We start from the raw sequence: 576,716 nt of genomic DNA, 5'->3' as shown, positions 1-576,716 counted from the left end.
TGTAGGAAAGCCGTCTTTACATCGAAATGTTTCACTTTCATACCCTTTATGGCTGCTGTTAGGAGTAAGGTTCTAATGGTAGTGTGCTTCACAACTGGAGCAAACGTTTCATCATAATCTTCTCCAAATTTCTGTGAATATCCTTTAGCAACAAGTCTTGCCTTGTATCTTTCTATTTTTCCTTCAGAATCATACTTGACCTTGAAAGTCCATTTACATCCTATGGCCTTTTTGTCTAATGGTAGTCTGGTCAATGTCCATGTCTGATTGTCTTCCATTGATTCCATTTCTTCTTTTGCGGCTCCTAGCCATTTCTGTGCTTCTCTTTCAGAAAAATTTGCAATTTCTTCCCATGATGCAGGTTCTTGTATGTTAATGGCTTTTGCTTTGTAAGATAAACGTGTAGGTGCTTTTCCCTTATTTTCTCTTGAAGAGCGTCTCACACCCTCGGATGCACTCTCATGAGTGTCGCTGGTATTTGTCTTGTGTTGTACTTCAACTTCTTGAGTGATCACTACATCATCTGTTTCTTTGAATTCAGTGCTTTCTTCTTCTTCAGTAGAGTCTACTGGAGTTATGACATCATCTCGTGTTTCTTCTATGAATGTCACACTGTTGCTTATAACTACCTTTCCAGTTCTTGGATTTAAGATTCTGTAGCCTTTTGAATGTTCACTATAGCCGACTAGAACTCCCTCTTCTGCTCGGTTCTGCAACTTGCTTCGTTTTTCAGCAGGAATGTAAACGAAGGCTCTGCATCCAAAAACTCTAATGTGCTTTAAGCTGGGTTTCTTACCGTGCCACAGCTCATATGGTGTCTTCCTTACTGCTTTGGAAAGTAGTCTGTTTTGAAGATAGGTGGCTGTTGCTGCTGCTTCACCCCAATATTTATCAGGTAGTCCTGAATCTGTAAGCATGCACCTTATCATTTCTGTTAGTGATCTGTTTTTCCTCTCAGATACGCCATTTTGCTCTGGTGTATATGGTACTGTCTTCTGATGCTCAATACCGAGTCCTCTTAAGTACCGTTCTATTTTCTGTCCTGTGAACTCGCCTCCATTGTCGCTGCGAAGAGTTAGCATATTCCTCTTGAACTTGTTTCTGGTCATGTTCACATAGTCTTGCAGCTTTTCTAAGACTTCATCTTTACTTTTTATTAGATAAGTGACTGTGAACCTGGAGTAGTCATCAATGAATGTCAGCATGTACCTTTTGTCTCCTACGGTTCGCGTTTTCATAGGTCCGCATACATCACTATGTACCAGGTCTAGTGGTCTGGAAGCTCTGTTTTCACTTTTCTTAGGAATTGTAATCCTTGTCGCTTTCGCTTTTATGCAGCATTGACACTTCATCATTTCTGAACAGTCTGACACTTTGAGATCCCTGGCTAGGTCTCTCTTCTGCATTTCCTTTATGCAATCTGGGTGTCTGTGTCCTAATCTTCTATGCCACTTGTGAATACAGTCAGCGTGTTTCTGTGTACTCAGCTTTGCCTGCTGTGCTGCGATATCCAGACAGTATAAATGTTCTTTTATTCTGGCTGTAGCTAGTGTTTCTCTTCCGTTTTGGATAAAACACTTATTATTCTGAAACTTTACAGTAAGTCCTTTTTCTACTAGATTCTTTACTGATAGCAGTGCTCCCTCAAGCTTGGGAACATATAGCACATCTGTTACGGGTATTTCTGTATAGCTGCCATTACCCTTGGAACATAGGAATTTACCATTCCCTTTCCCTTCTGCAATGATATTTGTTCCATCTGCTAGGTAGATTGTTTCTTTATGGTTCAAATCAAGTTCAGTAAAAAAGTCCTTGTTATTTGTCATGTGACTAGTCGCTCCTGAGTCTACATACCACTTTTCTGATAATTGGTTTACTGTCGCTTTAAATGTTCCATTCCACTTGTGTGCTCCTGTATCTGTAAGTGTGGCTTTGGCTCTTTGTTTGTGTAATCTTTCTGGTGGTTTGTGCTGCTCTGTCTTCCATATGGTGCAATCTCTTTTCAGGTGACCCACTTTCTTGCATCTGAAACATGCTCTTGTTTCCCTGGTGTGTGGCTTAGTGTCCGCCATTTTAAGTGCTTTCTCTGTGTCACTTTCAGTATTGCACTCTGTAAGCTCCTTTCTGCGTTGATACTCCTCTATGAGCCTGTTCTTCACAAAGTCTGGTGTGATTTCTGCTTCAGGTCTCATTTCTAGTGCGTTTATTAGTGCACTGTATGTATCTGGTAAACTGCAAAGGATGATGGCTACTATGTGGTTGCTTTTGATATCTTCTCCCATTGACCTGAGCTGTATGGTTATCTCTAGTAGTGCACTGATGTGTTCTTGCATTGTCTTGCCTTTATTAAATCTCATTTGATATAATTTTCTTAATAGGAATAGTTTGCTGTTCAAACTTGCTCCTTCATGCACTCTCTGCAAAGCACACCACATGCCTTTAGCTGTATTCTCTTGTCTTATGTGTATAAGCTGTTCATCTTCCACTAGTAAACTTATAGTGGCTCTTGCCTGTCTGTCCTTCTTAATCCACTGCTGATCCTCTCCTTCAGGTCTGTCTGCATTTATAACATCCCATAAATCATCTCTGGTTAATAGCATTTCTACTTTAAACTTCCATGTTTGATAGTTCTCATTAGAAAGCTTGCTTGCAGCTAGTCTGAGATCTGTGTAATTTGCCATAACCCTTCCTTGTATAGATCTCTCTATTCTTCTGTGGTATTAAACTTGTTTTACTCACAGTTTTCTTTCCAAGGTTCTCCTGGGTTGTTTCTTGTGCGTTACACAGTCTGCTGTCTGCGCCTGCTGGGACTTGCAGTGCGACTCGTGATCTGGATGCTGCTTAGGATGCACTCCTGAAAACTTTATCTTGTACAGACTCCAGTCTGGGCCCATAACCTGTTGGTATAGTGCGATGGATCGATACCATAGGTGTGCAGTGGGGAGCCTTAGATAAAGTATTACCTCAGGAGTTACCTTGTATACAGACAGAACGAGACTTGAGATGTATATCTCCTTTATATAGTACTGAAATAGCAGGATCAATACAACAGGTTTCAGTATCATCAGCTTATCTCCTTCTCCCTCAGAGACTCTTCTAGAAAGACACATGTGAGGTAAAACAAACAAGTACATAACATATGCAACAGACAAACACTACATCTCTGTAACTATACAGCGCCATCTGCTGCCCCTGTACGGTAACTACATGCATATAAACGAAACCATAGTCTGTTGTCCATATTTCAACAAAATAGAATTACCGGTGAGTAAATTCTTATTTTTTCATATGCAACGAGTTTTAGCATTCACAACGAGCCCCTTAGTTATAGTCAGGGCCGGCTCCAGGCCTACTAGTGCCACGAGCGAGAAAATTTCAAAGTGGCCCCACACCATGCTCCTGAAAAAGTGGGCGTGGCCTTGCAACTTTATATAATCAAACTATAAATATATTTTCACACCGCTCTACACACACAATTAGCAGCCTTACACATAACGCCCACAGTAGTGTTCCTTACACATAATGTCTCCAGCATAGTGTCAGACACATACTGTAATGACCCCAGTAGTACAGTGCCAGATACATATACGCCCCCAGTAGTGCCAGATACATATACACCCCCAGTAGTGCCAAATACACACACACCCCCAGTAGTGCCAAATACACATTATATGCCCCCAGCAGTGCCAGATACACATTATATACCCCCACAGTGCCAGATACGCATTATATGCCCCCACAGTGCCAGATACACATTATATGCCCCCACAGTGCCAGATACACATTATATGCCTCCAGTAGTGCAGTGCCAGATACACATTATATGCCCCCAGCAGTGCCAGATACATAATATATGCCCCAGCAGTGCCAGATACCCATATGCCCCCAGTAGTGCAGTGCCAGATACACATTATATGCCCCCACATTGTCAGATACACATACTATGTCCCTGCATTGTCAGATACACATAATATGCCCCCACATTGGGGGTAATTCCAAGTTGATCGCAGCAGGATTTTTGATAGCAATTGGGCAAAACCATGTGCACTGCAGGGGAGGCAGATATAACATGTGTAGAGAGAGTTAGATTTGGGTAGGTTATTTTGTTTCTGTGCAGGGTAAATACTGGCTGCTTTATTTTTACACTGCAAATTAGATTGCAGATTGAACACACCCCACCCAAATCTAACTCTCTCTGCACATGTTACATCTGCCTTCCCTGCACTGCACATGGTTTTGCCCAATTGCTAACAAAGTTCCTGCTGCGATCAACTAAGAATTAGGCCCCTTGTCAGATACACGTGTATTCATAGTGCCAGATACATATAATATGCCCCCCACAGAGCCAGATACATCCGCCCACCACACAGTGCCAGATACATATGCCACCCACACAGTGCCAGATACATATGCCCCCCCACACAGTGCCAGATACATATGCCCCCCCCACACAGTGCCAGATACATATGCCCCCCCCCACACAGTGCCAGATTCATATGCCCCCACACAGTGCCAGATACATATGTCCCCCCCACAGTGCCAGATACATATGCCCCCCCCACACAGTGCCAGATACATATACCCCCCACACAGTGCCAGATACATATGCCCCCCACACAGTGCCAGATACATATGCCCCCCCACACAGTGCCAGATACATATGCCCCCCCACACAGTGCCAGATACATATGCCCCCCACACAGTGCCAGATACATATGCCCCCCACACAGTGCCAGATACATATACCCCCCACACAGTGCCAGATACATATGCCCCCCACACAGTGCCAGATACATATGCCCCCCACACAGTGCCAGATACATATGCCCCCCCACACAGTGCCAGATACATATGCCCACCCACACAGTGCCAGATACATATGCCCACCCACACAGTGCCAGATACATATGCCCACCCACACAGTGCCAGATACATATGCCCACCCACACAGTGCCAGATACATATGCCCCCCACACAGTGCCAGATACATATGCCCCCCACACAGTGCCAGATACATATACCCCCACACAGTGCCAGATACATATGCCCCCCACACAGTGCCAGATACATATGCCCCCCACACAGTGCCAGATACATATGCCCCCCCACACAGTGCCAGATACATATGCCCACCCACACAGTGCCAGATACATATGCCCACCCACACAGTGCCAGATACATATGCCCACCCACACAGTGCCAGATACATATGCCCCCCACACAGTGCCAGATACATATGCCCCCCCACACAGTGCCAGATACATATGCCCACCCACACAGTGCCAGATACATATGCCCCCCACACAGTGCCAGATACATATACCCCCCACACAGTGCCAGATACATATGCCCCCCACACAGTGCCAGATACATATGCCCCCCACACAGTGCCAGATACATATGCCCCCCCCACATAGTGCCAGATACATATGCCCACCCGCACAGTGCCAGATACATATGCCCCCACACAGTGCTAGATACATATGCCCCCACACAGTGCCAGATACATATGCCCCCACACAGTGCCAGATACATATGCCCCCACACAGTGCCAGATACATCTGGCAGCACCACACGTATGGCCGCTGCTTGCTTTCTCTCACTGTCTCCTACCGACCGCCGCTGCAGCACTGCCCTGCACGCAGGAGGGTTTCTGATAGTTTTTTTATGTAAAGAAGCCGGAGTGGTGGGCCGCTATTTAAGCCCCGCCCTCCTGAATTTGACTCACGAATGACTCACGGATCACGGTTGTGCGCTTGTGCTGTGTGTCTTGGCACTTGGCAGCTGCTGTAACCTTCAACTGCCTCAGTTCCACCACTGGCCTATAACTGCACTGGCCTATCCTATAACTACAGCCCATCTGGTCCTCTCCCTGGAGGCACTTGTAAGTGATATTATTAAAAAAATAGTTATATCTGCCGTAATTTATAAAAGGGGACTCTACCTGCCATAATGTGTAAAAGGGGACTCTACCTGCCATAATGTGTAAAATACGGCTCAACCTGCCATACTGTGTAAAAGGAGACCCTACCTGCTGTACTGTGTAAAAGGAGACTCTACCTGCTGTGCTGTGTAAAAGGGAACTCTACCTGCCATAATGTGTAAAAGGGGAACTCTGCCTGCCGTAATGTGTAAAAGGGGGACTCTGCCTGCCGTAATGTGTAAAAGGGGGACTCTGCCTGCCATAATGTGTTAAAGGGGGACTCTGCCTACCGTAATGTGTAAAAGGGGGACTCTGTCTGCCGTAATGTGTAAAAGGAAGCTCTGCCTACCGTAATGTGTAAAAGGGGATTCTGACTGCTGTAATGTGTAAAAGGGGACTCTGTCTGCCGTAATGTGTAAAAGGAAGCTCTGCCTACCGTAATGTGTAAAAGGGGACTCTGCCTGCTGTAAAGTGTAAAAGGGGGACTCTGCCTGCCGTAATGTGTTAAAGGGGGACTCTGCCTACCGTAATGTGTAAAAGGGGGACTCTGTCTGCCATAATGTGTAAAAGGAAGCTCTGCCTACCATAATGTGTAAAAGGGGACTCTGCCTGCCGTAATGTGTAAAAGGGGACTCTGCCGTAATGTGTAAAAGGGAGCTCTGCCTGCCGTGATGTGTAAAAGGGGACTCTGTCTGCCATAATGTGTAAAAGGGGCTCTACCTTAGCTAATGTGTGACATGGGCTCTACCTGGTATAATGTGTGTAAGTGGCGCTACTGTGCTATGTAATTTTAATAATGGAGACTACTGTTCTGCGTAATATGAATTGGTATTATTTTGTGGCCACGCCCCTACCCCATGAAGCCATGCCCCTACATTTTTGTTGCGCACTTACCTTTTTTTTTTTTTTTTATCTGTGAGGGATACCTGTATATCTATGAACTGTAGTGTCCCAACAGTTTTTTTAAAATAAATGTTTATATATGCACAGTGGTGCCCCATCTATGTATATCATTACAAGTGGTTACACTAATGGGGTATCACACTGCCAGCCAGTGTCTGCCCCATCGCAGATTCTACAGTACTGTACTTCCCGCAAAGATCTGTTAAAGAACCCAGGGCAAATTCCATCATGTTTATCTACCTTTGGTGACAGCATAGATCACCTGTGCAGGGGCAGAATGGGAACTTAAAGTGGCTGTAGAAGAAAATCTCATGGTGGCTTCATATAGGCAAGAACAAACCAGCTGGGAACCAACACAATAAGCCCTAGTCGCAATAGGGCGAAGTCACAGCAACTACAGAAGGAGCCTTTCACAGTAGGTTAAGCAATGCACTAGTAAGTGGAGCCAACATGTAGTAAGCTGTATTAGCACACCGGGCATGGAGTACATGCATTTGTTAAATAAGTGGTACTGGAGTTCCCAGGATCAGCATTGGTGTGCTAATAGTTGGGGAGTATTGGCTGTTGGAAGCACATTCACCGTAAACGAAATTATTTTATCTGCGGTCTTTTTCACTGTCAAACACCCACTGGTTCTAAAAATATTTCTAGCAGTGTAAGTTAACATTGCATCTGTCCTCCATTCTTGTCACAGATATTGAATAAAGAGATCACAGTGACCGCCAAACAATACAGAGAGCATTCATATGACCACCTTACAGTTCATAGAACAACTGAATGACTGCACACAGTAGAGGATCATCCCATTTACCACCAAACAGTACAAAGGGCATCCCAGTGACTACCATACAATACAGGGCAGTGGTCGAAGTGGAAATTTTGAAGTGGGGGTATGCAAAAGTCAAGGATGTAAATAAAGGAGCGTGGCCACCCAAAAAGGGGGCGTGGTCACCCAATAGGGGGCGTGTCCCACGTAGTAGAACCCCTTATACTATCTAGTACTGGTGCCCCTTTCACATTATAGCACACTGAATGAGCTGAAATTCACATTATAGCACACTGAATGAGCTGAAATTCACATTATAGCACACTGAATGAGCTGAAATTCACATTATAGCACACTGAATGAGCTGAAATTCACATTATAGCACACTGAATGAGCTGAAATTCACATTATAGCACACTGAATGAGCCGAAATTCACCTTGTAGCACACTGAATGAGCCGAAATTCACATTATAGCACACTGAATGAGCTGAAATTCACATTATAGCACACTGAATGAGCTGAAATTCACATTATAGCACACTGAATGAGCTGAAATTCACATTATAGCACACTGAATGAGCCGAAATTCACCTTGTAGCACACTGAATGAGCCGAAATTCACATTATAGCACACTGAATGAGCCGAAAATTCACATTATAGCACACTGAATGAGCTGAAATTCACATTATAGCACACTGAATGAGCTGAAATTCACATTATAGCACACTGAATGAGCCGAAATTCATATTATAGCACACTGAATGAGCCGAAATTCACCTTGTAACACACTGGGGTATATTTACTAAGGTCCCGATTTTGACCGAGATGCCGTTTTTTCTTCAAAGTGTCATCTCGGTAATTTACTAAGCAAAAATCACGGCAGTGATGAGGGCATTCGTGATATTTTGGAAGTCCTAGGAAAAAATCACGAATCAATACACCATCGGTCAAATACGCCTGCAATTTGGTAGAAATCGGGAATTTACTAAAAAGTGCAAAACACAAACACTGCCGACAATAGCCAAACACTGCCGTGATAAAATACAAATCGTGAAAAAGTGCTAAAAAAAACCAGACCTGCTTTTTTATCCCGTGTTTGTATAGGCATGCACGGATCCATGAGATCCGTGCATGTTTTTCAGTGGGAAGGGGGGGGAAATGTTATAATTTTTCCAAAAAAAAAATGCGTGGGGTCCCCCCTCCTAAACCAAACCAGCCTCGGGCTCTTTGAGCCAGCCCTGGTTGCAAAAATATGGGGAAAAAATTGACAGGGGTTCCCCCATAATTAAACAACCAGCACCGGGCTCTGCGCCTGGTCCTGGTTCCAAAAATACGGGGGACAAAAAGCGTAGGGGTCCCCCGTATTTTTGAAACCAGCATCGGGCTCCACTAGCTGGACAGATAATGCCACAGCCGGGGGTCACTTTTATACAGTGCCTTGCGGCCGTGGCATCAAATATCCAACTAGTCACCCCTGGCCGGGGTACCCTGGGGGAGTGGGGACCCCTTCAATCAAGGGGTCCCCCCCCATCCACCCAAGGGCCAGGGGTGAAGCCCGAGGCTGTCCCCCCCATCCAATGGGCTGCGGATGGGGGGCTGATAGCCTTTGTTGAAAGTAATGAATATTGTTTTTAGTAGCAGTACTACAAGTCCCAGCAAGCCTCCCCCGCAAGCTGGTACTTGGAGAACCACAAGTACCAGCATGGGGCGGAAAACCGGGCCCGCTGGTACCCAGGGCCGGATCTAGGGGGGGCGAAGGGGGCGACCGCCCCCCCTAACACAGTCATAGCCATGCCCACTTTTGAGCAGAAGAGAGCTCTCCGGAGAGAGCCTGAGGCAGAACGATGTGCTGCAGCTTATACCACAGCAGCACAGAGGAGCCAGGAGAACAAGGGTTACAGAGCATTTGCCCCTCACTTGCTGGTGTGTGGGTACTATGGCTAATAAATACAATTACCCCATATCACAGTCACATGTACATAGAACAATCACAAAGCTCTATCTCAGTCTCACTCAAAAAGTTCAGTCAGAATTGAGAGAGGAGGAGTTAGGATTGCAGATGGGAGGAGTTGGGACTGTAGAGGGAGGAGTCAAGATTAAATAGTAAATCGCCCCCCCTAAAGAAAAGTCTAGATCCGTCTCTGCTGGTACCTGTAGTACTACTACTAAAAAAATACCCCAATAAAGACATTACACACACACCTTGAAAGTATAACTTTAATGCATACATACACACCACCATATACACATACTTACCTTATGTTCACACGAGGGTCGGTCCTCTTCTCCAGTAGAATCCATGGTGTACCTGTTGAAAAAATCCTACTCACCAAATCCAGTGTAGAGGTCTCCTCGGATAATCCATTTGTAATCCACGAACTTGTAAAAATAAAAAAACGGAACACCCGACCACGAACTGAAAGGGGCCCCATGTTTTCAAATGGGACCCCTTTCCCCGAATGCCAGAAACCCCCTCTGACTGATGTCTAAGTGGGTTTCTTCAGCCAATCAGGGAGTGCCACGTTGTGGCACCCTCCTGATCGGCTGTGTGCTCCTGTACTGTCTGACAGGCGGCACACGGCAGTGTTACAATGTAGCGCCTATGCGCTCCATTGTAACCAATGGTGGGAACTTTGTAGTCAGCGGTTGACCGAAAGTGACCTCACCGCTGACCACAAAGTTCCCACCATTGGTTACAATGGAGCGCATAGGCGCTACATTGTAACACTGCCGTGTGCCGCCTGTCAGACAGTACAGGAGCACACAGCCGATCAGGAGGGTGCCACAACGTGGCACTCCCTGATTGGCTGAAGAAACCCACTTAGACATCAGTCAGAGGGGGTTTCTGGCATTCGGGGAAAGGGGTCCCATTTGAAAACATGGGGCTCCTTTCAGTTCGTGGTCGGGTGTTCCGTTTTTTTATTTTTACAAGTACGTGGATTACAAATGGATTATCCGAGGAGCCCTCTACACTGGATTTGGTGAGTAGGATTTTTTCAACAGGTACACCATGGATTCTACTGGAGAAGAGGACCGACCCTCGTGTGAACATAAGGTAAGTATGTGTATATGGTGGTGTGTATGTATGCATTAAAGTTATACTTTCAAGGTGTGTGTGTAATGTCTTTATTGGGGTATTTTTTTAGTAGTAGTACTACAGGTACCAGCGGGCCCGGTTTTCCGCCGCATGCTGGTACTTGTGGTTCTCCAAGTACCAGCTTGCGGGGGAGGCTTGCTGGGACTTGTAGTACTGCTACTAAAAACAATACTCATTACTTTCAACAAAGGCTATCAGACCCCCATCCGCAGCCCATTGGATGGGGGGGACAGCCTCGGGCTTCACCCCTGGCCCTTGGGTGGCTAGGGGGGGGGGACCCCTTGATTGAAGGGGTCCCCACTCCCCCAGGGTACCCCGGCCAGGGGTGACTAGTTGGATATTTGATGCCACGGCCGCAAGGCACTGTATAAAAGTGACCCCCGGCTGTGGCATTATCTGTCCAGCTAGTGGAGCCCGGTGCTGGTTTCAAAAATACGGGGGACCCCTACGCTTTTTGTCCCCCGTATTTTTGGAACCAGGACCAGGCGCAGAGCCCGGTGCTGGTTGCTTAAATATGGGGGAACCCCTGTCAATTTTTCCCCCATATTTTTGCAACCAGGGCCGGCTCAAAGAGCCCGAGGCTGGTTTGGCTTAGGAGGGGGGACCCCACGCAATTTTTTTTTTAAGTTTAAACGTTTTTTTTTTTTTTTTACAAGGTGCACAATGAAGCCCTGCACGGATCTCTCAGATCCGGCCGAGATTCATTGTATTAAAGTCGGCAGTGTTTTACAAGTCACTCACGTAAAACACTGCCTAAAAAAACGAATGACATCGACATCGGAAAAACCGAAAATGCAGAATACGGCAGCTTAGTAAATTAGTCGTAATCAATTCAAAAAGTTGCATATTTACACTTTCGATGTCATTCGTGATTGAACTTTGACCTCAAACGGGAAAATACGAATCTTAGTAAATTTACCCCACTGAATGAGCCGAAATTCACCTTGTAGCACACTGAATGAGCCGAAATTCACCTTGTAGCACACTGAATGAGCCGAAATTCACCTTGTAGCACACTGAAAGAGCCGAAATTCACCTTGTAACACACTGAATGAGCCGAAATTCACCTTGTAGCACACTGAATGAGCCGAAATTCACCTTGTAGCACACTGAATGAGCCGAAATTCACCTTGTAGCACACTGAATGAGCCGAATTTCACCTTGTAGCACACTGAATGAGCAGAAATTCACCTTGTAGCACACTGAATGAGCCGAAAATTCACATTATAACTAGAGATGAGCGGATTCGGTTTTACTCGGTTTTACTCGGTTCTCAAAACGGCATCTTATTGGCTATCCAAAACACGTGACATCCGTGAGCCAATAAGATGCCGTTTTGAGAACCGAGTAAAACCGAGTAAAACCGAATCCGCTCATCTCTAATTATAGCACACTGAATGAGCTGAAATTCACATTATAGCACACTGAATGAGCCGAAATTCACCTTGTAGCACACTGAATGAGCCGAAATTCACCTTGTAGCACACTGAATGAGCCGAAATTCACCTTGTAGCACACTGAAAGAGCCGAAATTCACCTTGTAACACACTGAATGAGCCAAAATTCACCTTGTAGCACACTGAATGAGCCGAAATTCACCTTGTAGCACACTGAATGAACCGAAATTCACATTGTAGCACACTGAATGAGCCGAAATTCACATTGTAGCACACTGAATGAGCCGAAATTCACATTGTAGCACACTGAATGAGCTGAAATTCACATTGTAGCACACTGAATGAGTTGAAATTCACCTTGTAGCACACTGAATGAGCCAAAACTCATATTGTAGCACACTGAATGAGCTGAAATTGTGACAGCAGGGACAGCCAGAGTGACGACAGGGAGAGAGACAGTGACGACAGGGAGAGAGAGACAGTGACGACAGGGAGAGAGAGACGACAGGGAGAGAGAGACGACAGGGAGAGAGAGACGACAGGGAGAGAGAGACGACAGGGAGAGAGACGACAGGGAGAGAGAGTGACGACAGGGAGAGAGAGTGACGACAGTGACGACAGGGAGAGAGAGACGACAGTGACGACAGGGAGAGAGAGACGACAGTGACGACAGGGATAGAGTGACAACAGGGATAGAGTGACGACAGCGATAGAGTGACGACAGCGATAGTGACGACAGCGATAGAGTGACGACAGAGAGAGTGACGACAGAGAGTGACGACAGAGAGTGACGACGGAGAGAGTGACGACAGAGAGAGACAGTGACGACAGGGAGAGACAGTGACGACAGGGAGAGACAGTGACAACAGGGAGAGAGACAGGGGGAGAGAGAGTGACGACAGGGAGAGTGACGACAGAGGGAGAGTGACGACAGGCAGAGTGACGTCAGGGAGAGTGACGACAGGGAGAGTGACGACAGGGAGAGAGTGACGACAGTGACGACGGAGAGAGTGACGACATTGACGACAGGGAGAGAGTGACGACAGTGATGACAGGGAGAGTGACGACAGGGAGAGTGACGACAGTGACGACAGAGAGAGAGAGACGGGGGAGAGAGTGACGACAGGGAGAGTGACGACAGTGACGACAGGGAGAGAGTGACGACAGAGAGAGAGTGACGACAGAGGGAGAGTGACGACAGGGAGAGTGACGACAGTAACGACAGGGAGAGAGAGACAGTGACGACAGGGAGAGAGAGACGACAGGGAGAGAGAGACGACAGGGAGAGAGAGACGACAGGGAGAGAGACGACAGGGAAAGAGAGTGACAACAGGGAGAGAGAGTGACGACAGTGACGACAGGGAGAGAGAGACGACAGTGACGACAGGGAGAGACAGACGACAGTGACGACAGGGATAGAGTGACAACAGGGATAGAGTGACGACAGCGATAGAGTGACGACAGCGATAGTGACGACAGCGATAGAGTGACGACAGAGAGAGTGACGACAGAGAGTGACGACGGAGAGAGTGACGACAGAGAGAGACAGTGACGACAGGGAGAGACAGTGACGACAGGGAGAGACAGTGACGACAGGGAGAGAGACAGGGGGAGAGAGAGTGACGACAGGGAGAGTGACGACAGAGGGAGAGTGACGACAGGCAGAGTGACGTCAGGGAGAGTGACGACAGGGAGAGTGACGACAGGGAGAGAGTGACGACAGTGACGACGGAGAGAGTGACGACATTGACGACAGGGAGAGAGTGACGACAGTGATGACAGGGAGAGTGACGACAGGGAGGGTGACGACAGGGACAGTGACAGTGACGACAGAAACAGCAGGGAGAGAGGTGACAGCAGGGGAACATTACCTTATTTGTTGCTGGCAGCAGTGAGTTGGCGCCGGGCGGCTGGTGAGCGGGGCCGGCGGTCGGCTGGTGAGCGGGGCCGGCGGCCGGTTGGTGAGCGGGAGCAGCGGGCGGATGGTGAGCGGCGTGCGCGGGCGGCTGGCAGCGGTGAGTGGCTGTGAGCTAATACAGCGCTCTACACAGCCGCCGGCCGCCGCGCAGGGACGGGGAGCACCATGTGCAGCAGGATGCCACTTCCCTCGCCTCCTGCTGCACTTTCTGGGCTCATTTCCGGGTCAGTGGAAGAAGTGGCGGCATACCATACCGCCGTATACCGCCCCACTTCGACCACTGATACAGGGTGATTCAAAAGTCGCAGTACAGCCTTTTGTTTCAAAAACTGTGCAGGAAATTGGAAAATGAATACTCCAGTAAGGAATGGGTGAGGTGGGCCATCTTTTAGGGTATGTACCGAACATGGGTGCCATCTTGAAATCGGCCATCTTGAACCTAAGTCAGTTTTCCCATTTCCTGCACAGTTTTTGAAATAAAAGGGTGTACTGCGACTTTTTAATCACCCTGTACATAGGGCATCCCATTCAACAGATGTAACACATAGCAGTTACATATATACAATACAGAGAGCAAACCAGAAAAAGATATTCAATACAGAGAGCACTCAAGTGACTGCCATTCAATGCAAAGACAATAAATATGACTGCAATACAATACAGCATGCATCCAAATGACTGCCAACAGGGCCGTCTTATCGTATATGGTCTCAATGAGCAGTTGCCCAAAGGACCCAGTAGTATAAGGGCCCTAGGCTGATAGCTGAGAATCCCCTTCTCCCAGGGGTACCAGATTTTTGAAAATCGACCCTGGAGAACCGGAGATATCCAACTTCAAAGCAGTGGTCCCCATCCAAGCCTGTCATGTTTTCTTCCTAGCCTGATATCTCGGATTCTGTCTGACTTACTCCAAAAGCTGGGACTCTCCCCTTTCAGTGGACACTGGCAGCTTGTCTCTACTGTGCCCAGAACCACACACCTGGTATGCAGTTTTATATTTTCGTTGGTGGAATGCTCTGGCAAGCTGCTCTCCCAATTATGAATATTAAGCCCACTCCACTATGCACCCCTCCGCTGCGTACTAAACACCCTGGAAGTCATGTACTGGGGCCCCTTCCTTCAGCCCAATGCTCCTTCTACAGTTTAGTGTTCTCCCTTCTGCAGAGCTGTAACGACGTGTGTGCCAGGTGTGCCTGGCACACAGCGCAGTTGCCCTGAGGGTGCAACGGCCAGCGGCTTGTAATGAGTCAAATTGACTCATTACAAGCCGCCTGTTCTGTGCTGTGTGCACCCGTGCGCCGCGCCTGAGGAGAGCAGCAGCGCCGGAGGCAGGGGAGGAGGAGGAGGGAGGGGGACTGGAGCCGCAGCAGCCAATGCGGAAGCAGAGGGACAGCTGCAGCAGCGCCTCTACCAATTACACTGTGCTGCTGCGGCTACAGTCCCCTTCCCTACTCCTCCTTCTCCCCTGCCCGGGATCTGTCAGCACCGAGGAGAGTGAGCCAGCGGGGAGAAATGGTAAGTATCTATCTATCTATCTATCTATCTATCTATCTATCTATCTATCTATCTATCTATCTATCTATCTATCTATCTATCTACTCTGTCTGCCGTAATGTCTAAAAAGGGGGACTGGCTGCCGTAATGTGTAAAAAAGGGGACTGGCTGCCGCAATGTGTAAAAAGGGGGACAGTCTGCCGTAATGTGTAAAAAGGGGTACAGTCTGCCGTAAAGTGTAAACAGGGGGATGCTGTCTGCTGTAATGTGTAAAAAGGGGGACAGTCTGCCGTAATGTGTAAAAGGGGGCTCTACCTGGTGTAGTGGCGCTACTGAGTGGCGTAATTTGAATAATGGAGACAACCATAGTATGAATTGGTATTATTTTGTGGCCACACCCTTTCCCCATGAATCCACACCCCTATATGTTTTCCGCGCGCCCAAGGCACGCACTGCCCCTATCTTGCATGCGGGGGGGGGGGTTCACCAATGCCGTTTCTTGCACACAGCGCTAAAATGCCTAGTTACAGCACTGCCCCCCCGCCCCATCTCCCTCCATCTGTGCAGTAAAAGAGTAACTAGCAGAAATTACTGCTCCAGGTCCTACATGCTGAGCGGAAGATAGAACACCCGCTACTGCCTGCGGGTATCACCCCACACCCCTTCCGCTGGAGGATGTGTAGGGGGCCCAGTGCATTGCTTTGCTCAGGGGACTACAATACTGTTAAGACGGCCCTGACTGCCATACATTTTATAAAGCATCAACGTAACTGCCAAACAATACAGAGGGAGTCCACATGACTGCCATACAGTGCACTCACCTGGTGACCCCTATGTACTCACAATCACCTGTGAACTCACACTCACATAGTCCCAGCATGCACTCTCACTCTCATAGTCCTCCCCATGTAATCAGACTCACCTAGTCTCCCTGTGTACTCACACTCACCTGGTGACCCCTGTGCACTCATTTCTCAATTTACTCACTCTCACTTTGTGCCCCCAGTGTACTCACACTCATCTGCCACCATTTCCACTCTCTCCCAGGTCTTGTTGCCCGCCCCTGTCCCTCTTCTCCATGGGTAAAGAATGCAAGTCTAGGACACACAAAAATATACATATACTAGTTACTGTCCCGTCTAGAATTGCTCTGTTGGTCGCCATCTAGTGGCCACCGGCATATACAACACATCAGCTGGGTGAGCAGCGTTAGCCTTTTATTATATAGGATAATTGTCACTTTTTTAGTGAATATCCCCAACAGTCCTCATGCAATTGGGATTCCAGTTTGAGGTCTCTGTCCCAACTGAGGTGGCTTTGTCCCAACTGAGTTCAATGCTGCTCTTCATTTAAAATAGTAGTCAATGGGTGCGCCACACATCTGTAGGGCTCCCTCTTCGAAGAAGAGTTTGATGCCGTCACTGTCCCTTACTCTCTATAGGGCACATGGCACTTTGTTGAATTTGTACTTGTGCCTATTTGAACACAGACATCATGGAAGTGGCACTTTTGAATTGACGTTACCCATGGAAGCCTCACCAGCCTATTATGCTAAAAATCAGAATGGACGGCCTCAGCCTCCGTCCTGGTTTCTGCAAAGTCCAAGCCTCCTTTGCCGGGATCCCTGGTGAAACCCATAAGTGTATTAGACTTGCTGCCTTTGGTATCGCCAATACTAGATAATAGTAGCAACGGAATAACGCTCCAGGTGCATCGTGCCGGCCCTGCCCTGAAAACAAGATGTCATGTGAGGGGACGAAGCAGGAGGAAGTATAGAGCTGTCCAGACATTCTACACAGCAGGAAGGGATGGATCTAGGGGTGGGCCAGCAGGGCGGTTGCCCAGGGTGCTGCAGCCTGAAGGACCGGCAACAGTCACCGCGCCCTCCCGCCCGCAGCCATTTGTAATGCATCCATAAGACAGTGCATCTGGTGAGCTCTTCCCTCCCACCTTCCCAGACTGCTCGAGCGGGTGCAACATCATCACGCAAGGCATTTTGGGAATGGCTGTAGGGGAGAGAGAGATGACAGAGCAGCAGCAGCAATGTTGGGCGATGGTGCGTGGTGCTACATGCGGCTGCCCAGCTGCCCGCCCACAAGCACCCGGGGTGCAGCCTGGCTGCCTGATCCCCTGTCCCTGAGGAGGAGACGCATCACCCAGGCTGTCCTGGATCCCACCTCTTTCTCTCTCTTTTGTCCGCAGCCCCCCTCTCTTTTGTCCGCAGCCCCCTCTCTCTTGTCCGCACCCCCGCTCTCTCTTTTGTCCGCAGCCCCCCTCTCTTTTGTCCGCAGCCCCCCTCTCTCTTGTCCTCACCCCCTTCTCTCTCTCTTGTTCGCACCCCCTTCTCTCCCTCTTGTCCGCACCCTCTTCTATCTCTCTCTTGTCCGCAACCCCCCTCTCTCTCTCATGTCAGCACACCCATCTCTCTCTCTTTCGTCTTCACCCCTCTCTCTCTTGTCCGCACCCCCCTCTATCTTTTGTCCGCAGCCCCCCTCTCTTTTGTCTGCAGCCCCCCTCTCTCACTCTCTTGCCCGCACCCCCTTCTATCTCTCTTGTCTGCACCCTCTTCTATCTCTCTCTTGTCCGTAACCCCCCCTCTCTCATGTCAGCACCCACTTCTCTCTCTCTTGTCTTCACCCATCTCTCTCTTGTACTCACCTCACAGCTACTCCAAAGCGGCTATTCTGTGGTGTAACTTGTATAAGGGGCCTTTGTTGCGCACTGACCCTGTTTTGAACGGGTGGTCTTCAGTATGCCGACTGACGGGATCCCGGCGCACAGTATACCGGCGCCGGGATGCCGACAGCCGGCATACCGACACTTATTCTCCCTCGTGGGGGTCCACGACCCCCCTGGAGGGAGAATAAAATAGTGTGGCGCGCGTAGCGCAGTGAGCCCGCAAGGGGCTCATTTGCGCTCGCCACAATGTCGGTAAGCCGGCGGTCGGGCTCCCGGCGCCGGTATGCTGGTCGCCGGGAGCCCGACCGCCGGCATATCGTAGTGAACCCGTTTTGAACAGGGGTGGGGAATGCACCAAAGGAATCTGTCACCCTGAGCTCCACAAGCTCTAAAACAGGCCCTGACTGCAGCAGTTCTGGCCAGGATGGCACCTTGCTACCAGGATGCAGGGGCTGTAGAGCAGCAACAGTGCTGCCCCCAGAGCCCAGGGTCGTTCACATACCACTCCCTACGACCCTGCATGATAGTAACCACCTGACAAGTGGTTTTATTTGTTTATATAGGTGTTTATTAGTGGATTTTAGTGTTGATTTATAATTGGTGAGATAATAACACAGCTGTATATACTGATTAAATGAAATACACAATTGGTTACTGGAGGTTTAAATGCTGTGGCCGACAGCCTGAACTCTATCCTCTGACGAAACTGCCACCTGATTATCGTGGAGGAGAAACGCGTCAGGATTACCACCGCCACCACTGTTACTCTGACCTGGTTTGATACGTTGGACAAAGCGCTCTCTTCTAATTGTGACTCGGTACCAGCTCCGCTGCTGCTACTGATGACTTTTTGCTGCCAGTAAAGAGGGTAAGAGTATTTGATCACCCCTCCCCTCACATTGTCATGTGCCTGTCGGAGCTCATTGAAGGTCGAGCAAAGCGTCGTGACTGCAATCCAGGTGGGCTGGCGCGTTTCTCCCTCTCCACTCTGCATCAATTTCCACAGAGGCTGACTAAGGCTCGGAGAACAGGCTAAGCGTGGCTGGTACGGCCACCGTTACACATTTATGAGTGTCTCCGTTATACATCTGTCATATCCTATTGATTTGGATACACTGTATGGAGGCAGCATCAATTATCCCAATATAGATTATTGGATTTTTACAAATGACTGTTGCGCATTCTGGATACTGATTATAACTCATTGGGCTACAGCAGGGGTGGCCAACCAGTCAGAAATAAAGAGCCAAAAAATCTTCTTAGGCACGTCAAAGAGCCGACATCAAGCCACAGGTGCACATGCAAAAATGGGGTGTGGCCTTATGCCTGCTAGGCCACGCCTCTGGTATAAAATACATTTTTAAAGCCAGATCCAACATAAAATACATTTAAAAAGCCACTTCCACATACCCTACTGTGTCACTTCAGCCAGCTACCTCATGTGTCACTCCTGCTAGCACACTCCTACAGTATGTCACTACAGCCAGCTCCCCCATGAGTCACTCCTGCAGCACTCTCCTGAGTCACTCCTGCAGCACTCTCCTGAGTCACTCCTGCCGGGACCCTCATGTGTCACTACAGCCCCCCCTTATGTGTCCTCTGTTTGCCAGTGGGTGTCTCACCTCTAGTATCTGGCTCTATCAGTTCTCAGTCTCGGTAGTGCTGCTGCTGCCTGTCGGGCTGGAGTACAGCAGTTTCTGGATCTGTTGTGGTCACGTGACTTCGAGTGTCGGGAGCCACATTTGAATAAAGAAAGAGCTGCATGAGGCTCAAGAGGCACAGGTTGGCCACCGCTGGGCTACAGTATATGTGCAAAACGGGATGCGGTCAATTTACCTACAATCAAAACCCCGACGTTCAAAATACTGACAACCATTGACCGACGGTCAAAATCCCGACAAGGTCAAAATACAGACATGGTTAAAATACTGACATTTAAAATACCAACAAGGTCAAAATACCGACATTTAAAATACCGACATGGTCAAAATACCGACATTTAAAATACCGACAATGTCATAATACCGACATTTAAAATGTCGACAGGACCAAAAGTCAACATGCTTTTTTCATGATATTTTCATTGAAACCGACTTGTTCGTACTTTACCATCCCAGTGGACCTGGATGGGGAACATAATAGTGTGCCGAGCGCAGCGAGGGGACGCGGTACACTTATACTGTGTCCATGTCAACCTATGTCGACATACAAAAATTGTCAAAATCGTGTAGACTTTTTGACCTGTCAACATTTTAAATGTTGGTATTTTGACACTGTATTTTAAATGTCGGGATTTTGCCCGTCAGTCAGTTGTTGTCTGTATTTTTACTCTCGGAATTTTGATTGTACTGTAGGTATTTCATACTAAACCCGTGCAAAATATATATTTTTTAAATGTTGATGGATAAATTGTATTCTATCTGTGTATGTCAATAAATTGTTTCATATGCACTCCCTTGGTGAATTGATTTTTACCTTTTCTGTATAGTATATTTCTTGGCAAGACAGTGGTGCCCAGTTGGGAACTGTTTCTGTTCAATTCATTTTTATTTATTTGTATCGTTAGGACATTTGAATTGGCATTTTAGGCTGCGCTAGGGACCCACTTCTCTCTGTGGTTTTAGAGGAGTAGAAAGGGTTTGGGATGCTCCTGTATGTCGGTAGCACTGGTTTCTCCCTGATGCTGTATAAGCTGACATTATTGTGTCCCTTTCTCATGCACACATGGGGCAGATGTACTAAGCCTTGGAGAGAGCCAATCAGCTTCTAACTGCCATGTTACAGGCTGTGTTTAAAAAATGACAGTAGCTGATTGGCTGGTACTTTATCTTTCTCCACTTTATCTCTCACTCCAAGGCTCAGTACATCTGCCCCATTGACACAAAACACATTTGACCCTTGGAGGGTTGAGAGGTATACATATGCATGTACATTATACCAATATATAGATTTATGCTAAACCTTTAGGGGTATTTACTAAAGTGCGGGATGTCGAGATGTTGCCCATAGCAACCAATCAGAATCTACTTATTTATCTAGCACAATCTAGAAGATAGTAGCTAGAATCTGATTGGTTGCTATGGGTAACATCTCCACATCCAAAAACACGCACTTTAGTAAATATACCCCTTAAAGAGGCCCAAAGTGTTTAGCGGTATCTGATGCTATAGGTCTTCCTGTGCTGGGCTCCCATTGGCTGCCGTTACATTAGGCTGGATAACTGTGGCACCGCGGATGTGGGGAAAGTATGATAGTAATAACAGCATCAGTTCATGCAGAGAGGAGAACCGTATTCATGCACCATGCTAATCGCCTAATGAGTCGCTTCTTCCAGGAAAATAAATTACTACTCTCCAATTAATTATATATATTCATTGCCTGGGGTGATTATGTGCTTGTTATTCCTCATTAAAAGATGATCCAAGATGTTTTCTTTGTGTGTAATTAACTTGCTTAACATGCAAAATTCATTTTATTAACCATTTTATTTTGGGCCCCCTCTCCCCTCCCCACCATCAATCAGCTAAAGCAGACAAATGGTGTAATTGGAGTTAAAATGTTATACTCATCATAAGCGTAAATAACTCCAGTAATGGTCGCATGCTTTATGTACAGTCGCTGTTTTTCAGGCCAGGCCTGGCCAATCATATGAGAGGACACAGACTGCTGACAATGCGGCTCCGAGATTTAGTCATTATGTCGACATTACAATGGACGAATTGTCTTATTTCAACCTCAGATGTATTAACCTGGAGAAGACATTAGGAAGTGATAAACCAGTAATAAGTGCAAGGTGATAATGCACCAGCCAATCAGCTCTTAACTGTTCATTTACATATTGGAGCTGATTGGCTGGTGCGTTTATCACCTTGCACTTATCACTGGTATATGCCTTCTCAAGATTAATACATCTGCTATGTGGGTGTGGTATGGTATGCCGGCGGCCGGGCTCCTGGCGACCAGCATACCGGCGCCGGAAGCCCGACCGCCAGCATACCGACAGCGTGGCGAGCGCAAATGAGCCCCTTGCGGGCACGGTGGCACTCTATTTTTTCTCCCTCCAGGGGGGTCATGGACCCCCACGAGGGAGAAAAACTGGCGGTATGTCGGCTGTCGGGATTCCGGCGCCGGTATACTGTGCGCCGGGATCCCGACAGTCGGCAACCTGAAGACCACCCCTGCTATGTTACTTTGATTTTGATATTGTTGAAATGTCATCACTGAACATGATGCCATGGCGACATTCTGCATGGACTGGCAGCGGCGGGTTAGGCTATGGGAGGGGAGGTTAGTTTTAGGCACTAGAGGGAGAGTTAGGCCATGGGAGGGGAGGTTAGAGTTATGCACCAGGGAGAGGGTTAGGTTTAGGCTACGGGAGGGGAGGTTATAGTTGGGCACTAGGGGGAGGGCTGGGGTTAGGCAGCAGAGGCTTGGGATAGTCTGTGGGAGGAGAGTGTCAGGGTTAGGCACCACACCTTCAATCTGTCTCTAAATCATGTTACATGCACCTTAAAAACATATCCAAAATACGCCCTTATCTTACACAAGACACTGCAAAAACTCTAATCCATGCTCTCATCATCTCCCGCATTGATTATTGTAATAGTCTCCTTACCGGTCTTCCCAAACATAGGCTCTCACCACTACAATCCATTCTGAATGCAGCTGCGAGGCTAATCTTCCTCGCCAGACGTTCTTCATCTGCTGATCCGCTCTGTCAGTCCCTCCATTGGTTACCGGTATTCTACCGTGTCAAATATAAAATACTTTTACTTACATACAAGGCTATTAACCAAACTGCACCATCGTACATCTCCTCACTCATCTCAAAATATCTCCCTACCAGACCCCTCCGCTCTGCACAAGATCTGCGTCTCTCATCCACGTGTATTACCTGTTCCCACTCAAAATTACAGGACTTTACCCGGGCTTCACCCACTCTGTGGAATGCCCTCCCACGCACAATAAGACTCTCCACTAGTCTCCAAACCTTTAAACGTTCTCTGAAAACTCATCTCTTCAGACAAGCCTACCAAATTCCTGACCCACACACATAACCTTCAATGCTTCCCTGTCTAATTACATCCCCTCTGTACAGTCCACATAACCTCACATTTTGTCTTCCAACATTGCTGGGTGATCCTATCATACAACCCACTAAGAACCTAGCAATCTGGGGAAACATTATGTAACAGGTTGCATCTATCCTTGTGTATCAATACCTATTTCCCTATAGATTGTAAGCTTGCGAGCAGGGCCTTCCTACCGCTATGTCTGTCTTTGCCCTGTTTTGTTCTATAACTGTTGTTCTAATTGTAAAGCGCAACGGAATATGCTGCGCTATATAAGAAACTGCTAATAAATAAATAATAAATAAATAGAGGGAGGGCTAGGGTTAGGCAGCAGAGGCTTGGGATAGTCTGTGGGAGGAGAGTGTCAGGGTTAGGCACTAGGGGGAGGTATAGGGTTAGGCAGTAGGGGGAGGTATAGGGTTAGGCAGTAGGGGGAGGTATAGGGTTAGGCAGTAGGGGGAGGTATAGGGTTAGGCAGTAGGGGGAGGTATAGGGTTAGGCAGCAGAGGCTTGGGATAGTCTGTGGGAGGAGAGTGTCAGGGTTAGGCACTAGGGGGAGGTATAGGGTTAGGCACTAGGGGGAGGTATAGGGTTAGGCAGTAGGGGGAGGTATAGGGTTAGGCAGCAGAGGCTTGGGATAGTCTGTGGGAGGAGAGTGTCAGGGTTAGGCACTAGGGGGAGGTATAGGGTTAGGCAGTAGGGGGAGGTATAGGGTTAGGCACTAGGGGGAGGTATAGGGTTAGGCAGTAGGGGGAGGTATAGGGTTAGGCAGCAGAGGCTTGGGATAGTCTGTGGGAGGAGAGTGTCAGGGTTAGGCACTAGGGGGAGGTATAGGGTTAGGCACTAGGGGGAGGTATAGGGTTAGGCACTAGGGGGAGGTATAGGGTTAGGCACTAGGGGGAGGTATAGGGTTAGGCACTAGGGGGAGGTATAGGGTTAGGCAGTAGGGGGAGGTATAGGGTTAGGCACTAGGGGGAGGTATAGGGTTAGGCAGTAGGGGGAGGTATAGGGTTAGGCAGTAGGGGGAGGTATAGGGTTAGGCACTAGGGGGAGGTATAGGGTTAGGCACTAGAGGAGGGTTAGGTATAGTCATATGTACTGTTGGAAGCTGCACAGTATCCACCAGAGTTCCTCAGCTGACGGCTGGACCTGGAAGACACGGCTGGAGCTGTTGGACCCACTGCACCAGGTAAGCCACAACTAGACCACCAGGGACGTTTTGTTTGACAGCAAAAAAAAAGTAAAAAAAAACCATGTTGAAACTTTTCTGTGTCAACCTTTTTCATGTCGACCTATTGTCTGTGACGGCATTTTTCCTGTGTTGATCTAGTACATGTCGACCTTTTGTTGTTGACCTAGACACTGTCTACCTTTTTAGGGTCGACCCAAAGATCCACACATTGGCGCATCTACAATGGGTGCAATGTGTGCGGTACATGCGGGCCTCTGGGTCCAGGGGGCTCCATACCGCACACACTGAACTCAAATTGTAATAATGACCTTTTCGGAGTCCAGTGTTGGGCATGGCTGTTGCGGTGAAAATCACAGCCAAAATGGCCACCGTACATACGCTGTAGCGAAATTGGTCTCCGGAACATGGCGGACGCCATGTTTCCAGAGACCTGCACATTAGACTCCGGCACAATGCTGGCGACTACTGCGCCATGCAGAGGAGGGGGCCCAACCGGGGGTGCACATGGGCCCCCTTCTCTGTTAAAGCGCCCCCGGATCCACCCCCCCCCCTCATTCACACAACTGTACACTCTGCATATAAGAGACTGTCAGCCATTTTGTTGTTGTCATTATTCTACAAGACTGTGTTAAAACGAAGTGTCAGCAGCGCTGACAACCTACAGCCCTGTGTGCTGTACCCGGGACTGTATCCTGCTGTCTTTTCTTGCCGTGCCGCAGTTACAGGACTGCCAGCTGTAGCCAGTTTTAGGGACACTCAGTCAGTACTGAGCCTTATAGTTGCCTCCCGCCCCCTAGTTTAACATTCCCACCTACGCAAAGGCTGGCCGGTGCAGACACTAAGGGCCTGGGTCAGATGCGGTCGCAACTTCGATGGTGTTGCAATTGAGCCACAGTGCGGATGCACCAAGGTTCTTTCCCGCTTGCAGTGAGGACTCAGTCACAGAGTGATGGTGTGAGGCCGTTTGGTGGTGGTGGTGGTGGTGGTGGGGGACAACGGGGGATGTCTGCAAAATGCAGGTGTGTCGTGACCGTTTTTGGGTGTATCTTGGCGTGCAACTGCGATCTCTTAAGCATAAACCTGGCACCAGCATCGCAGATCCTGCGGCTATTCTGTGCAGCCATGGAGGCACTCAGTGTGTTGATGTTGCGGTTGCATCATAACTTTGCCCATAACGTTGGCCAAATTTATGCTAACGACCTCTTATTTGATGTTTACTTGCAAAATGTATTGACATTTTAAACAATAATGTTTGCGTAGGGCGCCTGCATCTTTTCTTTCTATGTGACTCCTGCGGCATTACCATTTTCACACCGCAGGTCATTGCAATTACCGTCTATTTCTGAATCCCACCCAGATTGTGGGATTTATCCCATTTTGTGAGACTTTTGACACCACAAACAGCGGTGCTTTTGGCCTCTGTTTTTTTTTTTTTAAAAGCCGCCGTACGGCAATACACACCAATGACAAACAAAGCAACACTGGCACTGTGTAACTCTAATGCAGCAACACACAACAATTGAATGACATCACAACTGGATTATTCATTCAATTCAACCTTCACACCAACCAAACAGGGTCATGTTTCATATAAAGAGAAATAATAATAATAATACTTTGCCCTGTAGACTGTCACGAGCTGTCACCAAAAGCTCAGTATGGGCGCTGTGTTGCATTAGCGTAAAGCACTTGATGAAATGTGTAGGGGACGCTGCCTCGGAACTATTCCTGGGTAAATAAATAACCCTTAGAAGGTTAATATCAGCGAAGGGCCAGATTAAGGTCAGGGAAAGTGTTTGGGTAGATGGGGAAAGTCTAAGCATTCATGTCAGCTCCATCACTAAGCATTACAGCACAATTATGCAGCATGGGGCCAGGATGCGGAAGCCAGCACAACAATGGGCCAGATTGTTAATTCTGTGTACGACTGACGCAGAGAAGACAAAGAGGTATTATTGGACCTGCTGGGACGTTTAAGAGAGATATAACTCTTACAGCAGATGTGGAAGTGACTGAGAGCAGAAGAGAGATGTGGCCCAGCTGTGTAATGGACTCGGCCTACTGAACGTGAGACAGGATAATTGGCAGATGAGGAGGGATTGGAGGAGAAATGAAACTTTTTATGTTGATGAACAAAAGTTAAGTGACAAAATGAAATAGCAATTGACGTCAGGAGTAGTTCACGTGAACAAGAAGCACGCGTCTTTATTTTTATTTGTAAATGGATTATTATTGCGTCTTCTGCAGCCAGAGGCGTAACTAGGGTTTTCGGAGCCCAGGGCAAGATGGAAAATGGCGCCCCCCCCCAAAAAAAAACAACACACAAAAAGAAGCATGCGCACGCGCGGCGAAAAATGGGTGTGGTCACACACCAGAAGGGGTGTGGCCACGCTCCAGAAGGGGTGTAGCCACTGAAAATGGCCCACAGTGCCAGTTACATTGCCCCACAGTGCCGGATACATGCCCCACAGTGCCAGTTACATTGCCCCACGGTGCCGGATACATTGCCCCACAGTGCCGGATACATTGCCCCACAGTGCCGGATACATTGCCCCACAGTGCCAGATACATGCCCCACAGTGCCAGTTGCATGCCCCACAGTGCCAGATACATTGCCCCACAGGGCCAGTTACATGCCCCACAGTGCCAGATACATGCCCCATAGTGCCAGGCCCCACTTGGTGCCAGATACATGCCCCACTGTGCCGCCGGACCCCCCGCAGTGCCAGATACATTGCCCCACAGTGCCAGTTACATGCCCCACAGTGCCAGTTACATGCCCCACAGTGCCAGATACATTGCCCAACAGTGCCAGTTACATTGCCCCACAGTGCCGGATACATGCCCCACAGTGCTAGTTACATTGCCCCACAGTGCCAGTTACATTGCCCCGCGGTGCCGGATACATTGCCCCACAGTGCCGGATACATTGCCCCACAGTACCGGATACATTGCCCCACAGTGCCAGATACATGCCCCACAGTGCCAGATACATGCCCCACAGTGCCAGGCCCCACTCAGTGCCAGTTACATGCCCCATTTGGTGCCAGTTACATGCCCCACAGTGCCAGATACATTGCCCCACAGTGCCAGTTACATTGCCCCACAGTGCCAGATACATTGCCCCACAGTGCCAGTTACATGCCCCACAGTGCCAGATACACTGCTACACAGTGCCAGATACATGCCCCACAGTGCCAGATACATGCCCCACAGTGCCATGCCCCACTCAGTGCCAGATACATGCCCCACAGTGCCAGATACATGCCCCACAGTGCCATGCCCCACTCAGTGCCAGTTACATGCCCCATTTGGTGCCAGTTACATTGCCCCACAGTGCCACTTACATTGCCCCACAGTGCCAGATACATTGCCCCACAGTGCCAGTTACATGCCCCACAGTGCCAGATACATGCCCCACAGTGCCAGGCCCCTCTTGGTGCCAGATACATGCCCCACTGTGCCGCCGGACCCCCCGTGCCGCCGGACCCTCCCCCCCCCCCGGGTCACTTACCGGCCGCTTGTTGATGTTGCAATGTGAGGGGAGGAGAGCGCAGCGCCTCTCCTTCCCCTCACCGCTCCAGGTCTCCGGCGGCTGTCTGGCGCCGGTTCGCTAGCCAATCAGAGCTCGCGGACCGGCAGCCAATCAGGAGCCGGTCCGCAAGCTCTGATTGGCTGACGCCGGAGACCGGACCTAGTGCTGGCAGCGGCGGTGATGGGAGGGAGAGACGCTGCGCTCTCCTCCCCTCACATTTAGGGTTGACGGGGGCGAGTGGGGCATGATGCCCTGGACGCCGGCGGCGCCCCCCTCTCCTGGGCCTGCCAAGGCGCCCAGGGCACGTGCCCCACTCGCCCTACCCTAGATACGCCTCTGTCTGCAGCTTTGCACAGCCAGAACTTGTCCGCTATAGTTTCTTTGGCCAATCAAACTTACTATTTCATTAGAGATATTCCACATCTCTCAGTGACTTTCAGGCCCAAGTGTGGATTTCAGGCACCAGCGCGCTTTCTGTAATTTGTTTAAGGAAGAGTGTAATACTGCTCAGACTCTAGTCTTCCTATCGTCCAGGGAGGCTTCATGCCCTATTCCAAGATGGCCGATGAGATAACTACTGAGCATGTGCAGAGGTCATCTTGTTTTTACTGTGCAGAGAGACATGGTAGGAGACAGAAGTACACTGCTTAGCTCCTATGAGATACCTGGTTAATACCGGCTATAAAGCTCTTCCTACATCCCTGCACCACTACCCGTTTTTAAATTACACTCACCGACTGGTGAGCTGTATAAAACCCCACTCCGTCTATGCTTCACTCCATCACCAGTGTACATGTAACAGTGAGTACGGCTGTACTTGCTATCTATCAATAAACCAACACCACTGTTTAAGTAACTGGGCTGTTCATAGTTTGAGTCATCCACTGGTGAGTGCCTATATAACTCTGCAATATCAACACCTGCACACACATCATTCCCAACACGATTTAGAACTCTGATTTAAAGCGGCAATAATTTAAATTATTATCGATTTAAATCTACCGGCTAAATCTCTGAAATCGCACCAGCGTTCAACTTCCAGGCTGTTACATTTGGGACTCAGGACCTAATTCAGACCTGATCGCTTGCTAGGGTTTTTTTGCAGCGCTGCGATCAGATAGTCGCCGCCTATAGGGGAGTGTATTTTAGCTTTGCAAGTGTGCGATCGTATTTGCAGCCGAGTGGTACAAAAAAGTTTTGTACAGTTTCTGAGTAGCCCAGAACTTACTCAGCCGCTGCGAACACTTCAGCCTGTCCGGGGCCGGAATTGACATCAGACACCCACCCTACAAACGCTTGGACACGCCTGTGTTGTTCCAAACACTCCCAGTAAACAGTCAGCTGCCACCCACAAACGCCTGCTTCCTATCAATCTCCTTGCGATCGGCTGTGCGAATGGATTCTTCGTAAAATCCATCGCACAGCAACGATCAGCTTTGTATCCGTGCGACGCACCTGCGCACTGCGGTGCATACGCATGTGCAGTTCTGACCTGATCGCAGCGAAAAATCCTAGCGTGTGATCAAGTCTGAATGACCCCCTCAGTATCTTTACCTGACAGGCTAATATTTACATCTACACAGATTTCCATGTTTAAGAATTAAGTAAAAAATGAGTGATGCTTGTTACATAGGCTTATCTCCGGCAATCACAGGCGGATCTCATTGCCGGCAGGGAGGAACTGCATCTTTCTGTCCTTTGACAGTCATGTCCCTGATAAACAGCATCTAGACATTTAGGAGCAGTCAGTGTATTTTATATTGATGGTGCTGTACCCTCTGGCTGCATGGCAATTGCTGCAATAAGTATTCTGATTGGCCAGGAGATGCAGCATAAGCGGGAGGTACTGTACCTGCCCAAAGGTGATGTCCCAGGATAGGATGTAAGCGGACCACACCATACTGACATCTAATGATGATGACCTTTCCCTTTAATCAGGGCTTTTTTTCTGCCAAGTTCCAACTTGTCCGCCCTTTATAGTATGTTCATATACAGTAAGTCCCTCCAGCTCCCCGTCACACACACACGAGTGTACCCTAGCCTACTATTACTGTAATACATGGTGACAAAGTGTAACTATTGCAGATAATTGAAACAAAAAAAAAAGACTTGCACACAGCATGACCCTCCTGTGTAATTATAATCCGCTACGCTATTACATGAATTTAATGGGATATTAGGTCACTGGTACTTTTAGCTTCTTTTAGAAGAACAATGTGCTTGCATTTTAGTGTCCCCATTATAAAGAGTGAGCACTGTTATGTTGTGACATTCTATTTAATGGCACTGCACAGTAGTTGTATAGGATGCTGCTTCTGTTATAGAACGTGTAGCGCAGACAGTCGGTAGTTAGAACTACCTGTGTTTTACTGTCACTATTTGTAGCAGAGAGGGATTGAGGGAAGGAAAGAGAGGGGTGCAGAGGGAGGGATGGACAGAGAGAGGTGAGGAGGGAGAGAGGTGGGGAGGGAGAGGAAGATAGAGAAAGAGTGAGTGAGAGGGGGAGAAAGAACGGTGGAGAAAGGAGGGAGAGATGGAGGGCAAGAGTAGGAAAAAGTGAGGGAAAGAGAGGGAGCGAGGGAGGAGAAGAGGTGGGGGGGAGAGGTAGGAAGGGAGAGGAAGAGGGGGGTGCGGAGGGAGGGATGGAGAGAGGTGAGGAGGGAGAGAGGTGGGGAGGGAGAGGAAGAGAGAGAAAGAGTGAGGGAGAGGGGGAGAAAGAACGGAGGGGAAAGGAGGGAGAGATAGAGGGAAAGAGTAGGAAAAAGTGAGGCAGAGGGAGGGAGGGAGGAGAAGAGGTGGAGGGGAGAGTTAGGGAGGGAGAGAACGGAGGGGGGGAGAGAGAAAGAGTGAGGGAAGGAGGGAGAGATGGAGGGGAAGAGTGAGTAAGAAAGAGTGAGGGAGAGGGGGAAAAAGTGAGGTGGGGAGGGATTGAGGGAGAGAGAGAGAGCAAGGGAGGGGCACAGTGAGAGAGAGAGGGAGGAAGGGATGAGAGAGGGTGAGGAAGGAGGGGCAGAGAGAGAGAAAGGGAGGGGGGGAAGAGAGAGAGGGGGGGAAGAGGGAGGGGAAGACAGGGCGGGTAATAACCGTCTATTTGCGGCACCCTGATTTTACCTTTAAACTGAATACCGCTTTAAATCTGTTGACTACTTATTTGCTAGAATGACTCTGGCTCCCGTAAATTGCGGGCTGTTCCATTTGGCCCATGCTGCTGGAGGACAGAGAAGGGAAATAAGATAAAATGAATGCAGAAGGAGCAAAACGTGTCCAAAGGGACCTTCGGAGAAGAGGATAAACCACAGGGGAGGCCAAAGGGGATTAAGGACTGGTCCACTGAGAAAAGCAAAGGGCAGGAAGAGGGACAGCAATATGGAGAGGGGCCAGCAGTTTGTCAGTATCTCTAACAGACTCTAATACATACCTCTGTATGAAATAAAGTTCATATGGTTAAAGGTCAAAGTGGACAGTCTGTCAGGTGAGTCCTTGTCTTAGGTCAGGGGTTCTCAGACTCAGTCCTCAGGACCCCACAAACATGAACTGTGTGGGGTCCTGAGGTCCGAGTTTGAGAGCTTGTGTCCTAGGCTAGGCCGTAATGAAGTATGAATTCTTAAACGGGGCAGGTATGAGAATTTTGGTATTACATAAGTATTGTTATCTGTGACTAAATAAATGAAGTATTGGCAGGATTTACATTGATCATTGTACGCCATGTGGAAGCTCCAGATCACCATCACACTCTGCTCAGCACATGAGTTTGGGGAAGGTCATCACATGGGCAGAGACTCGGAGTATCATTCACTCCAGGAGGAAGGCTGAGAGATAGGAGTGATTCATTGTCCCTCTCAGAGTCTGATTGTGTAACCGTAGATCTGCTTCTGTTTATTATAATGAAACACAGCAGTACAAAATGGCCACATCTGGGCTTCAGGCTTGGCAATGAGTCCCCCACTTGTATGAAAGTTGATGTATTGTTTCATTTTGCAATATTTAACTTGAGTCCTGTGACCACCGCTCTCGGCAATAAGCGGGAGGCAACCTTCCTTCTGTGGCCGAGAGATTTGGGAAAAATGACAAATGCTCATAACTATGGCCCTCATTCCGAGTCGTTCGCTCGGTATTTTTCATCGCATCGCAGTGAAATTCCGCTTAGTACGCATGCGCAATATTCGCACTGCGACTGCGCCAAGTAATTTTACAATGGAGATAGTATTTTTACTCACGGCTTTTTCATCGCTCCGGCGATCGTAGTGTGATTGACAGGAAATGGGTGTTACTGGGCGGAAACAGGCCGTTTTATGGGCGTGCGGGAAAAAACGCTACCGTTTCCGGAAAAAACGCAGGAGTGGCCGGGGAAACGGGGGAGTGTCTGGGCGAACGCTGGGTGTGTTTGTGACGTCAAACCAGGAACGACAAGCACTGAACTGATCGCAGATGCCGAGTAAGTGTGGAGCTACTCTGAAACTGCTAAGTAGTTTGTAATCGCAATATTGCGAATACATCGTTCGCAATTTTAAGATGCTAAGATACACTCCCAGTAGGCGGCGGCTTAGCGTGAGCAACTCTGCTAAAATCGCCTTGCGAGCGATCAACTCGGAATGAGGGCCTATATTATACACACTATACAATTATTGCACCGATTTGCCAATAATCGGGAGATCAGCCTGAGTTATTGTATAGTGTGCATGAACCATCGTTTCGCCAATAACTCTGACATTCTATTTAGAGATGAGCGGGTTCGGTTCCTCGGAATCCGAACCCGCCCGAACTTCAGGGTTTTTTACACGGGGCCGAGCAGGCTCGGATCCTCCCGCCTTGCTCGGTTAACCCGAGCGCGCCCGAACGTCATCATCACGCTGTCGGATTCTCGCGAGGCTCGGATTTTATATAAGGAGCCGCGCGTCGCCGCCATTTTTCACACGTGCATTGAGATTCATAGGGAGAGGACGTGGCTGGCGTCCTCTCCGTTTATAGAGATTCGAGAAGAGAGTGAGACAGAGAGAGACACAGTAGTAATTTGGGGAGCATTAGGAGGAGTACTACTACTACTAGTACTTGCTGAAGTGAAGTGATAGATAGTGTGACTGTATTGTATTATCTGACTTGTGGGGGAGACACTGACAGTGGGGAGCAGTTAGAGTCTGAGAGCAGGACTCAGGACTCAGGAGTACATACTACATATAACGTACAGTGCACACTTTTGCTGCCAGAGTGCCACACCAGTATAATATATATTGTGATTGTATGCTTAGGAGTACTACTTGCAAGTTGCTGATAGTGTGACCAGTGACCTGACCACCAGTTTAATAATCACCACCAGTTTAATTAATATATATATATATAATTGTATATAATTAATATATATATAATATTATAATTGTATACCACCTACCCGTGTTTTTTTTTCTTTTTCTTTCTTCTTTATACATACTACTATAGTAGCTTACTGTAGCAGTCTGCGGTGCTGCTGAGCTGACAGTGTCCAGCAGGTCCGTCATCAGTCATTACATAATAAATATATATACCTGTCCGGCTGCAGTACTAGTGATATTATATATACATATATATATTGATTTCATATCATTATCATCCAGTCTATATTAGCAGCAGACACAGTACGTTAGTCCACGGCTGTAGCTACCTCTGTGTCGGCACTCGGCAGTCCATCCATAATTGTATACCACCTACCCGTGGTTTTTTTTTTTAATTTCTTCTTGATACATACTACTATAGTAGCTTACTGTAGCAGTCTGCGGTGCTGCTGAGCTGACAGTGTCCAGCAGGTCCGTCATCAGTCATCATTACCTAATAAATATATATCTACCTGTCCGGCTGCACTACTAGTGATATTATATATACATATATATATTGATTTCATATCATTATCATCCAGTCTATATTAGCAGCAGACACAGTACGTTAGTCCACGGCTGTAGCTACCTCTGTGTCGGCACTCGGCAGTCCATCCATAATTGTATACCACCTACCCGTGGTTTTTTTTCTTTCTTTCTTCTTGATACATACTACTATAGTAGCTTACTGTAGCAGTCTGCGGTGCTGCTGAGCTGACAGTGTCCAGCAGGTCCGTCATCAGTCATCATTACCTAATAAATATATATCTACCTGTCCGGCTGCAGTACTAGTGATATTATATATACATATATATATTGATTTCATATCATTATCATCCAGTCTATATTAGCAGCAGACACAGTACGTTAGTCCACGGCTGTAGCTACCTCTGTGTCGGCACTCGGCAGTCCATCCATAATTGTATACCACCTACCCGTGGTTTTTTTTTTTTCTTTCTTCTTTATACATACTACTATAGTAGCTTACTGTAGCAGTCTGCGGTGCTGCTGAGCTGACAGTGTCCAGCAGGTCCGTCATCAGTCATTACATAATAAATATATATACCTGTCCGGCTGCAGTACTAGTGATATTATATATACATATATATATTGATTTCATATCATTATCATCCAGTCTATATTAGCAGCAGACACAGTACGTTAGTCCACGGCTGTAGCTACCTCTGTGTCGGCACTCGGCAGTCCATCCATAATTGTATACCACCTACCCGTGTTTTTTTTTTTTTTTCTTCTTGATACATACTACTATAGTAGCTTACTGTAGCAGTCTGCGGTGCTGCTGAGCTGACAGTGTCCAGCAGGTCCGTCATCAGTCATCATTACCTAATAAATATATATCTACCTGTCCGGCTGCAGTACTAGTGATATTATATATACATATATATATTGATTTCATCTCATTATCATCCAGTCTATATTAGCAGCAGACACAGTACGTTAGTCCACGGCTGTAGCTACCTCTGTGTCGGCACTCGGCAGTCCATCCATAATTGTATACCACCTACCCGTGGTTTTTTTTTTTTCTTTCTTCTTTATACATACTACTATAGTAGCTTACTGTAGCAGTCTGCGGTGCTGCTGAGCTGACAGTGTCCAGCAGGTCCGTCATCAGTCATTACATAATAAATATATATACCTGTCCGGCTGCAGTACTAGTGATATTATATATACATATATATATTGATTTCATATCATTATCATCCAGTCTATAAACATCTTAGTGATATTTGGTGGACCCCTTTCTTTGAAAGTAAAGCATTCATAACCTAGAACCAGAAATAACGACACTGAGACTTGAATTTTGGCAGAAAATTGCTAGCTATTTATTTGTCCCTATCCATTAGGAAACCTGTAATAAAGAAATTAATTTAATATGCCGCTCCAGCTGGCATATGGTGGCGGCCCAAAAGAACGGCTCAATTAATCTAAATTAACCTTAAATAACTAACCCTATAAATTTACTAAAACTTACCATAAACCGGTAATAGGTGACAACTCAACCCCCACAGTGACTACCCACCGCTCGTGGGTGCCCTGCCGCTGCCTTCCCGGACGGGTGGTCAAGCGGCCATAAGTCGATGGAGGTGAGTGCACCTAAACCACAACAAACTGTAAAACACTACAGTTTTCCCTACAATACAAAACTGCCGTTCTTTTCCGCCAACAGCGAAAGACTCATCCCCACAGTCTTTCGCACCGCCACCATAAACCTACCCTAACTCCCGCAAAGCGAAACCTAGATCCTCCAGAAACAACATCATCCCCTCATTGGATAGATGTACTCCATCGCGCCGGAAAAGGTGGCTGTCTCTGAACCGTATCCTCGGGTGGCGAACCACCCTCCCACCGTGGGACAGCACCCACTTTGCCACCGCTCCGTTCACCTTTTTCCGGGCCTCATCAATCTGGCGACCATCCGCCACACCCCTCCAACACAATCTTGGCACCATCATTGAAAAAACCAACACACAAGTGGTCCATGCCGCGGTCACACTTGCCAGATCATGTATCATGGCCCACCGCAGATCCAAGGATGTCCTCTTCCCCAGGTCGTTGCCACCTAGATGGACAACCAAAACCCTAGGGACTCCATGCTTGCTGGCCTGACTCACTAACCTACTCCTCAGCTCACCCCACATCATTCCTCGCCAGCCAAGCCATCTGACACCCTGTACTCCAAGCAATGCCTGAGACCCTTCCGAGGCCACAAACCTGGCCGCCCAGTAAATGTAAGAGTGGCCAACCACCCAAATGGTCAAATAGTCGTCAAACCATCCTGAAGGGAAAAAGAGGGGTAGAATTGATTACTAAGAGGCTTATTAATTGTTTATACTGAAGGATCTGCCAAAAAGAAAAACTTTAGATCTCGCTATTGCAGCAGTCACGGCCTAGCCGACTGCACCATGTTTCGTTGCCAATTTAAAGCGCAATTAAAGACACAAAGGGGGAAGATCAAATAAAAACAAACAAAATAAAAACAGGGAGGGGGGGGGGGGTATAAAATGGGAAACACATGTAATAACTCAGCTGGAGGTGAAAGCGTAAAGACCTGCTGAGGGACTCTGATTAGACCAGATTAGCCGAATTGTAGATTAGAATTCAGTCCGTCAAGTCAGGCAAAAAATCGCAAAATAACTCCAGACCCCCGCTGCCGACTCATGCCAGCAACGGCGAGTAGCTAATCCCTGAGTAGGATAAAAAGGGGGGGAAACACCAACAAACGCACAACTCCACAAACTCACAGAACTGGAACAGCATAATACATTACAAATAAACAAAGCACCAAGCGCAAACCGACCTCTCATGTGACGGGGCGAATATATCGTCTGTAACTTGACGACTTCCATCGCCCCACCGCCTGGATTTCAGTTCTGGAGCAACTCGCCGCAGCAGCCGACGTCGCTGCGCCTATACGAAAGGAATGGGTACCGAAAGCAGCGGGTGGGAGGCCCAAGCCCGCCAAACAACGACCCAGCATCCAACGGAACTGGTATTTCGTGACTGGCAGCCCGTCATAATGCAATAGCCAAGACCCCTCCTTAACGGGTCGCACCACCACATATTGCATTGCCAGACCCACTGGGCAAACGCTTTCCTCTAGCGCTAGAACCATTGTAACCCAGCGCCCTCTCCCCACTTGATCCGTCTTGGAGCGCCGCAATCTGCACAGCAAGGACCTCTCACCCACTACCACGTCTCCGACCAGCATGCGCGAATCTGCTCTCTTGGAAGGCGCTACCAACTCAGAAACTCGAAAGGCCCCGTGGTAAGCCATTGAGAACGCCAAACTGAACAAAAGCGTCTCAAACCTGGACGACGCGACTCGCCCTACCGCCGCGATGACGGCCGGCAACAAAGCCGCATCGATGGGCCGCCTCCTATCTGGTGGCGACGGCGCAACTCGCGCCCACCCTTTCATTGCCTTCCGCAGAACCTCGCTTTTCGTTACGTCAGGGACGCCTCGCAGCTTGCAGAAAAATGAGACGCCAGCCAAGTACCGTGATACCACCGCTCGTGACCTACCGGAAACGTAAAGCTGCCACATAAAAGAAAGCATCAGCCGATGCCTGCTCTTACCTTGATGCTGACGACCCTGGACAAACTCCTCCCATTCACTCCAAGCTTGTCCGTAAGCCTTGAGCGTGGCCGGCGCGATTGACCGCAACTCTAGACCCTCCAGTCCGGCCCGATCACCTGCCAAACATAACCAGGACAGTGAAAACCTTGCTCTTCGGCCTCGGGTGCCAAATCCCAAAATCTCTCCCACTGTCCACGCGACAACGCGTCTGCTATTCCGTTTTCCAAACCGGGCACGTGTTGAGCCCGGAACCATAGGTTCCTACGCAAGCATGTCAAAAGCAATTGTCCGAGCACCCGCAGAACCACTAGCGATTTCGCCCTCTGGTTATTAATCGCATGCACCACGCCCAGATTATCGCACCTAAACACTATGCTGCGGTTAGCCAACCGATCGCCCCAAACTTCCAACGCTACCATAATGGGAAAAAGCTCCAGCAGCACCAGATCTCTTGTAAGATCCTCGCTATGCCAGTTTTCCGGCCAAGATGCCGCACACCATGATCCCTCCAAAAAACAACCGAATCCAGAGGCACCTGCAGCATCGGTAAAAAGCTGCAAACGCTCGCTGTCTACGGCTGGCGCTTGCCATATGCTCACCCCGTTGAAATCCTCCAGGAACGAAGCCCAGACGGCCAAATCCCTTTTTAATTCAGAGGACAATCGAACGAAATGATGCGGCCTGGCACACCCCGCCGTTGCCCTTCCGAGCTTCCGGCAGAAAACCCTGCCCATCGGTATTACCCGACAAGCAAAGTTCAGCATGCCCAGCAAGGACTGCGCCTGTCGCAGCGTGACTTTACGCGAGCCGTTGAAACGGCAAATGGTTTCGCGGAGCTTCGACACTTTGTCCTGGGGCAGGCGACACTCTCCCGCCACGGTGTCAATTTCAATCCCCAAAAATGATAGGCAGGAGTCCGGACCCTCCGTTTTGTCCCTGGCTACAGGAACACCGAAGTGGTAAAAAAGAGCCCGGGTGCTAAACAGCAAGTCGCCGCACCTTGTGTCATTAGCCGGACCCGCACATAGGAAATCATCGAGGTAATGTGCAACCCCGTGACCGCCTGACGCCGACTCCACGCACCAATGAAGAAAAGTGCTAAAGCGCTCGAAAAATGAGCATGAAACGGAACATCCCATCGGCAGACATTTGTCGATGAAATACTCCGCCCCAATCCGGAAACCCATAAAACGGAATGAGTCCGGATGCAATGGCAATAATCTAAAAGCTGACTCAACATCAATCTTAGCCATGAGGGCCCCGTAGCTGCGGACCATCTCCAGCGCCTCGTCAAATGACTGATACACCACCGAGCAATAAGCCGGTGGTATTGCGTCGTTGACCGATGCCCCTGGCGGGTAAGAAAGATGCTGGATGAGCCGAAAAGCGCCTGGAGTCTTCTTCGGTACCACCCCGACCGGGGAGATGACCAAGTCATCCACCGGGGGTGACTTAAACGGCCCCTCCATCCTGCCCAACCTGACCTCCTTATCCACTTTCTCCCGTAGCACCGTCGGCAAGGCTCGGGCAGACTGGAGGTTCCTATGCGCGCGCACTGACACTTCGCTTGCAACAGGCAAGCGAAAACCAAACTTAAAACCGTCTAACAAAAATTTTGCATCCTTTTTATTTGGATACAGATCCAACCACTTGCCCATCGTTTCCAGCTTAACTGGCGTTGGGGCTCTGCTGAGCGGTCCCGCTCGCGGCCTGCTTCGGGTATGCCTGTTTTCCCCGATTTCCCTGTCGCCCCCCTTTGAAACAAGAGGAGGCTGGGTGGGCTCCTCCACACTGCTGGCAGGAGTGACGAAAACGACACTGCTTGCCAAAGGAACATGCTCCGCTGTTAAAAGCGAAGCATTTCCCTCGAGGGGCAGACCGCCCGCCCACGCGAGCGGCCAATCCGCCTGTCCTGGCAAATCCCCCGTCTGCGCCCGGCCCCTGGGCTGATGACCCCGCGCGACGCCCACCTGCTCCCTGTTTCTGGGGTTCCTCCTCCTGCTGGGATGCCCGGGTCACTTTGAGCCAGACCTCCACGTCCTTGAACCCAAAATCCATGACCCGCAGCCCGTCCTGTTTCTCCCGAAACTCTTGGTCACACCGCCGCCATTCCGAGCCCGAGGACGTACGCTGCATGTCGTGGACGAGATGCAGGTACCGGATAATATTCATGTGCTCTTCCGGCCTATCCTCCAAATAGCATGCCGCAAACACCCAGAAACCGGCCAGCCAATTATCAAAGACCGGAAAACCTCTGTCCCCATGCCCTTCTTAGCGGCCGCCGCTTTGTAGTCCTTCTTCATGGCCTTAGTCAAGACGAATAAGTCCACGAAGTCACCCCTACGTATCTTCTTGCGGCAGCTGTCTCGCAGCCCCCGCATAACTGCGGTGTACTCGCAGCGCACTACCCCAGGCAGATCGCGTCGCTTCTTTGCCCTACGCTCCTCCTCGCTAACTCGCTTGCGCCGCTTACGCCTCTTCTGCTGTTTTGCTGCCTGCTTGGCAAATTTTTCGGCCTCTTTCCTTGCCCTAGAAGTACTGTCTGCGTCGGACGCTTGCGACGCCAAAGAAGAGGAAGAGGAGGAAGACGAAGAGCTATGCGAACTCGAGCTCGTGGTGGAACTTGATATAGACTGTACCAACTCACCGGATGCCATCGACCCCTCCGACCCGGAGTCTTCGTTTCCTTCAGCCCAACCATCGTCCTCCACGAAATCTGCCGAATCCTCTTCATCTCGGCCCTCTGTGGAAGACAAAGCAGAAGAGGGCCCGGCCTGTGCTTGCGGCGCACGCCGTGCCCCCCGTGTGGCATGCGGAGTGAGCACGCGCCCCTGCTGCTCCCGGTCCGACCTTAGCTCCAGCTCCGCAGCAGCGGCCCCCAGCTCTCGGCAGGCTCGTGCCACTCGCTGCGCCGCTGAGGCCCCCTGCCCCCTGCAGACTGGCCGAAATCCGCCATCGCCCTAGGGGAGGCCACTGCAGCTAACGGCCCCAGAGCCTCCACCACCGTGGCCAGCGCCGACGCTATGGCCCCAGGAGGATCACGCTTGGCGCGACCCCCGTCAACGCCGCCCGAATGACGACCGGTCCTCGGTTGGGCGCGAGCCCGCGCCCGCCGACCGGCCGATGCGATCCGGGGACCTTGCCCCTCCTGTTCCGACATGAAAGCAAGTGCCCCCCGACTGGACCAATCGCTCCCTACTTCTGATCCTTCGCCCTCCCTCCCTAACGAAGCCGAAGAATCCCCCGGTCCAGGGGAGGACCCGCTGTCGTGCGCAGCGGCCCGTGCTGACCCATTCCCTGTCTCCCCTCCGCCCGCGGGACCCCCTGCGTCCCGCCTCTGCGGTGTTGGTGTGGGGAGTCACAGGGACCCGTTGCGCACCCACCTGACCTGCGGAATGCGCACGCGCATGCTGCTCCCGGCCACCCCTTGCTGCCGTGGCCCCATCTCCTGATATGAACCTTATGCGCCCAGCGCTGCCTACCCGAGGCACGCGCTGCACCCCCCTATTGTGACCCCTCCCCCTGCCGGATTCCGGCATCCGGGGAGCCGAACTGGGTGGCCGGTGTGTTGGCGGCGCCGCTGCGCGCACACGTGCGCGGCCGGCGCCGTCCGGAGCGAGCGTGGGCGCGCGCGCACTCCGTGCGCGCGTCCCACCTCTTCCCGACATCGGGCTCCCGCACTGCTCCTCCTCCTCGGCCGCCGCGCGAGGCTCCTGCACAGGCCCCGCGCGGCGACCGCCAGCTCCCTCTCCTGTCCTCTCCCCCCGCCCGGCACGAGCATTCGGCCGTGGCGAGGAAGGAGAGCTAGGGCCTGCAACCACCGGGCGCCCCCCGCGCGCGCCCGCGGGCGCCCGACATGATCCCGGGCTCGGCGGCTCCCGGAGGGGACGGCCGCTCGACTCGGCTGCCGGCGGCGAGCCCGCCCGGGCCCCGCTTGTGTTGTTTGCGGCCGTGTTTGATGAGGCCCTAGGGAACGGAGCCCCGTCCCTCATGCTGCCCACTGCCGCCTCAGGGCCCGCTCGGCCGTCTGACCCACGGTACCGAGCCGGGGCCCTTAGCACACGCAGGGGGCGAGCAGACATCTCAGCAGATAATAATAATAGGAGGGGAGAAGGAGTATAACAATAAGGTAGGGGTTATTCTGGAGAGGAGGAGTATTACAAAAGGTGAGGGTTATTCTGTGTACTGTTTGCACAGTAAGTGAGAAAAACAAAGTTGCTTGCACTGCAGCACTCACCTAAAAGCAAATCACCAAGAGACTTAAGATGGCCTCACCTTCCCTATATATATCAAACCCTCCCCCTAAAGAAGGCTGTACTTTCCTCACAGCTAGGTCCACCCCTCCCCAGATGATTAACTCTTTCCTCTCCTATACAGTCAATACTCTCTCCTATTAGCAGCAGACACAGTACGTTAGTCCACGGCTGTAGCTACCTCTGTGTCGGCACTCGGCAGTCCATCCATAATTGTATACCACCTACCCGTGGTTTTTTTTTTCTTTCTTCTTGATACATACTACTATAGTAGCTTACTGTAGCAGTCTGCGGTGCTGCTGAGCTGACAGTGTCCAGCAGGTCCGTCATCAGTCATCATTACCTAATAAATATATATCTACCTGTCCGGCTGCAGTACTAGTGATATTATATATACATATATATATATTGATTTCATATCATTATCATCCAGTCTATATTAGCAGCAGACACAGTACGTTAGTCCACGGCTGTAGCTACCTCTGTGTCGGCACTCGGCAGTCCATCCATAATTGTATACCACCTACCCGTGGTTTTTTTATTTTATTTCTTCTTTATACATACTACTATAGTAGCTTACTGTAGCAGTCTGCGGTGCTGCTGAGCTGACAGTGTCCAGCAGGTCCGTCATCAGTCATTACATAATAAATATATATACCTGTCCGGCTGCAGTACTAGTGATATTATATATACATATATATATTGATTTCATATCATTATCATCCAGTCTATATTAGCAGCAGACACAGTACGTTAGTCCACGGCTGTAGCTACCTCTGTGTCGGCACTCGGCAGTCCATCCATAATTGTATACCACCTACCCGTGGTTTTTTTTTTTCTTTCTTCTTGATACATAATACTATAGTAGCTTACTGTAGCAGTCTGCGGTGCTGCTGAGCTGACAGTGTCCAGCAGGTCCGTCATCAGTCATCATTACCTAATAAATATATATCTACCTGTCCGGCTGCAGTACTAGTGATATTATATATACATATATATATTGATTTCATATCATTATCATCCAGTCTATCTATATAAGCAGCAGACACAGTACGTTAGTCCACGGCTGTAGCTACCTCTGTGTCGGCACTCGGCAGTCCATCCATAATTGTATACCACCTACCCGTGGTTTTTTTTTTTCTTTCTTCTTGATACATACTACTATAGTAGCTTACTGTAGCAGTCTGCGGTGCTGCTGAGCTGACAGTGTCCAGCAGGTCCGTCATCAGTCATCATTACCTAATAAATATATATCTACCTGTCCGGCTGCAGTACTAGTGATATTATATATACATATATATATTGATTTCATATCATTATCATCCAGTCTATATTAGCAGCAGACACAGTACGTTAGTCCACGGCTGTAGCTACCTCTGTGTCGGCACTCGGCAGTCAATCCATAATTGTATACCACCTACCCGTGGTTTTTTTTTTTCTTTCTTCTTTATACATACTACTATAGTAGCTTACTGTAGCAGTCTGCGGTGCTGCTGAGCTGACAGTGTCCAGCAGGTCCGTCATCAGTCATTACATAATAAATATATATACCTGTCCGGCTGCAGTACTAGTGATATTATATATACATATATATATATTGATTTCATATCATTATCATCCAGTCTATATTAGCAGCAGACACAGTATGTTAGTCCATGGCTGTAGCTACCTCTGTGTCGGCACTCGGCAGTCCATCCATAATTGTATACCACCTACCCGTGGTTTTTTTTTTTCTTTCTTCTTGATACATACTACTATAGTAGCTTACTGTAGCAGTCTGCGGTGCTGCTGAGCTGACAGTGTCCAGCAGGTCCGTCATCAGTCATCATTACCTAACAGTGCCGTTTCTAGCGGCGGGCGAGCCGTGCAACCGCACGGGGCGCCCGCCGCGGCACTTTAAGTGTTATTTCCTCCTCTCCTCCCTCTCCCCGAGCGCTCCTGCTCGAGGGGGCGGAGTTTCGCGAAATGACGCGTTTGCGTCGTGACGTCATGACGCAAACGCGTCATTCCACGAAGCCCCGCCCCCCGAGCAGGAGCGCTCGGGGAGAGGGAGGAGAGAAGCCTGGAAGGAGGCGGCGGCGGCGGCCGGCGCGAGGGACGTCCGGCGGCGGGATCCGAAGAGCGGAACATGTAAGTATATATCTCTCTCTCCCCCTTCCTTCCCCCCCACCACTTGACACCTGCCTGCCACACTGGGGATACCTGCCTGCCACACTGGGGATACCTGCCTGCTGCACTGTGTAAAATGGGGACACCTGCCTGCCACGCTGTGTAAAATGGGGGCCTGCCTGCCACGCTGTGTAAAATGGGGGCCTGCCTGCCACGCTGTGTAAAATGGGGGCCTGCCTGCCGCACTGTGTAAAATGGGGACACCTGCCTCACTGTGTAAAATGGGGACACCTGCCTGCCGCACTGTGTAAAATGGGGACACCTGTCTTCCGCACTGTGTAAAATGGGGACACCTGCCTGCCGCACTGTGTAAAATGGGCGCCTGCCTGCCGCACTATGTAAAATGGGGACACCTGCCTCACTGTGTAAAATGGGGACACCTGCCTCACTGTGTAAAATGGGGACACCTGCCTGCCGCACTGTGTAAAATGGGGACACCTGCCTGCCGCACTGTGTAAAATGGGGACACCTGCCTGCCGCACTGTGTAAAATGGGGATACCTGCCTGCGTACTGTGTAAAATGGGGATATCTGCCTTCCGCACTGTGTAAAATGGGGATACCTGCCTGCCACACTTTGTAAAATGGGGATATCTGCCTGCCGCGCTGTGTAAAATGGGGATATCTGCCTGCCGCACTGTGTAAAATGGGGATACCTGCCTGCGTACTGTGTAAAATGGGGATATCTGCCTGCTGCGCTCTGTAAAATGGGGACACCTGCCTGCCGCACTGTGTAAAATGGGGACAACTTGGCTGCTGTAATGTGTAAAATGGGGACTTTTTTTATTTTTTTCCCCCTGTGGTGGGCGTGATGATATCAGATGAGGCCACGCCTTGTCGGGAGCGCGCGCGCCTGAGGCGCGCGCATACTTTTTCTTTTTATAGCTATATGGGGGGGGCGCAATTTTTTTTATAGCAATGGGGGGGGGGGGCGCATTTTTAAATCTCGCACTGGGAGCCAAATTGTCTAGAAACGGCCCTGTTACCTAATAAATATATATCTACCTGTCCGGCTGCAGTACTAGTGATATTATATATACATATATATATTGATTTCATATCATTATCATCCAGTCTATATTAGCAGCAGACACAGTACGTTAGTCCACGGCTGTAGCTACCTCTGTGTCGGCACTCGGCAGTCCATCCATAATTGTATACCACCTACCCGTGGTTTTTTTTTTCTTTCTTCTTGATACATACTACTATAGTAGCTTACTGTAGCAGTCTGCGGTGCTGCTGAGCTGACAGTGTCCAGCAGGTCCGTCATCAGTCATCATTACCTAATAAATATATATCTACCTGTCCGGCTGCAGTACTAGTGATATTATATATACATATATATATTGATTTCATATCATTATCATCCAGTCTATATTAGCAGCAGACACAGTACGGTAGTCCACGGCTGTAGCTACCTCTGTGTCGGCACTCGGCAGTCCATCCATAATTGTATACCACCTACCCGTGGTTTTTTTTTTCTTTCTTCTTTATACATACTACTATAGTAGCTTACTGTAGCAGTCTGCGGTGCTGCTGAGCTGACAGTGTCCAGCAGGTCCGTCATCAGTCATTACATAATAAATATATATACCTGTCCGGCTGCAGTACTAGTGATATTATATATACATATATATATTGATTTCATATCATTATCATCCAGTCTATATTAGCAGCAGACACAGTATGTTAGTCCACGGCTGTAGCTACCTCTGTGTCGGCACTCGGCAGTCCATCCATAATTGTATACCACCTACCCGTGGTTTTTTTTTCTTTCTTCTTGATACATACTACTATAGTAGCTTACTGTAGCAGTCTGCGGTGCTGCTGAGCTGACAGTGTCCAGCAGGTCCGTCATCAGTCATCATTACCTAATAAATATATATCTACCTGTCCGGCTGCAGTACTAGTGATATTATATATACATATATATATTGATTTCATAACATTATCATCCAGTCTATATTAGCAGCAGACACAGTACGTTAGTCCACGGCTGTAGCTACCTCTGTGTCAGCACTCGGCAGTCCATCCATAATTGTATACCACCTACCCGTGGTTTTTTTTTTCTTTCTTCTTGATACATACTACTATAGTAGCTTACTGTAGCAGTCTGCGGTGCTGCTGAGCTGACAGTGTCCAGCAGGTCCGTCATCAGTCATCATTACCTAATAAATATATATCTACCTGTCCGGCTGCAGTACTAGTGATATTATATATACATATATATATTGATTTCATATCATTATCATCCAGTCTATATTAGCAGCAGACACAGTACGGTAGTCCACGGCTGTAGCTACCTCTGTGTCAGCACTCGGCAGTCCATCCATAATTGTATACCACCTACCCGTGGTTTTTTTTTTTCTTCTTCTTGATACATACTACTATAGTAGCTTACTGTAGCAGTCTGCGGTGCTGCTGAGCTGACAGTGTCCAGCAGGTCCGTCATCAGTCATCATTACCTAATAAATAGATATCTACCTGTCCGGCTGCAGTACTAGTGATATTATATATACATATATATATTAATTTCATATCATTATCATCCAGTCTATATTAGCAGCAGACACAGTACGTTAGTCCACGGCTGTAGCTACCTCTGTGTCGGCACTCGGCAGTCGCTCGTCCATAAGTATACTAGTATCCATCCATCTCCATTGTTTACCTGAGGTGCCTTTTAGTTGTGCCTATTAAAATATGGAGAACAAAAATGTTGAGGTTCCAAAATTAGGGAAAGATCAAGATCCACTTCCACCTCGTGCTGAAGCTGCTGCCACTAGTCATGGCCGAGACGATGAAATGCCAGCAACGTCGTCTGCCAAGGCCGATGCTCAATGTCATAGTACAGAGCATGTCAAATCCAAAACACCAAATATCAGTAAAAAAAGGACTCCAAAACCTAAAATAAAATTGTCGTCGGAGAAGCGTAAACTTGCCAATATGCCATTTACCACACGGAGTGGCAAGGAACGGCTGAGGCCCTGGCCTATGTTCATGGCTAGTGGTTCAGCTTCACATGAGGATGGAAGCACTCAGCCTCTCGCTAGAAAAATGAAAAGACTCAAGCTGGCAAAAGCAGTAGCACCGCAAAGAACTGTGCGTTCTTCGAAATCCCAAATCCACAAGGAGAGTCCGACTCCAATTGTGTCGGTTGCGATGCCTGACCTTCCCAACACTGGACGTGAAGAGCATGCGCCTTCCACCATTTGCACGCCCCCTGCAAGTGCTGGAAGGAGCACCCGCAGTCCAGTTCCTGATAGTCAGATTGAAGATGTCAGTGTTGAAGTACACCAGGATGAGGAGGATATGGGTGTTGCTGGCGCTGGGGAGAAAATTGACCAGGAGGATTCTGATGGTGAGGTGGTTTGTTTAAGTCAGGCACTCGGGGAGACACCTGTTGTCCGTGGGAGGAATATGGCCACTGACATGCCTGGTGAAAATACCAAAAAAATCAGCTCTTCGGTGTGGAAGTATTTCAACAGAAATGCGGACAACAGGTGTCAAGCCGTGTGTTGCCTTTGTCAAGCTGTAATAAGTAGGGGTAAGGACGTTAACCACCTCGGAACATCCTCCCTTATACGTCACCTGCAGCGCATTCATAATAAGTCAGTGACAAGTTCAAAAACTTTGGGTGACAGCGGAAGCAGTCCACTGACCAGTAAATACCTTCCTCTTGTAACCAAGCTCACGCAAACCACCCCACCAACTCCCTCAGTGTCAATTTCCTCCTTCCCCAGGAATGCCAATAGTCCTGCAGGCCATGTCACTGGCAATTCTGACGATTCCTCTCCTGCCTGGGATTCCTCCGATGCATCCTTGCGTGTAACGCCTACTGCTGCTGGCGCTGCTGTTGTTGCTGCTGGGAGTCGATGGTCATCCCAGAGGGGAAGTCGTAAGACCACTTTTACTACTTCCACCAAGCAATTGACTGTCCAACAGTCCTTTGCGAGGAAGATGAAATATCACAGCAGTCATCCTACCGCAAAGCGGATAACTGAGGCCTTGGCATCCTGGGTGGTGAGAGACGTGGTTCCGGTATCCATCATTACTGCAGAGCCAACTAGAGACTTGTTGGAGGTACTGTGTCCCCGGTACCAAATACCATCTAGGTTCCATTTCTCTAGGCAGGCGATACCGAAAATGTACACAGACCTCAGAAAAAGAGTCACCAGTGTCCTAAAAAATGCAGCTGTACCCAATGTCCACTTAACCACGGACATGTGGACAAGTGGAGCAGGGCAGGGTCAGGACTATATGACTGTGACAGCCCACTGGGTAGATGTATGGACTCCCGCCGCAAGAACAGCAGCGGCGGCACCAGTAGCAGCATCTCGCAAACGCCAACTCTTTCCTAGGCAGGCTACGCTTTGTATCACCGGTTTCCAGAATACGCACACAGCTGAAAACCTCTTACGGCAACTGAGGAAGATCATCGCGGAATGGCTTACCCCAATTGGACTCTCCTGTGGATTTGTGGCATCGGACAACGCCAGCAATATTGTGTGTGCATTAAATATGGGCAAATTCCAGCACGTCCCATGTTTTGCACATACCTTGAATTTGGTGGTGCAGAATTTTTTAAAAAACGACAGGGGCGTGCAAGAGATGCTGTCGGTGGCCAGAAGAATTGCGGGACACTTTCGGAGTACAGGCACCACGTACAGAAGACTGGAGCACCACCAAAAACGCCTGAACCTGCCCTGCCATCATCTGAAGCAAGAAGTGGTAACGAGGTGGAATTCAACCCTCTATATGCTTCAGAGGTTGGAGGAGCAGCAAAAGGCCATTCAAGCCTATACAATTCAGCACGATATAGGAGGTGGAATGCACCTGTCTCAAGCGCAGTGGAGAATGATTTCAACGTTGTGCAAGGTTCTGCTGCCCTTTGAACTTGCCACACGTGAAGTCAGTTCAGACACTGCCAGCCTGAGTCAGGTCATTCCCCTCATCAGGCTTTTGCAGAAGAAGCTGGAGACATTGAAGGAGGAGCTAACACGGAGCGATTCCGCTAGGCATGTGGGACTTGTGGATGGAGCCCTTAATTCGCTTCACAAGGATTCACGGGTGGTCAATCTGTTGAAATCAGAGCACTACATTTTGGCCACCGTGCTCGATCCTAGATTTAAAGCCTACCTTGGATCTCTCTTTCCGGCAGACACAAGTCTGCTGGGGTTGAAAGACCTGCTGGTGAGAAAATTGTCAAGTCAAGCGGAACGCGACCTGTCAACATCTCCTCCTTCACATTCTCCCGCAACTGGGGGTGCGAGGAAAAGGCTCAGAATTCCGAGCCCACCCGCTGGCGGTGATGCAGGGCAGTCTGGAGCGACTGCTGATGCTGACATCTGGTCCGGACTGAAGGACCTGACAACGATTACGGACATGTCGTCTACTGTCACTGCATATGATTCTCTCACCATTGAAAGAATGGTGGAGGATTATATGAGTGACCGCATCCAAGTAGGCACGTCACACAGTCCGTACTTATACTGGCAGGAAAAAGAGGCAATATGGAGGCCCTTGCACAAACTGGCTTTATTCTACCTAAGTTGCCCTCCCACAAGTGTGTACTCCGAAAGAGTGTTTAGTGCCGCCGCTCACCTTGTCAGCAATCGGCGTACGAGGTTACATCCAGAAAATGTGGAGAAGATGATGTTCATTAAAATGAATTATAATCAATTCCTCCGTGGAGACATTGACCAGCAGCAATTGCCTCCACAAAGTACACAGGGAGCTGAGATGGTGGATTCCAGTGGGGACGAATTGATAATCTGTGAGGAGGGGGATGTACACGGTGATATATCGGAGGATGATGATGAGGTGGACATCTTGCCTCTGTAGAGCCAGTTTGTGCAAGGAGAGATTAATTGCTTCTTTTTTGGTGGGGGTCCAAACCATCCCGTCATTTCAGTCACAGTCGTGTGGCAGACCCTGTCACTGAAATGATGGGTTGGTTAAAGTTTGCATGTCCTGTTTATACAACATAAGGGTGGGTGGGAGGGCCCAAGGACAATTCCATCTTGCACCTCTTTTTTCTTTAATTTTTCTTTGCGTCATGTGCTGTTTGTGGAGTGTTTTTTGGAAGGTCCATCCTGCGTGACACTGCAGTGCCACTCCTAGATGGGCCCGGTGTTTGTGTCGGCCACTAGGGTCGCTTATCTTACTCACACAGCTACCTCATTGCGCCTCTTTTTTTCTTTGCGTCATGTGCTGTTTGGGGAGTGTTTTTTGGAAGGGCCATCCTGCGTGACACTGCAGTGCCACTCCTAGATGGGCCCGGTGTTTGTGTCGGCCACTAGGGTCGCTTATCTTACTCACACAGCTACCTCATTGCGCCTCTTTTTTTCTTTGCGTCATGTGCTGTTTGGGGAGTGTTTTTTGGAAGGGCCATCCTGCGTGACACTGCAGTGCCACTCCTAGATGGGCCCGGTGTTTGTGTCGGCCACTAGGGTCGCTTATATTACTCACACAGCTACCTCATTGCGCCTCTTTTTTTCTTTGCGTCATGTGCTGTTTGGGGAGTGTTTTTTGGAAGGGCCATCCTGCGTGACACTGCAGTGCCACTCCTAGATGGGCCCGGTGTTTGTGTCGGCCACTAGGGTTGCTTATCTTACTCACACAGCTACCTCATTGCGCCTCTTTTTTTCTTTGCGTCATGTGCTGTTTGGGGAGTGTTTTTTGGAAGGGCCATCCTGCGTGACACTGCAGTGCCACTCCTAAATGGGCCCGATGTTTGTGTCGGCCACTAGGGTCGCTTATCTTACTCACACAGCTACCTCATTGCGCCTCTTTTTTTCTTTGCGTCATGTGCTGTTTGGGGAGTGTTTTTTGGAAGGGCCATCCTGCGTGACACTGCAGTGCCACTCCTAGATGGGCCCGGTGTTTGTGTCGGCCACTAGGGTCGCTTATCTTACTCACACAGCTACCTCATTGCGCCTCTTTTTTTCTTTGCGTCATGTGCTGTTTGGGGAGTGTTTTTTGGAAGGGCCATCCTGCGTGACACTGCAGTGCCACTCCTAGATGGGCCCGGTGTTTGTGTCGGCCACTAGGGTCGCTTATCTTACTCACACAGCTACCTCATTGCGCCTCTTTTTTTCTTTGCGTCATGTGCTGTTTGGGGAGTGTTTTTTGGAAGGGCCATCCTGCGTGACACTGCAGTGCCACTCCTAGATGGGCCCGGTGTTTGTGTCGGCCACTAGGGTCGCTTATCTTACTCACACAGCTACCTCATTGCGCCTCTTTTTTTCTTTGCGTCATGTGCTGTTTGGGGAGTGTTTTTTGGAAGCGCCATCCTGCGTGACACTGCAGTGCCACTCCTAGATGGGCCAGGTGTTTGTGTCGGCCACTAGGGTCGCTTAGCTTAGTCATCCAGCGACCTCGGTGCAAATTTTAGGACTAATAATAATATTGTGAGGTGTGAGGTATTCAGAATAGACTGAAAATGAGTGGAAATTATGGTTTTTGAGGTTAATAATACTTTGGGATCAAAATGACCCCCAAATTCTATGATTTAAGCTGTTTTTTAGGATTTTTGGAAAAAAACACACGAATCCAAAACACACCCGAATCCGACAAAAAAAATTCGGTGAGGTTTTGCCAAAACGCGGTCGAACCCAAAACACGGCCGCGGAACCGAACCCAAAACCAAAACACAAAACCCGAAAAATTTCCGGCGCTCATCTCTAATTCTATTATGCCACACACTATGTCACAAATTCCTATTATGCCACACGCTATGCCCCAAATTCCTATTACGCCACACACTATGCCCCAAATTCCTATTACGCCACACGGTACGCCCCAAATTCCTCTTACACCACACACTATGCCCCAAATTCCTTTTATACCACATGCTATGCCCCAAATTCATATGATGCCACACGCTATGCTCCAAATTCATATTACACCACATGCTATGCCCCAAATTCATATGATGACACACACTATGCTCCAAATTCATATTACACCACATGCTATGCCCCAAATTCATATGATGACACACGCTATGCCCCAAATTCATATGATGACACACGCTATGCTCCAAATTCATATTACACCACATGCTATGCCCCAAATTCATATGATGACACACGCTATGCTCCAAATTCATATTACACCACATGCTATGCCCCAAATTCATATGATGACACACGCTATGCTCCAAATTCATATTACACCACATGCTATGCCCCAAATTCATATGATGACACACGCTATGCTCCAAATTCATATTACACCACATGCTATGCCCCAAATTCATATGATGCCACACGCTATGCTCCAAATTCATATTACACCACATGCTATGCCCCAAATTCATATGATGACACACGCTATGCTCCAAATTCATATTACACCACATGCTATGCCCAAAATTCATATGATGCCACACGCTATGCTCCAAATTCATATTACACCACATGCTATGCCCCAAATTCATATGATGACACACGCTATGCCCCAAATTCATATTACACCACATGCTATGCCCCAAATTCATATGATGCCACACGCTATGCTCCAAATTCATATTACACCACATGCTATGCCCCAAATTCATATGATGCCACACGCTATGCTCCAAATTCATATTACACCACATGCTATGCCCCAAATTCATATGATGCCACACGCTATGCTCAAAATTCATATTACACCACATGCTATGCCCCAAATTCATATGATGACGCACGCTATGCTCCAAATTCATATTACACCACATGCTATGCCCCAAATTCATATGATGACACACGCTATGCTCCAAATTCATATTACACCACATGCTATGCCCCAAATTCATATGATGCCACACGCTATGCTCCAAATTCATATTACACCACATGCTATGCCCCAAATTCATATGATGACACACGCTATGCCCCAAATTCATATTACACCACATGCTATGCCCCAAGGCAGGAGGTTCTCTCCCCAGTCCCCTAAGTATCAGCACAGGCTGAGTGAGGCATGATGATCTGCCTCTTGCTGACATCATAAGAAGCTCTACAAGGTGCATATAAACAGGACCTCTTCTGTGTAGTGCTGCAGCAACTCTGTCAGGCCCGGGCGGTATATCCACTATCATCGTCCCCTGTGGGGCTCCATCCCTTTTGGCGGGAACTCGCAGCACGGTGGCATGGCTCCTGAGTTTGTCCACGGCCCCTTCAGTACACAGCCCCGCCCAACTCTGTCCGGTCTTAACCCTGGATAGAGGCTGCATTTTATTAATGTAATGAGAATATTAATCTGCAACACAGTGAATTCTACATTTTTCAACTGATCAGTAATTTATGAGAAATCTTGAAAAGTTAAATAATGGAGGGGCCGTACAGAGGGTCTATTCATGAAGCAGTGAAAAGAGTGGAGAAGTGAGCCAGTGGAGAAGTTGCCCATGGCAACCAATCAGCTTCTCCGTACAATTGTATAGTATGCAAATTATAAATGTTACTTCAATGCTGATTGGTTGCCATGGGCAACTTATTCACTGGCTCACTTCACCCTTTTCACTGCTTCATGAATAGACCACTAAATGGCACCTTATAGTCATACTTACCAACATTCTGGCTGCTCTCTGCGGGAGAGAGCAGCCAGGTTGGCTCAACAGGCGGGCCGGGGAGCGCTGTGATGTAAGGAGGGGGTGGGCCGGAGGCAGGACGGGGGCGGAGCAAGGGTGGGATGGGGGCGGGGTTATGGTGGCACCTCCTATAAGCCACGCCCCCGCTCTGTAATGCCGCGATCGCCGGCATTACACTGCAGAGGGCGTGGCTATGATGACGCGATTCAGCAAGAATCGCATCATCGACTGCCCGGACCGCCCACTTTACATACAAAATGGGCGGACGGGCAGGGGGGGACCCCTCAAATTGGGAGACTTGCCTGCTCTTCCGGGGGGCCGGGAGGGTCACCCGATTTTCAGGGAGCCTCCCGGCCATTCCGCGAGAATAGGCAAGTATGCTTATAGTGGTATCTTAATGCTTCTGCCATGATCTTTTCCAAACAGACCTTCAATACCGGAACAGTTGGCACAGACATGGGGCAGTTCCAAAAAAACAGATGATTGGCGCTATTTAAGCATGAATAATATTAATGTGTGCAAAATGGAATGATCTAGTCTGAGCCCCAGACAGGTTTCAGGTTTGTAAATGATCTTTGATATCCCTTTGGCGCTATTTAAGCATGAATAATATTAATGTGTGCAAAATGGAATGATCTAGTCTGAGCCCCAGATAGGTTTCAGGTTTGTAAATGATCTTTGATATCCCTTTAAGATTAAGCTGTTTTTGGTAACAATATTTTATACACCTGAAATAAAATAAAAATAATACTATATAGAACAGTTCAGCTTTAAGTTTGTGACCTCGTTGGAAATGTGAGCGCAAGAGATTGGCGCTGTAAGAGTTACAGCTATATCAGAAAGAGCCCTTTCGCATTGAGACACCTCTGCCATCCGTGTCCCATAGGGAGCAGTGTTACCTAACTAATTAGGTCTGATGGAAGTAGCCTGGTGGGAAGTCTTGCTGCAAAGCGGGGGTTAATCTGCTGCAGGAAACACAAAGTCAGCTTGTTCTAAGCACTGCCAGTAGGCTCTTAAATGAGGATGTGATATGTTTGTATCGGTTAGCAGTTCTGTTCCTGATAAGTACAATATATTCTTCACGCAAGGGCTGCCTCCAGCCTCATACACACACAAATCTGGGTTACTTCCAGAAAATTGCAGAACAGAACCTTGGGGGTCATTCCGAGTTGTTCGCTCTGTAAAAATCTTCGCATCGCAGCGCTTTTCCGCTTAATGCGCATGCGTAATGTCCGCACTGCGACTGCGCCAAGTAAATTTGCTATGCACTTAGGAATTTTACTCACGGCTTTTTCTTAGTTCTGGCGATCGTAATGTGATTGACAGGAAGTGGGTGTTTCTGGGCGGAAACAGGCCGTTTTATGGGCGTGTGGGAAAAAACGCTACCGTTTCCGGAAAAAACGCAGGAGTGGCCGGAGAAACGGGGGAGTGTCTGGGCGAACGCTGGGTGTGTTTGTGACGTCAAACCAGGAACGACAAGCACTGAACTGATCGCAGAAGCCGAGTAAGTCTGGAGCTACTCAGAAACTGCTACGAGGTGTGTAATAATCGCAATATTGCGAATACATCGTTCGCAATTTTAAGATGCTAAGATTCACTCCCAGTAGGCGGCGGCTTAGCGCGTGCAAATCTGCTAAAATCCGCTTGCGAGCGAACAACTCGGAATGACCCCCCTTGAGTATAAGTCTTACAGAGCACTGGAATTTGCCACGGGGCAGGGGGGCGAAACCATGCCTGTGCTGTTGGCATTGCATAGTAACATAGTTGGTGAGGTTGACAAAAGACAAAGGGGCCTATTTTTCACCATCCGCATCCAGGATGCGGATGACAGGTGATAAAATCGCCCCAACTCGCACTGCGATAATTGATTACATCGCATGGATGTATCAATTATCGCATGCAGGGACAGAGCTTGCGGTCAAGCTCTACCTCTGCGATGCCTCTTCGCAGCATCATCAGGGTATTTTTCGTAAAAAATACCCCGATGTCCTGCTGCGCATGCGCCACCCCCACCGATATCGCCGCTACCGCCACCGCCCGGTCAAACCCCCCCCCCCTGCGACTACACCAGCGCGCAGCGGACCCTGTCCCAGAAGATCAATATACTCATCTGTGCAGGGAGCCGGTCTGCGCTGCTTCAGGAGGCTGCCGGACGTCGGGTACTTCTCCTGCGCTGTGACCCCCGGTGCTGTAAAGTGTGCTGCCGTTATGCAGCATCACTTTACTGCATCAGGGTCACAGCGCAGCGGACACCGGCTCTCTGGACAGGTGAGTATGGTTTTTGTTTTGTTTTTTACTTTTTTTGTATTTTTACACTGTGATCAGCTTGTGCATACCTCCCAACTGTCCCGATTTTCGCGGGACAGTCCCGTTTTTTGGGGACTGTCCCGCTGTCCCACCCGCGGGTCGCAGTGTCCCGCGGTGGGGGGGACAGTTGGGAGGCTCTGTCTCTCGCTGCCCTGCTTAGCAGAGCAGCGGTGAATAGACGCTGTGCGCATGCGCACAGCGTCTATTCAGTGCAGACAGAGGGAGAGGGGGCATGCCAGCGGCTCACGGAGCGCTGGGCATGCCCCCTCAGTGACGAAATCGGGGGGCGTGGCTCGCGATCGCGGGTCCACCCGTGAAGCCACGCCCTTTTCCATAGGCCACGCCCCTTTTTCGGGAGCGCGCACGGCTTCGCCGCGCGTGTGTCCCTCTTTAAAGCAGCACAAAGTTGGGAGGTATGGCTTGTGTGTCCATCAGACACACAGAGCTGATCTCTGGAGCCGGGTCCCCGCTCAGCTTTCTCTGCCAGGGGCAGAGAAAGCTGGGCAAAAGGGTTTACATCGCAGTGCTGCCCTGTGAACTCACCAGCCTGAACTGGAGAGATTATCACAGGGAACACTGCGTTTTTTTTAACATTTTTTTTAGTAAATTTGGCCATATCGCATTTCCTATTATAAGTATAGGGGGAATGCGATGTGGATTACTAAAAAGAAGTGAACTGCTCCAAGTGCCCTTTAATACATTCAGGTGATACTAAAATAATGTGAAAAGGGTGTGAAAACAGAAAACACCCCTTTTCACATTATTTTAGTAAAAATAATGTTAATAAATAGACCCCAAAATTTCCATCGAGTTCAACCTGTACTATATAATTTAAATGCTGTAACCTTGGATATTTCTATCAGTTAGGAATTTATCTAAACCATTTTTAAACTTAATTAGTGAGTCCACCATTACTACCTCCTCTGGTAGAGAATTCCAAATCCTTACTGCTCTTACTATGAAGAACCCTTCCCTCCGTTGTGTATGATTTTTTTTTCTTCTAACCTCAGGGGGTGTCCTCGTCGTGTCCTATGTAACAAGTACTATTCAGTGCACAGATTGCTGATGAAGGACCAACATTCATGTAATTGCCTATGATTTAATGTATTGTAATGTAATGAGTATTGCTTTCATACATATACCAATTAGAGATGCATCCTGTGCTTGTGGGCCAGATTTAGGGATGTACGCACACCCGATGGTGTCCATACATCTCCGATGTTCTCAGATCTGTACACGCTGAGGACCTGCATTGCTCATGCACACATATGTCTATGATGACGGTCGCAGTGCCCCCTAAGCTGCAGCACCATTGACACGCTGTGTCTGTTTGGGGAAAGGGTAGGGGCAGCGACGACCAATGTTCCAGAAAACGGAGGCATGTCAGCCACGTTATTTTGGGTGTGCTGAAGCCAGTGGGTGAGTCCTTGGACACAGCGTAACTGGCCCCGGCTGCGTTAAGACCCTGCCCATACTCAGTAACCTGAGGGTAACTCAGATGACCGATGTTCATACAGAGTGGTCCAAGGCTACGTCTCCGGATGCAGCAGCGGATCACATATGACGACTCCTGTGGCATTAGAATATTTTAGCACAGCAGCTGCGCACAAAAATGCAGCTGCTGTGCTACTGTGCCCATCTCTGAATACGGCCCCGTGAAGCTTTGTACTAAGGGGCTGATACCAATAATAAGATTAAATGAACTTATTATTTCTTGTTAAGTTCCTGTCACAGGGTACTTACTACTTTAGAGAACCAATCATGGCTAATTTTTCAGAGAATAGGAATGATGAGTGTGCTGATCACCCTTCATAAAAGATTGATGCTTTTAGTCACAGAGGACAAACAATTAGTGATACATAGCGTTACAGAACTTTCACACTACAAGGGCTCTGTGTGGTGTGGTGTCCTGTCAGGTCTGCATCATGCACCTGCCTTATAATGTGCTACAGCAAAGCCTTGTGAAAGCCCGTCCTGGCTCATTACATGACACAATCGCATTTCACATGTTCCCCTGTGGATGGCAGCAGAGAGGCAGGAATAAGGAACATATGCTTAGGGACATGAGGCAAAAGACTGAAGAGTTTAGATTTAGTCAGATTTGTGGCCAGTGTCAGACTGGAGCATGAAGGGCTTTCCAGGAAATGCAGTGGCAGGGGCCCAATATTAACGGTTGTGATCAGCCAACAGAGGGGGTGTGGCCAACCATTAGAGAGGACATGCAAAGAACAGGGTCCCTTTATAAAGGAGGGGACAGGAGTGTATCAGGACCACTCACTATGATTGTCAGGAGGGCTAATCAAGATAAGCATCCAGGTTCCTCAATGATCCTGCTCCATCCCTAAGGGAGGGGGGTGGGGCCCTCGGGCAGTGGGACCCACTGGGGATTTCCCCTCTGTACCTGTGGGCCAGTCCAACCCTGTTTGTTTCTGAGATATGTTGAGGTGATGTTAATGCAAAATTATCTGTTTCAGGACAGGACAGTGTAATCAGTCAGTCCTAGTGCTGGGGCACTGGTGGTGGAAACAGTTTCCCTCATCATCCCCACCCCAAGGCAAAGGTTTAGTGTCCTTAGTCATGTTTAGTAGAGGTCTACTTACTCTACACTTTGCTCAGACAGATAGACCAATGCTTTTATGAACTGCGTTCTCTGGGAGGCTAGGATGTTACTGGGGAACTCTACTGTCTGTAAATGCTAGAAACAGTGCATCTGTTACTCTTCCTAGAGTGATCATGAACAGGCACGTCCATTTTATCCAGTCTGCAAAGAACATGCAGTTGCTACATCCTCAGTGACCTTCTGAATAGGCTTCTCAATCCCCACAAGACATTGAGGTGCGCACAGGTGATGGCAAACATCACAGGCCTTGCAGAAGGTCTTGGCATCAGCCAATGCTCTTGGTCCGGTGCTTCAATGATCGGGTATCACTCTGTGTCTGGTCAGAGGAAGTTAGTGGGAAGCTAAGAACAGTTACACCCGAAAGCCCTGTGGAACCACCATTTGAACATGCTCCTTCCAGGCTACCCGTAACTCCAGCCCATTGTGCCAGATTCCCACTTCCATTCCAGAATTCCAGCTTGGTGCCTCATGGCCCCTGCAGCTTTCTCCAGCTGCCCTTACTCTCTGTTATCTCAAGACTTTAGACAAAGGGTAAAGGGCATTTGTCTCGGGATTCCCATGTACTGTTAGCGTAGGGTCAGCCATGTAAGAGCTCGTTGTCAGTAGGAGATGGGACTGGCGGACATTGCTGACAGGGGCGGATTTAGGGTATTTTTATTTTTATTGAATGGATACCCTCTACCCGCAGCCTAACCCTCCCTACCTGCAGCCTAACCCTAATCCTCCCACAGCCTAACCCTAGCCTCCCCCTCCCACAGCCTAACCCTAACCTCTACCCTCTCCCCGCAGCCTAACCCTAACCTCCACCTCCCACAGCCTAACCCTAACCTCTACCCTCCTCCTGCAAGCTACCCCAACCTCCCCCTCCCGCAGCCTAACCCTCCCCTCCCACAGTCCAACACTAACCTCTACCCTCTCCCCACAGCCTAACCCTAACCTCCTTCTCCCGCAGCCTAACCATAACCACCCCCTCCCACAGCCTAACCCTAACCCTAACCTCTACTCAGGGGTGTATCTAGGAGTCCGAGCGCCCCTGGCAAAGTAAGGGACTGGTGCCCCCCTTCATATTTGAAATAGGGAAGGTGCTCGTGCTAAAAAGGGGTGTGGCTACACAATAGTACCCCCAAAAGAAATTAACCACAGTAGTGCCAGTTATTGACATTACACTGCACAGTAGTACCCATTACACACGTTACACCACACACTAGAGCCCCTTATTAACATTATGCTACACAGTAGTACCCCTTGTACATATTATGCCACATAGTAGTGCTTACACAGCTTACCGGCCCGAGCTTAATTTTTTTTGGTAAGCGAATTTAGAATTTAGCGCCCCTTGATGGGATCAAATTTTAAAAGAGGTATGGTCTCACAAGAAAGGGGCGTGGCCACACAATAGTACCCCCGCGTGACTTGGTGGTAGAGGTGATGGAGATAGTGGATGACTGAGGAGGCTGGGGTCACAGGGAGATAGTGGGTTACAGGGAGATAGTGGGTGCCATGTGCCCACAGTCCTAGATATGCCCCCACAGTGCCACATATGACCCCACAGTGCCACATATGACCCCACAGTGCCACATATGCCCCCACAGTACCATGTGTCCAAAGTGCTAGCTATGCCCCTACAGTGCCACATATGCCCCCACAGTGCCAGATATGCCCCCACAGTGCCATGTGCCCACAGTGCTAGCTATGCCCCCACAGTGCCAGATATGCCCCCACAGTGCCAGATACAGATATGCCCCCACAGTGCCATGTGCCAGATATGCCCCCACAGTGCCACATATGACCCCACAGTGCCAGATACAGATATGCCCCCACAGTGCCAGATATGCCCCAACAGTGCCAGATACAGATATGCCCCCACAGTGCCAGATATGCCCCCATAGTGCCAGATACAGATATGCCCCCACAATGCCATGTGCCAGATACAGATGATATGACCCCACAGTGCCATGTGCCCACAGTGCCAGATATGCCCCCACAGTGCCATGTGCCAGATATGCCCCCACAGTGATAGATATGCCCCCACAGTGCCAGATATGCCCCCATAGTGCCATGTGCCCATAGTGCTAGCTATGCCTCCATAGTGCCACATAAGCCCCCACAGTGCCACATATGCCCACAATGTCAGATATGGCCCCACAGTGCCACATATGACCCCACAGTGCCAGATACAGATATGCCCCCACAGTGCCATGTGCCCACAATGCCAGATATGCCCCCAGAGTGCCACATATACCTCCACAGTGCCAGATATGCCCCCACAGTGCTAGATATGCCCCCACAGTGCCACATATGAGCCCACAGTGCCATGAGCCCACAGTTCTAGCTATGCCCCCACAGTGCCACATATGACCCCACAGTGCCACATATGCCCCCACAGTGCTAGCTATGCCCCCACAGTGCCACATATGCGCCCACAATGCCATGTGCCCACAGTGCTAGCTATGCCCCCACAGTGCCACATATGCCCCCACAGTGCCAGATATGCCCACAATGCCAGATATGCCCCCACAGTGCCACATATGCCCCCATAGTGCTGCTCACCGTTTTGCTGCTTTGAGGAGAGCGCAGCGCGCGCCTCTCCTGCCGGCAGCCCTGCCCTTCAGTCTGGTCTCCGGCGGTGACGGCAGTGTGTATATCTCAAATCAGGCGCCGGTCCGCGAGCTCTGATTGGCTAATGAACCGGCACCTGATTTGAGCTATACACTCTGCCATCACTGCCGGAGACCAAACTGAGGGGCAGGGCGGCAGGCAGGAGAGGCGCGCGCTGCGCTCTCCTTGCCTGTTGTGGATGGGCGGCAGTTCGCGATTGACTGGTCGCATGTCCGCTGTTTGGCCACCCCTGTGGCTGCCGGCGCCTTCAACACTGTGGCGCCTGACCCGTGCACGTACCACGAGTAACGGGCGGGCCGGCCGTGTCCCCTCCAGTAATTACTTAATCCCCTGCTGTATTGTTCTCTATGTATTGTATTGCAGCTGAGAACAATAGATGAAGGGTATATGCTAATAAACCATGGTGTGCCTAGGTGCAGCAACGAGGCCAAGATAACCGTGGATCTATCTGTATATTGTAACAAGCGACCTTCCACCAGACACAACGCTGACACAGTTGTATAAAAAAAAGCAGTCCGTTTACTTCCACAGCACAGTAAACAGACTTTTCACAGCATGTTCAAGGGGTACCTCAATTAGGCACCAGTTCACAAACAGCATGTACACATTCTCAGGCTCCCTGTTTCTAACCCACTGGCCCGCCCTCTATCGCCTGGCCACTTGTTGGCATCAGGAGCCCTGAGCCCTTGCCCTAACGAGCTTTATAAAAGTGTGGCACAGGTGTGCCTGATTCCTGGGAGCACTTGCTCCAATACCTGGACCGGACCTGCATGGATGGGATCTCATGTATGAAATTGCCGGGTATTTCTGTGTATCAATAGCAATACAATAACATAATTTCCAACTGCCAGATAATCTTTGTCACAACATTAAAGAGACAACCCGAATGTTCCCAACAGCCTCCCTGGGGCTTCCTCTTGGTCCAGCCCTAAACTCAGGTCACCTTAGCCCGGGGCACCCAAACTGTTGGCCTTTCCTGCAAACACCCGGGGTGGCATCCGGAATGGACTACCACAATATATATATATATATATATATATATATATATATATATATCATACCTACCTACATTGTTTTTCTCCTCTCCGGGAGAAGCCCGGAGAGGAGACGCTGCACGTGTCTTCGGGGGGCGAGGCCGGGCTGTGACTTCACTAAGCCCCGCCCCCGCATCGGGAAATGCCGCTATTCGCGGGTCCGCGGGAAGGGGGCGGGGCTAAAATGACGCGATTAGCGTCATTTTAACCCCTTCTCCACCCGACGGACCCGCGAATGCGGGAGGTTATCTCTCCATCCTGCTCGCATCACTAGGGTGCGAGCAGGATGCGGGAGACCTGCCCACTCTTCCGGGGGTGCGGGGGGCTACCCCAAAAAACGGGAGCCTCCCGCAGCTTCCGGGAGAGTAGGTAAGTATGATATATATATATATGTATACAACTAACTTTCAGCAACCGCGCTCATAAGTCAGCGCTTGAAGCTATTAAAAGCCGCACACAAAGAAAAGTGTTCACACATAAAAATCAATACTACAGTATCTGTAGGTGCTAGAGTCCATAGGTTCACATTTTTCCGGACGGATGCTCCCTTCTTCACAAATTCTTATGTTTTTTTCTGATCTAGCTATACATTGTATGTATATATATATATATATATATATATATATATATATATATAAATAATCCGGCACGGTTAAAGGTGCCCCGGTGCCATTCAAAGATAATTAAATAATAGTAATATTCAGGGAGGTGGCATTTAAACGGACTTCAATATGTTAATAAGCCAAACTGCGATTACAGCAAATGTGTTCTAACATTTCGGAATTTTATTCCTTCTTCAGAGACCCTAAAGGAATAAAATTTGGAAACGTTACAACACATTTGCTGTTATCACAGTTTGGCTTTTTAATGTATTGAAGTCCTACAGTATATTGAATTGGCTTGTTTCCCAACAAGGCGCAGGAACCAGGCTGTATATATATACCCCTCCCCTTTAGAATGTAAGCTCTCACAAGCAGGGCCCTCTTCCCTCATGTGCTCATCCTTTCTCTTACTTTAATAATCTTCAACTGCACCAAATCCAGCAGTCCTCTGCCACCTGATACTTATTCCAGTGTCATCTGCTGATATAGCTATGTTTATTTACCCTGCACTTGTCTCATATTGTCATGAACTGTAAGTTGCTGTTTTCCTGTTTTGATGATTTGCTTATGTACTCTGTAATTGGGCGCTGCGGAACCCTTGTGGCACCATATAAAAAAAGGATAATAATAAAATAATAATAATAATAACAATAATCATAAAATATATATATATATATATATATATATATATGTATATATATAAACATAGAAACATAGAATTTGACGGCAGATAAGAACCACTTGGCCCATCTAGTCTGCCCATTTTTTTTTTTACATTATTTTTATCTCTAACCTTGGTGGTCATTCCGAGTTGTTCGCTATTTTTTTCGTTCGCACAAGGTATGAGCAAAATTGCGAACATATTGCAAAATAGCGAATATCCGCCCTCAATGTGTTTTTGCTATTTCGTACGCAGTATTACATAAAGTAGGCGTATGCCAAATGACATTGCACTAATGCGAACCCATCGCTTTACCACAAACCTCATCGTAAAAATCCTAACTTATCGTAGATTTACACATTCCTGTTAAAATTGCACACGCTTTAGCTAAAAAACGCACAGCGGGGGTCATTCCGAGTTGTTCGCTTGTTATTTTTTTCTCGCAACGGACCGATTAGTCGCTAATGCGCATGCGCAATGTCCGCAGTGCGACTGCGCCAAGTAAATTTGCTATGCAGTTAGGTATTTTACTCACGGCGTTACGAGGTTTTTTCTTCGTTCTGGTGATCGTAATGTGATTGACAGGAAGTGGGTGTTTCTGGGCGGAAAATGGCCGTTTTATGGGTGTGTGCGAAAAAACGCTACCGTTTCTGGGAAAAACGCGGTAGTGGCTGGAGAAACGGAGGAGTGTCTGGCCGAACGCTGGGTGTGTTTGTGACGTCAAACCAGGAACGACAAGCACTGAACTGATCGCAGATGCCAAGTAAGTCTGGAGCTACTCAGAAACTGCTAAGAAGTGTCTATTCGCAATTCTGCTAATCTTTCGTTCGCAATTTTGATAAGCTAAGATTCACTCCCAGTAGGCGGCGGCTTAGCGTGTGCAAAGCTGCTAAAAGCAGCTTGCGAGCGAACAACTCGGAATGACCCCCAGCAATGGGTTTTTTTTCTTTAAAGTTAAATTACACCTTTCAGTTTAAACTCCACAAACCTCCCTCAATTACGAATCCAATTAGTGTAATGAATGATAATGGTCATGACCAATTAAGTCTTCAAAGAATACCTTAATAACACTTTGTAGGCATAATTGGACATAAACATTTAAAAGAAGTAAATAAAAATATAGATGTGGTAAATGTGCCTGTTTTTTGTTGTTGTTGTTGTTGTAGAGGTGTAGAGTGTGAATAAATGTGTTAACATGTTTTTGTAAACAATAAGCTCCTAATTATTATTATTTTTTTAAAAAATTTTAATTAAATATTCAGAAATAAGATATGTGACGTGTTTTAGCTCACCAATTTATGCATGCAAATCTGTTTTGCCAAAACAGCATTAATAAACACAACACCCGCTTAACTTCAAAATCAATTTTATTTTATTTTTTTGTTATTTTTTAAGCTAATGTAAATATTTTCAAATAAAAACAAATTATAAAAATGATTCCAAAAGTTCTAAGTCCGCTATGACGGCCCTCAGATTGCCTTTAAGGCGGGAAACAATCTCCGGCAAACTGCTGGGATCTCCAACTGCTACATCTGAAATGAAGCTGCAAAGAAAACATTACTAACTTACTCACATTACATATTATACAATTAAGGCACAAAGCACACTTTAATGCAGCCATGTCCAAACTGTGGGCCTCCAGCTGTTGTGAAACTACATATACCAGCATGCCTTGACACAGTTTTGGGATCAGAGAATGCAAAAGCTGTGTCAGGGCATGCTGTGATGTGTAGTTTCTCAACAGCTGGAGGGCCGCAGTTTGGACAGGCCTGCTTTAATGGCAAAGTGACTACATCATGGCTGTTTTAAGGATAAATCAGTAGCAGAACAACACACAAGGCTGCTCAGTAATGTTTTTTGTAAATTATTATATTTTAATAAAATGTACCACACCATGGGGTGCATTTACTAATATGGGAGTTCTATTTAAGATGGGACGTTGACCATAGCAACCATTCAAATTCAACATATTATCTTGTAGAAGGGGTCTAAAAAATGACAAGTATAATCTTATTGGTTGCTATGGACAACATCCCATCTTAAAGAGAACTACCATCTTAGTAAATGTAACACCATGTTGGCATTCATTCACATCTGGAGTGAAGCCAACTTATCTTTTTTGGGGTTGGCCCTGCATCATCACACTGCATATCAACATCTTCAGAAGGACCACATATCGTAGCATGCCCACACTCCATGAAAGCCTGCCTTACAACATAAGGTCAAACAGCTTTATAAATGTATAAATCCTAAATAGTAGGAGTGTAACTTTCACAACACAAATCACTGTGTCCTTAGCCTGCCTAACAAAGTGACTCCTGCGACTTTAATTTGAAAATCTTGCAATACCCAGGCACAATTGTAAAAGTAAAACCACACAAAAAGTACCACTCACGTCTAAATGTTTTGCATATAATGTATCACATACAAACCCTGTTGTGCAGCCAAACCTGTTGACATAGTGATTGGCGACCCAGAGTGGCCATCCTCAACATTGCAGATGTAGACACTGTACATATAATGTTCCTTACACAAATGTAAATGCATCATCCATACCATGATGAAGAAGACAAGCATTTAACCTTGACAAAAGATTGGCCACAGTACAACACTGCATTTATTTGAATGTGTCGTTTTTTAACAAAAATAAAAATTAAGGAATGTGTGTGAACTTACTCTCCTCTGCCACTTGCCCACCTCCCTCAAGTGGCTCCGGGGCCTCTGCTGCCCATTCACATGGTGGCGAAGGTGGCTGGCTGGGGGATGGAGGCTGGATGGGTGAGGTTGGCTGGATGGGGGATGGGTGCTGGATGGGGGAAGGAGGGTCTAATTGTGTAAGAGTATGGAAGGGGGAGGACCTTACAGAGGGGGTTTGGGAATGATAGGGTGAGGGTGGTGGAGTGGTTTTTTGGGACACAGAGGGGGAGGGGGCAGAGGGGGGAATTGGGAAAGAGAGTGGGATTGGGCCAGAGAGGGTGATTGGTTGGGAAAGTGGGATTGGGCCGGAGAGGGGGATTGGTCGGGAGAGTGAGATTGGGCTGGAGAGGGGATTGGTCGGGAGAGTGGGATTGGGCTGGAGAGGGGGATTGGTCGGGAGAGTGGGATTGGGCTGGAGAGGGGAATTGGTCGGGAGAGTGGGATTGGGCTGGAGAGGGGGATTGGTCGGGAGAGTGGGATTGGGCTGGAGAGGGGGATTGGTCGGGAGAGTGGGATTGGGTTGTAGAGGGGGATTGGGCTGGAGAGGGGGATTGGGAAAGAGAGTGGGATTGGGCTGGAGAGGGGGATTGGGAAAGAGAGTGGGATTGGGCCGGAGAGGGTGAGGTGGGCAGAGAGGGTGTGTGGGCCGGAGAGGGTGAGGTGGCAACCAATCAGATTATACGTAAACTTTATTAAGCTGCTTCTATCAGATAATATATAGAATCTGATTGTTTGATATAGGCAACATCACCTGTTCCAAAAACCACCCACATTATAAGAATAAACCCACTGAGCAAGTTATTGGGTTCAGTTGACAGCCTGTGTAGCAATTATGCACAACAACATTCACTTTTGCAGAAGCACCTTGATATACAGTCAGTACTGCTTGCCCTACCCACACACTTACAATACAATAGTTTATTGTAAGTGTGCTAATTTTCACACTCTCACTTAGTGAAAGTAGGCAAAGTTTATGCAAAAAATCTACGTACTGTAATATTTTACTAACTGCTGTAGGTTACGGATTTGTTGGCGGAGCTCCGCCAACCGGTCCGGCGTACGCCTGCGGAGGTCGCTCCACCGCCTCTCCAACTGTATGATGGTCCGCCTGCTGCGGACGCGGGTCCTCAATAAGCGGCGGAACTCCGCGTAGGCCTCGCGCTTTACCCTATTTGGGACAAAGGGCCCTGTGCGGCCTACGTGTCGGTCCATCACTGCCACCAGGACGCGCAGCTCGCGGCGTGTGAATGCTGCTGCGCGCATCATGGCAATGGCGTTTTCCATATATGGGCTTATATTTATAGTTTGTGGTTGCATGTGATTGGTTGGAAATGTATGGTGTCATCTGTAATAAACTTTATTGATGTGTACATTGATGTGCAGGACAGTTTGTACAGTTCTCATGGGCGGAGATTCGCACCTGCGGTCACACACACACACACACACACACACACACACACACACACACACACACACACACACACACACACACACACATCATTCAGATATGGCTTCAAATCATAAACATATTAGTCTTCACATATATATAAAATAAAAACATTTTTAAAAATTAAAAACCATTGGATACAACAATCTTACACAACATACATGAAAAGGAGAATATTACATAAAAAAACTGTACTGAAAAAATAAAAAATACTCTCTAAACTCACTCAAGAATGTGCTCTCAGAAATGTCCACCTTGCTTCAGTAATTTTCAGCATACACACACACAGGCTGCATGCAGGGCGCTTATATAGCCAGTGCAACAATTAGTGGACCAATTTGCATAATATACACCTGCGCGGAATTCCGCACCGGAAAACACACGCAGCTATAAATAGCTAAACACTCGTGCATACACACATGCCACCAGCAACATGGCTACTCGTGAGTAGACGGCAGCAGAGATGGATGAGGTGCAGAAGCAGATGGCAGCTTTAGCACATAGAAGCTTAGCACTGCGGAGGCAGATGCTTGAGTTTGCCAATGCTGACTCTGAAATAGCAGGACCCAGTACTATACAAACTCCTTCTTCTGCTACCCAGGAGTTAGGAGTGAATCCCCTGCCAGACATAGCTAGTGGGGAAACTGAGGGTGATTCTGGACTAGCAGCTCAAACACAAACTACACAAGCAGCTAGTGAAGAGGAAGATGGTGAGGAAGGTCAGGACGATAGCTCACAGGCTACTTCCAAAAAAAAGAAAATACAGCCCGCCTTCACTAAGAGGGAGTTACGGATTTTGGTCACACAGGCCATGCAAAAAATACATCGAGGACCCAAAAACATGGGTGCTGCAACCAAAGACAGAATTTGGAGGGACATCACTAATTCTATTAATGAAGTCGGCTCAATAGTCCGCACCTCGCAGGAAGTTCGAAGACGGTAAGAGTATATTGACAGTCCATTTTCTGTGCCAAGTATTATTAAAAGTTACTTAGATGTGATGTTGCCTATAGCAACCAAATGCATAACGTGTACTATATATTAAAGCAGGTTTTCATAATTTAACACTACCTTGCCCCTATTTTTCCCCACATATGTAGTTGGGCCGACTTCAAATCCCGCCTGAAGGGCAAGAGGTCTGCGGAGTGGAATGCCTCGAGGGCAACAGGGGGAGGACCAGCTGCCACTGTGGAATACACAGATCTGGAGGAGATAGCAATGGACTGTGTGGGCTACGAGGAGGGGGTTGGGGTGTCTTATATGGACACGGACCTGCCTGAAATACTCCATGCACATGACTTGCCAGGTAAGTTTACACACATTTTTTTTTTTTTGGATACAAAAGTCTCATATTGTTTTTATCTACTCTTTTTCCACTCATTCTTCTATTTGCTTTGCACATAACACAGCACAGGGGGGTGAGCAGGTAGAGTCACAGGAGGGTTATGTGGCTGAGGCTGAGGTGGAGGGACCTAGTGTGTCTGGCAGTGTGGGACCACAAATCCCACCCATCCAGATTCCAACTGGCCCCCCCACCGAACCCTCTGCTATCCCGGAAATCCTGACTGAAATAGCCAGGTATGGTGAGAGCCTGAATGCTTTTCAGGACAGGATGCTCCGGGAGGTAAGCCAGATACCTGTCCGGCTCACTGAGCACAGAACCAGTGTGGAGCAAGGTGTAGCTCAACTCTGCCAAGGTCTGGCAGAGATCATGCAGGGCCAAGATCAACTCGCCTCCTCCTTCCATGAACTTGCCAATTCGATTCGGCAAGGGCTCCAGGACATCGCTGTCTCCCTTGCCGACAGTGGCAGAGAGCCAGCCACATCGGCTCCCTCCCCTCACCCTGCCCAGGAAGAACATCCCACTGGGCAGGGCACTCGAAGGTCGCTCCGCAGACCAAGCCAAGAAGAACATCATCAGGCGGGGAAAAAAAAGAGAAAGTGATGTCTCTCCAGATGGACAGCACCCATGTTTTACATGTTGCCTCGATGTATTTTTTTATTTTGGCTTGTGTGGCCAGAATGTAGAACTCCCTCAAAGTGAAAGGTTTTCTTTAAATTGTAGCCTGTGAGTTATTTGTGCCTACACCTGAGCCATCTTCCTCTTCCTAGCGTGCTGTGTATGTTTGTGTTTGTGTGTTTGTTCCGGAATCTACCTCAGTTCCCCTAAAAGTTTAGTCTGGCTGGGGGTTCACTTACTTAATTGAAAACATCATATTTTGTCAGAAGAAGGGGTTACCATAGTACTGGGTTCTGCTATGTGCATTTGCCCAATGCCATCTGCTTGCTGCTATGTCTATCTCTGTATGTGATGCTCATTTGTAGCCATGTTGTGTTGTTGATTTTGAACTTTTTTTGAAGTAAAAAAAGATTACTTTACAATTGTTTGTGTGTTTTATTAAAGGTTATGCACTCATAAAAACTGTGCCCTGTAAACTTGAACATGGCATATTGACATTTGTGGAACAAGGGAACAATCAGAATATTAAGACAAACATTGCATAGTGTAATTTTAAATCTGTATGCCTTGCACAACACTTAATTTACCATATAAAAAACACAAAAAAAAACCTTTGGTTACTAGGGGCAACATGCCATAGTATTAGATATGGACACATATTCCCAAAAACAAAACAAAACACAAACATATTAAGTCACATTAAATGTAGGCTGCCTTATGGTGCTCATGTTATTTGGTATGTACAAAGGAATATGTCTATGTCGGGAAGATTTAGCTGATGTAGTTTATAAGTATGTTTAGTCACATTTGAGATTATTAAACAAATAATTAAAACATGCATTTAACATCAGTTAATTTTTATTTGTACAAAAAATACAGTGCATTATTTGTGAGTGTGTCAGATTTGTTTGTGCTAACAATACAAATATTAAGTGGCCATATAATTGCTGTTTGTATTATTTTGTAAGAGCAGTGTTTTGCGAATAAATGCTCAACAGGTGAATTCAGTTGCTAATTAATTGCTAATTAGAGCAGACACACACTTGTAACAGTACTTCGCAAGTGCTGAGTAGCTGCAGACTCACTCTTCGGCTGCGTCAAGATAGCGAACATTTGTTATGTACTTTTAACATAGGATACGCATTTTTGCCAAAAACACGCCTACTGCTGGATGCATACTCCCACACTAGCCGTCCACTTTCACGCCCATTTCGTAGGATTGCGAAGCCGTGCCTCTGTCACGCCTCCGTCACTCCCCGTTTTCGTTTGTGTATTACGAGCAGTTTTTCTTATAGTAATTCTGCACAAGGGTCGTATCGCTATCTTTGCGCATGCGTATTTCCGCTTTTGCGCTTGCGCAGTTTGAGGTTTTCCTGCCGTTTGCGATGCGATGATCTGCTGCGAACAACTTGGAATGAGGGCCCTTGTTTGATCCTTATTTCTTTGTACGGATATCCTTATGTCTATCCCATGCATGTTTAAATTGCTCTACTGTCTTAGCCTCTACCACCTCTGATGAGAGGCTATTCCACTTGTCCACTACCCTTTTTGTGAAGTAATTTTTCCTCAAATTTCCCCTGAACCCCCCCCCCCCTCCAGTCTCAGTGCATGTCCTTGTGTCCTATTGCTTCTCTTCATTTGGAGAATGTTTCCCTCCTGGACTTTGGTAAAACCCTTGATATATGTGAAAGTTTGTATCATGTCCCCCCTTTCCCATCTCTGCTCCAAACTATACATATTGAGATTTCTTAGTCTTTCTGGGTATGTTATGTGATGTAGACCATGCACCATTTTAGTTGCCCTTCTTTGTACATTTTCAAATGTATTAATATCCTTTTAAAGATATGGCCTCCAGAACTGAACACAGTATTCTAGATGAGGCCGTACCAATGACCTATACAGTGGCATTATTACTTCTTTCTCTCTGCTGCTGATTCCTCTCCCAATGCAGCCAAGCATCTGACTAGCCTTCCTCATTGCCTTGTTACATTGCTTACCTGCCTTTAAGTCATCTTAAATAGTGACTCCTAGATCCCTTTCCTCCTCAGTAGTTTCTAGTATAGTGCCATTAATACTATAATTAGCATTTGGATTTTTGAGACCCAAGTGCATGATTTTGCATTTTTTGGCATTAAACTGTAATTGCCAGACTCTTGACCATTCCTCTAGTCTACCTAGATCCCCAATCATTTGTTTTACCTCACCTGGTGTGTCTACCCTGTTACATACCTTTGTGTCATCTGCAAAAAGGCATACTTTCCCTTTAATACCATTTGCAATGTCACCAATGAAGATATTAAAAAGCACTGGTCCAAGTACAGATCCCTGGAGTACTCCACTGGTAACATTTCCCTCCTGTGAATGCACTCCGTTTACCACAACTCTCTGTTTTCTATCCTTCAACCAAGATCTTATCCATTCAATAATCCTAGTATCCAATCCCAAACTTTCAAGTTTATTTAGCAGTCTGCGATGTGGAACAGTGTCAAAAGCTATATCCATGGCTCCACCTTTATCCATCACTTTAGTCACACAGTCAAAAAAGTCAATAACATTTGTTTGAAATGATCTCCCCCCAGTGAATCCATGCTGTTTGGGATCCTGTAAATTGCCGGATTTGAGATAATCTACAACTCTTTATTTTAAGAGTGTTTCCATCAATTTCCCTACTGCTGATGTAAGACTCACTGGTCTGTAGTTGTTTGCCTCTTCCTTGCTTCCACTTTTGTGCAGTGGGACTATATATATATATGTACATCCTCTCTGTACAGTCCACATAACCTCACATTTTGTCTTCCAACATTGCTGGGTGATCATATCATACAACTCATTAAGAACCTAGCAATCTGGTGAACCATTATGCAATAGGTAGCATCTATCCTTGTGTATCAATGCGATTTCCCTATAGATTGTAAGCTTGCGAGCAGGGCCTTCCTACCTCTGTCTGTCTGTCTTTGCCCAGTTTTGTTCTATAACTGTTGTTCTAAATGTAAAGTGCCATGGAATATGCTGCGCTATATAAGAAACTGCTAATAAATAATATATATATATATATATATATAGAGCAAAAGGGATAATCGGCACTCCTTTTCTGTATATAACAGCAACTTATATATATATATATATATATATCTCCTATATAATAGCCCAGATCTGTGACTCTGTGACTGTGTGTATAACGCTGGGCATGGCTAGGAGCTCTCATTGCGTTAGCAGCAGGTCTATCACACCTAGGGGGTCATTCCGACCCGTTCGCTCGCTGCGAACGGGTCCCTGCTGCGCATGCGCCGGCGCCTTTGTGCGCCAGCACATGCGGGACGGCCGACGGCCATGGCAGGACAGCGATCGCCTCTGACAGGCAGAGGCGAACGATGGGCGGGAGGGGGCGAAACGGCGGCATTTGGCCGCCGTTTTGTATGCGCTGTCTGGCAAGGGGGGGGGGGGGGGCGGGCCGCAGCGGCTGCGTGACATCATATGCAGCCGCTGCGGGCTAGGGAGCGAGGAGTAGATCCCGGCCAGCTTAGGCCAGGGAGCAGCCGCTGCGGGAGTTACTCCTGAAGTGCAAAGGCATTGCCGTTGTGCGATGCCTTTGCACTTCTGCAAGGAGGGTCGGATTGACATGCGGGGCGGACTAGCCCTGTGCTGGGCGTCCCCCCGCATGTCAGGAAAGTTGATCGTAGCTGTGCAAAATTTTGCACAGCTACGATCAACTCGGAATGACCCCCCTAGTCCACAGCTGATTGGACAAGAAACGCCCTTCCACACAGGTTACATCCAATGGGAGACTCTGCCTTTTGGCTTCTGTGTGTTTCCAGAGCAGGATTAACAATGGGGCTGATGGAGCTGCAGCTCCAGGTCCACACCCCAAAATAGGCCCACTGCATCTGCAGCATCATGCCCTCCAACAATCCACACATATTAAAAATTGGTACAAATTTGAAAAGGGGACGTGGCCACGGGGGAAAGTGACGTGACCACGCCCCTTTTCCTATACTTTCAATGGAAGTTTGGAGAGCCAAAAATCGGTACAGACCATAAAAAAAAGGTCCTGTACCTGCCAAAAAGGTGCAGCTGGAGGGTATGCCACTGCATCTGCAGCAAGTCTCTGCGCTGTAGATAGGGGAAAAAAATCCTTTTACTGCAGCGTCCTATGTCCTGCTGCCAGTCTGCCTGCCCCCTCTGGCATCAACAATCCCCACTCCCTAGCCGCGGCGCAGGTGGAACAAAAGCTGCTGCGGCCACCAGCATAGATGTGTATGAAAGCAGCGCAGCAGGGACGTGCAGTCAGGGGAGGCAGTGCCTCCCCTGTCCCTATTAATTAAATTACATAGAAGATATCTTATGACGCAGGTTCTGTGTCACAAGTATCTGTTATCCTGCTTTATATTATTTAAAACAAGTGAAAAAAAGTTTTAAAAGTGTTCGGAGGCACCGCTCTTGGTGCCTCCTGCTTTCAACATATAAGGGCTGGAAACGGGGGGGGGGGGGCAAACTACGGGCACTAGAAGCACTTTAAAAAAAGCCAGATAAGCGGCACCCATAGAAGTGCCTCTGTGACAGGGGCATGCTTTCAGTACATATGAAAGCACGCCCCTGTCACTAACACTGATGTGATTGGGCAGTGGGCAGTGCCGGACTGGCTGCCCGGCACCAGACCACCCCCCATTCCTGGGCTTGCTGACGCGAGCATCACCCCCCCCTGCCCCCGATCTTATAACAGCAGCGGTCGATAAATAACCCCCCCCCCCCCACGCTCCCCCTGCTGGATTTTACAGCCGATCATGTGCAAGGAGAGCAGGGCTGCAGCGGACGTAGTGCCACCCTGCCAGGGCTGCCCGCCGCTGCCGTCTTTCACATAGACAACGCCAGTGCTCAGGGCCGCAGACTCTGGGGCACTGGAAGCGGGCAGAGCTGCTGGCGTCGCTGCGCTGCCCACTGCCAGTGCCCTAGAGTCCGCGGCAATGTGGCCACTGTAGTGTTTGGGTTCCGGACAGGGGGGGGGGGGGGGAGCCGCATTCTCAGCTCTTCCCCCCAGAGTCAATAATGCAGTTTGTGTGGATCTGGCCAGCCCGAGGGGGAGGAGGGGCCTCTCAGCTGCTCCCCCATACTCCCTAATGCTGCCCGTGTGGGACTCCCCAGCTAGAGGGGGGAGGAGGGGTACATCTCCCAGCTTCTCCCCTATAATATGCTTTATCATGTCCCCTGACATCCCGAGCGCCAAAATGACTATGGGAGGGAAGCAAAGGCGCTGACCATTTCGATGTGCAGCAGCAGCACATGATTGTCCACGCCACAGAGGCCAGGTAGGAGAAACAAAATCCTGGAGTTGTACAAGTGGCAAGTGCTGTTCAGCATCTGTCTGTCCATTGGACCCCCTCTCTCTCTTTCTATCTCCCCCTCAGCTCCCACTCTCTCTTGCCCCCTCTCTCTCCCTCCCACTGCCCTCTCTCTCTTGTGCACTCTCTCTTCCTTGGCCCGCCTATCTCTCTATCCACCCCCCCCTCTCTCTCTCTCTCTCTCTCTATTCTACCCCCCTGCATCTCCCACTGTCTCTCCCTCTTGCCTTATTCCCCATTTGTAACTGCTTGTAGTCCCCTTTCCTTGCATTAACTAGTTCTGATTTGGGTGTAGTATGAGTTGCCGGCGGCCGGGTCCCCGGTGGCCAGCATACCGGTGCCGGGATCCCGACCGCCGGCTTACCGACAGCGGGGCGAGCGCAAATGAGCCCCACTTTTCTCCCAAGAGGGAGGAAAGGTGTCGGTATGCCGGTTGTCAGGAATCCGGCACCGGTATACTGTGCGCCGGGATCCCGACAACCGGTATACTGAATACCACCCTTCTGATTTTTACTTACATACTGGCTTATTGCTATATTTGGTGGTCTCCCCCTATTCCTCCTCCCTCTCTCTCTCATCTCTCCAGTCACCCCCTATTCCTCCTCTCTGCCATCTCCCTCTATTCCTCTCTCACTCCCATCTCCCCCCATTTCTCCTCTCTCCTGTTTCCCCGCTATTTCTCCTCTTTACCGTATACCCCTATTCCTCCTCTCTCTCTCTCTCTCTCTCTCTCTCTCTCTCTCTCTCTTTGGGAGAGATGTACTAAGCCTGAAAAGTGATAAATTTCACAGTGATAAACTGCCAGCCAGTCAGCTCCTAATTACCATGTCACTGGCTGTGTTTGAAAAATGACAGTTAGGAGCCGATTGGCTAGTACTTTATCACCGTGATATTTATCACTTTTCAAGGCTTAGTACATCTGGCCCTCTCTCTGATCTCCCTCTATTCCTTCTCTCTTCCTTCTTCCCCTATTCCTCTCTCGCTGTCTGCCGTCTCCCGCATTCCTCCCCGCTCCCTCTATGTTGTCTCCCCCCTATTCCTCCTCTCTCTCTCTCTCTCCTGTCTCCCCCTACTCCTTCTCTCTCTCCCATCTCCCACTATTCCTTCTCTCTCTATTCCTTCTCTTTCTTCCTTCTCTCTCTTCCTTCTCCCCCTATTCCTCTCTCTGTGTATGCCCTCTGCTCCATTCCTCCTCTCTCCCTTTGTGTTGTCTCCCCCTATTCCTCCTCTCTCCTGTCTCCCCCTGTTCCTCACATCTCCATACTTCTCCTCTCTCTTCCATCTCCCCATATTACTTCCTCTCTCTTTCCCATAAATGTATAAAAATTGACAATATATTAGCCTCCTGCTCATCACATGTTTGATGAGCAGACAGGCTGCGGGCATTGGCGGGGGCGATGCCAGTAGTGGGCATTGGCTCGGCGGCTGTAAGAGTCATCAGCGGTACTCGAAGGACATTATGGCTGCAGTGCCTCACCAGGCACTGACCTCACCGCACACCACTGCAGCGCAGCGGAAGGCTTTCATAGCCCTTCCTGCGCCGCATACTCTCTGAGCACCGGAGCCTCCTCTGCGAGTGATGTCACAGAAGTGCCTCCCCGCCACAGCCGCGCCCAACTTCCCAGAGGCCCTGACTCCGCAACACAGCACCTGGCCTGCCGGCCTGGAAGCTCCGAGATAGCTAATGTAACGTATAGAGTGGGTGATATCGCGGAGGGTAATGTCTGGACGCTGAATCAATGTAAAAGGTGACAGTGCTGTGCGGTGCAGTGGGTGTGCAGTGTCACTGACACTGCACAGCACTCTCCCCTTTTACATTGATTCAGTCGGTTCTGCCAGCCAGTCACTATTGTTAGCGCCGGTGTTCCAACGCGCCCAGTGGCGGAACTAGCGAGCGGTGGGCCCAGGTGCGACAAAATGCTTTGGGCCCCCCATCCCATCCAAGTCCACCCCCTCACCCCTGGAGAGGATCTGGTGAGGGGGACCTGCTCAGGGCCAGAGAAATGGATACCTAGCAACAGTGCCGTAACTAGACATTTTAGCACTGTGTGCAAGAAATGGCATCGGAGCCCAACCCCTGCACGCAAAACATAGCGCCAGACAGCATACACTTTTTACACATAGCGGCAGACAGCATGCCCTTTTTACACATAACGGCAGACAGCGTCCCCATTTTACACATTACGGCAGACAGCGTGCCCTTGTTACACATTACGGCAGACAGCGTGCCCTTGTTACACATTACGGCAGACAGCATCCCCCTTTTTACACATTGCGGCAGGCAGATTCCTCCTTTTTACACATTGCGGCAAGCAGATTCCCACTTTTTACACATTGCGGCAAGCAGATTCCCCCTTTTTACACATTGCGGCAAGCAGATTCCCCCTTTTTACACATTGCGGCAAGCAGATTCCCCCTTTTTACACATTGCGGCAAGCAGATTCACCCTTTCTACACATTGCGGCAAGCAGATTCACCCTTTTTACACATTGCGGCAGGCAGATTCCCCCTTTTTACACATTGCGGCAGATTCCCCCTTTTTACACATTGTGGCAGACAGTCCCCCTTTTTGTAGAAAGAAAGAAAGAAAGATAAGAAAGAAAAGAAAGAAAGAAAAGAAAGAAAGAAAGAAAGAAAGAAAGAAAGAAAGAAAGAAAGAAAGAAAGAAAGAAAGAATTATACTTACCCTCTCCGCTGGCTCAGGCTCCTCGGTGCAGCTTCTGGTCACTCACGATTCCCGGGCAGGAGAGAAGGAGGAAGAGGGAGGTGGAGGAGGGAGCCGCAGCAGCGCTGTGTTATTGGTGGAGGCGCTGCTGCCCCTCTGCTTCACTATAGGCTGTTCTCGGAAGACAGCCTATAGTGAAGCAGAGGGCCAGCAGCAGCAGCAGCGCCTCAACCAGTAACAAAGCGCTGCTGCGGCTCCCTCCTCCACCTCCCTCCTCCTGCTTCTCCCCCGTACCGCTGCTCCTCTCCTCTCCTGTCCGGGCGGCTGTGTGCTGCAGGCAGCGGTTGCCAGCAGCACACAGCAGCATGTAATGAGTCTCTGGACAGAGGCGGGCCCCAGTGCAACGCACTGGTTACACTGGCGGTAGTTCCTGAACGCGCTGCATTACAGGGAAGTAGACGCACTAAATAAACTACAGCTCCCAGCAGCCCTTAGCGCCGAAGCATTCCGACGCTAAGGCCTTCTGGGAGCTGTAGTTTATTGAGTGCATCTTCTTCCCTGTAATGTGGAGCATTGGGACACCGGCTCTAACAATAGTGACTGGCTGCTTGGCTGCTGTGCGAGTCTCCGGGAGAGCCACTGCCAAAGGGAGGACAGCAGCTTAGCTGCTTCCAGGAGGAGAAGCAGGAGAAGCATTACCCGCCCCTCCTCCACTCTCAGTACCTCCGGCCCCATCCGCGGCAGCCCTACACCCCCCCTCCACCACCCGAGGTGGCTCTGGACCCCCTACCCCACCAGTAGTACCAACACAAACCGCCCCTCCCCCACCCACGGCACCCCCCACCCGCGGCACCCCCACAACTGCTCCTCCCCCTACCGCGGTGGCTCCGGACCCCCACCCGTGGCACCCACCCCTCCCTTACCCGCGGCACCCCCGGACCCCCTCCCCCATCTGCATCTCCCCCGCACCCACCACTCTCCCAACCACAGTACCTACTAGGTGATTCATCAGGACCTGCGTGCGCTGTTCACGCCGTTGCAAGGGGCTATGACCCCTTAACCATCGTACGCCCTTTGTCCATGCAATATTTGACCACTCACACAATTATAATTGGAGGTAATACTCCATATAATACAAATATTGCATGCCACAAGCGGCGTGCAAGGGTTAAGGGGACGTAGCCCCTTACGACGGTGTTAAGAGCGCCCGTAGGGTGCGATGAATCACCTAGTATATATATTTATATAATCTCTCAGGGGCTTTTCCTACTGTCCCCCTCTCAGCAGTGGCTCTCCCGGGGACTCACACATCAGCCAGTCACTATTGCTAGCGCCAGTGTCCCACCGCGCCACATTACATGGAAGAAGAAGCTCTAAATAAACTACAGTTTCCAACAGCCCTTAGCGCCAGAGCTCCCGGTGCTAAGGGCTGCTGGGAGCTGTAGTTTTAGAGCATTTTCTGCATTTATTTTATATGTTTGTTATTTTCAGGCAGGACTGGATGGCACCAGCCTGTCTGCTTCGTGGGACTTAGGGGGGGGGGGACGGCCCAACCTCTTGAAGGGTTAATGGTCCCGTTCCACGCTGACAGGACACTGAGCTCCTGAGGGAACTATTTGCAAGCCCCACCATGGATCTCTAGTGACAGGAGTCAGGGGGGGTCCCGGCCTTTAGTGGCATGGATCGGACTTTCGTTTTTTTATTTTAGACAAGGCCGTGGATTACTTCAGGAAAGAAGAGGACCGATCATCACTGGATAATAGGTGAATGTATTGGAATTTTGGATTTACAGGTAAACATTTGGATTCTACATGGAGAAGGGGACGTGATTGGACGGCGTGTGATGTAGGTAAGTATGTATGTATGTATGTATGTATGTATGAGTGTGTGTGTTTTAATAAAATTGTACCATCACGGTGTGTGTGTCTTGTTTTTATTTGGGTATTTTCTTTTGTTGTAGAACTACAGGTATCAGCAGGCCCATTATTTCCCTGCATGCTGGTACTTGTGTTTCTCCAAGTACCAGCAAGCGGGGAGGCTTGCTGGGACTTGTAGTTCTAAAACAAAAGACAATATTCTTTTTTTACACACAAAAAGGCTATCAGCCCCCATCCACCACTCAGGGATGGGGGGGACAGCCTCGGGCTTCACCCCTGCCCTTGGGTGCCTGGAGGGTGGAAAACCCCTTGATTTAAGGGGTCCCCCCTCCCTCTTACCCTGACAAGTGGTGACTAGTTGGGGGGGTAATTCCACGGCCGCAGGGACCTACATAAATGTGTCACCCGGCTGTGGCATTATCTTCTCGGCTAGTGGAGCCTGGTGCTGGTTCTAAAAATACGGGGGACCCCTACGTCTTTTGTCCCCCGTATTTTTGGAACCAGGGCCAGCCCAAGAGCCCAGTGATGGTTGTCTAAATACAGGGGGACCCCAGTCAATTTTCTCCAAGAATTTAAACTACCAGGACCGGCTCAAGGAGCCCAAGGCTGGTTATGCTTAGTAGGGGGGACCCCACACAATTTTTTTTTTACATTTTTAACTATTTCTGACCTTTTTCTACAGAGAAGCATGCACGGATCTCACTGATCCGTGCATGACTATCTGAACACACCAGCAAGAAGCAGGTCTATTTGAAAGCTCCTTTTTTTACGAATTCTATGCTTTCCCAGCAGTGTTTGGCTATTGTCGGCAGTGATTGAGAATACAAATTCTTAGTAAATTACCGAGTTGTATAAAGTACAACACAGATTCTCTAATGCCGACGATCTACAGTACTGTGTTGCTCGAACAGTTAGTTGCATCAGAATACACTCATTTATATTTACTGGTACTGTATGTCTACGGGTGCTCATTACCACTGTGTATTTTATATAGCGGAATGAGTCGCTCCTGCAGATTTACTCTGATTTATGTGAAACCTGTGTGTACCCTTCCATTGAATGTATTACAAAGAAAAGAAAAAAAGAATAAAGTGAATGTCAAGGGAAAAAAAATATATAGATTGGCACTTTGGGAATTGAGCTCGGGACTCTCAGTGTGGGAGGCTTGCTCACCCACATCACTGGATGGAAGTTACACAAGTTCATGTGTAAAAGTAATGCAAACAGCGATTCCTTCCCATTGGTGTTTGTTTATGCTTTTAGGGGACTCGGACGCTCATATATATCAAAACATGGTATTTAGTGCACTATACATACTTTAAAGTCAATGAGCTACATTATTCCTTTCACACATTAGTTGCGTCTGCATACACAAGTGTTTTAACACGTTCGTTTGCATCTGAATAAACTTTTTTTTTTAACTTTCTCTGTCTGACCATTGGTCACCATCTGTGTGTACACTATGCAGTACAGGACTGTATATTAACATTACAGTCGTCACTGACCATTTGCCAGAGTTTGTACTGTAGATCAATCCGCCGCTATTCAAACTAAAGTACTGGATTAGTGGAGCCAGAAGAATGAAGAGTGGTGAGTACTAAGCCGGCGTCCCGGTTAGCGGGTCGCCGGCCATTATGGCGGCATGAGGGTACGGAGACGCACGGCTTCTACAGTGTAGACGCACAGCTTCTGAGGGGGGGAACTGAGTCTCAGTACACTATATGTGTACACAGTGTCAGGAATCGGCGCTCTGCTGCGTCTCACTTACCAGCGCGCTGGTGTGCAGGCCTCCGGAGGTCATGGCCCCAGTTGCGGCTGCATGGGTGCAGTGACCGCGAGCGTCATCTTCCGCATTGCTGAGCACCCCTGAGTCTGGTCCTGTGTGGGTTTTGCTGCGTGCCGGTGTCCGGCCTGTGTGGACGTTGCCATGACACCTGCACTCAGCTGATTCTGGTGTTCAATCCAGCGCTGTATCTCCGCCTGCAGTTCTGTGTCCAATCACTGCTGAGTAAGGGGTATAACTTCCAGCCCGTGGCTCACTCACATTGCCTCGGACAACGAGTCACATACCGTGTGCCTAAGTTCTCCTGGTTCCTGTGTTCCTGTCTCCAGCGTTCCCCGTGGTTATTTCCATTGTTCCAGTTTTCACCTTCACAGCTCTCCTGTTACTCCGGACTTCAATTACATCCAGCCACAATCCACCAGCAGCAGAGACTCTCCTCAGGTGTTCGTATTACCATCTTACCTGTGCACTTGCTATCAGTATTCCATCTGTGCATTCCAGCAGTATAACAACTAGTTGCTTAGAGACTGTCTCCTGCTTGAGCCTAGTAAGGCTACCTGGACTTGTGCTTTATAGAGACTGTGTGTTTCTTATGCATATCGGAGTTCTGCTTTTCAAGTTACTTCATCTTATGTTATACCGACACTGTGTGCTATCAAGTACTACTGGACTTTAGTTTATATCATCTGCCTTCAGTATTTGTTGTTTCGTATTTCCTTTGCAAGAGACCTCAGTTATTCAAATTCCGTTATCAATCATTGTCATTCCATTACCGGTTTTCTGTTCACCCTGTGTTATCCCATCTGCTCAGTTATAATAAAAGATCAGCGCCTATGCACAGGATTTTATATTGCCTCCACGTTTTATCCATCATACCAACACTGACCAACTAGCGCCCCCGCCGGGGACAGACAAACCTAGAGACCTGACAGTTTGTCTGAGGCCCATGGACCCGGACGGTGGTCAGAGTGTGGGGTCAGGGACACTCCAAGACCTAGTGTCACGACTGGATGCTCAAGAGGCTGCGCAGCAGCAGATTATTCAATTTCTGCAAGGAATGTCTTCACGTTTAGATACTCTGCAACAATCACTTCCAATTTCAGTTTCCCCAGTGTCCTCTTCAGTTCCAGTTCCTGTTCCTAGTTCCTCAGTTTCCAGCTCTCCAGTTGCTTCTGTTTCAATGTCTCGCATCCATCTTCCTACACCAAGGTAATTTGATGGTAATGCTAAGATGTGTCGTGGATTTCTAAATCAAAGCGAGGTTCAGTTTGAATTGCAGCCACAGAACTTTCCAACACCCAGATCAAAGGTTGCTTATATTGTTTCTCTTCTAGCTGGCTCTGCTCTGAACTGGGTCTCTCCGCTGTGGGAGCGAGCAGATGCATTATTGAACAACTATGCTGAATTTGTTGCCGCATTCCGACGCATCTTTGACGAACATGGGCGTACGACCTCTGCTTCTTCAGACCTCCTTCAGATCCGCCAGGGAACACGTACTGTGGGTCAGTACGTTATCCAGTTCCAGACATTGGCATCAGAGGTGAAGTGGAACAACCAGGCATTGGTTGCCGCCTTCTGGCATGGTCTGTCCGACCGCGTAAAGGATGAGTTGGTTACTCGAGATTTACCAGAGCAACTGGAAGCTCTAATTTCCCTATGTGTCAACTTGGATCTACGTTTACGCGAGCGAGCCTGTGAACGCTCTCGAAGTGATCTTCGCAAGCACCGAGCTATGCCTCCTGTACAGTCTCTACCTATTACTGCTGATGAACCCATGCAGGTAAACAAATTTTGTTTAACACCTGAGGAGCGGTCCAGAAGATTAAAGGAAAGACTGTGTCTCTATTGTGCTGCTGCTGGTCATTTGATTGGTTCCTGCTCTGCTCGGCCGGGAAACGCCAGGTCCTAACTTGTAGAGGAGGAGTCAAGTTAGGGGCCTTGAATAAAGCTCCTTCATCGCAAGATCTGATATTACCTGTCACCTTGGAAAGGCCAGAGGGACTCCAGTCTTTGTCTGCCTTAGTGGATTGTGGTGCTGCTGGGAATTTTATCACGCAAGCTGCAGTGGATAGACTTCATCTATCAGTGTCTAAGCTGTGTCGTCCAGTGTATCTCACGACCGTGGACGGAAGCCGTATTCCTGAGGGTTCCATCTCTCAGCAAACCAAGCCGGTAGTTCTGGGAATAGGCTTTCTGCACTCCGAGCTCATTGAGCTCCTGGTTATACCTAAAGTGAGCTATGAGATTGTACTGGGTATGCCTTGGCTCCAACTGCACAATCCACAATTCGACTGGTCTACATTACAGTTAACATCATGGAGTTCCTCCTGTCATCAGTCTTGTCTGGCTCAAATATTTCCAATAAAGTCTTCAAGTGTAAAGTCCCAGTCCGGACTTCCGGAGGCCTATCAGGAATTCACTGACGTCTTTAATGAAAAAGCAGCGGATGTCTTGCCTCCCCATCGAGAGTGGGATTGTCCCATCGATCTGGTTCCAGGGAGCAAGCCGCCTAGAGGGCGTACATACCCTCTTTCACTCCCAGAGTCTCAAGCAATGAGTGAATACATAAAGGAAAATTTAAAGAAAGGATTCATCCGTCCATCCTCTTCCCCAGCTGGTGCTGGATTCTTCTTCGTCAAGAAGAAAGATGGAGGACTTCGCCCCTGTATCGATTACCGGGGTTTAAATGACATCACGATCAAAAATAGCTACCCGTTACCTCTCATCACAGAGTTGTTTGACAGAGTTAGAGGGGCTTCCATCTTCACGAAACTAGATCTTCGCGGGGCTTACAATCTTATTAGGATTCGAAGTGGTGATGAGTGGAAAACCGCCTTCAATACTCGTGACGGCCACTATGAATATCTAGTGATGCCCTTCGGTTTAAGTAATGCCCCGGCCGTGTTTCAAAACGTTGTCAACGAAGTGTTTAGAGATCTCCTGTATAAATGTGTGGTAGTTTACCTCGATGACATCTTGATATTCTCCCGTGATTTAGTTTCTCATCGCCAACAGGTGAAGGAGGTTCTTCAACGTCTTCGACAGAATCATCTGTATGGCAAGCTGTCTAAATGCACATTTGAAGCTTCTTCAATATCTTTCTTAGGATACATAATTTCCGGAACAGACCTTCAAATGGATCCAGCTAAACTGGAAGCTATAGAAAGCTGGGCTCTTCCAACAACACTCAAGTCAGTTCAACGCTTCATTGGCTTCGCTAATTACTACCGAAAGTTTATTAAAGGCTTTTCCACGTTAATAGCTCCAATTACCTGCCTTACCCGGAAAGGGGGAAATCCTTCTCAATGGTCTGACGAAGCACTGTCTGCTTTTCATAAAATAAAACAAGCTTTTATTTCAGCTCCTGTGTTACAACAGCCGGATGTCAGTAAGGCCTTCATCTTGGAAGTTGATGCCTCAACGGATGGCGTGGGCGCAGTCCTGTCCCAGATTGGCATTGATGGTAAGACTCACCCCTGTGGGTTTTTTTCTCGTAGGTTCTCGCCCGCAGAAATGAACTATACCATCGGTGACCAGGAGTTGTTGGCAATTAAATTGGCCCTTGAAGAATGGAGGTATCTGCTGGAAGGTACGAGATTCCCCATTACCATCTACATGGATCACAAGAACCTTCTCTACTTGAAAGCCGCGCAGTGCCTGAATCCTCGGCAAGCAAGGTGGGCCCTATTCTTTTCTCGTTTTGATTTTAAGTTAATGTTTAGACCTGGCTCACAAAACGTCAAAGCAGATGCTTTGTCTCGCTCTATGAGCTCAAATGAGGAATCCTCAGAACAGGCTGCTCGACCAGTATTAAATCCGGTGGTTTTCGCAGCTACAGGGATGTCGCAAGTCCCGCCTCCAGGCAAGATGTTTGTCTCTCCAGAGCTTCGTCCAAACCTTCTTTCCTGGGCTCATACGTCCAAATTTACTGGTCACCCTGGAGTTCTAAAGACTTTTAAGTTTCTTCTCAAACGTATTGGTGGCCTCGTATGAAGGTAGATATTCAAGAATTCATAGCTTCATGTCCCAAGTGTGCTCAGCATAAAATTTCTCGCCAGGCTCCCGCAGGCCAATTGATACCCAATTCCATTCCCAGACGCCCCTGGTCCCATTTGTCGATGGATTTTATTTCTGATCTCCCTCCATCCAAAGGGTATGACACCATCTGGGTAGTAGTCGATAGGTTTTCAAAAATGGCGCACTTCATTCCACTCATGGGGTTACCATCTGCTCCAAAATTGGCACAGTTGTTTCTTCACGAAATATTCAGGTTACATGGATTTCCAACAGAAATCATATCTGATCGGGGTGTACAATTTGTGGCCAAGTTTTGGAGGGCTCTGTGTTCAGCGCTGCAGGTAAAACTGAAATTCTCTATGGCCTATCATCCTCAAACAAATGGGCAGACAGAGAGGGTAAATCAAGAACTTGAGACCTATTTGAGACTGTATATTTCTTCACAGGATGACTGGGTAGATTTATTGCCCTGGGCGGCGTTTGCTCATAATTTCCGTTATCATACTTCTACAGATACAACTCCTTTTTTCACAGTTTATGGTCAGCATCCTAGAGTACCAGATTTTCAAGAGTTACCTGCCATAGATGTGCCTGCGGCTGATTCTGCTCTTCAGCGGTTCGCTCAAATTTGGAAGAAGATCCATTCATCTCTTAAAAAAGTTTCTCAACGGTATAAAATGTTTGCTGATCGGAAGAGACGAGCAGTCCCTAGTTTGAAACCGGGCGATAAAGTTTGGTTATCTACCCGAAATCTCCGTCTCAGAGTTCCATCAATGAAGTTTGCTCCACGGTTTATTGGACCATTTCCAGTAGAAAGTGTTATTAATCCGGTGGCTTATAAGTTAAAACTGCCTGCTTTTTTGAAAGTACCCAACTAATTTCATATTTCTCTCCTCAGACCACTAATTCTCAATCGTTTCCAGAGAACGCTTCCAGCGGCTCCAAAGGTACAAACTCATCGGGGCGTGGAATACGATGTGGAAAAGATCTTAGACTATCAACATCGTTATGGTCATCTGCAATATCTCATTGACTGGTCTGGATATGGTCCTGAAGAGAGGAGTTGGGTCAACGCCACGGATGTTCATGCTCCACGTTTGATTCAAGCCTTCCACAGACTCTTCCCTGCTAAACCTCGTGGGTATTCGGTGCCCACCCATAAAGGAGGGGGTAATGTCAGGAATCGGCGCTCTGCTGCGTCTCACTTACCAGCGCGCTGGTGTGCAGGCCTCCGGAGGTCATGGCCCCAGTTGCGGCTGCATGGGTGCAGTGACCGCGAGCGTCATCTTCCGCATTGCTGAGTACCCCTGAGTCTGGTCCTGTGTGGGTTTTGCTGCGTACCGGTGTCCGGCCTGTGTGGACGTTGCCATGACACCTGCACTCAGCTGATTCTGGTGTTCAATCCAGCGCTGTATCTCCGCCTGCAGTTCTGTGTCCAATCACTGCTGAGTAAGGGGTATAACTTCCAGCCCGTGGCTCACTCACATTGCCTCGGACAACGAGTCACATACCGTGTGCCTAAGTTCTCCTGGTTCCTGTGTTCCTGTCTCCAGCGTTCCCCGTGGTTATTTCCATTGTTCCAGTTTTCACCTTCACAGCTCTTCTGTTACTCCGGACTTCAATTACATCCAGCCACAATCCACCAGCAGCAGAGACTCTCCTCAGGTGTTCGTATTACCATCTTACCTGTGCACTTGCTATCAGTATTCCATCTGTGCATTCCAGCAGTATAACAACTAGTTGCTTAGAGACTGTCTCCTGCTTGAGCCTAGTAAGGCTACCTGGACTTGTGCTTTATAGAGACTGTGTGTTTCTTATGCATATCGGAGTTCTGCTTTTCAAGTTACTTCATCTTATGTTATTCCGACACTGTGTGCTATCAAGTACTACTGGACTTTAGTTTATATCATCTGCCTTCAGTATTTGTTGTTTCGTATTTCCTTTGCAAGAGACCTCAGTTATTCAAATTCCGTTATCAATCATTGTCATTCCATTACCGGTTTTCTGTTCACTCTGTGTTATCCCATCTGCTCAGTTATAATAAAACATCATCGCCTATGCGCAGGACTTTCATATTGCCTCCACGTTTTATCCATCATACCAACACTGACCCACTAGCGCCCCCGCCGGGGACAGACAGACCTAGAAACCTGACACACAGTACCCAGACTGGCATTACAGACTGAAAAGGGGGCTGACTCCATTTTAGGCACAAAATTACCTCAGCCAGTATAAAAAAAGAGCGGAAAGACAGCGTGCCATTGAAGGGGCTGGGCTTCACTATGAGTAGATCCAAACGCTGACTGATAGGGACGCTCAGCTCCTGTTTAGAGACTCCAGATTACCTCAGCGGTACCAGGGGGTCATAGCAGGGGGGGAACGATTATTAGTGTACTAAGTCCCCAATGTAGGTACTTAGTCTGTGACCTGGTTAAGCTTGGCATTAGCAGTAAGGGAGGTGTGTGCTGGCTCCATACTATCTCTGTGTCAACCTGGAAGGGCTCTTTGTGGGTTAATTGTGCATTTAACCTCTTCCCATGTGTGTGTGTGCTGTCACTGTCACAGTATGTCAGACAAAGAGTTTGTTTCATGTAAGGCACAGTGGTGGTCATTCCGACCTGATCATAGCTGTGCTAAATTTAGCACAGCTACGATCACTGACACTGACATGCGGGGGGATTCCCAGCACAGGGCTAGTCTGCCCCGCATGTCTGGCCCGGCCCCACCGCACAAATACAAAATCTTGTCGCTGCCAGTGTCGCAGCGACTGCGAGTGATGTCACGCAGCCGCTGCGGCCCGCTCCCCTTCCCCGCATGATCCGGCCACACCTGCGTTGGTCAGACCGTACCCCAAAAATGGTGGCCAAACGCAGCCGTACCACCCCCTCCCGCCCAGTGACCGCCCCTGCCTGTCAATCAGACAGAGGCTATCGCTAGGCAACAACAGCCATCGGCTGTCTGGCATGCGCAGTTCTGACCCGATCGCACCGCTGCAAAAAAATGCAGCGTATGATTGGGTCGGAATGACCCCCTGTATTCCTCTTCTCCAGGGGGTTCACTGCTGTGTACTCAGGGTCTAATTCAGAGCTGGTCGCATGCAGGCTATTTTTTGCACTGCTGCAACCAGGTAATCGCCACCTACAGTGGAGGGGGTAAACGCTTTGCAGGGGTGCGATCGGCTGTGCAGTCAGCTGCACAAACAAAAGTTTGTGCAGTTTCTGAACAGCCCAGGACTTACTCAGCCGCTGCAACGATCCGGTATATTGCTGACGTCAGAAACCGTCACAGGAAACGGGCGGGCACATCTGCGTTTTTACGGACACTCACAGAAAACGGTAAGTTGCTGCCCACGAACGCCTTCTGTCTGTCAATCTTCTTGTGATTGCCGGTGCGATCGCTTTCTTCATATGATTCATCGCTGCCAGGTGCCGGCTGTCACCGCCGGCCAACGCGCCTGCACATTGCGGGTCACACGCATGCGCAGTTCAGACCCGATCACACGGCTGCGAAGAAATGCAGCATGCGATCGGGTCTGAATGACCCCCTCAGTGCAGTGTTCCTTCCCAGACTAGCGGAGCAGAGCCAGCTTGGCTGTACGCCATTAAGGGAATGATTTCCAATATTTCACTAAATTGTTCTGCAATGAGAAAGAGACGCAGTACTTAAGACAATCGATGACTGAGTTTATGAAAAGAGACTCATTACCCAAACCAGCACCTCAATCCCCGTCACCATTTGTCTGCAAAAATGTACTTTGGTCCATATCCTTCAGTCTGACTCTGATACGCGCGCCACGCTATCTATTCTCCCTCCAGGGGGGTCGTGGACCCCCAAGAGGGAGAAGAACTGTCAGTATGCCGGCAGTCGGGATTCCGGCACCGGTATGCTGGTCGCCGGGAGCCCGACCGCCGGCAAAGTGAAGACCACCCCTCATAGAGGCTATCAGAGAAGTTCTGCATATTCCTGATAAGGTGACAGAGGAGACTGAGGAATCTTATTTTAAAAATAAAAAGGAAATCCTCAGCCACTTTTCCTGTGTCAAAGGAACTAAATACTCTGTTTGAAGAACCGTGGGTTAATCCTGATAGGAAATTTCAAATCTCTAAAAGGTTGCCATCATCTTTTCCTTTTCCTCCTAAGGATAGGAAAAAATGGGAAATTCCACTCATAGTGGATGCATCAGTATCCAGGCTGTCATGAAAAATTGTATTGCCTGTCCTGAGTGCAGCCTCCCTAAAAGACACATAGAATTGAGATTACACTCAAATCCTTGTATACAGCTGCTGGGGTGGCCCAGAGACCCATTATTGCATGTGCGTGTATCACTAAGGCCATCGCCAAATGGTTGGGTAACCTAATTGAGGGGTTAGATACCGTGCCTCAGGGGTAGATTATTTTACTCCTGCAACATATACAGCAGGGGTGGGGAACCTTTTTTCTACCAAGGGCCATTTGGATATTTATAAAATCCTTCAGGGGCCATACAAAAATTATCAACTTAAAAATTAGCCTGCCCCCAGTAGATATGCCCCCATTAGATATGACCCCTAGTAGCGCCGCTTACACACACACACATTAAAAGAAAGAAAAAACACAATACTCACCAGCCCCGCTCCTGCTTCCGGACCCTTGCCCTCTGCCTGGCTGCCCGCTCCTCAGAACTATGGGAGAGATGTCATGACATCTCTCCCATAGCACTGCACAGGCACACACGCACACTGCCAGAGCCGGAAGCCGCAGCTCAGGAGTGAGCTCCTGCCTCCGGCTGCTGCTGAGGGGAAGCCGGGCGCCCGCTAGTAACATAATCTCAGTGGGCGCCCGGCATCTCCCTTGGTTAGGTGAGCCTGGGAGGGCTGGATCAAGTGGCTTTGCGGGCCTTATACAGCCCACGGGCCTGAGGTTCCCCACCCCTGATATACAGGACTCTGCGAACTTTATGGTGGAAGCTATAAAAGAAATAGGCTTGCTTAATGCACGCTCCACTGCTATGGCAGTGTCAGCACGGACAGCTGATGCGGACTCCAGGAAAGGCGTGGAAGGCCTACCCTTCACAGGAGAGGCCTTATTTGGAGATGAACTAGACAAATGGATCTCCAAAGCTACTGCGGGTAAGTCCACATAACTTCCTTCTGCAGCTCTGCCAACCAGGAAGGCCTACTCAGGACCTAATCTACAGTCCTTTCGGACTGCCAAGTTTAAGGGCAAAGCCAGAGGTTCTTCTGCAACCACCAGAGGTGCTAGAGATAAACCACGCAAACCAGCAACTGCCGGTTCGCAGGAACAGAGCTCAAGCTTTGCTTCCACAAAGCCTTCAGAATGACGGTGGACCGCGATGCCTGGAAGACTGGCGGGTGGGAGCCCGACTAAAATTTTTCAGTCACATCTGGACAGGTTCGTGCCAGGATCCCTGGGTCATATATCTTATTTCCCATGGCTACAGACTGGAGTTTCAGGAGCTCCCACCTTACAGATTCTTAAAATCAGGCTTACCAGTTTTGCAAGAGGCAAGTATAACCTTACAGGATGCCATTCAAAAACTGGTACAGACTCAGGTCATTGTTTCAGTTCCACTTCATCTGCAAAACAAGGGGTATTATTCCAACTTGTTTGTAGTGCCGAAACGGTTTGGTAAGACCGATTCTGAACCTCAAGTCGTTGAACCCATACTTACAAGAGTTCAAATTCAAGATGGAGACTCTGAGAGCGGTGATCTCAGGTCTGGAGGAGGGGGATTCTTAGTGTCTCTGGATATCAAGGATGCGTACCTTCATATTCTGATCTGGCTGCCTCATCAGGCTTATCTACGGTTTGCACTGCAGGACTGTCACTACCAGTTCCAGGCCCTGCCATTTGGTCTCTCCACGGCACCGAGAGTGTTCACCAAGGTGATGGCAGAGATGATGTTTCTACTCCGCAAACGGAGTGAACATAATTCCGTACCTGGACGATCTTCTGATAAAGGCACCGTCCAGGGAGCGGTTGTTGGACAGCATTGGCCGATCAACCAGACTACTCCTGGATCATGGATGGATTCTGAACTTACCAAAATCTTACCTGTAACTGATGCAGAGGCTTCCTTTTCTGGGAATGATACTGGACACAGTCTCAGAGAGTGTTCCTTCCCTTGGAGAAGGCTATGGTAATCCAGTCGATGGTTTGCGCTGTCCTGAAGCCGACCCAGATCTCTGTGCATCTGTGTATTCACCTTCTGGGGAAAATGGTGGCCTCTTAAAAGGCGCTTCAATATAGAAGGTTTCATGCGAGGCCTTTCCAGCTGGATCTGTTGGACAAGTGGTCCGGATCGCATCTTCACATGCACCAGAGGATCTGTCTGTCGCCAAGAGTCAGAATCTCCCTTCTATGGTGGCTACAGATTTCTCATCTCGTCGAGGGTTGGAGGTTCGGGATTCAGAATTGGATTCTGCTAACCACAGATGAAAGCCTCAGAGGTTGGGGAGTAGTCACCCAGGGGGCGCAGTTTCAAGGAAGATGGTCAAGTCGGGAAGTCATCCTTCCAATACACATCCTGGAACTCAGGGCAATCTACAACACCCTTCTGCAGGCCTCATCTCTACTTTGGAATCAGGCAATTCAAGTCCAGTCGGACAGTGTAACGGTGGTAACGTAAATAAACCGACAGGGCGGAACGTAAAGCAGAGCAGCAATGTCAGAGGTATCAAGAGTTCTCCTCTGGGCGGAAAAACACGCCGTGGCGTTGTCCGCAGTCTTCATTCAAGGAGTAGACAATTGGGAAGCAGACTTCCTCAGCAGACACGACCTACACCTGGGGGAGTGGGGCCTCCACCCAGAGGTGTTCCAGTGGTTGACACGTTGGTGGGGATATCCACAGATCGACATGATGGCTTCTCGACTCAACAAGAAGCTCAAGCTGTATTGTTCCAGGTTGAGAGACCCACAAGCAGTAGCAGTAGACGCTCTGACAACTCCATGGGTCTACCAGTTGGTGTACGTGTTTCCTCCACTTCCTCTGATCCCAAGAATTCTAAAGAGAATAAAAAGGTAAAAGGTTTAAGCAATCCTCATTGCACCAGACTGGCCAAGAAGGGCCTGGTACACGGATCTTCTTGAGATGCTGATCGAAGATCCATGGCCTCTACCTCTTCGCGAGGGTCTTCTGCAACAGGGCTCATTCGTCTATGTTTAACTGCATGGAAGTTGAACGGTTGATTCTAGCCAGGAGAGGGATTCCTGAAAGGGTCATCCTGACTATGGCCCTCATTCCGAGTTGTTCGCTCGCTTGCTGCTTTTAGCAGCATTGCAAACGCTAGACCGCCGCCCTCTGGGAGTGTATCTTAGCTTAGCAGAATAGCGAACAAAAGATTAGCAGAATTGCTACTAAAAATTTTCATGCAGTTTCTGAGTAGCTCCAGGAATCCTGGAATCATAACATTATTACCGGCCATACCAAAACTTAAAATTAAACAGGGTTTAATTTTTTCTCATTCAGTTTTGTGAGAGTTTGTCGGCCTCATGAATCCGACAGGTTTAGGGCCAAAACCTGGTCAGCTCTTAGTCAGCCAGATTCAAGAACTTACTCAGATGGTTCAGGATCTTTCTCTTCGGGTGAAGTCGCAGGAAGATCTTTTGCGAGCTTCCCCAAGGGTAGTCCCTGAACCAAAAATGCTTTTGCCTGACCGTTTTTCTGGTGATAGAAAAGAGTTTTTTAATTTTAAAGAATCCTGTAAACTTTATTTTCGTTTAAGACCGACTTCCTCGGGTACTGAATCTCAGCGGGTCGGGATTATTATTTCTTTGCTCCAGGGGGATCCTCAGACCTGGGCATTTGGTTTAAGAGCAGAGGATCCTGCATTGTTGTCAGTTGACGCTTTTTTTGAGTCTTTAGGGCTCTTGTATGATGACCCTGATAGAGAGGCGTCCGCTGAAAGTCAGTTGCGCGCCCTCAGACAGGGTAGAAATCCTGCGGAGGTTTATTGTACGGAGTTTCACCGTTGGTCGAACGATTGTGGCTGGAATGACCCAGCCCTGCGCAGTCAGTTTCGCCTCGGCTTATCAGAGTCTATAAAAGACAGTCTCCTTCAGTACCCCGCTCCTGAGACTCTCGATAAACTCATGGAGCTTTCTATTAAGATTGATCGTCGTCTCAGAGAGCGGAGGGCTGAAAGAGGAGCACCTGTAAGGTCAAGTCCGTGTGTATATTCCATTCCTGAAGACGTAGAGGAGCCCATGCAGATGGGTCTCTCCCGGCTGTCTCCTGAGGAAAGAGCCAGAAGGCAAAATTCTGGTCTTTGTCTGTACTGTGGGGGTAAGGGACATTTTGCTCGTAATTGTCCGAACAAGTCGGGAAACGCTTTGACCAGGTGAATTGTGAGGGGGTTCACCTAGGTCTGCAGCTTATCTCCTCGAATAACTCCCTTTTAGTCCCAGTTAAAGTTTCCTTTGGCAGCCTCAGTTCTTCGGTGTCGGCTTTTGTTGACAGTGGAGCTGCAGGAAACTTTATGGATTTAACTTGGGCTAAGGCCTTAGGCATTCCTCAGTTACCTTTGGGTAGGTGTGTCACCATGCATGGCTTAGATGGGAGTCCGCTGTCCAATGGGATTATTTCTCTCCGTACACCCCCTGTATTACTTACAGTAGGAGCTCTACATTCCGAGAAAATCGAGTTCTATCTTACCCATTGCCCAGCAGTTCCAGTTGTTCTGGGTCACCCTTGGCTGGCCTTTCATAATCCCACCATTGATTGGCGGTCGGGGGAGATTTCACAATGGGGTACTTTTTGTGATAAGGAATGTATCACGTTTCCAGTCAGAGTAGCAGCTATCATTCCAGAACTCATTCCGGTGAAATACCAGGAGTTTGCTGATGTTTTCTCCAAAGGCAATGCGGACATTCTGCCTCCCCATCGGCCTTATGATTGTGCTATTGAGTTAATTCCTGGTGCCGCATTGCCAAAGGGAAGATTATATGCATTATCCGGGCCAGAAACTGCGGCTATGAATGATTATGTAAAGGAGAGCCTTGAGAAAGGATTTATTAGACCATCAAAATCTCCTTTAAGTGCAGGCTTCTTCTTTGTGGAGAAAAAGGATGGCTCGCTTAGACCTTGTATTGATTTTAGAGCCCTGAATAAGATCTCAGTTAAAATAGAGATGAGCGGGTTCGGTTCCTCGGAATCCGAACCCGCCCGAACTTAATTTTTTTTACACGGGGCCGAGTGACTCGGATCTTCCCGCCTTGCTCGGTTAACCCGAGCGCGCTCGAACGTCATCATCCCGCTGTCGGATTCTCGCGAGGCTCGGATTCTATCGCGAGACTCGGATTCTATATAAGGAGCCGCGCGTCGCCGCCATTTTCACACGAGCATTGAGATTCATAGGGAGAGGACGTGGCTGGCGTCCTCTCCGTTTATAGAGAAGAGAGTGAGACTAGAGTAGAGAGAGACACAGTAGTAATTTTGGGGAGCATTAGGAGGAGTACTACTACTTGCTGAAGTGATAGATAGATAGATAGTGTGACTGTATAATGTATATCTGACTTGTGGGGGAGACACTGACAGTGGGGAGCAGTTAGAGTCTGAGAGCAGGACTCAGGAGTACATATAACGTACAGTGCACACTTTTGCTGCCAGAGTGCCACACTGCCATTGTGACCACACTGACCACCAGTATAATATATATTGTGATTGTCTGCTTAGGAGTACTACTTGCAAGTTGCTGATAGTGTGACCAGTGACCTGACCACCAGTTTAATAATCACCACCAGTTTAATATATATATATATATATATATATATAATTGTATATAATATATATATAATATTGTATACCACCTACCCGTTTTTTTTTTCTTTCTTCTTCTTTATACATACTACTATAGTAGCTTTATTACTGTAGCAGTCTGCGGTGCTGCTGAGCTGACAGTGTCCAGCAGGTCCGTCATCAGTCATTACATAATAAATATATATACCTGTCCGGCTGCAGTACTAGTGATATTATATATATATATATTGATTTCATCTCATTATCATCCAGTCTATATTAGGAGCAGACACAGTACGGTAGTCCACGGCTGTAGCTACCTCTGTGTCGGCAGTCGCTCGTCCATCCATAATTGTATACCACCTACCCGTGGTTTTTTTTTCTTTCTTCTTTATACATACTACTATAGTAGCTTACTGTAGCAGTCTGCGGTGCTGCTGAGCTGACAGTGTCCAGCAGGTCCGTCATCAGTCATTACATAATAAATATATCTACCTGTCCGGATGCAGTACTAGTGTGATATTATATATATATATATTGATTTCATCTCATTATCATCCAGTCTATATTAGCAGCAGACACAGTACGGTAGTCCACGGCTGTAGCTACCTCTGTGTCGGCAGTCGCTCGTCCATCCATAATTGTATACCACCTACCCGTGGTTTTTTTTTTCTTTCTTCTTTATACATACTACTATAGTAGCTTACTGTAGTAGTCTGCGGTGCTGCTGAGCTGACAGTGTCCAGCAGGTCCGTCATCAGTCATTACATAATAAATATATCTACCTGTCAGGCTGCAGTACTAGTGTGATATTATATATATATATATATTGATTTCATCTCATTATCATCCAGTCTATATTAGCAGCAGACACAGTACGGTAGTCCACGGCTGTAGCTACCTCTGTGTCGGCAGTCGCTCGTCCATCCATAATTGTATACCACCTACCCGTGGTTTTTTCTTTTTTCTTTCTTCTTTATACATACTACTATAGTAGCTTACTGTAGCAGTCTGCGGTGCTGCTGAGCTGACAGTGTCCAGCAGGTCCGTCATCAGTCATTACATAATAAATATATCTACCTGTCCGGCTGCAGTACTAGTGTGATATTATATATATATATATTGATTTCATCTCATTATCATCCAGTCTATATTAGCAGCAGACACAGTACGGTAGTCCACGGCTGTAGCTACCTCTGTGTCGGCAGTCGCTCGTCCATCCATAATTGTATACCACCTACCCGTGTTTTTTTTTTTTCTTTCTTCTTTATACATACTACTATAGTAGCTTACTGTAGCAGTCTGCGGTGCTGCTGAGCTGACAGTGTCCAGCAGGTCCGTCATCAGTCATTACATAATAAATATATATACCTGTCCGGCTGCAGTACTAGTGTGATATTATATATATATATATTGATTTCATCTCATTATCATCCAGTCTATATTAGCAGCAGACACAGTACGGTAGTCCACGGCTGTAGCTACCTCTGTGTCGGCAGTCGCTCGTCCATCCATAATTGTATACCACCTACCCGTGGTTTTTTTTTTCTTTCTTCTTTATACATACTACTATAGTAGCTTACTGTAGCAGTCTGCGGTGCTGCTGAGCTGACAGTGTCCAGCAGGTCCGTCATCAGTCATTACATAATAAATATATCTACCTGTCCGGCTGCAGTACTAGTGTGATATTATATATATATATATTGATTTCATCTCATTATCATCCAGTCTATATTAGCAGCAGACACAGTACGGTAGTCCACGGCTGTAGCTACCTCTGTGTCGGCAGTCGCTCGTCCATCCATAATTGTATACCACCTACCCGTGGTTTTTTTTTTCTTTCTTCTTTATACATACTACTATAGTAGCTTACTGTAGCAGTCTGCGGTGCTGCTGAGCTGACAGTGTCCAGCAGGTCCGTCATCAGTCATTACATAATAAATATATCTACCTGTCCGGCTGCAGTACTAGTGTGATATTATATATATATATATATATATATATATATATATTGATTTCATCTCATTATCATCCAGTCTATATTAGCAGCAGACACAGTACGGTAGTCCACGGCTGTAGCTACCTCTGTGTCGGCAGTCGCTCGTCCATCCATAGGTATACTAGTATCCATCCATCTCCATTGTTTACCTGAGGTGCCTTTTAGTTGTGCCTATTAAAATATGGAGAACAAAAATGTTGAGGTTCCAAAATTAGGGAAAGATCAAGATCCACTTCCACCTCGTGCTGAAGCTGCTGCCACTAGTCATGGCCGAGACGATGAAATGCCAGCAACGTCGTCTGCCAAGGCCGATGCCCAATGTCATAGTACAGAGCATGTAAAATCCAAAACACCAAATATCAGTAAAAAAAGGACTCCAAAATCTAAAATAAAATTGTCGGAGGAGAAGCGTAAACTTGCCAATATGCCATTTACCACACGGAGTGGCAAGGAACGGCTGAGGCCCTGGCCTATGTTCATGGCTAGTGGTTCAGCTTCACATGAGGATGGAAGCACTCAGCCTCTTGCTAGAAAAATGAAAAGACTCAAGCTGGCAAAAGCACCGCAAAGAACTGTGCGTTCTTCGAAATCCCAAATCCACAAGGAGAGTCCAATTGTGTCGGTTGCGATGCCTGACCTTCCCAACACTGGACGTGAAGAGCATGCGCCTTCCACCATTTGCACGCCCCCTGCAAGTGCTGGAAGGAGCACCCGCAGTCCAGTTCCTGATAGTCAGATTGAAGATGTCAGTGTTGAAGTACACCAGGATGAGGAGGATATGGGTGTTGCTGGCGCTGGGGAGGAAATTGACCAGGAGGATTCTGATGGTGAGGTGGTTTGTTTAAGTCAGGCACCCGGGGAGACACCTGTTGTCCGTGGGAGGAATATGGCCGTTGACATGCCTGGTGAAAATACCAAAAAAATCAGCTCTTCGGTGTGGAAGTATTTCAACAGAAATGCGGACATCATTTGTCAAGCCGTGTGTTGCCTTTGTCAAGCTGTAATAAGTAGGGGTAAGGACGTTAACCACCTCGGAACATCCTCCCTTATACGTCACCTGCAGCGCATTCATAATAAGTCAGTGACAAGTTCAAAAACTTTGGGCGACAGCGGAAGCAGTCCACTGACCAGTAAATCCCTTCCTCTTGTAACCAAGCTCACGCAAACCACCCCACCAACTCCCTCAGTGTCAATTTCCTCCTTCCCCAGGAATGCCAATAGTCCTGCAGGCCATGTCACTGGCAATTCTGACGATTCCTCTCCTGCCTGGGATTCCTCCGATGCATCCTTGCGTGTAACGCCTACTGCTGCTGGCGCTGCTGTTGTTGCTGCTGGGAGTCGATGGTCATCCCAGAGGGGAAATCGTAAGACCACTTTTACTACTTCCACCAAGCAATTGACTGTCCAACAGTCCTTTGCGAGGAAGATGAAATATCACAGCAGTCATCCTGCTGCAAAGTGGATAACTGAGGCCTTGGCATCCTGGGTGGTGAGAAACGTGGTTCCGGTATCCATCATTACTGCAGAGCCAACTAGAGACTTGTTGGAGGTACTGTGTCCCCGGTACCAAATACCATCTAGGTTCCATTTCTCTAGGCAGGCGATACCGAAAATGTACACAGACCTCAGAAAAAGAGTCACCAGTGTCCTAAAAAATGCAGCTGTACCCAATGTCCACTTAACCACGGACATGTGGACAAGTGGAGCAGGGCAGGGTCAGGACTATATGACTGTGACAGCCCACTGGGTAGATGTATGGACTCCCGCCGCAAGAACAGCAGCGGCGGCACCAGTAGCAGCATCTCGCAAACGCCAACTCTTTCCTAGGCAGGCTACGCTTTGTATCACCGGTTTCCAGAATACGCACACAGCTGAAAACCTCTTACGGCAACTGAGGAAGATCATCGCGGAATGGCTTACCCCAATTGGACTCTCCTGTGGATTTGTGGCATCGGACAACGCCAGCAATATTGTGTGTGCATTAAATCTGGGCAAATTCCAGCACGTCCCATGTTTTGCACATACCTTGAATTTGGTGGTGCAGAATTTTTTAAAAAACGACAGGGGCGTGCAAGAGATGCTGTCGGTGGCCAGAAGAATTGCGGGACACTTTCGGCGTACAGGCACCACGTACAGAAGACTGGAGCAACACCAAAAACGCCTGAACCTGCCCTGCCATCATCTGAAGCAAGAAGTGGTAACGAGGTGGAATTCAACCCTATATATGCTTCAGAGGTTGGAGGAGCAGCAAAAGGCCATTCAAGCCTATACAATTCAGCACGATATAGGAGGTGGAATGCACCTGTCTCAAGCGCAGTGGAGAATGATTTCAACGTTGTGCAAGGTTCTGCTGCCCTTTGAACTTGCCACACGTGAAGTCAGTTCAGACACTGCCAGCCTGAGTCAGGTCATTCCCCTCATCAGGCTTTTGCAGAAGAAGCTGGAGACATTGAAGGAGGAGCTAACACGGAGCGATTCCGCTAGGCATGTGGGACTTGTGGATGGAGCCCTTAATTCGCTTAACAAGGATTCACGGGTGGTCAATCTGTTGAAATCAGAGCACTACATTTTGGCCACCGTGCTCGATCCTAGATTTAAAACCTACCTTGGATCTCTCTTTCCGGCAGATACAAGTCTGCTGGGGTTCAAAGACCTGCTGGTGAGAAAATTGTCAAGTCAAGCGGAACGCGACCTGTCAACATCTCCTCCTTCACATTCTCCCGCAACTGGGGGTGCGAGGAAAAGGCTCAGAATTCCGAGCCCACCCGCTGGCGGTGATGCAGGGCAGTCTGGAGCGACTGCTGATGCTGACATCTGGTCCGGACTGAAGGACCTGTCAACGATTACGGACATGTCGTCTACTGTCACTGCATATGATTCTCTCCCCATTGAAAGAATGGTGGAGGATTATATGAGTGACCGCATCCAAGTAGGCACGTCACACAGTCCGTACTTATACTGGCAGGAAAAAGAGGCAATTTGGAGGCCCTTGCACAAACTGGCTTTATTCTACCTAAGTTGCCCTCCCACAAGTGTGTACTCCGAAAGAGTGTTTAGTGCCGCCGCTCACCTTGTCAGCAATCGGCGTACGAGGTTACTTCCAGAAAATGTGGAGAAGATGATGTTCATTAAAATGAATTATAATCAATTCCTCCGTGGAGACATTGACCAGCAGCAATTGCCTCCACAAAGTACACAGGGAGCTGAGATGGTGGATTCCAGTGGGGACGAATTGATAATCTGTGAGGAGGGGGATGTACACGGTGATATATCGGAGGATGATGATGAGGTGGACATCTTGCCTCTGTAGAGCCAGTTTGTGCAAGGAGAGATTAATTGCTTCTTTTTTGGTGGGGGTCCAAACCAACCCGTCATTTCAGTCACAGTCGTGTGGCAGACCCTGTCACTGAAATGATGGGTTGGTTAAAGTGTGCATGTCCTGTTTATACAACATAAGGGTGGGTGGGAGGGCCCAAGGACAATTCCATCTTGCACCTCTTTTTTCTTTAATTTTTCTTTGCGTCATGTGCTGTTTGGGGAGTGTTTTTTGAAAGGGCCATCCTGCGTGACACTGCAGTGCCACTCCTAGATGGGCCAGGTGTTTGTGTCGGCCACTAGGGTCGCTTATCTTACTCACACAGCTACCTCATTGCGCCTCTTTTTTTCTTTGCGTCATGTGCTGTTTGGGGAGTGTTTTTTGGAAGGGCCATCCTGCGTGACACTGCAGTGCCACTCCTAGATGGGCCCGGTGTTTGTGTCGGCCACTAGGGTCGCTTATCTTACTCACACAGCTACCTCATTGCGCCTCTTTTTTTCTTTGCGTCATGTGCTGTTTGGGGAGTGTTTTTTGGAAGGGCCATTCTGCGTGACACTGCAGTGCCACTCCTAGATGGGCCAGGTGTTTGTGTCGGCCACTAGGGTCGCTTATCTTACTCACACAGCTACCTCATTGCACCTCTTTTTTTCTTTGCGTCATGTGCTGTTTGGGGAGTGTTTTTTGGAAGGGCCATCCTGCGTGACACTGCAGTGCCACTCCTAGATGGGCCCGGTGTTTGTGTCGGCCACTAGGGTCGCTTATCTTACTCACACAGCTACCTCATTCCGCCTCTTTTTTTCTTTGCGTCATGTGCTGTTTGGGGAGTGTTTTTTGGAAGGGCCATCCTGCGTGACACTGCAGTGCCACTCCTAGATGGGCCCGGTGTTTGTGTCGGCCACTAGGGTCGCTTATCTTACTCACACAGCTACCTCATTGCGCCTCTTTTTTTCTTTGCGTCATGTGCTGTTTGGGGAGTGTTTTTTTGGAAGGGCCATCCTGCGTGACACTGCAGTGCCACTCCTAGATGGGCCAGGTGTTTGTGTCGGCCACTAGGGTCGCTTATCTTACTCACACAGCTACCTCATTGCGCCTCTTTTTTTCTTTGCGTCATGTGCTGTTTGGGGAGTGTTTTTTGGAAGGGCCATCCTGCGTGACACTGCAGTGCCACTCCTAGATGGGCCCGGTGTTTGTGTCGGCCACTAGGGTCGCTTATCTTACTCACACAGCTACCTCATTGCGCCTCTTTTTTTCTTTGCGTCATGTGCTGTTTGGGGAGTGTTTTTTGGAAGGGCCATCCTGCGTGACACTGCAGTGCCACTCCTAGATGGGCCCGGTGTTTGTGTCGGCCACTAGGGTCGCTTATCTTACTCACACAGCTACCTCATTGCGCCTCTTTTTTTCTTTGCGTCATGTGCTGTTTGGGGAGTGTTTTTTGGAAGGGCCATCCTGCGTGACACTGCAGTGCCACTCCTAGATGGGCCAGGTGTTTGTGTCGGCCACTAGGGTCGCTTAGCTTACTCACACAGCTACCTCATTGCACCTCTTTTTTTCTTTGCGTCATGTGCTGTTTGGGGAGTGTTTTTTGGAAGGGCCATCCTGCGTGACACTGCAGTGCCACTCCTAGATGGGCCCGGTGTTTGTGTCGGCCACTAGGGTCGCTTATCTTACTCACACAGCTACCTCATTGCGCCTCTTTTTTTCTTTGCGTCATGTGCTGTTTGGGGAGTGTTTTTTGGAAGGGCCATCCTGCGTGACACTGCAGTGCCACTCCTAGATGGGCCCGGTGTTTGTGTCGGCCACTAGGGTCGCTTAGCTTAGTCATCCAGCGACCTCGGTGCAAATTTTAGGACTAAAAATAATATTGTGAGGTGTGAGGTATTCAGAATAGACTGAAAATGAGTGGAAATTATGTTTTTTGAGGTTAATAATACTTTGGGATCAAAATGACCCCCAAATTCTATGATTTAAGCTGTTTTTTAGTGTTTTTTGAAAAAAACACCCGAATCCAAAACACACCCGAATCCGACAAAAAAAATTCGGTGAGGTTTTGCCAAAACGCGGTCGAACCCAAAGCACGGCCGCGGAACCGAACCCAAAACCAAAACACAAAACCCGAAAAATTTCAAGTGCACATCTCTAAGTAAAAAACACCTATCCTTTGCCGTTGATTTCTGTACTCTTTGATCAGTTACGTTCTGCGGTGATTTTTTCTAAAATTGACCTTAGAGGAGCGTACAACCTCATCCGAATTAAATCTGGAGATGAGTGGAAAACGGCCTTCAGTACTCAGTCGGGTCACTACGAATACCTGGTGATGCCGTTCGGCCTGTCCAATGCTCCAGCAGTTTTTCAAGACCTCATTAACGATGTGCTCCGTGACTTCCTAGGGAAATTCGTGGTCGTTTACTTAGACGACATCCTGATTTTTTCTGAATCAATGGAACAACATGTTACCCAGGTGCGTCTGGTTCTTCAAAAGTTACGTGAGAATCATTTATATGCCAAGCTGGAGAAGTGTGAGTTTCATGTCACGGAAGTATCTTTTTTAGGGTACATAATTTCCCCTCAGTGATTTTCCATGGAGCCAAAGAAACTCCAGGCCATCCTTAGTTGGGCGCAACCCACCAATTTAAAAGCAATTCAGCGCTTTTTAGGGTTTGCGAATTATTATAGGAGGTTCATTCATTCTTTTTCTGACCTGGTTGCTCCCATTGTAGCTCTGACAAAGAAAGGAGCGGATCCTACCAACTGGTCGCGTGAAGCTGAGTTGTCCTTCCGGGCCTTGAAACAAGCCTTTGTCTCGGCTCCAGTCCTCAGACATCCTAATCCGGAATTGCCCTTTGTGGTGGAGGTTGATGCCTCGGAGGTTGAAGTGGGGGCTATCCTTTCTCAAAAGGATCCGGAGTCTCTGGAGTTACATCCTTGTGCCTTTATGTCCAGGAAATTCTCCTCCGCTGAATCCAACTATGACGTTGGTAATCGGGAGTTACTGGCGGTAAAGTGGGCTTTCGAGGAGTGGAGGCATTGGCTGGAGGGAGCAAAACATACTATTTCGGTATTGACTGACCATAAGAACCTGCAATACATTGAATCGGCTAAGCGGCTAAATGCCCGGCAGGCACGTTGGGCATTATTTTTTACGCGTTTCAAATTTATAATCACTTTCAGGCCTGGTTCCAAGAATATTAAGGCTGATGCCCTGTCACGTAGCTTTCTTCCGGTTCACAATAACCATCCTGTTACCCCCATACTTCCATCTTCGGTCATCTGGGCGGGCCTCACACAAGATTTATTTACCCAGTTAAAACAGCTTCGACACCAAGCTCCTAGAATTACTCCTGCTGGTCGTCTTTACGTCCCTGAGTTTTTGAGAGCTACTGTTTTAACGGAATTCCATGATAACAAAGTTTCAGGGCATCCAGGAGTCTCTAAGACATTGGAGTTAGTCTCTCGCTCAGTATGGTGGCCTGGTCTTTCTTAAGACGTCAAGGAATTTGTTTATTCATGTCAGGTTTGTGCACAGCATAAGGTTCCCCGTTCCTTGCCTATCGGGCAACTTATGCCCTTAAATGTTCCTCTCAGGCCATGGTCTCATATTTCCATGGATTTTGTGGTAGACCTTCCCCTTTCAGCCGGATTCCGAGTCATATGGGTGGTAGTGGACCGTTTTAGTAAAATGGCTCATTTTATTGCTCTTCCCCGATTGCCTTCTGCCCAAGGGTTGGCAGTTTTGTTTCTCCGCCATGTATTCAGGCTTCATGGGTTGCCTACTGATATTGTTTCTGATCGGGGTCCACAATTCATTGCACAAATCTGGAAATGTTTTTGTGCCTCATTGAAGATGAAATTGTCGTTTACATCCGGTTACCACCCACAATCCAATGGGCAAACCGAACGAGTTAACCAATCATTGAAACAATATTTGCGCTTGTATTCAGCCAAACTCCAGAATGATTGGTCCGAGTTTCTTCCGTTGGCTGAATTTGCTTACAATAATTCTTGTCATTCCTCCACTAAAGAGTCTCCATTCTTTTCAGTTTTTGGTTTTCACCCCAGAGCTAATTCTTTTTTTCATCATTCCTCAGTCTCCTCGCTAACCTTAACCTCCCATCTCAGAGCCATTTGGAAAAAAGTGCACCTTGCTCTCAGAAAAGCGGCCTTTCGAGAGAAGAAATTTTCTGACAGGCTCCGACGTCCTTGCACTTTTAAGGTGGGAGATAGGGTGTGGTTGTCGACTCGCAACATCAGGCTTCGACAATCCTCGGCTAGACTGGGACCCAAATTTATTGGGCCATTTCTTATTATTAAAAGAGTCAACCCAGTTGCCTTTCGGTTACGTTTACCAAGATCTCTCAGGATTGGAAATACGTTTCATTGTTCCCTGTTGAAACAATACGTTTCTTCCAGTAGATTTCCTTGGAAGATCTCTCAGGGTAGATCTCCAGTGGATGTACAGGGACAACAGGAGTTCTTGGTAGAGAAGGTTCTCGATTCCAAATTGTCCCGGGGTCGGCTGTATTTTCTAGTTCACTGGAAAGGCTATGGTCCGGAGGAAAGGTCTTGGGTCCTGGATAAGGATCTTCATGCCCCGAGGCTCAAGAGGGCATTTTTTCGGGAATTTCCTCAGAAACCTGGCTTTAGGGGTTCCTTGACCCCTCCTCAAGGGGGGGGGTACTGTTAGGCGCCGGGGTCCGCTTGTCTGCGCGGCCCGGCGCCTAGCAACTAGAGACGCCGTGCGCGTACAGCCGCCGGCTCCCTAGCAACGCTAGACGCCGGGCGCGCTGAGCCGCACGGACCCTAGCAACGGGGACGCCACTGGCGGACCGCGTTCCCCGTTGCTAGGCTTTAGGAAATTAAGATATTCACCTGCTCTCTGGCCGTGCAGCAAGGCAGCTGCACGGCATTTATTCTAATCAGCCTTTAAGCAGCTGATTGGAGGACTCCTTGTTAAATACACTCCCAGGGCTTCTCACAGACGCCGGTAATAGCTTCCTGCATGCTGCCTTTGTTTGCTGAGAGTCTGTTTCCAGTCCTGCTGTATCCGGTCATTCCAGTCCTCAGAAGTCCGGTATTCGGGAGTTGTCATCTAATCCCAGGAGGTCGTTTGGTTCCCAGGAGTCCTGACTGATCACCGTTTTATATCCAGTGGTGTTCGTGAGTTGTGGCTCTGCCGTGTGTTGCGGCTCAGCCGCTTTGCCTTTTATATTTTGTGTTTGGAGCATTTGCGGAGGGTTCCGCTTCCACAAGTCCTCTCTGGTACTCGGCGGTGCCGGGAAGGAGAATTGGGCAAGTGGATATTTTGGTTGTCCTTTTCACTGGCAGTTTCTCCGCACATATTATAGTTTTGAGTTAGCTTAGCCCCTGGCCTGGTAGTTTAGTTAGAGGGCCTCTTGTTATCACCCTGTCTCGGATTTCCCTTTGTCTCTCATTAAGACCGGGGGGCATCGGAGTTGGGCAGACATAATCCGCCCTTCAAACGCGGCTGCCAAGGGCTCAAGAAACCATAGTCTCGCAGGGGATTTCTGACAACACGGGTGAGACAACAGAGTTAGGGCGCCAGGGGCTAATTTCCTGTCCTGCTCCCTTCCCCAGCATTCCGTTCCAGTGCTCCGGTCCTTGCCATAAGATCTCCTCTGACCAGAGTGCTGGAATCATAACAGAATCTTGCAGAAGTATGTAAGGCTGTGATACTCAGTGTCTGCAAAGCCTGCCGTGTGCTCCTCTCTTCAAACAGTGAGTAACCATGGATAAACTAGCTCCTCCAACCGGCATGCTGATGTCTGGTAACTTGTCTGAAAACTGGAAAAGATTTAAGCAAAGGTTTAATATATATCTTGCTGCATGTGGAGCTGATTCAGAGGCTTTCAAAACTAAGGCATCCATTTTCCTCCATGTGATAGGAGAGGATGTGCTGGACATTTATAATAGTTTTCAGTTTGCTGAGGGGCAGAATATGGTGCTATCTTCTATAATGCAAAAGTTTGAAGATTACTTTGTGCCAAGGAAAAATGTGACATATGAAAGATATAAGTTTTCCACATGTGATCAGACGTCTGTAGATGGATTTGATCAGTATGTTACAGAGCTGCAATCACTCAGTAACAGTGATCGCAAAAACACGCTATAGCGCGTATTTTACCCGCTTTTGATGTCCGGGGACTCATTTATCTAAAATGGGAGGGTCCCCAGGGACGTGCTCCGCAGCAGCAAATACTCCGGGACTCACATTTAGCAGCTGGACGCGATCATCTGAATCTGTGATCGCGCCAGCCAGTCAGCGGCACGCAGGTGGTGACTGGCTGTTTTCTCAACCAATCACCTCCTGTAGTCTCCAGCCAATCATCCCTGCAGGGTCTCCCGCCAGTCCGCCCGCTTTGAATCCTCCTTGCTCCACCGCCACACATGGATGAATCTGTGCTGCAGCACTGACAGATTGGACCCGCTCATCTCCACCTCCTCCCCGCTAATATAGTGTCATTAGTGCAGAGATGACAGAAGACAGGACGCAGAGTAAGGAAGAGCTGCCCTCCAATGTCCCGGCAACAGAAGAAGAGGAGCCGGCGGGGAACGACAGTGCTGCAGCTGCGGCAGAGGAGAGAAGAAGATCGCTGCTGCTGCTGGAGGACCAGGGGACCCGAAGACCAGCACAGAGTTTGTACACCCGGAAGGTGGCTGGGGATGGCTGGTCATGCTCTCCGCCATGTGGTGCAATGGGTTCGTCTTTGGCATCCAGAACGCATGCGGGGTAATCTTCGTGGTCCTGATCCAGGAGTTTGGGTCCAAGGATGATCCTCAGCTCACGTTTAAAACAGGTGATTGGGGCTGGCGGGTGTCCAGACATGGCACAGTACACGGTGCTCTGCCCGAGTGAGGGAGTGGGATACTGTAACATTCACTTCATTAAGAAACCTTTGCCCAATTTTCTATGCTTACACATAAACAGTGTTTAACAGGAAACCTGTCAGTGTCACATAATGGGGGTAATTCCAAGTTGATCGCAGCAGGATTTTTTATAGCAATTGGGCAAAACCATGTGCACTGCAGGGGAGGCAGATATAACATGTGCAGAAAGAGTTAGATTTGGGTGGGTTATTTTATTTCTGTGCAGGGTAAATACTGGCTGCTTTATTTTTACACTGCAAATTAGATTGCAGATTGAACACACCCCACCCAAATCTAACTCTCTCTGCACATGTTATATCTGCCTCCCCTGCAGTGCACATGGTTTTGCCCAATTGCTAACAAAAATCCTGCTGCGATCAACTTGGAATTACCCCCAATGTTATTACTGGTGTCTTATGTTGGTAGAGGTACATGTGCCCAGTTCCAGTGTCAGCATCACTTTAATGAGAAAGATTGATGGATACAAATATAGCATATACATTTCACTATTATATGTAAGCATTCTCATCTTATGTACAGTAGTCACTAGATTATCACACCCTAGGGAGAGCTTGTTTATTTTACAGTATACCACAGCAGAACTGTATCAGGGCAAAATACTTGCTATATGCTTATGTTTATACGTGTCATTTGAGCATACCTCTATCTATCTATCTATCTATCTATCTATCTATCTATCTATCTATCTATCTATCTATCTACCTGTATCTATCTGTATTGCTGAGTATAAGACATCCTTGCTCCTTGCACTTTGTAGGTGTTTCAGCTAAAGCAAAATATGGCCCTAGTTATGGAATGGTTTTATTTATAGAACTTGTGTGAATGGGTGCAGTGTGCCAGATCTGCATATGCCTCTACAGTCTAAGCACAGATCTTTAGTGAGCTGCAAGCTAGACTGAGTGTCCTCCTCATGGGACAAAACACACTGTAGATAGTTTAACTCTTGTTCTGAATCTTCCTATTTCTTAGCTGTGCGTTGATCTGCTGGATTCTCAGCAGGCCCCTGCACGCTCCGCCGCCGGCAACACCAAGAGACTGGCCACGCTCATCTCCTCCTCCTCCTCCCCACTGCACGCTCCGCCGCCAGCACCAAGAGACTGGCCACGCTCACCAGGCACAGCGCCCCCCTGCCGCAACCGTGAGTACCGCTCCGCATCTGCCCCTGCAGCAGGTTGCCAGTGTGGTGGTGGATGGCCTTGCTGAAGGTTTCCCGTGAGAAGGGGGGGTGGGGGTGGAGTTGGTTACTGCAATGTGCCTCAGTGCTCTACCTGGTGCAATATGCCTCGGTGCTCTACCTGGTGCAATGTGCCTCGGTGCTCTACCTGGTGCAATTTGTATAACGTGCTCTACCGGGTGCATTGTGTATAACGTGCTCTACCTGGCGCAATGTGTATAACGTGCTGTACCTGGCGCATTGTGTATAACGCGCTCTACCTGGTGCAATGTTTATATGTGTTCTACCTGGTGCAATGTGTATAATGTGCTCTACCGGGCAAAATGTGTATAACGTGCTCTACCTGGCGCATTGTGTATAACGCGCTCTACCTGGTGCAATGTTTATATGTGTTCTACCTGGTGCAATGTGTGTAACGTGCTCTACCGGGCGCAATGTGTATAACGTGCTCTACCTGGCACATTGTGTATAACGTGCTCTACCTGGCGCAATGTGTATAACGTGCTCTACCTGGCACATTGTGTATAATGTGCTCTACCTGGCGCAATGAGTATAACGTGTTCTACCTGACGCAATGTGTATAACGTGCTCTGCTTGGCGCAATGTGTATAACGTGCTCTGCCTGGCGCAATGTGTATAAAGTGTTCTGCCTGGCGCAATGTGTATAACGTGTTCTATCTGGCACAATATGTATAAAGTGCTCTACCTGGTGCAATGTGTATAAGCGGCACTACTGTGTGGTGTAATGTGAATTGGCACTATTATGTGGTCACGCCCCTTCACCATGAAGCCACGCCCTTAAAATTTGCAACGCACCTTCGGCGCGCATTATACCTCTGGTGCAGGGTGTCCTGCATGCTACACAGCCCAGCAGCATTGTCACCCCATCCCCCCATCTTGTAACACTTTTGTAGTGTCCAAACAAGATTAAGATTAAAAAAAACCTTCATTCCGATGGGACCCAGAAAAAGACCGGTAGGACCCCAATTTTTAAAAGTGAGGGGTCCCTGGGACCCACTTTTTTTGGGGCTCAGCTCGATCATTGAGTAAAACCTGTGAGTTTGGTGATTTAAAGGATTCACTGATTAGAGATCGTATTGTCTGTGGAATACCTGATAATTGACTCAGAGAGAGACTGCTGAGAGAGCAAGACCTAACACTAGATAAGGCAGTGACTATGTGTAGATCTGCAGAAATAACTAGATTTCAAGCCAAAAAGTTACACAAGGATGCTGATGGTGCTGTCTATGTAGTGCAGAAAACAGAGCCAAGCAAACCTCCATTCTCAAGAATGAAGCAGTCTAAGCCACAGTCTAATAAGGAAATGTGTAGTAGATGTGGAAATGCTCACAATCCTAAAATGTGCCCGGCTTATGGTAAAACCTGCATGAAATGTGGTAGACTTAATCACATTGCCAAATGCTGTAAAATGAAAAGTGAAACCAAAGTGCATGCTATTAAACAAACAGAGGAATTCTTTGTGGATTGCATTGAACTTTGCAGTGCAGATAAGAAAGAATGGATTGTCCCTTTAACTGTGAACGAGATTGTCATTCCATACAGAAGGAAGACAATTTTTTCTCAGTATAAGCGCCCAGTAGGAATATCAAATGAAGGTAAAATATACGTCCCTTTAGGGTAGTCAACAGTGAAGATCCTCAGTAGTTCAGCAAAAGTTCTCAGTTGATGTGATTTGGTGTCCAGTCATTGTTACATGGAAAAAAACAGAACATACAATGTGTACTATTGTTTCTTAAATGGTATTCAAAGAAAGTCCTTTTATCCCATCAGTATAAGGAAAGCGGTGACATGAATAGGGGGTCTGTATCGAGTGCGTACCCCAACTCACACTGGGAAGAACGAATGTGTGCACATAAAGGTTTCTTTTTAAAACTCTTCACCCTTTCTGTGTGTCTTCCACCAAAAAGTATGCATAGATGAGCATACCTAAACTCACTTAAAAGTGAAGATGCGACAAGTGTATAAAGGTATCTTTCACATATACTTCTATGTCAAAAATAAGAATGCGTACCACACTCACAGAATGAAGTGTGGAGATATTCCTATCAAGGTATCTTTTGGATCCCCAGATGTTTCGGACCTCAAGGTGCCAGTACGTATTTGGACAGTTATAAATCCAAAAAGAAAAAAATGGTGCCAATCAATCCATTTTTAAAAAAAAAAAAGGTTTTAATTGATACAAAATCCCATAACCGGGAGAAGGGTACATACAAGTAAAAACACTCCACAACAGGAGAATAGAAATGTGGAAGCTGGAATTTTGCAGACACAAAAACAGTTTTTGCTAAAAAATCTTATATTCCGTCATAAGATGCATCAAGTGATAAAAATACCTTGAAGGCTGGTTTTTCAGAGTAGCACAGTGCCCAAAGTTGTCGACTCGTTCCTGTCTTGAGGAAGGCTCCCGTTGAGCCGAAACGCGTCGACAACTTTGGGCACTGTGCTACTCTGAAAAACCAGCCTTCAAGGTATTTTTATCACTTGATGCATCTTATGACGGAATATAAGATTTTTTAGCAAAAACTGTTTTTGTGTCTGCAAAATTCCAGCTTCCACATTTCTATTCTCCTGTTGTGGAGTGTTTTTACTTGTATGTACCCTTCTCCCGGTTATGGGATTTTGTATCAATTAAAACCTTTTTTTTTTTTTAAATGGATTGATTGGCACCATTTTTTTCTTTTTGGATTTATAACTGTCCAAATACGTACTGGCACCTTGAGGTCCGAAACATCTGGGGATCCAAAAGATACCTTGATAGGAATATCTCCACACTTCATTCTGTGAGTGTGGTACGCATTCTTATTTTTGACATAGAAGTATATGTGAAAGATACCTTTATACACTTGTCGCATCTTCACTTTTAAGTGAGTTTAGGTATGCTCATCTATGCATACTTTTTGGTGGAAGACACACAGAAAGGGTGAAGAGTTTTAAAAAGAAACCTTTATGTGCACACATTCGTTCTTCCCAGTGTGAGTTGGGGTACGCACTCGATACAGACCCCCTATTCATGTCACCGCTTTCCTTATACTGATGGGATAAAAGGACTTTCTTTGAATACCATTTAAGAAACAATAGTACACATTGTATGTTCTGTTTTTTTCCATGTAACAATGACTGGACACCAAATCACATCAACTGAGAACTTTTGCTGAACTACTGAGGATCTTCACTGTTGACTACCCTAAAGAGACGTATATTTTACCTTCATTTGATATTCCTACTGGGCGCTTATACTGAGAAAAAATTGTCTTCCTTCTGTATTGAATTTCTGTTTTTGTGGGGTATGGTGGCATCCCATTAGACAATTTACACTTGTTAAAGCTGCCCTGCGCACATTTCAAATACCCCAAAAATCCCTTGAGATTGTCATTCCCTTTAAGCTTGATACTGGCGCGCAGGTGAATTTAATATCGTTTCAAGACTATAAGACTTTTAGAGTAAAACCTAAAATTCATCCAGCCAAAGTGAAAGTTACAGGGTACACTGGGGAGGAAATTCCTGTGAAAGGTACATGCTTAGTGACACTGAAATATAAGGACAACAGTTTAAAACATCTCTACTGATTGTGGATAAAAATGTGCAACCGATTCTAGGATTAAGTTCCTGTGAGAAACTAAGCTTGCTAAAGAAAGTTTTTATGGTGACATCACAAGTAGAAGATGACTGCAAATCGATGTTTACAGAATACAGAGACTTGTTTGAAGGTCTAGGTTGTTTGCCTGGAGAGCATAAAATAAATATAGACACGCAAGTTTCTTCAGTGATACACCCCTGTAGAAAAGTGCCGTTTGCACTGAGAGAAAAACTGAAACAAGAGTTAAATCGCATGGAAGCCTTGGGTGTGATACAGAAATTTGATGAGCCTACTGAATGGGTAAGCTCCTTAGTAACTGTTGAAAAGAAAAATGGTCAACTCAGAATATGTCTAGACCCCAGAGATTTAAACAATGCTATTAAATGAGAACATTTCAAACTACCAACCAGAGATGTAATCATGTTGCAATTTGCGGGAGCAAAATGGTTCAGTAAATTGGACGCATCTTCAGGATTCTGGCAAATGAAGCTAGATGAGGCCAGCTCAAAGCTTTGTACATTTAATACACCAGAAGGTCGATACAGATTTCTTCGACTACCATATGGAATAATGTCTGCTCCAGAAGTATATCACAAAAAGATACACATGATTTTTGAACATATTCCAGGTGTTGAAACAATGATGGATGACATTATTGTCTGGGGATCTACAAAGGAAGAACATGATTCTAGATTGAGACAAGTAATGGAACTTGTCAAGAAAGTGAATCTAAAGCTAAACAAGGACAAATGTGAATTTGGTGTGAATACACTTACCTTTATGGGCGACGTGGTCTCGGATCAAGGTGTAAAACCAGACCCGAGGAAAATATCAGCCATAGTGAACATGGAACATCCTAACAACAAAGACGATGTCAGAAGATTCCTAGGAATGATTACTTACTTAGGAAAGTTTATTTCTCAACTCTCTGAACAAACAGCCTCTCTTAGATGGTTGTTGGACAAAGATAACGAGTGGATGTGGTCACATGAAAAAGAGGAAAGTTGGCAAAACTTGAAACAGATCATTACAGAGCAACCAGTGCTAAAATTCTTTGATCCTGCAAACAGAATAAGAATTTCAGCAGATGCTTCGCAATTTGGCCTAGGCTCAGTGCTGTTACAAGAACATGAGGATACATGGCAACCAGTAATCTATGCATCAAGAGCACTGACAAGTGCTGAAACAAGGTATGCTCAGATAGAAAAAGAACTTCTAGCGATCACATATGCATGTGAGCGATTTCATCAGTTTGTGTATGGTCAAACATTTACAGTGGAAACTGACCACAAGCCATTGGTAGCTATCATGACTAAATCATTACATGACTGTCCCATGAGAATTCAACGAATGCTTATCAGATTACAGAAATATGATGTACACTTGCTGTACTGTCCCGGCAAATACATGTACATTGCTGATACACTTTCTCGTGCTGTGGACAAAAGTGAAGGTTCCAAAAGTCTGATGGATGAAGAGATAGAAGCCTATGTTAATTTGATTGTAGCTTCTCTACCAGTGTCTCTTGCAAGACAAGAACAGATTAGGAAAGAAACTGAGACAGATGACACAATGAAAGTGTTGAAAGATATCATTCTGAAAGGTTGGCCAGCAGAAAAACATGCGTGCCCACTGTCTATCCATGATTATTGGATGTACCGCAGTGACCTTACAGTTGTCGATGGTATTATTTACAAAGGCAATAGGTTTGTCATACCTGCACAACTAAGAAAAACTATGCTGTGCAAGATACATGAAGGCCACTTAGGAGAAGAAAAATGTAAGCGGAGAGCGCGTGAAGTTATGTATTGGCCAAGAATGAACCAAAACATAGCACAGACTACAGCTACATGTGAATTATGTCTTACGTATAGACCGAAACAACAGGTCGAGCCACGTGAGTCCTCACGCAGAGAGACCGTACCAGAAAGTTGGCGCAGATTTGTTTGATTGTAAAGGGAAAACGTACATTGTCGTGACTGATTATTACTCTAACTACCCTGAGGTGAAGATACTACATACAACTACTAGTAAAGCCGTAATCAATTGCATGAAGTCAATCTTTGCAAGGCATGGTGTTCCTATGGAAGTATACTGCACAAGGAAATAAGGAATCCCTTCTGCGCTCATCCAACAACAATGAACAATAATAAAGTAAAATATGGGTTCTCAATTGATCAGTCTATGACTCAGTTCTAGTCTCTGCTTCAGTTCTTTTTCAAAGCGGAAGTGCTAGGTGTAGGGAGACTCGATGCGTACCGTACTCACATGGAGTCGTGGTATGTTCCGCGTATAAAGGTATCTTTGATCTCTTAATTCTTTTTTCTTCTCCGAGGTGGAAAATTCTTATCCTCGCAGTTTGGAAAAAGAAAAATGGGACAAAGGAGCAACTGATAGTGTAGTAGGTTCGTACAAACAGGAGATCACTGGATACAGATAAGTGATGGAGTATATTCAACGTGGCTCTAGGGGTAGTGATCCGGAATTTTCATCCTTTCTATAAGTGATGGTATAGAAATGGAAGTGCTCGGAATGAGTGGTGATTTAACGCGTACCTTACTCACGTTAAATCGGGGTTAATCTTACATGTAAAGGTATCTTTGATCCTTCGTTGTTCGTCCTTCTTCTTCTTATTCTTCCTTCCTCACAGAGATAGTGCTGGATCGGGGTTGTTTTCTCAGCGAAAAAACAGAAGAGAACAGATGATGGTGTAGTACGTACGTAACGACACGTGGTCATGAGACTGTTAGAGCAATAAGTGACCTTTATGCTAAACTGATGATCAGGTGCGTACCACACTCACATCCATACGAGGAAGGCAAAAGCACATCAAGGTATCTTTCCCTTGGACTGGAATTTTTCATTAATACAGTTGTATCACTCAGAGTCACTCACACCCGAACGGGACACAGGATAAATGAGAAATGGGCGTACCCAACTCACACTCAAAGGTGTTGAGATCTGTACATAAGGGTATCTTTGGGATGGTCCTATAAGTCCTGGATCCCCAATTCCACTCCTCTCGTGGGTGGCGGTGTACGTATGGGGAGGAAAGCCGAGTGTCAATAATTCACAAATGGAGTATTAACACACCAAAAAATTTATTGAACACAAACAAAAGGGAAAAACTGGCAAAAAAACAGTGGTCACAACAGGGGAGGCGTTAGCAAGGATGGGTGCAAGATGTCAAGAGAGTCCGGATTATCCTCACCTTAGCTAGTACCATCCTGATTGATCACTGGTAGTCCTGGCCCTCACACCAACGCGTTTCGACATAGAAGTCTTTTTCAAGGTGTGTGATGAGGGCACTGGTACAGATATTTATACCCCCCAACAGGAAGTCATATGATGGGGGTGGGGTTACATAATTGTGCAATTGCATACATAAAACCAATTCAAATAAGCAATAAACATCCAGAAATAAATACTTAACAAGTAAGCACTAAAAATGGTGAAATACCATATTTAAAACTTATTAGGAACGCTTCATTTAAAAGGATTAAAAGGTTTAAAATGGTTACTTCCTGTCAAGTGGAACGCATGAAGTGCCGGAAGTGACGCTCATGCGTTCCACACCGGACAGAGGAATCGACTGGATAGTAAAGAGAATGGCTAAAATTCTTCCCCATGGGTTGAATCCCTGAGACGGACATAGTGTACATAAATGTTTCATGTATCCGGGAGCGCAAGCAAGCATCTCCGTAACATGCTCGCGCTCCCGGAAGTGGTGTGCGTGCAGTCATACTGTGGACCGCATACACAGGAAGTGACGAGAATGCGTTCCACCGGCCCCGGAATCGGGATCTTTTATTCTGCCACACTTTGTTTGGCCCCTTGTCCCATTAGGCGTTATATGCTGTAGAATTTTTTATTCAAGCCTTATTTTTAGTGGAACGCACAGCCGTTCCCTGCGCTCCACACACAGGAAGGATCCCGATTCCGGGGCCGGTGGAACGCATTCTCGTCACTTCCTGTGTATGCGGTCCACAGTATGACTGCACGCACACCACTTCCGGGAGCGCGAGCATGTTACGGAGATGCTTGCTTGCGCTCCCGGATACATGAAACATTTATGTACACTATGTCCGTCTCAGGGATTCAACCCATGGGGAGAATTTTAGCCATTCTCTTTACTATCCAGTCGATTCCTCTGTCCGGTGTGGAACGCATGAGCGTCACTTCCGGCACTTCATGCGTTCCACTTGACAGGAAGTAACCATTTTAAACCTTTTAATCCTTTTAAATGAAGCGTTCCTAATAAGTTTTAAATATGGTATTTCACCATTTTTAGTGCTTACTTGTTAAGTATTTATTTCTGGATGTTTATTGCTTATTTGAATTGGTTTTATGTATGCAATTGCACAATTATGTAACCCCACCCCCATCATATGACTTCCTGTTGGGGGGTATAAATATCTGTACCAGTGCCCTCATCACACACCTTGAAAAAGACTTCTATGTCGAAACGCGTTGGTGTGAGGGCCAGGACTACCAGTGATCAATCAGGATGGTACTAGCTAAGGTGAGGATAATCCGGACTCTCTTGACATCTTGCACCCATCCTTGCTAACGCCTCCCCTGTTTTGACCACTGTTTTTTTTTGCCAGTTTTTCCCTTTTGTTTGTGTTCAATACATTTTTTGGTGTGTTAATACTCCATTTGTGAATTATTGACACTCGGCTTTCCTCCCCATACGTACACCGCCACCCACGAGAGGAGTGGAATTGGGGATCCAGGACTTATAGGACCATCCCAAAGATACCCTTATGTACAGATCTCAACACCTTTGAGTGTGAGTTGGGTACGCCCATTTCTCATTTATCCTGTGTCCCGTTCGGGTGTGAGTGACTCTGAGTGATACAACTGTATTAATGAAAAATTCCAGTCCAAGGGAAAGATACCTTGATGTGCTTTTGCCTTCCTCGTATGGATGTGAGTGTGGTACGCACCTGATCATCAGTTTAGCATAAAGGTCACTTATTGCTCTAACAGTCACATGACCACGTGTCGTTACGTACGTACTACACCATCATCTGTTCTCTTCTGTTTTTTCGCTGAGAAAACAACCCCGATCCAGCACTATCTCTGTGAGGAAGGAAGAATAAGAAGAAGAAGGACGAACAACGAAGGATCAAAGATACCTTTACATGCAAGATTAACCCCGATTTAACGTGAGTAAGGTACGCGTTAAATCACCACTCATTCCGAGCACTTCCATTTCTATACCATCACTTATAGAAAGGATGAAAATTCCGGATCACTACCCCTAGAGCCACGTTGAATATACTCCATCACTTATCTGTATCCAGTGATCTCCTGTTTGTACGAACCTACTACACTATCAGTTGCTCCTTTGTCCCATTTTTCTTTTTCCAAACTGCGAGGATAAGAATTTTCCACCTCGGAGAAGAAAAAAGAATTAAGAGATCAAAGATACCTTTATACGCGGAACATACCACGACTCCATGTGAGTACGGTACGCATCGAGTCTCCCTACACCTAGCACTTCCGCTTTGAAAAAGAACTGAAGCAGAGACTAGAACTGAGTCATAGACTGATCAATTGAGAACCCATATTTTACTTTATTATTGTTCATTGTTGTTGGATGAGCGCAGAAGGGATTCCTTATTTCCTTGTGCAGTATTGTTCCAGGGTGATTGAGTGATCACCCGTTGGTGTCCCCACTGCAGCTCTCTGAGGCGCAGCAGTCCTCTATCATCCTCTTTTTTAGATTAGCCCACTCACTCCGTGTAGTAGGACCACAGCTGCCTCACCAAGTAATCATGTTTTCCCATAGAAATGTGAGGAAGGACAAATATGAGAACTTATTTAAGGCACAACATGATTCTGTAGAATTAGCTGATGAAGATTTGGAGAATATTATGTCAAAATTGGAACGGGCATTGTTGAAGGAAGGTAAAATTTGGTGGGAGGTCATAGCATTGGAGAGGTATTTATCCGAGGAAATTATACCCAGAGGACTAAGAATCGATAAACTACCCACCTTCACCAATAAATCGTCAGCATTTGAAGAGGAGTGGATTCGGATTATTGATTCATGCTCCATGTCCCTCATGAGACTCATAGTCCGGGAAAGGACTAAAGAATTGAAAGAACTTGAAACAGAGATTGAAACACTTCGAGTCACCGTAGAACCATTTGTTGACCTGTCGGACTTTAAGGACATGGAACAAGAAATTGTGGAGAAGATCAGTATTAATGAAAAAGAACTCATGGAAAAGAAGAAAAAGAAGTACATTAGAGATATTAATGACTTTAAGGAAGGGGTACAACAACAGCAGACTAAAAAAGGAAAACATTTCTTCAGAAACAAAGAAACCAACAATAGAGTAAGATTCGCCGAAAATGGAGATTGGGAAATTCCAGAGTGGAGACAGAATTGGAAGGATAATGGATACAGAAGGAGCCCACATAGGAACTCTTATAGAGAACAGTGGACATCAAGACCAAGGACCCCATCATTCAGGGAGCAACCAGGACAGTTCAGAAGCAGGAGAAGAAGCACACGAGACGAACCCTACACTAGGGACAGACCGAATCCAAGATGGCCACCAAGACGGACCTTTGATGACAGGGAAAGAAGAAGGAATAGAACAGATTCAGGATATACAAGAAGACACACCACCCCTGAGTTCACCATAAAAACATCTGAAAGGTTCCATCCGCTTAAGGGGCATGAGGATAACGATGAAGTTTTTTTAGGACGAGGCCGTTCCATCAGAAGCCATTTCAAAAGAAGAAACCCATAAGAAGAGGAAAACGAGGACTTGCTTCATCTAAAAAACATCGGATATCCTATCACCATAACAGGAAAAGAAATTGTACATCTACCATCCCTGGCAGTCCCACTACGAATGAGGGGGTAGACAACCCCGAGGATGAAATTGCATTTACTAGAATTTATAATCTCAGCAATCATGTCCTTACTAGAGATGAGGAAAATGTCCTCAAAAAAGGACTGAAATATGCACCATCTAGTAAACTCGATGAATTTGGGGCCTATATTGATCTGCAAAGATTTATCAGGAAGTTGACTTTAAAGAAATTTTTTCATGATCAACCAAACAACACGACCACAAGAGATTCAACCCCTTCTGTCTTCAAACCCAAGTCAATTTTCTTCCCTACATTCAAGAAGGGTTGTTTCATAGAAAGCTTCGAGAGAATTGTTAAAGAAGAGCTCGAAAACACTTCTTTTAAGAATATCACCAAGTCCAACTTGACTAAAGCAGAAAGGAATGCCCTGAAATGTCTCCAGGATAATACCACCATTGTCATTAAGCCAGCGGATAAAGGGGGATCTGTGGTGGTTCAGAATCTTGAAGATTACAAGGGAGAGATAGAAAGACAGCTTAATGATGGAAGGACCTACAAAAAACTTAGAGGGAATCCGTCGGAAGGGATATCCAAAAGAATGACAGATCTCCTTGTCAAATATGAACGTAAGACAGTCATTACAGATAAGGAACGGGATTTCATCACCATCTCTCATCCATCCATACCAGTCATTTATACTCTCCCGAAGATCCACAAAGACAATCTACATCCACCAGGTCGACCGATAGTAGCCGGCACAGAATCAGTCACATCCAATTTATCCCAATACATAGATCATATCCTCCAACCACTGGCACAGAACACCACCTCTTACTTAAGGGACTCCACCGCTGTTCTACAGGAACTTCAACACATTAATTGGTCATCTGGACTTACCCTTGTGACAGCTGACGTCACGTCACTATACACATCCATCAGCCATCAGCATGGCTTGGAAGCCACCTCCTATTTTTTGGAAAAAGGAACCATCCCACGTGACACAGCATCCTTCGTTTTGGAAAGTATTGAATTTATTTTAACCAACAACTTTTTCTGGTTTGATAGTTCCTTCTACCTCCAATTACATGGGACAGCCATGGGCACCAGGTTCGCCCCCAGTTACGCAAATTTATTTATGGCCCATTGGGAGGAAAAATCCGTCCATGGTAACCCTGAATATGGGGCGAACCTGGTGCTATGGAAGCGCTATATAGATGACATCCTCTTCATTTGGAGGGGTGATGTCACCTCGTTGGATGCCTTCTGTAATTTCCTCAACTCAAACGATAGGAATATCACACTCTCTTTCCAGAAAAGTACCACCAATGTAAACTTTTTGGATTTATCTATATTTATCGAAGACAACATCCTACAAACTAAAACATACTCTAAGCCGACTGATTGCAATTCGTTCATCCCTTCCAGTAGCAACCACCATCCCAACTGGCTATCTTCAGTACCAGGCAGCCAGTTTCACAGAATAAGGAAGAACTGCTCTAAACTAAGAGACTATCATGAGCAGGGTGCACTGATGAAAAAGCAATTTTGTAAGAAGGGTTACCAGACCAAAACACTGGACGAACCTTATGAAATATACCTACAAACAGATAGGGAACTAATGATAAGACCTACAGAGAATTCTGAGAAAGGTGGAAAAGGAGCCGAGGGAGACAAGGTTACCTTCATCGTGAAATTTAATAGCCAATACAAAGGATTCGAGCATATCGTGAGAAAGAATTGGGGATTACTTCTACAGGACCCTGTGCTTAGACAATATATACCAGATAAACCACGATTCATTTACCGAAAAGCAGACAATTTACGGAAACGCTTAGTTAAAAGTGCGTTGGAGGTTCCAAAAAGAACTTTAACCATCAAAAATAAGGGCTTTTATCGCTGTGGCACTTGCCAAATGTGCCGTAATTGCAAAAGCAACACATCAGTCGTAACTAGTTATACATCCACAAGTAACCAAAAGAAATATAATATTGGTGAATTTATAACGTGCGACAGTAAAAATGTTGTATATCTTGTACAATGCAAATGTAACAAACAATATGTGGGGAGAACCACTAGAAAACTCAAAGAAAGAATGGGTGAACACCTGAGGAATATTAAGAAAGGACTGCTAACACATGGGATCTCAGCACATTTTAAGGAAGAACATGACTGCAAAACATCGGAATTAGCCTCATTCTGCGGTATCCAAGCAGTACTAGGGAATTGGAGAAAAGGCGACATTGAGGAAAGACTTGCCCGGACCGAGATGAGGAGTATATTTAATCTGGGCACTTTGAAACCTAAAGGTCTTAATCTAGAATTTGAGACCAAATGGTTCCTGTAAGAACAGCCAACCCATCCGGATCCCTTTAAAATCTCCTGAGGACTCTGTTTAGTTCTGTGCTACGCACTATCCCCTTTTTGCACCCACAGATAAATAATCTGCTATTTGCTAGTTTCCCCGTTGTTGTCTTTCGATTGGGATAAATAATGCCCTTAACCACTCCATGCCTCTTCAATTTGTTTATGCATATATGAATAGGGGCATCTGTACCTATAACTGGTGTATTAGATGTTTATCCATGTTTGTGCTTTTAAACATTATTTTATTTATGTCAGTCCTGCTTATATAATTCTGCCCCTCTATTTAATTATTTTATTCTGCCACACTTTGTTTGGCCCCTTGTCCCATTAGGCGTTATATGCTGTAGAATTTTTTATTCAAGCCTTATTTTTAGTGGAACGCACAGCCGTTCCCTGCGCTCCACACACAGGAAGGATCCCGATTCCGGGGCCGGTGGAACGCATTCTCGTCACTTCCTGTGTATGCGGTCCACAGTATGACTGCACGCACACCACTTCCGGGAGCGCGAGCATGTTACGGAGATGCTTGCTTGCGCTCCCGGATACATGAAACATTTATGTACACTATGTCCGTCTCAGGGATTCAACCCATGGGGAGAATTTTAGCCATTCTCTTTACTATCCAGTCGATTCCTCTGTCCGGTGTGGAACGCATGAGCGTCACTTCCGGCACTTCATGCGTTCCACTTGACAGGAAGTAACCATTTTAAACCTTTTAATCCTTTTAAATGAAGCGTTCCTAATAAGTTTTAAATATGGTATTTCACCATTTTTAGTGCTTACTTGTTAAGTATTTATTTCTGGATGTTTATTGCTTATTTGGATTGGTTTTATGTATGCAATTGCACAATTATGTAACCCCACCCCCATCATATGACTTCCTGTTGGGGGGTATAAATATATGTACCAGTGCCCTCATCACACACCTTGAAAAAGACTTCTATGTCGAAACGCGTTGGTGTGAGGGCCAGGACTACCAGTGATCAATCAGGACGGTACTAGCTAAGGTGAGGATAATCCGGACTCTCTTGACATCTTGCACCCATCCTTGCTAACGCCTCCCCTGTTTTGACCACTGGTTTTTTGCCAGTTTTTCCCTTTTGTTTGTGTTCAATACATTTTTTGGTGTGTTAATACTCCATTTGTGAATTATTGACACTCGGCTTTCCTCCCCATACGTACACCGCCACCCACGAGAGGAGTGGAATTGGGGATCCAGGACTTATAGGACCATCCCAAAGATACCCTTATGTACAGATCTCAACACCTTTGAGTGTGAGTTGGGTACGCCCATTTCGCATTTATCCTGTGTCCCGTTCGGGTGTGAGTGACTCTGAGTGATACAACTGTATTAATGAAAAATTCCAGTCCAAGGGAAAGATACCTTGATGTGCTTTTGCCTTCCTCGTATGGATGTGAGTGTGGTACGCACCTGATCATCAGTTTAGCATAAAGGTCACTTATTGCTCTAACAGTCACATGACCACGTGTCGTTACGTACGTACTACACCATCATCTGTTCTCTTCTGTTTTTTCGCTGAGAAAACAACCCCGATCCAGCACTATCTCTGTGAGGAAGGAAGAATAAGAAGAAGAAGGACGAACAACGAAGGATCAAAGATACCTTTACATGCAAGATTAACCCCGATTTAACGTGAGTAAGGTACGCGTTAAATCACCACTCATTCCGAGCACTTCCATTTCTATACCATCACTTATAGAAAGGATGAAAATTCCGGATCACTACCCCTAGAGCCACGTTGAATATACTCCATCACTTATCTGTATCCAGTGATCTCCTGTTTGTACGAACCTACTACACTATCAGTTGCTCCTTTGTCCCATTTTTCTTTTTCCAAACTGCGAGGATAAGAATTTTCCACCTCGGAGAAGAAAAAAGAATTAAGAGATCAAAGATACCTTTATACGCGGAACATACCACGACTCCATGTGAGTACGGTACGCATCGAGTCTCCCTACACCTAGCACTTCCGCTTTGAAAAAGAACTGAAGTAGAGACTAGAACTGAGTCATAGACTGATCAATTGAGAACCCATATTTTACTTTATTATTGTTCATTGTTGTTGGATGAGCGCAGAAGGGATTCCTTATTTCCTTGTGCAGTATTGTTCCAGGGTGATTGAGTGATCACCCGTTGGTGTCCCCACTGCAGCTCTCTGAGGCGCAGCAGTCCTCTATCATCCTCTTTTTTAGTTCCTATGGAAGTGTTCACTGACAATGGTCCTCAGTTTTCCAGTGCTGAATTTAGACAATTTGCTGATGAGTGGGAATTTGTCCATACTCTGTCAAGTCCCCACTATCCACGCTCAAATGGGTTGGTGGAAAGTTCAGTAAAAACTATAAAGAGTCTCATGAAAAAAGCTCTAGAAGGTAATGAAGATTTCTACAAAAGTCTTTTAATCTACCGCAGTACACCTTTACAGAATGGACTTTCTCCTGCACAAATGCTGATGGGAAGGAGGATTAGAGCAAATCTCCCGATACATGATGAACTGCTTAATACACATAACTCAGCGTTGGTCAGACTGAGTAAGGAACATCAACAGGCGAGCATCCATGACAGGCGAGCAAAAAGCTTATCTGATCTAAAATCGGGTAACCAAGTCCGTCTAAGAGATCACGAGAAATGTATTTGGGTGCAGAAAGGTATTGTGCAAGCACAAGTAGCACCAAGATCTTATACTATACGTACAGAGCTTGGAACGGAAGTAAGAAGAAATCGGGTGGATTTAAGATCTCAACCTAACCATAATGAAGACAACATGACTGAAGAATACCCTTCATCTGACATGTATGATGATCCTGATAATGGTGAACAAACCACGATTCTAGAAAGGTCCAACATGGTTGATGAAACACAGACTGTGTATGCAAGACCCAAAAGGGAAATACGCAGACCTGAGAGACTCATTGAAACGTGTTAGATGATGTTCTTAATATGACGTTGTTAATTGTTGCATTGAAGCGTACAGGGCTTATCTTTAAAGAAAAGAGGATGTGATGTTAGTGTATTAGAATGCTTAATATTTGTAGACACTCCCTTACTAATATGTGTAAGCCTGAATCTTCAGTGATGGTCCCTGGGACCAGGGGGATGCTGGGAAGTGGGTGGTCCAGTGTGCAGTGTGCCTGGAGTTGGTGATGAAATAAAACTGCACAGCAGTGAACTCACATGTCTCTGTGTTCTGATGACTGGATTTACAAACATATGAACAAAACACATGGCACCTTGGGATCTCAATTTGGTGTTGCAGTTCCTCCAATCGAACTAGTTTGAACCGTTACAGGAGGTTGACGTAAAGTACCTTACATGGAAGTCCATCACACTGTTAGCCATGGCTTCAGCAAGACAGGTGTCGGAGCTAGGGGCGTTGTCTCACAAGAGGCCCTACTTAATTTTTCATGAGGACAGAGCTGAACTCAGAACTTGCCAGCAATTTCTTCCTAAAGTGGTGTCCACGTTTCACATCAACCAAACTATTTTGGTTCTAGCTGTTACGGACACCTCTGCTACTTCAAAGTCCTTGGATGTTGTGAGGGCTTTGAAGGTCTATGTAAAGAAAACAGCCCGTCACAAGAAATCGGACTCGCTGTTCATTCTCTATGATCCCAATAAGATTGGGTGTCCTGCTTCAAAGCAGTCTATTATCTCGCTGGATCAGGCTCACTATCCAGCATGCTTATTCCACGGCAGGATTACTATTTCGAAAATCTGTACAAGCCCACTCTACTAGGTCGGTGGGTTCTTCTTGGGCGGCTGCCCGGGGTGTCTTGGCTTTACAGCTCTGCCGAGCAGCTACTTGGTCAGGTTCGAACACGTTTGCTAAGTTCTACAGGTTCGATATTCTGGCCTCTGAGGACCTTCAGTTTGGTCAATCAATTCTGCAGGAACCTCAGCACTCTCCCACCCGGTTTGGGAACTTTGGTACATCCCCATGGTACTAAATGGATTCCCAGTATCTTCTAGGACGTAAGAGAAAATAGGATTTTAATTACCTACCGGTAAATCCTTTTCTCATAGTCCGTAGAGTGCTTTGTTCTTCCTGCACTGTTAGTTGGTTAAATAATGTTGGTTCAGCCGTTGTTGTTCCTGTTTCAAGTTTGGTTAGCTTGGCTTTCCTCTTGTTGTGTGTGCTGGTTCGGAATCTCACCACTATCCTTATCTATCCTTCTCTCAAAGTATATCCGTCTCCTCGGGCACAGTTTCCTAGACTGAGTCTGGTAGGAGGGGCATAGAGGGAGGAGCCAGCCCACACTATCAAATTCTTAAAGTGCCCATGGCTCCTAGTGGACCCGTCTATACCCCATGGTACTAAATGGACTCCCAGTATCCCCTACGGACTACGCGAAAAGGATTTACCAGTGGATAATTAAAATCCCCCCCCCAGCCTAACCCTGGGCTTAATTCAGAGTTGATCGCAGCATCAAATTTGTTAGCAGTTGGGCAAAACCATGTGCACTGCAGGGGGGGCAGATGTAACATGTGCAGAGAGAGTTAGATTTGGGTGGGGTGTGTTCAAACTGAAATCTAAATTGCAGTGTAAAAATAAAGCAGCAAGTATGTACCCTGCAGAGAAACAACACACCCGTCATGACGTCTCTCCCATAGCACCGCATAGACACTAGAGGTCAATTATGACCCCTAGTGTCTATGTGCCGTTCCCACAATGCAGTGCGGTGCGCGATGACTTAATCATGCACCGCACAGCACTGCATTTACACAGCACCGGGCAGCACCAGTAGCGGATTTTGCCACAGCGACGGCGCCCTCCGGATGGCAGCAGTGCCCTCCGGAAGGTGGCGCCCCGGGCAAAAATCCTGCTTGCCCGTAGCAAGATCTGCTGTTGGTCGACCAAATGCAAGTCAACCAACAGTGGTCGACCTATAGAGTGTCAACCTAAGTGCCGTCGACGTAAAGACCGGATACCCTATTAAGTCACTAATTAGCAGGATCAACTAGGTAAGAAACAGGTTGCCAGTGGCTAGTGAAAACGCAGGGCTGTCTTGCCAAAACGATAGCGATTTTTTCCCCCCAATCTGAGGCCCAACATTCCAGCATCTTTCCCAGCAGCAACTGAGCAGAAGACCCCACCAGTAGCAGCAGGTAGTGAAAGATTCAAGAATGTAGCATAGGCAAATGCAGGGGGGGAGGGGAGGGATGCAGGTTGCGCGGAACCCCCCTCCTCTTAGCAAGTGGCTCAAATTATGACAATAGCAATGCCCTAGGCCATCTATAGTGTTTAATCAATGTTTACATTAATGTCCAGGATCGTTTTAATTTTGAGTACAGTCCTGTTTTGGGGAGACTGTCCCAACATAACAGATATACCTGTATACCACTCCAGGCTGCTAATTCTCTGGGCAGAGCCGGCCCTAACCAATATGATGCCCTAGGCAAGATTTTGGCTGGTGCCCCCTAGCACCACTGCTGGTTCTGCCTCTGACCTTGCACCTCTTTCCCAGCACCATCCCCCCTCACCCATAGCAGTCCTCATGTGTCAACATGGGACCCCTTTCAGTCCGGCATGGTACGGGTGTTCGTGTTTTTTTTTTTTTGCCAAGTACGAGGATTATCTCTGGACGTGGATTTATCTCTGGACACTGGCAGGTGAGTATAATTTTTTTCACAGGTACCCTCGGATCGTCGGAGACTGTGGCAGTCGGCGTGTCAACATAGGTAAGTATGTATGTGTGTCGGCAGTGTGTAATAAAGTTGTACTTGTCACGGTGTGTGTCTCCTGTTTTTATTTGGGTATTTTTTTCCCAGTAGTACTACAGGTACCAGCGGGCCCGTTTTCTCCCGCATGCTGGTACTTGTGGTTCTCCAAGTACCAGCTTGCGGGGGAGGCTTGCTGGGACTTGTAGTACTATTGGAAAAAACAATATTCTGTCATTTTACTCAAGGCTATCAGCCTCCCATCCGCAGCCCTTGGATGGGGGGGACAGCCTCGGGCTTCACCCCTGGCCCTTGGGTGGCTGGGGGGGGACCCCTTGATTGAAGGGGTCCCCACTCCCCCAGGGTACCCCGGCCAGGGGTGACTAGTTGGATATTTAATGCCACGGCCGCAGGGCGCTGTATAAAAGTGACCCCCGGCTGTGGCATTATCTGTCCAGCTAGTGGAGCCCGATGCTGGTGTAAAAAATACGGGGGACCCCTACTCTTTTTGTCCCCCGTATTTTTTGCACCAGCACCAGGCGCAGAGCCCGGTGCTGGTTTTAAAAATATGGGGGATCCCCTGTCAATTTCCCCCCCGCATTTTTAGAACCAGGACCAGCTCGAAGAGCCCGAGGCTGGTTATGCTTTGGAGGGGGGACCCCACGCCATTTTTTCCCGGGTTTTAACCGTTTTCCCCTGTTTTTTTAAATCGCGGCAAATCGGCCGTTTTTCGCCCGCGGGACTGTCGAATCCATTTTTCATTGAATATGGTGAATTCCGGAAGCCACCTGCCGGAATTCACCTGTCGAATTGTGTCGAATTAAAAAACGGCGATAATTTGCCGCGATTCGCCGCTAATTGCATACACCCCTATATCTATTATCTGCTAGAAGCAGCTAGATAAATGGTAAGTAGAATCTGATTGGTTGCCATGGGCAACATCACCAGTTCTAAAAATCTCCCACCTTAGTAAATTTACCCCCTTATTGCTCTTTATTCACATTATACGACTCAGTAGTGCCCTTTCTATTTGCAACGCCACATAGTAGAGCACCTTATACACATAATGCCACACATTAGTAATGCATTTATACACAATTCCACACAGTAATGACCCTTACACATATGAGACACATTAATGTCCATATAAACATAATGCGCCTTACACATTATGACAACCTTTATTAGTGCCCTTTTACACATAATGTCCCTTACACATATGCCGCACATTATTAATGCCCTTATACACATAATGACACACATAGTGCCCCCTACACATTTGCTGCACATTATTAGTGCCCCTATACACATAATGACACACATACAGTAGTACCCTGTTACACATATGCCGCACATTATTAATGCCCTTACACACATAATGACACACATAGTGGCCCTTTACACATATGTTGCACATTATTAATGCATTTTTACATGACACACATAATGCTCCTTACACATATTCTGAACACTACTGCACAACCAACCCACTCACATGCACACAGCACTCACACTTCCACTAACACTGTGACCTCTGCCTCTGCTTGGATACAGATGTGTCCTCACAAATCTTGCATCAATGCTAACGTCGGGCACCTTTTTTTAATGAAAATGCATCTTATTTGCATTGCTATGTGGCACAAGCAGCTTCTGCTGATTAAACTGATATGCAGCATGCCAATATACTGTGTGAGACTGTGGCTGTATCTGCATATGAAATGCTACATACAGAATATAGGCATGTCGCATATAATTTTAATCAGCAGAAGCTGATGATGCCCCTAGGCATATCAAATGCCCTAGGCAATTGCCTAGTTTGCCTATGCCTATGGCTGGCTCTGCCTCTGGGAGCCAAAATGAGGTGGAACAGAAGTAAGTGTCTTGGGGAGGAGAGGGGCGCAGGGGATGGGGGGTTGGCGTGTTAATGGTATTTAGGGGAATGTATTTTATAATATATATATGGTGGTTATTAATGTCATGTTTGTACTTAGTTTGTCTGGAAACAATGTGTTTGAAGGGATGGACTGGAGGGAGAGAGGGAGGGAGGGGGAGCCATGGGGGTCTTTATCTAGCGGTAAAGAATCTTTTAAGCAAAAAAAGTTCCATTTCTTTATTTTTTATCATTTACAGTGTATTCACCAATTGTCCTGTGATATGTCTTATTATTTATCTGCCTGGAATAAATTTTGGAAGCCTGGAGTCCTGTGGGCGCAAACGATAGTTGCAACATTATTTGTATTATTGATATAGCAGCTTCTTACTCCACGGTGCTTTACAATTGGGAACAAACGCAGTAATGATGTTTCCAAACGAAGAGATAAGAGGGCACCGCTTGTGAGCTTCCAATTATAGGATGTGTGCACTGTATCCACAGAACTATCCGAGGACGCCTGGCAGGAGGAGGCTACAGCAGAAGGGGCGCTTCCAGTGCCCAGAACTATTTGTCACCGACAAATCTGCAACTTAATTATAGATTTATTATCTCTTTTTTTTAATTCTCTTCTTTTTAAAAAAAAATAAGTTTCATTTTGAGACAGTTTTTAAAAACAACATTCGCTCGCGTCATTGACGTTTCCATGATGGGTGCACACGGACCCCTGAGTCCAGGGGGGGCCACACCGCACACACACTGCACCCATTTCTCCTATACTTACCTTTCCGGAGTCCATCGCTGACTGTGTGTGGGCCCCCTCCACTCCCGTAGCCGTCGCGCCGCTGCTAGCGCACTGACCACTAGAGACTCTGGCACAGTGCCAGAGTCTACAGCGCATGCACAGGACTCCGAAAAAATGGCGCGGCGGCCATTTTTCGGAGTCCTGCGCATGCGCTGTAGACTCTGGCACTGTGCCAGAGTCTAAAGCGCTCAGAGCGCTAGCAGCGGCGCGACGTCTACGGGAGAGAAGGGGACCCGCACACGGAGTTTGCACACGGGTCCCCTCCTCTCTAGAGACGCCCCTGGCTCGCGTCACCCGTTATACCCTAATAAAATGCAACGTATAGTTTTACACGTGGTTTTATATAGCAACATGCCGAAACCACGGTTGACAATGTGAAGCCCAATTAAATCAGTTCTTTGAGCTGTGTCAAATTTCAGCCCTACCCCGTCGCGGACTAAACATTTGCTCTTTATTTAAAAAATACCCCAACATAAGGGGGGGGGGGGGCTGTAAAATGCCTGTTTTAGCAGTACAGTGACAAGTATCAACGTTCCAATAAAACGAGAGCATTTGGCGAGGACCCGCTGTTAGCTCTGTCCTAATTAACTACACATGTTGTACTCCCAGAAGGCAATTCTGCTGGGGCGCACTGCTGTTCTTTTCAGCATTAAGAAAAGGAAAGTTAGACTTATTTTTTCAACCTACTCTTTAACACTTCTCTGTACCCTTAAAGGCGTAACACGTAATTTTGCAGTGAATCATTCCCCTTTTTGCCTTTGATTAGAAATCTTTCTGTACAAAAAATAAAAAGGTCAAAAAAAAAAGCGCCACAAATTTTTGACTTTTCTTTTTCCCTTTCTCCGTGATACAATAAGAGAGGCTTTGTAGTCTGCCGGTGACTCATTCTATTTTTTTTTAGCACAGTAACTGGAACCCTAGTAGTTAAAAGGATGGAATAAAGTTTGTTTGTCCGGAAGGATCTGGATTCCAGCGTGTTCTTTTGGATACCCTTTAATCATCTATTCCCCATCCAGCGTTTTAGCTCTTGTTAATTTTCTTCTTTATGACATTCAGAGGCTGAACACGGTCCCTTCGCTGTATTAAACACTGACTATATACTTTCCTAAATAAATCCTTTGAAAGGGTCTTGCATAAATAAATCCTTTGAATAGTCTTGCATAAAGCACATTTTGCAATCACTGTTTCTGATTTTGTGGGTCATTCCGAGTTGATCGCTCGCTAGCAGTTTTTAGCAGCCGTGCAAATGCATTGTCGCCGCCCACCGGGGAGTGTATTTTCACTTTGCAGAAGTGCGAACGCCTGTGCAGCAGAGCACCTGCAAAATCTTTTAGTGCAACACAAGACCAGCCCTGAAGTTACTCTTCGTGTGCGTTGATTCTAACGACGGAGGGACGGCTTTTGACGTCACACACCCGCCCAGCCACGCTGCATTTTTTCTGCCACGCCTGCGTTTTTTTAAGCACTCCCTGAAAATGGTCAGTTGACACCCAGAAACACCCACTTTATGTCAATCTTCCTGCGTTCGGCCGTGCGACAGGAATGTTCGTTAGACTCTGTGCAAACCCACGATGCTCATTGTACCTGTAAGACGCGCCTGCACATTGCGGTGCATACGCATGCGCAGAAATGCCGATTTTCAGCCTGATCGCTGTGCTGCGAACAACGGCAGCTAGCGATAAACTCGGAATGACCCCCTTTATTTGTAGCAGTTAACGTGTAAGCTATTTATTTGCCTATAAGACCTTAACAAAAGAAAAAGTTGCTGGGGACATATTTCATGGTTATGACAGTTAAAGGTAAACGCTAACGCTACCTGCAGACGTTTTGAAATATAACCTCAAACTTCCCCAGGAGGTCCACTGACCTGAATTATGGGGGTCCATCAACTGCTGTTGGGGTTATTGATTGGGTCCCCACCAGGGCATAACAAGAACTCTTGAGGCCCTACAGCAAAGGGACCACCACTGCCCTCACCCCTCTCATCTCTTGAAGTGGCCGGCACGTTGGGCAGAAAGTGAGAGAGGGGACTGCAGCCTCCATCTCCACCAGTGAAGCCAATCCCAGGATCCCGTTCAAAAAGGGGGCATGGCTGTATGGTTAGGGGCATGGCCTCGTGGGTAGGTGGTGTGACATAGTGGCATGCAGTGGATGAACAGATGGCGTGCCCTATGCGCAGAGCCATTGGCGTATCTATAATGGGTGCAGTGTGTGCGGGGCCCACCCCGCACACACTGCACCCATCTGTTTAATACTTACCTCTCTGAAGTCCCCTGTCGGAGCAATCCCTTCTCGGCAGCGCAATAGAGTCTGAGCACTAGGGGGTACAAACTCTATTGCGCTTGCTGAAAACTCCGGAAACGTGGCACGGCGGCCATTTTTCTGGAGTTTTGTGGATGCGCATTAGGAAAATCTTCAGGAAAATGGCCACTGCGCCATTTTCCCGGAGGTTTGCGCATGCGCAATAGAGTCTGTGCTCAGACTCTATTGTTGCTGCGGAGAAGGACGGTACAGCCGGGGAACTCAGAGGAGGTAAGTATTAAATCCTTGTGCATCGTCAGAGAGGAGGGGGCCCCTGATGCAGAAGGCTGCACACGGGCCTCCTCTCTTAAAACGCCCCTGCGCAGAGCATCTGTTCAGAGTATGGGGAGAGCTTGGGGCAGCCCATGATCTTCAGGAGTGGCATGCCCTCAATGCGACAAAAACATGGCAGGGGTGAGCCACGAGACCACGCCCCCAAATGTCATTATGCCACACCTCTTTTCATTCGGGAACTCATGATTGGAGCTCTCAGCCCAGCACAACCAATTTGGTGGAGGGAGGAGGGCCAGTTGCGGGGTGTGTGTGTGTGTGTGGGGAATCAGACTTGTCTGATTGCAGCATACATGACTGGGTGCAAGGGGGAAGGTGGGCCCGGGAGGGAGTCCAGGCCCCATAGCAGCCGCTGCTTTTGCACCCACGGTAGTTAAGACAGTGGTCCCCACAATGGTAGGCTAGTAGCACGATTCTCAGTCACACCCACTGCCGATGTCAGACGCAGTGGAGCAATACTTCTCTGCTGCGCGTGCATCTGAATCGCACCACGCATGCGTTCCTATCGTTAGCACACAGAGTTGCGGGTGTGGCTAACCAAATGCACTGCGATGGCGTGTCTTATGGCAGTGTTGTGGCAGTGTTGCGGGCGTGGCGCTGTAGTGGTTGCTTACACAGATGCTTTATTGCTCACATTGGAGCCCGTACTCAAGATGGAGAATCTGCACCTAACATAGGGCTTGTGGGAATGACGGTGGCATCTAAAGACACGCTAAGCAATATTTGGGAATCTAAAGATGCTCAACGTTGATGTAACAGTCCTTGCACATTCTGACACATGGCTGTGAACCAGCGAATGCTTTGTAATGCCTGACGCACGCAAAGCATAATCTTCAATAAGTGGCAGCATCGGGGGATCAGCACGCCACATCGGGGCTAATAGGATATCCCTCGATCTCTCACCAAGGCACTGGTCATTCCCGTAATATGATGATACTTCTAATGCCTGAAATTGACTGCTGAAACATTGGAAACACCCTGTTGCTGCCATTTAATGTGAATTACTGACCTTCCTTAGTAACATCTGTAAACATGAGAATAAATAGTGCAGTCCACAGTGTGTTTCCATGGTTTCATGAAGAAGATTTCATTTCTAGTTTGGGATGAGAGCTGCTATCTTCAGCTTAGAGCTGTTGTAAGAGACACAAGTCCCTGTTTTAGTAAAAATGTGGACCCGTCTGCATAGCAAGGCATGGTCCTCTAGACGCACCTTCTCTATGCGCATCCCATACTTCGTACTTTACGAGGAATGCCATTGCACAGAACCGGACTGGCTCATAGGGGGATTTTTGGGGGGACTCAGATGATAGATTGACAGTTATTAGGTCGACAATCAATAGGTCAACGCCATATGGTCGATATACATATGGTCGACATGTCCAAATGGTCGACCTTGCAATGGTCGACACAGGGTATGGTCAACATGAGGGTTTTTTCCACCTTATTTTTAGGACTTTTTCATACTTTGCCGTACACGTGGACTACAATTCAGAATGGGTGAGTGAAGCGAGCCATGCGTGGGGACTTGGTACACTAATTGGGGGTACATCTGCTCAAATCTACAAATTGACACCAAAAAAAATTACTTTTTTTATGTGGCGACTTTCTGTGTCAACCTTTTGCTTATGTCAACCTTTTTCACATGTTGACTTTGTGCATGTCTACCTTTTGGGGTCGACCTAGACATTATTGACCTAACTGTCAATCTACCTTACCACGCCCATTGCTGGGATCCGCTAACAGTCCGTGTATGCATTTCTAGGCACCTGGCTTTTTGTACTCACTCCTATAATCGGGATGACTGACCAATTGTAAAATCAGCAATATCCAACTATACCATCAGCTGTTGGGGAGGCCCCTGCTACTCCCAACTCTACCATCAGCTGGTGAGGAGGTTCCTGCTACACCCAACTCTCTCATCAGCTGGTGAGGAGGTCCCTGCTACACCCAACTCTCTCATCAGCTGGCGAGGAGGTCCCTGCTACACCCAACTCTTCCAGCAGCTGGTGGGGAGGCCCTTGCTACACCCAACTCACTCATCAGCTGGTGGGGTGGCCCTTGCTACACCCAACTCACTCATCAGCTGGTGGGGAGGCCCTTGCAACATCCAACTCTCCTATCAGCTGGTAGGGAGGCCCCTGCTACATCCAACTCTCCTATCAGCTGTTGTATAGGCCCCTGCTACAACCAACTCTACCATCAGCTGGTGGAGAGGCCTCTGCTACACCCAACTGACTCATCAGCTGATGGGGAGGCCCCTGATACACCCAACTCTCCTGTCAGCTGGTGGGGAGATCCCTGCTACACCCAAATCTCCCATCAGCTGGCTGGGAGTCCCTTGCTACAGTCAACTCTCCTATCAGCTGGAAAGGAGGCCCCAGCAAGACTCGACTTTACCATCAGCTGGTGGGGAGGCCCCTGCTACACCCAACTCTATTATCAGCTGGTGGGGAGACCACTTCTACACCCAACTCTACCATCATCTGGTAGGGAGGCCCCTGCTACACCCAACTCTCCCAGCAGCTGGTGGGGAGGCCCCTGCTACACCCAACTCACTCATCAGCTGGTGGGGAGGCCCCTGCTACACGCAACTCACTAATCAGCTGGTGTGGAGGTCCTTGCTACAATGGACTCACTCATAAGCTGGTGGGGAGGCTCTTGCTACACCCAAACCTCCCATCAGCTGGCGGTGAGGCCCCTGCTTCACCCAACTCTCCTATCAGCTGGTGGGGAGTCCCTTGCTACATTTAACTCTCCCATCAGCTGGTGAGGAGGCCCCTGATACACCCAACTCTACTATCACCTGATGGAGAGTCCCTTGCTATACTCAACTCTACCATCAGCTGGTGGGATGGCCACTGCTACACCTAACTCTCCTGTTAGCTGTAGGGAGGCCAACGCAATTCTCAACTTTCTCATCAGCTGGTAGGGATGCCGTTGCTATATCCAACTCTCCCCCTTCATCAGGTACAAACTGCTGCTCCTTCCTAATTGATGCCATCTTGCTCGATAAACTCACGCACTTTGGACATAAACTTTGCTGTCCGGCGCAAGTCACTTACAATATCTGGATTCCACAGCATAAAAGAAAAAAAATATTCTACTACTACAACATAGACTGGACACAGACACTTGCATTTTGTAATTGTTTTGACTGTGTTTTTGAAGTTGTTACTCATCCATAAAGTTAAAGGAAATTGACAGTGATATGATCTTACAATTAACTTAATTAGACTCATTTGGGAGGTCCGTCTCACCACGATCATCTTCGACATGAATCATGCCCCGCTGGACCTGCAGCAACAGGCTCCTTCCCTACACAAAGATTATGTGTAAATGGGGATCCGGATTGAAAGTCGACAGTAACTAGGTCGACAATGTCTAGGTCGACCACTATTGGTCGACAGTAACTAGGTCGACAGGGTGTCTAGGTCGACAGGGTCTTTAGGTCGACATGTTCTAGGTCGACAGGTCAAAAGGTCGACATGAGTTTTTCACAATTTTTTTCTTTTTTTGAACATTTTCATACTTAACGATCCACGTGGACTACGATTGGAACGGTAATCTGTGCCGAGCGAAGCGGTAGCGGAGCGAAGGCACCATGCCCGAAGCATGGCGAGTGAAGCGAGCCATGCGAGGGGACGCGGTGCACTAATTGGCGTTCCCGGTCACTCTACGAAGAAAACGACACCAAAATAACATTAAAAACTCATGTCGACCTTTTGACCTGTCGACCTAGAACATGTCGACCTAAAGACCCTGTCGACCTAGACACCCTGTCGACCTAGTTACTGTCGACCAATAGTGGTCGACCTAGACATTGTCGACCTAGTTACTGTCGACTTTCAATACCACACCCGTGTAAATGGTTACCTGTCATCACAAGACTTTCACACACTTCCATTGTAATGCACAGAAAGGGTCCCTGAGCATAGTAACCCAAGTCTCTCACCTTCACGTCTAACTATTATTTTTGATTCTTGTTGTTGTTCAAATGGCGGTCACCGGGATTGTGGAGTCCGTCTGCCGCTGATGAAGAAATCGGTGTCCTATTTCTTCAGCTGTCTGTACGACTGTCTGTGTGGCAGATTTGTGGTCATCAGGTTCATTCGGCATCTGATACAGGGGAGGTCACAGAGCTCCTTAGTATAGCAGAATTGGGGAAGAGGCAGACCACAATCCGTGTTACATCACAATACCACGGTTTTCTTTCCCACCAAGTAACTGGGGATATTTACACACAGCGGGACATATTGACTATAGATACATTATTTATGATAACCATTTTCTGCACTATGGTCCTGATTCAGAGTAGTCGCAATTTGCCCCCAATGCTGCTGTTCGCATAATTGAGCAATTTTTTGCAACTGCGATTGTGTGAAAAATTGCTGAAAACCCCTATGGCGCATGCGTTAAAACAAGAGTGGGGGTCGTTCCGAGTTGATCGTAGCTGTGCTAAATTTAGCACAGCTACGATCATGTTCCCAGACATGCGGGGGGATGCCCAGCACAGGGCTAGTCCGCCCAGCATGTCAGTCCGCCCCCCCCCCCCGCACAAGTACAAAAGCATCGCCCAGCGGCGATGCTTTTGTACTTGTTAAGTAACTCCCGGCCAGCGCAGCTCCTGCAGCTGGATGGGAGTTGCTCGTCGCTGCCCCTGGTCGCAGCGGCTGCGTGTGACATCATGCAGCCGCTGCGGTCCTCCCCCCGCACGGTCCGGCCACGCCTGCGTTGGCCGGACTGCGCCCCCAAAACGGCGTGCCGCCCAGCGACTGCCTCTGCCTGTCAATCAGGCAGAGGCGATCGCTAGGGAACGACGGCCTTTGGCCATCCAGCATGCGCCAGCACACTTTGGCGCCGGCGCATGCGCAGTTCCCACCCGATCGCTGTGCTGCGATAAACTGCAGTGAGCGATCGGGTCGGAATGACCCCCAGTGTACGCACAAAGGGACTGTTGCGATCGGGAGAGACTTTATCAGAAATTATGCGAGATGGGCGTTTCTGGGCGGGGACTGTGACGTGGCTATTAGCGTGCTATGGGCATGTCAGTGCAAGCGGCTTCATTCGCAGATGTACAGCTGCAGGCATAGGAGGCCATGGTTAGACGCCACAGAGCGGTGTAAGCTCAATAGGCGCATGTGCGAATGCTTTTCGGTCAGAATCAGGCTCTAGGGGGCCCATTTATCAATGAGTTTTAGCTATTCTTAGTTACCCTGCACTTGTCCTAAATTGTTTTCAACTGTAAGTCACTGTTTTCCTGTTTTGATTATGTGCATATGTACTCTGTAATTGGGCGCTGCGGAACCCTTGTGGCGCCATATAAATAAAGGATAATAATAATAATAAATAATATTCAAAACTCGTTGTGTATGATACCTGGTGCTCCAGCCAATCAGCTCCTAAACTTCATGTGTTTGAAAAATGACAGGAGCTGATTGGCTGGAGGACCATTTATCACACGCAATGAGTTTTAAATAGGTAAAACTCATTGATAAATGGGCCCCTAAATATAGTACAGGACACTGAATGCGTGTCACTGGTCTATACACTGTAACGCGTAAGAGGCCTAAGCATGACTTCTATGTGACCAGGAACGCGGTTCCCCACAGCTGGGATATAATTTTCCTCAAAATGTGTGAGTCACAGCAAATGTCATGATATTGCAGCAAGCACCATGAGACACAGGAAATCCAGCTCTTTGCTAATATAACAAAAATTAGTATCTTATGTGACCCTGTTGCTGATCCTGACTCCAACTTAAAGGTAAATAAATAAAATAAAAAAACCGGACAGATTAGGACCCAGTAGTGGTAATTGCATTCAATCAGAAGGAAGTGAGAGTATGTTTCCTTATAGGTTGGGGCTGAAATGTAGGCGTTCGAGATGCCGGCAGTCAGAATACCGAGTATGGCATCACAATGGTTAGAATCCCAACAGGGGTTGGGCATACTTGCCTACCTTACCCTCTCCATGAGGGAGAATATGCTCTATTCCTGGACTTTCCTGGTAATGTATGATTGCCATCACCTGTGGTGATACACCTTTCTTATCAATTAACTAGCTCACCACAGGTGATGGCAATCATACATTACCAGGAAAGACCAGGAACAGAGCATTTTCTCCCTCATGGAGAGGGTCAGGTAGGCAAGTATGGGGTTGGGTAAGTATGCTAACCCTCCTCCCCTAACCCTAACCACCAACCCCACCTCCCCTCCTCCCGGCAGCCTAACCCTAACCCTCCCCAGTGGTGCCTAAAACTAACCGCCCCTTCCAGCTGCCTACACCATACTTGCCTACCTGACCCTCTCCATGAGGGAGAAAATGCTCTGTTCCTGGACTTTCCTGGTAATGTATGATTGCCATCACCTGTGGTGAGCTAGTTAATTGATATGAAAGATGTTTCACCACAGGTGATGGCAATCATACATTACCAGGAAAGTCCAGGAACAGAGCATTTTCTCCCTCATGGAGAGGGTCAGGTGTGGCAAGTATGGCCTACACCTATACGCATCCTAAGCATAAACCTCCTTGTTGGTGTCTAAACCTAACCCCCCTCCCGCAGCCTACCTCCCTTCCCGCAGCCTAATCCTAATCCCCCCTTACAGCAGCCTAAACCTAATCCCCCCTTCTCGCAGCCTAAACCTACTCCCCCTTTCCCGCAGCCTAAACCTAATCCCCGTTTCCCGCAGCCTAAACCTAATCACCCCTTCCTGCAGCCTACACCTAACCCCCCCTCCACGCAGCCTAAACCTAACCCCCCCCCTTCCCGCAGTTTAACCCTAACCCTCCCCTCGCAGTCTATACCTAACAACCCCGCACCCCCGCGCCCCCCCCCCCCCCCCCCCGGCTTGCCTCTCCGGCTGTCCGTCAGTCACTCGTTTGGGATACCGGCTGTTGGATGCTGGCGTCGATCTCAATCGGGATGTCGGTGCCGACATTCCGAGCAGTGTCAGGATTCCGGCGTCGGTATTTCAACTGCTGGGATCCTGACCGGATCCCTTTCTTATACAGTATTCCTTTTATATCCCAGCATCCCAGTGGGGCAGGAAAAGCCCTATGCTGGTCAGTGCTGGTTTGGCAGCCCTGAGATGCGGAGGTGCGTTACACAGGCTCCAGCCCGTCACTTATGGTCTCCCGGCTGTACTGGGAATCTGCTGAGGCTGCCTAGTACCCAGCAGGCTAAGGACTGTGCTGGAAGTGGCCATAACATAGATTTCTTTTAACTAAATAGTTATATTACTTGTGTAAATAGCTTCAATTACATTTAAATTACTTTATAAATAAATGACTTTAAATTGCCTGGGCAAGCTATAATATGGATGGTGCAGACGGTGATTGGTACCATTAATGCTGCAGGACCAGTTCCCAAAGTAAATGATGACTGTAGGGCAACAAAAAAACACAAGGTGTCCCAAGAGGGGAGGTGAGGGTGGAAAGCTGGCACAGGCCAGTCTGGGGTCATGACAGAACAGTGGCATAAACAGGGGGAGCTGACTGGGTGCTGGATATAGTGGGGGTTGGGGGACAGTGGGGTGTGTCATCGGTGCCATCATGCCTGGAAGTACAGCAAGGCGATAAGTAAGGTCATAGGTAACATATGCACTGTGATTTATAATGCGCCTTTGTTTTTGGTTCTGTGCACTGCATCCCCTTGCATACTTCGCCACGCTTTGGGCAAGCTGTCTCACTACCGCTGCGCTCACCACAGGTTACTATTCTCAATCATAGTCCACATGGATGTAAAGGATGAAAAAGTTGAACAAAAAGGAAAAAACAAAAAACTTGTGTTGACCATATGCCTCCGTACAGCCTCCTCCACGCCCCTCCTATATGATGAGGAGAGAGCAGCAGCCTCAATGCATACCTACCAACATGAGCCTCTCCAGGAGGGACACAATGCTCTTCTTCTGGACTTTTCTCTGAATTTATGATTGACAGCGCCTGTGTTGAACAGGTTAATGGATAAAAAAAAAGGTGTTGCAACACAGGTGGTGGCAATCATAAATTCAGAGAAAAGTCCAGAAGCAGAGCATTGTGTCCCTCCTCGAGAGAGTCACGTTGGGAGGTACGCAATGTAGGCATGTATGCTTCCGCTGCAGCTCCATCAGCCCCACTGTTAATCCTGCTCTGTGACCACACAGCAGCCAAAGGGCAGAGCCTCTTATTGGATGTAACCTGTGTGGGAGGGCGTTTTTCGCCCAATCAGCTGTAGACTGGGTGTGATAGACCTGCTGCTAACCCAATGAGAGTTCCTCGCCACGCCCAGCGTTATCCACACAGTCACAGAGTGGGTTATTATATAGGAGATTTGCTTTATGGTTTTCTTGTGGTTCTGATTCAAGTGTGATGCACATTGATCACTACATTGGGCCTAGGGGGTCATTCCGAGTTGATCGCACGTAGCAACTTTTTGCTGCCCGTGCGATCAACTAGATGCCGCCTATGAGGGAGGGCTTTTTTGCATAGCAAGGCTGCGAATGCTTGTGCAGCCCCGCTATGCAAAAAAAGTTTTGTGTAGAAGTAAACCAGGGTAACAGTTACCCTGTGCGATGGATCCAGCGATGCAGGTCCAGGAAACTGACGTCAGACAACCGCCCTCCAAACGCCTGGACACGTTTCCAAATGCCCCGGAACGCCTCCCTCCTGTCAATCTTCCTGCAACCGATTTCTTCATTCGTGGCGTCGCTGCCCGGCGAAGGCTGTCACCGGGCAACGACACGCTTGTGCAATGCTGCCGCCGTGCATGCGCATTTCCAACCCGATCACACGGCTGTGAAGAAGTGCAGCGTGCGATCGGGTCGGAATAACCCCCCTAGTTCAGACCTGATCGCAGCAGCAAATTTGTTAGCAAATGGGTAAAACAATGGGGGTCATTCCGAGTTGATCGCTCGCTAGCTATTTTTTGCGGAGCTGCGAACAGATAGTCGCCGCCCACTGGGGAGTGTGTTTTTGCTTTGCAAGTGTGCGATCGCATGTGCAGCCGAGCGGTACAAAAAAGTTTTGTGCAGTCTCTGAGTAGCTCTGGATTTACTCAGCCGCTGCGATCACTTCAGTCTTTTTGGTCCCGGAATTGACGTCAGACACCCGCCCTCCAAAAGCCTGGACACGCCTGCGTTTTTCCAAACACTCCCAGAAAACGGTCAGTTGACACCCATAAAGGCCCTCTTTCTGTCAATCACCTTGCGATCGGCTGTGCGAATGGATTCTTCGTAAAATCCATCACTCAGCAACGATCCGCTTTGTACCCGTACGACGCACCTGCGCATTGCGGTGCATACGCATGTGCAGTTCTGACCTGATCGTAGCGAAAATTCCTAGCGTGCGATCAGGTCAGAATGACCCCCCATGTGCACTGCAGGTGGGGCAGATGTAACATGTGCAAAGATAGTTAGATTTGGGGGGGGGGGTGTTCATACTGAAATCTAAATTACAGTAAAAATAAAACAGCCAGTATTTACCCTGCACAGAAACAAAATAACCCACCCAAATATAACTCTCTCTGCACATGTTACATCTGCCCCACCTGCAGTGCATATGGGAGGTAATTCAGACCTGATCACTAGCAATCGATTTTTGCACTGCTGCGATCAGATAGTCGCCGCCTACAGAGGTAGTGTATTTTAGCTGTGCAAGTGTGCGGACACGTGTAGCATGTGCAGATCTTGTGCAGTCTATGTGCAGCCCAGGACTTACTCAGCCGCTGCCAACACTTCAGACTGTCCGGGACCAGAATTGACGTCAGGAACCCTCCATGCAAACGCATCGACACGCCTGCGTTTTTCCAACCACTCCCCGAAAATGGTCAGTTGCCACCCACAAACGCCCTCTTCCAGTCAATCTCCTTGCGTTTGCCCGTGCAAATGGATTCTTCGCCCAAAACCCATCACGATCCGCTTTGTACCCGTGCGATGCACCTGCGCATTGCGGTGCATACGCATGCACAGTTTAGACCTGCTCACCCACTGTGCGAAAACGCAGCCTAGCGATCAGGTCTGAATTACCCCCTTGGTTTGCCCATTAGAGAACAATTTTGCTGCTGAGATCAGGTCTGAATTACCCCCATGGTTTGCCCATTAGAGAACAATTTTGCTGCTGAGATCAGGTCTGAATGACCCCCATGGTTTGCCCATTAGAGAACAATTTTGCTGCTGTGATCAGGTCTGAATTAGGCCCACTGTTCCTGTCTCTCAACACACAATTTGTTGGTGATCCTTGACGACTGGATTGGAGAAATGCGTGAGGCTATCTCCTCATATGCTTTTATTGTATCCTTGTATCCAGTCATTAGTGCTAGCTCAGAAACTTCAGGGGTAATTCAGATCTGATCGTTGCTGTGCGTTTTCACACAGCGGGCGATCAGATCTGAACTACGCATGCGTCAGAGCCGCACTGCACCGGCGCGTCGTACACCAGCAACAGGCATCGGTGCCTAGCAACGGGATGGTGCGTTAAATCCGAACGCATGGGCGTTCGCAAGGAGATTGTCAGGAAGAGGCCGTTTGTGGGTGGCAACTGACCGTTTTCCAGGAGTGTCCGGAACAATACAGGCGAGACCAAGCATTTGAAAGGAGGGTGTCTGATGGCAGCTCTGGCCCCGATCAGCAGGAATCAATCGCAGCGGCTGAGTACGTCCTGGGCTTCGCAGAGACTGCACAAACTGATTTTTGTGCAGCTCTGCTACAGAAGCGGACGCACACTTGCACAGCGATTTTCCCCTGCCCCTGCAAAAAAACATCAGATCTGAATTACCCCCTTCGTTCGGAGGTCAAATACAAAATTGCTTCCATGTGTCAACATCCTATAATGTCTACAGCGCTGTATCCTCCACCCAGCCTATTGACCAATTTGTATAAATGTGTAACATTTAGTCACTCTTTCATGTCTGTGTAGCTCATGTGAAACATTGCAGAAGTCTAAGATTTAAAGGAGTTTTTTATGATCCTAGCAACTTGGTTCTAAGTACAAATAGCAGATGGAAATGATATGCGCGTCTCATTGAATGGAACGTCATGTAACGTCTGTTCGGAAGTGCAGCATTGTCATGCAGAAAAGTCACTAGGAAAAACTGAACGGGTGAAATCTGTAAATGACCTAGGAGGGATGGAATTCCTCCCAAATATTCCAGAAAAATACAGAAGAGGTGTCCAAATACACACCCAGCCTGAATGTGATAGGTCCCCATTGTTTCCTGATGTAAACCAGAGTATGTGCGTATTCAGATTATGTAATGTACTGTACTATTCTTATAACCCTTTCGCTCCCAGTGAAGTGTCTGATGACACCTGCTGCTCTCTAGGATTCAGGGTGTGGTTCCAAGCACCTGCAAGCCAAATCACTGCTGCCCCCCCCCCCATCCCCCCTCCCTCCTTCCTGTCCCCGGATCCGCACCATGGGCAGAGGGGAGGTGCAAATAGACTGATAAATGACAGTTGCCAGAACATGTAACTCACGTTGATTGTCAGACTGTGACGTCATATCTGAGGTTGATAGGTGATTTTATTGTTGCTGGTACTTATATCATATTTTTGTGCGCACATCTGCTAATTGCACTGGATTGTGGCAACCCTGCACACCAACAGTGTGGCCGCAGTGTGGGATCCAGGGGGGAATCCCGGTACTTTCCGCAGCAGCTGCAGGATGCAGCGGTGGCAGTAAGCATGGTGATGGGAGGTGGTGGAGAGCATGGCGGTGGTAGGTGGCGCAGGGGGTGGAGGCGGGAGGCAGCGGAGGGCATAGCGGCAGGACTAGAGGCTTTACCTGTAGAGTTTAGAAGCAGAAGTGCTAAGGTGGTGTTTCCTATTTTAACAACGATGCCACAGCACCATTTTTAAAATTCAAGATGGCCAATCGCGGCTCACCATGTCATCACTCCACCCACTTGTGCCAGCTAATATTAGCCAGAAGGAAGGAGCGTGGAGGTGCTCCTGAAGATGGAAGACGCAGAGGAAGTCCTAGTGGGCAGCAGCGGCCATGCAAGTGAAGATGCCAGAAGTCCTGGGAGCGAAGGTAGCCATGCAAAAGAGCTTACAGGCGCCGCCATCAGCTGAAGATAGAAGACGCTGCCACATGCCCTGGTGAGGTGGTGGCCAGCAAAAGAGTTTACAGGCTGAGGCTGCTTAGGTGAAGATAGAAGATTCTACCGCCGCAAGCGATGGGGAGGTGGCAGCTCTGACAACGAGCTTACAGGCCACCGCCATCAGGTGAAGATAGAGGACGCTGCCACAAACCGTGGTGAGGTGGTGGCCAGCAAAAGTGTTTACAGGCTGACGCCACTCAGGGGAAGATAGAAGAATCTACCTCCGCAAGCGGTGGGGAGGTGGCAGCCATGCAAAAGATCTAACAGGCCACCGCCCCCTAGCGTGAAGCTAGAAGAAGAGGATGCCGCCGTTGCCGCAAGCCCTGGAGAAGCGGCAGCCAGCAAAAGATCTTACAGGCTGCCATCACCCAGGTAAAGATCTAAAAAGAAGATGCTGCAAGCCCTGGGGGAGGCAGCGGACATGCAAAAGAGCTTGAAAGCTGAAGCCCCCCCCCCCCCCCCCCCCCCCCCCCCACCAGTAGAAGTTGCTGTATAATACATTATTACCACATTATGTGTTGTGTCTTTATTTTAATAGTTTCTTTACAGGTAGAATATAAGTGCCAGTGGGTCCTTAATGTCCGGGCATGCTGGCACTATTGGTTCTCCAAGTGCCAGCATGCCGGATCTGCCTTGCTGAGACCTGTAGGCTGCCTGTAAGGAGCAATATTGACACACTATGAACCCTGCACCCACCGCCACCAGGGCTGAAGGGCATAGTCCTGGGCTCTTAGCCTAGGGTTGGTTGTTGCTCAGGAGAGGGGGACCCCTTTTTTTTTTAGGGGGGCCCCCCTTTCCCAATAATTCCATGCCTGGGCTGATCAGTTTTGGGGCCGGTCAATGTGATGGCAAGGGGGACCCCACACTGAGTGTCCCCCTGCTATGGCTTGGTGCTGGTTTTTGGAATTCCCATTATGGTTTTTCTCCTTAATTTCCTTTATCAGATCAGTCTGATTATTCCAAGGCTGCTTATTGACTTTTTGTGTATACTCCACTATTTTTTTTTTCTTCATTTTTTTTTTTTATATATGGGAAACATTCACTTCAGTTAATCTTCTAAAGCTCCCCCCCCCCCCCCGCAACTCCCACCATTATTAAATTATTAATAGGAAAATCCCTTTCCCCACCATGTTATCATTAATAAATCGCCCTTCCCTCACAGCCAAATTTATTTTTTCAGCAGACTGTTTCAGTAGATGTAGATTGTGTGTAGCAAGGATTGGATGTAGGTCTGCGGCCGGATTGTATAAACAGTCTGATCTGCCGAGGGTTGGACAATTGTGTATCCAGCTTCACAATCCTCAACATCTGCTGTTTAATGACTCTGTTGAACACGCGCAATTTGCAGCTGCACACGCTGGAGTTCGGATCGTTTTCTCAGTACCCTGGGAGGCGCAGTAGTGATAAATGGGAAGTGATATACAGCAATAGCTTAATAGGCGCTTAGTGACCTCCAAGCAGTGAGGCAGATAAGAGCCTCGCAGTACTGCAGCACTGCGCCACTCATTTGAATAAAGTTGTGTTTATGCCGGCAAGGAGTCAGTATCACGCCGGGATCAGAGGCAGGCGGGAAACTCCTCTGGTTCAGTAATGAGATTATATAATGTACATATTACTCACCAGCTCGGTAATTGGAGCATTGTGGTATCAAATGCTTCAAGAAATAGACATTGTATTCTTTATTTAACAAGACGTACACAGATTACTGGGAATCTGCACGGTGCAAAGAAAGAAAAAACCTCACAGTATGATAAAGTAAAAGTTTGATATGAATGAATCCATAAGGGTAATTTTTGTGTTGTGCGTTTCTAGTAGCATGGTACAGTATACGCATATTTACAATATCCCCTGTAGGTATACCCTTTTTTGATCACAATAACATAGGTTTCTATGGTGACTGCTATTTGCTAGGCTGCGTAAGCAGGGGGTTACCTAAACATGTGAGCGCTTGCATTTTTGTTTGAGGGGTGGGGAGGTCCCAGCTTGCGGCCTGGAACCGCCGTGGTTATCTAACACGTGCCCAAGCCAAGAAATGCAGTTCTTCTTTATTGTGGTACATAGGTCAGGGGTTATCAGACAGGAAGTGACCTATCTTGGAGGGAAAGACCCTCATAGATAGTGTCAAATAGTTTTGAGGATTATCTTGTTCTTTGTAGAGCAGATGTACATTCCATCTAGATTCTAGACCAGGGGTGGGCAACATGCGGCCCGCGAACCGATGCTGCCTGGCCCGCTGTCCCCCACCAGTGTGCAATGACAAGCGGCCTGACTGGCTGAGCCGCTTGTCATTGCGCTACAATGCTCTGAGACGCGGCGCCGCTGAGGAAAGACCCGGTCACGTCACAGGGACTGCTGACCGGTATTTCCTCTGTGACGTCAGGCGCTGGGCGGCGCTGGGGGTGGAGCCACGGCAGGATTGTGGATATGTGCCCTCTGCATCAGCGGCAGCAGCAGCGGGTTCGCACTGTCTTGTCTTTGTTTGAATGCGCTGGTAGTGTATGTAGCTGTGCGCTCAGCTCTGTGTCTGCTGAGCACACCTCTACATACATTACCCCGCATTACATCGGTGTGGCCAGCACTCATTGTCTGCCCCCTCTTCGCTGGGTCATCAGATGTCCGCACTCCACAGGTGACATTAGCGGGGAGGCGATGCAGCTGCATGGGCACATGCTCCGCCTCCCTTCCCCGGCTCACTGATCAGTGCTGCCTCCTCCTCAGGCAGCTTGGTGCCACCACCTCCTCCTACTACGGGGAAACAGGATCCTGCAAGGTGAAAAATCACACACTCATGTCATGGGCATGAGTGTGTGGGGGACAAGTGTTGTATTGTTGCTTTGGTTAAAAATTATTGGTATTTTGTACATTATATTAGTGTGGCTGTGGATGTCACCAGCCTTAAACTGCTTGCTCGCTCTCTCTCTCGGACTCTGCTTGCCTAATGTGTAAAAAAGGGGGACTCTGCTGCCGTAATGTGTAAAAAAGGGGGACTCTGCTACCGTAATGTGTAAAAAAGGGGGACTCTGCTGCCGTAATGTGTAAAAAAGGGGACTCTGCTGCCGTAATGTGTAAAAAAGGGGGACTCTGCTGCCGTAATGTGTAAAAAAGGGGGGCTCTGTTGCCATAATGTGTAAAAAAGGGGGACTCTGCTGCCGTAATGTGTAAAAAAGGGGGTATTTGCTGCCGTAATGTGTAAAAAGGGGGACTCTGCTACTGTAATGTGTAAGAAGGGGACTCTGCTACTGTAATGTGTAAAAAGGGGACTCTGCTACTGTAATGTGTAAAATTGTCTTGTATTGTATATACAAGATACTTTGTGTGTGGCCCTCGAATATTCACTGGAAGTGTTAAGCGGCCACCCAGCTGAAATAATTGCCCACCCCTGTTCTAGACCCTAGTCAAAGGTATATGGTCAGACACACAAACAATTTATCCGACAGCCTGAACCCATCAGCTATGGTGGCCATACACTGAGATATCTCAGCCTATCGCATGATATATGCAGACATTTCCCCATTACTACCCACTGAAGGAACAGGAGAATTGTGGGCAGTTGATCGTGGCAGCACTACACTACCAGATGCAGCTGACCACTTATCGGATCTATGAGACGAGCTGAACAATTTGACCATGTCCGGTTAGCAAAAGGCTTCAGTTGGGGCTAGGGTTTGGGTTAGGCTGCTGTTGGGGTTAGGGATAGGCTACATTTGGGGGAGTAGGCTAAAGTTAGAGATAGGGTTAGGGTTAGACTGCAATTGGGGCTAAGGTTTGGGTTAGGCTGCAGTTGGGGTTAGAGTTAGGCTGCAGTTGGGGTCTGGATTAGGCTGTAGTTGAGGTTTGGGTTAGGCTACAGTTGGGGTTAGGGATAGGCTGCAGTTGGTGTTAGGGATAGCCTACAGTTGGGGTTAGCGATAGGCTGCAGTTTGTCACTGACCTGGGTTGGGAGTGTTGTGAACTCGGGGGTTCTTCCGATGATAGGGAAGAGGAACCACAGGTGGGCCGGAGTAGAGATGGCCGGATATAGGTTTTCCTCATGCAGAACTTAGCAGCCACCAAAGTTTGATGTTGATGCTAGAGATTCTCAGAATGACCGGAACTTGAGAGCGATGCTGAAGCACACTGACTTCTGGGAGCACACGGAATGGTGTGAGATTTGAGAGCGATGCTGAAACACACTGAATGGTCTGAGGCTTGAGAGCGATGCTGAAGCACACTGACCGCTGAGAGCACACAGAATGGTGTGAGGCTTGAGAGCGATGCTAAAGCACACTGAATGGTGTGAGGCTTGAGAGCGATGCTGAAGCACACTGACCGCTGAGAGCACACGGAATGGTGTGAGGCTTGAGAGCGATGCTGAAGCACACTGAGTGGTGTAAGACACTGGAATCTATTCAGCTCGAGTCACGATGAACGCTGGGAGCACTAGAGTCTGTATGCAGAGAGATACACTGGATGCTGGGAACACTGGAGACTGTACAGCAAGAAGGTACGCTGAATGCTGGAAGTACAGGAGACTGTACACAGAGAGATACACTGGATGCTGGGAACACCGGAGACTGTACAGCAAGAAGGTACACTGAATGCTGGGAGCACAGGATTCCAAATAGCAGAGAGGCACACTGCAACAGGAGCACTGGAGTTCACTTCTAAAAGAGACGATACTCAGGCGCCGGGCTCTATCCGGCGGCCACCTTTGAATTCCCCGCCTTCCTCTGATTGGTGGAGGGGAGCCAGTGAAGTCACCCGCCCACCACCCACGTGATCGCCGGGTCAATGGCGGCGCCCACACTTCGGGGACCCGCCGGGAGCAGCGCCAGCCAGACGCCGGGACCCGACGACCACCGGATGCGGGGACCGCCAGGAGGACCAGCGGGCACGCAGGGGTAAGCGCGGCGGCCGCTGCCCCTGGTGTGTGACACTATTGAGGTTAGAGTTTTGGTTAGGCTGCAGTAAGGATTAGGGATAGGCTACAGTTTTGTTTAGGGTTAGGCTGCAGTTGGGGTTAGTTATGTTGCGGTTTGGGTTAGGCTACAGTTGGGGATAGGGTTAGGCAGTAGTTGGGGTTAGGGTTAGCCCTCAGTTGTGGTTAGGGTTAGTCAGCAGTTGGTGATAGGGTTAGGCAGCAGTTGGGGATAGGGTTAGGCTGCAGTTGGGGTTAGGGTTAGCCCTTAGTTGGGGGTTAGGCTGCAGTTGGGGTTAGGGTTAGGCAGCAGTTGGGGTTAGGGTTAGGCAGCAGTTGGGGTTAGGATTAGGCAGCAGTTGGGGTTAGGTTTAGGCTGTAGTTGGAGTTAGGGTTATGGTGTAGTTGGGGTTAGGCAGCAGTTGGGGTTAGGGTTAGGCAGCAGTTAGGGCTAGGCTACAGTTGGGGTTAGGGTTAGGCTGTAGTTGGGGATAGGGTGTAGTTGGGGATAGGGTTAGGCTGTAGTTGGGGTTAGGGTTAGGCTGCAGTTGGGGATAGGGTTAGGCAGCAGTTGGGGTTAGGGTTAGGCAGCAGTTGGGGTTAGGGTTAGGCCGCAGTTGGGGTTAGGGTTAGGCAGAAGTTGGGGAAAGGGTAAGGCTGCAGTTGGGGTTAGGGTTAGGCAGTAGTTGGGGTTAGGGTTAGGCTGCAGTTGGGGTTAGGGTTAGGCAGCAGTTGGGGTTAGGATTAGGCAGCAGTTGGGGTTAGGGTTAGGCTGTAGTTGGGGTTAGGGTTATGGTGTATTTGGGGTTAGGCTGTAGTTGGGGTTAGGGTTAGCCAGCAGTTGGGGTTAGGGTTAGGCAGCAGTTAGGGTTAGTGTTAGGCTACAGTTGGGGTTAGGGTTAGGCTGTAGTTGGGGTTAGGGTGTAGTTGGGGATAGGGTTAAGCTGTAGTTGGGGTTAGGGATAGGCTGCAGTTGGGGATAGGGTTAGGCAGCAGTTGGGGTTAGGGTTAGGCAGCAGTTGGGGTTAGGGTTAGGCAGAAGTTGGGGAAAGGGTAAGGCTGCAGTTGGGGTTAGGGATAGGCTGTAGTTGGGTTTAGGGTTATGGTGTAGTTGGGGTTAGGCTGTAGTTGGGGTTAAGGTTAGGCAGAAGTTGGGGTTAGGGTTAGGCAGCAGTTAGGGTTAGGCTACAGTTGGGGTTAGGGTTAGGCTGTAGTTGAGGGTTGGGTTAGGCTACAGTTGGGGTTAGGGATAGGCTGCAGTTGGGGTTAGGGATAGCCTACAGTTGGGGTAAGCGATAGGCTGCAGTTGAGGTTAGAGTTTTGGTTAGGCTGCAGTAAGGATTAGGGATAGGCTACAGTTTTGTTTAGGGTTAGGCTGCAGTTGGGGTTAGAGTTAGGTTGCGGTTTGGGTTAGGCTACAGTTGGGGATAGGGTTAGGCAGTAGTTGGGGTTAGGGTTAGCCCGTAGTTGTGGTTAGGGTTAGTCAGCAGTTGGGGATAGGGTTAGGCAGCAGTTGGGGATAGGGTTAGGCAGCAGTTAGGGTTAGGCTGCAGTTGGGGTTAGGGTTAGCCCTCAGTTGGGGTTAGGCTGCATTTGGGGTTAGGGTTAGGCAGCAGTTGGGGTTAGGGTTAGGCAGCAGTTGGGGATAGGGTTAGGCAGCAGTTGGGTATGGATTAGGCAGCAGTTGGGGTTAGGTTTAGGCTGTAGTTGGAGTTAGGGTTATGGTGTAGTTGGGGTTAGACTGTAGTTGGGGTTAGGGTTAGGCAGCAGTTGGGGTTAGGGTTAGGCAGCAGTTAGGGTTAGGCTACAGTTGGGGTTAGGGTTAGGCTGTAGTTGGGGTTAGGGTGTAGTTGGGGATAGGGTTAGGCTGTAGTTGGGGTTAGGGATAGGCTGCAGTTGGGGTTAGGTATAGGCTGCAGTTGGGGTTAGAGTTTTGGTCAAGCTGATTGATTTTAGTTTCAGAGGAGGACGTTGCAGCAGTTGGGGTCTGGGTTAGGCTGTAGTTGAGGTTTGGGTTAGGCTACAGTCGGGGTTAGGTATAGGCTGCAGTTGGGGTTAGAGTTTTGGTTAAAATGTAGTTAGGATTAGGGATAGGCTACAGTTTTGGTTAGGGTTAGGCTGCAGTTGGGATTAGAGTTAGGTTGGGGTTTGGGTTAGGCTTCAGTTGGGGATAGGGTTAGGCAGCAGATGGGGTTAGGGTTATCCCTCAATTGGGGTTAGGGTTAGGCAGCAGTTGGGGATAGGGTTAGGCAGCAGTTGGGGATAGGGTTAGGCAGCAGTTGGGGTTAGGGATAGGCAGCAGTTGGGGATAGGGTTAGGCAGCAGTTGGGGATAGGGTTAGGCTGCAGTTGGGTTTAGGGTTAGCCCTCAGTTGAGGTTAGGCTGCAATTGGGGATAGGGTTAGGCAGAAGTTGGGGTTAGGCTGCAGTTGGGGTTAGGGTTAGGCAGCAGTTGGGGTTAGGGTTAGGCTATAGTTGGGGGTTAGGGTTATGGTGTAGTTGGGATTAGGGTTAGGCTGTAGTTGGGGTTAGGCTATAGTTGGGGGTTAGGGTTATGGTGTAGTTGGGGTTAGGGTTAGGCTGTAGTTGGGGTTGGGGTTAAGGTGTAATTTGGGCTAGGGTTAGGCTGCAGTTGGGGTTAGGGATAGGGATAGGCTGCATTTGATGATAGGGTTAGGCATCAGTTAGGGTTAGAGTTAGGCAGCAGTTGGGATTAGGGTTAGGCAGCAGTTAGGGTTAGGCTGCAGTTGGGGTTAGGGTTAGGCTGCAGTTGGGGTTAGGGTTAGGCAGCAGTTAGGGTTAGGCAGCAGTTGGGGAAAGGGTTAGGCTGCAGTTGAAGTTAGGGTTAGGCAGCAGTTAGGGTTAGGCTGCAGTTGGGGTTAGGGTTAGGCTGCAGTTGGGGTTAGGGTTAGGCAGCAGTTAGGGTTAGGCAGCAGCTGGGGAAAGGGTTAGGCTGTAGTTGGGGTTAGGGTAGGGTTGGGGCTGTTACAGTAGATAAACATTATGTCGATATGCAAACCATTGACATGCACAATGTCGCCACCATGACCATGTCACCATTATGTCATGCACAATTTTGACCAGCCAGGCTCATAGTTTGGATTTCTATGTATTGCAGGAGGACAGCTTATTGCAGCCTTCAGTCATTGATTTTAGTTTCAGAGGAGGACGTTAACTGAATGCAACGCCGCTGTTGGATCACTGGAGCAATAATCTGCTACACCACATGCACAATTTTTCTGAAACCCCTACAGCTCATGCGATACCTGTGTACATTTCTAGGTGAACTTTGACTAATGTAATAAAAACATTTAAACACACTAAAGTGACACATAATAAACAGTGTCCTGATATGATCTCACTCCTGATTCATTTATCAGCTAAGAGAAGTTAAAACGGCCTGTATACAGTTGGGGCTAGAGCAGTGGTGCAAGTAGAGAAAATGTCTTATGGGTACTGTGTGCGCGCGCCGAAGGCGCGCGCGCAAAAAAATGGGTGTGGTCAAATGCCACATGGGGCGTGGCCAATGAAAATGGGGGCGTGATACACATATGGGGGAGGGGCAGATACACGTATGACCCCAATAGTGTCAGATACACGTTGCCCCACAGTGCTAGATATACATTGCCCCACAGTGCCAGATACATATAACCCCACAGTGCCAGATACACATTGCCCCACAGTGCCAGATACACAAATGTCCCCAGAGTGCCAGATACACAAATGTCCCCAGAGTGTCAGATACACATTGCCTCACAGTGCCAGATACACATTGCCCCACAGTGCCAGATGCACATTGCCCCACAGTGCCAGATACACAAATGTCCCCAGAGTGCCAGATACACATTGCCCCACAGTGCCAGATGCACATTGCCCCACAGTGCCAGATACACAAATGTCCCCAGAGTGCCAGATACACATTGCCCCACAGTGCCAGATACACATTGCCCCACAGTGCCAGATACAGAAATGCCCCCAGAGTGCCATACATTGCCTCACAGTGTCAGATACACATTGCCCCACAGTGCTAGATACACAAATGCCCCCACTGTGTCAGATATACATTGCCCCCCGTGCCAGATACAGAAATGCCCCTACAGTGCCAGATATGCCCCCAGTGCCAGATATCCTCCAGTGCCAGGTATACATGCCCCCCTGTGCCAGATATCCCCCAGTGCCAGGTATATATGCCCCCCTGTGCCAGATATGCCCCCAGTGCCAGATATCCCCCAGTGCCAGGTATACATGCCCCCCCCAGTGCCTGATATCCCCCAGTGCCAGGTATAACATGCCCCCCCAGTGCCAGATATCCCCCAGTGCCAGGTATATATGCCCCCCTGTGCTAGATATGCCCCCAGTGCCAGATATCCCCAAGTGCCAGGTATACATGCCCTCCCAGTGCCAGATATCCCCCAGTGCCAGGTATACATGCCCCCCCAGTGCCAGATATCCCCCAGTGCCAGGTATACATGCCCCCCTGTGCCAGATATCCCCCAGTGCCAGGTATATATGCCCCCCTGTGCCAGATATGCCGCCAGTGCCAGGTATACATGCCCCCCTGTGCCAGATATGCCCCCAGTGCCAGGTATACATGCCCCCCTGTGCCAGATATCCCCCAGTGCCAGGTATACATGCCCCCCTGTGCCAGATATCCCCCAGTGCCAGGTATATATACCCCCCCTGTGCCAGATATGCCCCCAGTGCCAGATATCCCCCAGTGCCAGGTATAACATGCCCCCCCAGTGCCAGATATCCCCCAGTGCCAGGTATATATGCCCCCCTGTGCCAGATATGCCCCCAGTGCCAGGTATACATGCCCCCCCAGTGCCAGGTATAACATGCCCCCCTCCCCTACTCACCGCTGCCGTCGCTGTCCTCCTGTCTGTCATGTGAGGGAAGGAGAGTGCAGCCTGCGCCTCTCGTTCCCCTCAGTCTCCGGCGGGTGTCTCAGTTTAATTCAGCGCCGATCCGTGAGCCAATCAGAGCTCGCGGGTGCGAGCTCTGATTTGCTCACGGATCGGCGCTGAAGTAAACTGAAACACCCACCGGAGACTGAGGGGAACGAGAGGCGCAGGCTGCACTCTCCTGCCCTCACATCAGCGGCGTGTGCGGCGGTGCGGCGTGGGGGAGGGAGGGAAGGAAGAGGAGCGGCGGCCCGTCGGTGTGGGTACGGCGTACCCACGGCTAAATTCTTACGGGTACGCCGTACCCACCCGTACCCGCCCACTTGCACCACTGGGCTAGAGTTTGGGTTAGGGTGTAGTTGGGGTTAGGGTTAGGCTACAGTTGGGGTTAGAGTTAGGCTAAAGTTAGGGTTAGGCAGCAGTTGGGGTTAGGATTAGGGTTAGCCTGCAGTTGGGGTTAGGGTTAGCCTGCAGTTGGGGTTAGGGTTAGCCTGTGACTACATCAATAGGCTGCATCAGGCCCCGGGCCTCTTCTGTTATAATGGGCACATGGGCCCTCATTCCGAGTTGGTTACTATTGCGCATGTGTATGCACCGCAATGCGCACATGCGTCGTACAGGTACAAACAGCATCGTTGAAGAATCCATTCGCACAACTGATTGCAAGGAGATTGACAGGAAGAAGGCGTTTATGGGTGTCAACTGACCGTTTTCTGGGAGTGTTTGGAAAAACACAGGCGTGTCCAGGCGTTTGCAGGGCGGGTGTCTGACGTCAATTCCGGGACCGGACAGACTGAAGTGATCGCAAGGGCTGAGTAAGTTCAGAGCTACTCAGAAACTGCAAAAAAATATTTTCGTCCCGCTCGGCTGCACATGCGATCGCATACTTGCAAAGCAAAAATACACTCCCCCGTGGGCGGCGACTATCTGATCGCAACGCTGCAATATATAGCTAGTGAGCGATCAACTCAGAATGAGGGCCATGTTGCACTGTTGTAGAAAACACATTTCTAGGTGAACTTTGACTAATGAAATAAAAACATTTGAACACAGTAAAGTGACACATAATAAGCAGTGTCCTGGTATGATCTCACTCTCCTGAGTCATTTATCAGATAAGAGAAGTTAAAGCGGCCATTATACTATATTGGGGAATCACTGAATAGCTGGAATGACTGAAGAGGGTGAGTGACCGCAAAGTGTTAGTAGTTTGGACTCGGACGTGATACTTCTGCAAGCGGTTCAAAGGATCACACGTACAGAAGGTGGGTGCACAATAAAATACAGTTTACACATATTTGTCTTTGTTATTCAAACATTGTTACAGAAACATAATAATCTACCTAATATACATGCAATTAAAGCACTTAGTGAGGTGTCCTCCAGACAACTTGGCAGTCGTCCCAGATGCAGGTGGAGAAAGGAAGGATCGGAGCGATTCCCCAATAACCCCCGACCCCATAATACTTCTGCCCACCAGGGCTGGCATCTATGTAGCAGTGTAGAGGCACATCAGGCGGGTTACGTTCAATTTGCCGGCTGTCGGGATCCCGGCGGACAGGATACCGCCGCCGGAATCCCGACAGCCGACAATGCCGCCAGCTGGAATCCCGGCAAAACAGGACTATTCCCACTCGTGGGTGTCCACGACACTCATAGAGTGGGAATAGATCTTGTGTCGAGTGCAGCGAGCCACCGAGTTCTATGGATGGCCATCAGTGAGTTATCCATCGATGGTTACCATCGATGGCACCATTGTTGGATAACCTCGATGGTGTAAAACCATCTGGAAGGCATCCATTGATGGTTTTACCCATCGATGGTCATCCCTGCATTGCTGTGTAAAGAAATGCGGGCCAAGCAGAGTCGGGGGGGGGGGGGGGGGGGCTTCACGGGTGTCAGGGGGCGAGGCTAAGCTCCGTGCCCTGACACTTTGAGAAAAAAAATTATTTAGTTGCACTGAACCATCGATGGCGGTATACCATCTGGTTCTCCCCATCGATGGTAAAACTAATCATAATCGGCAATAGACCATCAATGATTTCTAATCAACGATGGTCGTTGGCCATCCCTACCGAGCCTGCAGCGTGACGAGCGTAGCAAGCCCGCAAGGGGACTTTTTGCGCTTGCCAGTTTTTAGTGATAAGCAATACTCTGCAAGCCATATTGTAAATTTGCAATCCGTGCAGGACATCCATAGAATACAGCTGTCCCATAGCGGGGTGAGAGAGGAAAAACACTATTTTTGGGTAGAGAACATTTTAGCTGCTTTCTCTCATCAGAGTAAATGACATTGCTAGTAATGTGGCAGACTGGCAGAACAGCACGTTTCCTTCATGTTCTGTACAGGCGCATTGTTATGCCAATCTCAGGCCACGTGTGATTATAGAGTTATAAAGTTACGGCCTCGGGGGGTTGGCAGGATGAAAAGAAATCCGGGAAGTTGTTACGTGTACTTACATGATCTTGTACATAAACTGCTCTGTGATGAATGTGGAATTGTGCATCGTGCATAGAGGGCCTGTGTCTGAGTCGGACGGGAGTGCAAATGCACACGAATCTTGTGGATTTCAGTATACAGCGTATACGTCGGCACCTGCAACCGTGTCGGGCATGCGCACACGGGTGAATTGTGCTAGTGCATGTGGAGTGATCTGTGCGTCGATGGAGCACTCTTTCAGTGAAGTGGGCGGTAACTGGGTGGTGACCATGCGGGTGCACGGGACTTTTCCATCTCGTTGGGGTGTAAGTCGGCCTATCATAGTGTGTAGACAGAGATGGGCCATCTGTTTCTACGGGCCAGCATAGAGTGGGTGTAAGTCCAGATACTAATTATGGCGACTGCAGACATAAGAAGAGCGGGCATGATAGGCTTCCACATGCAGCTGCATGCATCTTTGGCATGTACGGGTGGATTCCCACATTGGCATAAAGAACATGCGTCTGGCTCAGGCCCAGAGTATCATGCACAGTGTATTTATTGTGCAGTACATAAAACAAAACATAAAAATAAGTCCTAGCCCATCTGGGCACTAACTAAACATAATAGAATCCCTCGCTCAGAGTGGTAAAATCTAATGCCCCTACCACAAACACAGACATATGCACAGTACTTACAGTCAGTAAATCATGGTGTCTCAACACAGGCCCGCTGCTTATTTCCCCAGGTTGTGAGACCCTGAGTAAAACCCTGACTCAGCTTTTTATCAGCCTCTTACAGCTGCAGGCACCGATTAGCCTGCTTTTAGGCTGAAGGCCTAAAAACCCAAAATGAGCTTTAGGGGTTGTGCCCTCTCTTCTCTCTCACACTCATACCACCAGGACCCCTTTTCCTGCTTTTAGTAAAAGCCCAAACTCAAATCAATTCTTTTTAGCAAAAACAGACATTTCCTGGGGGTTTAAAATACATAGGCCAGAAACCAGTGCTTCTATCATAATACCTAATTTTCTGCTGTCCTGTTTAGGGTGCGATGTGTCCTCAAGGGACCCGATGGGGTACCGGCAACTGCAAGTGCACACACAAAGACAGCAGACGGGGGGGGGGGGGGGGGGGGGGGAATGTTGCCCATACACATGGCACTATTTAAACGATGTGTTGTTCGATCGGTCGGAAACGCCCACGTCATTTCAAATATTGTGCCGTGTGTGGGCACCTTTCATCTCAGTAAATCTTTTCATTACAGAATGGTGTGTGTAGAACTCATCATTTTCCTCTTTTGTATCCCCCCATATTTGCTGCCAGGAGCCTGAACAATGATGTCATTGCCTAAATGGGTACAGGAAGTTTGGGCAGGAAGCATTCTCCGGTTGGAGACATACTATGTCTGTAGCCTAATTTGGGTTACATATTTATCAGCGAGGAAAATTAGCACACCCTGTTATCTATAAGTTCCATGACGTAAGTTCTGTTTTCCAAGTAACCCTAATAATAAAATAATAATAATAATAATAATAATAATAATAATAATAATAATAATAATAATAATAATAATAATAATAATACTGTATGTCATTATTAACCTCATGAGTAAAGTCTCTCTAAGAAAACATGCATTCTTACTTTACGTTATAGTAACATTAGTTTTTATGTGTTTGCTGATCATTTTTCAAATAGTAGGTTGTACAAAAACAAGAATTTACCTGTTACAAAAAAGGATTTTATGTGACACTAGAAATATACTGTGTGCTACAAAAAAAAAAAGTTGCAGCATAAAACGGATTATAAAGTAAACTTTTTCATGCAATTTTAGCTGGATTACAAAACACAATTTGTGTTACAAAAAAGTTATTGTGCCGCGGTAAAAATGTTGTATTCTACAAAATAGTTTTCATACACCCCTTTCACATCTCCAATGCCGGATCCCACCCGGGAATTGGAAACAGGTCCTTCCCGGGTGGGATCCGGCATTGGACCCTAATGGCAGGCTTCCCGACATGGCAATTTTCACGGTCGGTTGCCATAGTGGGGGGGGCGGAGCCGGCAGCGGGAACTCATCTCCACGCCGCCTCTCCCTATGTAGTAAATGGGGTCCTGGGTCGCATCTACCTGGGAACACGTTTAGACTGCCACTGACCCGGTATTCAACCTGGGAATAACCCTTCTTATAACCCGGATTGAATTACCGGGTTAGGCGACCCAGGAATTCTCCATAGCCTCTTTCACATCGCACAGTGACCCGTGTCGACCCGGCAATATTCTGGGTCAATACCGGGTTATTTTTACGATGTGAAAGGGTAATAAAGGACATGCCCTTCCACTGTACCTTTTTGGTTGGTACATTACTGTTTTTAATGGTCTGTGTTGGCAATAAAGGGCTTTGTATCGGGTTTCAGCATCTCCCATTCCTATTGATTCCTATGGCAGCACCAAGGGGCTACGCCTCCTTTACCCATGGCAACGCCTCCTTTGTCCGTGGCCACAACCCCTTTCCTAATTTGTATCGATTTTCCGCTCAGCCGTGTTGGAGGGTATGAAAGGAGTGTGAAAGGATTCTGATCCCCTCATTCCGCATTGATTGCACACAGGCAGCTTTGCACTAAATCAGAGAGACTTGTGAGGCCAAGGAATTTGCATCTTTAGACACGCCCCTGTTTACGGTAACACCGCCCATCCCCACCCCCTGAACGGACAGGTAGAGGCTTACGTAGGACTACCTGCGATCACGCAGGAATCGTTCTGCACATGCGCAGCTTCCTGATAATCAGTAAACTGCGCTGAGGACCACACAAGCTATCAGTGCTGAATGAGGGCCACAGTATGTAGAATCTTCTATGTTGAGCGACTAAGCCGCATTCTTGTTTAGATTTGCTGACCTCTCACAATCTAAAAACGTCTTCTACTCAGTGGGGCAGATGTATGGAGAGAGATAAAGTGGCGAGAGATAACGTGTCAGCCAATCAGCTCCCAACTGCCATGTTACAGACTGTGTTTGAAAAATGACAGTTAAGAGCTGATTGGTTGATACTTTATCTCTCTTGAAGCTTTAATATATCTCCCGTATATGAGGTATAGTTATTTAGGAAACAAGTTATATAGTTGACAAATAGGCTAATTTGCTGAAATGGATCTAGCATACTGTATACTGAACACGATACAACGTTTGATTTTAGTCGTCCATTACTCTCTTCATGAATACTGACGTCTGTGTGACTGCCACAGTGACAAACACTGCAGCCAGCAGCTAACCTGTTCCGTCTGTCCCTGTGTTACAGCTGCCCCCGTGTGCTTTGTGCTTCCAAAGCACTTGGTCAAAATTATTATTATTTTTTTAACGTGCCGTGTTTCCTGAAAAATGCGAAGCGCAATTGTACCGCAGCGACCTCCATGATAACCCACGGTCTAACATCTTTTCTGATTCAGAGAAGGGCGCAGTTCACGTAGCTGCTAATGCTTTGGACACAGCAGCAATGTGAGAATGCGCTAATGCTGCAGGTGACTTCTGAGGAAAAAAAGACGTCTCCTGCCGGCAGATCTGACAGCTGCGTCCTGAGATGCAGCAGCGGATCATCTGTGAGACCATCGGCCAACCTGAGAAACTCTTGAGTATACTCAGATTGGCCCTCGCAGCTCCGTAGCTGCGGCCAGGAAGCCTGCGTCGGAAGACCCAGACGCCGGCCTCCGCACTCCCAACAAACGGAGACAACATGCCCCTGCCCTGCCCCCAAGCGGCCGCTGGTGCCTCCAGAGCTTCTTTAGAGGCAGGTAGAGAATGCTACCTAGTCGCTGACTGTGAATTACACACAATCGGAGCAGCGAGGCAGCAGTCTCTACCTGCCTACCAGCCTGTAGCCAGACAGTGAATGACTGTCAGCAAGCTGATTGGTGGATGACTGAAACTAACTTACCAATCAGAGTGCAGGATTCTGTACCAGCCTCTCAGCCTGCAGCCAGACAGTGAATGACTGTTAGCAAGCTGATTGGTGGATGACTGAAGCTAACTACCAATCAGAGTGCAGAATTCTGTACCTGTCTCCCAGCCTGCAGCCAGACAGTGAATGGTTGTCAGCATGCTGATTGGTGAATGGCTGGATCTAGCTTCCAATCAGAGTGCAGAATTCTGGGCCTGCCGTCAGTGAATGGTTGTCAGCATGCTGATTGGTGGATGGCTGACAGCCATTCACTGTATGGCAGCATGTGGAGAGATGGTGCAGAACCGCAGGAGAGGCAGGTTATGATTTTTTTCTTTCATGTATTCCCATGGATGGGTGGGTAGGGGCCCCAGTACATTGTTTTGCCCTGTGCCCACAATGAAAACTCCTATGGTATATGCGTTGCACCTTACAATAAAGCTGCCAGTGCACAACCATGGGCATTACTGGGCGGTGACTGGGAGCTGGCCTTAAGTGTTCACATAAAAAGCTGTCTCATGGGCATCGTATAGGAGTGTCATGGTGGCGTCAGTGAAGTGCCCCAGGCCATACTTACCGACTTCTGTTTCATCCTTGACAGAAGCCCAAAGAGGAGGAGACGGGCGGTTATGGGGATATGGTTGGACTATTTTGCCATTAGGCCCCACCCCCTCATGGAAAAAATGCCGTAGTTCACACACATTTCAATAGAAGGTGGGGCTAAAATGACGCACGTACCATAGAATTGCATCATTAAGCCCCGCCCATCCTGACGGACTCCAGATTTAATGGTATTTAACTCCTCATTCTGCCCACTTCACTAAATCAGAAGTTTCCCTGGAGGATCCGAGGGAGAGTGGGCAAGTATGCCCCAGGCTCATGTGGCCTTTACTCCAGCCAGGGCCTACACTGAAAAGGGGAGGAGCTGTGACCAAAGCTGGGTGTGGGCATGGCCAGTGCTGTGTGGGTGGGGCCAGATCCACGTGGGAGTGTACACCCCCTATTCTATCACCTGCGCGATCTTCCTAAATACATAAAAATGTACAAATAACATCACTGTGAAAAAACTAAAAATACAATATTAATACTTATGATTTATTGCCGTCTATGATGATGGGCCTATTCTTATGTGGAGGCCTGGAGCTGTAACTCCATCCTCCCTATTGTTAATCTGGCCACAGCCATGATTAGAGGAATATCGGAAGTGAACACCGAGCAGGCCATAGGTTGTCGCAAGTGTCGTTGGAGCGCTGACGCCACTGAAATTGGACATCTCAGCCCTTGTTCTCTTTGTCGCTCGCTGGTACACAGCGTCATTAACAGTGGCATATTATCGCTCCCGCTGTTCCGACAGCGAACGCTAATGCGGACACAGTAATCTCAAATTACATCATATTCATTTAATAGTGTTAATCTTAAAAAAAAAGAAAGTATTCAACGTAAAACCGACGCTCGCATTTATCATTTTTTTTTAACTCATGTACACATTGTGTGCTGACTTCATGACATCCTACACATGTTCTGTATTAGCCTTGTCCGAGGCCCTGAAATATAAATTTGCTTAGTCATAAGGTGGGGTCTATGCGAAGGGTAGTTAGTCAGCACTGGATGCTAGACATGCATGTAATTATGCAACCAATTTACTGTTCTGAGAATAAGATCTTACAGGGGTTTTCCACCTTCCTTGCAAACTTCAGTTGTGTCTTCTTACTGGAATGCCGTTTGTGCTTTCCAGCAGGGTTTCGATATTTGCCAGACAGGGGGCCTAATTCAGAGCCGGTCGCTGCTACGGGCGCACTGCACATGTGCAGCGAGCGAGATGCGAAAGCATCTCACTGGTGCAATCGCCTCTGCCTGATTGACAGGCAGAGGCGGTTGCAGACGGGAGGGGGCGTGCCAACGGCGTTAGAATGCCATTGGTGGGGCACAGTCCGGACAACGCAGGCGTGTCTGGACCGTTGCAGGGGTGGGCCACGGCGGATGCGTGATGTCACATGCAGCTGCTGCAACCCTGGACGTGGCGGGCAGCCGCCTGCCAGCGCAGCTAGCCTGCACAGGCAGGGAGCTACTTGGCGGGTATGAAAGCATCGCCCTGTGCTGGGCGTACCCCCACATGTCAGAGAAACTGATTGTAGATGTGCTAAATTTAGCACATCTACGATCAGCTCTGAATCACCCCCTGTGTTACACACTGCTCAAAAAAATAAAGGGAACACTTAAACAACACAATGTAACTCCAAGTCAATCACACTTCTGTGAAATCAAACTGTCCACTTAGGAAGCAACACTGATTGACAATCAATTTCACATGCTGTTGTGCAAATGGAATAGACAACAGGTGGAAATTATAGGCAATTAGCAAGACACCCCCAATAAAGGAGTTGTTCTGCAGGTGGTGACCACAGACCACTTCTCAGCTCCTATGCTTTCTGGCTGATGTTTTGGTCACTTATGAAAGCTAGCGGTGCTTTCACTCTAGTGGTAGCATGAGACGGAGTCTACAACCCACACAAGTGGCTCAGGTAGTGCAGCTCATCCAGGATGGCACATCAATGCGAGCTGTGGCAAGAAGGTTTGCTGTGTCTGTCAGCGTAGTGTCCAGAGCATGGTGGCGCTACCAGGAGACAGGCCAGTACATCAGGAGATGTGGAGGAGGCCGTAGGAGGGCAACAACCCAGCAGCAGGACCGCTACCTAAGCCTTTGTGCAAGGAGGAACAGGAGGAGCACTGCCAGAGCCCTGCAAAATGACCTACAGCAAGCCACAAATGTGCATGTGTCTACTCAAACGATCAGAAACAAACTCCATGAGGGTGGTATGAGGGCCCGACGTCCACAGGTGGGGGTTGTGCTTACAGCCCAACACCGTGCAGGACGTTTGGCATTTGCCAGAGAACACCAAGATTGGCAAATTCGCCACTGGCGCCCTGTGCTCTTCCCAGATGAAAGCAGGTTCTCACTGAGCACATGTGACAGACGTGACAGAGTCTGGAGACGCCAAGGAGAACGTTCTGCTGCCTGCAACAACCTCCAGCATGACTGGTTTGGCAGTGGGTCAGTAATGGTGTGGGGTGGCATTTCTTTGGGGGGCCACACAGCCCTCCATGTTCTCGCCAGAGGTAGCCTGACTGCCATTAGGTACCGAGATGAGATCCTCAGACCCCTTGTGAGACCATATGCTGGTGCGGTTGGCCCTGGGTTCCTCCTAAAGCAAGACAATGCTAGACCTCATGTGGCTGGAGTGTGTCAGCAGTTCCTGCAAGACGAAGGCATTGATGCTATGGACTGGCCCGTCCGTTCCCCAGACCTGAATCCAATTGAGCACATCTGGAACATCATGTCTCGCTCCATCCACCAACACCACGTTGCACCACAGACTGTCCAGGAGTTGGCGAATGCTTTAGTCCAGGTCTGGGAGGAGATCCCTCAGGAGACCATCCGCCACCTCGTCAGGAGCATGCCCAGGCATTGTAGGGAGGTCATACAGGCACGTGGAGGCCACACACACTACTGAGCCTCATTTTGACTTGTTTTAAGGACATTACATCAAAGTTGGATCAGCCTGTAGTCTGTTTTTCCACTTTAATTTTAAGTGTGACTCCAAATCCAGACCTCCATGGGTTAATACATTTGATTTCCATTGATAATTTTTGTGTGATTTTGTTGTCAGCACATTCAACTATGTAAAGAACAAAGTATTTAATAAGAATATTTCATTCATTCAGATCTAGGATGTGTTATTTTAGGGTTCCCTTTATTTTTTTGAGCAGTGTATACAATTCACTTTAATATCACAAAGCATTGCTCTCCATGCGTAACTGCAATTGCAGAGCTGATCTGTGTGGTTCCCAAGGTAAAAATAAAATAAAAAATAAGAACTCTGCCTGGATCATAAAAAGACCTTGTTGGAGAACAAAGACAACAAAGAAAGAATGAAACGTGCTTAGAGAATGTTGCAGGACGGCGTGTAAACACCAGCAAATTAAAGGGATGTAGAAGCAGAAAGTAATTTACAGGGAAAATATATTGTATTTATAAAATAAATGCACCTAATGTATTTATATTTATTTATATTTGCATTGATAAATTTGCATGTTGGACTTGCCGTTCGCATTTCAGAAGCGCCGTTCACCGCTCATATGCGACACTAAATAATGTTTTGAATGAATAAAAAAAAATTTTTTTTTTTTCCAAACGCATTTACCACTCGCAATTAAAAAATACAAAACGCCAAAACATTTAACCAGAACATTGGTATAGGCAATGTTTCACATTGATTGACAGATTCCCTGACTGTCAGTCACGGTAATCAAACTTAAGGCCTGATTCAGAAAAGTACGCAAAGCCGAAAATCCACACCACGGAGCGATTATCGGCAGACTGCGCATGTGCTGCGTCCGCATTGCGCATGCGTCAAGGTGGCGCTGCGATCCTGCATGCAACGATGATTCCATCACTAAGTGATTGACAGGAAGTGACCATTTGCGGGTGTTAACGTGGCGTTGGCTGAGAGTGGTCGTAAAAAAACGCAGGCGCGTCATGGCCGTTTTTGGGGCGCGTGTCTGCCGTCATCTGCGAGCTCTAGCATACAAAAACATGGCGCCTGTGTGTGTACTGCCGCGCCCACTCTGAGCAGCCATAGGCCTACTCGAGCAGTCGATGTTTCCCGCTCTTGTATACAGGCTGCGTATGTGTACGCAATTGCGAATGAGCTGCGGTCACTCCGATGGGCGTCTCTTTTCATTGCCGGGCGGCATCCATTGGTGTGTACTCAGTGTGACTCTGACGCACGCGCAGTACAAAAAAATACCCCTCAAACCCACAAACATGGTCGCTGCGTCCACCCTTTAATCCGTCCCTCTAGGTCTCCAGTAATCCACTGTAGCCTCAGCTCATTCTCTGCCTCCAGAGCGTATTGTTGGCGAAATCACGGAAGGGGTGTCCGCAGCTTACCGCTTACCAGCAGCCATTAAGTAGTTAATAAGCTGGCCTATGTTTAATACTATTTGATGTTAAAATAATACCTTTAATGCTATCTAGAAGGGTGGCAGCGCCGGACTTCACTCAGTCACAAAGAAATAGCGCCTTCATCCATTAGAGTTCTCTAACAATAAACGGTTGAAGTTCATTGATCTTTCCGGTTACATTATTCTTCCGAACGTCGCAGCTTGGCTGCTCTCCTCCTCATTGAAGATTATACATTGGAACATGTGTACCCGCTGAGCGCCATTTATACGATAAAAGGTCAGGAATATATATTTCTCTTTCTATAGGAAGCAGCAGGATCTGGAATGACAAAGGTACAATACATTGTGCATTTATACCAGTGTAAAAGGCCGCTATCACTGTAGCTCTGCAGAATATCGCAATTAGGACGCAAGTGAGACGTCTAAAAGTAACGAAAACATAATAATTTACAAAAATATACTGATATAATAATAAGTCCATTTTAGAGGCTGAAGTCGTTAGGAGCACTGACTATATACTACAGCTAGTATACAGAAAGTGCATGGACTAAATGCATGGGCCGCTGAGACATTGGGTGTGCCAATATCTGCTCTGTAGAGCTACAGTAGAAAGGTCTACACTAATGGATGACATGCCTTAGGTCGACACGGTCAAAAAGTCGACATGTAAAAGGTACAGTTCTAAAGGTCAACCAGTTTAAAAGGCCTTTATTTTATTTATTTCATTTTAATTTTTTTACTTTTTCATGCTTTACCATCCACGTGGACTAGGATTGGGAATAGCAACCTTGCCTGAACCTCGCTCACCATGCGAGGGGACGCGGCACACTGATGGGGCGTTTTTTTTTGTGGCAGAAAAGTGACAAAACACCCCAAAAAGATCCAAATAAATTGTGTCAACCTTGTTTTGGGTCAACCATTTCTAGGTCAACCATTTGACCCGGTCCACCTTTTCTACTATCTACCTATTCCATGTTGACCTTTTGACCCTGTCGACCATTAGTGGTCGACCTATTGACTGTAGTCTTTTTTTCGTGTAGATCTAATGATCCACACCTTGGCAGGCCTGGGTACTTGAGTGGGAGGTGGGCTATGGCCACGGGAGTGAGCACAACTGCACCCTGTCCTGGTGTACGTGCCTATAGGGCCATAGAGAGCCACATCGGGACCACTGGGATCCAGTAGATGCATCTGGAGCCGTCGGGAGACGGGAAGTCACCGCTGGGCCACCAGGACAATATGTCAACATTCTGACATGTCTACATTTCATCACGGTCTACATGATGAATGTTGACACATTGACTGTTGACATATCATACCCAACCCAATATGGCATACATACTGAATGTGCAAAGACGTGTACTCAGTGGTATACTGGCTTAAAAATATATGTGGATGTATAATGTATGTAGCGTTCTTGTTCTAGGTCCTCTGGGGAATGGTCCTCATCGTCCCTGGGCGAGAACGTGTCGCCAACCCAATTTAGAGAGAGGTGGAACCTACCCCCAACAAGACCGCAAGAAACCAGACTCCTTTATTATGAGGAAATAGAGTAGCGGTATACATTGGGAAGGGAACAAGAAAACACAAAAGAAAAACTTTCAATCACAGGATTACACTGATAAGACTGAAAACCATGAACATCTCCATAAATGAACAGCTTTAAATACTCAGTTCCGCTAGCTGGGTAGATCCTTACGTTATCTAATTTACACATCTTTTTCACTGCTACAAGGTTAAACACTCAGGGCCTGATCAGTGGTGGACGCAGTTGTATTCTCACGCTTCGGAGCTGTGTCGCAACTAAGCTGCCGGAGCCGATACAGCTGATTACAAAGACACAGTTGATGGCTGCAACATGCCCATTAAATGCTGGTGACTCGCCCGTGTATGACTAGCCACCCCCCTTGTACCGCCCATAAATGCACACTGACTTGTCAATCAATCTGTGACCAAATCTGCCATTGCAAAAATACTGCGGCACATGCGCCATGCAACTGTGATGTAAACTCTGCGGTAGCAGGGCCTGCCTCTGTACCAAACAGTGAAGTATGGGGCCGATTCAGACCCTGACGCTGATGTGCTACAATCGCTATGAAGCGATTTCTGCACATCTGCGCATGCGTGTACGCCTATACGCGCGTGTGCAAGGTCCTAAACTGTGTTCCCTTTAGAACGCAGTTTAAGACCTGGACGGGAGGCAGGAATGGGGCGTTGACGCCACATTTTGTGGGCGTTGATGCTCCATTTTAGGGGCATGGTCCGCACAATGCAGGTGTGTCCGGGCAGTTTGCGGGGCAGCCCACAGTGGCTGCGTGATATCACACGCAGCCGCTGCAACCCTTACCATGGCGGCTAGCAGTCGAATCGAAACATGCGTAAGCATCGCTGCCGTGCGATGCTCCCGCATGTCTGCAGGGGGGAGGGGGGGGGGGGCTGGATCCAGAATGTGGGGTGGACTTGCCATGTGCTGGGCGTCAAAGAAATTGCTCGTAGATGGCTTGTACCCTTATCGTCTGCTTTATCCTCTCTTGTACTTTCCCCTTACAAATCCTATCATTCTCCTTTCTCTTCTTTACACATTTGTGCTCATCAGGGGGGTCATCCGACCTGATCGCATGCTAGCTATTTTTTGCAGCGCTGTGATCAGGTCAAAACTTGGCATAACTGAGCATGCATTTGCACTGCAATGCGCAGGCGCGTTGTACGGGTACAAAGCGGATCGTTGCTGAGCGATGGATTTAACGAAGAATTAATTCGCACAGCCGATCGCAAGGAGATTGACAGGAAGAAGGAGTGTGTGGGTGTCAACTGACCGTTTTCAGGGAGTGGTTGGAAAAACGCAGGCGTGTCCAAGCGTTTGCAGGGCGGGTGTCTGACGTCAATTCCGGGACCGGACAGGCTGAAGTGATCGCAGCGGCTGAATAAGTTCAGACCTACTCAGAAACTGCAGAAAACTTTTTTGTACCGCTCCGCTGCACAGGCGTTCGCACACTTGCAAAGCAAAAATACACTGCCCCATAGGCGGCGACTATCTGATCGCTGCGCTGCAAAAAATAGCTAGCGAGCGATCAGGTCTGAATGACCCACCTCATGTGTTTCCTTCTGGTTTTCCTCTTTTCCCACTAGTTACTGGCTGCTTTCTGATTTTGTGACATCATCGGGATACGGCAGTGCTATTCACCTAATATGGGCTGAATAATGATATATAGTCCCGGCGCCGTGTACACTTGTAGAATTGTATAAGCGAGTGTGTACATTTATTGACTGTGCACTTTAAGATAAGTGACATAAGTGATTGTGAGAGCCTGTGTCGCTCTTGGAAGGAGTGCTGAGTGACAACGCAGCCTGTTAATGGAAGCCTATTGTGTCATGTAGACAAGGGAATAACGTTAATTACATAATTGAGTAAGCATTTGCTCCGGGAGCCGGTGGCTCCATTGTGTTTTGCTATTCCTGTGTGTTGGCATTTCCTAGGAATGTCTTCCATAAGGAAGGAGCCAGTGTTTAAATCATAACAATTTAATTTGCTTTATGATGACTAAATATTGTGTATGTTCTGCGGTAAATAGTTCAAAAGACAAATGTGATTGATAGATTGCTATAAATGGAGTACAGATGCGTAGGCAGGGATCAACCTCTATTCGATGCGATCGCCATCACGGGGCAAAACCACACATGCCTGGCTGCCTTGCCCTGTGCTGGGCATCCCCCAGCATGTGAGTACAAGACAATGCCACAATTACCACCACTGAGAAGCAGGGGCGGGGCAAAGGTGACGAGAGTCACGTCATCGGCCGCCTGTACCTTCCACTTAAATTGGAAATTAGTTGGCTCTGGGAGACTTACCCACCATTCTGGGCGTTTCGGCGTGCCACCCAATTTTTGGGAGCCTCCCGGACATTCCGGGAGGGTAGGCAAGTAAGTCTAAAACGTAAGTGTGACCCATGAAGAGTAACCGCTATGCAAATCTTGACCAAATGGTGGAGTAAGGTCACCCACCCACTTTCCTTTCTGGACTTTAAATACTGTCCCTAATGTTCATCATGTGTTCTCATCACTCCTTTCCTGTACTGTGGTGGAGACCACCGATCCTCTCCTGCCAGTTGCCATTCCCATCTGTGGGTGAAAAATGCCACTTGACCTCCTTTTTTTTTCTTTCCCTTCCCTATCTGTGGGAGCTTGAGATCTCATTAGAGGCCAGATGTACTAAGCCTCAAAAAGGTGATAAAGTTGAGCGCGATAAATTGCACCAGCCAATCAGCTCCTACCTGCCGTGTTACAGGCTGTGTTTGAAAACTGACAGGAGCTGACTGGTTGGTAAGTTATCACTTTTCAAGGCTTAGTACATGTGGCCTGTTTGTGAGTGTATTAGCACTGAGGAATCAATTAAGCCCTACAATCCCGGCCAGGAATTTCACAAGCACGTCACATCGAATAACACCACAATATGCCTTTAATCCGGGACACCTAAATCACCTGTCATTGAGAGGACACGGTACTCCACATTTGGAGAAATTATATATATATATATATATATATATATATATATATAGAGATATATATATATATATATATAGATATATATATAGATATATAAAAAGATATATATTTTAGATCATTATGATATGTTCCAAACCATCTCAGGACCCTGCAGAGGACAGTGCGGCATGAGGTGTGTAGAACAGACTGCAGAGATAACATTTAGCTGGCAGGGTAATGGAATATAATGATAAGTAGAAGTGTACAGGGAAAGCGTTGATAGGTTGTAATGTCCAGCTGGGATAATGGGGTTCTCTTTGCTGAGTATTACATTCTACGTCAGCCTGCTGCGCAGTAAAGGGATATTTAAGCATCTCTTCGTATCCTGTGCGGTGAAAGGGGTATTAATAATAATAAATGGGTATTCCTACCTGCTTTAGTGTCAGATTTGTGTATTGTATTATGTTTTTTTTCTTTATTATGGAGATTAAGTGTAATGATATCCCTTTTGAGCACATGACATCATGCTGAAGGGGCGGGGCCTCCAGCCCCAGGAAGTATGGCAGTATCCGAAGCATCCTCAGGAGGCTGCTGCACGGGCTGCAGGGTGTGAGGGCGCCCCCTGCTTGCGGAGGTTAAGTTCAGCATCTATCTTCTGGATTCAGTTGTGTGGGGCCCCTACCAATAAAATGGGCATGAAGATATGCTGGTGAGGTTATTACAAAGTATAATGAGCAAATACCCCAGCACCACACGTGTTAAAAACACGTTGGTGCCTCCGGCTCACATTATGCCACATGGGAACCCTAGTTCCCCTATAGATACGCATTTCAGCAGGAGGGAGCCGCTACCTACTTATATACTATATCCATGTGTTATTTGTAGATTGCCACTATGAACTCTTCTCACCAAGTCCACATTAATGGTATTTAAGCACAGAATTAATGGGGGACATTTAATAAGCAGTGATAAGAGCGGAGAAGTGAGGCAGTGGAGAAGTTGTCCCATCATCCAATCAGCAGCTCTGTATCATTTTATAGTATGCAAATTATAAATGTGACTTCAGTGCTGATTGGTTGCCATGGGCAACTTCTCCACTGGCTCACTTCTCCGCTCTTATCACTGCTTAGTAAATGTGCCCTATGTCTCTAATACTGTAAGACTATGCTGGCAGGATATACATTACTTTTTTTACTAGGGGTTTTGCTATAGTAGACTATTTGCTCCTATGTGATTTTTGGCTTCGGGTATTGATAGTAACTTATGACAGCAGCGCTTTAAGGGGAGTCTCCCATATGTAAAATGCTTGGGATTCCATGCAAGTTAGTTAAAAAATAACGAGTCACTGTACACGCAGCCTGAAACCAGATGAAGTGGCTGCGGAGACTGGTCAGGATGCCAAAGCAGCAATCACAGCAGCAGGGGTCACTCACTTCACCAATTAACCTAACGGGGCCTACGTCTGTCCCTTTAGCAAACAGTGCCCACCAGACAAGTGGGATTATGAATTGAGTCACAATGACCCCCTTCCTTTTTGTGTGTACTCTAGCAGATCATGCTTGCACTTGTAGTTCTACAGCAGCCGGAGAAATGGGATACTTTACTTAATCATGCACATAAAGATTGACAAATGCAGAATGAATATATATATATATATATATATATATATATATATATATATATATATATATATACATACATACATATACAGTGCAGCCGGAAAGTATTGATAGGGCTTCACTTTTTCCACATTTTGTTATGTTACAGCCTTATTCCAAACTGGAATAAATTCATTTTTTCCCTCAAAATTCTACACACAATACCCCATAATGACAACGCGAAAAAAGTTTTTTAGAAATTTTTGCTAATTTATTAAAAATAAAAAAACTATGAAATCACATGTACATAAGTATTCACAGCCTTTGCTCAATACTTTGTTGATGCACCTTTGGTAGCAATTACAGCCTCAAGTCTTATTGAATATGATGCTACAAGCTTGGCACACCTATCTTTGGGCACTTTCGCCCATTCCTCTTTGCAGCACCTCTCAAGCTCCATCAGGTTGGATGGGAAGCGTCGGTGCACAGCCATTTTCAGATCTCTCCAGAGATGTTCAATCGGATTCAAGTCTGGGCTCTGGCTGGGCCACTCAAGGACATTCACAGAGTTGTCCTGAAGCCACTCCTTTGGTATCTTGGCTGTGTGCTTAGGGTCATTGTCCTGCTGAAAGATGAACTGTCACCCCAGTCTGAGGTCAGGAGCGCTCTGGAGCAGGTTTTCATCCAGGAGGTCTCTGTACATTGCTGCATTCATCTTTCCCTCTACCCTGACTAGTCTCCCAGCTCCTGCCGCTGAAAAAGATCCCCACAGTATGATGCTGCCATTACTAAGCTTCACTGTAGGGATGGTATTGGCCTGGTGATGAGCAGTGCCTGGTTTCCTCCAAACATGACGCCTGGCATTCACGCCAGAGTTCAAACTTTGTCTCATCAGACCAGAGAATTTTGTTTCGCATGGTCTAAGTGTCCTTCAGGTGCATTTTGGCAAACTCCAGATGGGCTGCTATGTGCTTTTTACTAAGGAGTGGCTTCCGTCTGGCCACTCTCCCATACAGGCCTGATTGGTGGATTGCTGCAGAGATGGTTGTCCTTCTGGAAGGTTCTCCTCTCTCAACAGAGGAATGCTGTAGCTCTGACAGAGTGACCATCGGGTTCTTTGTCACCTCCCTGACTAGGGCCCTTCTCCCCCGATCGCTTAGTTTAGATGGCCGGCCAGCTCTAGGAAGAGTCCTGGTGGTTTCAAACTTCTTCCATTTATGGATGATGGAGGCCACTGTGCTCATTGGGACCTTCAAAGCAGCAGATATTTTTCTGTACCCTTCCCTAGATTTGTGCCTCGAGACAATCCTGTCTCGGAGGTCTACAGACAATTCCTTTGACTTCATGCTTGGTTTGTGCTCAGACATGCACTGTCAAGTGTGGGACCTTATGTAGACAGGTGTGTGCCTTTCCAAATCTTGACCCATCAACTGAATTAACCACAGGTGGACTTCAATAAAGCTGTAGGAACACCTCAAGGATGATTAGTGGAAACAGGATGCACCTGAGCTCAATTTTGAGCTTTATGGCAAAGGCTCTGAATACTTACATACATGTTATTTCTTAGTTTTTTATTCTTAATAAATTTGCAAAAATCTCAAAAAAACTTTTTTACACGTTGTCATTATGGGGTATGGTGTGTCGAATCTTGAGGGAAAAAATTAAATTTATTTCATTTTGGAATAAAGCTGTAACATAACAAAATGTGGAAAAAGTGAAGCGCTGTGAATACTTTCCGGGTGAGATATATATATATATATATATATATATATATATACACACATACATACTGTACATACATACACACTGCTCAAAAAAATAAAGGGAACACAAAAATAACACATCCTAGATCTGAATGAATGAAATATTCTTATTAAATACTTTGTTCTTTACATAGTTGAATGTGCTGACAACAAAATCACACAAAAATTATCAATGGAAATCAAATTTATTAACCCATGGAGATCTGGATTTGGAGTCACACTCAAAATTAAAGTGGAAAAACACAATACAGGCTGATCCAACTTTGATGTAATGTCCTTAAAACAAGTCAAAATGAGGCTCAGTAGTGTGTGTGGCCTCCACGTGTCTGTATGACCGCCCTACAATGCCTGGGCATGCTCCTGATGAGGTGGCGGATGGTCTCCTGAGGAATCTCCTCCCAGATCTGGACTAAAGCATCCGCCAACTCCTGGACAGTCTGTGGTGCAACGTGGCGTTGGTGGATGGAGCGAGACATGATGTCCCAGATGTGCTCAATTGGATTCAGGTCTGGGGAACGGGCGGGCCAGTCCATAGCATCAATGCCTTAGTCTTGCAGGAACTGCTGACACACTCCAGCCACATGAGGTCTAGCATTAAGAGGAACCCAGGGCCAACCGCACCAGCATATGGTCTCACAAGGGGTCTGAGGATCTCATCTCGGTACCTAATGGCAGTCAGGCTACCTCTGGCGAGCACATGGAGGGCTGTGTGGCCCCCCCAAAGAAATGCCATCCCACACCATTACTGACCCACTGCCAAACCGGTCATGCTGGAGGATGTTGCAGGCAGCAGAACGTTCTCCTTGGCGTCTCCAGACTCTGTCACATGTGCTCAGTGAGAACCTGCTTTCATCTGTGAAGAGTACAGGGCGCTAGTGGCGAATTTGCCAATCTTGGTGTTCTCTGGCAAATGCCAAACGTCCTGCACGATGTTGGGCTGTAAGCACAACCCCCACCTGGACACGTCGGGCCCTCATACCACCCTCATGGAGTTTGTTTCTGATCGTTTGAGTAGACACATGCACATTTGTGGCTTGCTGGAGGTCATTTTGCAGGGCTCTGGCAGTGCTCCTCCTGTTCTTCCTTGCACAAAGGCGGAGGTAGCGGTCCTGCTGCTGGGTTGTTGGCCTCCTCCACGTCTCCTGATGTACTGGCCTGTCTCCTGGTAGCGCCTCCATGCTCTGGACACTACGCTGACAGACACAGCAAACCTTCTTGCCACAGCTCGCATTGATGTGCCATCCTGGATGAGCTGCACAACCTGAGCCACTTGTGTGGGTTGTAGGGAGGTCATACAGGCACGTGGAGGCCACACACACTACTGAGCCTCATTTTGACTTGTTTTAAGGACATTACATCAAAGTTGGATCAGCCTGTAGTGTGTTTTTCCACTTTAATTTTGAGTGTGACTCCAAATCCAGACCTCCATGGGTTAATAAATTTGATTTCCATTGATAATTTTTGTGATTTTGTTGTCAGTACATTCAACTATGTAAAGAACAAAGTATTTAATAAGAATATTTCATTCATTCAGATCTAGGATGTGTTATTTTAGTGTTCTGTGTGTGTGTGTGTGTGTGTGTGTGTGTGTGTATATGTGTGTGTGTATATATATATATATATATATATATATATATATATACACACATATATATATATACATATATACACACATATATATACACATATATACACACACACACACACAGTATATATAATCACTTTGTAAAGCTGCAGCGTCCAGTACCCCACTGGAGGTTCTTTTAAAAAAAACAAAAAAAACTCCTCTTCAGGTTTTGAAGCAATGTGCAGAGGTTTATCTGCCAGGGATTTTTTTTTTTACCTTTTTTTTTCTGATAACACCCTAAAAAAACTAAATCCCTAAATTGTAGTTTTTATTTAAAATTAAAATTCTGGCATTGTTACACAACTGAAAAAGCTGCTGTGAGAAGAGAAGGTGGTTTTCGGTAGTAAATGAATACCAGAAGTTGTGTGACTCATAAAAAAAATAAACATTTGAGCTGTGCTTCATTTATTCAGGAATCGGACCGGCAAAACATCACCAGGAGCAACCAGACATTACTGACCATAACTGGAAGCTACTCTTCTGAAGCTTTATTAATCATCCTACTTAAATGTAAAAGAAAAAAAAAAAAAAGAGTTCTGTATGATAGCCCATGCAGACAGAATTAATTATGGGCCTATTTTAACAGTAGTAAGTACAAATGTGACCCAGACTCCGCAACATGTATGCACCAAGCCTTGAAAGAACTAGGAATGCAAATCTGGTAAAACGCCTGTGCTGTATTACTACTAAAAAAAAAAAAAAAGAAGAAAAACACACCACACCCTAAACACAACAAAAACACAAAACAATCATTAGCAATTTAAAGGAGCGCATCTCTTCACATCAGCCCTTATAGATGCGCCCTCTAGTGGGCATGTTATGCTAGGGGCCATTAGTGAATTCTCCATATGATCCGACATCCAACTCTAGATCAGATCCTGTTTGTTTGAAGTTTGCTGGGGAAATAAAATCACAAAAAAAAATAAATTAATATAAAAAAAAAAAAAAAAAAAAATGTACAAACCCAGTCTGTGTGGGCCAAAGCCCAGTATAGATCAGAATCATAGATGATGGAACCAGCTGGGTTACTGGGACTGGTCCGTTTCATTCAGGAGGGGGGATGGGCAGATGGGTGGGAGTACAAGATGTGAAAATGAAAGGGTCTGCGTCTAGAAAGTTTTAAGTTCACTGCTTAAATTGGTGAACTATTATATTTTGGTAAGCGGCTCCCATCATTAACCATTGGAAGTTATAAGGTGGGCACCTTACTTGGGGTCTTCCTTTAAGACCCTAAAGGCCACATTGGATGTCTGCATTACATATCTATACATATAAAAACTACCACTACTGCCTGGAGCAAGGACTTTAATAACAAAGGTTATTTCCTTGTGTGTCACCAAAACAGGTTATGATCCTGAAGAAGGGAAAACGGCAATAAACGGTCACCAGAAAACAGACATAACCCATTACGTTCACAATTCCTAAGTTTTTCTTTTTTCTTACCTGGGACTTTTGCTCACAGAACAGTTTGAGGGATTAGATTTGTTCCCCTTGTACAAAACACATAACCCCCTCCTCAAACCCCCCCCACCCCCCCAAAAAAAAAACAAAAAAAAAACTGGTGGATTATCTCAACCCAATCTTCCCCGGATTGCACTTTATGTATGGCCAGTTAGGTCAGACTTGTAAACAAAGTAAAAAGCCCAAGCATTAATGTAGAGCTTCAAGAACAATGGAAATCTCCTCATTCTCCCACTTATGCTGCCCGTATTAACCAGTTGTGGTACTGTGGGGTCTTTTTACTAAGCCTAGCATGGAGAAAAAGCACCAGCCAATCAAATCCTAACTGCCATGTTACAGGCTGGGTTTGAAAAATGACAGTTAGGAGCTGGTAGGTTGGTACTTTGGGGCAGATTTATTAAGCCTGGAGAAGTGATAAAGTGGAAGGTGAAAACGCGGGTGGTTTTCAGTATGCCGACTGACGGGATCCCGGTGCACAGTATACCGGCGCCGGGATCCCGACAGCCGGCATACCGACACTTATTCTCCCTCGTGTAAGCCGGCGGTCGGGCTCCCGGCGCCGGTATGCTGGTCACCGGGAGCCCGACCGCCGGCATATCGTAGTGAACCCGAAAACGCACCAGCCAGTCAGCTCCTGTAATTTTCCGCCCCAGCCTGTACTTTGACAGTTAGGAGCTGACTGGCTGGTGCGTTATCACCTTCCACTATCACTTATCCAGGCTTAATACATCTCTATCTCCATCACCTTTACCTCCATCCAAGCCCTAATTGAGAGACCTTTGTATGTTTCTACCATGGAGTTTATTACCTCCCTTTTAAACAATACTTTGCCTTCATACCATCAGACATGGAGCCATTGGTTCACTTTCCACCCTATTTTTAAAAAAAATTACACTTTTCTTCTTCTCTCTCTTTTCTTATATCGATCTCTACTCTTTTTACAAAATTTTTTTCTTTCCTGCCTACTATTTTTCGAAGATGAAATGTCCCCATCCTGTATTGTATTTATGGGGTGTATTACTTTTGTTGCGTAGATTTTTGTAGTTTTGTAAGAAATTGTAAAAATGTACTGTATTCTCTTTGTGACTGATCTCCCTATTTTGTTGATCTCGGGTGTCATGCAGTGCTTCTAAAATAAAAAGTTTAAAAAAATAAAAAAGCCCAAGTGTACAGTCTCTAGAACTCCATCGGGGCTTCTGATCTCCTTATACTAGCAGTGAATGGAACGTTATTGCAAGGTGGTCACATGTGAACTCTTCATATTCAACATGTATATTGCAATTGTTTGTTTTGTAGATGTCAAGATCCTTAACCAATAAGTTAGTCTATTTCTACTGCAGACCTGAAACAAGAAATGGCTTTATATGCATATTTTTTTTGTTTGTGTCCCTTGTGAGAGATTTGTAGTGTCTGGTCCAGTTACACAGAAAGGCATATGACTGCAGGGATCATTTCTCATAAATAGGCAGTTGATCGTTCGTCATCTGCCCATTTATATGGAATGATCCCTATTTTAATTGGTTTTGTAAAACTTCAAGAAGGTATAGGATATACACATTTCGACTTCATCAGGAGTGACAGAACTATACAACAGTAATGTCAGCGCCTGCAGCTGTGCTCACCCGAACGGAGAAACACTTTAAATGCTCTCTTGGGCACCATCTAGTGGCCGCTGACGTGCAAAACACTTGAATCCCCCCCATAGAGGTGAGGAGCAGTGAAAGGGGTCTATTTATTAAGCTATGAACAGAGAAAGTGGACGGCGATAAAGTACCAGCCAATCAGCTCCTAACTACCATGTCACAGGCTGGGTTTGAAAAATGACAGTTAGGAGCTGGTTGGCCGGTACTTTATCTCCGTCTAAGGCTTAGTAAATAGACCCGTTAGAGTTTATTATATAGGATGACAACAGGCTAAAATGTAAAAAATTCCTTTTATTCAAGCATAGCACATATAAAAAAAAATTAAACATATTAAAAAAGTCTTTACATATTGGTCGGTAATGGACACTCGTCCAAACGTGGATTGGTAGGAATCTGTTGATTTGTAAATCCGTACAAAAAAAAAAAAGTTATAATGCATGGCTGCTGCAGTGAGAAGTCTAAACTAAAATTGCTCATAAAAATAAAAAAACAAAAACAAAAAACAATTAATAAATTACTGACAAATCTTTTCAAAAAAAGGCACATGGTCTCTCAATAGGCAGAACTCTGTACACGAGAATGAAAAATTACAACACGTCTTGTGCTGGCACAGCACCTCGATCATTACGGCACACCAGGACTTCCCTTCGGACCAGTCCGTTTTGTAGATGGAACTGGCTTTCCTTCATAGTCTTGATACAATGAATGTTTTTCCCCCAGGTAATACTTTTCATGGCTGGTAAGTATGTGAGGGTGTTCTTGGGTAAAGAGGCCAAACCTAAGTTTATCAAGTTCAACTCTTGTAAGGAGTTCAAGCCAAAAAAGACATCTTTGCTAAGAGTTTTTAGGTTGGGGTTGTTTGAAAAGTCAAGAACTTGGAGAGAGGATAACTCATTAAAGCTGTGTGGAGCAATCTCAGTTAAATTTTCCATATTACTGAGAGACAGATGCGTTAAGTCTTTAAGCCCCAAAAAGTCATTCTTCTCAATTTTAGAAATGGGGTTTTTATCCAAGTTAAGATAACGTACAGGAATTCCTTGAAGATTGCACACCGAATGTAATCGGTTTCCGGACAGATTCAAACTCCGGATGTTTGGAACGGGACCATCAGAACTTCTCGATATAGAGCTGATCAAATTATTTGAAAGATCAATGCTTATGGCTTTGCCATTATTTTGAGAGGCGAATGCATTGATCTTAATGTCAACTAACGTGTTAAAACTCAGGTCAAGTTCCACGAGGGGCGAGTAAAAGAAATTGTGATCTGGAAGAGCCTCCAGCCGGTTGTTGCTCAAATCTAAAGACTCCAGGTATCGCAATTTGGAGAATGTGGTAGAAGAGATTCTCACAATCCGGTTGTAACTCAGGTTAAGGTTGATCAGGGTGGTGTAGCCAGGTCCAGACAACGCAGACTCGTTGACACTTTCCAGCTTGTTTGACGATAGATCCAGGTAAGTTGTATCCAGAGGGAGAGAGACGGGAAGAATGTGGGAACCCACCCCACTGCAATCCACTTTGGTCAGGCTAAAGCTGTCAAACAAACCAAATGATTCCACTTCACATGAACATCCCGGGAAGCAAGGCTTGCTGGCAGACGCAATGCTGGTGAGAAGAAGAAGGAGACCGTACCAGGCAACGAGCCCCATGGTTACACCTAAAATGGGTAATAAAACACAAAAATTTAGTTACAATTATGCATTCACTTGTTTATACACTAGTAATGATACCAATAGGATATCTTTCACATTTACTAATGAAGACCCAATATTTTTGGTTTGTGATCCAACATGCTTATAGTAATTATTGCTGTGCCAGTTTCCGGAAACCAAAAAAAAAAAAAAAAAAGTGATAAATTGAGCCAGCCTATGAGATTTCTCGAACCATGGGGAAATATAGGACTTTAAGCATATCGCTTCTGGATTACATTCCTGGCTTTAAAAAAACACGTGTTCATGGCCACACAAATACATGGAAATATCTATTGGAATGTACATCAACAAACAGACCTTTGCCCAATTCCTGAACAAGACACTTGTGAAATATAGAGTAGAGGAGTTGCAGCCATATGAGCAATAGGATATGTCAACAACTTTAGGTCATCGGACTCTATGGGGCTGATTCAATTGTGTGGGGCGCCTAAAAATCACGTCTAAATGGGAACTTTTTAGACACCCAAACAATTGACACAATTCAATTGTGTTTGGGCACCCATGCACGTTGCATAGCAATGTTTTGTCAATATTCTCCAATATGTGGATACCAGAGTGGGCCTTGACCAATTTTGGTGCCCTGGTCAAGATTTCAGCTTATGTGCCTTAAATTGCAGTCAATCCCACCACCGTGCCTGCTGGGTGCCCCAACTGAGCAATGCAACCTAGGCTCCTATAGGGCCTATGACCAGAACTGTCTCTGTACAGGGCTAATTGTTCTTCTTTTGGGCTCAACTTTATCTCCTTGTTCTGCTTTCTGGTCAGATATATACATATGCAAGTACGACACTGACTCCCCAAAAATATATTCCACCCTGTATTTCAGATGCAAGCATCTTCTAGGGTATGTATTACTGTCTAATATAGATAATGAATTATCTGCTCTGGCTGTAAGACTATGAATATACAAAAGTGTGGGGCAATTCTAATGGGTGTGGTTCATCAAATCGACAGTATCTAGGTCGACAATGTTTAGGTCGACCACTGTAAGTAGACAGTCACTAGGTCGACATGGATGGAAGGTCGACAGGGTTTCTAGGTCGACATGTGCTAGGTCGACAGGTCTAAAGGTTGACATGAGGATTTTTTTTTTTTTGTCGTTTTCTTCGTAGAGTGACCGGGATCCCAAATTAGTGCACGGCTTCGCTCGCCATGCTTCGGGCATGGTGCCTTCGCTCCGCTACCGCTTCGCTCGGCACAGATTACCGTTTCAATCGTAGTCCACGTGGATCGTTAAGTATGAAAAAATTCAAAAAAAGAAGAAAAAAAAAAATGTGAAAAACTCATGTCGACCTTTAGACCTGTTGACCTAGCACATGTCGACCTAGAAACCCTGTCGACCTTCCATCCATGTCAACCTAGTGACTGTCGACCTACAGTGGTCGACCTAAACATTGTCGATCTTCAGACCGAAACCCATTCTAACACAAGTCATTTGCCCCTCTTTAAGCAAGGGGGCTATTGCTGCAGCCATATTGCCCAATACGGAACACATGTACAGGCAAACAGAATTCCTCCTTTCGTAGGATAGAGTATAATCTTTGGACACATCATCTTGGGTTATTATAGGCAAATGAACAATCGTTTCGGAATTGCTGACGAGTGGGAGATTCATGAAAACCTGACCAGCGGACGACAGTCATTCAAATACAGCGGGCAGAATTTCATTCTGCCAAGTAACTGAGTCTTATTTATACAGATTGGCCAGCCAAAGCGTAGGCTCCCATTACACGCCCCTTAGGAACATCGTCCGAGCAATACGTGTAAATACTAATAGTTACTGTAGTGTAAAGAGATGGCATGGTGCCTATTGTTTGGGAGGGGGGGGTACGATGACAAAACACGACATGTCCTTGTAAGTAACACAAACCGGACTGAAGCATACAGACTAGTTTACACTGTGAAGGCGCGTCAATCTTACAGGTAATCGTTTCTAGAGCGGAGGTAATCCAAACACACAAAAAATAAAAAGATAAAAAGAGGGCGGGGGGAGGACTACACCAAAAACACATGCCTAGCTCTGTATAAGTTGTCTATATTGTCATTTACAAAAATGATTTAAGTTTTGGGTTTTTTTTTTCTCTCCCAAACTAAATTTGGAAATTTGACCTTTATTATTGGGACAGCACGGTTGCACAGTGGGTAGAATTGTAACCTCACAGCACTGTGGTCATAGCTTAATTTACAACCAGGGCCTATCTGTACAGTTTGTAGGTAAACCCGATGCTCACGGGGTGCCTCCGGGTGCTCCAGTTTCCTCCCGCACTCCAAAAACATACCTGTAGGTTACTTCAATCCTGTCGAAAATTAACACTAGCAACTTAAAGCCCATGTGACAGGAAACAGATTGTAAGCTCCACTAGGATATATGTGAGGGATTGAAATATTCTGACTGAAGCGCTGCGGAACGTGTGTGCTATATAAACAGAGCAGAGTTCAGGGTAGACACCTCCACTCGTTTCACTGCTTCATGAATAGACGCCCTCAATATTTTGATCAAACTTTTAACAAATCCCTTTTCTACGTTGCTGGGTACACTCCGTTTTGTAGTGCTGACAAAGTGCAGACAGCTGTTTTTCAGTTATATATTCCTGTAATCACCACAAATAAATACTTCAGTCAGCATTAATCCACCTTTCCCATGACAGCAAAAGGCAGGAATCTATACAGAAGTGCAGATTTACATATGAAAACCTATTCTTTCCCATCTAATGTTTACAATGCGTAGGATTAATATGGCAGCCCATTCCATCATTTTTAAAACTTAAAGACCTTCTGTATTAAATGAGTGGGGATGGGGGGGGGGGGGGACACAGATTTTATTGAACACAAGATGGAGATTAGACAAATGCTACTTCCACCTTGCATTTCCTGTTTTGAAACGACCAAGTACCTAAGGAAGCTAGGTGGGGAGGTCACTGAATGTGCCCCAAGAAATTTTCCAGAGTGTTGGGTTATTATTGTCTGGAGACCGTAGCTACTAGGGTGCTATTGTTTTATGATCAGACAATAAGCATTAAGATGTGCCCCCCCCCCCCCCCATTACTTGAAAGACATTAATAGAATCCATGTTGGGGGGGGGATTTGGTCCTTTCTTGGGCTGTATAATTTTTCTGTGGTGTTTCCACACTGCCCTACAAGCGATTAGATCTATGGGGAACCTAGTTTAAAAGAGGGGACTAGTCTAGTCTATCAAACAAGTGTGCCCCAATTTTCTGGCTGCTGTAGTCATTGTCTGCAGCAGAGGGCCACTGGGGAGACTCCCCCTTGACTAAAACAACCCCCCACACCCACACACATATTGGAGAGCAGCCTCAATTTCCTGACAGACCTTTGAAGTTTGAGGCGTTAATTGATGTCAAAACTGGTCCAGACAGGATTCTACCTGAGGTGTGTCTACCAACTATTTACCCTTCTGTGGGATTCGCTCCATTGATGGCCATAATGAATGCAATTCAAAGAATGTTTACAGCTCTTGTGAATGAAATGTGAAAGTTCTGGAGGCAACAAAAGAAAAAGGAACACCACTTTAGTACAATTTGCCTTTTCATTGAAACGGTCTATCAAAGCCCAGCTCTTTCAGGTGGGCAGCCAAAAAAGACTTGGAAATCTGATGAATACAGTAGTTACAACTTGAAGATGTGGTCAAGTCCAAGAAAGCCTTCAAATAAATAAATAAAAAAATGATATTAAATAATATACAAAAAAAAAAAAAAAAATTCTACAGCATAAATCACTGAGGCAGGAAGAATAAGAAGAATCTTGGTATTTACTATTTAAACTCTGGGTGTTTTCAGACTGATTGATAGCTCTACAGTGGGGTCGATTCAATTCGGCAACTTATGAATAGCGCCGGGAATTAGCTCCCGATGCTATTCAATTCAGCTGCTAGTTACCTGCAATTGTCGGGAATTCTTCTCTCATCCCCAGGGGATGAAAGAAAAAACCCGACAAAAGTGCTGCCTCGCGGCCGGCGCGAGGCTGATTCTGTCGGGAATCAGCCTCACGCCGGGGAGTTAAGTCGGAGAATGCCCGTTCTCCCGACAATTCAACCTGTTTAGTCGGCGAGAACGGGACATCGCCGACTTAACTGGAACTGAATTGAATAGCGTCGGGAGCTAATTCCCAGCGCTATTCATAAGTTGCCGAATTGAATCGACCCCAGTGTATCATGGATTGCAATGACAACCACAGTCACATGAAGTAGTGAGCAGAGGGGCTTGGAATGCTCTTCTGAGCTCTATCTGCACTGAGACAATCCTCCTTGGCGGACACATATGGGGTCAATTCTATTCAGCGACAGTTGAACAGCGCCGGGGGTTTGCTCCCGACGCTATTCAATTCAGCTCCAGTTAAGTCGGCGATGGCCCGTTCTCGCCGACTTAACAGGTAGTTTTGTCGGGAGGACGGGCATTCTCCGACTTAACTACCCGCGGCGATGCAGATTCCCGACAGAATCAGCCTCGCGGCAGCACTTTTGTCGGGTTTCTTCTCTCATTCCCCTGGGTATGAGAGAAGAATTCCCGACAATTGAGGGTCGGTCGTCGCTGTATTGAATAGCGCCGGGAGCAAACTCCCGGCGCTGTTTAACTGTCGCTGAATAGAATTGACCCCATAGGGACTGAAGTGTTCATTTAGGTCACAATTGTACCAGAAAAAAAAATTAAAATCCCAGAAGTCAAGTTGGGCCAAGATAAACTCCTCCAAACCTTCACACTTAAACCCTAATCCATCCAAATCCTACCCAGATGACAACACTTCCAAAGCATGATGATTTATAAAATTAGTAATTTCAGCCAGAGGATCTGGACGGCTGTGTTTAAAAAAAAAATAAAAAAAAAAAATAATGTGTGATAAGATTTTTTTTTTTTTTTTTTTTAAATGGGAGTTTGTTGAATCACATCCCCTGCTAGATCCCTTTCATCTGAATGGGAGTGGCTTTGACAACTGTCAGTTGTCGACAGCCCAAATGAGCAGGAGAAAGTACCGCCGGCCTCTGGGCAGCACAGGTAACCGATTCTCGTTTCACTTCTCTGCAAATAAACACACAAAATATAAAATGTAGTTCTGGGTGCATTTATTCTGCAAAAGCACCATAACGGTTAACAATACCATAGGCTATACAAAAAACAGAATTCAGCTGGTGTCCCCAGCGTGTTTACTGAAAACATATAGCCTGTCACTTAGGAAGACATTTGATAAAACGGCAACTTGCAGAATCAATAAACCTATTTCTTCTCTACTTTCCGCAGCCTTAAAATTTGTGCCACAAGAGCAAACAAAGGAATTTATCACCCACTGCCGTCCCCCCACAACGCAACTCTGGTAGAGAGAAAAAAAAAAAATGGCATTAAATTTAAAATCTGGAATAATGTAGATAGCCAAATAAAATTACAGGTCACAAAGTTGCAAAACAGTGTAAAGAAAAGACAAAGACATGAAAAACACAGCTGCAGCTTTTTGTTCCTCCAGGTTGCAGAGGATCCTGTTCGCACAGCCGTGTGGGATAACATGTGAAGATAATTAGGACACCGCCAGCAGCAGTATCTACCAAATGCTCTGCTTTTTACTGTACAGTTTGACGTGCAGTCAGGTTGCCGTGATTGCTGGTACATAGCTAATGTGCTCATTTTATGAAGACGTGTGAACAGCTGATTTTGTGCACGTTCATTATTGGCTGGTTGATCAGGTCTTGGCGCGGCTCTGGAGAAGAAATGACACCTGTAGTCTCTGTCGGATGCCCATTAGGCATGCGAGACAGTCGATCGCATATTTGGGTGATCCCAGGGGTATCGGCATAGCACAGGAAAACGTGGACAATCAGGAACGCTGTTCAATTAGTAATTGTCTATACAGGATTCTGGAACAGAGGAGGATGGCCTACACCTAAACATAAGAAGCTTGTGCTAGGCTTTAAATATCTCGTTATACCGGCAGCGGGGCGAGCGCAAAAAAGCCCCTTGTGGGCTCACTGTGGTCCCCATGCTGCGGGCACGGTGGCGCGATACCCGCGCCACGCTATTTATTCTTCCTCCAGGGGTGTCGTGGAAAATAGTTGTCGGTATGCCGGCTGTCGGGACTCCGGTGTCGGTATGCTGAGCGCCAGGATCCCGACAGCCGGCATATCAAGTGCCACCCAATTTAAAGGGATAGTATGGGGCAAGCCTATCTATAATAATACCCCAAAACGTAGTAGGCAATGCTGCAAAATATATGCTTAATGTTCTATCGCATTGAAGATAACCTGCAGAGTATTTCTCTGCTCTAAATTGCTCTAGCAAGTTTCTCCTGCTGTAATTACACGCAAAGTGCGCAGCTGGAAGTTCTGGCAGGTCCCCGGGATAATGGAATCTGCCCCATAGTAGAATGTCATGCCTATAAGTATGTTATAGCAGCAACTTCCCACCGCTGAAATGTAACAAAATTTACAAAGCAATAAATTCACTAGAAAGTAAAAAAAATTACAATTAACTTTAGTCCAAATGTCTAACTTTTTTTAGTGGGTGCAAAATATGTCAAGCTCCTTAACTTCCAACATTTGTGTTTTGGGAGACCAGGCAGGATACGCAGGAAGGGACGTTGCATGATTTGCGGGTACAGTCGCACGTCTCATCTAAGAGCGCACCCAGCAAGCCCTATCCCCCCCCCAAAATACCCCTTAAATGCCACAGACACTGCTACAGTATATGAGACATGAGGACAAACCTCAAAGACATGACTCTAGGACGGCGGTGACAGTCCCCCTCCAGACCTGGCAGATATGCAGCTTATTCCGGCAGATCCGGTCATCTGCGCCGGGAGAGAGCACAGAACAGATTTTTACTTCCCCACCCATCTCATGCACAGCAAGAATGTGAAAGTGAGCCGAGGGCGTCACAGCTGTACTGCATTATACACGTGGAGAGGGGTCATGCAGGGAGCATTATGAAAATGAGGAGCTGTACAGACTAGTCCTTGTGTGCAAGGCAGGGACGGATCTAGACTTTTCTTTAGGGGGGGCGGTTTACTGTAATCTTGACTCCTCCCATCTGCAATCCTAACTCCTCCTCCTCTCAATTCTGACTGAACTTTTGAGTGAGACGGAGATAGAGCTTTGTGATCGTTCTATGTACATGCGACTGTGCCATGGGGTAATTGTATTTATTAGCCCTAGTACCCACACACCAGCAAGTGAGGGGCAAATGCTCTGTAACCCTTGCTCTCCTGGCTCCTCTGTGCTGCTGTGGTATAAGCTGCAGCACATCGTTCTGCCTCAGGCTCTCCCAGTAGAGCTCTCTTCTGCTCAAAAGTGGGCGTGGCTATGACTGTTAGGGGGGGCCGTCGCCCCCTTCGCCCCCCCCCTAGATCCGGCCCTGGTGCAAGGGGTCTGGGTGTCCATGCACCAAGCAAGGCTGAACAAAAAAGGAGGTTCTGCCACCAGGGACGAACGCTGCAGCAGAGGCTCTTCTATAGGATATGCTTCTATTATCACAGTCACCAAATCATGTGCATTTCCCAGAACAAATGCGGAATGCAATAAATTCTGCAACAACCGTTTAATCCATTTGCTCTACACAAAATGTAGCCCATTATCAGCACAGTAATGCTGGGATATATTAATAATTAAAAAACAACCCAACCCAGTATGTAAATGTTACCAGCTGTAGACATACAGATATTTACCGGCTCCGTTCAGTCACTGTGTGCTTATTATACATACAGGTTACACACACACACACACACACACACACACACACACACACACACACGCGATGTGCCGCAACCTGCAGTCCCCAGTATGCAATGCTGGGAGCTGTATTACAGGAGTTAAGGAGTCCTATTGTAAAGGGGTTTCCAGGTGTTAAGCTGCCTATATCATGTATTACACTGGAACGGTCCACTTTACTATGGGACTCAATGGAGACTACTGACTCATTAATATCAAGTCTCCTTATAGGTGCTTATTACCGTCTGAAGATTAATTCATTCGTTCCTAAACACTTTTTCCCCCTTTTGTGTTTTCACGGTGTATTTGAATAGGGCCTGACTGTTTTACTGTAATCAATCTTTTTTCGCTGAAATGTGTAGCCTCTTTACTAACCAACCACATAAAAAGAATTGTCACAGCAGTGCAGAGTATGTCAGGAGATTAAAGACCTGATGCTGTGGCAGGTGGTGACTTTCTTACTTGGGGGATTGTGCCAGTGACAGGGGCAGTGACAGACTGGTATATATTCACAAAGCAGTGAAAAAAAAAAAAAAAAAAAAGAGTGGAGAAGTGAGCCAGTGGAGAAGCTGCCCATGGCAACCAGCTTTGAAGGAACATTTATAAATCTGCATACTATACAATTGTACAGCGCAGCCGACTGGTTGCCATGGGCAACTTCTTCACTGGCTCACTTCGCCACTCTTCACTGCTTCATGAATAGACACCATAATATGAGGGTGGGAATGGGGGCAGCAGGAACACACATACTGAGGGTTATATAGTGGAAGGAGCAGGGACCCCAGCAGCACAGAGTATATCAGGAGATGAGATGTATTAGTGAGGACAGGCTGCATGTGACAGGGGCAGTGACATGATGTGAGGAGGGGAATGGAGGCAGCAGGAGGCCACAGACAGAGCTATATAGTGGAAGGAACAGGGTTCTCAGCAGCACAGACTATATCAGGAGAGGACAAGCCTGCATGTGACATGCTGTGAGGAGGCGGTACGAAGTCAAAGACAGAGTTATATAGTGGAAGAAGCAGATTTGTAGCATCACACTCCACTCATAAATCCAAATTGTTTCGCTCTGTAGTTGTAACATTAAGCAGAACTCTTTTCTCTGACCTCTAACAGCAAGCAGCTGTGTTGTGCCCTGGGACACAAGTGTACCAAGAGCAGCTTTTTGCCGTTTCCCAGGGAAACTCCAAGATAAAAAAAGCAAACAACTCTGATGATCTAAACACATGGCAACACAGGGGGGAGAAAGAAGCAATAATGTGAGAGACAGGGCTGCATGTACAAAATATAATTACCTCATCCCCTGTCGACATTGTCAGGATGCGTGTCGTCATGTGACCGCTGACATCCCGCCAACCAGGATCACATACCCAACCCCTTTAAAAATTGGCGCTGTCCAAGTTTCATGACTTATTATAATACTCCACAGAATCTATTGCCCCAACCATCGATGCTCTTGCTGTCCGCCTATGCCAATACAATCAATCACTATGTTTTCAGTAACACCCTCTGCCAGATGTGGCATTTCTGGAGTGGGTGAAGAATTTGTAATAGAAGTGATGCCAGTCTTTAGGGCATGGGGGGCACGCATGTATATCATCCACACCCCCACCACCGTTTAAAATAACTTTCACCTGCCAAATGAACAATGCTGACCCAAGTATTCCCCCTCTGGGCAGTATGTACTAAGCTCCAAAATGTGGTATAAAAGAGGTCCTCAGCTGCACTGCAGCCCCCAGAGAATGCGATGGGCCTGCAACGTGCCCGTATGTATCAAGCTCTGGAAAGATCCCTATAGCCTCCCGCACTGGGATGCGGTCAAGATCCCGCTGGACGGGATTCCCGGCCCACGGCTTGCTTGCCCAATAAGACCTGAGATCGCAAGGGCCAGCTCTTATAAAATAGTCATTGTCCTGGGTGTAATTATTCATGCGCAGGTTGTTAATAAAAACAGAAAAATAAATATGAGATACACTATACGTCCCACCTTCTACATGACATTGAGTCATGTGATCTACAGCCTAGTAAGATGTAGTAGGGAATAATGAAATGTTTCCCGTCCACTGGTCACCGTGAATGCTACTTACATCGTTTTCAGAGGACGCGGCTGGTTATAGAGGGCGATAACATCACAAGGTATGGCCGGTTAAAGTTCAGACACTACTACACTGGCTGCGGCCTAAGTAGGAGCAGAGTCCGGGCAGCACAGATAACAAGCGGCTGCTGTTTTACAGTCCTGGGGAAACAAAAGGCAAAGTGACACCAAATTCACAAAGTGGGAAAAGTCCCTTTTGGTCTGTTGTATGGAGGACACAAAAGACCCCCTGTGCGAATTCGAGACGGGGCTGGGTGTGGGCAGGGGCTTCTCCTGTACTGGCTGGAATACCAATTATCTCCTCTTCTGTCACTACCACAATCATCTGTGTGAAACAAGGGACCAACACAAGCTGGAACGCCGCCGCAAGATATCAGGGTTGTATTTTTTTTTTTTAAATATCTGAAATCCCCCAAATGATGTAGCCGAGCACAGTGGCAGCTCTAGAAAACTACACAAGGGGTTAAAAATAAAAAAAATAATAACATTTTTTCCCACATTTCCAAGGAGATTTTCTTAATTCCCACTTCCTCTCGGTCCTGTGCCTGAGTCGGAGGCTGCAGAGTCAGCATCTACGTCTTTTGCCAGTCATACGTCTGTGTCTTTATGCAAATGCAGCTACCAAGTACTGCATCCCAATGTGCAAGGGCCGAGATGCCCACTATCAGCGCTGAATTACCATCTGATGCATTTTTAGACGCCATCATCTGCCGCACCATGGAAACGTTCACTAGGCCTAAGGCAGGTGCAGATTTGCTGTCTGAGTGTGGCTTCCAATATGAGCAATTTAGCGTCTATGTATTCTAACACTTCGGCAACACGCTCATAAGATGGACGCTTCTCTGTATGCCGTGCACTCAATAGCCACCGCTCAGTCAACATCCAGGTACACACAATGCTTTTTAATTTAACTTCTCTGCCCGTCTGAAACTGCAACTCTGTAGGAAAACAATCTAGTTGCACACGCAGAACTAAAAAAACAAAACAAAAAAAACCCGCTCTGCTTTGTAAACACTGGCATTTCACGAGACCCAGAATTAGGCTCGGATCCGTTCCCATAAGATGCCACATTACCTGGGCCTTCCACTAGCCAGCCTCCATGGGGATCTAGAAATTGTGGAGGAGTCAGGGATCTGGGACGGTAATAGAAACTATAGCCAACTCCTGACTGGATAACTGCAGCGCTCTACCAGTTTAGTGCTGGATATTACTTACAGCATATTTAATAATAATAATAATACTAATAAATTTTTTTTTTTTAAAAATCACTTTTCTCCCATAGGACTCAGAGGGGGAGATTCAATTGTTTAATGGGTGCCTGGCGACAGCAATTCAATTGTGCTGGTGTATGAGCACGCATGCTTCCGGCGCAGACATTGCTTCTCACAGGCCCCCCCCCCCCCCCGCCCCTCAATTTGTGCGGCTAAACCTGGCACTTCTGGACGTGATAACCCAATGGGTGCCAAAACAATTGCACACCGCACCATCTAAAGTGACAGGGGTGAAATGCAACTTAAAGGGCCTATTACACAATTGAATCGCCCCTCCGAAATCATGAACACAATACAGAGGTTTAGCTCTGCAGAAAACCATGAACAGAACAGAGTTTGGGTCACCAGTTCCAATGATGTGGGTTAAAGACAATGTTAAGCGCCAATAAATAAATGAGAGAAAGAAGTCAGTTATTTGAGCTCTGCAAGTTTACTGAAGAAACCGTACAGGGGGCTACGTCTGCGAGACCTCCATATTGATCACAGGGCGTGCTGGTTTTAATCACATCTCTCCTGTAGGTTAGTGAACATCTGTAATAGTTTTACAAGTGGTCTTAAAACAAGATTACTCAAGCCAAGGAGGACGATGCTTATCTGGAACGCTCAGTATTCCATCCCACTCCCCCATCAGCAGGATGGACTGCGAGCCAGGGCTGGGTGCCCGGAGACACTCCGGGACTAAGACTCAATGTGAGCCGTTACAGGACGGCACTGGAGGAACAGCCTGCGATTCACGCTGCCCCCACTGCCAACTAGCAAGCGTTGTAAATAAGCCTACATACAGCAGTTATACATTATTGTGTAGATCTCTGTAATATCTAATATACAAATGATGTATAAACTTTGCTGAGGAGCACTTCAATGGTCACCGAGAACAAAAAATATATATTAAAGGTGGCACACAGCAGGGTGCGGGCAGGAGGCTCAGCAGCACTGGCAAACTCTGGCACTGGATGTGTGGCAGCGGAGGTAGGAAGATGTCAATTAAAAGCACACAATACATGTAATACGTTAGTCTATGTACTAATTCAGTACAGTTATCAGTGTTTTTATTATATTTTATCATCATCCTCTGCATCCTTATAGTTTACAGTAGGGCATATAATTTTGTATTTCTTCCTACACACAGTATGGCAGCGTCACCTCATCCTGTCTAATAAATATACTGGGCGGGATGTACTAAGCGGAAAATGCGGTAAACTCCCTGTTTACCGCATTTTCCTGATGTACTAACCCCCGGCCGGTAGGACAGCGCCGCGGCGGGGTACGCCAGCTTTAGCTGGCGATAGTCCATAGAAGCCTATGGGCTTCTCTCCGCGGCGCTGTGTGAGGGATCCGATCGGATCCCTCCCAGCATGCCCTGCGGCCGCCCCCGTCACCCCACGCATGCGCAGACTGACTCCTGGGGCCGAATCCCGGAAGTCAGGCTGCCGCTGCGCATCGCGGAGGACAGCTCTTATCGGAAGAGCTGTCCTCGCAATGCTGATCGCATATGTTAGTACATATGCGATCAGCATCATGGCGCAGGGCGGCGATGTACATTAGTACATCCCGCCCACTGTAAGATCATTGGAGTAATTTGTGTTACGACTTTGGGCTCTACTCCGGACATTACCTTGTTAAAAATGCAGAAAGGAGTGACTTCGCATTTTTTATGTAACCCAGTTATTCAGCAAAGGGTTAACGGAGAAGGCAGGGTAACACAATTATCTCCGTCCATAACCATCTCCTTAAATATCACACAGTAGGGCTCAATTCATTGATCTCTATTGTGGCCTAACGTTTTATGCCGTTCAGCAAGAATAGAAACGTTAAACCTGACAATAAAGTTGTACTTCATAGAACGCCATTTCAGAATCTATAAACTCTGAGGAGAAATGCAATGACAGAGGGACATTTTCCCATCAGTCCCTGCAGGATCATGTGACTAGCAGCATGTGCAAGCCCAGCTCCAGCCTCCCAAAGGGGTACATTTACTAAGCAGTGATAAGAGTGGAGAAGTCAGCCAGTGGAGAAGTTGCCCATGGCAACCGATCAGCACTGAAGTAACATCTATAATTTGCATACTATAAAATGATACAGAGCTGCTGATTGGTTGATGGGGAAATTTCTCCACTGGCTCACTTCTCCGCTCCTATCACTGCTTAGTAAATGTTCCCCAAAGTGTCTAAATTGCTTAAATTGTATATATAGGCTTTTTTTTTATTTTTTTATTAGTCTATACACATTTATACACGGTCGAGTCACATTATGAGCACCTCCTACATCTGACATCAGCAGTGTGAAGCCCATGAAGTGCGTCACGTGTCGTGCGCTGGCTTGGTGGGTATATACGGTGTGTGATAGGCCATCCGCACACATCACTTGTTGCCGTCGTGGGTAAAAGGGGCAATTTATCAGAGTTGCAAAAAAGGATGACTATTGGCACCCACCCATGTTACAGAAGCGAGGGGATTCTTACCCTTACAAAAGTAACTTCATTTATGGGCACGAGAGCGCCACACAGTGGACAAAGCCACAAAAAAAAAAGAAAAAAAAATTATGAAATGGGGTAGTAAAATTACCACGTTTCAGTTTTAATTTAGTTTGTACCTGAACAATTAGTTTTTCTTTTCTGAACAGGTTACGTATCACCTGATTTTTCATATATGACCACTTTAACATCAGACAGTAAAAGAGATTTATGAGAGCAATTTGGTATTATAACTGCAGGGGGGAATTTCATCCTTTTTTTGGGTACCCGGTGCAGCAATTTAATTGTTGCTCCATACCCGGGCGCCAAAATAGAAAAGCAGCAAACAGCCTGGTCAAAAGGTATCCCCAATACCAAATTGCATAACGCGAGTATAAGGAGTTAGACCAGATGTAGTGCGCTAATCTAGTGATACATTAAAGAGAATACTTCCCTCACAGATCTTGTGTCGTGAGACTTTAGAAGTACTTCAGACAATTGGAATCCATGTGGAAAGAAAGATATTTCCAAAGATGGTGTAATACGTTCCCAATAATAAGAATTTTAATGCAATCAAACTATTTTAAATAGCCAATAAAACCATAAAAACAGCAATTATACAATAAATGGAGCAGATGAAGGATTACCAGATATTGGTTGAATAAACGCCTTGTATAATGCCTTTAGGATATATACAATAATAAACACTTTGCAGAATTCACATCACGGTAATAAAATAATCATGGTGGAGGTTTATCAGATTTCAATGAGGTGTCGACCTTAAGATGTAATAATATGGAGAAACCGGCTCCGGAACCTGTCTCCGTGGTCCAAAAAGAACTCCGTCCGTCTGGTAACTATTCCACTGGCAATGGCACTCCTGTCATACAGCGCCGACGCGTTTCGGGATCTCTCCCTTCCTCAGGGCAGTATCCTAAAGGCATTATACAAGGTGTTTATCCAACCAATATCTGGTAATCCTCCATCTGCACCATTTATTGTATAATTGCTGTTTTTATGGTTTTATTGGCTATTTAAAATAGTTTGATTGCATTAAAATTCTTATTATTGGGAACGTATTACACCATCTTTGGAAAGATCTTTCTTTCCACATAAATGGATTCCAATTGTCTGAAGTACTTCTAAAGTCTCACGACAGAAGATCTGTGAGGGAAGTATTCTCTTTAATGCATCACTAGATCAGCGCACTACATCTGGTCTAACTTCTGAATTGTTGCTCCGTTTGGGTGCCAACACTGCAGGCACCCATTTATGTCTGCTCGCCCCGCCCTGAGGGGGAAAGAGCAGAAGTGTACGAATATAGTCCAGCTTTTTGCAAAGTTTCCCTGTCGCACCCGTTAGTTTAGAGGTGTTCAGTCTCTTTACGCGGCTACACCCGTTCTTTCTGGGCACGATCAGCTTGAAAAGTATTGTGCGCCCAGTTACTCGTGCCCACTGGCACCATCAATAGAATTACGCCCCTTCTTATAAGGAACACTAAAGGGCATATTTACTAAAGCTTTTAAAATTGAAGAGTGGTGATGTTGCCCGTAGCAACCAATCAAATGCAGTCTATCATATTGTAGGATGCAATTGAAAAATTGCAGACAGAATCCGATTGGTTGCTATGGGCAACATAATTTTTTTTTACGCTTTAGTACGTTTACCCCTAAGTTGGAGAGGGTCTAACTCTAAATCGATCAATAATGGGAGCAGAAATTTGATCCTCAGTCATCCGTGTTTCGATTTTAAGTGCATTAAAAATAAAAAATTAAAAAATAAATAAATATACCTGATGGGATCCTGAGATCAGAGGTTATAATATACGCTGCTATCTTACAAGGAAACACTTCCTCTCAGACCATCTGCAGAAATCCCTCCCTTACATCCAGGTTATCTGTTCCTGATGCTAGCCTGGGGCAGGCTCATCTCACTGACAGGCTGGCCTTTACAAATCCCACCAGCCACTTGCCCAGGGGAGCTGCTGGTGGCTCCAGGAAGAGTCTTAAACCTGGTACTTTTTCCCCCTCACACTAAGTTTAAGCAACTCATTTGATCTATTGTGGGTCCGCAATTAGTTTACCATAACTAAACTTCCCTGTCAGAACTCGGGGGCTCATTTATCAACGGGTGATAAAACTTGTTGAGAACGACAAATCAATCAACTCCCAACTGTCGTGTGTTTGAAAAATGACAGTTAGGAGCTGATTGGTTGGAGCACCATACATCATACGAAAAGCGTTTTATCATTCAAACTGAGTTTTATCACTCGTTGATAAATGGGCCCCCTAGTGGTCATTCTAGCACCCTGCATGTAATCAGCACGTAGGGGATATTTGACATTTTTAAAGGGCTAAATTTTATACGTGATGCGTCGCTACTACTACAGTACTGTAGCGATACATCACGTCTAATATGTTGCCTTTCAAAATTAAAATATGCCCTCCTCACCGATGAGATGAATGAACACAATACTAAGCCTTGGAGCGAGATAAAGTACCAGCCAATCAGCTCCTAACGGTCAACAGACTACATTTGAAAAATGACAGTTAGGAGCTGATTGGTAGTTTATCACGATCCACTTTATCACTATTGAAGACTTCTTACATGAAGATTAAAAAGTAACGCAGTCAGAAATTCTCAGGACCTACACAAATGGGGGATGGGGGGTGGATTCAGTCAGCCTGCAGTTAACAGGGATTATTTTTTCTGAGCTTGAGCAGACTCGAGTAGAAATCCCTGATAAATAGCCTGTTTATGGGTGCCGCGACCCTATTAACCCACAGGTCTGGGAACTTATCCCGGATTCTATGGGGGGTACACACGAAGCGATATTTACTCAATTTCCAAGTAATCTGACTAGATTGCTTAGAAATTAAGTAAACATCGCTCCGTGTGTAGGGGTGCCGGCGACAGCTATGCGCGGTCCTGCGCGACACTATCGCCGAATCTAGATTGGGCATGCATTCCCAATCTAGTGAGATCGCTCACTTCGCCAAGTGACGCAAGCTTTCCCCCCCCCCTCCCAGTGCTGAGCGTTCTGCGTTAGATTGCTCAGGACAAATCTCCCCGTGTGTACGGGGCTTATGGGTTAACGCCAGTCACTGGTAATGTTAAAGCCCGGGGCTACCACCATTTTTCACACATGGTAAATTACTGCATCTAACTGAATTCTCCCCAAAGGAGGGGATGTACCAGGCCTCGGAGGGATATAAAGTGGAGAGAGATAAAGTACCAGCCAATCCGCTCCCAATGGTCATGTTACAGGCTGTGCTTGAAAAAGGACAGAGCTTATTGGGTAGTACTTTCTCTCTCTCCGGGTAAATCTGCCCTAAAAGGAACTCAGGGGGATATTTATCACACATTGGAGAAAGATAAAGTACCAACCAATCAGCTCCTACTTGTCATTTTTCAAACACAGCCTGTGTAAAGAGAATCAGATTGGTTGGTACTTTATCTCTCTCAAAGCTCTGATAAAATGATTAAAACACCTTATATCGGGGGTACCTATAGCAGAAACTACACTATTTTCACCTCTATTAACGCCGGGGACCGGTCAGATCTATAGTGCTGGATTAATAGACTGTCTTGACTTTACAGCAGTTACACACTGGTGTCAATATACATGCTCCTACTAGAATGTATATTTTAAATATAAGCTTTTAATATGTATAGATTGGAAACCATTGATCTCTTATAACCCCATACTCCTTCTGGTACCGCCGACTGCAAGGGCCGTTTCCACTGTCAAACGTTTAACATTCAGCGTCCTAGGCATATAATGCAGCGACAGTTAACAGGCCTCCGGGCGAAGCGGCATGCCCTCCATCTTGAAAGTATAACCCCATGCTGTGACACAGGCAAATTGCTCCTGACTGCCCTTGGCACCAATAAAATTAATGGGAAGGGGTTAAACCAAACACTGTATATAGTGAGGCATCTTCCATTACCAGCAATGTACAGGTCAAATACAGTCTTGTGGACTCCAGCAATACTCAGAGAAATGCAGCCTCGCAATTCATCAGGAACTGGTGACATCAGCTACAAACGCCTCATGCCTTTGTAGTGACCAAATAGGCTGCAGATTGGCGCAGAACAATTGCCATCTGTTGGACACCGTTTAAAATGTAACAGCTGATAACCAGGTCTAAAGCAGACCAGTGTCTTCTCCTCAGGGAGAGGGCTGGCCTGGCCTGCTACATCAACCAGCACTACACAGGAAGTCCACAACGCAACCCAACATCACACAACCATTCCCTGCTTCCAGGTATCCGTTCACATGGTCGACCATGTTATGGTCGACAGTCATTAGGTCGACCACTATTGGTCGACACATGAAAAGGTCGACACATGAAAAGGTCGACATGAGTTTAACTTTTTTTCTTTTGGGGAACTTTTCCATACTTTACGATCCACATGGACTACGATTGGAACGGTAAAGTGTGCCGAGCGAAGCGGTAGCGGAGCGAAGGCACCATGCCCGAAGCATGGCGAGCGAAGCGAGCCATGCGAGGGGACGCGGTGCACTAATTGGGGTTCCCAGTCACTTTATGCAAAAAACGACACCAAAAAAGTTAAAAAACTCATGTCGACCTTTTCATATGTCGACCTTTCATGTGTCGACCATGTGTCCATGTCGACCAATAGTGGTCGACCTAATGACTGTCGACCATAACATGGTCGACCATTCATACCGGAACCCTGCTTCCAAACCCACCACATCCTCTTGTGGGTTGTGCAAGTCATCAGCCGTGCGATAACAGACAGGTTACCCTTTACCCTGCCTCGGCCCACAAGGTCAAGCAGTCCACTGAGGAGTAGAACGCAGCTGGCAGCCCTTGGGACCAGGATGGCCCATCCCTAAATATTCTTCCATTACATGCCACAACTGGATACAATAAAAGTACATGAATGGACCAGCCATATAAGGATAATACCCCACATATGCTCAAGTGTTCTCATTCCAGATTGTGGGGCAGATGTACTAACTTGAGCCTTGGAGAGTGATCAAGTGGAGAGAGCTAAAGTACCAACCAATCAGCTCCTGTCATTTTTCAAACAGCCGGTAACACGGCAGAAGCTGATTGTCCGATACTTTATCTCTCTCTCTCCAAGACATCTCGCTCTGTGAATTCCCCCCATATAACTACAAATAGCCCACAATAGACTGATCCTCTAAGTCAGTGATAGGGGACCTTCGGCACTCCAGCTGTTGTTGAACTACACATCCCAGCATGCCCTGCCACAGTTTTGCTATTTGGCCATGCTAAAAACTGTAGCAGGGCATGCTGGGATGTGTAGTTCAACAACAGCTGGAGTGCCAAAGGTTCCCCATCACTGCTCTTAAGTCATGGGTCTCCAACCGGCGGCCCCCCCAGCTGCTGTGGAACTACACATCCCAGCATGCCCTGCCACAGTTTTGCTATTAAGGCATGTTAAAACTGAGGCAGGGCATGCTGAGATGTGTAGTTCCACAACAGCTGGAGGGCCGCAGGTTGAAGACCCATGCTATAAGTGTTAATCAGGAACGGATACTCCATCCCTGTAAATAAATAATGATTAACTGGACAATTCCAAATGTAGCAATGGGCAGCACGGGCGGTGCAGTGGTTCACATTAAAGCCCGGAATCCACGAGTTCAGTTCCTACTTCCTAACCATGGAAGCACTTGTGTGGAGTTTGTACTTCCTCCCCATGTTTGCACTTTCTCCCACAATCCAAAATAATGCTGGAAGGGTAACTGGTTCCTGAAACCAATTAACCCTAGTGTGTGTGTGTGTCAGCGTGATAGGAAATATAGATTGTAAGCTCCACTGGGCCACGGACTTAAGGGGGGTACTCACGGAGCGATCGCTGCTTAAAATCTAAGCAATCTGACTAGATTGCTTAGATTTTAAGCCTGATCGCTCCGTGTGTACCCCCTACAGCGATGCGCAGCCCCGCGCATCGCTATCGCTGGTGCTAGATTGGCCGTGCAGGCCAATCTAGCGGGTCGCTCATTGAAATGAAATGAGCGCCCCCCGTCTCCCCCCGCACTCATCTCTCCCGCATCGGCCAGTGAGTACTGGCCTTAACGTGACGGACCTAAATACTCTCTGTAAAGAGCTGCAGATTGTGTGTGCGCTACACACATAGCGGTCAATAAATACATAGCCGCCTGTTTGTACAAGTTTGAATAAAGACAGTCTGGTTATGTGCAGACTTTCCTAAAGGTTGCTAAAAGAATTAGCAAATTGTTGCAGATGTTTTTTTATGCTGCCTCCTACTGGAAGAATGGGTATATTACAGTTCTTTGGGAGAGATTCAAATCTCTGCACCCCCACCCGCCGGCAGTATGCCAATGTGGCTGTGGACATTCATTTCAACTCACTACCCTTGGGGATTTGCGTGCCTAAACCCTAGTGTAATGGGCGCGATAAGTGGGTGCATTTGAATATCGCCTCGCGACCTCTCATCACTTTAGACGGGAGATCAGGGTTGCAACGTCATTTGAAGACCAGTTGGTGCAGTGGTGCAGCCACAACAACCTTGAGCTCAACCCCCTCAAAACTGTCGAGATGATAGTGGACTTCAGGAAGAAGTCGGCTAGTGCACCTCCGCTAACGATTGCCGACAGTGTGGTATCGCTAGTGGACTCCTTCAAGTTCCTAGGGACCACAATCTCCTGGGACCTTAAATGGGTGTCCAACGCTGATGCCACTGTCGGGAAAGTGCAGCAGAAGTTATTCTTCCTCAGGCAACTAAGGAAGTTCAACATCCCACAGAAGCTTCTGCTCCTCTTCTACTCCGCGATTGTGGAGTACATACCTTCCAACAATTTACACATAAATATCTAAACTAATTCGAAAAAGGGGCATGGCCACGAGTAAAGTGGCATGACCACACCCCTTTTCCTATACTTTCAATGGAAGTTTGGAGAGCCAAAAATCGGTACAGACCATAAAAATAAAAAAATAAAATAAAGGTACTGTACCTACCATAAAGGAACAGTTGGAGGGTATGGGAGTATTTACTGTGCTCCTCGATACTGGTATGGTACGGCTCTGCCAGCACGAGGGACAGATGCAGGATACAAAAGGTGGTCAGAACCGGAGAGAAGATCATCGGGGCTGACATTCCCTCAGTGCAGGACCTGTACCTGTCCAGAGCTAAAAAGCGGGCAACGAAGATAGTAAAAGACCAGCTACACCCCGGCCACAACATGTTTAACTTACTTCCTTCAGGCAGGCGTTAGAGGGCCGTTCCCGCCGGGGTCCCCCGGCCTTAAAAGTTTCTTTCCCCAAGTGGTCCGCCTGCTGTTGTATAGCAAACCAAAGACAAATTCCTAGTATACGCAAGTATCCCTGGCCAATAAAGCGGATTCTGACTGAAATCCCCTCCTTTGCTATGAATTAGATAGATAGATAGATAGATAGATAGATAGATAGATAGATAGATAGATAGATAGATAGATAGATAGATAGATAGATAGATAGCAAACCAGACAAGAGTGTCCTTCCTATGGGATAAGTCTTGATGACTGCCATTTCTATGACCGAAACATGAACAGATTATATATCTGCGAGTAATTAAACGTCCTTTCTCTTGCAAAGACCCAGGGTGAGTGCACACTGCTTTGGACAATGGAATTTATGAATGCTGCCTGTTGCGGAACATTAGGTCCGCACCCCAGGAATCCGTTCATTATGTACCAATTTATGTATGGACATTATTATACGCAGAATATGTTTGCACTATATAAATAACTGGTAATATATATATATAATTTTCCGTTACACTTATATATAGGAAGTTTTTGCAAAGTAGTCCGGGACTCCCCTATCAATATAGTATGATGGGATATTGGATATTTAAGACAATCATTGTCCACTTTTACTTTGTTGCAGCTAGGTTACTGCGTTCTTCAAAATTGGTCAGCCACGTTCAAACGCTATTTTGGAAACGCGAGGTAAAGTAGCAATGTCTGCACAAGTGTCTATTCCAGAGTGTAATAAAGAGAGAGAATAGCAGTCCTATTTACACAAGCTTTTCAGCCCTGTCCATCCAGCCAGTTCCCTGGGCAAGTCAACACCAGGAATGGTACCATAACAAGAGACAAGAGGGCATAATAGATCCAGAGAGCTATGGGGAACGGGCTTGTTATCTCTTACACAGTTGACAATCAGAACTATTCCACACAAGTCGGCGCAGCAAGAGACTGAGAAGATTACTGAAACATGGAACATTTCCACAATCTGTCAGCATCCAGAATCACATTAGCCGGCGACAGATGACTGTTCACCAATAAATACATTTCTCCCTCTGAAGTATATGCCGCTAATGATCAAATCTGCGGTTTTACAGAACTAGTAAGTCACATCCTGAACCAGCTGGAGAGTTTCTCACCCTGAGGGGATAAGTAAAAGGTGGTGAGGGGAAGATTATGAGCTGATGAGACAAATGCACCATACAATTCCCTATCTATCTTGATTACCAAGTTACAGTTGTTATTATTTTCCTTTATTTATATAGTGCCGCAAGAAAAAGGTTTAAAGGGGGGGGGGGGGGGGATCGTAAAAGATCCCTCTTCTGTGTGAATGCCTCAATAGGCAATAAGGGGTTAGGGGTCTATTTACTAAGACTTGGATGGAAATAATGTGAACGGAGATAAAGTACCGGCCAATCAGCTACTAACTGTCATTTTTCAAACCCAGCCTGTGACATGGCAGTTAGGAGCTGATTATTTTGCTGGAGACTTTCGCTGCTATTGGTACATAGCTGGGATGCATAAAGTCATGCAGAAACGGTTATTAAACACAGGCTTGATAAATACGATCCAAAAGGGGTTTATTGTAGTAAGTGAAACCAGTTTCTCAGCATGTTTAAGGCCAAACTTTAAAAAGGGGAAATGCTTTTTATAACAAAACACGGGGTAGAGTTTGTACTGAAAACAAAACGCCTATTAAAAGTTAAGATAAATCCTTTTGCAGCAACCTCCCCTGTACTAAGAACTTAATGAGCGCTCCCATAGAACTGCATTGTGCTGCGCTCAGCGTTAAAGCGTTCTGCAGCGTCCAGTGTGGTTAAGATTGCTCAAAGTCCAACAAAATGTACGGTTTTGCACCACCTACATTAAAACGCACAAGTGTACCAAAATGTTTTGAGAGGTGTTTCAAACAAAAGTTCCACAACCAGACATTTGAAGGGTTTCTTCCTGCTCCCCCCCCCCCTTTTGCGGCCGCTGATTTCCGGCACAGATGGAAAACAGAATTTTTGGGGAATACTGCAATTCTGGGAAAAATGCTCCAGGGATCACAGCTGTGGGAACATGTTAAGGCTCAGGGTAATAAATTTGGCATACAGTATAGCAAGAGTTATTGTATGACACTGGAAAATAGAATTACGGGAGACTGTATGGATTCTTGCAGGGAGGGAATGTGTAGGCTTTCGCTGGAACACAACTTCAATTGAGCCTCAGTGCTGTAATATTACACTGGCTCACACTGCACACCTGTCCATAGCTCTCTATGGGACAGCTCCTATAGAGACGTATGGTATTAGACTATGGAATGAAAGAATACCAGGTCCCCAGACAACATTCCACCAATGCCTTCACTCTCCTGCGAGGTAGAATGTTTCCAATTCAACCCCACGCTGCAGGCAGGACTGATTTGAGCATTAATGGAATATGACAGGTGGTGGGGGGTTGCCCCTCAGGATGGGGTGGAACGCCAGACCCCTGATAATAGTCGGTGAACAGTAAATTTACAAAATTCCACTCAAAATGAAATATTACATTTCGGTGTGATCCTTTAAGGTCTGCAGATGTACTAATGGTCTAAATAAAAATTCAGGCTGCTGATCTAGAATATACAGACAGGTATCCGTCAAAGGAAAAATAATAAGTACATACTGTTAAATTGCTTACGCACAAGCATCGGGCAATGTTATGGTGCCCATACACTTGTAAGATAATCGGTGCTAACCTTCGATTTCGACCGCATCTGTGAGAGAAATCGAAGGATTGTATGCACATTTTAGGTACCTTTCGACGCAATGCGCAGGCACGCCGGTCGACTCTCACGTCTCAAGATAGTATGTGCTGCACTTAATATTTATCAAATCGCAGTGCGATCGCATGAGTTTTTAAAAACACATGCTATATGTCGTACTGCGATGTGCGATGGGCACCCACTCCCACTCGGCGGTGACGTGCCCATCACGTGATTACCATGCGATCTATCGCATGGTAATCACTTTGGCATTTCATCGCACCTGTACTGCCGGTGCGATTCCCCGCAATGTCACATCGCACAAGTGTATGGGCACCAAACGTTCTAATAAAGTGTAATATAAAAGTACTAGTGAGGGCAGTTTTCAGCTACCTGACCATAGGAGGCCTGGAACATTTTTCTGTACTCTCAAGGCAGAGCTAAGGAAATGAAAAGGTTTATTAGAGCGCAAGCTCTTGAGCAGGGCCCGCAATCTTCTATGTACGGTAACCGATGCTGGTTTCTATCCTTGTAGTTCTATTAAATATATGGTCCTTTATAAAAACCAAGAGGATATTAGCTACTTACAAAGTGAGAAAAAAAAACTGTAGTTTGCTTCTGTTGAAGTTGCCCAGCGGCAGGCTGCAGGAGGGAGACCAGGCGGCCCTCAGCTGGGCAGCCCTTGTGAGGCTGCAGGGCAGAGCACAGGAGGAGGTTTGCAGATGCTGATCAAATTACTTGCAGCCGTGGCAATTTCAACTCTGCTCCAGAGATGGGAACAGGGGGAAAAAAACTAACTAACCGCAAACCAGTGATAAATCCAGTCCTATGTGCAGCGACCTCATCATACATCTACCATAGACCTACTCCAAAGCCTGGGTCATGGGTCTGTAAGCCCACACGTCCCACTGCAAACATAAAAAAAAGTTTGTTTTCAAACAACTGTCCCAAAAACACTGCAACATTTTCTTACACACTGCAGTTAACTGCAAGGTCATATACCCCTAATGTTGTATCAAACTTACTTCCCATCACTTTGGCTCAAAGTTGCATTATATATGGTTTACTAGCAATCTGACCGAGACCACCCCTGCAATATACTTATATCAGTTCAGATATATCCCATCCATTAGAAGGTAGAACTTTTATAAAACTACAACACCCCTGCAGTCTTGTGTCAGCCAAATACACACACATAGTAATTAGCCTGAGAAGACCACACTAGCTGGATTGTTCCTCAGGAGGAATCCCAGGAACCAGACACCCATCCTCCCTGGAAACTCCTGCAGCCCCCCCACCATGCATGCATAAACACCACCAGCTACTTTTGCACATTAGACCCAGGCAACAAACCACAAAGATAATGCCCAGGCCATTCTGGGTCTGCAAGGGTTAATAAGCATGCATGGACTGTGCAGTGAAGTTTTCAAAGCTGGGGAGGTCCTGCCTTTAGCAAACAGCATGTCCTATCCACCACCCAGGGTGCACCCCCCTTGCACCAAATGCAAAAAGTGGGGGTCCCAGGACTGCCCCAGCCCCCCCAGTCCTTACCTGCAGGAGCTCTGTGACGGATCCTCATAGCTGGATGGTTATCTGGGGCGGTTGTAGCAATGCTCTCTCATAATGGGTGTGATCCCAACCAATGTGCAAATCTTCCTTTCATTTATATCCACAGCAGCACCTTCTGCCCCCTCCCCTGAGTGCTGCCCTGTGGGGGGTGCTGGCATCAGCCCTGCTGCATTCTCTTGCACACTAACCACCCAGTACTAGTGCGAGATCCAGGGGAGAGAGACCCACTCTCAGCTCTGCCTGCACTGAGAGTGAGGGAGCGTCTGCCAAGAGCAGGAAACGCACAGCCTCTCACTAAGGCACCGTCCTGCTGCTGTGTGTGGGATGAGACTGTTACATGCTGCTCCTATTGGAGACAAAGTAACTCACACAGCTCAGATTTAACCCATGCTTTCCAAGTTGCATTTTTTCTTTATACACCTTTTTGTTACTTTTTTCATTATTGGTTTGCACATTGCCTATTGATTCCTTTTCCTGTTTAACCATTGAGTTGTACATTTATAATTGTATTTTATTATCAGTCATTTATATAGCGCACAGCGCTTTACAGCGGTCGTTCACATCAGTCTCTGCCCCAGTGGAGCTTACAATCTGTGGGGCCTATGTATCAAAGCGTGGAGAGTGAAAAAGCAGAGAGAGATAAAGTAATAGCCAATCAGCTCTGATCTGTCATGGCTGTGTTTGAAAAATGACAGCAGCTGGTTGGACGGAGAACATGCAAACCCCACACAGATTACTAGTCAGGAATTTAGCTCCTGACCTGAGTGATGCTGACCACTACATCAACTGTGCTGCCGGGTACATTGAAGAGAACGTCATTGCAGAAATCTCTCTTTACTGTAAGTTGTATATCGCATTCAGGAATAACAAGACCCATTTTACAAGCAGGTTATATATAGATTTTGTTGCACTGTAAATGTTCTGAAAGACACATGGTGACATCACAGTGTGCAGAAAAGAATAACCTTTGTGCATGTGGATAGGGTTGGAAGCTTCCATATATTTTGCGCAGTTTAGGTCTGATGTGATATTCACAGATTGCTTACATAAGTAGCGTCTTGCGGGTAACTGATCATGAAAAACTGCTCGGACTTATCAACCACTGACTCCAGAATGAAGCTGTTATATTATTATTATTATTATTATTATTAGTATTATCTTTTATTTTTAACTTGTCACCAAGTTTCTGCAGCACCTTATGGAAAACTGTGATTTTACTCAGCAAATTCACATGCACCCAATGGGCCTGATGGAAATATACATTATGCACAGTAAGACTCTCTCCTAGTCTCCAAACCTTCAAGCGTTCCCTGAAAACTCACCTCTTCAGACAGGCTTAGCAAATTCTGGAACCGCCCAAATAGCCTTCATAGCTTTCTTCTCCAGTTACTTCCCCACTGTAGAGTCCACACCTATAACCTCACATATCTTCTCTTTCTTCACTTTCCCTTCCTCCTGACCCCAGGCCAACATTGCTGTGCACAGCCCACCAAGAACCTTTGCAATCTGGTGGCCCTTTATGCAATAGATAGCACCTATCCTTGCGTATCCATGCCTACTTCCCTGTAGAGTGTAAGCCTGCGAGCAGGGCCCTCGTACCCAGGGCCGGTTCTTAGTCTTGTGGCGCCCCGGGCAAAATATGGGGGCGTGGCTTCGAATGGGGGCGTGGTCACGACGCTGAAAGAAAAAGAAAAAAGTATACTTACCATCCCCGTTCCTGATCCAGACCGCTGCAGACCCCCATCCGCCGGCGGCGCCGCTCTTCTCCTCTCTTCGATCTATGGGAGAGACGTTATTACGTCTCTCCCATAGAACAGCATAGACACTAGAGGTCAATTATGACCCCTAGTGTCTGTGCCACTAGGCTGTGCGGTGCGCGATGACGTCATCGCGCATCGCACAGCAAAGGTCCTCTACATGAAGGGAAACTAGACCGTAGCGTCTAGTTTCCCTTCATGGAGAGGCCCTTGGCCCTTTGCTGTGCGGTGCGCGATGACGTCATCGCGCACCACACAACTAAAGTCCTCTCAATGAAGGGAAACTAGACGCTACGCGTCTGGTTCCCTTCAAAGCGGGGGGGGGGGGGCACAGCAGGGCACTGCGGGGGGCACAGTGGCGGATCTTGCCCTGGTGCGGCGCCCTTCGGATGGCGCCGGCGCCCTCCGGAAGGCGGCGCCCCAGGCAAAAGTACCGCTTGCCCGTGGCAAGAACCGCCACTGCTCCTACCTCTATGACTGTCTGTTATTACCCAGTTTTGTTTTTTCCAATTGCTTTGTTTAATGTTATCAATGTTCCAATTGTAAAGCACAATGGAATTTGCTGCGCTGTCCAAGAAACTGTTAATAAATAAATGACTTGAAGAAAGTGTGTGCGGCAAAGATGTGTGTGCCAGCTTTCAGAGCAAGCGCAGCGCACATTCAGACAAGACAATCTCTGCCAGGACTGGCAACAGAAATCTTGAGGCCCGGAACACACATGTCTTTGGGGGGCCACTGTCCCTTCCCAGTACCCAGTACATGCCGGTCAGCCATTGGGATATCCCCACTGTGTCTCTCCAGCCTCATCTCATAAAACATAGTATTTGACAGCAGATAAGAACTACTTGGCCCATCTAGTCTGCCCCTTTTTTATATTTTAGGTAATCTCCTTAGTTCTTTGTAAGGATATTCATATGCCTATCATACCTCCCAACTTTGTGTTTCTCCAAAGAGGGACACACGTGCGGCGAGGCCCCCGGAAAAGGGGCATGGCCTAAGAAAAGGGGGCGTGGCTTCACTGGAGGACCCGCGATCGCGAGCCACGCCCCGTTTTCGTCACTGAGGGGGCATGCCCAGCGCTCTGTGAGCCGCTGGCATGCCCCCTCTCCCTCTGACTCCCCTGAATAGACGCTGTGCGCATGCGCACAGCGTCTATTCAACACTGCTCTGCTAAGCAGGGCAGCGACAGACAGAGCCTCCCAACTGCCCCCCCCACCGCGGGACACTGCGGCCCGCGGGTGGGACAGCGGGACAGTCCCCAAAAAACGGGACTGTCCCGCGAAAATCGGGACAGTTGGGAGGTATGGCCTATCCCAAGCTTCTCCTCTGTGTTTTTCCAGCCTCATCCGTGCCTACGTTTATCAGCCTTATCCCCCATGTCTCTCCAGCCTCATCCCTCTATGTCTCTCCACCCCCATTCCCCCTGTGTCTCTCCATCTCCCTGTGTTATCCCCCATGTCTTTCAGCCCCATCAGCCTATGTCACTCCAGCACTCCCCCTGGGTCTCCCCAGCCCTGTGTCTTAAGCTCCAGCCCTCCTGTGCCACTTCAGCCTGACCTGTTTATCTCCAGACCAAACTAGCCAATACTTACCTGCTGCTACCTGCTCAGGCTGCTGTTCCTTTTCATGGGTGGCTCGGCTTCTCTTTAACCCAGTGACAAAACATCATGATGTAATGTAACGTGCTCTGTGCTCCCACAAAATAACGTTATAACATCAGGCTCCCTCTCTCTCTCTCTGCCTGTGGCTGTGTCCTGCTGAATACAGCAGCACCACAGGAAAGGGGGACGCATGACCAGGACTTCCAATATTCCTGTGTGGCCGAGGCCCCTTGGAATCTAATGGGCAGGTACAAGTAGTTACCTTGTACACCACAGTGGGCTAAATTAAAGTTTACAGCCTGCGTATGGGCTAGACACTGGTGACATCACAGAGGCAGGCCTCCTACTGTTGCGCTAGGATCTGTTCAGAAAATTGCTTTGTTCCCAAAATGCAAAGGAACGTACGTGATTGTTAATAAATACTATATTTAAAACATTCCCTACTGTATTTTACATGCTTTATTCACGTGTTACCCTCAGAGCCGGCCTTAGGCATGGGCAAACTAGGCAAATGCCCATGGCATTTGGTATGCTTAGGGGCACCAGCAGCTTCTGCTGAGTAAAATGATATGCGGCATGCCTATATTCTGTGTGTGGCTGCGGCTGTATCTGCATACAAAATGCTACGTTACAGTGTATTCCTGGAAATCACTGTAATGTAGCATTTCATATGCAGATACAGCCGCAGTCGCACACAGAATATGGGCATGCTGCATATCATTTTAATCAGCAGAAGCTGCTTGTGCATCCTAGCCACATAGCAATGCAAATAAGATGCATTTTCATATACAAAAGGCACCCGACGTTAGCAGAGCTGCCAGCTGACTCATGCCAGGCATCTCCTGCAGAACTAGCGGCGGTGCTAGGGGGCACCAGCCAAAATCTTGCCTAGGGCATCATATTAGTTAGGGCCGGCTCTGGTTACCCTTCTTGGTATACTAGACATTACTGTAGTATTCTCTTATATTTATTACATGCTCTGCACAACAGTCCTTTGACTGCCAACTTTTAAATAACTACATGCACTGTCCCATGTGTTAAAGGCAACCTGACACACATCCTTCTGTGTGGCAAGCTTTAACATGTGTGGATGTTTCTGATTTGTAAGTTGTGTGGCAGTATGCCACATTAAATTCATTGAGAAGGGTTAATTCAATTATCTCTCCCCTGTAAGTAGGGCTGTATGCCACACTTACGGTAGCTCCAGATTCGCTGATTGCTGGCTACCGCCTCTCACCCAGAGGCAGATTTAGAGGGCTGGCCACCCTTAGGCACAACATTATTGGCCGCCCCTTCCCCCCCCCCAGCACAACATGGCAGCACACTCTCCACACACACCTAGCCATTCATATGCACACGGACTAGGTGACAAGGGTAACTGAGGAGGGTGGTAACGGGAGTGGGCGGACAGTTTTGCTTGATTTTTTTTTTTGCCCTACCCTTAGGGTGGGGAGACCTGATGTACTGCCCCCAGTCACGTGCCTCACGTTGCTAGTGGGAAATCCAGCACTGTTCCTACCACTGGGACTCTCTCCCTCTTCCTTGCAGACTCTCCACCTTTCCAAAGCTTCAAACAGCCTATCAAAACCCACTTCTTTATTGAAGCCTCAGGTTTTCATCCTAACTCATCGCTCCATGCTCCTCTCTCACTGTCTCTCCCCTCTGGGCCACCCCTGTCTGTCTGCCACTCCCCTTTAGAATGTAAGCTCTCAGGAGCAGGGCCCTCTTTCCTCATGTGCTTTTCCTTCCTTGACCTATACACTCTTCTCCTCCATATTAACCAAAGCAGCACCGAAGCTCTGGGCCCGCCGCCCACTTTGTGCTGCTTTTGTGGATATTTTGACTGCCTATTTATGAATTAATATTTGTGGGACATTGTAGAAAAATTCAGGGGATACATAATATTTTCAGCCATCTGCCGAAAACTGATGTTTTTTTTGTGGGGTACCCACAAACATTATGTATCTTCTGGGTGTTTCTACAGTCCTCCATTTTCAGCCATGAAATCAGCCGCCATAGAAACCTATGGGAGCTACTGTGTTTAGAAATTTTCTAAGATCGATAATGTGATGATGGTGGTAGCCATGGACGTAGCTAAACTCGGTGCAAGGGGTGTCATTGCTATGGGGCCCAGAGGCTTAGTGGGCCCTGGACCTATTTTTTGATACTAATAGAGCACCACAAAAGTGAATCTGAAAAAAAAATTCTCGGCCTGCACATTACCAACAAAGACTTACACAAAATCCTCAGTCAGTAAACCACAAGAAAAATGCATCATCCACAAAAATGTCAAATCATCAGTAATGACCATAATATTGAAATTCAGCAAACTAATAAAAAAAGGGTTACTCTTGCCCTGGTGAAAACCAACCCCAGATTGGGGCGATTAAAAACACGAAGGAGCCTATGTGGTCCCCCTTTCCCCTGTAAATATGGCACCAGCACATACAGGCCCTCATTCCGAGATGTTCGCTCGCTAGCTGCTTTTAGCAGCATTGCACAGGCTAAGCCGCCGCCTACTGGGAGTGTATCTTAGCATAGCAGAATTGCGAACGAAAGATTAGCAGAATTGCGAATAGAAAATTCTTAGCAGTTTCTGAGTAGCTCGAGACTTACTCTGCCACTGCGATCAGTTCAGTCAGTTTCGTTCCTGGTTTGACGTCACAAACACACCCAGCGTTCGCCCAGACACTAGAGATGTGCACTTGAAATTTTTCGGGTTTTGTGTTTTGGTTTTGGGTTCGGTTCCGCGGCTGTGTTTTGGGTTCGACCGCGTTTTGGCAAAACCTCACCGAATTTTTTTTGTCGGATTCGGGTGTGTTTTGGATTCGGGTGTTTTTTTCAAAAAACACTAAAAAACAGCTTAAATCATAGAATTTGGGGGTCATTTTGATCCCAAAGTATTATTAACCTCAAAAACCATAATTTCCACTCATTTTCAGTCTATTCTGAATACCTCACACCTCACAATATTATTTTTAGTCCTAAAATTTGCACCGAGGTCGCTGGATGACTAAGCTAAGCGACCCTAGTGGCCGACACAAACACCGGGCCCATCTAGGAGTGGCACTGCAGTGTCACGCAGGATGGCCCTTCCAAAAAACACTCCCCAAACAGCACATGACGCAAAGAAAAAAAGAGGCGCAATGAGGTAGCTGTGTGAGTAAGATAAGCGACCCTAGTGGCCGACACAAACACCGGGCCCATCTAGGAGTGGCACTGCAGTGTCACGCAGGATGGCCCTTCCAAAAAACACTCCCCAAACAGCACATGACGCAAATAAAAAAAGAGGCGCAACGAGGTAGCTGTGTGAGTAAGATAAGCGACCCTAGTGGCCGACACAAACACCTGGCCCATCTAGGAGTGGCACTGCAGTGTCACGCAGGATGGCCCTTCCAAAAAACACTCCCCAAACAGCACATGACGCAAAGAAAAATTAAAGAAAAAAGAGGTGCAAGATGGAATTGTCCTTGGGCCCTCCCACCCACCCTTATGTTGTATAAACAGGACATGCACACTTTAACCAACCCATCATTTCAGTGACAGGGTCTGCCACACGACTGTGACTGAAATGACGGGTTGGTTTGGACCCCCACCAAAAAAGAAGCAATTAATCTCTCCTTGCACAAACTGGCTCTACAGAGGCAAGATGTCCACCTCATCATCATCCTCCGATATATCACCGTGTACATCCCCCTCCTCACAGATTATCAATTCGTCCCCACTGGAATCCACCATCTCAGCTCCCTGTGTACTTTGTGGAGGCAATTGCTGCTGGTCAATGTCTCCACGGAGGAATTGATTATAATTCATTTTAATGAACATCATCTTCTCCACATTTTCTGGAAGTAACCTCGTACGCCGATTGCTGACAAGGTGAGCGGCGGCACTAAACACTCTTTCGGAGTACACACTTGTGGGAGGGCAACTTAGGTAGAATAAAGCCAGTTTGTGCAAGGGCCTCCAAATTGCCTCTTTTTCCTGCCAGTATAAGTACGTACTGTGTGACGTGCCTACTTGGATGCGGTTACTCATATAATCCTCCACCATTCTTTCAATGGGGAGAGAATCATATGCAGTGACAGTAGACGACATGTCCGTAATCGTTGTCAGATCCTTCAGTCCGGACCAGATGTCAGCATCAGTAAGCTACTATAGTAGTATGTATAAAGAAGAAAAAAAAAAAAAAAAACCACGGGTAGGTGGTATACAATTATGGATGGACGAGCGACTCCCGACACAGAGGTAGCTACAGCCGTGGACTACCGTACTGTGTCTGCTGCTAATATAGACTGGATGATAATGAGATGAAATCAATATATATATATATATAATATCACACTAGTACTGCAGCCGGACAGGTAGATATATTTATTATGTAATGACTGATGACGGACCTGCTGGACACTGTCAGCTCAGCAGCACCGCAGACTGCTACAGTAAGCTACTATAGTAGTATGTATAAAGAAGAAAGAAAAAAAAAAAAAACACGGGTAGGTGGTATACAATTATGGATGGACGAGCGACTGCCGACACAGAGGTAGCTACAGCCGTGGACTACCGTACTGTGTCTGCTGCTAATATAGACTGGATGATAATGAGATGAAATCAATATATATATATATAATATCACTAGTACTGCAGCCGGACAGGTAGATATATTTATTATGTAATGACTGATGACGGACCTGCTGGACACTGTCCGCTCAGCAGCACCGCAGACTGCTACAGTAAGCTACTATAGTAGTATGTATAAAGAAGAAAGAAAAAAAAAAAACCACGGGTAGGTGGTATACAATTATGGATGGACGAGCGACTGCCGACACAGAGGTAGCTACAGCCGTGGACTACCGTACTGTGTCTGCTGCTAATATAGACTGGATGATAATGAGATGAAATCAATATATATATATATAATATCACTAGTACTGCAGCCGGACAGGTAGATATATTTATTATGTAATGACTGATGACGGACCTGCTGGACACTGTCAGCTCAGCAGCACCGCAGACTGCTACAGTAAGCTACTATAGTAGTATGTATAAAGAAGAAGAAAGAAAAAAAAAAACGGGTAGGTGGTATACAATATTATATATATATTATATACAATTATATATATATATTATATATATTAAACTGGTGGTGATTATTAAACTGGTGGTCAGGTCACTGGTCACACTATCAGCAACTTGCAAGTAGTACTCCTAAGCAGACAATCACAATATATATTATACTGGTGGTCAGTGTGGTCACAATGGCAGTGTGGCACTCTGGCAGCAAAAGTGTGCACTGTACGTTATATGTACTCCTGAGTCCTGCTCTCAGACTCTAACTGCTCCCCACTGTCAGTGTCTCCCCCACAAGTCAGATATACATTATACAGTCACACTATCTATCTATCACTTCAGCAAGTAACTAGTACTCCTCCTAATGCTCCCCAAAATTACTACTGTGTCTCTCTCTACTCTAGTCTCACTCTCTTCTCTATAAACGGAGAGGACGCCAGCCACGTCCTCTCCCTATGAATCTCAATGCACGTGTGAAAATGGCGGCGACGCGCGGCTCCTTATATAGAATCCGAGTCTCGCGATAGAATCCGAGCCTCGCGAGAATCCGACAGCGGGATGATGACGTTCGGGCGCGCTCGGGTTAACCGAGCAAGGCGGGAAGATCCGAGTCGCTCGGCCCCGTGTAAAAAAAAATGAAGTTCGGGCGGGTTCGGATTCCGAGGAACCGAACCCGCTCATCTCTACCAGACACTCCCCCGTTTCTTCAGACACTCCCGCGTTTTTCCCAGAAACGCCAGCGTTTTTTCGCACACACCCATAAAACGGCCAGTTTCCGCCCAGAAACACCCACTTCCTGTCAATCACACTCCGATCATTAGAACGATGAAAAATACTCGTTAGGCCGTGAGTAAAATACCAAACTTTTGTGCTAATTTACTTGGCACAGGCGCACTGCGAACATTGCGCATGCGCAGTTTGCGACTAATCGCTCTGTAACGAAAAAAAATAACGAGCGAACAACTCGGAATGAGTGCCACAGTACGTAGCAGATAGTAAGACAGAAGACGCTGGAGTCTACAATAATATGGCAGGACCTGTGCAAATGAAACATTTTCAAGCAGAGAATTGAGGTTGTGATTAAAGAAGCTCAAAACTTAAATTTGCATATTAATCCCACAATTGCATTCGTGGTTCGCTGTTCGCCATTCGCATGTATTACATCTGGCCCTCCCACATCTAACGCTCTCTGCCCATCTTACAACTGCTCCTCCCACATCTAACTCTCTCTGCCCATCTTACATCTGCCCCTATCATGTCTAACTTTCTCTGCCCATCTTACATCTGCACCTCCCACATCTAACTCTCTCTGCCCATCTTACATCTGCACCTCCCACATCTAACTCTCTCTGCCCATCTTACATCTGCCCCCCCACATCTAACTCTCTCTGCCCATCTTACATCTGTACCTCCCACATCTAACTCTCTCAGCCCATCTTACATCCGCCCCTCCCACATCTCTCTGCCCATCTTACATCTGCCCCTCCCACATCTAACTCTCTCTGCCCATCTTACATCTACCCCTCCCACATCTAACTATCTGCCCAACTTACATCTGCCCCTCCCATATCTAACTCTCTCTGCCCCTCCCACATCTAACTCGCTCTGCTACAACTAACTCTCTCTGCCCATCTTACATCTACCCCTCCCACATCTAACTCTCTCTGCCCCTCCCACATCTAACTCTCCCTGCACATCTTACATCTACCCCTCCCACATCTAACTCTCTCTGCCCCTCCCACATCTAACTCTCCCTGCACATCTTACATCTGCCCCTCCCACATCTAACTCTCTCTGCCCCTCCCACATCTAACTATCCCTGTACATCTTACATCTGACCCTCCCACATCTAACTCTCTCTGTCCAACCACATCTAACTCTCTCTGCCCATCTTACATCTACCCCTCCTACATCTAACTCTGTCTGCCCATCTTACATCTACCCCTCCTACATCTAACTCTCTCTGCCCCTCCCACATCTAACTCTCTCTGCCCCTCCCACATCTAACTCTCCCTGCACATCTTACATCTGCCCCTCCCACATCTAACTCTCTCTGCCCCTCCCACATCTAACTCTCTCTGTCCATCTTACATCTACCCCTCCTACATCTAACTCTCTCTGCCCCTCCCACATCTAACTCTCTCTGCCCCTCCCACATCTAACTCTCCCTGCACATCTTACATCTGCCCCTCCCACATCTAACTCTCTCTGCCCTTCCCACATCTAACTCTCCCTGCACATCTTACATCTGCCCCTCCCACATCTAACTCTCTCTGTCCATCTTACATCTACCCCTCCTACATCTAACTCTCTCTGCCCCTCCCACATCTAACTCTCTCTGCCCCTCCCACATCTAACTCTCCCTGCACATCTTACATCTGCCCCTCCCACATCTAACTCTCTCTGCCCCTCCCACATCTAACTCTCCCTGCACATCTTACATCTGCCCCTCCCACATCTAACTCTCTCTGCCCTTCCCACATCTAACTCTCCCTGCACATCTTACATCTGCCCCTCCCACATCTAACTGTCTCTGCCCCTCCCACATCTAACTCTCTCTGCCCATCTTACATCTACCCCTCCTACATCTAACTCTCTCTGCCCATCTTACATCTACCCCTCCCACGTCTAACTCTCTCTGCCCCTCCCACATCTAACTCTCTCTGCCCCTCCCACATCTAACTCTCTCTGCCCATCTTACATGTACCCCTCCTACATCTAACTCTGTCTGCCCATCTTACATCTACCCCTCCCACATCTAACTCTCTCTGCCCCTCCCACATCTAACTCTCTCTGCCCCTCCCACATCTAACTCTCCCTGCACATCTTACATCTGCCCCTCCCACATCTAACTCTCTCTGCCCCTCCCACATCTAACTCTCTCTGTCCATCTTACATCTACTCCTCCTACATCTAACTCTCTCTGCCCCTCCCACATCTAACTCTCTCTGCCCCTCCCACATCTAACTCTCTCTGCCCATTTTGCATCTACTCCTCCTACATCTAACTCTCTCTGCCCCTCCCACATCTAACTCTCTCTGCCCCTCCCACATCTAACTCTCTGCCCATCTTACATCTACCCCTCCCACATCTAACTCTCTCTGCCCCTCCCACATCTAACTCTCCCTGCACATCTTACATCTGCCCCTCCCACATTTAACTCTCTCTGCCCATCTCACATCTGCCCCTCCCACATCTAATCTCTCTGCCCATCTCACATCTGCCCCTCCCACATCTAACTCTCTCTACACACAAAATGTTTTATTGGGTAACATGGAACTTCTTAACCTATTTAGTCTGCCCATTTTGTTATCCATATGTTGCTGAGAAGCATGGGCGTTTTCAGAGGCGAGGGCCCGTGTGCAAGCTCCGTGCAGGCCCCTCCTCTCTAGTAGTCAGAGTCTACTGTGCATGTGCAGGTCTCTGGGAAAATGGTGCCCGCCCCTTGTTCCTGGGGACATCTTTATTGTGCATACCCAAATCACCGGGAAAATGCCATTTTCTCAGTGTTTTATGTGTGCAGCACCAGCTGACGTTGCGGAACTCCGGTGAGATCAATATCATTTTAGATTCTAGTTTTCTTTTCTCTTTTTAGCACCTTTTGCCAGTTATTGAGCCGATCACAAAAATCGTCAGTGGGTCTCTTTTTACTTAAGACGCCTCCCTCAACGTTTGCATAATTTTGCACAGTTGCTGAGTACAAAGACGCAGCAGCTGTGCTATAGCACCTACCTCTGAATCAGCCGCAGACTTCCTTATCGTGGTAGATGTGGAGTACAGTGATAGCGCTATGGAGACACACTATGGGGCAGATGTATTAAGCCTGGAGAAAACATAGAGAAGTGATATTTGCAAGGTGATAATGCACCAGCCAATCAGCTCCAATATGTAAATTAACAGTTATGAGCTGATTGGCTGGTACGTTATCACCTTGCACTTATCACCGCTTTTATCACTTCTTTACGCCTTATGTAGGCTTAATACATCTGCCCCTATGTCCTATTAATGAGCAGAGTCTTTTTCCCAAAGTTTTATCTGCTTTCTTTCAGAACCAATCACAATCAATATCTCACTTCATTAAGTTCTAATTTACAGAATGTTTCTACGCCTTAAGATCTAGAAAGCATATCTATAGGCTGGGAGTCCGTTTAAAAGAGCACATTAGCTCCAGTTTAATTAGAATTAGGCAAATGGGTTTAATGCAGTTATCTATTAAACAGAAAGTCTTTGCAGCAAATCATAAAGGACTGAAGTTGCATTTAACTTCCTGACATGTTATTAATATGGGAACAGAACAGACTGTACTCACCTTTAGTCGTGAAGGTTGTAGGTCTTATACTGACGTGTTGCATGGGGAAATTTCAGAGACTGATAAATAATTTGCAATGAACTCTCTACTTGCTGCAGAGGACAAATTAGCTATAAGTGACTGTAATACCCCTTTTATACTGCAGTGGCGCACCCAGGGGGGTTTCTGAGCACCCAGAAACCCCCCCTCCACACAAAAAATAAAAAATAAAAAAATGGCTGTCTAGCGTCCTCTGCAGCCTGCTGTCTTCCTGGTGGCACTTGTACGTGCTTAATAAAAGTTTACTTTATTTTAATTATAGTGCATATATATCCATGTGCATACATATATACACATGTATATACATATACACACACACACACACACACACACACACACACACACACACACACACACATGATATATATACATGCGTATATATACGTGTACTGTATGTATATATATATATATATGTGTGTATGCATGTTTAATATGCATACACACAGTGCTACTGCGCATGTGCGACACCATCTTATCACTGTGTTTGAGCACCGCAGTACTACACTATCCTGTATACTGCCGCTATATATACACGACCAGCTGGTCAGCTGTATGCTCCGCTCCATCTCGGCTGTATAATGGTGTTAATGGGAGTATGACTGTAGAATCTATGAACTGCAATAAACCCAAGCACCTGTTTAAGAGGAACATGTACTAAGCAGTGATAAAAGTGGAGAAGTGAGCCAGTGGAGAAGCTGTCCATGGCAACCAATCAGCTGCTCTGTATATGTTTATAGTATGCAAATAATAAATGTTACGTCAATGCTGATTGGTTGCCATGGGCAGCTTCTCCACTGGCTCACTTTTCCACTTTTATCACTGCTTAGTACATGTCCTCCTAAGTCTGTTCACCTGGGGTGCAGAGGCAGAACTCTGGGAGACAACGGAGTCATCTGCCACCGGGCTCCTGCTCTGAAGGGGGGCACCTCTCCTCCCATTCTGTGACACCATTGAATTAAGTTAATTGATAGCTGTCGCTGTCTTTTCAGTGGCCGACTTCCTCACTGGTCCCTGCACCTTACAAATAACACCCTCTTTATTATACTGAAATTTTATACACCTTTTACAAGTGTCACACCGAGGATTAGAAACCACAACCTATTACACTGGAAGCAGTCACCTTACTGATGAAGCTATTTGCTCCTGTATAGGAAATATGAGAATTTTAACTATATGAAGATACTTCTCTGACAATTGCACGTAACTTCATATAGTTAGAATTCTCATGCTTCCTCTACAGGAGCAAATAGCTTCATCAGTAAAGTGTCTGCTGTTAGTGTAACAGGTCATGGGTTCTAATCCTGGGTAGGACTGCTAAGAAATGTGTGATTTAAATAAAAAAAACAATTAAATGTATAAATACAGTATATAATTTTTTTTCAGAAAACTACACACACATACACACACACACACACACACACACACACGCACACACACACGCACGCGCGCACACGCACACATACACACGCACACATACATACATATATTTATCTTAATATAGGAAATAGGGGGGCACCAATATTTATCTTGCCTCCGGGCAACTGTGACGAACTTACGCCACTGCTGGGGTGCATCAAATACTTATTTTCCGCTGGGGTCTAGTATTAATCATCTGCGTATATCACAAAATATCACACACATATCAACATATACAGTGAAACTAATGACCAGATTGCCAACAAATTTGCTCAGGAACCTAACTGGAGTTGGAACGATCATGCTAGAATAAGCTAGACTTATTTATAGAAAGAGCAGATTACATTGCTGCATAAAGACTTTGAACCACTACTTTTTGGCCTACTGGGGCTCCAGAACCGTACTTCAGTCCTAGACTGGACAATGGGGGTCATTCCGAGTTGATCGTAGCTGTGCTAAGTTTAGCACAGCTACGATCGTAAACTCAGACATGCGGGGGGACGCCCAGCACAGGGCTAGCCCGCCCCGCATGTCTGTGCCGGTTCCCCCCGCACAAATACAAAAGCATCGCACAGCGGTGATGCCTTTGTATTTGAGGAGTAACTCCCGGCCAGCGCAGCTCCTGCGGCTGGCCGGGAGTTACTCTTGTCGCTCCCGCTGCGTTGGCCGGACCGCTCCCCCTAAACGGCGGCTAAACACCGCCGTTCAGCCCCGTCCCGCCTAGCGACCACCTTTGTCTCAGAGGCGATCGCTAGGCAACGACGACTGCTATGCGCTGGTTCACTGCGGCGCCGGTGCATGCGCAGTTCCGACCCGATCGCACGGCTGCAAAGAAGTGCAGCGTGCGATCGGGTCAGAATGACCCCCAATGTGTTTCCTCATTCATCACAACTTGCCTGATGAAAGTGGCTCTTAATTCTAACTTTACCTGTGGGTTCTATGGAGCTTCCCTTTGCTCTTCCCACTTAACAAGTCAGAGCATTTTGATGTATTTACTTAATGCAATGATCTGCTCTGCCACCTCATTGTTCCTATGAGTCATGGAGATTGTGGGTTCTATTTGCTAAGCCTTGGATGGAGATAAAGTGGAGAGATATAAAGTACCAGCCAATCAGCTCCTAACTGTCATGTTACAGGCAGAGCCGGCCATAGGCATAGGCAAACTAGGCAATTGCCTGGGGCATTTGATATGCCTAGGGGCATCAGCAGCTTCTGCTGATTAAAATGATATGCGGCATGCCTATATTCTGTGTGTAGCATTTCATATGCAGATACAGCCACAGTCTCACACAGTATATAGGCATGCTGCATATCATTTTAATCAGCAGAAGCTGCCTGTGCATCCTAGCCACATAGCAATGGATGCATTTTCATAAAAAAAGGTGCCCGACGTTAGCATTGAGGCAAGATTTATGAGGACACATCTGTATCCAAGCAGAGGCAGAGGTCACAGTGTTAGTGGCAGTGTGAGTGCTGTGTGCATGTGAGTGGGTTGGTTGTGCAGTAGTGTTCAGAATATGTGTAAGGAGCATTATGTGTGTCATGTAAAAATGCATTAATAATGTGCAACATATGTGTAAGGGGCACTATGTGTGTCATTATGGGTATAAGGGCATTAAAAATGTGTGGCATATGTGTAACAGGGTACTGCTGTATGTGTGTCATTATGTGTATAGGGGCACTAATAATGTGCAGCAAATCTGTAGGGGGCACTATGTGTGTCATTATGTGTATAAGGGCATTAATAATGTACGGCATATGTGTAAGGGACATTATGTGTAAAAGGGCATTAATAAAGGTTGTCATAATGTGTAAGGCACATTATGTTTATAAGGACATTAATAAGGTGTCTCATATGTGTAAGGGGCATTACTGTGTGGAATTATGTGTATAAATGCATTACTAATGTGTGGCATTATGTGTATAAGGTGCTCTACTATGTGGCGTTGCATATAGAAAGGGCACTACTGTGTCGTCTAATGTGAATAAAGAGCAATATGGTGTGGTGTAATGTGAATAAGGAGCAATTCAGTGTGATATAATGTGAATAAGGGGCTCTACTGTGAGGAGTAACGTTTATAAGGTAAAGTGATACTAATGTGGGATGTAATATGAATTATGGACACTATCGCATGATCAAATGTGAATAAAGTTGCAGTACTGTGTGGCGTAATTGGAATTGGGGTTACTATTGTGTGGCCATGCCCCTTGCCAGCAAAAACACACCCCTTTTTGGGCTGTGCGCCAAATGTGCGAGTTGTTCCGATTTAAAGTATAGGGGGTACAAACACCAAAATAAGGACTGCTATGGGTGAGGGGTGATGGTGCTGGGAAAGAGGTGCAAGGTCAGAGGCGGAACCAGTGGTGGTGCTAGGGGGCACCAGCCAAAATCTTGCCTAAGGCATCATATTGGTTAGGGCCGGCTCTGGTTACAGGCTGGGTTTGAAAAATTACAGTCAACAGCTGATTGGCTGGTACTTTATCTCTGTCCATTTTTATCTCCGTCCAAGGCTTAGTAAATAGACCCCCTGTGTATGGTGTCTACACTTAGAGAACAGTTCCATCCTCTGTCAGTGGTTCTCACCATGGGACATCTGATAGGTCCTGGGAGGTTTTCTGCCATTTTGAACTAGCCTCCGCCTGTAGCTCTAGAGGCCATCCAGAAATGTATCAGCTTTATTCTACAGCTCCGATAATACGGCACCAAAATCCATCTTGCCTCTTTTTGAAGTTGCAAAAATGATGCATATTTGTGTCATGATCCCTTACATGTGCAGTAACAACAACAACAACAACAACAACAACAACAACAACAACAACAACAAGACGAATACTTAGTAATAAAGCAGAATAATGATTTTAATTATAACATGTACTATATTACTATATCTACATTTGGAGATCAGGAACTCTTGGCCATCACATTCTAAATTAAATGCATCTTCTAGGAGTAATTTTTATTTTTTCCTAAAAAAAAAAAAATAACTTTTTTATTTTAGAACTTTAGAAATATTTACTTATTTAGTTGTATTTTTTGATGAATTTGTCACTGGTAGCCCAAGGCTGGGCTTTTAGTCTACTGTGTATACTGAATGCTCACTTGCTTGCACAGTGGCGGGACAAAGCAGTAAGTTCAGCCTTAGTCCTACCAGGCCAGCATCACTGCAGACCTTATCATCCATCCATTGCCCCCTGCAAAGTTTTAATGGTAAATAACTGAGAGAGAAAATTTGCCATAATACCCCTAAATTTTATATTTACATTTTATGAATTGTGAGGAGATCAGGGTAGAGATAGATGGGCATTAAGCAAGAAAATACCAGCGCTAAGAGTTGTTTTAACCAAAGTATTGATAGGAAACAGTTGGATCAGTTAATCAGTATCTTTATTTTAATTAATAGATATAAAATAATATTGTTAAAACATTAATAAAAACCGTAATAAAGACTAAATAGTCACCAACAGCATATAAATAAAAAATAGGAAACAATAGTTGATCCTATATGGCTCTGAGATAATCAAAATATTAGGTTTTGCTGATAGGAACAGTACCATCAATTTAAAAGATCCCGGACTTAAGTGGAAATCCGCTCCTCCTCAAATAGCAGTAAAAAGCACAGTCAGCTGGTAATACCCTAGATATACCTAGGGTATTACCAGCTGACTGTGCTTTTTACTGCTATTTGAGGAGGAGCGGATTTCCACTTAAGTCCGGGATCTTTTAAATTGATGGTACTGTTCCTATCAACAAAACCTAATATTTTGATTATCTCAGAGCCATATAGGATCAACTATTGTTTCCTATTTTTTATTTATATGCTGTTGGTGACTATTTAGTCTTTATTACGGTTTTTATTAATGTTTTAACAATATTATTTTATATCTATTAAGTAAAATAAAGATACTGATTAACTGATCCAACTGTTTCCTATTAATACTTTGGTTAAAACAACTCTTAGCGCTGGTATTTTCTTGCTTAATGTTCATTCACTTTCTGGAGGTCTGACAAACCTCTTCCAGCAGCTGTGACTTTCCAGTGGGTTTATATACATTTTTTCTTTTCACATAGGGATAGATGGGCACCTTAAAACACACAGCAGCTAGGAAACAGCACACCAGTCCAGGGTTTTCATGCAAACTAGACGTGGCTAGTTTTATTGGGCCTAATTCAGACCTGATCGTAGATGTGCTAAATTTAGCACATCTACGATCAGTCACATGCCGGTGCATACACAGTTCAGACCTGATCGGCTGCTGTGTGAAAACGCACAGCAGCGATCAGGTCTGAATTAGGTTTGAATTATGCCCATTGTGCAGTATATCATACATCCTAGCCAGTCTGGGCACTAACTAAATATAATAGATTCCATCTCTCTGAGTAGTAGGACCCAATGCCCCTACCACAAATACAGACATATGCACAGTACTTACAGTTAGGAAATCACGGTGTCTCATAACAGACCTGCTTCCTGTTTCCCAGGTAGAGAGATCCATGAGCCTGCTCTCAGGCTGAAGACCTAAAACCCCGAAATGGGCTTTATGAGTGGAGCCCTCCCTTCTCTCTCACTCCCATACCCCCCAGGACCCCTTATTCAGCTTTTAATGAAAGTCCAAGCTCTAATAAAGTCTGTTTTCCTGAAACAGACATTTCCTGGGGGTTTAAAATACATAGGCCAGGAACCTGGGACAAACATATCTCCTGTTTATCACTTTTCCAGTACCTCTATCACAGATGACAGAAAAATGAATGCCAATAAACTATAAATCATGTATGTAACATTTGGAGGGGATCCACGAGAATTAAAAAAAAAAACACAACAAAATAGTTTTTAGTGGCAATTATTCTGAAACAAAATCTCTAACACTGTATTACTATATATTTTTTTTACATTTCTGCCTTTATGCCAGAAAATGTATCGTTGCTCATTAGGACTTTCTGTATGTGTTATAGCAGAGATGGTGCTGGGTTCTCCTGGGTCACCACCAGGGCTACTAACAGTAATTGTGGGGCCTGGGGCTGACCACATAGGCAGGGCTCCCCTGGTGGGTCATGGTGGTATGGGGAAAAGGTGGGTGGTGGGGCCAGTAATGTCTGGATATGGGAGGGATACAACTGGAGGTTCACAGGACAGATAAGACTGTACCTAGGGGATTTCCCCCAGGCTGCACCTATCACTGTCAGGGCCAGGATGCCAGTCCCAGCAGTCCCCCCCTGGTGGCAGCCCTGGCCTACATGCCCAGGATAGCACCTGAACCTCTCCTACACCCCTGCACTTGCTCTGATAATCTCGGAAAAGTGGATCAACCCCCTGCAGGCCTGCTCACACCAAAAGAAAATATCTTTTAAGTGCCCCCTAATAGCGCGATCGACTCTTGCCATCAGTTTTGGTTTCAGTCACAACTGTTCCTGTCTCACTTTTCTTCTCATATATGCCAGTAGTCACAATTTACCGAACTTTTCCAGTTCTGCATTCATCTGAAAATATGTAGATGGTTTATCAGGGCCGTGATGGAGAGATTGGCAGTGGATCTTTTGTTCTGATTTTGTACTTTTTAAATGATTTTGGTGGATTTGTTGGGAACTGAACTTAACCAAACTGATCACTATAAAGAAGTGTCCGGTTCGTATACACAGTATGTCTATATGGCAGCTGTTACAATTACTATTTTATATTGTTTGTTGTTGAGGAGGAGGCAGCTGGAGGAAAGAGAGAAGTAAATATTCCTCCTGAATAATCAGCACGACTTTCTATATTCCGGCGTCGGTATCCTGAACACTGATTCCGACAGGCGCTATATTAACCGCATCCCCTATATTTCTTTTGTTGTACCCAGTGCTTGATGATAAGTAGTGGTACCAGGAAAAACATCTAAATCTGGAGACATACTTGAAAGATCCAAAGATCTTGCAATGACCAAATACTGTATGATGTGAAGGGGATCCGGTCTGAAGATCGACAGTATCTAGGTCGACAATGTTTAGGTCGACCACTATAGGTCGACAGTCACTAGGTCGACATGGATGGAAGGTCGACAGGGTTTCTAGTTCGACATGTGCTAGGTCGACAGGTCTAAAGGTCGACATGAGTTTTTCACATTTTTTTTCTTTTTTTGAATTTTTTCATACTTAACGATCCACGTGAACTATGATTGGAACGGTAATCTGTGCCGAGCGAAGCGAGCCATGCGAGGGGACGTGGTGCACTAATTTGGGATCCCGGTCACTCTACGAAGAAAACGACACCCAAAAAAAAGAAAAATCCTCATGTCGACATTTAGACCTGTCGACCTAGCACATGTCGACCTAGAAACCCTGTCGACCTTCCATCCATGTCGACCTAGTGACTGTCGACCTATAGTGGTCGACCTAAACATTGTCGACCTAGATACTGTCGATTTGATGAACCACACCCGATGGGAAGTGCTGGTTCCTAAATATTTCTCCTAACTCTTGGAAAATAATATATCTATGTATAGTACAGGCAGGTACTTGTGCCTCATGCAGTGGATCCAAATTTATTCTGCAGCAGGACAACGACCCCAAACTTACAGCCAATGTCATAAAGGAGTCCTGGAAGTGTTGATATGACCCCACAGAGCCCAGATCTCAACATCATCGAGTCTGTCTGGGATTACATGAAGAGACAGAAGGATTTGAGCAAGCCTACATCCACAGAAGATCTGTGGTTAGTTCTTCAAGATGTTTGAAAAAAACTCTCTGCCAAATTCCTTCAAAAACTGTGTGCAAGTGCACCTAGAAGAATTGATGCTGTTTTGCAGGCAAAGGGCGGTCACACCAAATACTGATTTGGGGGCAAATTCAGTATGAATCGCAAGTAGCGATTTGTACGGAATTTTTGATGAGGGGCCGCGGGCGCATGCACAGCAGGCCCTACTGCGCATGCGCCCGCATTTTCTGCGGGGGGCCGCAGAAAATACGATCGCCTCTGCCTGTCAATCAAGCAGAGGCGGTCGCGGGGCGGCAACGCTCCGCTTTCTGGGTGGAAACGGAGCGTTGCGGGGGCGTGCCAGCCCAAACTGTGGGCTGGTACGCGCGGATGGGGGCGTGTCGGGGGTGCGGCCGCAGCGGCTGCGTGGCGTCACACGCATCCGCTGCAACAGCAAAAATGGCGCCGGGACTCCTGCGGCCGCAGCTAAGCTGCGCCGGCAGGAGTCATCCTTAATTTCTGCTAACAAGCAGAAATTGCGTGCTGTTCGCAATTTCTGCTTGAAGCAGGGGGGGAGGCGCCGGTCAGCATGCTAGGCGGCCTTGCCCAGCGCTGGGCGGCCCCCAGTATGCGTGCTAATGGTTAGCAAATTCTGCTGATTAGCAGCATCCGCTATCCTTACTGAATTGGCCCCTTGATTTAGATTTCTATAAACATCATAAGGCTGATAGATAACACCGTGCATTCGATAAACCCTTAACTCTTAACTTAACTCTAAAACAAAGACTCGGAGACTTAGGTTTGGCAGAAATTGTTAGCTGATTTATTCAATAACTTAGAACTAGAAATGTATGAAAGAAGATTAACTAGTGGTGGCCAAGAAAGAACGGCTAACTTTTACCCCCAACCCATACGACTGTACCTAACTGAAAACCTCAGCCTAAAACAACAAACGGTATCCACTCCACCGAGTGGTGCAAGTATGCGGGTACGCTTGGGTACGGAGTACCCTTGAGAATATGGCAGCGGGTACTCAGTACCACCTGCCACACACTTTGCACCTGTGACCACCATTACCACAATTAGAATGCACCACAAAGTAACAAGACCATGGTGCTTGGCAGCATGACAGCTCCTCCCAGTTTGTCAGGGTTACTGCAGGGGCAAACGCAGGATTTCTAAAGGGGGGTTTCCGGATACAGTATGATATGTATATATATATATATATATATATATATATATAATATGGGATGCGCCAGAATCCCAACACACAACGGAATGCCGCACCGGAATCCCAAAAGGGGCCAGGACATGACGCTGTATCCCAACTGTCGACACAGTGAAGAAGTCTCATCAGACGAAACGCGTTGGGTGGCCTGTACCTACCTCATTCTAAGATAAGAAAAATGTTGTTCTTATTATAGTGCATATATTCATTTAGTGCTTTTAGTTCAGTTGTGTATATATTGTTGTCCCTATTTTTTATGTGTTTCTTTTATGTTAATTTTTATGATAATAAATAGCTTTTAGTATTTTAACTGGCAACTTTTATTTTATTGACACCTTGGTCGCTATTTATCCCTCATCCCCTCCTTTCTCATATATATATATGTGTATGGGGTGAGCGAACAGCGCCAAAAAAATCTACGCAGTGGACACAAGTTTTTCACAGTATGTCAGCTTAAAAATACCCCAAAAGGAAAAGGTCTCTATATGCCACTCCCTAAAAACATAAAGGGCGTCTGCTATCTCTTAAATGAGTTCTGCACTAGTACGAGTGCAGTGTAAAGATTAAGGTTGGAAGTGGTGGATAAGATCTGAGCGACCAATGGTGGCAGAGGAATAGAAAAAGGACTGCTATTATAAATTAAAAAAGGGGGTTTATTTATGAACAGAAAGATGTTTTATACATAAAAAAAACACATAAAAACACATAGCTGGCCGAAATGGGGTTGCAACATCCAAGGTGCTAAACACTAGCACGATGGGACCCTAGGCACAAAACAATGAAAAAGCGTCAGAAAAAAACTGGCAAGAGAACAGTTTAAAATTTGCATGGAGCACATAAAAATTTTTGAAAGCATGGGGTTACTAAAAGAATACAATTCAAACGTTAAAAATAAAAGTTTAAAAAGCACGGAATTGATGAGGGATAAAAAAGATTTGAAATGCAATTATAATAATGGAGATGGATAAAAGTAGCTTAACTGAGGATTCAGTGGTATCAGGATTCACCCAACGCGTTTCGTCTGGTCTGACTTCATCAAGGGGTCTAGATGAAGTCAGACCAGACGAAACGCGTTGGGTGAATCCTGATACCACTGAATCCTCAGTTAAGCTACTTTTATCCATCTCCATTATTATAATTGCATTTCAAATCTTTTTTATCCCTCATCAATTCCGTGCTTTTTAAACTTTTATTTTTAACGTTTGAATTGTATTCTTTTAGTAACCCCATGCTTTCAAAAATTTTTATGTGCTCCATGCAAATTTTAAACTGTTCTCTTGCCAGTTTTTTTCTGACGCTTTTTCATTGTTTTGTGCCTAGGGTCCCATCGTGCTAGTGTTTAGCACCTTGGATGTTGCAACCCCATTTCGGCCAGCTATGTGTTTTTATGTGTTTTTTTTTATGTATAAAACATCTTTCTGTTCATAAATAAACCCCCTTTTTTAATTTATAATAGCAGTCCTTTTTCTATTCCTCTGCCACCATTGGTCGCTCAGATCTTATCCACCACTTCCAACATATATATATATATATATATATGGGATGCACCAGAATCCCAACACACAACGGAATGCCGCACCGGAATCCCAAAAGGGGCCAGGACATGACGCTGTATCCCGACTGTCGACACAGTGGGGTGGGTAGGTATTACACCGGGGATGGAGGGGGGTTTAGGTTTAGTTGATCCCCAGAGGACTTAGAGTTAGGGTGCGGGGGGTGGGGGGGTTTGGTTTAGGGTTTGGGGAGGGGGGGTTAGAGTTAGGCACCACCATGAAAGGCAATCAACACTCCCACCATCTGCTCAGTTTGATTAGTCACATACCATCAGCTGCACCAGGATGTTGGGGAGAAATGCACTGAAGTCACTCAAGCAGGTGAGACACACATTTTCTATTTCCCTCATACATGACTTCTCTGTATGAGTCAGAAATGGTACTCAAACACTGCGGTTGACCTTCAATTACAGCGTCGCACAATACTTGTATGAGTAGGCAATAATATACAGTGGTCTGACCGGCAGTGTCACAGTACTTATGAAAATAAAATAAAAATTGTATAGTACACTGGGGTACAGCACAAACAAAAAATATACCGTATATATATTTTATAATTATAATTTTAGGCTTTTTTTTACATTTTTTTAAGCTTTTATTATTTTAGTTTTACACTGGGGCGGAGCCCTGGATGGACGGAGAGATCACCCCTTTCAGATACAGCAGACCGATCACCCCTTTCAGATACAGCAGACCGATCACCCCTTTCAGATACAGTAGACAGAGCACCCTTTTTTCAGATACAGCAGATAGACCACCCCTTTACGGCAGACAAAGCACGCCTTTTTCAGATACAGCAGACAGATCACCCCTTTCAGATACAACAGACAGATCACCCCTTTCAGATACAGCAGGCAGAGCACCCCTTTCAGATACCGCAGGCAGAGCACCCCTTTCAGATATAGCAGATAGATCACCCCTTTCAGATACTGCAGGCAGAGCACCTCTTTCAGATACAGCAGATAGAGCACCCCTTTCAGATACAGCAGGCAGAGCACCCCTTTCAGATACAGCAGATAAAACACCCCTTTCAGATACCGCAGGCAGAGCACCCCTTTCAGATACAGCAGGCAGAGCACCCCTTTCAGATACAGCAGGCAGAGCACCCCTTTCAGATACAGCAGATAGAGCACCCCTTTCAGATACCGCAGGCAGAGCACCCCTTTCAGATACAGCAGGCAGAGCACCCCTTTCAGATACTGCAGGCAGAGCACCCCTTTCAGATACTGCAGACAGAGCAGAGCACCCCTTTCAGATACCGTAGGCAGAGCACCCCTTTCAGATACCGCAGATAGAGCACCCCTTTCAGATACCGCAGACAGAGCACCCCTTTCAGATACAGCAGATAGAGCACCCCTTTCAGATACAGCAGGCAGAGCACCCCTTTCAGATACCGCAGATAGAGCACCCCTTTCAGATACCGCAGACAGAGCACCCCTTTCAGATACAGCAGATAGAGCACCCCTTTCAGATACCACAGGCAGAGCACCCCTTTCAGATACAGCAGATAGAGCACCCCTTTCAGATACCACAGGCAGAGCACCCCTTTCAGATACAGCAGATAGAGCACCCCTTTCAGATACAGCAGGCAGAGCACCCCTTTCAGATACCGCAGGCAGAGCACCCCTTTCAGATACAGCAGACAGAGCACCCCTTTCAGATACAGCAGATAGAGCACCCCTTTCAGATACCGCAGGCAGAGCACCCCTTTCAGATACAGCAGACAGAGCACCCCTTTCAGATACTGCAGACAGAGCAGAGCACCCCTTTCAGATACCTCAGGCAGAGCACCCCTTTCAGATACAGCAGATAGATCACCCCTTTCAGATACAGCAGATAGAGCACCCCTTTCAGATACTGCAGACAGAGCACCCCTTTCAGATACTGCAGACAGAGCACCCCTTTCAGATACAGCAGGCAGAGCACCCCTTTCAGATACAGCAGATAGATCACCCCTTTCAGATACAGCATATAGAGCACCCCTTTCAGATACCGCAGGCAGAGCACCCCTTTCAGATACAGCAGGCAGAGCACCCCTTTCAGATACAGCAGATAGATCACCCCTTTCAGATACAGCAGATAGAGCACCCCATTCAGATACAGCAGGCAGAGCACCACTTTCAGATACAGCAGGCAGAGCACCACTTTCAGATACCGCAGGCAGAGCACCCCTTTCAGATACTGCAGGCAGAGCACCACTTTCAGATACAGCAGGCAGAGCACCCCTTTCAGATACAGCAGGCAGAGCACCCCTTTCAGATACAGCAGGCAGAGCACCCCTTTCAGAAACCGCAGGCAGAGCACCCCTTTCAGATACAGCAGGCAGAGCACCCCTTTCAGATACAGCAGGCAGAGCACCCCTTTCAGATACCGCAGGCAGAGCACCCCTTTCAGATACAGCAGGCAGAGCACCCCTTTCAGATACAGCAGGCAGAGCACCCCTTTCAGATACTGCAGACAGAGCACCCGCCCCACGCCAGACAACACAGTACCGAGACGGACACGTCCGTCCAGTACACTTTCTACAGCCGGCGTGAAGATGGCGCCGATCACCGGGGACCTTTATAGAATCCAAAACTCGCGAGAATCCGACAGCGGGAAGATGACGTTCGGCCTCGCTTTGGGATCCGAGTAAGGCGGGAAGTCCTGACCCGGACTTGGATCCGGCACGGAATCAGGGCCATCTTAGCAGAAGTGAAGGCCCCTGGGCAAAGCAATGCATTAGGGCTCCTACGCAATCTCTAGCAGTAGGGATGAAGGGGGGGGGGTAGTATCAGCGGCAGCTTTGATGTCCCGCGGGTCAGGGACGTGCGGTGAGCTAAATGGCTCAGGAGCCACTGGCTAGCACCAGAGCCAGATTTACATGCAATATATGAGCCAAACGGTACATCTGGGCATTGTACACAGGTGCAGCAGTATAAACTCCTGGAAATTTGGTTAGTGTTAATCAGAGATGTGTGGAGAAGATAGTCAGAGGAGGCGCTGCCTCGCCTGCCATAGACTTTTTACTCCAGAGTTTTGGCTATAAAAATTATTAGATTAATGCAAAGAAGATATTTCAAACATATTCTTTGTATTTTCCATATACTTTAGTTTATACAGTTAAAACATTGGCACAAACGTTAGTATGGAAGGAAAGGCTCTGCCTCACCCCACCGCACGTCACTGCCGCGGGTGATAGGGGGTGTTCTATCTTACACTTAGCATGGAGGACCTTTATTACACAGATGGTGGGAGATAGAGCAGGAGGGAGAACACTAAAATGTAGAAGAAGCATTGGGCTGAATGAAGGGACCACAATACATGACTTTCATGGTAGTAGGGGGTGTTTAATGCATAGGGGAGATGTGGATAGTGGAGTGGGCTTAATATATCTCCAGTTCCAGGAAATTGATTTCTGAGCTTTCAGTTGGATAAAACACTAGAGAGTCCCACCTGTCAGGAGATACTGGGGATTTGGGGATCAGAGTTCAGGAGCCAGAGCAATCTACCTACGAAAATATAAACCTGCATACCAGGCGTATGGAGCTGGAGCAGGGACTAGCTGCTTGAAAGCTGATATCTCTGGTTCCGGGCACAGTAGAGACAAGCTGCCAGTGTCCACTGATAGGGGAGAGTCCCAGATTTTGGAATATACTGTCTAAACTCTAAGTCAGACAGAACCCAAGATATCTGGCTGGGAATAGCAATTAACAGGCTTGGATGGGGACCACTGCTTTGAAGTATCTTCAGTTCCCCAGGGCCGATTTTCAAAAATCTGGTACCCCTGGAAAGAGGGGACCCTCAGCTATCAGCCTAGGGCCCTTATACTCCTGGGGACCTTGGACAAGAGCACCGGAACCGCTCATCTCTACTGTAAAGTGCTGTGTACTGTGCTACAGAAATAAATGCTGGTAATAAAGGTAAATAGCATCCTTTTTATGGTGGTATTTGGCGCTATCCGCATTGTGATTACAGGGGGTAATTAAGAGTTGATCACAGCAGCAAATTTGTTAGCAGTTGGGCAAAACCATGTGCACTGCAGGGGTGTCAGATATAACATGTGCAGAGAGAGTTAGATTTGGGTGGGTTATTTTGTTTCTGTGCAGGGTAAATACTGGCTGCTTTATTTTTACACTGCAATTTAGATTTCAGTTTGAACACACCCCACCCAAATCTAACTCTCTCTGCACATGTTATATCTGCCCCCCTGCAGTGCACATGGGGGGTCATTCCGAGTTGATCGCACGTAGCAACTTTTTGCTGCTCATGCGATCAACTAGACGCCGCCTATGGGGGAGTGTATTTTAGCATAGCAGGGCTGCGATCGCTTGTGCAGCCCTACTATGCTAAAAAAGTTTCCTGCAAAACAAGACCAGGGTCAGACTTACCTACCCTGTGCGACGGATCTAGCGACGAAGATCCCGGGATTGATGTCAGACATCCGTCCTCCAAACGCCTGGACACGCCTGCGTTCAGATCTCCACGCCCGGAAAACGGTGAGTATCCGCCTCGGAACGCCTCCCCACTGTCAATCTTCTTGCGATTGCGCAAGCGATCACTTTCTTCTCTCTTCTTGTCATTGCCCAGCAACGGCTGTCACTGAGCAACGACGTGCATGCATATGGCGGGCACCGCGCACGTGCAGTTCCGACCCGTTCTCACCGCAACGAAGAACCGCTGCGTGCGAACGGGTCGGAATGACCCCCATGGTTTTGCCCAACTGCTAACAAATTTGCTGCTGCGATCAACTCTGAATTAGGACCACAGTTCTACAAACTGCTGTAAAACAAACAACAGAGACAATGGGGGTCATTCTGAGTTGATCGTAGCTGTGCTAAGTTTAGCACAGCTACAATCGTAAACTCAGACATGCGGGGGGACGCCCAGCACAGGGCTAGTCCGCCCCGCATGTCAGTGCCGCCCCCCCCCACCCCCCTCGCACAAATACAAAAGCATCGCACAGCGGCGATTTCTTTGTATTTGAGGAGTAACTCCCAGCCAACGCAGCTCCTGCGGCTGGCCGGGAGTTGCTCGTCGCGAAGCCGCCGCGGCTCGCCCCCCCAATGGTCCGGCCACGCCTGCGTTGGCCGGAACGCTCCCCCTAAATTGCGGCTTAATGCCGCCGTTCAGCCCCCTCCCGCCTAGCGACCGCCTCTGTCTTAGAGGCAATTGCTAGGTAACCAAAGCTGCCATGCGCCGGCGCAGTACCGACCCGATTGCTGCGCTGCGACAAACTGCAGCGAGCGTCGGGTCGGAATGACCCCCCGTGACCATAAAAAATTGAACAAAAGGAAAGTACCCGCCGCTGTTTTCACTTAAACGCGGATTAGGTTTTTTTTTTTTACTGTCATGTTAAAATTGATTTAATATCTGACATTGGAAACATCAAATTTGCCAGTGAAATGACTGCGAGCGCGGTTATTGGTTCATAACATGAGATGGAAATCTCTGGGACAGCGGCGCATTTTAATCAAGCGGATGAATTGAACCTGATTTTTGTTTTCCAGTTCTGCGGTTGTTGTGTTATCCACATACGAGATCTGTGTGAGCAGAAGACAAGACGGGCGATAGCCCTGGGGAGACCGCCATGCCGCGTGCCTGGATGTTTGTACTGTATTATAGTTGCTACATAATTAGGAAGTGCTGTGTGCGCCTTCGGGATCACAAAATATGCTGATATAGTAATTTAATGATGGTCTGAGAGCTGTTCTCTACCTCCGTGGAAGTCTGTTGTCAGTCATTAATCCCCGCAGCTTGTTATCTTTCTGCATTCGAGTTGTCTGAAAATATACAGCAGCTCCGCTACGTTTTGTTTGTGTCTTCCCCAGATACCTCTTTTTTATGGTTTCTGTCTGTTCCAGACGTAAGATGGCAATGCAAGTACTGCCGTCATCTTTATATTATAATATATATATATTATATATATTATATATATTTATATTCACGAAGCAGTGAAAAGTGTGGAGAAGTGAGCCAGTGGTGAAGTCAGCTGCTCCATACAATTGTATAGTGTGTAAATCACAAATGTTACTTCAATGCTGATTGGTTGCCACGGGCAACTTCTCCACTGGCTCACTTCTCCACCCGTTTCACTGCTTCATGAATAGACCTTTACAGTAGGCTTGTCATCCTGGAAATGGAGACGAACCTGATGTCTCCAATGGAAATTCCAGGCATAGAAATATCGGACTGTAGCAGAGGTTCCCAAACATCGCACCTCAAGGCACCCTAACAGTCCAGGTGTTAAGGCAAGGGTGTAGCTACCATAGGTGCAGGGAGTGCAGCTGCTATGGGGCCCAGAGCTGAGAGGGGCCACCTTCCCTGTCACAGTTACATGTGTTATATACAGGGTGCAGCTACCATAGGTGCAGGGAGTGCAGCTGCTATGGGGCCCAGAGCTGAGAGGGGCCACCTTCCCTGTCACAGTTACATGTGTTATATACAGGGTGTAGCTACCATAGGTGCAGGGAGTGCAGCTGCTATGGGGCCCAGAGCTGAGAGGGGCCACCTTCTCTGTCACTGTTACATGTGTTATATACAAGGGTGTAGCTACCATAGGTGCAGGGAGTGCAGCTGCTATGGGGCCCAGAGCTGAGAGGGGCCACCTTCCCTGTCACAGTTACATGTGTTATATACAAGGGTGTAGCTACCATAGGTGCAGGGAGTGCAGCTGCTATGGGGCCCTGAGCTGAGAGGGGCCACCTTCCCTGTCACAGTTACATGTGTTATATACAAGGGTGTAGCTACCATAGGTGCAGGGAGTGCAGCTGCTATGGGGCCCAGAGCTGAGAGGGGCCTTCTTCCCTGTCACAGTTACATGTGTTATATATACAAGGGTGTAGCTACCATAGGTGCAGGGAGTGCAGCTGCTATGGGGCCCAGAGCTGAGACGGGCCTTCTTCCCTGTCACAGTTACATGTGTTATATACAAGGGTGTAGCTACCATAGGTGCAGGGAGTGCAGCTGCTATGGGGCCCAGAGCTGAGAGTGGCCACCTTCCCTGTCACAGTTACATGTGTTATATACAAGGGGTATATTTACTAAGCTCCCGATTTTGACCGATTTGGTGTTTTTTCTTCAAAGTGTCATCTCGGGAATTTACTAAACTGAAATCTCGGCAGTGATGAGGGCATTCGTATTTTTTTGGAAGTCAAAAAAAAAAAAAGTACGAATGAATATACCATCGGTGAAATACGCCTGTTATTTTATACAACTCGGTAATTTACGAAGAATTCGTATTTGTATTTTTCACCGTGAAAGGTCCATTACGTTCGTGTTAAAGATAGAATCGTAAAAAAATACGAGGAAAAAATAGACCTGCTTTTGAAAAGCGGGTTTACATGTGTTGCACCCTCACAAAAAATTACACATATAATTGTGATACTTTAAAAGGTCAATAAGTACAAGATTAACATCTCACCCTCAGAAATGGAAGAAATAACGATTTTCCACAACATTTTTATGTTTAAACCACAAATATGTTTATTAAAGTGAGAAAGTGTGTACATTGCAAACGTCAACAGACAGTGTTAACCCCACTTACGCATCTGCCATCTGCAGAGGCTGGCTTTATTTTTTACGTCTAGCCTTGGAGGCTTCAGAGGTGGGGCCAGGGACATGAGGTCTTGATCTGCTTGACCTCTTTATTGGGGAGGTCACTGGGGTATTTATTGGGGTTGTAGTTCCTGAGCTAGTGCTCACTTGTTGGGAGTGTAAAACACTTATGTTGTGGCTTAGGTTACTGAGTGTAGCATTTAATTGATTATTGGAGGCCGTGTTATTGTCTATAATTCTACCCAGACTTTCTGTAAGGCTATTGGCCCTCATTCCGAGTTGTTCGCTCGTTCTTTTTCATCGCATCGCAGTGAAAATCCGCTTAGTACGCATGCGCAATGTTCGCACTGCGACTGCGCCAAGTAACTTTACTATGAAGAAAGTATTTTTACTCACGGCTTTTTCTTCGCTCCGGCGATCGTAATGTGATTGACAGGAAATGGGTGTTACTGGGCGGAAACACGGCGTTTCAGGGGCGTGTGGCTGAAAACGCTACCGTTTCCGGAAAAAACGCAGGAGTGGCCGGAGAAACGGTGGGAGTGCCTGGGCGAACGCTGGGTGTGTTTGTGACGTCAACCAGGAACGACAAGCACTGAAATGATCGCACAGGCAGAGTAAGTCTGGAGCTACTCTGAAACTGCTAAGTAGTTAGTAATCGCAATATTGCGAATACATCGGTCGCAATTTTAAGAAGCTAAGATTCACTCCCAGTAGGCGGCGGCTTAGCGTGTGTAACTTTGCTAAATTCGCCTTGCGACCGATCAACTCGGAATGAGGGCCATTGTTCCTTTCAAGGAGATGCAGGTAGTTTTGGTGTTGCCTCATTTGTTCATCCAGAATTCTCTGTAAAGTGGTCATCATGGTGCTGTTTTCTGCCCGCATTTGCTCCAGACAAGTCGCAACACGACTGGTTTCCAAATGTTCTCTGCTGAGATTTCGACTTATGCGTGGCATGTAATGTGGCAGACTTGCCAGCAGCTGATTTTGTCTTTGGAGACACTCTGAATTGAGCCTCTGTTGGTTTGCCCAGCTGGCCCAAAATGTCTGCTCTTCAGTTTGAGCCAGTGGTGTACTTGGGCTCATTATTGGTTGCAGACTTGTTTGTTGTGGAGGCGGGGCCATAGGTACCGTGCTAGGTGGCGTTGTCTGTAATGGGCGGAGATCCAGAACAAACGTGGCATCAGTTTGCAGTGTCTGCTGGTCCGTGGGCATGCTGTCATCATCTGTGTGTGGTATAATGATACAACATTGTAGTAATATGCAACATGTATTTTATACTTCTATCATATAGCCAGAGCCGGCGCTAGCCGCTCAGCAAAGGGATGCAGTGCACGGAGGCGCCAAACTGAGGAGGCGCTCAGCCTCTCCCTGCTCTGCATCCCTTACTGCTGCCAGCTGCCGCTGCACCTGTCACCCTGGATGACAGGAAGCGGAGCTGGCAGCTTGCAGCGCGGCTCCCCCTCCTCCTCCTCCCCAGAAAGTGTGCACGCAGTGTGTGGCCACCCACAGCCTACACACAGCGCAGCTGCAGCTGCCATCCCGACACCAAATGCCTAGAGGGTTGGGGACGTGGCCTAATCGCGGGAGCCGTGGCCACGCCCCTTTATGAAAACAAAATCGTTTTTTTTTTAAGTGTTTGCTGTTCAGAGCAGGGTAGGTGTAGTCTCTGCTCCCTGAGACCCCAGCACTCAGCCCCTGAGCCCTTCAGCCAGGGTCAATTCAAGGGGGGACTGTGATCACTGTGATCACAATACCCCCATCCACCCATACAGGAACAATAACATTAGCAGCAGCCTCTCAGCCCCACTGCAGCACAGCACACTGCAGCTGTGCTGCCAAGATGAGAGCTGCTGCTGCCCAGTAAGGTGGGAGGGGGTTGGGAGTGCAGGGGACCAGGGCCCCCCCGGGCCCCTTCCATCAGTCCCAGGCCCGGGTAATTAGCACCCGCTCCCGCCCCCTCTCGCGGTCACAGACAACATCCTACAGAGCCAGTGGAGTAACGGAGCCTGCGAGAAACCGGAGAAGAAGGGAGAGGAGGAGCAGCGCCCGAGCCGGGACCTCCTGCAGGTACCGGGGCCACACTGTGGAGGGAATGAAGGCTGTACCTGACATCAGGGCCGTAACTAGGTATGGGCAAGAGGGGCACCGCACACAGCGCATTCGCTGTGAGGCGGAAAAATCTCTGCAGGCACCCGCTGGGCCACTCAACACTGCCGCCCACCAGCCAGCGCAGCCATTTACTGTGGAAGGGGAAAGGTTCTCTCCTCTGGCGGACCGGAAGGCCACCTCACCTCCTCCCAAATTGGAATGGCCAGTACCTGCCATCTGCCAGCTCTGCCCAAGGAGAGGAGCGCCGACTCCCTCCCTCTCTCGCTGAAGTTGTAGCTGAGCCGAGCGGACAGATGATTGGTTGTGTGCAGCTGACGGGAGGACGGCGGCTCCGCTCTGGCTGCCAGCTGTGATCAGAGCTCTCAGCTCAGATCACGCTGCAGCACAGACAGCAGGAGCAGAGCAAGCTGCAGAAGTACCCGCAGCATAATACAAGGCAGCCAAGTACTAATGAGTCAGCCTGACTCATTTAGTGCGCTCACGCTGGCAGGCCGACGGAACTTAATTAGTGAGGAGGAGGTGAGATGGCCGTCCCGTCCGGTCCACCAGAGGACCTTTCCCCTTCCCAATCCTGTGCCGGGTATGATTGGTCTCTGTGGGCTGACCTGTCCCTCCCCTCTCTCTATACACGCAAGCCGGGGAGAGGGGGTGGGAGGGGGTCCAACTTCTATAATTCTATCCTGGAACCAATCTACCCCCCCTCCAGTGCCGCGATTCGCGGGTATTTAGGGGGCGGAGCTTAATGCCGTGAAGAGCCCGCCCCCCATCAGAGACTTGTGGCTGTGTGTTGTTGTTGGCAAGGGTAACTGTCTAATGCTGGATCCTATCTCCCCCCCCCTCTTCTCTCTCTGACTGACCTAGCCTTTCTCTCTTTCTCTCCATAATTCTCTCTCTATCTTGCTCCTCTCTCTATTCTGACACTCCCTCTTGCTTCTCTCTCCCCTCTCATCCATTTCTCCCTGACACCCTCTCTCTTTCTCTAATTCCCTCTTTTCCAATGAAACCCTCACTTTCTATCCCTGATTCCCCCCCCCCCCCCTCTTTCTTGCTCCTCTCCCTCCTTCTCTCTCTCTTCCCCTGTTAACCTCTGTTTCTCACTTTCACTCTCCCCCCAAGAAGAATTGTAGTGACAACAGAGAGAGAGGGGGACGGGGGGCCCTTTCAAGATCACACCTTCCTGAGCATCACACCCGCACGGCCGCAGATTCACTGTTTTAGGTGGCGTCACCTGCGTCCCGCTGACGGCGGCACTGCCTACATCCGGCTGAAGCCGCTGCCGCCCACATGACTGTGTCCTGCTGCTGAAGCCGCCACCCGCACACCCGTGTCCCTGTGAAGCCATCCGCCTGTGTACAGCTTAAGCCGCCGCCGCTGCTGCTGAGGTCCTGGCAGCGTTGCGGCTGAGTTCTGTGAAGTGGACAGGAGGAGTCAGGAGCCGGTAACAGCACGTAAGTGCCTACACAGACACTACACTACACTATACTACACTATATTACACTACACTTCACTTCACTATATTACAGTACACTTCATTACAGTACACTACAGTATATTACAATACACTTCACTACAGTACACTACACCACAGTACACTTCACTACACTACACTCTAACTTAGGGGGAGGTGTAAGGGAGAATCTGCCTGCCGTACTGTGATAAAGGAGGACTCTGCCTGCCATAATGTGTAAAAGGGGGACCTATCCTGCTGTAACGTGTAAAAGGTGGAGCCTGCAGTAACGTGTAAAAGATGGACTCTTTCTGCTGTAATGTGTAAAAGGGGACGCTGTCTGTCATAATGTGTAAAAGGTGGACGCTGTCTGCCGTAACGTGTAAAAAGGGGATGCTGTCTGCTGTAATGTGTAAGGAGGGGACTCTACCTAATTTGAATAATGGAGACTACTGTGCACCATTATATGAATTGGTATTATTTTGTGGCCACACCCCTTTCCCGTGAAGCCAAGCCCCTATATATTTTTTGCGTGCGACTACGGCACGCAATATTACCGGTTTACGTTAAGGGGGGTGGGGGGGGGGGGGGCGCCGATGCCGTTTCTTGCACACAGCGCTAAAATGTCTAGTTACGGCACTGCCTGACATAGGGGGTCATTCAGAGATGAACGCAGATCGCTGCATACGCAGCCGGATCTGCGTTCACCTCTGCACATGCTCAAGACCGCCCAGCCGGACACTACTGTGCAGTGTAATGTAACTAACGGACACTACTGTGCAGTGTAATGTGACGAACGGACGCTACTATGCGGTGTCATGTGACTAACGGACGCTACTGTGCGGTGTAATGTGACTAACGGGCGCTACTGTGCTGTGTAATGTGACTAACGGACACTACTGTGCTGTGTAATGTAACTAACGGACACTACTGTGCGGTGTAATGTGACTAACAGACACTACTGTGCAGTGTAATGTGACTAACGGACACTACTGTGCTGTGTAATGTGACTAACGGACACTACTGTGCTGTGTAATGTGACTAACGGACACTACTGTGCTGCAGTGACGTGCGGTGAGGTCAGGGCCTGGGGAGGCACTGCAGCTAAACATCCCCCCCCCCGGAGAAAAAAAAAGTGCAGTCCCCCCACACCACTAAAACCAGCACCAGGCAGAACCAGCCAGGCGGGATAATGCCATAGCAGTGGAGACACTCAGTGTGGGGTCCCCCTGCCATGCCATTAAACACCCCCCAAACCAGTCAGCCCAGGGCTGGAATTCCTCGGAAAGTGGGGCCCCCAAAAAATCTAAATGGGGTCCCCCCTCCCGAGCAACAACCAGCACTGGGCTGATAGCCCAGTGCTATGCCCCGCACCCCTGGTGGCGGTGGGTGCGGGGTTCATTGTATGCTAATACTGTTCTTTACAGGTGGCCTACAGATCCCAGCAAGCCTGCCCCAGCATGCTGGCACTTGGAGAACCACAAGTGCCAGCATGCCCGGACATAAAGGGCCCGCTGGCACCTGTAGTCCACCTGCAAAGAATAGTAATATTGTTCTTTACAGGTGGCCTACAGGTCCTAGCAAGCCTGCCCCAGCATGCTGGCACTTGGAGAACCACAAGTGCCAGCATGCCCGGACATAAAGGGCCCGCTGGCACCTGTAAAGAAAATATTGAAAAAAAAACGACACATGCTTTAAAAAATCCTTTATTAAACTGGGTCTTCACCTGGGGGCGGCGGCCTTTAAGCTCTTTTGCATGGCCGCCGCCTTCCCAGGGCTTCTGGCGTCTTCACCTGGGGGGGCGCCACCTCCCCAGGGCTTCTGGGGTCTTCCTCTGGCGTCTTCACCTGGTGGGCGGCGGCTGCTAAGCTCTTTTGCATAGCCGCCGCCCATCCAGGACTTCCACGACGTCTTCACCTGGGAGGCGGCGGCCTTTAAGCTCTTTTGCATGGCCGCCGCCTTCCCAGGACTTCCAGCATCTTCACCTGGTGGGCGGCGGCTGCTAAGCTCTTTTGCATAGCCGCCGCCCATCCAGGACTTCCACGGCATCTTCAGGAGCTCTTCTCCGCTCCTCCTCCACCGTAGGACTGTGACAGCCGCTGCCTCGCGCTGACTTATATAAGTCAGCGGGAGGGGGCGGGGCGATGACGCGGCGAGCCATGATTGGCTCGCAGCGGGCATCTTGAATTTCAAAAATGACGCTGAGGCGCCATTTTTGAAATGGGTACCGCTTCCGCTGCCAAACTCTGCACAAGGGGTCTGAATGCCGCGTCCCGCCGCCGCTACCGCCGCCCGCCTCTCCGCCGCCAGCACCTCCGCCGCCCGGCCCACCGCATCCCGCATCTCCGCCGCCCGCACTTCCGCTGGTACCGACGCCCACACAGTGATTGACAGCGGATTCAGTGACGGATCCGCTGGCCAATCACTGTGCCTTCACTCACAAGGACGTGCTTTCATAGGTTGAAAGCACGTCCCTGTAGGAAAGCGGCACCACTAATGGTGCCGCTTTCCCATGTTATTTCAATGGGCTTTTCCTGCCCATTGCTAGGCCCCGCCCGCGTCCGCCCCCCGCTCCCCATACCTTTCCTAATCACTACGGGAGGCACCACGATCGGTGCCTCCCAAACTGATTTTCACACACATTAATGATAGATAAAATAATAAAGAAGATACTTATGTGTCATAAGTATCTTCTTTGTATTATTTTACTCATTAATGACAGGGGAGGCACTGCCTCCCCTGACTGCACGTCCCTGCTGTGCTGTGTAATGTGACTAACGGACACTACTGTGCTGTGTAATGTGACTAACGGACACTACTGTATGGTATAATGTGACTAACAGACACTACTGTGCAGTGTAATGTGACTAACGGACACTACTGTGCTGTGTAATGTGACTAACTGACACTACTGTGCTGTGTAATGTGACTAACGGACACTACTGTGCTGTGTAATGTGACTAACAAAGACTACTGTGCTGTGTAATGTGACTAACGGACACTACTGTATGGTGTAATGTGACTAACAGACACTACTGTGCAGTGTAATGTGACTAACGGACACTACTGTGCAGTGTAATTTGACTAGCGGACACTACTATGCGGTGTAATGTGACTAACGGACACTACTGTGCGGTGTAATGTGACTAACTGACACTACTGTGCAGTGTAATGTGACTAACGGACACTACTGTGCGGTGTAATGTGACTAACGGACACTACTGTGCTGTGTAATGTGACTAACGGACACTACTGTGCGGTGTAATGTGACTAACGGACACTACTGTGCGGTGTAATGTGACTAACGGACACTACTGTACAGTGTAATGTGACTAACGGACACTATTGTGCGGTGTAATGTGACTAACGGACACTATTGTGCGGTGTAATGTGACTAATGGACACTACTGTGCGGTGTAATGTGACTAACGGACACTACTGTGCGGTGTAATGTGACTAACGGACATTATTGTGCGGTGTAATGTGACTAATGGACACTACTGCGCTGTGTAATGTGAAGTGGCATGTGTAAAAGGGAACTCTACCTGGCTCAGTGTAAAAGGGAACTCTACCTGGAATAATGTGTGACTGGCTCTACCTGGTGCAATATGTAAAAGGGGGCTGTATCTGGCATAATGAATATAAAGGGCACTACCTTATGTAATGTATATAAGTGGTACTATTGTGTGGTGTAATTTTGAATAATGGAGACTACTGTGCATCATAATTATTTTACGCCCCTATACTTTAGGTAATTTTTTTTATGACTGTATATTGATGGATCTTGAGGGGGGGGGGGGGCACCTAAATGTCTAGTTACAGCTCTGAGGATGAGATCGGTCACATTTGTATTTGTAGAAAGGCGCAAAATTGATAGGTTGCAGGAAGGCGCCGAACACCCTAGCACCGGCCCTGCATATAGCATTGCATTTATTATTCTGTTTGTCAAAAATGAACACACATATGTTTGTAACAAAAGCCACAACAAATATTAAGCTTAACGGAAGACCCTATTTTGTTTTAGGTTCGTGGTTTTGCTTGATTTAAAATCATTAGACAATCAGGAATAGACAAAAAAACAATCATGTACAAACCCTGTTGAAGTAAGATGAGGCAGAAAGGTCGCAGGAGCCGGGACTTCTTTCCTCATGTTCCTTTTCTTTTATTATTTACACTATCTTATACTCCATACTCCCTTTGATGGCACCTAACACCGGCTTTTCAAAACCTGTCCTATTTTGTCCTGTAGTATAACTGTGCTTTTCAAGGTTTGCTGATTTTATTATGTACTGTGTTATGGGCGCTGCGGATCCCTTGTGCCGCCATATAAATCAAGGAAAATATTAATAATAAGAATTTACTCACCGGTAATTCTATTTCTCGTAGTCCGTAGTGGATGCTGGGACTCCGTAAGGACCATGGGGAATAGCGGCTCCGCAGGAGACTGGGCACAACTAAAAGAAAGTTTTTGGTCTAACTGGTGTGCACTGGCTCCTCCCACTATGACCCTCCTCCAGACTTCAGTTAGGATACTGTGCCCGGAAGAGCTGACACAATAAGGAAGGATTTTGAATCCCGGGTAAGACTCATACCAGCCACACCAATCACACCGTATAACTCGTGATACAATACCCAGTTAACAGTATGACAACAACTGAGCCTCTCAACAGATGGCTCAACAATAACCCTTTAGTTAAACAATAACTATATACAAGTATTGCAGACAATCCGCACTTGGGATGGGCGCCCAGCATCCACTACGGACTACGAGAAATAGAATTACCGGTGAGTAAATTCTTATTTTCTCTGACGTCCTAAGTGGATGCTGGGACTTCGTAAGGACCATGGGGATTATACCAAAGCTCCCAAACGGGCGGGAGAGTGCGGATGACTCTGCAGCACCGAATGGGCAAACTCTAGGTCCTCCTTAGCCAGGGTGTCAAACTTGTAGAATTTAGCAAATGTGTTTGACCCCGACCAAGTAGCTGCTCCGCAAAGTTGTAGAGCTGAGACCCCTCGGGCAGCCGCCCAAGAAGAGACCACCTTCCTCGTGGAATGGGCTTTTACTGATTTAGGATGCGGCAGTCCAGCCGCAGAATGTGCAAGCTGAATCGTACTACAGATCCAGCGAGCAATAGTCTGCTTTGAAGCAGGTGCACCCAACCTGTTGGGCGCATACAAGATAAATAGCGAGTCAGTCTTTCTGACTCCAGCTGTCCTGGAAACATAAATTTTCAGGGCCCTGACTACGTCCAACAACTTGGAAGCCTCCAAGTCTTTTGTAGCCGCAGGCACCATGATAGGTTGGTTCAGATGAAAAGCTGATACCACCTTAGGGAGAAACTGGGGACGAGTCCTCAATTCTGCCCTATTCATATGGAAAATCAGATAAGGGCTTTTACATGACAAAGCCGCCAATTCTGATACACGCCTGGCCGAGGCCAAGGCCAACAACATGACCACTTTCCACGTGAGATATTTCAATTCCACGGTTTTAAGTGGCTCAAACCAATGTGACCTTAGGAAATCCAACACCACGTTGAGATCCCAAGGTGCCACTGGAGGCACAAAAGGGGGCTGAATATGCAGCACTCCCTTAACAAAAGTCTGAACTTCAGGTAGTGAAGCCAGTTCTCTCTGGAAGAAAATCGATAGAGCCGAAATCTGGACCTTAATGGAACCCAATTTGAGGCCCATAGTCACCCCTGACTGTAGGAAGTGCAGAAAACGGCCCAGCTGAAATTCCTCCGTTGGGGCCTTCCTGGCCTCACACCACGCAACATATTTTCGCCAAATGCGGTGATAATGGTTTGCGGTTACTTCTTTCCTAGCTTTTTAATCAGCGTAGGAATGACTTCCTCCGGAATGCCCTTTTCCTTCAGGATCCGGTGTTCAACAGCCATGCCGTCAAACGCAGCCGCGGTAAGTCTTGGAACAGACAGGACCCCTGCTGCAGCAGGTCCTGTCTGAGCGGCAGAGGCCATGGGTCCTCTGAGATCATTTCTTGAAGTTCCGGGTACCAAGCTCTTCTTGGCCAATCCGGAACAATGAGTATAGTTCTTACTCCTCTTCTCCTTATTATCCTCAGTACCTTTGGTATGAGAGGAAGAGGAGGGAACACATAAACCGACCGGTACACCCACGGTGTCACTAGAGCATCCACAGCTATCGCCTGAGGGTCTCTCGACCTGGCGCAATATCTTTCTAGCTTTTTGTTTAGGCGGGACGCCATCATGTCCACCTGTGGCTTTTCCCAACGGTTTGCAATCAGTTGGAAGACTTCCGGATGAAGTCCCCACTCTCCCGGGTGGAGGTCGTGTCTGCTGAGGAAGTCTGCTTCCCAGTTGTCCACTCCCGGAATGAACACTGCTGACAGTGCTAACACGTGATTTTCCGCCCATCGGAGAATCCTTGTGGCTTCTGCCATCGCCGTCCTGCTTCTTGTGCCGCCCAGTCGGTTTACATGGGCGACTGCCGTGATGTTGTCTGACTGGATCAGTACCGGCTGGTTTTGAAGCAGGGGTTTTGCCTGACTTAGAGCATTGAAAATGGCCCTTAGTTCCAGAATATTTATGTGTAGGGAAGCCTCCTGACTTGACCATAGTCCTTGGAAGTTTCTTCCCTGTGTGACTGCCCCCCAGCCCCGAAGGCTGGCATCCGTGGTCACCAGGACCCAGTCCTGTATGCCGAATCTGCGGCCCTCTTGAAGATGAGCACTTTGCAGCCACCACAGCAGAGACACCCTGGTCCTTGAAAACAGGGTTATCAGCCGATGCATCTGAAGATGCGATCCGGACCACTTGTCCAACAGGTCCCACTGAAAGGTTCTTGCATGGAACCTGCCGAATGGAATTGCTTCGTAGGAAGCTACCATCTTTCCCAGGATCCGCGTGCAGTGATGCACCGACACCTGTTTTGGTTTTAGGAGGCCTCTGACTAGAGATGACAGCTCCTTGGCCTTCTCCTCCGGGAGAAACACTTTTTTCTGTTCTGTGTCCAGAACCATCCCCAGGAACAGTAGACGTGTCGTAGGGACCAGCTGTGACTTTGGAATATTTAGAATCCAGCCGTGCTGTTGTAGCACCTCCCGAGATAGTGCTACCCCGACCAACAACTGCTCCCTGGACCTCGCCTTTATCAGGAGATCGTCCAAGTACGGGATAATTAAAACTCCCTTCTTTCGAAGGAGTATCATCATTTCGGCCATTACCTTGGTAAATACCCTCGGAGCCGTGGATAGACCAAACTGCAATGTCTGGAATTGGTAATGACAATCCTGTACCACAAATCTGAGGTACTCCTGGTGAGGATGGTAAATGGGGACATGCAGGTAAGCATCCTTGATGTCCAGTGATACCATGTAATCCCCCTCGTCCAGGCTTGCAATAACCGCCCTGAGCGATTCCATCTTGAACTTGAATTTTTTTATATATGTGTTCAAGGATTTCAAATTTAAAATGGGTCTCACCGAACCGTCCGGTTTCGGTACCACAAACATTGTGGAATAGTAACCCCGTCCTTGTTGAAGTAGGGGCACTTTGACTATCACCTGCTGGTAATACAGCTTGTGAATTGCCTCTAACACTGCCTCCCTGCCTGAGGGAGTTGTTGGTAAGGCAGATTTGAGGAAACGGCGGGGGGGAGACGTCTCTAATTCCAGTTTGTACCCCTGAGATACTACTTGAAGGATCCAGGGATCCACCCGTGAGCGAGCCCACTGATTGCTGAAGTTTTTGAGATGGGCCCCCACCGTACCTGGCTACGCCTGTGGAGCCCCAGCGTCATGCGGTGGACTTGGAGGAAGCGGGGGAGGACTTTTGCTCCTGGGAACTGGCTGTATGCTGCAGCTTTTTCCCTCTACCTCTGCCTCTGGGCAGAAAGGACGCGCCTTTAACCCGCTTGCCCTTATTGGGCCGAAAGGACTGTACCTGATAATATGGTGCTTTCTTTGGCTGTGAGGGAACATGGGGTAAAAATGTAGACTTCCCAGCTGTTGCTGTGGAAACGAGGTCCGAGAGACCATCCCCGAACAACTCCTCACCCTTATAAGGCAAAACTTCCATGTGCCTTTTAGAATCTGCATCACCTGTCCACTGCCGAGTCCATAACCCTCTCCTGGCAGAAATGGACATTGCACTTATTTTAGATGCCAGCCGGCAAATATCCCTCTGTGCATCTCTCATGTATAAGACTGCGTCTTTAATATGCTCTACGGTTAGCAATATAGTGTCCCTGTCTAGGGTATCAATATTTCTCTATCGTCCTAGTGGATGCTGGGGTTCCTGAAAGGACCATGGGGAATAGCGGCTCCGCAGGAGACAGGGCACAAAAGTAAAGCTTTCCGATCAGGTGGTGTGCACTGGCTCCTCCCCCTATGACCCTCCTCCAAGCCAGTTAGATTTTTGTGCCCGGCCGAGAAGGGTGCAATCTAGGTGGCTCTCCTAAAGAGCTGCTTAGAGAAAGTTTAGCTTAGGTTTTTTATTTTACAGTGAGTCCTGCTGGCAACAGGATCACTGCAACGAGGGACTTAGGGGAGAAGAAGTGAACTCACCTGCGTGCAGGATGGATTGGCTTCTTGGCTACTGGACATCAGCTCCAGAGGGACGATCACAGGTACAGCCTGGATGGTCACCGGAGCCTCGCCGCCGGCCCCCTTGCAGATGCTGAAACATGAAGAGGTCCAGAATCGGCGGCAGAAGACTCCTCAGTCTTCTAAAGGTAGCGCACAGCACTGCAGCTGTGCGCCATTTTCCTCTCAGCACACTTCACACGGCAGTCACTGAGGGTGCAGGGCGCTGGGAGGGGAGCGCCCTGGAAGGCAAATGAAAACCTATTTGGCTAAAAAATACCTCACATATAGCCTCCGGGGCTATATGGAGATATTTAACCCCTGCCAGAATACACTAAAGAGCGGGAGACGAGCCCGCCGGAAAAGGGGCGGGGCCTATCTCCTCAGCACACAGCGCCATTTTCCTTACACAGCTCCGCTGGTCAGGACGGCTCCCAGGTCTCTCCCCTGCACTGTACTACAGAAACAGGGTAAAACAAGAGAGGGGGGGCAAAATAGTGGCAAAAATTATATATAAAAGCAGCTATACAGGGAGCACTTATTATAAGGCTATCCCTGTCATATATAGCGCTTTTGGTGTGTGCTGGCAAACTCTCCCTCTGTCTCCCCAAAGGGCTAGTGGGGTCCTGTCTTCGTTAAGAGCATTCCCTGTGTGTCTGCTGTGTGTCGGTACGTGTGTGTCGACATGTATGAGGACGATATTGGTGTGGAGGCGGAGCAATTGCCAAATATGGGGATGTCACCTCCTAGGGGGTCGACACCAGAATGGATGCCTTTATTTATGGAATTACGGGATAGTGTCAACACGCTAAAGCAGTCGTTTGTCGACATGAGACGGCCGGACAATCAGTTAGTGCCTGTCCAGGCGCCTCAAACACCGTCAGGGGCTGTAAAACGCCCTTTGCCTCAGTCGGTCGACACAGACCCAGACACAGGCACTGATTCCAGTGGCGACGGTGACGAATCAACCGTATTTTCCAGTAGGGCCACACGTTATATGATTTTGGCAATGAAGGAGGCGTTACATTTAGCTGATACTACTGGTACCACTAAACAGGGTATTATGTGGGGTGTGAAAAAACTACCTATAGTTTTTCCTGAATCAGAAGAACTAAATGATGTATGTGATGAAGCGTGGGTTGCCCCCGATAAAAAGATGCTAATTTCAAAGAAGTTATTAGCTTTATACCCTTTCCCGTCAGAGGTTAGGGCGCGCTGGGAAACACCTCCTAGGGTGGATAAGGCGCTCACACGCTTATCTAAACAAGTGGCGTTACCCTCTCCTGAGACGGCCGCACATAAAGATCCAACAGATAGGAGGATGGAAAATATCCAAAAAAGTATATACACACATACAGGTGTTATACTACGACCAGCTATAGCGTCAGCCTGGATGTGCAGTGCTGGAGTAGTTTGGTCAGAGTCCCTGATTGAAAATATTGATACCCTGGATAGGGACAATGTTTTACTGTCTTTAGAGCAAATAAAGGATGCATTTCTTTATATGCGTGATGCACAGAGGGATATCTGCACACTGGCATCACGGGTAAGTGCTATGTCCATTTCGGCCAGAAGAAGTTTATGGACGCGACAGTGGTCAGGCGATGCGGACTCAAAACGGCATATGGAAGTTTTGCCGTATAAAGGGGAGGAGTTATTTGGAGTCGGTCTATCAGATTTGGTGGCCACGGCTACAGCCGGGAAATCCACCTTTTTACCTCAAGCTACTCCCCAACAGAAAAAGACACCGACTTTTCAACCGCAGTCCTTTCGTTCCTTTAAAAACAAGAGAGCAAAGGGATATTCATATCTGCCACGAGGCAGAGGAAGGGGGAAGAGACACCAACAGGCAGCTCCTTCCCAGGAACAGAAGCCCTCCCCCGCTTCTACAAAAGCCTCAGCATGACGCTGGGGCTTCTCAAGCGGACTCGGGGGCGGTGGGCGGTCGTCTCAAGCATTTCAGCGCGCAGTGGGCTCACTCGCAGGTAGATCCCTGGATCCTGCAGATAATATCTCAGGGGTACAGGTTGGAACTAGAGACAGATCCGCCTCGCCGTTTCCTGAAGTCTGCTTTACCAACGTCCCCCTCCGAAAGGGAGACGGTTTTGGAAGCCATTCACAAGCTGTACTCTCAGCAGGTGATAGTCAAGGTACCTCTTCTACAACAGGGAAAGGGGTATTATTCCACTCTATTTGTGGTACCGAAGCCGGACGGCTCGGTAAGACCTATTCTAAATCTGAAATCCTTGAACCTGTACATAAAGAAGTTCAAGTTCAAAATGGAGTCACTCAGAGCAGTGATAGCGAACCTGGAAGAAGGGGACTTTATGGTGTCCTTGGACATCAAGGATGCGTACCTCCACGTTCCAATTTACCCCTCACACCAGGGGTACCTCAGGTTCGTTGTACAAAACTGTCACTATCAGTTTCAGACGCTGCCGTTCGGATTGTCCACGGCACCTCGGGTCTTTACAAAGGTAATGGCCGAGATGATGATTCTTCTTCGAAGAAAAGGCGTATTAATTATCCCATACTTGGACGATCTCCTAATAAGGGCAAGGTCCAGAGAACAGCTAGAGAGGGGATTAGCACTGTCTCAAGAAGTGCTAAAACAACACGGCTGGATTCTGAATATTCCAAAATCCCAGTTAATGCCGACAACTCGTCTGCTGTTCCTAAGGATGATTCTGGACACGGTTCAGAAAAAGGTTTTTCTCCCGGAGGAAAAAGCCAAGGAGTTGTCCGAGCTTGTCAGGAACCTCCTAAAACCAGGAAAGGTGTCTGTACATCAATGCACAAGAGTCCTGGGAAAAATGGTGGCTTCTTACGAAGCAATTCCATTCGGCAGATTCCATGCACGAATTTTCCAGAGGGATCTGTTAGACAAATGGTCAGGGTCGCATCTTCAGATGCACCAGCGGATAACCCTGTCTCCAAGGACAAGGGTATCTCTTCTGTGGTGGTTGCAGAGTGCTCATCTATTGGAGGGCCGCAGATTCGGCATACAGGATTGGATCCTGGTGACCACGGACGCCAGCCTGAGAGGCTGGGGAGCAGTCACACAAGGAAGAAACTTCCAGGGAGTGTGGACGAGCCTGGAAACGTCTCTTCACATAAACATTCTGGAACTAAGAGCAATCTACAATGCTCTAAGCCAGGCAGAACCTCTGCTTCAAGGAAAACCGGTGTTGATCCAGTCGGACAACATCACGGCAGTCGCCCATGTGAACAGACAGGGCGGCACAAGAAGCAGGAGTGCAATGGCAGAAGCTGCAAGGATTCTTCGCTGGGCAGAGAATCAGGTGATAGCACTGTCAGCAGTGTTCATCCCGGGAGTGGACAACTGGGAAGCAGACTTCCTCAGCAGACACGACTTTCACCCGGGAGAGTGGGGACTTCATCCGGAAGTCTTCCACATGCTGGTAACCCGTTGGGAAAGACCAATGGTGGACATGATGGCGTCTCGCCTCAACAAAAAACTGGACAGGTATTGCGCCAGGTCAAGAGATCCGCAGGCAATAGCTGTGGACGCGCTGGTAACGCCTTGGGTGTACCAGTCGGTGTATGTGTTTCCTCCTCTGCCTCTCATACCAAAAGTATTGAGAATTATACGGCAAAGAGGCGTAAGAACGATACTAGTGGTTCCGGATTGGCCAAGAAGGACTTGGTACCCGGAACTTCAAGAGATGATCACGGAAGATCCGTGGCCTCTACCTCTAAGGAGGGACTTGCTTCAGCAGGGTCCCTGTCTGTTTCAAGACTTACCGCGGCTGCGTTTGACGGCATGGCGGTTGAACGCCGGATCCTAAAGGAAAAAGGCATGCCGGAAGAAGTCATTCCTACTTTGATTAAAGCAAGGAAGGAAGTAACCGTGCAACACTATCACCGCATTTGGCGAAGATATGTTGCGTGGTGCGAGGATCGGAGTGCTCCGACGGAGGAATTTCAACTGGGTCGATTCCTACATTTCCTGCAATCAGGATTGTCTATGGGTCTCAAATTGGGATCTATTAAGGTTCAAATTTCGGCCCTGTCGATTTTCTTTCAAAAAGAATTGGCTTCAGTTCCTGAAGTCCAGACTTTTGTTAAGGGAGTGCTGCATATACAGCCTCCTGTGGTGCCTCCAGTGGCACCGTGGGATCTCAATGTGGTTTTGGAATTTCTAAAATCTCATTGGTTTGAACCACTAAAAAAGGTGGATTTAAAATATCTCACATGGAAAGTGACCATGTTACTAGCCCTGGCTTCGGCCAGGAGAGTGTCAGAACTGGCAGCTTTATCTTACAAAAGCCCATATCTGATTTTCCATTCGGACAGGGCAGAACTGCGGACTCGTCCGCATTTTCTCCCTAAGGTGGTGTCAGCATTTCATCTGAACCAGCCTATTGTAGTGCCTGCGGCTACAAGTGACTTGGAGGACTCCAAGTTACTGGACGTTGTCAGAGCATTAAAAATATATATTGCAAGGACAGCTGGAGTCAGAAAATCTGACTCGTTGTTTATATTGTATGCACCCAACAAGATGGGTGCTCCTGCGTCTAAGCAGACGATTGCTCGTTGGATCTGTAGCACAATCCAACTTGCACATTCTGTGGCAGGCCTGCCACAGCCTAAATCTGTAAAGGCCCACTCCACAAGGAAGGTGGGCTCATCTTGGGCGGCTGCCCGAGGGGTCTCGGCATTACAACTTTGCCGAGCAGCTACGTGGTCAGGGGAGAACACGTTTGTAAAATTTTACAAATTTGATACTCTGGCTAAGGAGGACCTGGAGTTCTCTCATTCGGTGCTGCAGAGTCATCCGCACTCTCCCGCCCGTTTGGGAGCTTTGGTATAATCCCCATGGTCCTTTCAGGAACCCCAGCATCCACTAGGACGATAGAGAAAATAAGAATTTACTTACCGATAATTCTATTTCTCGGAGTCCGTAGTGGATGCTGGGCGCCCATCCCAAGTGCGGATTATCTGCAATAATTGTACATAGTTATTGTTAACTAATTCGGGTTATTGTTAAGAAGCCATCTTTCAGAGGCTCCTCTGTTATCATACTGTTAACTGGTTTTGATCACAAGTTGTACGGTGTGATTGGTGTGGCTGGTATGAGTCTTACCCGGGATTCAAAATTCCTCCCTTATTGTGTACGCTCGTCCGGGCACAGTACCTAACTGGCTTGGAGGAGGGTCATAGGGGGAGGAGCCAGTGCACACCACCTGATCGGAAAGCTTTACTTTTGTGCCCTGTCTCCTGCGGAGCCGCTATTCCCCATGGTCCTTTCAGGAACCCCAGCATCCACTACGGACTCCGAGAAATAGAATTATCGGTAAGTAAATTCTTATTTTTCCGACAGGGAATCTGACCACGCAGCTGCAGCACTGCACATCCATGCTGAAGCAATAGCTGGTCTCAGTATAATACCTGTGTGTGTATATACAGACTCAGGATAGCCTCCTGCTTTCTATCAGCAGGTTCCTTTAGGGCGGCCGTATCCGGAGACGGTAGTGCCACCTTCTTTGACAAGCGTGTGAGCGCTTTATCCACCCTAGGGTATGTTTCACAACGTGACCTATCCTCTGGCGGGAAAGGGTACGCCATTAGTAACCTTTTAGAAATTACCAGTTTCTTATCGGGGGAAGCCCACGCTTCTTCACACACTTCATTTAATTCCTCAGATGGAGGAAAAACTACTGGTAGTTTTTTCTCTCCAAACATAATACCCTTTTTTGTGGTACCTGGGGTAACATCAGAAATATGCAACACATTTTTCATTGCCTCAATCATGTAACGTGTGGCCCTATTGGAAGTTACATTAGTCTCATCGTCGTCGACACTGGAGTCAGTATCCGTGTCGACATCTGTGTCTGCCATCTGAGGTAGCGGGTGTTTTAGAGCCCCTGATGGCTTTTGAGACGCCTGGGCAGGCACAGGCTGAGAAGCCGGCTGTCCCATAATTGGTATATCGTCAAACCTTTTATGCAAGGAGTCGACACTGTCGCGGAATTCCTTCCACAAAACCATCCACTCAGGTGTCGACCCCGCAGGGGGTGACATCACATTTATCGGCATCTGCTCCGCCTCCACGTAGGCCTCCTCATCAAACATGTCGACACAGCCGTACCGACACACCGCACACACACAGGGAATGCTCTGACAGAGGACAGGACCCCACAAAGCCCTTTGGGGAGACAGAGAGAGAGTATGCCAGCACACACCAGAGCGCTATATAACACAGGGATTAACACTATAACTGAGTGTTTTCCCTTATAGCTGCTTATATCATATATTGCTGCGCCTAAATTTAGTGCCCCCCCCCTCTCTTTTTTACCTTTTTGTGCTTGAAACTGCAGGGGAGAGCCAGGGAGCGATCCTTCCAGCGGAGCTGTGAGGGAAAAATGGCTCCAGTGTGCTGAGGGAGATAGCCCCGCCCCTTTTTCAGCTGACTTTTCTCCCGCTTTTTTAATGGATTCTGGCAGGGGTATTTATCACATATATAGCCTCTGGGACTATATATTGTGATTTTTTGCCAGCCAAGGTGTAGAGATGAGCGCCTGAAATTTTTCGGGTTTTGTGTTTTGGTTTTGGGTTCGGTTCCGCGGCCGTGTTTTGGGTTCGACCGCGTTTTGGCAAAACCTCACCGAATTTTTTTTGTCGGATTCGGGTGTGTTTTGGATTCGGGTGTTTTTTTCAAAAAACACTAAAAAACAGCTTAAATCATAGAATTTGGGGGTCATTTTGATCCCATATTATTATTAACCTCAAAAACCATAATTTCCACTCATTTTCAGTCTATTCTGAATACCTCACACCTCACAATATTATTTTTAGTCCTAAAATTTGCATCAAGGTCGCTGGATGACTAAGCTAAGCGACACTAGTGGCCGACACAAACACCTGGCCCATCTAGGAGTGGCACTGCAGTGTCACGCAGGATGTCCCTTCCAAAAAACCCTCCCCAATCAGCACATGACGCAAAGAAAAAAAGAGGCGCAATGAGGTAGCTGACTGTGTGAGTAAGATAAGCGACCCTAGTGGCCGACACAAACACCGGGCCCATTTAGGAGTGGCACTGCAGTGTCACGCAGGATGTCCCTTCCAAAAAACCCTCCCCAATCAGCACATGACGCAAAGAAAAAAAGAGGCGCAATGAGGTAGCTGACTGTGTGAGTAAGATTAGCGACCCTAGTGGCCGACACAAACACCGGGCCCATTTAGGAGTGGCACTGCAGTGTCACGCAGGATGTCCCTTCCAAAAAACCCTCCCCAATCAGCACATGACGCAAAGAAAAAAAGAGGCGCAATGAGGTAGCTGACTGTGTGAGTAAGATTAGCGACCCTAGTGGCCGACACAAACACCGGGCCCATTTAGGAGTGGCACTGCAGTGTCACGCAGGATGTCCCTTCCAAAAAACCCTCCCCAATCAGCACATGACGCAAAGAAAAAAAGAGGCGCAATGAGGTAGCTGACTGTGTGAGTAAGATTAGCGACCCTAGTGGCCGACACAAACACCGGGCCCATTTAGGAGTGGCACTGCAGTGTCACGCAGGATGTCCCTTCCAAAAAACCCTCCCCAATCAGCACATGACGCAAAGAAAAAAAGAGGCGCAATGAGGTAGCTGACTGTGTGAGTAAGATTAGCGACCCTAGTGGCCGACACAAACACCGGGCCCATTTAGGAGTGGCACTGCAGTGTCACGCAGGATGTCCCTTCCAAAAAACCCTCCCCAATCAGCACATGACGCAAAGAAAAAGAGAGGCGCAATGAGGTAGCTGACTGTGTGAGTAAGATTAGCGACCCTAGTGGCCGACACAAACACCGGGCCCATTTAGGAGTGGCACTGCAGTGTCACGCAGGATGTCCCTTCCAAAAAACCCTCCCCAATCAGCACATGACGCAAAGAAAAAAAGAGGCGCAATGAGGTAGCTGACTGTGTGAGTAAGATTAGCGACCCTAGTGGCCGACACAAACACCGGGCCCATTTAGGAGTGGCACTGCAGTGTCACGCAGGATGTCCCTTCCAAAAAACCCTCCCCAATCAGCACATGACGCAAAGAAAAAAAGAGGCGCAATGAGGTAGCTGACTGTGTGAGTAAGATTAGCGACCCTAGTGGCCGGCACAAACACCGGGCCCATTTAGGAGTGGCACTGCAGTGTCACGCAGGATGTCCCTTCCAAAAAACCCTCCCCAATCAGCACATTACGCAAAGAAAAAAAGAGGCGCAATGAGGTAGCTGACTGTGTGAGTAAGATTAGCGACCCTAGTGGCCGACACAAACACCGGGCCCATTTTGGAGTGGCACTGCAGTGTCACGCAGGATGTCCCTTCCAAAAAACCCTCCCCAATCAGCACATGACGCAAAGAAAAAAAGAGGCGCAATGAGGTAGCTGACTGTGTGAGTAAGATTAGCGACCCTAGTGGCCGACACAAACACCGGGCCCATTTAGGAGTGGCACTGCAGTGTCACGCAGGATGTCCCTTCCAAAAAACCCTCCCCAATCAGCACATGACGCAAAGAAAAAAAGAGGCGCAATGAGGTAGCTGACTGTGTGAGTAAGATTAGCGACCCTAGTGGCCGACACAAACACCGGGCCCATTTAGGAGTGGCACTGCAGTGTCACGCAGGATGTCCCTTCCAAAAAACCCTCCCCAATCAGCACATGACGCAAAGAAAAAAAGAGGCGCAATGAGGTAGCTGACTGTGTGAGTAAGATTAGCGACCCTAGTGGCCGACACAAACACCGGGCCCATTTAGGAGTGGCACTGCAGTGTCACGCAGGATGTCCCTTCCAAAAAACCCTCCCCAATCAGCACATGACGCAAAGAAAGAAAGAGGCGCAATGAGGTAGCTGACTGTGTGAGTAAGATTAGCGACCCTAGTGGCCGACACAAACACCGGGCCCATTTAGGAGTGGCACTGCAGTGTCACGCAGGATGTCCCTTCCAAAAAACCCTCCCCAATCAGCACATGACGCAAAGAAAAAAAGAGGCGCAATGAGGTAGCTGACTGTGTGAGTAAGATTAGCGACCCTAGTGGCCGACACAAACACCGGGCCCATTTAGGAGTGGCACTGCAGTGTCACGCAGGATGTCCCTTCCAAAAAACCCTCCCCAAACAGCACATGACGCAAAGAAAAATAAAAGAAAAAAGAGGTGCAAGATGGAATTGTCCTTGGGCCCTCCCACCCACCCTTATGTTGTATAAACAAAACAGGACATGCACACTTTAACCAACCCATCATTTCAGTGACAGGGTCTGCCACACGACTGTGACTGATATGACGGGTTGGTTTGGACCCCCCCCAAAAAAGAAGCAATTAATCTCTCCTTGCACAAACTGGCTCTACAGAGGCAAGATGTCCACCTCATCATCACCCTCCGATATATCACCGTGTACATCCCCCTCCTCACAGATTATCAATTCGTCCCCACTGGAATCCACCATCTCAGCTCCCTGTGTACTTTGTGGAGGCAATTGCTGCTGGTCAATGTCTCCGCGGAGGAATTGATTATAATTCATTTTAATGAACATCATCTTCTCCACATTTTCTGGATGTAACCTCGTACGCCGATTGCTGACAAGGTGAGCGGCGGCACTAAACACTCTTTCGGAGTACACACTTGTGGGAGGGCAACTTAGGTAGAATAAAGCCAGTTTGTGCAATGGCCTCCAAATTGCCTCTTTTTCCTGCCAGTATAAGTATGGACTGTGTGACGTGCCTACTTGGATGCGGTCACTCATATAATCCTCCACCATTCTTTCAATGGTGAGAGAATCATATGCAGTGACAGTAGACGACATGTCCGTAATCGTTGTCAGGTCCTTCAGTCCGGACCAGATGTCAGCATCAGCAGTCGCTCCAGACTGCCCTGCATCACCGCCAGCGGGTGGGCTCGGAATTCTGAGCCTTTTCCTCGCACCCCCAGTTGCGGGAGAATGTGAAGGAGGAGATGTTGACAGGTCGCGTTCCGCTTGACTTGACAATTTTCTCACCAGCAGGTCTTTCAACCCCAGCAGACTTGTGTCTGCCGGAAAGAGAGATCCAAGGTAGGCTTTAAATCTAGGATCGAGCACGGTGGCCAAAATGTAGTGCTCTGATTTCAACAGATTGACCACCCGTGAATCCTTGTTAAGCGAATTAAGGGCTCCATCCACAAGTCCCACATGCCTAGCGGAATCGCTCCGTGTTAGCTCCTCCTTCAATGTCTCCAGCTTCTTCTGCAAAAGCCTGATGAGGGGAATGACCTGACTCAGGCTGGCAGTGTCTGAACTGACTTCACGTGTGGCAAGTTCAAAGGGCATCAGAACCTTGCACAACGTTGAAATCATTCTCCACTGCGCTTGAGACAGGTGCATTCCACCTCCTATATCGTGCTCAATTGTATAGGCTTGAATGGCCTTTTGCTGCTCCTCCAACCTCTGAAGCATATAGAGGGTTGAATTCCACCTCGTTACCACTTCTTGCTTCAGATGATGGCAGGGCAGGTTCAGTAGTTTTTGGTGGTGCTCCAGTCTTCTGTACGTGGTGCCTGTACGCCGAAAGTGTCCCGCAATTTTTCTGGCCACCGACAGCATCTCTTGCACGCCCCTGTCGTTTTTTAAATAATTCTGCACCACCAAATTCAAGGTATGTGCAAAACATGGGACGTGCTGGAATTTGCCCATATTTAATGCACACACAATATTGCTGGCGTTGTCCGATGCCACAAATCCACAGGAGAGTCCAATTGGGGTAAGCCATTCCGCGATGATCTTCCTCAGTTGCCGTAAGAGGTTTTCAGCTGTGTGCGTATTCTGGAAACCGGTGATACAAAGCGTAGCCTGCCTAGGAAAGAGTTGGCGTTTGCGAGATGCTGCTACTGGTGAACTAACGGCGGATACCGGACGCACGTCTAACACCAACATAGTTGTCAAGGCCTCAGTTATCCGCTTTGCAGCAGGATGACTGCTGTGATATTTCATCTTCCTTGCAAAGGACTGTTGAACAGTCAATTGCTTACTGGAAGTAGTACAAGTGGGCTTACGACTTCCCCTCTGGGATGACCATCGACTCCCAGCAGCAACAACAGCAGCGCCAGCAGCAGTAGGCGTTACACGCAAGGATGCATCAGAGGAATCCCAGGCAGGAGAGGACTCGTCAGAATTGCCAGTGACATTGCCTGCAGGACTATTGGCATTCCTGGGGAAGGAGGAAATTGACACTGAGGGAGTTGGTGGGGTGGTTTGCGTGAGCTTGGTTACAAGAGGAAGGGATTTACTGGTCAGTGGACTGCTTCCGCTGTCACCCAAAGTTTTTGAACTTGTCACTGACTTATTATGAATGCGCTGCAGGTGACGTATAAGGGAGGATGTTCCGAGGTGGTTAACGTCCTTACCCCTACTTATTACAGCTTGACAAAGGGAACACACGGCTTGACACCTGTTGTCCGCATTTCTGTTGAAATAGTTCCACACCGAAGAGCTGATTTTTTTGGTATTTTCACCAGGCATGTCAACGGCCATATTCCTCCCACGGACAACAGGTGTCTCCCCGGGTGCCTGACTTAAACAAACCACCTCACCATCAGAATCCTCCTGGTCAATTTCCTCCCCAGCGCCAGCAACACCCATATCCTCCTCATCCTGGTGTACTTCAACACTGACATCTTCAATCTGACTATCAGGAACTGGACTGCGGGTGCTCCTTCCAGCACTTGCAGGGGGCGTGCAAATGGTGGAAGGCGCATGCTCTTCACGTCCAGTGTTGGGAAGGTCAGGCATCGCAACCGACACAATTGGACTCTCCTTGTGGATTTGGGATTTCGAAGAACGCACAGTTCTTTGCGGTGCTACTGCTTTTGCCAGCTTGAGTCTTTTCATTTTTCTAGCGAGAGGCTGAGTGCCTCCATCCTCATGTGAAGCTGAACCACTAGCCATGAACATAGGCCAGGGCCTCAGCCGTTCCTTGCCACTCCGTGTGGTAAATGGCATATTGGCAAGTTTACGCTTCTCCTCCGACAATTTTATTTTAGGTTTTGGAGTCCTTTTTTTACTGATATTTGGTGTTTTGGATTTGACATGCTCTGTACTATGACATTGGGCATCGGCCTTGGCAGACGACGTTGCTGGCATTTCATCGTCTCGGCCATGACTAGTGGCAGCAGCTTCAGCACGAGGTGGAAGTGGATCTTGATCTTTCCCTAATTTTGGAACCTCAACATTTTTGTTCTCCATATTTTAATAGGCACAACTAAAAGGCACCTCAGGTAAACAATGGAGATGGATGGATACTAGTATACAATTATGGACGGACTGCCGAGTGCCGACACAGAGGTAGCTACAGCCGTGAACTACCGTACTGTGTCTGCTGCTAATATAGACTGGTTGATAAAGAGATGTCGTAGTATGTATGTATGAAGAAGAAAGAAAAAAAAACCACGGTTAGGTGGTATACAATTATGGATGGACTGCCGAGTGCCGACACAGAGGTAGCCACAGCCGTGAACTACCGTACTGTACTGTGTCTGCTGCTAATATAGACTGGTTGATAAAGAGATGTCGTGGTATGTATGTATGAAGAAGAAAGAAAAAAAAACCACGGTTAGGTGGTATACAATTATGGACGGACTGCCGAGTGCCGACACAGAGGTAGCCACAGCCGTGAACTACCGTACTGTACTGTGTCTGCTGCTAATATAGACTGGTTGATAAAGAGATGTCGTAGTATGTATGTATAAAGAAGAAAGAAAAAAAAACCACGGTTAGGTGGTATACAATTATGGACGGACTGCCGAGTGCCGACACAGAGGTAGCCACAGCCGTGAACTACCGTACTGTACTGTGTCTGCTGCTAATATAGACTGGTTGATAAAGAGATGTCGTAGTATGTATGTATGAAGAAGAAAGAAAAAAAAACCACGGTTAGGTGGTATACAATTATGGACGGACTGCCGAGTGCCGACACAGAGGTAGCCACAGCCGTGAACTACCGTACTGTACTGTGTCTGCTGCTAATATAGACTGGTTGATAAAGAGATGTCGTAGTATGTATGTATAAAGAAGAAAGAAAAAAAAACCACTGTTAGGTGGTATACAATTATGGACGGACTGCCGAGTGCCGACACAGAGGTAGCCACAGCCGTGAACTACCGTACTGTACTGTGTCTGCTGCTAATATAGACTGGTTGATAAAGAGATGTCGTAGTATGTATGTATGAAGAAGAAAGAAAAAAAAAACCACGGTTAGGTGGTATACAATTATGGACGGACTGCCGAGTGCCGACACAGAGGTAGCCACAGCCGTGAACTACCGTACTGTACTGTGTCTGCTGCTAATATAGACTGGTTGATAAAGAGATGTCGTAGTATGTATGTATAAAGAAGAAAGAAAAAAAAACCACGGTTAGGTGGTATACAATTATGGACGGACTGCCGAGTGCCGACACAGAGGTAGCCACAGCCGTGAACTACCGTACTGTACTGTGTCTGCTGCTAATATAGACTGGTTGATAAAGAGATGTAGTAGTATGTATGTATAAAGAAGAAAGAAAAAAAAACCACGGGTAGGTGGTATACAATTATGGATGGACTGCCGAGTGCCGACACAGAGGTAGCTACAGCCGTGAACTACCGTACTGTGTCTGCTGCGACTGGATGATAAATAATGATATAAAAAATATATATATATCACTACTGCAGCCGGACAGGTATATATATTATATAATGACGGACCTGCTGGACACTGTCTGTCAGCAGAATGAGTTTTTTATAGAATAAAAAAAAAACACCACACAAGTGAAGTCACACGACGAGTGTTTAACTTTTTCAGGCAATCACAATATAGTATACTACTAACTATACTGGTGGTCAGTGTGGTCAGGTCACTGGTCAGTCACACTGGCAGTGGCACTCCTGCAGCAAAAGTGTGCACTGTTTAATTTTAATATAATATGTACTCCTGGCTCCTGCTATAACCTATAACTGGCACTGCAGTGCTCCCCAGTCTCCCCCACAATTATAAGCTGTGTGAGCTGAGCACAGTCAGATATATAATATATACATAGATGATGCAGCACACTGGGCTGAGCAGTGCACACAGATATGGTATGTGACTGTCTTGTACTCCTGGCTCCTGCTATAACCTATAACTGGCACTGCAGTGCTCCCCAGTCTCCCCCACAATTATAAGCTGTGTGAGCTGAGCACAGTCAGATATATAATATATACATAGATGATGCAGGCATGCAGCACACTGGGCTGAGCAGTGCACACAGATATGGTATGTGACTGAGTCACTATGTGTACCGTTTTTTTCAGGCAGAGAACGGATATATTAAATAAAACAACTGCACTGCTGGTGGTCACTGTGGTCAGTCACTAAACTCTGCACTCTCTTCTACAGTATCAGCCTCAGGTCAATCTCTCTCTCTCTCTCCTAATCTAAATGGAGAGGACGCCAGCCACGTCCTCTCCCTATCAATCTCAATGCACGTGTGAAAATGGCGGCGACGCGCGGCTCCTTATATAGAATCCGAGTCTCGCGATAGAATCCGAGCCTCGCGAGAATCCGACAGCGTCATGATGACGTTCGGGCGCGCTCGGGTTAACCGAGCAAGGCGGGAAGATCCGAGTCGCTCGGACCCGTGAAAAAAAACATGAAGTTCGTGCGGGTTCGGATTCAGAGAAACCGAACCCGCTCATCTCTACCAAGGTGTTAATATTGCTGCTCAGGGCGCGCCCCCCCCCCAGCGCCCTGCACCCATCAGTGACCGGAGTGTGAGGTGTGCATGAGGAGCAATGGCGCACAGCTGCAGTGCTGTGCGCTACCTTGTTGAAGACCGAAGTCTTCTGCCGCCGATTTCTAGGACCATCTTCATGCTTCTGGCTTTGTAAGGGGGACGGCGGCGCGGCTCCGGGACCGAACGATCGAGGTCGGGTCCTGTGTTCGATCCCTCTGGAGCTAATGGTGTTCAGTAGCCTAAGAAGCCCAAACTATCTCCAGTCAGGTAGGTTCGCTTCTTCTCCCCTTAGTCCCTCGTAGCAGTGAATCTGTTGCCAGCAGATCTCACTGAAAATAAAAAACCTAACATATACTTTCTTTTCTAGGAGCTCAGGAGAGCCCCTAGTGTGCATCCAGCTCAGCCGGGCACAAGATTCTAACTGAAGTCTGGAGGAGGGTCATAGTGGGAGGAGCCAGTGCACACCAGTTAGACCAAAAGCTTTCTTTTAGTTGTGCCCAGTCTCCTGCGGAGCCGCTATTCCCCATGGTCCTTACGGAGTCCCAGCATCCACTTAGGACGTCAGAGAAAATAAGATTAAACCCCAATAAGCAATGATACTCATGTGCTGAAGCTTGCCCAGCAGATTATGGTGTGTACTTTAGTAAGCATTATATTACTGTATACCTCAAGTGTGCACTCATGTAGTTTGGTTGCTTTAGTGAGGAGGTGTTCAGGCCTATACATTAATGTTTGTTATATTAGAAAAACTAATTATACTGACGTTGCATTACTGTGTGTTTGTTTCGTTGACATAATTGTCTGAAGTACACTGTGTTTGTAAGTGTTCAGATGTGTTATTTTATGGACTCACCAGCCAGATGAGGGGATTCTGGTTCGCGTGTTGGGGAAGGTGCCAGTAATTGTGATGGTGGCCTTGAGGACACAGTAGAGATGCGTCTGTGAGGGGGAGATGCAGATGTGGGCCTCGGGAGATCTGGGCGTGGTCTTTTCAACGCCATGTGTTTGCGGCTGGATGTTGGTTGTCCTGTGCGCATTTGCGGACTAAGGTGTGGCCTGAATGGGACTATGGAAAAACGTAATACATTAGTGTATTTTCATAAATATATTTTGGCTCAAAAAACCAATGAAGGATACTTTACCTGTAGTAGCAGCAGCAGCAGCCTCCTGTGCAACATTTGTCCTGCTACTACGGCCTGCTCTTCTTTGTGACACTGAAAAATATTTAGCATTATGGTATGTATTTTTCCCAAAAAAATTACAACATGATAATCAACATTAGCCATGTAGCCATTAGGAAAAGCAAAACCATACCTGTGTTCTGACAATTGATATTAAAAATAGGCCGCCATATATTGTCGTCAGCAAGTACAGATATAATATACATCTAAAAATACAGCAACATGACCACACCTGCTTACTTTACCAAAAACACCTATGCTTACTACAACATAGATGTTTGCCACAAACAAGGAATGTGCAGTAAAACACTACATAAATGCTATATTCAAATGCCACATACAGTATGCTTACAACTTATACATACAGTAGAACTGACAAAAATCAGCTGCAGCAAATATACCATCTGATACTGAAATAACAATCCATGCTAAGCACATTCAACATAAATGGATAAAGGAAATGGTTACAACTAGGAACACAACGTTTTACACACATCACTACTTCAACAATTTGTACCAGACTACGTTAGCCAATATTAATAGGTTTAAACATAAAAATATAAAACCGGGAACATACAAATTGCAATAAATACAGTATGGTCTGATCCCCATATGGCACACATAATGTTTCCTTTTACAGAAGGAAAATGATGCAGAAAAACAAAAAAACAAAACAAAAAAAAACAATACACACAAACATTTCATATGTAATAATAATACATATCTCTCACACACAAACATATTAAAACAACACATCATCAAAGCAACAAATATGCCAAACACTAAAAACAGTTTTGTACACATTAAAACACATTTTTGAACTAATTAAACTGATAAGAACAAACAAAACAATACTCACCATCCTGCCTGGGCCGATCAGAATCTCTGACATGAGTGGCACGGACAACTTCGTGTGGAATAATGCGACGCACGGGCTCCTCCCACTCAGCATGATGGCCACCCCCAGTTTGTCGGGCTGACTTTGCCTCCTTGGCCAGCTTTGCCTTTACCCTGCACTTTATGTCATAAAATCTCTTTCGACAAGTGTCCTCAGTCCGCCTCACCACACCCTCGCAGTTCACTGCCGAAACTACTTGACCCCACAGCACAGCCTTTCTGCGAGATGTCACCTTGGAGGCCCGAGGGCCAAACAGGTGCCGATGATGACGCATTAACTCATTCACCAATGCCACATTTTCTGCGTGACTAAATTTTACATTTCTGCCTGTCTTCGTAGTGGTGCGTGGCTGCAGAGCGGCATCACCATCTCTCTTACTCTCACTGGAGGCCACAGCAGCAAGCTCACCCTCCTCCTCCGCCTCACTAACCTACTCCCTCTCACTCACCTCCTCCACCTCCCTCACCTCCTCCCTCTCACTCACCTTCTCCACCTCACTCACCTCCTCCCTCTCACTCACCTCCTCCACCTCACTCACCTCCTCCACCTCACTCACCTCCTCCCTCTCACTCACCTCCTCCCTCTCACTCACCTCCTCCACCTCACTCACCTCCTCCACCTCACTCACCTCCTCCCTCTCACTCACCTCCTCCCTCTCACTCACCTCCCCCACCTCCCTCACCTCCTCCCTCTCACTCACCTCCTCCACCTCACTCCCCTCCTCCCTCTCACTCACCTGCTCCACCTCACTCACCTCCTCCCTCTCACTCACCTCCTCCACCTCACTCACCTCTGACTGGGACATAATAGACACTAACAACAATTAACACAGAGGAAAAAAACCACAAAACACACTCCTCCTCTACCACACACACACACACACACACACACACACACACACACACACACACACACACGAGACTTTAAAAAAAAAAAACACCAAAAATTAGACAAACTTTTAAAATACTATACAACAATAATCACAGGACTTTTCACACACACAATACAGCACTCACCAATCAATTTCTCACTCCAAAAACGTAATCCAACTCTCCACAAACTAACACCACTTCCTCTCACCTCTCCTCTAGCTGAACCCATGAGGTCCGGCCGGTTTAGGGTGGTTTTATACTAATCAGCAGACACTCCTCCAACACAAATAGAACCAATCATGTTTGAGTGACAAAAACGGAAGCCACAAAAAACGCGTACGTGAAGTACATTAAAACACTGCCGCGAAGGACAAATACGAATCCGTAATCTCAATCTAAATACTACGGCCGCAAACTTAAAACACAACCGTAAAATTAGAAAAAAAAAATAAGAATCACATTGACATCGGAAAATACAAAAAAACCCAACTCGGCAGCTTAGTAAATTATATGCACTTTTTTCAAAATGTTGGAAAAAAACACGAACGATGTAATTCGAGTTTAAACTCCCTTCAAATCACTGCAAATACGAATCTTAGTAAATATACCCCCAGGTGTAGCTACCATAGGTGCAGGAGAGCAGCTGCTATGGGACCCAGAGCTGAGAGGGGCCACCTTCCCTGTCACAGTTACATGTGTTATATACAGGGGTGTAGCTACCATAGGTGCAGGCAGTGCAGCTGCTATGGGGCCCAGAGCTGAGAGGGGCCACTTTCCCTGTCACAGTTACATGTGTTATATACAGGGGTGTAGCTACCATAGGTGCAGGCAGTGCAGCTGCTATGGGGCCCAGAGCTGAGAGGTGCCACCTTCCCTGTCACAGTTACATGTGTTATATACAGGGGTGTAGCTACCATAGGTGCAGGCAGTGCAGCTGCTATGGGGCCCAGAGCTGAGAGGGGCCACCTTCCCTGTCTAAGTTACATGTGTTATATACATTTTTCGCCAATGAGTGGTACGTAGGGGTCCTTACAAACTTTTTCCTTGGGGCCTTCAATATATCTAGGTATGCCCCTGGACCTGCTCATTGTAGTATTGTATAAAATTAACTGGTGGACATTTTAATGTTATATTATATGAACCGGGGCACTGTAATGTGGCACAATATGAACAGGGAGCACTATATATCATAATGGGGTTGATTCAATTCACCGACAGTTGAATAGCGCCGAGAATTAGCTCCCAGCGCTATTCAATACAGCGCCAAGTGACACTCAATTGTCGGGAATTCTTCTCTCACCCCCGGGGGATGAGAGAAGAAATCTGACAAAAGTGCTGCCACGTGGCCGGCGCGAGGCTGATTCTGTTGGGAATCAGCATCGCGGCGGGGAGTTAAGTCGGAGAATGGCCGTTCTCCTGACAATTCAACCGGGAGAACGGCATTCGCCGACTTAACTTGAGCTGAATTGAATAGCGCCGGAAGCTAATTCCCGGCGCTATTCAACAGTCGGTGAATTAAATCGAAATGTGAAATACTTGTCCCCCCCTGGTATCCCCCTGCACACTAAATAGTACTTGCAACATTACTTGAAGACTATATGGTAATAGAAATTCAGAGATAGTTGATGCATATATTTGCAAATACATGGTAAGCTGCCGAGCCCCTTCATGGCTTCTCTGATTATTGGCAGTGCCCACGTAGGTCCATGTAATTATCTATTATAAGGCCTCATGATAAAGGCCCATACAGAAATACATCAAACATGGGGGCTTTCTTACCTAGGAGCCACCAGTGGGATCTGCAAGTAGCACTACACAGAGATAAAATGAATGGAGATTAAGGGGTCTATTTATTAAGCCTTGGAGAAAGATAAAGTAGACGGAGATAAAGTACCAGCCAATCAGCTCCTAACTGTCATGTAACAGGCTGGGTTTGAAAAATGACAATTAGGAGCCGATTGGCTGGGACTTTATCCCCAACGACTTTATCTCTATCCAAGGCTTAGTAAATATACCCCAAAGTACCAGCCAACCAGCTCCTAGCTGTCATTTTCCAAACAGCCTATAACATGACAGTTAGGATCTGATTGGCTGGTACTTTATCTCCATCTACGTTATCTCTCTCCAAGGCTTTAGTACATAGACCCCTCAATGTATTAGTGCATATTAAAACATATCAAAACGAAGGGGCTTTTCAGAAACATTAAATTGCATAAGGAGTGGCTTCCTGTAAATGTATTCAAATTAGGGGGGTGCTTTCTATATACAGATTGAGCCATCTTTATCTTGGCCTTTAACTGAGCCAGGGCAGTCAGACTTAATCCCCTGCTGTAATGACTTAGGGGCAAAAGGTGTGCACTGACAATGGATGCGCAATTAAACAAAACTAAGCAGGCTTGTTACTGCACTGGGGGGGTAGGGGAACACATAAATCCCTGTTGGTTATGAAATATAGAAATGTGCAGCATACATTGGCGCTCAGGCTGTATGATGTACCCCTTATGCAAATGGCAGGGATTTAATCAAACCAGAAATGGTTATGTATAAAGTGCATTTATTGGCAAACAAAATGTAAAAGACATGCAAGAACAATGTATTTGGTTAAAAAACAAATAAAAAGACGTTAAAACACACTAATGGTAGATGGGACAGGGAGGCAGTGACTGGATCAAAGTGCTTGTGCAGCAAGTATTCAAATCTCTCACCATCTGATGTCCCTGCGGTGGGCTAGCTTATGAATAAGCAATGCTGGTCCGGCGCTGATGTAGCCCGGCACCACCGCATAAGGCATAAATCAGCTTAAAGGGTCCTTTTGATGGTGTCACCGCTCCTTTAGTCCAATCCTCTTATCCAGATGTAAACAACGCGTTTCGGTCAGCTTCCTCTGACCTTCTTCAAGTTTTGGATTGAGGATGGATGTTAGGATGGTCCTTTTATCCCCTACAAACGATTGGCATTCAAGACACCTGTGCTCAGAGTGCGCCGTGTCCCGCTGGCTCGTTCCACCGGAAGTGACGCGTCCTGCGTTCCACTGCCAACCGGAAGTATCTCTGTTTGCGTTCCAACGGTTTACCGGAAGTTCTATCCCGGACCGCCGTAGTCACATCTTTATTCAAAATCTTAGTTGATCCTTCCCTTCTGGTCACCAATGTGCTTATGGTGTATTATATAGTATACATCTCGAGAACCAGACGGTTAGATTGGATCCGGGATTTCTACTTCAAGGAGCATTTCCGAATCCTCATCGGCCATCTTTATTACTGGAAAGGATCCACTTTATCCATATTGATAATTTCATGGAGATTAAGGATCTGAATCCCATCGTATTTCATCGTTTACATTGTATTGGTAAAACCCACTCTGACCAAACTTTGTGGTACTTTATATTCCCACAAGTCCTTCCCTATTACCCGAGTGGGTTTACTCCATTTTAAAATTGATATGATGGAATGTTCTGAGTGACAGATAATATCTCCACACACGAGTTTGGAATAAAAAGAGAAAAAGAAAAAAGGTTATAATCACATATATGAATACTAAAACAGACAAATTAATCTAAAAACCACTTTAATTCAAAGGCCACATTATGACCATAGGGTTTAAGAGAATTTAAGTCGAAGATCCAGCGCATTTCATTTTGAGCTAGACTTTTTTCAAGATCCCTATTTTTCCAAGTGGACCTAACTTGTTGGATGCCTAAATATCTAATTATGTGTCCCTCACACTTATTATGAATTTTGGAGAAGTGTTCTGATAAGGGATGGCTGTCCAGGCCCTTACGGATGTTGTACACATGTTCCGCCATTCTGGTTTTCAAGGGCCGGGATGTTTATCCAACATAAATCTGCCCACATTTGCACTCAAGAAGATAAATTACGTTTCTTGAGTGACAAGTGATGAAATCTTTGATCTTATATTTCTTCCCATTAACAATAAATTCTGTACATTTTCGTGGTGTGTCCTTTTTAGTAGTTGTTCTACACATCAGACAAGCTCCACACCTATGGAAGCCCTGGTTACACATTCTGGCCAAAGATTATTCTGGAAGACTACTTTTAACCAATCGATCCTTCAAGGATTGGGCCTTCTTGTAAATAAATGTGGGCTTATCAGGAATGATTTTTCCAAGGACGGGGTCATCTTGTTTTAAGGGGATGGAAGTGGGGGGCGGGGCCAAGGGTTGGGCAAAGAAAGCCTTGTAAAAAAAAAGCAGCAAAAGCGGCACCTAACAGAGGTGCCGCTTTGGAAGGGGCGTGCTTTCAGCTGATATGAAAGCATGCCCCTCGTTCTTACATGCAGATGCGATTGGCCAGTGGTGGATCATATCCCCCCCCCTTATTTTACTGGATGCTGTGTGCTGCGACCGCTGCTCCCCCAGCTGCCCCCGGCCCTTGAAAACCAGAATGGCGGAACATGTGTACAACATCCGTAAGGGCCTGGACAGCCATCCCTTATCAGAACACTTCTCCAAAATTCATAATAAGTGTGAGGGACACATAATTAGATATTTAGGCATCCAACAAGTTAGGTCCAATTGGAAAAATAGGGATCTTGAAAAAAGTCTAGCTCAAAATGAAATGCGCTGGATCTTTGACTTAAATTCTCTTAAACCCTATGGTCATAATGTGGCCTTTGAATTAAAGTGGTTTTTAGATTAATTTGTCTGTTTTAGTATTCATATATGTGATTATAACCTTTTTTCTTTTTCTCTTTTTATTCCAAACTCGTGTGTGGAGATTAGAGATGAGCGCCGGAAATTTTTCGGGTTTTGTGTTTTGGTTTTGGGTTCGGTTCCGCGGCCGTGTTTTGGGTTCGACCGCGTTTTGGCAAAACCTCACCGAATTTTTTTTGTCGGATTCGGGTGTGTTTTGGATTCGGGTGTTTTTTTCCAAAAAACCTAAAAAACAGCTTAAATCATAGAATTTGGGGGTCATTTTGATCCCAAAGTATTATTAACCTCAAAAACCATAATTTCCACTCATTTTCAGTCTATTCTGAATACCTCACACCTCACAATATAATTTTTAGTCCTAAAATTTGCACCGAGGTCGCTGGATGACTAAGCTAAGCGACCCTAGTGGCCGACACAAACACCTGGCCCATCTAGGAGTGGCACTGCAGTGTCACGCAGGATGGCCCTTCCAAAAAACACTCCCCAAACAGCACATGACGCAAAGAAAAAAAGAGGCGCAATGAGGTAGCTGTGTGAGTAAGATAAGCGACCCTAGTGGCCGACACAAACACCGGGCCCATCTAGGAGTGGCACTGCAGTGTCACGCAGGATGGCCCTTCCAAAAAAGACTCCACAAACAGCACACGACGCAAAGAAAAAAAGAGGCGCAATGAGGTAGCTGTGTGAGTAAGATAAGCGACCCTAGTGGCCGACACAAACACCGGGCCCATCTAGGAGTGGCACTGCAGTGTCACGCAGGATGGCCCTTCCAAAAAACACTCCCCAAACAGCACATGACGCAAAGAAAAAAAGAGGCGCAATGAGGTAGCTGTGTGAGTAAGATAAGCGACCCTAGTGGCCGACACAAACACCGGGCCCATCTAGGAGTGGCACTGCAGTGTCACGCAGGATGGCCCTTCCAAAAAAGACTCCACAAACAGCACACGACGCAAAGAAAAAAAGAGGCGCAATGAGGTAGCTGTGTGAGTAAGATAAGCGACCCTAGTGGCCGACACAAACACCGGGCCTATCTAGGAGTGGCACTGCAGTGTCACGCAGGATGGCCCTTCCAAAAAACACTCCACAAACAGCACATGACGCAAAGAAAAAAAGAGGCGCAATGAGGTAGCTGTGTGAGTAAGATAAGCGACCCTAGTGGCCGACACAAACACCGGGCCCATCTACGAGTGGCACTGCAGTGTCACGCAGGATGGCCCTTCCAAAAAACACTCCCCAAACAGCACATGACGCAAAGAAAAAAAGAGGCGCAATGAGGTAGCTGTGTGAGTAAGATAAGCGACCCTCGTGGCCGACACAAACACCGGGCCCATCTAGGAGTGGCACTGCAGTGTCACGCAGGATGGCCCTTCCAAAAAACACTCCCCAAACAGCACATGACGCAAAGAAAAAAAGAGGCGCAATGAGGTAGCTGTGTGAGTAAGATAAGCGACCCTAGTGGCCGACACAAACACCGGGCCCATCTAGGAGTGGCACTGCAGTGTCACGCAGGATGGCCCTTCCAAAAAACACTCCCCAAACAGCACATGACGCAAAGAAAAAAAGAGGCGCAATGAGGTAGCTGTGTGAGTAAGATAAGCGACCCTAGTGGCCGACACAAACACCGGGCCCATCTAGGAGTGGCACTGCAGTGTCACGCAGGATGGCCCTTCCAAAAAACACTCCACAAACAGCACATGACGCAAAGAAAAATTAAAGAAAAAAGAGGTGCAAGATGGAATTGTCCTTGGGCCCTCCCACCCACCCTTATGTTGTATAAACAGGACATGCACACTTTAACCAACCCATCATTTCAGTGACAGGGTCTGCCACACGACTGTGACTGAAATGACGGGATGGTTTGGACCCCCACCAAAAAAGAAGCAATTAATCTCTCCTTGCACAAACTGGCTCTACAGAGGCAAGATGTCCACCTCATCATCATCCTCCGATATATCACCGTGTACATCCCCCTCCTCACAGATTATCAATTCGTCCCCACTGGAATCCACCATCTCAGCTCCCTGTGTACTTTGTGGAGGCAATTGCTGCTGGTCAATGTCTCCACGGAGGAATTGATTATAATTCATTTTAATGAACATCATCTTCTCCACATTTTCTGGATGTAACCTCGTACGCCGATTGCTGACAAGGTGAGCGGCGGCACTAAACACTCTTTCGGAGTACACACTTGTGGGAGGGCAACTTAGGTAGAATAAAGCCAGTTTGTGCAAGGGCCTCCAAATTGCCTCTTTTTCCTGCCAGTATAAGTACGGACTGTGTGACGTGCCTACGTGGATGCGGTCACTTATATAATCCTCCACCATTCTTTCAATGGTGAGAGAATCATATGCAGTGACAGTAGACGACATGTCCGTAATCGTTGTCAGGTCCTTCAGTCCGGACCAGATGTCAGCATCAGCAGTCGCTCCAGACTGCCCTGCATCACCACCAGCGGGTGGGCTCGGAATTCTGAGCCTTTTCCTCGCACCCCCAGTTGCGGGAGAATGTGAAGGAGGAGATGTTGACAGGTCGCGTTCCGCTTGACTTGACAATTTTCTCACCAGCAGGTCTTTCAACCCCAGCAGACTTGTGTCTGCCGGAAAGAGAGATACAAGGTAGGCTTTAAATCTAGGATCGAGCACGGTGGCCAAAATGTAGTGCTCTGATTTCAACAGATTGACCACCCGTGAATCCTTGTTAAGCGAATTAAGGGCTCCATCCACAAGTCCCACATGCCTAGTGGAATCGCTCCGTGTTAGCTCCTCCTTCAATGTCTCCAGCTTCTTCTGCAAAAGCCTGATGAGGGGAATGACCTGACTCAGGCTGGCAGTGTCTGAACTGACTTCACGTGTGGCAAGTTCAAAGGGCAGCAGAACCTTGCACAACGTTGAAATCATTCTCCACTGCGCTTGAGACAGGTGCATTCCACCTCCTATATCGTGCTCAATTGTATAGGCTTGAATGGCCTTTTGCTGCTCCTCCAACCTCTGAAGCATATAGAGGGTTGAATTCCACCTCGTTACCACTTCTTGCTTCAGATGATGGCAGGGCAGGTTCAGTTGTTTTTGGTGGTGCTCCAGTCTTCTGTACGTGGTGCCTGTACGCCGAAAGTGTCCCGCAATTCTTCTGGCCACCGACAGCATCTCTTGCACGCCCCTGTCGTTTTTTTAAAAATTCTGCACCACCAAATTCAAGGTATGTGCAAAACATGGGACGTGCTGGAATTTGCCCATATTTAATGCACACACAATATTGCTGGCGTTGTCCGATGCCACAAATCCACAGGAGAGTCCAATTGGGGTAAGCCATTCCGCGATGATCTTCCTCAGTTGCCGTAAGAGGTTTTCAGCTGTGTGCGTATTCTGGAAACCGGTGATACAAAGCGTAGCCTGCCTAGGAAAGAGTTGGCGTTTGCGAGATGCTGCTACTGGTGCCGCCGCTGCTGTTCTTGCGGCGGGAGTCCATACATCTACCCAGTGGGCTGTCACAGTCATATAGTCCTGAGCCTGCCCTGCTCCACTTGTCCACATGTCCGTGGTTAAGTGGACATTGGGTACAGCTGCATTTTTTAGGACACTGGTGTCTCTTTTTCTGAGGTCTGTGTACATTTTCGGTATCGCCTGCCTAGAGAAATGGAACCTAGATGGTATTTGGTACCGGGGACACAGTACCTCCAACAAGTCTCTAGTTGGCTCTGCAGTAATGATGGATACCGGAACCACGTTTCTCACCACCCAGGATGCCAAGGCCTCAGTTATCCGCTTTGCAGTAGGATGACTGCTGTGATATTTCATCTTCCTCGCAAAGGACTGTTGGACAGTCAATTGCTTGGTGGAAGTAGTAAAAGTGGTCTTACGACTTCCCCTCTGGGATGACGATCGACTCCCAGCAGCAACAACAGCAGCGCCAGCAGCAGTAGGCGTTACACGCAAGGATGCATCGGAGGAATCCCAGGCAGGAGAGGAATCGTCAGAATTGCCAGTGACATGGCCTGCAGGACTATTGGCATTCCTGGGGAAGGAGGAAATTGACACTGAGGGAGTTGGTGGGGTGGTTTGCGTGAGCTTGGTTACAAGAGGAAGGTATTTACTGGTCAGTGGACTGCTTCCGCTGTCACCCAAAGTTTTTGAACTTGTCACTGACTTATTATGAATGCGCTGCAGGTGACGTATAAGGGAGGATGTTCCGAGGTGGTTAACGTCCTTACCCCTACTTATTACAGCTTGACAAAGGCAACACACGGCTTGACACCTGTTGTCCGCATTTCTGTTGAAATACTTCCACACCGAAGAGCTGATTTTTTTGGTATTTTCACCAGGCATGTCAGTGGCCATATTCCTCCCACGGACAACAGGTGTCTCCCCGGGTGCCTGACTTAAACAAACCACCTCACCATCAGAATCCTCCTGGTCAATTTTCTCCCCAGCGCCAGCAACACCCATATCCTCCTCATCCTGGTGTACTTCAACACTGACATCTTCAATCTGACTATCAGGAACTGGACTGCGGGTGCTCCTTCTAGCACTTGCAGGGGGCGTGCAAATGGTGGAAGGCGCATGCTCTTCACGTCCAGTGTTGGGAAGGTCAGGCATCGCAACCGACACAATTGGAGTCGGACTCTCCTTGTGGATTTGGGATTTCGAAGAACGCACAGTTCTTTGCGGTGCTACTGCTTTTGCCAGCTTGAGTCTTTTCATTTTTCTAGCGAGAGGCTGAGTGCTTCCATCCTCATGTGAAGCTGAACCACTAGCCATGAACATAGGCCAGGGCCTCAGCCGTTCCTTGCCACTCCGTGTGGTAAATGGCATATTGGCAAGTTTACGCTTCTCCTCCGACAATTTTATTTTAGGTTTTGGAGTCCTTTTTTTACTGATATTTGGTGTTTTGGATTTGACATGCTCTGTACTATGACATTGGGCATCGGCCTTGGCAGACGACGTTGCTGGCATTTCATCGTCTCGGCCATGACTAGTGGCAGCAGCTTCAGCACGAGGTGGAAGTGGATCTTGATCTTTCCCTAATTTTGGAACCTCAACATTTTTGTTCTCCATATTTTAATAGGCACAACTAAAAGGCACCTCAGGTAAACAATGGAGATGGATGGATACTAGTATACTTATGGATGGACTGCCGAGTGCCGACACAGAGGTAGCTACAGCCGTGGACTACCGTACTGTGTCTGCTGCTAATATAGACTGGATGATAATGATATGAAATCAATATATATATGTATATATAATATCACTAGTACTGCAGCCGGACAGGTAGATATATATTTATTAGGTAATGATGACTGATGACGGACCTGCTGGACACTGTCAGCTCAGCAGCACCGCAGACTGCTACAGTAAGCTACTATAGTAGTATGTATCAAGAAGAAAGAAAAAAAAAAAACCACGGGTAGGTGGTATACAATTATGGATGGACTGCCGAGTGCCGACACAGAGGTAGCTACAGCCGTGGACTAACGTACTGTGTCTGCTGCTAATATAGACTGGATGATAATGATATGAAATCAATATATATATGTATATATAATATCACTAGTACTGCAGCCGGACAGGTAGATATATATTTATTAGGTAATGATGACTGATGACGGACCTGCTGGACACTGTCAGCTCAGCAGCACCGCAGACTGCTACAGTAAGCTACTATAGTAGTATGTATCAAGAAGAAAGAAAAAAAAAAAACCACGGGTAGGTGGTATACAATTATGGATGGACTGCCGAGTGCCGACACAGAGGTAGCTACAGCCGTGGACTAACGTACTGTGTCTGCTGCTAATATAGACTGGATGATAATGATATGAAATCAATATATATATATGTATATATAATATCACTAGTACTGCAGCCGGACAGGTAGATATATATTTATTAGGTAATGATGGCTGATGACGGACCTGCTGGACACTGTCAGCTCAGCAGCACCGCAGACTGCTACAGTAAGCTACTATAGTAGTATGTATCAAGAAGAAAGAAAAAAAAAAAACCACGGGTAGGTGGTATACAATTATGGATGGACTGCCGAGTGCCGACACAGAGGTAGCTACAGCCGTGGACTAACGTACTGTGTCTGCTGCTAATATAGACTGGATGATAATGATATGAAATCAATATATATATGTATATATAATATCACTAGTACTGCAGCCGGACAGGTATATATATTTATTATGTAATGACTGATGACGGACCTGCTGGACACTGTCAGCTCAGCAGCACCGCAGACTGCTACAGTAAGCTACTATAGTAGTATGTATAAAGAAGAAAGAAAAAAAAAAAAAAACACGGGTAGGTGGTATACAATTATAATATTATATATATATTAATTATATACAATTATATATATATATATATATATATTAATTAAACTGGTGGTGATTATTAAACTGGTGGTCAGGTCACTGGTCACACTATCAGCAACTTGCAAGTAGTACTCCTAAGCATACAATCACAATATATATTATACTGGTGTGGCACTCTGGCAGCAAAAGTGTGCACTGTACGTTATATGTAGTATGTACTCCTGAGTCCTGAGTCCTGCTCTCAGACTCTAACTGCTCCCCACTGTCAGTGTCTCCCCCACAAGTCAGATAATACAATACAGTCACACTATCTATCACTTCACTTCAGCAAGTACTAGTAGTAGTAGTACTCCTCCTAATGCTCCCCAAAATTACTACTGTGTCTCTCTCTAGTGAGACTGTCTCACTCTCTTCTCGAATCTCTATAAACGGAGAGGACGCCAGCCACGTCCTCTCCCTATGAATCTCAATGCACGTGTGAAAAATGGCGGCGACGCGCGGCTCCTTATATAGAATCCGAGCCTCGCGAGAATCCGACAGCGTGATGATGACGTTCGGGCGCGCTCGGGTTAACCGAGCAAGGCGGGAAGATCCGAGTCGCTCGGACCCGTGTAAAAAAACATGAAGTTCGGGCGGGTTCGGTTTCCGAGGAACCGAACCCGCTCATCTCTAGTGGAGATATTATCTCTCACTCAGAACATTCCATCATATCAATTTTAAAATGGAGTAAACGCACTCGGGTAATAGGGAAGGACTTGTGGGAATATAAAGTACCACAAAGTTTGGTCAGAGTGGGTTTTACCAATACAATGTAAACGATGAAATACGATGGGATTCAGATCCTTAATCTCCATGAAATTATCAATATGGATAAAGTGGATCCTTTCCAGTAATAAAGATGGCCGATGAGGATTCGGAAATGCTCCTTGAAGTAGAAATCCCGGATCCAATCTAACCGTCTGGTTCTCGAGATGTATACTATATAATACACCATAAGCACATTGGTGACCAGAAGGGAAGGATCAACTAAGATTTTGAATAAAGATGTGACTACGGCGGTCCGGGATAGAACTTCCGGTAAACCGTTGGAACGCAAACAGAGATACTTCCGGTTGGCAGTGGAACGCAGGACGCGTCACTTCCGGCGGAACGAGCCAGCGGGACACGGCGCACTCTGAGCACAGGTGTCTTGAATGCCAATCGTTTGTAGGGGGATAAAAGGACCATCCTAACATCCATCCTCAATCCAAAACTTGAAGAAGGTCAGAGGAAGCTGACCGAAACGCGTTGTTTACATCTGGATAAGAGGATTGGACTAAAGGAGCGGTGACACCATCAAAAGGACCCTTTAAGCTGATTTATGCCTTATGCGGTGGTGCCGGGCTACATCAGCGCCGGACCAGCATTGCTTATTCATAAGCTAGTCCACCGCAGGGACATCAGATGGTGAGAGATTTGAATACTTGCTGCACAAGCACTTTGATCCAGTCACTGCCTCCCTGTCCTATCTACCATTAGTGTGTTTTAACGTCTCTTTATTTGTTTTTTAACCAAATACATTGTTCTTGCATGTCTTTTACATTTTGTTTGCCAATAAATGCACTTTATACATAACCATTTCTGGTTTGATTAAATCCCTGCCATTTGCATAAGGGGTACATCATACAGCCTGAGCGCCAATGTATGCTGCACATTTCTATATTTCGTAATGACTTAGGGGGTCATCCCGAGTTGATTGCTCGCTAGCAACTTTTTGCAGCGCTGCGATTAGATAATCGCCGCCTATGGGGGAGTGTATTTTTGCTTTGCAGGTGTGCGAACGCCTTTGCAGCCGAGCGCTACAAAAACAGTTTGTGCAGTTTCTGAGTAGCTCTGGACTTACTCAGCCTCTGCGATCACTCCAGTCTTTTTGGTCCCGGAATTGACGTCAGACACCCGCCCTGCAAACGCTTGGGCATGCCTGCGTTTTTCCAAACACTCCCAGAAAACTGTCAGTTGACACCCATAAACACCCTCTTTCTGAAAATCACCTTACGATCGGCTGTGCGAATGGATTCATCGCCCAGCACCAATCCTCTTTGTACCCGTACATACGCATGCTCAGTTTTGCCGGGTTTTAACCTGATCGCAGCGCTGCAAAAAAAAGTTACTAGCAAGCGATCAACTCGGAATGACCCCCTTAATCCCCTACTATATTGTTCTCTCTTACTGTATTGCAGCTGAGAACAATAGATGAAAGGCTTATGCTAGTAAACCATGGTGTGCCTAGGCGCAACATAGAAGCCAAGATAATCTATCTATCTATCTATCTATCTATCTATCTATCTATCTATCGATCGATCGATCGATCGATCGATCGATCGATCTATCTATCTATCTATCTATCTATCTATCTATCTATCTATCTATCTATCTATCTATCTATCTATATCTATATATCTATCTTAGAGATGAGTGGGTTCGGTTCCCTGAGATCCGAACCCTACCGAATCTGCCTACCCGAGTCCGGATCCGAGTCAGTCTCGAGTTTTCCCGCCTGACTCGGAACCCAGAACGAAGCAAAACGTCATCATCCACTGTCGGATTCTTCTGGGATTTGGATTCCATATAAGGAGCCGCTCGTCCCTGCCATTGTCACTCCAGCATTGGAGAGTGTAGAGAGAGGACGTGTCTCCGTTCTCCCAGTGTCTGTGTCTTGTGCTGTATTTGTCCAGTCACAGTGGTTGTGTCCTCTGCTGCCATATGTCCAGTGCTGCCGTATAGGGTGCTGTGTTGTGCTGCATCAGTTCAGTGGTGGTGTATTGTGCTTCATCAGACCAGTGGTGGTGTCCTCTGCTGCCATATGTCCAGTGCTGCCGTATAGGGTGCTGTGTTGTGCTGCATCAGACCAGTGGTGGTGTATTGTGCTGCATCAGACCAGTGGTGGTGTCCTCTGCTGCTATATGTCCAGTGCTCCTGTGCCGCATATTGTGTTATATAACTCCAGAAACATAATGGAGAACAAAAACTTGGAGGATAAAATACAGAAATATCAAGAACCACTTCCTCCTAGTGCTGAAGCTGCTGCCACTAGTCATGACATAGATGAAGAAATGCCATCAACATCGTCTGCCAAGGCCGATGCCCAATGTGATAGTAGAGGGCATGTAAAATCCAAAAAGCCAAAGTTCAGTAAAAAGACCTAAAAAAAGAAATGTAAATGGTCTGAGGAGAAACGTAACCTGCCAATATGCCATTTATGATACGGAGTGGCAAGGAACGGCTGAGGCCCTGGCCTATGTTCATGACTAGTGGCTCAGCTTCACGTGACGACGGAAGCCCTCATCCTCCCACTAGAAAAATGATAAGAGTTAAGCTAGAAAAAGCACAAGAGTGACCCCACTTAACCTTGCGGCCTACCGCAGACCGCAAAGTTCCCACCATTGGATACAATGGAGCACCTATGCGCTACATTGTATCTTCAGTGCGCAGCCTGACTGACAGTTCAGGCGCGCACAGCCAATTAGGAGAGTGCCATGACGTGCTGAGCCAGCCTTAGGCATAGGCCTAGGGCATTTGGTATGCTTAGGGGCACCAGCAGCTTCTGCTGATTAAAATGATATGCGGCATGCCTATATTCTGTGTGTGACTGCGGCTGTATCTGCATACAAAATGCTGTGTTGCAGTGTATTCCTTGAAATCACTGTAATGTAGTCGCACACAGTATATAGGCATGCTGCATATCTTTTTAATCAGCAGAAGCTGCTTGTGCATCCTAGCTGCATAGTAATGCAAATAATATGATGCATTTTCATAAACAAAAGGCGCCCGACGTTAGTAGAGCTGCCAGCTGACTCATGCCAGGCATCTCCTGCAGAACCAGCGGTGGTGCTAGGGGGCACCAGCCAAAATCTTGCCTAGGGCATCACATTGGTTAGGGCCAGCTCTGATGACGTGGCGCTTCCTGATTGGCTGTAGGGACCCTCTTTGACAGGAGTCACGGGGGTCCCGCCAGTCGGGGAAAGGGGTCCCATGTGTAAACATGGGACCCCTTTTCAGTGCGTGGTTCGGGTAATGCGTTTTATTATTTTGTCAAGTACGTGGATTACAAACAGAAGAGGACCGATCTACACAGGATTGTTGTGAGTATAATTTTATTTACAGGTACCCAGTGGATTCTACGTGGAGAAGGGGACCGACTCTTCGTGTCAACATAGGTAAGTATGTCGTATGTAGGTGTGCATGTATGTAATAAAGTTGTACTGTCATGGTGTGTGTGTTCTGTTTTTATTTGGGTATTTTTATTGTAGTAGAACTACAGGTACCAGCGGGCCCGTTTCCCCCCGCATGCTGCTACTTGTGGTTCACCAAGTACCAGCTTGCGGGGGAGGATTCCTGGGACTTGTAGTACTGCTACAAAAAACAATATTCTTTTTTTTACACTATGGCTATCAGCCCCCCATCGGCAGCCCTTGGATGGGGGGGACAGCCTCGGGCTTCACCCCTGGCCTTTGGGTGGCTGGAGGGGGGGACCCCTTGATTTAAGGGGTCCCCACTCCTCCAGGGTACCCCGGCCAGGGGTGATTAGTTGGAGATTTAATGCCAGGGCCGCAGGGACCTATATAAAAGTGTCCCCCGGCTGTGGCATTATCTCTCTGACTAGTGGAGCCCGGTGCTGGTGTGAAAAATACGGGGGATCCCTACGTCTTTTGTCCCCCGTATTTTTTACACCAGGACCAGGCGCAGATCCCGGTGCTGTTTGTTAAAATATCGGGGATCCCCTGTCAATTTCCCCCCATATTTTTACAACCAGGACCGGCTCAAAGAGCCCGAGGCTGGTTGTGCTTAGGAGGGGGGGACCCCACGCAATTTTTTTCTGAATTTTTAAGACTTTAAAAACTTTTTTAAGGTACACAATGAAGCCCTGCATGGATCTCACAGATCTGGCCGGGATTCCTTCTGTTTTGGCAGGCAGTGTTTTACTCATCACTCCCGTAAAACACTGCCTGACATTACGAATCACATCGACATCGGAAAAAACGAATGCGGAAAACTTGGCAGCTTAGTAAATGACCGTATCAGGATTCAAAAAGTTGTAGTAAAATGCACCCGATACCATTCGAGATCAAACACCCTTAAAAACGTCGAAAATACAAATATTACTAAATAACCCCCCCAGGTGTCAAGCCGTGTGTTGCCTCTGTCAATCTGTAATAAGTAGGGGTAAGGATGTTAACCACCTAGGATCATCCTCCCTTATATGTCACCTGCTGCCCATTCATCAGAAGTCAGTGTCAAGTTGTGAAACTTTGGGTAAGAGCGTGAGCAGTCCACTGACACCTAAATTCCTTCTTCCTCCTGTACCCAAGCTCCTGCAAGCCACACCACCAACTCCCTCAACGTCAACTTCCTCCTCAGTCATGAACGTCAGTAGTCCTGCAGGCCATGTCCTTGGCAAGACTGATGAGTCATCTCATAACCGGGAGTCCTCGGGAGGATCCTTGAGTGGTATGCCTACTGCTGCTGCCGCTGCTGTTGTTGCTGCTGGGCGTCGATCGTCATCCCAGAGGGGAAATCGGAAGACCACTTGTACTACTTCAACTAAGCAATTGACTGTCCAACAGTCCTCTGTGAGGAAGATGAAATATGACAGCAGTCATCCTTTTGCAAAGCGGATAACTGAGACCTTGACACTTATGTTGGTGTTAGATGTGCATCCGGTATCCGCCCTTAGAGCAGTGAGATTTAAACAATTGATGAAGATATTGTGTCCCCTGTACCAAATACCATCTAGGTTCCATTTCTCTAGGCAGGCGATACCGAGAACGTACAGAGACGTCAGAAAAAGTGTCGCCAATGTCCTAAAAAATGTGATTGTATCCAGTGTCCACTTAACCACGGACATGTGGACAAGTGGAACAGGGTAAACTAAGGACTATATGACTGTGACAGCCCACTGGGTAGATGTATTGCCTCCCGCAGCAACAACAGCAGCACCAGTAGCAGCATCTCGCAAATCCAAACTCGTTTCTAGGCAGGCTACGCTTTGTATCACTGCTTTCCATAAGAAGCACATCGCTGACAAGCTCTTACGGAAACTGAGGGACATCATCGCGCATTGGCTTACCCCACTTAGACTTCCCTGGGGATTTGTAATATCGAACAACGCCACCAATACTGTGCGTGCATTACAACTGGGCAAATTCCAGCAGGTCCCATGTTTTGCACATACAATTAATTTGGTGGTGCAGAATTATTTGAAAAATGACAGGTGTGTACAGAAGATACTGTCGGTGTCCTGAAAAATTGCGGGCCACTTTTGACATTCTGCCACTGCCTGCCGAAGACTGAAGTACCAGCAAACACTCCTGAACCTGCCCTGCCATCAACTGAAGCAAGAGGGGATAACAAGGTGGAATTCAACCCTCTATATGCTTCAGAGGATGGAGGAGCAGCAAAAGGCCATTCAAGCCTATACATCCACCTACGATATAGGCAAAGGAGGGGGAATGCACCTGACTCAAGCACAGAGAAGAATTATTTCCGTCTTGTGCAAGGTTCTCCAACCCTTTGAACTTGCCACACGTGAAGTCAGTTCAGACACTGCCAGCTTGAGTCAGGTCATTCCTCTCATCAGGCTTTTGCAGAAGCAGCTGGAGAAATTAAAGGAAGAGCTAATACGGAGCGATTCCGCTAAGTATGTGGGACTTGTGGATTGAGCCCTTCATTCGCTTTGCCAGGATTCAAGGGTGGTCAATCTGTTGAAATCAGAGCACTACATTTTGGCCACCGTGCTAGATCCTAGGTTTAAAGCCTATGTTGTATCTCTCTGTACCTCTGTGCAGAGGTGCAAAGACCTGCTGGTAAGTAAATTGTCAACTCAAGCGGAATGTGACCCGTCAACAGCTCCTCCTTCAATTTTCTCCCACCACTGGGGCTGCAAGGAAAAGGATAAGATTTCCTCGCCCACCCGCTGGCGGTGATGCAGGGCAGTCAGGAGCGAAAGCTGACCTCTGGTCTGGACTTAAGGACCTGCCAATGATTACTGACATGTCTACTGTCACTGCATATGATTCTGTCACCATTGATAGAATGGTGGAGGATTATATGAGTGACAGCATCCAAGTAGGCATGTCAGACAGTCCGTATGTATACTGTCAGAAAAAATTTGGATGCCCTTGCATAAACTCGCTTTATTTTACCTAAGTTGCCCCACCTCCAGTGTGTACTCCGAAAGAGTGTTTAGTGCAGCAGGTAACCTTGTCAGTGATCGGCGTAGGAGGTTACGTCCACAAAATGTGGAGAAGATGATGTTCATAAAAATGAATTATAAATTACTCCAGGAAGACCATGACCAGCAATTGTCTCTGGAAAGTACATAGGGACCTGTGATGGTGGACAGTGATGGTGGGCGCCCACCGCGGCACTTCTTCAGTACCTTGAAACCCCCTTCTCCCTCCTCCCGAGTGCCCAGCTCGGGGGGCGGGGTTTCGCGGAATGACGCGTTTGCATCGTGACGTCACGACGCAATAGCGTCATTCCGCGAAACCCCGCCCCCCCCCGAGCTGGGCACTCGGGAGAAGGGAGAAGGGGGAGCCGCGCAGACGAGGAGGGAGAGGCGGCTGAAGAGCGGCGAGAACAGCTTCAAATGTAAGTCAGCCCCTCTCCCTCCCTCCCCCTCCTCCCCACCACCTGCCGTAATATGTAAAATGGGGACTCTTGCCTGCAATAATGTGTAAAATGGGGGCACGTTCCTGCCGCAATTTGTAAAATGGGGACACTTTCCTTGCGTATTGTGTAAAATGGGGACACTTGCCTTGCGTATTGTGTAAAATGGGGACACCTGTCTGCCGCAATGTGTAAAATGGGGACACTTGCCTGCCGCAATGTGTAAAATGGGGACACTTGCCTGTCGTACTGTGTAAAATGGGGGCACGTTCCTGCCGCAATGTGTAAAATGGGGACACCTGTCTGCCGTGCTGTGTAAAATGGGGTAGCGTGCCTGCTGTAATGTGTTGATGAGATCAGATGAGGCCACGCCCATCTTAACAAAGCCATGCCCATTTTAACGAGGCCACGCCCCCTTACCGGGAGCGCGCGCGGCTCCGGCACGCGCATGCTTTTCCTCTTTATATCTATGGGGGGGGGGGGGGGGGCGCATTTTTAAATATCGCACTGGGAGCCTAATTGGCTAGAAACGGCCCTGATGGTGGATTCCAGTGGGGACGAATTAATACTCTGTTAGGAGGGAGATGTACACAGTGAAAGGGGTGAGGAATCAGAGGATGAGGTTGACATCTTGCCTCTGTGGAGCCAGTTTGTGCAAGGAAAGATTGATTATTTCTTTTTTGATGGGGCCTAGTTTTTGAAAAGTGCCATCCTGTCTGACACAGCAGTGCAACTCCTAGATGGGCCAATTGTTTGTGTCACTTGGCTTAGTCATACAACTACCTCATTGCACCTCTTCTACATCTTTGCATGAGGTGCTGTTTGGGGCCTTTTTTTTTTTTTATATCTGCCCTCCTGTCTGTCACTGCAGTGCCACTCCTAGATGGGCCAGATGTTTGTGCTGCCCACTTGTATCGCTTAGCTTAGTCATCCAGCAACCTCGGTGCAACCTTTTGGCCTGAAAACAATATTGTGAGGTGTTCAGAATAGACTGGAAATGAGTGGAAATGAATGTTATTGAGGTTAAGAATTACCCCCAAATTCTGTGATTCTAGCTGTTTTTATGTTTTCCCCCCAAAAATCATCCAGATCCAAAACCAAAACCAAAACACGAAATGGTGGTTTTGGCAAAACCAAGCCAAAACCAAAACACGAAAGTGGAATTAGAACCAAAACCAAAACACAAAAAGTGCCAGCCGCACATCTCTCTCTCTCTCTCTCTCTATATATATATATATATATAGCGGGGTATTTAGCATAAGCACGCTCACGTTACTGGGAACATGGTATACATCTGCCATCACATAGGAGCACATGTTTATACAAGGTTGAGGCCCATGCTGTACAGTCCCCCGCAGTAGTTAATGAGTACACTGCTGTCTGGCAGATGTTGTGGAATGGTTCTAGGTGGGGTCTTTTCTGTCAGTTACACAAACCGTCAAAATTCCATATATACATTAAATTGATGTATGCAGTGTTTATATTATATTTACTTTGCAGTGGGCTGACCCTTGGGTATAACAATTATTACATTTTAAATAAAATAAACGTATGTGTCATTGGGAGTAATTCAGAGGTGATTGCAGCAGCAAATTTGTTACCAGTTGGGCAAAACCATGTGCACTGCAGGGGGGGTGAGGGGGGGGATATAACATTTGCAGGGAGAGGTAATGGGGGTACACACACAGAGCGATGTTCGGCACAATCTAGCAGGTTGCATGCTCATTTTACCACTGGGTGAAATGAGCGTCCCTCCGTATCCGTCCGTCCCCTCGCTCAGCACATTGCGCTGTGCTGAGCGGGGGGAGAGATGTGTGCTGAGTGGTCTGTGCTAGACCGCTCAGCACACATCTCTGGGGAAATCTCCCCGTCAGTACGGCCCTTTAGATTTGGGTTATTTTGTTTCTGTGCAGGGTAAATACTGGCTGCTTTATTTTTACACTGCAATTTAGATTTCAGTTTGAACACACCCCACCCAAATCTAACTCTCTCTGCACATGTTACATCTGCCCACACTGCAGTGCACATAGGGGATCATTCCAAGTTGTTCGCTCGCTAGCTACTTTTAGCAGCCGTGCAAACGCATAGTCGCCGCCCACGGGGGAGTGTGTTTTTGCTTTGCGTGTGTGTGAACGCCTGTGCAGCTGAGCAGAGCAAAACATTTTGTGCAGTCTCTGAGTAGCTCTAGACTTACTCAGCCCTTGCGATTACTTCAGTCTTTTTGGTGCCGGAATTGACGTCAGATACCCGCCCTGCAAACGCCTGGTCTCGCCTGCCTTTTCACAAACACTCCCAGAACATGATCAGTTGACACCCACAAATGCCCTCTTCCTGTCAATCACCTTGCGTTCGGCTGTGCGAATGTAATCTTTGCTAAATCCATTGCCCAGCACCGATCCTCTTTGTACCCGTACGACGCTCTTGCGCATTGCAGTGCATACGCATGCGCAGTTTTGGCGTTTTTTTAACCTGAACGCTGCGCTGCGGAAATCGACAGCAAGCAATCAACTCGGAATGACCTCCATAGTTTCCCCAACTGCTAACAAATTTGCTGCTGCGATCAGGTCTGAATTAGGCCCATTGTGAAGGAAAGTGCACATATATATTTTTCTGCAGGGATTCCACTTTTATGGAGCTATTGATCATTAAATATGTGCGGAATATTCCCCAAAAACAGCAGTTTCCAGGAGTACCCACAAATCTTAAGGATCTCCCAGATGTACTATGGAGGGATCGCAGTAGATATCTTCTGAGGTCGCTCCATTTTTGTACGCAAATGCAGCCCCCTATATGGTATCTGCTGTGCTGCTGGATTTACCAAACTCCAGAATGCGTTATCCTATGCTAGCCTATGGGCCCCAAGTGACACATTCGCCGGCCGACTGCTTGACGTTACCACATTGCTTCCAGGTCTTCGCCAAGACAAGTTCTTACCGGAGCCCCTCTCCTGGCAAGAGCTGAATAGTAATTTGTGTTAAAAATATTTGTTTTCAAAAATATTTAGCACCTCCGCCTTAACAATGCGTATTGTTATACATATGCCCTGGGGCGTAGCCAAAACTTTGTGGGCCCCATAGCAACATTTTGAAGGGGCCCCCGTCCCAAAGTACAGTAGTTGTTCATTTTATGCCCTATAATAGTGCCCTAGTTCATTTTCTGAACCATAGCAGAGCCTTATGTAATGTTATGCCGCATAGTAGTGCCCTAGTTTATTTTATGAATCGCAGTGGTGCTTAAGTTCCCCCTATGTCACATGTCAGAGCTGCCAGTACACATTATGCCGCACAGTGCCCCCAATTCACATTATAATATATAGTGCTCCCCGTTCATATTGTGCCTCATTACAGTGACCCGGCTCATATTATATAACATTATAATGCCCTCCAGTTCATTTTATACCACGCTACATTGAGCAGGTCCAGGGGCATACCTAGATATATTGCAGGCCCCAAGGAAAAAGTGTGAAAGGACCCCTACGTACCACCCAATGTGAGGGGGTGCTGTATAGGGTGCCACTATCATCTCTAGCTCTGAACAATAAAGGGAGGATTGTGAGTATTTTCGTGCCAATGCCACAGCTTGTGATCTCCCTGCTGTGAGTTCCATTGCCTGCAGCGCTAATCTGTTGTGGTGTGTACTTAGATGGAACCTAGGTGCACCATTGGGAAGACTTAAAACATCGCCCTCTTGCGTCCAACATCGCCACTGCGTCCACCTCTGAACCAGGCCCTTAAATGCCTATTTACTGGTCTGCCAATGAGATTTCTATCGGAAAGTTGTACACGGCAGTGCATGCAGCCCTGCTATGCCAAAATACACTCCACCATAGGCGGCATCAGGTTGATCGCACCAGCAGCAAAAAGTTGCTACGTGCGATCAACTCGGAATGACCCCCAATGTGCGATAACACAGAACTAGTTCTGCACATGCAGGGGTGCCCTACCCTCGGAGATGTACGCAAACCATCAGAATTGCGCACTTATCCAAATTAGGCCCTATATACCAATAACACCTGCAATATTAATCTGTGAGGAAAAAAAACAAAAAACTTCTAGTATTTGTTAATTCCATTTATTTCCCTGCAACGATAAAAGAAAAATCATAAATGTAATACCCTGCTACACAAGCTATTACGTCTGACACTGCGCGTTTCACCATAGTGCCTGTCATGACAGGCAGATCAAAACTTCCAGCAGCTGCTCAAGAGGTCAGAAACACATCACATGACCACAGGCGCGTTTTAACAGAGGAGGGGGCCCGTGTGCACCTCCGGGTGGGCCCCCTCCTCTGTACGTCGCTGTAGACACCGGCATTGTGCCGGAGTCTACTGTACATGCGCAGGTCTCCGGAAACATGGCACCCGCCATATTCCAGAGACCAAAATCACTACTGCACATGTGCGCTGGCCATTGTGGCAGTGATTTTCGCTGCGACTGCAGCGCCCGAGGATGGACTCCGGAAAGGTAAGTATTACAAATTGGTGCAGTCTGTGCAGTGTGGGCCCCTTCTGGACCCAGGGGCCCGTGTGCATTGTACACATTGAAGCCATTATAGAAATGCCTATGCATCAGGGACGAGCCGTGAGCTAAATAGCTCAGGAGGCACTGGTGGTACAGCTAGTGACGGCTGGAAGTAGCAGTTGGTCAGGTGGGAGCCCTGTGGTGGCTACTGTGAGAACTGACCTGTGCTGCTGTGGTGCCACTGGCGATGGCAGTGTGTGCGCTGCGTTTCAGAGACTAAGACTGCAGTGGAACTGCCTGATAAGTGCAACAGCATACCTTAAGCTAATGGACGCTGGTCTGCACTGCTGTAATAGGAGGTAGGACTGGCTGAGAGACCCCTGTGGTGGCAAGGTGTCCTGGGGGAGGGAGGAGAACTGACCAACCAGGAGGAGCTGTCCCCTAACTGTCCCTGGAGGCAGAGAGTAGCACTTCAGGATGGCCCCCCAAATCTTTCCCTCAGACTGCAAAGTGACTGCTGGCAAAAATTTCTGTGTAGCCTAATTGCTACGAGAAGCAAGCTTACTACAGCAGTGAGAGTGTTTCTAAGTGCTACCCTCAGATGCAACAAATAAGAATATCAATTCAACTGAGCAGGCCTAGCTCAGGCTACAGCCTCAGTACTCATAAAGGAAGACATTCTTTATCATTTATCAGAAGTTCCTAAAACTGTCATTTGTGCATGAAATGTAAAGTTTAAAGTTAATGCATGCATTATCGAAGTGTAAGGGTCAAGGACTGGAGAAAAAGCTGAGCTGTTATCCATACCTCCCAACTGACCCGATTTTTGTAGGACAGTCCCGTTTTTTTGGAACTGTTCCGCTGTCCCACCCGCGGGCCGCAGTGTCCTGTGGTGAAGGGTGGGGGGGGGGGCAGTTGGGAGGCTCCTGTTAATTGCTGCTCTGCTTAGCGTCTATTCACGAGTGACAGAGGGAGAGGGCATGTGTGTGTCCCGCTTCAAAGAACAATAAAGTTGGGAGGTATGTGTTATCTCTTTAGTGACTTATGCATAAGATCCTAAGTTGTATGTTTTAACCACTTGCCTGACATGGTGGCATCACATGCGACCGCACCAGCAAGTGCTTTATCTGACCTGGTCGCACAAGATGCAACCAGTCATATAAACAGGGTTAGCAGCTGCAGGGAAGGGAAATCTTCCTCCGCTGCTGCTCTCAGAGGGTCCAGAAGGTTCCTCTGCCTTCCTGCACCTTCCCCTCAGTGTATGCCGTGCTGCCAATCATTGCTGATCGCTCAGCACGGCATTACCCCCCCCCCCCCCCCCCACCCAGCAGCTGCAGACAATAGCAGCCACTGGGGAAGTGTAAGTCAACCCTCCCCCCAAGCCTCACCCTGTGTACCTGGCAGCTGTCCCGGCTGTAAAAAAGTAAAGTCCCGATGGTCGCAATGTTTCGATGTTGCCAACCAATGTTCCGATGTTTGAAACTAACTTCTTTAACTAAAATAATTTCCGATCATTTTAAATTCATGTTCTTCATCTAATTCGCTCATAAAAAAAAACTTGACAATTTCTGAGTGTTTAAAAAAAAATAAAAAATTAAAATTGTCAGTTAACTGGTTAAAGTATCGCTTTAATAAGTAAAGTGTTTTATTTAAAAGCTGTGTGATTCTTGGATTTGGGGGCAGTTGCCTTCACCTCTCTGCCTGGGAAAGAAAAGGAAGCGACTGATCAGACTGACCTGGAGCATCAGACAAGGAAGGTGGCTGCTGCATTAAATAGTCTTTTCCAACTTGTGTAATGTAAATGATGTCTGAGGCGATGGTATTTGTAACATTGCATTTGATTGTCAGTGACCGGTCTGATTCTACTAGGGGACATTTCTAATCAATGAATCTTGTTCGTGAATTGGTGAAAAACAAATGGATTCGGTCACCTCTAATCAATGCGAATTTGTAAACAGTGGATGTGCAAAAATAGACAACTTATGCTTACAAAATTGCTCCACTGCTATTGCATAGAAATCGGCTTTGCGTTCATGCCCCTGTCGTATCTGGACAGGGATCAGAGAATAATAATTGAATAAAGAATAATTGAAAAAAGTTAATGGGCAAGCCTCACCAAGCTTAGAGTGTAGAAGTATAGAAGAACACACTGTTCTAGTAATAATAATAATAATAATAATAATAATTTTATTTATATAGCGCTCTTTCTCCAATAGGACCCAAGGCGCTTAACAGATACATAGCATAATATAGTACAGAAAATAATGAAGTGCATTTTCATAAAATACAGAAGCATGAAGATACTAAAAGGGACATTATGGGAATGCTTGAGTAAACAGGAAAGTCTTGACTCTACTTTTGAAGGATTCTATAGTTGGGCCTCTCGCACTGTGCGGGGAAGTGAGTTCCATAGAGTCGGAGCCGCATGACTAAAAGCTCGACCCCCAGATGAATTACGGGAGATTCTAGGTACTACTAAAAGTCCTTCATCTACAGATCGCAGTAATCGAGTGGGGCAGTATGGGGTCAGAAGCTGTTTCAGGTACCTTGGTATTACTCTGCAAAGACAAGGGGATATGTTTTACTTAAATGAAATCAGTATTCCCCATCGGCAGAGGACTGGAGAGTACTGTACACGTTATTTCACTGGTCTCAGGATTCAGAAATCAGCAGCTTTATGAAATCGCAGCAGTGTCAGGAGGGTGAGTGGGACCCGTTCCAGTGGTTTCCGAGGATTTGTGGATCTGAGCAGGTTTTTGACTTGCACGTGTCAGATTCAGGACCATCTTCACAGTATTGTAGGCCTTTGGCAATGCACTGGGGCCCCTAATCACCCATTTATGGGAATAAATAAAATAAAAATCATGATTTACTCCTCCTGCGGTCCAACACCTTCTCTCCACATTCTTCCATACAGTGAATTGCTGTAAGCCCTCTGATTGGTAGATAGTTCCAGCCATCCACCAATCAGCTTGCTTACAGCCATTCACTGTCTGGCTGCAGGCTCAGAGGCAGGTAGAGATTGTTGACTCTGATTGGTGGATAGCTCCAGCCATGCACCAATCAGCATGCTGAAAGCCATTCACTGTCTGGCTGCAGGCTCAGAGGCAGGTAGAGATTGTTGACTCTGATTGGTGGACGGCTCCAGCCATGCACCAATCAGCATGCTGAAAGCCATTCACTGTCTGGCTGCAGATTCGGAGGCAAGTAGAGAACACTGCCTGGCCACTTTATGTGTAATTCACAATCAGAGCGGCCATGCAGCATCCTCTACCGGCCTCCCAAGAGGCTCTGCAGACACCAGCCTTGCTCAAAGGCCCCTAGAGGCGAGTGAAACCCAGGCATGTCACAATCGTTTCCGGGTCGTGTCTTATGGGCCCCATACACTTACGTGACATGTCTGTCTGACATGTCGCAGGCGATCACCCCGGCAGCCTCCCGGGGGGCAGTATCGCCCAAGATACATCGTATGCTGTCCTTTTGCATACGATGTATCTTGGGCGATCCCAGCCATGCCTGCGGGGTCGGACATGATTGAATGTGCAGCACATTCAATCTGGAGGATCCAATCCGATTCTCATGGGAACGCGCATCGGATCAGATCGGAACGGAAACACCTCCAAAATGCCCGCTTTCACCCGATATATTGGGCCGAATGCCCGAAATCGGATGAAAGCGGGCATTATCGTCCTACTGTATGGTGCCCTTTAGTTGTGATGGATGTTTTGAGCAACCACACTGATAGGGTAGCTCAGATCATCGATGGTGTGATCGATTAGCATCTTTGTACACAGGTGGCAGATCAGAGATGCCACCGGTGGTTGTCTCATTACAAATCCTGATGAGTGCGGCATTTGCATATTTTCGCACTGCGTACGGGATCGCAGCCACAACTGCATTTGTGTGCACCTCCGGCTTGGTGTGGGCAGGCTTTGGGAGACTTCCAGGGGGTTTGCCCCTCCTTTCCGGGTAGCCTCCCAGCTGTTTCGGGAGGGTAGGCAAGTATGAGTAAGTGAAAGAGCTCAGTTGAAGTTGGTGCTGGAGAGAAAAGGAGATGACAAACTAGAGCAGTGGTGGCCAACGCGTGGCACTTGAGCCACATGCGGCTCTTTCTTTATTCAAATGTGGCTCCCAACACTCAAAGTCACGTGACCACAAGAGATCTGTAACCCGCTGCACTCCAGCCAGACATGCAGCAGCACTACGTAGACTGAGAACTGAGGGAGCCAAATCCACATGGGGTAGCTGGCTGGAGTGACACAGGCGGGTGCTGGCTGGAGTGACACATGATAAAGCCTACTGATATATCCTATATTAAACACGCTAAAAGGTTAAGAGACTCAGTACGCTATTGGAGTATGTGGTACCGTAAGGGTACGCACTTAGCGTAGCGGACGCTTAGCCGTGGACGAGACGCACGAGCGGCACGTTCGCTCACGGCTTCATGTGTAGAGGCAAGCACGCTATAGGCTGCCGACTAACGTAACGATACGCTATCAGCGTAGCGGACGCTCGAGACCACGAGGAGATCACAAGCGGCGCTGACGCTCACAGAGTTAAACCTTTATAATTATACCATAAATAATGTACTTATACTGTAAACCTTTGTGCAGTGTTAGGGTGTAAATGCAACACAGTGTAACCTTGTTAGTTTAAAAGCTGTATGAGCGTATGTGACGCTCTGAGAACACTTAGCAATATAATAAACACTCAAATACCGGTCTAAGGGTCTAACACCTTTTAAGGGAGAGAATGAACGTTTAATTGCAAAAGAATACACATTACAACTTATACACTACCAAACTAACATAAAATACCTAACCGAATTACTACACGTTAAAATACAACAAAGACACAATTACATTTAAGGGGAAGGAGAGAGAGAGATGGCTTACAACAAAATAGGAGATAAATATGGTTGCAGAGAACTTACGCACAAGGGGAAACAATCGCATGCGCCTTTCTGGATATCCAGCTCCCGATTATCAGTGATGAGAACTGTTGAGAAGAGTAGAGAGCTGGCCCAGGTCGGCTTGTCTTTATATACACTTACACACAGTACAGTACAATGGTCCCTACATTCTTATTGTTCATTGGACACAGGAATCCGTCTCCGCATTATAACAAAAGGTCATAGGTTGGTTCATACAGGTGGGCTGTGACTATTTCAAACTGCTCAAGTGGGAGGGAAACTCAGGTTTCCCGCCGCATGGGTAATAAAGTGCAAATATAGCAAATGTCCATAAACTTCTTATGGCCATAACTATACGCACGAGCGATTAATCCGTTTCTAACCAACACCGGAATATTGCTAATTTAATACTCTTCCGATGGATACTAAACACCACTGTGTCACCCCTGTCTGACCCTTCGTATCAAACAAAGAGGGATCTCTCTGTCTCCGAACATACTACATTGACTAAACTTTCAGATTCTATCAAAGGGACCATAATCTACAAAATACATTATATGACTAAAATATGTAACGATCGAGTCGCCCGCTAGACGCACACAAACTCTACCGTAAATGCGCATACCGTGCGCCTGCGAGTGCACGCGACTGCGAGTATACGCACGCACGGGAGGGCTCATGCACGTGCAGCGGGCACATGCATGAGGTGCATATATGGCAATGTGCAGCGTGATATTTTTCTGACTTTGACAGTCCACCCTTTGGCAGTCACCAATAACTGCCACTTCCTAAAACAGTTCAAAAAGAGAAAAATATATGTCATGTATAATACATTTCTATGATTGGGTAAGGGAGAAGAGAAGAAGGTGGGAAACCGGTATGACCTAGTGAGATAGCAGAAGCATGTATGTATGAGTCCATGTTTGAGGGGTCATGTATCATCGTGCCGAACGTGTTTTAAATCAAGCTTCGAGGTATTGCGAAGTATACATTTGAATTCCTTATCCCGTGGTACGGGTCTGTGGATGGGCTGTCAAACTTTACCGAGCTCTTTTCGGTTTTTGGTTGCAACAAAAAGGGGGAGCACATTTTAGTTGATGATACATGAATGGGGGGATATGTGAGTGCTGATATCTGTGCCTATATTCCCCATCGACTATGCGTGTCATTACCTGAAGGTTGTAGAGATGAAGATAAGGAGCAATTATGGTAAATGCAGTCATAAACTATGTGAGTTTAATGTACATTGGTTGATTGAAGTCTTGTCTGATGTCTTGTCTTGATGTACATGTTGACTGTAGTCTCTTTGGGCTTTTGCCAAAATGCGAGCAAAAAGCTTTCTCAATGTCCATAGACTTACAAAAGTGTTGGGCTATCGTAAAATTTTAAAATCGCTAGGGATATTGGGGGTCTATGGCATTGTCCATCAATTGTCTGTGTAAAAGGTTGTCAAATTCTTCTTCCAAGCGGATGTCTTTGTACCTTGGAGGAAAACAAAGGAGAAACGGGTGAAAGAAACGGGCCGTGGAATCACATTTTCATCACAACATTGTCTCAATGGTTGGGTCATAAATCAAATCAGTCGTTGTTATTACAGTATCTTCACTTCTTAAACTCATCACTCGGGCGCTACGTTTACACTTTGTTAAAACCCGAACGCATCTAAATATCAGACCGACCAATATGATGACACCCAGAATACACAAAAGAAATTTCCCTACATCCATGATAATACCTTGGGCCCATTCTCCTAAACCAGAGAACCAATTTCGTGGGTTCAACCATGACACCCAACCGGTCAGCTCATTACCCACAGCGGCAAGGGTGAGATTGTGTTTCCTTCGGAACTCCCATTTTAATTGCAAAATGTCATCCATCTTTTGGTCTATGACCTCGGCTGGGTCCTCTGTGCTGTTTGTAATATACGTGCAGCACTTTATTCCATACTGAGTCGCTAGGGTAACACAATACCCGCCTGTCACAGCCGTGAGATAATTGAGAATCATCCTATGCTGAACCAGTTCTGTTTTGTAGGCTTGTAACTCTCTCCCAGTATACCTGAATGTGTCATCATACATTTCAGTGATATTGTCTAATAAATTTGCAAGCGCAGATATATATTTATAATTTATCACTCCTCTGGCGGTACGAGTGATATCTAACGCGATTAGGAATTGAATCCCGGTGGATTCATGGATCAGGTCAGAGGCCGGATGCTCTGTTCTTTCTATCAGGTGCCGTTTAACGATGTGTTCGTAATGAGTGTGAGTATAAGGAGCTTGGGCACTGCGATGAATATCTTTCATTTTAGTGTGGGATAAAGTCATTACCTCAGGCAGTACTTTTCCAATATAACATAACCCTTCTGAGTTTGGGGCAAGCCACTTATACGCCTTCCTCCCGCATATGAAGTATGCATCATCGGGGAGAACATATGGGACGGAGTAGGACATTACCATATTACAAATTTTCCATATGAAATCTCCTAACCCTAATTCTCCCATCTGTTTAGTACACGTATCTATTTGTACGACATGTGCACAGTATCCTGGTGATACTTCTCCAACTCGCATGATCCTACTTCCTAAGGTGTACCTATACCGAAAGAATTTCCTATGGTCGGCTATCTGGCGTATAAGTTCTGTGTCTATGGGCAATCTGTCGGCTCTATGTGAGAATGTCATGGTTTGATTACTCCATGACACTTCCCAATTTCCCGGCTTTCGGGGATTGGAAATGTTAAAACACACTAAGGACCTATCCACATGATATTGGTGAAGCTTCAAACTAGGAGGACTAGAGATATTAAACCTCTTGTCCACCGGCCTCCCACCACTTAACTCAAGTACCTCCCCTATCGTTAAAGGAAATGGTACTAGTCCTGACTTGCTGTGACCTTGAGGTACTTGAGAGCATACCCAACAGTCTGTTTGGTTTAACACCTTACCCACTAATGAGTGATAGTCACCCAATGGATGCCGGTCCATGTTAATGTTAAAACTGGACTGACATTTCTTGATGCACCCATCCTCAACTAAGTTATCACAATGCCTACAGATGCAATTTTCTTTAGCTAACAATCCTTTACAATGTTTACAAATAACATGGCTGCTAGATCGTTTTCCGGTACTCGCCTTTGCTCGGTGATTGTGTTGTTATTGGAAATTTACACCTCCGTCTCAGTCATCAGAAACCCATTCTGGGTCCTTTCTCGACCTCACTGGTACTCTCACCGAAACAGACTGCTCTGGTCAACATCATGGTCAACAGGAAAATCCATATCACAGTCTCTTGGGGCAAGTCCATCTTACAGGAGGAGAAAAGGAGAAATTTGTAATGGGGGTACAGAAAAACAGTTTGAGGGGGGAGAGAAACTTGTTACGATAATTAGTTCTCTAGTCTTGTTGTTCTTCTTGTTCTGCTATCATCTCAAAGATACTGTCTCTCAGTCTTCCAAGCGAACACTCCGGTGATACAATATTCCTTCTAGCTCAATGCTCTCTCTGTAAGGAGAATAAATCTTGCATTACCATTTATCCAACTGATGTGTGACATACCATCTGTAACGTTATGAGAACATGAGAAAGAAGAGAGAGAGAGAAAAAAAAACAACAAGAGAGAGAGAATCGTTCATATATATATATATATATATATATATGCGTCAAATAAATCAACAATAAACAACAACAGGAAAAAAACATTTTTTTCAAACATTTTTCAGGAGAGAAAAAAACATTTTCAGATCTTCCGTTCACCATCAGGCTGTCACATCTACATGTCCACCCTTTGTATCTGGCCAGGATACATCGATGCTGGTAGGTCATACTGGGGTTTGGTAGACTTCTGAAAAGGTCAGGTAGTCAGGTGATGTTGGAGCTGTTGTGGTGAACGTCAGAGATGGGGAAAAAGAAACATTTCACAGATACATTACAATTTTTTTTTTTACCCGGTCATTCCTGTGTCTTCAAGGAATGACCTCCCAATTTATTAACAATAACCTCAGGCTTACCTTCAGTCCTAATGATCACCTTTCCTGACTACATATCATGGGTGTGGCCCAAAAATTCTTCCTATATGATCCCTGATTATAATTTCGTGTGTCATAATTCTGCTCGTGCTCTTGTCTAGGGGGTTGATATGACTTTTGTATATTTCTTGATCTACAATCTCTTGCAAAGTGTCCCTCTTTATGACAATTGTAACAGACTACCACATTTGAATTTCTCGCAGGGGTTTGGGGCTTATGCTGGAGTGGCCTTTTGGTTAGAGCCTGTATACTTACGGCCATCAGCTTATTACTCTGTGACTCCCTGTGTCTGGTGATGTTCCGATCATGATCAATAGCGGCCTCTCTTAATGTAGTCACCGAGATATTTCTCCAGTTTGGGTTGGTGGTCTGTACCCTTGTTCTCAACACCTCCTTTAAACCATTCATTAATAACTTAACCGCTACTTCTTTATGCTGTGCATTTGTTTTGATGTCTGTGATCCCCCTGTCTCTAGCCATTACTTGCAGTGCTCGATTGAAGTAGTCAGAAGTACTTTCCCTTTCTCCTTGTCTTATGGAGAGGATTTTGTTCCACTTGGCAATGGCTGGGAAATATACTCCTAACTGCTGGTTGATCTGCTTAATACATTCCTGATTGTGTTCCTCCGTACGAGGTACCTCTGTGTTTAATTTACAATCAGCAATACATTTCGCAGGGTCAACGCTGGAGGGCAAACATGCCCTCAGCACTGTCCGCCAATCTTTGTTGGTGGGTTCTGTGGAGTTTCCTAGTTCTTTAATAAATCTCTGACATGCAACTAGATCTTTCCTAGGATCAGGAAATTCAGACATAATTGCTCTCAATTCCATCCGAGACCAGGGACGGCGCATTGCACTGTCCCTGGCGGGAATGATTCCCTGAGCGTCAGTCTTCCCATTGGGGACTGTGATCACCCTGACAGGACTAAATTCAATTACATCATCTTGCGTTGGTTCTACAATATGAGGTACATTTGTTTGTGCGTGATATATAACACCGTACGTACCTGTGGACACGACCTCACCTGACCCTCCGTTAGGGGGTTTGATTACTGCCTTTACCGATTTGGTCGCGTCCACCTGGATGTCTTGTAGGATGGCTACTGGAAACGGTGCCGACATCGTGCTGGTTTCACTTTCTTGCTGGTGATCCTGAGGGAAGTTTAACATGGGGTGCAACTTGCATGGGTTAATAGTTGTACATTTAACAGTATTACGATTATTCTTGTTACATTTATTACAATTGTTACTTTCAGTCTTAATACAGTTACTAAGTGCATTTTTATCGTACACCATCGTGCCATTCTCTGCAGCCATAATCCTCTCCATTGCCATGTCTCTCTTCACAAGATGAGAGTCAGATATGTAAGTTAAATTTCTTTGCATTTCACTTTCCTGTTGCCACAATTTTAAATAGTCATAATGTCTAATACGCCTTTTTGAAGATTTAATCAGGCAAACTCTTCTCCTTAAATTCTGTAATACTTCTGGGTTAAAACTACCTACCCGGGGAAACTTTTCCCCGTCATGCACAGTCATCCTTTCCCATTCATTGCACATCATTTCTGTGTGATGTCCATATTTCTCACACATGATATACCTTGCCGACCCGATTGGTCGGTTTACCAAATCAACCTGAACCTCGGTTGATCGCCCCTTACCTGAACAACTGGCCCCCATCTTTGCAGGTGCTGCTTTCACTACCTCTGACTTCAAATCAGGGTCTTCGGCAACCCTTACAAAAACCAAGATGTCCGGGGTAAGGCTGCGGTGGGGGTTTTGCTTCGAAGTCCGCCCACTTAACTCCCGCCCACGTTGGCCAATACTGCAATCACTGACTCAGAGCTGCTGTACCCAACCTAGGGCCCCTATGAACCTTTATTTACTGGGGCGTGTTGGACCTTCCAGTCCCCAGCAAGTATCGGTTGTTGGAATGTCCCTGAGTGATCAGGCTACTTCCCTTAAAATAAAAAAAATTACACAAATCACGTTAACAATGTGCAAGTAGCGTTCTCATGAATATTCAAGACACGCTAATGCACACAATCACATGCGGTACAATCGTATCTGCACACAAGCAACTAATCTTATGTGCGGAACGATCAGTGGAATCGAAAATTTCGGCTGCGAATTCCTTCAGCAATGAGCTTTGTTGGCCTATATGGGTCTCGCACCAACCCTCTTCGGTTGTGCTCTCTACTTCTAGTCTGCTGTACCTGAACCTCCTGGTCCTTAACCTCCTGGTCTGTTATGTACAGCAGACTCTACTGCTCATTAATATGTCGAGACTAACAAGGGACGCCTCCCAAGCCACCCCGCGCTATCACTCTCGCTGGTGTACCTCTTTCTACTGGCCTATGGTTCCCACTTCCGTAATAAAAGAGAAATCTTATATATACACACTCTTACATTCGAACACTCTTATTTCTGTACAGAATTCCTTTCATTCAGTAATAGTCTAACCCAGAAGAATTGCAACAGAGAAAGTCTTTTTTTTTTTTCTTTTAACTTTAAACTTTTGGATTTGAGATAGATTTGTGTTATTTTCGCGTTACTTCCTTATCGCCTACTAAAAACAATACTATCGTGCGGTTTGTATTATGTGGGCGTATCCGTATGCTCCGTTGCGTAATACACGCTCCGTGCGTCGACCCTTGCGTTGCGTACGCCCTGCCCTTGTAAGGACACGTGTACGCAGACCAAGTACGTCCACAGTAACACACTACACGTTTATCAATGTAAATGATCTTTAACAGTAATCATTCACTGAACACCACCCAAATCTCCCTTGTATTTCTAGGCGAGACTGTGTGCGTGCCTTTTACAATTATTCCCTTAAATATTACTTTTTATCTTTTAACTATTAATAACAACAAATGTCTCAGCACGTTATCACTAGTGTGTGGCAATCAGGAGAATGAGGTACGGACAAATAATACTAAACAAGAAATACAGGTGTGTGCTTATGCGTACGTTCGCAAAACAGAAACTAAACAGGTTTTAAAAGACAATAACGTACTGTTCCTACCTTCCGGTTCCGGATTCCTTCAGCACTCCTTACTAAGCGAAGCAGACGCTTATCTGGTCAGCACTACGAGGAATATTACCTCCCGCCCTTTGCTGACCGATAATGTCTGCTGAAATTACCTAGTGCAGATATGTGAAGAGCGGGCGAGTCCCCAATTGATAAAGCCTACTGATATATCCTATATTAAACACGCTAAAAGGTTAAGAGACTCAGTACGCTATTGGAGTATGTGGTACCGTAAGGGTACGCACTTAGCGTAGCGGACGCTTAGCCGTGGACGAGACGCACGAGCGGCACGTTCGCTCACGGCTTAATGCGTAGAGGCAAGCACGCTATAGGCTGCCGACTAACGTAACGATATGCTATCAGCGTAGCGGACGCTCGAGACCACGAGGAGATCACAAGCGGCGCTGACGCTCACAGAGTTAAACTTTTATAACTATACCATAAATAATGTACTTATACTGTAAACCTTTGTGCAGTGTTAGGGTGTAAATGCAACACAGTGTAACCTTGTTAGTTTAAAAGCTGTATGAGCGTATGTGACGCTCTGAGAACACTTAGCAATATAATAAACACTCAAATACCGGTCTAAGGGTCTAACACCTTTTAAGGGAGAGAATGAACGTTCAATTGCAAAAGAATACACATTACAACTTATACACTACCAAACTAACATAAAATACCTAACCGAATTACTACACGTTAAAATACAATAGCGGCACAATTACATTTAAGGGGAAGGAGAGAGAGTGAGATGGCTTACAACAAATAGGAGATAAATATGGTTGCAGAGAACTTACGCACAAGGGGAAACAATCGCATGCGCCTTTCTGGATATCCAGCTCCCGATTATCAGTGATGAGAACCGTTGAGAAGAGTAGAGAGCTGGCCCAGGTCGGCTTGTCTTTATATACACTTACACACAGTACAGTACAATGGTCCCTACATTCTTATTGTTCATTGGACACAGGAATCCGTCTCCGCATTATAACAAAAGGTCATAGGTTGGTTCATACAGGTGGGCTGTGACTATTTCAAACTGCTCAAATGGGAGGGAAACTCAGGTTTCCCGCCGCATGGGTAATAAACTGCAAATATAGCAAATGTCCATAAACTTCTTATGGCCATAACTATACGCACGAGCGATTAATCCGTTTCTAACCAACACCGGAATATTGCTAATTTAATACTCTTCCGATGGATACTAAACACCACTGTGTCACCCCTGTCTGACCCTTCGTATCAAACAAAGAGGGATCTCTCTGTCTCCGAACATACTACATTGACTAAACTTTCAGATTCTATCAAAGGGACCATAATCTACAAAATACATTATATGACTAAAATATGTAACGATCGAGTCGCCCGCTAGACGCACACAAACTCTACCGTAAATACGCATACCGTACGCCTGCGAGTGCACGCGACTGCGAGTATACGCACGCACGGGAGGGCTCATGCACGTGCAGCGGACACACGCATGAGGTGCATATATGGCAATGTGCAGCGTGATATTTTTCTGACTTTGTCACACAGGCGGGTGCTGGCTGGAGTGACACATGGGGGAACTGAAGTGTATTATGTGAATCTGGCTTTTCAATATATTTTATGCGGATCTGGCTTTTTCATAGTATTTTATGTTGGATCTGGCTTTTTCAATGTATTTTATACCAGGGGCGTGGCCTAGCAGGCACGAGGTCACACCCCATTTTTGCAAGTGTGCCTTCGGCTCGAAGTCGGCTCTTTGATGTACCTAACAAGATTTCTTGGCTCTTTGTCTCTGACTGGTTGGCCACCCCTGAACTAGAGAAAGAATGATCAAAAGAATTACAAAAGATAGATATATGCAATCTCTCAGAATGGGGGTAATTCCAAGTTGATCGCAGCAGGATTTTTGATAGCAATTGGGCAAAACCATGTGCACTGCAGGGGAGGCAGATATAACATGTGCAGAAAGAGTTAGATTTGGGTGGGTTACTTTATTTCTGTGCAGGATAAATACTGGCTGCTTTATTTTTACACTGAAAATTAGATTGCAGATTGAACACACCACACCCAAATCTAACTCTCTCTGCACATGTTATATCTGCCTCCCCTGCAGTGCACATGGTTTTGTCCAATTGCTAACAAAAATCCTGCTGCAATCAACTTGGAATTACCCCCAATATGTATAATCCCCCAAATGTATTCTGCACCAGCACAATGATTCCAAACATACAGTACAGCCAATATCATTAAGAACTATCTTCAGTGTAAAGAAGAACAAGGAGTCCTGGAAGTGATGATATGGCCCCAACAGATCCCTGATCTCAACATCATCTTGTCTGTCTGGGATTACATGAGGAGACAGAAGGATGTGAGCAAGCTTACAGGAGCTCAGGAGACAAAATGGCGACGGAGCAGGCTAAGGGGGAGGGACGCCGTGCGGCCCGCGGGCCAACGGCGGGAGAAAGGGGGGACGGCAGGTATGCCCGGCACTCCCCCTTTCACACCTGGGGATCAAGCGGCCAGTAGGAAGCCGCAAGGGAGGGGGCGGCCCAGAAGGGGTTAAAAGCCGGGGGCGGGGGACGGGAGGATTCGTACAGCAGCACGGGCAGCGTTCACCATGCTGCTGCATCACACAAGGCGGGGAACAAAAGAGGGCCTTACCGCAAGCATGGAGGCCCAAGGGATCCCACAAGCCAGGGCAGCAAGGAGGAGAGCATTGCCCCAGCGTTTTCGGGAGCCAGCCGGGCAGGAAAGCGTGCAGCACAGAGCGGACCATAGACGAAGGAGCCAGCAGCAGCATGTAGCAGGAGCTCGGCCAGTCGGAGCTCCCCCTGGTGGTCGGAGGGAAGAACATCCACGGCAGGACCCAAAGAAGAAGAAGTCCAGGGTTAAGCACAGAGCGCAGGCGGCGAGGAAGGGACAAGCAAGGGAGCCCCCCAGCAGCACCAGGCAGCAATCGGTGAGTGCCACCCCGGGGATATCGGAGAAGAGGCCCGTGGCTAGGGACGCAGATGTGCCTGGGGCGGGAGGGGAGGAGCAGGAGATCGGTAACGAGCAGCAGCCTTTTATCCCCAGCTCCCCAGCAGCACAGACAGTGTCACATACCCCCTCCCCGGCATACTCAGCGGGCAGGGGGGTCCATCAAAGCGGGGCAGGGGGGCAGCAACAGGGGTCGGAAGAGCTTAGCATTGAGCATGACCCGGCGGCAGATTCGCAGGGGGCATGGGTGTATCTGGCCTCCACGCAACTATTTAAAAAGGCGGTGTAGCCACCGCCGTTTACACCAAGGGACTGAGGGCAGCTTGAGACCCTTTTATAGCAGGGGGCAGAGACAGCATGAGGATCGAGTAGCCAAATCACCATATCAGCAGCAGAGCTCCCCCCAGTTCTTCCCCCCCCCCCCAGGAGCATACAGCATTGCCCTTCCCCTTACGGATACACTAGGGCGCAAAGGTCGCCAGCCGGGGCCGCTTGCTACGCTTTTCCACCACCGCAGGAGTTCAGCACGCAGCATCACGGCTGCCGCTGCTGCTGGGAGCGTTCTGAGAGACACTATCATAGGGACATGCGAGAGGACATTCATCAATTTGTACGCAGAGGCAGGAGCGAACAGCAAGGCAATAGGCTACACCATCAGGGCGCCGGGCCAGCGCAAGGGGAGGAGCATCAGCAGGGGGGAGCGCCATCAGGGTCCAGTCAGACACCGTCGGGGAATCGCAGCACGGCCCACGCCGCACCCAGCGCGGCTACCACAGCAGCGCAACAGCCAGCAACCTTGGCGGTTACTCCAGCGGCAGCATACGTCACCAAGCCCAGCGGCCCAGCACAAGAGTTAAACGGCACGGCCAGCGCTACGTCTGCGTGGCCTCAGCGACAGCAACGCAGCTTCCTCACGCCGCAGCCAGCGAGAGCAATCCAGGAGTCGCAGTGGACACCAGCAGCGGGACAGACGGTTCTTCTTCGCGCAAGGATGGTGAGAACATCAGTAATAATTGCAATGTTGATACTGTGAATGTTAATGCGGGGGTTGTGCATGACGTTAGCAATGCTATTGTTAGGTTTACAGGCGTGCGCGGTAGTAGGTCACCAGTGCGGGTTATTACGCAGGACAGTAGTTCTTCAGAATCTGAAGAGGACGAGGCAGTTAAGGTGTTAAAGGAACAGCTGAAGCTAGCAGGGGAGAATAGTAAAAAGAAGAAGACTAGCAGCCCAGGGGTAGATGCGGTGGGTAGCCAGATGGGCCACGTGAAGAAAAGGACAGGGGGGTTCCTGCAAGAAGGGGTGGCGGTAGGATGCGAGTTGGGGTCAGTGGCCAGGCGCTTGCCGAAGGAGGCTAAGAAAGAAATTGTGAGAGGAGCTTTCGTAGATAGTTGCTCGCTTACAGTGGCAGGGTTGAGGAACAAAGAGAAGGCCACGCCAAAGGGGGGCGAGCCATCAGACTCCTACAAGACAATAGAGAATTGGTTGAGCGGCATGTTTGCCTACACGGGTTGTTATACGGAGGCCTATCCGGACGCGGCCATGGGCATGCTAAAGTATACAGATCTTATTTATTCAGCGTACAAGGAGTGCGGGGGCGCGGTGTGGCGCACATACGACGAGGCATTTAGGCGGAACGTGGCAGGCGATAAGCCCATTAACTTTGGAATCAGGGATTTAGATGAGTGGCACAGAGCGCAAGCAAGCGGCTCATTGGAGAAAGGCCTGCCAGGGCAGAAGCCCGGTGCGGGGAGGCCTAGCACGCAGAAGCAGGAATTCAAATGCTGGGCATTCAACGAGTCACAGTGCACACGGGCACAGTGCAAGTTAAGCATGCCTGCAATTTCTGCAACGCGAATCACTCGGGAAAAAACTGCAACAAGAAAAGGGCTAGTTACACACAAAAGTTACCCGCAGCAGGGGGGGCTGGCAAAAGCAATTAGTCCTGTCAACCTGGGCAGGGTCCTGGAGTGGCTCTCCAGGTACCCAAAGCCTGACAAAGCCAAGCTGTTGCGGGCAGGGTTTGCCGAGGGGTTCAGGATTCCTATATCAAAAAGTGTGCCACCAACAGTTAATAGCAGAAATTTAAAGTCCATCGCGGAGCAACCGCTCGTAGTTCAGGAAAAAATCGTAAAGGAGCTGGTGCTGGGCAGGATGGCGGGACCATTCAGTTCCCCGCCAGTACCAGAGCTGGTGATTTCACCGCTGGGCCTGGTCCCTAAAAAAGTACAGGGAAAATACCGTCTCATACAGCACCTATCGTATCCAGAAGGAGCATCAGTAAACGATGCGCTGGATAAGGGTCAGTGTTCGGTGCAGTACCAATCATTTGACAGCGCAGTACAGATGGTGAGGAAGCAGGGCAAGGGCGCGCTCATGGCAAAGCTGGACATTGAATCCGCTTTTAGGCTCCTGCCCCTGCACCCAGAAAGTTTCAGGCTCATGGGTTTCCGTTTTGACGGGTACTGGTTCATAGACAAATGCTTGCCCATGGGATGCGCAATTTCATGCGCGTTCTTCGAAGCATTTAGCTCATTCCTACAATGGTGTCTGGAGGAGCACACAGGGGCGAAAGCCATAGTGCACTACTTGGACGATTTCTTGCTGGCAGGTCCACCGCAGTCGAGTCAGTGCGGACGGCTGTTGCAGGAGCTCCAGAGCATGCTAAGGGAATTCGGGGTTCCCATTGCGCAGGAAAAACCGAGGGCCCAAAGGCAGTAATATCATACTTGGACATAGAGATCGATTCGGAAAAGGGGCAATGCAGGTTGCCGGCAGACAAGGTGGAGAGGTTAGGTAGGGAGGTCGCACATTGCGTGAAAGCAACGAAGGTTACGCTGGCTCAGATGCAGGCCTTGTTAGGGAGGTTGAACTTTGCGTGCCGGGTAATTCCCATGGGAAGAATCTTTAAAAGGCGTCTGGAGCAAGCCACGGCAGGCGTTAGAAAAAGGCACCATTTTATCCGCATTTCCAGGGAGCTTAGAGAAGATTTGCGAGTATGGGAGGAATTCATCCTACACTTCAACGGAGTGTGCATGTGGCAAACAGCAACCTCGCACAATCACGCGTTGCAGCTGTTCACCGACACAGCCGGGGCCACTGGCTTCGGGGCCTATCTGCAGGGGGAGTGGTGCGCCGAGCGGTGGCCAGCACGGTGGACGGACACAGGGCTGACCAAGAACTTGGCAGCTTTGGAATTGTTCCCAATAGTAGTGGCAGTAGACATCTGGGGGCACAGGCTGGCCAACAGGCGCATTCTGTTCTGGTGCGACAACTTAGGGGTGGTGCAGATTGTCAACAATCAAAGTGCGTCATCACCCGCCAGTTATCAGGCTGGTAAGGAGGCTAGTTGCGGCCTGCCTCAGGCATAATATCACATTCAGGGCAAAACACGTACCAGGGGAGCAAAATGTTTTAGCAGAGGCATTGTCCAGGCAGAAGTGGGAGGTCTTTAAGGCATTAGCGCCGCAGGCGCAGACGTCAGGCTTAACATGCCCCTCCCGTCTTTGGCAGATAGTCGAGCCAATTTGAGTGACCTCATCAAGCAATCACTGGCGGCGAAAACGTGGAGAGCATACGAGGCCGGCTGGCAGAAGTGGCAACAGTTTAGAAGCACGCCAGGCCAGGAGGGTGAGGCCGCAGGACAGCGATTACTGGCATTCCTGGGTATGTTAAGAGGGGAGCGAGCTTCCAGGGCCAAGGTTAGCACTACACTCGCCGGTATTTCCTTTTTTACAAAACTTGAGGGCGGCCAGGACGAGACCAAGGCTTTCGTGGTGCGCACAATAATGAAGGGCTGGGCCCGGGCGGAGGGGAAGAAACCGGACAGTAGAGAGCCAGAAAAGCTAGAAAAGCTAGAAAAGCTGGTCAGCGCGGTGCCGTTGATATGCAGGGACACGCACGAGGCTATGTTGTTTAGAACAGCTTTCATTATGGCATTCAGCGGAGCTTTCAGGGTGAGCGAGCTGGTGGCCGAGAGCAAGCAGGCGCTCGGCTCGGGACTGCAGACTGAGAACGTCGCAATCACGGAGGACACGGTGCTGTGCAAGATACAGAAGTCCAAGACGGATCAGGGGGGCAAGGGTAGATGGTTCGGTTGAGGGCACAGCACAAAGCAGCGGTGTGCCCGGTGATTGCAGTCAGAGAATATCTGGGCGTCAGGCCTATGGCGGGAAAGAATTTCCTTGTACACAGAGATGCGGCTTCGCTAACTAAGTTCCAGTTCACGGCGGTATTTAAGAAATGCATTAGGAAGCTGGGGTGGGACGTGCGGAAATTTGGAACGCACTCGTTCAGGATAGGGGCTGCAACCTCAGCAGCCAACGAGGGGCGGCCGGTAGAGGATATTAAGGCGCTAGGTCGGTGGCGGTCCGAAAGCTATAAGACATATATCAGGCCCTTAGTAGGTGGTGTACCGGCAAACTCGCTAACATAAGTATCCCCCCCCCCCAACAGGTCATGACGGAAGGAGGCGCATATGGATTGTCGGGCATTCCTACGTTTATTGGGCGGCAAACAGGGCCGCTGCCAGGCCCTATGGACGGCAGCTGGGGCTCCCGGCCAGGGTCGGTAAGGTATTCTGGTTCGGGAGGAGGGGAATGAGATGGCATGAGCTAAGAAGGGCTCTTTTGCTCGCGGAAGAGTTTGCGGGTTGCCCAGATGTGATAGTGCTGCACTTAGGGGGCAACGACCTAGGCAAGGTAAAATCTATTGATCTGCTTAAGGCCATGGGGGTAGACTTGGCATGGGTGAAGAACCGCTGGAGCTCGGCCGAGTTGGTTTGGTCTAGCATCATCCCCAGGCTGACGTGGTATGGAGCTTGGAGGGGGGCGGGTGTGGATAGAGCAAGAAAAAAGTGAACGCAGCAGTGAGTAAGCTGGTCACGGCGATGGGGGGCAGCACAATACGACACAGGGATATTACGAGCTGTAGGGAGGGGATGTACAGGCGGGATGGGGTGCATCTGTCAGACGTAGGCATTGATTTATTTAACAACGCAGTGCAGGAGGCTTTGGAGGCAATTGTTGAGCATTAGTTGCAGGGCGGGGGGCTTCGGTTCTCAGGGTGGCCTGAGAGCCTCGGGTGGCGGAAACAAGCAGCGCGCAAGGCATAGGTAAAGGGGGAACCAGCCGAGGTTTGCAGACTCACCCTCGGAAAATGGGCGCACGCTCGGCACCAGCTTTGGACGGTTGGGCCATGTGGGCTGCGTGCCAAGCGAGTGTGAGATGCGCCACAGGGGGCGGGTTCCCTAGAGGGGTGTGGCTGTGGTGCCTACCGGGTAGGCGGACACACCCCCGGGAAATAATCAGGGGGATAACGAAAGCTTGCCTTGCCCACTGCTTATTTTTGGTGCCCTGCAACATAGGTGTGATAGCCCACTAGTATTAGGTATGCAAGATCTGCAGTCACTGTGTATAGTACATCACCCTTACCTTGCCCCGGCTGGTCATGGGTTCAGGCACAGTTACCAGAGGGTCCCCTGAAGAATCAGGTCTTTAACTACAAGTACATTGTGGGTGTGGACTACAGGTGTCGGTGCAGCGCATAAAGAATTGGGCGCCAGGCCATCTCAGATAAACAGCATAAAGTTTATTCAAACATCAAACAGGGAGATTGCAGGGATAACTTGTGAACACTCCTCCAGCACAAAGCATAAGTTACAGTGGATCACACATCAGGGCACCTCCTCCAGCGCATCGCTTAGTCGCAGCGGCATATACATGGCAAACAGCATTACGTACCAGGGCATTCTGTGACCAGTAGTGCTACACATCAGGTGACCGTCTCTCTCTCTCTCTTACTTAGCGAGGATTCTTTTCCTTGGGGGCGCTTACTCACGCCGCGTGGCTTTCCGACCACTTCACCCAGATACCTCTCGAGATACTTTTCCATGGGGGCGCTTACTCACGCCACGTGGCTTCTGACCACTTCACCCAGATACCTCTTGAGACTCACACCATTAGCACACTTTTCTCCTGGCATCACCCTTTCGCTGGATTCTGCATACTGCTGCTCTCACACTGCGATGTCTCCCTCTGTCATCAAGTGCTTTCCTGTGGCTGGCATCACTCCCCACCTAAACTTGTGGGGAGCCCTCACTGGGGCTACATCTTTCTGGCTAAATCCACCTCACTGTCTGCTCGCTCTCCTCTCACTGTCTGCTCACTCTCCTCACTGACTGTCCTCTCTTAGGCTGCTGCAGGACAACCTTTTTATAACCCTGCATTCCCAGGTACACATTCTATCTGGGATTTCCCGCTCTGTGTTTCCCGCTCTCAGTTTCCCGCTCTGAGTCTGCAAATGAGTGAGTCATGCCCTTTGCATTTTGCAGACTAATCTGTATAGCTATGAGCTGTGCTGTTAACTCCTTCTGTGCTGCAAGCCGTAGGCTGCTGGCACAGTGCTATGCAACTCCAGCAAACATTTTACTTTTATTAAAGTCATGCTGGCACCTGTAGTGCCACAGTTGATTTGGGCTGCAGTTTCAGGGTATCACATGCACCCCTGCTGAAATCTTGCGTGTCCTCACGCAACAGCAGTTTTCAACATAACATATAATGACAATACATGTGACAAAAAAACAACAATCACATATTCAGGAAAACATGGCATGTCAAACATCACATTACATACAAATCACATATTCTGTTGCAGTTTTCAAACGAGTTACAGTCCAGAGTCACATGTGATAGTAAAATGTTCCAGACATCTTGTGGCAATTGCGCCAAACACAGAGAACCTGCCCTCGCCTGCCCTTGTCTCCCCCCACGTCTGGGTCAAAAGAGACAGGTGGCTCTCGTGGGCCCCTCCCATTAAACAAGTTTCTCCAACTTTAGGAAAATAGATATAGGGGACTACATTCCCCTTGCGATCCTTGGCTCTTTCGGACACTCAGAAATGGCCAAACACAGTGCCCCCAAGGGTGTTGCTCCGACCGGGTGCACTGCATAGTCCCGATGTCCTGTTACATAAGTTCCACCTCCACAAATATTGCCCTTAGAGCCCCACGTTGGTAACCATGTTTGCTCGTATCCTGTTTGTGACGCCAAATGTGATAGCCCACTAGTATTAGGTATGCAAGATCTGCAGTCACTGTGTATAGTACATCACCCTTACCTTGCCCCGGCTGGTCATGGGTTCAGACATAGTTACCAGAGGGTCCCCTGAAGAATCAGGTCTTTAACTACAAGTACATTGTGGGTGTGGACTACAGGTGTCGGTGCAGCGCATAAAGAATTGGGCGCCAGCCCATCTCAGATAAACAGCATAAAGTTTATTCAAACATCAAACAGGGAGATTGCAGGGATAACTTGTGAACACTCCTCCAGCACAAAGCATAAGTTACAGTGGATCACACATCAGGGCACCTCCTCCAGCGCATCGCTTAGTCGCAGCGGCATATACATGGCAAACAGCATTACGTACCAGGGCATTCTGTGACCAGTAGTGCTACACATCAGGTGACCGTCTCTCTCTCTCTCTTACTTAGCGAGGATTCTTTTCCTTGGGGGCGCTTACTCACGCCGCGTGGCTTTCCGACCACTTCACCCAGATACCTCTCGAGATACTTTTCCATGGGGGCGCTTACTCACGCCACGTGGCTTCCGACCACTTCACCCAGATACCTCTTGAGACTCACACCATTAGCACACTTTTCTCCTGGCATCACCCTTTCGCTGGATTCTGCATACTGCTGCTCTCACACTGCGATGTCTCCCTCTGTCATCAAGTGCTTTCCTGTGGCTGGCATCACTCCCCACCTAAACTTGTGGGGAGCCCTCACTGGGGCTACATCTTTCTGGCTAAATCCACCTCACTGTCTGCTCGCTCTCCTCTCACTGTCTGCTCACTCTCCTCACTGACTGTCCTCTCTTAGGCTGCTGCAGGACAACCTTTTTATAACCCTGCATCCCAGGTACACATTCTATCTGGGATTTCCCGCTCTGTGTTTCCCGCTCTCAGTTTCCCGCTCTGAGTCTGCAAATGAGTGAGTCATGCCCTTTGCATTTTGCAGACTAATCTGTATAGCTATGAGCTGTGCTGTTAACTCCTTCTGTGCTGCAAGCCGTAGGCTGCTGGCACAGTGCTATGCAACTCCAGCAAACATTTTACTTTTATTAAAGTCATGCTGGCACCTGTAGTGCCACAGTTGATTTGGGCTGCAGTTTCCGGGTATCACATAGGTAACGAGGTAACAAAAATAAAGCTGTGACCAGATTATTCATCCAAAAATCCTGCCTCCGAGTCATCTATTCATGGGGGGGGTCATAGCCGATTTAGAGGGACGCAGGCAGGTCGGTCTCTACCCCTTACATCCTTAGAAGATCTGTGGTTAGTTCTCCAAGATGTTTGGAACAACCTCCCTGCCGAGTTCCTTCAAAAACTGTGTGCAGGTTTGGCACCCTGGAACTGGGTGTATGTTCCTTTAAAAACATTTGCTGCAGCTCCACAGCAGCAGGAGAAATGCGGCGGCAGGAGGATTCGACTGCAGCGCTGGGTCTGGTAACGTGGCCTCAGGACCGGGAGCTAATTGGACAGAGGCTGCTGGTAAAACAAGAGACTGCTGGGAAGAAGAAGGAAGGAGAGTGTGGTGTGAGCTGGGGAATGCAGAGCAGAACGGGAGCTGTGTGTTGGAGACAGTAGCGGATCTTGCCACGGGCAAGTAGGACTTTTGCTCGGGGCGCCGCCTTCCGGGGGGCTCCGCACCGGGGCAAAATCTGCTGCTGCTGTGCACCCCCGCTGCCCGCTGTGAAGGGGAAACTAGACGCGTAGCGTCTAGTTATCCCTTCGTGGAGAGGACCTTAACTGTGCGGTGCGCCATGACGTCATCGCGCACCGCACTTCATTTCAGAGCGCTACTACTGTACAGGGGGCGTAAATGACCACGCCACCTGTATGAAGCCACACCCCCTATTGCCGCGCGGGGCGCAAAAAGCCTCTGAACCGGCCCTGGTTGGAGATGGCTGAAGGACACTGGGCGGTGAAAGCGGTGCTGCTGAGGAAGAGCATAGCAAACAAACCGATCCGTAACTGACACAGTGCCAACCATCTACAGAAATTAGAGGAGTAAAACTAATGAGTTCAAAAGTTCTGTGATGAGATAAACTCTGAGGGGGGAATTCAATTGTTTGAAAAGTCGGTTGGGTGTCTGTTTTTTCCTGTCTGTTAGATAGGAAAAAAACAGACATCCAACTGACTTTTCAAACAATTGAATATCCCCCCTAAAAGTCTACAAGGTACAAGTGTATAAGGTGTATTTGCTGATTTCCCATAACTACAGAAAACACCTTACTCATGAAAAAAGTTAAACAAACAAATCACCTGTGGAATGTAAAAAATGTATGTTGCTGACCTTACAGCTAATGTAGGTGAGTAAGGTGGAGACTCTGTCAAGACGTCAACTTATAATAACACAGGGGAGAGACAACCTCTGGTATTCCCTATCTACAGCTATTGTTATGTGTATCGCACAAACGGCCGCTCACCGGCGCACACTACGCATTTGCAACAGTGATTACATCCCAGAAATATGCGATTTCACCATGATTGACAGACAATGAGCGTCCAGGGGCGGTGGCGCAGCGTTGCGGGAGAGTGTCACGGGAAATGCAGGCGTGTCATAGCCTGCGTTTTCTGCAATTGGAAACATGGCAGCGGAGCCCATGTTTATGCAGCCATGCTGCTTAGGCAGGGGTCAACGCACACACAAAATATGCAACCAACTCTGAATAACCCCTTCAGTGGCTTATGTAGAGTTTTATGCATTTGCAACCCAAACAAGCAGGAAAAACACACACCCTGCTGACAAAGCACACCGAAGTGCCAGGTTTATGTCAGGAGTGACACGTGTGCATACTTACGTGCCAAGATAACGTAGGGAAAACTTACTGAGAGCACAGAGATGTCAGTATAGTAAATCCTAACTCCACATTACCCTATTTGTACACAATGTAATAATGGAATGAAGTGTTAAATGCACAAGAGAGAGAATAGTGTCTTGAAAGTTATTGACAAAGAAAGTCTCTGTTACATATAAAATATAATTAAATACAAATATATATATATATATATATATATATATATATATATATAGAAGTTGTAGCCAACCTATGGCTCTTCCTTCCTTCTTACGAGGCTCCCAGGGCTGGGTAGATGCGACACCACACGCACGACTGTCTGCCATGAGAGGCACGTAGCCTCTTGTTTATTTATTCTTGCAGCACTTTATTGCACATGGACACACCTCCTTTCTTTAGAAAGCCCTTTGTTTCTCCAAACCTTTGCTGTCGAACCATGTTCCACAAGATGTGTTTCATTTTAAAGTCTCTTTTGAGTGGCTTAATTTCATTTTACTATTATAGTCACATCCTTCTGCTGTGATTGTATTGTGCACCATTTTTGATTGCTGTTTAGGTTGTGGATTTCTTATTCTCTCTCTCTCTCTCTCTCTCTCCATCCATACATATACATATTTCACTATGGCGAAAATGTTTCTTTGCTGGGACAGGTCAAAGTTGGACGTATTGAGCCCCGAACCAGTCACTTGGCTCGGGCCCCACATTTTTGAAAAAAACATAAAAATAGCTAAAATCACAGAATTCGGGGGTAATTTTGATCCTATGGTATTATTAACTTCAATATCATTCATTTCCACTCATTTCCAGTCTATTCTGAACACCTCACAATATTGTTTTTAGGCCTAAAAGTTGTACCGAGGTCGCTGTATGACTAAGCTAAGCGACACAAGTGTGCGACACAAACACCTGGCCCATCTAGGAGTGGCACTGCAGTGGCAGACAGGATGGCACTTAAAAAAATAATCCCCAAACAGCACATCATGCAAAGAAGTAAAAGAGGTGCAATGAGGTTGCTGTACGACTAAGCTAAGCGACACAAGTGTGCGGCACAAACACCTGGCCCATCTAGGGTTGGCACTGCAGTCCCACTGCACTAATGGCGGATACCGGATGCACGTCTAACACCAACATAGCTGTCAAGACCTCAGTTATCCACTTTGCAACAGGATGACTGCTGTCATATTTCATCTTCCTCGCAAAGGACTGTTGGACAGTCATTTGCTTAGTTGAAGTAGTAGTAGTGGTCTTCCGAATTCTCCCCTGGGATGACGATCGACTCCCAGCAGCAACAACAGCGGCAGTAGCAACAACAGCAGCAGGAGGAAGTGGTTCTTGATCTTTCCCTATTTTATCCTCCAAATTTTTGTTCTCCATTATTTTTCTGGAGTTATATAACAAAATGCAGCACAGGAGAGCGTACCTCTACACCACACAGGGCAAAACCTGTAAAAATGATCTGGATTAAATATTAATAACCCCTTTATTTGGAGTAAATAATATACAGAACAGGACAGCACCACTGAACTTATATGACAGTACCACTGGACTAGATTTATACGGCAGTACCAGTGGACATATACGGCAGTATCACTGCATATATACGGCAGTATCACTGGACTGAATTTATACGGCAGTACCACTGGATTTATATGGCAGTACACTGGACTTATACGGCAGTACCACTGGATTTATATGGCAGTACCACTGGACTTATACGGCAGTATCACTGGGTTTATACGGCAGTATCACTGGATATATATACGGCAGTATCCCTGGAATTATATGGCAGTGCCACTGGACTTATACGGCAGACCGGCAGTACCACTGGACTGGATTTATACGGCAGTACCACTGGACATATATGGCAGTATCACTGGACTGGATTTATACGGCAGTACCACTGGATTTCTATGGCAGTACCACTGAACATATACGGCAGTATCACTGGAATTATATGGCAGTACCACTGGACTTATATGGCAGTACCACTGGACATATACGGCAGTACCACTGGACATATACGGCAGTATCACTGGAATTATATGGCAGTACCACTGGACTTACACGGCAGTACCACTGGACTTATACAGCAGCACAGGGACACCACCACTGTACTAATGCAGGACAACACAGCACCACTGCAATGGACTGGACGTATACAGCAGCACTGGACATATGGCAGCAGAGGACACCACCACTGTGACTGGACTGATGCAGCACAACACAGCACTGGAATGACACACATAAGACACAGCAGGTCGCCACACGACTTTCCCGCACAGACAGACACTGACAGACACTGAGGAGAGAGACACGTCTTCTTGCTACACTCTCCAGGACAGGAGTGAAAATGGCGTCTCCTTATATGGAATCCAAAACCCACGAGAATCTGACAGCGGGATGATGACATTTTGCCTCGTTCTGGTTTCCGAATCTGGTGGAAAGTCCCGAGCCGGTCTCGGATCCGGGCTCGTGATGTGAAGTTCGGGGGGGTTCGGTTCTCAGGGAATCAAACCCGCTCATCTTCAATATATATATATATATATATATATATATATATGATGTACAGGTGCGCTGGTAGTTTGAGTTCCACTTTGAAAGTTGGAAATTTCCTGTCCTCTAGGTTGTCACACTGGTATTGCTTATTATACCGCTGCACTTCTCCCAGTGAAAGTTCCGGACTCCTGGAGCAAACTAGGTTCTATAAATAAAAGTATAAGAGAAGGCGCTCATTGAGGTTTATGCAATTGCGGTCGAATTCATGAAAATGTAGAAAAACGGGGCATTTTCGTCAAAAAAAACCTGTCGAATTGGATTCGACAATGCAATACAGTACTTTTCGACAAAATACCTGCCGTTTCAGATTCGACTTTTTGCAATTCGACATTTTCAAAATTCGACATGTCTGCAATGGTCAAAATGCGGCTTTTCGACAAAAGTATATTCAATTGAAGAATGTCGATTCGACAACAGTGCTTTTCGACAGTAATTTCGTCAATTTCATTCCGCCTCACTTTGCTGGCGGAATCTAATAAAAAAATTTTAAAAATAAGATTTTAAACCTACCGGTAAATCTTTTTCTCGTAGTCCATAGAGGATGCTGGGACTCCGTAAGGACCATGGGGAATAGACGGGCTCCGCAGGAGACATGGGCACTTTAAGAAAGAACTGAACTCTGGGTGTGCACTGGCTCCTCCCTCTATGCCCCTCCTCCAGACCTCAGTTTTAGACTGTGCCCAGAGGAGAATGGGTGCACTGCAGGGAGCTCTCCTGAGTTTCCTGCCTAGAATGCATTTTTGTTAGGATTTTGTCTCTTTTTCAGGGAGCACTGCTGGCAACAGGCTCCCTGCATCGAGGGACTGAGGAGAGAGGAGCTGACCTACTTTAATGATAGGCTCTGCTACCTTGGCTACTGGACACCATTAGCTCCAGAGGGAGTGAACACAGGTTCGTCCTGGGCGTTCACCCCAGAGCCGCGCCGCCGTTCTCCTCACAGAGCCAGAAGAAACGAAGACAGAAGACGTCTCAGGCGGTGCTTCACTGAGGTAACGCACAGCACAGCAGCTGTGCGTCATTGCTCCCATACAGCTCACATACTCCGGTCACTGTAAGGGTGCAGGACGCAGGGGGGGCGCCCTGGGCAGCAATAAAACACCTCTCTTATGGCAAAAGTCTATATGCATGTACAGGTGGGCACTGTACATGTATATAAAAGAGCCCCCGCCATATTTTAGTAAGTTTGAGCGGGACAGAAGCCCGCCCCCGAGGAGGCGGGGCTTCTCCCTCAGCACTCACCAGCGCCATTTTCTCTCCACAGCACCGCTGAGAGGAAGCTCCCCGGACTCTCTATGCCCCTCCTCCAGACCTCAGTTAGAGAAACTGTGCCCAGAGGAGATGGACACTACGAGGAAAGGATTTTGATAATCTAAGGGCAAGATTCATACCAGCCACACCAATCACACCGTATAACTTGTGATAAACTACCCAGTTAACAGTATGAACAAACAATATAGTCACGGCCAAACCGATGAAACTACAACATAACCCTTATGTAAGCAACAACTATATACAAGTCTTGCAGAAGTAGTCCGCACTTGACACGGGCGCCCAGCATCCTCTACGGACTACGAGTAAAAGATTTACCGGTAGGTTTAAAATCTTATTTTTTCTAACGTCCTAGAGGATGCTGGGACTCCGTAAGGACCATGGGGATTATACCAAAGAGCCCAAACGGGCGGGAGAGTGCGGATGACTTTGCAGCACCGAATTGAGCAAACAGGAGGTCCTCCTCAGCCAGGGTATCAAACTTATAGAACTTTGCAAAGGTATTTGACACAGCTGTAGCGCCGAGACCCCTCGGGCAGCCGCCCTAGAAGAGCCCACCTTCCTAGTGGAATGGGCCTTAACCGATTTAGGTAACGGCAATCCTGCCGTAGAATGCGCCTGCTGAATCGTGTTACAGATCCAGCGAGCAATAGTCTGCATTGAAGCAGGGCCGCCAACCTTGTTGGCTGCATACAGGACAAACAGTGCTTCTGTTTTTCAGATCCTAGCCTTTCTGGCCACGTAAATTTTCAAAGCCCTGACCACATCAAGGGACTCGGAATCCTCCAAGTCACGCGTAGCCACAGGCACGACAATAGGTTGGTTCATATGAAAGGATGAGACCACCTTAGGCAGGAATTGAGGACGGGTCCGCAATTCCCCTCTATCCATATGGAAAATCAGATAGGGGCTTTTAGGCGATAAAACCGCCAATTCCGAAACTCGCCTAGCCGAAGCCAAGGCTAACAACATGACCACCTTCCAGGTGAGATATTTCAACTCCACTGTCTTAAGTGGTTCAAACCAATGAGACTTAAGGAACCGTAACACCACGTTAAGGTCCCAAGGCGCCACCAGTGGTACAAAAGGAGGCTGAATATGCAGTACTCCCTTCACAAACGTTTGTACTTCAGGAAGAGAAGCCAATTCTTTTTGGAAGAAAATGGATAAGGCCGAAATTTGAACCTTTATCGATCCTAATTTCAGGCCCAAGTTCACTCCAGTTTGAAGGAAGTGAAGCAGACATCCCAAAAGGAATTCCTCCGTAGGAGCAGTCCTGGCCTCACACCAGGAAACATATTTTCGCCATATTCGGTGATAATGTTTCGATGTCACTTCCTTCCTAGCCTTAATTAGGGTAGAAATGACCTCCTCCGGAATACCCTTTTCCGCTAGGATCCTGCGTTCAACCGCCATGCCGTCAAACGCAGCCACGGTAAGTATTGGAACAGACAGGGCCCCTGCTGCAGCAGGTCCTGTCTTAGAGGAAGAGGCCATGGATTCTCCGTGAGCATTTCCTGCAGATCTAGATACCAGGCCCTCCGTGGCCAATCTGGAACAATGAGAATTGTTCTCACTCCTCTTTTTCTTATTATCCTCAACACCTTGGGTATGAGAGGAAGAGGAGTAAACACATAGACCGACTGGAACACCCACGGTGTCACTAGGGCGTCCACAGCTACTGCCTGAGGGTCTCTTGACCTGGCGCAATAACTCTGTGGCTTTGTGTTGAGGCGGGACGCCATCATGTCTATCAGTGGCAGTCTCCACCGAATTGCAATCTGTGCTAAGACTTCCTGATGAAGTCCCCACTCTCCAGGACGTAGGTCGTGTCCGCTGAGGAAGTCTGCTTCCCAGTCGTCCACTCCCGGAATGAACACTGCTGACAGTGCGCTGACATGATTCTCCGCCCAGCGAAGAATTCTAGTGGCTTCCGCCATCGCCACTCTGCTCCTTGTGCCGCCTTGGCGGTTTACATGAGCTACTGCGGTGACGTTGTCTGACTAGATCAGAACCGGTTGGTCGTGAAATAGGGTCTCCGCCTGACGTAGGGCGTTGTATATGGCCCTTAGTTCCAAGATGTGAAGACAAGTCTCTTGACTTGACCAAAGACCTTGGAAATTTTATTTTTCCCTGTGTGACTGCTCCCCAACCTCGGAGGCTCGCATCCGTGGTCACTAGGATCCAGTCCTGAATGCCGAACCTGCGGCCCTATAGAAGGTGAGCACCCTGCAGCCACCACAGGAGAGATACCCTGGCCCTGGGGGAGAGGGTGATCAACTGATGAATCTGTAGATGTGACCCAGACCACTTGTCCAGTAGGTCCCATTTAAAAGTCCTCGCATGGAACCTGCCGAAGGGAATGATTTTCCCCGGACTCGGGTGCAGTGATGCCCTGACACCTGTCTTGGTTTCAATAAGTTCCTGACCAGAGTCATGAGTTCCTAGGCCTTCTCTATCTGAAGGTAAACCCCTTTCTAGTACGTATCCAGAATCATACCCAAGAAGGGCAGACTAGTCATAGGAACCAACTGTGACTTCGGGATATTGAGAATCCAGCCGTGTTGCTGTGACACCTTCAGTGAAAGTGACACGCTGTTCAAAAACTGCTCTTTTGATCTCGCCCTTATAGGAGATCATGCAAGTATGGGATAATTGTGACTCCTTGCTTGCGTAGGAGCACCATCATTTCCGCCAATTACCCTGAAATTGGTAATGACAATACTGTACCGCAATTCTCAGGTACGCCTGATGGGGTGGATAAATGGGAACATGAAGGTATGCAGCCTTTATGTCTAGATACACCATCAAATCCCCCCTTTCCAGGCTGGCCATGATCGCTCTGAGCGATTCCACTTTAAATTTGAACCTTTTCCAGTATAGGTTCAGAGATTTTAATTTTAAATAGGTCTGACCGAACCGTACGGATTCGGGACTACAGCCAAAGTTGAGTAATATCCCCTTCCTCCCGTATTTTTTAGAACCAGCACCAGGCTCTGCGTCCGGTCCTGGTGCAAAAAATACGGGGGACAAAAGACGTAGGGTTCCCCCGTATATTTAACACCAGCACCGGGCTCCACTAGCTGGAGAGATAATGCCACAGCCGGGGGACACTTTTATATCAGTCCCTGCGGCCGTGGCATTAAATCCCCAACTAGTCACCCCTGGCCGGGGTACCCTGGAGGAGTCAAGGGGTCCCCCCCCTCCAGCCACCCAAGGGCCAGGGGTGAAGCCTGAGGCTGTCCCCCCCCATCCATGGGCTGCGGATGGGAGGCTGATAGCCAAGTGACAAAAATAAATAATATTGTTTTTTGTAGCAGAACTACAAGTCCCAGCAAGCTTCCTCTGCAAGCTGGTACTTGGAGAACCACAAGTACCCGCATGCGGCGGAAAAACAGGCCCGCTGGTACCTGTAGTTCTACTATAAAAAAAATACCCAAATAAAAACAGTACACGCACACCGTGATAGTAAAACTTTATTACATACATGCCGACACACACATACTTACCTATGTTCACACGCCGACCTCTGTCCACTTCTCCAAGTAGAATCCATGGGGTACCTGAAAATCAAATTATACTCACCAAAATCCAGTATAGCATCTCTCGTCTTCTTTTTGTAATCCACGTACTTGGCAAAAAAACAAACCGCACTACCCGGACCACGCACTGAAAGGGGTCCCATGTTTACACATGGGACCTTTTTCCCCGAATGCTGAGACCCCCGTGACTCCTGTCACAGAGGGTCCCTTCAGCCAATCAGGGAGCGCCACGTCGTGGCACTCTCCTGATTGGCTGTGCGCGTCTGAGCTGTCAGACGCGCATAGCACATAGCCGCTCCATTATCTTCAATGGTGGGAACTGTGCGGTCAGCGGTGAGGTTACCCGCGGTCAGCGGCTGACCGCGGGTAACCTCACCGCTGACCGCAAAGTTCTCACCATTGAAGATAATGGAGCGGCTGTGCAATGCGCCGTCTGACAGCTCAGACGCGCACAGCCAATCAGGAGAGTGCCACGACGTGGCACTCCCTGATTGGCTAAAGGGACCCTCTGTGACAGGAGTCACATGGGGTCCCGGCATTCGGGGAAAGGGGTCCCATGTGTAAACATGGGACCCCTTTTAGTGCGTGGTCCGGGTAAATGCGGTTTGTTTTTTTGCCAAGTACGTGGATTACAAAAAAGAACAGGACACAAGCTACACTGGATTTTGGTGAGTATAATTTTATTTTCAGGTACACCGTGGATTCTACTTGGAGAAGTGGACCGAACATCGTGTCAACATAGGTAAGTATGTGTGTGTCGGCATGTATGTAATAAAGTTATACAATCACGGTGTGCGTGTACTGTTTTTATTTGGGTATTTTTTTTGCAGTAGAACTACAGGTACCAGCGGGTCCGTTTTTCCCTCGCATGCTGGTACTTGTGGTTCTCCAAGTACCAGCTTGCTGGGACTTGTAGTTCTGCTGCAAAAAACAATATTCTTTTATTTGACACAAGGCTATCAGCCCCCCATCCGCAGCCCTTGGATGGGGGCGACAGCCTCGGGCTTCACCCCTGTCCCTTGGGTGGCTGGAGAGGGGGGGACCCCTTGATTTAAGGGGTCCCCACTCCTCCAGGGTACCCCGGCCAGGGGTGACTAGTTGGGGATTTAATACCACGGCCGCAGGGACCAGTATAAAAGTGTCCCCCGGCTGTGGCATTATCTCTCCAGCTAGTGGAGCCCGGTGCTGGTGTTAAAAATACGGGGGACCCCTACGCTTTTTGTCCCCCGTATTTTTTGCACCAGGACCGGACGCAGAGCCCGGTGCTGGTTCTAAAAATACGGGGGATCCCCTGTCAATTTCCCCCCCGTATTTTTACAACCAGGACCGGCTCAAAGAGCCAGAGGCTGGTTATGCTTAGGAGGGGGGACCCCACACATTTTTTTTCGGGATTTTTTAAACACTTTTGTGCTGTCCAAAAAGTAGAATCCAGGACGCACATATCCGTCGAATCCGTTTTTTATTGAATATTTCGAATTCCAGCCCCGGCGGCCGGGATTCGACTGTCGAATTGTGTCGAATTTAAAAACGGTCGAATTCCAGCCGGAATTTGACCGCAATTGCATATACCCCATAGTGCAGATTGTTTATTAAAGCTAAAATAACATCTCAAGGCAAAGGAGTTGGACAAAACTCGTACCATATAGCTCACAGCGTGGGCTGCTTACCCAAAATCCACCCGCACAGACTGCATACCGCTGCCCGCTGTCCGAGACCTCAACACCAGGCTGCCGGCTTCAGACCAAAGCCTTGACCTGTCAGGACAATGCTCCGGGAGAGCCATCGGATCAGCTGCGGGCAAGCCACGCCCCAACACGTTTCGTATCACACTTCGTCAGGAGACCTATTAAACAAGACTGTTGGGATAATTAAACAAAACTGTTACCCTGGGAAACTGCATTTAAACGTGAATAATAAATGCAATGGCAGTGATTACAGTATCATTTTGTACATAGGTAAAAAAGATTTTTAATATGTAACAACATTACGAAAGATTAGAAAGCATATTCAGAACATGAGTTGGAAGGTGTCAGGAATAAATTTGGGAAAGCTTGTATATATATATATATATATATATATATATATATATACAGTATATTAATGTCTCTGTGCATCAGACAATGTACCATGTCAATGTACCAGGACACTAAATATTACCAACTGTTCCGTTGTTCTATAATGACTAAATATTTCATGGATTTTTACACTTACGATGTTTCTGAACTTTACCCAAAGGTTTGCAGAGCAGTTCTGCGGCTCGGTAGCTGCGTGCGCCGGTGGATGTCCCGGCCTTTGGCATTTCAGAAGATCTGAAAAACGTGTTTGTCTTGTTTGCTGCTCTTGAAGAAATTTGTTATGTCACAGAAGATCTGGTTCCTTCCAGCCCGTGGAATGTAATGAGATAACGACAAAGCCATAGATGTGAGAAGTGATTTATATGGGAACATCTGTAATAAGAAGAACATCATCTCATTGTTTAATTCAACATCTTAGTAAGGAGCCGAAATGCAGCCCAGAGAGCGTCAGTGTACAGTACTTACTTCATTCTCCTTGTAACAAGTGCACTATCTATCTATCTATCTATCTATCTATCTATCTATCTATCTATCTATCTATTAGGGTGTAGTACAGAAAGTCGATATTCAGAATGTCAACACCACAATATCAACATGTTATGCATGCTGACATTTGTGAATGTCAACAGTCGGCATCTCGATTATGCAGTTTTCTATAAAGTACTCAACTAACCCTAAGCCTAACCCTAGCACTAACCCTAAATGTAAAATTGGTTAAAACAGCTGCTGATATTCTGTCTGTCCACATGATAAAGATATATGGGATGGTGGTGGTGGGGGGGGGGGGGGGGGGGGCGGCTGGACTGCACGCCCACATTCTAATTATAATGAAAGGTGCTACCATGCTGAGACTTGTAGTACCATACAGAAAAAAAGAGAAAATGCGGATGCACACTCTATAGTACTAACCAGTGATAGCCAGATTCATTATACTAACTTGTGCAATCTAACATAGAGCAAAATGAAGGTGCTTAGCATATTGTGGGGCAGATGTTCTAAGCCTTGTACTAAGCCTTGGTGAGATATTATAAAGTGAAGAGTGATAAAATACCGACCAATCAGCTCCTAACTGCTATTATACAGGCTGTGTTTGAAAAATGACAGGAGCTGGTTGGTTTATCAGTCACCACTTTATCACTTTTCAAGGGTTAGTACATCTGGCCCAGTGTATGTAATACATATGTACATTTGATGGTGGAGACTCCTTCAACTTGGATTTGCACCCCTCCCACCTGCCCAAGGGTGTTTTTGATTAGTATAGATCTCTGGCTTTTATCGACTGCTTGTTAGAAGGCACTATGATTGGTAAATCCTGAATAATTTTATACATTGGGGTAAATTTACTAAGATTCGTATTTTCCGAAAAAAGGTCAAAGTTCAATCACGAATGACATCGACAGTGTAAAACTGCAACTTTTTGAATTGATTACGATGGATTTACTAAGCTGTCGTATTCGTGTTTTTCTTTTCTTCCGATGTCGATGTCATTCGTTTTTTTTTACCTAATTTTACGGCAGTGATTAGCAAAACACTGCCGTTTTTTTTTTACAATCAATCTCGGCCGGATCTGTGTGATCCGTGCTGGGGTTCTTTTTTTTTATTATTTTTAATTAAACAATGTAAAATCCCAAAAAAAAATGCGTGGGGTCCCCCCTCCTAAGCATAACCAGCCTCGGGCTCTTTGAGCCGATCCTGGTTGCAGAAATATGGGGAAAAAAATGACAGGGGTTCCCCCATATTTAAGCAACCAGCATCGGGCTCTGCGCCTGGTCCTGGTCCCAAAAATACGGGGGACAAAAAGAGTAGGGGTCCCCCGTATTTTTAAAACCAGCACCGGGCTCCACTAGCTGGACAGATAATGCCACAGCCGGGGGTCACTTTTATACAGCGCCCTGCGGCCGTGGCATCAAAAATCCAACTAGTCACCCCTGGCCGGGGTACCCTGGGGGAGTGGGAACCCCTTCAATCAAGGGGTCCCCCCCCCAGCCACCCAAGGGCCAGGGGTGAAGCCCGAGGCTGTCCCCCCCCATCCAATGGGCTGCGGATGGGAGGGCTGATAGCCTTTGTTGTAAAATAAAAGATATTGTTTTTAGTAGCAGTACTACAAGTCCCAGCAAGCCTCCCCCGCATGCTGGTACTTGGAGAACCACAAGTACCAGCATGCGGCGGAAAAACGGGCCCGCTGGTACCTGTAGTACTACCACTAAAAAAATACCCAAAAAAACACAAGACACACACACCGTGAAAGTATAATTTTATTACATACATACACACATACATACATACTTACCTTATGTTCCCACGCAGGTCGGTCCTCTTCTCCAGTAGAATCCAAGGGTACCTGTTGAATAAATTCTACTCACGAGATCCAGGGGTCCAGGCTCCTCGGCAAATCCAGGGATAATCCACGTACTTGAATAAAACAAAAAAACGGTTGCCCGACCACGAACTGAAAGGTGACCCATGTTTGCACATGGGTCACCTTTCCACGAATGCCAGAAACCCACTTTGCCTTCTGGCTAAGTGGGTTTCTTCAGCCAATCAGGGAGTGCCACGTTGTAGCACTCTCCTGATCAGCTGTGTGCTCCTGTCCTCACTGACAGGCAGCACGCGGCAGTGTTACAATGTAGCGCCTATGCGCTACATTGTAACCAATGATGGGAACTTTCTGCTCAGCGGTGACGTCACTTTAGGTCAACCGCAGGGCAGAAAGTTCCCATCATTGGTTACAATGTAGCGCATAGGCGCTACATTGTAACACTGCCGTGTGCCGCCTGTCAGTGAGGACAGCAGCACACAGCTGATCAGGAGAGTGCTACAACGTGGCACTCCCTGATTGGCTGAAGAAACCCACTTAGCCAGAAGGCAAAGTGGGTTTCTGGCATTCGTGGGAAGGTGACCCATGTGCAAACATGGGTCACCTTTCAGTTCGTGGTCGGGCAACCGTTTTTTTGTTTTATTCAAGTACGTGGATTATCCCTGGATTTGCCGAGGAGCCTGGACCCCGGGATCTGGTGAGTAGAATTTCTTCAACAGGTACCCCTTGGATTCTACTGGAGAAGAGGACCGACCTGCGTGGGAACATAAGGTAAGTATGTATGTATGTGTGTATGTATGTAATAAAATTATACTTTCACGGTGTGTGTGTCTTGTGTTTTTTTGGGTATTTTTTTAGTGGTAGTACTACAGGTACCAGCGGGCCCGTTTTTCCGCCGCATGCTGGTACTTGTGGTTCTCCAAGTACCAGCATGCGGGGGAGGCTTGCTGGGACTTGTAGTACTGCTACTAAAAACAATATCTTTTATTTTACAACAAAGGCTATCAGCCCTCCCATCCGCAGCCCATTGGATGGGGGGGGACAGCCTCGGGCTTCACCCCTGGCCCTTGGGTGGCTGGGGGGGGGGGACCCCTTGATTGAAGGGGTTCCCACTCCCCCAGGGTACCCCGGCCAGGGGTGACTAGTTGGATTTTTGATGCCACGGCCGCAGGGCGCTGTATAAAAGTGACCCCCGGCTGTGGCATTATCTGTCCAGCTAGTGGAGCCCGGTGCTGGTTTTAAAAATACGGGGGACCCCTACTCTTTTTGTCCCCCGTATTTTTGGGACCAGGACCAGGCGCAGAGCCCGATGCTGGTTGCTTAAATATGGGGGAACCCCTGTCATTTTTTTCACCATATTTCTGCAACCAGGATCGGCTCAAAGAGCCCGAGGCTGGTTATGCTTAGGAGGGGGGACCCCACGCAATTTTTTTTTAAAAAATAAGCACTTTCCCACCCCTTCCCACTGATATACATGCACGGATCTCATGGATCCGTGCATGCCTATCCAATCACGAATAAAAAAAAAAGGTCTGTTTTTTTTTAGCACTTTTTTACGAGTTGTAATTTTTCACGGCAGTGTTTGTTCTTTTTTGGCTTTGCACTTCTTAGTAAATGACCGAGATTCATACTTAAACAGCCGCGTTTTGACCGATGGTGTATTCATTCGTAATTTTTTACCTGAACTTGCAAAAAATTACGAATGCCCTCATCACTGCCGTGATTAGTGTTTAGTAAATGACCGAGATTAACCGAGATGACACTTTGAAGAAAAAACGGCATCTCGGTCAAAATCGGGAGCTTAGTAAATATACCCCATTGTGTCAGTTTTAGGGATGATTTTTGGGGGTCAGGGCCCCTTGGGTTGGTGTGGCTGGGCTGCTTTGGGGCACCATATTTTAACAATTTAGCACTTTTTTTTTTAGCAACTTATTATTATTATTATTATTATTATTATTTTATGCAATCTCTTTTTATTAAACAAATAAAGAACACAGTGAACATCAAAATACAAGGTGATGATTTTTCAAGTGTTTGTAAATAGGAATTGACAAAGGAAATGTTTAAAGTCAACAATAACACTGTTTGATACATATCACCTAAAGAGAGAAAAACGGATGTTATTTAATGAGACAATTCATTATTTTTTTTTTTTACCTATGTAACACTTTTTAACATTCTAAATATTACTTTTCGCCTATGTAACACTCCTAACACATAGCTGCTGCTTCTTACTTACGTAACACTTAAACCTCTCACTAGTGTGATGCCGTGGGGCGGTTGGCCTGTGCTGACCGGGGGGGGGGGGTCCCCCGTGCTCTGGACTTGGGGCCTAATTCAGACCAGATCGCAACAGCAACATTTTTCTCTAAAACCATGTGCAGTGCAGGTGGGGCAGATCTTTCTCCAATAGGACTCAAGGCGCTTAACAGATAGAATGAACATAATACTGTACAGAAACAATGAAGTACAGAAAAGCTTTTCATAAAATACAGAAGCATGGAGATACTAGAGGGGCATTATGGAAATGCTGAGTAAACAGGAAAGTCTTGAGTCTAGTTTTGAAGGATTGTAGAGTTGGGGCCTCTCGCACTACGTGGGGAAGTGAGTTCCATAGAGTCGGAGCCGCATGACTAAAAGCTCGACCCCCAGATGAATTATGGGAGATTCTAGGTACTGCTAAAAGTCCTTCATCTACAGATCGCAGTAATCGAGTGGGGAAGTATGGGATCAGAAGCTGCTTTCAGATACCTTGGGCCCTGGTCATGTAGTGCTTTGAAACTCAGTAAGCCAATCCTGAAGATGATTCGCCATCTTAAGGGCCCCATACACTACAACGATATGTCTGAGGCTGAAGTCGGAGGTGATTTCCCTTGAACTCTCCCAGGAGCTTCCCGGGAGTGGTTCCATACGATCTGGTACATTTTGCATGCGATATATCGTATACGATCCCAGCCATGCCTGCGGGAACCGACATATCACGAGTGCAGCACTAACGATCTAGGGAGCCGATCCGACCCTCACGGGAACACGCATTGGATCGGATCGGAAACACCTCCAAAATGCCCGATTTCACCTGCTATATCGGCCCGAATGCCCGAAACTGGATGAAATCGGGCATTATCGTTCTAGTGTATGGGGCCCTTAACAGGCAGCTAGTGAAGGGAGTAGAGCAGGGGTGGCCGGACTTTTGGGAACTAGGATCTACTTTTTGTTCACTTACTTACCGGTGATCTACCAGCATCAAATAACACTAATAATATAACGCTCACATTTAAATATAGCATTAGTAATGATGCCATCAAATAACAACAACAATAATAATGCGCACATTTAAAAATAGCATTAAGAATGACAACATCAAATAACCCCCCTCTGTGCAAATCCCCCCTTCCACTCCCCTGCATAATAGCCCCCTGTACAATACCGTCCTCCGTGCAAATCCCCCACTTTGCAGATACCCCCCTTCCACTCCCCTGCATAATAGCCCCCTGTACAATACCCTCCTCCGTGCAAATCCCCCACTTTGCAGATACCCCCCTTCCAGTCCTCTGCATAATAGCCCCCTGTACAATACCCTCCTCCGTGCAAATCCCCCACTTTGCAGATACCCCCCTTCCAGTCCTCTGCATAATAGCCCCCTGTACAATACCGTCCTCCGTGCAAATCCCCCACTTTGCAGATACCCCCCTTCCACTCCCCTGCATAATAGCCCCCTGTACAATACCCTCCTCCGTGCAAATCCCCCACTTTGCAGATACCCCCCTTCCAGTCCTCTGCATAATAGCCCCCTGTACAATACCCTCCTCCGTGCAAATCCCCCACTTTGCAGATACCCCCCTTCCAGTCCTCTGCATAATAGCCCCCTGTACAATACCCTCCTCCGTGCAAATCCCCCACTTTGCAGATACCCCCCTTCCAGTCCTCTGCATAATAGCCCCCTGTACAATACCCCCCTCTGTGCAAATCCCCCACTTTGCAGATACCCCCCTTCCAGTCCCCTGCATAATAGCCCCCTGTACAATAGTCCCCTCTGTGCATATCCTCCACCCTTTGCAGATCCCCCTTGTGTAAAAGAAAAAAACCTGTCAAGTTGTCACGCTGCCTAGCTTCAGTCCTCCTTCTCCCCGCAGTCACGGCTCCCGCTTTCACGCTGCATGGCCTCCCGCTGGCTGCTTCTCCTGTCGTCGCCACCGCTGGCTGGATCAAACTGGATCCAACTAGCACCCAGGCTCCCCACATCGCGGGTGACGTCATTACATCACCCGCACACTGCATCCCTGGGAACTGTGAAGAGAAGCAGTGGCGGCAGGCTCTTTACAGTTATTTTCTGTTAAGTCTGTCGCAATCTACCTTTTGGCCACCTCTGGAGTAGAGGATGCGTGTTATGTGGCTAGAACGGGGCTAGTTAGTTAACAGCCTGGCAGCTGTGTTTTGCACCAGCTGTAAGCAGTGCAAGTCTTACTTGCCGACCAAGGTAGAGGGCATTACAGTAGTCTAATCGAGATGATACAAATGCATGTATGACTTTTGGCAGATCTTCTGAGGGAATTAAGTGTTTGATTCTGGCTATGTACCTCAGATGAAAGAATGAGGATTTGATTGTGGCTGACACCTGATGCTTAAGTGGCAGGCCACCATCCAGGACAACGCCAAGATTCCGCACATAACCAGCGTTTTGTAATTCTGAACCCCTAAGTGTAAGTCCTGTTGGTTGGTTATGCTCCAGTCTTGTCATGTGATCTATCATCGGGACTTCTGTTTTATCAGGATTCAGTCTCAGCCAAGAGGCACTCATCCACTCCTGGAGCTCAACTAGGCTGCCATTTACAGTGGTTATTGGGTTTTCAGTACCTGGAGCAAAGGACAGGTACAGTTGTGTATCATCTGCAGAGCAGTGGTAGGTCAGGCCTTGAGATCTGATTTTTCCACCCAGTGGTAGCATGTATACTGTGAGACACAATGGGGGGAATTCAATTGTTTGAAAAGTCAGTTGGGTGTCTGTTTTTTCCTAATAGACAGGACAAAAAACAGACACCCAACCGACTTTTCAAACAATTGAATATCTCCCAACAAGTCAATTGAACTGGACTGGTGATTATGAGTATCCTCCAGAAGAAACTGTGACCTGCCGGTGAGAAATGATTTGAACCAGCCAAGGACTGTGCCATCCAGTCCACAGAAACTTTTCAGGCACTCAATTAGAATCCCAGGGTCCACGGGATCAAATGCTACAGAGAGATCCAGAGGAATTGGACAGTCACCTCTGTCTCTTGCCATCAGAAGATCATTAAGCACATACTGTATACCAGGGCTGTTTCAGTGCTATGCCTTCTTCTGAATCCTGACTGCAATTGATCACAAATTTAGTGTGATGACAGGTAGGTTTCTACTTTTTGTGTACCTGCGAATTGCAACCACTTTCTCAATAACCATTCATAGAAAAGAAAGGCTTGATATTGGTCATGCAGTTGGGATCTAAATTAGGTTTTTTAAGAAGAGGTCTAGCAATTTAGCATGCCAAAAATGTATTGCAGCTAACTAGTTATTAAAAAACACCTGGTAACAAAGTTCAGTTAACGGGCCAAATGTAATAGGGGGCAAGTTTGCAAAGTGTTGACCAATGTAATAGGGGGGGCGGTCATTAAGAGTTGATCGCTAGCTGCATTTGCTCGCAGCGCAGCGATCAGGCAAAAAAATGGCAGTTCCGCGCATGCGTATGCGGCGCAAAGCGCACGCGCGATGTACGGGCACAACGAACGATGTAGTTTTGCACAGGGTCTAGCGATGCATTTCAGTCGCACTGCTTGCCGCAGAGTGATTGACATGAATTGGGCGTTTCTGGGTGGCAACTGACCGTTTTCAGGGAGTGTGCGGAAAAACGCAGGCGTGCCAGGAAAAACGCAGGCGTGGCTGGGCGGGTTTGTGACGTCAAACCCGGAACTGAATAGTCTGAAGTGATCGCAAGCGTTGAGTAGGTTTTGAGCTACTCTGAAACGACACAAAAAAAATTTGTAGGCGCTCTGCGATACAACCGTTCGCACTTCTGCTAAGCTAAAATACACTCCCAGTGGGCGGCGGCATAGCGTTTGCACGGCTGCTAAAAACTGCTAGCGAGCGATCAACTCAGAATGACCCCCAGGGTACGAGTACAGACAAACTCGCCTGTATCAGAACTCGCACAGTCCAAACTTTTCACATTCTGAACATACAACTCGCCCAATATATTAGGGTGCGAGTTCTAAACTCACACATAAAACATTACCAAAAAAATAGCAAGAAAAATAGACCAGGATTACATAGGTGAGTTGTATGTGAGACTTTGGGGGGTTAAATAAAAAACTCACTGTAAAAGCACATTTACTTTAAATAAATATAAAGAATAATAAAGGATAATAATAATAATAATAATAATAATAAATAATTTCCTATGCGATTTCATGTGTGATGTACAGAGATGTATCTCTCCTACAGAAATGTGTCACTGCAAACTATTTTAATATCTTGGTGACTGTATATGACTGAAGGGTGTGAGAAATACCTGCCCTCTGGCCAGCAGGTGTGTGGAAAATCCTCATAAGAGCAGAGGTGAAAGTGTTATGTGCCGGTATAATAAACATCTCTCCAGCATCTGATCGCTCCAGTAACCCTAAGCCTGAGGTGCCGCCAGGCTCACACCTGAAACTCTTCACTTTCTAAGAATTCTAATACATCTATCTAGAGGCAGACCTGTGGAATCAGACACTGGTTGTGCCACAAAAATAGGATTTTGATAACCTACCAGTAAATCCTTTTCCATACCTCCCAACTTTGTCCCGTCGGTAAGAGGGACACACGCGCGGCAAAGCCGTGCGCGGTCCCGAAAAGGGGACGTGTCCTATGAAAAGGGGCGTGGCTTCGCGGAGGACCCGCGACCACGAGCCACGCCCCCGTTTTCGTCACTGAGGGGGCATGCCCAGCGCTCTGTGAGCCGCTGGCATGCCCCCTCTCCCTCTGACTCTGCTAAGCAGGGCAGCGAGAGACGGAGCCTCTCAACTGCCCCCCCCCCCCCACCACGGGACACTGCGGCCCGCGGGTGGGACAGCGGGACAGTCTCCAAAAAACGGGACTGTCCCGTGAAAATCGGGACAGTTGGGAGGTATGCCTTTTCTCCTAGTCCGTAGAGGATGCTGGGGACGACATCAAGACCATGGGGTATAGACGGGATCCGCAGGAGACATGGGCACTCCAAAGACTTTTCATTGGGTGTGAACTGGCTCCTCCCTCTATGCCCCTCCTCCAGACCTCAGTTGTAGGAACTATGCCCAGGGACAGAGGCGGAACTTGCGCCAGGGCAAGCGGTGCAGTGCACCCAGGCCCAGCGCTGTGAAGGGGCCCATAGCCGGCAGCAATATAATGAGTCAAACTGACTCATTACACGCTGCCACTGCTGAGCTGCGGGTCCTAAGAAGCCTGTACGTGGTCCCCGGCACCAGTGATGTGAGAAGGGTGATCTCATCACCCTTCATCTCGGCTGCAGCTCTCAGCTTCCTGGACTGACTGGAGTCACTAGTGCATACTGGACAGGGGGGGTGAGGGAGGGAGGGGGAGGGAGGAGGGGTAGTCACGGCAGCAGTGTGTGTGTACAGAAGAGTGAGGACTGAGGAGACGTCACGTCAGTGCACTCAGCCCCTGCAGTGAGGAGCCTTCCCGGAGCCAGAGCTAGGAGGTGCAAAGTGTGCAACTTGTGGAAAATGAAAACATATGTAAAGTAAAGAGTTTGTGTTTTGCTGGCAATGTGTGTGTTTAGCTATGGGTGTGTGTGTGTTTCAGTGTATACTCTATATGTATTTTCCTATGTCTGTTTTGCTGTGTGCGTGTGTGTTTCTGTATACACTGTATATGTATTTTGCTATGTCTGTGTAGCTCTGTGTGTATGTGTGTGTGTGTGTGTGTGTGTGTGTTTAGCTATGGGTTTGTGTGTTTCTGTGTATATACTGTATGTATTTTGCTATGTGTGTTTAGCTGTATTTATGTGTTGTGTGTGTGTGTGTGTTTTCTGTGGGTGTGTCTGTGTATATGTGTTTTGCTGTGCGTATGTTTTACTATGTGTGTGTATATCCATATCTGCAGATGTAGCCACATTCATCCAACCTGCGATGAGTTCACATCACGGCATGGATGGCGCGACTAGTGTGCCCATGTCTATGAAGCGCGTGTGTGTGTACGCATGCAAGCCATAGACATCTATGGAGTGAACGGAGGCAGCGACTAGCCACAGCACGGCGTTCACTGCAGCTTGCTGTGATGCGTATGCCGGTTCCAACACATCGCGGCAACGATAAGGCTGTCTTCATCTGTATCTGTCTCACATTCCTGGTTGTAAATGTTGACGTGTGCGTCGCTCTACTGTGTGGCGTACCGTGTATAAGCCTCTCTACTGTGTGGTGTACCGTGTATAAGCCTCTCTACTGTGTGGCGTAACGTGTATAAGCCTCTCTACTGTGTGGTGTACCGTGTATAAGCCCCTCTACTGTGTGGCGTACCGTATATAAGCCTCTCTACCGTGTGGTGTACCGTGTATAAGCCTCTCTACTGTGTGGCGTAACGTGTATAAGCCTCTCTACTGTGTGGCGTAACGTGTATAAGCCTCTCTACTGTGTGGCGTCCGTGTATAAGCCTCTCTACTGTGTGGCGTAACGTGTATAAGCCTCTCTACCGTGTGGTGTAACGTGTATAAGCCTCTCTACCATGTGGTGTACCGTGTATAAGGCTCTCTACTGTGTGGCGTAACGTGTATAAGCTTCTCTACCATGTGGCGTACGGGCGTACCGTGTATAAGCCTCTCTACTGTGTGGTGTAACGTGTATAAGCCTCTCTACTGTGTGGCGTAACGTGTATAAGCCTCTCTACTGTGTGGCGTAACGTGTATAAGCCTCTCTACTGTGTGGCGTAACGTGTATAAGCCTCTCTACTGTGTGGCGTAACGTGTATAAGGCTCTCTACCGTGTGGCGTACCGTATATAAGCCTCTCTACCGTGTGGTGTACCGTGTATAAGCCTCTCTACTGTGTGGCGTAACGTGTATAAGCCTCTCTACCGTGTGGTGTACCATGTATAAGGCTCTCTACTGTGTGGCGTAACGTGTATAAGCCTCTCTACCATGTGGCGTACGGCGTACCGTGTATAAGCCTATCTACTGTGTGGCGTAACGTGTATAAGCCTCTCTACTGTGTGGCGTAACGTGTATAAGCCTCTCTACTGTGTGGCGTAACGTGTATAAGCCTCTCTACTGTGTGGCGTAACGTGTATAAGCCTCTCTACTGTGTGGCGTAACGTGTATAAGCCTCTCTACTGTGTGGCGTAACGTGTATAAGGCTCTCTACCGTGTGGCGTACCGTATATAAGCCTCTCTACCGTGTGGTGTACCGTGTATAAGCCTCTACTGTGTGGCGTAACGTGTATAAGCCTCTCTACTGTGTGGCGTAACGTGTATAAGCCTCTCTACCGTGTGGTGTACCATGTATAAGGCTCTCTACTGTGTGGCGTAACGTGTATATGCCTCTCTACCATGTGGCGTACGGCGTACCGTGTATAAGCCTATCTACTGTGTGGCGTAACGTGTATAAGCCTCTCTACTGTGTGGCGTAACGTGTATAAGCCTCTCTACTGTGTGGCGTAACGTGTATAAGCCTCTCTACTGTGTGGCTTAACGTGTATAAGCCTCTCTACTGTGTGGCGTAACGTGTATAAGCCTCTCTACTGTGTGGCGTAACGTGTATAAGCCTCTCTACTGTGTGGCGTCCGTGTATAAGCCTCTCTACTGTGTGGCGTAACGTGTATAAGCCTCTCTACTGTGTGGCGTACTGTGTATAAGCCTCTCTACTGTGTGGCGTAACGTGTATAAGCCTCTCTACTGTGTGGCGTAACGTGTGTAAGCTTCTCTATTATGTGGGGTATTCAATTTCGGCTAGCCGAAAAAACTGTATTTCTCTAACGTCCTAAGTGGATGCTGGGAACTCCGTAAGGACCATGGGGAATAGCGGCTCCGCAGGAGACTGGGCACAACTAAAGAAAGCTTTAGGACTACCTGGTGTGCACTGGCTCCTCCCTCTATGACCCTCCTCCAGACATCAGTTAGAATTTTGTGCCTGGCCGAGCTGGATGCACACTAGGGGCTTTCCTGAGCTCTTAGAAAGAAAGTAATATTTAGGTTTCTTATTTTCAGTGAGATCTGCTGGCAACAGACTCACTGCTACGAGGGACCTAGGGGAGAGAAGCGAACCTACCTGCTTGCAGCTAGCTTGGGCTTCTAGGCTACTGGACACCATCAGCTCCAGAGGGATCGAACACAGGCCCAGCCTCGGTCGTCCGGTCCCGGAGCCGCGCCGCCGTCCCCCTAGCAGAGCCAGAAGCAAGAAGACGTTCCTGGAAATCTGCGGCAGAAGACTTCGGTCTTCATTAAGGTAGCGCACAGCACTGCAGCTGTGCGCCATTGCTCCCCAGGCACACCACATACTCCGGTCACTGATGGGTGCAGGGCGCTGGGGGGGGGGGGCGCCCTGGGCTGCAATATAAGTACCTTACTTGGCAAATTAACACATAATATAGCCTTTAAGACTATATATGTGTAAAATCCCCTGCCATAACTGTATAAAAAAAGCGGGAGAAGCCCGACGGAAAAGGGGCGGGGCTATCTCCCTCAGCACACTGGCGCCATTTTCCCTCACAGCTCCGCTGGAAGGATCGCTCCCCAGGCTCTCCCCTGCAGTTCCAGACTACATAGGGTAAAAAAGAGAGGGGGGGCACTAAATTTAGGCGCAATCTTTGATATATAAGCAGCTATAAGGGGTAAAATCACTGTGTAGTGTGTATCCCTGTTTTATATAGCGCTCTGGTGTGTGCTGGCATACTCTCTCTCTGTCTCCCCAAAGGGCTTTGTGGGGTCCTGTCCTCAGTCAGAGCATTCCCTGTGTGTGTGCGGTGTGTCGGTACGGCTGTGTCGACATGTTTGATGAGGAGGCTTATGTGGAGGCGGAGCAAGGGCCGATAAATGTGATGTCACCCCCTGCGGGGTCGACACCTGAGTGGATGGATATGTGGAAGGAATTACGCGACAGTGTCAACTCCTTACATAAAAGGTTTGACGACATATCAGATGTGGGACAGCCGGCTTCTCAGCCCGTGCCTGCCCAGACGTCTCAAAAGCCATCAGGGGCTGTAAAACGCCCGCTACCTCAGATGGCACACACAGATGTCGACACAGATACTGACTCCAGTGTCGACGATGATGAGACTAGTGTACATTCCAATAGAGCTACACGTTACATGATTACGGCAATGAAAAATGTGTTGCACATTTCTGATATTACCCCAGGTACCACAAAAAAGGGTATTATGTTTGGGGAGAAAAAACTACCAGTGGTTTTTCCCCCTTCTGATGAATTAAATGAAGTGTGTGAAGAAGCGTGGGCTTCCCCCGATAAGAAACTAGTAATTTCTAAAAAGTTACTAATGGCGTACCCTTTCCCGCCAGAGGATAGGTCACGTTGGGAGACATCCCCTAGGGTAGATAAAGCGCTCACACGCCTGTCAAAGAAGGTGGCACTACCGTCTCCGGACACGGCCGCCCTAAAGGAGCCTGCTGATAGGAAGCAGGAGGCTATCCTGAAGTCTGTTTATATACACTCAGGTATTATACTGAGACCAGCTATTGCTTCAGCATGGATGTGCAGTGCTGCAGCTGCGTGGTCAGATTCCCTGTCAGAAAATATTGATACCTTAGACAGGGACACTATATTGCTAACCATAGAGCATATTAAAGACGCAGTCTTATACATGAGAGATGCACAGAGGGATATTTGCCGGCTGGCATCTAAAATAAGTGCAATGTACATTTCTGCCAGGAGGGGTTTATGGACTCGGCAGTGGACAGGGGGTGCAGATTCTAAAAGGCACATGGAAGTTTTGCCTTACAAGGGTGAGGAGTTGTTTGGGGATGGTCTCTCGGACCTCGTTTCCACAGCGACAGCTGGGAAGTCAGCATTTTTACCCCATGTTCCCTCACAGCCAAAAAAAGCACCGTATTATCAGGTACAGTCCTTTCAGCCCCAGAAAGGCAAGCGGGTTAAAGGCGCGTCCTTTCTGCCCAGAGGCAGAGGTAGAGGAAAAAAGCTGCAGCATACAGCCAGTTCCCAGGAACAAAAGCCCTCCCCCGCTTCCTCTAAGTCCACCGCATGACGCTGGGGCTCCACAGGCGGAGCCAGGTACGTGGGGGCCCGTCTCAAGAACTTCAGCGACCAGTGGGCTCGCTCACGGGTGGATCCCTGGATTCTACAAGTAGTATCTCAGGGGTACAAGCTGGAATTCGAGACGTCTCCCCCTTGCCGTTTCCTCAAATCTGCCTTGCCAACAGCTCCCCCGGACAGGGAGGCAGTGCTGGAGGCAATTCACAAGCTGTATTCGCAGCAGGTGATAGTCAAGGTACCCCTCCTTCAACAAGGAAGGGGTTACTATTCCACAATGTTTGTGGTACCGAAACCGGATGGTTCGGTGAGACCCATTTTAAATTTGAAATCCTTGAACACCTATATAAAAAGGTTCAAGTTCAAGATGGAATCGCTCAGGGCGGTTATTTCAAGCCTGGAGGAAGGGGATTGCATGGTATCACTGGCCATCAAGGATGCTTACCTGCATGTCCCCATTTACCTTCCTCACCAGGAGTACCTCAGTTTTGTGGTACAGGACTGTCATTACCAATTCCAGACGTTGCCGTTTGGTCTGTCCACGGCACTGAGGGTATTTACCAAGGTAATGGCCGAAATGATGATACTCCTTCGAAAAAAGGGAGTTTTAATTATCCCATACTTGGACGATCTCCTTATAAAGGCGAGGTCCAGGGAGCAGTTGTTGGTCGGGGTAGCACTATCTCGGGAGGTGCTACAACAGCACGGTTGGATTCTGAATATTCCGAAGTCACAGCTGGTTCCTACGACACGTCTACTGTTTCTTGGGATGGTTCTGGACACAGACCAGAAAAGGGTGTTTCTCCCGGAGGAGAAAGCCAAGGAGTTGTCGTCTCTAGTCAGAGATCTCCTGAAACCAAAACAGGTCTCGGTGCATCACTGCACGCGAGTCCTGGGAAAAATGGTAGCTTCCTACGAAGCAATTCCATTCGGCAGGTTCCATGCAAGAACCTTTCAGTGGGATCTGTTGGACAAGTGGTCTGGATTCCATCTTCAGATGCATCGGCTGATAACCCTGTCTCCAAGGACCAGGGTGTCTTTGCTGTGGTGGCTGCAGAGTGCTCATCTTCTAGAGGGCCGCAGATTCGGCATACAGGACTGGGTCCTGGTGACCACGGATGCCAGCCTTCGAGGCTGGGGGGCAGTCACATAGGGAAGAAACTTCTAAGGGCTATGGTCAAGCCAGGAGATTTCCCTACACATAAATATTCTGGAACTAAGGGCCATCTACAATGCCCTAAGTCAGGCAAGACCCATGCTTCAAAACCAGCCGGTATTGATCCAGTCAGACAACATCACGGCGGTCGCCCATGTAAACCGACAGGGCGGCACGAGAAGCAGGACGGCGATGGCAGAAGCCACAAGGATTCTCCGATGGGCGCAAAATCACGTGTTAGCACTGTCAGCAGTGTTCATTCCGGGAGTGGACAACTGGGAAGCAGACTTCCTAAGCAGGCACGACCTCCACCTGGGAGAGTGGGGACTTCATCCAGAAGTCGTTCAGCTGATTGTAAATCGCTGGGAACGGCCACAGGTGGACATGATGGCGTCCCGCCTCAACAAAAAGCTAGAAAGATATTGCGCCAGGTCGAGAGACCCTCAGGCAATAGCTGTGGACGCTCTAGTGACACCGTGGGTGTACCAGTCGGTTTATGTGTTCCCTCCTCTTCCTCTCATATCAAAGGTACTGAGGATAATAAGACGAAGAGGAGTAAGAACTATACTCATTGTTCCGGATTGGCCAAGAAGAGCTTGGTACCCAGAACTTCAAGAAATGATCTCAGAGGACCCATGGCCTCTGCCGCTCAGACAGGACCTGCTGCAGCAGGGGCCCTGTCTGTTCCAAGACTTACCGCGGCTGCGTTTGACGGCATGGCGGTTGAACGCCGGATCCTGAAGGAAAAGGGCATTCCGGAGGAAGTCATCCCTACGCTGATTAAAGCTAGGAAAGAAGTGACCGCAAACCATTATTACCGCATATGGCGAAAATATGTTGCGTGGTGTGAGGCCAGGAAGGCCCCAATGGAGGAATTTCAGCTGGGCCGTTTTCTGCACTTCCTACAGTCAGGGGTGACTATGGGCCTAAAATTGGGTTCCATTAAGGTCCAGATTTCGGCTCTATCGATTTTCTTCCAGAAAGAACTGGCTTCACTACCTGAAGTTCAGACATTTGTTAAGGGAGTGCTGCATATTCAGCCCCCTTTTGTGCCCCCAGTGGCACCTTGGGATCTCAACGTGGTGTTGAATTTCCTAAAGTCACATTGGTTTGAACCACTTAAAACCGTGGATTTAAAATATCTCACGTGGAAAGTAGTCATGCTGTTGGCCTTGGCTTCGGCCAGGCGTGTGTCAGAATTGGCGGCTTTATCATGTAAAAGCCCTTATCTGATTTTCCATATGGATAGGCCGGAATTGAGGACTCGTCCCAAATTTCTCCCAAAGGTGGTTTCAGCTTTTCATTTGAACCAGCCTATTGTGGTGCCTGCGGCCACTCGTGACTTGGAGGATTCCAAGTTACTGGACGTAGTCCGGGCCCTAAAAATCTATGTTTCCAGGACAGCTGGAGTCAGAAAGACTGACTCGCTATTTATCCTGCATGCACCCAACAAGTTGGGTACTCCTGCTTCTAAGCAGACTATTGCTCGCTGGATCTGTAGCACGATTCAACTTGCACATTCTGCGGCTGGACTGCCGCATCCTAAATCTGTAAAAGCCCATTCCACGAAGAAGGTGGGCTCTTCTTGGGCGGCTGCCCGAGGGGTCTCGGCTTTACAACTTTGCCGAGCAGCTACTTGGGCGGGGTCAAACACATTTGCTAAATTCTACAAGTTTGATACCCTGGCTGAGGAGGACCTAGAGTTCGCTCATTCGGTGCTGCAGAGTCATCCGCACTCTCCCGCCCGTTTGGGAGCTTTGATATAATCCCCATGGTCCTTACGGAGTTCCCAGCATCCACTTAGGACGTTAGAGAAAATAAGATTTTACTCACCGGTTAATCTATTTCTCGTAGTCCGTAGTGGATGCTGGGCGCCCGTCCCAAGTGCGGATTGTCTGCAATACTTGTATATAGTTATTGGTTAACTAAAGGGTTATTGTTGAGCCATCTGTTGAGAGGCTCAGTTATATTTCATACTGTTAACTGGGTATGGTATCACGAGTTATACGGTGTGATTGGTGTGGCTGGTATGAGTCTTACCCGGGATTCCAAATCCTTTCCTTATTGTGTCAGCTCTCCCGGGCACAGTATCCTAACTGAGGTCTGGAGGAGGGTCATAGAGGGAGGAGCCAGTGCACACCAGGTAGTTCTAAAGCTTTCTTTAGTTGTGCCTAGTATCCTGCGGAGCCGCTATTCCCCATGGTCCTTACGGAGTTCCCAGCATCCACTACGGACTACGAGAAATAGATTTACCGGTGAGTAAAATCTTATTAATTCGACCATGGGTATTTAATTGCGGGTGTTTTCGTCCATTTTTTAATCACTTTTCGCCCATGACTTTTCACTTTTTTGTCGAATTGACATGGGAGAAAACAGACTCAAAAAACGGGCGAAAATGCCTGCAAATTCGTCAAAACACATGGCTCACCAGGAAATTCACAGATCCACTTGGTTTTCGTTAGTGCTGGATTTTTTGACCAGTTGAAAAATCCTGGACAGGCATTGAATAGGGGGAATGTCATTCACCCTAAAAATGACCAATAATTGACGATTTTTAGACTGGATGAAAAATTCGGCAATAATTGAATACCCCCTATGTGTTGTAACATGTATAAGCTTCTCTACTGTGTGGCGCACCCTGTGTAAGGCTCTCTACTGTGTGGCGTACCCTGTATAAGGCTCTCTACTGTGTTGTGTACCCTGTATAAGGCTCTCTACTGTGTGGCGTACCCTGTATAAGGCTCTCTACTGTGTTGCGTACCCTGTATAAGGCTCTCTACTGTGTGGTGTACCCTGTATAAGGCTCTCTACTGTGTTGCGTACCCTGTATAAGGCTCTCTACTGTGTGGCGTACCCTGTATAAGGCTCTCTACTGTGTTGCGTACCCTGTATAAGGCTCTCTTACTGTGTGGCGAACCCTGTATAAGGCTCTCTACTGTGTGACGTACCGTGTATAAGCTTTCTACTGTCTGGCGCAACGTGTATAAAGCGCTCTACTGTGTGGCGCAACGTGTATAAGGCGCTCTACTGTGTGACACAACGTGTATAAGGCGCTCTACTGTGTGGCGCAACGTGTATAAGGCGCTGTATTGTGTGACGCAACATGTATAAGGCTCTCTTCTGTGTGGTGTACCGTGTATAAGCTTCTCTACTGTGTGGCGTACTGTGTATAAGGCTCTCTACTGTGAATTGGGAGTACTACTGTGTGACGACACCCCTTGTTAGTGAGATAAAACACCGTATTTTGGGTGACGCCATTTCCCTGTTTTTAATATGGGAGGGGGCCCAATGCATATTGTTGCACCTGGGCTTACCATTCTCTAGTTCCGCCACTGCCCAGGGAAACTGACATTTCGAGGAAAGGAATTACTTAACTAGTGGTGAGATATCTACCAACTCACACCCTCAACCATGCAGCACACATGGCATTCAACATAACACACGCCAACAGGCATGAACTAATTGCAGCAACATGCTGAAACCAAGATAACACAACTTGTGTAACTGTAATAATTAAACTGCAGGTAAAGTACGCACTGGGATGGTCGCCCAGCATCCTCTACGGACTAGGAGAAAAGGATTTACCGGTAGGTTATCAAAATCCTATTTTCTCATACGTCCTAGAGGATGCTGGGGACAACATCAAGACCATGGGGTCTATACCAAAGCTCCAGTACGGGCGGGAGAGTGCGGATGACCCTGCAGCACCGATTGACCAAACTTTAGGTCCTCATCGGCCAAGGTGTCAAACTTGTAGAACTTAGAAATGTGTTTGACCCTGACCAAGTAGCTGCTCGGCAAAGTTGTAATGCCGAGACCCCCCCGGGCAGCCGCCCAGGATGAGCCCACCTTCCTAGTGGAGTGGGCCTTTACCGACGTCGGTAACGGCAATCCAGCCGTAGTATGAGCTTGCTGAATCGTATTTCTAATCCAACGTGCAATAGTCTGCTTGGAAGCAGGACAGCCAATCTTGTTGTGATCATACAGGACAAACAGAGCCTCTGTTTTCCGTATACGAGCTGTTCTAGCAACATAGATTTTCAAAGCTCTAACCACATCTAGAGACTTTGAATCAGTGAATGTGTCAGTAACTACTGGCACCACAATAGGTTGGTTTATGTGAAAAGCAGAAACCACCTTTGGAAGAAAATGTTGGCGAGTTCGCAACTCTGCCCTATCTTCATGGAAAATCAGGTAAGGGCTCTTGTGAGACAAGGCCCCCAATTCCGACACCTGCCTTGCGGATGCCAATGCCAAAAGCATCACCACTTTCCAAGTGAGAAACTTCAACTCTATCTTTTGTAGAGGCTCAAACCAATCCGATTGAAGGAACTGCAATACCACATTAAGGTCCCATGGTGCCACTGGAGGCACGAATGGAGGCTGGATGTGCAGAACCCCTTTCACGAAGGTCTGAACATCTGGAAGAGAGGCCAATTGTTTTTGGAAGAACACTGACAAGGCCGAAATCTGGACCTTGATTGATCCCAATCGTAGGCCCGTCTCCACACCATCCTGCAAAAAATGGAGAAAACGTCCTAAGTGAAACTCTTCCGTAGGAGCTTTCTTGGATTCACACCAAGACACATATTTTCTCCAAATACGGTGGTAATGTTTTGACGTTACTCCCTTTCTGGCCTGAATAAGGGTGGGGATGACCTCCTTAGGAATACCATTCCTGGCTAGGATACGGCGCTCAACAGCCATGCCGTCAAACGTAGCCTCGGTAAGTCTTGGTACACACAGGGCCCCTGCTGCAGCAGGTACTCCCGAGGAGGAAGAGGCCGAGGATCTCCTATGAGTAACTGCTGAAGATCTGGGTACCAAGCCCTTCTTGGCCAGTCTGTGGCAATGAAGATTGCTCGAACCCTTGTCTTTCTTATGATCCTGAGTACTTTTGGGATCAGCGGAAGTGGAGGGAAAACATACACTGACGGAAACACCCACTGGGTCACCAGTGCATCCATTGCTACTGCTTGAGGGTCTCTCGACTTGGAGCAGTATCTCTGAAGCTTCTTGTTGAGACGAGACGCCATCATGTCTATTTGAGGAACTCCCTAAAGACTTGTCACCTCTGCGAAGACTTCTTGGTGGAGGCCCCACTCTCCTGGATGGAGATCGTGTCTGCTGAGGAAGTCTGCTTCCCAGTTGTCTACTCCCGGAATGAATATTGCCGACAGAGCTTGTAGATGTTTTTCTGCCCAGCGGAGGATTTTTGTCACCTCTGCCATTGCCGTTCTGCTTTTCGTTCCGCCCTGCCTGTTTATGTATGCGACTGCTGTTACATTGTCCGCCTGGATCTGCACGGGATGGTCTTGAAGAAGATGTACCGCTTGTTGAAGGCCGTTGTAAATGGCTCTTAGCTCCAGAATGTTTATGTGAAGGCAGGCTTCCTGTTGTGACCAACATCCCTGGAAGTTCTCTCCCTGAGAGACTGCTCCCCAGCCTCAGAGACTTGCATCCGTGGTTACTAGGACCCAGTCCTGAATCCCGAACCTGCGTCCCTCTAGCAGGTGAGAGCTGTGCTACCACCACAGGAGCGAAATCCTGGTTTTTGACGACAGGATTATCTTTCTGTGCATGTGTAGGTGTGACCCCGACCACTTGTCCAACAGGTCCCACTGGAATACTCTGTCATGGAACCTGCCAAACTGTATGGCCTCGTAGGCCGCCACCATCTTCCCCAACAACCGAATGCACTGATGGATCGACACACTTGATGGTTTCAATATCTGTTTTACCATTTTCTGGATTTCCAGAGCCTTTTCCAGCGGAGGAAATATTCTCTGAACTTCTGTGTCCAGAATCATCCCGAGGAAAGACAACCTTGTCGTCGGTTCCAACTGTTACTTTGGGTAATTTATGATCCACCCGTGTGGTTGGAGTATTGACAGGGAGAGGGATATGTTTTGTAATAACTGCTCCCTGAATCTCGCCTTTATCAGGAGGTCGTCCAGATAAGGGATTATATTGACTCCTTTCTGACGAAGGAGGACCATCATCTCCGCCATAACCTTGGTGAATACCCTCGGCGCCGTGGAGAGACCGAAAGGTAACGTCTGGAATTGGTAATGGAAATCCTGAATCGCGAATCTCAGATAAGCCTGGTGAGGAGGATAAATAGGAACATGCAGGTAAGCATCCTTTATGTCCACCGACACTACGTAGTCCCCCTCCTCCAGACTGGCAATCACCGCCCGAAGTGATTCCATCTTGAACTTGAACCTTTTCAGGAAGAAATTCAGATCTTTTAGATTTAGGATCGGTCTGACCGAGCCATCCGGCTTCGGAACAACAAAGAGGCTTGAATAAAAACCCCGCCCTTGTTGTGACAACGGTATTAGGACTATAACCTGGTCTTGACATAATTTTTGGATTGCCGCTGTTACTGCTTCTCTCTCTGGCGGAGAAGCTGGCAAGGTCGATTTGAAAGATCGGCATGGGGGAACGTCTTGAAACTCTAGTTTGTATCCCTGGGATACTATTTGCAACACCCAGGGATCCAGGCCAGACAGAATCCAATCCTGGCTGAAGAGTTTGAGACGTGCCCCCACCCGAGCAGCCTCCCGCAAGGGAGTTCCAGCGTCATGCTGGGGATATGGCAGAATTAGGGGTAGACTTCTGCTCTTGGGAACCTGGAGCTGGTGTGGGCTTCTTTCCCCTTCACCTTCCCCTACCTGCAAAGAAGGGGGAACCTCTCGCCTTTTTGTATTTATTGGGCCGAAAGGACTGCATTTGCAGGTGATAGGTCTTTTTTGCAGGTGCAGGCGCAGAGGGCAAAAATGTTGACTTACCTGCGGTAGCCGCCGAGACTAACGCATCCAGGCCATCGCCAAATAAGGCCTCACCTTTATATGGGAGAGCCTCCATGTTTCTTTTGGAATCTGCATCCGCGTTCCACTGGAGAATCCGTAACGCCCACCTAGCCGATACTGCCATGGTAGCGGCTTGTGAACTCAAGAGTCCAATATCCTTCATTGCTTCCAGCATGTAGGCGGCAGCGTCCTTGATATTCCCTAACTTAAGGAGTATCTCGTCTTTATTAATCGTGTCAATTTCTGATGACACGCTTTCTGACCATTTTTCAATAGCGCGACTCACCCATGCACAGGCAATAGTGGGCCTGAGCAGTGTACCATTGGTAACATAAATGGATTTCAATGTCGTTTCCATTTTGCGGTCTGCCGGCTCTTTAAGAGAAGCCGTGCCAGGAGCAGGGAGAATTACCTTCTTTGTCAACCTGGAAAGTGCACTGTCTAACACAGGGGGTGACTCCCATTTTTTCCTGTCTTCAACCGGGAAAGGATAAGCTATGTGAATCCTTTTGTGAATACGACATTTTTTATCAGGATTCACCCACATCCCTTCAAACAGAGCATTTAGTTTGTGTGAAGGAGGGAACGTGACTTTGGATTTCTTTTCCTTACATAAATAAGCTTTCTCCTGAGGTGCAGGAGTGCTTTCTGTAACCTCCAACACGTCCATTATAGCCACAATCATATATTGTATACTTTTTGCCAATTTATGATCTATCTCTCTGGATTCACTATTGTCGACACAAGAATCAGAATCCGTGTCGGTATCAGTGTTTACAACATTTGCAAATTGTCTCTTATGTGACCCAGAGGGGCCGCCCGCATCCTGAAAAATCACATCTTCCACAGATTTTCTCCAGCATGCAGCCTTAGATTCAGACTTATCTAATCTACGGTTAATCAGATGCATACTGTCACGTAGCTCTTTCACCCATGCAGGCTCTTGGTGTGCCGGTAGCGCCACCACATTACAACTCTGTGTCCCTAAAATGGCTTCCTCCTGGGAGGAACTCCCTGCCTCAGACATGCCTCACACGTGTACACCACACTCACAGACACACTGGGAATTATTTTGGGGACAGACCCACAGTAAAATCTGTCAGTGGGACAGAGGATAGGAGCAGCCAGTTCACAAACCCAGCGCCAGTATTGCCTGTGAACACAGTATTTCCACAGCCCAAAAGCGCTTTTAAATAGTAATATACACTATCAAATGCACCACAATCGCTTTGTGCCCCCCCTTTATAGCACCCTGTACTTGTCAGAAGTGGAGGAGTGGACCAGCGTGTTCTCTGCAGCCTGAGGAGAGAGAGAAAATGGTGCTGAGTAGTGTGCTGGCTGCCTGAGGAAGAAGCTACGCCCCTCAGTATCCATGACAATATTTATACTGGTGGGGGTAGGGCTGAGCCAGCGGCAGCTTATGCCTCCTTTTAGCCAGTTTGAGGTATTTTTCTTGCTGCCCAGGGTGCCCCCCCCCCGCGCCCTGCACCATGCAGTGCCTGTGTGTGTGGGCAGCAATAGCGCGCTGCGCTCCCGCCAGCCGCGCCGCACCTCAGCCGTCACTTACTTGATTGAAGATCATTCTTCTCATACTCACCTGTTTTCTGACTTCTAGCTCTGTGAGGGGGGTGACGGCGTGCTGTGGGAGTGAGCATCTAGACACGGCTAGCGTTCAGTTCCCTTCAGGAGCTAATGGTGTCCTGTCAGCCAGAAACAGAGCCATGAAACTCTGAGGAAGTTGGTTCTGCTTCTGCCCCCTCAGTCCCACGAAGCAGGGAGTCTGATGCCAGCAGATCTCCCTGAAAATAAAAAACCTAACATAAGTCTTTTCAGAGAAACTCAGTAGAGCTCCTCAGAGTGCATCCAGTCGACCTGGGCACATTTCTAAAACTGAGGTCTGGAGGAGGGGCATAGAGGGAGGAGCCAGTTCACACCCAATTAAAAGTCTTTGGAGTGCCCATGTCTCCTGCAGATCCCATCTATACCCCATGGTCTTGATGTCGTCCCCAGCATCCTCTAGGACGTATGATAAATACCCTAATTATTGAAAAAATGTCAGGAGACACCTGTAATTAGAGGAGTCCAAGCAAGAGGACCTGTACATTATGTGCCTGATCATCATCTGGGAGCAAACAAACAAAAAAGCTCCCAGCTCAGTAAAACCCATTTCTCACAGTTGGGAGGGGGAGGGGGGGCAGATGATGTAAGATGGGCAGAGAAAGTCAGATGTGGGAGGGGCAGATGTAAGATGGGCAGAGAGGGATATATGTCGTAGTGGCAGATGTGAGATGGGCAGAGAGAGTTAGATGGGCAGAGAGAGTTAGATGTGGAAGGGTCAGATGTGAGATAGGCAGAGAGAGTCAGATGTGGGAGGGGCTGATGTAAGATGTGCAGAGAGAGATGTGGGAGGGGCAGATGTAAGATGGGCTGAGAGAGTTAGATCTGGGAGGGGCAGATGTAAGATGGGCAGAGAGAGTTAGATGTGGGAGTAACAGATGTAAGATGGGCAGAGAGGGTTAGATGTGGGAGGGGCAGATGTAAGATGGACAGAGAGAGTTAGATGTGGGAGGGGCAGATGTAAGATGGACAGAGAGAGTTAGATGTGGGAGGGGCAGATGTAAGATGGACAGAGAGAGTTAGATGTGGGAGGGGCAGATGTGAGATGGGCAGAGAGGGTTAGATGTGGGAGAGCGGCAGATGTGAGATGGTCAGAGAGGGTTAGATGTGGGAGGGGCAAATGTGAGATGGGCAGAGAGAGTTAGATGTGGGAGGGGCAGATGTAAGATGGACAGAGAGTTAGATGTGGGAGGGGCAGATGTGAGATGGGCAGAGAGGGTTAGATGTGGGAGGGGCAGATGTGAAATGGGCAGAGAGAGTTAGATGTGGGAGGGGCAGATGTGAGATGGGCAGAGAGAGTTAGATGTGGGAGGGGCAGATGTAAGATGGGCAGAGAGAGTTAGATGTGAGAGGGGCAGATGTAAGATGGACAGAGAGAGTTAGATGTGGGAGGGGCAGATGTGAGATGGGCAGAGAGGGTTAGATGTGGGAGGGGCAGATGTGAGATGGGCAGAGAGGGTTAGATGTAGGAGGGGCAGAAGTGAGATGGGCAGAGAGGGTTAGATGTGGGAGGGGCAGATGAAAGATGTACAGAGAGAGATGTGAGAGGGGCAGATGTAAGATGGACAGAGAGAGTTAGATGTGGGAGGGGCAGATGTGAGATGGGCAGAGAGGGTTAGATGTGGGAGGGGCAGATGTGAGATGGGCAGAGAGAGTTAGATGTGGGAGGGGCAGATGTGAAATGGGCAGAGAAAGTTAGATGTGGGAGGGGCAGATGTAAGATGGGCAGAGAGAGTTAGATGTGAGAGAGGCATATGTAAGATGGACAGAGAGAGAGTTAGATGTGGGAGGGCAGATGTGAGATGGGCAGAGAGGGTTAGATGTGGAAGGGGTGAAGAGATTCAAATGGCCTTGCGCGAGACAGAAGACCGTCAACAGTGCTCCTAAAGCATACAGACCATAGTGAAAAGGAAAGTGTTGCACAATGGAATTGCACAGGTTAACAAACCTTTAGTGACAGGGACTGCCATATTTGTTGCTGAAGTGCTTGGTTTATTTGGGCCCCCACAGAAGACCACATTTTTGTGGTTTGGGTAAACAAAGCTACCAATAGGCTTAAGGCAGCGAACAGTGTTGTTATTTATTGTAACCTTTGGAACATGTCATACTCATTTTCCTCCTCCTCCTCCTCCTCATCACCCACCTCACTGTTGGTGGGAAGACCTGAGCCAGGACTGGGAAACATTCGGATCCCCTAAGTTCGGGTTTGTTCAAATTTTATAAAAAAAACAAATTGCTCGGGGTATATTTACTAAGATGCAGGTTTTTAGAAGTGGAGATGTTGCCAATAGCAACTAATCAGATACTTATCATTTAGAATCTGATTGGTTGCTCTGGGCAACATCTCCACTTCTAAAAACCCACACTTTAGTAAATATACCCTTCCATCTCTAGTGGAAATGCACTGTAATGTGCTCCTGCAATGTATAAAAGGATCCCACTGAAAACAACCCAATGAGAGCATTAGCCGTGATCTGGATTCCACCGTTTCTGGGGAAGTGTAAACATTAAGTTACTGTAGAGGGAGAAAATACCCCACCGGAACATAGGGGGGACTCCCGAATGTCAGTGACATTTCCCCTGGACTCCTCAGAGATTACAGCAGACCAACCTTCTGGATCCCGCCCACATCCATACCCTGAGGAAGAGAGTGTTACTCTCGAAACGCGTTGGAAATGGCTATTATGGCAACTCCTGATATGCACAGCCCTAAAGACTTTGCCTGAATGTGCAGTATTAGTATGGTTCCTGGGGAGTCCGGAACTTCTTGCTTTGTATACCTGTGACCGTTTGACCTTCCACACTAGTGGCTGCTTTGCATCTAACTGGGAATCAGGTTCCATGCCTGCAAGTTTGGCCTAATGCCTCCCTAACCGGCCCAGCTGTTCCCATCAGAAGGTACACATGCAGCCACCGCCATCTTGGTTTCAATGCTATAGGCCCCTGCGGTCACACAAGTATAGGTGGTAATGACATAAGCTCTGCAGATAGAACATGCTGGGCATCTTTAATGTCCTTTTGGTTTCAGAGGAGATGAAAGTAAAATCCACAAGTTCATTATTCAGCACAGAAAACGAAAGTACAGAAACGAGAATTTCCTCTCAGCAGATATTTCTCTGCTCTGTCATTAGAAACGACTGTGGAAAGGACAGACAAAGCTTACATTTAATACAGACGTCTTTCACAATAGCTGGAACAAGTCAGCCTGTTATTACTGCTCAGCAATTACTGGCGAACTGTAACTTATTATTTTTAGTAAAGTTTAATCATCAGCATTTTAAGGCAGCGCAGTGTGAAGGAAACAAAGGCTTGGAGTCAGGCTTCGCATCCAGCGCACTGCGGTTACAGAGCGACTTGCATCTCCCCTGGGCTGGCTACAAAGTACACGGGGTCCGTGAGTCTGAAGCACAAATATTACACATGGTAATCAATATATAAAGAAAACACTATAGTAGTAAAAAGAATTTATTATTACCAGTTATTTATATAGCGTACACATATTCCGCAGCGCTTTACAGAGAATATTTGCTCATTCACATCGGTCCCTGCCCCAGTGGAGGTTATAATCTATATTCTCTATCACAGTGGTTCTCAAACTCGGTCCTCAGGACCCCACACAGTGCATGTTTTGCAGGTAACCCAGCAAGTGCACCGGTATATCAATTACTCACTGACACATTTTAAAAGGTCCACAGGTGGAACTAATTATTTCACTTGCGAGTCTGTGAGGAGACCTGCAAAACATGCACCGTGTGGGGTCCTGAGGAATAAGTTTGAGAACCTGTGCTCTATCACATGTACACGCACACACATTTATGCTAGGGTCAATTTTGTTTGTTAACCTACAAGTATATTTTTGGATTGTGAGAGGAAACTGGAGAACCCAGAGGAAACCCGAGAACCCAGAGGAAACCCACGCAAGTACAGGGAGAATATACAAACTCCACACAGTTAGGGCCACAGTGGGAATTGAACCCATGGCCTCAGTACTGTGAGGCAGTAATGCTAGCCATTACACCATCCATACTGCCCCTATAGTGACTTGAAGTAACTTTCAATCGTGACCTGCCAGTACATGCAGGGAAATAATAATGCACCTATCATGTTGTTTTGGACAGAGCGGAAAGATATGTAAAAAAGTGTAGAAAACATTTTTTAACTTTTGCGTCACTCCATTAATAGCTATTTTACACATGGGCTTCGAGTCAAGGGGAGCCCACACTTCTCGCCTTGCACACATTGGGGGTAAATTTACTAAAGCTTCTAAAAGTGAAAAGAGATGATGTTGCCCCAGGGTTGCCTACCCTCCCGCATTCCGAGGGAGGCTCACGTTTTTTACTTGACCCTCCCGCTGCCCCGCTAAACCTCCGGGTCCTCCCGGTTTTTCAGTGCTGACAGCCGAAAATGCGGTCTGCGCATGCGCGATCCGGAATGACAGGGGGCGGGGCCTGAACCGCGACGTCATGAAGTGGATCCTCACATTCCCGCCCACGGTAGCTCCTTTCAATAACATGCAGCCGTTATAATGACGTCGTCCGTGCGGGCCACGCCCCCAGCATTCCGGACTCACGCATGCGCAGATTGCATTTTTGCGAGTCCTGAATGCTGGGGGAGAGGCCTGCACGGACGACGTCACGATAAGGGCGGCATCTTATTGAAACGAGCCACATAGGACGGGTATGTGGGGAGAAGAACATCACCTCATAAAGTCAAGAACATCACCTCATGACGTTGCGGTGCGGGCCCCTTGAAATGAGTGAAAACGGGCGGGAATGTGGGGAGCAGAAGCCGGCATTTAAATAAAGGACACCCACCTCATGACGTCACGGTACTGGCCCCGCCCCTTGTCATTCCGGACTCGCGCATGCGCAGATTGCATTTATGAGAGTCCTGAATGCTAGGGGTGGGGCCTGCATGAGTCACTTCAATACCGGCCACTGCGGGTTTCTGGGCGGGTGGCGGTGGACGCATAAGGTAAAAAATCGACGGTCACTAGCATCAGGTAGAGGCAGGTGCAGAGTGGTGGTCTCTCTCTCACCCCTAATATTATTACAATTAAAATGTAATTTACTTAATTCAAACTGCATTATGGAACTGCATGATGGCTGGGGTGGGCTGTGATTAGCAGTGCAAGTGGTCGGGTACGGGTGGGTACGGCGTACCCTTAAGAATTTAACAGTGGGTACGCCGTACCCACGCCGACGGGCCGACGCTACTCTCCGCCGCTCCCCTCCCTACAATGCCAGGGGTGGGTCTTCACGGGCGACATCATGACATGTATGGTATTTTATGTAAATGTCTCCCACCGCGGGGTTCCGTGCACTGGGCAGCGGTAGCCGATTGGAAGCGGCTTTTCTGTCGGGCATGTCGGGCTTTTCTGGGGGGCATGTCATGTGTATCTGGCACTGCTGGGGGCATATCATGTGTATCTGGCACTGCTGGGGGGCATGTCATGTGTATTTGGCACTGCTGGGGGCATATCATGTGTATCTGGCACTGCTGGGGGGCATGTCATGTGTATTTGGCACTGCTGGGGGGGCATGTCGTGTATCTGGCACTGCTGGGGGGCATATCATGTGTATCTGGCACTGCTGGGGGGCATATCATGTGTATCTGGCACTGCTGCGGGGCATGTCATGTGTAGCTGGCACTGCTGCGGGGCATGTCATGTGTATCTGGCATTGCTGGGTGGCATATCATGTGTATCTGGCACTGCTGGGTGGCATATCATGTGTATCTGGCACTGCTGGGAGGCATATCATGTGTCTCTGGTACTGCTGAGGGGCATATCATGTCTATCTGGCACTGCTGCGGGGCATATTATGTCTATCTGGCACTGCTGGGGGCATGTCATGTGTAGCTGGCACTGTTGCGGGGCATATCATGTGTAGCTGGCACTGCTGCGGGGCATGTCATGTGTAGCTGGCACTGTTGCGGGGCATGTCATGTGTAGCTGGCACTGCTGCGGGGCATGTCATGTCTATATGGCACTGCTGGGGGGTATATCATGTGTATCTGGCACTGCTGGAGGGGTATATCATGTGTATCTGGCACTGTACTGGAGACACTGTGTGTAAGGAACACTACTGTGGCTGTTATGTGTAAGGCTGTTAATTGTGTGTGCAGAGGGGGTGTGAAAAGATATTTATTGTTTGATAATATGAAGTTGCGAGGCCACGCAAACTTTTCCAGGACACACCCCTGAGTGGAAATAGATACGCCCATAGGTGGAGCTAGACACGGCCCTTGGGTGGAACATGACACGCCCACTCAATGGCGTGCCACACATTCTGCTAACATTTACAATCTCCCTGAAACTACTTTTCAAAAGTAGGCAAGTATGTGTTGCCCATAGCAACCAAATTCTCTCTATCATTTCTTTATTGCATCCTAGGAAATGATATAGAGACTCTGATTGGTTGCTATGGGCAACATCGCCTCTTTTCAGTTTTAAAAGCTTTAGTAAATTTACCCCATTGACTAATACTTCTCTGCCACCGCTACAGCAATCACCAGGAAAATGGCGCTGGTTTGCACAGTAGAGGATGTTGAAAGAGGAGTGCACTACTGCGCAGACTCCTGTCTTCCTATTCTCAAGGGAGTCTTCATACCCTATCCCAAGATGGCTGCTGAGATCTCTTCTGAGCATGTACAGGGTTCATCTTGTTTTTACTATGCAGAATGACATTGTAGGAAGCAGAGGTCTCCTGCTTAGCTTTTATGAGAGACCTGAATATTACCTGCTATAAAGCTGTTCCATCCCTGCAACCGCTACCACTCACCTGCTGGGGAGCTGTGTGAAACCCCACTTCGCTCAAGCTATGCTCCATCGCCAGTGTACATGTAACAGTGAGTACAGGTGTACCTGCTATATATTAATAACCAACACCGCCGGTTAAGTAACTGGGCAGTTTATAGTATGAGTCACCCGCTGGTGAGTGCCTATATAACTCTGCAATAACAACACCTGCACACACATAATTTCCAACAGAGACATCACCGGGAATATGGCACTGGCAAGGCGTAGCGGATGGGTGGCTGGGCTGAGGTGCTCATCTTGCCTCCTGGTCACCAGCGTGTCTGGTCCCACCTTCCTCATAGCTCGGGTCACTGGTCGCTTACTACAGGAGCCAGTGAGGTCACCGATAGGGTGAAGGGAGTCGGAACAGGCTGCTTCTCCTGCTACCCTCACCATGTTAGTCACCACACTTGTTCCTGAAGTGAGTGACTGGGTAGCAAAGTAAAGGGCCTCCCCAGATGGCAGCAGAGGAAGAATGCCCCTAGTGGCAGGGGTGGAAGTCATCTTTGCCACCAACTGGATGAAAAATGAGATGATCATGCAAAGCTCCCAGTTGCATAGTGTATTGCACATAGCTCAGAACTATAATACTGAAGGGCTTTTTATAAGTAATAAAGACCTTTGGGGGAAATTTATCAAAGTTTGGAGATAGATAACGTTGAGAGAGATAAAATACTAACCAATCAGCTGCTAACTGCCATGTTACAGGCTGTGTTTGAAAAATGACAGTTGGAAGCTGATTGGTTGGTGCTTTATATCTATCTATTTCCAAGCTTTGATAAATCTACCCCCTTGTCTACGTTTTTTTAGCAGGTTCTTACTATTCATACAAAACAGAAACAGCGGCGAAACACTCAGATCTCTGCTGCTTTGTTTCGTGCTGTGTGAGGTGCCGACCCTACCATGGAGTTTGGGCACTTGCGCAACCAAAGAAACACTGGGGGTCATTCCAAGTTGATTGCTAGCTGCCGTTGTTCGCAGCGTAGCGATCAGGCTCAAAATAGGCATTTCTGCGCATGCGTACGGGCCGCAGTGCGCACGCACGACGTACTTTCACAAAAAACTATGCAGTTTCACACAAGGTCGAGCGACGCTTTTCAGTCGCTCTGCTGATCGATGAGTGATTGATAGGAAGTGGGTGTTTCTGGGTGGTAACTGGCCGTTTTCCGGGAGTGTGCTAAAAAATGCAGGCATGTCAGGTAAAAACGCAGGCGTGCCTGGGGAAACGGGGGAGTGGCTGGCCGAACGCAGGGCGTGTTTGTGACGTCCAAGCAGGAACTATACAGACTAAAGTGATCGCAAGGAAGGAGTAGGCCTGCAGCTACTCTGAAACTGCTTGAAAAAATGTCAGCACTGTTCTGCTAACCTTTCGTTCTCACTTCTGCTAAGCTAAGATACACTCCCAGAGGGCGGCGGCTTAGCATTTGCACGGCTGCTAAAAGCAGCTAGCGAGCGATCAACTCGGAATAAGGGCCACTGTCCTGCACACGTGCCAGGAGTGAGCAACAAATATATGTTACCAACTTTTGTATTTGCAAAAGACAGCAAAAAGGGGAAATATGCCAGTTTTCTCCTCAACCCCCCCCCCCCCCCCCGCAAATAAATAAATAAATATATATAATATATACATATCATATTACCACGTGGTAAATACAAATAATATAAATACGGGAAGAAAAGTGGCAAAATAGTATAAATTTACATTTATTTTTTTCATTCTGAATAGAGCCCTGAGGGCCTAATTTAGAGGTGGATGCAAATCGGATCGCTGCTGTGTCCTTGTACGCAACGGACCTTAGAATAACGCAAATGTTGCAGGAGACGTCTTTCGGAATGGGAGGCCCACCGCCGGCTCTGCCTCTTGCGCACAAATTTGCAGCATAAGTCACACCATCGGATCTCTCAGCAACCATAGGAACCGCAACAGATATTGGAGATTTCTGCAGCGATCTCTCTATAGTACATTTGGGGGATCCTTAATAATTGCAGGTACCCCTAGAAAAGGTTGTATTCGGGGAATAACCACAAATATTTAATAATAAATAGGTCCCTGTGTATTCGTTTCTAAATACTCACAAGATCCCTTCATAAGAGGAACGGCATGATGGCGACAACTCCCACACTCGTATCCACCGTGCTACTTGATAGGCCCTGCTCCCATATAACCAATGGAGTCTAAGGGGTACATTTACTAAGCAGTGATAAGAGCGGAGAAGTGAGCCAGTGGAGAAGTTGCCCATGGCAACCAATCAGCACTGAAGTAACATCTATAATTTGCATACTATAAAATGATACAGAGCTGCTGATTGGTAGATGGGGAAATTTCTCCACTCGCTCACTTCTCCGCTCTTATCACTGCTTAGTAAATGTTCCCCAATATATATAACACTATGTATCGCGTCTTTTATTGCACTATTTGTAAAATGCTTATCCCAGGGCTGACTGATAATACCCACCATTAAGTGTGGGGAAATGTAAGGAAAACATCCTGTACTGCCAAAAAGTGACAGATCACATTATATATACATCTCAACTTATGATGAAGTGTGAAGCGGGACTCCTACGCAGAGAAGCTGCGGCCGCCGGAAAAGTGGGTGTGGCTTCAGAGAAAGGGAGACGTGGCCTCACATAAATGCCCCGTTTTCCTTAACTGTGGGGGCATGACCAATGCTCAGTGAGCTGCTGGCATGCCCCCAGTCCTTCTATCTCCGTGAATAGACGCTGTGTGCGCATGTACCGCGAAAATCGGGACAGTTGGGAGGTATGCATTATATAACAGTATAGAATGATCTTATTGGTCATAATCAAAGTATTTGGGGCTCTTTAAAGATGTCAAATGGTTGATTTTAGCATTTTTTTTTGTAACAGTGGAAACTATATTCTATATTAATAGTCTATATTAAGGCTCTAAATGAATTTTGGGTGCATCAAAACACTGTGAGGTTGACATCCTTTCTGTATTTTATTACCTGATTTGTGGGTTCAAAATCGATCATGTTTTTGGTTTTCTCTATGAATGCCAACTGTTAAACTATTGTTGAAGTAAAAAATATTACACACACAGCACATGTAAACTCCACACAGATAAATAGCTGTGCGTGTGAATACATGCAGCATGCACAGCGATATATGGTAGCATACGCATTCACACAGACACGCCACAAAGATATATTCAATACATATTTCATACCACACATAAATTAAACATGTCAAGCACCAGACATTATAATGTTTTAAATTATATAATGGAGTATAACATCATGTATATGTATTAATGGAAGGGAACAAGATAAACATGTCATGCTTGGTGTCAAAATAATCAGAGGAATGAGTGTGTTGGTTTGATACCTGTGATTAGGTTGTAGCACATTGCAATGAGTAGTTATGATTGAATGTATGAATATGAAGCCACAATTTTAATTAGAACAAAGGAAAGCAGATGGACAGGAAACCAGTGGCCAACCCCTATGATGTCTTCTTCAAGGCTGGATATTGCTTGCATATAAACTGACCAATGACACATCATGAATGAGAAAGTTCCCTCCCCTGGACCAATAACAGAAGACTCAGTCCCATACCTGTACTCCCCCAATATACACAGGATATAGGTGATTCCAGACACAAGAAGTTCTGTTTGCTGTGAGATGGAGCGTAGTGTGCATTGAGGGAAATGGTAATTGTATGCTGGTTGTGGCTGTAATGGATTCTTTTGTAACCATCTGCTTTTTGTGTAATTGTAACATTATAACTGAATGATATATATACTGTACATGTGATATATTGTATACATATCCTTTTAATATCAAACATATACATCACTGAGCGTTGGAACTCAGACAATGTGTGCAAGTGCTTGTTTTCTCTTAAGGGATGTAGTGTTTGTGACGTACAGCGCATTTTTATTGTATATGGTAATAAGATGCACCTTGCGTCCGCTGCATATATTAAAGCTGGCATTTTAAATATTTATTAGAAATTAATCTCAAATTCACACTATGTTTATAATGTATTATGTTATGACTAAAATATGTTGGTCTCTGTTAGATTCTATGATCTCACTAATAAAAATTATGTTTAAAAAAAAACCAAAACACCGTGAGGTGACTTTAATGTCATTTTAGACCACTTTGAAAATTTGTTATAAAAAAACACCTGTAACTCCCATCTACAAGCTTAAAAACACCTGTCCCATTAATACAGCACCCTGTATTCCTTCCCTACATCTTTAACCCATTATACTGCTTTTATCAGAATACCCCCCACCAAAAAAATAAAAAAAATAAATAAAATGTCATTATTGGTCAAATTATTGCTAATTAAAAACATCTAAGTCAGCGGTTGCCAAACTTAGTCCTCAAGGACCCCCAACAGTTCATGTTTTCCAGGTCACCACGGCAGGTGCACAGGTGCAGTCATTACTCACTGACACATTTTAAAAGATATAAAGGTGGAGCTAATTATTTCACTGGTGATTCTGTGAGGAGACTTGGAAAACATGAACTGTTGGGTACCGAGTTTGGAAACCACTGATCAAAGTGGATTATTACTCAAAATGGGGTGTTCCAGGGGTTCCAAATTAAGTCCCAACATTTTTACCGTAAAATAGTGATTTTTTTATACTGCTTTTCACATGCTCAGGGGCAGCGAACAAAAATTAAAAATAGCCCACTGAAAACATGGCTAAGTTAGTGGCTTTTTAATAGAACAGCAAAAAATCACCAGTTTGAATTGAATTCCAGCCTACCGTGTGTACTGTATCTCTTGACTAATAATTTATTTTCATGGTGATATAGGTACAGCTTTTATAGTTCAAAAATATGTTGGGAATGTGTGTGCAGCCTTGATGGTGAGTAGAGTACTGTACACACCAGCAGTCACATTGGGTAAGCAATGACCACTCAGGTAATGTAGCTTAATCAGGCTCTGTGGTTTATTTGTAGAAGTGTTTGTACAACCAAACTCACTGTTACAGATATTGGTTCAGCAATGGACCGGACCCTGTAGCAGAACAGACAGCTATCCAGTCGGTGACAGTCCTCTCAGGGTAGCAGCGCAGGGCTCTGGAACAGCTTATAAGTGGGGTAACGCAGCGGGTCTCCAGAGCTAAGACGAGTACGTCCATCCTCTACTTTGTCATTCATACACAGTGGCAAGGTGCGCATGTGCTGCAGATACACTATTGGTGGCCATCTTGGCATGGAAATGAAGTATCCTTGAGGAGACATTTTGTTGGAGACTGCGTAGTAACGCACTCCACTTCTAACACCCCCCCTCACTACAAGCTCCACGTACCAACTTGTTAAAAAAGGTGAGGCTAGATACATAAAAGAACATAATTAAATCAAGCAACTTGGATATGGCCTTCTCTGGAAGTTAGCAAAGTCAATCTTCCTGACAACATAGGCCTCAGCAACAGTCTTTTGACTCAAACCTTTTGAACTGTTGTCACTGTCTTGATGCTTGATATCTGTTGTACTTTGGACTCCTGTTTCTTGAAAAGTCTCTTTTCCTACGGTAGATATCCATTTATACCAGTCACTCTTTGACTTTGGCCTTTGAATCTCCTGAGGTAAACAATATGCAATCTTCACGAGCTCTTCATAATATCTTTTGGGTGGTTTGCAGATATTTGATCTAGCAGATGATCTTTCTTGTGGTTGAACTTCCATGCTAATAGTTTCTTGTTCAGAATTGTCTCCAGCTGCTTGACCGTCCAATGACACATACTTGTTCTGCATGTCAAAATCTGTCTTTTTCACAATTTGTATTGTTGCCTAAAATATATTGGGGCAGATGTACTAATCCTTGGAGAGTGATAAAGTGGATAAACTACCAACCAATCAGCTCATAACTGCCATTCTACAAACACAGCCTGTAACATGGCAGTTAGGAGCAGATTGGCTGGTACTTTATCTCTTTCCACTGTATCACTCTCTAAGGCTTTAGTACATCTGTCCCATTTTCCCTTGACTTGATGAGTTTTCTTGTAGTTGGATTCCACAATCCATGGCCTTTACTCTCATGACACTATCCGAGCGTTACTCACTTGGGTCTAAAGGCCCGTACACACTGGTCGATGTATCGGCCGTTCTCTTGAACGGCCGATACATCGCGGGACCGTCGGCCAGTGTGTACGGGCGATACGTCTGTGAACTCCGTCGTTCACAGACGTATCGCGTCAGCCGCGCAGCACAGCCGACAGCCAATATATCTAACGATATATTGGCCCGTCGCTGTGTGTGTACGGGGCGGTCGTCCGACCGCCCGTACACATGCTGCGGCGGGCGGCGGTGATTGACAGGTGAACTGGGCGGGCGCGAGCGCCCGCCCGCCCAGTTCATGACGTCAGCCCCCGACGGATCGGGCTGTGTGTATGCACAGCACACTGCCCGATCCGTACATAGATATATCTGCAGATCAATTGATCTGCAGATATATCTAATAGTGTGTACCCACCTTAAGTCATGTTTGTACTCACGTGTCTACACAGCTGCAAATTTTAAGGCTACGGAATTGCTAATTAACGCAAGTGAATCTCCCGCCTATAATAAAAGATAGATGCCCAACAGAGCCATTGACAGATGCCCATTGAGCTCATTAACACCTTTTGGAGGAGGGTTGCTGTGTGGGGGAGGGGGTTGTAATCAGAAAGGAAGTGTTTGTAGACTTATTTAGTCAGTACAGCATAGGATGCCAGGCCTATTAGGACGCTGCAGTGGCTAGTATATGAAGTGGCTAGTTATTAAGTGGCAGCTAAAATCAATAGCAGTGTTATACCTGTGTTTAACCGAAGGAAAACAGAAGGCAAACAAACTAACAAGATAACAGAAGGACTGCATTACAACCACAAAACTCTGGAACTTTATGTGGCCTCTCCTCGCCTCAAACATGAGAACACCAAGACCAGGCTTACCACCTCTCTGGCTGAGAGCATCAAGTCTGCCCCTGGGCCTAACCATCAAGATGAACAGGGAACTGTGGGGGAAGAGGACCAGGATCAGCAGGGACATCACCATTGCGTCTGAGTATGCCCCCCACATTCTCCTTCCCACCCGTACTAAGATCTGATCAAAATGTTATCCCACTCCTACTTCTGCCACTAGTTACCTGCTATTGTGTTTTTGTTTTGTTTTTTTTGTTTTTTTCTTTCCTCTTCATTGCTCGCTTCCACCCCACCATGTGTTTTCCTGTAATGTTTACCTCCACTGATTGCACACCTTTCCATTGTGCCCTACATGCAGGGTACATCATACTACTACATAAGCATCAGTTTTCCCATATATGAACTTGGCCCTTGTATGGATCACCTTCCACAGTGTAACCTCCAAAGTGCGCCCAACATGGCTGCCCCATATGGTACACTTGTGGATGGGATGAAAAATACATGGACCTTGTGGTTTTGTTGGAACCCTACTCTAAACTGTAGGACTCTGAAATCACCCCCATTTTGTGTCATCTCTTCTAGGGGTAGACTATTCCACCCTGGGTAATCCTACGCGGAGCGCCCAAGATGGCTGCTGCACTTGGTACCTGTGAGGGTGGAATACACAACCCTTGGAAGTTAGTACCCAAAATACCTGCACCAATCCTGCGTTATGCTTTCTGTGGGCTTAAGGTTTTTCTTTTATGTCTGTGTTGCTTGTCTATTGTTGTATTACTCAAATCCTCTGTATCATGTGTATTGTTTTTGATGTCTGTAAAGCGCCTTGAGTCCTGTTGGAGAAAGAGCGCTATATAAATAAAATTATTATTATATTATTATTATTGCAAAGTCCTCAGCAACTGTGTACACATTAAGCAGCACCAATGCAATAACAAGGAAAATTGGGGGTCACTCCGACCCGATCGCACGCAGCAGTTTTTTGCAGCAGTGTGATCGGGTCTGAACTGCGCATGCACCGCGACCGCAATGCGCAGGCGCGTCGCTCCTTGGCGGCGGCCATCGCCAGGGAGCGACAGAACTAACGAAGAAAGAGATCGCACCCGCGACCGCAAGAAGATTGACAGGAAGAGGCCGGACGGAGGCGTCAACTGACCGTTTTTAAGGGAGTGTCCATCCGAACGCAGGCGTGCCCAGCCGTTTCGAGGGAGGGATCCTGACGTCAGCTCCGTCCTGGATGATCGCAGCGGGTGAGTAAGTCCTGAGCTGTGCAGAAACTGCCCAAACTTTTTTTTCTGCAGCTCTCTGCACAAGCGAGCGCAGCCCTGCACAGCGATTTCCCCCTCCCGCTGTAGGCGGCGACTACCTGATCGCAGCAATGCTAATAGTAGACTGCTAGTGGTCAGGTCGGAATGAGGGCCATTGACTCCCCGAGTGAGTCTATGGTCAGGCAGACCGGCTGTAGCGACACACAGAGCCAATATGATTAGAGGACTCTAGAATGCACACAACCCCTTAGCTATGCACTGTCTATGTTTATGCACGACGTGTTGTAGAACTCATGCAGTTCACCATGTTCAATATGTAATTATACTAATTACCAAAGAGATGCTTGCCCAAGAAATGATGTAACCGATGTCGGGATCACTCCCTTCGGAAGGCAGACCATGACTCGGCCTTGGAGTGGGTGTCTGTCTGTACATGCCACAATTTTCCCCTGACTCACGGCCGTGCATCATAATTCCCAGTGTTTATACAGAGTACTAAGCATATCTGACTTCCAGGAAAAGCAGTAACATCACCTATTGTGCAGGAAAGCTGCTTATACACCGAGTAACTGAGGGCTTATCTGCCTTTACAAAACAACTTTAGCAGCGGAATCAGCCTGCAGTGCTCGCGGGAGAAGTCATTCAGCTGCTTCACAAATGGAACTTATATTTCATGTCAGGCAAGTGTTTGCTTATCCTTCCCCTCACCACAGAGAAGCCCATTGTCCAGTTGTAACAATTTTCCTTTGGACCCTGCCACTCTCACAGCAGTCCATACTTGCCTACTCTCCCAGAATAGCTGGGAGGCTCCCAAAAATCGGGTGGCGCTCCCGCCCCCCTGGAAGAGTAAGCAAGTCTCACGGCTGAGCGCTCACCACCCGCAACCCCCCCCCCCCCCCGCATCACCTACCAAACCCCCCGGCGGTACAGTTCAAAATGTGCGGTCTGGGAGTCAGATGATGCGATTCGCGTCATCCTGGCCCGCCCCCTGCCTTGCAATGCCAATATTAACGGCATTGCTAGGCAGGGGGCGGGGCCATGATGATGTGATCATGCAGCCACGCCCCCAACCCTGCCCCTAAACGTCATCCAGACGCATCGCCGCGCCCCTGCTGCTCCGACCTGCCTGCCTCCTGCCGGAGGGGGCAGCCAGATTGTCGGTAAGTATGCACAGCACTTGTACCGCGAGAATGTTACCTATGAAAAGATTAACATGTGTTTTTTGGGAGGAGTTAAGGGTCACTGGGTCACACATAAAGCAAAAAACAAAAACTGCATTGGTTACTGTTACACATTTATCTATTAACTAGTTACCGGCCCATCAAAGTGACTGAACAACATAACAGTAATGTCAGCGCCTGAACGGAGCAACACTTGAATTGCCACATCAGACGCTATCTAGTGGGCGCCTGTGCGCAAAACACTTGAATTCTCCCCATAGAGGTGAGGAGCAGCATTATCATTTTATTATATAGGTTATTTACAGTAAACTAATCCTTCCAAACTTGTTCTGAGCTGGACACTAGCCCCAATGAGGAAGGATTCCCGCGGATATCTGCAAACTGAACGCAATAGCAGACTGTGCAAGCGCTGTACCACATGTCATGGATGGAGATTGGTAGAGAGGTTGGTATTCAAAATTCCAAAACTCACTTATACCCCTTTCACACCAAAAATGCAGGGTCTTACCTGGGAATACGGTCCCGGGATCATGCAGGGACATTCCCGGGTAAGACGCCTTGCATACCGCAGTCAGCAGCCCGGCATATTGCCGGGTTGCTGACGTCAGCGGTGACGCGGCGGGGGCGGTGCAAGAGATCACATGATCTTCAAGCGCCGCCTGCTACATAGAGAGTGAAGGGAGCCGGGGCACATTGACCTGGCTCCCGTTCACACTGACCAGTGATAATGTTGATATTATCTTAGACCGCAATGCTATACCTCTAAATACACTTTTACCGTGGAGCCATTATGGCCGCTAAACTAAAAGCACATGCTACGCACTTTGTACGCTATTTGCGTACAAAGTCCTGCACGTGGTACGCACTTGGCGTACACACGCTGCGCTGCGTGTATGGCGTACACACAGCGAGCGCACACACAGTTGATAACCTTTAAACCTTGTTAATGATACAATGTAATGATATGCTTATACTTTAAACCCTTAGCAGCAAAGTACTGCAATGATGTAATACCTTTAAACCTTAAGTAGCGCTAGCGATACAAAGTACTCGCAGTGCGTACACCTTATCACTGCTATACACCTTATACAGATAAATCTACCTTAAAGCCCATGCAGGAAAGTGAAAACACAACACTGATTTGTAGTTGCAATCACAGGGTTCTAAGGCCTCCGTGGATTAATTCCAAAAGGTAAAAACAATACAAATCATACACTACAGGCTAACAAGTAAATCTAAACAGAATCATGGCTACAGAGAATGTACATACGTGGGAATGTTTTGCAAGCGCAACCCGAGTCGGTCCTACGCTGGTCATACAGATAGCGTTTAGAGTCTTCTCACCGGCCAGGCAACAATGGTCCTTTTATACACAACATGCATACACAATACAATGGTCACTGTAATCTCATTGTCCATTGGACACAGGGATGTGTCTCTACATTACAGAAAAGGTCATAGGTGGATTTGAATAGGTGGGCGATGTCTTTCCCCAACTGCTCTTGTGGGTGGTATCCTCAGGATTCCCGCCGCATACATAAAATACTGTAAATACAGTTAATGTTCATATTCTACTTTTGTACATAACTATACGCAGGAACAAGCGATCTTTCTCTAACTAACACCGGAATGTTACCCTCAAAATACCCTACAGCTGGATACTAGACATCACCTTCCAACCTTTATCTGACCCTTCCTATCATGCAAAGGCGAATCTCTCTGTCCAGGAACTGTTTAAACTATCAATACTCGCTGACATGGTCTAGGGGAACTATATCTAAAATGTACGCTATATGGGTTAAATATGTAATGTTCTAATAACACGCTACACGCTCACAAACTCCGCCGTAAATACCCATATCACGCGCATGATCGCCGGAGCGATCCTACGCAAATTGCGTATATGTGCACGCACGGAGGACTGAGTGCACGAGCAGCGGGCATGTGCATGGGGTTAGTACAAGGCATATGTATTACAATATTTTTCGACTTTGACAGTCCACCCTTTGGCAGTCAACAATAACTACCACTATCTAAACATTAAACAGAAAAATATACAATACAATATCTATAAAATAATTGGATGGTAAGAGGAGAGGAGTAGGCGGGAAATGTATGGCCTAGTGGGATAGTAAAAGCATGTATGTATGAAATCCATGTCTGAGGGGCATGTATCATCGTGCCGTACATGTTCTAGATAAGCTTCGAGGTATTGCGAAGTATACATTAAATCCTTCTTATCCCGTATTAAGGGTCTGTAAGTGGGCCTACAAACACTACCGAGCTCTTTTTGGCTTCTTGTTCCAACAAATGGGGTGCACATTTAGTTGATGATACATGGAGGGGGAACATATGTGAATGCTAATATGTGGATATCACCTGTCGACCATGTGTGTCACTACCTGAAGGTTGTAGAGATGAAGATAAGACACGTATCACAAATACAATCACATAACATTTGTGCAATCGTCCTTGGGTGTTGGTTGAAGTCTTGTCCGGATGGGTGTATCTTTGCCGTGAGTGTTAATCAAAGTCTTTAGAGTGTCCATAAAAGTCTTTAGAGTGTCCATCAAAGGGTCTTTTCCGAATGGATGTATAGTTCATCAAAGTTTCTTCCGAATTGATGTATTTTTGCTTGAGGGAAAAACAAAGGAGAAACGGGTGAAAGAAATGTACCGCGGAATCACGTCTTATCACAACATTGTCTCAATTGATGGGTCATAAATTAAATCAGTTGTTGTAACAATGCCCCCGCTCCTCAAACTCATCACTTTGGTACTGCGCTTGCACCGCATTAAACTTCGAACACATCTAAATATCAAACCAATCATTACGACGACTGCCAGGATACAAAGGAGAAACTTTCCTACACTCACGATAACATTTTGAGTCCATTCTCCTAAACCTGAGAACCAATTGCGTGGGTTCAACCATGAGACCCAGCCGGTCAGTTCATTTCTCACAGCAGTAAGGGTAAGGTTGTGTCTCCTTCGGAACTCCCATTTCAATTGCAAGATATCGTCCATCTTTTGATCTATGACCTCAGTTGGGTCATCAGTGCTGTTTGTAATGTACGTGCAGCACTTTACACCATACTGAGTTGCTAAAGTGACACAGTACCCTCCTGTCACCGCTGTGATATAATTGAGGACCATCCTGTGCTGGATCAGTTCAGTTTTGTAAGCTTGCAACTCCCTCCCTGTATACCTGAAGGTGTCATCATACATCTCGGTGATATTATCTATCAGGTTCGCTAGCGCATGAATATACCTATAATTTATAATTCCTCTGGCGCTATGGGTGATATCTAACGCGAGTAGGAATTAAATCCCGGTGGATTCGTGGATCAAATCAGAGGCTGCGTGCTCTGTCCTATCTATAAGGTGTCTCTTAACGATGTGTTCATAGTGAGTGTGAGTGTCAGGAGCTTGAGCATTGCTGTGAATGTCTTTCATCTTATTATGGGTTATGGTCATAACTTCTGGCAACACTCTTCCAATGTAACACAATCCCTCTGAGTTTGGGGCATGCCACTTATACGCCTTCCTCCCGCATATGAAATATGCGTCATCGGGGAGAACATATGGGACAGAATATGACATTACCATATTGCAAACCTTCCAAGTGAAAAATCCTATCCCTAACTCTCTCATCTGTTCAGTACACGTATCAGGCTGTATGATTTGCGCACAGTACCCTGGTGATACTTCTCCAACCCGCATGGTCCTACTTCCTAGCATATACCTATACCCACTGTCGGCTATTTGGCGTATAAGTTCAGTGTCTACGGGCATTCTATCGGCTCTGTGTGAAAATGCCATGGTTTGGTTATTCCATGTCACTTCCCAATTTCCCGGCTTTCGGGGATTGGAAATGTTGAAACATACTAAGGATTTATCCACATGATATTGGTGGAGCTTCAAACTAGGGGGCCTAGAAATATTAAATTTCTTGTCCACCGGTCTCCCACCCCTTAATTCAAGTACCTCATCTATTGTTAAGGGATACGGTACTAGTCCTGACTTGCTCTGACCTTGAGGTACTTGTGAGCACACCCAGCATTCTGTTTGGTTTAAAACCTTACCCACTAATGAGTGATAATCACTCAATGGATGACGGTCCATGTTGATATTAAGGCTGGACTGACATCTCTGGATGCACCCGTCCTCAACTATGTTTTCACAGTTTCTACAAATACAATTTTCCTCAGCCAATAACCCTTCACAGTGCCTCCTAGTTTCTTGACTACCAGATCGTTTTCTGATACACACCTTTGCTCGGTGAATGTGTTGCTCTTGGAATTCTACAAATCCGTCCTTGCCATCAGAACCCATTCCAGATCCTTTCGCGACCTCTCTGGTACTCTCACCGAAACAGACTGCTCTGGTCAACAACAGGGTCAAGAGGAAAACTCGGAATGCAGTCTCTTGCGGTAAGTCCATCTTGCTAAGGGGAGAGAAAAAGGAGAAAGGAAGGGGGGAAAGGAGGGTAATGGGAGATGGAGAAAATAATAAAAAGGAAAAAGAAATTTTGGTGCGACAACCGCCTCTGGTCTTATAGTTCTCTGTGCTCAGGTACCATCTCAACAGTGCTGCCTCTCAATCTTCCCGGAACAGACGCTCCAGTGATACAATATTCTTTCCGAGTCAGCGATCTTTCTGTATGGAACATAAATCTTGCATTACCATGTGTTTAACTGTTATGTGAAGTAAACCATCCGTGGGGAAATGAAAAAGAGAGAGAGAGAGAATAAAAAGAAAATTTGTCAGATTTGCGTTCACCATCAGGTTGTCACACCATCATGTCTATCGGTATCTATGCACAGTCTCCCTTCACAAGTATTTCCACTCTCCACCCTCTGTGCATGGCCAAGCACAATGATGCTGGTGAGATATACTGGGGTTGGGCAGACCTCTGAAAAGACAGAGTCGACATGTGACGTTTGAGCTGTAAGTCTGTCGGTGAACGTCAGAGATGAAGAGGAATTTTTAAAAGATAAATTACAGAGTTTACCTGGCCGCCCCTGTATCTACAAGAAATGATCTACCAACTACATCAACTGTGACCTCAGGTTTACTACCATGGCTAGCAATCAATTTCACTGGCTGCAGACTACAGGTGTGGCCCAAAATTTTTCCTATGTGATCCCTGATCCCAATTACGTGTATCATAACTTTGCTCGTGTTCTTGTCTAGGGGGTCTGAATTTATGTGTGCTGTTACAATTGCTGGCATAATGCCCTTCCCTTTTACACAGATAACAAAATCTTGGCTTTTGTGCCAGGGGCCTGGGGTTTTGGTCGAGTTGATGCTTCCAGTGCTTGGATGCTCATCACCATCAACCGCTCTCCCTGTGCTTCCCTGGTTCTTTGGATATTACGGTCGTGCTCGATAGCGGACTCTCTTAATGCAGCCACCGAGATACCTCTCCAGTTAGGTAGAGAGGTTTGTACCCTGGTTCTTAGTGTGTCTTTTAACCTGTCCATTAATACTGACACAGCTACCTCCCTGTGATGTATATTTTCCTTAATGTCCTCGATCCCAGTGTATCTAGACATTTCCTGCAGTGCTCGGTGGAAATATTCAGATGCCGTTTCACCTTCCTTTTGTCTTATGGAAAAGATTTTGTTCCATTCGACAACAGTAGGGAAATCTACTCCTAATTGCAGATTGATTTGTCGTACATTCTCCTGAGTGTACTCCTCAGTGAGAGGTACTTCTGCGTCTAATTTACAATCAGTAATAAATTTCGCAGGGTCAATATTTGAACGTAAACATACTCGTAGCACTGTTCGCCAATCTTTGTTTGTGGGTTCGGTGGCATTACCTAATTCTTTAATAAACCTCTGGCATGCGACTAGATCTTTTCTGGGATCGGGAAATTCAGACATAATTGTCCTCAATTCTGTCCGAGACCAGGGACAGTGCATAGCAATGTTCCTGATGGGAGTGATTCCCTGTGCGTCAGTCTTCCCATTGGGGACTGCGATCACCCTGACAGGATTTAGTTCAATTACATCATTCTGGGTTGCTTCTACAATGTGAGGTGCAGTTGTCTCTGCATAATGTACTGTACCGTACTTACCTGTGGACACGACCTCACCTGTCCCTCCGCTAGGGGGCTTTACTACTGCTCTTACCGGTTGGGCCGTGCCCACCTGGGTGTCTTGTATGGTGGCTGCTAGAGAAAGTGCCGATATCGTGCTGGGCTCATCTTCTTGCTCGCAGTCCTGAGGGAAGTTTAAGATGGGATGCAACTTGCACGGATTAGCATTAATACATTTATCAGTTTTACTCCTATCGTCATTAATACATTTATCAACTTTACTATTATCATATATCAGTATGCCATTGTCTGTAGCCACTTTTTTTTCCTGTAATATACGGTGGTGGTGGTGCAGTTGCTATCAGTTTCCTGCTAGGGTTGGAACCGGCTGTGTAAGCTAGTTCCCTCTGCATATCACTCTCTTGTTGCCATAAATGTAAACAGTTTGAGTGTCTGATCCTTTCTTTTTGGGATTTTAACAGACATATCCTAAGCCTTAGATTATGCAATACCTCTGAGTCAAAACTACCTATCCCAGGAAATGGTGCTTTATCCCCCACAGTCATTCGTGTCCATTCATCACAAAAGGTCTCAGTGTGGGGACCAGTGGCGGAACTAGCGAGCGGTGGGCCCAGGTGCGACAAAATGCTTTGGGCCCCCCCCCCCTTACACATCCCCCCCCACACACATCCCATCCAAGTCCACCCCCTCACCCCTGGAGAGGATCTGGTGAGGGGGACCTGCTCAGGGCCAGAGAAATGGATACCTAGCAACAGTGCCGTAACTAGACATTTTAGCACTGTGTGCAAGAAACGGCATCGGAGCCCCACCCCTGCATGCAAAACAGGGGCAGTGCGCGCCGTAGGCGCGCGCAAAAATACATAGTGGCGTGGTTTCGTGGGGAAGGGGTGTGGCCACAAAATAATACCAATTCATAAAACGGTACACAGTAGTCTCCATTATTCAAATTACGCCGCACAGTAGCACCACTACACCAGGTAGAGACCCTTTTACACCTTACAGCGGACAGATTCCTCTTTTTACACATTACAGCAGACAGCGTGCACTTTTTACACATAACGGCAGACAGCGTGCACTTTTTACACATAACGGCAGACAGCGTGCCCTTTTTACACATAACGGCAGACAGCGTGCACTTTTTACACATAGCGGCAGACAGCGTACACTTTTTACACATAACGGCAGACAGCGTGCCCTTGTTACACATTACGGCAGACAGCATCCCCTTTTTACACATAACGGCAGACAGCGTCCCCTTTTTACACATTACGGCAGACAGCGTGCCCTTGTTACACATTACGGCAGACAGCGTCCCCATTTTTACACATTACGGCAGGCAGATTCCCCATTTTTACACATTGCGGCAGGCAGATTACCCCTTTTTTACACATAGCGGCAGGCAGATTACCCCTTTTTACACATAGTGGCAGGCAGATTACCCCTTTTTACACATAGCGGCAGGCAGTCCCCCATTTTTACACATTGCGGCAGGCTGATTCCCCCTTTTTACACATTACGTCAGGCAGTCCCCCCTTTTTACACATTGCGGCAGGCTGATTCCCCTTTTTACACATAGCGGCAGGCAGTCCCCCATTTTTACACATAGCGGCAGGCAGGCCCAAGAAAAAAGAAAGAGAAAGAAAGAAAGAAAAAGAGAAAAAGAAAGAAAGAAGAATTATACTTACCCTCTCTCCGCGGCTCAGGCTCCTCGGTGCAGCCGCGTCAGACGATTCCCGGGCAGTAGAGGAGGTGGAGGACGGAGGTGAAGAAGGGAGCTGCAGCAGCGCTTTGTTACTGGTGGAGGCGCTGCTGCTGCTGCCCCTCTGCTTCCCTATAGGCTGTTCTCGGAAGACAGCCTATAGGGAAGCAGAGGGGCAGCAGCAGCAGCGCCTCCACCAGTAACAAAGCGCTGCTGCGGCTCCCTCCTTTACCTCCCTCCTCCTCCTTCCCCCGTCCGTGCCGCTGCTCCTCTCCTCTCCGGGCGGCTGTGCGCTGCGGGCAGCGGTTGCCTGCAGCGCACAGCGGCATGTAATGAGTCAGTTTGACTCATTACATGCTTGGGCCCCTGGACAGAGGCGGGCCCCAGTGCAACGCACTGCTTGCACTGCCGGTAGTTCCGCCTCTGGTGGGGACCATACTTCCCCCACATTACTAACCGAGCTGACCCCCTGGGTCTGAAATCTGCAGTCTGAACCCTGACTGAGGAACGTCCCTGTGTTGTGCACTTGGCTTCCATTGTGGACCTTTTTAACACGGGAAAACTTCCTAAAATGCACCAAACACAGTAGTCTACCGGTGGAAGTCCTCAAAGTTCTTCCACTAACTTCTTCTGCTCCGAGTATCACGGATCCGCCGTATTTAGCAGACACGTGTAGCCGTTGCAGGCCCTACTTCGACCTATATCCCCTGGGCCTTTAGGTACCCAGTGAATATCTGCCTCTGGAGATTTTCCTGAGAGACCAGCGAAAACTCCCTAAACCTTTACTTTACACAAATCACGCTTGCATGTGCTTCCTATAACGCGTATGATGACGAAATTTACGCACAAATATGCAAAACTTCGTATCACGTTGCGTCACGTATTGCCCATACAATCGTGCGGTCCAATCGTACCGCTTACAGACACTTGCTATCTATAAGTGGTAGGATCACTGGAGTCTCCACACTGTGCTCCAAAACAGCCGGAGCGTAATACCACGAAAACTTTATCACACTCCGTTGCACGTATTCACCAAGACCGTGCTCACCACGTTTTCACATAGACCGTGCTTCACCAAGTTTCACCAAGTTTCACCAAGCTTCACCAAGATCACCAAGTTCACCAAGCGGGATTCAATACATTCACCTAATTCAGCCCACACTAACATTCTATAGTTTTCTGATCAGAAAAATATCTTTTCCTGTTACCTGATAGCTTTCCCCAGAGGTACTACAGTAAAAAAAGGTTGTTTTTTTTTTAAACTAAATATTGGAAACTGAACAAATTTGTGCTATTATCGCGTGGTTATCGTCTCGCCTAAACTGAAACAATGCTATTGTGTGATTTGTATTTAGTGGGCGTACCTGTACGCACGTTGCGTAAACACGCCACGTGTGTAGGCCTTTACGTTGCGTACGCAGTCCCGAACGTTTGTCCGAGACACGTGTACAAAGGCCGTACGTCCGCAGTACTACAACTCCCACACTTCTATAAATGTAAGCGATATTTAACTATAATCACTTACTTAACACACACACAGTTTCTACTGTATAAACCTTTACAACTAGGCCAGGCTGTGTGTGCGTCTTACACTTACTTCTTTAACTATTAACACTATATTTTAACTAAATAGCAACAAATTTTCTCAGTACAGGTCAAAATAAATCTAGTAATCAGTGATTATGGCAATAGTGTGAGCAGATATGCAAAGTACAAAATACAGGTGTGTGCGTGTGTTGCGTGCGCATTTGGCGCCAAAACAGAAATTTACAGATTTTAAAAATAGCTTTTGCGTTCTTACCTTACGGATCCCTCCAGCATCCCTTCAAACCGTGCAGGGCAGACGCTTATCTAATCAGCACTTATATCCCCCGACCAAGAGAAGGTTTACAGGGGATACTTCTCCGCCCTTTGCTGATAAAGTCTGCGAAAACTCTGCTAGGCTGCGGGTATGAGAAGGAACCGGACGAGCACCCAATTGATAATGTCGATATTATCTTAGACCGCAATGCTATACCTCTAAATACACTTTTACCGTGGAGCCGTTATGGCCGCTAAACTAAAAGCACGTGCTACGCACTTTGTACGCTATTTGCGTACAAAGTCCTGCACGTGGTACGCACTTGGCGTACACACGCTGTGCTGCGTGTACGGAGTACACACAGCGAGCGCACACACAGTTGATAACCTTTAAACCTTGTTAATGATACAATGTAATGATATGCTTATACTTTAAACCATTAGCAGCAAAGTACTGCAATGATGTAATACCTTTAAACCTTAAGTAGCGCTAGCGATACAAAGTACTCACAGTGCGTACACCTTATCACTGCTATACACCTTATACCATACCTCCCAACTTTCTGCTCTTGTGGAGCGGAAAATGGGGCGTGGCCTATGGAAAAGGGGCATGGCTTCGCGGGAGGACCAGCGATCGCGAGCCACGCCCCCGTTTTCGTCACTGAGGGGGCATGCCCAGCACTCTGTGAGCAGCTGGCATGCTCCCTCTCCCTCTGACTCCACTGAATAGACGCTGTGCGCATGCGCACAGCGTCTATTCACCGCTGCTCTGCTAAGCAGAGCAGCGATTGACAGAGCCTCCCAACTGACCCACCCCCACCGCGGGACACTGTGGCCCGCGGGTGGGACAGCGGGACAGTCCCCAAGAAACGGGACTGTCCCATGAAAATCGGGACAGTTGGGAGGTATGCTTATACAGATAAATCTACCTTAAAGCCCATGCAGGAAAGTGAAAACACAACACTGATTTGTAGTTGCAACCACAGGGTTCTAAGGCCTCTGTGGATTAATTCCAAAAGGTAAAAACAATACAAATCATACACTACAGGCTAACAAGTAAATCTAAACAGACTCATGGCTACAGAGAATGTACATACGTGAGAATGTTTCGCAAGCGCAACCCGAGTCGGTCCTCTGCTGGTCATACAGATAGCGTTTAGTTCTTCTCACCGGCCAGGCAACAATGGTCCTTTTATACACAACATGCATACACAATACAATGGTCACTGTAATCTCATTGTCCATTGGACACAGGGATGTGTCTCTACATTACAGAAAAGGTCATAGGTGGATTTGAATAGGTGGGCGATGTCTTTCCCCAACTGCTCTTGTGGGTGGTATCCTCAGGATTCCCGCCGCATACATAAAATACTGTAAATACAGTTAATGTTCATATTCTACTTTTGTACATAACTATACGCAGGAACAAGCGATCTTTCTCTAACTAACACCGGAATGTTACCCTCAAAATACCCTACAGCTGGATACTAGACATCACCTTCCAACCTTTATCTGACCCTTCCTATCATGCAAAGGCGAATCTCTCTGTCCAGGAACTGTTTAAACTATCAATACTCGCTGACATGGTCTAGGGGAACTATATCTAAAATGTACGCTATATGGGTTAAATATGTAATGTTCTAATAACACGCTACACGCTCACAAACTCCGCCGTAAATACCCATATCACGCGCATGATCGCCGGAGCGATCCTACGCAAATTGCGGATATGTGCACGCACGGAGGACTGAGTGCACGAGCAGCGGGCATGTGCATGGGGTTAGTACAAGGCATATGTATTACAATATTTTTCGACTTTGACACCAGGTTCCCGGGAAGATCCTGGGACCAACCCTGGAAGATCGCAGGGTTGAAATGCCGGGGTATGAGTCTTGGGATTTTGTCCCGGAACCCTTTCACACTGAGAAATTTCCCGGGTTGATGTGCGTTTATGTGCAATAACCGGGGAAATTTTGGTCTGTGTGAAAGGGGTATTAGTGGGAGATGTACGAATCCTTAGACAGTGATAAAGTGGAGAGAGATAAAGTCACACTGACCTACATTGACAATTTCTGGAGAGGAGAAGCAGGTGGGCAGTGATGGGGTGGGGCCGCGCTAATAGCTTCATGGGGAAATGCTGTGATTGGAGCATAATTGCATAGGGGAGGGGCTAAAATGATGTGATTAGAATAGAATTTTATCATTAGGTCACGCCCCTCCACAGGGACCACAGTTTTATTGTATTTATCTCTCCATTTTGCCCTAGGAAGTGGGTGGAATGCAGGAATGATGCTCGCTGTTCCGGGGGTGCAGGGGACTACCCAAAAAATTGTGTGTCTCCCGCAGGAAAAAGGCAGAGAAGGTAAGTATGGATAAAGTACGAGCCAATCAGCTCCTGCCATGTTACAGGCTGCGTTGATAGGAGCTCATTGGCTGGTGCATTATCTCTCCCCTGAATAGCATATTCTAAATAGAGCTTGAATTAAGCAAAATATTCATTAAACATTTATTATCCACTATTATAATTTCTGTCTGATTCTTATATTTGAAGGCACACCCAATAAACTATGATTTTAATCAATTTTACCATTAAAAGTGACAAGAGTACACCTCTTTTAAACTGACTCCTTTCGTTTCTTTAACGCTCTGTTTTATAGGCCAACTTTTATTTTAGGTTTTGTGGTCCTTAGAGATCAAAGAAAATTGTACCTAAAATCAGGGGTGTAGCGAGGGAGGCACCAGTGGAGCGCGAGCTCCGGGCACCTGAAAATTTAGAGGGTGCACCAATGACTCCCCGCCTCCCTCCACCCGCTATACAGGCAGCCGCAGAGCAGGAGGAGGAGAAGCAGAGGTGTCGCACACTGACACGGGGACTAGGTAGGGAACAGGACAGGCCAGAGGCAACATCAGGACACACTGACAGCCGGCACATACCAGCGCTCTGCCAGTTCTCTTTATATGTCTCACTGTCTGCTTGTGGCTGTGCAGCAGGGTTATGTCTGTCCTGCAGCACCTCTCTCTGCCCCGACTGCTGCAGCACCTCTCTGCACCAGCTGCTGTCGGAGCACCTCTCTCTGCATTAGAAGCTGCAGAGTAACATGTATACCTGGATCTACTGTGGCATAACGTGTATAAGTGGCTCTGCTGTGGCATAATGTGTATAAACGACTCTACTGTGTTGTGCAACGTGTATAAGGGGCTCTTCTGCAGGGCCGTAACTACGTGTGTGCCAAGTGGGCCTGGCACACAGCGCAGTTGCCCTGAGGGCGCACGGCCAGCGGCATGTAATGAGTCAAATTGACTCATTACATGCCGCCTCTGCTGTGTGCGCTGTGCGCCGCCGCGCTGTGGAGGGAGGAGAGAGCAGCGCCGGGCAGCGGAAAAGGAGGAGGGAGGGGGACTGGAGCCGCAGCAGTGCTATTTAATTGGTAGTAAGCGCCGCTGCAGCAGTCCCCTCTCCTTCCGTATTGGCTGCCCGGCGCTGCTGTGGATGCTGGGATGCGGTTCCTCCATCCCAGCATCCACAGCAGCGCCGGGCAGCCAATACGGAAGGAGAGGGGACAGCTGCAGCGGCGCTTACTACCAATGAAATAGCGCTGCTGCGGCTCCAGTCCCCCTCCCTCCTCCTCCTTGTCCGATGCCTGCACCGAGGGAGATGCCAGCACGAGGAGCCTGTCAGCGGGGAAATGGTAAGTATCTCTCTCTCTTTCTCTGTCTCTCTCTCTCTCTCAGGGGGACACCGTCTGCCATAATGTGTAAAAAGGGGGACTGGATGCCGTAATGTGTAAAAAGGGGAACTGGCTACCGCAATGTGTAAAAAGGGGGACACCGTCTGACGTAATATGTAAAAAGGGGGCCTGGCTGCCGCAATGTGTAAAAAGGGGGACTGGCTGCTGTAATGTGTAAAAAGGGGACGCTGTCTGCCGTAATGTGTAAAAAGGGGGACTGTCTGCCGTAATATGTAAAAAGGGGGCCTGGCTGCCGCAATGTGTAAAAAGGGGGACTGGCTGCCGTAATGTGTAAAAAGGGGACGCTGTCTGCCGTAATGTGTAAAAAGGGGGACTGTCTGCTGTAATGTGTAAAAAGGGGGACGCTGTCTGCTGTAATGTATATAAGGGGCTCTACCTGGTGTAGTGGCGCTACTGTGCAGCATAATTTGAATAATGAAGACTACTGTGCACCGTAGTATGAATTGCTATTATTTTGTGGCCATGCCCCTTCCCCATGAAGCCACGCCCCTATATATTTTTCGCGCGCCTACGGCACGCACTGCCCCTATCTTACATGGGGGGCGCCAATGTTGTTTCTTGCACACAGCGCTAAAATGCCTAGTTACGGCACTGCTCTTCTGTGTGGCGTAATATGTATAAAGGGTACTACTGTGTGGTGTAATGTGAATAACGAACACCACTGTGGTGTAATGTGAATAACGGACACCACTGTGGTGTAATGTGAATAACTGACAATACCTACGGTGTAATATGAATAACGGACACTACTGTGCGGTGTAATCTGAATTTAACTATTCGGTGACCGTGCCCCTTCCCCATAAAGCCACGCCCCTATATTTTTTGTTGCCTTAGGCGAGCACTATCCCGATTTCACAGGTTCTCAAACTCGGTCCTCAGGACCCCACAAGGTTCATGTTTTGCAGGTCACCTGTAGATTTTTAAAATGTGACAGTTGGTGATACACAGTGCAGCTGCCGGGTGACATGGAAAACGTGAACCGTGTGGGGTCCTGAGGACCGAGTTTGAGAACCACTGCCTTATTTTAAACATGGGGGCACCCAAAGGAAACTGAGATCCACAGTGTCTAGAACCAGCCCTGTCACCAATTTAGGATTTTTTTATTTCTTTTTCTTTTCAAATATAACGCACCCAATTCAGTACAGGAGAGGGGGTGCCAAAACATACCCTTGCTCCAGGCACCATGGCACCTAGCTACACCTCTGCCTAAAGTGTATTTTTGTTGAATATTTCCCACAAATATTTTTTGTCCGTGTCTGGCTCAGAGGCCGCCTCGACTTTGGTTGAGTAGAATTTTGTAAATATCACCTAAATGCATCATTTTGTATTAATAACACATAAATATTTACATTAATATATTAGCACAATGCTGTTTTCGCCTGGTAGACACGTGGCCTTTCAGTAAAAGATTAAGGGGCCGATTTATCATCATCCGCATCTGGTGCTTCTGTGTGTGACCACAGGGGCTGTAAAGTTACCACATGGAGAACCCGGTGCACCGACCCCCGGCTCCTAGGACTGGTAAGTATGATTTTTTGTTTTACCTTTTTTTTCCCATCAGTGATCAGCTTGGAGCAGTTTTTCACGAAAACTGCTCCAAATGCCCTTTAATACATTCAGTGATACTAAAATAATGTGAAAAGGGTGTTAAAACTTTAGTAATGTTATTAAATAGGCCTCAAAATCCTTTTATATTTTGTACACACACAGAAGAGCATTCTGCAACATAAAGAACATTTATGTTACTTTATTGTGCAGAAAATAATTAGTTGGAGGCAGACAATCACCCACACTGACAGTAACAAGAACGTGCCACTACAAGCAGCATGCAAAGACATATAAACCTGTAGAAGACAGATTAGGGAAGTAAATATGCTTTTGGTGAAGCTGAATAAATGTCACAGCCCAGCATGAGTCTATACGGGCACATGACAGCACTTTGTGATGGAAATCACTTCAACCCTGGTGGATCTCTGCTTCTCACAAACCGGCTCTCATGACTATAGGAAATGACGGCATTGGGGCATTTCAAAAACATCAGAGACAAAAGAAATAATTCAGTTGGAATTTTGAAATCCATTTAGATGTAAAAAGGATGGTTGAAAAAAACTGAATTGAGATCAGGGTTTTCAGACAATAGCCTATGTTGGAAACTTTTGTTGAAAAGTTTTCTTTTTGATTTAATAGTAAAAAAAAAAAAAAAAATTACTTAAAAATAAATAAATCACTTTTGGGTCAATTATTTCATTCGCTTTAGCCACCTTTCTGTCTGTACTTTTAGTTAATATGCTGCTACCTGTTTATGTAAATCCATTGGTTACTTTGGGCAAATATTTTCTTTAATAAGTAAACTTTTACTCTTACCTTGATCATGGCACTACACCCCCTGCACCGCCCATCTTGCTGCCCCCGCCCCCTGCAGGATGTTGGCAGCCACTCTCTTTATGTAGTCTACATGCACATTACAAATGTGTGTATTTTACACAAAGCAAATTATTTTCTATCTAATCCAACTATGACAGGCACCAGGGCCGGTTCTAGATCTTGTGACGCCTAGGGCGAAAGTTTCCTGTGCCGCCCCCCCCCCCTCCCGGTAAAATACAGTTGGTGCACGCCGAGGGCGCGCACCCCAAAACAGGGGCGTGGCTTCTTCATAGGGAAGGGGCATGCCCACATTTATCCCCCTATACTTGTGCCCCGCTGTAGCAGTGCCCCCTGTAGTAGTGCCCCCAGTAGCTGTGCCCACAGTTGATTTGCCCCCAGTAGCTGTTCCCCCTGTACCAGTGCCCCCAGTATGTGCCCCCTGTAGTTGTGCCACCTGTAGATCTGCCCCCAGTAACTGTGCCCCCTGTATGTGCCCCCTGTAGTTGTGCCCCCTGTAGTTGTGCCACCTGTAGATCTGCCCCCAGTAGCTGTGCCCCCTGTATGTGCCCCCTGTATGTGCTCCCTGTAGTAGTGCCCCCTGTAGTTGTGCCCCCAGTAGCTGTACCTCTTGTAGCTGTGCCCCCTGTAGTAGAGCCCCCAATATGTGCCCCCTGTAGCTGCTTTAAAACCCTAAAAAAAAGACACAATTCTTACCAGCCTCGCTCCTGCTTCCGGACCGCTGCTGCTGCTGTCTCCGGGCGCCGGCTTCTCTCTATGGGAAAGAAGTCATGACGTCTCTCCCATAGCAGCGCCGCACTGACACTAGGGGTCAATTTTGACCTCTAGCATCAGTTAGCGACAGCGGCTACAGCGGGCACACACCGCGCTCACTGCAGCCGGGGGCTGGGGAGAGAGGGAGGGTGGAGCAGTAGCGGCTCTTGCCACGGCGGCGGCACCCTCAGGGTAGCGGCGCCCCGGGCAAAAAGCCTGCTTGCAAGAGCCGCTACTCACAGGCATGTCCCCTATGTTTGGAGATAGGGGCGTATCTAGAGAGGAAGAGGCCCATGTGCAGGTTCCATAAGGCCCCTTCCTTTCTAGCCGGCGGCAGCGCTGTGACTCTGGGCTCTACGCTGCCCCAGAGTCTAGAGTGCACGTACATATATCCATGAAAATGGTTTAGCGGCCATTTTCTCAGCGATTTTCCTACTGTGCATCCGCAAAACACTGGGAAAATGGTGCAGCATCATTTTACCAGTGATTTCTGCAGCGCTGTAGCTTTGCTGTGGGACTCCGGAGGGTAAGTGAAAAAAAAAAACCCACACACATTGGCACAGAAAGAACAATGATAAAGCACATAGGCCAACACAAAAAACACATAGGCCCCCCGCAAGAAAATAATAAAGCACATAGGCCACCACAGTGAAAATAATAAAGCACATAGGCCACCCCAGTGAAAATAATAAAGCACATAGGCCACCCCAGTGAAAATAATAAAGCACATAGGCCACCCCAGTGAAAATAATAAAGCACATAGGCCACCACAGTGAAAATAATAAAGCACATAGGCCACCCCAGTGAAAATAATAAAGCACATAGGCCACCACAGTGAAAATAATAAAGCACATAGGCCACCACAGTGAAAATAATAAAGCACATAGGCCACCACAGTGAAAATAATAAAACACTTTGGTTTCACATGAAAAATAAGATACACAATGGCGCCACTAGGAAAAATAACACACACCAACAGGAAAATAAAAACTTACAATGTCAATGATCACACTGCCCAAGCCCCAGGCTGTGGCATCCCTCATGTGACTGCTTGGCGTGTCTCTCCATTTTATTATAACTAGGGGCCCCTATGTCCCTTCCTCCCTGTGTCAGCCATGTTCCCATTCCATCCCCCTGTGACAGCCATGTACCCCCTTTCCGTTGTACCTGTGTGAGCCATGTTCCCTTTCCCCCTGTGTGCCTGTGTCAGCCATGTTCCCATTCCTTCCCCCTGTGACAGCCATGTACCCCCTTCCCCTTGTCCCTGTGTAAGCCATGTCCCCCTACCCATGTGTGAGCCATGCTTCCTTTCCCCCTGTGTGAGCCATGTCTCCCTTCCCTCTGTGTGAGCTATGTCCCCCTTTTACCTGTGTGAGCCACACCCTCCTTCTCCCTGTGTGAGCTATGTCCCCCTTCTCCCTATGTGAGCCATGTCCCCCCTTGCCCTGTGTGAGTGATATCACCACTTCCCTCTTTGTGAGCCATGTCCCCTTTGCCGTGTGTGAGCCATGCCCCCCCTTACCCTGTGTGAGTCATGTCCTCCTTCCCCATGTGAGCCAGGTCCCCCATCCCCCTGTGTGTGTGAGCCATGCCCCCTTCCCCTGTGAGAACCATGCTGCCCCCCTTTGGGTCACACCATTTATTTTTGACTGCCAGTGCCCATTGCTGTGCCTGTTGCTCTCCCGTCTCCCTCCTCAACAGACAGCGAGAGTGCATGACCCTCCTCTTTGCGTGTTGTCTCCAGGTCGGCTACTCAGTCAAAGTACAGCCAGCTGACAGGGTCACGGTCGGATTTCATGTGATGACCGCAACCACACACAGCACAGCCAACTGGCCACTGGTCTAGTCTAGATCACAGAGTGGGAGTGCATCGCTGATGCTGATAGGCGCTCCTCCACAGCTTGGTTGCTCTTCTATTGAAGGAGGAAGGGCAAGGTCAGGATACAATTGAGGGGCCGAGTGCCCCCGCATGGCTGGTGCCCGGTGGCAACTGATTCCATTGCTTTCCGGAAGATCCACCCCTGGCTATGATGCTGCAGCTGGTGAGCGCAGTGACGTTGGAGTGGCCAGGTAAGAGGGCAGCAGCAGAACCTTGGCAATAGGGTTGCTGTGCCGCTGCAGCTGGTGAGTGCAGTGAAGTTGGAGTGCTGGGAAGGAGGGCAGCAGCGGAATCAATGGCAATAGGGTGGCTGTGCCGCTGCAGCTGGTGAGCATGGTGAGGTTGGAGTGGCCGGGAAGGAGGGCAGCAGTGGAATCAGTGGCAATAGGGTGGCTGTGCCGCTGCCGCTGGTGAGCATGGTGAGGTTGGAGTGGCTGGGAAGGAGGGCAGCAGTGGAATCAATGGCAATAGGGTGGCTGTGCCGCTGCAGCTGGTGAGCATGGTGAGGTTGGAGTGGCCGGGAAGGAGGGCAGCAGTGGAATCAATGGCTATAGGGTGGCTGTGCCGCTGCAGCTGGTGAGCGTGGTGAGGTTGGAGTGGATGGGAAGGAGGGTAGCAGTGGAATCAGTGGCAGTAGTGTGGCTGTGCTACTGCAGCTGGTGAGCATGGTGAGGTTGGAGTGGATAGGAAGGAGGGCAGCAGCGGAATCAATGGCAATAGGGTGGCTGTGCCGCTGCAGCTGGTGAGCGCGGTGAGGTTGGAATGGTCGGGAAGGAGGGCAGCAGCGGAATCAATGGCAATAGGGTGGCTGTGCCGCTGCAGCTGGTGAACGCGGTGAGGTTGGAATGGTCGGGAAGGAGGGCTGCAGCGGAATCAGTGGCAATAGGGAGGCTGTGCCGCTGCAGCTGGTGAGCGCGGTGAGGTTGGAGTGGCTGGGAAGGAGGGCAGCAGCGGAATCAATGGCAATAGGGTGGCTGTGCCGCTGCAGCTGGTGAACGCGGTGAGGTTGGAATGGTCGGGAAGGAGGGCTGCAGCGGAATCAGTGGCAATAGGGAGGCTGTGTCGCTGCAGCTAGTGAGTGCAGTGAGGTTGCAGTGGCTTGGTAGGAGGGCAGCAATCAAGGCAACCTACCTGCAAATTACAGAGTTGCTGCCAACATTTTTAATACTCTTCTATTATTGCTTTAATAAACGACTGTATATGTTATAATGGCGGTGGCTGTTTTACGGATTTTCTCAAAGAGAAAACCATTGCTCATCCCTGCCTGGAACCCTGCGCATTGCACCAATGTGGACTTTGAACAATAAAACAAACAAACAAACAAACAAACAAACAAAAATAAATAATAAACCCCCCCCAAAAAAACAAAGGCAAAAATAAACTAAAAAACAAAGACAAGTTGTTCTACAGCAATTGTGCTCTTAGCTGCAAATGCAATGTATGTGAACCCTACTAACAATTACATATGAGTGCTGAATAACATTCTCTTATTAATCTAGAATTTTAAAAACAGCTGCAACGTTGGATAATTAAAGGGCAATTAATAGTATAATATAAGGTCTACGTAACGCTGTTGCTGTTCTCTGATTCATTCTATCTGCCCATTCATTTGGGGAGAGAAATCTATAACTTCCAGATGGCCCTTAATCCAATTTCCTGGAATGTGACAAGACAGCAGAACCCACTCTTATTGGGATTCTCCAAGTAATCTGATCTGTATTTAAAGGATTCACTGTGATTTCATCTAATCTCAGCCAGATCTGGCCTAAGCCTCCCGTTTTGCTTACTAGTTACATTTTGTAAGCGCAGAACATGCTGAAAGGCGTTTTATCCCAATTACTTTCCAATGTTCTGTTAATCTGTAACAAGAACAACTGATCCTAACCATATATTGTCCAACACGTCCTTTTCATTGTTTGGTAAATTGCACCTAAACATTACTCCCCATATCTGGCCTAAGGGTGTTATTCGGAGATGGATGTAGATCTTGCTTCCGCAGCAGCGTCCCCCCAGCACAGGCCGCTCAACATGTGTGTGGTGCCACCCCGCAATGCGCCTGCCGAACGCATCAATTTGTGGTCAACCCCTGGCTGCGCTGGCAGACGGTCTGGTGCCATTTTTTTCTCGGAGCTGCTGTGTGTGACGTCACGCAGCCACCCTGAAAATGGTCCGGACATGACTGCGTTGTCCGGACTGTGGCCTCAAAAAAATGCTGCAACGCTGCCCCCCCTCCCCCCAGATGGCAGCCGCTGTCAGTCATCTTGCGGCGATGCTGCCGTACGGTGAAGCGCACTATGGTCAGTGCACTTATGCAGACCTGATGGACGCGGCCGATGCATGTGACTGCAGCTGCTGGATTGATCTTTGAGTGAGGCCCTTAAACCATCAACCTGTAATTGAATAATATCTAGTATGTTAATATTTTCCAAAGAAGCGTGTCTTATAATTCCGTGTTATTATTGTGACCCCCCATAGATATACTTTGTGGGGATAATCTGTGAATATACGCGCCAGCTTTCTAGGTTTGAACGTTTAATGGGGGTCATTCCGAGTTGTTCGCTCGTTGCTGATTTTCGCTATGCTGCGATTTGTTGCAAACTGCGCATGCGCATGGCACGCAGGGCACATGCGCTTAGTTAACTAAAAACTTAGCAGATTTGCTGAGGATTCTGCTGTGCTTTTCAGTCGCACTGCTGATCGGCAAATGATTGACAGGAAAGGGGCGTTTCTGGGTGGTAACTCAGCGTTTTCCAGACGTTTGCTAAAAAACGCGGGAGTGTCTGGAGAAACGGGGGAGTGGCTGGCCGAACGCAGGGCGTGTTTGTGATGTCAAACCAGGAACTAAACGGACTGAGCTGATCGCAATCTGTGAGTAGGTCTGGAGCTACTCAGAAACTGCAAAGAATTATTTAGTAGCAGTTTTGCTAATTTTTCGTTCGCTATTCTGCTAAGCTAAGATACACTCCCAGAGGGCGGCTGCCTAGCGTGTGCAATGCTACTAAAAGCAGCTAGCGAGCGAACAACTCGGAATGAGGGCCCATGAAACAATCCTAGAGAGGGAAGAAGAGCCAGCAGTTCCCTTATCTCTGATAATTAAATTAATTGATGGTTAAAAAAAAATATTAACTGACCTGTCAACATGACCCCTTCCACCAGTTACAAACTCTGCCCCAAACAAATCAATTATATTCCTATTACAGTTACCGCTGCTGAATTAATCGGCTGATGTCTTCACAGAACTCTGGGGGTCATTCTGACCTGATTGCAAGTAAGGATTTTTTGCTGCGCTGCGATCAGTACAGAACTGCGCATGCGTATGCACCACAATGCGCAGGAGCGACGTACGGGTACAAAGCGGATCGTTGCTGTGCGATGGGTTTTACGAAGAATCCATTCGCACAGCCGATCGCAAGGTGATTGACAGGAAGAGGGCGTTTGTGGGTGGCAACTGACCTTTTTCTGGGAGTGTTTGGAAAAACGCAGGCGTGTCCAAGCGTTTGCAGGGCGGGTGTCGGATGTCAGTTCCGGGACCAGACAGGTTGAAGTGATCGCAGCGGCTGAGTAAGTTCTGGGCTACTCAGAAACTGCACAAAACTTTTTTACACCGCTCGGCTGCACAAGCGATCGCACACTTGCAAAGCTAAAATACACTCCCCTATAGGCGGCGTCTATCTGATCGCAGCGCTGCAAAAAACTGCTAGCGAGCGATCAACTCAGAATAACCCCCTTTAACAGTAAATGAAGTGGGCAGTTTGGGAACAGAGTCATTTGTGTAGGGAGGAGGTGGAATTGTGGGGGGTCAGCGTAATGAATGACGTGTGCGATATGCCATAAATGAAAAAACACAAATCACCCCAAAAATGAGGGCAGTGCAGCTTCACGGATAGAGGACTGGTTCTTATGTTACCCCATTTGTACAGCATGTAATATAGAGCTCCCTCTGTGGCCGATGCAGATTTGCGCATATCTTGCATGTTTTTGCAGAGCAACAACATAAATATGCCCGTTTTCTGGTGTATAATTTGGTATCCGTTTGGCAGGTCGACCCTACACTGACATGGTTGACATGGACAAATGGTCGGCACATGAAAATGGTCGACACATGAAAAGGTCGACATGGCTTTTTTAAAAAAAAAATATTTTTTACTTTTTCATACTTTATCATCCACGCGGGCTACGATTGGGAATTGTAACCTGTACCGAGAGCAGGGGTAGCGGAGCGAGGCACCTTGCCCGCAGTTCGCTCGCCATGCCAGGGGACACGGTGCACTAATTTGGGTTCCTGGTCATATTACGGAAAAATTGACACCAAAAACAGTTAAAAAATCCATGTCGACCTTTTGTGTCGACCATTTTCATGTGTCAACTATTTTTCCATGTCGGCCATGTCAATGTTGACCAATAGCGGTCGACCACATGGTCGGCCAGTCATACTAGAACCGTATTATTTACATCGAGTATAGTCTGTGCAAGTGCACACTAATATTAATGACTATTTGCTATTTATTTATTACCAGTTACTTAGATAGCGCACACATGTTCCGCAGAGCTAAATACATACCTCCCAACTGTCCCGCTATTCGGACCCTGTCCCGCTGCCCCTCCCGCAGGCAGCAGTGTCCCGTGGGCTGGGGGGGCAGTTGGGGGAGCCTTTGATCACCTGCTGCTCTGCTCTGAAAATCAGCCGGTGATCACTGAATACATGCTGTGCGCACGCGCACGGCATGTATGCAGCGCTAGGGGGGGAGCGGGGGCTGCCCAGCTGCTCTGGGAGTGCTGGGCACGCCCCCAAAAGGCAGGAAAAATGGTCTGTTTGGCAAGGCCACTCCCACTTGAATGATGCCACGCCCATCACAAATGATGCCACGCCCCCTTTGCGAGTCGACAGTGCCGCTTCCATCAACGCAAAAGTTGGAAGGTATGTAAATAGAGAGTATTTCAGTGACTGGCATCAGTCCCTGTCCCAGTGGAGTTCCTACCACATGGACACATACAGTGTCGGACTGGGGCATGTAGGGCCCACCTGGGGAATGCAGTGGTAGGGGCCCATGTTTAGGGGTGTGGCCAGTCTGCACAGGGGGTGTGGCCTGCAATCTCACTGGTTTGACTAACCATTAGAAAGTTGACTAACCCAAGACAGTGAGGCCCACCTGTGGTTTCCCCCGTAACCCTGTGGGTCAGTCCAGGACACATATATATAATACTAGCGGCCATTTTTTTTGTCACGAGTCAATTACCCTACCAGCTGTAGCGTATCTATAATGAGTCCAGGATGTGCGGTGCACATGGGCCCCTGTGTACAGGGGGCCCACACCGCTCCCCCTGCAACGATTTCATCAATACTTACCCCTCCGGAGTCCCATGTCGACAGCAGCAGCGCTGCAGTAATCACAGGGTACATGGCGCAACCGCCATTTTTGCAGCATTTCACACATGCAGAGTAGGAAAATCACCTGAAAAAATGTCCACCACGCCATTTGCACACAGGCATGCACATGCGCACTAGACTGGAGCACAGCGCTAGGATTTACTAGTGAACCTAGTGCTCGGACTCTACTGAGGTGTCGGTTACATAGGAGGGGGCCCGGACAGGGCTGTACACGGGCCCCCTCCTCATTTAACATGCCCCTTCCTACTAGTATGTTTTTTGATTGTGGGGGAAAACCGTATCACCTTGAGGAAACCCACACAAGCACATGGAGAACATACAGACTCCACACATATAGAGGCTTGGTGGGAAACGAACCCAAGACCTCAGTGCTGTGAGGCAGTAATACTATCATCAAAGCAAGCATGCATAAAGGGGCATGTGCACCTCAGAGATGTTTTCAACTCTGTAGCAGCCACTTTGTGCCTCATGCCTCAGTGAGGTCACTAATCCCCACTTAATTAATAAAATGCATACCGGCTATGTTGGTTCAGCCCGTGACAATTTTGCCTCTGCTGTATGCAAGCAATGCCGCTCATACACAACTGGCAACATAGCTGCAGAGACTCCCATTTAGGGCTCTTATCACCGAGTAATTGTGACATTTTTTTATTAGGCCGAAGTTGACAGATGTCCCAAAAACACAAGCAGATTTCCTGCCAGCAAACTCCAAGCATGTTCTCAACAAAACCAGGCTGTATGAGAGGCCTGAGACACTGAAGGCCACCCCTGCTCCCGCCTCACAAGCTGGTTAAACAGTTGTTTAATGATTACCAGGACTTGACAGATCTCTGTTTAGGGTGTTAAGTTTTCAGCACCATCTTTTCATCCTTTTGCAGAGGGCGAGGAGAGAAAATATTGTTTGTATGGAGCTGGAGCCGAGCCAGCCCCAGTGCAGGAGGTGCGAGGCTCCTTTGATCCTCAGTTCCCTGGAGAGGTGTGAGAAAACACTTGTAGAGAAGACTGTGGGGATTAGAGCCATGGAGGTTTTTTTGATCATGTTGTGTGACCAACATGAAAGTATTTACAGATGTCCAGGAGACATCCATCAAGCTGGAGAAGTTAAGGGGTCATGTTCCTGTTAGCCATGGACATCAATGACTGAGGAGAGAAAAGCCAAACAAAGCTGGGAAACTTATTTACTTTAAAGTCATTCTGCAAAAATAAAAAATAAAATTTTAGAGATAGGGTCTGAATCTGTTTCTAAAAGAAGTTCAAATGCGTCCGCGTCTGACGTCACGATTGCGAACTGCGCTATCGCGACTTTAAGTACTTGTGAGTGATTCTGATCCATAAGTATCTCAGGGGTCTACTTACTAAGGGGTACATTTACTAAGGAGTGATAAGAGTGGAGAAGTGAGCCAGTGGAGAAATTTCCCCATCAACCAATCAGCAGCTCTGTATCATTTTATAGTATGCAAATTATAAATGTTACTTCAGTGCTGATTGGTTGTCATGGGCAACTTCTCCACTGGCTCACTTCTCCGCTCTTATCACTGCTTAGTAAATGTCCCCCTAAAGCCTTGAATGGAGATATAGCGGATGGAGATAAAGTCCCAACCAACCAGCTCCTAACTGTCATTTTTCAACACAGCCTGTAACATGGTAGTTAGGAGCTGATTGGCTGGTACTTTATCTCAGACTGTTTTTTCTCCATACAAAGCTTAGTAAATAGACCCCTAATAGGCTTTCTCCTCCACCTGGCATGAGGTAGGTGTCACTGCCAATGATAGTGATGACAGCTGCCCTTGCAGATGGTATCCTGCGGTGGTGCGATTCCGTAGTTGCGTATGACTCTCGATTCGGGCGAATAGTCGCATTCGCATTTCGGGACGCAGTTAGTGTGCTCGAACCCAACACTGCAACTGAAACATCTCTTAACAGACTAAGGGGGAGATGAACTAAGCAGTGATAAGAGTGGAGAAGTGAGCCAGTGGAGAAGTTGCCCATGGCAACCAATTAGCACTGACGTAACATATATTATAATTTGCATACTATAAAAGTATACAGAGCAGCTGATTGGTTACCATGGGCAACTTCTCCACTGGCTCACTTCTCCACTTTTATCACTGCTTAGTTCATGTCCCCATAAGGGGTCTATTTACTAAGCCTTGGATGGAGATAAAGTACCAGGCAATCAGCTCCTAACTGTCATGTTACAGGCTGTGTTTGAAAAATGACAGTTAGGAGCTGGTTGGCTGCTACTTCATCTCCGGACACTTTACACCTAAGTCCACGGCTTAGTAAATAGACTAATGTGCAGTGATAAAAGTGGAGAAGTTGCCCATGGCAACCAATCAGCTGCTCTGTATACTTTTACAGTATGCAAATTTTAATAGTACATCTCCCACAAAAAGTTTGAAAGCCACCAGTGGACTCTGAGTGGCCCACACAGGTAGCTGGATGGCTGCTGCAGCTTGTAGAGTTATCTGTGACGACTATTCAGGACCTGTATATACTATTAAAGGTTCGAACAATGGGCCTAATTCAGACCTGATCGCTAGGCTGCTAAAATTGTTGTCCTGCGATCAGATAGTCGCCGCCCAAGGGGAGTGTATATTCGCCGTGCAAATGTGCGATCGCATGTGCTAAAAATCCCTCAGTCAGCGGACAGCTGCAGATCCGTTCACACCTCACTCACCACTGCATGTTTTTTTTTACCAGTGTGCGCAGTGTGCGTTCAGCCCAGGGCTTAGGGGGACATTTACTAAGCAGTGATAAGAGCGGAGAAGTGAGCCAGTGGAGAAGTTGCCCATGGCAACCAATCAGCACTGAAGTAACATCTATAATTTGCATACTATAAAATGATACAGAGCTGCTGATTGGTTGATGGGGAAATTTCTCCACTGGCTCACTTCTCCGCTCTTATCACTGCTTAGTAAATGTTCCCCTAACTCCTACAGTGCGATGAGAACAGACTGATCAGAGTCAGAGCTGACGTCACACACCTGCCCTGAAAACACTTGGGCACGCCTGCATTTTTCCTGACACTCCCAGAAAACGGTCAGTTTCCACCCACAAACATCCTGTCACTCAGCCTGCGAATGGCTGTGTGATTAGAATTTTCGCACCAGCCTGTTGCTGACCGGCGATATCTGTTGTTGTATGGTGACATGCGTGCGCATTGCGGTGCATAGACATGCGCAGTTGATGGCTGATCGCCCGCTGAGCGAAAGCGCACAGCATCGATCAGGTCTGAATCACCCTTAATGATCAAATGCTAAACTATTGTTACCAGCTGCAGGACCGGGCGGTTTTACTGCAATAGGTTAACGCATGATTGCTGGGCGCCACTTTAATGCTGAACCTTCCCCACATTTTGCTGATAATCCTTTTCTTGCCGTAGTGTATGATCTCACTATTATATGATGCGATTATATTGGCCCCTGGCAACGTACGCAGTCCACAGCTGGAGGAGCCTGGTTAGGTTTTTTATTGCAGCTTAGATTTTGCGCTGAGCCGCGCAGGTATTCAGCTAAGTAAATGACTGTTATAGCAGCTCTGCGCTACCAAAGGTGACTGTAAATTGATTTCAGATCACATTTACCAGGTACACAGCAGGCGAGCGAGCTACAATCAGCTCCTAGGGGTTTGTACGTCTCACGGGTAAGTACTACTGTCTAGATCATATTGCGTAGACGTCTAATGATTCAGTGACCCAGGTAAGACTGAAATCCGAATCACATGATGTTCTCAACACTCCCCGCCTATGGTATCAGCGCACTGCGCGAACTCATATAACCCTTCTGCAACTGCAGGTGTTATATTTATTATTTAATGATGATTATTGATCCCAGGTTGTTATCTCAGTGGCCGATTCCCTAACTGGCAGACTATGCAGCTTATGGAGAATCGGTGTCTTATTATCAGTGTCTGCAATTGTTCCTATACATCGTTATTTTAAGATCTAGCAATAAAGAGATTTGTTTTTAAGCTAGGAGCAAGTTGCAGAATTCGCACCTGGATAAAAAACATTTTGTGCTGCAGGGGTCATTGTGCTGCAGGGGTCATTGTGCTACAGGGGTCATCATTATGCTGCAGGGGTGTTTGTGCTGCAGGGGTGTTTGTGCTGCAGGGGTCATTGTGCTGCAGGAGTCTTTGTGCTTCAGGGATCATTGGTGGTCATTCCGAGTTGTTCGCTCGCTAGCTGCTTTTAGCAGCATTGCACACGCTAGGCCGCCGCCCTCTGGGAGTGTATCTTAGCTTAGCAGAATAGCGAACGAAAGATTAGCAGAACTGCTACTAAATAATTCCCTGCAGTTTCTGAGTAGCTCCAGACCTACTCCTAGTTTGCGATCACCTCAGTCCGTTTAGTTCCTGGTTTGACGTCACAAACACGCCCTGCGTTCGGCCAGCCACTCCCCCGTTTCTCCAGCCACTCCTGCATTTTTACCTGGCACGCCTGCGTTTTTTAGCACACTCCTTGAAAACGGCCAGTTTCCACCCAGAAACACCCACTTCCTGTCAATCACACTACGATCACTCGAGCGTTGAAAAAACGTCGCTTGAGCTTGTGTAAATCTACAAAGTTTTGTGTGAAAGTACTTAGCGCATGCGCATAATTGCAGTTTTTTTTACTTAATCGCTGCACTGCGAAAATCGGCAGCGAGCGATCAACTCGGAATGAGCACCCTTGTGCGCAGGAGTCACTGTGCTGCAGGGGACATTGTGCTGCAGGGGTGTTTGTGCTGCAGGGGTCATTGTGTGCAGGAGTCATTGTGCTGCAGGGGTCTTTGTGCTGCAGGGGTCTTTGTGCTTCAGGTGTATTTGTGATGCAGTGGTCATTGTGCCGCAGGGGTCATTGTGCTGCAGGGGTCATTGTGCGCAGGAGTCATTGTGTTGCAGGGGTCATTGTGCTGCAGGGGTCATTGTGCTGCAGGGGTCATTGCGCTGCAGGGGTCACTGTACTGCAGGGGTTATTGTGCTGCAGGGATGTTTGTGCGCAGGGGTCATTGTGCTGCAGGGGTCACTGTGTTGCAGGGGTGTTTGTGTGCAGGAGTCATTGTGCTGCAAGGGTCATTGTGCTGCAGCGGTCATTGTGCTGCAGGTGTGTTTGTGCTGCAGGGATGTTTATGCGCAGGGGTCCTTGTGCCGCAGGGGTCATTGTGTGCAGGATTCTTTCTGCTGCAGGGGTAATTGTGTTGCAGGGGTGTTTGTGCTGCAGGGGTCATTGTGCGCAGGAGTCATTATGCCGCAGGGGTCATTGTGCCGCAGGGGTCATTGTGCGCAGGATTAATTGTACTGCAGGGGTCATTGTGTTGCAGGGGTGTTTGTGCTGCAGGGGTCATTGTGCGCAGGAGTCATTGTGCTGCAGGGATCTTTGTGCTTCAGGTGTATTTGTGATCAGGGGCGTTTTAAGAGAGGAGAAGGCCCGTGTGCAGCCTTCTGCATCAGCGGCCCCCTCCGCTCTGACTGATGACCACCCTTGTGCGCAGGAGTCACTGTGCTGCAGGGGTGTTTGTGCTGCAGGGGTCTTTGTGCTTCAGGTGTATTTGTGATGCAGTGGTCATTGTGCCGCAGGGGTCATTGTGCTGCAGGGGTAATTCTGCGCAGGAGTCATTGTGTTGCAGGGGTCATTGTGTTGCAGGGGTGTTTGTGCTGCAGGGGTCTTTGTGCTTCAGGTGTATTTGTGATGCAGTGGTCATTGTGCCGCAGGGGTCATTGTGCTGCAGGGGTCATTCTGCGCAGGAGTCATTGTGTTGCAGGGGTCATTGTGTTGCAGGGGTCATTGTGTTGCAGGGGTGTTTGTGCTGCAGGGGTCATTGTGCTGCAGGAATCATTGTGCTGCAGGGGTCATTGCGCTGCAGGGGTCACTGTACTGCAGGGGTTATTGTGCTGCAGGTGTGTTTGTGCTGCAGGGATGTTTGTGCGCAGGGGTCATTGTGCTGCAGGGGTCATTGTGCTGCAGGGGTCACTGTGTTGCAGGGGTGTTTGTGTGCAGGAGTCATTGTGCTGCATGGGTCATTGTGCTGCAGCGGTCATTGCGCTGCAGGTGTGTTTGTGCTGCAGGGATGTTTATGCACAGGAGTCATTGTGCTGCAGGGGTCTTTGTGCTGCAGGGGTGTTTGTGCTGCAGGGGTGTTTGTGCTGCAGGGGTCATTGTGCTGCAGGGGTCATTGTGCCACAGGGGTCATTGTGCGCAGGATTCATTGTGCTGCAGGGGTCATTGTGTTGCAGGGGTGTTTGTGCTGCAGGGGTCATTGTGCTGCAGGGGTCATTGTGCCACAGGGGTCATTGTGCGCAGGATTCATTGTGCTGCAGGGGTCATTGTGTTGCAGGGGTGTTTGTGCTGCAGGGGTCATTGTGCGCCGGAGTCATTGTGCTGCAGGGATCTTTGTGCTTCAGGTGTATTTGTGATCAGGGGCGTTTTAAGAGAGGAGTAGGCCCGTGTGCAGCCTTCTGCATCAGCGGCCCCCTCCGCTCTGACTGATGCACAGATTTTAATACTTACCTCTCCGGAGTCCCCCGGCGGTGCCATTCTTCTCCACAGTGCTGTAACTAGGCATTTTAGCGCTGTGTGCAAGAAACGGCATTGGCGTCCCCCCTTATGTAAAAAGGGGGCAGTGCGCGCCGCAGGTGCGCGTAAAAAATAAAGGGGCGTGGCTTCATGGGGAAGGGGTGTGCCCACAAAAATAATACCAATTCATACTACGGTGCACAGTAGTCTCCAATATTCAAATTACGCGGCACAGTAGCGCCACTACACCAGGTAAAGCCCCTTTTTACACATTACGGCAGACAACGTCCCCCTTTTTACACATTACGGCAGAAAGCGTCCCCCTTTTTACACATTACGGCAGACAGATTTTCCTTTTTACACAGTACGGCAGATAGAATAGATAGAGAGATAGATAGACAGAGATAGATGGTTAGATAGATGGTTAGATGGATAGATAGATAGATAGATAGATAGATAGATAGATAGATAGATAGATAGATAGATAGATAGATTCCATCTCTCCCCACTGGATCAGGCAGTCAGTCAGGCAGTGTTAGGGTCTCCTGCCCTGTGCTGCCACGTCGTCATGGCAACCGGGAGACAAGTGCTAGTGGAGTAACCTGAGCGCAGCTGATACTCCGGTTCGGGTCTTTTGCTGTGCAGTGGTTATAGGCTCTGTGCACAGCAGGGGATCCGGTGCTGGTTTTTGTGCTCACAGTCTGTGAGGTCTGAGTGGGGCGTGGACAGCACCTGCTTTATAAGGCCTCTTTTCAGAGTAAGCAGATGCTGCTGAATCTTTGTTGGTTAGTCAGTTCATGAAAGTTAGCCAGTACTGTGTAGCTTTGTATTTGTTTGTTGCTTACTGCAAATAGGCCTGGGGATTTGGTATTACACTCTGCCAATCCAGACCTAGCAGTAAGACTGGAGTCAGTCGTTTAGCTTGCTGGGGTTCTGTTACTACTCTGTGAACTTAGCAAGTTTGCGGCTGTATTCTAAGACTTGCCTGTCTAATCCTGTCTCACTGTGCTAGGTGTCAGGGGTCAGTTTAGTGGCAGTAAGCTAAAACCTGTGCACTGCAAGTGAGAATTAGGATTGTGGAGATTCTCCTTGTGTCTATCATTCCATCTCTGACCAAGGAGTTTACTGCCACACCCGTTGGTAACCCTTTAGGGTTTTGCTGTTGCCCTTAGCAACAGCATTTCGGGTTCTCTACGTATTAAAACACAACATCTTGCTTTTCCATCTGTGCAGTTCTAATACAAGGGAGATACCCAGTTCCTTAGCATCTGGGCTTCTCTGTTCACTTTGTGTGTATTTTGTTACCCTATCACCTTCTGTGTACGTTATGTCATATTCCCCAGTTTGTTTGTGAGTCCATTTGTTTCGCATAACAGTTCAAACACCAGTACATTCCTGCAGACACTGGAGTGCATAACAGTTCTGACACCAGTACTTTCCTGCAGGCACTGGTGTGCATAACAGGCAGATCCCGGGCAGGGGACAAGGAGGAGGAGGGAGGGGGACTCGAGAGCCGCAGCAGCGCAATGTAATTGGTGGTGGCGCCGCTGCAGCTGTCCCTCTCCTTCCGCATTGGCTAGCCGCCGCTGCTGTGAATGCTGGGATGAGGGAAGCGCATCCAAGCATTCACAGCAGCGCTGCTGCGGCTCCTGTCCCCCTCCCTCCTCCTCCTCCCCTGCCTCTGGAGTAGCTCCTCTCCTCTTCTCCGACGCTGCGCACACAGCACTGGCGGCTTGTAATGAGTCAATCTGACTCATTACAAGCCGCTGACATAGAATGCTGGCCGTTGCGCCCTCACACGTAGTTACGACACACACGTAGTTACGGCTCTGCTTCTCCGCAGCGGCAATAAGAGTCTGAGCACAGACTCTATTGCGCTTGCGCAAACCTCCAGGAACATGTCATGGTGGCCATTTTCCTGAAAGTTTTCCTAATGCGCATACACAAAACTCCGGAAAAATTGCCGCCGTGCCATCTTTCCGGAGTTTTCAGCAGGCGCAATAGAGTTTGTTCCCCTTATTGGTCAGACTCTATTGCGCTGCCGAGAAGGGTGCGATGTGTGCGGAGTGGGCCCCCCTGTATCCCGGGGCCCATGTGCCCCGCACACACTGCACCCATTATAGTTACGCCAATGTTTGTGATGCAGGGGTCTTTGTACTGCAGGTGTATTTGTGCTGCAGGGGTGTTTGTGCTGCAGAGGTCATTGTGCTGAAGGGGTTTTTGTGCTGCAGGTGTATTTGTGCTGCAGGGGTCATTGTGCTGAAGGGGTGTTTGTGCTGCAGGGGTCATTGTGCTGAAGGGGTCATTGTGCTGCAGGTGTGTTTGTGCTGCAGGGATCATTGTGCTGCAGGGGTCATTGGGGGTCATTCCAAGTTGATCGCACCAAGCAACTTTTTGCTGCTGGTGCGATCAACTAATCCCCGCCTATGGGGGAGTGTATTTGAGCATAGCAGGGCTGCGATCGCTTGTGCAGCCCTGCTATGCTAAAAAAGTTTCACGTTAAATAAGCGTAGCCCTGGACATACTTACCCTGTGCGACGGATCCAGCGATGATGGGCTCGGCTTTGACGTCAGACATCTGCCCTCCGTTCTCCTGGGCACGCCTGCGTTTTCTTACCACTCCCCGAAAACGGCTGCCAACGGACAGGTGACGCCCAGGAATCCCTTCCTTATGTCAATCTTCTTGCGGTCGCCGCTGCGACCGCTTTCTTCGTTTCCAGCGTCGTAGCCCGGCGACCCCTTAATGCCGCTCGTGTGCAGTTCCGACCTGATCGCACTGCTGCGAGGAAGTGCAGTGTGCGATTGGGTCGGAATGACCCCCATTGTACGCAGGAGTCATTGTGCTGCAGGGATCTTTGTGTTGCAGGGGTCATTGCAAAGGTTACCTACCCTCCCTCATTCTGCAGGAGACTCCCTGAAATAGCAGCAATCTCCCTCACTCCCTGAATAGACCAGCAATCTCCCTGATTGCACCTTTCCCCCATTATGCAGCTGTTACATTCTTGGTGGAAAAAAGAAATCGGAGATATATACAATTAAATGGGATCATCAGTGCTATTTCCCTGCATTGGTTAAAAGGGGTTCACTACGATATGCCGGCGGTCGGGCTCCCGGCGACCAGCATACCGGCGCCGGGAGCCTGACCGCCGGCTTACCGACAGTGTGGCGAGCGCAAATGAGCCCCTTGCGGGCTTGCTGCGCTCGCCACGCTACGGGCACGGTGGCGCGCTATGCGCGCCACACTATTTTATTCTCCCTCCAGGGGGGTCGTGGACCCCTACGAGGGAGAAAAAGTGTCGGTATGCCGGCTGTCGGGCTCCCGGCGCCGGTATGCTGGTCACCAGGAGCCCGACCGCCGGCATACTGAAGACCACCCGGTTAAAAGGCACAAAGGGGGTAATTCTGAGTTGATCGCAGCAGCAAGTTTGTTAGCAATTGGGGAAAACCATGTGCACTGCAGGGGGGGGGGGGCAGATATAACATTTGCACAGAGAGTTAGATTTGGGGGGGTTATTTTATTTCTGTGCAGGGTAAATACTGGCTGCTTTATTTTTACACTCCAATTTAGATTTCAGTTTGAATACACCCCACCCAAATCTAACTCTCTCTGCACATGTTATATCTGCCCCTCCTGCAGTGCACATGGTTTTGCCCAACTACTAACAAAATTGCTGCTGCGATCAACCCAGAATTAGGCCCAACGATCCCTATGGTTACATGCATTTTTTAAATAAGGTTTCTTGTGGCCACTTACAGTATATGGAAGTTCTTCTAAAACTCAATACACAAATCCAGAAAAGTATCAGAGTCTTTGCTTCCACAAGTAAATCTTACTAACTTTGGGAATCATTTACATTTGGATGTAAGTCATTTTATGACCCGCCTCTCAGATGTAGAAGTACACGTCCGCGCTGATAGGTGTTACTTTCACATCTCCCTGACATGCTTTACCAAAAGTAGGTAAGTATGGGTCATTGTTCTACAGGGGTCTTTGTGTTTCAGGTGTATTTGTGCTGCAGGGGTGTTTGTCCTGCAGGGGTCATTGTGCTGCAGGGGTCATTGTACGCAGGAGTCATTGTGCTGCAGGGGTCATTGTACGCAGGAGTCATTGTGCTGCAGGGGTCATTGTGCTTCAAGTGTATTTGTGCTGCAGGGGTCATTGTGCTGCAGGGGTCATTGTACGCAGGAGTCATTGTGCTGCAGGGGTCATTGTACGCAGGAGTCATTGTGCTGCAGGGGTCATTGTACGCAGGAGTCATTGTGCTGCAGGGGTCATTGTGCTTCAAGTGTATTTGTGCTGCAGGGGTCATTGTGCTGCAGGGGTGTTTGTGCTGCAGGGGTCATTGTGCTGAAGGGATGTTTGTGCTGCAGGGGTCATTGTGCTGAAGGGGTGTTTGTGCTGCAGGGGTCATTGTGCTGAAGGGGTGTTTCTGCTGCAGGGGTCATTGTGCTGCAGGGGTGTTTGTGCTGCAGGGGTCATTGTACTGAAGGGGTGTTTCTGCTGCAGGGGTCATTGTGCTGCAGAGGTCATTGTGCTGCAGGGGTCATTGTGCTGCAGCGGTCATTGTGCTGAAGGGGTGTTTCTGCTGCAGGGGTCATTGTGCTGCAGGGGTCATTGTGCTGAAGGAGTGTTTCTGCTGTAGGGGTCATTGTGCTGAAGGAGTGTTTGTGATGCAGGGCTCTTTGTGCTTCTACATTTTGCTAAATATATATTGGTTATGACGGTGTCTCCGCTAGAAAAGCATGTTATATTATACAGTATGTGTGCATGATTATACATAGAAACATTCGCACTGTGAGGGGGTAAATATAGAAAGACACAAATTGCTGAACTGTTTGCTCTGCACTCTGTCAGGCAGGCACTCAGGCACTCAGTCAGCATAGGATGGACGCGTCTTTGCTTTACTATAGCAAATATCAGTAGATTCCAGGCTTTCAATATTACACTCGGGTGTGGGATGATAGACAGTGTCCAGTTAGACAGTCAATAGATAGACACCACATGTTAGACAGACATTAGGTCGACAGGGTCAGAAGGTCGACAGGGTCAAAATGTCGACATGACAAAGGCAGACAATGCAAAAGGTCGACAGGGTCAAAAGATCGTCATGAAATGGTCGACACGAAAAAAGGTAGACACCATTTTTTTACATTTTTGTGGTGTGTGTGGATAGTTTTTGTCATCTGGGACCCCCAATTGTAGAAAGGCATACCCTCGCGGGGCTCGCCACAAGGTTTATACCCAATTCTATGCCGACATGGACAGAGAAGGTATGAAATAGTCCAAAAACATGTAAAAAACCCCCCCAGTGTCTACCTTTTTTATGTCGACCATTGTCCAGTCGACCCTTTGACCCTGTCGACCTAATGTCTGTCTAAAGGGGTTTACACACGGAGAGATCAGTGCTGACTAGATTGCTTAGAAATTAATCTCTCCGTATGTATACCCCCTAGCTATAGCGATGCGCGTCCCTGCGCAGCGCTATCGCCGGTGCTAGATTGGCCTGCATGCTGGCACAATCTAGCAGGTCACTCATTTCATCTATGTATAATTGGCCGATTGTTGCATTGAGAACTGCGTACTGATTTCTGATACAGAATATCTAGAATGTGGTTCTCTCATCAGTTTTCATCAGCAACAATGGGGCAGATGTATCAAAAATGTGATAAGTTTCAACATTTTGTCGTCACTTATCGTGTCTTTTTCGTGACTTTTTCGATTTTTTCAAATTATGTATCAATTTTTTTTAATCGAAAATGTGATTGCGATGAAAGCCCAAAAATGTGATAATTATCGCTCTACTTTTCAGTCGTATTATCGCATTTCTAAAAAATTAAATGAAGTGCGCATGCTCTGTCTCAGAGCCGGACATGAGCAGTCGGTTCCTGGGTGGCGTTCAGCACATACCTGACCTGCAGCAGAACAGAACAGCTAGTTTACCATGGGGGACACTTATTAGAAAACTGAAAAGGGAGGGAACTTTTACAAAGTCAATTTGATTGGTTATTCTAATGACTGTTATAATAAGAATTTACTCACCGGTAATTCTATTTCTCGTAGTCCGTAGTGGATGCTGGGGACTCCGTAAGGACCATGGGGAATAGACGGGCTCCGCAGGAGACTGGGCACTCTAAAGAAAGATTCAGTACTATCTGGTGTGCACTGGCTCCTCCCTCTATGCCCCTCCTCCAGACCTCAGTTAAGGAAACTGTGCCCGGAAGAGCTGACATTACAAGGAAAGGATTTTGGAATCCAGGGTAAGACTCATACCAGCCACACCAATCACACTGTACAACTTGTGATAAACTTACCCAGTTAACAGTATGAACAACAACTGAGCATCACTCAACCGATGCTACATAACCATAACCCTTTGTTAAGCAATAACTATATACACGTATTGCAGAAAGTCCACACTTGGGACGGGCGCCCAGCATCCACTACGGACTACAAGAAATAGAATTACCGGTGAGTAAATTCTTATTTTCTCTAACGTCCTAGTGGATGCTGGGGACTCCGTAAGGACCATGGGGATTATACCAAAGCTCCCAAACGGGCGGGAGAGTGCGGATGACTCTGCAGCACCGAATGGGCAAACACAAGGTCCTCCTCAGCCAGGGTATCAAACCTGTAGAATTTTGCAAAAGTGTTTGAACCCGACCAAGTAGCAGCTCGGCAAAGCTGTAATGCCGAGACCCCTCGGGCAGCCGCCCAAGAAGAGCCCACTTTCCTTGTGGAATGGGCTTTCACTGATTTCGGCTGCGGCAATCCCGCCGCAAAATGAGCCTGCTGAATCGTGTTACAGATCCAGCGAGCAATAGTTTGCTTTGAAGCAGGAGCACCCAGCTTGTTGGATGCATACAGGATAAACAGCGAGTCAGTCTTCCTGACTTCAGCCGTTCTGGTAACATAGATCTTCAAAGCCCGGACTACGTCCAGCAACTTGGAGTCCTCCAAGTCACGAGTAGCTGCAGGCACCACAATAGGTTGGTTCAAATGAAAAGATGACAGCACCTTTGGCAGAAACTGCGGACGAGTCCGCAATTCTGCCCTGTCCATATGGAAAACCAGATAGGGGCTTTTACATGACAAAGCCGCCAATTCTGACACACGCCTAGCTGAAGCTAAAGCCAACAGCATGACCACTTTCCACGTGAGATACTTTAGTTCCACGGTCTTAAGTGGCTCAAACCAGTGGGATTTCAGGATATCCAACACCACGTTAAGATCCCAAGGTGCCACTGGTGGCACAAAAGGGGGCTGAATATGCAGCACTCCCTTAACAAACGTCTGAACCTCAGGCAGTGAAGCCAGTTCTTTTTGAAAGAAGATGGATAGGGCCGAAATCTGGACCTTTATGGACCCTAATTTTAGGCCCATAGTCACACCTGACTGTAGGAAGTGCAGGAATCGACCCAGCTGGAATTCCTCTGTAGGGGCCTTCCTGGCCTCACACCAAGCAACATATTTTCGCCATATACGGTGATAATGCTTTGCTGTCACGTCCTTCCTAGCCTTTATCAGCGTAGGAATAACTTCATCCAGAATGCCCTTTTCTGCTAGAATTCGGCGTTCAACCGCCATGCCGTCAAACGCAGCCACGGTAAGTCTTGGAACAGACAGGGCCCCTGTTGCAACAGGTCCTGTCTGAGAGGCAGAGGCCATGGTTCCTCTGTGAGCATTTCTTGCAGTTCCGGGTACCAAGTCCTTCTTGGCCAGTCCGGAATAATGAGTATTGTTTTCACTCTTCTTTTCCTTACGATTCTCAGTACTTTGGGTATGAGAGGAAGAGGAGGAAACACATAGACCGACTGGAACACCCACGGTGTTACCAGTGCGTCCACAGCTATCGCCTGAGGGTCCCTTGACCTGGCGCAATACCTTTTTAGCTTTTTGTTGAGGCGGGACACTATCATGTCCACCTGTGGCAGTTCCCACCGACTTGCAATCTGCGTGAAGACTTCTTGATGAAGTCCCCACTCTCCCGTGTGGAGGTCGTGCCTGCTGAGGAAGTCTGCTTCCCAGTTGTCCACTCCCGGAATGAACACTGCTGACAGTGCTTGCACGTGATTCTCCGCCCAACGAAGAATCCTGGTGGCTTCCGCCATCGCCACTCTGCTTCTTGTGCCGCCCTGGCGGTTTACATGAGACACTGCGGTGATGTTGTCTGTCTGAATCAGCACCGGTTGGTTGCGAAGCAGAGGCTCCGCTTGACTCAGGGCATTGTATATGGCCCTTAGTTCCAGGATATTTATGTGCAGACAAGCCTCCTGACTTGACCACAACCCTTGGAATTTTCTTCCCTGAGTGACTGCCCCCCATCCTCGGAGGCTCGCATCCGTGGTCACCAGGACCCAGTCCTGTATGCCGAACCTGCGGCCCTCGAGAAGGTGAGCACTCTGCAGCCACCACAGAAGAGACACCCTGGCCCTGGGGGACAGGGTGATCAGCCGATGCATCTGAAGATGCGATCCGGACCACTTGTCCAACAGATCCCACTGAAAGATCCTCGCATGGAACCTGCCGAAGGGAATGGCTTCGTATGATGCCACCATCTTTCCCAGGACTCGCGTGCAGTGATGCACCGACACCTGTTTCGGTTTTAAGAGGTCTCTGACTAGAGTCACGAGCTCCTGAGCCTTCTCCGCCGGGAGAAACACCTTCTTCTGGTCTGTGTCCAGAATCATGCCCAGAAAGGGCAGACACGTCGTAGGAATCAGCTGCGATTTTGGGATATTCAGAATCCAGCCGTGCTGTTGCAACACTTCCTGAGAGTGAGCTACGCTGATCAGCAACTGCTCTCTGGACCTCGCCTTTATGAGGAGATCGTCCAAGTATGGGATAATTGTGACTCCTTGCTTTCTCAGGAGCACCATCATTTCCGCCATTACCTTGGTAAATATTCTCGGTGCCGTGGAGAGCCCAAACGGCAACGTCTGGAATTGGTAATGACAGTCCTGTACCACAAATCTGAGGTACTCCTGATGAGGTGGATAAATGGGGACATGCAAGTAAGCATCCTTGATGTCCAGAGACACCATAAAATCCCCCTATTCCAGGCTTGCAATGACCGCTCTGAGCGATTCCATCTTGAACTTGAATTTCTTCAGATAAATGTTCAGGGATTTTAAATTCAAGATGGGTCTGACCGAACCGTCCGGTTTCGGTACTACAAACATTGTGGAATAGTATCCCCTTCCCTGTTGAAGGAGAGGAACCTTTACAACCACCTGCTGGAGGTATAACTTGTGAATTGCTGCCAGCACTACCTCCCTTTCCATGGGGGAAACTGGCAAGGCCGATTTTAGGTAACGGTGAGGGGGCGTCACCTCGAATTCCAGTTTGTATCCCTGAGACACAACTTGTATAGCCCAAGGATCCACCTGTGAGCAAACCCACTGGTGGCTGAAATGTCGGAGACGCGCCCCCACGGCTCCTGGCTCCACCTGTGGAGCCCCAGCGTCATGCGGTGGATTTAGTGGAAGCCGGGGAGGACTTTTGTTCCTGGGAACTAGCTGCGTGGTGCAGCCTCTTTCCTCTACCCCTGCCTCTGGCAAGAAAGGATGCACCTCTGACTTTCTTGCTCTTTTGCGAACGAAAGGACTGCATTTGGTAATACGGTGCTTTCTTAGGCTGTGGCGGGACATAATGCAAGAAATTTGACTTCCCAGCCGTAGCTGTGGAAACTAGGTCTGAGATACCGTCCCCAAACAATTCCTCACCCGTATAAGGTAAAACCTCCATGTGTTTTTTAGAGTCGGTATCCCCTGTCCATTGCCGAGTCCATAAGACCCTTCTGGCAGAAATGGACATTGCATTTACTCTAGAGCCCAGCAGTCAAATGTCCCTCTGGGCATCCCACATATATAGGACCGCGTCCTTGATATGTGCCAGGGTCATTAGAACAGAGTCCCTGTCCAGGGTATCTAACTCCTCAGACAGAGTATCCGTCAGTGCTGCTACCGCACTACACATCCAGGCCGAAGCAATTGCTGGCCCCTTGTCTACCCTGGGGGAGGATTCCCAGCGTAACCTGTCCGTTGGCGGGAAAGGTTACGCCATCAGCAATCTCTTGGAAATTACTACCTTCCTATCAGGGGAATCCCACGCTTTTTCACATAATTCATTCAATTCATGTGACGGGGGAAAAGCCACTTCTTGCTTTTTCTCCCCATACATATAAATCCTCTTGTCAGGGACAGGATTTTCCTCAGAAATGTGTAACACATCCTTCATTGCCACAATCATGTAGCGGATGGCTTTAGTCATTTTAGGCTGCAACTTTGCATCATCGTCATCGACACTGGAATCAGATTCCGTGTCGACGTCTGTGTCAACTAACTGTAATATTGGGCGCTTTTGAGACCCTGACGGCCTCTGCGCTGTGGGAGCAGGCATGGGTTGAGACCCTGACTGTCCCAAGGCTACAGCTTTATCCAATCTGTTATGTAAGGAGCTTACATTATCATTTAACACCTTCCACATATCCATCCAATCAGGTGTCGGCCCCGTCGGGGGCGACACCACATCTATTTGCACTTGTTCTGCCTCCTTGTATCCTTCCTCATCAAACATGTCGACACAGGCGTACCGACACACCGCACACATACAGGGAACGCTCTGACTGAGGACAGGACCCCACGAAGGCTTTTGGGGAGACAGAGAGAGAGTATGCCAGCACACACCACAGCGCTATATAACCCAGGGATTACACTGTACCTTAGTGTTTACCCAGTAGCTGCTGTTTTTTATATATATATATATATATATATATATATATATATATATATATCTGCGCCTAAATTTATGTGCCCCCCCTCTCTTTTTTACCCTCTATTGCACCTGTATACTGCAGGGGAGAGCTTGGGGAGCGTCCTTCCAGCGGAGTTGTGAAGAGAAAATGGCGCTGGTGTGCTGAGGAAGAAGGCCCCGCCCCCTCAGCGGCGGGCTTCTGTCCCGCTTCTCATGTGTAAAAATGGCGGGGGCTTGCACATATATACAGTGCCTGACTATATATATGTATACTTTTGTCAGGTATCTTAATTGCTGCCCAGGGCGCCCCCACCTGCGCCTTGCACCCTACAGTGACCGGAGTGTGTGGGTGTGCTGCGGGAGCAGTGGCGCACAGCTGCAGTGCTGTGCGCTACCTTAAGTGAAGACAGGAGTCTTCTGCCGCCGATTTCGATGTCTTCTTGCTTCTGCTGCTTCTGTACTTCTGGCTCTGCGAGGGGGACGGCGGCGCGGCTCCGGGAACGGACGATCAAGGTTAGGTACCTGTGTTCGATCCCTCTGGAGCTAATGGTGTCCAGTAGCCTAAGAAGCGCAACTTAGCTGCAGTGAGTAGGTTTGCTTCTCTCCCCTCAGTCCCACGTAGCAGAGAGTCTGTTGCCAGCAGAAGCTCTCTGAAAATAAAAAACCTAACTAAAATACTTTCTTTTCTAGCAAGCTCAGGAGAACCCACTAGGAGCACCCAGCTCTGGCAGGGCGCAGATTCTAACTGAGGTCTGGAGGAGGGGCATAGAGGGAGGAGCCAGTGCACACCAGATTGTACTGAATCTTTCTTTAGAGTGCCCAGTCTCCTGCGGAGCCCGTCTATTCCCCATGGTCCTTACGGAGTCCCCAGCATCCACTAGGACGTTAGAGAAAAACATGTTACCAGGGCTGCCATCAGAAATTTTGGGGCCCGGGACTGACAAAATAGACAGGGCCCCTCCCTCCCCCCCAAAAAAGACTCTGCCACACCGCTCCACCCCTATGCGATGTCATACATTGTGATGTTACATATAGGTGCAGTGTTGTGGACATACAGGAACAGTTCACAGAGAGCAGATGCACAGATAAGGCTTATTTTAAGTCTTTGCGGATCAGCCTGCTGTTGATTTACAGACTGGCGCCGCTCTACAGGTATTGACTGTAGAAGCCAGGGGTGGGGCCCCCTCTTTATAAAGGCCTGGGACACCAGCAGAGCCGGCCCTAACCAATATGATGCCCTAGGCAAGATTTTGGCTGGTGCCCCCTAGCACCACCGCTTGTTCCGCCTCTGACCCTGCACCTCTTTCCAAGCACCATCACCCCTCACCCATAGCAGTCCTTATTGTGGTGTTTGTACCCCCTATATTTTAAATAGGAACAGTTCGTACATTTGGCGCACAGCCCAAAAAGGGGTGTGTTTTTGCTGGCAAGGGGCATGTCCACACAATAACCCCAATTCCAATTACGCCACATAGTTGTGCAACTTTATTCACAATTGATCATGCGATAGGGTGCATAATTCATATTACATCACACAGTAGTACCACTTTTCCTTATAAACATTACTCCTCACAGTAGAGCCCCTTATTCACATTACATCACACTGAAATGCTCTTAATTCACATTACACCACACCCTATCGCTCTTTATTCACATTAGACGACACAGTAGTGCCCTTCCTATATGTTACACCACACAGTAGTGCACCTTATACACATAATGCCACACATTTGTAATGCATTTATACACATAATACCACACAGTAGAGCACCTTATACACATAATGCCACACATTAGTAATGCATTTATACACATTCCACACAGTAATGCCCCTTACACATATAAGACACCTTATTAATGTCCTTATAAACAATGCCCACATTATGACAACCTTTATTAATGCCCATTTACACATAATGTCCCTTACACATATGCCGCACATTATTAATGCCCTTATACGCATAATGACAAACATAGTGCCCCATACACATTTGCTGCACATTATTAGTGCCCCTATACACATAATAACTAGAGATGAGCGCCTGAAATTTTTCGGGTTTTGTGTTTTGGTTTTGGGTTCGGTTCCGCGGCCGTGTTTTGGGTTCGACCGCGTTTTGGCAAAACCTCACCGAATTTTTTTTGTCGGATTCGGGTGTGTTTTGGATTCGGGTGTTTTTTTCAAAAAACACTAAAAAACAGCTTAAATCATAGAATTTGGGGGTCATTTTGATCCCAAAGTATTATTAACCTCAAAAACCATAATTTACACTCATTTTCAGTCTATTCTGAATACCTCACACCTCACAATATTATTTTTAGTCCTAAAATTTGCACCGAGGTCGCTGTGTGAGTAAGATAAGCGACCCTAGTGGCCGACACAAACACCGGGCCCATCTAGGAGTGGCACTGCAGTGTCACGCAGGATGTCCCTTCCAAAAAACCCTCCCCAAACAGCACATGACGCAAAGAAAAAAAGAGGCGCAATGAGGTAGCTGTGTGAGTAAGATTAGCGACCCTAGTGGCCGACACAAACACCGGGCCCATCTAGGAGTGGCACTGCAGTGTCACGCAGGATGGCCCTTCCAAAAAACCCTCCCCAAACAGCACATGACGCAAAGAAAAAAAGAGGCGCAATGAGGTAGCTGTGTGAGTAAGATTAGCGACCCTAGTGGCCGACACAAACACCGGGCCCATCTAGGAGTGGCACTGCAGTGTCACGCAGGATGGCCCTTCCAAAAAACCCTCCCCAAACAGCACATGACGCAAAGAAAAAAAGAGGCGCAATGAGGTAGCTGTGTGAGTAAGATTAGCGACCCTAGTGGCCGACACAAACACCGGGCCCATCTAGGAGTGGCACTGCAGTGTCACGCAGGATGTCCCTTCCAAAAAACCCTCCCCAAACAGCACATGACGCAAAGAAAAAAAGAGGCGCAATGAGGTAGCTGTGTGAGTAAGATTAGCGACCCTAGTGGCCGACACAAACACCGGGCCCATCTAGGAGTGGCACTGCAGTGTCACGCAGGATGTCCCTTCCAAAAAACCCTCCCCAAACAGCACATGACGCAAAGAAAAAAAGAGGCGCAATGAGGTAGCTGACTGTGTGAGTAAGATTAGCGACCCTAGTGGCCGACACAAACACCGGGCCCATCTAGGAGTGGCACTGCAGTGTCACGCAGGATGTCCCTTCCAAAAAACCCTCCCCAAACAGCACATGACGCAAAGAAAAAAAGAGGCGCAATGAGGTAGCTGACTGTGTGAGTAAGATTAGCGACCCTAGTGGCCGACACAAACACCGGGCCCATCTAGGAGTGGCACTGCAGTGTCACGCAGGATGTCCCTTCCAAAAAACCCTCCCCAATCAGCACATGATGCAAAGAAAAAGAAAAGAAAAAAGAGGTGCAAGATGGAATTGTCCTTGGGCCCTCCCACCCACCCTTATGTTGTGTAAACAAAACAGGACATGCACACTTTAACCAACCCATCATTTCAGTGACAGGGTCTGCCACACGACTGTGACTGATATGACGGGTTGGTTTGGACCCCCCCCAAAAAAGAAGCAATTAATCTCTCCTTGCACAAACTGGCTCTACAGAGGCAAGATGTCCACCTCATCTTCACCCTCCGATATATCACCGTGTACATCCCCCTCCTCACAGATTATCAATTCGTCCCCACTGGAATCCACCATCTCAGCTCCCTGTGTACTTTGTGGAGGCAATTGCTGCTGGTCAATGTCTCCGCGGAGGAATTGATTATAATTCATTTTAATGAACATCATCTTCTCCACATTTTCTGGATGTAACCTCGTACGCCGATTGCTGACAAGGTGAGCGGCGGCACTAAACACTCTTTCGGAGTACACACTTGTGGGAGGGCAACTTAGGTAGAATAAAGCCAGTTTGTGCAAGGGCCTCCAAATTGCCTCTTTTTCCTGCCAGTATAAGTACGGACTGTGTGACGTGCCTACTTGGATGCGGTCACTCATATAATCCTCCACCATTCTATCAATGTTGAGAGAATCATATGCAGTGACAGTAGACGACATGTCCGTAATCGTTGTCAGGTCCTTCAGTCCGGACCAGATGTCAGCATCAGCAGTCGCTCCAGACTGCCCTGCATCACCGCCAGCGGGTGGGCTCGGAATTCTGAGCCTTTTCCTCGCACCCCCAGTTGCGGGAGAATGTGAAGGAGGAGATGTTGACAGGTCGCGTTCCGCTTGACTTGACAATTTTGTCACCAGCAGGTCTTTCAACCCCAGCAGACCTGTGTCTGCCGGAAAGAGAGATCCAAGGTAGGCTTTAAATCTAGGATCGAGCACGGTGGCCAAAATGTAGTGCTCTGATTTCAACAGATTGACCACCCGTGAATCCTTGTTAAGCGAATTAAGGGCTGCATCCACAAGTCCCACATTCCTAGCGGAATCGCTCCCTTTTAGCTCCTTCTTTAATGCCTCCAGCTTCTTCTGCAAAAGCCTGATGAGGGGAATGACCTGACTCAGGCTGGCAGTGTCTGAACTGACTTCACGTGTGGCAAGTTCAAAGGGCATCAGAACCTTGCACAACGTTGAAATCATTCTCCACTGCACTTGAGACAGATGCATTCCACCTACTATATCGTGCTCAATTGTATAGGCTTGAATGGCCTTTTGCTGCTCCTCCAACCTCTGAAGCATATAGAGGGTTGAATTCCACCTCGTTACCACTTCTTGCTTCAGATGATGGCAGGGCAGGTTCAGTAGTTTTTGGTGGTGCTCCAGTCTTCTGTACGTGGTGCCTGTACGCCGAAAGTGTCCCGCAATTTTTCTGGCCACCGACAGCATCTCTTGCACGCCCCTGTCGTTTTAAAAAAAATTCTGCACCACCAAATTCAAGGTATGTGCAAAACATGGGACGTGCTGGAATTTGCCCATATTTAATGCACACACAATATTGCTGGCGTTGTCCGATGCCACAAATCCACAGGAGAGTCCAATTGGGGTAAGCCATTCCGCGATGATCTTCCTCAGTTGCCGTAAGAGGTTTTCAGCTGTGTGCGTATTCTGGAAAGCGGTGATACAAAGCGTAGCCTGCCTAGGAAAGAGTTGGCGTTTGCGAGATGCTGCTACTGGTGCCGCCGCTGCTGTTCTTGCGGCGGGAGTCCATACATCTACCCAGTGGGCTGTCACAGTCATATAGTCCTGACCCTGCCCTGCTCCACTTGTCCACATGTCCGTGGTTAAGTGGACATTGGGTACAACTGCATTTTTTAGGACACTGGTGAGTCTTTTTCTGACGTCCGTGTACATTCTCGGTATCGCCTGCCTAGAGAAGTGGAACCTAGATGGTATTTGGTAACGGGGGCACACTGCCTCAATAAATTGTCTAGTTCCCTGTGAACTAACGGCGGATACCGGACGCACGTCTAACACCAACATAGTTGTCAAGGACTCAGTTATCCGCTTTGCAGTAGGATGACTGCTGTGATATTTCATCTTCCTCGCAAAGGACTGTTGAACAGTCAATTGCTTACTGGAAGTAGTACAAGTGGGCTTACGACTTCCCCTCTGGGATGACCATCGACTCCCAGCGGCAACAACAGCAGCGCCAGCAGCAGTAGGCGTTACACGCAAGGATGCATCGGAGGAATCCCAGGCAGGAGAGGACTCGTCAGAATTGCCAGTGACATGGCCTGCAGGACTATTGGCATTCCTGGGGAAGGAGGAAATTGACACTGAGGGAGTTGGTGGGGTGGTTTGCGTGAGCTTGGTTACAAGAGGAAGGGATTTACTGGTCAGTGGACTGCTTCCGCTGTCACCCAAAGTTTTTGAACTTGTCACTGACTTATTATGAATGCGCTGCAGGTGACGTATAAGGGAGGATGTTCCGAGGTGGTTAACGTCCTTACCCCTACTTATTACAGCTTGACAAAGGGAACACACGGCTTGACACCTGTTGTCCGCATTTCTGGTGAAATACCTCCACACCGAAGAGCTGATTTTTTTGGTATTTTCACCTGGCATGTCAACGGCCATATTCCTCCCACGGACAACAGGTGTCTCCCCGGGTGCCTGACTTAAACAAACCACCTCACCATCAGAATCCTCCTGGTCAATTTCCTCCCCAGCGCCAGCAACACCCATATCCTCCTCATCCTGGTGTACTTCAACACTGACATCTTCAATCTGACTATCAGGAACTGGACTGCGGGTGCTCCTTCCAGCACTTGCAGGGGGCGTGCAAATGGTGGAAGGCGCATGCTCTTCACGTCCAGTGTTGGGAAGGTCAGGCATCGCAACCGACACAATTGGACTCTCCTTGTGGATTTGGGATTTCAAAGAACGCACAGTTCTTTGCGGTGCTTTTGCCAGCTTGAGTCTTTTCAGTTTTCTAGCGAGAGGCTGAGTGCTTCCATCCTCATGTGAAGCTGAACCACTAGCCATGAACATAGGCCAGGGCCTCAGCCGTTCCTTGCCACTCCGTGTGGTAAATGGCATATTGGCAAGTTTACGCTTCTCCTCCGACAATTTTATTTTAGGTTTTGGAGTCCTTTTTTTACTGATATTTGGTGTTTTGGTTTTGACATGCTCTGTACTATGCCATTGGGCATCGGCCTTGGCAGACGACGTTGCTGGCATTTCATCGTCTCGGCCATGACTAGTGGCAGCAGCTTCAGCACGAGGTGGAAGTGGATCTTGATCTTTCCCTAATTTTGGAACCTCAACATTTTTGTTCTCCATATTTTAATAGGCACAACTAAAAGGCACCTCAGGTAAACAATGGAGATGGATGGATTGGATACTAGTATACAATTATGGACGGGCTGCCGAGTGCCGACACAGAGGTAGCCACAGCCGTGAACTACCGCACTGTACTGTGTCTGCTGCTAATATATAGACTGGTTGATAAAGAGATAGTATACTCGTAACTAGTATGTATGTATAAAGAAAGAAAAAAAAGCCACGGTTAGGTGGTATATACAATTATGGACGGGCTGCCGAGTGCCGACACAGAGGTAGCCACAGCCGTGAACTACCGCACTGTACTGTGTCTGCTGCTAATATATAGACTGGTTGATAAAGAGATAGTATACTCGTAACTAGTATGTATGTATAAAGAAAGAAAAAAAAACCACGGTTAGGTGGTATATACAATTATGGACGGGCTGCCGAGTGCCGACACAGAGGTAGCCACAGCCGTGAACTACCGCACTGTACTGTGTCTGCTGCTAATATATAGACTGGTTGATAAAGAGATAGTATACTCGTAACTAGTATGTATGTATAAAGAAAGAAAAAAAAACCACGGTTAGGTGGTATATACAATTATGGACGGGCTGCCGAGTGCCGACACAGAGGTAGCCACAGCCGTGAACTACCGCACTGTACTGTGTCTGCTGCTAATATATAGACTGGTTGATAAAGAGATAGTATACTCGTAACTAGTATGTATGTATAAAGAAAGAAAAAAAAACCACGGTTAGGTGGTATATACAATTATGGACGGGCTGCCGAGTGCCGACACAGAGGTAGCCACAGCCGTGAACTACCGCACTGTACTGTGTCTGCTGCTAATATAGACTGGTTGATAAAGAGATAGTATACTCGTAACTAGTATGTATGTATAAAGAAAGAAAAAAAAAACACGGTTAGGTGGTATATACAATTATGGACGGGCTGCCGAGTGCCGACACAGAGGTAGCCACAGCCGTGAACTACCGCACTGTACTGTGTCTGCTGCTAATATATAGACTGGTTGATAAAGAGATAGTATACTCGTAACTAGTATGTATGTATAAAGAAAGAAAAAAAAACCACGGTTAGGTGGTATATACAATTATGGACGGGCTGCCGAGTGCCGACACAGAGGTAGCCACAGCCGTGAACTACCGCACTGTACTGTGTCTGCTGCTAATATAGACTGGTTGATAAAGAGATAGTATACTCGTAACTAGTATGTATGTATAAAGAAAGAAAAAAAAACCACGGTTAGGTGGTATATACAATTATGGACGGGCTGCCGAGTGCCGACACAGAGGTAGCCACAGCCGTGAACTACCGCACTGTACTGTGTCTGCTGCTAATATATAGACTGGTTGATAAAGAGATAGTATACTCGTAACTAGTATGTATGTATAAAGAAAGAAAAAAAAACCACGGTTAGGTGGTATATACAATTATGGACGGGCTGCCGAGTGCCGACACAGAGGTAGCCACAGCCGTGAACTACCGCACTGTACTGTGTCTGCTGCTAATATATAGACTGGTTGATAAAGAGATAGTATACTCGTAACTAGTATGTATGTATAAAGAAAGAAAAAAAAACCACGGTTAGGTGGTATATACAATTATGGACGGGCTGCCGAGTGCCGACACAGAGGTAGCCACAGCCGTGAACTACCGCACTGTACTGTGTCTGCTGCTAATATATAGACTGGTTGATAAAGAGATAGTATACGCGTAACTAGTATGTATGTATAAAGAAAGAAAAAAAAACCACGGTTAGGTGGTATATACAATTATGGACGGGCTGCCGAGTGCCGACACAGAGGTAGCCACAGCCGTGAACTACCGCACTGTACTGTGTCTGCTGCTAATATATAGACTGGTTGATAAAGAGATAGTATACTCGTAACTAGTATGTATGTATAAAGAAAGAAAAAAAAACCACGGTTAGGTGGTATATACAATTATGGACGGGCTGCCGAGTGCCGACACAGAGGTAGCCACAGCCGTGAACTACCGCACTGTACTGTGTCTGCTGCTAATATATAGACTGGTTGATAAAGAGATAGTATACTCGTAACTAGTATGTATGTATAAAGAAAGAAAAAAAAACCACGGTTAGGTGGTATATACAATTATGGACGGGCTGCCGAGTGCCGACACAGAGGTAGCCACAGCCGTGAACTACCGCACTGTACTGTGTCTGCTGCTAATATATAGACTGGTTGATAAAGAGATAGTATACTCGTAACTAGTATGTATGTATAAAGAAAGAAAAAAAAACCACGGTTAGGTGGTATATACAATTATGGACGGGCTGCCGAGTGCCGACACAGAGGTAGCCACAGCCGTGAACTACCGCACTGTACTGTGTCTGCTGCTAATATATAGACTGGTTGATAAAGAGATAGTATACTCGTAACTAGTATGTATGTATAAAGAAAGAAAAAAAAACCACGGTTAGGTGGTATATACAATTATGGACGGGCTGCCGAGTGCCGACACAGAGGTAGCCACAGCCGTGAACTACCGCACTGTACTGTGTCTGCTGCTAATATATAGACTGGTTGATAAAGAGATAGTATACTCGTAACTAGTATGTATGTATAAAGAAAGAAAAAAAAACCACGGTTAGGTGGTATATACAATTATGGACGGGCTGCCGAGTGCCGACACAGAGGTAGCCACAGCCGTGAACTACCGCACTGTACTGTGTCTGCTGCTAATATAGACTGGTTGATAAAGAGATAGTATACTACTAATATTATATATACTGGTGGTCAGGTCACTGGTCACTAGTCACACTGGCAGTGGCACTCCTGCAGCAAAAGTGTGCACTGTTTAATTTTAATATAATATTATGTACTCCTGGCTCCTGCTATAACCTATAACTGGCACTGCAGTAGTGCTCCCCAGTCTCCCCCACAATTATAAGCTGTGTGAGCTGAGCAGTCAGACAGATATATAATATATATAGATGATGCAGCACACTGGCCTGAGCCTGAGCAGTGCACACAGATATGGTATGTGACTGACTGAGTCACTGTGTGTATCGCTTTTTTCAGGCAGAGAACGGATATATTAAATAAACTGCACTGTGTGTCTGGTGGTCACTCACTATATAATATATTATGTACTCCTGGCTCCTGCTATAACCTATAACTGGCACTGCAGTAGTGCTCCCCAGTCTCCCCCACAATTATAAGCTGTGTGAGCTGAGCAGTCAGACAGATATATATAATATTATATATAGATAATAGATGATGCAGCACACTGGCCTGAGCCTGAGCAGTGCACACAGATATGGTATGTGACTGAGTCACTGTGTGCTGTGTATCGCTTTTTTCAGGCAGAGAACGGATTATAAATAAAACTGGTGGTCACTGGTCACTATCAGCAAAACTCTGCACTGTACACTACTGAGTACTCCTAATGCTCCCCAAAATTAGTAAATCAAGTGTCTCTCTAATCTATTCTAAACGGAGAGGACGCCAGCCACGTCCTCTCCCTATCAATCTCAATGCACGTGTGAAAATGGCGGCGACGCGCGGCTCCTTATATAGAATCCGAGTCTCGCGATAGAATCCGAGCCTCGCGAGAATCCGACAGCGTCATGATGACGTTCGGGCGCGCTCGGGTTAACCGAGCAAGGCGGGAAGATCCGAGTCGCTCGGACCCGTGAAAAAAAACATGAAGTTCTGGCGGGTTCGGATTCAGAGAAACCGAACCCGCTCATCTCTAATAATAACACACATACAGTAGTACCCTGTTACACATATGCTGCACATTATTAATGCCCTTATACACATATTGACACACATAGTGCCCCCTACACATTTGCTGCACATTATTAGTGCCCCTATACACATAATAACACACATACAGTAGTACCCTGTTACACATATTCCACACATTATTAATGCCCTTATACACATAATGACACACACAGTGCCCCTTTCACATATGTTGCACATTATTAATGCATTTTTACATGACACACATAATGCTCCTTACACATATTCCGAACACTACTGCACAACCAACCCACTCACATGCACACAGCACTCACACTTCCACTAACACTATGACCTCTGCCTCTGCTTGGATACAGATGTGTCCTCATAAATCTTGCCTCAATGCTAACGTTGGGTGACTTTTGTTTATGAAAGTGCATCTTATTTGCAGTACTATGTGGCTAGGATGCACAAGCAGCTTCTGCTGATTAAACTGATATGCAGCATGTCTATGAGACTGTGGCTGTATCTGCATATGAAATGCTACACACAGTATATAGGCATGCCGTATATCATTTTAATCAGCAGAAGCTGCTGATGCCCCTAGGCATATCAAATGCCCTAGGCAATGGCCTAGTTTGCCTATGCCTATGGCCGGCTTTGGACACCAGTCCCCACAGCCCCCCCCCCCCCGATGGCTGCCCTGCATGTTACTATACACACATATTATATATATATGTGTATGTGTGTGCGTGTATGTATAATATATATATAATCCATATATATATATATATATGTTCTTATTAGCCATGTGTTTTATGCTCCATGTTTCTGTGTCCTCTCTCTCTGCAGCGCTGCTACCACTCGATTACTAACATCCGCCTCCTGTGGAATGCATAGCGTTGAGTTACCATGGTAGCCAGCGTCATCTATGACCCGGAAGTGCGGCTCTGGTGTATTTCCGGCTGGCCGCGGTGGGCGTGCGGGACGCAGCGGTAAGCGTGTACACAGTGTGCAGGTATATTAGGGTTGATTCTATTTCGGAGTGGGAGAAGGGACCTTCTGACGTATCTAGGGGAGGAGACACGTCACCAGGGGGAGGAGATACGGGCGAACAGGGTACCCGAAAAGTACGCTCGCCACGCTTCGGGCTCGGTGGCTCGCTCCGCTCCGCTCGCCACCTGATTACTAAAGGTAATAGTTGGTAGCGTGGATAGTAGAGGAACTATCCCGCTGGCCTTGCTCCTCCTCCTTGTGTTATGACTCCTTCCCCAGATGGAAAAGGTCCCTTAGCCCACTTGATTCTAGCATCTACCGGTATATTAGGTGGTAAGTGGTTCTCTGTACCTTTGTCCTGGTATGTCTTGAAAAAGGGGTGTAATCCCCGAAACATCGATGATATAAAGACCAGTTTTCGCATGTGTTTATGCTGCCTCCTGAGTGCCATCATTTATCCGCTTTTTTGGTGATGTATGCGCTCTTTTGGATTAAGGCACCGGGGCCATTTATTGATTATTGATGAGTGTCAGCTGAATTTGAAAATAGAATTATATATATATATATATGTGTATATATATATATATATATATATATATATATGCAGTCCATAGCAGCCGGCACTCCAACTCTGAAACAGCAGCAAGTCTCCGTGCAGCAGTGTAAAATCACATGCACTCCTCCCAAAATCACGGCACTGGAGACTGTTTGTATATGAGCAAATAACTTGTATTCAGGTAGACGCACGTTTCGGAGCTACGGCTCCGTCCTCAATACCTTACAAGATATTGTAAGGTATTGAGGACGGAGCCGTAGCTCCGAAACGTGCGTCTACCTGAATACAAGTTATTTGCTCATATACAAACAGTCTCCAGTGCCGTGATTTTGGGAGGAGTATATATGTATATATATATATATATATATATATATATATATATATATAATATATGTATATATATATATAATATGAGATAATTTTTATATGTTTCTAATATACAATTAGAGCAAACAACAAATAGAAAATATTAGTACATTTTTAGACTAGTTCAATATATAGTATAATTTAGATAAAGGGAGATATTTTTAGCATATTCTTTTTGTAAAAAAAAGTACATTTAGAGATGAAACTACGAGAACATCATGGCCTATTGCTAAACTCACCAGTAAAAGCTGGCGAAAAAAAGATATGTAAAGTTACAGTCTATTTTCACGATAATCCAATGATACATAAGGTTCCTATTCATTTTCATCACAAGTTGGAAAAGTTAGAAACCCCCCCCCCTCCCAAAAAAAGTATAATTTAGCAAAAACAAAAACAATAAATAACATTAAAAAACTTACATACATCCAGGCGATACTTAAAAAATGCGAAAAGCATAGAAAAGTAAAATTTATATTTTTTTAACGCAAATAACTGTTGATACATCAGGCCCAATGTCTTACAGTGACTTTCTAATGTTGTGGACACACTATAATCTCCTCCAGCAAACACACCATTCTCCACCAATCACAACCTTCCCCCACCCCTAACCTACAGACTCCCCCCTGGGCTGGACACCATACTCCCAGCTTACTGTCTACATTCTTGAACTGCCAACTACAGTAGACCTGGTTGATCCAAAACCATTCTCATTAACACACGCCCCTCTCCAGTGGTCTGTTACAGATGTGACCTCATACATAATTGCTGCAGTAGTGCCAAACAGCTCTTCTCAGGGCACCAAAGGGCCTAATTCAGAACTGATCGCTATGTTTTTTTTTGCAGTCCTGCATTCGCATAGTCACCGCCCATAGGGGAGTGTATTTTAGCTGTGCAAGTGTGCGAACGCATGTGTAGCAGATCTTGTGCAGTCTCTGAGTAGCCCAGGACTTACTCAGCCGCTGCGATCACTTCAGCCTGTCCGGGACCGCAATTGACGTCAGACACCCACCCTGCAAATGCTTGGACACGCCTGGATTTTTCTAACCACTCCCTGAAAACGGTCAGTTGACATCCACAAATGGCTTCTCTCTGTCAATCTCCTTGCGAACGCCTGTGCGAACGGATCCTTCGCACAAACCCATCGCTGAGTGGCGATCCGCTTTGTACCCGTGCGATGCGCCTGCGCATTGCAGTGCATACACATGCGCAGTTTAGACCTGATCGCCCGCTGTATAAATACGCAGCCTAGAGATAAGGTCTGAATTAGGCCCCAAGTCCCGTGAGACTCTGCGAACGCTGGCCTGGGCGTCTTTTTTTGTGTCTTTTTTTTGTCCAATGAAAATGCATCTTAGTACATATCAGGAGACTGTGCTGATTAATTTGATATCACACTTATGTGTGCAACTGAGTCTCTGAATCTGTATAAGAAGTGCTACAATGTAGCAGCCGCAACTTGTTTCCAATACAAGTTCCGTTGTGCTCCGTATACAGACGCAGTCAAACAACATATACAATTGTCGCATATCATATCAATCAGCACAGGCTCCTTGTTCATCCAAGCCACATCGTGTTTCAAGAAATAAACATTTTCGACAAAAAAAAGACGCCAGACGCTAGAAGAGTTTCACAGGAGCTGGGGACTCTCTCGCACCACTTTTCATAATGGGCTGTATTTTTGGGGTGCATTGGGGACAGTCATTTTTGCATAGACATTTTTATTGTTTATTTCTCTAATACATTACTAATTTGCAACACATTTTTAAACAGAAATAACTGCCGTGTGTTTGTGCCACAGCTCTGTTGCTTAGTTTAGCCAGCCATCCTTTGGCCAGTATTGGTGAACATTATTGTTGTCACAAGACTAGGTGAATGTGTAGCCAGAGGGTCTTCCGTTGGTAGGGAAGAAGTAGTATGCTAGAACTGCCGAGGCCGGATATAGGACTTCCTCATGCAGGTATAAATGAGAAGCACGCAGGAGCGTGATGGTAATGTTCTGATGTTCACTTGTACCGGGCTGGTTACTGGCGTGCCTGTACCGGGCTGGTTACCGGAGCACTATATACCGGATTGGGTATCGATATTACAAGGGACCGGATTGGTTACCGGCGCAGCATAGAATCAGGCTGGTTACTGGCGTGCCTGAAGCGGGCTGGTTACCAGAGCACTAAATACCGGATTGGGTACCGGAATTGCGAGGGACCGGATTGGTTACCTGCGCAGCAGAGAACCGGGCTGGTTACCGGCGTGCCTGAACCGGGCTGGTTACCGGAGCACTAAATAAAACTAAACTGGCAAGTAGTTTGGTGGAATTAGCGGTTGTATGCTAGCTGCCAGGGAACCTGAACTTGAAGCTTGAGAACGCCGATATTCAGGTGCTGGGATGCTGCCCGGCGCTTCCTCTTAAACCTCCCGCCCTCTTTCCATTGTGTCTGGAGGTTACATGGGACGAAGGCGACCGTGATTGGCCTTCCTCTGTCAGCTGATCTTCCGGGACAATGGTGGCGCCCATGCACCATGGCCACTCAGCGTGGCCCTGCACAGAAGCCGCCAGCCTCCCCCTGATCCCCCCGGTGCTCCAGAGCCGCATCGCAAAGCGGAGGGGTAAGTGCAGCAGCCGCCGCTCACTGACAGTGCCCCCTCCTTAAGGAGTGGCCACCGGACACTTCCCTGGTTTCAAAGGATGCTTGGAATGAAAGTTTTGATTTAATAGTGGAGCAGAAACATCTGAAGCATTCACCCATGTTCTTTCTTCAGGACTGTATCCTTTCCATTCAGTTAGGTATTGCAAGTTCTTGCGATAGTAACGAGAATCCAAAATCCTTTCGATCTCAAACTCAGTCCCTGCTTCAGTTTGAACAGTTTAAGATTAGTGGACGAAGACATGAGATATGGAAGGAGTTGGAATCCAGAAATGGGAGGACAAGGCAAGTTTGTATACTACAGGATTCAATACTTGAGAAACGGTAAAAGGCCCATTGATCCTGGGAGCAAACTTCATGGAAGGCACCTTGAGCCTGAGGTTACGAGTGGAGAGCCATACTCTGTCATCAAGCTTGAATGGAGGAACCGCTCTCCGTTTTTTGTCTGCATGAAGCTTATATTTAACGGAGATTCACCTCAGGTTCACGTGGACCTTTCTCCAAATCTGACTGAAATGCTGTAAAGCAGAGGATGCAGCTGGGACATTCACTGTTAATGAAGACTGAATCTCCGGAACTCGTGGGTGGTATCCATAGTTGATAAAGAAAGGTGTCTCACTGGTAGACGTGTGGTACTGGCAATTATGAGCCAATTCGGCCCAGGGCAATAACTCCACCAAATTATCCTGTGAAGGGGAAAGGTATAGTCGGAGGAAAGTCTCTAAATCTTGGTTGACTCTCTCGGATTGACCGTTAGTTTGTGGATGGTAGGCAGATGAGAACTTGAGCTTCACTTGCATAGCAGCACACAAGACTCTCCAGAATCTGGCCGTAAACTGAACTCCACGATCAGAAATAATTTAGTGAGGCAGCCCATGTAAGCGGAAATAATCTCGGATGAACAGCTGTGCCAACTTGGGAGCTGAGGATAACCCTGACAGTGGGATGAAGTGCGCCATTTTGGAAAAACAATCAACAATGACCCAGATCGTGTTGCACCCTTTTGAGACTAGTAATTCCATGACAAAGTCCATTGAGATGTGAGTCTAGGGGCGTCTGGGAATAGACAAAGGATTGAGTAACCCAGCAGGAGCGAGTCGTGGAGTTTTGTGTAGGGTGCACTGCACGCATGAACTAATATATTCTTGTATATCCTTTCTCATGGAGGGCCACCAGTAAGATCTCTGCAAGAACTTATACATTTTCTGAACGCCTGGTTGACCAGCAAACTTGGAGATATGGGCCCATTGTAGAATCTCAGGGCGGAGCTCCATGGGAACAGAGGATCTCCCAGGCGGAGGATTCAAAGACTTCTGTGCTGCAGAGATTGATTCGGGATTGATAATTTGACGTTTATCTGCCAATGTTTCCTCATCTACTGAGGACATGGAGCGGGATAAGGCATAAGCCTTACAATTCAAAGCTCCAGGACAATATTTGATGATGAAAGAAAACCGGGAAAATAACAGAGCCCATCGGGCTTGACGACGGTTGAGACATTGGGCGGACTTGATATACAACAAATTCTTGTGATCCATGAATATAGTGAAACGATGATTAGCCCCTTCCAATAGGTATCTCCATTTCTCCAGAGCTAACTTAATCGCCAAAAGTTCCAAGTCACCGATGGTATAATTACGCTCGGCAGATGAAAACTTACGGGAGAAGAACCCGCAGGGATGTATCATCCCACTGGCGGAGTCCTGTGAGATAACTGCACCCACTCCTACAGAAGAAGCGTCTACTTCCAGAATTAAAGGATTTTCCAGATCTGGCTGTTGCAAAACTGGAGCGGTCACAAAGGATAGTTTTAAATGTTAGAAAGTAGCTACCGCTTCTGATGACCATTGACCTGGGTTGGCCCCCTTCTTGGTTAGCACGGTGATGGGAGCTACAAGAGTAGAGAAACCCTTAATGAATTTTCTATAATAATTGGCAAAGCCAATAAATCTTTGGATAGCTTTCAGCGTGAGAGGTTGCGCCGAATCTTGTATAGCCTTAAGCTTCTAAGGATCCATCTGGAGTTCAGTGCCTGAAATAATATACCTGAGAAACAGTATAGAGGATACCTCAAAAGTACACTTAGCAATTTTCCCGTACAGGTGATTCCAGCGAAGGCGATGTAAGACTTCCTTAACTTGCTGCTGGTGAGTTAAGATGTTACGAGAGAATATAAGGATATCGTCTAAATAGATGACAATGCATTGATACAACATGTCCCGAAAAATGTAATTCACAAATCCTTGGAACATAGCAGGAGCATTACTTAGGTCGAAGGGCATTATGAGATATTCGTAATGCCCATCCCTTGTGTTAAAGGCCATCTTCCATTCATCTCCCTGACGTATGCGAATAAGGTTAGAGACACCCCTTAAGTCAAGCTTGGTGAAAACCGTTGATCCCCGAACTCGATCAAACAGCTCCATGATGAGATGTAATGGGTACCCATTCTTAATTGTAATGTAATTTAATGCACGGAATTCAATGCAGGGTCACAAACCACCATCTTCTTTTTCTACCAAAGAAAAATCCAGCTCCGGCGGGTGAGGTTTTCCTTTATGTACTCGGACATGGCCTGTGTTTCAGGCAGAGACAATGGATAAATTCAACCTTTGGGAGGCATCGTCCTCGGAATCAGGTCAAATGGACATCCCAAGGTCTGTGGGCTGGTAACTGGTCGGCCGCCTGCTCCGAAAACACATCAGAGAACTTTTGGTAAGCGTCCGGAAGAAGCTCCTTGGCTGCGAAAATTCACCTTCACACAAAGAGAGATCAATTCCTCCAATTGATCCGGTAAATCTCTGGTGACCAATTCATCTTTCAATTTGTCAGAAAGACCATTTCAGAACGCTGATCTAAGGGCGCATTATTATTCCAATGCAACTCGGAGGCTATTGTCTGAAACTGTATCACGTATTGCCCGACAGGTCGTGACCCCTGACAAATCCGGAGCAAGTCAGTTGAAGCAGCCGTGGGCCTGCCTTGGCTCATCAAAAATCCTCCGAAAAGATTTGAGGAACTCCGTGTAATTTGAGACTTGCGGATCCGAGTGCTCCCACAGCGGGGAAACCCAGTCGAGAGCTGATCCTTCGAGCAGATAAATTATATAAGCTACTTTGGACCTAGGGGTTGGGAAGTTGTGCGAGAATAGCTCAAAGTGGACTTCGCATTGGTTTAAGAACCCATGACAATGCTTAGGATCTCCATTATACAGGGATGGCATTGGAAGCTGTAACCGAGATCTGACATTGTGGCTGGACGACACTGGGTGCAGCTACTGGAGCTGTGGCAAAAGGAGAGGCAGAGGATAGTGTCGCTTGAATCCCATCCAACCAATTGGACAATTCTTGGAGAAACTGTAGAACCTGACCATGAGCCGCCTCCTGACTCTACACGTGAGGCAAGATTCTGAATGGCGCTTGCTTCCACATTTTAATTCTCCGAATCCATCAGGCATGAATATGGGTCTTCCCTTGGTAGGGAAGAAGTGGTATGCAAGAACTGCGGAGGCCGGATATAGGACTTCCTCATGTAGGTGTAAATGAGAAGCACGCAGGAGCGTGACGGTAATGTTCTAATGTTCACTTGTACTGGGCTGGTTACCGGCGTGCGTGCACCGTGCTGGTTACTGAAGCACTATATACCGGATTGGGTACCGATATTACAAGGGACCGGATTGGTTACCAGCACAGCAAAGAACCGGGCTGGTTACCGGTGTGCCGGAAGCGGGCTGGTTACGGGAGCACTAAATACCAGATTGGGTACCGGAATTGCGAGGGACCAGATTGGTTACCTGCGCAGCAGAGAACCGGGCTGGTTACCGGCGTGCCTGAACAGGTCTAGTTACAGGAGCACTAAATACCGGACTGGGTACCGGAATTGCGAGGGACAAGATTGGTTACCGGCGCAGCAGAGAACCTGACTGGTTACCGGCGTGCCTGAAACGGGCTGGTAACTGGAGCACTAAATACTGGATTGGGTACCGGAATTGCGAGGGACAAGATTGGTTACCGGCGCAGCAGAGTACCGGACTGGTTACCGCCGTGCCTGAAACGGGCTGGTAACTGGAGCACTAAATACTGGATTGGGTACCGGAATTGCGAGGGAACGGATTGGTTATCGACGCAGCAGAGAACTAGGCTGGTTACCGGAGCACTAAATACTGGATTGGGTACAGGCGCAGCAAAGAACCGGGCTGGTAGAACTATAATGGCAAGTAGTTAGGTGGAATTAGTGGTTGTATGCTAGCTGCTAGGGAACCTGTACTTGAAGCTTGAGAGCGACGATATTCAGGTGCCGGAATGCTGCCCGGCGCTTCCTTTTAAACCTCCTGCCCTCTTTCCATTGGGACTGGAGGTCACATGGGATGAGGGCGTCCGTGATTGGCCCTCCTCTGTCAGCAGATCTTCTAGGACAATGGCGGCGTCCATGCACCAAGGCTGCCACGCGCTCACCGCAGCCCTGCACAGAAGCTGCCAGCCTCCCCCTGATCCCCCCGGAGCTCCGGAGCTGCATCGCAAAGCGGAGGGGTAAGTGCGGCAGCTCCGGAGCTACCTGACAATTATGAGCTGTGAGGTTTTTAAAATTGACTGGAAATGACTGGAAATCAATAATCACCTTCCACTTATCACTGCTTTATCACTTCTCCAGGCTTAATACATCTGCCCCCCCCCCCCCCCCCCCCCTATTCTGTCCCATCTCCTTCTCCTGTCAATTTTGGTCTCCAGCCAGATACAGTCACGGGCTGGTAACCTGTATGCTCCGCACAAGCTCTGCTCCATGCTACTTGTCTGTGCACTCATAACTGTACAGCTGTATTGCATTTACAATTGCGATTCTCTAGGCTCCGGAGCTGCTAATGTTAGCAATTAATGCTGCTGACCAGACATGAAAAGAGACGCCCCCGAAGCCATCGTAAACTCATTCATAATTGCAGCCTATATGCAAAAACGAGGAACATCGGGGCTTTGGGTTGGCCCCTGACTGGACACGGCAGTAGTGATGCAGACACTCGCAGCTGACGGAAGATACACATCTTCAAACTGGCCTGCGATTTTCCTTCTGCGACCAGTAAACTTCCCGTGAACACCTCCAAATGGTCACTTTCTGTCAATTCCTAAAGGAGTTAATGAAGCGATCGCTGGCTGCGAATAGTCAAAGCCTGGCACACGAGTGTAGCGAGCCGTGATGCAACGTGCCGCAACGCAGTAAGATGAGCATGGCTACACCTGTAAGTCCTGGCGGCATCCAAGTACCATAAGAACTTACTTCTTTCGGGAACGGCGGCTGTCATAGGGGAAGCCCTCCAAAGTTATACACTGGGAGTTGTGCCCTAACAGCCAACATACAAAGGTCTGTTTTCTTTACTACATAATAGTATGTATGTCTGCTATACACACTAGCCATCCTGATGGAGAAATCGGGTTCAGTATGATTGATCGGCGGACGGGATGCCGGCATCCGGTGGAGATAATTATGTTCCCCCCTCTCCCCTACCACCTAACCCTTCCGCCCCACAGCCTAACCCTAACCCTCCCCCTTAGTGCCTAATCCTAACCTCCCTCGTTGCTGCCTAAACCCTATCCTCCCTTCCCTGCAGCCTAACGCTAACCCTCCCCCCTTAATGCCTAAACCTATCATACCCCAAAGCCTAACCCTAACCAAAGCCTAACCCTCCCGTCCTACCCAGGGCCGGCGACAGGGGTGGGGGTCAAAGGGGACACCTGTAATGGGCCCCAAGGATCAGAGGGGCCCCAAGGATAAGCCCCTAAGTGCCCAGCAGGTATGTGAGGGCGCAGCCTCAGAGTGACAGGAGCCCCTCACACACAGTGACTGTGTGGTGCGAGTATGCACCCGCTCTTCTGGGTCCAGCTCTGTTGCAGACAGTTACGGGACTTTGCAGAAGCTCCACTGGCCAGGATTCCTGCACCCTGTGTCGGCCTCTTCTGGTTGGGTGTGAGGGCCACATGGTTCGTGCTGTGCAGTGTTCGGGTCTGGATACTGGGGAGTGCAACGCAGGTGAGTATCTTCTCAGGGTAAGAGTGGATTGGTGAGGGGATAGAGGACTTTGGGATGGGGTGAGAGAGCAGGGAATGCAGCATGGAGTCATTGGGAAGAGATAGACTGTGGGGTGTGTGGGAGGAAGGAGAGATATGCATATTTATTTTATGCATGTGTGTAGATAAATATATATACAGTATATATATTTATTAACAGTTTCTTATATAGCGCAGCAAATTCCATTGCACTTTAATATATGCATATAAAATATCATCTGATGGGTCCCCAGAGATAACACTGTACCGGGCCCCAAGGTTTCTGTTGCCGGCCCTGCCTCTAGCCCCAGGTAGTGTCAGCATTCTGATGGGTGTCCGCATCCTGAGAAATCTTCCATCTGTGCATGTGTGAACATTCCTAGATGATCAGAATTGCTAAATGCAGCTAAGAAGCTACTATGGGGTAGATTTATTAAATATTGGAGTAGGATAAAGTGGAGATAGATAAAAAAAAGTACCAACCAACCAGCTCCTAACTGTTATGTTTTTTAAACACAGTCTGTAACATGGCAGTTAGAAGCTAATTGGTTTACAGTATCTCTCTCCAAGGTTTGATACATCTCACCCTTTGATACAGAATTTGATTTACAGACTATACCACCTGCAGTACGGATGGTGTAAGGGATAGCATTACTGCCTCACAGCACTGAGGTCATGGGTTTGATTCCCACCATGGCCCTAACTGTGTGGAGTTTGTATATTCTCCCCATACTTGCGTGGGTTTCCTCCGGGTACTCCGGTTTCCTCCCACAATCCAAAAATATACTGGTAGGTTAATTGGCTTCCAACAAAATTAACCCTCACGTGAATGTGTCTCTGTGTACATGTGATAGGAAATATAAATTGTAAGCTCCACTGGGGCAGGGACTGGTGTGAATGGGCAAATATTCGCTGCAGAATATGTGTGCGCTATATAAGTAACTGGTAATAATAATAATAACTAGTGATGAGCGGGTTCGGTTTCTCGGAAACCGAACCCCCTGAACTTCACCCTTTTTACACGGGTCCGAGCCATACTCGGATTCTCCCGTATGGCTCGGTTAACCCGAGCGCGCCCGAACGTTATCATCCCGCTGTCGGATTCTCGCGAGATTCGGATTCTATATAAGCAGCCGCGCGTCGCCGCCATTTTCACTCGTGCATTGGAAATGTTAGGGAGAGGACGTGGCTGGCGTCCTCTCCGTTATTGTTGAACTTGATTGTGCTTTATTGCTTAATTGTGGGGAGGACTGGGGAGCAGCTGTATAATATAGGAGGAGTACAGTGCAGAGTTTTGCTGATCAGTGACCACCAGTTATCCGTTCTCTGCCTGAAAAAAACGCTCCATATCTGTGCTCAGTGTGCTGCATAATATATCTGTGCTCACACTGCTTAATTGTGGGGACTGGGGAGCAGCTGTATTATATAGCAGGAGTACAGTGCAGAGTTTTGCTGACAGTGACCACCAGTATACGTTGTCTGCCTGAAAAACACTCCATATCTGTGCTCAGTGTGCTGCTTTATTGTGGGGACTGGGGAGTCGGGACCACCAGTATAATATTATATAGGAGGAGTACAGTGCAGAGTTTTGCTGACACAGTGACCACCAGTATATATAGCAGTACGGTACGGAAGGCCACTGCTGTACCTACCTCTGTGTCGTCATTAAGTATACTATCCATCTACATTCTAATTCTATACCTGTGGTGCATTTTAGTTTTGCAGTTTGCTGACACAGTGACCACCAGTATATATAGCAGTACGGTACGGAAGGCCACTGCTGTACGTACGTCTGTGTCGTCATTAAGTATACTATCCATCTACATTCTATACCTGTGGTGCATTTTAGTTTTGCAGTTTGCTGACACAGTGATCACCAGTATATATAGCAGTACGGTACGGAAGGCCACTGCTGTACCTACCTCTGTGTCATCATTAAGTATACTATCCATCTACATTCTATACCTGTGGTGCATTTTAGTTTTGCAGTTTGCTGACACAGTGACCACCAGTATATATAGCAGTACGGTACGGAAAGCCACTGCTGTACCTACGTCTGTGTCGTCAAGTATACTATCCATCTACATTCTATACCTGTGATGCATTTTAGTTGTGCGCAGTATATATAGTAGTAGGCCATTGCTATTGATACTGGCATATAATTCCACACATTAAAAAATGGAGAACAAAAATGTGGAGGGAAAAGATCAAGATCCACTTCCACCTCGTGCTGAAGCTGCTGCCACTAGTCATGGCCGAGACGATGAAATGCCATCAACGTCGTCTGCCAAGGCCGATGCCCAATGTCATAGTAGAGAGCATGTAAAATCCAAAAAACAAAAGTTCAGTAAAATGACCCAAAAATCAAAATTGAAAGCGTCTGATGAGAAGCGTAAACTTGCCAATATGCCATTTACGACACGGAGTGGCAAGGAACGGCTGAGGCCCTGGCCTATGTTCATGGCTAGTGGTTCAGATTCACATGAGGATGGAAGCACTCATCCTCTCGCTAGAAAAATGAAAGACTTAAGCTGGCAAAAGCACAGCAAAGAACTGTGCGTTCTTCTAAATCACAAATCCCCAAGGAGAGTCCAATTGTGTCGGTTGCGATGCCTGACCTTCCCAACACTGGACGGGAAGAGCTTGCGCCTTCCACCATTTGCACGCCCCCTGCAAGTGCTGGAAGGAGCACCCGCAGTCCAGTTCCTGATAGTCAAATTGAAGATGTCACTGTTGAAGTACACCAGGATGAGGATATGGGTGTTGCTGGCACTGGGGAGGAAATTGACAAGGAGGATTCTGATGGTGAGGTGGTTTGTTTAAGTTAGGCACCCGGGGAGACACCTGTTGTCCGTGGGACGAATATGGCCATTAACATGCCTGGTCAAAATACAAAAAAAAATCAGCTCTTCGGTGTGGAATTATTTCAACACAAATGCGGACAACAGGTGTCAAGCCGTGTGTTGCCTTTGTCAAGCTGTAATAAGTAGGGGTAAGGACGTTAACCACCTTGGAACATCCTCCCTTATACGTCACCTGCAGCGCATTCATCATAAGTCATTGACAAGTTCAAAAACTTTGGATGACAGCGGAAGCAGTCCACTGACCACTAAATCCCTTCCTCTTGTAACCAAGCTCCTGCAAACCACACCACCAACTCCCTCAGTGTCAATTTCCTCCTTACCCAGGAAAGCCAATAGTCCTGCAGGCCATGTCACTGTCAAGTCTGACGAGTCCTCTCCTGCCTGGGATTCCTCCGATGCATCCTTGAGTGTAACGCCTACTGCTGCTGGCGCTGCTGTTGTAGCTGCTGGTAGTCGATCGTCATCCCAGAGGGGAAGTCGGAAGACCACTTGTACTACTTCCAGTAAGCAATTGACTGTCCAACAGTCCTTTGCGAGGAAGATGAAATATCACAGCAGTCATCCTGCTGCAAAGCAGATAACTCAGGCCTTGGCAGCCTGGGCGGTGAGAAACGTGGTTCCGGTATACACCGTTAATTCAGAGGCAACTGGAGACTTGATTGAGGTACTGTGTCCCCGGTACCAAATACCATCTAGGTTCCATTTCTCTAGGCAGGCGATACCGAAAATGTACACAGACGTCAGAAAAAGAGTCACCAGTGTCCTAAAAAATGCAGTTGTACCCAATGTCCACTTAACCACGGACATGTGGACAAGTGGAGCAGGGCAGACTCAGGACTATATGACTGTGACAGCCCACTGGGTAGATGTATTGCCTCCCACCAGCAAGAACAGCAGCGGCGGCACCAGTAGCAGCATCTCGCAAACGCCAACTCGTTCCTAGGCAGGCTACGCTTTGTATCACCGCTTTCCAGAAGAGGCACACAGCTGACAACCTCTTACGGAAACTGAGGAAGATCATCGCAGAATGGCTTACCCCAATTGGACTCTCCTGGGGATTTGTGACATCGGACAACGCCAGCAATATTGTGCATGCATTACATCTGGGCAAATTCCAGCACGTCCCATGTTTTGCACATACATTGAATTTGGTGGTGCAGAATTATTTAAAAAATGACAGGGGCGTGCAAGAGATGCTGTCGGTGGCCCGAAGAATTGCGGGCCACTTTTGGCATTCAGCCACCGCGTACAGAAGACTGGAGCACCACCAAACAATCCTGAACCTGCCCTGCCATCATCTGAAGCAAGAGGTGGTAACGAGGTGGAATTCAACCCTCTATATGCTTCAGAGGATGGAGGAGCAGCAAAAGGCCATTCAAGCCTATATATTTGCCTACGATATAGGCAAAGGAGGGGGAATGCACCTGACTCAAGCGCAGTGGAGAATGATTTCAACGTTGTGCAAGGTTCTGCAACCCTTTGAACTTGCCACACGTGAAGTCAGTTCAGACACTGCCAGCCTGAGTCAGGTCATTCCCCTCATCAGGCTTTTGCAGAAGAAGCTGGAGACATTGAAGGAGGAACTAAAACAGAGCGATTCCGCTAGGCATGTGGGACTTGTGGATGGAGCCCTTAATTCGCTTAATCAGGATTCACGGGTGGTCAATCTGTTGAAATCAGAGCACTACATTTTGGCCACTGTGCTCGATCCTAGATTTAAAACCTACGTTGTATCTCTCTTTCCTGCAGAGGTTCAAAGACCTGCTGGTGAGAAAATTGTCAAGTCAAGCGGAACGTGACCCGTCAACAGCTCCTCCTTCACATTCTCCCGCAACTGAGGGTGCGAGGAAAAGGCTAAGAATTCCGAGCCCACCCGCTGGCGGTGATGCAGGGCAGTCTGGAGCGAGTGCTGACATCTGGTCCGGACTGAAGGACCTGCCAACGATTACTGACATGTCGTCTACTGTCACTGCATATGATTCTCTCACCATTGAAAGAATGGTGGAGGATTTTATGAGTGACCGCATCCAAGTAGGCACGTCAGACAGTCCGTACGTATACTGGCAGGAAAAAGAGGCAATTTGGAGGCCCTTGCACAAACTGGCTTTATTCTACCTAAGTTGCCCTCCCTCCAGTATGTACTCCGAAAGAGTGTTTAGTGCAGCCGCTCACCTTGTCAGCAATCGGCGTACGAGGTTACTTCCAGAAAATGTGGAGAAGATGATGTTCATCAAAATGAATTATAATCAATTCCTCCGTGGAGACATTCACCAGCAGCAATTGCCTCCAGAAAGTACACGGGGACCTGAGATGGTGGATTCCAGTCTGGACGAATTAATAATCTGTGAGGAGGGGGATGTACACAGTGAAAGGGGTGAGGAATCGGAGGATGATGATGAGGTGGACATCTTGCCTCTGTAGAGCCAGTTTGTGCAAGGAGAGATTGATTGCTTCTTTTTTGGTGGGGGCCCAAACCAACCAGTCATTTCAGTCACAGTCGTGTGGCAGACCCTGTCGCTGAAATGATGGGTTCGTTAAAGTGTGCATGTCCTGTTTATACAACATAAGGGTGGGTGGGAGGGCCCAAGGACAATTCCATCTTGCACCTCTTTTTTCTTTCATTTTTCTTTGCATCATGTGCTGTTTGGGGACAATTTTTTTGAAGTGCCATCCTGTCTGACACTGCAGTGCCACTCCTAGATGGGCCAGGTGTTTGTGTCGGCCACTTGTGTCGCTTAGCTTAGTCACACAGCGACCTTGGTGCGCCTCTTTTTTTCTTTGCATCATGTGCTGTTTGGGGACTATTTTTTTGAAGTGTCATCCTGCCTGACACTGCAGTGCCACTCCTAGATGGGCCAGGTGTTTGTGTCGGCCACTTGTGTCGCTTAGCTTAGCCATCCAGCGACCTCGGTGCAAATTTTAGGACTAAAAATAATATTGTGAGGTGTGAGGTGTTCAGAATAGACTGGAAATGAGTGGAATTTAAGGTTATTGAGGTTAATAATACTATGGGATCAAAATGACCCCCAAATTCTATGATTTAAGCTGTTTTTTAGGGTTTTTTGAAAAAAAAACACCCGAATCCAAAACACACCCGAATCCGACAAAAATTTTTCGGTGGGGTTTTGCCAAAACGCGTCCGAATCCAAAACACGGCCGCGGAACCGAATCCAAAACCAAAACACAAAAACCGAAAAATGTCCGGTGCACATCACTAATAATAACCTGCTTCCTTTCCTGGCAAGCTAGCAATTCGTTAGTGCAAGCATGACAATTGTACTATTCTAATGCATTCTAATTCTAAAGTGAAGGTAAATTACACATGTGAAAATTGTTAAACTGTAAAGAGATCTGACATGGATAGAACATTTGTGTGATTTTCTTTGTTGTAAATTCGAGCAGATTAGTTATGCATGAACCGTGATTATTAACCAGCTTTGGCGCCATCTCTTAAAACTATTGCTAAATGTGCTTACAAATTGCTGAGCACCTGGTTGTACAATGTCACCCTGATCCAATCAGAGGTCACCGCACTGTGTAATGTACCTTGCACAGTCACATGATACCATCAACCACTGCCAAGGATTCTGTGCCCCACGAGGCTACTTTGGAAAACACCATAAAACTTTTTTTTCCTCCCCGAAAAGTAAGAAAGATATGTTTGGAAGTATATGTTGTTTTACACTGAACATACAAAAATAACAAAGTACTTCTGTCTGGCGGCACTTAGAGCTGACATTTCCCTATATTAACCCGTATTGTATATTATACTATGAAAAAGCAGAACCTTAGCACTTACAGTATGTGCTTGGAGATCTGATTTTTCCTGCTGTGCAATAACAGTGAAGCAGGAAATGAGAGTCACCAGCCTGGGCCCAGTGAAAGATACAGTAGAGCTGTGTTTTTTTTGGCCACATCATGTATATTTCATATTCTATGACCAACATCAGTATAAACGGAGACCCCTTGCGGGCTCACTTCGCTCTCCTTGCTTCGGCCAAGGTGGCTCGCTCTGCTACTTCTGCGCTCGCCACAGGTTACTATTCCCAACTGAAGTCCACTATTCCCTCATCTCACTGGAAGTACACAAGTTACAGATATATGTAATGTCCTGCTTGTAATATTATAATTATAAACTAGTGTGTCCCTATTTTTGGAGATTTGGAATTCTTTAGTGCAAACGTGACCATTGCAAATTTCTAAAATACGACACCTAAACTGAAGGTAAATATGTGAAGATTGTTTAATATGCAAAGAGATCTGGAAAGATGATAAGATCTGGAAAGATGGATATAAAAGTCACATAAACAAGAGCAGGGGGGGGTCATTCCGATTTGATCGTTCGTTAGCTATTTTTTGCAGCCCATGCGATCAGATAGTCGCCGCCTAGGGGGGAGTGTATTTTCGCTTTGCAAGTGTGCGAAGGCTTGTGCCGAGCGGTACAAAAAAGTTTTGTGCAGTTTCTGAGTAGGTCTGAACTTACTCAGCCGCTGCGATCACTTCAGCCTGTCCAGTCCCGGAATTGACGTCATACACCCACCCTGCAAACGCTTGGACACGCCTGCGTTTTTCCAACCACTCCCAGAAAATGGTTAACCACCATAAACGCCTTCTTCCTTCTTGCGATCGGCTGTGTGAATGGATTCTTCCTTAAATCCAGCGCCCAGCAACGATCCGCTTTGTACCCGTACGACACGCCTGCACATTATGGTGCATACTCATGCGCAGTTTTGACGAGTTTTGACCTGATCGCAGCGCTGCAAAAAATAGCTAGCGTGCGAACAGGTCGGAATGACTTCCACAGTCTCTAAAAACTATTGGTGCATTTGTTCATTATTTTCTAAGCAACTGGCTGTACAATGTCAACTTGAGCCTAAAGGGCCCTACTCTACTCACTGGACGACCCGCCGCCGAGCTGCCCGACGGCGGATACGGCCGACGAGCGACCCGGCGGCGGGGGGGCAGTGATGGGGGGAGTGAAGTTTCTTCACTCCCCCCGTCACGCGGCTCCATAGAACTGCAGGCAAATATGGACGAGATCGTCCATATTGGCCTGCATGCACAGCCGACGGGAGACCAGCGATGAATGAGCGCGGGGCTGCGCATCGTTCATCGCTGGAGTCTCCACACTGAAAGATATGAACGAGTTCTCGTTCATTTATGAACGAGATCGTTCATATCTTTCAAAAAATCGGCCAGTGTGTAGGGCCTATAACAGAGGTCACCGTATTGTACTGCACCTTCCACAGTCATATGACACCATCACTGCCAGGGATTCTGTACCACATTTCTTGGAAAGACATTAAAACGTTCAGAAAAAAATAAATAAAAATCAGTGTTTCTGTCTGGAGTCTGGATCCAGACTTTAAATATATATTAAAAATCTTGTGATTTATTATTTTTCATTAAAAATAACAGAATAAGTCATGAAGTTTTCAGAACGAAACGCGTAGGGTCCTGTTTAGATGGATGAGCTTCTACGCCAATCAGTGAAATAATTTCCAGTCTATACCCAGGGCACAGCAGAAGGATCACCGTGCCTCAGTACACTTACTATTCCAGCTTTCACAAGTGCTCAGTAATCCCAGGTAAGTATTATCCATTGTAAGGGTTTTTGTCGTAACGCATACGATAGCATCCATTTTTTTTTTCTTTTAGTTTCCCTGACTAATAATAATTAATTAATTAATTAATTAATTAATATTCCGGGGTCATTTATTATTTTAAGGAGTAACTGCAGGTAAAATGTCATATTCACCAAACATCCCTATTTCATCAATAAGAAGAACCATCGATGTCCTTGGGACTACCCGCTTCTTATCTTGGCATTGACAGTTGGAAGAAGGGGACGCTCACTCAATGTCTGCGATAGAAGTGACGTTTCCGGCTGCCGACTCCAGGAATAGAACTGTCTGGTCCTCCCAAACTGCGAGGGTCTCTTGCATGAAATACCTATAGTGTCAGCATTTTTTGGGGGGTATGTAGTCATTGCGTCAACATTCAGGATGTCGACACCAGAATTGAGGGGTCTATTTACTAAGCCCTGGATGGAGATAAAGTAGATGGAGATAAAGTATCAGCCAATCACCTCTCAACTGCCATGTCACAAGCTGTGTTTGAAAAATGACAGTTAGAAGCTGATTGGCTGGTACTCTATCTCCGGCCACTATGTCTCCACCCAAGGCTTTGTAAACCTGGACAAACAGTGAAAATGCTGACATTAACAATGTCACATGAGCATAATGTGGACATTGTTCCAATGTAAACGTTGTGAATTTTGAAAGGCGCTATGTTGACAGTCTATGCTAGTGTTAGGGTTAGGCTGCAGTTAGGGTTAGGCTGCGATTAGGATTAGGCTGTGGTTAAGGGTTAGGCTGCGGTTAGGTTAAGGATGCGGTTAGGGTTAAGGTTAGCTTGTGCTTTGGTTAGTCTTTGGTTAGTGTTAGCGTTAGACTGCAGATAGGTTTAGGCTGTGGTTAGATTGTGAATAGGATTACAGATGGAGCCCTCCTCATCTATCCCTTTAATAGGATCAATTGAGCCAGGGCAGTCGGATTTAATCCCCTGCTGTATTGTTCTCTCTGTATTGTATTGCAGCTGAGAACAATAGATGAAAGTCTTATGCTAATAAGCCGTGGTGCGCCTAGGTGCAGCAGAGAAGACTAGATGAGCGGGGCTCCATCTGTAGGCTGTGGTTAGGTTAGGCTGCGGTTAGGTTAGGCTGTGGTTAGGGTTAGGATGCGGTCAGTGGTGTAACTAGGGCCCCGCAGTCACTGCGATCGCTTGGAAGCGCGCATGGCTGCGGGGGCGCCGCCACTGATTGTGCTGTTTTGGGAAGGAGTTCGTGAGCTCTGATTGGCTCACAAACCGGCACTTCATTTGACAGACACGCCGCTGCCGCCGGAGACGCTGGAGGGACACACAGGAGAGGCGCACGCTGTGCCCTCCGTGTCCTCCTTCCCAAAACGCACAGCAGCGGGGGAGGTGTACCTGGCACTGGAGGAGCATATTTGGCACTGGGGAGCATATTTGGCACTGGGGGGGGGGGGCATATTTGGCACTGGGGGAGCATGTTTGGCACTTGGGGGGCATATTTGGCACTGGGGGGGCATATTTGTCCCTGGGGAGCATATTTGGCACTGGGTGGTGTATGTGTACCTGGAACTGGGGAGAGGGGGCAGAAAATGTTTTGGCTTTGGGAGAAAAAATAGGATTTTAATACCTACCGGTAAATCCTTGTCTCTTAGTCCGTAGAGGATGACGGGGATGCTTCAAGAACCATGGGGTATAGACGGGATCCGCAGGAGACATGGGCACTTTAAGACTTTAAAAGGGGTGGAACTGGCTCCTCCCTCTATACCCCTCCTCCAGAGTCCAGTTATAGGAACTGTGCCCAGGGAGACGGACATTTTGAGGAAAAGGATTTATTTAATTTTTAAACTAAGGTGAGATACATACCAGCTCACACCTCAAATACGCCGTACAGCATGGCATTTAACAACAACGCATGCAACGGCATGACCAACATCAGCTACAGACTGACTGTACTTAACTCAACATGAGTGTAACCAAAACCAAACTGCAGATACAGCCCGCACTGGGACGGGCGCCCAACATCCTCTACGGACTAAGAGAAAAGGATTTACCGGTAGGTATTAAAATCCTATTTTCTCATACGTCCTAGAGGATGCTGGGGATACTTCAAGAACCATGGGGTTTATACCAAAGCTCTAAAACGGGCGGGAGAGTGCGGATGACTCTGCAGCACCGATTGACCAAACAAGAGGTCGTCCTCAGCCAGGGTATCAAACTTGTAAAACTTTGCAAAGGTGTTTGCACCCGACCAAGTAGCAGCTCGGCAAAGCTGTAATGCCGAAATCCCTCGGGCAGCCGCCCAGGATGAGCCCACCTTTCTGGTAGAATGGGCTTTCGCCGATTTCGGTAACGGCAACCCTGCCGTAGAATGAGCCTGTTGTATCGTATTACAGATCCAGCGCGCAATAGTCTGCTTGGAAGCAGGAGCCCCAATATTGTTGGGAGCCCACAGGACAAACAGAGCCTCTGTTTTCCTAATCTGCGCCAGTCTGGCGACATAGATTTTCAAAGCTCTGACCACATCAAGAGACATTGATTCCGCCAAGGCGTCAGTAGCCACTGGCACCACAATAGGTTGGTTTACGTGAAATGAGGAAACCACTTTTGGTAGAAATTGCTGACGAGTTCTCAACTCCGCTCTATCAGCATGGAATATTAAATAGGGGCTTTTGTGAGACAAAGCCGCCAATTCAGAAACTCGCCTTGCAGATGCCAAGGTCAACAACATGACATCTTTCCAAGTAAGGAATTTTAACTCAACCTTATGTAAGACGGCGGCGGTGCGTATAGTGCCTGCTGCCATGCAGGTGTAGGTTCATCACTTACCAGGCGCCGCACTCTCTCACCTTCAGGTACCGGAACCTTCAACGGACCTGGAAATCTTCAGTCGGATCCGGACACGGCAATCCCCTCTCGGAGCTGACGGACGAACGAGCTGAGGAGAAAATAGACTACCTTAAGGGGGGGGGTGTATCAACCCTTCTTCCACTGGAAAAGGGGATACCCCAGGGGTGGCGGCGACCTTCACCGGTTGGGTGTACGGTCATCACTGGCACAAAGCCTCAGCCACCCAGATTTCACACACTCGCACTCTCGCGCATAGTGTGATGAAGGGGTTCTCACGTCCGTGAGTAACCCCTATTCCGGCGCTCGGGGACAGACAAAGGGACAAACGTACACAGATGCTACTCACCGTCAGTTCCGCACTGCGAACGTCTTCTCCTCTTACAGGTCCCTGCATGGAGGCAAACAAACAAACAAACAAACAGCCGTGCAGGGCCTAACTCTAACCTAGTGTAACTAGAGATGAGCGGGTTCGGTTCCTCGGAATCCGAACCCGCCCGAACTTCAGCTTTTTTTACACGGATCCGAGCGACTCGGATCTTCCCGCCTTGCTCGGTTAACCCGAGCGCGCCCGAACGTCATCATGACGCTGTCGGATTCTCGCGAGGCTCGGATTCTATCGCGAGACTCGGATTCTATATAAGGAGCCGCGCGTCGCCGCCATTTTCACACGTGCATTGAGATTGATAGGGAGAGGACGTGGCTGGCGTCCTCTCCATTTAGATTATAAGAGAGAGAGATTTACTGGAGCTTAGGACTAGGAGGAGTACTGTAGAAGTGTAGAGAGTGCAGAGAGTTTACTAGTGAGTGACCACCAGACAGTGCAGTTTATTTAATATATCCGTTCTCTGCCTGAAAAAAGCGATACACACAGTGACTCAGTCACATACCATATCTGTGTGCACTGCTCAGGCTCAGCCCAGTGTGCTGCATCATCTATATATATTATATATCTGTCTGACTGCTCAGCTCACACAGCTTATAATTGTGGGGGAGACTGGGGAGCACTGCAGTGCCAGTTATAGGTTATAGCAGGAGCCAGGAGTACATAATATTATATAGTGAGTGACCACCAGACAGTGCAGTTTATTTAATATATCCGTTCTCTGCCTGAAAAAAGCGATACACACAGTGACTCAGTCACATACCATATCTGTGTGCACTGCTCAGGCTCAGCCCAGTGTGCTGCATCATCTATATATATTATATAACTGTCTGACTGCTCAGCTCACACAGCTTATAATTGTGGGGGAGACTGGGGAGCACTGCAGTGCCAGTTATAGGTTATAGCAGGAGCCAGGAGTACATAATATTATATTAAAATTAAACAGTGCACACTTTTGCTGCAGGAGTGCCACTGCCAGTGTGACTGACCAGTGACCTGACCACACTGACCACCAGTATAGTTAGTAGTATACTTATATTGTGATTGCCTGAAAAAGTTAAACACTCGTCGTGTGACTTCACTTGTGTGTTGTTGTTTTTTTTATTCTATAAAAATAAAACTCATTCTGCTGACAGACAGTGTCCAGCAGGTCCGTCATTATATAATATATAATATATACCTGTCCGGCTGCAGTAGTGATATATATATATTTTTTATATCATTTATCATCCAGTCGCAGCAGACACAGTACGGTAGTTCACGGCTGTGGCTACCTCTGTGTCTGCACTCGGCAGGCAGTCCGTCCATAATTGTATACCACCTAACCGTGGTTTTTTTTTCTTCTTTATACATACATACTACTACGACATCTCTTTATCAACCAGTCTATATTAGCAGCAGACACAGTACAGTACGGTAGTTCACGGCTGTGGCTACCTCTGTGTCTGCACTCGGCAGGCAGTCCGTCCATAATTGTATACCACCTAACCGTGGTTTTTTTTTCTTTCTTCTTTATACATACATAGTTACATAGACATCTCTTTATCAACCAGTCTATATTAGCAGCAGACACAGTACAGTACGGTAGTTCACGGCTGTGGCTACCTCTGTGTCTGCACTCGGCAGGCAGTCCGTCCATAATTGTATACCACCTAACCGTGGTTTTTTTTTCTTTCTTCTTTATACATACATAGTTACATAGACATCTCTTTATCAACCAGTCTATATTAGCAGCAGACACAGTACAGTACGGTAGTTCACGGCTGTGGCTACCTCTGTGTCTGCACTCGGCAGGCAGTCCGTCCATAATTGTATACCACCTAACCGTGGTTTTTTTTTCTTTCTTCTTTATACATACATAGTTACATAGACATCTCTTTATCAACCAGTCTATATTAGCAGCAGACACAGTACAGTACGGTAGTTCACGGCTGTGGCTACCTCTGTGTCTGCACTCGGCAGGCAGTCCGTCCATAATTGTATACCACCTAACCGTGGTTTTTTTTTCTTTCTTCTTTATGCATACATACTACTACGACATCTCTTTATCAACCAGTCTATATTATTAGCAGCAGACACAGTACAGTACGGTAGTTCACGGCTGTGGCTACCTCTGTGTCTGCACTCGGCAGGCAGTCCGTCCATAATTGTATACCACCTAACCGTGGTTTTTTTTTCTTTCTTCTTTATACATACATAGTTACATAGACATCTCTTTATCAACCAGTCTATATTAGCAGCAGACACAGTACAGTACGGTAGTTCACGGCTGTGGCTACCTCTGTGTCTGCACTCGGCAGGCAGTCCATAATTGTATACTAGTATCCATCTCCATTGTTTACCTGAGGTGCCTTTTAGTTGTGCCTATTAAAATATGGAGAACAAAAATGTTGAGGTTCCAAAATTAGGGAAAGATCAAGATCCACTTCCACCTCGTGCTGAAGCTGCTGCCACTAGTCATGGCCGAGATGATGAAATGCCAGCAACGTCGTCTGCCAAGGCCGATGCCCAATGTCATAGTACAGAGCATGTCAAATCCAAAACACCAAATATCAGAAAAAAAAGGACTCCAAAACCTAAAATAAAATTGTCGGAGGAGAAGCGTAAACTTGCCAATATGCCATTTACGACACGGAGTGGCAAGGAACGGCTGAGGCCCTGGCCTATGTTCATGGCTAGTGGTTCAGCTTCACATGAGGATGGAAGCACTCAGCCTCTCGCTAGAAAAATGAAAAGACTCAAGCTGGCAAAAGCAGCACAGCAAAGAACTGTGCATTCTTCGAAATCCCAAATCCACAAGGAGAGTCCAATTGTGTCGGTTGCGATGCCTGACCTTCCCAACACTGGAAGTGAAGAGCATGCGCCTTCCACCATTTGCACGCCCCCTGCAAGTGCTGGAAGGAGCACCCGCAGTCCAGTTCCTGATAGTCAGATTGAAGATGTCAGTGTTGAAGTACACCAGGATGAGGAGGATATGGGTGTTGCTGGCGCTGGGGAGGAAATTGACCAGGAGGATTCTGATGGTGAGGTGGTTTGTTTAAGTCAGGCACCCGGGGAGACACCTGTTGTCCGTGGGAGGAATATGGCCGTTGACATGCCAGGTGAAAATACCAAAAAAATCAGCTCTTCGGTGTGGAGGTATTTCACCAGAAATGCGGACAACAGGTGTCAAGCCGTGTGTTCCCTTTGTCAAGCTGTAATAAGTAGGGGTAAGGACGTTAACCACCTCGGAACATCCTCCCTTATACGTCACCTGCAGCGCATTCATAATAAGTCAGTGACAAGTTCAAAAACTTTGGGTGACAGCGGAAGCAGTCCACTGACCAGTAAATCCCTTCCTCTTGTAACCAAGCTCACGCAAACCACCCCACCAACTCCCTCAGTGTCAATTTCCTCCTTCCCCAGGAATGCCAATAGTCCTGCAGGCCATGTCACTGGCAATTCTGACGAGTCCTCTCCTGCCTGGGATTCCTCCGATGCATCCTTGCGTGTAACGCCTACTGCTGCTGGCGCTGCTGTTGTTGCTGCTGGGAGTCGATGGTCATCCCAGAGGGGAAGTCGTAAGCCCACTTGTACTACTTCCAGTAAGCAATTGACTGTTCAACAGTCCTTTGCGAGGAAGATGAAATATCACAGCAGTCATCCTGCTGCAAAGCGGATAACTGAGGCCTTGACAACTATGTTGGTGTTAGACGTGCGTCCGGTATCCGCCGTTAGTTCACAGGGAACTAGACAATTTATTGAGGCAGTGTGCCCCCGTTACCAAATACCATCTAGGTTCCACTTCTCTAGGCAGGCGATACCGAGAATGTACACGGACGTCAGAAAAAGACTCACCAGTGTCCTAAAAAATGCAGTTGTACCCAATGTCCACTTAACCACGGACATGTGGACAAGTGGAGCAGGGCAGGGTCAGGACTATATGACTGTGACAGCCCACTGGGTAGATGTATGGACTCCCGCCGCAAGAACAGCAGCGGCGGCACCAGTAGCAGCATCTCGCAAACGCCAACTCTTTCCTAGGCAGGCTACGCTTTGTATCACCGCTTTCCAGAATACGCACACAGCTGAAAACCTCTTACGGCAACTGAGGAAGATCATCGCGGAATGGCTTACCCCAATTGGACTCTCCTGTGGATTTGTGGCATCGGACAACGCCAGCAATATTGTGTGTGCATTAAATATGGGCAAATTCCAGCACGTCCCATGTTTTGCACATACCTTGAATTTGGTGGTGCAGAATTTTTAAAAAAACGACAGGGGCGTGCAAAAGATGCTGTCGGTGGCCAGAAGAATTGCGGGACACTTTCGGCGTACAGGCACCACGTACAGAAGACTGGAGCACCACCAAAAACTACTGAACCTGCCCTGCCATCATCTGTAGCAAGAAGTGGTAACGAGGTGGAATTCAACCCTCTATATGCTTCAGAGGTTGGAGGAGCAGCAAAAGGCCATTCAAGCCTATACAATTGAGCACGATATAGTAGGTGGAATGCACCTGTCTCAAGCGCAGTGGAGAATGATTTCAACGTTGTGCAAGGTTCTGATGCCCTTTGAACTTGCCACACGTGAAGTCAGTTCAGACACTGCCAGCCTGAGTCAGGTCATTCCCCTCATCAGGCTTTTGCAGAAGAAGCTGGAGACATTGAAGGAGGAGCTAACACGGAGCGATTCCGCTAGGCATGTGGGACTTGTGGATGGAGCCCTTAATTCGCTTAACAAGGATTCACGGGTGGTCAATCTGTTGAAATCAGAGCACTACATTTTGGCCACCGTGCTCGATCCTAGATTTAAAGCCTACCTTGGATCTCTCTTTCCGGCAGACACAAGTCTGCTGGGGTTGAAAGACCTGCTGGTGACAAAATTGTCAAGTCAAGCGGAACGCGACCTGTCAACATCTCCTCCTTCACATTCTCCCGCAACTGGGGGTGCGAGGAAAAGGCTCAGAATTCCGAGCCCACCCGCTGGCGGTGATGCAGGGCAGTCTGGAGCGACTGCTGATGCTGACATCTGGTCCGGACTGAAGGACCTGACAACGATTACGGACATGTCGTCTACTGTCACTGCATATGATTCTCTCAACATTGATAGAATGGTGGAGGATTATATGAGTGACCGCATCCAAGTAGGCACGTCACACAGTCCGTACTTATACTGGCAGGAAAAAGAGGCAATTTGGAGGCCCTTGCACAAACTGGCTTTATTCTACCTAAGTTGCCCTCCCACAAGTGTGTACTCCGAAAGAGTGTTTAGTGCCGCCGCTCACCTTGTCAGCAATCGGCGTACGAGGTTACATCCAGAAAATGTGGAGAAGATGATGTTCATTAAAATGAATTATAATCAATTCCTCCGCGGAGACATTGACCAGCAGCAATTGCCTCCACAAAGTACACAGGGAGCTGAGATGGTGGATTCCAGTGGGGACGAATTGATAATCTGTGAGGAGGGGGATGTACACGGTGATATATCGGAGGGTGATGATGAGGTGGACATCTTGCCTCTGTAGAGCCAGTTTGTGCAAGGAGAGATTAATTGCTTCTTTTTTGGGGGGGGTCCAAACCAACCCGTCATATCAGTCACAGTCGTGTGGCAGACCCTGTCACTGAAATGATGGGTTGGTTAAAGTGTGCATGTCCTGTTTTGTTTATACAACATAAGGGTGGGTGGGAGGGCCCAAGGACAATTCCATCTTGCACCTCTTTTTTCTTTTCTTTTTCTTTGCATCATGTGCTGATTGGGAAGGGTTTTTTGGAAGGGACATCCTGCGTGACACTGCAGTGCCACTCCTAAATGGGCCCGGTGTTTGTGTCGGCCACTAGGGTCGCTAATCTTACTCACACAGTCAGCTACCTCATTGCGCCTCTTTTTTTCTTTGCGTCATGTGCTGTTTGGGGAGGGTTTTTTGGAAGGGACATCCTGCGTGACACTGCAGTGCCACTCCTAGATGGGCCCGGTGTTTGTGTCGGCCACTAGGGTCGCTAATCTTACTCACACAGCTACCTCATTGCGCCTCTTTTTTTCTTTGCGTCATGTGCTGTTTGGGGAGGGTTTTTTGGAAGGGACATCCTGCGTGACACTGCAGTGCCACTCCTAGATGGGCCCGGTGTTTGTGTCGGCCACTAGGGTCGCTAATCTTACTCACACAGCTACCTCATTGCGCCTCTTTTTTTCTTTGCGTCATGTGCTGTTTGGGGAGGGTTTTTTGGAAGGGACATCCTGCGTGACACTGCAGTGCCACTCCTAGATGGGCCCGGTGTTTGTGTCGGCCACTAGGGTCGCTAATCTTACTCACACAGCTACCTCATTGCGCCTCTTTTTTTCTTTGCGTCATGTGCTGTTTGGGGAGGGTTTTTTGGAAGGGCCATCCTGCGTGACACTGCAGTGCCACTCCTAGATGGGCCCGGTGTTTGTGTCGGCCACTAGGGTCGCTAATCTTACTCACACAGCTACCTCATTGCGCCTCTTTTTTTCTTTGCGTCATGTGCTGTTTGGGGAGGGTTTTTTGGAAGGGACATCCTGCGTGACACTGCAGTGCCACTCCTAGATGGGCCCGGTGTTTGTGTCGGCCACTAGGGTCGCTTATCTTACTCACACAGCGACCTCGGTGCAAATTTTAGGACTAAAAATAATATTGTGAGGTGTGAGGTATTCAGAATAGACTGAAAATGAGTGTAAATTATGGTTTTTGAGGTTAATAATACTTTGGGATCAAAATGACCCCCAAATTCTATGATTTAAGCTGTTTTTTAGTGTTTTTTGAAAAAAACACCCGAATCCAAAACACACCCGAATCCGACAAAAAAAATTCGGTGAGGTTTTGCCAAAACGCGTTCGAACCCAAAACACGGCCGCGGAACCGAACCCAAAACCAAAACACAAAACCCAAAAATTTCAGGCGCTCATCTCTAAGTGTAACACCCCTATACTAACTACAACGGCAGAGCCCTCAAACTAGCTCTGTGGGTGTGGTGCAACAAAACTAGACACAAACTTAACAAACTTACACTTTGCCCTGCACGGTAACACACATATCCAATCACAATCGCAGTGCAAGCAACTACCACGGTGCTGTCCCTTTGATCACTTATATACCTTCTCTCTGGGGAGTGGGCGCCGTACAGCTCACCCACCTCCCGTACACTGCCTTTCCAGGGGCTCAGGCCGAGCGAGCCTGCCTACCTAAACACCTCGGGGTGGACTGGACCTCGTGCCCAGTGCCACCCGTATTCATCTTTGGGGGAACCTCTTATTGCCTGGGCCTAGTGCCCCCCATTTGCGCACGGGCCCGAGGCCCGACATTACCCACGGACCTAGCGCCCACCTAACTTGTCATTCGTTAGGTGACCTGGGCCTAGTACCCAGGGTCACCTTATATTCACCTAATTTGCCAACATGAGCTAGGGCCTAATGCTCTCTAATGCCCCACAGGCCTATTGCCTGATATGCCCCTCGGGCCTAATGCCCGCCTACTGCGCGGTTAAGGTGGCTTGGGCCTAACGCCCAAACCACCAAATGAAATGGTGACCCAAACTCCTATCTGCGCCACAGGCCTAGTGCCTGAATTGTGCCCCCGGGCCTAATGCTCGTCCCTGATGGTCTAGGGAGGAAAGGGGAGGGAGGTGGAAGTAGCCTCACTGAGGCCTCACCTGCTTCGGGGGTCTCTGGCGCCCTCTTCTGCCGCTGACCCGTTCTGGCCAGTGGCGCCGCCTCCGCCGTCCTTCCGAGTCCAGCCGCCGCTGACATCCTTCTCTGGGTGGCCGACGTCTTCCGGCCTCTTCAGCGGCCACCGGAGCTCTCCTCCCCGAGTCTTCTTCCTCCGTCCGGCTCTTTGCCGCTCTTCCACGCGGCCTCCTTCCTCTCTGTGGTCCGGGCGGCGTCCTCTTCTTCTGCGCTCCTGCGAGCGGCTTTCCGGGGGCGGGGCCTATGACGCGGCGAGCGCCGATTGGCTCGCCGCGCCCATCTGTGATTGGCCAACGCCCCGCGAGCCGCAGTTGGCTCGCTTGCGGCGCCGGGTTTGAAAGGCCGTGGGCGGCACCTTTCATTGGCGGCCAGATTGGCACCAAGTTCAAAGCGCCGCTGCCGCGGCGCTACCCGCTTCTGTATCTTGACAGGTGCCGGGGACAGACACACCGCCCCAGCGCCGGCCACTGCCGCACCTTGCAGGGGACGCAGATCCCCTGCACTCCGCCACTGCAACGATGTGCCCTGTGATACAGGGCACATCTCCACATTCCCCCCCCCCCTTATCCTTTGTAGTCCCTACAAAGGTCTCCACGATGTCCATCGTCCGCGGGTCAGGGAATTCCAAGGTCTCTCCGGCGAGGTTGTATTCGAGGGCCCAGCCCGGACAGACTGTGACCCCACATCCTTCTTCCACCGGTTCCGGATTCCTCTTCTTCGTTCCTCCTGACCTCCATCGGCGGATCCTCTGGGGGAGTGGCATCTCCTCACGGTCACTCGACGTGGGCCACCAAGGGGAATCTTCCTCCACGGGGACAACAGTCGCCAACTCTTGGCCTCCCATATCATCTGGGGCATCGTCCCTGTCTTCAGGGTGTGGTACCGACCACCACCCAACAGCGGAATCCTCTGGGGCATCCGTTTCCTCCCGGGTAACAACCACCATCTGTCGCATTTCCTAGTGGGGCATCTCCAAAGGTCCCATATCTCCTCTGTAACGGGTCCTCCCACGGCATCACGATCCTCTCCCCGTACATCCGTCCAACTCGGCACTTCCGGCAGCTATTCTTGCTCCAGGACTATCTCCTCCTCTTCACGGAGGGCCATCAACTGGGAGCACGACTCCACCCGATCCTGCCAGTCACACTCGTCGGCACTCCCGATGCCAGAGTCATCCTCCATCTGTTCTTGGAGGGATTCGTCGGCGGACATCTCACCGTTGTCCGAGTACTCCTCCACCGATACCTGGACTAGGGGATTATTTTCCTCCTCAGCGTACTTAGTCCCTTCCGCTGGCATCTCTAATTCCTCAGCGTACTTCTCTTCCGTTGGCATTTCTACTTCCTCAGCGTACTTCTCTTCCGCTGGCATCGCTACTTCCTCAGCGTACTTCTTCGCTTCCGCTGGCATCTCTACTTCCTCAGTGTATTCCTGCGCTTCCGCTGGCATCTCTTGGTACCCAGTACACACCTGTTCCACACGTCCTGGTCGTGGACAGTTCCAACGCGGGGAGATTCTGGACGTCCCCGTCACTGGGTCTTCACGCTTTTCCTCGCAGTGTGGTCTCTTCACCTCCCAGTCGTCCACCTCCGCCTTATGCTGGAAAGGATTCTTCCTTACTGGGGTCGCTTTCTTGGGACAGAGCTGGGCACGACCATCCGCAATCATCCGGTCTTCATTTCATGGACAATCGGGAAGCTCATGTCCCCTAGCCTTGCAGAGCCCACACAAGGGCTCTACAGCCACCCGGTTCCGAAGTAGCTGATGAGACTCCGTCAGCTGCTTCACTGTGGCCTTGTAGTCTGTCCTGTCTTCAGTCCATGGACACTCCGGGAGTCTATGTCGGGGATCTCCACAGCTTTCACACTGGAAATCAACCTCGTCTTGGCTCCTCTCTTCATCCCAGGGACAACTGTTATGCTCATGCCCGTAGTTTCTGCAGAGCAAACACCAGGACTCTATCTTCACTTGGCCCTTCTGACGTCTTTGGTCCGCTTCTTGGACCACCTTATTTGGGGATGTCTCTCGCCAAGTACATTCGTCGGCAAAGTGCCCCATTTGCCGATATTTCTTGCAGGGCGTCACAGCGGCCTTCTTGCGCCCCTTCTCCCGGCGCTCTTCCTTTCCACGCTGGACCGACCGCTGCACCATCTTCAGGAGGTCTGCCCCAGACACCGTCACCCAATCGCTCTGGTCCGCACACGTCCGGGGATGGGTCTGTTCCGGAGCCGTCCGCAGGAAGGTCTTCTTGGGGACGTTCCACGTCGTGTCCGTGATCCTGTATCCCCGATCCTGCCGACTACGCCAAAATGTAAGAGGGTGGTGGTGTGTGTAGTGTCTGCTGCCGTGCAGGTGTAGGTTCACCACTTACCAGGCGCCGCACTCTCTCACCTTCAGGTACCGGAACCTTCAACGGACCTGGAAATCTTCAGTCGGATCCGGACACGGCAATCCCCTCTCGGAGCTGACGGGCAAACGAGCTGAGGAGAAAATAGACTACCTTAAGGGGGGTATCAACCCTTCTTCCACTGGAAAAGGGGATACCCCAGGGGTGGCGGCGACCTTCACCGGTTGGGTGTACGGTCATCACTGGCACAAAGCCTCAGCCACCCAGATTTCACACACTCACACTCTCGCGCGTAGTGTGATGAAGGGGTTCTCACGTCCGTGAGCAACCCCTATTCCGGCGCTCGGGGACAGACAAAGGGACAAACGTACACAGATGCTACTCACCGTCAGTTCCGCACTGCGAACGTCTTCTCCTCTTACAGGTCCCTGTAAGGAGGCAAACAAGCAAACAGCCGTGCAGGGCCTAACTCTAACCTAGTGTAACACCACTATACTAACTACAACGGCAGAGCCCTCAAACTAGCTCTGTGGGTGTGGTGCAACAAAACTAGACACAAACTTAACAAACTTACACTTTGCCCTGCACGGTAACACACATATCCAATCACAATCGCAGTGCAAGCAACTACCACGGTGCTGTCCCTTTGATCACTTATATACCTTCTCTCTGGGGAGTGGGCGCCGTACAGCTCACCCACCTCCCGTACACTGTCTTTCCAGGGGCTCAGGCCGAGCGAGCCTGCCTACCTAAACACCTCGGGGTGGACTGGACCTCGTGCCCAGTGCCACCCGTATTCACCTTCGGGGGAACCTCTTATTGCCTGGGCCTAGTGCCCCCTATTTGCGCACGGGCCCGAGGCGCCCGCCTAACTTGTCACTCGTTGGGTGACCTGGGCCTAGTACCCAGGGTCACCTTATATTAATCTAATTTGCCAACATGAGCTAGGGCCTAATGCCCTCTAATGCCCCACAGGCCTATTGCCTGATATGCCCCTCGGGCCTAATGCCCGCCTAACGCCCAAACCACCAAACCAAATGGTGACCCAAACTCCTATCTGCGCCACAGGCCCAGTGCCTGAATTGTGCCCCCGGGCCTAATGCCCGTCCCTGATGGTCTAGGGAGGAAAGGGGAGGGGGGCGGAAGTAGCCTCACTGAGGCCTCACCTGCTCCGCGGGTCTCCGGCGCCCTCTTCTGCCGCTGACCCGTCCTGGCCAGCGGCGCCGCCTCCACCGTCCTTCCGAGTCCAGCCGCCGCTGGACATCCTTCTCTGGGTAGCCGACGTCTTCCGGCCTCTTCAGCGGCCACCGGAGCTCTCCTCCCCGAGTCCGACGTCTTCTTCCTCCGTCCGGCTCTTCGCCGCTCTTCCACGCGGCCTCCTTCCTCTCCACGGTCCGGGCGGCGTCCTCTTCTTCTGCGCTCCTGTGCGCGGCTCTCCTCTTCGGCTCCTTCCCGGCGTCTGACGTCAGACGTCGGGGGCGGGGCCTATGACGCAGCGAGCGCCGATTGGCTCACCGTGCACGTCTGTGATTGGCCGGCACCCCACGAGCCGCGATTGTCTCGCGTGCGGCGCTGGGTTTGAAAGGCCGCGGGCGGCGCCTTTCATTGGCGGCCAGATTGGCGCCAAGTTCAAAGCGCCGCTGCCGCGGCACTATCCGCTTCTGTATCTTGACCCGCGCTGGGGAGAGACACACCGCCCCAGCGCCGGCTACCGCCGCACCTTGCAGGGGACGCAGATCCCCTGCACTCCGCCACTGCAACGATGTGCCCTGTGATACAGGGCACATCTCCACACTTACGTAAAGGTTCAAACCAAGGAGATTGCAGGATCTGCAATACCACATTAAGATCCCACGGTGCCACTGGGGGCACAAACGGAGGTTGGATGTGCAGCACACCTTTCACGAAGGTCTGAACCTCTGGAAGGGGGGCCAATTCTTTCTGAAAGAAAATTGATAAGGCCGAAATTTGCACTTTAATAGAGCCTAACTTCAAGCCCGCATCCACACCTGCTTGCAAAAAATGGAGCAAACGCCCCAGCTGAAATTCTTCTGTAGGAGCCTTCTTGGATTCACACCAAGACACATATTTTCCACAAATACGGTGGTAATGCTTCGCCGTTACTTCCTTTCTAGCCTGAAGAAGAGTGGGAATAACTTCACAGGAAATACCCTTTCTGGCTAGGATTTGGCGTTCAACCGCAATGCCGTCAAACGCAGCCGCGGTAAGTCCTGATACACGCACGGACCTTGTTGTAACAGGTCCTCCTGAAGAGGAAGTGGCCAGGGATCTTCTATGAGCAACTCCTGAAGATCTGGATACCAGGCCCTCCTTGGCCAGTCTGGAACAATGAGTATCGCCTGAACCCTTGTTCTTCTTATAATCTTTATCACCTTTGGAATGAGTGGAAGTGGAGGAAACGCATAGACCGACGGAAACACCCACGGTGTCACTAGGGCGTCCACCACTATTGCTTGAGGGTCCCTCGACCTGGAACAATATCTCTGAAGTTTCTTGTTGAGGCGGGACGCCATCATGTCTATTTGAGGTATTCCCCAACGACTTTTCACTTCTATAAAGACCTCTTGATGAAGACCCCACTCTCCGGGATGGAGATCGTGTCTGCTGAGGAAGTCTGATTCCCAGTTGTCCACTCCTGGAATGAAGACTGCTGACAGAGCGCTTGCATGTCTTTCCGCCCAGCGAAGAACTTTTGTGGCCTCGGCCATCGCCACTCTGCTCTTTGTTCCGCCCTGGCGGTTCATGTACGCCACTGTTGTTATGTTGTCTGATTAAATCAAGACGGGCAGACCGCGAAGAAGATGTTCCGCTTGCAGAATGCAGTTGTAAATGGCCCTTAATTCCAGAATGTTTATGTGCAGACAAGCTTCCTGGATTCAATACAAAAAGAAGACAATTTTTTCTCAGTATAAGCGCCCAATGTGAATATTGTAATGAAAATGAAATATACGTCCCTTGCGGGTATTCAAGATGGAAGTCCTCAGTAGTTCAGCAGAAGTTCTCAGTTGATATAATTGGTGTCCAGTTATTGTTACATGAAAAAGAACAAAACATACAATGTATACTATTGTTTTTTAGTGGTATTCAAAGAAAGTCCTTTTTCCCAACAACAGAGCAGGAAAGCAGTGATATAGATGGGGGGTCTGTATGAAGTGCGTACCCCAACTCACACTAGGAAGAACGGATGTGTGCACATAAAGGTTTCTTTTAAAGCTCTTCACCCTTCACAGCTATTTCGGGCCTCAAGATGCCAGTGAGTAATTAGGCAGTTGTAAATAAAAAAAAAAAAAAAAATGGTGCCAATCAATCCATTTAAATTTTTTTTTTTAATAGATACAAAATCCCATAACTGGGAGAAGAGTACATACAAGTAAAACCACTCCACAGGGGGAGAATAAAAATGTCAAAGCTGAAATTTGCAGACACAAAAATTTTTTTTTTCTAAAAAAGCTAATATTCTGTAAAAGGTGAATCAAATGATAAGAATACCTTGAAGGCTGGTTTTTAAGAGTTGCACAGTGCCCAAAGTTGTCGATGCGTTTCGGCTCAGCGGGAGCCTTCCTCAAGACATCTTGAGGCCCGAAATAGCTGTGGATCCAAAAGATACCTTGATAGGAACATCTCCACATTTCATTCTGTGAGTGTGGTACGCACCTTTATTTTGACATAGAAGTATATATAATAGATACCTTTACACACTTGTCGTATCTTCACTTTAATGTGAGTTTAGGTACGCTCATCTATGCATACTTTCTGGTGGAGGATACACGGAAAGGGTGAAGAGCTTTAAAAGAAACCTTTATGTGCACACATCCGTTCTTCCTAGTGTGAGTTGGGGTACGCACTTCATACAGACCCCCCATCTATATCACTGCTTTCCTGCTCTGTTGTTGGGAAAAAGGACTTTCTTTGAATACCACTAAAAAACAATAGTATACATTGTATGTTTTGTTCTTTTTCATGTAACAATAACTGGACACCAATTATATCAACTGAGAACTTCTGCTGAACTACTGAGGACTTCCATCTTGAATACCCGCAAGGGACGTATATTTCATTTTCATTACAATATTCACATTGGGCGCTTATACTGAGAAAAAATTGTCTTCTTTTTGTATTGAATTTCTGTTTTCTGTGGGGTGTGGTGGCATCCCATTAGACAATTTACACTTTGTTAAAGCTGCCCTGCGCACATTTCAAACATCCCAAAAACTCCCCTGGTTTTCTTGAAGCTTCCTGGATTGACCATTTTCCCTGAAAGTTTCTCCCCTGTGTGACTGCTCCCCAGCCTCGGAGACTTGCATCTGTGGTCACCAGGATCCAATCCTGAATCCCGAACCTGCGTCCCTCCAGAAGGTGAGAACTGTGCAGCCACCACAGAAGGGAGATCCTGGTCCTGGAAGATAGGAATATTTTCCGGTGCATGTCCAGGTGAGACCCGGACCACTTGTCCAACAGGTCCCACTGAAACACCCTGGCATGGAACCTGCCATACGGAATGGCCTCGTAGGCTGCCACCATCTTCCCCAGCAACCAAGTGCATTGAAGAACCGACACCTTTGCCGGTTTCAGAATCTGTTTTACCATGTTCTGTATTTCGAGAGCCTTTTCCACTAAAAGAAAAACTCTCTGTAATTCTGTATCCACAATCATACCCAGGAACGACAGCCGTGTCGTCGGAACCAACTGTGATTTTGGCAAGTTTAGGAGCCAACCATGTTGTTGCAGAACCGACAGAGCGCAACATTCTTCAACAATTGCTCCTTGGACCTCGCCTTTATGAGGAGATCGTCCAAGTACGGGATAACTGTAATCCCCTGCTTGCCCAGGAGAACCATCATTTCCGCCATAACCTTGGTGAAAATCCTTGGTGCCGTGGACAGACCAAACGGCAACGTCTGAAATTGGTAATGACAATCCTGAACCGCAAACCTCAGGTATGTCTGATGCGGAGGATATATGGGAACGTGTAAGTAAGCATCCTTTATGTCGACCGACACCATAAAATGCCTTCCCTCCAGACTGGAGATCACTGCTCAGAGAGATTCCATTTTGAACTTGAACTTTTTCAGAAAGAAACTGAGAGATTTTAGGTTCAGAATCGGTCTGACTGAGCTATCCGGCTTCGGGACCACGAACAGACTTGAATAAAAGCCCTCCCCCCGTTGTGACGGGGGTACCGTGACAATGACTTGGTTTTTACACAGCTTTAGTATCGCTGCGCATACTACTTCCCTTTCTGGATGAGAAGCTGGCAAGGCCGATTTGAAAAATCGGTGAGGGGGCACGTCTTGAAACTCTAATTTGTACCTTTGGGTTACTATTTCTAAAATCCAAGGATCCAGGTCCGAATGCACCCAGACCTGACTGAAGAGTTTGAGACGTGCCCCCACCGGTGCGGACTCCCGCAGAGGAGCCCCAGCATCATGCGGTGGATTTGGTAGAAGCCGGAGAGGACTTCTGCTCTTGGGAACTTGCTACAGCCTGTGACCTCTTTCCCCATCCTCTTCCTTTCGCAGCAAGAAAGGAGGACCCTCGTCCTTTTTTTAATTTATTGAGGCCGAAAGGACTGCATCTGATAGTGTGGCGTTTTCTTCTGTTGTGCAGGAACATAAGGTAAAAATGACGACTTACCCGCGGTAGCCGTAGATACCAGGTCAGTGAGGCCGTAGCCAAACAAGACACTACCATTAAATGGTAAAGACTCCATCGCCTTAGAGTCAGCATCAGCATTCCATTTGATGAATCCACAATGCTCTTCTAGCTGAGATTGCCATGATCCCAAAAGGCCAATATCCCTTACAGCTTCTTTTAAATATGCTGCAGCGTCCCTGATATGACCCAGAGTCAAAAGCACGCTATCCCTGTCTAGGGTATCCATATCAGATGACAAGTTATCTGCCCACTTTTCAATAGCGCTACTCACCCATGCCGAAGCAACGGCAGGCCTGAGCAGCGAACCCGTAGTGACATAAATGGATTTTAGTGTATTTTCCTGTTTGCGATCTGCAGGATCTTTTAGGGCTGCAGTGTCGGGAGAAGGAAGCGCCACCTTCTTGGATAGACGCGATAGAGCTTTATCCACCGTGGGGGTTGACTCCCACTTTTCCCTGTTTCCAAAAGGAAAGGGATATGCCACTGGGATTCTTTTGGGAACCTGTGCCTTCTTGTCAGGATTTTCCCAAGCCTTTTCAAATAGAGCGTTCAGTTCATGAGAGGGAGGAAAAGTTACCTCAGGTTTCTTTCCTTTATACATACAGACCATAGTATCAGGAACAGCAGGGTCCTCTGTTATATGCAACACTTCTTTTATCGCCACAGTCATGTACTGAATGCTCTTAGCCAGTTTAGGATTTAATCTGGCATCACTATAGTCGACACTGGAATCAGAGTCCGTGTCGGTATCTGTATCTGGTAATTGGGCAAATGCACGTTTCTGTGACCCCAAGAGAGTCTGAGTTAGTGACAAAGCATCTTCCATGGATTTCCTCCATGTCTGGCTTTTAGACTCAGATTTGTCTAATCTCTTCGTCAGCCGAGCCACATTAGCATTCAAAACACTCAACATATTCATATTCACCCAATCAGCCGTCGGCGGTGCCGACACGGTCACTCCCCCAGTCTTTTCCCACTCCAGCCTCCTCCTGAGAAGAGCACTCAGCCTCAGACATGTCGACACACACGTACCGACACCCTCAAGCTCACTGGGGCTATTGGAGACAGACCCACAACAAAGCCTGTTAGAGAAACACAGAGGGAGTTCTGCCAGCTCACAACCCAGTGCCTGACCCGGTTCTGAAGCGAGTAAAATTCTGCCCAGACCTGTTAGCGCTTTCACATTACAATAATTAGCACAAAATCTCTTGTGGGCCCCCCCCCCCCTTTTGCACCCTGTTACTTGTACAGTAGTGTGGGAGGCCAGGCTCAGTGTCTCTGCAGCTTCTGTGAAGAGAAAATGGCGCTGGTCAGAGCTGTGAGGGCTAAGCCACGCCCCCTTAATGGCGCGCTTCAGTCCCGCTTATTTTCATATTTGTTATACTGGCGGGGGTCTGTTATCAGTGCCTAGGCACTTTATACACTTTTGCCAGTGGACAATATTGAGGATTAATGCTGCCCAGGGCACTCCCCCTGTGCCCTGCACCCTGCAGTGCCGTCTGAATGTGGGAGCATGGCGTGCAGCGCGGCCGCTGAGTGGTACCTCAAAAGCCGTCTTCTGCCGTCACTGAAGTCTTCTGATCTTCTTAATATTCACCCGGCTTCTATCTTCTGGCTCTGCAAGGGGGGTGACGGCGCGGCTCCGGGAACGAGCAGCTAGGCGCACCAAGTGATCGGACCCTCTGGAGCTAATGGTGTCCAGTAGCCTAAGAAGCAGAGCCTTTGAACTCAGAGAAGTAGGTCTGCTTCTCTCCCCTCAGTCCCACGATGCAGGGAGCCTGTTGCCAGCAGGTCTCCCTGAAAATAATAAACCTAACAAAGTCTTTTTTTCTGAGAAACTCTGGAGAGCTCGTCAGTGTGCATCCAGTCTCACTGGGCACAGAATCTAACTGGAGTCTGGAGGAGGGGCATAGAGGGAGGAGCCAATTCACACCCCTTTTAAAGTCTTAAAGTGCCCATGTCTCCTGCGGATCCCGTCTATACCCCATGGTTCTTGAAGCATCCCCAGCATCCTCTAGGACGTATGAAAAATTTCGCCGCTGGATGCGGTTAGGATATAGGCTGCAGTTAGGATACAGTTAGACTGTGGTTAGGGTTAGGCTGTGGTTAAGGTCAGGCTGCAGTTGCGGTAATGCTATGGTTAGTGCAAGGCTGCGGTTAGAGTACGGCTGTAGTCAGGGTTAGGCTGCAGTTAGGTGTAGACTGTGGATGGGTAAGGGTTAGGCTGCAGTAAGGGTAAGGCTATGGTTAGGGTAATGCTGCAGTTAGAGTAAGGATGTGGTCAGGGTTAGGCTGCAGTTAGGATTAGGCTGTGGTTTTGGTTAGGCTGCGGTTAGGTTAGGATTAGGCTGCTATTAGGGTTAGGGTTAGGATGAGGTTAGGATTCGGCTGCTATTAGGGTTTAGATTAGGATGTGTTTAGGGTTAGGCTGAGGTTAGGATTCGGCTGCTATTATGGCTAAGATTAGGATGTGGTTAAGATTAGGCTGCAGTTAGGATTAGGCTGCAGTTAGTATTAGGCTACAATTAGGGTCAGGCTGCGGTTTGGGTTAGGTTGTAGTTAGGCTACAATTAAGGTTAGGCTGTGGTTTGGGTTAGGTTGTAGTCAGGCTATATTTAGGGTTAGGCTGTAGTTTGGGTTAGGCTGTAGTTAGGCTACAATTAGGGTCAGGCTGCGGTTTGGGTTAGGTTGTAGTTAGGCTACAATTAGGGTTAGGCTGTGGTTTGGGTTAGGTTGTAGTTAGGCTACAATTAGGGTTAGGCTGTGGTTTTGGTTAGGCTGTAATTAGGATTAGGCTACAATTAGGGTTAGGCTGTAGTTAGGGTTAGGCTACAATTAGGGTTAGGCTGTAGTTAGGGTTAGGCTACAATTAGGGTTAGGCTGTGTTTTGGGTTAGGCTGTAGTTAGGGTTAGGCTAAAATTAGGATTAGGCTGTAGTTAGGGTTAGGCTACAATTAGGATTAGGCTGTGGTTTGGGTTAGGATTAGGCTACAATTAGGGTTAGGCTGTAGTTAGGGTTAGGCTACAATTAGGGTTAGGCTGCAATTAGGGTTAGGCTGTAGTTAGGATTAGGCTACAATTAGGGTTAGGCTGTAGTTAGGGTTAGGCTACAATTAGGGTTAGGCTGTAGTTAGGGTTAGGCTGTAGTTAGGGTTAGGCTACAATTAGGGTTAGGCTGTGGTTTGGGTTAGGCTGTAGTTAGGATAAGGCTACAATCAGGGTTAGGCTGTAGTTAGGGTTAGGCTACAATTAGGGTTAGGCTGTAGTTAGGACTAGGCTACAATTAGGGTTAGGCTGTAGTTAGGGTTAGGCTGCAGTTAGGGTTAGGCTACAATTAGGGTTAGGCATTAGTTAGGGTTAGGCTACAATTAGGGTTAGGCTGTAGTTAGGGTTAGGCTGTTAGGCTGTAGTTAGGGCTAGGCTACAATTAGGGTTAGGCTGTAGTTAGGAGTAGGGTTAAGCTTGAAAGATGCTAAAAATGCATGTGAATGTCGACATATCAAATATCTGCATAATGACCATGTTGAAGATCTGTATGTCGAGATTCAGACCATGTCGACATTCTTGTGCTGACATTCTGAATGCTAACATTTTGTACCACTCCCATTTTTCGGTACTTGAGCAACCCCAATATTTGTACTGCCACTTAGTATGCCAATGGTGTGTGTGTGTGTGTGTGTGTGTGTGTGTGTGTGTGTGTGTGTGTGTGTGTGTGTGGGGATTATAATGAGAGCATCCCCAACAATATATATGCCCTCGTCTACAGCTCTGCTTGCAGGTGTGTGTGTGTTGGGGAAGGGGGAAGATTATAATTAGCTTCCCCAGCAATATATGATCGCCTATGTCTACAGCTCTGCCTGCAGGTGTGTGTGTGTGTGTGTGTGTGTGTGTGTGTGCGCGAGCGCGCGTGTGTGTGTTGGCGGGGGGGGGGGGGGATTATAATTAGCTTCCCCAGCAATAGATGAGCTCCTATGTCTACAGCTCTGCTTGCGGTGTGTGTGTGTGTGTGTATGTGTGTGTTGGGGAAGGGGGGGGGGGGGGGGGGAGGTTTAGGGATTATAATTAACATCCCCAGCAATATATGATCGCCTATGTCTGCAGCTTTGCTTGCAGGTGTGTGTGTGTGTGTGTGTGTGTGTGTGTGTGTGTTTGTATTAGGGAGGGGTATTATAATTAGCTTCCCCAGCAATACATGATCACCTATGTCTACAGCTCTGCTTGCAGGTGTGTGTGTGTGTGTGTGTGTGAGTGTGTTGGGGAGGGGTATTATAATTAGCTTCCACAGCAATACATGATCGCCTATGTCTACAGCTCTGCTTGCGGGTGGGTATGTGGGTAGGTTGGGTACAATTTACATTCCAGCTGGATCTGCCCATTAATGCTGGACAATAAATCTCTCCGTACAGCAGATCTGGGAGCGCTCTTGGTTACGCACAGGACACATCTTCGGTTACCTTGGCAAATGAGGATGGTTGTATTACACATTTAATCAATAGGACTAAAAATATATAAGCAAATACTTGATGCCAGGTGCCTGTGGGAATATCCCCACAAGATTGATGCTCTCCCCTCGGTGATATATAACAGGAGTGGGGTCAGTGGAGACTTTTCCCCACGCTCATTAATCTTCAGCAGATAATAGGAGACAAATTCCTTATTCTAGTGACAAATACAAGCAGGAAGCGCTCTGTGGCCGCAGTCTCTTTGTGTTACTCTAAAGTATTTAGGAGGGCGATACATCAAAGTATAGATCAGCAATTACAAAGCTCTCCAATAAATTCACTTTGGCAAATGGGCAGGTCATCACCCGGATGATCTCACACAAAATGGAGTCAGGGTTGGCAAGGAGAGGGGACAGCCATCCCCGGCTGCCACGCTAATGTCTGTCTTGTGGGAAATTAATGAGAATTCCTCCAGTCATAAATATTGCCGTAAGAACATCGGCTTCACTTTGAATAATGAGGACATTACAATATAATTCATACTGCGTAGGCTACACAATAAAAACTTTATAAGAGTAGGGTAACTTTAATGGCCGCTGGGGCTCAGGTTTGCTCTTGGAAAAGTTAACTTTGCTGTACAGCTCAAAGAAAGTATTCTGTTGTCGCATACCTACAGGAACGTTTCAGATGGGACTCCGCAACAGTCTACATAACATGCAAAATAAATCCTGAACGGTGCTAGATACTAATTAAAGGGTTATTACAACCTTAATGTGCCGGCTGGTATTTTCCCGGGTGTGGATCGTTGGGTCGACAGCAACTAGGACGACAGTCATCACGTCGACCACTATTGGTCGAAAGTGACTAGGTCGGGACCTGAAATAGATCGTCACATTCATTAGGTCGACATGGAAACGGTCGACATGGAAAAAAGGTCAACATGATTTTATTTTTTTGTTGTCTTTTTCTACTTAAAGTGACCGGGATCCCCAATTAGTGCATCATGTCCCCTCGAATCCTCGCTTCACTCACCATGCTTCGGGCAAGGTTACTATTCTCAATCGGTGTCAACGTGGATCGTAAAGTATGAAAAAGATTAAAAAAATTAAAGAAAAATAAAAAGCGATAAACTTATGTTGACCTTTTCATGTGTTGACCTTTGCAATGTCGACCTAGTGACCACGTCGACCTAATAACCATGTTGACCTAAGTGTTGTCGACCTAAAGACCGGATATCATTTGCCCTATTGTAACCTTTTCTAAGGCAGCGTATGGTCTTCTGTTTGCCGGCGGCCGGCCTCTCGACGACCAGCATACCGGCGCCAGAATCTCGACCGCCAGCATACCGACATTTTTTCTCCCTCTTGGGGGTCCACGACCCCCCTGGAGGGAGAATAGATAGTGTGGCGCGCGTAGCACGCCACCGTGCCCGCAGCGTGGTGAGTGCAGCAAGCCCGCAAGGGGCTCATTTGCGCTCACCCAGCTGTCGGCATGCCGGCGTTCGGGATTCCGGCGCTGGTATGCTGGTCGCTGGGAGCCCGGCCGCTGGCATGCCCTACTACACCCTAAGGCAGCATTAGGCAGCCTGTCACTGCGGCCCTGCTGAAGCCGTGGAAGTACACATCCCAGCATGCCCTGGTAATTATAGTTCCATAGCGCTGTCCCTGAGTTTTCACTTTCTATTTCCTTTCTATGTTTATATATAATCAGAGTTGTTTCATTTGTTGTACCGGCATAGGACAGAAAGCTGGGTAATTGTCTGATGGACGGGCCAGTGTGTGCCAAGGGAGGGGGAAAGGATACTCCACAACATGGGCTATGGGGGTCATTCTGAGTTGATCGCTCGCTAGCTGTTTTTTGCAGCCTTGCAAACGCTATGCCGCAGCCTTCTGGGAGTGTATATTAGCTTAGCAGAAGTGCGAACGAAAGGATCGCAGAGCGGCGGCAAACTTTTTTTGCGCAGTTTCAGAGTAGCTCCAGACCTACTCAGCGCTTGCGATCACTTCAGACTATTCAGTTCCTGTTTTGACGTCACAAACACGCCCTGCGTTCGCTCAGCCATGCCTGCGGTTTTCCTGGCACGCCTGCGTTTTTCTGAACACTCCCTGAAAACGGTCAGTTGACACCCAGAAACGCCCACTTCCTGTCAATCACTCTGCGGTCAGCAGTGCGACTGAAATGCTTCGCTAGACCTTGTGTGAAACTACATCGCTCGCTGCAATAGTACGACGCGCGTGCGCATTGCACCGCATGCGCAGAAGTGCCGTTTTTTTGCCTAATCACTGCACAGCGAACGAATGCAGCTAGCGATCAACTCGGAATGACCACCTGTGTTAGGGATTGTGCGGTCCCCATCCCCCACCCCCATGTATTGGCGGAGGGGGCTATTGCTTTTTTGGCCTCCCTCTGGTTTGAGTGTTCTATTATAACATACTGTAATAACATGTTAGTATGTTAAGATGTTCATTTCGAGGGGAAACCATCAACCGCTTTGCAGCATAAAAGATTACAAGATAGAGGCAGGGAGAGGAAACTGCAGATAAGATACGACTGGCAGTGGCGCACCCAGGGGGGGTTCCGAGTACCCAGAAACCCCCCTCCACTAAAAAATAAAATATTTTTTTTTTTTTTTTTTTTAGCTGCATGAGTATTATTAATGACTGTCTAGCGTCCTCTGCAGCCTGCTGTCTTCCTGGTGGCACTTGCAAGTGCAATACAAGTTTACTTTATTTTAATTATAGTACATATATATCCATGTGCCTACATATATACACATGTTATACATACATACATACATACATATAAACACACACACACACACACACACACACACACACACACACACACACACACACACACACACACATATGAGATATATATATATACATGTGTGTATATATATATGTGTACTGTATGTGTGTGTGTATATATATATATATATATATATATATATATGTATGCATGTTTAATATGCTATGTATATGTGTATATGGGTGTAGTACGGGTGACCGGCGGTCTCCTGACCGCCGGTCACCTTACCGACGCCGGGATCCCGGCAGCATACCGACGCCGGGATCCCGGCGGGGAGCGGCGAGTGCAGCAAGCCCCTTGCGGGCTTGCTGCGCTCGCCACGCTGCGGGCTCGGTGGCAACCTGCGGTCGCCACGGGTTCTATTCCCACTCTATGGGTGTCGTGGACACCCACGAGTGGAAATAGTCCCTGTTGGTCGGCATGCCGACCATCGGGATAGTGAGCCGTCGGGCTCACGGAGGAGGTCATGTGACTGTCGGTCAGCCGACCGGCGGTCACATGACTACCACCCGTGTATATGGGTTCACTACGATCTCCCGGCGGCCGGACTCCCGGCGACCAGCATACCGGCGCCGGGAGGCCGGCCGCCGGCTTACCAATAGTGTGGCGAGCGCAAATGAGCCCCTTGCTACGCGCGCCACACTATTCTATTCTCCCTCCAGGGGGGTCGTGGACCCCCACGAGGGAGAATAAGTGTCGGTATGCCGGCGGTCAGGCTCCCGGAGCCGGTATGCTGGTCGCCGGGAGCCCGACCGCCGGCATACTGAAGACCACCCGTGTATATGTATGTGTGTGTGTATGTATATATATATATATTTATGTGTGTGTAGATATATGTTTATATATATATATATATATACATATATGTAGAAGAGTCAGAACAAACAAATGTCCAAGACAGGACATGGCACTCCAGGACTTTAGTATAAATGATTTTAATGCATCCACTTAATCAACGACCTGCATAACTCCAACAGCCAGTGGTGCAGTGTAAACTGTGGCATAATGGCACAAGCATATATATGTGTAGATATATATATATATATATATATATATATATATATATATATATATATATACACACACACACACACACACACACACACACACACACACACACACACACACACACACACAGACACACTAGTTTTACGGACCCAGCATATACTGGGTCACCTCAGTCCCCACCCCCGTGATTGGCTCTGCCCAGTTCTGGAAACCCCCCCATGCAAATCCTGCGTTTGCCACTGACTGGCACGCGCACATTGCAGTGAAAAAAAAAAAGAATATCTGAAATCATACATTATTTTAAAAAGAAATAGAAAAAAAATTGGCATACTACACGTACCATGCACTGTGAGCTATATGGCGGGCCGTAGAGAGCCACGCCGGGTTCCATTAAAGGGGGTGGCATTGCTTCAAAAAGGTGGTGTGATGACGCCCTTTACTATTAAAATATTGACATAATAAATTGCGGGGCCACTTGCTCCGTAGAGAGAGGGTAATTTTAACACGGGGGGTGGGGCAGGGGCGATGGGTGTGGGGGAGGGCACCCGCTTCTTACCTTACTTTATCAGGAAGTGGGTCCCTCCTCTCTGGTCAGCGCCATCTTCCCAGTGATATTTGGGAAGATGACGCTGGCCACTAGTAAGCAAAGACTGGCACAGTGCGCCGCGCCATCTTCCCAAAGAGATCACTGAAGGGATGACGATGACGACGAATGGACGTATTGGACCCGGACCCCTACAGCAGTCCGGGCCATTTGTACCCACTCACCTTCCCCTCCCTCCCGGTGCCACTGGCTATATGGCATGCAACTTCCACACACCGGGGGATTGGGGACATGATGAGAGCCGTGGCTTACGATTCTGGATATTAGGTGAGATGATGGAACTGATTATTTGATAACTCCCCCCTCCGTATGAGGGGGGTGTAATTCGTTGAATGTGGGTCTGTTTGGGGTGTAGGAGGGCTATGTATTAAATGAGATTATGAACAGGTGTATTATGAAAATTATTGACTTCATATCTGGGCTTTTGTGGAGGTTAAATAGCTGTACAGTATTTAATAAATGTGAATGCTATTAATTTAATGTCAGGGCTGGCTTTAGGGAGGGTGGCCTAGCTATTAACCTGTGTGCTACTGGTTTTATGTGTGGGCTGTTTGGGGTACAAGGGAGGCTTAGAGCGTTCACTCATTGCTATATTTTTCACATTTCTCCAAAAAGGACCCAGACAGGCAGCGGCTGCTTGATTAAGGAACAAGCATACAGTAGTGACAGCTACAACACCAGGTAAGAAAGAGCAGGACAAACTGAGCTTTTCCTGGGGCAACCCAAATTTTGGGCTGAGAGAAGGGACAGTTGGAACGTAAATATGTCTTGGTTAACACTACTCTGCCCGTTAAGGGGAAGCCGTGTGTGCCTAATAATATAATATAATATTGAAATATATGTGATCTAGAATGCTCTTTAATGATAACCGCACAGCCCTGTGTGATGGTCAAATAGCAAGTGTTGGAAATTATGTGTGTGCAGGTCAGTGTTGCAAGTAGAAATATTTTCTTAGTGGTACTGAGTGCCGAAATATGGGCATGGCCATGTGTTGTGATGGGGCGTGGTCACATGCTGCTAGTGGGAGTGGCTACATGACACTAGCGGTGTGGCCACACGACACAGCCCCTTTTTTGTGGGGAATCTGGAGGCAAGGCTAAAAATATATAGTAATGCCTTCAGTATAATATAAATATATAGTGATACCTCCAGTATAATATAAATATATAGTGATACCTCCAGTATAATATAAATATATAGTAATGCCTCCAGTATAATAGAAATATATAGTAATGCCTCCAGTATAATATAAATATATAGTGATACATCCAGTATAATAGAAATATATAGTAATGCCTTCAGTATAATATAAATATATAGTGATACCTCCAGTATAATATAAATATATAGTGATACAGGTTGAGTATCCCATATCCAAATATTCCGAAATACGGAATATTCCGAAATACGGACTTTTTTGACTGAGAGTGAGATAGTGAAACCTTTGTTTTTTGATGGCTCAATGTACACAAACTTTGTTTAATAGACAAAGTTATTAAAAATATTGTATTAAATGACCTTCAGGCTGTGTGTATAGGGTGTATATGAAACATAAATGAATTGTGTGAATGCAGATACACTTTGTTTAATGCACAAAGTTATAAAAAAACATTGGCTAAAATTGCCTTCAGGCTGTGTGTATAAGGTGTATATGTAACATAAATACATTCTTTGCTTAGATTTAGGTCCCATCACCATGATATCTCATTATAGTATGCAATTATTCCAAAATACGGAAAAATCCGATATCCAAAATACCTCTGGTCCCAAGCATTTTGGATAATGGATACTCAACCTGTACCTATAGTATAATATAAATATATAGTGATACCTCCAGTATAATATAAATATATAGTAATGCCTTCAGTATAATATAAATATATAGTGATACCTCCAGTATAATATAAATATATAGTGATAGCTCCAGTATAATATAAATATATAGTAATGCCTCCAGTATAATAGAAATATATAGTAATGCCTCCAGTATAATAGAAATATATAGTACTGCCTCCAGTATAACAGAAATATATAGTAATGCCTCCAGTATAATAGAAATATATAGTGATACCTCCAGTATAATAGAAATATATAGTAATGCCTTCAGTATAATATAAATATATAGTGATACCTCCAGTATAATAGAAATATATAGTGATACCTCCAGTATAATATAAATATATAGTGATACCTCCAGTATAATAGAAATATATAGTGATACCTTCAGTATAACAGAAATATATAGTGATACCTCCAGTATAATAGAAATATATAGTACTGCCTTCAGTATAATATAAATATATAGTGATACCTCCAGTATAATAGAAATATATAGTAGAGATGTGCACTTGAAATTTTTCGGGTTTTGTGTTTTGGTTTTGGGTTCGGTTCCGCGGCCGTGTTTTGGGTTCGACCGCGTTTTGGCAAAACCTCACCGAATTTTTTTTGTCGGATTCGGGTGTGTTTTGGATTCGGGAGTTTTTTTCAAAAAACACTAAAAAACAGCTTAAATCATAGAATTTGGGGGTCATTTTGATCCCAAAGTATTATTAACCTCAAAAACCATAATTTCCACTCATTTTCAGTCTATTCTGAATACCTCACACCTCACAATATTATTTTTAGTCCTAAAATTTGCACCGAGGTCGCTGGATGACTAAGCTAAGCGACCCTAGTGGCCGACACAAACACCGGGCCCATCTAGGAGTGGCACTGCAGTGTCACGCAGGATGGCCCTTCCAAAAAACACTCCCCAAACAGCACATGACGCAAAGAAAAAAAGAGGCGCAATGAGGTAGCTGTGTGAGTAAGATAAGCGACCCTAGTGGCCGACACAAACACCGGGCCCATCTAGGAGTGGCACTGCAGTGTCACGCAGGATGGCCCTTCCAAAAAACACTCCCCAAACAGCACATGACGCAAAGAAAAAAAGAGGCGCAATGAGGTAGCTGTGTGAGTAAGATAAGCGACCCTAGTGGCCGACACAAACACCTGGCCCATCTAGGAGTGTCACTGCAGTGTCACGCAGGATGGCCCTTCCAAAAAACACTCCCCAAACAGCACATGACGCAAAGAAAAATTAAAGAAAAAAGAGGTGCAAGATGGAATTGTCCTTGGGCCCTCCCACCCACCCTTATGTTGTATAAACAGGACATGCACACTTTAACCAACCCATCATTTCAGTGACAGGGTCTGCCACACGACTGTGACTGAAATGACGGGTTGGTTTGGACCCCCACCAAAAAAGAAGCAATTAATCGCTCCTTGCACAAACTGGCTCTACAGAGGCAAGATGTCCACCTCATCATCATCCTCCGATATATCACCGTGTACATCCCCCTCCTCACAGATTATCAATTCGTCCCCACTGGAATCCACCATCTCAGCTCCCTGTGTACTTTGTGGAGGCAATTGCTGCTGGTCAATGTCTCCACGGAGGAATTGATTATAATTCATTTTAATGAACATCATCTTCTCCACATTTTCTGGAAGTAACCTCGTACGCCGATTGCTGACAAGGTGAGCGGCGGCACTAAACACTCTTTCGGAGTACACACTTGTGGGAGGGCAACTTAGGTAGAATAAAGCCAGTTTGTGCAAGGGCCTCCAAATTGCCTCTTTTTCCTGCCAGTATAAGTACGGACTGTGTGACGTGCCTACTTGGATGCGGTCACTCATATAATCCTCCACCATTCTTTCAATGGGGAGAGAATCCTATGCAGTGACAGTAGACGACATGTCCGTAATCGTTGACAGGTCCTTCAGTCCGGACCAGATGTCAGCATCAGCAGTCGCTCCAGACTGCCCTGCATCACCGCCAGCGGGTGGGCTCGGAATTCTGAGCCTTTTCCTCGCACCCCCAGTTGCGGGAGAATGTGAAGGAGGAGATGTTGACAGGTCGCGTTCCGCTTGACTTGACAATTTTCTCACCAGCAGGTCTTTGAACCCCAGCAGACTTGTGTCTGCCGGAAAGAGAGATCCAAGGTAGGTTTTAAATCTAGGATCGAGCACGGTGGCCAAAATGTAGTGCTCTGATTTCAACAGATTGACCACCCGTGAATCCTTGTTAAGCGAATTAAGGGCTCCATCCACAAGTCCCACATGCCTAGCGGAATCGCTCCGTGTTAGCTCCTCCTTCAATGTCTCCAGCTTCTTCTGCAAAAGCCTGATGAGGGGAATGACCTGACTCAGGCTGGCAGTGTCTGAACTGACTTCACGTGTGGCAAGTTCAAAGGGCAGCAGAACCTTGCACAACGTTGAAATCATTCTCCACTGCGCTTGAGACAGGTGCATTCCACCTCCTATATCGTGCTGAATTGTATAGGCTTGAATGGCCTTTTGCTGCTCCTCCAACCTCTGAAGCATATATAGGGTTGAATTCCACCTCGTTACCACTTCTTGCTTCAGATGATGGCAGGGCAGGTTCAGGCGTTTTTGGTGTTGCTCCAGTCTTCTGTACGTGGTGCCTGTACGCCGAAAGTGTCCCGCAATTCTTCTGGCCACCGACAGCATCTCTTGCACGCCCCTGTCGTTTTTTAAAAAATTCTGCACCACCAAATTCAAGGTATGTGCAAAACATGGGACGTGCTGGAATTTGCACAGATTTAATGCACACACAATATTGCTGGCGTTGTCCGATGCCACAAATCCACAGGAGAGTCCAATTGGGGTAAGCCATTCCGCGATGATCTTCCTCAGTTGCCGTAAGAGGTTTTCAGCTGTGTGCGTATTCTGGAAACCGGTGATACAAAGCGTAGCCTGCCTAGGAAAGAGTTGGCGTTTGCGAGATGCTGCTACTGGTGCCGCCGCTGCTGTTCTTGCGGCAGGAGTCCATACATCTACCCAGTGGGCTGTCACAGTCATATAGTCCTGACCCTGCCCTGCTCCACTTGTCCACATGTCCGTGGTTAAGTGGACATTGGGTACAGCTGCATTTTTTAGGACACTGGTGACTCTTTTTCTGAGGTCTGTGTACATTTTCGGTATCGCCTGCCTAGAGAAATGGAACCTAGATGGTATTTGGTACCGGGGACACAGTACCTCCAACAAGTCTCTAGTTGGCTCTGCAGTAATGATGGATACCGGAACCACGTTTCTCACCACCCAGGATGCCAAGGCCTCAGTTATCCGCTTTGCAGCAGGATGACTGCTGTGATATTTCATCTTCCTCGCAAAGGACTGTTGGACAGTCAATTGCTTGGTGGAAGTAGTACAAGTGGTCTTACGATTTCCCCTCTGGGATGACCATCGACTCCCAGCAGCAACAACAGCAGCGCCAGCAGCAGTAGGCGTTACACGCAAGGATGCATCGGAGGAATCCCAGGCAGGAGAGGAATCGTCTGAATTGCCAGTGACATGGCCTGCAGGACTATTGGCATTCCTGGGGAAGGAGGAAATTGACACTGAGGGAGTTGGTGGGGTGGTTTGCGTGCGCTTGGTTACAAGAGGCAGGGATTTACTGGTCAGTGGACTGCTTCCGATGTCGCCCAAAGTTTTGAACTTGTCACTGACTTATTATGAATGCGCTGCAGGTGACGTATAAGGGAGGATGTTCCGAGGTGGTTAACGTCCTTACCCCTACTTATTACAGCTTGACAAAGGCAACACACGGCTTGACAAATGTTGTCCGCATTTCTGTTGAAATACTTCCACACCGAAGAGCTGATTTTTTTGGTATTTTCACCAGGCATGTCAACGGCCATATTCCTCCCACGGACAACAGGTGTCTCCCCGGGTGCCTGACTTAAACAAACCACCTCACCATCAGAATCCTCCTTGTCAATTTCCTCCCCAGCGCCAGCAACACCCATATCCTCCTCATCCTGGTGTACTTCAACACTGACATCTTCAATCTGACTATCAGGAACTGGACTGCGGGTGCTCCTTCCAGCACTTGCAGGGGGCGTGCAAATGGTGGAAGGCGCATGCTCTTCACGTCCAGTGTTGGGAAGGTCAGGCATCGCAACCGACACAATTGGACTCTCCTTGTGGATTTGGGATTTCGAAGAACGCACAGTTCTTTGCGGTGCTTTTGCCAGCTTGAGTCTTTTCATTTTTCTAGTGAGAGGCTGAGTGCTTCCATCCTCATGTGAAGCTGAACCACTAGCCATGAACATAGGCCAGGGCCTCAGCCGTTCCTTGCCACTCCGTGTGGTAAATGGCATATTGGCAAGTTTACGCTTCTCCTCCGACAATTTTATTTTAGATTTTGGAGTCCTTTTTTTACTGATATTTGGTGTTTTGGATTTTACATGCTCTGTACTATGACATTGGGCATCGGCCTTGGCAGACGACGTTGCTGGCATTTCATCGTCTCGGCCATGACTAGTGGCAGCAGCTTCAGCACGAGGTGGAAGTGGATCTTGATCTTTCCCTAATTTTGGAACCTCAACATTTTTGTTCTCCATATTTTAATAGGCACAACTAAAAGGCACCTCAGGTAAACAATGGAGATGGATGGATACTAGTATACTTATGGATGGACGAGCGACTGCCGACACAGAGGTAGCTACAGCCGTGGACTACCGTACTGTGTCTGCTGCTAATATAGACTGGATGATAATGAGATGAAATCAATATATATATATATAATATCACTAGTACTGCAGCCGGACAGGTATATATATTTATTATGTAATGACTGATGACGGACCTGCTGGACACTGTCAGCTCAGCAGCACCGCAGACTGCTACAGTAAGCTACTATAGTAGTATGTATAAAGAAGAAAGAAAAAAAAAAAACCACGGGTAGGTGGTATACAATTATGGATGGACGAGCGACTGCCGACACAGAGGTAGCTACAGCCGTGGACTACCGTACTGTGTCTGCTGCTAATATAGACTGGATGATAATGAGATGAAATCAATATATATATATATAATATCACACTAGTACTGCAGCCGGACAGGTAGATATATTTATTATGTAATGACTGATGACGGACCTGCTGGACACTGTCAGCTCAGCAGCACCGCAGACTGCTACAGTAAGCTACTATAGTAGTATGTATAAAGAAGAAAGGAAAAAAAAAACCACGGGTAGGTGGTATACAATTATGGATGGACGAGCAACTGCCGACACAGAGGTAGCTACAGCCGTGGACTACCGTATTGTGTCTGCTGCTAATATAGACTGGATGATAATGAGATGAAATCAATATATATATATATAATATCACACTAGTACTGCAGCCGGACAGGTAGATATATTTATTATGTAATGACTGATGACGGACCTGCTGGACACTGTCAGCTCAGCAGCACCGCAGACTGCTACAGTAAGCTACTATAGTAGTATGTATAAAGAAGAAAGAAAAAAAAAACCACGGGTAGGTGGTATACAATTATGGATGGACGAGCGACTGCCGACACAGAGGTAGCTACAGCCGTGGACTACCGTACTGTGTCTGCTGCTAATATAGACAGGATGATAATGAGATGAAATCAATATATATATATATATATATAATATCACACTAGTACTGCAGCCGGACAGGTAGATATATTTATTATGTAATGACTGATGACGGACCTGCTGGACACTGTCAGCTCAGCAGCACCGCAGACTGCTACAGTAAGCTACTATAGTAGTATGTATAAAGAAGAAAGAAAAAAAAAAACCACGGGTAGGTGGTATACAATTATGGATGGACGAGCGACTGCCGACACAGAGGTAGCTACAGCCGTGGACTACCGTACTGTGTCTGCTGCTAATATAGACTGGATGATAATGAGATGAAATCAATATATATATATATATAATATCACACTAGTACTGCAGCCGGACAGGTAGACATATTTATTATGTAATGACTGATGACGGACCTGCTGGACACTGTCAGCTCAGCAGCACCGCAGACTGCTACAGTAAGCTACTATAGTAGTATGTATAAAGAAGAAAAAAAAAAAAAACCACGGGTAGGTGGTATACAATTATGGATGGACGAGCGACTGCCGACACAGAGGTAGCTACAGCCGTGGACTACCATACTGTGTCTGCTGCTAATATAGACTGGATGATAATGAGATGAAATCAATATATATATATATATATAATATCACTAGTACTGCAGCCGGACAGGTATATATATTTATTATGTAATGACTGATGACGGACCTGCTGGACACTGTCAGCTCAGCAGCACCGCAGACTGCTACAGTAAGCTACTATAGTAGTATGTATAAAGAAGAAAGAAAAAAAAAAAACCACGGGTTAGTGGTATACAATTATGGATGGACGAGCGACTGCCGACACAGAGGTAGCTACAGCCGTGGACTACCGTACTGTGTCTGCTGCTAATATAGACTGGATGATAATGAGATGAAATCAATATATATATATATATATATAATATCACACTAGTACTGCAGCCGGACAGGTAGATATATTTATTATGTAATGACTGATGACGGACCTGCTGGACACTGTCAGCTCAGCAGCACCGCAGACTGCTACAGTAAGCTACTATAGTAGTATGTATAAAGAAGAAAGAAAAGGAAAAAAACACGGGTAGGTGGTATACAATTATGGATGGACGAGCGACTGCCGACACAGAGGTAGCTACAGCCGTGGACTGCCGTACTGTGTCTGCTGCTAATATAGACTGGATGATAATGAGATGAAATCAATATATATATATATATATATAATATCACACTAGTACTGCAGCCGGACAGGTATATATATTTATTATGTAATGACTGATGACGGACCTGCTGGACACTGTCAGCTCAGCAGCACCGCAGACTGCTACAGTAAGCTACTATAGTAGTATGTATAAAGAAGAAAGAAAAAAAAAACCACGGGTAGGTGGTATACAATTATGGATGGACGAGCGACTGCCGACACAGAGGTAGCTACAGCCGTGGACTACCGTACTGTGTCTGCTGCTAATATAGACTGGATGATAATGAGATGAAATCAATATATATATATATAATATCACACTAGTACTGCAGCCGGACAGGTAGATATATTTATTATGTAATGACTGATGATGGACCTGCTGGACACTGTCAGCTCAGCAGCACCGCAGACTGCTACAGTAAGCTACTATAGTAGTATGTATAAAGAAGAAAGAAAAAAAAAACACGGGTAGGTGGTATACAATTATGGATGGACGAGCGACTGCCGACACAGAGGTAGCTACAGCCGTGGACTACCGTACTGTGTCTGCTGCTAATATAGACTGGATGATAATGAGATGAAATCAATATATATATATATAATATCACTAGTACTGCAGCCGGACAGGTATATAGATTTATTATGTAATGACTGATGACGGACCTGCTGGACACTGTCAGCTCAGCAGCACCGCAGACTGCTACAGTAAGCTACTATAGTAGTATGTATAAAGAAGAAGAAAGAAAAAAAAAACGGGTAGGTGGTATACAATATTATATATATATTATATACAATTATATATATATATTATATATATTAAACTGGTGATGATTATTAAACTGGTGGTCAGGTCACTGGTCACACTATCAGCAACTTGCAAGTAGTACTCCTAAGCAGACAATCACAATATATATTATACTGGTGGTCAGTGTGGTCACAATGGCAGTGTGGCACTCTGGCAGCAAAAGTGTGCACTGTACGTTATATGTACTCCTGAGTCCTGCTCTCAGACTCTAACTGCTCCCCACTGTCAGTGTCTCCCCCACAAGTCAGATATACATTATACAGTCACACTATCTATCTATCTATCACTTCAGCAAGTAGTAGTACTCCTCCTAATGCTCCCCAAAATTACTACTGTGTCTCTCTCTACTCTAGTCTCACTCTCTTCTCTATAAACGGAGAGGACGCCAGCCACGTCCTCTCCCTATGAATCTCAATGCACGTGTGAAAATGGCGGCGACGCGCGGCTCCTTATATAGAATCCGAGTCTCGCGATAGAATCCGAGCCTCGCGAGAATCCGACAGCGGGATGATGACGTTCGGGCGCGCTCGGGTTAACCGAGCAAGGCGGGAAGATCCGAGTCGCTCGGCCCCGTGTAAAAAAAAATGAAGTTCGGGCGGGTTCGGATTCCGAGGAACCGAACCCGCTCATCTCTAATATATAGTGATACCTCCGGTATAATAGAAATATATAGTGATACCTCTGGTATAATAGAAATATATAGTGACACCTCCAGTATAATAGAAATATATAGTGATAGCTCCAGTATAATAGAAATATATAGTGATAGCTCCAGTATAATAGAAATATATAGTAATGTCTCCAGTATAATAGAAATATATAGTAATGCCTCCAGTATAATAGAAATATATAGTAATGCCTCCAGTATAATAGAAATATATAGTATTGCCTCCAGTATAATAGAAATATACTGTATAGTGATACCTCCAGTATAATAGAAATATATAGTGATACCTCCAGTATAATAGAAATATATAGTGATACCTCCAGTATAATAGAAATATATAGTGATACCTCCAGTATAATAGAAATATATAGTGATACCTCCAGTATAATAGAAATATATAGTGATACCTCCAGTATAATAGAAATATATAGTGATACCTCCAGTATAATAGAAATATATAGTGATACCTCCAGTATAATATGGTATCTATGGCAGGTATATAGATGATTTATTCTTTATTTGGGATGGGGATCTAAATTCTGTTACATCATTTGTATCACATCTGAACACGAACACTTATGGATTAAAATTTACTCACACATGCGATCCTCACCATATCACATTCCTGGATATTGCCCTACTGTCTGATGGCGAGAACATCCATACAGAGACTTACTTTAAATCGGTAGATACTAACAACTTTTTGAAATATAGCAGCAGCCACCTTAAAGCCTGGCGAGATAACATCCCAAAGAGTCAATTTCTAAGAGTGAAGAGAAATTGCTCAAGGGATTATAGATATCAAGAACAGGTAATGAAAGTACATTCCTCCTTTGAACAACAGGGTTACCCAGATTATATCCTTCAGAAAGCACTTAAGGACGTAGAAAAACAAGATAGGAATAATCTTCTCACAAAAAAATCGCGCAAAAAGCAACAACATCAAAATGTGTACAAGGGAGATATCTATAAAGAAAAATGTATATTTGTAACACAATATAATACACATGCCACTAAGATAAAACAAATAATAAAGAAAAACACCCCACTCTTGTTGATAGATCCTCTGTTGGAACCTGTAATAGGTAAAAATATTAGAACAGTATATAAAAAATCAGAGACACTACAGATAAAATTAGCACCTAGTATGTTTAATCCTGATAAAAAGAAAAATAAAAAAAAGAAAAAAATTCATAGGAACAACGAGTTATTGGGGACACTGAATACTAATTCTCTAGACGAATTACGGGAGAAACCCAGGGGATTCTTCAGGTGTGCCAGGACCAGGTGTCTTACTTGCTCGAATGTCAACTTGCGCAGTAAGACATTTGGATCTAGGGTAACGGGAGAATCCTTTGAGATAGAGGGCTTCCTAAATTGTGAATCTACATATGTAGTCTATCTTATTGAGTGTGGCTGTGGATACCAATACGTAGGTCGTACCATTAGAAAATTAAAAACACGATTCCTTGAACACAGACGGAATATTATGAATAAAAGCAATACACATAGCGTCTCTAGGCATACGAATTATTGTCAGCAGGGGAATATTTCTAATATTCGTTTAAAAGCTCTTGAACAGGTCGGTCAAACAGAAAGGGGAGGCGACAGATTCAATGCCCTATGCAGGAGAGAAGCATATTGGATCTTTCGCTTAAAGACTTTAGAACCACAGGGTCTGAATGAAAATATAGAACTTAACAACATGTAACATGAGGGGTTAATAAATCCCCCCCTCTCCCCTTTCTTCTTCACTTTTTCTTCATTTCTTCTTCTCTCCCTTTTTCTAGTTATATTCCTTATGTGATGTATATTCCTTAGAATTCTGGGAACACATACATTAGGATAAATAATTTCATCAGTAAGAACTACCATCCGCAATATAGCCCTTATATTGCATACTTTAGACATTGATGTTTCAAAATTGATTCTATATGTAAAACAATAAAATAAAGTCGTTAGATATGGCAAAACATCTCTGGATATAATATATACCTGTAGTATAATATTATTAAGTTAGTGTAAAATTCTTGCCTAGAGCGAGACAAAGAGATCTCTATATATTTCTTTTCCACAGGTTTACATATATGAATATATTATATCTCTCCTGCTCTCTTCCTCCGTCTCTTCCTCCCTTCTCTCTCTTCTTATGACTCCATATTTATATGTATATTGCTCTATATAGAAGAATCCTATCGGAAAAATATATATTCTATTTTATTATGGAGTTTCAGTATTCTGAGCATTTTTTATGTGTCTGTTTATATTAATATTATGTGTTTACTTCTCCCTATATATGGGTCTATATTTTAGATACTAAACTAATAAAAAAGAATTATCTATTTTATTAACCAACTAGGTTAAAAATTACATATATCTTTCTCCAATTAGTGTTCCATATATACACATAATGAAATAAATAAATAAAAAAGATAATAGAATATTCATTATTGAATCTAATTAGGTATATACGTATATACATAATTGAATGCTATTTGCACATTAGAACATCTCATTGTGGTCATGAGTGATAATAATAATAAATTTTTATGTATATGTTTATATTTATTTTTATACTAATTCTGTCTTTTTAAAAAGAGGAAATCTAATCGTATCTTATATATACATAATAGTGGTTTAGTCAATTGGATATGGCTGGTAAAATCAGGGTATCCCTGAGAAGGACGATACAGATGCTATTAATAACGATCTTAATTGCAACCAATGAGGAATATCCCTGAGGGGGATAAATAGTGACCGCACATCTAGACCTCTAAAAACCTCTGAAGAAACCGCCACCCACAAAAGGCGGAGAAACGCGTCAGGTGACCCTAACGACGTCAAGTGGAACGCAGCTGGAGCGCATCGTAAGCCGGAAGCTTTGCACAACCCGGAAGCCGCGACACGCGGCCAAGCGCTCCCAGCTACACGCAGGCAGCGTGTCACCGCCTCAGCCAGATAGGAAACTTTCCAGCTATACAGTGCCTCAACCCAATCGTGGACACCAATACCGCCGCAGAGTGGAGGGTAAGCAGTGCCCCTATGAGTGCCACGACGGGTTACTAAGTGGTTATGTAAATCTCTCAATATTACATTATATGGAATAAACTGGCACAGAAATATCACCAGAAGAAAGTTTCACTATCTTAAAAGGACTGTGTTGACATATATACCCAGGGACATTTCTGTCTATCTAACCAAACTAATTATTAACATCAATATAACAAAATCCCTGGAGGGATTAACAGTTACTAACAACCAGGACTGTATACTGGGACTGATTACTGGTCCAACTAACTAACCAGCTAACCAATTAAGCATGCATGCTTTAAATTAATTATAAGTCCAATTGGCTAATGCGGGGGTATCTATTGAATTTCATGCAGTGATTATAAGTATGATACTAATTATTCTGTGATTTCCAGCATGATGTTTTTATATCTATGAATGTTTATTTAGTTTGCTGTTCTTTTAATAAAAATATATTTTATTTACCAAATCAGCAGCCTAATTAACCACTTTTGAATATTTGTGCGCTCATACGTTTTAAACTCCAGTATAATAGAAATATATAGTGATACCTCCAGTATAATAGAAATATATAGTGATACCACCAGTATAATAGAAATATATAGTGATACCTCCAGTATAATAGAAATATATAGTGATGACTCCAGTATAATAGAAATATATAGTAATGCCCCCAGTATAATAGAAATATATAGTGATACCTCCAGTATAATAGAAATATATAGTGATAGCTCCAGTATAATAGAAATATATAGTAATGCCCCCAATTTAATAACAATATATAGTAGAGATGAGCGGGTTCGGTTTCTCTGAAACCGAACCCGCACGAACTTCATGTTTTTTTCACGGGTCCGAGCAGACTCGGATCCTCCCGCCTTGCTCGGTTAACCCGAGCGCGCCCGAACGTCATCATGACGCTGTCGGATTCTCGCGAGACTCGGATTCTATATAAGGAGCCGCGCGTCGCCGCCATTTTCACACGTGCATTGAGATTGATAGGGAGAGGACGTGGCTGGCGTCCTCTCCATTAGAAATTAGATTAGAAGAGAGAGAGAGATTGTGCAGAGTCAGACAGAGTTTACCACAGTGACCAGTGCAGTTGTTGTTAGTTAACTTTTATTTATTTTAATATAATATATCCGTTCTCTGCTATATCCGTTCTCTGCCTGAAAAAAAACGATACACAGCAGCAGCCAGTCACACAGTGTGACTCAGTCTGTGTGCACTCAGCTCAGCCCAGTGTGCTGCACATCAATGTATAAAAGGCAAAGCTTATAATAATTGTGGGGGAGACTGGAGAGCACTGCAGGTTGTTATAGCAGGAGCCCCCAGGAGTACATAATATTATATTAATTTAAAATTAAACAGTGCACACTTTTGCTGCAGGAGTGCCACTGCCAGTGTGACTAGTGGTGACCAGTGCCTGACCACCAGTATAGTAGTATATTGTTGTATGTATTGTATACTATCTCTTTATCAACCAGTCTATATTAGCAGCAGACACAGTACAGTGCGGTAGTTCACGGCTGTGGCTACCTCTGTGTCGGCAGTCGGAACTCGGCAGGCAGTCCGTCCATCCATAATTGTATTACAATATATACCACCTAACCGTGGTATTTTTTTTTCTTTCTTTATACCGTCGTCATAGTGTCATACTAGTTGTTACGAGTATACTACTATCTCTTTATCAACCAGTGTACAGTGCGGTAGTTCACGGCTGTGGCTACCTCTGTGTCGGCAGTCGGCAGGCAGTCCGTCCATCCATAATTGTATTATTATTATAATATATACCACCTAACCGTGGTTTTTTTTTCATTCTTTATACCGTCATAGTGTCATACTAGTTGTTACGAGTATACTACTATCTCTTTATCAACCAGTGTACAGTGCGGTAGTTCACGGCTGTGGCTACCTCTGTGTCGGCAGTCGGCAGGCAGTCCGTCCATCCATAATTGTATTATTATTATAATATATACCACCTAACCGTGGTTTTTTTTTCATTCTTTATACCGTCGTCATAGTGTCATACTAGTTGTTACGAGTATACTACTATCTCTTTATCAACCAGTGTACAGTGCGGTAGTTCACGGCTGTGGCTACCTCTGTGTCGGCAGTCGGCAGGCAGTCCGTCCATCCATAATTGTATTATTATTATAATATATACCACCTAACCGTGGTTTTTTTTTCATTCTTTATACCGTCGTCATAGTGTCATACTAGTTGTTACGAGTATACTACTATCTCTTTATCAACCAGTGTACAGTGCGGTAGTTCACGGCTGTGGCTACCTCTGTGTCGGCAGTCGGCAGGCAGTCCGTCCATCCATAATTGTATTATTATTATAATATATACCACCTAACCGTGGTTTTTTTTTCATTCTTTATACCGTCGTCATAGTGTCATACTAGTTGTTACGAGTATACTACTATCTCTTTATCAACCAGTGTACAGTGCGGTAGTTCACGGCTGTGGCTACCTCTGTGTCGGCAGTCGGCAGGCAGTCCGTCCATCCATAATTGTATTATTATTATAATATATACCACCTAACTGTGGTATTTTTTTTTCTTTCTTTATACCGTCGTCATAGTGTCATACTAGTTGTTACGAGTATACTACTATCTCTTTATCAACCAGTGTACAGTGCGGTAGTTCACGGCTGTGGCTACCTCTGTGTCGGCAGTCGGCAGGCAGTCCGTCCATCCATAATTGTATTATTATTATAATATATACCACCTAACCGTGGTTTTTTTTTCATTCTTTATACCGTCGTCATAGTGTCATACTAGTTGTTACGAGTATACTACTATCTCTTTATCAACCAGTGTACAGTGCGGTAGTTCACGGCTGTGGCTACCTCTGTGTCGGCAGTCGGCAGGCAGTCCGTCCATCCATAATTGTATTATTATTATAATATATACCACCTAACTGTGGTATTTTTTTCATTCTTTATACCGTCGTCATAGTGTCATACTAGTTGTTACGAGTATACTACTATCTCTTTATCAACCAGTGTACAGTGCGGTAGTTCACGGCTGTGGCTACCTCTGTGTCGGCAGTCGGCAGGCAGTCCGTCCATCCATAATTGTATTATTATTATAATATATACCACCTAACCGTGGTTTTTTTTTCATTCTTTATACCGTCGTCATAGTGTCATACTAGTTGTTACGAGTATACTACTATCTCTTTATCAACCAGTGTACAGTGCGGTAGTTCACGGCTGTGGCTACCTCTGTGTCGGCAGTCGGCAGGCAGTCCGTCCATCCATAATTGTATTATTATTATAATATATACCACCTAACTGTGGTATTTTTTTCATTCTTTATACCGTCGTCATAGTGTCATACTAGTTGTTACGAGTATACTACTATCTCTTTATCAACCAGTGTACAGTGCGGTAGTTCACGGCTGTGGCTACCTCTGTGTCGGCAGTCGGCAGGCAGTCCGTCCATCCATAATTGTATTATTATTATAATATATACCACCTAACCGTGGTTTTTTTTTCATTCTTTATACCGTCGTCATAGTGTCATACTAGTTGTTACGAGTATACTACTATCTCTTTATCAACCAGTGTACAGTGCGGTAGTTCACGGCTGTGGCTACCTCTGTGTCGGCAGTCGGCAGGCAGTCCGTCCATCCATAATTGTATTATTATTATAATATATACCACCTAACCGTGGTTTTTTTTTCATTCTTTATACCGTCGTCATAGTGTCATACTAGTTGTTACGAGTATACTACTATCTCTTTATCAACCAGTGTACAGTGCGGTAGTTCACGGCTGTGGCTACCTCTGTGTCGGCAGTCGGCAGGCAGTCCGTCCATCCATAATTGTATTATTATTATAATATATACCACCTAACCGTGGTTTTTTTATACCACCTAACCGTGGCAGTCCGTCCATAATTGTATACTAGTATCCAATCCATCCATCTCCATTGTTTACCTGAGGTGCCTTTTAGTTCTGCCTATAAAATATGGAGAACAAAAAAGTTGAGGTTCCAAAATTAGGGAAAGATCAAGATCCACTTCCACCTCGTGCTGAAGCTGCTGCCACTAGTCATGGCCGAGACGATGAAATGCCAGCAACGTCGTCTGCCAAGGCCGATGCCCAATGTCATAGTACAGAGCATGTCAAATCCAAAACACCAAATATCAGAAAAAAAAGGACTCCAAAACCTAAAATAAAATTGTCGGAGGAGAAGCGTAAACTTGCCAATATGCCATTTACCACACGGAGTGGCAAGGAACGGCTGAGGCCCTGGCCTATGTTCATGGCTAGTGGTTCAGCTTCACATGAGGATGGAAGCACTCAGCCTCTCGCTAGAAAACTGAAAAGACTCAAGCTGGCAAAAGCACCGCAAAGAACTGTGCGTTCTTTGAAATCCCAAATCCACAAGGAGAGTCCAATTGTGTCGTTTGCGATGCCTGACCTTCCCAACACTGGACGTGAAGAGCATGCGCCTTCCACTATTTGCATGCCCCCTGCAAGTGCTGGAAGGAGCACCCGCAGTCCAGTTCCTGATAGTCAGATTGAAGATGTCAGTGTTGAAGTACACCAGGATGAGGAGGATATGGGTGTTGCTGGCGCTGGGGAGGAAATTGACCAGGAGGATTCTGATGGTGAGGTGGTTTGCTTAAGTCAGGCACCCGGGGAGACACCTGTTGTCCGTGGGAGGAATATGGCCGTTGACATGCCAGGTGAAAATACCAAAAAAATCAGCTCTTCGGTGTGGAGGTATTTCACCAGAAATGCGGACAACAGGTGTCAAGCCGTGTGTTCCCTTTGTCAAGCTGTAATAAGTAGGGGTAAGGACGTTAACCACCTCGGAACATCCTCCCTTATACGTCACCTGCAGCGCATTCATAATAAGTCAGTGACAAGTTCAAAAACTTTGGGTGACAGCGGAAGCAGTCCACTGACCAGTAAATCCCTTCCTCTTGTAACCAAGCTCACGCAAACCACCCCACCAACTCCCTCAGTGTCAATTTCCTCCTTCCCCAGGAATGCCAATAGTCCTGCAGGCCATGTCACTGGCAAGTCTGACGAGTCCTCTCCTGCCTGGGATTCCTCCGATGCATCCTTGCGTGTAACGCCTACTGCTGCTGGCGCTGCTGTTGTTGCCGCTGGGAGTCGATGGTCATCCCAGAGGGGAAGTCGTAAGCCCACTTGTACTACTTCCAGTAAGCAATTGACTGTTCAACAGTCCTTTGCGAGGAAGATGAAATATCACAGCAGTCATCCTACTGCAAAGCGGATAACTGAGTCCTTGACAACTATGTTGGTGTTAGACGTGCGTCCGGTATCCGCCGTTAGTTCACAGGGAACTAGACAATTTATTGAGGCAGTGTGCCCCCGTTACCAAATACCATCTAGGTTCCACTTCTCTAGGCAGGCGATACCGAGAATGTACACGGACGTCAGAAAAAGACTCACCAGTGTCCTAAAAAATGCAGTTGTACCCAATGTCCACTTAACCACGGACATGTGGACAAGTGGAGCAGGGCAGGGTCAGGACTATATGACTGTGACAGCCCACTGGGTAGATGTATGGACTCCCGCCGCAAGAACAGCAGCGGCGGCACCAGTAGCAGCATCTCGCAAACGCCAACTCTTTCCTAGGCAGGCTACGCTTTGTATCACCGCTTTCCAGAATACGCACACAGCTGAAAACCTCTTACGGCAACTGAGGAAGATCATCGCGGAATGGCTTACCCCAATTGGACTCTCCTGTGGATTTGTGGCATCGGACAACGCCAGCAATATTGTGTGTGCATTAAATATGGGCAAATTCCAGCACGTCCCATGTTTTGCACATACCTTGAATTTGGTGGTGCAGAATTTTTTAAAAAACGACAGGGGCGTGCAAGAGATGCTGTCGGTGGCCAGAAAAATTGCGGGACACTTTCGGCGTACAGGCACCACGTACAGAAGACTGGAGCACCACCAAAAACTACTGAACCTGCCCTGCCATCATCTGAAGCAAGAAGTGGTAACGAGGTGGAATTCAACCCTCTATATGCTTCAGAGGTTGGAGGAGCAGCAAAAGGCCATTCAAGCCTATACAATTGAGCACGATATAGGAGATGGAATGCACCTGTCTCAAGTGCAGTGGAGAATGATTTCAACGTTGTGCAAGGTTCTGATGCCCTTTGAACTTGCCACACGTGAAGTCAGTTCAGACACTGCCAGCCTGAGTCAGGTCATTCCCCTCATCAGGCTTTTGCAGAAGAAGCTGGAGGCATTGAAGAAGGAGCTAACACGGAGCGATTCCGCTAGGCATGTGGGACTTGTGGATGCAGCCCTTAATTCGCTTAACAAGGATTCACGGGTGGTCAATCTGTTGAAATCAGAGCACTACATTTTGGCCACCGTGCTCGATCCTAGATTTAAAGCCTACCTTGGATCTCTCTTTCCGGCAGACACAGGTCTGCTGGGGTTGAAAGACCTGCTGGTGACAAAATTGTCAAGTCAAGCGGAACGCGACCTGTCAACATCTCCTCCTTCACATTCTCCCGCAACTGGGGGTGCGAGGAAAAGGCTCAGAATTCCGAGCCCACCCGCTGGCGGTGATGCAGGGCAGTCTGGAGCGACTGCTGATGCTGACATCTGGTCCGGACTGAAGGACCTGACAACGATTACGGACATGTCGTCTACTGTCACTGCATATGATTCTCTCAACATTGATAGAATGGTGGAGGATTATATGAGTGACCGCATCCAAGTAGGCACGTCACACAGTCCGTACTTATACTGGCAGGAAAAAGAGGCAATTTGGAGGCCCTTGCACAAACTGGCTTTATTCTACCTAAGTTGCCCTCCCACAAGTGTGTACTCCGAAAGAGTGTTTAGTGCCGCCGCTCACCTTGTCAGCAATCGGCGTACGAGGTTACATCCAGAAAATGTGGAGAAGATGATGTTCATTAAAATGAATTATAATCAATTCCTCCGCGGAGACATTGACCAGCAGCAATTGCCTCCACAAAGTACACAGGGAGCTGAGATGGTGGATTCCAGTGGGGACGAATTGATAATCTGTGAGGAGGGGGATGTACACGGTGATATATCGGAGGGTGAAGATGAGGTGGACATCTTGCCTCTGTAGAGCCAGTTTGTGCAAGGAGAGATTAATTGCTTCTTTTTTGGGGGGGGTCCAAACCAACCCGTCATATCAGTCACAGTCGTGTGGCAGACCCTGTCACTGAAATGATGGGTTGGTTAAAGTGTGCATGTCCTGTTTTGTTTATACAACATAAGGGTGGGTGGGAGGGCCCAAGGATAATTCCATCTTGCACCTCTTTTTTCTTTTCTTTTTCTTTGCATCATGTGCTGATTGGGGAGGGTTTTTTGGAAGGGACATCCTGCGTGACACTGCAGTGCCACTCCTAGATGGGCCCGGTGTTTGTGTCGGCCACTAGGGTCGCTAATCTTACTCACACAGCTACCTCATTGCGCCTCTTTTTTTCTTTGCGTCATGTGCTGTTTGGGGAGGGTTTTTTGGAAGGGACATCCTGCGTGACACTGCAGTGCCACTCCTAGATGTGCCCGGTGTTTGTGTCGGCCACTAGGGTCGCTAATCTTACTCACACAGTCAGCTACCTCATTGCGCCTCTTTTTTTCTTTGCGTCATGTGCTGTTTGGGGAGGGTTTTTTGGAAGGGCCATCCTGCGTGACACTGCAGTGCCACTCCTAGATGGGCCCGGTGTTTGTGTCGGCCACTAGGGTCGCTAATCTTACTCACACAGCTACCTCATTGCGCCTCTTTTTTTCTTTGCGTCATGTGCTGTTTGGGGAGGGTTTTTTGGAAGGGACATCCTGCGTGACACTGCAGTGCCACTCCTAGATGGGCCCGGTGTTTGTGTCGGCCACTAGGGTCGCTTATCTTTCTCACACAGCTACCTCATTGCGCCTCTTTTTTTCTTTGCGTCATGTGCTGTTTGGGGAGGGTTTTTTGGAAGGGACATCCTGCGTGACACTGCAGTGCCACTCCTAGATGGGCCCGGTGTTTGTGTCGGCCACTAGGGTCGCTTATCTTTCTCACACAGTCAGCTACCTCATTGCGCCTCTTTTTTTCTTTGCGTCATGTGCTGTTTGGGGAGGGTTTTTTGGAAGGGACATCCTGCGTGACACTGCAGTGCCACTCCTAGATGGGCCCGGTGTTTGTGTCGGCCACTAGGGTCGCTTATCTTTCTCACACAGTCAGCTACCTCATTGCGCCTCTTTTTTTCTTTGCGTCATGTGCTGTTTGGGGAGGGTTTTTTGGAAGGGACATCCTGCGTGACACTGCAGTGCCACTCCTAGATGGGCCCGGTGTTTGTGTCGGCCACTAGGGTCGCTTATCTTTCTCACACAGTCAGCTACCTCATTGCGCCTCTTTTTTTCTTTGCGTCATGTGCTGTTTGGGGAGGGTTTTTTGGAAGGGACATCCTGCGTGACACTGCAGTGCCACTCCTAGATGGGCCCGGTGTTTGTGTCGGCCACTAGGGTCGCTAATCTTACTCACACAGCTACCTCATTGCGCCTCTTTTTTTCTTTGCGTCATGTGCTGTTTGGGGAGGGTTTTTTGGAAGGGACATCCTGCGTGACACTGCAGTGCCACTCCTAGATGGGCCCGGTGTTTGTGTCGGCCACTAGGGTCGCTTATCTTACTCACACAGCGACCTCGGTGCAAATTTTAGGACTAAAAATAATATTGTGAGGTGTGATGTGTTCAGAATAGGCTGAAAATGAGTGTAAATTATGTTTTTTGAGGTTAATAATACTTTGGGATCAAAATTACCCCCAAATTCTATGATTTAAGCTGTTTTTTAGGGTTTTTTGAAAAAAACACCCGAATCCAAAACACACCCGAATCCGACAAAAAAAATTCGGTGAGGTTTTGCCAAAACGCGGTCGAACCCAAAACACGGCCGCGGAACCGAACCCAAAACCAAAACACAAAACCCGAAAAATTTCAGGCGCTCATCTCTAATATATAGTAATGCCTCCAGTATAACAGGAAAATACAGCCGCTGTTGCACTCCCAGTAACCCTGACAAAGTGGGAGGAGCCGTCATGCTGCCAAGCACCTTGGTCTTGTTGCTTTGTGGCACATTATAATTGTAGTAATGGCAAAGTGTGTGGCAGGTGGTACTGCGTACCCGCTGACAAATTCTTAAGGGTACTCCGTACCCGAGTGTACCCGCATACTTGCACCACTGGTGTAGGTGTTTATATTGCAGAGTAATATAGGCAGACACCAGCCTATATAATAGCCCAGTTATTTAACCAGTGGTGTTGGTATATTGATAGATAGCAGGTACAGTGTACTCACTGTTACATGCACACTGGTGATGCAATGGAGCCGGGTGTTATACAGCTTACCAGTCAGTAAGACATTTTCAGCTGTCAGATGTAATACAGCTGCAGACAGTGGCCGCGGCGCCCAATGCGATCGCCTGGCCCTAGAAACGGCCCAGTATGTCACAAAGAGAAGTTCTGCAGACTGTCGGGAATTGTAGTTTAAAACGAATACACGTTTCACGCTTTAACACTCCTGCCTAGAACTGTAATTAATTAATTAATTATTTTATTTATTAACAGTTATTTATAAGGCGTCGGCATATTCTGTTGTGCTTTCCAATTGTGAAGAAAACGGTTATACGACGAGACACGGCAATAACAGACACACTGAGAGTAAGAAGGCCCTGCTCTCAAGCATACAATCTATACCTGGCTACAGTTTCTTCACCAACCCGCTACCTTTTATTTAGATTATGGATATTATACTATTTCCAAACAACGTATATAATGATGCAAAATAAAAGTAGGACATGATTAAGTAGCATTATTTGGTACAAGCCCACATTTTTCATCTTAATAAGTTAACTAAATTACACGGGTACTGTAAATAAGGACTCGCAGGCAGGTATTCCGGTTACAACCACAGTGTCTTTACTGGCATCAGAAACTGTAGCACAGCATACACAGGCTTTGGCCTGGTCACACAGGTACATGCAGAAAAATGAAACACAAACATAAAAGGTCCTAGCACTTCCCTTGCTCAAAAGTCACACATGCCATGCTCACCTGGCACGGCCAATGTCCCCAGTCCTGGCGCTATAAACTGGATCCTGCTCACTGGCCCCTGACAGGCATCAGTGCAATGCACTATGGTGTTTGGGATTTTTAAACCCCTCTCTTGCACCTGACGACCTGCAGTATCTGGGTGAGTTGGAAACCATGGACCTCTGTTTCTCCAGCTGCAGCTGTGCAGTTTAGAAAGCCTGGAATTATAAACCTCCACTACAGGTGCTGAATGGGCAGGCCTTGTTTTCTTCTCCCTCCGAGGAAGCTGATCTCACCAGAATGTGGACAATTGTGCTGAAACACAAGCCCTCTCTCGCCACTATATATATTTACAGATGTACTGTATCTTTTCTGCAATTTTTGTCAAATGCCTCTTACACATAAACACAATCTAAAAGTGTAATTCTCAGATAGTAGAATCATTGGGCCTAATTCAGATCTGTTCGCTGGGCTGCTAATTTTGCTGTTCTGAGATCAGACAGTCCCAGCCTTCAAGGGGAGTGTAAATTTGCTGTGCAAGTGTGCGATCGCATGTGTAGCTGAGCTGCAAAAATCCACTTTGTGCAGTCTGTGCACAACCCAGGACTTACTCCTCCAGTGCGATGAGAACGGGCTGATCGGGGCCGGAGCTGACGTCACACCCCCGCCCTGATAACGCTTGGGCACACCTGCGTATTCCTGAACACTCCCAGTAAATGCTCAGTTGCCACCCACAAACTGCCTCTTCCTGTCAATCACCTTGCGAACGCCCGTACGATCGGATTTTTCAGACCATCCCGTCGCTGACCAGCGATACCCGTTGTTGTATTCCTTATTCCTCTGCACTTCTTACTGTGTTCCTGATTCCTCTGCACCTCTTACTGTGTTCCTGATTCCTCTACACCTCTTGCTGTGTCCAATTTCTCTGCACCTCTTGCGGTGTCCCTGATTCCTCTGCACGGTGCACCTCTTGCTGTGTCCCTGATTCCTCTGCACTTCTTACTGTGTTCCTGATTCCTCTGCACCTCTTACTGTGTTCCTGATTCCTCTACACCTCTTACTGTGTCCCTGATTCCTCTGCACCTCTTGCTGTGTCCCTGATTCCTCTGCACCTCTTACTGTGTCCCTGATTCCTCTGCACCTCTTACTGTGTTCCTGATTCCTCTGCACCTCTTACTGTGTCCCTGATTCCTCTGCACCTCTTACTGTGTCCCTGATTCCTCTGCACCTCTTGCTGTGTCCCTGATTCCTCTGCAACTCTTACTGTATTCCTGAATCCTCTGCACTTCTTACTGTGTTCCTGATTCCTTTACACCTCTTGCTGTGCCCCTGATTCCTCTGCACCTCTTACTGTGTTCCTAATTCCTCTGCACCTCTTACCGTGTCCCTGATTCCTCTGTACCTCTTGCTGTGTCCCTGATTCCTCTGCACCTCTTGCTGTGCCCCTGATTCCTCTGCACCTCTTACTGTGTTCCTGATTCCTCTGCACCTTACTGTGTCCCTGATTCCTCTGCACCTCTTGCTGTGTTCCTGAATCCTCTGCACCTCTTACTGTGTTCCTGATTCCTTTACACCTCTTGCTGTGCCCCTGATTCCTCTGCACCTCTTGCTGTGTTCCTGAATCCTCTGCACCTCTTACTGTGTTCCTGATTCCTTTACACCTCTTGCTGTGTCCCTGATTCCTCTGCACCTCTTACTGTGCCCCTGATTCCTCTGCACCTCTTATTGTGTCCCTGATTCCTCTGTACCTCTTGCTGTGTCCCTGATTCCTCTGCACCTCTTACTGTGTTCCTGATTCCTTTACACCTCTTACTGTGTTCCTGATTCCTCTGCACCTCTTACTGTGTTCCTGATTCCTCTGCACCTCTTACTGTGTTCCTGATTCCTCTGCACCTCTTACTGTGTTTCTGATTCCTCTGCACCTCTTGCTGTGTCCCTGATTCCTCTGCACCTCTTGCTGTGCCCCTGATTCCTCTGCACCTCTTACTGTATTCCTGATTCCTCTGCATCTCTTACTGTGCCCCTGATTCCTCTGCACCTCTTACTGTATTCCTGATTCCTCTGCACCTCTTACTGTGTTTCTGATTCCTCTGCACCTCTTACTGTGTTTCTGATTCCTCTGCACCTCTTGCTGTGCCCCTGATTCCTCTGCACCTCTTGCTGTGTTCCTAATTCCTCTGCACCTCTTACTGTGTCCCTGATTCCTCTGCACCTCTTGCTGTGTCCCTGATTCCTCTGCACCTCTTACTGTGTTTCTGATTCCTCTGCACCTCTTACTGTGTTTCTGATTCCTCTGCACCTCTTGCTGTGTCCCTGATTCCTCTGCACCTCTTACTGTGTTTCTGATTCCTCTGCACCTCTTACTGTATTCCTGGTTCCTCTGCACCTCTTACTGTGTTCCTGATTCCTCTGCACCTCTTGCTGTGCCCCTGATTCCTCTGCACCTCTTACTGTATTCCTGATTCCTCTGCACCTCTTACTGTGTCCCTGATTCCTCTGCACCTCTTACTGTGTTCCTGATTCCTCTGCACCTCTTACTGTGTTCCTGATTCCTCTGCACCTCTTGCTGTGCCCCTGATTCCTCTGCACCTCTTACTGTGTTCCTGATTCCTCTGCACCTCTTACTGTGTTCCTGATTCCTCTGCACCTCTTGCTGTGCCCCTGATTCCTCTGCACCTCTTACTGTGTTTCTGATTCCTCTGCACCTCTTGCTATGTTCCAGATAAGACAGGGTTTGTCAACCTGTGGCATATGAGAAACAGAAAAAAACAAGAGGTTACATAAAGGGTTACTTGCCAATCATTTTTGTATGCAGCATAAACAACTCTGTATTGGATAATGTTTGAATGTAAAGGAGAAAGAAAATATCTCAATCCTGTTCCAAAATTGATTACCTATAAACGTTAACAAAGATATCATGCATTCTCTGCGGATAACCTTACACCATAATCTCAGTTACTTCATTATCAGAGGTAAGAGGGATATACATAGAGGATTGTTTTCCTGCAAGTGTTGTGGCCGCGCTGACATTTGATACTTATCTAAAAGGCATCTCAGCGTATCAGATGAACAGAGCACTGATCATTATCGCAAATAAAACCTGTGAGAATTCACTGCCACATCACAATTGAACAATGCTGTTACCCACAATCCCCGGGTTCTTTGGCTCAGTAAATTAGGGAAAGTTTAGTTACCGTCTTCTGTGTATAAACATTCTGAGAAAATGTTGAAATGCAGGTTGAATGCCCCCTTGTACAGTCCTTTTTGTGTATGCAGGAAAACATTATCATGGAATAACAATATGATTAAAAGCATTTAAAAAAGGAGGCGTGGACTGGCTGGCATTGAGAGCACATGTGTTTTTCCCCTGCAGCTTTGTCACTTTAAGGGCACTGTATAGGGGCTCCCCCTTCCCCAGCTCTGCTATCTGGTGCCCTCTCCTAGCCTGCTGATCCTGCAGCCTGCTTGTGCCGCAAACCAACCCTTTCACATGTGGAATACAGAGTTGAGTAGGGGGCCGGCACCGCCGCAATCTATCCCAGGGTGTCTGAAAGTTGACATGACATCCCTCTTCTAGCGGGGCTGCCTTCGATCTCAGGCGCCCCCAATTGCTGGTGCAGTGGCTGCTTCGGCAACTGCTCTTGGTGTCTGGAGTCCCAGTCCTAAAGTGCACCCGCCATCTTGGATTCTCGCTGGATTCCACTGGCTGCTGGGTGAGTGCCATGCTTAGGCTGCCCTGCCCTATCATAACCCTCTGTGCTATGAGTCAGTGCACCTGAGGCTCTCTACTCCACTGGACACTCTCTTTGGTTGCCCCTTCTAGCCATCCTCTACTAGTGTTAATGTAATTATGCAACAGAGTTCAGGGTCTGAATAAGGCTGTGCTGTTTCCTATGGATTCCCACCATCTAAGCAAGCAATCCCTCTGGCTTACAGTCTCTCTTGTAAATACAGCAGGTGGTGAGTGCATACTAACCCCACATATTCTTGCCAGCCACTCTCTGTTTTCTGGACGCATAGAGCCCCAGCCTGCACATTAGTGAAGGTGGTCCTTACTCATGGTTGGATTCTCCCCACTGCTAGTGTCACTCTGCTGGAGCTCCCCATAGGAATGTGAAGAGGCTCTTCCTGTGGGCTGTGGTCCTTTGATGTTCATTTGGCATGAGTTAGGGCACTCCTACACTATGTCACCCCTTTTGGGTTAATGCCACCTTCACCCATGCTTCTTCTCACTGTATCCTCACCATCCAGAGGTTTTTGCTTCCTGGTGTTTTTTTCCTATGTGTTTCTATTTGACTACAAGTGGGGGGCGAAGATGCTGACTCCTGTTCAATTCCCACATCCGGCAGTATCTCAACAGAGGCCATCATCCTCCCCTTTGCTGAGATCATTGCCTTCTTATGCCACCAGGCTCTTTCATGACTCCATTGCGCCAGTTGACCTGGGTCTGGACCCTCAGCCCCTCTCACCACTCAGTCGATGTTCCAAATGTTTGCTGCTGTTTGTACCGACCTCTGGTGTGGAATTGACGCTACAATCACTCTCGGCTGAGATTGTGGGTCTGGGAGGACGTACAGCCCATTTCCAGGAAAAGATGCAGGAGCTGGTTTCCTCACACAGTGACCTTCTCACGGCTCACTCCGAGCAGGAGGTTGAGGTGTCTTCTATTAGAGATAAGTTGCCAGGCCTGGAGACCTGCTGGCCATACAGATATTGTGACCATATGGGGCACTTGTACTAAACCTTGGAGAGTGATAAAGTGGATGGAGATAAAGTACCAACCAATCAGCTCATAACTGTCATTTTTAAAATGCAGCCTGTAACATGGCAGTTAGGAGCTGATTGGCTGGTACTTTATCTCTGTCCCACTTTATCGCTTAGTACATAGACCCCTTTAAAATATGGTCACACAATATCTGCTTTTCTATCCAGGGAAGAGATATTTCCCTGTTCCTACCAATGAAGGAACCAGGCAGGGCTGGCTCTAGGCCTACTAGCACCCTGAGCGAGCTCCTGGAAAAGTGGGCATGGCCTATACAAAATATATATTATGATATAAAACTATAAAAATTAATATTTTCAAACCCCCCTCTACACACACAATTAGCAGCCTTACACATAACGTCCACAGTACTGCTCCTTACACATAATGTTCTCAGTAAAGTGTCAGACACACATAGCATTCCAGTATAGTGCCAGATACACATATGCCCCCAGTAGTGCCAGATACAAATATGCCCTTAGTAGCTGCAGTGCCAGATACACATATGCCCCCACAGTGCCAGATACACATATGCCCCCAGTAGTGCCAGATACACATATGCCCCCAGTGGTGCAGTGCCAGATACACATATGCCCCCACACTGTCAGATACACATATGCCCCCAATAGTGCCAGATACACATATGCCCCCAGCAGTGCCAGATACACATATCCCCCCCAGGAGTGCAGTGACAGATACACATATTCCCCCACAGTCCCAGATACACATACGCCCCCAATAGTGCCAGATACACATATGCCCCCAGCAGTGCCAGATACACATATGCCCCAATAGTTCAGTGCCAGATGCACATATGCCCTCAATAGTTCCAGATACACATATGTCTGCAGTAGTACAGTGCCAGATACACATATGCTCCCAGCAATGCCAGATACACATATACCTTGTCAGGAATCGGCGCTCTGCTTCGTCTCACCTACCAGCGCGCTGGTGTGCAGGCCTCCGGAGGTCATGGCCCCAGTTACGGCTGCAGGTGTGTATGGACCGCAAGCGTCATCTTCCGCATTGCTGAGTACCCCTGAGTCCGGTCCTGTGTGCATTCTGCTGCGTGCCGGCGTCCTGCCTGTGAGGTTGTTGCCATGACTCCTGCACTCAGCTGATCCAGGTGTGCAATCCAGCACTGTGTCTCCACCCAGAGTTCAGTGACCAATCACTGCAGAGCCATGGGTATAACTCCCAGTCCGTGGCTCACTCACATTGCCTCAGACAACGAGTCACATACGGTGTGCCTTGTTCTCCGGACTCCTGCGTTCCTGTTCCCAGCGATTCCCTGTGGTTACCTCCTGTCATCTCATCTCACTTCAACTCTCCTGTTTTCTTCAGACTTCATCCACAGCCAGTTACCAGCTCATCAAGCAGTAGAGACTCTCCTCAGGTGATTCGTTCATTACTACCTGTGCACTGCTAATTGCATACCATCTGTGCATCTCTGCAAGTATATCATCTCATTGCATAGAGACTGTCTCCTGCTTGGGCCTAGTGAGGCCATAAGGACTTTGTTATACAGAGACTGTGTGTTTTTCAAGTCTTACCGGAGTTCTGTTTATTTCATTCACATTCAGCATCAAGTCATTTTATATTTCTGTTGCAAAAGACTTTTCCGTTGTTTTGGATTCAATTACCAATCACTGTTACTTTATTGCCTGGTTTCAGTTTGTCATTCACTGCTATACCATCTACTCTGTGATACCTGTGTAATAAACATCTGCGCTTATGCGCCGGACTTTCATATTGCCTCCCCGCTTTGTACATCGCACCAACACTGACTCACTTGCGCCCCCGCCGGGGACAGACAAACCCAGAGACCTGACAGTTTGTCTGAGGCCCATGGACCCGGACGGTGGTCAGAGTGTGGGGTCAGGGACACTCCAAGGCTTAGTGTCACGACTAGATGGTCAAGAGGCTGCGCAGCAGCAGATTATACAATTTCTGCAAGAAATGTCTTCTCGCTTAGATACTCTGCAACAGACATTTCCAACTTTAGTTTCTTCAGTGTCCTCATCAGTTTCTGCTCCTGTTCCTAGTTCCACAGTTTCTAGTTCTCCAGTTGCTCCTGTTCCAATGTCTCGCATCCATCTACCTACTCCAAGTAAATTTGATGGTAATGCTAAGATGTGTCGTGGATTTTTGAATCAATGCGAGGTTCATTTTGAATTGCAACCACAGAACTTTCCAACACCTAGAACAAAGGTTGCTTATATTGTTTCTCTTTTAGCCGGCTCTGCCCTGAACTGGGTCTCTCCGCTGTGGGAGCCAGCAGATGCTTTATTGAACAACTATACAGAGTTTGTTGCCACATTCCGACGTATCTTTGACGAACCTGGGCGTACGACCTCTGCCTCTTCAGACCTCCTTCAGATCCGCCAGGGAACACGTACTGTGGGTCAGTACGTTATCCAGTTCCAGACATTGGCATCAGAGGTAAAGTGGAACAACCAGGCATTGGTTGCCGCCTTCTGGCATGGTCTCTCTGACCGCATAAAGGATGAGTTGACTACCCGAGACTTACCAGAGCAACTGGAAGCTCTAATATCCCTATGCGTCAAGTTAGATCTACGTTTACGCAAGCGAGCCTGTGAACGCTCTCGAGGTGATCTTCGCAAGCACCGAGCTATGCCTCCTGTACAGTCTCTACCTATTATTGCTGATGAACCCATGCAGGTAAACAAGTTTCGTTTAACACCTGAGGAGCGGTCCAGAAGATTAAAGGAAAGACTGTGTCTCTATTGTGCTGCTGCTGGTCATCTGATTGGTTCCTGTCCTGCTCGGTCGGGAAACGCCAGGTCCTAACTTGTAGAGGAGGAGTCAAGTTAGGGACCTTGAATAAAGCTCCTTCTTTTCAAGACCTTACATTACCTGTCACTTTGGAAATGCCAGATGGACTCCAGTCTCTGTCCGCCTTAGTGGATTGTGGTGCTGCTGGAAATTTTATCACACAAGCTGCAGTGGATAGACTTCATCTCCCAGTGTCTAAACTGTGTCGTCCAGTATATCTCACTGCCGTGGACGGAAGCCGTATTCCTGAAGGTTCCATCATTCAGCAAACCAAGCCAGTGGTTCTGGGAGTAGGCTTCCTGCATTCCGAGCTTATTGAGTTCCTGGTTATACCTAAAGCTGGCTATGAGATCGTACTGGGTATGCCTTGGCTTCAATTACACAATCCGCAATTCGACTGGTCTACATTACAGTTAACAGCATGGAGTTCCTCTTGTCATCAGTCATGTCTGGCTCAAGTACTTCCAATCAAGTCTTCAAGTGTAAAGTCTCAGTCTGGTCTTCCGGAGGCCTATCAGGAATTCACTGACGTCTTCAGTGAGAAAGCAGCAGATGTCTTGCCTCTCCATCGAGAGTGGGATTGTCCCATTGATTTGGTTCCAGGAAGCAAGCCGCCTAGAGGGCGTACATACCCTCTTTCAGTTCCAGAGACCCAAGCAATGAGTGTATACATTAAAGAAAATTTACAGAAAGGGTTCATCCGTCCATCCTCTTCCCCAGCTGGTGCTGGATTCTTCTTCGTCAAGAAGAAAGATGGAGGACTTCGTCCCTGTATCGATTATCGGGGTTTAAATGACATCACGCTTAAAATAGCTACCCGTTACCTCTCATCACAGAGTTGTTCGACAGAGTTAAAGGTGCGTCCATCTTCACGAAACTGGATCTTCGCGGGGCTTATAATCTTATAAGGATTCGAAGTGGTGATGAGTGGAAAACCGCCTTCAATACTCGTGACGGCCACTATGAATACCTAGTGATGCCCTTCGGCTTGAGTAACGCCCCGGCCGTGTTTCAGAACTTTGTCAACGAAGTATTCAGAGATCTTCTGTATAAATGTGTGGTAGTATACCTCGATGACATCTTGATATTCTCTCGTGATTTGGTTTCTCATCGCCAACAAGTAAAAGAGGTTCTTCGACGTCTTCGACAGAATCATCTGTATGGCAAGCTGTCCAAATGCACATTTGAAGCTTCTTCAATATCTTTCTTGGGATACATTATTTCCGGAACAGACCTTCAAATGGATCCAGCTAAACTGGAAGCTATAGAGAGCTGGGCTCTTCCAACAACACTCAAGTCAGTTCAACGTTTCATAGGCTTTGCTAATTACTACAGAAAGTTTATTAAAGGCTTCTCCACGTTAATTGCTCCAATCACCTGCCTTACCCGGAAAGGGGGGAATCCTTCCCAATGGTCTGACGCTGCACTGTCTGCTTTTTATAAAATAAAACAAGCTTTTATTTCAGCTCCTGTGTTACAACAGCCGGATGTCAACAAAGCCTTAATCTTGGAAGTAGATGCCTCAACGGTTGGCGTGGGCGCAGTCCTGTCCCAGGTGGGCGTTGATGGTAAGACTCACCCCTGTGGGTTTTTCTCTCGTAGGTTCTCACCCGCTGAAATTAACTATACCATCGGTGACCAGGAGCTGTTGGCAATCAAATTGGCCCTTGAAGAATGGAGGTATCTGCTGGAGGGTACGAGATTCCCTATTACCATCTACACGGATCACAAGAACCTTCTTTACCTGAAAGCTGAGCAGTGCCTGAATCCTCGGCAAGCAAGGTGGGCCCTATTCTTTTCCCGTTTTGACTTTAAGTTAATGTTTAGGCCTGGCTCACAAAACGTTAAAGCAGATGCTTTGTCTCGCTCTATGAGCTCAAATGAGGAATCTTCAGAACAGGCTGCTCGACCAGTATTAAATCCTGTGGTCTTCGCAGCTACAGGGGTGTCGCAAGTTCCACCTCCAGGCAAGATGTTTGTCTCTCCAGAGCTTCGTTCAAATCTCCTGTCCTGGGCTCATACGTCCAAATTTAATGGTCACCCTGGGGTTCTCAAGACTTTCAAGTTCCTGTCCCAAACGTATTGGTGGCCACGAATGAAAATAGATATTCAAGAATTTATAGCTTCATGTCCCAAATGTGCTCAGCATAAAGTTTCTCGTCAGGCTCCCGCAGGCCAATTGTTACCCAATTCCATTCCCAGGCGCCCTTGGTCTCACTTATCGATGGATTTTATTTCAGATCTCCCTCCATCCAAAGGGTATGACACTATCTGGGTAGTAGTCGATAGGTTTTCTAAAATGGCGCACTTCATTCCACTCATGGGGTTACCCTCTGCTCCAAAATTGGCACAGTTGTTTTGTCACGAAATATTTAGGTTGCACGGACTTCCAACAGAAATTATATCTGACCGAGGTGTACAGTTTGTGGCCAAGTTCTGGAGGGCTCTGTGTTCGGCGCTACAAGTAAAACTGAATTTCTCTACGGCCTATCACCCTCAAACAAATGGGCAGACAGAGAGGGTAAATCAAGAGCTTGAGACCTATTTGAGACTGTATATCTCTTCTTCACAGGATGACTGGGTAGAATTATTGCCCTGGGCAGAGTTTGCTCATAATTTTCGTTATCATACTTCTACAGATACAACTCCTTTTTTCGCAGTTTATGGACAGCATCCTTGAGTACCTGATTTCCAAGAGTTACCCGTCGTAGATGTGCCTGCGGCTGCTTCTGCTCTTCAGCGGTTCGCTCAAATTTGGAAGAAGATTCATTTATCTCTTAAACAAGTTTCTCAACGGTATAAAATGTTTGCTGATAGAAAGAGACGAGCAGTTCCTAGTTTAAAACCGGGCGACAAAGTTTGGTTATCTACCCGAAATCTCCGTCTCAGAGTTCCATCAATGAAATTTGCTCCACGGTTTATTGGGCCATTCCCGGTGGAAAGTGTTATTAATCCAGTGGCTTATAAGTTAAAACTGCCTGCTTTTTTGAAAGTTCCCAACTCATTCCATATTTCTCTCCTCAGACCACTAATTCTCAATCGTTTCCAGAGAACGCTTCCAGCAGCTCCAAAGGTACAAACTCATCGGGGCGTGGAATACGAGGTGGAAAAGATCTTAGACTCTCGACATCGTTATGGTCATTTGCAATACCTGATTGACTGGTCTGGATATGGTCCTGAAGAGAGGAGTTGGGTAAACGCCACGGATGTCCATGCTCCACGGTTGGTTCAAGCCTTTCACAGACTCTTCCCTGCCAAGCCTCGTGGGTGTTCGGTGCCCACCCATAAAGGAGGGGGTACTGTCAGGAATCGGCGCTCTGCTTCGTATCACCTACCAGCGCGCTGGTGTGCAGGCCTCCGGAGGTCATGGCCCCAGTTACGGCTGCAGGTGTGTATGGACCGCAAGCGTCATCTTCCGCATTGCTGAGTACCCCTGAGTCCGGTCCTGTGTGCATTCTGCTGCGTGCCACTGCCGGCGTCCTGCCTGTGAGGTTGTTGCCATGACTCCTGCACTCAGCTGATCCGGGTGTGCAATCCAGCACTGTGTCTCCACCCAGAGTTCAGTGACCAATCACTGCAGAGCCATGGGTATAACTCCCAGTCCGTGGCTCACTCACATTGCCTCAGACAACGAGTCACATACGGTGTGCCTTGTTCTCCGGACTCCTGCGTTCCTGTTCCCAGCGATTCCCTGTGGTTACCTCCTGTCATCTCATCTCATCTCACTTCAACTCTCCTGTTTTCTTCAGACTTCATCCACAGCCAGTTACCAGCTCATCAAGCAGTAGAGACTCTCCTCAGGTGATTCATTCATTACTACCTGTGCACTGCTAATTGCATACCATCTGTGCATCTCTGCAAGTATATCATCTCATTGCATAGAGACTGTCTCCTGCTTGGGCCTAGTGAGGCCATAAGGACTTTGTTATACAGAGACTGTGTGTTTTTCAAGTCTTACCGGAGTTCTGTTTATTTCATTCACATTCAGCATCAAGTCACTATATATTTTTGTTGCAAGAGACTTTTCCGTTGTTTTGGATTCAATTACCAATCACTGTTATTTTATTGCCTGGTTTCAGTTTGTCATTCACTGATATACCATCTACTCTGTGATACCTGTGTAATAAACATCTGCGCTTATGCGCCGGACTTTCATATTGCCTCCCCGCTTTGTACATCGCACCAACACTGACCCACTAGCGCCCCCGCCGGGGACAGACAAACCCAGAGACCTGACATACCTCTAATAGTATCAGATACACATATGCCCCCAGTAGTGCAGTGCCAGATATATATATGCCCTCAGCAGTGCCAGATACACATATGCCCCCAGCAGTGCCAGATACACATATCCCCCCAGTAGTGCTGCTCCCCGCCGCCGCCATTCGGGCTCCGCTGCTGCTGCCGGGCTCTGCTGATCCCGTTTCTGGTCTCCTCTGTTGCAGATGTGCTGTGTCCGAGAGTCCAGTCTCTGGAAGTGGGTATGTCAAATCAGGCGCCAGTTCGTTAGCCAATCAAAGCTCGCAGGTTGGCAGCCAATAAGGAGCCGCATCTACCGGTCCATGAGCTCTGATTGTCTGACGAACCGATGTCTGATTCAAAATGGCAGATGGCCGTCCTTAGGAGTCCGGCGCCCAGTGCGGCTTTTACTAATGTGCCTCAAGACAGCCCTGGAACCATGGTAATGTCACCAGGTCGGCCGCAGCAGTAACAGGTAGTTAACAGAGTAAAGCAAATCTATTTTAAGGCATCTGTGCTCAGGCACTTTAGCCTTTTAAACCTGGCGCCTGTTAACTTCACAAGAATAATTGAGCGCAGTGCCTATACTGGGAGAGACATTTTAGACAATACAGCACCAACATTTAATCGACCACACAGGTGGGTACCGACATCTGATCAGACAACAAAGAAAGGTTTAATCATAAAGTATACCTTTTGCTCTGGTTCTCAGAACGCCCCAGCAGCATATAAGTATCATGTACTGACGTGGGGACCCAGTCTATGAATATACAAGTAGACACTTAGGTTGATTATCCCTCATTCAGAATATACAGTACATAAGACGCACAATCAATAACAAGTTACAGTTTGTAATCAAGCTCTTTTATAAGACGCAACCATTATCCATGAGATCACAGTGCGCTGTGTAATATGTGCTCAAATATCAGAGATGTGACTGGAGCACAAAGTTACCAAACATTTCTATGGCTAAAACATAGGGGGTATTTCCAAGTTGATCGCAGCACATTTTTTAGCAGTTGGGCAAAACCATGTGCACTGCAGGGGGGTGGGGGTGGGGGGAGCAGATATAACATTTGCAGAGTTAGATTTGGGTGGGTTATTTTGTTTCTGTGCAGGGTGAATACCGGCTGCTTTATTTTTACACTGCAATTTAGATTGCAGATAGAACTCGCCACACCGAAGTCTAACTCTCTCTGCACATGTTATATCTGCCCCCCCTACAGTGCACACAGGCCCTCATTCCGAGTCGTTCGCTCGGTAAATTTTATCGCATCGTAGCGATTTTCCGCTTAGTGCGCATGCGCAATGTCCGCACTGCGACTGCGCCAAGTAAATTTGCTATGAAGTTAGTATTTTTACTCACGGCTTTTTCTTCGCTCGGGCGATCGTAGTGTGATTGACAGGAAATGGGTGTTTCTGGGCGGAAACAGGCCGTTTTATGGGCGTGTTGGAAAAAACGCTACAGTTTCCGGAAAAAACGCAGGAGTGGCCGGAGAAACGGGGGAGTGTCTGGGCGAACGCTGGGTGTGTTTGTGACGTCAAACCAGGAACGACAAGCACTGAACTGATCGCAGATGCCGAGTAAGTCTGAAGCTACTCAGAAACTGCTAAGAGGTGTGTAATCGCAATATTGCGAATACATCGTTCGCAATTTTAAGATGCTAAGATACACTCCCAGTAGGCGGCGGCTTAGAGTGAGCAACTCTGCTAAAATCGCCTTGCGAGCGAACAACTCGGAATGACCTCCATGGTTTTGCCCAACTGCTAAAAAATTTCCTGCTGCGATCAACTTGGAATTACTCCTATAGCTCTATACACCTATCATATATATAGCTCATTGTGGGGAAGTTGTACTGTACTTAAGCCTTGGAGAGTGATAGAGTGGAGAGAGATTAGGAGTCTATTCATGAAGCAGTGAAAAGAGAGGAGCAGTGAGCCAGTAGAGAAGTTGCCCATAGCAACCAATCAGTGTGGAGCTAACATTTATAAAACGCATTCTATAAAATTATACGTAGCAGCTGATTGGTTGCCACGGGCAACTTCTCCACTGGCTCACCTCCCCACAGTTTTCACTGCTTCATGAATAGACCCCAAAGTAGCAGCCAATCAGCTCCTAGCTGCCATGTTACAGGCTGTGTTTGAAAAATGACAGGATCTGATTAGTTGTCAGTTTACGAAGCTGCGAGGAAAAGTCTGTGAAAAAACTCTTACAATCGGTGCACGGGAGAAAAACAAATGGATTCCACAGTTTGGGCTTGATGCAGGTTGGATCGCTAATCGCGATCCAACTGCAAAAATTATTAAAATGATGCAGGCGCAGAAAATGCGAACGTCTCTAACTGTCAATCAGGCAGAGTCATCTGCGGGGTGCGCGGGGCGGGGGAAGGGGGTGTGTGGAGCGTTGCAGGGGCGGAAGCAGGGAAACGGGGGTGGCATCATACAAATAGGGGGCGTGGCTTGGGCATGATTGCGACAGCTATGTGACATCACATGCAGCCGCCGCAATCAGAACGATGGCAGAATTTGCAATCCTTACGGAATCGGGCCCTTTATGCGGTATCAGTGGGGTTCCGTGCGTAAATTCAGATTTTTGGTGAGGGAAAAAGCTATTTAATTGAATAGCCTGTCCCCGCGTTGGAGGATTTTTGCTGGCAATTAGTCGCGGGATAAACCCTGCAGGTACTTTTGTACCCCCTTAGTGTCTTTTTAACACCACAACCACACACCAATTGACGTGTAGTGCACTGGGGAATTAGGATTTGCCCTCATGGCAGTGTACATTTGCACAGTGTACTACGGCACAGCCCAGGGCTGGATTAAGGGCCACATGGGCCAGGAGCTGAAAATATTCAAGGGCCTATTGTGAGAAACGGGAGGTGTGATCCGTGCTGTGTGGGTGTGGCCAGAGCCATGTGGGCGTGTACACCCTACACTATCAGCTCCAATGTCTCCCTAAATATGTAAAAATATAAAAAAATTGCGTCATTTTGTGAGAAAAATAGAAATGCAATATTAATAGTTACGCTTTATGGCTGACCATGTGGTCAGCTGGTGGCTAATGATCATCATGCTGCCATGATGATGGGCCTATTTGTATGTGGAGGCCTGGAGCTGGAGCTCCATCCGCCTCATTGTTAATCTGGCCCTGGCATAGCCCGATCACATCCGTCCCCGGTGTCTAGCATTAGCAGTGAGAAAATCATACAAACCATTAAATGATTTTTTCAAGTGGTCCTTTTAATGATAACTTCCCTTAAATACTACAATTATGGGCCTTATTCAGAAGTGGATTCAATGGAGATGTTTGCAGATCTGAGCGATTCTTTTATGGACTGCGCATTTGTCACAGCAGCATGGCCCTCATTCCGAGTCGTTCGCTCGGTAAATTTCATCGCATCGCAGCGATTTTCCGCTTAGTGCGCATGCGTAATGTCCGCACTGCGACTGCGCCAAGTAAATTTGCTATTAAGGTATTATTTTTACTCACGGCTTTTTCATCGCTCCGGCGATCGTAGTGTGATTGACAGGAAATGGGTGTTACTGGGCGGAAACAGGCCGTTTTAGGGGCGTGTGGAAAAAAACGCTACCGTTTCCGGAGAAAACGCAGGAGTGGCTGGAGAAACGGGGGAGTGTCTGGGCGAACGCTGGGTGTGTTTGTGACGTCAAACCAGGAACAACAAGCACTGAACTGATCGCAGATGCCGAGTAAGGGGGATATTCAATTATCCGCAAATTCGCTGCAATTTTGCGCCCGAAATTTTTTTGCGGCAATCGGCCGAAAATTGCAGCGAAAACGTTCCGTTTTTCGACCTATTCAATTCCGACTGGGTTTCACGTGAAAATTCTTGCAGTGAAAAGTGCAGGTGAAAATGGGGAAATCGGCCTGTACCCCAAAAAATGCTAAACTAACATAGGAAAACAGAAGAGAAGTATGTTAGAGATCACATTAGAGAGTTTTTGGGAACTTAAATGGTGTGAAATGGCTGTTATATGCATTTTTAAAAAAATGCAAATAAATGATAGAAAGCAAGTTTTTTGGAGCAAAATAAATGCTCTCATTAAATTTGGGGTACATGAAAATGGGTATAAGTATATATTTGGGTCATTTTAGGGTACTTTAAAAAATAGTGGAAACAGACCGATTACTCCCATCTGCAAGCCTAAAAAACACCTGTCCCACTCATAAAGCACCCCAATATACCTGTCCCATACCTTGAACCTCAATTTCCATCACTTTTTACTTTTTCACTCCAAAAATGACATGTCATTATTGGCCAATTAAAAATAATTAAAAACTTCAACGTGCCTAATTAGTCATTAAGGGGGGTGTCCCAGGAGTTCTGTACCATATCCAAACATTTTTACCTTAAAATAGTGACTTTTCCCAACTTTTCACCTGCTTCAGAGAAGGTGAAGTGAAATTAGTGAAAAAATGATCAGTGATAAATTTCCCAGGATAATTGAATAGGCTGTAATTGCGTTTCACGTGAAAAGTCCGTTATCACTGCTAATTGAATATACCACTAAGTCTGAAGCTACTCTGAAACTGCTAAGAGGTGTGCTAATCGCAATATTGCGAATACTTCGTTCACAATTTTAAGATGCTAAGATACACTCCCAGTAGGCGGCGGCTTAATGTGAGCAAATCTGCTAAAATCGCCTTGCGAGCGAACAACTCGGAATGACCTCCCATGTACGGTCATTAATTAGTGATGGTGGTGCAGTGAGGATGGATTTGCAAAGTGATAGTGGGAGCTTGTTGCAAGTACTTTCTGGGCGTGGCCCAGCATGTGATGGACACTTTGTACGCAGGTGAACTGGCCCCCGGATATTAGTGTAAACGGTCACCGTGAGCAGTCGTAGCCATACTGTGACTGATGTTTCCAATGATGCACCTTCTGTACGTAAGAGGCGGATTACAGCCACTGTCAGTGGGCGTCTCTGTACCATTGCCCCCAGCTGCAGCATTTGTATATTTTCGCAGGTATGCTTCATGCGGGATCGCAGCCGCGTCAGGATTTGCGTCCACCAAAAACATTTACCTTTGATAAATCACTTTTCATATATCAGTAAATGCTGCTATAGTAAGACTTTGCAGATGTGTTAGAGTAAAATAATATAAATCAAGGTCAAAGGAACAATTTTGCCAACTGAAAGAGGTGATAAATACAAATCCCGATAGTACAAAGCTGATAGTATATTTGTGACACTGTCCACAGCGGCCAATGAATAGAATTTCCGGTGCGAAAGTACCGCGGGAACAAAGAAATGCGGAAACTGTTCTTTTTTTTGTATGATAAACTTTATTAGTGCATTCGCGATCAGGTGGGGCTGTAGCCCAATGGGGGGGTCATTCCAAGTTGTTTGCTCGCTAGCTACGTTTAGCAGCCGCACGGGGGAGTGTATTTTCGCTTTGCAAGTGTGCGAACGCCTGTGCAGCCGAGCGCAGCTAAAACATTTTGTGCAGTTTCTAAGCAGCTCTGGACTTACTCAGACCTTGCGATCACTTCAGTCTTTTTGGTTCCAGAATTGACGTCAGACACCCGCCCTGCAAACGCCTGGACACGCCTTCGTTTTTCCAAACACTCCCAGAAAATGGTCAGTTGCCACCCATAAACGCCCTCTTTCTGTCAATCTCCTTGCTTTCGGCTGTGCGAATGGAATCTTCGCTAAATCCTTCGCCCAGCACCGATCCTCTTTGTACCCGTACGACGCGCCTGCGCATAGTGGCGCATACGCATGCGCAGTTTTGCCGTTTTTTTACCTGATCATTGCGCTGCAAAAATCGGCAGCGAGCGATCAACTCGGAATGACCCCCTATGTACATAAAGGCTTTAACAGTAAGTTACATTGTCATTAACAGAACTTCCCTCAACAGCGTCTCGGGACACCCGGATAACTAACCAGCTTCTTTAATTAAGCTGGATGGCTGTCACTATAGAATTAGCGGTCTGTTCATGAAGCAGTGAAAAGTGTGGAGAAGTGAGCCAGTGGAGAAGTTTCCAATGGCAACCAATCGGCATTGAAGTAACATTTATAATTTGCATACTATATAATTGTACGGAGCAGCTCACTTCCCCACAGGCTCACTTCTCCACTCTTTTCACTGCTTCATGAATATACCCCTTAATTAGGTCTTTATTTTATTCCTTTGCTGCCAACTGCATGGTGCCTGCCCTAAATCCTGGTGCCCTATGCTGCAGCCTAATCTGCCTAATGGTTGGTCAGTCCCTGTGATTTCCCAGTCCGGTGGGTCTCTCATGGTCTGTAGTGGTCTGAGCAGGGAAAGCCTGCATACAGTAGGGTGGCCTTTTTAGAAATTGCTAGTGGCATTGTCAAGGTCCCTCCCAGTGAGTTTCACAACGCTCTGAGAATTATGTAGAAGGCACACCACATTTTTCGGAGAGAGGGGTACCTCCTTGAACCATGCCAGGCACTGCGGGGCCCACCAGATCCAAGGCACGGGTAAGAAAGATTTCTGCTTTTAGTGACACCGGGAATATTCATGCAATGTGTAATATTAAATAATTATGCGAACGCTGGGTGTGTTTGTGACGTCAAACCAGGAACGACAACCACTGAACTGATCGCAGATGCCGAGTAAGTCTGAAGCTACTCAGAAACTGCTAAGAAGTGTGTAATCGCAATATTGCGAATACGTCGTTCGCAATTTTAAGAAGCTAAGATTCACTCCCAGTAGGCGGCGGCTTAGCGTGAGTAAATCTGCTAAAATCCGCTTGCGAGCGAACAACTCGGAATGACCCTTTTAGTTTTTATGCAGGATCAAATAGCTCAATGAGTAGGGTGTTTGATTAGAATTCAACAGGTTATATGGGCATGACAGTGTATTGAAATGTGTTATTTAATAAAGGGTACTTAACTAGTGATGTGCACCAGACATTTTTCAGGTTTTGTGTTTTGGATTCGGTTTCGTGGCCGTGTTTTGGATTCGGACGCGTTTTGGCAAAACCTCCCTGCAATTTTTTTTTTTCGAATTCGGGTGTGTTTTGGATTCGGGTGTTTTTTACAAAAAACCCTCAAAAACAGCTTAAATCATAGAATTTGGGGGTAATTTTGATCCCATAGTATTAACCTCAATAACCATAATTTCCACTCATTTTCAGTCTATTCTGAACACCTCACAATATTATTTTGAATCCTAAAATTTGCACCGAGGTCGCTGGATGACTAAGCTAAGCGAGCCAAGTGGCCGACACAAACACCTGGCCCATCTAGGAGTGGCACTGCAGTGTCAGGCAGGATGGCACTTCAAAAAAAATAGTCCCCAAACAGCACATGACGCAAAGAAAAAAAGAGGTGCACCAAGGTCGCTGGATGGCTAAGCTAAGCGACACAAGTGGCCGACACAAACACCTGGCCCATCTAGGAGTGGCACTGCAGTGTCAGGCAGGATGGCACTTCAAAAAAATAGTCCCCAAACAGCACATGATGCAAAGAAAAATGAAAGAAAAAAGAGGTGCAAGATGAAATTGTCCTTGGGCCCTCCCACCCACCCTTATAAACAGGACATGCACACTTTAACAAACCCATCATTTCAGCGACAGGGTCTGCCACACAACTGTGACTGAAATGACTGGTTGGTTTGGGCCCCCACCGAAAAAGAAGCAATCAATCTCTCCTTGCACAAACTGGCTCTACAGAGGCAAGATGTCCACCTCCTCCTCATCGTCACCCCTTTCACTGTGTACATCCCCCTCCTCACAGATTATTAATTCGTCCCCACTGGAATCCACCATCTCAGGTCCCTGTGTAGTTTCTGGAGGCAATTGCTGGTGAATGTCTCCACGGAGGAATTGATTATAATTAATTTTGATGAACATCTTCTCCACATTTTCTGGAAGTAACCTCGTACACCGATTGCTGACAAGGTGAGTGGCTGCACTAAACACTCTTTCGGAGTACACACTGGAGGGTGGGCAACTTAGGTAAAATAAAGCCAGTCTCTGCAAGGACCTCCAAATTGCCTCTTTTTCCTGCCAGTATACGTACGGACCTTCTGACGTGGCTACTTGGATGCGGTCACTCATATAATCCTCCACCATTCTTTCAATGGTGAGAGAATCATATGCAGTGACAGTAGACGATATGTCAGTAATCGTTGGCAGGTCCTTCAGTCCGGACCAGATATCAGCACTCGCTCCAGACTGCCCTGCATCACCGCCAGTGGGTGGACTCGGAATTCTTAGCCTTTCCCTCGCAGCCCCAGTTGCAGGAGAATGTGAAGGAGGAGATGGTGACGGGTCACGTTCCGCTTGACTTGAAAATTTTCTCCCCAGCAGGTCTTTGAACCCCTGCAGACTTGTGTCTGCCGGAAAGAGAGATACAACGTAGGTTTTAAATCTAGGATCGAGCACGGTGGCCAATATGTAGTGCTCTGATTTCAACAGATGGACCACCCGTGAATCCTGGTTAAGCGAATTAAGGGCTCCATCCACAAGTCCCACATGCCTAGCGGAATCGCTCTGTTTTAGCTCCTCCTTGAAAGTCTCCAGCTTCTTCTGCAAAAGCCTGATGAGGGGAATGACCTGACTCAAGCTGGCAGTGTCTGAACTTACTTCACGTGTGGCAAGTTCAAAGGGTTGCAGAACCTTGCACAACGTAGAAATCATTCTCCATTGCGCTTGAGTCAGGTACATTCCCCCTCCTTTGCCTATATCGTAGGCAGATGTATAGGCTTGAATGGCTTTTTGCTGCTCTTCCATCCTCTGAAGCATATAGAGGGTTGAATTCCACCTCGTTACCACCGCTTGCTTCAGATGATGGCAGGGCAGGTTCAGGGCTGTTTGCTGGTGCTCCAGTCTTCGGCACGCGGTGGCTGAATGCCGAAAGTGGCCCGCAATTCTTCGGGCCACCGACAGCATCTCTTGCACGCCCCTGTCGTTTTTTAAATAATTCAATGTATGTGCATAACATGGGACGTGCTGGAATTTGCCCAGATGTAATGCACGCACAATATTGCTGGCGTTGTCCGATGTCACAAATCTCCAGGAGAGTCCAATTGGGGTAAGCCATTCTGCGATGATGTTCCTCAGTTTCCGTAAGAGGTTGTCAGCTGTGTGCCTCTTTTGGAAAGCGGTGATACAAAGCGTAGCCTGCCTAGGAACGAGTTGGCGTTTGTGAGATGCTGCTACTGGTGCCGCCGCTGCTGTTCTTGCAGCGGGAGGCAATACATCTACCCAGTGGGCTGTCAGTCATATAGTCCTGAGTCTGCCCTGCTCCACTTGTCCACATGTCCGTGGTTAAGTGGACATTGGGTACAACTGCATTTTTTAGGACACTGGTGACTCTTTTTCTGAGGTCTGTGTACATTTTCGGTATCGCCTGCCTAGAGAAATGGAACCTAGATGGTATTTGGTACCGGGGATACAGTACCCCAATCAAGTCTGTAGTTGCCTGTGAGTTAACGGTGGATAACGGAAACATGTTTCTCACCGCCCAGGCTACCAAGGCCTAAGTTATCTGCTTTGCAGCAGGATGACTGCTGTGATATTTCATCTTCCTCGCAAAGGACTGTTGGAAAGTCAATTGCTTACTGGAAGTAGTGCAAGTGGTCTTCCGACTTCCCCTGTGGGATGGCGATCGACTCCCAGCAGCAACAACAGCAGCGCCAGCAGCAGTAGACGTTACACTCAAGGATGCATCTGAGGAATCCCAGGCAGGAGAGGACTCGTCAGACTTGACAGTGACATGGCCTGCAGGACTATTGGCTTTCCTGTGTAAGGAGGAAATTGACACTGAGGGAGTTGGTGGTGTGGTTTGCAGGAGCTTGGTTACAAGAGGAAGGGATTTAGTGGTCAGTGCACTGCTTCCGCTGTCATCCAAAGTTTTTGAACTTGTCACTGACTTATGATGAATGCGCTGCAGGTGACGTATAAGGGAGGATGTTCCGAGGTGGTTAACGTCCTTACCCCTATTTATTACAGCTTGACAAAGGCAACACATGGCTTGACACCTGTTGTCCGCATTTGTGTTAAAATAATTCCACACCGAAGAGGTGATTTATTTTGTAATTTGACCAGGCATGTCAATGGCCATATTCGTCCCACGGCCAACAGGTGTCTCCCCAGGTGCCTGACTTAAACAAACCATCTCACCATCAGAATCCTCCTTGTCAATTTCCTCCTCAGCGCCAGCAACACCCATATCCTCATCCTGGTGTACTTCAACAGTAACATCTTCAATTTGACTATCAGGAACTGGACTGCGGATGCTCCTTCCAGCCCTTGAAAGGGGCGTGCAAATGGTGGAAGGCGCCACCTCTTCCCATCCAGTGTTGGGAAGGTCAGGCATCGCAACCGACACAATTGGACTCTCCTTTGGGATTTAGGATTTCGAAGAACGCACAGTTCTTTGCTGTGCTTTTGCCAGCTTAAGTCTTTTCATTTTTCTAGTGAGAGGATGAGTGCTTCCATCCTCATGTGAATATGAACCACTAGCCATGAACATAGGCCAGGGCCTCAGCCGTTCCTTGCCACTCCGTGTCGTAAATGGCATATTGGCAAGTTTACGCTTCTCCTCAGACGCTTTTAATTTTGATTTTTGAGTCATTTACTGAACTTTTGTTTTTTGGATTTTACATGCTCTCTACTATGACATTGGGCATCGGCCTTGGCAGACGACGTTGATGGCATTTCATCGTCTCGGCCATGACTAGTGGCAGCAGCTTCAGCACTTGACGAAACAGAGGTAGGTAGAGCAGTGGCCTACTGTACCGTACTGCTATATATTATATACTGGTGGTCAGCAAACTGTGCAAAACTTAAATGCACCACAGGTATGGATGGATAATATACTTGACGACACAGAGGTAGGTAGAGCAGTGGCCTTCTGTACCGTACTCCTATATATTATATACTGGTGGTCAGCAAAATTATGCACTGTACTCCTACTATATACTACAATGCAGCACAGATATGGAGCGTTTTTCAGGCAGAGAACGTATAATACTGGTGGTCACTGGTCAGCAAAACTCTGCACTGTACTCCTCCTATATAATACTGCTGGTCCCCAGTCCCCACAATAAAGCAGTGTGAGCACAGATATATGCAGCACACTGAGCACAGATATGGAGCGTTTTTCACGCAGAGAACGTATAATACTGGAGGTCACTGGTCAGCAAAACTCTGCACTGTACTCCTCCTATAATACTGCTGGTCCCCAGAATAAAGATATGCAGCCCCCTGAAACAAAGTGAGAGGACGCCAGCCACGTCCTCTCACTATCATTTCCAATGCACGAGTGAAAAATGGCGGCGACGCGCGGCTCCTTATATAGAATCCGAATCTCGCGAGAATCCGACAGCAGGATGATGACGTTCGGGCTCGCTCAGGTTAACCAAGCCATACGGGAGAATCTGAGTATGCCTAGGTCCCGTGTAAAAAGGGTGAATTTCGGGGGGGGGGGGGGGGGTGTTCGGATTCCGAGGAACCGAACCTGCTCATCACTATACTTAACTCAATAACAACAAGCATTTGTGTAAAAATCCATTTTGTTGCAGTGGTCTGTAAATGTGCATGCGCCTTATGTCCCTATTGAAAACAATAGGTGGGGAAGGGAGGGGGTGCCAATTCTGTCTCTGGCACAGAGCACCAAAAAGTCTAGTTACGGCTCTGAACACTGGGGTCGATTCAATTCGGCAACTTATGAATAGCGTCGGGCATTAGCTCCCGACGCTATCCAATTCAGCTAAAGTTTTGTCGGCGAATGCCCGTTCTCGCCGACTTAACAGGTAGTTTTGTCGGCATTCTCCGACTTAACTACCCGCAGTCAACATATCGATGCCAGGATTCCGACACTGATCAAGGAAGGATCATGATCTCGGCGCCGGGATCCCGAATGAGCGTGTACTGGGGTGCCAGGCAGGTAAGACAAGGGGCGGATTTGAGTGGAGTTAGGTTTAGGCTGCAGGGGGAGGGTTTGGGTGGGATAGGCTCCGGGAAAGGAAGGGTTAGAGTTAGGCTGTGGGGAGGGGGGGTTAGGTTTAGGCCCCCCCGGAGAGGGTTAGGGATAGGCAATAGGGAAGGGAGGGTTAGGTGTAGGCTACGGGAAGGGGGGGTTAGGTTTAGGCCCCACCAGGGAGGGTTAGGCAGGAGTGAGGGGAGGGTTAGATTTAGGCTGCAGGGGGAGGGTTTGGGTGGGATAGGCTCCGGGAAAGGAAGAGTTAGGGATAGGCAGGCTGTGGGGAGGGGGGGTTAGGATTAAGCTGCGGGGAGGGGGGGTTAGGTTTAGGCACCCCCGGAGAGGGTTAGGGATATGCAGTGGGGAAGGGAGGGTTAGGTAGGTGTAGGCTATGGGAAGGGGGGGTTAGGTTTAGGCCCCACCAGGGAGGGTTAGGCAGGTGTGGGGGGAGGGTTAGGTTTAAGCTGAGGGGTGGGAGGGTTAGGGGGGCTTTGGGGTAAGGTAAGTATACTTGCCTTGCTCATGACGGGTTTCTAATCATTGGGATGTAGCGGTCTGTCTTCTGACCGCCGGCACTTCCTACCCAACGCCTATAAATAACTGTTAGTAAATAATTGTTATCACAATTTTGTCACAACTTTGCTCGTCATCTCAGTGAATTTGTCGAAACACCTGGAGGAACAGGCCGTCTCGATGCATCGGGAGGCGATACAATCTCTGAGCTCTGATTGGCTGTCACCATTCTGTACTGTTCCGTAAGTTCCAGATTCCCCTCGTCCCTATATGTCTTACACACCTGTCGGTCTGTCTATGTGCCTGCTGGTTTCCCACCATGCAGCCTGCATAGGTGTGTATTTGTACAATATATAGATATTACCCACCATTCTTTAACAACGTAAAATGTTTGGAGTTCCGCCAATGTTTTCTCACTTAAATCAAGGCCGTGCCCCCTACTCATCAGCTTTGGGCCCTAGACAGTCAGCCCAGTTTGTATTAAAGCATCTGTGGAATAAAAATGCATTTGGTGAGTAGCATTTGAGATAAGGCTGATAAGAGTTCATGATATCTGATGGGGTTAACGCTGAAGGGTCAGCCAAGCAGTCTTGGAGGGGAGGGGCAGAACATTTGTTTAGGCTCTCTTCGCACATTTATTGTAATCAGCTGCTTGAGAAAATGAATACATGAGCTTAATTATTTTCAATGCCGGCCTGGCTTAACAAAGGCCCCTTTACCAGCGAGCGGAGAGTTTCTTGGTCCTCGGAGCAGCGTGACTCCACAGTTGCAGTCAGACATGTGACCGGCCGGGGAGGGGGCCCAAATATCTCAGTTTTGTTTCCTCTCTCCGTAGTGTCCCTTCCAATCCACTGCACATAAATCTCCTATATTTTCAGAGTGTGTGTAGGGGATTATTATATTATAATGGGCTGCTTGATAATACATAATTGGGGGCAGTCATTCTAGGCTGTACTCAACTAAGTTAATGGTAATTAGCTAGTCTCCATTAAAGCCAAGCCTGTGAAATGTGTGAGGTAAAATGTGTGAGGTAAAATCTATGAGCTAACATGTGTGAGGTGAAATGTATGAGGTGAAATCTGACCTTGACACACATAAGAGGTATATGCAGAGCTAAACACAGGTTGGCTATAATATTACATGTACTGCACACATGTGAGAGGGGTGCGGGTGCAGTGCATACTTGCCCACCTGACCCTCTCCATGAGGGAGAAAATGCTCTGTTCCTGGTAATGTATGATTGCCATTACTGTGGTGAGCTAGTTAATTGATAAGAAAGGTGATTCACCACAGGTGATGGCAATCATACATTACCAGGAAAGTCCAGGAACAGAGCATTTTCTCCCTCATGGAGAGGGTCAGGTAGGCAAGTATGGTGCAGTGCCTGCTGCCGTGCAGGTGTAGTCTCACTGCTTACCTCGCGACGCACTCTCACTTTCAGGTCGCGGAAGCTTCAACGGACCTAAAAGATTCACTTGGACCAGGACACGGCGATCCCTTTCCAGAAGCAGATGACGGCCTAACTAGGAAGGAAAGCAGACCAATGAACAGGTATCAACTCTTCTTCCAGAGGTGACTGCGACCTTCACCGGCTAGGTGAATGATCATCATTGGCACAAAGCCTCAGCCACCCAATTTTCACCTAACAGCGCTCTCACGCTGCTAGGCCGTGCAAGGCCCACCGAACCGGCGCTCAGGGGACAGACGGACACAGGGACAGACAGAACCAGAGTATGCTCACCATTGCCAATCTGGTACTTGGATCTTCTTCACTTACAGGTCCCTGTAAGGAGGCAATAAAGAAACAACAGCCGTGCAGGGCCAAGAACTAACCTAGTGTGCGTCCACTACACTAGCTACATGAACAGAGCCCTCACAAACTCTATGCATAATCTATAAACAACCTTTGCCCTGCACGGAAAACAACACATATCACAATTCACAAGTACAAGAATAAGCAACGTCCTGTCCCTTTAAATCCCTATCCGCCGAGTGCTGTTATGACTACGTGTGTGAAGCTGGACCGCTCCTCCACACGGGGGAAAATCCTACTTTAGAATACTGGGGAGTGGGCGCCGTACAGCCTACCCACCTCCCATACACTAATTTACCAGGGGCTCAGGCCTATGTGTACATGTTGGAGTGGCCTGGGCCTAGGGCCAGTACCACCCATATTCACCTTGGAGGGGGCACACTATTTGTACTGGGCCTAGTGCTCCCTAATTAACCACAGGCCTGACAATCACCCACGGGCCTAGTGCCCGCCTAACTTGGGGCCAGTTGGAGTGACCTAGGCCTAGTGCCCAGATCATTCTTATTGCTGCTACTACCTTCAGGGCCTAATGCCCACCACGTGCTCACGGGCCTAATGCCCGCCTACTGCACCATATAGTGGTTTGGGCCTAATACCCGAACCACTAAACAAATCTGCTGCCCACTCTCCTAGCTGCACACAGGCCTAGTGCCTGACCTTACCCCCTCAGGTCTAATACCTGCGTCCTGGTGGTCTAGGGAGGAGAGGGGCAGGGATGAGCCTCACTGAGGCCTCACCTGATCCTGAAGTCCTCCAATGCCCATTTCTGCCGCTGACTCGTCCTGGCCAGCTGCGCCGCTACCGCAGTTCCTCCTGTTTGCAGACATTTTCCGGCCTCGTCAGTGGCCACCGGAGCTCTTCTTCCCATGGCCGGCGTCTTCTCCTGTCGCGATGCCAGTACCTGACAGCGGGCACTATTCTGCATTTGTCCCCCTCAGTAACTGACAGCGGCCACTATTCTGCATTTGTCCCCCTCAGTAACTGACAGCGGCCACTATTCTGCATTTGTCCCCCTCAGTAACTGACAGCGGCCACTATTCTGCATTTGTCCCCCTCAGTAACTGACAGCGGCCACTATTCTGCATTTGTCCCCCTCAGTAACTGACAGCGGCCACTATTCTGCATTTGTCCCCCTCAGTAACTGACAGCGGCCACTATTCTGCATTTGTCCCCCTCAGTAACTGACAGCGGCCACTATTCTGCATTTGTCCACCTCAGTAACTGACAGCGGCCACTATTCTGCATTTGTCCCCCTCAGTAACTGACAGCGGCCACTATTCTGCATTTGTCCCCCTCAGTAACTGACAGCGGCCACTATTCTGCATTTGTCCCCCTCAGTAACTGACAGCGGCCACTATTCTGCATTTGTCCCCCTCAGTAACTGACAGCGGCCACTATTCTGCATTTGTCCCCCTCAGTAACTGACAGCAGCCACTATTCTGCATTTGTCCCCCTCAGTAACTGACAGCGGCCACTATTCTGCATTTGTCCCCCTCAGTAACTGACAGCGGCCACTATTCTCTATTTGTCCCCCTCAGTAACTGACAGCGGCCACTATTCTGCATTTGTCCCCCCCAGTAACTGACAGCGGCCACTATTCTGCATTTGTCCCCCTCAGTAACTGACAGCGGCCACTATTCTGCATTTGTCCCCCTCAGTAACTGACAGCGGCCACTATTCTGCATTTGTCCCCCTCAGTAACTGACAGCGGACACTATTCTGCATTTGTCCCCCTCAGTAACTGACAGCGGCCACTATTCTCTATTTGTCCCCCTCAGTAACTGACAGCGGCCACTATTCTGCATTTGTCCCCCCCAGTAACTGACAGCGGCCACTATTCTGCATTTGTCCCCCTCAGTACCTGACAGCGGCCACTATTCTGCATTTGTCCCCCTCAGTTACTGACAGCGGCCACTATTCTGCATTTGTCCCCCTCAGTAACTGACAGCGGCCACTATTCTGCATTTGTCCCCCTCAGTACCTGACAGCGGCCACTATTCTGCATTTGTCCCCCTCAGTAACTGACAGCGGCCACTATTCTGCATTTGTCCCCCTCAGTAACTGACAGCGGCCACTATTCTCTATTTGTCCCCCTCAGTAACTGACAGCGGCCACTATTCTGCATTTGTCCCCCCCAGTAACTGACAGCGGCCACTATTCTGCATTTGTCCCCCTCAGTACCTGACAGCGGCCACTATTCTGCATTTGTCCCCCTCAGTTACTGACAGCGGCCACTATTCTGCATTTGTCCCCCTCAGTAACTGACAGCGGCCACTATTCTGCATTTGTCCCCCTCAGTAACTGACAGCAGCCACTATTCTGCATTTGTCCCCCTCAGTAACTGACAGCGGCCACTATTCTGCATTTGTCCCCCTCAGTTACTGACAGCGGCCACTATTCTGCATTTGTCCCCCTCAGTAACTGACAGCGGCCACTATTCTGCATTTGTCCCCCTCAGTAACTGTCACTGGTCATTATTTGTCCTCCTCAGCTGCACACAGTAACTGACCCAGCCCAGGCCCACTGACGGCCGCTCCACAAACCTGGGCCTGAGTAAAGAGTATCCTCCTCCCCTTGGCACCACTGATTGTAGCTGGAGCCTCCATCCTCCGCAGTATTAAGGCGTATTAAGACCTGGAGGAGCCTGGGGCAACTAAGACAAGGGGGCTCGGGAAGTGGGGTGTATATTAGATTGTGCATAGTACATACCTCCCAATAGGATCCATTCCTGGAGGGACAAAATGCTTTCTACCTGGACTTCCCTTGTAATATATGATTGGTGTCACCTGTGCTGAACTATTTATTTGTTAAGATGAGGAGATGCTGGGATCCCTGGTCACTTACAGCTCTCTCCCCCTCCTATCTCTCCTCTGGTTGGGAAACTTCATTGGCAAAGCCCCATACACACTAGACGAGATTTTGAAAGATCTCGCTCAGAATGACCGATCTGAGCGAGATCATTCACAATCTCGTCCAGTGTGTACACTTATGCGCTCCCGTGCATCGTTAACGACCCCCTCCCTTGTCTGAACATGTACAGATGAGGGAGGTCCTCGTTAATGGCTGTGTCTCTGTGTACACTTCTGGTTCTGCTGCTGCAGAAGAGGGAGAGCTAGTGATGTCACTGTGCTCAAGCTAGGGGGCCCCCTGACAGATGGGGGACCGGGGTACAGTATCCCCTGCTCTCCCCCTACTCCTTTAATCTACCTATGGTTACAGTGTGGTCTCACAAGATCAGTTTCATACATTGGAGGGGTATTTAAGTAAATGACACTCAGAAACGCACCACTAATAATTACACATGTCCCCAGTATGACGCAATGTGGAAACTTGCCCACCACATATAAACAATTAATAATAATAATAATAATAATAATAAAAAGGACCCTAAGTAAATATTTGAGTCCTAAAAGAGAAAAATGATCTGCTAAATAAATGTATTATTATTATTATTATTATTATTATTATTATCATTTCTCTGTTTTTTTGACAATATTTTGTGTTGCGTTAAATTGACCTTCCTGGTGAAGCTGTACATATTGGAGAATATCTGTTGTGTAACGTCCATTGCTTTTAACCTTTACCTTGTAAATATTTGTTGTGCTGCTGTTTCATATTTGCACATTGATAACCTGTATTTGTCCTATAAAATCACTGATAGCATTGCACGCTAATCTGTGCCTGAGCTCAGTATAACTGTATGTCAGGTTAAGGACGTGTAGGAAATGGAATGTTATAATGTCAGCATAACCACGTACATACAGTACATTGGGGGTCATTCAGAGTAGATCGCTCGCTGCTGATTTTCTCAGTGCAGCGATCAGTTAAAAAAACTGCGTATGCACCGCAATGCGCACGCACGTCGTACGGGTACAAACAGCATCGTTCTAGCGAAGAATCCATTTGCACATCCGATCGCAATGTGATTGACAGGAAGAGGGCAGTTGTGGGTGGCAACTGACCGTTTTTTGGGAGTGTTAGGGAAAATGCAGGCGTGTCCAGGCGTTTGCTGGGCGGGTGTCTGACGTCAATTCCGGGACCGGACAGGCTGAAGTGATCGCAAGGGCTGAATAAGTTCAAACCTACTCAGAAACTGCAAAAAACGTTTTCGTATCGCTCGGCTGCACATGCGATCGCACACTCGCAAAGCGAAAATACACTCCCCCGTGAGCGGTGACTATGCGTTTGCACGGCTGCAAAAAGTAGCTAGCGAGCGATCAACTCGGAATGAAGGCCCATGGGCACTGCAGGTGGGGCAGATGTAACATGTGCAGAGAGAATTAGATTTGGGTGGGTTATATGGATTCTGTGCATGGTAAATACTGGCTGCTTTATTTTTACACTGCAATTTAGATTTCAGTTGTTTGAACACACCCCACACAAATCTAACTCTCTCTGCACATGTTACATCCGCCCCACCTGCACTGCACATGGTTTTGCCAATTAGAGAAAGATTTTGCTTTTGCGACCCATGCTGAATTAGGCCCATTGGCTTCTGATCATGTTCTCCGGCAATTATCAAAGATCGAGCTTATAATGTGCCCCTTGTCTTCTTTATGTAAGATGAGTAGATCTAGGGTTACCACATCATCCCTTAAATTCTGGACACATATTAATTACACCGGTTCTGTGGCTGATTAGAACCAGGTGAAATGGAGTCTTTAAGTCAGCCAGCCACAGAACCTGTGTAATTAATATGTGTCCGGAATTAAAGGGATGAGGTGGTAACCCTAAGTAGATCACCCAAGAGACATTTATTGTATTTACTAAGCTGATAAACCCCCGAGGTGCTGGAAGAGACGTCTATACTGTGAATATGAAAAAAAATATAAAAGACTTTCAAGAGAAACCACAAAGTGTTTTACTCCTATGCTCCTGTATGGTCCACTGTCTACCTACTCACTGCCGTCAGATGCCCTGTAAAGCTGGGTACACAGTGGTGTATAGAAATGATACGTCTGTGAACACCATATCGCCTCCGCTGTGCAGCACGGGGTGCAGTCACTTTACCTCCAATCATAATACCGACGGACTATATACCGACACCCATTGACCGATGGTCGATATCCCGACAAGGTCTAAATACCGACACGGACTAAATACCGACATGTGAAATACCGACAAGGTCTAAATACCGACATGTAAAATGCCGACAGGTCGAAATACCGACACAAGTTTTTCATGATTTTTTTCATTAAAACCGACTTGTTCATACTTTACCGTCCCAGTGGACCTGGAGGGGGAACATAATAGTGTGCCGAGCGCAGCGAGGCACCGTGCCCGAAGCATGGCGAGCGCAGCGAGCCATGCGAGGGGACGCGGTACACTTTATATGGTGTCCATGTTGATTTATGTCGACATACACACAAAAAAAATAAAAAAATCATGAAAAACTTGTGTCGGTATTTCGACCTGTCGGCATTTTACATGTCGGTATTTAGACCTTGTCGGTATTTCACATGTCGGTATTTAGTCCGTGTCGGTATTTAGACCTTGTCGGGATATCGACCATCGGTCAATGGGTGTCGGTATATAGTCCGTCGGTATTATGATTGGCGGGATATCATACCGATCCCTGCAGCACAGTCGATATATCTGCAGATAATATATTGGCTAATTGAAATGTCTGCCCAGCTGGAGGCCAGGACTGACAAGGCGGCGGGTCCGCTGACGTCTCGCTCTGGAGTGTACCCAGCCTAAAGTGTGCCTTACACAGAACTACTATAGGGTGGTCCTGTTCTGATTAACGGTTCCGGACAGCCTCGGATAATACACGTTGCCATGGGCACCATCAGGCTGCAGTCTCGGGCACTCACAGAGTGGGGGGCCTGCAACTTTCTCTACACTATAGAACTTTAAAAAAAAATGTTTTTGTCATTCCTGGGCCCAACCGATGGCGGCCCTGCTTGCAGCACCCCTTGTAATGTTGCTAAACACAGCGTGCAGTGTGTCTGTGTGCTCAGAAAATCACCATTCATGCTGTGTATGAAGGTTATATAATGTTTGATCTCTCATGTCTAATGAGATTATAATTATCACCGAAAAATAAAATACCATGTGCCAGTTTTGGCTATGGTATCTGGTGGGGGGAGCAAGTAGGGGGGGCACTCTGCTGTGCAGAGCACACATGCGCGTTGTGTCCATTTAGTGCTATGAGAGGTTGTAGCAGCTGAGAGCTACTGGAGTACTGGGCTCTCCCATGATGAGAAATGAGGGCGTGACACTTGGCCACACCCAACAAATGGCAAGTACCGGGGGTGTGGCCTGGAGTCCAGGCCCGTGTTATTAAAATGTTGGGAAGTATTGGAATACTGCTGGTCAGCTGGAAGAAGATGAATTTCAATACAAGATCATAAGCCTATAATCCAGAGTGTAAAGGAGACTTTGGCCGAAGACTCTAGAGATAATAGCATGCAGCTCTGCATCATAGTTGCCTACCCTCCCTCATTCTGCAGGAGACTCCCTGAAATAGTAGCAATCTCCCTCACTCCCTGAATAGTCCCTCAATCTCCCTGAAAAAAAAAGAGAAATCAGAGATACATACATTCAAATGGGCTCATCAGTGCCATTTCCCTGTACTGGTCATAAGGCACTTTGATCCCTATGCCTACATGCATATTAAAGGTTTCTTGTGGCCACTTACAGTATATGGAACCTCTTGTAAAACACAATACACAAAAAAAATCCTGCAAAATATCAGTCTTTTCTTCTACAAGTAGATCTTACTAATTTTGTGGCTCAGTTACATTTGGATGTAAGTCATTTCTATGACACGCCTCTCAGATGTAACAGTACACGCCCGTGCTGATAGGTGTTACTTTCACATCTCCCTGAAATGCTTTTTCAAAAGTAGGCAAGTATGCTCTGCATGATAGCCAGATGGTTGTGTAGCAAAATGTACATAAAGTAAATGTTGTAGCAGTGAGTTATACATGGTCACATCGCCATAGCCATCTGGTAGTCACTTTCAGAACGTCCCTCAACACTTCAAGGTGACATCTGGAGAACTAACAAGCTTCTTTAATTAAGCCGTGCGGCTGCTGCCAACATGGAATACTTTAGGTCTCCATTTTATCCCCCAGCTGCCAACTGCATCTCCTCCCCCACACAAGTTCTGGAGCCCTAGGCTGCAGCCTAATCAGCCTAATGGTTGGTCAGATACTGAAGGCAGAGCCGGATTAAGGGGGGGGCTCTGGGGGTTAGTACCCCAGGCCCCCCTTTCTAAAAGGGCCCCCCTGCGCCCGCACACAGATCGGACCTCTGATCTGCGGCGCTGCGCTTCCCGCGGCTCTACATAGGTTGCCATGGCAACCGAACAGCCGCGGCGCCGGCATTGTACAGAAGTGCAGGACAGCTGAGCGACGGCTCAGCTGTCCAATGGATTGTAAAGGTGCAGCCTGCGGCTTAGTCATTGGCTGGGCGCGCAGGCTGCAGTGCATGGAAGAAGTTTGGACTGTGTGGAGCCGCCAGCGGAGGGTGCGTGAAAGAATAAACGAGTACTCACTCTCCTGTCACTTTCAGCCTGCCAGCAGCAGAGAAAAAAGTAAGCTGGCTGTATTGTTTTTTTTTATTTTTGTTAAATTGGAATGTTTAGTTCTGTGTTGTGATGGCTTGGTGTGTATGTGTAATGTGTGTTTGTGTGCATGTTTGTGCATATATATGTACATATATGTGTGTGTGTATATATATATATATATATATATAAAAAGAGGGGGGATGAGGGTTACAGCGACCAACGGTGTCAAATAAAAAATATGAAGAGACTAACTGGATACGTAAAAAAATAGTAGTATATTTATTAATACAAAAAATATAAAACCAAGGTATAAAACCAGTTATAATAAAATGTCACAGTGGGTTTAAAAGCCGGAGGGTATATGCTAAAAATTAATACCAACTAAAAGGATAGCTAAAACAATAATATAAATAGTATAAAGGCAGTGATGATAGAATATCCAAAAAAAGAGAGAATGCTGCTTATCTTTTTAAGGTGGAGAGTCAATGGAGGTACACCCAACGCGTTTCGTCACTCTGACTTCATCAGGGGGTATGGGACTACTGAACAGGTACTCTTATTTATAGCACATGCAATTAAGAATGGATAGTTGTGACATCACTTCCTGTGTGGACTAATATTATTACCTTATGTGAGTTTTTTAACATGGGTATAACAGTTACTTAGTGTATTATAAAACAACCTCATAGAGCTTTTCATATATGAAAAACGAGTTTTAAATACTATAAAACTTCAGTAAAACAGTCCGGGGACGGGGCCGACGTCACTTCCGCCCCACTTCCTTTGTAGGAGTACTCGTATTGCGCATGCGCACAAGCGCCACACTTCCGGTCCGTGAACAAGTCTGTTTATGTTTCTCAGTCTGTTCTTCCGTTATTGCCGTCGCGTCACTTCCGGTTGCGGGCGGGATCTTCATCTATAGGCTGGGCAGCTTGTCAGTCATCGCGGCGGCCATTTTGTGGATGATTTTGATTTCTGAAGCATACATCAGTGCCGAGTCTTTCTATTTGACAGTAGTAGTTGTCCTTCATTTATCATTGCTGTGGCCATTTTGTTGGAGTTTCTGGCATCCAATGAATATAACAGTACAGAATTCCGTTTTGGAAGCAGCGCACGTATGAAAAGTAAAAAATATAGAAAGATGTATATGTTAGTGTCTATTCTATTAAAGAATTTTCAATTATCATACAGTGATCTGAGACTTTATATTGGGGGAGTTTTGAAAAATAACAATTGTTGCAAAAAAGTGACGTTTTTTTGTTCAAACAGTGAGGTGGACAAAATGTAGAATTAAACCATGGACCATATTTATACTAGTCACTTTGTGGCATAAAAAGGTTTTGAATACATTTTTTTGACCTTAGAGAAGTAATAGATAACCTTGTACACATGGTATAGGCATAGGAATAATTTATGAATGGTGATGGTCAGTGAGGAGATAAAAATAATTATAAACTAGTATCTGATATCAGTTATGTGCATATGTGCTAGACAGCGTGGAACCATTTAGGATACGTTAGTATATTCATAATATATTACTCAGTCATATACTAGTCATTGGTGATATATATAGATAAAAAGTGCATATGTGTATGACTGGTTGTGAGAGTTGGTGATGTGTTAAATTAATTATTTGCTATCAAGAACCTGTGCAATAGTGATTTAGCCATCTATTAATATTATTTCAAGCCTGACAAGGCTCGCTCTTCTACAGTACCCAATATTCGCAAGTAGTTACCCACTTGTTACTGATTGGGCCCAACACTGCTTAGCTTCCAAGATCGGACGGAATTGGGCGTAGAACCAGTGCGGTATGACTGTAGCATATAATGAAATAAGTCAGGCATATACTATAAAAGTTTTTTATTAAGATAATTAGTGACTATATACAGTGTTTTACAAATAGTGGTGATCGGAAAGTAAGTATGATGATGTGAAGCAAGCTTGAGAAGGAAAGAATTGGCTTATCTGTATCCAGAAGATTTTGGAGGGGGGTACTTCTCTCATAGAAATGGAGCGATTTCATATCCCTCATTGAAGCCCATGGGGTGTGCAGTTTTTAGTTGGAATATCCAAAACATCTCTCTTTGAGAGAGCTTCTTGGCAAGGTCTCCACCCCTTTCGCCACTGGTCACGTGTTCGATGGCTTTGAAAGTCATCTCTTCTGGATTACAATTGTGTTCCAGTTTAAAATGTCTGTACAGCAAGTGAGTCTCTACTTTGTTTTTGATACTTCGTACATGTTCCTGTACTCTAATTTTCAAGGTTCTTTTTGTTTTACCTACATATTTTTTGTGGCATGTACATTCCAACAAATAGATTACGGATGTAATATTACAGTTCATGAATTCTTTGATTTTGAATTCTTGTGTGCCGTCTGTATTGCAAAAAGTTTTTCTGTTAGGATTAAGAAATTTGCAGATGTTGCAGTGTCCACACTTGTAAGATCCGATGCATTTGGGGAGAGAGTTGGATTTTCCCTCTAATGGTATTTCTTTTAGCATGCTGGGCGCGAGGATGTCTTTCAAATTACGTGATTTTCGAAATACTAGTTCTGGTTGTGGTGGAAGGATCTTCTTTAAGATGGGGTCCATTAAAAGTATGTCCCAGTGGGTTCTTAGTGAAGTCCTGATGGTTTGTTCATGAGAACTGTAAGTAGTAACAAAGGAAATAGACTCCTTTGGTGCCGTTTTTTCCTTATAGGTCAGCAAATTTTCTCTCTCCAAATTTCTTGTCTTGGTAACAGCTTTGTCTAGTATAGTTTTTGGATAAAGTTTGTCCTCAAATCTTTTTCTGTATGTTTCAAGTTGTTCCTCACATTCTTCGTTTTTGTTGCAATTCCTCCTTATTCTATGGAATTGAGAGGAGGGGATGTTGTTCTTCCATTTTTTGGAGTGATTGCTCTTGTAGTGAAGGTAGCTGTTCTTATCAACATCTTTTATAAAAAATTTTGTAGACACTGCCTCTTTCTCTCCCATTAAGATTAGATCCAGGAATTCAATGGACTCTTTGTTCAGATTGTAGGTAAAAGATAAATTAAAATCATTGATCTGTAAAAGTTTAAAAAAGTCCAGAAATGATTCGGCACTCCCATCCCATATGATCAGGATATCGTCAATGTATCTTTTATACATGACAATGGATTCCTTGAAGTGTTGCGTGGTGTATATGTGCTTCTCCTCCCATCTTCCCATAAATAAATTGGCGAAGCTTGGGGCAAAAATAGTCCCCATAGCGGTGCCGCACCGTTGTAGATAAAATTTGTCTAAAAATTTAAAATAATTACGGCTTAAAATGAATTTCATAAGATCGCAAATAAAATTCCTATGGGGTTCGGTGAGAGTGTTATCTTTGTCCAAGTATTCTTTGCTTGCTTCAATTCCTTTTTCGTGCTCGATACAGGTATATAAGGATTGCACATCAATAGTTATCCATATATATGACTCTTTCCATTTCACTTTCTTGACTTCATTCAGGACCATGGTGGTATCTTTAAGGTATGATGGTAATTTTTTAACGTACGGATTTAGAAACACATCAACATATTTAGACAGATTTGATGTAAGGGAGTCTATCCCGGCAACAATTGGTCTCCCTGGTGGGTTGGACAGGCTCTTGTGGATTTTTGGCAGGAAATAAAATATGGGGGTCGTGGGGTTGGATTGCATTAAAAAAGAAAATTCATCCTTTGTGATGACGTCTTTCCTCAGTCCCTGTAGGAGTAGGGACCTCAGTTCATCTGTGTATTGATCTTTCGGGTCGTCTGTTAGCACGCTGTAGGAGTTGGAATCTCCTAACAATCTCCGTGCTTCTTGTATGTAATTATCCCGATTCATAATCACCAACCCCCCCCCCTTATCAGCTGGTTTTAAAACAATTTGAGTATTCTTCTGTAGTTTCCGCATCGCTTCTATTTCTCTGTTATGTAGATTCTTGTTGATTACTGGTGGTGGTTCTTTCTCACATAGGTCCTTCTTCACTAGGTCGTAGAAGACGCTGATATTGCTCCCTTTGGATTCTACTGGATAATATTTGCTTTTTTGTTTGAGTCCGGAATCAAAGAATTCATGAACTGTAATATTACATCCGTAATCTATTTGTTGGAATGTACATGCCACAAAAAATATGTAGGTAAAACAAAAAGAACCTTGAAAATTAGAGTACAGGAACATGTACGAAGTATCAAAAACAAAGTAGAGACTCACTTGCTGTACAGACATTTTAAACTGGAACACAATTGTAATCCAGAAGAGATGACTTTCAAAGCCATCGAACACGTGACCAGTGGCGAAAGGGGTGGAGACCTTGCCAAGAAGCTCTCTCAAAGAGAGATGTTTTGGATATTCCAACTAAAAACTGCACACCCCATGGGCTTCAATGAGGGATATGAAATCGCTCCATTTCTATGAGAGAAGTACCCCCCTCCAAAATCTTCTGGATACAGATAAGCCAATTCTTTCCTTCTCAAGCTTGCTTCACATCATCATACTTACTTTCCGATCACCACTATTTGTAAAACACTGTATATAGTCACTAATTATCTTAATAAAAAACTTTTATAGTATATGCCTGACTTATTTCATTATATGCTACAGTCATACCGCACTGGTTCTACGCCCAATTCCGTCCGATCTTGGAAGCTAAGCAGTGTTGGGCCCAATCAGTAACAAGTGGGTAACTACTTGCGAATATTGGGTACTGTAGAAGAGCGAGCCTTGTCAGGCTTGAAATAATATTAATAGATGGCTAAATCACTATTGCACAGGTTCTTGATAGCAAATAATTAATTTAACACATCACCAACTCTCACAACCAGTCATACACATATGCACTTTTTATCTATATATATCACCAATGACTAGTATATGACTGAGTAATATATTATGAATATACTAACGTATCCTAAATGGTTCCACGCTGTCTAGCACATATGCACATAACTGATATCAGATACTAGTTTATAATTATTTTTATCTCCTCACTGACCATCACCATTCATAAATTATTCCTATGCCTATACCATGTGTACAAGGTTATCTATTACTTCTCTAAGGTCAAAAAAATGTATTCAAAACCTTTTTATGCCACAAAGTGACTAGTATAAATATGGTCCATGGTTTAATTCTACATTTTGTCCACCTCACTGTTTGAACAAAAAAACGTCACTTTTTTGCAACAATTGTTATTTTTCAAAACTCCCCCAATATAAAGTCTCAGATCACTGTATGATAATTGAAAATTCTTTAATAGAATAGACACTAACATATACATCTTTCTATATTTTTTACTTTTCATACGTGCGCTGCTTCCAAAACGGAATTCTGTACTGTTATATTCATTGGATGCCAGAAACTCCAACAAAATGGCCACAGCAATGATAAATGAAGGACAACTACTACTGTCAAATAGAAAGACTCGGCACTGATGTATGCTTCAGAAATCAAAATCATCCACAAAATGGCCGCCGCGATGACTGACAAGCTGCCCAGCCTATAGATGAAGATCCCGCCCGCAACCGGAAGTGACGCGACGGCAATAACGGAAGAACAGACTGAGAAACATAAACAGACTTGTTCACGGACCGGAAGTGTGGCGCTTGTGCGCATGCGCAATACGAGTACTCCTACAAAGGAAGTGGGGCGGAAGTGACGTCGGCCCCGTCCCCGGACTGTTTTACTGAAGTTTTATAGTATTTAAAACTCGTTTTTCATATATGAAAAGCTCTATGAGGTTGTTTTATAATACACTAAGTAACTGTTATACCCATGTTAAAAAACTCACATAAGGTAATAATATTAGTCCACACAGGAAGTGATGTCACAACTATCCATTCTTAATTGCATGTGCTATAAATAAGAGTACCTGTTCAGTAGTCCCATACCCCCTGATGAAGTCAGAGTGACGAAACGCGTTGGGTGTACCTCCATTGACTCTCCACCTTAAAAAGATAAGCAGCATTCTCTCTTTTTTTGGATATTCTATCATCACTGCCTTTATACTATTTATATTATTGTTTTAGCTATCCTTTTAGTTGGTATTAATTTTTAGCATATACCCTCCGGCTTTTAAACCCACTGTGACATTTTATTATAACTGGTTTTATACCTTGGTTTTATATTTTTTGTATTAATAAATATACTACTATTTTTTTACGTATCCAGTTAGTCTCTTCATATTTTTTATTTGACACCGTTGGTCGCTGTAACCCTCATCCCCCCTCTTTTTATACAATTTAACCTAGGCAGCTTATCCCTGCCTAATACTTGAGGGTTAGCTGACGCCTTGAATTATTTAAGGAGTGTCTGATTCTGTCATATTTATCTATCTCACACACACCTGTGGCGCCATACTTCCACTGTCCAATATATATATATATATACAGTATGTAAATATGTGTGTGTATGTATATATATATATATATATATATGTACATATATGTCTGTGTGTGCGTGTGTATAGATGTAAACATATACTGTATATGCATGTGTATGTATGTGTATTATATATTTTTATATATATATATATATATATATATATATATATATAGTTTCAATGCCTTCCCCACCTGTGGCTCAGGTGTGTCTGGAAAAGGACGAGAGGCGGCACTCCAAGGACTTAAAAAAGCTTTTATGTGCAAAACATAGCAGGACAATAAAGTGCAAAAAATTAAGAAAACATGGAGGTCTTACGACGTTTCAAGGCAGCAAGCCTTTTCCTCAGGTAAGTTAACCCATGTGGAGTGCTTGTACTATAGAGCGTGCATTGGCATTATAGTTCTTTTCTGTAAAGTAATGAGATCCACTGAATATAGAAGAATGGTAAGGACCCATGAAGTGGAAATAAACTCTGTAGAGCTGTAGTGTTTTATTTTAACTTCTTTGGAATAAACAGAAAACGATGCATTGTTTGCTCACTGCATGATGCCATATATGAGGAAATCCATCTCACATCACTACTTTACCTGTGATCAATAGCCATAGCACATTGTCTCCACTGGCATATTTATAATGGGTCATGGTTGCCGACTTCTGGGCTGCTCTCTCCGTGGGAGAGCAGCCTGTCGGCTCAGCAGGGGGGGGGCCTGAGGTGACGTGACAGGGGGTGGGCCAGAGGCGGAACAGGGGCGGGCCATAGGCAGAACGGGGCGTGGCTTCCGGCAGCATCATTTAAGCCACGCCCCTCAGTGTGTAATGCCGCGATTACCGGCATTATACAGCAGGGGGCGTGGTTACGATGATGTGATTTAACAAGAATAGCGTCATCACCTGCCCGGACCGCCCACTTTACTCGTTAAGTGGGCGGCGGGCGGGGGGTGACCCCCGTAAATCGGGAGACTTACCTGCTCTTCCGGGGGGCCGGGAGGGTCACCCGTTTTTCGGGAGCCTTCCGGCCATTCCGGGAGGGTAGGCAAGTATGTAATGGGTGCATGTGTGTGTGATGCGCACTGGCCCCCTGTGTCCAGGGGGGCCCACACCCCACACCTTGCACCCATTATTTTTAATACTCACCCTCCAGAGCCCCGCGGCGCAGCATGGGCAAATGGTGCAGATCTGCGCATGCGCTTTTGGCTCTGGGACAGCACTAGGGTTCCCTGAGGACTCTAGTGCCCAGAGCTACAGTGCTGCCAGCTAGAGAGGAGGAGTCTCAGACAGAGCATGCACACGGGCTCCCCACAGGACTTACAGTCAGATTACTTACTGTGTGCGGGGCATCCAGAGACTGCTTGGTTCCCAGGGAAGCTGCTGTATGAATCAGTGCAGGGAGGGAAGAGGCAGTGAGTCTGCCCGGCCCTGGTTCGTGGAGCATCATGTCACCGCGGGAGCCGAGAATTTTAAAAATGGCTTCTGAATCCAAAACTCGCGAGATCCGACAGCTGGAAGATGTTTTGCCTCATCATTTTGGGATCTTAGGCAGGCCGGGAGATCCGAATCCCAGCTCAGATCCCATCGGATCCTCTAAGTTCAGATGGGCTCAATTCTCTGAGAACCGAACCCGCTCATCTCTAATACTGGCCCTCATTCCGAGTTGTTCGCTCGGTAAATTTCTTCGCATCGCAGCGATTTTCCGCTTAGTACGCATGCGCAATGTCCGCACTGCGACTGCGCCAAGTAATTTTGCTATGAAGTTAGGATTTTTACTCACGGCTTTTTCTTCGCTCAGGCGATCGTAGTGTGATTGACAGGAAATGGGTGTTACTGGGCGGAAACACGGCGTTTTATGGGCTTGTGGTTAAAAACGCTACCGTTTCCGGAAAAAACGCAGGAGTGGCTGGAGAAATGGGGGAGTGTCTGGGCGAACGCTGGGTGTGTCCAGGAACGACAAGCACTGAACTGATCGCAGATGCCGAGTAAGTCTGAAGCTACTCTGAAACTGCTAAGAAGTTTGTAATCGCAATATTGCGAATACGTCGTTCGCAATTTTAAGAAGCTAAGATACACTCCCAGTAGGCGGCGGGTTAGCGTGTGTAACTCTGCTAAAATCGTCTTGCGAGCGATCAACTCGGAATGAGGGCCAGTGTACATAGGAGGTCATTCCGAGTTGATCGCAGCCAGCAACTTTTTGCTGCCTGGTGCGATCAACTAATCCCCCGCCTATGAGGGAGTGTATTTTAGCTTAGCAGGGCTGCGATCGCGTGTGCAGCCCTGCTAAGCAAAAAAAGTTTCCAGCAACCTAGTAGTAAGGCTGGAGCTACTTACCCAGTGTGACGGATCCAGCGACATTCCTCCCGGCTTTGACTTCAGACATCCGCCCTCCATTTGCCTGGACACGCCTGCGTTCGGACGACCACTCCCAAAAAACGGCATCCAACGGTGAGTATCCGCCCCGGAACGCCTCCCCGCTGTCAATCTTCATGTGATCGGCGCTGCGTCTTTTTTTCCGCTGTTGCTGCCCGGTGACGGACGTCGCCGGGAAACGACATGTGTGCGCAATGCGCATGCCTCACATGCGCAGTTCCGACCCGTTCGCACTGCAGCAAACAACCGCTGCATGCGACCCCCATAGTACATTTGAAGTCGAGGCTCCTTCAGTCATGGATTGGCACCCCTCTCACCTGTCCTAAATGTTTTTAACTAGTATTGATCTCTATTCGTCACAGACTGCATATTGAAAGGCACAATGAGAGTAAAGTCCCATACACACTAGATGAGATTTTGAAAGATCTCGCTCAGAATGGCCAATCTGAGCAAGATCTTTCACAATCTTGTACAGTGTGTACACTAAATGTCGTTATCGATGCACGGGGCAACGACCCCCTCCCTCGTCCGAACATGTACGGACGAGGGAGGTCTTCGTTAACGACAACCATGCTCCAGATGCAGCATGGCTGTCTTCCCCTCCGCCGCCCCCCGCCGGCGCTGCCTGTCTCGGCCGCATCGGCAACTGTGTATGCACTTGCCGATGCCGACCCCCTCGCCGGGTCCCCGCCGCCGCCAATATCAGCGTCGGCCGGGATCGGATAGTGTGTAGGCCACATTAGTACTACAAACTTATACAATATGTCAGATTTAGGAATGAGTTTGGGGTGCAAGCTCCCCGGAGTTGGTGTGGCTGGGCTGCTTTGGGGTGCACATTATAACACTTAATTTAACACAAGGAATATATCCATCAAGTTCCATCATGGAACACTTTTAAAAATGTTCGCTCGCCTCCTCTTTATCTCCTAAGTGTAGTCTCGTCGGTTTGTTCTGTGCTGCTGCATTTGCTCTTCAGACCTTCCACAAACTTTTTAAACTAACGACATCGCAACATTAACAAATATTTTTTTTCTTTTTTTAATCACGTTTAAACTCCCCAACCACTCACTGTAATGGGCAGTGATCAATGGGGGTAATTCAGACCTGATCGTAGCAGCACATTTGTTAGCAGTTGGGCAAAACCATGGGGTCATTCCGAGTTGTTCGCTCGTTGCCGATTTTCGCAACGCAGCAATTAGGTGGAAAATGTGCATGCGCATGGTATGCAGAGCGCATGCGCTTAGTTATTTAACTAAGAACTTAGTAGATTTACACAAGCTCGAGCTGCAGGTAGGACAGATATAACATGTGCAGAGAGATTTGGGTGGGTTATTTTGTTTCTGTACAGGGTAAATACTGGCTCTTTATTTCTACACTGCAATTTAGATTTTTATTATTTATTTCAGGCTGCGGCCTAGCCACAGTTCAAACAGCAAATCCCTGCAGTTGTTTGCCATTCAGTCAGCTCTCAGCCTGAGTTCACATACACACCCTACTCCTGATTGCTTCTGCAGTTAACCATCGCTTGGATGTATTCACCTGCAAGAAACACCTTATTACTCCAGTAATCATTGTCCTGTCATGATGTAACCAGTACACATCCAGTCCAGCAGTCTTCAGCCAGCATGTCTTGCCAAAGTCTGTCTGCAATTACCATTGCTATATCTAGTCTGCTAATATTTAACTCTTGCCTTGCCACATGCTACACTCCAGGTTAGTACCTTGTGGTCACCAGCCTATTGTGTGAGCCCCTTCTGCTAGAGGTTTAAGACCAAGTGGCATCCTAAGTACCGGTGAGCGCGTTCGGCTCTAAGAGAACAGGAGCGTCTGTTATTGGCGGAACACTCTCTCACCGGCTCTAGGGGTCTCACACACATAGCGGTGGAGTTCCCTAATAGAGACAACCCTTCCATCCGCTTTCTCCTATAATTCTGGAGCTGACAGTTGGATAATTCATTAATTTCATTAGTGTACTCCAATAATTCATCATGGTAACAATCAATAGCACACGCCAAAGTCCTTCGGCAATATTTACCCATGGCAGGGGGCCAAGTTATAAATCTCTTCTTGAATTTTTTAAATGTATTAGATTGCTCACTATAATACGATCCGAAGAACATGTTAATTATATTCAATATATTATCCGATTTCATAAAGAAAAAAAAACTTCTCAGCATTGCTTATTGCTGTGACAAGCTTTAAAATAATTATAAATTAAATTCATTGCTATGGGCAGTGTAATTATTATTTTGTTTTTCTCATTAAAGGACAAACATGATGACATTGAATTTTCATTTTAATATCAGCTGCAGAGTTTACGTTGTTTTTATTTAGTATTGGAAAGAAAAAAAATGTATTGATCTTTTTACTACATTAACTCAGTGACTTCTTTTTACCTCCGTACCAAAACTGTTAGGCCTGGTAGACACTTAGATGATATTGCATTTTCTGTATCGGAAAGACCAATCGTGCTGATCATCTAATATGTACCCATGATTTTGCACTCTTGCGGGTACCATGCAACATCTTCCGGTTGATCGTCCTGCATGGCCAACTGGATTATATTGTGTGCCACCTAGTGCAGTATAATGGAGGACGGGACGATTTGTTGTTCCGTCGTTCATTACATTGCTTAATGTGTCTGGTATGGTGCAAGGTGAAGGGAAATCGTCCTGACCATCGGCCGTTTGCGGCTATGCAGCTGGGAATGCAGTCGATTGCATTGACAAGCCGCGATGCACCAATAGCACGCCCACTACAAGCCATCGCCGGGAACGTCCATCATTTTTCCACAACATTTCTGATGCCATCTGTCTTAATAGCAACAGCCCCCTTGGTGCTTACACTCTATGTAACGGATGCTCAGTTATGTGAACATCGGCATTGCGGAACCTGAAGACTGTTGATAGCCTTCAGATTTCTGAAGACGCTGATCTGCTGGGGTCAGTGTCAGACTGGGACATGTAGGGCCCACCGGGTAAATGCAGTGGTAGGGGCCCATGTTAGGGGTGTGACCTGTCACCTCATTGGTTTGACTAACCATTAGAGAGTGTAACATTTGGGCCCCTTTATAAATATATACAGTAAATTCAGCTGCTGCATGCATGATAATGTATAAGATTAATAGATTAATAACAGCAATACGCTGTAAAAAATACACCATAGTCCAGTATAAGGTAACATATGTATAATGTATAATTCAAGTGCACAGTCTGGAACCTGATGCTTAGAGCAGGAGGTGGGGCCCTAGGCAGTGGGGCCCACTGGTGGTTTCCCCTGTACCCCGGTGGTCCAGTCCAAGCCAGGCTGGGGTCGCACTAGTCATTAGAGCTGTGTCTCGATGAGGCGGTGAATGTGCACACAGAGCTGGAGGCACTGCAGCAGTGCAGCGGCCATTGGTTTCCTGGGTGATCAACAGGTGACTGGCTCTCGAGTCTTGTGGTGGTTAACTGTGCAGTGTCGGATGTCAGTCAATTGGGCTAACGCATTTCATTTTAGTCAGGCAATATCTTCAGAGAGCAAACTGCTCAAACTCACAAAAGAAGTTCACTTCCTGGATGTCACCTAACTCATTGAGGTAGTGCCCCAGCCAGCCTTCAAAAATATTTGTCCTCACATTGGTCAAAAGTTGATTAGCTAGCTTTCTCCCCCAATGCCACAACCCCTCTTTTGCATCCCCATGTACCCACTGTCCTCTACAATGCTGATAATGTCTACTGTGGCTGTTTATGAGCAAGCCCTCACCAGGGAATGGGTACTTGGTGCAACTGGTGAGGGCTAAAATATTCCTACATGATTGCCTTCAGAGGTCCCAAACCATCTTTAATGCCACTCAGCAAATGAAGCAGCATGCTTTAATTCCCTCTATTACTAACAAGACCAAGTTAATCTACGTCTCATGGCCATGTCCATTTGTGCGTGTAATATAAAATCATTAAAATGTTGACCCTTATGGCTGAGCCGACTTGCCAGCCTAGGTGCCTGATCCTCCTGTTCTCTGAGCTAAAGTTCCTGTTGTTGCTGGGCTGTCCACGTCCAGCAACAACACGCTTGGGATACACATAAGAATATCCTTGCAAAGACCTAAGGAACAAATAGGGTTTAAGTTGCCAAAATGATAAATGAAAAAAGGCAGACTAGATGGGCCAAAAGGTTCTCATGTGCCATCAAATTCTTTGGGGCAGATGTATTAACCTGGAGAAGGCATAAGGAAGTGATAAACCAGTGATATGTGCAAGGTGATAAATGAACCAGCCAATCAGCTCCAATATGTAAATTAACATTTAGGAGCCGATTGGCTGGTGTGTTTATCACCTTGCACATATCACTGGATTAATACATCTGCCCCATAGTTTCTATGGGGTACATTTACTAAAGCTTCTAAAGAATTGGCGATGTTGCCCATAGCAACCAATCACATGATGTGTATCATTTCTCTATTGCCTTTTGGAAAATGATGACAGCATCTGCTATACATACACATCAGTTTCTTTAAAATTAAAAATACAGAAAAATAAATAAATAGAAAAAATACAGTCAGATACATTTCAGAAGATATTGGGGAAGGCTAGCAGGTGGATAGTTCCTCAGTGGCAGACTGATCACCAAATACTATTTATAAAATAAGTATAGTACTTTTAAAACTTGCTTCCTTGTCCATACTCTCTACTCCGTGACATTATGGAAAGAGGTGTTCTAGTATGCTAATCTGTTTTATAACTGTTTTATTGCCTAAAAAAACCAGTTTCAGTAAAGTGCTCTAAAATTATTTGAATTCAGGTATAGACAATAGCAAACATGCAATTAAGGGGCAGATGTATCAAGCCTTCTAAAGAGTAGAGAAGTGGAGAAGTTGCAACCAACTTGTACCCATCATTTGATAGAATGTATTTAATAAATGCTAGCTACTTGTCCACTTCTCCACTCTTTAGAAGGTATGATAAACGTACCTCATTGTGCAGTAAACAGGGAATGATTTTCTGAACATATGCATATGAAACATGATTACATTATTTTAAATCCTAATCTTTTAACAATTGTTGTCTGGGCAAATTTTTGATTGGCCATGGGGGTAATTCTGAGTTGATCGCAGCAGGAACTTTGTTAGCAGTTGGGCAAAACCATGTGAACTGCAGGGGAGGCAGATGTAACATGTGCAGAGAGAGTTAGATTTGGGTGAGTTATTTTGTTTCTGTGCAGGGTAAATACTGGCTGCTTTATTTTTACACTGCAATTTAGATTGCAGATTGAACACACCCCACCCAAATCTAACTCTCTCTGCACATGTTATATCTGTCCCCCCCTGCAGTGCACATGGGGGGTAATTCTGAGTTGATGGCAGCAGCAAATTTGTTAGCAATTGGGCAAAACCATGTGCACTGCAGGGGGGGGGGGCAGATATAACATGTGCAGAGAGAGTTAGATTTGGGTGGGTTATTTAGTTTCTGTGCTGGGTAAATACTAGTGATGAGCACCGGAAATTTTTCGGGTTTTGGGTTTTGGTTTTGGGTTCGGTTCCGCGGCCGTGTTTTGGGTTCGAACGCGTTTTGGCAAAACCTCACCGAATTTTTTTTGTCGGATTCGGGTGTGTTTTGGATTCGGGTGTTTTTTTCAAAAAACCCTAAAAAACAGCTTAAATCATAGAATTTGGGGGTCATTTTGATCCCATAGTATTATTAACCTCAATAACCATAATTTCCACTCATTTCCAGTCTATTCTGAACACCTCACACCTCACAATATTATTTTTAGTCCTAAAATTTGCACCGAGGTCGCTGGATGGCTAAGCTAAGCGACCCAAGTGGCAGACACAAACACCTGGCCTGGCCCATCTAGGAGTGGCACTGCAGTGTCACGCAGGATGGCCCTTCCAAAAAACACTCCCCAAACAGCACATGACGCAAAGAAAAAAAGAGGCGCAATGAGGTAGCTGTGTGAGTAAGCTAAGCGACCCTAGTGGCCGACAGAAACACCTGGCCCATCTAGGAGTGGCACTGCAGTGTCACGCAGGATGGCCCTTCCAAAAAACACTCCCCAAACAGCATATGACGCAAAGAAAAAAAGAGGCGCAATGAGGTAGCTGTGTGAGTAAGCTAAGCGACCCTAGTGGCCGACACAAACACCTGGCCCATCTAGGAGTGTCACTGCAGTGTCACGCAGGATGGCCCTTCCAAAAAACACTCCCCAAACAGCACATGACGCAAAGAAAAAAAGAGGCGCAATGAGGTAGCTGTGTGAGTAAGCTAAGCGACCCTAGTGGCCGACACAAACACCTGGCCCATCTAGGAGTGGCACTGCAGTGTCACGCAGGATGGCCCTTCCAAAAAACACCCCCCAAACAGCACATGACGCAAAGAAAAATGAAAGAAAAAAGAGGTGCAAGATGGAATTGTCCTTGGGCCCTCCCACCCACCCTTATGTTGTATAAACAGGACATGCACACTTTAACCAACCCATCATTTCAGTGACAGGGTCTGCCACACGACTGTGACTGAAATGACGGGTTGGTTTGGACCCCCACCAAAAAAGAAGCAATTAATCTCTCCTTGCACAAACTGGCTCTACAGAGGCAAGATGTCCACCTCATCATCATCCTCCGATATATCACCGTGTACATCCCCCTCCTCACAGATTATCAATTCGTCCCCACTGGAATCCACCATCTCAGCTCCCTGTGTACTTTGTGGAGGCAATTGCTGCTGGTGAATGTCTCCACGGAGGAATTGATTATAATTCATTTTAATGAACATCATCTTCTCCACATTTTCTGGATGTAACCTCGTACGCCGATTGCTGACAAGGTGAGCGGCGGCACTAAACACTCTTTCGGAGTACACACTTGTGGGAGGGCAACTTAGGTAGAATAAAGCCAGTTTGTGCAAGGGCCTCCAAATTGCCTCTTTTTCCTGCCAGTATAAGTACGGACTGTCTGACGTGCCTACTTGGTGCGGTCACTCATATAATCCTCCACCATTCTTTCAATGGGGAGAGAATCATATGCAGTGACAGTAGACGACATGTCCGTAATCGTTGTCTGGTCCTTCAGTCCGGACCAGATGTCAGCATCAGCAGTCGCTCCAGACTGCCCTGCATCACCGCCAGCGGGTGGGCTCGGAATTCTGAGCCTTTTCCTCGCACCCCCAGTTGCGGGAGAATGTGAAGGAGGAGATGTTGACAGGTCGCGTTCCGCTTGACTTGACAATTTTGTCACCAGCAGTTCTTTGAACCCCAGCAGACTTGTGTCTGCCGGAAAGAGAGATCCAAGGTAGGTTTTAAATCTAGGATCGAGCACGGTGGCCAAAATGTAGTGCTCTGATTTCAACAGATTGACCATCCGTGAATCCTTGTTAAGCGAATTAAGGGCTCCATCCACAAGTCCCACATGCCTAGCGGAATCGCTCTGTGTTAGCTCCTCCTTCAATGTCTCTAGCTTCTTCTGCAAAAGCCTGATGAGGGGAATGACCTGACTCAGGCTGGCAGTGTCTGAACTGACTTCACGTGTGGCAAGTTCAAAAGGTTGCAGAACCTTGCACAACGTTGAAATCATTCTCTACTGCGCTTGAGACAGGTGCATTCCACCTCCTATATTGTGGTCAGTTGTATAGGCTTGAATGGCCTTTTGCTGCTCCTCCAACCTCTGAAGCATATAGAGGGTTGAATTCCACCTCGTTACCACTTCTTGCTTCAGATGATGGCAGGGCAGGTTCAGGCGTTTTTGGTGGTGCTCCAGTCTTCTGTACGTGGTGCCTGTACGCCGAAAGTGTCCCGCAATTCTTCTGGCCACCGACAGCATCTCTTGCACGCCCCTCTCGTTTTTTATATAATTCTGCACCACCAAATTCAAGGTATGTGCAAAACATGGGACGTGCTGGAATTTGCCCAGATTTAATGCACACACAATATTGCTGGCGTTGTCCGATGCCACAAATCCACAGGAGAGTCCAATTGGGGTAAGCCATTCTGCGATGATCTTCCTCAGTTGCCGTAAGAGGTTTTTAGCTGTGTGCGTATTCTGGAAAGCGGTGATACAAAGCGTAGCCTGCCTAGGAAAGAGTTGGCGTTTGCGAGATGCTGCTACTGGTGCCGCCGCTGCTGTTCTTGCGGCGGGAGTCCATACATCTACCCAGTGGGCTGTCACAGTCATATAGTCCTGAGCCTGCCCTGCTCCACTTGTCCACATGTTCGTGGTTAAGTGGACATTGGGTACAACTGCATTTTTTAGGACACTGGTGAGTCTTTTTCTGAGGTCTGTGTACATTTTCGGTATCGCCTGCCTAGAGAAATGGAACCTAGATGGTATTTGGTACCGGGGACACAGTACCTCCAACAAGTCTCTAGTTGCCTCTGCAGTAATGATGGATACCGGAACCACGTTTCTCACCGACCAGGATGCCAAGGCCTCAGTTATCCGCTTTGCAGCAGGATGACTGCTGTGATATTTCATCTTCCTCGCAAAGGACTGTTGGACAGTCAATTGCTTGGTGGAAGTAGTAAAAGTGGTCTTACGAGTACGACTTCCCCTCTGGGATGACCATCGACTCCCAGCAACAACAACAGCAGCGCCAGCAGCAGTAGGCGTTACACACAAGGATGCATCGGAGGAATCCCAGGCAGGAGAGGACTCGTCATAATTGCCAGTGACATGGCCTGCAGGACTATTGGCACTCCTGGGGAAGGAGGAAATTGACACTGAGGGAGTTGGTGGGGTGGTTTGCGTGAGCTTGGTTACAAGAGGAAGGGATTTACTGGTCAGTGGACTGCTTCCGCTGTCGCCCAAAGTTTTTGAACTTGTCACTGACTTATGATGAATGCGCTGCAGGTGACGTATAAGGGAGGATGTTCCGAGGTGGTTAACGTCCTTACCCCTACTTATTACAGCTTGACAAAGGCAACACACGGCTTGACAAATGTTGTCCGCATTTCTGTTGAAATACTTCCACACCTAAGAGCTGATTTTTTTGGTATTTTCACCAGGCATGTCAATGGCCCTATTCCTCCCACGGACAACAGGTGTCTCCCCGGGTGCCTGACTTAAACAAACCACCTCACCATCAGAATCCTCCTGGTCAATTTCCTCCCCAGCGCCAGCAACACCCATATCCTCCTCATCCTGGTGTACTTCAACACTGACATCTTCAATCTGACTATCAGGAACTGGACTGCAGGTGCTCCTTCCAGCACTTGCAGGGGGCGTGCAAATGGTGGAAGGCGCATGCTCTTCACGTCCAGTGTTGGGAAGGTCAGGCATCGCAAACGACACAATTGGACTCTCCTTGTGGATTTGTGATTTCGAAGAACGCACAGTTCTTTGCTGTGCTTTTGCCAGCTTGAGTCTTTTCATTTTTCTAGCGAGAGGCTGAGTGCTTCCATCCTCATGTGAAGCTGAACCACTAGCCATGAACATAGGCCAGGGCCTCAGCCGTTCCTTGCCACTTCGTGTGGTAAATGGCATATTGGCAAGTTTACGCTTCTCCTCCGACAATTTTATTTTAGATTTTTGAGTCCTTTTTTTACTGATATTTGGTGTTTTGGATTTTACATGCTCTGTACTATGACATTGGGCATCGGCCTTGGCAGACGACGTTGCTGGCATTTCATCGTCTCGGCCATGACTAGTGGCAGCAGCTTCAGCACGAGGTGGAAGTCGATCTTGATCTTTCCCTATTTTTGGAACCTCAACATTTTTGTTCTTCATATTTTAATAGGCACAACTAAAAGGCACCTCAGGTAAACAATGGAGATGGATGGATACTAGTATACTTATGGATGGACGAGCGACTGCCGACACAGAGGTAGCTACAGCCGTGGACTACCGTACTGCGTCTGCTGCTAATATAGACTGGATGATAATGATATAAAAATATATATATATATATCACTACTGCAGCCGGACAGGTATATATTATATAATGACGGACCTGCTGATCACTGTCAGCTCAGCACTGCAGACTCCTAAAGTAAGCTACTAGTATCAAGAAGATAGAAAAAAAAAAAACACCACAGGTAGGTGGTATACAATTATGGATGGACGAGCGACTGCCGACACAGAGGTAGCTACAGCCGTGGACTACCGTACTGCATCTGCTGCTAATATAGACTGGATGATAATGAGATAAAATATATATATATATCACTACTGCAGCCGGACAGGTATATATTATATAATGACGGACCTGCTGATCACTGTCAGCTCAGCACTGCAGACTCCTAAAGTAAGCTACTAGTATCAAGAAGATAGAAAAAAAAAAACACCATGGGTAGGTGGTATACAATTATGGATGGACGAGCGACTGCCGACACAGAGGTAGCTACAGCCGTGGACTACCGTACTGCGTCTGCTGCTAATATAGACTGGATGATAATGATATAAAAAATATATATATATCACTACTGCAGCCGGACAGGTATATATTATATAATGACGGACCTGCTGGACACTGTCAGCTCAGCACTGCAGACTCCTAAAGTAAGCTACTAGTATCAAGAAGATAGAAAAAAAAAAAACACCACGGGTAGGTGGTATACAATTATGGATGGACGAGCGACTGCCGACACAGAGGTAGCTACAGCCGTGGACTACCGTACTGCGTCTGCTGCAGTGCTAATATAGACTGGATGATAATGATATAAAAAATATATATATATCACTACTGCAGCCGGACAGGTATATATTATATAATGACGGACCTGCTGGACACTGTCAGCAGAATGCGTTTATAGAATAAAAACACCACACGACGAGTGTTTAACTTTTTCAGGCAGACAATCACAATATACTGGTGGTCAGTGGTCACTGGTCAGTCACACTGGCAGTGGCACTCTGGCAGCAAAAGCGTGCACTGTTAAAATATGTACTCCTGCTATAACTGCTCCCCAGTCTCCCCCACAATTAAGCTGTGTGAGCAGTGAGCACTCAGCACAGTCAGATATACAGTATTACATAGATGATGCAGCACACTGAGGGCACACTGAGGCTGAGCACAGATATGGTATGTGACTGTGTCACACTGTGTATCGTTTTTTTTCAGGCAGAGAACGGATTAATTAAACTGGTGGTCACTGGTCACACTATCAGCAAGTAGTACTCCTAATATGCTCCCCAAAATTAGTAAATCAAGTGTCTCTACTACTCTCTAGTCTACTCTAAACGGAGAGGACGCCAGCCACGTCCTCTCCCTATCAATCTCAATGCACGTGTGAAAATGGCGGCGACGCGCGGCTCCTTATATAGAATCCGAGTCTCGCGTTAGAATACGAGCCTCGCGAGAATCCGACAGCGGGATGATGACGTTCGGGCGCGCTCGGGTTAGCCGAGCAAGGCGGGAAGATCCGAGTCTGCCTCGGACCCGTGTAAAAAGCGTGAAGTTCGGGGGGGTTCGGTTTCCGAGAAACCGAACCCGCTCATCACTAGTAAATACTGGCTGCTTTATTTTTACACTGTGGTTTAGATTTCAGTTTCAACACATCCCACCCAAATCTAAGTCTCTCTGCACATGTTATATCTGGTCTCCCTGCAGTGCACATGGTTTTGCCCAATTGCTAACAAATTTGCTGCTGCGATCAACTCAGAATTAGGCCCTTGGTTTTGCCCAACTGCTAACAAAGTTCCAGCTGCGATCAACTCAGAATTACCCCCCATGAGTGATACTATACTAGGCATTTTCTGAATTTCTGATCAAAGCCAGGTTATAAAAACCTGAGTTTTGAATCATACGGCAAAATACTCCGGATCCCACTCTAAACGGATCTGTTATATAATAGTCCATAGGGTACTGTAGGCTAATACCATCTGCAGATGGCAAAAGTGGCTTGGTTAATCCAATGGGGCCTGCTTTTCAGTAAGAAATAAAGGGACTGTGGCAGCTGCGACGCTTCCTTAAATCCTGGGGATTTGCTAGTAGTAGTACCCCCAAAAATGGATGTTTTCGAGGAATGTCCCATAAATATTGTTCAATAAATATGCTCCGTAGTCACATATTGTGATCAGCATATTTTAAGAACAAATTATAACACCCATATTATGTATATGGGTGTATGTCATATATATACTTCCTCTCCATGATCAAGATGTCTTAGGGGTCTATGCAGTAAGACTTGGAGAGAGATAAACGGACGGAGATAAAGTATGAACCAATCAGCTCCTAACTGCCAATGTACAGGCTGTGTTTGAAAACGACAGTTAGGAGATGATTGGCTGGTACTTTATCACCGTCCTCTTTATCAGTCTCAAAGGCTTTGTACATACTGTAGACCCTATGGTCATCTATCCATCTCACACAACCTACAGCAGATGCGCCAAACTGTCTATCCTTTTATAGAATGTACATTTTATTTATTACCAGTTATTTATATAGCGCACACATATTCCGCAGCGCTGTACAGAGAATATTTGCCCATTCACATCAGTTCCTGCCCCAGTGGAGCTTACAATCTATATTCCCTATCACATGTACACACAGACACATGTTGGGAGCCAACTAACCTACCTGTATATTTTTGGATTGTGGGAGGAATCCGGAGCACCCAGAGGAAACCCACGCAAGCACGGGGAGAATATACAAACTCCACACAGTTAGGCCATGGTGAGAATCGAACCCATGACCTCAGTGCTGTGAAGCAGTAATGCTAACCATTACACCGTCCGTTTTGCCCTAAATCTACATGATATACTGTATGATAGCAGAAAACAGTTTTGTTGCTATAGGCAACTTCTCTACTCGTACTGTAATAGCCTTGAGGACAAGTGGCTGAAAAAACACTATCAGTTAATTAATGAAAATACTACTTTAAAAAAAAAAATATAACACTAAATAGGCTTCTTAAACATATTGGCAGACGTTCCTGGCCCTGGCAGCGAATCATGGGGGTCATTCCGAGTTGTTCGCTCGCAAGCGGATTTTAGCAGAGTTGCTCACGCTAAGCCGCCGCCTACTGGGAGTGAATCTTAGCATCTTAAAATTGCGAACGATGTATTCGCAATATTGCGATTACACACCTCGTAGCAGTTTCTGAGTAGCTCCAGACTTACTCGGCATCTGCGATCATTTCACTGCATGTCGTTCCTGGTTTGACGTCACAAACACACCCAGCGTTCGCCCAGACACTCCTCCAGTTCTCCGGCCACTCCTGCGTTTTTTCCGGAAACGGTAGCGTTTTTTCCCACACGCCCATAAAACGGCCAGTTTCCGCCCAGTAACACCCATTTCCTGTCAATCACATTACGATCGCCAGAACGATGAAAAAGCCGTGAGTAAAATTCCTAAGTGCATAGCAAATTTACTTGGCACAGTCGCAGTGCGGACATTGCGCATGCGCATTAAGCGGAAAATCGCTGCGATGCGAAGATTTTTACCGAGCGACCAACTCGGAATGAGGGCCAATATTGTTCTGTTGCTGTTAGTGGATTATGAAGTTAATGGAACATATCTGAAATAAGGGGAATGATCTGATTTCTGTGTATAAAAGTAAGTATCCCTAAATAGAAGCACAGAGACATAACTTCTCAGCTCACGGCGCGATATACTGCCGTATATACATATTTATGTGACTGCTATTTATTTAGCTTTCATTACTCTTCCCCCGGAATATGCAGATGGCACAATATAAATATCATTATTTTTATGGAGCTGTCAGCCCTATTCTAAACCACTTTGTGAAAGATTGAGAATCCATCACGAATCATAAAATTTTATTCTTCCCCTCATTTTCCTGCGCACACCTTCAAGAAATGCGCCGTATTACTCCTGTCAGTTCGCAGAGGAAATTACAGTGATGGAGCAGGAGAGAAGGAGGTTGTGTCAGGGAAATGTAATCCCAGATCATTTGAATGCTATTATTTATTTATATGGACTACTGAAATAGCAGGCTCCTTTTGGGTGTATACAGCCATGAAACGCAGTTAGAAATCACCTCACGTTCGCTGTCACAAAAGTGAGAACCTCTATGAAGGTTGGGTTCCACAACCAAGTAACGCTTTATGGGCTGTCCAAATATAGCGGCATTCGCCAATATCTGCAAACCAGGCCGGGAAGATAAATATTCTGGCGCTCGGTGGCAGCTGAATTATAAAGCGGACGCTAGATACCGACGAATGTAAGTACCTGTGATGTTATGCAGCCCTATAGAGGAGGGCACATGATGCAGAAGTAGACATGTGACAGTTAAAGGTCCAGGGTGAGATGTATAGATAAAGTGGAGAAGTTGGCCATAGAAGCCAATCAGCTTTTACATTTAATTGATGCAGTACAGTCTATAAAATGGTAGCTAGATTCGGATTGGCTGCTATGGGCTCCTCTGGTCCTCTGTAGAAGGTTTGATAACCCCCACCCCCACCCCCTTAAAGTTGTAGTGTATGTTATTTGGATTAAATGGGATATTTAAAGCAGAGCCATGCAACCTTTGTGGGTCATGCATGGCCAGTGGCAGATTTTACCAGGGGACTACAGCTCCCCCTCCCCCCTCAGTACAATCCACCACCCCATGTGACTGTTTGGCAGTATCTTCCCACTGGAAGCGGCAGAGCCGGCCCTAACCAATATGATGCCCTAGGCAAGATTTTGGCTGGTGCCCCCTAGCACCGCCGCTAGTTCTGCAGAAATGCCTGGCATGAGTCAGCTGGCAGCTCTGCTAACGTCGGGCACCTTTTGTTTATGAAAATGCATCTTATTTGCATTACTATGTGGCTAGGATGCACAAGCAGCTTCTGCTGATTAAAATGATATGCAGCATGCCTATATTCTGTGTGCGACTGCGGCTGTATCTGCATATGAAATGCTACATTACAGTAATTTCCAGGAATACACTGCAACGTAGCATTTCGTATGCAGATACAGCCGCAGTTACACACAGAATATAGGCATGCCGTATATCATTTTAATCAGCAGAAGCTGCTGGAGCCCCTAAGCATACCAAATGCCCTAGGCATTTGCCTAGTTTGCCTATGCCCAAGGCCGGCTCTGGGAAGCGCTCCCTACTAATTACATGCATGTGGTTCCAATATGACAAATCGTTAAGATATCGTTCTAAGGCCCTCATTCCGAGTTGATCGCTCGCTAGCTACTTTTAGCAGCCGTACAAACGCATAGTCGCCGCCCACAGGGGAGTGTATTTTCGCTTTGCGAAAGTGTGCGAACGCGTGTGCAGCCGAGCGGGACGAAACAGTTTGTGCAGTTTCTCAGTAGCTCTGGACTTACTCAGCCGCTGCGATCACTTCAGTCTTTTTGGTCCCGGAATTGACGTCATTTGCAAACGTTTGGACGCGCCTACGTTTTTCCAAACTCCCAAAAAACGGTCAATTGCCACCCACAAACGCCCTCTTCCTGTCAATCTCCTTGCGATCGGCTGTGCGAATGGATTCTCCGTTAAATCCATCGCCCAGCACCGATCCGCTTTGTACCTGTACGACGTGCCTGCGCATTGCGGTGCATAAACATGCGCAGTAGTAACCTGTTTGCTCCGCTGCGAAAAATGGCAGCAAGCGATCAACTCGGAATGACCCCTAAGTGTGTACATGGCCTTTGCCTAACCCTAATTACAGCATAACCTTGATTGCAGCCTAACCCTAACCCTAATTGCAGCGTAACCCTAACCCTAATTGCATCCTAACCCTAATTGAAGCCTATACCTAGATGCAGCGTAACCCTAACCCTATTTGCAGCCTAACTCTAATCCTAATTGCATGTTAACCCTAATTGCAGCGCATAACTAACCCTAATTGCAGCCTAATCCTAATTGCAGCCTATCTGTATTACAGCATTTCTCTATGCAATATTGCATATAACCCTAATTGCATCCTAACCCAAATTGCAGCCTAACCCTAAATTAATTGCAGCCTATCTCTAATCCTAATTGCAGGATAACCCTAAGGGGCCCTATACATGGGAGAGATGTGTGCTGAGCGAACCGCTCAGCACACATCTCTCCCGCCGCTCAGCACAGCGCGATGTGTGCTGAGCGTGCGGGGGGAGACGGGGGGCCTCTCATTTCACCCAGCGGGTGAAATGAGCGACGTGCTAGATTGGCCTGCACGACAGGCCAATCTAGCACCAGCAATAGCGATGTGCGGGGCTGCGCATCGCTATCGCTGTAGGGAGTACACACGAGTGATCTGTGCTTAAAATCTAAGCAATCTAGTCAGATTGCTTAGATTTTAAGCATGGATCTCTCCGTGAGTACCCCCCTTTACCCTATTTTCAGCCTATCTCTAACCTTAATTGCAGCCTAACCTTAACTGCAGCCTAATTCTAACTAACCCTAAACTTAACCTTATTTCCATGTGTCGACAACACATGTCGGTAGGCATTCTATTACCATGGGTAGCTGGGAGTGGCTGTGATGCAGGATGGAAATTTTTGCACTTTGAGCGTGCGGGATGTATTGTTAGAGAACATAGGTTGTCGGTTGGAAAATTCTGCCAGCGGGAGGGCAGATGTGACATGGGAAATATTTCCACACTGGGCCTCAAGAACATTAAACGCCACCATTATCCTCTATTATCACCACTGCCGCAATCACACAGCTAACACATCCGGGGGGGATGGGGGGGGGGGGGCTTCATGCTGTGACGGTCTCCCCTGTAGTTACTGATAACAGACAATGTACACTGGCTGCTAATCCTGTTATCACCAGCTGTTTGTAGGGAGGATTAGATGGTGATGGAAAGAAGCCAGTGGAAGTGATTTCATACATTCAGGGTTAGAAATAGCTGCTGGTTATCAGACTATGACGCACAGCGTGAAGTGAGTGTAACAGTGACAGCGATATTCTGGAAAATTTAAAAAAAACAAAAAACTAATCATTTTCCCATATGTTATAGTGTACGTAACGAGCTTTGGAAAAAGTGGTATATCTATAATATGTGCACGGGCCCATGGGTGCAGACGGGCCCAACCCTTACACCCTGTACACATATATTATACTTACCTTTCCAGAGTCCCGCGTCAGTGTCTCTGCAGAAATCACTGTGATAATGATGCGGCTCCAATTTCCCTGAGATTTGCGCATGCAGAAGATCATCAATTGTGTAAACTTTTATATTTGTCTTAAACATAGCCTAGTATAAAAACTATAAATTAGAGATGTGCAGTTTGGACAACAGGTGTCAAGCCATGTGTTGCCTCTGTCAGTCCGTAATAAGTAGGGGTAAGGATGTTAACCACCTAGAAACATCATCCCTTATACGTCACCTGCTGAGCATTCATCAGAAGTCATTGACAAGTTGTGAAACTTTGGGTAAGAGAGTAATCAGTCCACTGACACCTAAATCCCTTCTTCCTCCTGTACCCAAGCTCCTGCAAGTCACACCACCAACTCCCTCAACGTAAACTTCCTCCTCAGTCAGGAACGTCAATAGTCCTGCAGGCCATGTCACTGTCAAGACTGAGGAGTCCTCTCCTAACCGGGATTCCTCCGGAGGATCCTTGAGTGGTACCCCTACTGCTGCTGTTGCTGCCGCTGCTGTTGTTGCTGCTGGGAGTCGATCATCATCCCAGAGGGGAAGTCGGAAAACCACTTGTACTACTCCAAGTAAGCAATTGACTGTCCAACAGTCCTTTATGAGGAAGATGAAATATGACAGCAGTCATCCTGTTGCAAAGCGGATAACTGAGGCCTTGACAGCTATGTTGGTGTTAGACGTGCGTCCGGTATCCACCATTAGTTCAGTGGGACTTAGAGAATTATTTGAGGTATTTGAGTTGTACCCACTGTCCACTTAACCACGGACATGTGGACAAGTGGAGCAGGGCAGGGTCAGGACTATATGACTGTGACAGCCCACTGGGTAGATGTATGGCCTCCTGCAGCAACAACAGCAGCGGCACCAGTAGCAGCATCTCGCAAATGCCAACTCATTCCTAGGCAGGCTACGCTTTGTATCACCGCTTTCCGTAAGAGGCACACCACTTACAACCTCTTACGGAAACTGAGGGACATCATCGCACAATGGCTTACCCCAATTAGACTCTCCTGGGGATTTGTGATATTGGACAACGCCACCAATATTGTGCGTGCATTACATATTGGCAAATTCCAGCACGTCCTATGTTTTGCACATACAATTAATTTGGTGGTGCAGAATTTTTTGAAAAATGTTGGCATGCAGGAGATGCTGTCGGTGGCCCGAAAAATTGTGGACCACGTTCGACATTCAGCCACTGTGTGCCGAAGACTGGAGCGCCAACAAACACTCCTGAACCTGCCCTGCCATCACCTAAAGCAAGAGGTGGTAACGAGGTGGAATTCAACACTCTGTATGCTTCAGAGGATGGAGGAGCAGCAAAAAGCCATTCAAGCCTATACATCTGCCCACGATATAGGCAAAGGAGGGGGAATGCACCTGACTCAAGCACAGTGGAGAATGATTTCCATTTTGTGCAAGGTTCCCCAACCCTTCAAACTTGCCACACGTGAAGTCAGTTCAGACACTGCCAGCTTGAGTCAGGTCATTCCCCTCATCAGGCTTTTGCAGAAGCAGCTGGAGAAATTGAAGGAGGAGCTAAGACAGAGCGATTCCGCTAAGTATGGAGTCCTTCATTCGCTTTGCCAGGATTCAAAGGTGGTCAATCTGTTGAAATCAGAGCTCTACATTTTGGCCACTGTGCTCGATCCTAGGTTTAAAGCCTACATTGTATCTCTCTTTCTGGAAGACACAAGTCTGCAGAGGTTCAAGGACCTGCTGGTGAGAAAATTGTCAATTCAAGCAGAACGTGACCCGTCAACAGCTCCTCCTTAATTTTCTCCTGAATGCAGGGCAGTCAGGAGCGAGTGCTGACATCTGGCCCGGACTGAAGGACCTGCCAACGTTTACTGACATGTCTACTGTCACTGCATATGATTCTGTCACCATTGAAAGAATGGTGGAGGCTTATATGAGTGACAGCATCCAAGTAGGCATGTCAGACAATCCATCTGTATACTGGCAGGAAAAAGAGGCAATTTGGATGCCCTTGCACAAACGGGCTTTATTTACCTAAGTTGCCCCCCCTCCAGTGTGTACTCCGAAAGAGTGTTTAGTGCAGCCGGTAACCTTGTCAGCGATCTGCGTAGGAGGTTACTTACATAAAATGTGGAGTAGATGATGTTCATCAAAATGAATTATAAATTCCTCCGGGAAGACCTTTACCAGCAATTGCCTCCAGAAAGTACACAGGGACCTGTGATGGTGGATTCCAGTGGGGACGAATTAATACTCTGTGAGGAGGAGGATGTACAGGGGTGAGGAATCGGAGGATGAGGTAGACAACTTGCTTCTGTAGAGCCAGTTTGTGCAAGGAGAGATTGATTGCTTCTATTTTGGTGGGGGCTCAAACAAACCAGTCATTTCAGCCACAGTCGTGTGGCAGACCCTGTGGTTGAAATGATTGGTTTGTTAAAGTGTGCATGTCTTGTTTATAGAACATAAGGGTTGGTGGGAAGGCCCAAGGACAATTTCAACTTGCACCTCTTTTTCTTCTTTGCATCATGTGCTGTTTGGGGACTATTTTTTTTAAAGTGCCATCCTGTCTGACACTGCTGTACAACTCCAGGGTTACTGCCGTATAAGTCCAGGGGTACTGCCGTATAAGTCCAGTCCAGTGGTGCTGTCTTGTGCTGCCATAAGTCCAGTGGTGGTGTCCTGTGCTGTTTATTATTTACTCCAAATAAAAGGGTCATTACCTATAATATTATCCAAATCATTTTTACAGTGTTTGCCCTGTGTGGTGAAGGGGTACGCTCGCCTGTGCTGCATATTATTATAATACCTCCAAATAAAAGGGTTATTATTATTCAAATTCAATTTACAGGCTTTGCCGTGTGTGTGTGTGGTTTAGGGGTACGCTCTCCTGTGCCACCAATATTGTGCGTGTATTACATCTGGGCAAATTCCAGCACGTCCCATGTTGTTTGTGCCGCACACTTGTGTCGCTTAGCTTAATCATACAGCTACCTCATTGCACCTCTTTTTCTTCTTTGCATGATGTGCTGTTTGGGGCCTAGTGTTTTTTAAGTGCCATCCTGTCTGACACTGCAGTGCCACTCCTAGATAGGCCAGATGTTTGTACCGCACACATGTGTCACTTAGCTTAGTCATACAGCTACCTCATTGACCTCTTTTTCTTCTTTGTATGATGTGCTATTTGGGGCCTAGTTTTTTTAAGTGCCATCCTGTCTGCCATTGCAGTGCCATTCCGAGATGGGCCAGGTGTTTATGCCGCTTAGCTTAGCCATCCAGCTACCTCATTGCACCTCTTTTTCTTCTGTGCATGATGTGCTGTTTGGGGCCTATTTTTTAAATCTGCCATCCTGTCTGCCACTGCAGTGCCACTCCTAGATGGGCCAGGTGTTTGTGCCGCACACTTGTGTCGCTTAGCTTAGTCATCCAGCCACCTCGGTGCAACCTTTAGGCCTAAAAACAATATTGTGAGGTGTTCAGAATAGACTGAAAATGAGTGGAAATGAATGTTATTGAGGTTAATAATACCGTAGGATCAAAATTACCCCCAAATTCTGTGATTTTAGCTGTTTTTATGTTTTTCCCCCCAAAATCATCCAGATCCAAAACAAAAAACAAAACACGACAGGGTGGTTTTGGCAAAACCAAATCAGATCCAAAACACGAGCATGGAACCAGAACCAAAACACAAAAGTGCCCACTGCACATCTCTATTACAGATAATTGCTTAACGACTAAATTGCTGATTATAATTACAGTATGTAATTTGCTGACAACTGAATAACCCCTTGCTTAGGAACATTGCTTGTCCAGGTGTCCTTTATACTAGAGATGAGCGCCGGAAATTTTTCGGGTTTTGTGTTTTGGTTTTGGGTTCGGTTCCGCGGCCGTGTTTTGGGTTCGACCGCGTTTTGGCAAAACCTCACCGAATTTTTTTTGTCGGATTCGGGTGTGTTTTGGATTCGGGTGTTTTTTTAAAAAAACCCTAAAAAACAGCTTAAATCATAGAATTTGGGGGTAATTTTGATCCCAAAGTATTATTAACCTCAAAAAACATAATTTACACTCATTTTCAGCCTATTCTGAACACATCACACCTCACAATATTATTTTTAGTCCTAAAATTTGCACCGAGGTCGCTGTGTGAGTAAGATAAGCGACCCTAGTGGCCGACACAAACACCGGGCCCATCTAGGAGTGGCACTGCAGTGTCACGCAGGATGGCCCTTCCAAAAAACCCTCCCCAAACAGCACATGACGCAAAGAAAAAAAGAGGCGCAATGAGGTAGCTGACTGTGTGAGTAAGATTAGCGACCCTAGTGGCCGACACAAACACCGGGCACATCTAGGAGTGGCACTGCAGTGTCACGCAGGATGTCCCTTCCAAAAAACCCTCCCCAAACAGCACATGACGCAAAGAAAAAAAGAGGCGCAATGAGGTAGCTGTGTGAGTAAGATTAGCGACCCTAGTGGCCGACACAAACACCGGGCCCATCTAGGAGTGGCACTGCAGTGTCACGCAGGATGTCCCTTCCAAAAAACCCTCCCCAATCAGCACATGATGCAAAGAAAAAGAAAAGAAAAAAGAGGTGCAAGATGGAATTATCCTTGGGCCCTCCCACCCACCCTTATGTTGTATAAACAAAACAGGACATGCACACTTTAACCAACCCATCATTTCAGTGACAGGGTCTGCCACACGACTGTGACTGATATGACGGGTTGGTTTGGACCCCCCCCAAAAAAGAAGCAATTAATCTCTCCTTGCACAAACTGGCTCTACAGAGGCAAGATGTCCACCTCATCTTCACCCTCCGATATATCACCGTGTACATCCCCCTCCTCACAGATTATCAATTCGTCCCCACTGGAATCCACCATCTCAGCTCCCTGTGTACTTTGTGGAGGCAATTGCTGCTGGTCAATGTCTCCGCGGAGGAATTGATTATAATTCATTTTAATGAACATCATCTTCTCCACATTTTCTGGATGTAACCTCGTACGCCGATTGCTGACAAGGTGAGCGGCGGCACTAAACACTCTTTCGGAGTACACACTTGTGGGAGGGCAACTTAGGTAGAATAAAGCCAGTTTGTGCAAGGGCCTCCAAATTGCCTCTTTTTCCTGCCAGTATAAGTACGGACTGTGTGACGTGCCTACTTGGATGCGGTCACTCATATAATCCTCCACCATTCTATCAATGTTGAGAGAATCATATGCAGTGACAGTAGACGACATGTCCGTAATCGTTGTCAGGTCCTTCAGTCCGGACCAGATGTCAGCATCAGCAGTCGCTCCAGACTGCCCTGCATCACCGCCAGCGGGTGGGCTCGGAATTCTGAGCCTTTTCCTCGCACCCCCAGTTGCGGGAGAATGTGAAGGAGGAGATGTTGACAGGTCGCGTTCCGCTTGACTTGACAATTTTGTCACCAGCAGGTCTTTCAACCCCAGCAGACCTGTGTCTGCCGGAAAGAGAGATCCAAGGTAGGCTTTAAATCTAGGATCGAGCACGGTGGCCAAAATGTAGTGCTCTGATTTCAACAGATTGACCACCCGTGAATCCTTGTTAAGCGAATTAAGGGCTGCATCCACAAGTCCCACATGCCTAGCGGAATCACTCCGTGTTAGCTCCTTCTTCAATGCCTCCAGCTTCTTCTGCAAAAGCCTGATGAGGGGAATGACCTGACTCAGGCTGGCAGTGTCTGAACTGACTTCACGTGTGGCAAGTTCAAAGGGCATCAGAACCTTGCACAACGTTGAAATCATTCTCCACTGCACTTGAGACAGGTGCATTCCATCTCCTATATCGTGCTCAATTGTATAGGCTTGAATGGCCTTTTGCTGCTCCTCCAACCTCTGAAGCATATAGAGGGTTGAATTCCACCTCGTTACCACTTCTTGCTTCAGATGATGGCAGGGCAGGTTCAGTAGTTTTTGGTGGTGCTCCAGTCTTCTGTACGTGGTGCCTGTACGCCGAAAGTGTCCCGCAATTTTTCTGGCCACCGACAGCATCTCTTGCACGCCCCTGTCGTTTTTTAAAAAATTCTGCACCACCAAATTCAAGGTATGTGCAAAACATGGGACGTGCTGGAATTTGCCCATATTTAATGCACACACAATATTGCTGGCGTTGTCCGATGCCACAAATCCACAGGAGAGTCCAATTGGGGTAAGCCATTCCGCGATGATCTTCCTCAGTTGCCGTAAGAGGTTTTCAGCTGTGTGCGTATTCTGGAAAGCGGTGATACAAAGCGTAGCCTGCCTAGGAAAGAGTTGGCGTTTGCGAGATGCTGCTACTGGTGCCGCCGCTGCTGTTCTTGCGGCGGGAGTCCATACATCTACCCAGTGGGCTGTCACAGTCATATAGTCCTGACCCTGCCCTGCTCCACTTGTCCACATGTCCGTGGTTAAGTGGACATTGGGTACAACTGCATTTTTTAGGAGACTGGTGAGTCTTTTTCTGACGTCCGTGTACATTCTCGGTATCGCCTGCCTAGAGAAGTGGAACCTAGATGGTATTTGGTAACGGGGGCACACTGCCTCAATAAATTGTCTAGTTCCCTGTGAACTAACGGCGGATACCGGACGCACGTCTAACACCAACATAGTTGTCAAGGACTCAGTTATCCGCTTTGCAGTAGGATGACTGCTGTGATATTTCATCTTCCTCGCAAAGGACTGTTGAACAGTCAATTGCTTACTGGAAGTAGTACAAGTGGGCTTACGACTTCCCCTCTGGGATGACCATCGACTCCCAGCGGCAACAACAGCAGCGCCAGCAGCAGTAGGCGTTACACGCAAGGATGCATCGGAGGAATCCCAGGCAGGAGAGGACTCGTCAGACTTGCCAGTGACATGGCCTGCAGGACTATTGGCATTCCTGGGGAAGGAGGAAATTGACACTGAGGGAGTTGGTGGGGTGGTTTGCGTGAGCTTGGTTACAAGAGGAAGGGATTTACTGGTCAGTGGACTGCTTCCGCTGTCACCCAAAGTTTTTGAACTTGTCACTGACTTATTATGAATGCGCTGCAGGTGACGTATAAGGGAGGATGTTCCGAGGTGGTTAACGTCCTTACCCCTACTTATTACAGCTTGACAAAGGGAACACACGGCTTGACACCTGTTGTCCGCATTTCTGGTGAAATACCTCCACACCGAAGAGCTGATTTTTTTGGTATTTTCACCTGGCATGTCAACGGCCATATTCCTCCCACGGACAACAGGTGTCTCCCCGGGTGCCTGACTTAAACAAACCACCTCACCATCAGAATCCTCCTGGTCAATTTCCTCCCCAGCGCCAGCAACACCCATATCCTCCTCATCCTGGTGTACTTCAACACTGACATCTTCAATCTGACTATCAGGAACTGGACTGCGGGTGCTCCTTCCAGCACTTGCAGGGGGCATGCAAATAGTGGAAGGCGCATGCTCTTCACGTCCAGTGTTGGGAAGGTCAGGCATCGCAAACGACACAATTGGACTCTCCTTGTGGATTTGGGATTTCAAAGAACGCACAGTTCTTTGCGGTGCTTTTGCCAGCTTGAGTCTTTTCAGTTTTCTAGCGAGAGGCTGAGTGCTTCCATCCTCATGTGAAGCTGAACCACTAGCCATGAACATAGGCCAGGGCCTCAGCCGTTCCTTGCCACTCCGTGTGGTAAATGGCATATTGGCAAGTTTACGCTTCTCCTCCGACAATTTTATTTTAGGTTTTGGAGTCCTTTTTTTTCTGATATTTGGTGTTTTGGATTTGACATGCTCTGTACTATGACATTGGGCATCGGCCTTGGCAGACGACGTTGCTGGCATTTCATCGTCTCGGCCATGACTAGTGGCAGCAGCTTCAGCACGAGGTGGAAGTGGATCTTGATCTTTCCCTAATTTTGGAACCTCAACTTTTTTGTTCTCCATATTTTATAGGCAGAACTAAAAGGCACCTCAGGTAAACAATGGAGATGGATGGATTGGATACTAGTATACAATTATGGACGGACTGCCACGGTTAGGTGGTATAAAAAAACCACGGTTAGGTGGTATATATTATAATAATAATACAATTATGGATGGACGGACTGCCTGCCGACTGCCGACACAGAGGTAGCCACAGCCGTGAACTACCGCACTGTACACTGGTTGATAAAGAGATAGTAGTATACTCGTAACAACTAGTATGACACTATGACGGTATAAAGAATGAAAAAAAAACCACGGTTAGGTGGTATATATTATAATAATAATACAATTATGGATGGACGGACTGCCTGCCGACTGCCGACACAGAGGTAGCCACAGCCGTGAACTACCGCACTGTACACTGGTTGATAAAGAGATAGTAGTATACTCGTAACAATTAGGATGACACTATGACGGTATAAAGAATGAAAAAAAAACCACGGTTAGGTGGTAGGTATATAATAATAAATAATGCAATTCTGGTCGGACGGACTGCCTGCCGTGTGCCGACACAGAGGTAGCCACAGCCGTGAACTACCGCACTGTACACTGGTTGATAAAGAGATAGTAGTATACTCGTAACAATTAGGATGACACTATGACGGTATAAAGAATGAAAAAAAAACCACGGTTAGGTGGTAGGTATATAATAATAAATAATACAATTCTGGTCGGACGGACTGCCTGCCGTGTGCCGACACAGAGGTAGCCACAGCCGTGAACTACCGCACTGTACACTGGTTGATAAAGAGATAGTAGTATACTCGTAACAATTAGGATGACACTATGACGGTATAAAGAATGAAAAAAAAACCACGGTTAGGTGGTAGGTATATAATAATAAATAATACAATTCTGGTCGGACGGACTGCCTGCCGTGTGCCGACACAGAGGTAGCCACAGCCGTGAACTACCGCACTGTACACTGGTTGATAAAGAGATAGTAGTATACTCGTAACAATTAGGATGACACTATGACGGTATAAAGAATGAAAAAAAAACCACGGTTAGGTGGTAGGTATATAATAATAAATAATACAATTCTGGTCGGACGGACTGCCTGCCGTGTGCCGACACAGAGGTAGCCACAGCCGTGAACTACCGCACTGTACACTGGTTGATAAAGAGATAGTAGTATACTCGTAACAATTAGGATGACACTATGACGGTATAAAGAATGAAAAAAAAACCACGGTTAGGTGGTAGGTATATAATAATAAATAATACAATTCTGGTCGGACGGACTGCCTGCCGTGTGCCGACACAGAGGTAGCCACAGCCGTGAACTACCGCACTGTACACTGGTTGATAAAGAGATAGTAGTATACTCGTAACAATTAGGATGACACTATGACGGTATAAAGAATGAAAAAAAAACCACGGTTAGGTGGTAGGTATATAATAATAAATAATACAATTCTGGTCGGACGGACTGCCTGCCGTGTGCCGACACAGAGGTAGCCACAGCCGTGAACTACCGCACTGTACTGTGTCTGCTGCTAATATAGACTGGTTGATATTTAAAGAGATATTAGTAGTATACAACAATACTATACTGGTGGTCAGGCACTGGTCACCACTCCTGCAGCAAAAGTGTGCACTGTTAATTAATATAATTGTACTCCTGGCTCCTGCTAACAACCTGCAGTGCTCCCCAGTCTCCCCCACAATTAATTATAAGCTTTTAATTTATACATTGATGACTGTGCAGCACACTGGGCTGAGCTGAGTGCACACAGACTGAGTCACACTGTGTGACTGACTGTGCTGTGTATCGTTTTTTTTTTCAGGCAGAGAACGGATATAGCAGAGAGAAGTGAACGGATATATTATATTAAATAAAAGTTAACTAGCAACTGCACTGGTCACTGACTGTGGTAAACTAACTCTGTCTGCGACTCTGCACAATCTCTCTCTATCTAATCTATCTATCTCTATTCTAATGGAGAGGACGCCAGACACGTCCTCTCCCTATCAATCTCAATGCACGAGTGAAAATGGCGGCGACGCGCGGCTCCTTATATAGAATCCGAGTCTCGCGATAGAATCCGAGCCTCGCGAGAATCCGACAGCGTCATGATGACGTTCGGGCGCGCTCGGGTTAACCGAGCAAGGCGGGAAGATCCGAGTCGCTCGGACCCGTGGAAAAAAAAGTGAAGTTCGTGCGGGTTCGGATTCAAAGAAACCGAACCCGCTCATCTCTACTTTATACAAAATGGAGTAAGTCAATATTTTATTGCTTTTATTGTAAGAAACTGCTTTGCATAATATTATTATTATACAGTAGGTCTTTTTGTTATCCTACTGTATGTTCTACACATTAAGGGGCATTTTCATTATCCTTAAAATTAGAGATGTGCGGGTTCGGTTTTACTCGTATTTACTCGGGCTCGAAACGGCATCTTATTGGATCCACGGATGTCACGTGTTTTGGATTGCCAATAAGCAAAACCTGAAATACCCGAGTAAATCCGAGTAACACCGAACCCGCTCATCTCTACTTAAAATGTCACAATTTCTACATTCCTCTGGGAATGTAGAAACTGTGACATTCATCAGCTTTTTTTTTCGGAGTTTGAGCATGAAACTATTCGCCATCCTGAGTTGGTTAATTTAAGTTTGAGATTTTGAAGTTTGTAGTTAAAAGAGGTCAGCAAAGCTACTAAGGGCAGTATAAGACAGGAGGTGCCTGTGTGCCGTCTCTGTGCAAGCCCCAACCCTCTTACCAGTGCATGCGCTCTGAAGACTCTGGAACCGCGCAGAGCTCTGGTGGAAAGGAGCGGATGCCTGGTGACTTCTCTACCATGCATGATCAGAAAAGTCATGCCCTGCCAGTTTTGTAGAGATTATACCGGTGATTACGATGGAATGGGTGGAGAGGTAAGTGCAGGGTGCGTAGTAAGGGGACCCTGCACCCATAATGTAGTAGACAATCAATAGTTAACCCTCCAAATGGTCGACATGCAAAAGATCAACAGGGTCAAAAGGTCAACATGAAAATGGTCGACGCAAGTTTTTTTGTGTGTGTGTCATTTTGTATATTTCACTGTATCTGAGCCAAATTAGTGGAAACATGCACCCTCACGGCCAGGGCGGGCAACAGAAATTTTGGGGCCCCGTATAGTGATATCTCTGCCCCCCCCCCCAGATTTTATATATACATATATACAGTAGCGGATCTTGCCACGGGCAAGCAGGACTTTTGCCCGGGGCGCCGCCTTCCGGAGGGCGCAGGGTGCCATCCGGAGGGCGCAGGGTGCCATCCGGAGGGCGCCGCACCAGGGCAAGATCCGCTGCTGCTGTGTGCCCCCCTGCTGCCGCTGGCCGCTGGGTAGCGTCTAGTTTCTCTTCGTGGAGAGGTCCTTTACTGTGCGGTGCGTAATCGCGCACCGAACATCATTTCAGTCTGTACAGGGGGCGTAAATAACCACGCCCCCTGTACGAAGCCACGCCCCCTAATGCCGCCCGGGGCGCCAGAAGCCCCGGGCCCTGCATATATACTGTATATAACTGTGTGTGTGTGTGTGTGTTAAAGCGCAACTGAATTTGATGCGCTTTATAAGAAACTGTTAATAAATATATATATATATATATATCCCTCTTTCCTCCCCCACACACACCACAGGCTGTGCCCGCACCACCTACATCTCAATGTCCTATTCGGACAAGACGAATGACATCCCTGCCTGGCACTATCGACATATATTTGGAGCCCCTCTGATCCTTGGGGCCTGGTAAAGGTGTCCCCTTTGACCCCCCCCTCCCGTCACCGGCCCTGCTCGTGGCACTCGGTGTCTGACACCAACAACAGTTTCTGCAGCAGCTGCAAAGCATGGCAGCTGGACCCGGAATTTCCTGACACCAAGGACTGCAGCCTGGTTTAGTAGTGTAAGGGTAGGGTAAGTTTGATGCAAGACTATCTTGTAACTGCAAACGTCTAAAAGACGCATCATGCCCGCAATCAAACCAAAAAGCCTATAAACATTAAATGTTTTATTTGTGTCATTCCTTGTTGAATTTACGGTCTCTTTCTTTTTTTTTTGCACACATTAGCACTCTTTATTTTATTACTCATATGCCATCTCGGTGTCGTCACTTGCCCAGACTCAGCTTCCTGATCCGTAGCACCTCACCCTGCTCTTCAGTTCCGCTCTTCGGCTTCTCAACCACTGCACTAGGCATGTGCAAACAACATCCCTTTATTGCCCAGCTTGTCCCTTTCTGGCGCTCTGCAGCTCCTCCATGTGGCAGCCTCCCACATTGCAATGTCCATTGGCTTATATTAGATCCAGTGTATCACAGGCTTTGCTATAGCACTTGAAAGGTTAAAGGTTTTGAGGTGAGATTCTATCTAGTCAGGTGGAGAATGAGCTGCATAGGATAGAAGGCGCATGGGAGAAGTCTTGGAAACAGGAGAGAGAAATTGTTTGTCAAGAGATGTATTAAAGGGGAGAGTTGGTGAGGGTTTGGAAGATGAGGATGAGAATGTAGAATAGCATACGTAGGGAGATGTGTCATTTTTCCTCAGCTGTCATTAGATCATTGGTCACTATTAATTCTATAAACATGTGATATCTTTTGATCTCTACTGATTGGTTCACTTAGGTTCCGTTGTGATTCTCCTCTGTCTCCATTGGGTGCAAATTATTTTGCCACATTTTGGGTGAGTCTGGAACAATCATCACTTAATAATGCAATTAGTTGTCTAATATTTCTCCACATTTCCTATTTGCCTTAATTGATTTAGCCACATAAGTTTGCCGAAGAGGAGCATCCCTGCATGTCAGCAGGGTACCGTTCTGTCATTGAGCATTTTGAGGAAAACAATGCTTGGTTTTTCAATGCTAGAAAAGATCTCAAATGGTCCCAAGAATAATCTGGCACCCCCTAGTGGATTCTTTGCTAACTTAAATGTTCAGTTTAAAGTTTGGAAACTATGAACATTATTATCATTTTTCTTTTTATTTCTTTATCAAGCTCTATAAAAATCCATCAGGAAGTCAGGGACAATACTGGACCACTTAGGAAGCATAGGGGGAGGTGGACTAAGACTTGGAGACTGATAAAGTGGAGAAAAATAAAGTACCAGCCACTCAGCTACTGTCATTTTTCAAACACAGCCTCTAACATCACAGCTTCTAACAAGACAGTTAGGAGCTGATTGGCTGGTACTTTATCTCTCTGCACTTTTTCACTCTCCAAATCTTAGTACACCTAACCCCTAATATGCAAATTATAAAACAAGTATCGTTAAAAGCATATAGGTGAAAGAAGAGAGGAGGACCCCGTTCATGAGAGTTTACAACCTAACTGGCAGAGACGAGGCTGAGACTAGAGGATGATGGTGTGGGTGTAGCGGAAGGTATGGTGGAGCAGATATATCACATTGTAGATATCAAACTGTTCATGACAGATCTCTGACAAAAATGAGTCATTAGAAATATAGCAAGACAATATTATTTTTTTGAGTAGAAATAGTTTACACTATGTAGAAGAATTGCAATCGGAACAATTATGCAAAGTATATCCATTAGATACATGTGGCCGTATACAATAGCTGTAGGTTCCTTTCTGACGGAAAGGACCCGATAGCACACTATTCAATAGCGGGCCAAACACGGGGGTTTTAGCCCCGTTTCCGACAGTGTCAATCCGACTTGTTTAAAAGTCGGATTGACATTGTCGGAAACGGGGCTAAAACCTTTTCGGGGTTTGACACGCTTCCGACAGTACACACGACTCGACGGCTGAAGCCGCCGACCCGCTTGTATTCCATCAGTCTTCCGACAAGTCAGATTTCCCGACTTGTCTGAAAAAAGCTGCCGATAATGAATAGGTTGGCACCCCTTCCGACTTCAATCGGTTGGAAGCTACCGTCTTTCTGACAAGACGACAGCTTCCGACTCCTATTGAATACACCCCATAGAGTGTATAGACACATACTTTGTATAAGTGCATTTGCTGTTTTGAAGAAAATATAGATATATTTATTTAATTTATTGCAAAGCTGACGGGGTAATGCAAGCAATTCAAAATAAAGGCCCCCGATACATTACAGACAATTTGCGGCAATTTCCCCATCGTGATGTTTTCGGACAGGCATCTTAATCATGTTTCATTTTCCCAATTCCCTGATGGATCACAGACAATCACTGGCTGTCAATTGGCAAATCCAGTCGGCGGATCAGTGGTACTGGCCGGGTCGGGATACAGCGCTTAGATGTATGGGACCTTAACTTGTGAAAGAGTTCAGAAACAGACACCGCGGTAATTCAGACTGTAAGCTGCTAGAGGGCCACCAACCAGGGTTTTCTTTTATTAAAATGGGAAGGATAACAAAAGTGGGGTGAGGATAGGAATTAAGAAGAAAGAAAGGAGGGCACTGGATTGAGATAGAGAGATATTTCTGTATATAATATAAACATGAATGTTGCACCACACTGATGTATTCTGCTGCTCTGCAATATGTGTGCTGTCCTCACATGCTCTCTGTTCTCATTTTACAGCAGATAGTGATATGACGCAGTGATGTCTGATATTAATCATTTATCAATGTTTATGTTTGGTGCTCAAGGTCCAGTTCTGCAAACAGACAGAGATGAAATTAGTTTAATATAATAAAAGGTCATGAGTTAAAAAAACCAAACATGACTCTCTACATTTTAACACTGTTGATGTTGCACTCTTAAAGCAATTAACCTGTTGTCTGGATGTGACCACACTCGGCTGGGCATCCCCTGGCTCGGTTGCATCTGATGTGAAAAGCACACCTGAAGATGCTGGAAGACAGTGTTCCAGCAGCTGCCGCTCTCGGGGACTTCCCTGTCCATCTGGTGCTCAGTTCCCTCCGCTAGTATCTACCGTGCAGCTGATCACTGCTGATACGGCACCATGGCGGCACTAGAGATGGCCATCGATAATCTATGAATTAAATTCATCGATGGTCTATGACCGATGTCAAATACTTTTACCATTGATGGGGAAGAAACAGATGGTTTCCCGCCATCGATGGTTCAGTGCTACCAAAAATTTTTTTTACTTCTCAAAGTGTTAGGGCACTGAGCTTAGCCCCTCCCCCTGACATCCCCAAAGCCACGCCCCCAGACTCTGATTAGCCCGCATTTCATTGTACTGTAATTCAGGGGTGACCATTGATGGATAAAACCATCAATGGTTCTCTTACAGATGGTTTTACACCATAGAGGTTATCCATCAGTGGTACCATCGATGGTGACCATCTTTGGATAACCCACCGATGGCCACACCTAGGCGGCAACCCCCGCCCCCACTGGGGATATGTAAAACAAGCAGCCCTTACCTTCCCTGTGATCCCCAACCAGCTGCAGAGAGGAGCAGATAGTCATGATGTTCTGATCATCAGTGGACCGATATACCAATGTTAATAAAAAAGTTATCTTTTTTTTAATGAAATCATGTATTCTTTGTTTTAAATACATTTGTTTAACCTAATTCAGTCATAAAAATCGGAACAAAGTTTGAGCATTTTTTGGAAAAAAATATTAGCCAGTTAAGTGGTTAATAGACAGTTTCATTAGCTTTCATTTCTTTCAGGAAATTAAAATAAAATGACTGGTTGTATTTAATAAGGAAAATAAAGCTATATGAGGAGTAATGCTCTAGTTCTCCCATTCTTGAAAAACAAAAAGATCCACTGTGGACCCTGAATCTCTCTCAAACTACCGCCCCATTTCTTTTCTCTTTGCATCTAATCTCCGTGAGCCAATTGCCTACAGGTGTACTTCCTGTATGTGTGCTTCTAACAGACATTATTGTGCAACTCACTGTTTGAAATACACTGTACTTGCTTTACTTTGTGCTGCTGCAGGCCTGAGTAACTTTACATGTGGCCAAGATAGCGCCTCCGTTTGTAATAAAACTTTACAATGTGTTTATATACTTCCTGAACACACTGTGTCCTTAAACGCTTTTTGTATATACTCTTTTTGCATATACTTGTATTAATCTTCAGTACTTTCTGCATACACTGGTGCGTGTGTTGAGTATAATCTGTGTACTCTTGGTGCCTTTGCATAGTTGTGCACCCTGGACTCATAACCTGTTGGAAATGTGTGCAACTTAGTGGTTTAGCAGAGTTATGTAAACACCACACCACTTTTCCTATACTTTCAATGCAAGTTTGGAGAGTTAAAAATCGGTACAGACCATAAAAAAAAGGTACTGTATCTGCCAAAAAGGTACAGTTGGAAGGTATGCAAGTCCAGTGGAACTTAACCAGGTTGTATTGTTCAATGAATAGCTAAAAACACAGCCAAGGCATTGTGGTCCCTTCGTAGTACTCCTTAAATAAAGTTTAATACTAGTTATTTTATTAATAATAATAATAATAATAATAAATACTTATTTGTTGGGTTTGCTCAAAAAGTGTGTGCCCACTATCATCAGTTTGATGAGGGTCCCTTACTGGTTCCCTAACTATATTAGACAACCTTTTAAAACATTAACACATTCCAGCTACCTGATTAGTTGTATGTTTTATTGCTGTTTTATCTTTCTTCTTATCCAGGATAAAATTAAAGTGAGATAAGGCTTCCATCTCAGAGAATGACACAAGGTAAAGCCTCTCCTTGTTTCCCCCCACTCGATGCATAAATTATAGAATTATGTGTAGCCAATTGGCAAGTGAATTCCTGTTTTTTATTTGATCCACTGAAATCAGCAAAATGTATGTAAGTAATTCAACACTGTATTTCAAAGGGAAAATAAAATAAATTGTCCAGCTCAGAGCATGCAGACTAAACTAGCAATATTTAAACTGAATAAGGTGTATTGTCAGCTGTGGAAATGTAATAAAGACAAGCACAAGCAATTATAAGTATAGTATTAAGTTTCACTTAAGTTGAAGTTGGACCGCCGATGGGCAGATCCGGTCAGCGGATCAGTGGTACCAGCTGGGTTGGGATTCGGCACTTAGATGTATGGGATATTTACTTTTGAAAGAGTTCAGAAACAGACACCATGGTAATTCAGACTGTAAGATGCTAAAATGTCGCAAAAGTGGGGTGAAGATAGGAATTAGGAAAAAAGTAGAGCAGGGGATTGAGATAGACACATATTTTTTTATATAAACATGAATGCTGCCTTTTTCTTTTGCTGGACTGCATCACACGGACGTATTTTGCTGCTTCGCAATATGTGTGCTGTTCTGATATGCACTATGGTCTCATTTTACAGTAGATAGTGATATGACACATGATGTTTGATATTAATCATTTATCCATGTTTATTTTTGGTGCTCAAGGTCCAGTTCTGCAAATAGACAGAAGTGAAACTATTTAATAAAAATAATAAAAGGTCATGAAGTAAAAAAACAAACATGACTCGCCACATTTTAACACACTGTTAATGCTACAGTCTTAATGTAATTAACCTCATGCCTTGCGTGGCCACATCAGATGCAACCACACCCAGCTGGGCTTTCCCTGATTGGTTGTATCTGATGCGACCAGTCAGAAAAGCACACCCGTGGCTGTTGGAAGACAGTGTTCCAGCAGCTGCTGCTCTCAGAGAGACCTCCTGGTCCCTCTGCTGCTTGGTTTCCTACACTAGTGTCTGCTATGCAGCCGTTCCGGCAGCATGGTGGCACTCCACACCCCACTAGTGATATTTAAAACAAGATGTCCTTACTTTCCCAGTCTACACCCGGCGGCTGCAGAGAGGAGCACCCGGTGGCAAAATGAAAAGATGTGATAGTCGTGATATCGCCGTTGTGTGAACCAATGTTTATAAAAATTTTTACTTTTTTTAATGAAATGTTTTAAATACATTTTCTTAACCTTCAATGATAAAAAAAAAACCTGATCAGTTGTACTGTATTTTTAATTGCTATTTTATCTTTATTTTTATCCAGGATAAAATTAAAGTGAGATGAGGCTTCCATCTCAGAGAATGATACAAGATAATGCCTTTCCCTGTTTCCCCCCACTTAGTGCATAAAATATAGAAATATGTGTAGATCACTGAAATCAGCAAAATGTTTTTTAAGTAATTCAACACCGTATTTCAAAGGGAAAATAAAATAAAATTGCCAGCAGCCCAGAGCATACAGACTAAACTAGCAATGTCTAAACTGAATGTTGGAGATTGGCAGCTATAGAACTTTAAGAAAGACAGGCATGAGCAGCTAATTCATACAAGATATTATACTGTGACCCTCAAATGTCTCAGTTGGTGACGGGCCATTAATGGAGAAGTTTCACTTAAAATGCACCTTGGCACTTGCACCTTTTTTCCCTTTGAACCAATGCCATCTGTTAACAGGAACATTGCTTCTTACGTATGAAGGCCAATCAACTTTTTATGGGGGAGAGAACTCATCTTCTGGCTCTCACAATGCCACCACTCCTCTCACCTCCACCTGATGGTAGCATTATCTTACCAACAATTCGCATTGTGAGAAGTGAGAGCCCATGTTCCTGACCAGACATCACCATCATGGGTAAAAACCAGAAGAGAAACACTGATGCAAGGCAAATCTATTGTCCGCACCATGGGGGGGCCTCTCGGAACCTCATGGCACCAAGTAATTTCTGGTGGGGTGGTCAGAGTTCTACAAAGCTGCACCTACCGGCTGTTTTCACACTGTAAGACAATTTGTGCACATACGGACCAAGCTACCTGATCTCAGAACAGTTGCGCATGCCATCACTTTAATTATGATGGCAATGTGCTGACGTGCATACATTTATGCAATCATTTTTTTTAGATTTAGATAGTGTTTGTGGCCATTTGCGTGTACAAGTGGTAGTTAAAGTTAAATGTACACACCAGTTGATTGCAAGCTGACCAGTCCACTGTAGCGTAACCAAGGCAGTGAGTTTTACTGTGCGAAGTGGCAGTACAGCCGTACTCACTGTTACACTCGTAGAGGAGGGGCATGAAGCTGTGCAGGTGTTGGAACAGCGGCCAATGCGGGTAATAGCATTGTGGTCTCTGGAGCTAAGATGTAACAAGATGGTGCTCGCACGCGTAAGTAATAATACTGGTGAACATCTTGATATGGGAATGTACCATTTACCCCAGAGAAGCCATACTGGAGATGGCACAGTAGCGCTCTAACAGTGCCAGTGCTGCCCCTTCTGGGCATTATGCAGTACTGCAATTTTGTTACACTTTTTCAGTACAGTTTGGAAGCCACTGTCTTAGGTCCTGATATCATAAAACTGTGGTGGTCATAGGTGGGAAATAGAGATTTCCTATACTTGTACAATTGCATTCCCTGACGCTGTTGCTGCATTTATACTGGGGCACACACCATACACATAGGTTTGTTTTAAATTCCCAGTAGCCATTATTAATACTCAGTATATGGTTCTACAACAAAACAAATGTAATGTATTTATATGATTTCTATAGAATGAGGAGGCACCAGAAACATGTGCAGCCAATTACAAAGAATAGCAGTAGACGTACTTTAGAAAGCATAGACCAGTGGTTCCTATAGTGGGTGCCTCGGCACCCTGGGGTGCCTCAAGGCTCTTGCAGAGGTACCTCGGGCAGGTGATCCAGGACCAAATCATGTTATTTATGGTCAACGTGATAGGCAAAACCAGTGCTAGCGTCTGCAATAATAAAACACGTGGACAACTGTACACCACCACATAACTGACCCTAAGGGTGACATGTAGGCACTATGGGGTCTATTTACTAAGCCTTGGATGGAAATACAGTGGACGGAGATAAAGCACCAGCCCAGTGCCGTAACTATGTATGTGCGAAGTGTGCCTTGCACACAGCGCACTTGTGGAGGGAGCGCATCGCTGTGCTGATCAGCTGGGAGCCAGTACACGAAGGGAGGAGTAAGCAAGCAGGACAGCTCCGGTGATGTCCCCCTGACTGCCCGAGCTGCTCCGCCTCCCACTCGACACTCCCAATACACCCTGTTACGTCTACCCCTCTCCAGAATGTCCCACCTTCCCAGAATGCAGGTGTGGGTGCGAGGTCTTCGCGCACAGCATTCAGGGAGCGGACGCGGTGGTGGGAGCTAAGGCGTGCGGGGGTACCTGCCTACCCGCCTACAAGCAACAGCCACGGCCCCATCTGCAGCCTGCCTGAGCACCCGCTGCCACTGAGGAGTCCTGCCGTCTGCCGTCCACGCAGTCTGTGATCCCGGCAGCAGCACAGCACTCGGCCAGCCTCAGCGCTGGAGGGAGAGTGTTGCCCCCCGGCCCACTTTCCCAGTGAGTGCGGATGTATCGGTCTTCTCTCTTCTCTCTCTTTCTCTCTCTCTGTCTGGCTCTCTGCTTATCTCTCTCTCTCTCTCTCTTTGTAAAAAGGGGATCTTTGCCAGCAGCCTAATGTGGAAAAAAAGGGGTCTCTGTCAGCATAAAGTATAAAAAGGGGTCTCTGCCAGCCTAATGTAAAAAAAGGGGGTCTCTGCCAGCATAAAGTATAAAAAGGGAGTCTCCGCCAGCCTAATTTGTAAGGGGACTCTGCCAGCCTAATTTGTAAGGGGTCTCTGCCAGCCTAATTTGTAAGGGGTCTCTGCCAGCCTAATTTGTAAGGGGTCTCTGCCGGCCTAATTTGTAAAAAGGAGTCTCTGTCAGCATAATGCGTAAAAAGGGGGTCTACCTGGTGTGATGTGTGTAAGTGGCGCTACTGTGCGGCGTAATTTGAATAATGGAGACTACTGTACAGCGTTATATGAATTTGTATTATTTTGTGGCCACGCCCCTTCCCAATGAAGCTACGCCTCTATATTTTTTATGCACACCTACGGTGCGCATTGGCCCTGTTATGTATAATAGGGGGGGGGGGGCGCCGATGCTGTTTCTTGCACTCAGCGCTAAAATGTCTAGTTACGCACTGCCATAGCCAATCAGCTCCTAACTACCATGTCACAGTCTAGGCTTGAAAAATGACAATTTGGAGCTGGTTGGCTGGTAATGTGGCCCTAATTCAGACCTGATCTCTCGCTAGCTGTTTTTTGCAGTGTATTTTGGTTGTGCAAGTGTGCGATCGCATGTGCAGCCGAACGGTACAAAAAAACTGTGTGCAGTCTTTGAGTTGCCCAGGACTTACTCAGCCGCTGCGATCACTTCAGCCTGTCCGGGGCCGGAATTGACGTCAGACACCCGCCCTGCAAACGCTTGAACACGCCTGCGTTTCTCCAACACTCCCAGAAAACGGTCAGTTGACACCCACAAACGCCCTCTTCCTGTCACTCTCCTTGCGATCGGCTGTGCGAATGGATTCTTCGTAAAACCCATAGCGCTGCAACTATATGCTTTGTACCTTTGCGATGCGCCTGCGCATTGTGGTGCATACGCATGCGCAGTTCTGACCTGATCGTAGCGCTGCAAAAAACGCCAGCGAGCGATCAGGTGTGAATTACGGCATAATTTGCATCCACAGGCCAGTTCGACGTTAACCTCCACTCTAGCTCCATTATGAGACTGAAGAATATGATCTTACAAGCAGGATTGCTGAGACGTCTAGGTATTCAGCATACAAGCAATGCCGCTGAAGGGGGAGCCTATACAATAAGCACAGGTATTAACTGCTTGCTGGGAGAAAACGTTTACAGAACCCTGTTATTCAGCCATGAGCTAGCAAGCCATGCAATGTAAAATCAGCAAGTTTGCCATAATTTCTAAAGCATTACAGAAGCCTATAGTATACATAGGCAGTGGAAATAAACATACAGCGCTATTAAGGGTAAACTGCTAAAAAAAATATAATGGATATTACCAATGAAAATATAGATTCAATAACTTAATGGTGCGGCTGTTAAAAATAAAAATCCAACATTTATTAAAAAAAGAAAAAATAGAAACAAAAAACATGAAAGATCAAAATGTTCAAATACCAATGCTGGAATCTTGACACCCGTCAGAAAACCGACGCAGGAATCCTGACCAGGTCAGCATCCTGACACCGGAATACCGACAGTCAGGATCCCAAGGTATAGCCAGGAGGGTTAGGATTTGGCTATTTGTAAGTTTAGGTGCTACCTAGGGGGCTTTGGGTTAGGCTGAGGTGTGTGTTGGGGGCGGGGTTATAGGGTAGGGTCAAGCGGCATGCTGGGAGGCACCACCTGAGGTAGGGTGGGGGGGTTAGGTTTAGGCATTAAGGGGGGGAGGGTTAGGCTGCAGAAAGTGTGTGTGTGAGGGGGGGTAGGTTTGGATACTAAGGGGGAGGATAGGGTTATGCTGCGGTAAAGGAGGGTTATGATTGAAGGGGTAGAATACTGTACTTACCTCACCCCGGCGTCGGTATTGTGACCGCCAGAATCCCATTCGCCGGGATCACTTACCGATCTCGCACTTACATCTAGCCTCCCATCATGTTAAACCTCCTGTACATTTTCAGGCAGTATTAAAAATCACACTTTTAGGGAATTAAGGTTAATGCTTTACAGTCTCCTAGGTAACAGAAACGATCTGTATTGTTTGGTTGGGTCAAGTACAGTCTTCTACCATCAAATAACTGAACCAAACTTGCTTTGCCATTTAAGCATTTTGTCCTTGTGTTTTCTCCATCTGATCAGTTATTAATGATGGTACGTCTGATGTGAGTACAGGGAAGGGAGTACACTATATGTACATAGGCTGCGGTATATAAATCCAGGGTATGATCCATCACAGCATTTTCCCTCCATATTTCAGATAGGAAGAGCATTGTTTTGGGCTCAGTACTAGAGGGAAATATACCGGTATATTATTATCTTGTCCTATGAATATCAATTCTGTGTTTTGTCTACTTTATGGCTCATTATGCATTCTACCAAGACGTGGACTAGGAAACCAGAATTCATGAAATTTGCTGCATGTCTCCTGATGAATTCTGATTTACTTCTTTCTAACAAACAAATTTACTATCAAGGTGACACCTTCTGACTGGCTGCTGCTCAGTGTAGCCCTTTATTACACAGTTCTGTGGTAACGGCTAATGCTTACATATTTGCAATTCCATCTCTCCTAAAAACATGCAGAAAAATCTATGTCAGGGGTGTTTAACCCACCAGCTGCTGCGGAACTACACGTCTCAGCATGCCCTGCAGCAGCTTTGCTATTAGGGCATTCTAAAACTGTGGCAGGGCATGCTGGGACGTTTAGTTCCACAGAAGCTGGAGGGCTGCTTGTTGAACACCCCTGATCTATGTATTTTATTTACATGTTTCACATGTGCACAGTAGTTTATGGGTCCCACCATGGCACAGTGGAAAGCATTGCTGTAATACAGAGGTGAAACTGTTTATCAATGGTACTCACAGCTATGAGAAAATGCACCGCACAGAATTACAATGGTATATAATACAATTACTAGAGCTGCCGCCACATCATGCAGTTTAAGCTGCTGCACATGCCCAGGGGTAGAAGCTACTTCTGCTACTGAGGCCTCAATCCGTGCACTGGACCAGAGAGTAGCTACCAGGAAGAAGAGACAGGAGCCTTACCATGAGGTGGGAGAATGTGTTCTTAGAGAGTGCAGTACTGCTTCTATTATGTTTGTGTATTTATTTATTTATCATGGTATGTTTAACATTTCCCTGACCACTTACATTATCTTATTTATATTAAATATGTTTGATACAGCCTATACTATAGACCATGTATAGTGTTAAAGACCGACCCCCCCCCCCCCCCCCCCCCCCAGAGATCCTGCGTTTGCCACTGATGGGCCCTGTAGGGGCCACACTCGCAGACAATGTAGCTCTTCCACTGCTTCAGGATCTGGAAACACCTACAAAGTGCCTGGGCCAGGCGGTCGTCAGGTGCCCGGAGTACCAAGGAGAACACAGTCACAATCCCAAGATGGCGTGACCAAGTCCCCTGCAGCGGGTGCTGCTGCATGTAAAGCAGATCTCCCAACGAGTTCACTACGATATGCCGGCGGTCGGGCTCCCGGCAACCAGCATACCGGCGCCGGGAGCCCGACCGCCGGCTTACCGACAGTGTGGTGAGCGCAAATGAGCCCCTTGTGGGCTTGCTGCACTCGCCACGCTACGGGCACGGTGGCACGGTACACACTATTTTATTCTCCCTCCAGGGGGGTCGTGGACCCCCACGAGGGAGAATAAGTGTCGGTATGCCGGCTGTCGGGATCCCGGCTCCGGTATACTATGCGCCGGGATCCCGTCAGTCGGCATACTGAAAACCACCCCTCCCAATTACCCTGTCAGCATATCACACTGCTTCTGCCTTTATAAGAATGTGTCCCGCAAGGAACTGAGGGGGACATTTACTAAGCAGTGATAGGAGCGGAGAAGTGAGCCAGTGGAGAAGTTGCCCCATCAACCAATCAGCAGATCTGTATAAGCTTATAGTATGCAAATTATAGATGTTACTTCAGTGCACATTGGTTGCCATGGGCAACGTTTCCACTGGCTCACTTCTCCGCTCTTATCACTGTTTAGTAAATGTCCTCCATAGTGACCTTCTTTGCTGGGTCTGGGATTACAGTCCCAGCAGTGGAAGCAGAACTCGCCATGGAGGATGAAGAGTTACAGGCAAAGATCACTCATCAGATTCCCGCCACTACAGCAGACATCTCTGGTGAGTATGTCTTAGGGATGGCCATCTACCATCGATGATTCATAATCATCGATGGTTTATGGCCGATGTCGAATAGATTTGCCATCGATGGGAGAGAACCAGATGGTTTCTCTCAATCGATGGCTTAGCCTAAACAAGTTTTTAGTTTTTTTGTTAAAAGATACTGGGACACGGAGCATAGCTCCGCCCCCAGCACCTGTGAAGCCCCACCCCCAGCCAGTGATTGGCCCGTGGGTCATTCACAGAAATAACAGGGATGGCCATCGATGAGTGAAACCATTTATGGCCTCCCATAGCTTAGTTAGCGACCATCGACGGCCACTCACAGTTTCACCATTGATGGCAAACACACCGATGGCCATCCCTAGTATGTCTTCTGGCTGTTCGGCTGCGGTGGGCTTAAATTTGCAAAGTTATAAGCTCAGCCAATCAGCCTGCTGTAAACTGAATTTGCTGCTGTCAGGAAACAATCATGGTGCGTGACTGGATGGCAAATCAGGAGCGTCCACTCGTAGCCGTGGTTTGTCTTCACTGCTGCGAGTGGAAAAAAGGAGCGGAGAAGGAGTGGAGAAGTACTCCTGAAGAAAAGAAGGAAAAGATAAGGGGTGCATCCAGGAGCAGACAGAAGACGCCGGCTGGAAGATCAGAATAGGTGCTGCAATCAAGCAAAAGTCTGGAAGCTGGCGAGAGCCAAATCGCCGCTTAGCACAGACACCTGAGCCCTGTGGCCAGTGAAGGGCTCGTGTTACAGAGCTGCCCAGGTGAAAACTGCGTCTGTCCAAAGACGCAGCATTGGATCACTTGCGTGAACATCAGCTAGCAGAGTAATCCCTGGGCTGGGTACACACCTGCCTGATATATCTTCTGACCCACCGTCACACCCACCGAGCTACCCATTCAGGTAAGCATACACACTTACCGACCGGCCACTCGATATGTCAGTCCCGTCATGCGGCTGGGCGAGCAGTTCAGTTTGTCCTCTCAGCTGTGATGTCGGACCCTGCGGTATCCGGACAAAAGGTTGAAACAAATAAGGTCGACTCCACTTAGGTTGACACCAATTGGTCAACACACCTTAGGTCGACACTTGAAATAGTTCAACATGGACAAAATGTCGACATGAACATGTCAACGCGGAAAAAGGTCAGCATGTGTTTTTTAAATTTTTTAAATTTTCATACTTTACAATCCACGTGGACTACAGATGGGAACGGTAACTAATTGGGGTTCCCGGTCACATTACAAAGAAAACAACACCAAAAAAACATAAAAAACTCATGTCAACCTTTTCCCTTGTCGACCTAGTGCATGTCGGCCTTTTGTCCATGTCGACCCATCTCAGATGTCGACCTAAGGTGTGTCGACCAATTGGTGTCAGCCTAAGTGGTGTCGACCTAAATGGTGTCGACCTTAAGTCCTAGACCCAGACCCTGCAGCCAGTGTATGGGCGGACGGCAAACCATCGGTACACACAGCCAGATGTGGCGATATATCGGCAGATACTGTATATCGGCCATAGGCTATGCAGCACAGCGGACACAATATGGATGTGAACAACATCATTTACAGACACAGGGGGCAATTCAATTGCTGGTGAATCCTCCTTCTGGCCAAATCAACGGAACACCTGTCGCACTTTACGGCAGAGGGGTCTCGCACAAAATTGTTTGCAACCCCATAGGGCCCCTTTTATGTGAATCGGGCGTCCGGAAGAAGAGTGCTAAATGGGATGCCATTGCCGGCATTTAAACTCTACAGCAATGGCAATTTGTACCCTTCGCCGGCAATTGAATTTCCCCCATATACTTTGTATACATCCAATGACCCACCAGCGATATATCAGCCGTTAGCTGGAACAGCCTATATATAGCCCAGTGTGTACTCAGCATTAGTTTAGTCATGGCCGGGATATTAAAGCTTCGGACACAGTCAATCTGCAAACACTGGCCTGGGCACTCCAAGAAAACAGGGAGGACATGTCCCCATTTTCGTCAACACGTTCCCAGTGCAGCCCCCCTCACCGCCCCCCAAATGACAGGCTGTGGCTTGAGAGTGGGCAGTGGCTTGCAGTCCTGCGCATCCTTCTAACATCTGAATCATGTCCTTTATTGTTACTTTTCTAAAACAAACTTTGGATGATGTGAATTCCCCCCCCCCCCCAACTTTATGTATGCACTAAAACCATTCTCAATTGTTTTGTTTTGTTCAATTCAATTCTGTGAGAACACATTTGAAACCTTAACGTGTGGATTCAGGTCAAGTCAGTGTCGAACTGGGTCATGAAGGGCCCACCGGGGGAATGCAGTGACAGGGGCCCATACTTAGGGGTGTGGCCAGTCTACAAAAGGGGTGTGGTCAGCCTCCACAGAGACTTGAAATACACAATAGTTTAGTGCAGTGTAATGCAACATATCTACCATGTATAATACAAGTGCACAGTCTGGAACCTGATCCCTGGAGGAAGGATTGGGCCCTCAGGCAGTGGGGCCTACCGGTGGTTTTCCTGGTACACCTGTGGGCCAGTCCGACCCTGGGTCAGGTATTGCAAACACTTGCATAAACATTTGCCTCTGACGCACGTGGGTTCCATAAACAGTGTTTACGGTGAAGCCATACAATTTCCTAGATGCGTGCAGTACTGTTTGTTTGATGCTGATATTGTAGAAATCAATTAGGCGATCAAATAAACAATTACATATCTCAATGGCAACTCTGAAGGTAATTAGTTTTGCCTTGAAATGTTAAAAAGATTTATGAATAATAGAGTTTAAAGATCGCACCGCGACTGAATTAGCACATATAGAAAAAGGTTTATCAGTTTGGCACCAGTTCTGCCCTGATTACCCGATAAGCCTCCACGTTTTCAATTAAGTATTGCCTTGCTCTCAATTAACTGCTGTGATGAAATACGTTTTTGGCAGATGATCCTCCGTTTATATATAATTGAGTTCACACATTGTTAAACTTTGCGAAAGTGTCACTTTTTGAAGTTGACTTTTATTTGTAACAAAGTATTTATTATCCTGTAATTAGCATATGTCAGGAGGTCATTAATAGTTAATGGTAAACCAGGCCAGAATGTAACAGAAGATTCACACAATTAATACACAAATGTAAAGTATAAAATGTATTTACTTAGGCCCTCATTCCGAGTTGTTCGCTCGCTAGCTGCTTTTAGCAGCATTGCACGCGCTAGGCCGCCGCCCTCTGGGAGTGTATCTTAGCTTAGCAGAATAGCGAACGAAAGAGTAGCAGAACTGCTAATAAATAATTATTTGCAGTTTCTGAGTAGCTCGAGACTTACTCCTACACTGCGATCAGCTCAGCCCGTTCCGTTCCTGGTTTGACGTCACAAACACGCCCTGCGTTCGGCCAGCCACTCCCCCGTTTCTCCAGACACTCCCGCGTTTTATCCTGGCACGCCTGCGTTTTTCCGCACACTCCCAGAAAACGGCCAGTTTCCGCCCAGAAACACCCACTTCCTGTCAATCACACTCCGATCACTTCAACGATGAAAATTCTTCGTTCAGACGTGAGTAAATCTACTAAGTTTTGTGCTAAAATACTTAGCGCATGCACGCTGCGTACCATGCGCATGCGCATTTTTGCCTTAATCGCTCCGTTTGCGAAAATCGGCAACGAGCGAACAACTCGGAATGACCCCCTTAGTTTCTCTGGTTATTTTTAGATATATTGTTCAAAAGGGTTCGGTATGCTTTACTGCCGTTCGGGTTCCCACTGCGCATCGGGCCCGGTGGCAATCTTAGCTTGCCACACTATTCTATTCCCCCTCGGTTGTTGGCGTGGACCACCACCCGAGTGGGGATACCAAGCCTCGTTCGGGATCCCAACCGCCGGCATTTCACCGGCTGTCGTTTATTCCGGCGTCGGTATCCTGAACGCCCGGATCCCGTACATATACGTCTAACTTACTGAAACGTAGGTACATTGACTGAAGACAATGGGAAAATTCAGATTGCAAACATTCTAATTCAATAACTGTTACTAAATCCTCAGAGTCTATTGCTTAATGCAGGCCCTAATTACTTATCCATGTCATTCCTTTAATTAGCAACCATTTTGCTGCAATTTACGTTATACTTTAATTGTCTCATCATTTTCTGTAACTCAGCTGATTGCCTCGGAAATCCTACTGTCAAGTATTAATTAACCCACAGGAGAACAACAATAGTTATTTAATCCGCTCTTTATTATCTGCTCTTGGTATTAGCAGGACTGTTTCAAAACATTTCTGTCGGTGGCTAGCATTTTCTACAGGCAGCAAGAAGTTTGCCTTCATTTCTGCACTCTTCTGCATTCATATAACTCCTGCTTGTCCCAAGGTAACATTCTTGTGGACTCAATTTTGTGAGAGAGCCGTACGCTTTGGTACTCTCTCCTATGCATAGAAACTGGACACTAGGACCCAGAGTCACCGGGAGGTCTGACCGCCAACCTGATGACGTCACTGTCGGCCTACTGTGCATATGCAGCCGGCATCATCTTTTTTGTGTCACAGTACTGTGTGGAAGCACAGTACTTAGCTTCTGAGATGAGACACCTACAGTATATACCGCTGTTAGCAACAGTTTGCGCATGCGCACTAGCACTGCCATGTCATAATAGGATTGTAGGGACAGCTAGAGTTGCTGCAGGGGTTTGGTATCTGACCACAGGGCAGTGCATTAGATACTGTGGCAGGAGAGGTACTTTGCCACCTGTAAGCTACACACAGGGTCCTGGGGGTGGATGGGAAATGTGGATGGACCGGGTTCCCATCCATTTGTCCCAGACCAGGTCTTATAGGCTTCTTAGCCCAAGAATCTGCTTCATCAGCCAGCACCTGGGTGCTGGGTTTAAAGCAGAGTCTCTCCCATGAGTCAGGGCTCCTGAAGGCTGTTAGTGTCCAGGTGATAGGCCTGCTAGGGACAGTGGGATCCGGAGGGCTGGGCTACTAGTGTCAGGATGCCGGGACCTGAAGGGTTCCTTATTAAGCAAGAGGGAGTGAGGCAGGGCCTAATCTCCCTGGTAGTTTATACTAAAGACAGTGATCTTTGTTTTATGTATATCTTTGTTTTTGAGCTACCTGAATAAAAGGTATTTGTTGTTTTTGCACAAGCCTGGAGTCGGTCGTTGGTGGAATTTTTGTAGCACAGCACATTCTAGCAAGACTCCTGTTACAATACTTAATTATCAGGGGCCACCAAACACTTACTGTAGCATTTCTATGTTTTAATATCATAGTTGTTTACCCTCCCACATCCTGCGGGAGACTCCAGTTTCAGAGTGTAGTCTCCTGCTGACCCACATTATAAGTGGTAAACCCTGTATTTCTACAGATTCTGCACTACAGCTCAAATCAGCCTGCCGAGGTGGGGTGGGGTGGGGGATTTGGAGTTTCTGGGCAAGTACAGTGATTTTCTATAATGATGCATAGGCATCACATTTGTCATCTATATTGAGTGAGAAGAAAAGAAATATCACAGCAAATAGTTGCAAACAAGAAATTGAATATTACAGGCAGCAATGTTAGCATTAATACTTGCAAAATTTCCCAAAATATATTTTTACTAATGTTATGTATAGAAATATCTCACAACAAAAATGTAAGCATAGACACGGCCATAGGTGAAACTAGACATGCCCTTTGGGCAGAGCATGTTCTGTCCCCCTCAATGGTGCAACTATATTCTTCCTGATACTAATTTCCAAAAGCAACCAAGTATGTTTAATGGGGGTTATTCAGAGTTGGACGCAGATTTTCTGCGAACCACTAAAATCTCATGCTGGGGGCTGCCCAGCAAAGGGCAAGGCCACCCAGAATGTGTGGCACCGCCCCATGATGTGAAACCTCCAATAGAGGTTGACCCCTGCCTACACAGCATGGTTGCATAGGCAGGGGCACCTCCACCATGTTTCCAATAGCAGGAAACACAGGCAACGTCGTCGGCCGGCCCCAAAAACGGTCATGACACATCTGTGTTCCCCACGACACCCTCCCCAACGCCGCTTCTCCACCCCCAGACACCCATGACCTGTCAATCATGATGCGATCTAATCCTTCCGGCTTTCGATCGCATAGTGACTGGTTGCGCACATGTAATACAGCCGCTGCATGTGCACAGACGGCGGTAAGTGGATGTTTGTGCGATCGCAGCTGCTGTGACATGGTCTGAATAAGGCCCAATATGCTGTTTTCATGTGAGTGTACTTCCACGGTCTCAATGCCAGGGGGTAAGGCCCCATAGTGCCACGTATGTCATAGTAATTCAATTTATAATTAAATTATTTAAAAAAAAATTTTTAGGCCAAAAAGTACCCCTAAACAAATAACAATGTTGCAGACCATAATATCACCGTCAGGGTAATCCATGTCTTCTAAAGAAATATGGAGTGGTGAAGGCACGCGTTAGTTTGTGTCTCTGCACCGGGGGAGGTTACAGCTTGTTAGCCATCATTAAGTCCCGCCAATACACTGCTCCATTCCAAGCATTTTAATTAGCACCAAATTAAATTCTACTGATTTAACACTCCAGCGTAATAATAAGAATTTACTCACCGGTAATTCTATTCTAGTGGATGCTGGGGACTCCTTAAGGACCATGGGGAATAGACGGCTCCGCAGGAGACTGGGCACACTAAAAGAAAGATTTGGTACTACCTGGTGTGCACTGGCTCCTCCCTCTATGCCCTTCCTCCAGACCTCAGTTAGGATACTGTGCCCGGAAGAGCTGACACAATAAGGAAGGATTTTGAATCCCGGGTAAGACTCATACCAGCCACACCAATCACACCGTATAACTCGTGATATTTAACCCAGTTAACAGTATGAAATACAACTGAGCCTCTCAACAGATGGCTCAACAATAACCCTTTAGTTAGGCAATAACTATATATAAGTATTGCAGACAATCCGCACTTGGGATGGGCGCCCAGCATCCACTACGGACTATGAGCAATAGAATTACCGGTGAGTAAATTCTTATTTTCTCTGACGTCCTAGTGGATGCTGGGGACTCCGTAAGGACCATGGGGATTATACCAAAGCTCCCAAACGGGCGGGAGAGTGCGGATGACTCTGCAGCACCGAATGAGAGAACTCAAGGTCCTCCTCAGCCAGGGTATCAAATTTGTAGAATTTAGCAAACGTGTTTGCCCCTGACCAAGTAGCAGCTCAGCAAAGTTGTAAAGCCGAGACCCCTCGGGCAGCCGCCCAAGATGAGCCCACCTTTCCTCGTGGAATGGGCTTTTACTGATTTAGGATGCGGCAATCCAGCCGCAGAATGCGCCAGCTGAATTGTGCTACAAATTCAGCGAGCAATAGTCTGCTTAGAAGCAGGAGCACCTATTTTGTTGGGTGCATACAGGATAAAAAGCCAGTCAGTTTTCCTGACTCCAGCCGTCCTGGAAACATACATTTTCTAGGCCCTGACTACGTCCAGTAACTTGGAATCCTCCAAGTCCTTAGTAGCCGCAGGCACCACAATAGGTTGGTTCAAGTGAAAAGCTGATACCACCTTAGGGAGAAATTGGGGACGAGTCCTCAATTCTGCCCTATCCATATGGAAAATCAGACAAGGGCTTTTACATGACAAAGCCGCCAATTCTGACACACGCCTGGCCGAAGCCAAGGCCAATAACATGACCACTTTCCACGTGAGATATTTGAGATCCACGGTTTTAAGTGGTTCAAACCAATGTGATTTTAGGAAACTCAACACCACATTGAGATCCCAAGGTGCCACAGGAGGCACAAAAGGGGGCTGAATATGAAGCACTCCCTTTACAAAAGTCTGAACTTCAGGTAGTGAAGCCAGTTCTTTCTGGAAGAAAATCGACAGAGCCGAAATCTGGACCTTAATGGAACCCAATTTTAGGCCCATAGTCACTCCTGACTGTAGGAAGTGCAGAAAACGACCCAGCTGAAATTCCTCTGTAGGGCCCTTCCTGGCCTCACACCACGCAACATATTTTCGCCAAATGCGGTGATAATGGTTTGCGGTTACTTCTTTCCTGGCTTTTATCAGCATAGGAATGACTTCCTCCGGAATGCCCTTTTCCTTTAGGATCCGGAATTCAACCGCCATGCCGTCAAACGCAGCCGCGGTAAGTCTTGGAACAGACAGGGCCCCTGCTGTAGCAGATCCTGTCTGAGCGGTAGAGGCCATGGGTCCTCTGATAACATTTCCTGAAGTTCTGGGTACCAAGCTCTTCTTGGCCAATCCGGAACCACGAGTATCGTTCTTACTCCTCGCATTCTTATTATTCTCAGTACCTTTGGTATGAGGGGCAGAGGAGGGAACACATAGACCGACTGGTACACCCACGGTGTCACTAGATCGTCCACAGCTATCGCCTGAGGGTCCCTTGACTTGGCGCAATATCTAGTTTTTTTGTTTAGGCGGGACGCCATCATGTCCACCTGTGGCCTTTCCCAACGGTTTACCAACAGTTGGAAGACTTCTGGATGAAGTCCCCACTCTCCCGGGTGTCGGTCGTGTCTGCTGAGGAAGTCTGCTTCCCAGTTGTCCACTCCCGGAATGAACACTGCTGACAGTGCTAAGAAGTGATTTTCCGCCCATCTGAGAATCC

General features: G+C 47.1%; 1 protein-coding gene, 1 long non-coding RNA gene and 2 pseudogenes across 4 annotated transcripts; 2 read left to right on the top strand and 2 right to left on the bottom strand.

Annotated features, from left to right (window-relative positions):
• Window positions 1-177,945: 177,945 nt before the first annotated feature.
• On the bottom strand, window positions 177,946-205,984 carry TSKU (tsukushi, small leucine rich proteoglycan). Of its 3 annotated transcripts, XM_063951265.1 has the most exons (3): window positions 204,429-204,766; window positions 203,466-203,785; window positions 177,946-179,328 (listed from the first exon to the last, which is right to left on the bottom strand). In XM_063951265.1, the coding sequence occupies exon 3, from the start codon at window positions 179,318-179,320 to the stop codon at window positions 178,262-178,264; it is 1,059 nt and encodes a 352-aa protein (XP_063807335.1). In that variant the 5' UTR covers window positions 179,321-179,328; window positions 203,466-203,785; window positions 204,429-204,766; the 3' UTR covers window positions 177,946-178,261. The 3 variants fall into 3 exon arrangements, with proteins under 3 accessions (XP_063807335.1, XP_063807336.1, XP_063807334.1); XM_063951266.1 differs by lacking the exons at window positions 203,466-203,785; window positions 204,429-204,766 and adding an exon at window positions 205,769-205,984; XM_063951264.1 differs by lacking the exon at window positions 203,466-203,785 and having other exon boundaries at window positions 204,429-204,765.
• Window positions 205,985-238,436: 32,452 nt separating this feature from the next.
• On the top strand, window positions 238,437-561,861 carry LOC135050488 (uncharacterized). The gene is made up of 4 exons (XR_010241622.1): window positions 238,437-239,177; window positions 461,850-461,915; window positions 560,135-560,182; window positions 561,479-561,861. It is a non-coding gene; the product is annotated as an uncharacterized LOC135050488 (long non-coding RNA).
• Window positions 519,680-519,799, bottom strand: LOC135052372 (5S ribosomal RNA; annotated as a pseudogene).
• LOC135052371 (5S ribosomal RNA) lies at window positions 522,562-522,681 on the top strand (annotated as a pseudogene).
• Window positions 561,862-576,716: the final 14,855 nt, after the last annotated feature.

The sequence above is a fragment of the Pseudophryne corroboree genome, chromosome 2 (genome assembly GCF_028390025.1).
Source record: "Pseudophryne corroboree isolate aPseCor3 chromosome 2, aPseCor3.hap2, whole genome shotgun sequence".
Lineage (NCBI taxonomy): Eukaryota > Metazoa > Chordata > Amphibia > Anura > Myobatrachidae > Pseudophryne > Pseudophryne corroboree.
Note: the sequence above shows the minus strand (reverse complement) of the source record. Positions and strands in the feature narration are given on the sequence as shown.

Bases quoted from the DNA above. Each gene is read 5' to 3' on its own strand.
- TSKU (XM_063951264.1), bottom strand. From the start codon at position 204,456: ATGAGGATCCGTCACAGAGCTCCTGCAG. The intron at 179,329-204,428 runs GTAAGGACTGGG...TACCCATTTTAG, and splicing joins CCGTCACAGAGCTCCTGCAG to GTGTAACCATGGGGCTCGTT.